General features: G+C 42.8%; 7 protein-coding genes and 1 non-coding gene across 15 annotated transcripts in view; 6 read left to right on the top strand and 2 right to left on the bottom strand.

Moving 5' to 3' along the window:
* The window catches only part of NALCN (sodium leak channel, non-selective), a 177,166-nt gene extending 160,526 nt beyond the window's left edge, over positions 1–16,640 (top strand). Inside the window, 12 exon segments of the mRNA XM_060273369.1 lie at positions 173–304; positions 704–823; positions 1,112–1,180; positions 1,867–2,015; positions 2,453–2,546; positions 4,006–4,138; positions 5,425–5,540; positions 6,247–6,404; positions 7,261–7,411; positions 9,380–9,529; positions 10,754–10,871; positions 12,266–16,640. Coding sequence (XP_060129352.1) covers positions 173–304; positions 704–823; positions 1,112–1,180; positions 1,867–2,015; positions 2,453–2,546; positions 4,006–4,138; positions 5,425–5,540; positions 6,247–6,404; positions 7,261–7,411; positions 9,380–9,529; positions 10,754–10,871; positions 12,266–12,459 — 1,584 coding nt within the window. The 3' untranslated portion in view covers positions 12,460–16,640.
* A 44,999-nt stretch (positions 16,641–61,639) lies between these two features.
* LOC118085755 (maestro heat-like repeat-containing protein family member 6) lies at positions 61,640–86,299 on the top strand. The gene is made up of 16 exons (XM_035116714.2): positions 61,640–61,695; positions 63,326–63,674; positions 64,964–65,116; positions 67,588–67,742; positions 69,643–69,808; positions 72,020–72,189; positions 74,007–74,141; positions 74,238–74,352; positions 75,561–75,704; positions 77,215–77,391; positions 78,077–78,232; positions 80,235–80,327; positions 81,024–81,126; positions 82,345–82,410; positions 83,897–84,008; positions 85,992–86,299. The coding sequence occupies exons 2-16, from the start codon at positions 63,333–63,335 to the stop codon at positions 86,002–86,004; spliced, it is 2,100 nt and encodes a 699-aa protein (XP_034972605.1). The 5' UTR covers positions 61,640–61,695; positions 63,326–63,332; the 3' UTR covers positions 86,005–86,299.
* Positions 86,300–117,867: 31,568 nt separating this feature from the next.
* TMTC4 (transmembrane O-mannosyltransferase targeting cadherins 4) lies at positions 117,868–163,268 on the top strand. 2 transcript variants are annotated; one of them, XM_035115161.2, is made up of 18 exons: positions 117,868–117,987; positions 120,778–120,993; positions 133,059–133,174; positions 134,916–135,132; positions 137,410–137,497; positions 141,629–141,726; positions 145,216–145,308; positions 148,885–149,046; positions 150,925–151,127; positions 154,004–154,175; positions 154,274–154,405; positions 157,889–157,968; positions 159,374–159,481; positions 159,585–159,726; positions 160,364–160,478; positions 160,613–160,725; positions 162,347–162,416; positions 162,932–163,268. In XM_035115161.2, the coding sequence occupies exons 2-18, from the start codon at positions 120,832–120,834 to the stop codon at positions 163,081–163,083; spliced, it is 2,223 nt and encodes a 740-aa protein (XP_034971052.1). In that variant the 5' UTR covers positions 117,868–117,987; positions 120,778–120,831; the 3' UTR covers positions 163,084–163,268. The 2 variants fall into 2 exon arrangements, with proteins under 2 accessions (XP_034971052.1, XP_060129348.1); XM_060273365.1 differs by lacking the exons at positions 117,868–117,987; positions 120,778–120,993; positions 133,059–133,174; positions 134,916–135,132; positions 137,410–137,497 and adding an exon at positions 137,557–138,616.
* A 5,573-nt stretch (positions 163,269–168,841) lies between these two features.
* On the top strand, positions 168,842–196,708 carry GGACT (gamma-glutamylamine cyclotransferase). Of its 6 annotated transcripts, XR_009557430.1 has the most exons (3): positions 169,942–184,987; positions 186,063–186,135; positions 190,618–196,708. XR_009557430.1 is itself a non-coding variant. In XM_035114551.2 (2 exons), exon 2 carries the CDS (start codon positions 184,505–184,507, stop codon positions 184,976–184,978), a length of 474 nt encoding a protein of 157 aa, XP_034970442.1. In that variant the 5' UTR covers positions 168,842–168,942; positions 184,488–184,504; the 3' UTR covers positions 184,979–187,293. The 6 variants fall into 6 exon arrangements, 4 of the variants coding, with proteins under 4 accessions (XP_034970442.1, XP_034970443.1, XP_060129347.1 ...); XM_035114551.2 differs by lacking the exon at positions 190,618–196,708 and adding an exon at positions 168,842–168,942 and having other exon boundaries at positions 184,488–187,293; XM_035114552.2 differs by lacking the exon at positions 190,618–196,708 and adding an exon at positions 169,133–169,461 and having other exon boundaries at positions 184,488–187,293.
* On the bottom strand, positions 187,354–420,638 carry PCCA (propionyl-CoA carboxylase subunit alpha). 2 transcript variants are annotated; one of them, XM_035114547.2, is made up of 24 exons: positions 420,469–420,637; positions 411,263–411,346; positions 409,889–409,936; positions 409,719–409,787; positions 390,911–391,024; positions 388,643–388,696; positions 361,842–361,973; positions 357,015–357,051; positions 352,531–352,609; positions 346,051–346,153; positions 343,633–343,727; positions 336,105–336,255; positions 328,309–328,452; positions 326,905–326,979; positions 318,612–318,680; positions 316,917–316,992; positions 305,981–306,091; positions 298,859–298,961; positions 277,504–277,606; positions 258,560–258,658; positions 248,901–248,954; positions 204,930–205,070; positions 190,333–190,410; positions 187,354–188,022 (listed from the first exon to the last, which is right to left on the bottom strand). In XM_035114547.2, exons 1-24 carry the CDS (start codon positions 420,568–420,570, stop codon positions 187,954–187,956), a joined length of 2,190 nt encoding a protein of 729 aa, XP_034970438.1. In that variant the 5' UTR covers positions 420,571–420,637; the 3' UTR covers positions 187,354–187,953. The 2 variants fall into 2 exon arrangements, with proteins under 2 accessions (XP_034970438.1, XP_034970439.2); XM_035114548.2 differs by lacking the exons at positions 187,354–188,022; positions 190,333–190,410 and adding an exon at positions 235,116–235,166 and having other exon boundaries at positions 204,959–205,070; positions 420,469–420,638.
* Positions 420,639–426,804: 6,166 nt separating this feature from the next.
* LOC118085805 (U4 spliceosomal RNA) lies at positions 426,805–426,918 on the top strand. Its single transcript, XR_004692682.2, has one exon. It is a non-coding gene; the product is annotated as a U4 spliceosomal RNA (small nuclear RNA).
* Positions 426,919–482,302: 55,384 nt separating this feature from the next.
* On the bottom strand, positions 482,303–486,645 carry ZIC2 (Zic family member 2). Its single transcript, XM_035115699.2, has 3 exons — positions 485,556–486,645; positions 483,014–483,177; positions 482,303–482,620 (listed from the first exon to the last, which is right to left on the bottom strand). The coding sequence occupies exons 1-3, from the start codon at positions 486,643–486,645 to the stop codon at positions 482,303–482,305; spliced, it is 1,572 nt and encodes a 523-aa protein (XP_034971590.1).
* A 14,155-nt stretch (positions 486,646–500,800) lies between these two features.
* Positions 500,801–506,922, top strand: ZIC5 (Zic family member 5). Its single transcript, XM_035116009.1, has 2 exons — positions 500,801–501,518; positions 506,471–506,922. The coding sequence occupies exons 1-2, from the start codon at positions 500,801–500,803 to the stop codon at positions 506,920–506,922; spliced, it is 1,170 nt and encodes a 389-aa protein (XP_034971900.1).
* The last annotated feature ends 66,662 nt before the right edge of the window (positions 506,923–573,584 follow it).

Raw genomic sequence — 573,584 nt, 5'->3', positions numbered from 1 at the left:
ACTAACCCTGGCTACTAACCCTGGTGGTTATGTTCTTGCTGGAAACTGCAGCAAAGGAGAGTGCTGTTATGCTCAGTTCCTGCTTGCGGATTTTCCATAGGTATTCAGTTGGCCGTTGTGAGAATGGGATGCTGGACTAGATGGGCCTCTGGCCTGATCCAGCAGGCACTAGTGTTCTTTTAATAATTTAGAAATACTTTATAAAGCCCTGTTTCTTCTTTTATGTAAGTGGGATGATCAAGACCCCGTTACCGGTCCTTTAGCAGCAATGTCCGTCGTCTTCACCTTCATTTTTGTTCTTGAGGTAAGGTGATATATTTCACAATTTCTCCAGTCTACAACATTGCGTCTTTTGTCAGTTTTGCTTTTGGACATCATGCAACAGTTTTACTTTTCAATCTGTTCAGATTCATACTGATTTGCCAATAACCCCCCAGTTTGGGTATCGGTGACACTCAACTTGCGCAAGGGGTTACGTTCTGTGGATAGCATATAAACCAAAATCACATATAGGGTGGGATTGCCCCCCTTTCTGCCTCCTTTGCGGGGGATAATACATTTTTGCCAAACATATAAAGCTAAATGTACATGTTACATATGCTTAAGTTGTGAGTTACCTGTAGTGCAGAATTTTTGGGGTGTGGTGGGCATGATGAATGATGCCTCCCAGAAAAGTAATAACATATGCATTCCTCTCTTACAGGTTACCATGAAAATTATTGCTATGTCACCTGCTGGATTTTGGCAGAGCAGAAGAAATCGCTATGATCTCTTGGTGACATCTTTAGGAGTCATTTGGGTGATACTCCACTTTGCCCTAACTGTACGTTCCAGGAAACTGCTTTTTTTTTTGTCAGAACTGATCACATAGGACTATTGTAGTTTGTATATCTGAAATGTAATTCATGAGCTGCTTCGGTATTATTATTATTAATAATAATAATAATAATTACTATTTGTTCAAAAGAGGGGGGAAATACAAACTGATCACCCTGCTTTTCCCCAACCCAAAGATCAGATGTAATTAGATGTAAACAGTAATAGTCCTTAGTATTTTAACCTGCCATTTGAGTAGTACCAAGCAGAAACAACTTCTGTGTTTGAATTCCAGAATGCCTATACATACATGATGGGTGCATGCGTAATTGTCTTCAGGTTCTTCTCGATCTGTGGGAAACATGTGAGTAAAAGTGGCTTGTTTGTTTGGCTGCTCTATTCTTTTCAGTATGGTACTGAGGGTGGGGGGGTGACGAGATGGTAGGTGTACACACCACCCATGCCCACTGCCCTTGGTCCTGCCCCCCACCCCCGGGGTTCTGTCACTGCCCAATCCCGGTCCTGGCAAATAGCACAGTTCAGAAATTTGCAGTTCAGTTTGGGTACTAGAGACAGGAATAGCTTTGTTGGGAGGTCTGATGGCTGGAAAGAGGTCCCAGAAACTAGGGGCAGCAATCTGAGAGTAAAGAGCATGAAGGAGGAATGCAGAGTAGTCTTGCAGAAAGGAGCAAGAGATTGAGGAAAGGAAGGGTAAGCAGGAAGGTACCTTTGGAGGACTCAACACCATGGGTCAGAGAGCAAAGGGTTGCTGTGTGTCAATTCTAGACCCTAACGGTGCTGCTGTGCTTTGAACACTGCATATAAGTGGAAATATAATTGTATTGTTGCTGGAGCATTGTGACCAGGCAATCCTAGGGATACAATGAGGGTCAGGAAGCAGTAAATGGAAGGGGCTGGATGTCACATATAAGTGAAACTAACCAGCCAATTCATTGGCTACAGGTTTCTAATGCTACTCAGCTGTGTCACTGTTTTGCCCCATTTCTATTATTAAACGTTATTTTCCATTGCTTTCCTTATATCTTTTAGGTGACCCTGAAGATGCTGCTTCTGACAGTGGTTGTCAGCATGTACAAGAGCTTTTTCATCATAGTAGGGATGTTCCTGCTGTTACTTTGCTATGCTTTCGCAGGAGTAGTTTTATTTGGCACTGTAAAATATGGAGAGAACATCAACAGGTATGACATTTTTTACTCCACCAGAAAGTAAATGATATTGTGGCATTGCTGTGTTTGAGCGTGAATGTTTGTTGAGTTTCTCAAGAAATTTGATTCTGGGTTGGGTCTCAGAATCCATGCTTGTGCAGTCTAGTTATGGGCACACAAAATGCATGAAGCAGCTGTACTATGCTACTCCCATTCTATGTATAAGTACTCATGTTATTTCCTGTAGTAGAAATAATTTGCAGGCTGGGCTTCTGGAAATGAGAAGATCAGGTAGATTACTATATAGCAAGCACAATATAGCCTCTCACTATAATTAATAGTCGCCATGGAAAATGCTTCGGACTAGTTAAGTAAGGGAGAGGAGGAAAAGATCACAACATCTAATGTTTTTTAATGCTGAATTTCACTTGTCACACACTGAACAAATTTTTTTGTTTGTTTAAAAACAGGCATGCCAACTTTTCATCAGCTGGTAAGGCCATTACTGTACTCTTCAGAATAGTCACTGGGGAAGACTGGAACAAGATCATGCATGACTGCATGGTAAATTGAACACAATTATAAAACAAGACATAAATATTGAAACCACTGCATATCTAACAGCCTAGCTTTGTGACTTAACTGTGCTGTGCTTTTTTTTTAAAAAAAGCTACCATTCACACAAACATTCATGTATTTATTTGACATGTTATAGGAATAAATGCATAACCATTTAAGTCCATGGACAATGTCAACAAGTATGCATATATTTTGCTGTTCTAAATATCACCCACCATCTTTGTATTAATTGCTAGCAAGTGGGGGACTTTCTGAATATGTTGATTATATTGCTAACTGATAAACATTTGTTATCCTTTAAATCCAGTACTGGATCTGCTGCAATAAATGCCAAAACATTATTATCTCAGATGTGTGTAAATGCTAATGCACAGGACTGGTGCTGCTTTCATCTCAAACCACTAGCTCTCTTACAACTGCAAATCATATATAGATTAAGGTAGCCCCACTGTCTTGGGGCTTAGAACACAGGTTCTCTTTCTGCCACGATGCTGGTAATGTCTACAGTGAAAGGCTGACGTGAGTGGGCCTTATTATTTTGGTAAAAGGACTGCTAAAGGAGGGCATGGTAGATGTTTTTATTATTTATTAGATTCATATACCGCCCTTCATAAGATCTCTGGGCGGTTCACAGAATAAAATAGAGGATTAAAACAAGTAAATAAGTAAAACAAAACAGCAAAACAGTAAACCCCTCCCCTTTACCACAGACACATTTAAATGGCTGTAGAATATTAATCAGCCAAAGGTCAGGTTGAAGAGGAATGTATTTGCCCGGCACCTAAAAATATATAATGAAGGCGCCAGGCGAACTCTCTTAGGGAGAGCATTCCATAAGCAGGGAGCCACTACAGAAAAGGCCCCGTTCTTGTGTTGTCACCCTCCGGACCTCACGTGGAGGAGGCACGCGAAGAAGGGCCTCAGATGATGAAAGCAGCGTCTGGGACGGTTTATATGAGTAGAGGCAGTTTATTTAGTAAACCTATGAATATATAGATAGAAAAGATTGAGAGATGGCAGGAAGTTTAGGTTCTTCACCTTTGGCTGTGAGAAAAATAGGTTATGGTTTGATAGGGAGGCATGCAATGGACAGGGAGGGAGGGAGGGTTATGTACCCTGCATCAGGGCACCCCTTTCGCTGTTAAAAATGGAGGCCTTCATCACTCTTTCCACATTTTAGGGGCAGATCTTTTTTAAAACACACACACACACACACACAGATGTGCTGCTGTTGCATCCAGTTCAGCCCTCACTCTTGTCCTGACATACGCCTCAGAATGTTGTTACTATTGCTGCTCTTGCTGTCGTGTTAGTGCCATCGTTGTTCCCTAATTGTTTAAGTGTATGCTTATGCATATGTCAGTTACAGTAGTTGCAAAAGAAAAAAGAAAAGAATAAATCATATATATATCCCTTTGAATTAATTAATTAATTTCCTTTGAAGGTTCAACCTCCTTTTTGTACTCCAGATAACAGAACATACTGGAAGACAGATTGTGGAAACTATGCTGGTGCTCTTATGTATTTCTGTTCGTTTTATATCATCATTGCATACATAATGCTAAATTTGCTTGTGGGTAAGTCACAAATAGCCATTGCTGTATATGTTTCAAACATACTTATTATGTGCACTTTTTAAAACTTATATATATTTATAAATATATATATTTGTATATAATTTACCCTTCAGTCCCCCTGAGGGGACAAAACCATAAATAAAATAATTGAATTGTCAACATGACTGCAACGATCAGCTAACTGAAAAATTAAAAAAGTGGCATCAGTTTTGGACTGCAAAACAAAACCAATGAAACAACCCACAGAGACCTGACAGGAATTTCAGAAGCCTTCTGAACGTGAATCTGTTTTAAACAATTGTCCTGGTGGACCTCTCTAGGAAATTAAATTCCATAAAGAAGGCGCCATACACTGGAATACCTCACCTCAGCATATGGAGTATGCTTTTCTAAGTATTAGTACCGTATTTGCCCGAATATAAGCCCGCACCTGAATATAAGCCGCACCTTTAAAATTAGGCGGGGGAGAAAAAAAGAAAAAAGATCCCCGAATATAAGCCACTCCATTCCTCACTGCTCCTGGCTGCATACGGGGGGGGGGCACATTGCGTTGCCAATGGCCTTTCCCCTTCCTCGTTCTCTCCCTTCCCAACCTTGGGGGAGAGGACAGGGGACTACGCACGGGGAGGGCACCACTTTGCCGCGTTCCTGGAGCTGTTTGCCCCATGCTCCTGGCTGTGTAACGTAAGGTCACAAATATAAGCCACACTTTAACTTTTCACGGTCAGAATTGGGGGGGAAAGTGAGGCTTCTATTCAGGCCAATATGGTACTTAGAAGATCAGCATACCCAATTTTTGAAATCTCTCAATAAAACAACGAAGTCTTGTTTAACATTTGAAAAACTTAGGTGCCATTTCTTTTCGTATAAAGTTATTGGTTTAGCAATATAGGAGCAAATATGTTTTAGCATGTTTTAGTAAGAAAGCTGACTCATAAAAATATGTCTATTGGAAGACAAATTATTCCTACCTTCTATGTGCATATGAAAATAACACTGCAGAAGGCTTTTCAGTTTATTGAGTTGCCTTTATTGAGTTTGTTCAGTGTTCACGGAAGGCAGTAGAACACTCTCCATATTTAAGGTTGAAGCATATTAGATTCTAACTAATACTGTTAGATTGAGTTGTCTAAATAAAGGCAAGCCTATTAATATAAATATAGCATTTTGTACATTTTTGCCAACATCATGAATACAAGTGAATTCCTTAATGGACTATATACTTGTTTAATGCCCATGCCATTTTAAAGATCTTATACAGTGTTTAATGTTTCTGTTTTCCGTAGCTATCATTGTGGAAAATTTCTCGCTGTTTTATTCCACGGAGGAAGACCAGCTCTTAAGTTACAATGATCTTAGACATTTCCAAATTATATGGAACATGGTTGATGACAAAAGAGAGGTAATAATATAATTCACTATAATTCCACGAGTCTTATTTAGTTGCTGCTCTGTTAATTAACTGCTAGGAAGGAGAAATAAATGCGGTTTTCCAAAAGGGACTGCAATATTTTGCATTTCACTTTATAGGGAGTAATAGAGGAGTCCTTTCCAACATCAGTTTCTTTCAGTCTTTGTGCTCAAGCACAGTGGAACTTCAGAACTGTGAATGGACTTACTTCAGAGTCAGGGTACCTGTGGCCTTCAAAATATTGATGGACTACATTTGCATTATTCCTGACCATAGGGCATGCTGGTTGGAGCAAATGGGCCTTGGAATTTAGCAGCTTCTGGGAGGCCAAAGGTTGTCTATCCCTGACTTACACCTTTGACCTATAGGTCACTATCTACAAAAATGAACAGTTTGGCTAAATTCCTTCATGGGTCATATCCAACACTGGTGTCCCGATAGCGCAGCAGACATCCACTTAACGCAGTATAACTTTCTTCTTCTATCCTCTCTCCTGCATTTCCCTGTGCACCCTCAAAATCTGCTCCAGAGGGTTGGAGAACCCCCCTGGAAACAGATCTGAAGGACACATGGAGAGAGGAAAGAGAAGTTCTGTTGCACAAGCAGTGCTCCATGCACGCAGCATTAGCTATTTTGGTGACAGCTCATGAAGGTTTTGACCAGTACCAATAATGGAGAAGTTGTGCCTTCTTTTCAGGGAGTGATTCCCACCTTCCGAGTCAAGTTTTTGCTGAGGTTGCTACGTGGAAGGTTGGAGGTGGATCTGGACAAGGACAAACTTTTGTTCAAGCACATGTGCTATGAAATGGAAAGGCTGCATAATGGGGGAGATGTAACATTCCACGATGTACTGAGGTATGTCAGATGGCACACAAAATCAATTGTAGTTTAATTGCAGGTATTTTCTGTAAACTATAAAACAGAGTACCAATATCAGTGCTATTTTTTAGAAAAAGGGGTGCTGGAACTCCCATGTTCTCTTATAATGGCAATGGTGCCCACTTGAGAGGTGCCAGAACCGAGTTCCGGCTGGAAAAAAAGCCCTGAATACAATCCTTTTTATAGGGGTTATAGAAAATAATGAGGAGCATATCAGATTTTACTCAGTGCTGATTTTTCTAATGTGTATCTAGAAGTCCAATTCAAACTACTATATTCATCATATAATAACTGCAGCTTTCAGCTGTCTTTTTTGGCTGTGTGAACTTGACCTATAAAAAGAGTGTTTTATTATCAAGGCAGGCAAATTTAGCATATAACAATGTCCAGTTCCATGGAAGAAAGAACTTTCCCTGTTAAAAATACCCCAATCCAGGGAACTTCTGCATCATGATAAGAGCTGACACCAGTTTCGCAAGTCACAAAGTGGAGGAGGTAAGTCGGCACACCCCTCCCTCTCCTCATCTAAAAGCCAATCAGTGTCAGAGCAGAGAATGCTGATGCATATCTCCAGTGCAGGATTTGGGCAGCTTGCACAGTTGAACATACTTGTGTGCAGAAACCTGTTTTCATTGCACATGCACTTCTCTGTATCACTTTCACTGTATCATAATCCATGTATCCCCAGGTCATCAGATGACCCTTTAAGAGCAAAATAAACACCTTATTTTCAGAGGAAGTATATGATACATCTGCTAATATTTTCCTTTTATAAATAATATTATAACCAACCTCATTATTATTATCGTTTAATATTATAAATTTCTTCCAGCATGCTCTCCTACAGATCTGTTGACATCAGAAAAAGTCTTCAGCTGGAAGAACTGCTTGCCAGGGAACAATTGGAATACACCATAGAAGAAGAAGTAGCCAAACAGACTATCCGCATGTGGTTGAAGAAGTGCTTGAAGCGCATTAGAGCAGTAAGTTTAACTAGGAAAAAACAGAAAGCATGTAGCATACCCTTCCTTGTTGTGTAGAACATGCTACATTTTATTTTCATACTAGAGAGCTGTCAATTATTTGGAAAAATTATTCAAGCTTCTTAGCCTTCTCAGTCATGCAGTGCTTAAAATACGGGGATGCTATCTATCTATCTATCTATCTATCTATCTATCTATCTATCTATCTATCTATATCTATCTATCTATCTATCTATCTATCTATCTATCTATCTATCTATTTTTATGCCACAACCTCACTGGTGCTTTACATAATCAAAAAAGACACAAGGAGCCAATAATTAAGATGTGGACACTAGAGGAGAAAGAGGAAGGAAATGCAGATAACTATAACAGAAGGATGATGAGTGACAGCAGCCGTGTGTGATAGAATGTTGCGTGGAGATATGAATGATGGGTGGCAGGAGTTGGTTGAGAAAGTCAGAGTTAAAAGGAGTGAGGTGAAAATTGAGGACTATATGATCAGGGGGGGGGCATTGGTACATTGCTGTAAAGCTTGGAGTTTGGAGGGTCAGGAATATTAGGTTAGATTAGTAAATTACAAATATATTCTGGTCTGGAGTAATGGTGTTTTTGTTTAGTCGTGTCCAACTCTTCGTGACCCCATGGACCATAGTACATGTGCTATGAAATGGGGTAATGGTAGTTTATCAGATTCCCCCCCCACACACACACACATCTTGTAAATTATACAGTCAAGTAGATAAATGAAGAATCCTCTTGCTCTCTGTAAATCAGTGGATGGAGGCAGCAGGTTGTTTGGGAAACTATTAAGGAAAGTCTGGACAGCTGAGTGACTGACCCTAATGGCCTCCATGCACCCAAGTCCTTGTCAGGGACCGCTGCAACATTACCATAGCAATTAGTGGTGGCATCATATTTTGGAAATGGGGGTTTCAAAATACAGGCTCCCTCAGTTTAAAAATCTGCACACTATTATGAACCAGGCCAAACACTGCTCCAAGTTTTGACTTGTTTTATAATGACTTGGTAACAGCCCTCCATCTGTCCTAGAATCCCCTACTTCCCCTGCCTCTTTACCAAGTTGCAACTCAGGCAAGGAAAGCTGGTGATGGTTTCTATCTGCAGTGACGGTGTCTTGACATGCCTTTAAGCATGGATGGTCTGGGAAAAGAAGTTTTTTAATTCCTTCTCAGGCGTATTTTGTTTTTGTTGACGAAGATGATAGCTGAAACTACTGATCCCAAATACGTACTTGTAAAAAGAATGCTTTCTTTTATTTGAAATCTGGTGGAGAACCATTAAAAACTATGTTCTCTCCCAGTCTGGAAAAGGACATACCTCCATGGGGGGGGGGATTAGAGTTGTTTTCCAGATTTGTATTCATTGACGCTGAAAATACTTCACTTTCAAGTTGGTAAAGGAAAGGGGGAAATGTGCCCTCCTAAAAAAATTCTCTGATTTTGGACTTTGTTCCAATTCTTCCTATAACTCACAAACAAGCATAGAAAGCTTTATCTTTCCAGTTAGCGCAATAATGTTTAGGGTTGGATATATCCATTCTGCATTATTTTTTTGCACACAATGTCATTGATACATAAAAATGAAAGTGACATTTTGTAGTTATCTAAGGGAGTTTCCATTATCACTTTGTTAATCTTATCTAGTGTCTAATTTAAAAATCACTGAAACCAGTTAACTTCAATAGCCTCCAGATGAGTTCTATAAAAGCTTAGTTCTTCTCCCTGATCATTTTATTTTAAATGTCTCTTTCGATAGTCTCATAAAGCAGATTGAAATAAAATTTAATGGTGTAAGCAGCTTTATGAAAATGACTACAAAGGAAAAGTCCACTGTAACTGTGAAGAATATAAAGGGAATGTAGAGCAGACAAGAGCAAATCTCAATTTTTGAAGAATACTTGTTTGAAAAGATCCAATGATAATTATACTTATTATCTTTTTCTAGAAACAGCAGCAGTCATGCAGCATTATCCATAGTCTCCGAGAAAGTCAACAACAGGAGCTTAGCCGTTTCCTAAATCCACCAAGCATTGAGACAACACAACCAAGTGAAGACATGAATGCTAATAACCAGGATAACAGTACACAGCCTGAGGTACAGTTAGGCTCAGGTCCTCAACATGTTGGCCTAAGCCAGTGGGTTAAGATAAATCATGATTCTTCATGGTCTCTGTGCAGGCACAAATATGGGAAAATCTGTGCCTATGCAGAGCATCTTTGGAATATTCTAGAGCTTTTAGGGTGGCTGGATACACACATAAGCTTAAAGAAGAGTCACTTTGTGAAGAACATCGTTCTGCCTGGACACTGAGGTCCAGCGGCGAGGGTCTTCTGGCGGTTCCCTCGCTACGAGAAGCCAAGTTACAGGGAACCAGGCAGAGGGCCTTCTCGGTAGTGGCACCCACCCTGTGGAATGCCCTCCCACCAGAGGACAAAGAGAACAACAATTACCAGACCTTTAGAAGGCATCTCAAGGCAGCCCTGTTTAGGGAAGCTTTTAATGTTTGATGGATTTCTGTATTTTAATGTTTTGTTGGAAGCCGCCCAGAGTGGCTGGGGGAACCCGGCCAGATGGGCGGGGTATAAATAATAAATTATTATTATTATTATTATTATTATTATTATTATTATTATTATTATTATTGATATCCTGAGCTAAGAAAAGTAGGCCTATAGTTCTTCTTCATCTTTGTCCTTGTCTTCTCCTCCTCCTCCTCCTCCTCCCCCTCCTCCCCCTCCTCCTCCTTGCCTGTGGTTTCAGTTTTGCATTTTCCCAGTTCTACAGTCTTCACAATATGAAATGCCTGGGATCAGATCCAGCCATCCTTTACTTCATTGTTGTTTAGTCATTTAGTCATGTCTGACTCTTCGTGACCCCATGAACCAGAACACGCCAGGCACCCCTGTCTTCCACTGCCTCCCGCAGTTTTCAGACTCATGTTGGTAGCTTCGAGAACAGTGTCCAACCATCTCGTCTGTCATCCCCTTCTCCTTGTACCCTCCATCTTTCCCAACATCAGGGTCTTTTCCAGGGAGTCTTCTCTTCTCATGAGGTGGCCAAAGTATTGGAGCCTCATCTTCAGGATCTGTCCTTCCAGTGAGCACTTCCTTAAGAAACCTCATTAACCTACTGTAAACAGTGTCATAGTGACTGAGGTGGATACTCATTGTATCCTAAAATCTTCCCAGCTACCATGAGCATAATTATTTCTAGTGAATCAGAAACAAAATAAAGATCAGAAACAAAAAGGCCTTGCTTGTGTTCTTTAAAGCTTCAGATACTATGCACTTAAACACTGTGCTCTTTTGTTCTATTCAGACAAGTAGTCAACAACAGCTCCTTAGTCCAACGCTGTCTGACAGAGGTGGATATCGGCAAGACTCTACTGATGGTGGTAAACCTCAGCGGAAGTTTGGGCAATGGCGTTTGCCATCAGGTAGGTGAAGATTGTTATGAATGACACCAAAAAGAATTCTAAATGGAACCTGGAGCTCTATTTACGGATAAAACTCAGGAAATTGTCATAAGAGGGCATGCATCCTCACTGGAGGACTCTGCAGCAGTAGATTTCAGACTGACTACAGCTACACTAGAAACAGAAGAGAACAGCTATTCCACATTTCTCAAACAAGCTAGCCAAATCTCATGCTATAGGAGAAGAAAGGAAAATCATCAAGGTCTTTAAGACCGGGGTGGGGATGGGAGTAGAGAAAAGGATATAATTATTTCGTAACTCCAGATTCAGTGATCAGTAAGACAACAAATGTGATCCAAAGCCAACCACCATTATTATTCTGGAAAAAAATTATTGTTAGTATAATTCTATGCTGCATAGGATTCTGATGCAATTGAGGAAACACACACATACAGAGGTTCTAGATTCAGGTAGGTAGCCGTGTTGGTCTGACGTAGTTGAAATAAATTTAAAAAATTAAAAAATTGTCTACACTATCAGAAGAAGTGTGCATGCACACGAAAGTTTATACAGTACCCAGAACAAACTTAGTTTTTCAGTGTATCTGAAGAAGTGTGCATGCACATGAAAGCTTATGAACAAACTTAGTTGGTCTCTAAAGTGCTACTGGACATTATTTATTTATTTATTTATTTATTTATTTACTTATTTATTTACACACACATACAGAGGGTTTTTTTATTTGTTAAAAAAACACCTTCCACAACTTATTGGAGCCAACTGAAGCTCCTGGGTCAAAATATGCTGGAGTAAATCATTCAACAAAATGTATTTTAAGAAAAGTAGTTATGGAGTACCTCTTCCAATGGCGTCCCTAACAATGGAAGTCCATAGGGAAAGTAATAAGAGTGTGCAATATTTGGCCCTTTAAACACCAGAGCAATGTGGACCTGCATAAGCTTAGCCATATACATAGCTACTGCCTCTAAGATCAACAATAACTTAACTTAAGCTAAGCATGAGCTTCATTGCTGTTCTGGACTCATAAAGATTCTTAAGTGTGCCAAAGCTGCAAGTCTGGGCTGTTTTAAGTAGATCAGTTCAGTCTTAGGATGTTTTCTCGCACTTGGTATTAGTTGTTGCTTTTTTCACATTTGTAATGCTTTTGTACATGAAACCTAATCTAGTTGAAATAAATTGAAGGTTTAAAAATTGCTCTCTTTCCTCTTCTGTACTATATTAACAAGGTAGGATGCAAGGTAAATGCATTTACAACACAATGTAGTGTTCGAGCATCTCGAATGCATTTTTAATGTGAAAAGCTCTTGTTTTGTATGAAACCATCCCCACTACTCCAGATAACAGAGCAAGATGCATACTTGCAGTAGTAAGTAGTCTTCTGTTTAATTCCCTAGCTCCAAAGCCAATAAGCCATTCAGTGTCTTCAGTCAACTTACGGTTTGGTGGCCGTACAACTATGAAGTCTGTTGTGTGCAAGATGAATCCCATGTCAGACGTGGCTTCTTGTGGATCAGAAGTCAAGAAATGGTGGACAAGACAACTCACTGTGGAGAGTGATGAGAGTGGTGAAGACCTGCTTGATATATGATCAGAAAAAGATGCCATTTCAAATCACACTTATGCAACATTCCTTTGGAATTAAATCGTTTTCCTGGTTTTCAAATTGCCGTTCCTATTGACTGACCATTTATATCAAGAGAAGCCTTCAACTTGACAAGATATACGACTTACTTATTTTTTAATCCTTGTTTGATTATTAATGTAAGAGAAAACATCAAAAAAGGTAGTGTTCATAAAAAGCAAGGACAGTTTTGTTTGGTTTTTCCCTTAGACCCAAGAATCATTAGTTTAACTCCCGGATCTCAGCAGGGCTTTCTGTCTTTCAACAGCCCCTCTACATCACATCCCAAGCTGGTTTTGAGATATGGTGGGTCTTTAAAATTGGATTGATATTGCTTGGTCCAAATTGGGGGGGATTATAAACCAATAGCTGTTGTCGAAAAAATGGGCATGCAATTATGCCACAGTTCTTTACAATTCAAAAATATAGGTGATGACGGGAGGACTTTCTTTTGGTTGGTATGGGAGAAATTTGCTGTGAAACTCAAAAAATACCCCAAAGAAAATATTTGTATGGAAATGTTGTGTTATTGTTTCAGTACTTTGGAGCTTTCGTTTTAGACAGACAGGCAAACATAATTTATTCATAGTTTATTATGTGCTTTTGTTTATGGGTGCCAATTGGTTGATTTATTTTTCTTTGTTGACTGTGAGTGTTGTTTTTGTCTATAAACAAAATAGTTTGTAAGGAGGATGCTATTGGGGGGGAAATCAAGTCCTTACAGGGCATGTACAATTAAGGAAATAGACCTGATTGCAGCCAGTGTTTCATATTTGAGAAGTTTCACTCTATGCGTTCAGAGGACTTGTGGAAGTGTTGCTTCTGCCCTAGTCAACACTTAACCTAGCCTGGAAATGATCATCACATAGGGTACAATGTCATTGTTTTTGCTCTTTTTTTCTAGCCTTCTGCCTAACCAGTATTAATACTGATGAACAACCTCTAGAGGTGAACAGGGAATTCATTCTAAATGAAAGCATTTTTACAATATACAGATTTTGACTTGCAGATAGCTAGCTTTTTTAAAATATGCAAGATGTAGGATAGTTTCTTTTAGCATATCAGAAAATGACTAATTGGGTTTTATAATCGTTTTTAATTGTTACTGTGAAGAACTAAACACGAATGCACAGCTGTTCTGCCCTTCCACCTGCTGAATAGGTTTTGAGCACTGTATTCTCTATCAACATCCATCACTTCTTAAGATTGGGACAAGGACAGTTAAAGCCTGCATTTGGTTCATTGTCTCCTCTCTGTAGGTCCTTCTAAACAAGTGTTTATAGCTGTCTGAACTAAGGACTGGCTGTTTAAGGAAGAAGCTGGGATTCTCCTGTGTGCAGTCCTATGTGTTTTGATGTAAGATGCAGCACCCATACATCACTTGAAATACATCCAGAAAAGCAGCCTACTTACAAAAGTCTGGTTTTGTGCTTGATTACTCTTGCTTATAAAGTAAATAAGTTTTATTAAATAAATTAAATAACCTTATTGTTTAGATCAGTGGTTCCCATCCCCCCCCAATGGATCACTTGTTGCTTCTTTTGTTTTTTATATTGTTTTATTTTATTATTGTAATACAATAAAATATAAGAAATAAAAGAAGCAATTGAAATGCCATTAAACATCAATATCAAAAATTAATGTGAACATGCCATGGACCACTGGAATAAAGCTGGTGGGCCACAGACCACAGTTGGGAACCTCTGGTTTAGATAATTCACTGTGTAAAGGACATCACTGTTATATTTTTGAAGTATGTTAATCATGCAATGCTGACATATAAATTATGCCATTTATCAAGTTCCTTGTCCTTATGTACACTGGAAGTGTACATTTTTAATTTTTATAACAATGATACAAACTGTGTGTTTGGTAACGGGTTGGATGCAGACGACATGTTAGAGAAGCAAGACACTTGGCAGTTTTTAAAGTTCATTTTACCTGGATAAATGTGAAGTCTGTTGAATTAAAGATACCCTGTGTGTGGAGTGGCAGCAAACAGAACATGCAGGAGCAAATAATAATAATAATAATACTTAATAAACAAATTTATAAATTGTTTCATAGCACGAAGCCACTGAAGTGGTGTACAAGCTAAAAACTGAATAAAGCACAACTCTAAAAACAATAAAACCATCCCTGTAAATTAAATAAACAATGAAACAATTTCTGCAGATAACACTTCAGTATGCATCAAAATACCACACACAGATGCATAAGATACAGTAGCTCCAGGGGAGAGTTAAAGGTAGCAAAAACCTTCAAAAGAAGTCAGAGAGAGACTGGCCACTGATCTCTAACAGCTAAACCGAAAATGAGCAATCCCAGTAATGAGGATCCACCAACAGGGGGGAATGACCTGTCCAGGGGAAAGGAAGAAAAAGACAAATCAATCATTTTCCTGGATCTGGTTCTGTATTTGCAAAATTAATTTGCAAACAAGTTTATGAAGAACCTATTTTGGGTACTTCTGAAAGGCAACTCATCCAACCTCCATACAATTGCATATACAGTATAACCTCCATACAACTGCATATATAAAATTAAAATAGCCTGGTTTATAAATACAAAATGGATTGACTTGTGTTTGCACTGAGATAAGTATAATAGGTACTCCAAGATAAAAGTTTGCAAGGTGTTTTGGAGTGAACATCAAAACAATTTGCTAATACTACCAGCAAGTGGAATACTCCCTTGTATGTTTTGTTTAGCACTTTGTATGTTACTCAAGAAATACTGAGCACAAGTGTGCAGCATATAAGGGTTGGTTTAACATTTCAAACTTCAGTCATGTTCTTACTTCGTTTGGCATATTTTTGTAATGTCATAAAAGAAGAAGAAAATAATGCAATTTTCTGGCATTACTGAGGCTGTGATTATATGCTAACCTACCTAGAAGCCCCACCCAATATAGTGAGTCATACTTCCAAGCACACAAGAATTGGATTTCACTTAAAAGTAATCACTGAACCTCTTTCTCCAGTATAGCTGCATGTCATACAGGTAGCATGACCAAACAGTGATGAATAATAGCCATCTTATTACTTCTACAATACAATTAAATGTATTGTGAGAGGCAGGGGGGAATGGCAGGGTTCTGACACCTTCATAAAAACAACAGTCCTTTTAGGATTTTATATCTGTTTCCCAACCTCATCTACCTTGGGATATGGGACCTTTGCCACTACCATTATTTCCTATGGAAATTATGTTGCACTACCATGGCCTGGCCTGGATCTTCTGAGACGCACCAGAAACATAAGATTTCATGAATAAAACAGGAACTTTAACAACTTGGAAATTGTCCATGTTCCTTAGTAGCCTTATGGACAAAAACGGGGGGGGGGGGAAACCCAGCAACAATGAATGATAAGAGTTGTTTTGGGTTTTATTCCTGCTTTTGCTTTTAATGCAAAATATATATTTGAATCAATAGAAGGATTTCCATTCTCAATCTACCCTTTGGCCACATGTTATTTTAAATGCTATGGTCTTTAGCGCATTATGATGTACTCATCTGTGTGTGTATTTCACTGTTTAGATTAGGAAGAAGTCGAAGTCCCTATGATGTTGTTTCTTAAGTCTGTGCATTCTGTTGTTTAAACTAGATTGCAGCAAAGAGCTTCGGAAAATGTCACTCCGGTCATTTTTGAGGACAACATTTTGTCTTTTTCTTTTTTGTCTATTTGAACTTAAGGTCTGTACAAAAAAATAAAAATAAAAACCTAAGCTGACAGCAGGAGGGTTGTTGGGTTTATAAAATATGTTTTCTTGAACTTTCAATAACGTGCTGAATTGCAGAACCTTTCTGAGTTGTTTCTTAAGGCAAATGTTCTTTCTCAACCTCTGGCAAACATTAGCCCTTTGCCATATGGTGTCAAGAAAAGGCAGTTGCTTCCAGTGATGCCTTTCCTCACATTTTCATTCTTGATTCATTTGCTACAGATTATTCGCAGGTTCAAAGCAGTATTTCACAATTTTATTTTGTTAGTGCAGTTTGCCAGTCATTTGGGGTTTCCTTTTTCAGTCAACAGAGTCACCCAGTCCTACGGAATGTTCTGCCAACAGAGATTCATCAGGCACCTCCTGTTTAAACCTTTAAACACCTGCTGAAAACCTTTCTATGCCACCAAGAGTATTGCAGGTAATTTTTTAAAAAAATCGTCTTTCTGTAATGGTTAGTTGATTATCTCCAATTTTCAATTTTTACATGGTTTTTATTACATATAGATATTGTAAACCGCTTTAATGTTATTTATGATATATATAAACATTTAGGTAAATGAATGAATGAATGAAATATGTTATGAACCTCATGAAGCATAATGTGTAAAGGGGGCTCCAAATGCAGATGGGTAGATTAGCTACATTTTGGAGTTAGGCACATTGCCATCTAAAGAGGAGCTCCCTGCCCCATAAGAACATAAATCAAGAATATCAAACGGCAGCATAGTTTCCAGGGTACTCCTAATTGTTCTGTTGCAGCACCTACCAGCTGGCATGGCCACAAAGGAGGAGTACCAGATTATGATCCTGACAGTAACACAATGCAGCATCATTCCTAAATCCAGCAAACTCATTTTAGGCAACTCTTTGGGTTTGTGCTTTGCTCCTTGGCCTATAGCTGACTTCCTCCCATGTGTCCATCAGCTGAAACAGCAGCCCATCTCCATCTCTATACAGCAACCATCCTGCCCCATCTGCTGCAGTGCAGAGCTGGAATATTGTAAGCTACAGCAGGTTTGGAGGTGGGAAAACAGGAGATTGCACCTCTGTGGACAAAGCTGCACCTGCCATCTGCTGAGCATCTATTCAAAGTGCCGGAGGCCCCCACCTGGCTGGCTCCTGAGTCGGCAGCCTGACGATGCACTAAGCCTTTTAATTCTTCTCCAAACATCCTTCAAGCTCCTATGTCAGAAAATCATGCTGACCTGTCATTTACATTCAGCCAGATGTTGTCTGTATCTCCAGGATTTAAAGTTAATAATAAGCCATTTGGGTAACCCCTTTCCTAGTGTAATTCCATGCCTCGGATATCCATGTGTAAAGCTATCTCTTGCGTTGAAGTCTTGCAAAGCAAATGGGAACTTTTTCTAGAATTCAGCTAAGTTTCCTTAAATCTCAGGCACTCAGGGATTGGCAATGCTTGCCTTGTGTCTTAAGCAAGCATTATGAGTTACCATTCTTTGCACTCTGAGCCAAACAACAACAGGGAATTCAATAGCATCTCTACTGAGTAGATCTGCTGAGGATCAAGTTGCTGCTGATTTGTGGTTGACTTACCACACATGCATTCATTGCTTTATAACTGCATTGTCAAGTGATTGCTTGAATGTGTGTGTCACTGAACAGGCCAAATACTACAGCCAGTGCATTTAAATTATTATTATTATTATTATTATTATTATTTATTTCTTCCCCACCCATCTGATTGGGTTGCCTCAGCCACTCTGGGCAGCTTCCAACAGAATATACAGAACACATGATAGATAAGACATTAAAAGCTTCCCAATACAGGGCTGCCTTCATATGTCTACAGAAGATCATATACAGTAATTGTTTATCTCTTTGGTATCTGACAGGAGGGCATTCCACAGGAAGGGTGCCGCTACCAAAAAGGCCCTCTATAATACCACCCAGATCAATATAGGTTTGCATGTTCAGCTGTGAGTCATTCACTGAAGGATGCACATGTATGAGTGGCTCTGGATTTGTGAAAAATAAATTTTGCTATGGGAAATTTCCATCCTTTGAACACTAGAGGGCCAGCATTACCTTGCAATGGACTCCTGCAAGTAGAAACACAGGCAGAAAACTTTTATCTTCATGATAGCAAAACATTTTAAAAGCTTTTTCTAATAAGATTTTTTTATGCCTGTTGTCTTTGTGGAGTTTGAATCCCAAGCCGGAATTAAGATTGCCGGAAGAAATATCAACAACCTCAGATATGCTGATGACACAACCTTGATGGCAGAAAGTGAGGAGGAATTAAAGAACCTTTTAATGAGGGTGAAAGAGGAGAGTGCAAAATATGGTCTGAAGCTCAACATAAAAAAAAAACCAAGATCATGGCCACTGGTCCCATCACCTCCTGGCAAATAGAAGGGGAAGAAATGGAGGCAGTGAGAGATTTTACTTTCTTGGGCTCCATGATCACTGCAGATGGTGACAGGAGTCACAACATTAAAAGACACCTGTTTCTAGGGAGAAAAGCAATGACAAACCTAGACAGCATTTTAAAAAGCAGAGACATCACCTTGCCAACAAAGGTTCATATAGTTAAAGCTATGGTTTTCCCAGTAGTGATGTATGGAAGTGAGAGCTGGACCATCAAGAAGGCTGGTCGCTAAAGAATGGATGCTTTTGAATTATGGTGCTGGAGGAGACTCTTGAGAGTCCCATGGACTGCAAGAAGATCAAACCTATCCATTCTGAAGGAAATCAGCCCTGAGTGCTCACTGGAAGGACAGATCCTGAAGCTGAGGCTCCAATACTTTGGCCACCTCATGAGAAGAGAAGACTCCCTGGAAAAGACCCTGATGTTGTGAAAGATTGAGGGCACTAGGAGAAGGGGACGACAGAGGACGAGATGGTTGGACAGTGTTCTCGAAGCTACGCACATGTGTTTGACCAAGCTGCAGGAGGCAGTGGAAGACAGGAGTGCCTGGCGTGCTCTGGTCCATGGGGTCACAAAGAGTCAGACATGTCTAAACGACTAAACAACAACAACAAGAAGATCATATATGTGATCTGCATACACGGTTTTGTAGTCATTCTTACCTGGACATTTCAACCATGTTTATGTAACACAATCCTTCTCTGGGGCCTGGGTTAAGGCATTTTCAATATTTATCCATTTTCCCCAACCGTCCTTTCTTCTTAACTTTCATCACCACAAACTGAACATTTTCTTTCTCCTCTCTGATTGGTTTTCCTTGAGGATCCCCGTTTTCTTTTCTTTCAAGTTCCCCTCCTACAGGAAAATTGGGGTGACATTTATGACAAGCAATTAACCTTGCAATTGTTCTTTCAGAATTTGCAAAGGAATTCCAGGATATTTTGGCTAGAGAAGTATAAGACAAAGCCAGTTGTCAGGAGTAGCTCAAACACCTAATTTGGTTTTGATCTGCCAGGTTGATCTCTCATAACCCAGGGTATGATTTTATTTCTACACTGTTTTAAGCTTTTGAGCTGGCTGCTGTTTTTCTGTCTCTGGTTAATATTTTTACAGTGTGCAAAATAGCTGCTTGCTCATGAGTAGGGATGGAAGGAGCTGACAGTTTCGGTCCTCTCAGTTTTACAGTTTTCTAAATCTTAAATTCAGTTCTCTGAAGCAGTTCATGGATTTGTACTTTTTAAAAGGAGTCCTCGTGAAAATGGGTCGGCGTTTTCATATGAATTTCTTCTGATGGACACACTTTTGTATGCAGGCAATTTTTCTCCTAATATAATGCAAGTTTGTTATTTTCATGAACCTGTTTGTTTTCCATGCACATTTCCCTCTAAAATATTCATTTTTTGTAAACATTGGTTGGAAAACTCAACAACAAAATTCAGCTCCCCGCCCCACATCCCTATTTATGAGTAGCCCAACTAATCATAAGCCTGGATGGGCTGCAGTTGGACAAAGGTAGAGATGATGAAAGGCTGCAAGTTACCAAACTCCTCCTGCAGGCTCCTAAGTCTCAAAGGAAGTCATTAAAACTGACTTTGCTAGCATGGCACCCTCCTGCATGCCAACTCCCATCAGCCCCAGGCAGCACAGCCAACTGTTAAAAGGAGGCAGAGGCAGCCATTTGAGAAAGGATATCATGTGGCTAGGCTATGTTATTTCCTTCCCATATGATGACAGGACAGAGGAGAAGGGGCAGCCTGCGTTCCTGAACAAGTCCAGGCTCTGCTGCCATAAACACTGAATCATGTGAGACCCTAGAAGCTGTGACGTTTATCATTTTTCAATTGTTTCCTTATTACTGGTTGCTGCTTTTTAAATCAAAGCAGCATATATATTTCTTATCATAAACAAGATTGTGCACTTCCCAGAATGTAGTTTTGTTTGGGAGAATTTTAAATAGCGTGGCAAGTTGATCTTGCCAACCATCTCCGTTCCACTCAATTATTATGTGGCGAAAGTTTGATTTCATTCCCGTGTTTGGAAAATGTTCATTTGTTAAACTTCTGCACAGTACACAGGCCTGGAAGACACAGTAAAGGCTTGCAACAGAAGACGGGCTTCAAAATGTGCTTGGGCTTGAAATTTGTGCTTGGGCTTCAAAATGTGCTCCCAGCTGTGGATTGAGCCACAGCATGAAAAATAAGGTGTTTGCTTCACACACACCCCACACAAGGAGTGGACTCACAAACACATTTTCAGCCTGGATTGAATGTAAGCAGCATTAGAAGAATATTGATTTGAGCCTATGGGTCTTGCTCAGCCCTCCCCAATCTGGTATCCTTCTGTTTTGGACTACATCTCCCATCAGCCCCAGCCTGCAATTCCCTTAGCACCATCTGTACTGCTTCCTGTTTGCCTTGACATGCCTGAAACTCAAGCTGGCTCTTCTTGTAATAATAGTGCACCGCAACCATTGCTGATTAAGGCCAAACCCTAAAGCAACATGTATACAGTAGTTGGAAGTTCCAACAGGGAGCTGCTTCTCTGAATGTTGCCAACTGACCAGAATATAGTAGCCAACAGTGTGATTTGAAGAAATCAGCAGGTGAATTTTTCATGGGGTGGAGATAAAGATCAGTGCCTGCAAAATGCCTGCTGATTAAGCTGCTATTAAAAGTAGCGCTACAGGGGCTGGTTGAAAAATTGGCAGCACTTCGGTACAAATAGCTATATTTTGATTCAGAAAATTTGCTATTTGCATTGGCAACTCAGGGATGAAGGTAGATTGCTGCAGCTGGAAACAGGTTTGCTTTATGCCACCTCAAAAAAAAAAAAGGTAAGCCTAATCTTGTTTTGTGTGTAGAAGAGAGTACATTCAGCCCTAATGATGACCAGTAAGATATTTTGCCAGAAATTGATCTCACTGATCTTGGTGATGCTGCCAGGTACACAGAGGGCTTTAGGAAGTAAAAGCTCCATGACAACATAATCAATGTGACAAAAAAAAAGACCTTGATTAAATGCACTACGTTTTCTATGCTTCTTAGTATTTTGTATAGAAATTCTGCTGCACTTACTGTAATCCTCAGGGAAGCTTGCTTGCTTGCTTGTTTAGACAGCAACTCTGCTACTAGTCATTATGTGAACTGAGAGATGACTTTTAAGGCTGAAATGAACCAAGGAGGAAGTTGTGCAACAGCAAATCATGCATTTCCCCCACTTTAGGCTGGTGGCTGGTGGGGTTTAATTTTATTTTTGTTTGATGTGCATCCCGGCATTGTGAATGGGCTAGTACGTTCTTCTTTTTGAAATAGTTTGATTGAAATTGTTTAAACACAGGTAGAACACTATACCAGAACAAGAAACATTAGAGTACAAAGGGGGGGGGTGATGGACATAGACTCCATATACAATAAAGAGATCTAGAACAGATACTAACATGTTATGCATATTCTTATATCACTTGTGTGCCCTTTACAAAAGGTCAACAAGGAGCCAAAATGTGCATATATCTTCTCCGTAATCTGTGGCAGTGGCGGCAAAGTATCCCTATTTACAGAAAACATAAAAGGTCCCCCGATTCTGTCAGATTTGTCCTTTGTAGCTACCCATCTAAATGCACAATATTGATATGCCAAACATTCAGATACAGTCATGTCCTATATTTTTTTCTGGGCTAGTTCATTCTTATTCCGACCTGCATACCATACCTGATTATTGATTTATTTTCAGCTTGAAGGAAAATATTTTCACACTTCTGGCCTGTGCGTGAGTGAATGGTTTCCTTGCAGAATCTCCTACCCTTTACGTACCCTTAGCATGAACTTTTTACATATCTTTCCAAATACAGTACCTTCAGCAAAAATGTATAAGGCTTTTATAAACAAAAAACAAAAAACCACAATTATTTCCCACAGCTTTTTGCTTTTCTTTTGTTATATCGCAGCTCATAAGAAGTCCAAGAGTTACCTGAAAGAATCTTCTAGTCTAGTCTATTTTAGGTTTTTTTTTTAGTTGCCCTCACTGAACTTGGAGACAAACCCATAAAGAAGGGTAAAGAAAAGCAAATGATTATGAGAGGCTGTGAAGGAGCAGAACTTGATATTTTATTGTTATTACAAGAGGTCATGAAACAGTAGGAGCAACCAGATTTTGGAGTGTAGAAAATATCTCCCTGGTGGCAGTGGTGATGGAAGGGTAGGTTTAGTTGGTTTGCTTAACCTCATTTTCCTCCCTCAGTGCAGGCCAAAGCCCATTCATTCCATCACAAAGGCGCTTTGGGCGCTTCCAATATGGAGGTGATAAGGCAAAATAGCAATTTATATACTAAAATAACTGTGTCCTTATGATTCCTGAAGGAATTCATTTTCTTGCCACTAAAATTTAAAAAAAAAACCCTAAAAAATCAATCACAAGCTTTGGCGATATTGCAACATTGACTGAGTTAATTAGGACTGTTTTGCAAGTAACATTCAGAATGTCTGTTGTGGCTTGCTTTCTTACTTTTCTAAGAAGCCATGCTTTAATACATTGAACAAATACTTCTGGAAGTACTGCTGGTTGTGTAAAAGTAAGTACAGTAAGTGTAATCCTGTTTGTGGCTGCCATAAGATATATAACAACAGGATGTTCTGTCGTGGGGGGAGGGGAAGCAATATGCCAGAAATAAGCCTTATATCATACAGCACAGTACTGCCTTAGGAAACTGGTTAGAAGAAGCAGTAACTCGATAGTGGTAATAATGTTCCATGTATCTCAACTTGGTTGCTATCTTTGCCATCATTATCTTTTTCATAGCCTCCACTGGGAAATATGTTATTAGAAGGGAATTTGTTCCTACTGCTTGTGCATATCTCAGTACAAGGTACCGTAGGCTGTCACAAAGCAACCTTAGATTGCTCAGTTCATAGCATGGCGTGGAACAGAAACCTTTTAAAGATGGCTAGGGAAGATTAGATTTATGGACCCAGTTCTTCTACCTCAAACCATTGTACCAGCAGTTTCTGGACCAGGCAACGCAGGGTTACAGGGTTATTTTCTTGGGTTTGGGCCTCTCATAAAAAAGATGTTGGATTCAACTGGCAAATGCAAACATAGATGCTAATGTTTATGAAGTTTTTGGTAAAGGGTAAAGGGACCCCTGACCATTAGGTCCAGTCGTGACCGACTGGGGTTGCGGCGCTCATCTCGTGTTATTGGCCGAGGGAGCATGACAAAGCCGCTTCTGGTGAACCAGAGCAGCACACGAAAACGTCGTTTACCTTCCCGCTGTAGCGGTACCTATTTATCTACTTGGACTTTGATGTGCTTTCGAACTGCTAGGTTGGCAGGAGCTGGTACTGAGCAACGGGAGCTCACCCTGTCACGGGGATTCGAACCGCCGACCTTATGATCGGCAAGCCCTAGGCTCTGTGGTTTAACCCACATCGCCACCAGCGTCCCTTTATGAAGTTTTACTACAAGTGAAATAAAGTCTTCTAAAAATTTATAAGGAATGCAAGAATCCATTTAAACATATGAATGCATATATACATATACACAGGTCAGTTATTTTAAAAAGTATTTTCAGCAACTAAAGTTGTTTGTGAATGAAAACAGAATACATTGGAGAAATCATAACACACTTTTTGATTGAGTCTCCATGAAGATAGCATGCTTTAACTGGGAACATCCGTTGAAAACACTTCTTGGCTCAGTTGCCAAAATATCTCTATATTCCAGGTTCATAAGGATACAGGAAGCTTAATGCCAAACTTGTATGTTTTTATACAGTGTAAATCAGCAGGTGGCAAATGATTTGTTTGTTTTTTCTGCATAATGACTTATTCTTCCTTATATCTTTGTATTTCTCCCATGTGCCGTTTTGGCTCCAACAGTGTCCCCATGGAACTCGTTACTTTCTTTTGTTTATTAAGTTTTTAACATCAAGGTGTAAGGTACATAGATGTAAAACAAACAAGGCAATTATAATAACAAAAGAAACAAGTGTGGGACAACCAGATTTTAAATCAATGACAAGTAGGTTCTGTATCTATGACAACTATATTCCATAATATTCTGAGGGTGACTTAGCTATGTGCAAATTGGCGCGACTGCTTCCAGAATCTAGTTTTTATTAATCTAGCTGCCATATGACAAAGAAAAGTATTAACTCTTTAAAAAGAATATTTTGAGAATTATCAAAAATAGACAGCAGTCTTTCGTCATGGCTGACCCAAGCTTTGCACCAGCTCCATCGTAAAATCAACAGCTGTTGCTTTGCCGCCTTTTCTCGACTCTTGCGCAAACAATTCACCTCAGAAGAGCTGTCCTTAGCAGAAATGGCAAGTGTGGAGGCCTGAAACTGCCACCACAGACTGTTTCTGTGAAGCCATCTGAGTTGAGAAAGCTCTGCAAGTCTTCTTCGCTCCTCTTTCCCCACATCTCTTTGAAACCCTTCCCATTTATAGGGCAGCCCTTTTCTTTATGTTGAGACTGCGTTAAAAGGGGCCTAAACAGATTGCTTCCCCTCATGGCAAGCAATCTCTGAAGAGATCTAGAGGTCTTCACAGTTGCAGTAAATCTCCTCACAAAAGAAGTCTGCCCCCCCTCCCTCACCCCCAATTTCGTTCCAGCTTTGAGCTCTTTAACATGCCTTGACAGAATTCTCTATTTCGATAAGTATTTTTTTTAAGATTTAGAGTTACCTGATTTAAACATGTGTGAGACAACAGCAGCTAGAATACTATTGGCACAGAAACGGAAAGAAAGGGAGGTTCCAATGAAGGAGGAATGGCTTTTAAATGTAATGGACTACAGTATATGGAAATGACAAAGCTGACAGCAAAATTAAGAGACCAAAATGATGAACTTTTTAAATAGAAGAGTGGAGGCTTTTGTGGACTATTTGAAAAAGTATTATAATCAAAGGAAATTGCTGGCAGGATTCGGGATACGAGCAGCGAAATAAAAATGATAAAATAATTATATTAGAGGGATTTTTGTAATACGAGCTTGATAAAAAAGAGTTCGAATAAAAACACTGTGGTGGTGTGGGTGGGAAGTCAAATCTATGGAACAAGTTATGTAATTGTTTGATTTGATTTTTTTTAAAAAAATATATTTTATTAATTTTCCAATTAAAACCAATTATATCACATTCATTATTTCAAATTATACACATATATATATCAATCAAACCGAATGTTATGCCAAATCGTCTAAAGAATTTTTTATTTGGGTTCCCATGCTTCAAGAAATTGGGGATTCCTCGCAACCGTCCACTGCCGTCTTTTTTCTAAAGTTCAAATCGTCCTCCAAGTTCATAATAATCCAGATCTTCCCCTTACAGTCACATAGATGTTTTCCACTTTCAACCGATTGTTTCCCAGCTGCTGAGATAAATATCAAACGAGGTTTCACAAATGTTCTTTCTCCTGTGTGGGTTAATCAGTCCAGCCTCCCCATAAATCTTCTTAGTCTGGAGCTCCCTGTTGCGTCGAAGCAGCGCCATTTTAAAAAGCTCAAATCACTTTCGTTTTCTCTCATAGCCATGAAGATTAACGATCTTTATAAAATTTACAGCTTTTCCAGGCAGAAGACCCAAACATCAAACCATAAACTCTTGGTAAATTAATGGATCTCCTTGCCCTATAGCTGAACTTAGCTTCAGGTCGCTGCTCCAATTCAAAGTGCGTCACAGCTCATAAATCCTCCGAACGCGTCCAGGACTCCTTCCGTCCGACTAGGGGGGGGGGCTTTTCTCATCGGCAACTCCACATCTTTAAAAAATATGCTCAGTAACAACAGTTTATAAAGTTCAACTCACACAGTCTTTTGCTTCTCTTTCACTCCAAACAAGCCAGGACATCGCGTCTGGGAAGGTACGAAGTAACTCATATGAAGAAAAATAAAACTCCATTCCCTTATCGCTCCGTCCCCATCAATCCTTCTTCCAGATGATATACAGCCTTTAACTCCTCTCCCTCAGCAGCATAGATTTCTCAGCAGTAAACAGCGCTTCTTCCCCTCCTTCTGAAGTATGTCCATAGATTTAAGCCTAATTATCTTCTTTAACCATGGAAATCCCCGCCATGCAGATTAGCGTCCGGGAGTCCTGGCCCTCGTAAGTGCTTTTCAGCCCAAGCTCCCCCCCACTCCATAAACAGTCGGAGTGGGTCTGGGGGCATCGCGGGCCAGCGGCCCCTCTCCGTAACCCCCGGAGAGGGTAGGGGGTTGCCATTTACTCCCCTAGCAACCGCCAAATTCCTTACGAAGGTCAGAGGGATGGAAAACAGGTCCGCCATTCCTGCCGGCGGAAACCGGAACCCATGTAATTGTTTGATTTGAAGTTAACTTGTGAAATTCTCTCACACACACATATGTGGTCAAGTCAAATAATTACATAACTTCTTTGTTTCATAGATTGGACTTCATAGATTTGTTTCATTGATTTTGATATATATCTATATTTATCTATATCTATATATGAAAAGAAAAGCTATTCTGCCATCTTGTGGTGTTGATGTCTCCCCTGGCATTCATGCTGATTGATTGGCTCCTCAAGAAACCAATTGATTGGCTCCTCAAGAAACCAACATCACCTCTAAGGATATCAGTCATGTCACCAGTATTAACCTGGATTGATATCTTCCCAAATTGCACAATACACTGAAGCAGATTATTGCCTACACAGAGATGGGTTCCTCTCACAGGTGTACTTCTGGTTCATTCTCCTTTTCAATAGCATGGAGTGCTTCCCATAGACTTTTTCTTATGATCACAGCAACTGCTTCTCCTTTGTGGCTTCACCAGTAACATCACTAGTCTTTCACTTCAAGTCTTGGTAGGTGCACAGTGAGTACTGTTCCGTTGTACTCAACCATTTGCTGGTTTTGGATAATCAGCTTCTGAACATTTGCTGTTTTCTTCCGCACTTGGAAAACCTTGCAGCAACAGTGGCACCAAGCCAATATTTCACAACTGATTTTAACAATACCACCTGGCAATGGTTGATTTTGGAATATATTCACCAAATACAAAGCACCTGTTCTTTTACATATACAGTATGAGCAGACACACCCTTCCTCACTATGGCTAATGCTATGTTGTCCAAATTAAACCCATTTGTGCTGTCAACAATCTTTTACAGTACACTACACAGAATATTTCTAAGACTGAATCAAAGGCACATGTGTTCATTACTATTGTTTATGTCTTATTCGCTGTTGCCATTTTTCAGGAGACCAATGGATAGTACAGATTTGGCATGGCTGAGGTCCATGTGTTACCACTGTGACTGTCTATAGGTAAGAAAAGCTTTTGCTTGTCCTCAACAACCTCTCCCTGGTTCTCATTCTCCTTCTTCTCTGTTATGTGATGTATTCAAGGTTCCTTTGCTGGGATTGTTCCATTAAATTCTTTGGTTATACACAGACTTATTTTGACACTTCTGGCATCCATGGGTCACCTCCTTGTCATCATTCCCAGAAATTGGACTTGGTACATTATTTGCATTCCTTACCTGGGTAGTGCTATTGAATTTTCTTTTCGCCTACTTTTAGATGCAGAAGCTGAACTACTATCTAGCATATTATCATAGCCCATATTAAAATCTCCTGCTGCAATAATTTCCCCTTTAGTGAAAGAATTAAGTTTTTTTCAAGGTCTTTGCCATAAAGGAATATTGGTTTGATCTGGGACCATAAATAGAAACCAGAGTTAACTGTTTATCACCACATTGGCCTGAAACAAAAATAAACCTGACTTGTGGATCTTGTTTAACATCTTGGTTTGTTTGTTTTTTTGAAGAAAAAGGACTTCCAACTCTTTAACTAGTTGGAGACCCTCCACTATTATAACATCCCTCAGACCCCTCACATTTAATTTAAGCAATTTAATATCTCCTGTGGATTAATCGATTCAAGAGAATTTTTTTGGGGGGGGTAGCATCTCTGAACCGAGCGGTGCAAAGCGTTTATAACTCTCCCATAGCACAGCAGCAAGAAACAGAACAAAAATGAGAACCATAACCCAGTAACACCCCTCCACTAACCCCCCTACCCTTTCCAAGTCCACTGCGGGAGTAACCAGAAATTAGCTGCTCTGTAGAAATACCACAAGCGGATTCCACCATCAATGGACTTGCAAATTGTGAGGAGAACAAATGCCTAGGCATGTCTTTTACAGCCATAACTGTAACATAGGCTCCAAGAGTACCATTTCTCCACCCCCCCAATCCTGCAAGCTGTAAACAGTAATACTTTGAAAAGTTAAAGGGATTAAATAGGGCACGCTAAATCTTACTGTGCCAGTAAATCAGGCAATATTGCAAAAAGTAAAGAAGGAAACATACCGTATCATGCAAACACAATATTGAACAGTGGTGCAGCAAATGTTTTTCAGCATTTCCTGTAAAAGTACAGTATGGATGTATGAATCTTGATAATGCAGATGTTTTTAGTTTCAGAGGTTTTGGTCTATTTATCCTGTGCTAGAGGTTTTGTGGTGGTTGCCAGTTGACATTCATCCCAGGTACATACGTAAAGGCAGATCTTCTGCATCTTCCTCGATCAATTATTATTCCAAAGGAGAGAGAGATTCAGTAAAAATAATATTATGAAACACATTCTGTTTTGTCAGTGGCTTTATGTATTATGCCTTCCAAGTTTCTGATTAACATGAAGGGGAAGCCCCGGAAGCTGGCTTGAATGTGTGGCTTTGTTCAAAATCTCAGCACTAAGGCCGTTCAGAAAAAGAACACAGCATCCTAATTCCACTGGACCTTTTCCCCTGATTGCTTTCATCAGAGCAGCTCTCTGGGAGGAATTAGTAAACGCAATAGCTATATCTCTTGTGAGAGTGCAGAATCAACTCGAGGGCCTCTCCCGCTGTTTTTCTCCTTATTGTTGGTATCTATTAATTTTTATATTTTCAGTTCTAAGGTAGAAAACTCATCTTGCCATTTTTGAATAAGCTCTGCATGGAAGCTTTCAATCCATACAGTCTAGGGATAGGGCTGGACATGTTGAGGCTTCTCCGCTGGAGTTAGGCTTGCTATTAGGCACCGTTACACATTTCCCACCTTCCCCAGGACCCCCAAACTTTGGGGCAAAGTAAGTTTTAATATTGCACAGAGAGCAAAAAAATTAACTTAAAAGTTGTCTTTGAACTATTGCCTTCTGAAATGCTCTGTTTGGGTGCAGAATTGAGCCCTATAGAATTGCAGGGGGTGATTTTTTTAAAAAAAGGGTTTGTGGAGAGACCGCTCTCAAGCCATTGCCTCCATTGTCACGTACATGTGCCCCCCCCCTCCAAATTTGCTTTTCTTTTGAAGTGCTATGATAACAGGACTTTTTAGTGTCTAGTGAAAAGACCTTAGTCTGCCAACAAAGCTTTTCGGTAGAGACCTTCCCAAGTTTGCATCTGCATTGAAATTGGTTATAGATGTTTTAATTGTTTTGCCTGTTTTGTGTTTGTTGTCCTGAGCTCCTTCTGGAGGAAGGGTATAATAATATAATATAATATAATATAATATAATATAATATAATATAATATAATATCAGTTACAGAGAGAGTGGTCCTGTATCTTATTATTCAGGGTTGATAAACAAAGCCTCTGTTTCTTTCATAAATTGAATCATTGTCATCTTTAAGAAATAATATGGTTGGCTGTGATGCTGAAACTAACTATAACCAGGCCTGTCATGACATTAAATTGGATCATACTTTAAAAATAAAATAAAATAAAAGTTACAATCAGTTAATGAACATATTCTAAATGAGAAACAAGTGCAGACCTTAGTAAAGAAATAGCAGGCAGCTGTTCTCCACTGCTCTCATACCTAAGAATGAGAGAAGTGGAGACATAAGCAGTTGGCCCTTGATGTGAAAATGGCACCGCTGTAAGTATACAAGATTATCCATGTTTTCACCTGTGAACTACTGGAGGATATGATTTGAAAGTACTCAAGCAATAAGAGCTAAGATTAGCCTTGCTGAACCAGAGCCATGATTTCATCTCTTAAAAGAAATATCTTTTTAGCCATCCCCATGATCCTGGACATCACATATATAAGACACAAAAGACTTAAAGCCTCCCCCCCCCCAAAAAAAGTATACTGCTTTATTATTATTTTATAATCCCATAAAATGCAAACTGCATAGATTTTACCTAGGAGAGTAGATAGTGGAATAGAACTAGTAGGAAGCTTTCAGTTTGGTGATCCAGTACTTGAAAGTTTCCATAAATCATGACTAGTTTATTAATAATCCTGCAGCCAGGTGCCAGGCACTTTGATTCCATCATACCAATTTTACCCAATTTGAATGGGCTGCTAGTTTGTTTCCAGGCTCAACTCAAGGTCGGTGCTGGTGTTCACTGTGAAAGCACTAGTGCAGTCCCGTGGCCATGCTGGGAAGCAACATTTCTTGGTCAGGTCTCTTTTTATGGTGCAGGGTGCCAGCAGATTCCCTGTCTCCAGACTGGCAAAGAAGAATATTACTCTGTGCAAAGTGAGAATTAACTTACATAATGGGTTATGTAAAAGCTGAGTTAACAGAAAATTCATTGTGAACATCAGGAATTATATGAGAGGCATGCTTTATGCTTCATCAGAAACAAGGGTGTTAAGTACACTGAACAGGAATATCAAAAGGTGTAATAAAACAAAGTAGCTTATGGCATAACTAGGAAGTGATAGAACAGTGGGATCTGCTTTCTCAGAAGTTTTAATCTTGTAAAACACACAACACCAGTGCAAAACAACAACAGGTGAAGAAACAGAACAAAAACACATTAAAGAATGCAACTAAATGTGAGCTTTAAGGGAGAGGTTGTGAGAACAATATACATAACTTTCTTGAAGTCCATGAGATTAATGTCCTTAATTTTGTAAAAAATATTGACTCTAACACAGACTACTTTCATCAACAAAAATGCTTGAGAAACATGCAAATGAACCCTTTCTAGATAGTAGGCTCATAATACACTTTTTCAAGGGGGGGGGAGTACATTAAAATTACAGTGTATAGTAGCTGTCCTTTATTTTTTAAATGGAAGAAAAACCATATTTGCTAACACTAAAAGTCTCTGCAGCTGGTTTGGGTTAAAGAAAATGGTGAGTCACAGATGGTCGTGCTGCCTGCAGGCAAAAGGCTTTTCAGTAGCCAGAAGTTGATATGTATCTGCAAATGCCACTCTTTGCTTGTAGATTTTTTGGAACATTTGTTTTTATGAGACATCTTTTGCCAGAGAAAACTCTTAGTTTGTCAGGAGTAGGATTCCTTGGGAACTAAGTGGGTTTGTTTCCTCAAAATCCGAGTCATCAACAGATGCCACTGCAATTATTGTTTCATCATTTTCAGAAAATATCCTGTTTATTTCAATAATTGCAGTATCAATGACTATAAAATTATTATTTCCACTTGTTCACTTTGGCTCACTTTTTCCACTAGGTTTTTTTATTTAAAAAATAGCTCTTGGTCACTTTATTTTAAAGTACAATACATCTTTTAGGTGGTTGCCACAGCAGCTGCTTGGGTCCTCTGCACAGACAGTCTGGTGGCATGAGTCTTTGAAAGATGGTCAGTGAACTCCTGATAAGGTGACTTGGTGAACACAGTCTCTTTCCACAGGTCAGGGGTAAGGTAACTATAGGTCATTGTTAACCCATAATTCTGTAGCGTTGCATTTCTGTTGAACTAGGACTTGCACTCTCCAATTTTTGCCACTTGTAACACTTGCCTCATTATAATTTGGCCTAACAATTTGGATGGGTCCAGACAGTCTCATGCAGCACCGAAAGTGATACATAACCGTTCTATGAACCTTTGCATGTTTCACATATCAAGATTTCTAAAAGCAGCTTAGGATATTTTAGAAGCATATATCACAGGACATCCGAAGCATTCGTTTTGTGCCATGTCCTCCCAGAGACTCCAAAGGCACACTCCATTGTCTCCCGAGACAGACAAGTGCCAACAATATCTCTCAAAGAACTTGTACCATGAATATCTGCAAGTTCATCCGGAGACCAGTCGTTTCTATTTCTATGGGAATGTGCTTACCACATCCCCCAATTTCAATCAGTTTTTCATCTTTTTTTTAGGGTATATACAAATTTGCAAATAAAGTTCTGTGTACAAAACACCTGAGTCCTTTACTTAGTTGGGAGTATGGATAGTTCTGAGCAGATTGATGCAGTGCCCACTGAAATCTGCAATTGGCAGCTGTATTTCCCACAAAAAGTCTGCTGCTCAAGATCAGAGCATGGAGCTGAAAAACTTGGATTCCTCCGGCTGGTTTTGCATGATATGTCTAATATAAGCAACATTGCACTAGGGACAAGAAGCAACCCTTGGCAATGGCATCCAGAACTGTCACCATATCAGAAGTTGTGGCACTGAACCGACACTGATACCTGTGCTCTTGACTTCAGGCGCTCCAGTTCATTTTTTCATGCAAATTGTCTGGCATTTCATTGAGTGCCATGCATGTTAAATGAGTAAAAGTCTTTCTAGCCACATTGTACATAACCTTTAAGTGTACCAAATAATGTAATGATCGGCTCTTCTGTTAGCCCTTTATTTTCTTCTATCCACAGGACAGATATAAGAGGCAAAGAGCTCTACATTTTCGGTGGTTTCATTGCTGCTCTGAACTATAACTGGGATGGCATTTTGGAAATGTCACCCTCATCTTAGCTAGTCGAACCAATTACTGATGGAAAAGATTACCTACAGAATAGGACAAGGAGGTAAGATGGCACAGCCATTAACCGTACGTTAACTTTAAAGGCATGTAGCTATTAGGACTCTGTTTTTGTAATGACGTCAATTCAATTATTTTTTGCAGTGCAGGATATAAAAAATAGCTATCTTTTTTATGTAGTGCCAAATACAAGCTGTCATTCATAGGATTATTGGATTTCAGGACATCTAGTTCCCCCACTTGCTATCTTAAAGGGGAAAGACAGGAAATGGGGAACTTTTTTTCCATCGGCACATCTTTTCTTTTCTATTTCTCCTCTACTTCTTCCCAGGATCCTAACAAGTGCCTCAGATGTGTTAGGTTGTGAGACTATGATTGCTCCAACTTAATCAGTACCCAGCAGAGATTTGAACATGGGTTTTCCACCTAAATAATCTAATCACTACAGCATATTCTTCTCCTTGTATTTTTCCCTGTTATAACGCAAATCCAAAAAAAATAAAAAATCAGCCAAGATTCACAGGAAGGTTGGTATTCAAACAGCTAAGGTAGATTGTGTAGGGGATGCCCACCAGCCCCATAATATGACCATCAGTATCACACATCAGATGGGGTGGCAAGTGACAGGATGAAGGTTGAATTGAAAAACTACGTTTCAGCCTTCAAATATGTACCCACCTTCCCCCCTGTTTTTAATACAACACTGAAAACAATTTTGAACAACTTACAACCACCAAAATAGGGTGAGTTGTAAATATATATGTCTCAAGTATCAAAGGCCAGATAATGGGGCATTTGCCGCAAACTATAGTGTAGTTACTAGATGTGCCATTTGGACTGTACAAAGTGCAACACGCACGAACTGCTTAGAACTAGCTTCCTGGCAGCCTGCTACCTCATAAAATGACAATTAGAGCACTTGTTTTTAAATGGAAGGTTGTTAAGTCAAGCTATAAAATCTACAACATATTCCCCACTATTGAGAGACAGGGGTAAAAAAAAAAAAATTAAGGTGCCACTGACTCCTAAAAATGGGTCCTTATAACAGTTACCAAGGTTGTAGGTTTATCTACCGTGTCTTCTGCAGGGTGTATCATCTCCCTATTTGCTCTTATTACTTCCTTCTTCCTTTGTTGCTGCTAGCAGTTACTCATTGGAGACAGAGCTCCAAGGTCTGAGGGCACATTTTTCAAGTAGATTTGGGGCCTGGCAAATAAGCCTGTCTAGAAGAAACTGAGAGGATCAGATAAGAACAGAAAGAATAACCTGAATTAGCAACCTGCATGGTACCATCTATCCCACCTTTCCAGCTGGCAACCAGAAAATTTGTCCGACTCCTAAACATTCATAATGTCACAAAACTACACCCTCACTGAGCATTTTTAGATAGCACTTTTCTGGGCTGGATGCTGTAATTCACTCTGGTGACCCCTGGAGGACCAAAATCAGCTGAAGCACATCCTGTGCGCCATGATGACTAAGGGAACTGAAATGGTTGAAATCCAGTCACCTGCCTGGATATGTGCCACAAATAGTCTTCGTAAATCGGAAAGTCCATTAGAGTATGATGTGGAACAGAAAAACACATGAAAACCAAAGAGAATGTTGCAATCCAAAATAAAGGTTCCTATCGAGTTCATACTGTTCACATACCATCGCGTTGTGGAAGCCATTGTCTCAGTCCAGATAGGCAAACCATTTTGCGCACCTACCTCATCAAAATATTTGTTTTGTGTCCTGAATAGTGACCACTCATGGTGTACTGCAAGCTGCTTCTGGATTTATTTGCTTGCTCATTGTAATTTCAAAGGTGATGAACTCCAGGCCCCAGATGACTCTACTGCACCTCCCAAGGTGCCACACCAGAGCAGCTAAATCTCAAAACTGATCTACTGCATAGGAGTCGTCCTTTCTTAAATAAAGGATTCCTGGCATTCACTAGCCTAGAGTCAGCTTAGTAATCTACCCCCCAGTAAGTCCATGGAGGATTTCAGCACATGGCTTGGAAATTTAAGCTGCATTCTCTCAGCCATTTCCCCAGTGCCTTCTCTTGGATACTGTTCTTTAAGAAGCTTTAGTGTGCATCTGCTGCAAACAAGGTTTTGGATGCCTGCATTTCAAATCTTCTAAACTTCTCACCCACACATCCATCTTCATTTGCCAAATTGGCATTAACACACTCTTCCCCTCTCACTGTGGGAAGCAGCTTTTCTCTGTTGAAGCAGACCATGGCACAGAGGTGATGTCGCTTGTGGCCATGGGGTGCCCACTTCTAACAATCCCAGCGATGCTGTCTCGCTGCGGTCATTAGATGTCCTGTCACATTTTGCCCCCCCCCCACCGCCCAGTGCTGTGTACCTACTTTGTTGTTCTTGGCAGGCCATGGCACTGATTCATATGCCTCCTGCCTCCTTTCCTATACAAACACCCGGGCAAGTAGGTGCCACGCAACGTGTCAGGCTGACAGTTCTGTGAGAAACAACTCTCCAAATGAATCCCAGTGAGGAGGAAAAATGGCATCGTGCCCTGCCTGCATTGCAAATTTTAAATGCATCAGGTCTCCAGTGGCTTGTTCCTTCATTATTCCATACTAGAGAATTGAGCAGCTTTCTAAATAGAAAAAAAGACAATGTTCTTGGCTAGTGAGAAGGAAAACACTCCCCAACCCTGACCAGCTTCTAATAAGGGTGCCCAAGCAAGAACTGAACGGATTGCCCACAGAGAAACCTTTAGTTCTCTCTTCTAATATCTTATTCCCTCATTTGTTTCTTATGCTCAGTACATCTTGGATCATTACCTGGTCCATGCTAGTCTAGCAGTTCATGAATGTGTTACTACAGTAAGCTGTGTTGCTCTACACTCGAGTACCCAGGGCTACTCAAGCAGATGGACAATTATCAGTGGCAATCTCTGTCCCTAGACAGAACATCCCTCTCTGTGCCCAGGGCTGTGTTTCAAAGGAACACTTGCCCTTTTTTTCATTATTGCCACAAGCAAACATTTTCTTAAACAAGCTTTTTATGAATCAGCGAACCGTTTAACTGCCAATAGAATTAGCTTGGGATTTTTTGCTATCGCAACAGCGCAGAATGAATATCAAGAACACGCTTGAGACAAGTACAAGCTTTCTCTTGGCAGTGTTTAACAGTTTAAATAGTTTCAGCCACATGGAAACACTGGAGTAGGATATCTAATGGAACCAGGGGCAAAGGAAAACTCCGAATAAGGGCTTATTGTACGTAAAGAGGTCAAACAACAACACAAGAACATAGTGGGATCAGGCCAAGGGTCCAACTAGTCCAGCATCCTATTTGCCATAGCAGAGAGACAGACAGAAGAGGCACCCCCATTCCACGACCTAGCTTTCCCCCCCAGCCTCTAGGGGCAGAGATGGACCAGCAGCAAAGCTCTGTGGAATGCCTCCCTCCTGCTGAGTACCACCACCCAGCTTTGCCACTAGGCAGGAGGGGGAGATCTTTCCCCCTGCCTGGCAGTGTGTGTGGGAGTTTGTCCACCAGCGTAGGGGGTGGCAGCAGGGATTTTTGCCGCATCCCTGATGCTGGTAGCTGACCGAGCCCTGTGAACTCGCCTTGCTCATTCTCTCTGCCTCTCAAAAACAAGGAGGGCCATAGCCTAACCAGCAGGGCTGTAGTTTAATCTATATGAGGTCCTTGTTTCAATCCTCATCATCCCCAGGTAGGAGTGGGAAAGACTCGCTTGAAATTTTGGAGACCAGCTGCCTAGAAAAATCTAGATGGACCAGTGGTCTGACCTGGTGTAAAGGAGCACCCTATGCTCCAAAAATCTGCAGTCTGTCTCCTTTGTTGCCTTTCACAGATACACAAATCTAGATCACATCCTCTTCTGCTGGAAGGTGGAAAAGGTATACACATAACAACCTTTCTGGGACCTTCCAGATAATTCCTAGCCATTCAGAAAGCATCCGCTGGCTGTTTTGCCAGCAATCTTCTTAACAAAAGGAAATGGTAAGATATAGTCAGCAGGGTTGGCCAAGTTTATGCACTCCTCCTGGCTTCGTTAACCTTCTGCTGTCCAAACACCCAATCTTACAACAATACTATGATCAATGATACTGAAAGCCACCAAGAGGTCCAGGAGCATCTGAAGGGTCAGTTCCATTGACCCCAGGGGGTCAATATCAACCACTTTGGGGCACCCCGATGCAACGAGTACAAGTGTAACATACAACCTTATGTGCACAAAGAATAAGAAGGGAAAGAGTGCACTAAAAACCAGAGTAGGAACAACACAAGTACGTTTGCAACAAGTTCTAAAAATCATTGAAATGGGAAATACACTTTTAAAAAAACCTAACTCGGTGAATGGTTTCCGTTTAGCTCTAGTATGAAGAGAAGCCAGAGCAAGGAGCTCTTAACACCATTATAATTCCATAGAAAGCAACTTGATTATTTCAGACTTAGTTTTAAAAACTTTGTTGAGTACTTATTTATATCCTGAAAGGAACCTCATTGTATAGATGTTTTTCTTGTTTGGAGAATGAACTTCAAATTATCCACTTATCCATACACAACCCTGGGCAGCTTTTAAGAAAACAGTATCTACCAGATATGTGTAATTTAAAGAAAATAATCATAAGCACTTCATTTTATATCTTTGCACAATAGCCATTTATAGTAAATTTCTGCAGAGCCACAAAAACAGAACTCTTGTGACCTTATCTTCCAGCAGATAATCTGCACTGGTAAAGCGAGATTGCTTGTCGCAGGGACAAATAACATATGTCACTTGCCCATTTTAGGAGAACATATGCGGAAAGGGCATTACTAAATTTCTATCATCTGTAGGGAAAATACTGTACAATTCTGTCATTGCAACACAGCTGATACGTTTGTTTGGGGTTTGTTTATTGTCTCAATTGGCTAACCTCCCATATTTAATATTTCTTCTCTTGAATTCCATACACATTGGATTCTAGGCTCAATAGTTTCCACCTTTCCGAGTGTTGGCAATACAGCCAGGATCATTCTTGTGTGGTGGAACACTATGCATGCATGCATAGAGCCCATTCTCATGCATGCATGCAAAATAAATATGCAAATGGTTGTGGACACTGGACATGCTAGTGGTGAGCTGGTGCCCTGCAGCATCCTTCGCACAGACATTGAAAACACCTTATACTGACTCCAAACTTACAGAAACATAAGCAGTGGCCTTATACTGCATCAGACCATTGGTCTATTTAGCTCAGTACTGTATTATCTATACTGATGGCAATGGCTCTCCAGGGTTTCAGACACAGTTTCGAGCTTTCAGGAGTCTCTTCCCAGCCCTACCTGGAGATGCCAAGGATTGAGACTCAAACCCTTTGCATGCAAGGCAGATATTCTTACCACTGAGCTACAGTTCTTCCCAAAAAATTATTCTTTAAAAAGCTATATCAGCACGCCATCCAAATGGGCAAGCATTCATGTTACATAGGAATTTTCTGCAGTGCTGTTCTTATGCTCTGGCTGGCTCCTTGCAGATTTTTGAACAAATGTAGGTGCAGGATAAAAAGCTGTAGTGACCACAGTTGACCATCCCAATCTTTGTAGTGATATCTCAGTACTTCATAGTGGTTTTTCTGTTCTGATTTGAGAACAGTATGGAACACCTGCAAATACACAGCAGATTGTTAAAAAGCAAAAGCAAAAACTATAACCAGCTAAAAGACAGTAATACTGCTACCTGCTTTCTTCCATTAGAAGCCCATTCCCAGTTTCCAGATAGCACAACTGCTAATTATGTAATCTGTTTACTGAAGAATAAGAAAGGAAACTGCAAACTAGAAAATCATATTCTAATTCTTTCCCCACCCCCACCCTGAATCTATGATATCAGCAAAACAAACCTGTTGTGAATTTCAGCTCTATGCACACTCAAAATTGCTTTACCTGTCATCCCAGGAGCATGAAAGCAAAGACTTCACACACAGAGAGAGAGCAAACACACAATACAGTTGTTTACTCGCAGCAAAAAAAAATGGGCTGACAGTTTTGCTATTCCTTTTTTTCCATATCGCTCATATACATGAGACACATGCAATCATATGTTTTGCTATAATACTCAAACCATAGGCAAATGAGCATTGCCATTAACACACTTGCCTGTCTCGCTCACACTGCTAATTATTACCTGTACTGTGTGGTGGTTGGGAGTTCCCTTTCTAGTGTTCTCACTCCTGAAGAGATCAAGGTGGCTTTTTGATGGATTCCCCAATGCAACTGCCCCAGTTTGTGTTAAACTGTCTTCCTATTGGTTCTCTCTCTGTATATAGAATCACTTCTATAGAGTCTTAGGACTCTTCCTAGGTCACAACCCCCCCCCCCTCTGTCATAGCTGTATACCTCAGGCTGCACCTCTAGACCCTCCTTGAGGGTTTTTGCCTGAGTGGAATGTATCCTGATAAAGAAAGGGGTGTGACTGTGTGTAAAAACTAGTCTACTACACAAAAGGGCACTTTTGCCTATGCCCTACCCAGCACTGGCATATGGCCCCTGGAAAGTTTCCCAGAAAGGAAGGTGGCCCTCAGATTTTAAAAGGTCCCCTACCCCTGATCTACATAAAGATAACTAATTGTCTACGCCAAACTAAAACTATTTGAGGGAAAGGAAATGGACTAAATCCTAAATTAGCCAGTCCTAAATGAGCACATGTAATCAATATCATCCATTATAATATCAAACTTAGTGGCCCCTTGCCAAACAGCAGAGCAGTCAAAACAGGAGAACAAGACAATCAAGGGTTTTCTGCATACCCATGACACTCCCTAGTTATGAAGGGAAACATTAGCTTGTAAAAAGGAATAAGGACTCCCCAAAAATGTTTTATAAAAAAACCTATTTGCAGGTGCAAGGACTCATTTGCTACACAAGCAGCTGCAGTGGAATACAGCCACTGCCCTGTCCTCTGAACTGAGGTGGCCGTATGGGGTGCTGGGACTAGGAGGGGGCAGAGCAGAGACGAGGGCAGGGGAAGCACCAGGTTTGCAGTGGTGACAGGTGTGCATCCACTCAGGCTTGCCTCTGCCAGCCTGGTACTTCACCCGCCCTTACCACCACTCTGTCCTGTGCCCCCTTAGTCCTAGTGGTCGGCAGCACTGCCACAAGGCGGTGCAGTGGTGGTGCACCACCTCATGTGTGGTGACTGGGGGAAAGGCTGCCACCTGGAAGCACCTTAACATTGCAATCCTAACCATGCCTACTTGTGAATATGTACTGTTTAAGTCAGTGGATAACATTTACTCTATTTCTCTCCTTGTTTTAACGGCAGGATTGCAGTGCCTGCTATCTCATTTGTCTTGCACTTCCATAGATTGATGAGAAACAAGCTAGCAACACTTGTCCCACAATGTTACTGCAGCCCAAAACAGAAGCAATACTTATCTAACTAATCCCTATTTCCAAATTATGAATCATTGATTCCATACTTTGTAGGTGGTTGTTGTAGCCTGGGGCTCTACACATTAGAATTTGCAAATAGTCTTTAAACTGCTTCTTAAAATATAAAACAAGATACCTGCTGTTTGATTGCATCGTTACAGCATTGAGGGGCTCAGATTAGCTGTTAATGCTCACTAGAAAGCATGTATTGCATCTTTGAGGATACAGGGTTTCTGTCCCATTAAATTAAGGAGTGTGTTTCATACAAATTGCCTTCCCTCTTAATTCTGCTTTGGTTTTCTTGTCTATTAAGAACATTCCAAGAAGCAACTGTGTTGTAAAAACAAAAGTAAAGAACTTTAGGTCCCAGGAAGTCTTAGATTCCATTATCATTTTGCCTTAATGCATTTCGTAACTGAGGTCATGTAGAAGAGACAAACTAGAAAATAACCAAGTAGCTAAGGCTACAGTCCTGTACTCATGTGGAAGTAAGTCCCATTAAACTCAGTAGAGGTACCCAGATAATCAGACTGGTCTACTTTTACTGAGTGACTTTAAGTTCCTGAGGCCTGAGGATATAACCAAGGTGTCTGACCATGTATAGTCAACCACCTGTCTGCTTGACCCTTTGCCTCCACATCTAACAAGAAGAGGAAGTCCAGGAGGTTGTAAATTGCTTCTTGGAAAAGGGGTGGTGCTATCCTTCAGGTGACTTTTAGGCCACTCATGAAGAAACTTAACCTGGATCTGAAAGATGTAAACAACTATAGGCTGGTTGCAAGCAGCCCAGTGTTACAAACTGAGATATGAAAGCTAGACACTAAATGGCACCTTATACCTAGGTTATGGGTGCAACAACAGAATGTCTAGGCACACTTTTTTATAACAAGAATACAAAGCTGAAAATGAATTAACTGCAGCTAAAATATTATGTTCATTTTTCACATCATCTAGTCCTTCCCCTGCCCACCCCCCTAATACTCTTAAGAGGGTCTCTTCTCCAGTCTTCAGAGAGTGGCTGGAAGTAGGGGAGGCAGAAAAAAGGTCCTCCTTTGCTGCCCCTCTGCAGTTTTAATCTGAAATCTTAGCTGCAGTACTGTGCCCAGAGCTCAGAAACTGCTCATGCTGATCATATTCCCTGTCACAAAATGCGCCTAGAGCAATAGAAGTTTCAAACACTGCAGCTGCAGCAGTGCCCTCCTGGGCAAGGTGCTCAAGCAAGTGGTTTTGGATTGAACTCTTTTTCTAGATGCACTTCAATTACCCTTCAGTCCTGGTTTAGTAATGGAAAACTTTCATGTTCACCCTGTGGGATGATCTTTCCCAAGAGAGGGATAAAGAAAGTGTGATCCTGTCAGTAGTCAGGTACTTTTCAGCAAATTTCAATGCCGTTTACTGTGATATCCTTCTGGATAAGCTGTCTGAGTTGGGTGCTGAAGGTACCCACGTTACCAGTGCTATTTTTTCTAGAAAAAGAAGTGCCGGAACTCACCATGAAAACCTCCCTCAATGGTGCCCACCTGAGAGGTGCTGGAGCTGAGTTCTGGTGAGTTCCAGTTGAAAGAAAGCCCTGCGTGTTACAGCGACTCTGCTCTTTCTTAGATGACCAATGATCCTCCATGCTATTCTAACATCTACATAAAAGGTGGTCCTGGGATGTGGTCTGAGGTGTCAGCAACATGTGGATGGCACTCAGCTCTGTCATCCCCCCCCCCGGTATTATATTTCTCTAGTCTTCAGTGAGCGGCCAGAGATGAAGAAACATAAAAAGGTCCTCCTTTTACTTCTACTCTGTAAACAAACAAACTCTCTAGATTCTCCCCAACACCACCAGCACCATTGCATAAATGAAGAGAATGCAAACAGCAGCAGCCCACAGCAACTTTGCTTTTCTCATTTTTCCAGGTTCTGAAAAATCTGAATTCACTTAACAAAAGCTATGGGCTGGGTTCTGGTTGAGGACAACATCATATGAATGATGCCCAAAAACATTGGACTCAAATAGCCTCAAACCCACAGGGCAAGCTAGCTTAAGGGTCTAACCCAGGCATAGGCAAACTCGGCCCTCCAGATGTTTTGGGACTACAACTCCCACCATCCCTGACCACTGGTTCTGTTAGCTAGGGGTTATGGAAGTTGTAGTCCCAAAAACATCTGGAGGGCCGAGTTTGCCTATGCCTGGTCTACCCCAAATATCATGTGTATCCAGTTAGGAAGCCCACTATACTGCATCCTTGGTAGGTGACGACCCAGCCTTTGAATGGTGAGGGGCCCTGTGCCTCCTAAACTAGCTTGCTGCCTGTAGGTGTAGTGGAAGATGCTAGCCAGTCACCAATGTGGAAGTAAGATTCAGCTGTCATTTTAGTTCTATATATGGACTGGGATGGTGCCATCTTGTCTTGGTCTCCGACTGCAAAATGTCTTTTACCACCCCTGGATTGCACTGTATGGCTGCAATCCTAAACACGCTAACTGAGCAATCTGAACAACATGCTGTTGCCACTGAGCCTGGCAGAGCTGGGGTGCGACTGCCACATGTACATAGCTGCCAAGTTTTCCCTTTTCTCGCGAGGAAGCCTATTCAGCATAAGGGAAAATCCCTTAAAAAAAGGGATAACTTGGCAGCTATGCACATGTACCACCCAACCACTCATGGCAGCAGAAGGTGACCTAGTAATCAAGTCTAGATCGGGGTTCCACTCGGTCCAACACAGATAGCCAGGCAGAAGGGGGTGGTTGCATGGTGTAAGCCCCTCTTTTACATAGTGTAATTTACCTCTGAGTAAATATGCACAGGATTCCACTGTAAGGCTTACTTGGGTGCCTCTCAAATCCTGGCATGGGCATTGTCTGAAGAGCCATAAACAGTGCCTTTAAGGGGATTAGAACAGGCTGTTCTGCACTGAAGATCATGATACATACACCCCAGCCGCTTTTACCTTCCTCTTTCAATTATTTCTCTCTCCCATCTGGTCTCAATTTTTTTTGAGGTTAGGGAGACACACACTTTTCTGTAATGAAACAGCAATAATTCCACAGTTATCAGTAGGAACCCAATGGACACATGTGCCAGAATAAATCACTCATGTTTGCACTGTGGATGATTTGCAGTGCAATAGTCAATCCGATATCATTTCTGAGGTCAGGGTACAGCAAAATAGCAGTTTATTCCACTTTCCTGCCTAATACCCATGTCTAGTATTGACTCATTTCCTGTAAATGGCTTCAGAGAATGCCTTCAGAAAATGTTCAGGCAGGAATGTCATAAATGAAAGTGCTTTGCTGTTGCTAAGATGTTTCTTAACAGGGTGTCTGGTCTCCTTGGTAATATAGGAATACAGTATACCTCTGTAAACAACATTAGTAACTCATCAAGAGACTTTCACCTTTGTGGGTGCCTAATGCTATGGGGGTGGGGGAGAGCAAAACTAAAATAAGCTGCCTCTAGAAAAGAGATCTCAAGATAACAAAAATTTGTTTGTTTGTTTGTTTGTTTGTTTTAAACACTATACTATTTTCAAAAATGTGCTTCACCACCACCACCACCACCAAATTGTTTTGGAGAAGAATTTGCTATTGGAACCTCATTTCCCCTCATTACTCCTGGGATTGTTCTCTCAGATTGCTTGGGGTAATTTTGCATCATGAACTCTGTCTGGCACAATTAGAAGCTTGGAGTTTATGTGCTTTCTATCATCAAGCACAACACAGCCACCTGCAGTTAATACTTTGCAAGATTATGGTACCATTTGGCTTAAAAGCAAAAAAGGATGAGCCGAAGATAAGGCATCTTTGGGGAAAGAAAGCTCCAGTGGCCATGAAGGCATCCCCCCCCCCTTGCTGCTTGTAATTAGGACTACGTCATTCTGCACCCTTTTTGCAACTGTCTGTCACTTCTAACTTTCTGTAGTTTTCACTTACGTTTGCTGCAGATGCATGGTTTCAATGCTCTTGCTGTTCTTTGCCATTGCAACTCTTAGATTCGTTTTCCTATGTGGCCATTTGATCCTTATGGCTGTAGCACTTCATGTAATTCTGCTAAAGATGTCAGAATCCTACATCTGAAATGATGTTCTGAAATGATGTTATGGAATGTAACAAAAAAATCTAATGTTTCATCTCCGCAGCCAATTAAATTAAGAGGCAATGTGGGAAAGTGAGGCTAAGAAATGAAAATGTGAAAAAGAAAAATGGACTGACAGCCAGATGGGCAGGGTATAAATATTATTATTATTCATTAAATTTATTATTTATAGTCTCCATCCCTTCAGTCAATAGAAGCTTATGTATGTGACCTTGAACTTCCCAGAGGAAAAGCAGGATATAACCATCTGTCAATGAATCAATCACTCAAGTAGACTCTTGATGCTCGAGATTTTTTCCCCTCTGATTTTTTTTTCTGGATAGACATAGCTCATGAGATCATCTTCCTATAATTCATGTGGGTTATATATGAATGAAAACTTTTAAAGTATTATCTAGAAAAAGTTAAGCATTTTGAAACCCAGGTGATTCCAGTGAGAGGTGTGTGCTTAAGTTTCTCCAACTGAGATCAAGGACATTTAAAAGTGGATTGCTTTTTGCTGGACCCCACCTTTTGTTTTTAGGTACACCTGAGAGTAACTCAAGGAATAGAGAGATATTGCACACATTATGTGGTATGAGGCAGTTGACAGTGGCACGAGAGCTTGGTGTACTCTTCTTTCCTGGTTTACTACATACCGTACATGCTATTTTATTTTATTTTTGTTATTTCATTCAAATGCACCTCCTGATGAAAGCTATATAGCCAATAATTCTGCAACCTCAGTCTGCTACCTACATATGTCATTTGAACTAGGGCTGATACCTGGAATATGTGGCATCTTATGTAACTCAGATTGGGAGTAGGGATGTGCAAGAAAAAAAGTCATTTCATAATTGTGTTCATTTTTGCTATTTAAGACCTTGTGTGTTTTGCTCTTCATTTGCTAAAATCACATTTGCTTCTTTCTTCATTTGTTGGTTTTGTTACATTCATTTTCCATTTTTCCTCCTCCTGTTCTTGTTTTTTCCCCTGCATCTTGTGGCACAGGCAGCAGGAGTGCTGATTAGGGGGGGCTGCCATTTTATTTTCCCAGAATGCTTTGGACATTGACATTGACACATTCCATGGTGTACTGGGGGACAAATGAGAGACACTACAAATAATAATAATAATAATAATAATAATAATAATAATAATAATAATAATAATAATAATAATGCTCACCTCAGAGCCTGGATCAGACCAAAGCTCCTTCTAGTCCAGCATCCTGTACTCACAGTGTCCCATCAGATATCTATGGCAAGCCCACAAGCAGGACATGAGTGCAATAACATTCTCCCATTTGTGTCCCCTGTCAGGAGTTCTGAAACACATAGTGCCACTGTGAAGAAGGTGATATGCTAGAGCAGTCAGGGTTTGCCAACACACAGACACCCCATTCCTCCTAGCATTACTGGCTTCACATGATAAAATTTAAAACCTGAACAGGGCTTTACTCCCTAAATATTTTATGAAATTGTGCTATTATTGAAGGAGTTAAGACCAGGGAGGTCTGTTCCTAGGCTCTGCTAGGTCATGCCCCCTTACCTCCATGAGGGACGAAGTGAAGCTGCTTCTTTTTCCTATTCCTCACCTCTCTTCACACCATGCAACCGACCAGAATGGACATGTTTGAACTTGCTCCAAGTTCAGACTACATGTTTGAAACTATATTCTGTATTTTGCACCCAGGAGTATTCCACCTATGTTCTCCTTGCTGCTCATGGGACAATGCATTTGTCCAAATTTGGATTTAGTAAGTGAAGCTTTTAAACTTACTTAACAGTGTTCGTTGCTAGAAGTGTAGAGAGAGGAGGCAAGAGCATTAAGGCAGACTAAACAGATATGCAAAATAGGTTTTACAACCTATATTCCACACTATGCTACTGGTAAACTCTGAGAGTGTTTTTAATTCTGCTGGGCAGGCTGTCTCCTGTTGGAGACCCACATTTTGAATCTAGGTGTCCATCTTATTCTTTTGTTAATTACCCACAAGTGAATCAGATCTATTTTTCACCCTCACATCTATGAGTCTCTTTTGAGGTGTTTTCCCACTTAGCTTTTTCTCCTCCAATTTTTTGTATTTGTGCAGAACCACAAGGGTTACCATAAGTCTGCCAATGCCCCCCCTCTCATTCTCTCTCTCTCTCTCTCTCTCTCTCTCTCTCTCTCTCTCTCTCTCTCTCTCTCTCTCTCTCTGTGTGTGTGTGTGTGTGTGGTGCAGTTTTGGATACATATGCTCAACCATAGGAAGACTCAAATCAGCATCAGTATGTGGGTGTATAGTAATGATTTTTCAATACTGTATATACAGGTTGCTGCTGATGTTATTACAGCTATCACCCAGCTTCTGGAATTCTGTTTGTTTACTGCATTGGGGTGGCGGGGTTCTGTCCGATAGATAGATAGATAGATAGATAGATAGATAGATAGATAGATAGATAGGTGTAGATATATATGAAAGAGAGAATCTCCTGTTAAAAACTAAGCTCCAGGCTTGGATTCCTTGTGCCATATCTCATAAATGCCAAACGCAAACAGCCTGGCTGTTTTATGAACATACTCAGTTGTAGGAGAAATAACAGATGTTGAATGTGCTCTGCCATGGCATGAATCTCGCTCAACAATGTGCCTTTTCCTGTGAGTGACTGGTCTGGAAAATCTGTACGCTACAATTTGTTTAGTCTTTCGCTCCATGCATAATTTGGTAAGGCTGGTGAAGCAGCACCATATGTTACCTGCACTGACACACAAAAAAGGAATTTATGTTAATAGGAGAAACAGGCATTTCTAAAGCATCCATGCAGGGTATCATGCACATAGTCCAGATGTGCATTTCTCAGATCCCAGTTCACACATCACATCACATAAGCGCCTTTGGGTTCAGCAAGTATGGCCCGAGAGGTCATACTTCCTGCACCCACTTACCTCATATATGTGCAGTGCAACAGGCAGCTCAGGTGAGCAGTTGGCAGCTCAGACAAACCCTCTGCAGCTACACTATTGCTACAAGTGTATGGACGCCTGCAAGTTGTATGTTTGAATATTGCAGGACGGAAGCACAAGTAAAGTATTGCCTATTTCCTGTGGCCCATCTCATGTATAAACTGAGCCTCAGTCAACGCAGCAGCAGAGGAAAGCATAAGCTGTATTTTATACCCCATTTAACTAAGAGCTTTTTGTAGGTTCATCAAAGAACTGAAATAAAGGTTAACTACTCGTTGTGATAACCATGCCATTAATATGATTTACCTCCTGCCAGTGTCATGCATAAACTGGGACAGTGCCCATACCACTGCACAAGAAAGTGTAAGCAGTCCTTTATACATTGTTAAATTAGGGCCTTTGTGTAGTCATATGAAAGAAGTGCACAAAGAAGTGAAATAGAGGTTAACTGCTCATTGTGCCAAACACCTGCATATTCCCCCTGCATCGTTGGGCAGTGTAAACACTGTGTTTCCAGGTATGCCAAAAAATGAGGTCTTGGCGCCCTGACCCACACTTTGGACGATGTTTGGTTTTCAGCGAAATCTTGACCCCGCAGGTTAGAGCGCCGAAGGCTCATTTTGTGGGACGCTGTGAAACATGGGGGTTTTAATGCCAAATATCAAAGGAGGCCTTGCCCCAGCGTTTGGAGCTGCTTTGAAGTGAATTAGACAATGTCGAGTTTTCGGCTAAATCTTGACCCCGTGAGTTAGGGCGCCAAGGGGACATTTTGCGGGGCGCTGTGAAGTGTGGAGTTTTGACGAACAAACCTTGGAGGGGGCTTGTGCCAGAGTTTGGATCCGCTTTCGTGTAAATCGGATGGTGTCTTTTTTGGTTATATCTTGACGCCGCAGATTAGGGCGCCAAGGTGATCATTTTGGGGGGCGCTGTGAAACGTAATGTAATGTAATGTAAATTTGAATCGCAACAAATGTGCAGTTGCCAAAGATTGTGTTTTGTATGCACAAGATTTTGAAAATAATGGATCTCCTACACATTTAGTTCTTTTTAATTTTTTGAACAAGCATATCTACAGAACCAGTATGCAGGAAAATGCAGTGGAAGAAGACTGTCCTGCTGCTACATATTATCATTTTTGCTTCTGACATCAACATTTGCCAATTAGTCGTATTCAGTATTTGAAAAGTCACATACCACTTTTCAGCCTGCATTAATTAATTTGCCCAGTAATATTGCAAAATCCTAAGCCAAAAATCTCTGACATTACAAAAATTGTACTAAGGAAGACAAGGGCTTATCCCGATGCATTTAGCTTCCTCAAAATCTGACAATTTAAAAATATAATAAAATAGCTTTTTGAACTTAACAAGGGCTCGTATTGCCAGAAATTACTAAGGGGATAACAAAGCAGTTTGGACATCTGTAGAACAAAGCCATGGGAGGTCACAGCTTAACCCATGTAAAAGAAGAATTTCGGTCAGGGTCATTGCAACATACCACATGCCTGTGACATCCCCATTAAATGAATTTGAGGGTTAGTTGCTCATCTGCTACATTTGACGCCCAAGAGATCAATAAATATTGAGAAAGGATCAAATTTTTGATTTAGTTCCATCACTTCAAAACATGTAACAGGGAAAACAATATTTCATGTTGTGAGTTGCAAAATACTATTATTAGTATTGTAGGGCAAACAAAATGGGTTTGGAATATCTTCCTTACAGGGAAAGTGTTTGAGAGCGGCCATAGCTCAGCAGTAGGATGCATGCTATGCACACAATGGGTTTGGGTTCATTGGTTATTGTTTTTTCCCCAGGGGGGTGAAGTGACTGGTGGGACATGACAGAGGTTTTGCACAATTATTAATGGTATGAAGAAAGTGAATGGATAGGAGCTCTTCTCTGTCTCATCAAACTAGAGTGGAATTGATTGGCAATATAGTCATAAATGATTTCTTTATACAACATCTAAGTTGCGGGTGGCGCTGTGGCCTAAACCACAGAGCCTAGGGCTTGCCAATCGGCAGTTTGCGATGGGGTGAGCTCCCAGTGCTCGGTCCCTGCTCCTGCTGACCTAGCAGTTTGAAAGCATGTCAAGTGCAAGTAGATAAATAGGTACCGCTCCGGCGGGAAGGTAAACAATGTTTCCATGCTCTGCTCTGGTTTGCCAGAAGCAGCTTAGTCATGCTAGCCACATGACCCAGAAGCTGTATGCCGGCTCCCTCGGCCAGTAAAGCGAGATGAGTGCCGCAACCCCAGAGTCGTCCGCGACTGGACCTAATGGTCAGGGGTCCCTTTACCTTTAAGTTGCCTCTGGAATTCAACAGAATGCCTCTGTTGCCTCTAAATGCAACAGATATTTGTTGCTCAAAGCTGTAGGCCATTGCAACTATACAAATGATAATGATAAAGGAAACTGCTTGCTGCTAGTGATAACCACTAGCTCAGTTGGCAAATTCATGGAGGATAAAGCTTTCAGTGGCTGCTAACCGTGATGGCTATGGTCTGCCTCCACAATTGGAAACAGTAACACTTCTGAATACCAGTTGCTGGAAACCACTGGAAGGGGAGAGGGCTCCTGTGCTCAAATCCTGCTTGCAGGTTTCCCACAAGAATCTTGCTGATCACTGTGAGAACAAGACGTTGGACTTAGATGGAATGGTCCACCAGGGCTCTCCTTGTGTTCTTTAAACTCCTGATAATCAGGCAGAATTGTGGAGGATGAGGAGAATAGCCATGATGGTACTTCCATGCTGAGAAGCAGAATGAAAATCAATTGCTCTGGGACTTTATTTCGGCAAAGCATAGGGCCAGAGTGCCATTCTATTCTGCCTGTGACAGGACTAAGGCTGACGATGGTAACACTGCTTTAGTGCACAATGAAATACCCTGTTTGACTTTTATATAGTGGGAGGAAAATGGCACTGTCGCCACCATCACCTCTTTCAAGAATAGTCAAGAAAACGACAACGGACCAGTATCCAAAACAGAGACTATTCAAAAAGGCGAAGATTTAGCAAGGATTCCAAACAATCCGCAAGCACCTCTCACAGTCCACCTCCAAGGAGCCTCCAGAACATAAGATAAAAATGTTCTCTTTGAGATTACTGCCAGTCAACCTGAGAGTGGGGAAGCTTTCGGTAACAGGATCTTAAGGAAAAGAAAACATCTGGAGACTTCCTGAATGGTACATGGATCCCAGCTAACTGTAAATGACCATGAAGGGAAAATATCTCAGTAGCCAATATTTTTCTCTGCTGGTATCAAATGAAATTCATTTGGTATCAGCTGGAGCTTTTGTAGTGCTAATGGAAGTTATTTTCAGTTATCACATCAGCCCATAAGTATACAAAGGCAGCAATTTTGCTAGTAATCTGGAGATCAGTTGGAATGCAGGGGGTATGCTTTAGACTATTTCAGCAGTGACAAGCCTTTATTTTAAATACATGTTGTACATCGTAAATAAAAAAAGAGCACAGCAAAAAGAACATTGAGCTAGGGTAAAGATTAGAGTTGGGAACATATCACAGTGTGAACATCTGAACTCCTAAACACTAGGAATACCCCCCAAAAAAACCAGTGCTTAATCGAGAAGAACTATGCCTGAAAGCTAATTTTATGCCACAGATGTTCCTTTTAAAACTTCAGATATGATAAATGGCACTGCTGAAATGAATGAGGGAGCAGGGGTGGAATTTTCCAGCAAGTTCTCCTAACTCGGATCTGGTTACAATAAGAATGAAATATTTTTGTTTACTCAACAGTCCCAATGATGGGCGCCATTGGGTTGAGGAATTTTAGAGAAAAGCAAGTGATTCATTTCAAACTGGGCAGCAGATCCTTAAAACGATTGCCTTAAAATTACCGGTAAATGTGCTAGTGCTTAAATGTAAAGCCCTAAATGGCTTGAGATCCAAATACCTAAAGAAACACCTCTCTCTACACCAGGCACCCCCAAACTGCGGCATAGCTGCCAAGTTTTCCCTTTTCTCGCGAGGAAGCCTATTCAGCATAAGGGAAAATCCCTTTAAAAAAGGGATAACTTGGCAGCTATGAAACTGCAGCCCTCCAGATGTTTTGGCCTACAGCTCCCATGATCCCTAGCTAACAGGACCAGTGGTCAGGGATGATGGGAATTGTAGTCCAAAACATCTGGAGGGCCGAAGTTTGGGGATGCTTGCTCTACACCAGGGGTCCCCAAACTACGGCCCCCGGGCCGGATGCGGCCCAATCGGCCTTCCAATCCGGCCCGCGACGACTCCCGCCGCCCGCTGCCGCCGCCCGCTCTCACGGCGCGCGGCGCAGCGACGATCTAAAAGATCGGCAAAAAATCGCCGAAAATCCTTTGTGCGCATGCGTATGGGCCTCTCCCGACCCGGAAGAGGTCATTTCTGGTGCACTTCCGGGTCGGGGGAGGCCCATACGCATGCGCACAAGCGATTTTTGGCGATTTTTTTCCCGCCCGTGTGCGTGTGCGCATGCGCACGGGAACGCACTCCCCCGCCCTCCGCCCCGCTGCGCGCGCACTCCCCTGCCCTCCGGCCCACCGCGCGGTCGGCGCGGCGGGCACCGGCCCGCCGCGCAGAAAGTCTGGGGACCCCTGCTCTACACCAACACATCCATGCCTTCAAGAGATGCAGCTGGTATGTTATCTTAATTCCCGTTGTTGTTGTTGTTGTTGTTGTTGTTGTTGTTGTTGTTGTTGTTGTTGTTGTTAGTGCTTTTTTTCTTTAAAAATGTTTAGGGGTACTCTCATTTTCCTACTCGTATTGAAATACTGCCCCACAATGAGGCCAAACTCAGATTCACAAAATGTTTAGGGGTACGGTATGTGTACCCCCGATCCCCCCCAGAAAAAAGCACTGATTATGATTATACCTTTCCTCTCAGGTATGATGTATGACTGGTGCCGCCACCACTGCAATCTTTTTGGTACCAGCTTAAAGCCTGGTTATGTGCCAGTGCATTCTGAGCATTTTAATTGTTGGCCCGCCACCTTTCCTATTGTTTAAGTTATTCTGACATTTGATTGGGAACCTACTTATTTATTTTGTATTTTATTTTGGAACCACTCATTGATCATGGTCTTTGCCTGCAACCCTAGGATCTGTAAGGATTAAAGGTGGTTTTACATTAACAATAAATAAATTATAAAATAGTAAAAGTCATCATCAAGTGTTGAGAAAGTGGTCATCATTAATAGCAATTGATGAACCTAAACGTTCAGAGGGGAATACATGTGAATAAGAGACTCTGGGCACTCAGTGGGAGGAGGGCTGTTTATGGCTTTCCAAAGGCACCTCTTTAACTACTTTTGAAAACGGTGCAGATTGATGAGCACTTAGTGTAGAAATTACCATTCACTCTGGCTTCAGTGCCCCCCCCCCCCCCGCAGCAAGGTAATTGAAGCCACATACACATGATATTAGCCCAAATCCATCTGTATCCTGTAGTTCCTTGAAAAATACTGCTGTTTGGTGTGTTTACTCTCAAACTGGCTTCCATCCGGTTTGAAAACATAAACCACATTCACCGTGCAGTGGTGGGTACATTTGAGAATGTTGTTGTGCATGCACAGTTGATAGCTGTGTTTTAAAGGTGTTGGGATGGTTGCAGATGTGGGACAACAAAACAGGTAATACACATGGGGTCAATACACCCAAGGCTTTTTTTTAGCCGGAACTCACCAGAACTCAGTTCCGGCACCTCTCAGGTGGGCGCCAATGCAATTATAAGAGAACAAGGTGAGTTCATGGTGAGTTCCAGCACCTCTTTTTCTAGAAAAATAGCACTAAATACACTAGGACTGCCATACATCTGGAATTTCCTGGACATAGCCGGGATTTGACAGTGTCCGGGTTAGAAACAGTGTCTGGGTGGAAATCACTTTAATTTCCAGGAAAGTGTAGATTTTGGCAAATATCCTTAAAAATAGCTCCAAAACTTCTATTTATTTACAGTGGTACCTTGGGTTACAAACGCTTCAGGTTACAGACTCCGCTAACCCAGAAATAGTACTTCGGGTTAAGAACTTTGCTTCAGGGTGAGAACAGAAATTGTGCTCCTGCGGCGCAGCGGCAGCAGGAGGCCCCATTAGCTAAAGTGGTGCTTCAGGTTAAGAACAGTTTCAGGTTAAGAACGGTCGTCCGGAATGAATTAAGTTCTTAACCAGAGGTACCACTGTATTTGCAATTTTGTGTCCGTATCTTCACTTTTTGAAATATGGCAACCCTATAAAAATGTTTAAGTGTCCGCTGTTTCTTTGCAAAAGAGGAGGATCGGAAGAGAACCAGAATAGGTGGTGGAGTCCACACAACATTTCTTCCAGCAGAGAAGCAACTGTGACCGCAGGGATCCCTTCGGAACCAAAGTACGGTAATACATTTTTCAGTTTAGTTAGGTGTGATGATTAAGTGTCCACAGTATCTTTGAGAGTGGGGAGAATGGGGAGAAAACCATAACAACTTGTGTCTGTGACCTCCTTCCTAACAGCCTCACCAGGACCAGTTCACCATTGGCCACTGGCCAGAAAAATAGATCGTGCTTTCTTGGTACAGATTGTTGAGGGTTTCTGATCCAATTGCTTAACAATAGGAAAAACAAAATGACTTTTCTCCAGCTAGCTGAGACTGCTGAAAGAAGAACGCTGACCAGGAGTGGACCTGCATAACACTCTCAGGCCTTGCAAATGTAGACAGTATTGAGGGACCATTGGTCTGACAGCTTCCTATGTTCCTGTTCCACTCGGTACATTCTCTTGACAGACATTGGAACTGATGCCTTAATTCTGTACACAAATAAGGCGAAAACATGCTAAGCAAGCAGCATCACTATAGTCTCCTTGCTGTGATGAAAACCCAAACTGAGAATATTACACATAATAGAGGGTGGTCTTGGGCATTCTAGTCAACATGTGCAGGCTCAGCCTTAAGAAACAATTTGTTGTAACTGTGACAATGCAAACAGAAAGAAGATAATGCTTGCATTCTCTAAACGGTGTTTCTATAATCTCTGTTGGAACATACAAAGAAATGCAGGGAGTTGCACTGCATGTACTCAGAGGTTCATCTACAGACCTTCCCTCCATGGCACATCCTGCCCATCATAATGACAGACATCTCTTGCTGCTTTAAAATACTTCCCCCATTAAGAAATCCCTGTGTGCCTCTCTTTCTTGTTTTATTATTCCGGAATGATTCAAAGGAAGCATTAAAGTTATTTGCTGTGCTTTCTTTCCTTGCAGATGATAGCTCTAGATGGAATTATTAATAATAGTGCTGCATTATGATGGAAAAAGGGAGAAAGGGGGCAAATGAGCTGCTTCAACAGAAATGATGCATCCAGGTCAAGGTAAGGTAAAAAGTAAAGGACTCCTGGATGGTTAAGTCCAGTCAAAGTATTGCTTTACTTACCAGCATGTGGATGCTTACAGTGATGTATGTCATCTTTCATGCCAATGCAATGTTCCAAAACATTTCATTACAAGAGAATTTGGTCAGTGTTATGCAGGAGAACCGTTGGAAGAAGATGCAAGGGTTTATATACACAACATTTTTTTTATGTATTCACCCCTGCAGCGTTTCTGCAGAGCTTGCTCATTCACTTCAGTGGAAGTTCTAGCCACATTATTTCCCCCCTTTTCACCATTTTATTGCATAATATAAAATAAATGCAAATCAACGTCTAGAGTACAATTTGGATGATGTGCATGTTTATTCCAGTGTAGTGCTCACATGTGCCACTGTGACCACCAGAAGCTCCTACGGTGCCCACAAAATTCTCAGTAAATATATCCTCAAAAATGCACAATGTACAAGAGACTGCTTGCTCTTCCTGCTCAGTTCCTGTTTGCACTGGCTCAGCCTCCCCAAATTGAGCATGGCACTCCACCTTCTGTTTTGAACAGCTTCTCTCTGTGAATGAGCATGGCAGTGGTTGATGTAGTTGCATTTCCCCCCATCAATAGAGAGGCACAACTGCACTATTTTGTGGTCCTATTTCTTTCTTCTCTTTTAGATGTGGAAGCCATTTTTGTGACATGCCACACCCCATTGGCAACCATGTTGTTGTTGTTGTTGTTGTTGTTGTTGTTGTTGATACCCTGCCCATCTGGCTGGGTTTCCCCAGCCATGTCACTTTTTCAAAATTGCAGGTGTGACCTCTGACCTACAGTATACACTTCATTTCATTTATCAATTGCTTCCTATGAAACATCCTGTGATTAACATTTAAAAAATCAGTAAAATGGGTATGTGTTGCTGGAGAAACACATACCCAAAGTCCCCTAGGAATATGGAACTAGTTGCATAGCTTTTTGGATCCCGGCCTACATTTCTTACAACGTGATCCTATACTCAGGAGTAAGCCCTACTATGTTCAATGAAACTTACTCTCAGTTAAGTGTTTATAAGATGGCTGCCAAAATTGGGGGGGGGGGTTGGTCCCAGAAAAATTATATAATGTAAGTTTTATCATGCACCTTCTAAATTTAAATTGGCTCCATACATGCTTATAAAAGGGAACAGGACTTTTTTATTTAAAAAGAAAAGGTGGGGTTGCCTCCCTAACTAATACTACTTTACTGGATGTTTAGTTTTATTGCTGTTTCAATGTTATATTGCTTCTCTTAATGCTATCAATGGGATTTACGTATTTACCGTAACATCTTTGAATATGTTTCATTTGCCTCTGCAATTAAGCTTTTTATTTTTTAGCTTCTACAAGTTTTTTTTTAAAAAAAGATGCTAGCAAACAAAAACGTGAATCCACTTACTCATAGGTGATAAAAATTCACAGTAAAGCCATAGATGTAGCAGAGTGAGAATTACCATAGCAGCAGGAATCAAGGATAAAAGAAGATTACAGATGATGAAATGTAGTAATTGACTAGAAATCGCTGGAAAATACCAGATGGATGTCAGTGTTCCACACAGTTCTAATATGCCTGTGTGGTTTTATTGAGCTTCACTTTTCAAATTTCCTAAGTGTAATTGTGGTTTATTGATATAGTATATGGCCCAGTTAATAGGTGACTGTAAAGAGAGATGCAGCTTAAGCCCTTCTGCGTCCAGGAATAAATACTGCCCTGCACTGCCTGGTTGAAGAGGTTACTGTTAATGGCTGCCAGAAGATGCATTTGTTTCCTTGTACATGAGCAGAAACTGCTACATGTTGGATTTAAATTGTAGGACGGATTGCTGCACCAAAGATCAGGCACACAATTATGGCGCCTGCCAAAAGAGGCTTATGTAGGGTTTTTACATTAGTTTTGAGAAGAAGAGGAAAAACCCCACCAAAAGAAGGAAAACCAATTCCTTTGGAGTAACAGTTTGTCACAGCCAGCTTGGACTCCTCACTCGCTTCCAAGGGCTGTTTTCTCTCATTTTGCTTTTCAGTGGTGAGGAACCAGGCACATGCAAGTTAATAATATGCCAGATAATATTAACGTTTGCCTGGATTTGCACTTCAGAGTGATTAAATTAAGGAAAAGAGGAGGTGCGGGAAGAGACAGTCTATTCCATAAGACTGGCATTACTATGCCAAATGATGTTCGGGTTTTTAAATGTGAAACTGCTGTTCTCGTGGTGGTGGTGGGGAACCTCCCTTATACTGTTTTGCATATTTTTTGTACCTGATGCATCTACTGCTGTTTCCGCCAAGCCACTGTTGGTGTCTTTTTTTATTATTGGAAGAACATTACTTATCCTCCCTCTCTCACACAAACTCAAGCTCTGTCCTAGCAGTTTGAAAGCACATCAAAGTGCAAGTAGATAAACAGATACTGCTCCAGCAGGAAGGTAAATGGCGTTTCTGTGCACTGCTCTGGTTCACCCTTAATCATGCTGGCCACATGACCCGAAAAAACTGTCTGCGGACAAACATCGGCTCCCTCGGCCGGTAAAGCGAGATGAGCACCGCAACTGGACTGGACTTAACGGTCGGGGTCCCTTTACCAATAATAATAATAATAATAATAATAATAACCCAGCCATCTGACTGAGTTGCCCCAGCCACTCTGGGTGGCTTCCAACATATATAAAAAACATAATAAAACATTAAACATTAAAAAGCTTCTGTGTACAGGGTTGCCTTCAGAGGTATTCTAAAGGTGGTTATCTGCTTGGCTTGGGGGTCACATAACTCCATACCCTCCAACATTTGTCCGATGCAAATAGGGATATCCTAAGGAAAAGCGAGACACTCCAGGGTCAAATCAGAAACCGGGATGCTACTGTTCTGCCTTCACCAATAGAGATGGCATGCCTCTGTGTGCCAGTTGCTGAAAACCACTGGGTGGGTAGGGGGAGCATGCTCCTGTGCTCAGGTCCTGCTTGAAGGCTTCCCATGAGCATCTGGTTCGCCACTGTAAGAACAGGATGTGAGGCTAGATGGGCCACTGACCTGATCCAGCAGTTCTGCCATTGTCATATGCTGATTTGCTGGGATAAATATGCAGAGTTGTGTTCCACAAATGTTTCAGAAATGAGCAAAGCAAAGCTATGCCGTAAACTGACATGTTGTTTGTGGGGTCCCACAGTGTGATAAACAGATCTCCTTTTGGAATCTCAAGACTGGGACACATCAGATGCAGTGTAAATTGGGTGTTTGCTGGTGGTATTAATTACCTCTCGAGTGCACCAAGTACGAGCTCATTTGTATTCAGAACACCCCCCCCCCCTAGAATAAGAAAAGAAGAAAGACTAGAAACACAAGAAGAAATAAAAGATCAATGAATGGCCAAAAAAAAGAGTGTTCTAAACTTTTTTCTCCAGCTGCCTTAAAGGATCATCCTCAAAAATCAACTATAGATGTGCAGCTGACATGCAACTTCTAACGCTGATAGGTGGCAGCAGGGATTTCTCTAGAGAAAACATAAAGTGCTTGATGATCATGTATTCGTCTTGTTACTTGCCTTGTAAGACAGCTAATTATTGCAGAGGTATCCAGAGTTATGGCAGGTGACAGAAATATTGAGGACACGATATTGTATAAAGAAACAGTGTAAATCTAATGAATAGTCAGGGGCGGATTTCAGGGAGTGGGGATTTTGCCTCACACCCTGAAAACTACAAGCTACATTGTTCTGAGTTCCAGTTGTATCATCTGTCTGGCCCATCCATCAACGCCATACTGTCATAGGTAGATATCCTCACAAAGGATGCAACATACAAGACTGTGTTCTCCAAAGGTCTTCTTCAAGGGATCCAGTTGTGATTAACTAGAGATCAACTAAGAACAGTCATGCCATATGTGTTCTCTGTACTCCTGCTCCAGCTCAAATAATAATAATAATAATAATAATAATAATAATAATAATAATAATAATAATTTATTTATACCCCGCCCCTCTGGCTGGGTTTCCCCAGCCACTCTGGGCGGCTTCCAACAGAAATATTAAAATACACTAATTCATTAAAGATTAAAAGCTTCCCTAAACAGGGTTGCCTTCAGATGGTAGACTTTATATATAAAAGTCAGGTAGTTATTTTTCTTTTTGACATCTGGTGGGAGGGCGTTCCACAGGGCGGGTGCCACTACCAAGAAGGCCCTCTGCCTGGTTCCCTGTAACTTGGCTTCTCGCAGCGAGGGAACCGCCAGAAGGCCCTTGGCACTGGACCTCAGTGTCCAGGCAGAGCGATGGAGGTGGAGACACTCCTTCAGGGTATACTGGACCGAGTAATTATTTCAAGCAATTTTGCCAAGATACAGAACTTCCAAACATCTCAATGACTATCTGTCAGAGTTGTTCATGCTTATGGATTCCAACAGCCCAGTTTCCCCCCCAGTTTTGGTCTATGTCTCTTGCCTAGCAACATGGAACTTCAGATGGTTCCACCATCATCCCAGCACAGATAATAGGGGATGTGGCAGATCAAAATGTTTTCCAGGAAGACTCCCTCTCCTTTGGCTTGACCTTGAGCCAGTGTGGTGTAGTGGTTAAGAGTGGTAGACTCGTAATCTAGGGAACCGGGTACGTGTCCCCACTCCTCCACATGCAGCTGCTTGGTGACCTTTGGCTAGTCACACTTCTCTGAAGTCTCTCAGACCCACTCACCACACAGAGTGTTTGTTGTGGGGGAGGAAGGGAAAGGAGATTATTAGCCACTTTGAGACTCCTTAGGGTAGTGATAAAGCGGGATATCAAATCCAAACTCTTCTTCTTCTTCTTCTTCTTCTTCTTCTTCTTCTTCTTCTTCTTCTTCTTCTCTATAAATGCTAAGGCTGCTCTTGAAAGCTGTTGTCTAAGTACAGGTAAATGAAAGTTCATTCCCTACTACTGATCTTTCATCAGATTGTAAGACAGGACCATTGTGCCCATTTTATACAGAGTCAAGTGAGGTTTTCCCCTGAACCTACACATAGCAAGAAAGTTCAATGACTCACCGCTCCCTGATGGTGTTCCTGTATGAAATACGTGTTTATCACATTTATACTTTACATTTGTAGATATGCACACCAACCATTGAGTATGAAGTGGCTGAGATAAGGGGTATAAGAGTACTAAAAGATGTTTAGAATAAACAGCTATACCAATATATGTTTATATAAGTGAATATTGGAATAGGAGGTGTCAACAACTTGTGACCTGTCAGTGATCCACACCAGTAAAGCAGTAGCACAAAAGCATGCACAATCAGAACCAGGAATTTAAACAAATAAAAAATGAATGCAATCAACAGTTGTGCAAACTAACTAGAACCAATTCTAGTGAAGGACCGCATAAAACTAATAACCATCAGAATCATCAGAATAAACCTGTTTTGATTATGTTTCTTCTCATTCCCAATGCTGCAGTACTATGTATGAGTAGATAGGACACAGTAAATAATGAAACAATATGATGTTTTGTACCTAATACAGAGCTTTGTAAGAGAGGGAGGAATCATACCCGGGGCTTATATCACAATTGACATGTTAATAATTTGTTGCTGCCTTGTCTCTTGTTAGGAAATCAAGTAGGAATGTCCTTTCCAGTATTTATGAAGGCTGACAGGGAAGTGCTGCTCAGCAGCTCTTGATCGGTGTTGGCAGAAATGTGCAATTTCGTTTATTTTGTTTTACTGATGGAAGTTGACAGGAATTCAAGACTGTGGTTAGTTAGCAGCACTGTCTCATGCATTGATGATCAGATACATTCAAAGGGGTGCCACAAAGTTCAGATGTCGGATGGCTCCTTTCCATTTAGCAGCCCTGCAAAACCTTAGCTTACAGATCCAAGGTTTATATCCTTCTTGAGGAAATGCATATCCTTCCTCTGTGCAGAGATGGGATGCTTTTTGGGACGTGTTGACAATATGATCAAGTGTAGAAAGAAGAAGAACATTGCAACAGCCAAGGCCGCACCAAAGGTCACTGTGTCTGTGATGTGTCTCTTTATGTGCACACATGTGTATTTTTGGCTCCACACACTTACTGGTTGAGCGCTTGCCAAAACCATTCTAGTTTCTTCTCTGTAATTAAAAAAAAGGAATTCAGAACAAAAATTCTAGCCCTACTAGTGTGGCATAGTAGTAAGAGTGTTGGATTAGGACCTAGGAGACCAGGATTCAAATTCCCAGTTGGCCATGAAGCTCGCTGGGTGTCCTTAGGTTAGTCTCTCAGCCTAAACTACCTCACAGGGTTGTTGTAGGACTAAATGAGGGAGAGAACTGTATACGCCACTTTGAGCTTCTTGGAGAAAAGGTGGGATATAAAAGCCATAATAAAAATAAAAATACTTGGACTCTTGAGTTCCTGCATCTGAAAAAGGGAAACAAAACAAAACTGCCTGAGTTGGTAGCCCTGGCGATACCCTTGACAACCACTGGAACACTGGGCGCCCTTGGTGATGCTGTTACCGTGGTAGCCACAAAAGCTCTGACGCGATAAGATCCATTGTGACCCAGGCCCTGATGAGCACTGATCCTTTCATTGCTACATTCCAGTGAGGCAGAAACTGCTGCAGCAGAACGGGAAATATATGACTGGTTCCAACCATGCAGGTTGTAAGTAGATGTCTCCATGTGGTCTGTTGCTTCTCTGTGCCTCCATTAACTCACCAGACACTTGGTAGTGCCAGACATAGCCGCTGGTATTTGTCTTTTGTAACCAGCATTTTAAAAAAATTGTTCTGAATGGTCTTCAGTCCTTCCAGAGATTTTGCCTGTCAAAACATTCCAGAAGTCTTTCTTGGCTTTTGCCATTCTGCATCTCAGCATGGGTTTTCATTGTGTTTAGTTTGATGGCCAAGTAATGAGAGCCCTTGTATTTTGTGTGTGTTGGGATTTGTTTCTTTGTATGCAGGATAAATCCCAATGGATTCTGTAGGTAACTGAAAATTCATGTCATTTGGAAGTGACCCCTCAATTATGACCTGGTGGGAAATGATTCTTTAAAACATACCTGGGTGCAGTTAGAATAAATTTCACCTTGTCTCAATTTGAGATTTCAATAGCACTATGAAATAAAACCCAGGAAGACATGAAATCTGCTTTATATTTTAACTATTTAATCATCACTCCTATAGCGCATATTGCATACACACCATACATTTAAAGCATGTCCCCCTCCCCACAAATTGTGGGAACTGTAGTTTACCCTACACAGAGAGAGCGCTACAATTCCCAACACCCTTAGCAAGATTCTTGGAGGGGTGGTGGTTCTTCAGGTGTATGGCAAGCATGAAACTCCAGACACTGTAGCAAACTTGTTTCTCTGATACTATAAACAGCAACAACCCCATAAACCAAGTTTTTCTTTTTTCATTTGGTCTGGGTTTCATTAACTACATGTATGTCTGGGTTCCTCTCTAATGTTCAACATGTATGTCCGTTCCTCTCTAATGTTCAACAAAACTGCTTGACCGATAGTGTTGAAATTTGAACACAATGCCACATGCGAACAAGAGAGTAACCTAAGACACTTTACGTACACAGGTGTTACACCTGGGTCACGTAAAAACCCCAATGCCCCATGTTTCAGAACACACAACTCACCCAAAAGTGCATGCTGGGAAATAGAACCCAGAAGCTGACAGTTCCTTTTCCAAGGGTGGGGGCCAAGGAATGGAGATACAGGGCGGAGGCCTCGGCTCGCATTTACATACTAGTCCAAGCCAAGGCCTACAGACTAGGCCTCAGCTCCACTTTGCAGCCTACAGACTCGGCCTCGGCTCTACTTTACAGACTAGGCCGAGTGGAGCCCTGGGTGGGGGGAGGAGGGGCCCAAATAGGTCATGGGTTGAGCCAGGGTGGGGGGGAGTCACAGGGATGAGACACAACAATGGGGGGACACATAGTCCGGGGGGGACACATCATCCCCCTTTCCTGGGAAACAAGGAACCCTGAGTCAGGCACAGCAACGCGTGCCCGGGCCAGCTAGCATATTTATAATTTTGTTTTTTATGAGGATCATATGAGGATTTTTATCAATGTTTTATCTCTTTGGTTTTTTTCTGTTTGATATATTGTTTTTTATTAGTTTGGATTTTATGGTATATTCGGTTGAAAACCTTTAATAAAAAAAGAATAAGGCTGCAATCTCATACTTCCATGGGAGAATTTAAGATATGTATTAAGTTACACTGTGACAAAAGTTTTTGTGTGTGTGTGTGTGTGTGTGTGTGTTTTCTTCTAGATCAATCATGGTTGTAAAAGAAAAGATTAAAAAGACCTATGGCCCACATGTTGGGGTGAGCACGGCATATGCCAGTGAACCAGATACCAGTGAAGAAAAGGGTACACAAACCAACTTTGATAGCCCGATAGATGTTATGACCCAGGAAAAGGCAACAAATCCACATACAGCCCAGATGTTCATGCCGAGCAAGAAAAAATACTGTGTGCTGAAAACAGAAACACAAATTCGAGAGAAAGTCTCTGCTGCCAAGCCAGTGTCAGAGCCTGGGGACTTTCTTGTGAAGGAAAAAGAGAAGAAAGGTCATCATGTTATCTCGCCACCACCGGAAAACGAAAACCTTAATAAGGTACAATCCCTCTGTACGAATTGGTGGATTTCTCTCTTTCCAAGCTATCATCTTCTCCTTTTGCACCAAGTCTTGGCCACAACAATACAGCACAGACCCCCTTAAAGCACAAGTCTATGTCTGTTTACTCTGATGTAGGTCCAATGGAATTCAGTGAGACTTACTCTCAGGTAAGCAGTTATAGGTTTGTAGCCTTTATGGCATCTTCAATGCTCCTAACTTGTCAGACCATCATGTCTATGTTCACATTTTTGTATCCTCCTCAGGGGTGAAGAGGGCTTCTCTCTTCACACTTCCTCCTGCAGCCTCTTTTCATGCCATAAACTTTTTTTACACGTGAGATTAAAACACCCAGGTGCTTTCCTCACACGATATTGATGACACACTCTCTAATGCAGACATTTGTAAAGTGAATGAGCATTGTGCCAATGTGAGTTTTATACAGATTTGTATTACAAACCAGAGCCACTTTTGAGAAAAGGCTCGCTCATTTGCAAATTAAGACGTTATATCTTTCCAAGTTATATCTTTCCATCTCCTTCTTGTTATGTGAGAAGACCTCTTTTTCCACACTCTTGCCCTTGATGGTCTAGGCCAGTGTTTCCCAAACGCCAGCTGTTTTCGGACTACAATTCTCATCATCCCTGACCACTGGTCCTGCTAGCTAGGGATGATGCGAGTTGTAGTCCAAAAGCAGCTGGATACTCAAGTTTAGGAAACACTGGTCTAGGTGATAGATGGCCTGTGGTCTGTCACATGTTACTGGGCACCAAGTACCATCAGCCTCAGCCAGGGCAGCCAATGGGCAGGGACGATGGGAGCAACATCTGGAAGGCCAGAGGTTCCCTACTTTGTGCCTGGACATCTCATATAATCTTGGAAACCTTTCAGAGTATTTTGTCCCTGCTTTACATTTGAATAATTGTGATGTTGGAATGATATGAGTGTATGTTAGAAATCAGCTTGTTTTATTTTTATCTTGCCTCTCCAAGGAGCTCAAGGTAGCATATGTAGCTATGCCCCATTTTATCCTCACAAAACCTCTGAAAGTTCACTGAGTTAGGCTGAGAGATAGTGACTGGCCCAAGTTCAACCCAGTGAACTTCATGGCAGAGTGGGGAAGTTGGTTTTGGGTCTCCCTAATCTGACTCAAGCACTCCAACCATTAAATCCAACTTTTCCAGTTCAGCAATACTTTTAGCTAGTCTATTGCAGGTGTCAATCTTTTGGATAATGGATGCCCTTGCCAATGTATCCCCCACAAGTGCCTCTCCTCTGTTTTATTTCAGATACCTGAAAGAGTTGATGCAGAGTCCACTGTGACGGGTCAGATACTTTTAGCCATTGCTAGCCTGAGGGACACAGACAAAAATAGCATCGAGGCAGCTTCAGCTATGCTGAATTCAATCTTGAAAAAAGAGAGGAACAAACTGAGGGGAAAGGTAAAAGAGAGAGAGAGATGCTTATGGGTTTCAGAAAATTGAGGTGATTGTGCCTGTGGGTTCTAGCAATGAATTCTGGAGATAGACAAAAGTACTGAAGCAACTAGTTGTTTGTATGCCAGCTTATTTGGTTGTCTGCTTGCATTGTTCTGATCCAGGAAAGGGATCTGCTACCCCAGTTATAGATTTAGCCTGTCAGGTAGTTTCTTCCCAAGAGCAATGTTGTGACAGCCAACTCAGTTCTCTTCCCCCTTGCTACCTTTCCTCTAGGTGTTTTGCTGCTCCACATGTACACACAGTCTTTCCAGACAAACGAGCCACAGCTTCATCTACTCAGCTCCCTTCGCTGGGCAAGCTCCATTTTCTTGGATGTCCATTGGCTCTTTTTGCATCCCTGTTTCCTGACCTTAGAACTGCATCACAGCCAGGAACTTTTGGGGCTCCAAAAGAGCAGCACCACCTCCAGGGGCGGTTTAACCATTAGGAGAACTACACACCTGCCTAAGGCAGCAAAATGTTAGGGGCAGCAAAATTAGAAGGACATACACACAAAAGTGAGAGGCAATGAGAACTTCAGCTGGGTATGAGAAGCAGAGAAAATCCAGTTAGTGATCTGCTGGATCAACTCTAGCAATCAGTGGGGTGACAGATCCCACAGGCAGATTGCCCTCGCTCACATCCATGAGCTAGTCCAGAAAACTACTACTAATTGATTAATCCCTTGGGTTTTGCTCAGTAAACTCATTCCTCACCTCGTCAGGGCTTGAGATGGGTTTCAGACCGGGAAACTCCCAGCCCTCCCTGGAAAAGCCAAGGTTTGAACCTGAGAGTGTCTGCAATACTATCCTGAGCTATGGTATAGAGAGGGAATTGAAAATGGATTGTAGATGTTATTCACGCTGCAAGGTGACCATGCTAAGTGATCGATGACATCAGTATTGCACCTGCTATATCCTGGCATTTCCACTCAATGAGGAGCATAACAGGAATTAACCTTTTGTAACACTATTCAGCCCTGCCTATACCTGTCCAGTGGGCAAAGACTGGAATGGCCATCAGTGGTCAGTGTAGGTACAATTGAGCTGGTGGGCCAATGGTCTGATTCAGTATAAGTCAGCTTCCTGTGTTCCTATACCAAAACAAAGACAGGATGAACTATCTGTAGTTCTCTAGAAGCAAAGCAACTGTGCTGCTTTATCTGATCCGTCTGCTTGTTACGAACATCCATATGTAGGTCAGATTCCAGCAAATTAAATCAAACTCTGAAGTGCTGGCAGGTATCTGATAGTTGGTTGACATTTGCACAAAATGACTGAATGCAAATGTAGTAATGTGTACACACTGTGCTATTTTTCTAGAAAAGGAGGTGCCAGAGCTTAGCCATCTTTTTCTCCCAAAAATCACCTGGCAGGGAGGATGGCACATCATACTGCTTCCGTGCATTTTTTAATCAAAAGTTTTCCATGGCTGTGGCAAGCGCTAAATCAGGCATCCCCAAACTTCGGCCCTCCAGATGTTTTGGACTACAATTCCCATCTTCCCTGACCACTGGTCCTGTTAGCTAGGGATCATGAGAGTTGTAGGCCCAAACATCTGGAGGGCCGCAGTTTGGGGATGCCTGCGCTAAATCTTTCTACCTGCTCTGAGCAACTAGAAATGTTTTTTAGGAAGGAAAAAAGAGAGAGAGGAAGAGGAGAGGTTCAGGGAAGCCCTCAGGCTACCTTGAAAGTTCTTTATCATCGATAAATGCATTTTAAAAGCGTGCAGAATATTTAAAGGATTTTGCCAAACAAATCCGCACAGAATGGAATGGACATGTCGGTCTACTCATATGCAAGGAACATGAACATTAAGAGCATTTTGTCCATCCCTAGTAAAGGATAGTGGGCCTCTCTTATATTTGTCTAGCAAGCCCTCTCTGCTGCATAGGCACATGCATATATATATATATATACACACACACACACACACACACACACACACACACACACACACCTCGATGCAGCTTTCTAAGCTATGAGAGTTCATATTACTGTCTGCACTCCCCCAATTCCAAATTCAACCCAATCACTATCTGTAATGCCTGTTTCAAAAATTCTCTGCTGATTCAGTCACTGCAAGCCAGCCTAGTAGCAATCATGTTTAGACATGTTCTAAACATCCAAATTGTTCTCAGGTCAGAGCAGTATCTAAACAGCAAGGGTATACTGGTTGGAGGGGCTGCATATATAATCATTGCAGTGCAGTGATGCAATTTGTTGATTTCATTCTAACCTCTTTATGACAAGAGCACAGCCATTTACCCAAACTGCTATCTTTTCTGTTGCACTGCAAGCCATTCTTACCTAGACACTAATAAGTGCTACTGCATTCATATCTGAGGACCAAAAATGTAAAAGCAAATAAAATGTAAAAGCAACAGAAACTGTGAAAGAATAATCAGTGTTAACCCTTTTTTTGTTTTATCCCAGGTGCCAGAAATCATTGATATTATTTATTTCCACCTGCAAGCTATCCAGGAACCTAGTGCAAGAGAAGTTGTCATAGGGGCTGTGTGCCTCCTGGCTGAAAAACACACAGAAGAAACTGTTTCAAGCCTTCTGAAACTCTCATTGCTTTGTGACAGGTGAGGAACTGAGTTGTCGTCCATGATTCCCTGTGAGGTATGTTAGGCTTTGACTTGCCCAAGGCCACCAAGTGAGTTTCATGGCTGAGTGGGAATTTAAACCCAGGTCTCCCAGGTTCTGCGCTCCATCCGCCATGCCACACAGGGAAATAACATTGATTCACCTGCGTGAGTTCCTCCGGTTGCCTCTGATGGAAAAATCTGTGAGCTAAACTGGCAACGATATCGCTCGCTCCACCTACTCAAATATCATGCTATTCAGAACTTATACCAGAATATTGTAGGTGACCTTTGTCACTTATTTAACCAATGTAAATATTCTTGGTGATTCAATTATGCTGAGCTAGCAAAAAGTTTGAGCAGCTGTCTTGATACAGCACCTAAAGTGTGACAATCATAGCTGCCAAGTTTTCCCTTTTCTCGCGAGGAAGCCTATTCAGCATAAGGGAAAATCCCTTTTAAAAAGGGATAACTTGGCAGCTATGGTGACGATAGTCACCAGTTATCCCAAGGTAACAGCATTCACTTCATTTTATTCCTGTGAACAATGAGATAAAATCTAAGGGTAAACCAAGAAATATCATAAGATGCTGCCTTATAACAAATCAGAATATTTATCCAACTAACTCAATATTGTGTACACCGGGGGCAAGGAACCTTTGTCTCATGAGCAGCCATCTTGGGAGCTGTATTCCAGTGGTGCATTGGGATAGAGACGTTCCAGCTGGTGACATTTTGCAGTTTTTAGGCAAGTGTGTCTAAAAAAAATACCCAAATCAATTATTCTCTGCATATCCATGGACAAGATAAGAAATTCCATGTAACAGGGACCAAGCATCCTTTTCATTCAAAACTGACTCCATATCTCTTATTTAGAAATTATACCACACCACATGAAAAATGCATTTTTGAATTTGTTTGTTGTTTATACCTGCACACGCATTTCCCCCCCAAAAAAAGTTTAAAATGTGAGGAAAACATGCCTGCTGGTTTGCCACAAGCATCTGGTGGGCCACTGTGAGAACAGGATGCAGGACTAGATGGGCCATTGGCCTGATAGCCAGCAGGGCTCTCTCTTCTTATGTTGTCTGTTCTGGGGGTCATTGCTAGACTCAGGGCTTTTTAAAAAAATCTGGAACTCACTCAGTTCCGGCACCTCTTAGGTGGGCTCCATTGCCATTCTAAAAGAGGGAGGTGTTCATGGTGAGTTCCGGCACTTCTTTTTCATAGCACTGGCTAGACTGATGAAAATCCTATAAAATGCTTTTAACCCTCTAGTAGTAAACAAACAATAATTATTTGCAGCAAACAGGCTTTCAGTTCTGTTGGGCTCCTTTATCCATCTTAATTCATGTATATACATATAACTCCACTTTAAACAACACTAGAAATACAAGAGAGCTGGACCACAAAGAAGGCTGATCGCCAAAGAATTGATGCTTTTGAATTACGGTGCTGGAGGAGACTCTTGAGAGTCCCATGGACTACAAGAAGATCAAACCTATCCATTCTGAAGGAAATCAGCCCTGAGTGCTCACTGGAAGGACAGATCCTGAAGCTGAGGCTACAATACTTTGGCCACCTCATGAGAAGAGAAGACTCCCTGAAAAAGACCCTGATGTTGGGAAAGATTGAGGGCACTGGGAGAAGGGGATGACAGAGGACGAGAACGAGATGGTTGGACAGTGTTCTCGAAGCTACGAACATGAGTTTGAGCAAACTGCGGGAGGCAGTGGAAGACAGGAGTGCCTGGCGTGCTATGGTCCATGGGGTCACGAAGAGTCGGACACGACTAAACAACAACAACAGAACAACAGAAATACAAGAGAGATTGTGATCAGCAATGCTGTGTGTGTGTGGAGACACTGATATAGATTTGTTTTGTTTGTTTTAATTTTAGGCATATCACTCAAATCTGGGAAGCCTTGGGCCAAGCTAAACAACCTGTAAGACTCCAGGTTCTTGCCAAGCTTCTCGAAGTGCTGAAAAGGAAACCTTGCCTTAGCAGTGAACGCCCAGGATCAGATGGAAAGTTCACAGACAACTCCTCCCTTCTACCTCTAGCTGTGAGAGAAATATGCTATTCCTTTACCTACAATTGTAACAAGCTGTGCTGTGCTAGAGCATAGACTGGGAACTGGAAAGATGCACATCAACTTGAAGGCCACCACCCAATAGAGCAGGGTTTCCCAAACTTGGGAAAATTTGGGAACTGTTTTTGGACAACATTTCCCATCATCCGTGATCGCTGGTCCTGCTAGCTAGGGTTGATGGGAGTTGTAGTCCAAAAAAAAAGAAACCCCTGAAGACCCAAGTTTGGGAAACCCTGAAATAGAGAGTGCACAAAACATGGCAGGCCCTGTTGTTGGGCAGAGTGAGGTGGTTGCCTCAGCCAGCTGATTCTAGGAGTGCAGGTGGAGCAGACCCTCCTGGCTATACCTTCTGAGCCCACTTTTTAATCCTCCTGGGGCCAGCATTCTGGTGGTGAAGATGCTTTCTTGTTGTTGGCATGGATTGGCTGGCTAGCTGTTTTGCCTGGTTGCCTTCCCCATTCCCAGTCTTTAAGTAACGTTCAACCAAAGGGTGCCATCTTATCATTCATTTTAATCAATATAATGTTCTGGAACCTGTGGAACTAGGCCAAGATATGACTAGACTCATGCTTTCACATTTTCTGCAGTGGCTTCCCATTTGAGGAATGTTTTCCCCATGGAGGTTCAGCTGGCGCCTTCATTATACACCTTTAGGCAGCAGGCAAAAACATTTCTCTTCAACCAGGCTGATTAACATCCTATAACATTTTAAATGTATTTGAGGGAGGGCTGTTATTGGTTTGTATGTGTGTTGTTTTGGTTCTTTTTTTATTATTATGTACTACCTAGCCCGGCCACGCGTTGCTGTGGCTCAATCTGTTAAATGGAGCCTCAGAGTCCCCCTTGAGACTACACTCAGCTTCAGAGTCCCCCTTCATTTTGTTTGAGATATTTTGTCCCCTCTTCTCCCCATCCCCGGGTTCATCCTGTGAGTGTCCCCATCCTGTCCCGACCCATGAGCTATCATGTCACCTCCTCTCTCCATTCCCTGGCAAATCCCTGTGACCGACCCCACCCCCTCCCTGTACTCCCCCCTCCTCTCCCCACCCCTCGGTTCATCCCTGTGACTTCCCCCACCCCCTCCGAGGTCCCCCTGGCTTATCCCTGTGAGTCCCCCGGTGCTGGTGCCGGCGTATCCCAGCCTGTATGTCAGGTGTTCAGCGTTGGGGAGGGGAATGGCAGGGCGTGGTCCGCTTTTCGGTGTGGTCTCGGCGGTGTCAGCGTGGCGTGGTCTTGTCTGTGATGGTTGGACGTGGGGGGCTAGGGGCAGGATCCCAGCATCAGCCTTTGTGGAGGAATGGCCTTTGTGGTGGTTATAGCATATCGGTTGGTGACATCACGATCTCGGCTTGGCCTTGGAGACGGAGCTTCTATTTCCCAGCATGCACTTTCGTCTGAGTTGTGAGTTCTGGAACACAGGGTTTGGGGGGTTTTACGTGGTCCAGGTGTGACATCTGACTACACAAGCTGTATATGGTGACTCGGATATTTGCTTGGGACGTTGTGTCAAAATTTGAATGCAATCGGTCAAGCGGTTTCGGAGAAAAGTGCAGACACACCCAAATGGCCAGTTTACATTCACACACACACACACACACACATATATATATATATATATATATATATATATATATATATATATATATTGTATTTTAAGCTTGCATTTTGATGTTGTGAACTGCCCTGCAATCTACAGATGAAGGGCGATATACAATTTTAATTAATTAATAGTATTCTGATGTCCTAGTACTGGACCACCTCTATGCTTGGATATGCAATCTGGCAATATTGCTTAGCTAGTTCGTAAATGGACCAGTTACAGAAGATGTTGGGCTTCATGGGGAGAGGGGACAAAACTGGGAAGGGAACAAAAAAGACATGAAAAAATATTCTAGGTTGCTTGTCTCCAGGTTTTGCTAGAATCTGTCATTCTAGCCATACAACAGGGATGGCTAACGAGTCCTCAGAGGACTCCAGCTCCCATCAGCCCCAGCCAATGGTGTGGGATGATGGGAGTTGTAGTCCAACAACATCTAGAGGGTGTGGCCTCTGCCATAAAGTAACCCTAAGTCACAGTCTTAAGGTAAAACTGCAATGATCTGAGATATAACGAGTGATATATGCTTGTGGGAGAACAACCAAACTTCCAAGAATTAAGGTCTGGTTTTTTTTATTCTGTTTCAGGCAACAAAAGCCCTGTGCATAATATTTAGGGATAAAAAGTGCAAAATTCCTATGAACAGCTATTACGTATCTGTGATCATCTTCCTGGTTATTCAGCTGCACTACTTGATGAACTGTACAGATGCCGAACCTGGACAGGAGGACATAATCAGAACATCAAACTACATAAGGTAACAGACAGCTAATGGAGTACTACTAACCATGTAAATATCAGTGTCTGATAAGGACATAATTCTTTCTTCTTTGGCTTGTAAGGAAAGGCTCTGGAGGTCTTACTCTTTCCTGCACTGCAGCAGGGGAGCTATTCTCATTAAAATGTCTTAGCAGAAAATGGCTTTCTAATCTGAAAAAGATTGTCCGTTCCAAAATGGCTTTACTGAGAAATTTATTTTGCTTTATCAGTAAAGTCCCATTAGCTTTTATGGGGTTAGGGTATTGCCTGCTTTGCAGAGGTAAGAGTCAGTTGCTTTGCCCATATTTGTTTCTGCTCCACCCACATTGTCTCTGCCTCTGACCAGTTCGCTATTTCACGCCCTCATCAAAGCAAGGGAACATTGAGCAAGATTCCATGAGCATTCATGGGATTAGATGCCCCAGACCATACCTTCCCAAAATGTACGTAAATATTTTCAAAATATGTTTTTTTAAATAAAAAATCATTATCATCATCAACATCATATAAATAATAATTAATCATAATAATAAACATGCATGCTGTGCTTCTTTCCAAAGTCGGCATGTTCTAATGAACTGAGCTGTCTACACCATTTCCTTCCTTATTGTTTCAGGTGCTAATTACAGTATGGATGTATATCATTCACTGAATTTATACCCATCCAAGTGTACTTTTTTTGTACTTAATAAAGATTGGTGTTTTGCAGAATACAGTCACATTTGGTATAATTAAAGCACTGAGAACTACAGAGTATAAATGACACTCTCACACGCCATTTGCTTTAAAAGGTCTACATTACAACAACAACACACAGACACAAAAACCCTACAAATATTCACACACAGGCTTAGGTAGGCTTAGACAGATGGTGTGCAGAATGAAATACGCCTGCTAAGAATACAAAGAGACACGTCCAAGACAGTGTTTAGTTGTATAAAGATAAGAACATACAGGGTACGCAGTACTGGCATCGTTTTATTGTTGTTAAAAAGTGTGGTGCTTATTGTAACAACTTCATGGTTGTGAGTAGTGGCACCTATTTATCTAGAAAAAAAGCACTGAGAATATAAGAAGAGAGCCCTACTGGATCAAGCCAGTGGCCCATCTTTTCCAGTACACGTGGGGGCGATTTTAGGCACGTCCAACTGACACACGATTGCCAATGTGCGGGTCCTTTTGGACCTGGGAGAAGGCGGAATGGGGGGGGGACCCCTGCGTTAAATCGTTGCCACCTGTACTGTTCTCACACAAGGAGAATATGAGTGCAACAGCACTCTCCTCAACTGTTATTCAGAGGCATACTTTTCCTGCAGTAGAGTAAGAACAGAGACCTTGGACTAGTAGCCTTATTAAGCATGAATTTGTCTAATCCTCTTTCAGAGCCATTCAAGCTTGGGGCCATCACTTCCTCTTCTGTGAGCACATTGAATAGTTTGCATTTTAGAATGCTATTACACATGTCTCCAAATTTTGCAGGATTCCCCACTTATTCTCTATAAAGACTCTCTGATCCATGCATCTCTTGGTCCACTGATCATACGTAGTTGACAAATTTTAATTTTTTGCAAAATTGGAGGCTTATAAGTTGGGCAAAGTGGCCTCTGCATGGAAATACATTGTTCTGTGGCTCCAGAGATGGAACTATCAGGTCCCCCTAAATCAATACTTTTCATAACCTTCAAGATGCAAGCTCCTAGTTTATAAAGGATTTAATAATGTCATCTAACAAAACTCACAAAGAAGTGTATGTGCCATAGGGTTCTAAGTAAGGTTATTGTCCCCGTCAAATGCTTTTTCTTTCCCTAAATTCAGCTGCGCCATGGATGCTTTAAAGGCCTTGGTGAAAAGGCAGAAGGCTCCTCAGGCGTGTTTTACAAGTCTAACAGGAAGCTGGGACCTTTTGGCTTCACCAGAGAACTACCTTGAAGGAGTTCTCCTTCTGGCCAGGCAAGTAGTGGAGGACCTGAATTTGAGGATGATTAGTGTGTTCTTCAGTATGCCGTCTGCATATTCCAAAATAAAATATTGTTTATATCCTTACAGAGCCCTTGTCAAACATCATCATGGGCTTGACTATGCGGTATTTACCAAGGTGATTCCTCTTCTCCATCATGGGGATGACCAACAGAAGCTGACAGCAATGGCCTTTTTCACTGCAGTATGTCTATTTTATTGTTTGAGTAGCATCTTGAGAAATATGACATTACATAGCCATTGAGTACAAGTGCGGTCCTAGCAGAACACAAAACTGTAAATGTGTTTGTGTTTGCATCCCTTTTTTGCCTTCAGGCACCATGAGGAACAGGCAATGGTTAAGAGGAAACATTCCATTGCTGTACCAACAGATACAGTACTTTATATCTACTGACAAACCTCCTAGCTTTTAAATTTTTTCACCCCTCCACTACACAGCCTATGTCAACGTTGCTTGGAAACTTTTGGTGGGCCAAGCAGAAAAGGCTGCGGAGAGTATATATGCATGTGTTTATTTTTGCATATAATATTCTAAGAATAATATTAGAATAATAAAATTGTAGAGTTGGAAGGGACCCAGAGGGTCATCTAGTCCAAACCCCTGCAGCGCAGGAATCTTTTGCCCAACGTGGGGCTCAAACCCATGACCCTGAGATTAAACGTCTCCCTGGTTGTGAGGACTATGACTAAGGCCACTGTTGGCATGTAGCCCTTGTAAGGTTGGATAGACCCTCAGGACAAAAAAAAGGCTCCCTGGCCTACACTGTGTGGCAGTGGCTTGAGGTTTCGGAGAGGAGATCTCTCACAGCCTTGCCTGGAGATGCCAGGGATTGAACCTGGGGCGTTCTGCATGGAAAGCAGATGCTCTGTCACTGAGCTAGAAGCCCTTCCCCGGTCACTTAGGAATGGAAAAGAAATGTTAGGTTGGGCCCTTGTATATTCACTCAGTTCTAGCCTGTCTTTATGGCAGGGTTTCTGTACACATTCTTCTCCCCCTCTCTCTCGCTGCCAGGTATAATGTAAATAATTTCTGGTGCATTGCATAAGTATAGGTATATGGTGAAAAACAACTCAAAAAGTGCAGATAACACATCCTGCCAGCACATTTGTAGCCAGCAGAAAAATTAGAGATGACTGAAACAGACAGTGACTACAACACAAAAAGCAAAGCAATACTATTCCAACCAAATCCTACCACTTTACCAGTATCTTTTTCATATTAAAAAAAATAACAGTATTTGGGCTTGAGGGAAAATCCTTATCCATTAACTGAAACACCTGCAACAGCCGAGAGTGACTCCGGTATTCTATCATTACCTTTCGATAGCTGGCAACATATGGGGAAAGTTCTCTAAATTTCCTGCCACATATTTACTGGTTTGTGTTGTTCAGCTTCTCTCGTCTGAATCCACCTACACGGTGCTACAAAAACATTACATCCTGGGCCTGTTGAAGAACTGGCAGGCTGATTCATGTCCAACCTACCGCTGGCTCAGTCTCCATGGAATGGGCAATGTGGCGCGTCATCTGCAAAACGTGAGTGATTTCATTTTTGTTGTTGCTGTTGCTTAAAGGAAACTCTAGCTAAGGACGAGGTGGAGGTGCTGGAACTGCTGCTCTGTACTGAAGCAAAACATGCTATACTGAAACAAGAAGTTGAGGAGAGTATCTTTAAGGAACTGATCCAGCGGCAGAGCTCCAGAACCTGTGTCAGATGCCAGGGCCCAAACATGGGAATATGTGAATAATAAGGGCATGCGCAGAGTACCTTTTTTCACCACTTGATAATCACAGCTAGATGTGAACTTGGCGAGACTATGACAGAAGTGGGGTAAATAGATTATATTTTCAACCGAGTGAGTGCTCAGGGGCAAGAACTATTGGGCAGTATTCAACCAATGTGGCCCATCCATGCAAGCATTTCTACGTGCCCCACTTAGGATAATGGAGAGTCTTTCCCCCACTCCCAATTCATAACAATATGAAAGGAAAATAGGGACCTTGAAGCTAACCCAGGACAGCAAACCAACACAGATACCCAGGTCACTGGGCAGACTTACAATGGTGAGAGGTGTACAGTAATAATTTCTAAACATGCATCTATAGTTATAAATTGGCATATGTACATTTTATGCAAATCTGTGTCACGGGGTGATGCATTTCCTGATTTTGCAGCAGTATGTGACCACCAAAACAATGCTTTGCATTACAGTAAGTCAGAAATGGGAGGAGAGGGGGTGTGAACACGGTACTTGTTCTCAGTCCAATAAATCTGGTTTTGCTGGACTGAGATTATTACTTCTTAATTGGGCTTGTGTCTGCATCCATGATATGTTTCAATAGCATCAATGAATGAAACAGCTGTGGTACATAAATGGCATTAGTTTCCTGAGTCTGGAAATGGTTAAAAAAATTGTCACACTGGAGATTCCTGGAGGGGCTAGTCATGGCTCAAGCTCTCTGGCAAATGATGTTGTGCTCTGTTAAGTTTCCCTGCTACATCTCTGCTCCTAAAGCACTATGTGTTCAAGTTTTACATATGAAAGCCCTGCATTGGGGAAACAGTTTCCAGGCTAGTAGGTATGGCTGCCAGGTAAGGCTTAAGCCTCACACCTTTCATCTTAGGAATGGAGTGAAGCATGTCTGCAGCTAGTGATATTGCTGACCAGGCTCAGCTACAGTGTTGTGCAACTCTGAACATTTGGGTTCCTTTTCTTCACGGATGAGACCGAGATCTAGTGGAGGATTCCACTAGTGGAATGGAGGGGAGGCGATTTCTGCTGATTTCCTTCCTTCCCCCTTAAATTACCTCTCATATTGTTCTGGTAGGTCCCCCGACCCTCCAGAGCAGATTCTTAGGAGGGCACGGAATTCTCCAGGGAGGAAGAGTATGGGAAGTGTCCCCCACTCCTTTCCACTGGTGGGAATATCATGTGTGCACAACTCTGGTCAGGGGACAACAGCAAGACTAAACTAAGGATCCCAGTCACATAATGTGAAATTGCTACTGTAGTCTAACAGTAAAATGATTTTGGTGTCATTTCAGAAGAAAGAGCTCTCCAACCTGCTCCTGGGTATACTTCCAAGTTTTAACGACACTGATGAGAAGGTGATTTTGACAGCTATGGAGGTCGTAAACAAGATCGTAACACTCCACAAAAACAATATAAACATGAACATATTTGTGAAGATCGTCAAACAGCTTCAGCCTTTCTTGGCCGACGTAAGTTTCAGAAAAAATTGTTCATCTATGTGAGACGGGCTTTTCCAGGTGGAAGGGGAAAAATAGAGGATCCAGAACTCACCATGACCGCCTCCCTTGTTCTCTTATAATGGCAATGGCGCCCACCTGAGAAGTGCCAGAACTGAGTTTTGATGAGTTCAGGCTGAAAAAAAGCTGTGGATATGTCTCCTGTATGCTCTTTTCAAGTGGCAGTGGCTGCAACCATTGAGGATGTCTTGCCCAAGTGCCCCCCTCCCCCCAAAAAACCCCAGCCCTGGAGCCAACAGTGAACAATTATGCTTAGGATTGCAGTCTTAAACATATTTGGGTCATGGTGCATTTATGGCTGGGGTGGGGTGCACAGATCTTAGAAAATTACCTGCAGTTCGTTCTCCAGGCACGGAACCAACCCATGGTATCTAAGGCTTAAAACGTAACCTAGGTTGTTCTTTCTCACAGCTCAGATTGAAGCTGGTTTGAGGGAAATGCATCAAAAGGCAATATTTCACGAGAAACAGCAGGATAAATACAGGATAGATAATAGGGATTGTGGCTAACATTGTGCAAACACCTCTTCCCAAACCAGTGGTATCTATCTACCCCAAACGGGTATCTATCTACATAGCCTCAAAGTCTTTCAGAAAGGTTATCAAGTCAATCTTTTTCCTTTCTCTTTCATTCCCAGGGGAGACCCAAAATAACCTGTGCGGCAAACAAGCTGTTTCAAGACATGATTAAGAACCTGGACGTGAAAGAAAAAGCCGCTTTGCAGGACCAGGTTCTCAACAGTATTGTCACATTGCTACTGAACCTCAAAGATCCACATCTGACTGCGGCTAAGGTAAATGATATTGTGCCTTTTTGCAAAGCCTCATTTCCCCTCCTGCCAGATCCACTTGATAAGGACGTCCTGAGGGAGACGTCAACCAAATTCTCTCTGGTTGAGCTCTTCCTACACCGATGGGATGGTGTGCATTTACTTGACAGTGCTGGCAACAACAGGAGGCATCCACAACAGACCTTCCAATGAGTGCTGGGCAGCTGGAAACAACCAGTTAAATTTCCAGGCTGAGGGCATTGTGGGAGATTTAAATGGAAGCTCACAGGCCTAGGAAGCGCCAGCAGTGCGCCCTGCTAAAGTGCCGGAACCCTAGAAGCTGCCCAAAGATGCCACATGGTGGCACCAGTTCTGGTGAGGCCCATGGGGGCTTCTTGGGGCACCCTTGCACCTGTGACAATGGCCACAGCCAAACAGTGCAGCTCTATAGTCCAAGGGGCTTGAAGGGCCTCTACTGGCAAGATGCACTGCTCATGTTTCCAAAAGCAGAAAGTTGCTTGAACAGCAGAAGAGCAACCCTCTGTTTTGCACCAGAGCCCACTTATTTATCTTTGCATGGATTTGTTCTAACGATTTATTGCACTTCCTCACCGCTTTTATTATTGGAGCATCCAGAATAGTGTGCAACTTTAAAATACAAATACCAACAGTTCAGTTTTTGAGGCTGACTAATAAAATAACAAAGTCCAAATAAATGCAGTGTGAAAAATATAATTACGTTGGATCAGAAGACAAGGCAGCACCTGCATATTTTGTTGCAGTGACACAATACAGCTGGGGATAAAGGTGATATTTGAGAACAGGCCAGTTGTGGGCTGGAGTAGTACAGTGGCTCCAAGAATGTGGAGTTGCCAGTCCTGAGTTCAAATCGCACCTTAGCCATGACATTCTTGGGCCGCTTAAGCAAACTACAGTCTCCTAATTTCAGCCCCTACTCCCTGTCTGGAATATAATGTGATAATGATAATGTTGACCAACCTTCCAGGACTCATGATACTACAAGTGAAAGTGGTGGGTGGTGCCCATTTCAACTAGTGGGGTAGAAGGCAGGGAAACCAACTATAGTTGGAGCCAGAGTCAACCCCCAAACTGGTTTTAAGAAATAAGGTAGGCAGGTGCTGACTGAAAGCAGATTGAGGTTGGTGTTACAGTGGTCCATTCACACTAATGCCCAGCCTCTACTGAGTGAACCGTGCTTTGAAGACATAGCTCACTCCCCGAGGAAGCAATTCCTAAAAACTTGGGAAATAGGTGGTGTGAAGAATTCCTATGAGGAAATTATTAACTGGTAGACCTCCAAGGACCAAACTGGAAGCACAGACAGAGTAGCAGCTGATTTACACCTCATCCTTCTTTTTCAGTATACTGCGCTTAAATTAATTGGATGCGGATTTTTCAAGAACAACAATTTGAAATCAACAGATATGAATTCATTAATGAATAAGGAGCAGAACATTCTGGAATTGTTAGAACCAAACTGGGGATAGGTGAAAAATTGGGCTTGTTGGTGGGTTTAGAGCAGTGTTTCCCAAACTTGGGTTTCCAGCTGCTTTTGGACTACAACTCCCATAATCCCTAGCTAGCAGGACCAGTGGTCAGGTATGGTGGGAATTGTAGTCTGAAAACAGCTGGAGACCCAAGCCTGGGAAACACTGGTTTAGAAGAAATCATGAGCTTTGAATGCCATAATGATATATTAAGGTTTCTTTATACATTGGGTTTCGGTGGCTTTCGTCATTATTTCATTTTTTAGCTCTGCACTCAAGAGAGCTAGAAACTTCCTTCTCTAAATAAAAGTTCTGATCCTAATAACAATTCTTAAAAGATCCGGCAAACTACACAAAAGGGCTTAGCAGGAAGCAGATTGCACACAATTTCTTTTTGTGATTGAGGCAATTGCATATGGCCCTTCTATAATTTATTTGCCTTTATTCAACTTTTTTTTTCAAATAATCTCTTTTTTCACTAATTCTGGGGAAGGCTTCTTGTCTCTCTTGTTTTACAGAGTCGTAGAGACAGCTTAAAAGAGTGCAAAATCTTCTTGGGATGGACTGCAAATGACAACCAGGACTCTTGGAGCATGATTTGCAAGCACCTTGTGAGGCCCTTTGTGCACACTGGGATCTTTTCAATATTATCCATAGATTTCATATCTGTTGATTTCAAATGAACCAGCGAAAGAGTGTGTGTCAGAGAAACAGGCATCCTTCAGGCACACTGACGGAATGTAGATGCCCCTACCATATGTATTTTGATAATCCCTGGCCAATCCTGCGGAAATGTTGCATTAGAACAGTTTCCCAAACTTGGGTCTCCAACTGTTTTTGGACTACACTACAATTCCCATCATCCCTGACCACTGGTCCTGCTAGCTAGGGATGCTGGGAATTGTAGTCCAACGACAGCTGGGGACCCGAGTTTGGGGAACTGCATTAAAATACCCCCCAAACAAGAAAACCTGACACATGTCGTCCAACGATTACATAGCCATTACTGGATATCCCCCCCCCAAGGAAATAATTTTGGCCTCCATAATTTTGGCCTCCATGCATTGGATTTTACTTGCACAGGGTGTGCTTGAATGTGCCATTCCCACGTGGATGGCCAGGGATGCTAGAGACAGGGACAGCAGTCCATGTGATAGGCTGGATCCTGGAGGGGGAGCAGTATTGGCCAATCCGGCCTCCATGACTCTACGTTTCACTTTGTTTCAAAAGGAACCATTCTTAACTGGCAAAATATACCCTGTCTATGCAGCCATTACAGTGTGTTTATCAAAGTGTTCATTTTCTAGGTTAAGGAACATCCAGGAAAACTACGGAACTTTCTGGACCAGGCGCAAGACTATACTCAAAGCCCACAAACTTATACAAGAACTGCAGCCACCATGTTTATAGGTATATAAACAGAATGTTTTCATCTTTATTTGCCATCCCAGTTCTATCACTGCTCATAAGACTATTCTGCTTAGGAGGAGGAGAAACTTACGGTAGTTGAATACTTATCTACTAATAAGCAAATCCCCACTGAGTTTCCTGGGATTTACTCCCAGGAAAATGTGTACTGTATAGGATTGGAGGCTCGATTTACAGTTCTGTGCATATTTCCCTAGGAAGTCCCACTCAATTTAATGTGACTTGCTTACTTCCAAGTAAACTCATGCAGAATTTCACTGTTATCTGGGCCTGCATTCATAAACAACTTAATAAAACATGACAGGCATGTGGTCTGTCTCTCCCTGGTGTTCATTTTTCTCCCTCTAGATCAGGGGTTTGTCAAATTGTGTTTTCAAGAAGCCATGAAATTCATTGAAAACTTATCATAAGCAGAGAGGTTTCTCTAAGGAGGGAGCCTGACCAATGTCCATCATCACCAATCTCCCCCTGCAATGTATACTTGTAGGGAAAGTGCTAGGAATCCTCTCATTTCAGTTGGCCAATAGCAAGCCACACCAACCTGGCTGATGTTCTGTGTAAACCGCTCCAAACAAACAGATGTTTTTTTGACAGAAAAAATCTATGCAGAAACGGTTTCCTGAAGGTAATTCTGAAAGCTTCTGCTCTAGACTTTCCCACAAGGAAATCTTACTTTCTACCGCTGTGATGCCTAGGAATCTGTTCCTAGTCCCAGATTTTCAGTGGTGAGACCAAACTCTGAAACTCCATACAACACAGATATGCCTGTCTAGTCTCTACATTGAATGATTATACGTAAAGATGTTCATATTCTGTGAGTCATTCAGTGGTGGCAGTTGTCCTGGTGTGTTGTGAGTGGGTGTTTTAACCTAGGTATGGCTTTTATCTTTCTGTTCTTTTCTTAACCAGATTGATTTTTGTGTATGTGCATGTTTATATGCTCTTCTGTTTCGTTTCGTTTATATTTTTGCTGCTGATTTTAATGTTATTTTTTTGAGAGCCACCTTAAGGGATCAACTGACCTGTGTGGCAGATATTTTAAAAACAAAAGCAATAGATATAGTTCGGGCTCAATCTGCAAATAGTAATCTGTGTTATTGTAGAAGTTGGTGGCAAATGCTACCCTCCATCTACAGAGAATATAACTGAAAGTAAAGTAAATAGCCCTTTTTATTTACACTGAGTGTGGCGTATCTCTAGATTCTCTCTTGGAGCACTTAGATTCCAGTCCTCTACAAAAGTCAGAAGTGGACTTCCTTAGGCAAGGTAAATATCATAATATCATCCAATAGTAGGATGTCTGAATTTTCTTGTATTGCTTATTGCTGTCTGCACTAATAACAGAAAAAAATATGCATACCTGTAGAGGAAACTGTATCTGTATCGTTTCTGTACATCTTTTTTGCTGTTAAACACAGCACCCTTTGTCATTCATGAACAGATGGCTAGATAGATAGATAGACAGACAGACAGATACCACACACCTATTTCATTGTAGGGATTAGCAAATCTGTCTGTTTTTCCAGCCTTAAATTCAGTTCTCCACATTTCCACATTGCTTTGAAAATTTTCTTTTAAAAGAGCATTTTCTTAGGAAAATCCATCAGCAGTTTAGTATGAATTTCTCCTAATATGCACATTTCTGCAAAGTGCATTGTCTCCAGTAGAATGTAGATTCTTAATTTCCACTAAAATGTGCATTTTGTGCACACTTCACTTTGGGATATGCATTTTTGCACACCTGCATTGCAAAATTCAGAGACGTGCAGATTTCCAATGACAAGCTGTGTTTAGGTATGCATAGTGTTTTGAAACATGCAAGTTAGGTAGGTTTGCCTTTAAAGATGCAAACCTGCCCATAAATGCAAACTGAACTGAATATTTTCCCCACCCCTGCCCCCTGGTCAAGGTCATACACTCTCTTTCAAATCAGAGAGTTTGTGGGACTTGTTTAGTACATTTAGATCAGGGAGGCATACATACATTCTCCCAGGTTTTATCCTCCAAACAAACCTTTGAAACAGGTTAGGTTGAGAAATAGTGATTAGTCCAAAGCTACCAAGGGGGCTTCATGGCTAAGTGGAGATTTGAACACTGTGACTCTTCCAGGCAGCTTGTCTAGCAAGCATTCGTCCTGATTTGTTTTCACAGAGTGTGTACAGAGGTTATGCAATGTCTGCTGTTTACCGAGTATTCATTCTGATTTGTTTGCACAAAAGTTGTGTACCACATCAAGCGATTTGGTATCCTACACTTTCTAGCGCATATTTTCCTATCACTTCCCTTTCCTGAACAAAGTTTGGTGCTGTGGGGTGGGTGCAAGAGTTCAAAATTCACTTCAATTGTACAACCAGAAATGACCGGTATATAATTGTATCCCACTCACAAAACAGTGGCAATCTGGAAGCTTCTCCCGGCTCCTAGCATAACCCTCTAATCACTACAACCCACCAGCTCTCTTGTGTCTCTTCATTCATTGCAAAATTAATTTCGCCACTTTTCATTCCCACCTTTGTCATGAAAAGCTTTCACAGATGCACACACAAAACAATCCCTCTCCCTCACTCATGTGTACGACATACACTGTTTAGCATTACAGTATCTCTTCTTTCTCTACTCCATGGTATGCTAAGGAATAGAATGCTTCTTTGTTAACCCAGCCTTGCCCAAAGCAGCTGGTATATTTGACAGGGAAGAGAACTGGGTCATTCCCATGTCAAGTCGTTGATCTGCCCTTTACTCTTTGTCTCAGCTTTCAGCTCTTTCCCATCAGAAGCACAGCGCCCTGTCCCGGTTGTTCCAGAACCAGAAAAAGTACGCAGGTACTGCGCAGACCTGTTCAGATGTTCCCGCTATTTCCCAAGGTACGTTTTCTTTCAGGCTGTACAGTGAAAATTAAGCATTAATAGATTTTTTAAAAGCTACCATGATTACAGGACAAGAGTGGAAACAAGAGAGCTAAATATTCCTGAGCAGTGGGGGTGAAAATAGGCTGCAGAGCATTTTTTGCTACGAAGGATGACAGTAGACATGGTGGCAATGTCTTCTCACACATATACCCTGTTTGTATATAAGAGCATAACATGCCTTAAGAAGAGCTCTCCTGAATCAGGCCAACATCTAGCCCAGCATCCTATTCTCAAAAGAGAACTGTCATTTGTTCAAGGTGCTGGGAATCATATCTTTGTGAGCGGTAAACTACACTTCCCAGTATTATTTCAGGGGAGACTTGTGCTTCAGAAGATCCATCTAATGTTTGGTGTGGGTGTGTCCTCAGTGGTCAAACAGATGCCTATAGGAAGTCCACAAGCAGGACCTGGGTGCAACACCACTCTTTCCCACCTGCAATTTCCACCAACTGGTATTCAGTGGCATACAGTCCCCTGGCAATAGTGGTATAAAGTCCCCTAAATGTCCCCCTGGTGCCTCCTTCCCAAAGCCCAGGACATTTCTGCCCAGCTTGGGGAGGGAGGCACAATGTTCTCGACAGGGTCCAAGAGTCCTGTGGGAAGGAGGCAGGGGGGCTCTGGCATCCTTTCAGAGGCTTGCTGCCTCTTTCCCAAAGCCCGGAAAGCTTCTGCCCAGCTTAGGGAGGAAGGTGCGGTGCTCACACATGCAATGTCGGGAAATTGTGATGTCAAGTGTGCACCGTCCCATCCCCCCATCCTCCTTGCAAGCTGGTGGCTCTAGCCCTAACTGTTCACCCTACAGTCTGGCAGTGAAGGAACTAGTAACCCATGTCTAGTAACCCATAATAGTCTCAGCCTCTGTGATTTTCTCTAATCCTCTTTCAAAGCCATTCACGTGTGTGGCCATCCCTACCTTTGCCTTTGAATCATGGTGGGATTTTGGTTTGTTTCTGTTCTTGTTTTTTGTGTCTTTTCTATTGCAAATTTTATGTTGTGAACCGCCCTGAGATCTACGGATGAAGGGCGGGTATACAAATTTAATAAATAATAATAATGATATTTCTTATGGTAGCAGATTCCACAATTTAACTATGTGCTGTATAAGGAAGTAATCTTCTTGGCTATCCTGAAAGCTGGGGTGGAATCTGACCTGCAGGCAGGGGTGGTGCATAAAAAAAGCACACTGATCCCAAAAACCTCCCCTCCCCCCCCATGCCTTATTTCCCCCAAGATGAGAAGCAGGAACGTGGAAAAGTGACTGGCGGATCAAAATATTGTATTGCAACATATAGGAGGAGAAGAGCTCTGTGCACTCCGTTTAGTAGGAAAGTAAGCAGGACTGATCCAAGACAGAGTATGAAAGGCTCTCCATGCCCCATCCCATCCCATCGCGTTGTACTCAAGGCCATCCATACTATTTTGGTATATATGGCAAAACAAAAAATCCACAAATGTCTCTCCTCACCCCCAGCAGTAAAAATATGAGATGATAAATATCTGCTCCCATTTAATGACACCCCAAATCAGCACAGACTCCTCACTCTGCCTCACGGTAGACTCTTGTCAGCCCCCATCCCACATTTTATATGTAAATGGGGCAGACACATATAACCTCCCCTGCCCCTGTGTCTGGTTTGGCACAAGACTAGTAGTTTTATTTTGTTTTGTCATTATGCACTTTGGTCTCACGCAGGCATGGCCAAACTTGGCCCTCCAGCTGTTTTGGGACTACAATTCCCATCATCCCTGGCCACTGGTCCTGTTAGCTAGAGGTGGTGGGAGTTGTAGTCCCAAAACAGCTGGAGGGCCAAGTTTGGCCATGCCTATCTCAGAGAATCCCACCTGGACCAATAGTTATGAGGTCGAAAGGTGTGTGCTGCATCACCTACTGAAATGTTAATGATGATTCCTTTTCTTGCTGATTTTTCTGCTTTACAGATCCTGTATTTGACGCCTGTATCTGAAGTTACTATCCATCTGAATAAAGAGCACTGTATGAAATTTCACGGTGAAGGCTTATTGTGGCGTTCCTCTCTGTGGTTAGGTAGTTTTTGCTGCTAGAATTGGATAGGAAAGTAGCTTTCTTAAGGAGAGGTCGATCATTTGATGTCCTTCCTTTGGCATTATCTTAATGTAAATGCATAGTATCTTCTAGGCAGTAATCAAAACCCTCTTTAAGATGGAAGTGTATGTAACCTCCTTCCAGCAGCTTGCTTGCTGCCCACAGCTGCCTACACTCCTATTGATTCAAGTATCTGCTCATTCAGTTCAAAAATATGAAGCAGCTATTACTAGGAATGTTTAAGGGGCAACATAGTAGGCTTAACAAAATGTGGCAGGGAGAGGGAGAGAGATCTCACAACTGAGTTTTGCATGTTCACGGACCTCTGAAAGAGCTGTTATTCAAAGGGAAAATGTCATATGGTGTGCCAAATGACCATTATGCAGCCTTAGCATTTTTAAAATGTGAAGCAGACTTGGGAGCTTTTAATTTTGAACGGAGGGGTGGGTGTGCAAACATGCCCAGAACCAGCCCTACCATTAGGCAGATGATGAAGGAGCAGGAAACAGCAGTGAGGTCTGATGTTTTATTATGTTTCTGTATATGCTGGGCTGTATATGTGAAAAAGGCTGGACTGGATGAATCCCAAGGATATCTTAGGACTGCAGAGTGTGGGTGTGGGTGGAACTGAGATGCTTTAGCTTTATTTCCAGTGATAATTTTTCTGATCAAAATTACAATCAGCTTCTAATCTCCCTCACCTTGCAGAATTCCAAATGCATATTTACAAAGTATGCATCTGAAATCCTGCAAAGAAGGGGGGGTAGTGATTGCATGTAAAAACTATTAGGATGGAGCAAATTAAGCACCCCTTCCTCTCTCAGCTTTCCAAGGCTTGCATTTATTTATTTATTTATTTATTTATTTATTTATTTATTTAAAGAACATCATTACACATCATTACATTCTACTATTATACGGTATGCAGTTTGCCACTCCTTACTCCATTTGAAAGCACTGGTTGTCCAGAAGAAGAAACAGTTAACTATCAAAAAGATTTCTAGACTGTCCTGGCACTGTGTTAATAAGCAGAATGAACTGCTTGCAATATCTGTTTGGGAACAAACAAGAAAACTAAGTGAGGTGTTAGGGTCAGAAGCGGATTTGCCATTATACATCACCAGGACAATGTGTCAAGTGGTATGTTTATCTGTGAAGTGGAAAGGAAATTAACAATTGCTGGAACAATTCACCCGACATGTGTTCTCTGGAGCAACACAAATGACTGATGTCTTGCAATAATTATGGATCCCGATCTATTCAGAGAGGAAGTTACTAGCATATTCACTTTGCTTGTTAACTGATTTGTTAGCTGTCCAGAGTGCACAAGGCAGAACAGAAAGTTTGCACTGCTGCTTCTAACATTTCCTAACAAGCTTTCCATTTGCCTCATAAATACAAAGTTGTCAAGCTGCTGTGTGTCATTTTGCAGGCAATATTATTCACAGTACTTTAATCTCCAAATGATTTTCAAAAGTAATGGTCCAGTATGCTCCACTGATCGCAGTATATATTTACAACCTACATGCAGGGGGGGAAACCTGGCAACCATTTGCCAGAGATGGCAATGGCATGGTCTGTTACTTACTTTTCTTGACTTCATTCCAAGAAATGTCACATTCTGCATGCAAATATTACTTGCCTTATTCTGAAGCATATTTTGCAGAACTTGCCGTTATTTGATAGGATCAGCATGGCGGGAGAAAAAAGACACAGGTAAAAGAGTGACAAGATGGTATTTATTTTGTTTGCTTGAATATCTGTCTTTAACCTACTTTTCCATATGCCGCTGATGGCGAACCTATGACACGCGTGTCAGCACTGACATGCATAGCCATTTCAGTGACACGCGGCGGGATCTTCGACCTTACTTCCGGCCGGCGGCGGAAAACCTCATTCCGGCCAGCGGTCATAAAAAAACTCATAAGCATAGTATGACTTTCTCCTAATATAAACACTTTGTGAGTGGAAGGGCAGACTCTGCTACCCTGAAACTGGGACACCCATCCCCAAAGTGTTTCCAAGTAAACACTTTTGCTGTCGGCTACATACAAGTATAGCAGTAGATTGGGATTGCCTCTGCCAAGAGAGACCATAAGCTGTGAAATAGACAGGACCTCTCTATGGTCTGCTTTTTTGGCTGCGCCTATCATAAACAACAATATAAACCATGAAATTGTCACACAACACTTTTGAAATTCCATGTTTTAAAAAACGATAGTTTTTTATTGTTTTGAGAGAGAGAGAAAGAGAGAGAGAGAGAGAGAGAGAGAGAGAGAGAGAGAGAGAGAGAGAGAGAGAGAGAGAGAGAAAGCTTGGGTTGTTTTTTTAAAAGAATTATCAGGATTTAACCAAAGTACACTCCATGGAAACATGAATAGTTTTATGGTGTTTAAAAGAAAAAGAAATAGATAAATCACCATAGTAACAGTTTATTTAAATGTTATATGTGAAGCAGTATTCAAGAAGCATGCTTAATGGATATGAAATGGCAAAGTAATAAACAGATTACATTTTTAGCAACCAAGGTGGCAATTTGTAGTATGTATGTGATCTGAATAGCACAGTCTTTTTGCATTAAGGTTTTGCAAATATTTATTTTAGCCATTGACAAAATTAACTTAGTCTTAGTCCCCAGTATCCACCGGCAATGTCAGTTATAGCCTCACTGCCCTCTGGCAGATATCCACTTTACATTTCTCAAACATAATAGTGGGTGTATGTCAGCAACTCTTTGAGCTTCTTTGCCTGCAGAATCAGCTTGGAATCTATCCTAACAAACCGCACAGCATAAACAATGTGCGGAGAGACATCAGTTGACCTTATCAAAGCAGAAGTCTGTATATAATTGAGCACATTTAACCTGGAAACCTGTTGCAGACAATGTTCAAAATGTAGCAAAGGCTGTGTCTGAAAACAAGATACAGGGGTTGTATTCATTGTACAGCTAAGCTGAACGTTCTCCTTGAGCAATGGAACATTCTTCACCCTCTCCTCTTCACATGCCCTAAAATCTGTTCTATGGGTTTCACCAACCCTCTGGGACAGATTTGGGAAGGTACAAGGGGAGGAGAAGGGGAAGTCCTCTTGTGCCAACACTAACACTAGTGCAAAAAGTTTCAGTTTCTTGTTTTTCCAATCATCAGTTCTCCACATTTCCATGTCAGCTTGCTGTTGTCATTTTTAAATTCCTCATGAAGATTCATTAGCATTTTAGTACAAATTTCTGCTGAAGTACACATTTTTGTGGGTAAATTCCCCAATATGCACATTTTTGCAAAACCATCCCCCCAATACAATGCATTTCTGCATCTTATTTTCTCTAATACAGTATATGCATCTGTATATACTGTGATCTAAACCACTGAGCCTAGGGCTTGCCTTCAGTAGGTCGGCAGTTCGAATCCCTGTGACGGGGTGAGCTCCCGTTGCTCGGTCCCTGCTCCTCCCAACCTAGCAGTTCGAAAGCACGTCAAAGTGCAAGTAGATAAATAGGTACCACTCCAGCAGGAAGGTAAATGGCATTTCCGTGCACTGCTCTGCTTCACCAGAAGCGGCTTAGTCATGCTGGCCACATGACCCGGAAGCTGTCTGCGGACAAACGCCGGCTCCCTCGGCCAGTAAAGTGAGATGAGCGCCGCAACCCCAGAGTCGTCCTTAACTGGACCTAACGGTCAGGGGTTCCTTTATGCACACTTGCTCTAGTAGATGCATTTTTGTACATATTGGCTGGAGAACTGTATTACCAGAATTTGGAGAAGTGTGAATTTGAAGAATAGGTATGTTTTGATTCATGGATTGTTTCAAAAGGTGCAGATTTGGTAAATTCTCCTTTAACGCAATCTGGATCAAATTTCTCCGTATAAGCATACATGAGTGAGAGTAAACATGCTTTGTGTTTCTTGTTATAAATACATTTGCTTTTGTCACCAGTGCTTTAAACATGCTAGCACACATTTCCCCCACATGCAATTTAAAGTGACTGGACCTGATGAAAGTTATAGTCCAAAACATCTGAAAGACAACAGGTTGGTGAAGCTGCTTTAAAGTATTCCTCTTTTTTCCTTCTATTTTCCTTCTATTTGCTCTTTTGGGCCTCGGCATTTCCCCCCCCCCCTTTTCTCTGTTGCTCTCTTTTAGTAATTGCTTTCAGGGAGAGTGTGTGCTAGCTAGGGAGAGAGAGAGAGCTAGGTAGCAAGGGAATTAATTAACAGGCACCTTGTATGGCTATGCCTCTGTAGCTGCTGAATGATGTGTTCGAGAGATGTTGGACAATCAATTATACCGGGAGGCTTGATGCTGAAATCTTGCCAGTGCAAAAAAGATTTCCAGTATGCCTTGTGGTGTTTTGTTTATACATAGTCCATTCCTTTAAAAAAAACACACCAAAAAACAAATAACCTTCAATATTGCTCCCTTATTTTTTTAAAAAGATAAAATATTGCCACCACGACTCAGACAGGAGCACACTCTGAGGTTTCCTGCAGCATTTAGCAAGGCTTGTTTTCAAGACAGCTAATTTCATTGTAATCAACACTTTCATATGACATAAACCACCAGTCCATTTTCAGGGTGAATGAACAGATCAACCTACTCCTTTATGCTGAATTTCAGGGCAAGTAGTAGCACTCAGAACAGTCTTACTACTTTAAGTATTACTACTACTTTGTACTTATCACCAAGCTGAAAACCATGGAGGGACCTGGTTTGAACAGAGATATCGGATTCTTATCTCATTATACATGATAAGCGATCTTCAGCCATCTCAACCCTTGCTTTTTCATGCAAAACCATTTGCAGTCGTTTTCGGTCATCAACAGCTATCAGTCAGTCAATCACCCACTTCCACCACCCTTCTGAGTGATCCCCCCTCCCCTCCCCATCCCCATCCCCACCCCCTCCCCACCCCTTCTCTACATAAGTGCCTGGGGACTCCTATTTCACTGTATCTGAAGAAGTGTGCATGCACACGAAAGCTCATACCAAAATAAAAACTTAGTTGGTCTTTAAGGTGCTACTGAAGGAATTTTTTTATTTTACTTCGACCCAGACCAACACGGCTACCTACCTGTAACCAGTACTACTTTGTCCTGACGTAGTTATCCCTGTTCCAAAACATGCACATAATTTTGAGATACACAATATTTCTTAATAACAGCCTGTTAAACCCATTATTGCCCGCAGCATAAACTCTCGTTTATTTTGTCTCACTGTTGCCTTTGGTCAAGAGGTGCAGCAGGTTTGGAAGCAGTGCAAAAAGCCTGAGAATGGTTGATGGGAGTCAGATGAGTGAACAGCACGCGGCTAGTCATGATGCCTTGGTTAGAGATACACCCACCTGTTGTCAGTTTCCTGTCTTGAGCAGCAGGTAGGACTCAATGGTCTTTCAAGCCCCCTTCTAACTGGATTCAGATTTAATCATGCTTACAGTGGCGCTGTGAGTTAAACCACAGAGCCTAGGGCTTACCGATCAGAAGGTCGGCGGTTTGAATCCCCGCTCCTGCCAACCTAGCAATGCAAGTAGATAAATAGGTACCACTCCGGCGGGAAAGGTAAACGGCATTTCTGTGTGCTGCTCTGGTTAGCCAGAAGCGGCTTAGTCATGCTGGCCACATGACCTGGAAGCTGTACGCTGGCTCCCTTGCCGGCCAATAAAGCGAGATGAGCGCCGCAACTGTAGAGTCGGTCACGACTGGACCTAATGGTCAGGGGTCCCTTTACCTTTACAGTAGACTCACTAAAATTAGTGGAATTTGGAAATTTAGAACTGCACCGTTCCCCAGAGCTTGCCACCAGAGCACATAAGTAAACTTATGTGTGGCCCTTGTGAAAAACTAAGCCCCCCAAAAAATGCTACCTCTACATGAAAATAAAATGGTAGGCCTTTGTAGGCCTGATCAAGAATATTTCATTACACTATTTGTGACAGCAGCAATAGAGGAAAACCCGTCAGAGTCTGCAGGCAGGAACATCTGTTTTCAGTCAATAAATGACACCAAACGGATGCTGGCATGTTACAGAGGTAGAAGCTAGACTACTCTTGCCTTAAAATCAAGGTAATCACAAGCATAAACCTTGGTTCCTGGGGCAGGTTCTGCCTCCACCATGCCGCCAACAAACAACTGATGACTCCTTCAGAACCTGCTAAATCTCCTTTAACACTTATTAACACACTTGCAGGTTAGATGGTATGGCAGATACCTGTAACATCCCATTACAACCCAGGTTTTGAAATTAACTACACATTGTGTGTTTTGTTAAAGCAAACTATTTCGGCAACTGTGTGTGTGTTTTCTGATGTTTTCAAACTTTTGGGTTACATCACCCATTTCTTTCTGAAAAGCTAATCTGCACATTTGTTAAAATTGCATGGTTGTAGTTATGCTAGTAGGTTTTTTAAAAGTGTGTGTGTGTGTTTGTGTTTGTGTATTCTCATCAGGACCACAGCACATAGAAAAGGAAGGTTTAACTCAACCCTCCCCAGCTGTGATTCTGACAGATCCCATTCCACTGAACTTGACGTACCAATGGGGGGACTTCCATTGGTGCCAATTGGTTTTTCCCCCTCCCCCAGTCCACCGGGGTATGATTTCTATAAGGATTATGGATGGGGAGGGAAGGATTTGTTAATAAATAAATAAATTCTACCCCGCCCATCTGGCTGGGTTTCCCCAGCCACTCTGGGGGGCTTTCAACAAAACATTAAAAACAGAATAAAACTTCAAACATTAAAAACTTCCCTAAACAGGGCTGCCTTCAACTGTCTTCTAAAAGTCAAGTAGTTATTTATTCCTTGACATCTGATGGGAGGGCATTGCACAGGGCGGGCGCCACCACCGAGAAAGCCCTCTGCCTGGTTCCCTGTAACCTCACTTCTTGCAGTGAGGGAACTGCCAGACGGCCCTCGGAGCTGGACCTCAGAGTCCGGGCTGAATGATGGGGGTGGAGACGCTCCTTCAGGTACTGTATACTGAGCCAAGTCCGTTTAGGGCTTTAAAGGTCAGCACCAACACTTCGAATTGTGCTCAGTAACATACTGGGAGCCAATGTAGGTCTTTCAAGACTGGTGTTATATGCATTCCAAAACCACTTAATATTTAATAAATCTCTTAAGTGTACAGAAATGCAACATAATAATGCAACATAAATGCAATGAAGTAGTATCACAAAAACGAAAACACAATGTTAAAACCATTAAAACTATATTAGATAAACAGATAAAAACCGGAATTCAGTAATAACAGGGTCCAGTCTTACAGGTCAGGGGAAACCTGGGTTAAATCTCCCTTCTTCATACACATTGGAAATTGGAGAGCCCTGGATCTAGGAGTAAGTTTTTAAAATCCCCTGCCATGGCTGTAATCCATGAAATTAATGTAAAACAGGGTTATGTCGTTATAAAAAATAGTGTTAACTCACAATTGATTTTATAGCCATAATCATTTGTTTTTTTAATAAACAGTCATATATAAGTATTAATTTTAATACCATTCATTTACAGTGTAATCATGTGCATATCAACTCAGAAGTATGTCCCACTGAGTCCCATTGAGCTTTCTTCTATGTAAATGTGTAAAGGATTGTAGCTTTAATAAGTTATCCATTGAACCATATTTGCCTGAGCTTCTGTTTAAAATAAACCAAAAACGAACCCTGGGTAAGTGCCTGGTGGCGCACAACAATATCCTGAGAGATATTTTTCTTCTCCCTTATTTGATAAAACGCTTTTGCTGCCTGCAAAGTCACATCATGGGTAAAAGTAAAGGTAAAGGGAACCCTGACCATTAGGTCCAGTTGTGACCGACTCTGGGGTTGCGGCGCTCATCTCCCGTTATTGGCCAAGAGAGCCGGCGTACAGCTTCCAGGTCATGTGGCCAGCATGACAAAGCTGCTTCTGGTGAACCAGAACAGCACACGGAAACGTTGTTTACCTTCCCGCTGTAGCGGTACCTATTTATCTACTTGCACTTTGACGTGGTTTCAAACTGCTAAGTTGGCAGGAGCTGGGACCGAGCAACGGGAGCTCACCCCGTCACAGGGATTCTAACCGCTGACCTTCTGATCGGCAAGCCCTAGGCTCTCTAGTTTAACCCACAGCGCCACCCGCATCCCTGTTTGCAAATATTTTGTACAAGATGCCCATGTTGACTGTTTATATGAATAAAAGGGGGGAATCAAATAATTGTTATGGAAGAGTTTTCTTTTTAGTCATATGTAATAGAAACAGGTGGTGTGGTATGAAACAAAATTTCCTTGTTTTGCTCATAAGGTTGTCCTGTACTTTTTGAAATTTTGGATTAGAGGAGGACTATGGGACATGGGTGGCACTGTGGTCTAAACCACTGAGCCTCTTGGGCTTGCCGATTCGAAGGTCGGCAGTTCGAATCCCCGTGGCGGAGTGAGGTCCCGTTGCTCTGTCCCAGCTCCTGCCAGCCTAGCAGTTCGAAAGCACACCTGTACAAGTAGATAAATAGGTACCGCTGCGGCAGGAAGGTAAACAGCATTTCCATGTGCTCTGGTTTCCATCACAGTGTTTCATTGTGCCAGAAGCAGTTTAGTCATGCTGGCCACATGACCCGGAAAGCTGTCTGTCGATAAACACCGGCTCCCTCGGTCTGAAAGTGAGATGAGTGCTGCAACCCCATAGTTGCCTTTGACTGGACTTAATTGCCCAGGAGTCCTTTACCTTTTTACCTAGGGGGGAGGAAATAACTGAGTTTAAAGTACTTACATAAATAACAATTTAACACATGATTTTATAAAAAAGTATTCTAATTTGGTACTATGAAATGCAGTATAAACTAGGTAAAACAGTCCAGTGGAATAGGGAATGACATGGTGGGTGATGAGAACAAAATACAGTTTGGAAAAAACCATTTTGCTTTGCTTAATCACAGTTTTCACACCATTATCCGAAAGATAGGATCCCAAGGATCACACATCTGGTGTTCTGAACTTCAGTAATGTCGTGGTAAGTGCTGTAATCTTCCAAGAATGTGTGAAACCTAGAATTAGCACCACTGAGTTGAATATAACACCCCCCCCCAAAAAAAATGTCAGCCCAGTGCATAAATCAATATCCAATTTTCTCAAACAACTTCACACAGCTTAGCTTGGCTCTCATCACGGTGAACTTGACCACTCTGTAGAATGTGCTTCCATGTTAGCAGCCCTCAAATAATCAGTTGCAACTCAATATTCCCTTCTAGGAAGAGAGTGCAACAACATACTGCACCAATATACTGTAGTGCGAGATTCCAGGGGTTCCAGTTGCTTGCCCACACAGGGTTCGTGTTTCCTTTTGGAATGAGGCACAGTGGAGACTGTGGTGTCTTTAGGATATATGGTTTATTTGCACTTACTGTATATACAACTTGAGCCTACGATGGAGGGGTTCGCAGCATTAACACTCCAAAAGGGTCTTGTTTCTCCTATAGTCGCAGCCTTGGATTCAACCAGAAATATTGCTCAAACTTTCTCTCCAGCTTTTTCTTCTGGGCCACATCACTGTAACTTTCCATACCAAACTCTGGCTTTGTCCTTCTAACTAACCACAAGCTGGGATAGAGGGCCCCACCCATTTGCAATCTCACACAGAGTCCCTTTCCTTTGTTTCCCTTAATGGCCCATCACCCAGGCTATCAGTTCAACACAGGACACTTGGTTTATACTTTTAACAGTTGCAGGATCCAAGGGTTAGAAGAATACAGCTTCTTTTGTCCCTCCTTTCAGCTTCAGTTGGATAAGGCAACTTTGTACAATTCGACATTGTTCACTAATAAAATTATAACCTTTACCATACCTATAACTAGTCAATTATCAACCCATGAGGCTTTAATGTCATCCGTTAAGTTATCTGATCCCCTCCTAAATCCCAGAGGGGTTGCAAACAGGAGACATAAGCTCTGTACTTGGTTTACCTGCTCTCATGCCTCAGGGCTAGACAGCTGAGTGTTAAGGGAGTGTTTGGAAAAGAGAAGTCCTAGAACTGACAGAAATGAAAATGGGAGAGGAAATTGCCCGCCTCCGCTTATTCACGCCCAGGACAGAAAAAAACCCGAAGCAACAACAAAATATTACAAAAATACAGTTTTACAGATTAAAATGTTCCATTAATACAAAGTTACTAATATATATAAAGCAATAACAAATTGTTTTCCTTCTGACACACCCTCCCTCTCAGTCTCTAAATTCTCATGCAGGGTCCAACAAACTTTCAGCTCATGCACAAAAATATCACAATGAGAAGAGTTCCTGGAAACAGCAGACATCACCCTAATCTCTCACTCTAGACTTGGTTATTTGGGGTGGGCCCATGGTAGATGGTACTTGCTCATTCTGTCCACAGCTGTGTCCCATTCAGCTGCACCCTCCATACCTAGTTGTTGAGTTTCCCAGGGGGTCCAGTGGATGGGGAAACGGTCCCACCACCATCTGTCACAGCTCTTCACTCTCTGTCCTTACCTCCTCCTCCTCCTCCAGCTGCTATTCGCTGTTGTTATTGCTTTCAGTCAGCAAACAATATGCAATTGATTATGTCCCCCACCACCACCTTGCCTTGTGTTACCTGTGCATTGACATGAATGGGATGAAATAACATAATGGCACCATAATTTTGCCATGGTGGACAGCAAGATGAATAATGTAGTTTTTGGCGGAAGATGAACTGCAGCAGAACAGAAACATATGGCAAATACACCATGGAATGGAAAATGATGCCTTCTTGCATCCCTAGTAGGATGACTTTAATTGGATTCTCAAGGTTTATGAGCAACTTTTGCTCAAGTAATACTGTACATATTGCCGATAAGTCATAGCACACTCCAAATTACCTTTTATTAAGACACATCAGGTTCAAAGCATTCTAGCAAAAAAAAGCTACTGAACAGAGACGAACAACATTTGCTGCTGTTTATGGGATGTTATAATTTGCCTGAGGGTTAGAAAGGAGTACTTAATAATCAAAGAGGCCCTTATGTTTGAGGTTCAGCTCGTGAGGTTACTGGCAAGCCCATTTATAAAGTACACAAAATTTTGTAGGGAAATGCCACGCTTTGTAGTGGATAGACAGCAGACGCACATATCAACACTTCCAGCTTTAATAGCTGTATTGGAGAGAGTCATGACCTTCTCCACATCTTTTCATTAGGAAAAGGAATACTAATGCTATTAATTCACTTCCTCAACAATGTTGTGGTTTGGCACACTGCAGCTCTCCTTCACAAAGGAGTGTGAGAAGGGAGAAAGCAATTCTTGTTCCCTGTGCAGATGTGCCTTTTCTGAACTGAGCATGTGTAATTTTCCCAAACAGGTTTCAGACAGCCACGAACAAATTTGATCTGATGGCTAGAGATACACTGCCCCTTCAAAGTGCTGCCAAGTATATCCTAAACAGCCTCATTTTGTGAAGGTTTACAAAACAAAGGAATCCTCATATGTGTAAATCTGGCAATCTATAGTCAGGATTGTAGGGATGTGAATACCGTATTTTTCCTTGTATAAGACTAGGGTTTTTTAAACCAAAAAAATGGTTTAAAATTGGGGCTCGTCTTATACACAGGTAGTGCTGAGAGGTGTTTTCTTAATTTGAAGTGCCTTATACATGCACAGAAAAATACAGTAGATGCTAGGAGATAATAATAATAATAATTATTATTATTATTATTATTTATACCCCACCCATCTGGCCAGGTCTCCCCCACCTCTCTGGGCGGCTTCCAACACACATCTAAATACATTAAAATATCACAGACTAAAAACTTCCCTAAACAGGGCTGCCTTTAAGTATTTTCTAAATGTCAGGTACCAGTAGTTGTTTATCTCTCTTACCTCTGATGGGTGGGCGTTCCACAGGGCAGGTGCCACTACCGAGAAGGCCCTCTGCCTGGTTCCCTGTAGCTTTTCTTCTCGCAGTGAGGGAAGCACCAGAAGGCCCTCAGCGCTGGATCCCAGTGTCCGGGCTGAACGGTGATATATTTGTTAGATACCATCCTTCTGTATGTTCAGCAGAGTGCATCCCTTTGCAGCTAAAAGGGAAGCTTAAATAGGCTAGTTTTAGCTTTTTAGTTTTAAGTAATCCAGGATGCTTTAAGGCAGACTTTTCCCCCACTTAAAATAATATTCACACAAGCAGTCTTGTAAAAGGTAATGGTAACATTTGCTCACTCAGAATACTAGCTGAAGAGTAACAGATACAGCTGCTTTGTTCAGGCAGGCTTAAAATGGCAAAGACATGCTTAAGTCTAGCTTAAGATGGTGTCTGAACAATGGAGCTCAGACTTAGCATATGTTCTCGCATTTCTGGCTTTGTGATGAAATGAAGAGCAAAGAGGAAGTGCCCAGTCAGATGAGGAGGATAGATAGTGGGAGTGGCTCTCAGAGTTCTCTCTAGCAAACTTACAGGAAAACTCCATGAGCTTTAGCTCCTATGATGTGCCTATGATATGCATTGTTGGTTTGGCTGCATTGTAAATATCTCACAAGGATCACGCCCACTTCCCCTCCCACTTCCCAAATTGCTGTCCCTGCCAGCTCTGTCATAATCACCGAACCTCTGTGCATCTTCCCAAACTTGGTACCCCTTGATAGGTGAAAGGTGTGCACTGGGAGCCACCACCTGTACATGAACAGGTCTCCCGCACAATTGCATGCTTTTATGCGGATGATGAACAAGGTGAATCAGAAACAAAAACATTCCTTCCAGCAGCACCTTGGAGACCAACTAAGTTTGTCATTGGTATGAGCTTTCGTGTGCATGCACACTTCTTCAGATACCAATGTGAATTAGGTGTGACTTTGCTCCTTCCATGATTTCATGATGCTGATAATGAATATTTTAATTTATTGTGTACCTTTCACCCAGAGGTTCCACAATGATATGGATTTATGAAGAGGACATTTAAAATGCACATCAAGCAGGGGGGCAACTCCCCACCCACCCCTTTCTGGCCTGTTGTCTAGACCCTTCATCTGCCACCATCAGTAATGAGTGTTTTCCCTACATCAAGCAAGAGGAATAGATGGAAGTCGCTGTAATTACTTCGTCTCCTGCTTGATTATTGTTGCATTCGAAGGTAAACGCTTGTTATCTGGGTTGCTACCTGGCGGGCCTAAAAACATGCAAAGTAGCCATGTAGAACTTTGCCAGTGGATACACATTCAGTGGATTATGCCAATGGCTGTACACTCAATAGGGAACCAAATAACAGCCAATCACTCAGTGGGGAACATAATAGCAGCCACTCACAGTTCCCTAGCAAATGCACCTGTATGATACATGAACAAACATTTAAGTTACTGAGCAGTTGCCACTGTTATGACTTTAAGGCTCAAGCAGAAGACAAAGTTTTGTTCACATCTTTGCTAGAAAAAAATGTGGTCTTCCCTCCCTCTCTCCCTCCCCCCACTAATGGGGGCCCTGTCATAATTATCCAGGGCTTTTGATCAAGACTTTTCAACATTACAGGTTCTGTAGCCCCACATGATCCATTTGTTATTAAATCATTTTTAACGCTTCAGTATCTTCAAATTGTGCAGGGACCTCATTATTATTGTTCTCTTTGCAGCAAAGTCCCAAATTGCCATGCAGTAGAAATCAAAATGATCTATCCGAGTATTGTCATGCAAATATTTGGTACCTTATAAAATTGTATAGTATCATTATGCAAGTCCTTATATCTTTTCTTCTGGGACCTATATGCAACATTGGTTTCCCTTTATTAATTTCTTGGGTTCAGCTAAGGAACCTGTTAAATACTCCCTCAAAATGTGATTTTAAATTTTACATTGTTTGCTGCTGCTGCTGCTGCTACTGCTACAATATGGTTTGAGATAGACAACTAATGAGCATGCAGATCCTTCTCCAAGTAAAAATTTCAGCAGAACACACCATCATGTATGATTTGGTAGAGTCCTTTGCACTTGAACCTGAGCATTTAAAGCATATATTATAACAGTGGTAACTCGGTTTAAGAACAGTCCGGTTTAAGAATGATTTGGTTTACAAACTCCACAAAACCGGAAATAGTGTCTTGGTTTGAGAACTTTACCTTGGTCTAAGAACAGAATCCAAACGATGGAAGGGCACCGGCGGCAGGAGGCCTCATTAGGAAAAGCGCACCTCAGTTTAAGAATGGTTTTGGTTTAAGAACGGACTTATGGAACAGATTAAGTTCGTAAACCGAGTTACCACTGTATCTGCCATGGGGCATTCATATTTTCTAGATAGCCCAATTCTCAGTTCCATCCAGTCTTGCTTCTGCCATATGAATTTCCCTAAGCAAGCCATTCTCTCTGAGCCTCAGCCTTTACCTATTCCACCTGCAATATGAGGATAATTATACAGATCTACTATGCAGGTTGTTGTTATAATATAATATAAGCTAATGCATGTGCAACATTTCTTATACTATATAAATCTTGGGCTATATATTATTGTTCACATACTGTCAAGCATGGGAGTTCTCCTCTCCCTTCCGGTGGCCCACTGATAAGAATTAATGAGCATTTGGTAGATTTACAGTCCTTTTATTACAGCATTCTCTTGCAAGCACAAACAGGCAACCTTCCGCAAGGATATCAGTTGCCTACTCTGAGTCCACCACACATCTGCAGCAAGAAACGCGCCAATGGAAAGTTCCTTCTCCCCTGCGTCTCCATTGTTCTCTGACGTGCTCGGACCTCTGAGTTCAGGGGGGCAGGGAGGGGTTTCCCCCCACTCTCGATTGATGTATCGTCCAGCTGCTCCCTCCCTTCTGGTTGCTTAGCTACTATCTCAGAGCTGGGTAGCTCCTCTCTCAACTGTGCAGCTTCTGTGTCTGCCTGTTTCCCTGCTTCTGGAAACGTTGGAAAAGGGGATAGTGAATATTCCCTCCTCTTCTGTTAGGAACTGATCTTCCTGCGATTGCATTCCCCAATCTTCTGATCCAGACCAGCCCCTGACACATCATCACCAATCTGTTGGTGTTAAGGGGGAAAATTAGGTATAAAAGGATAATTCTTGGATGCCAAGATTCAAGTTTGGGGCAAGTAGTCAGTAGCGAGAGAACCCCAGCTGCACTGCATCTGACTGTGCATTCCACCACTGTGAAGAAATTTACAGATGATCATACTCTTGCACAGAGTATAGGACAGTGGAGTCATTCATGTTTTTGTGGCAGAGAGCCTGGAGCAAAGAGCACAGCACTGTCCTGGGTACAGTTACACAATTCACATCTACATTTCAAAGCCTTGTATTTGGAGTCACCATGCCAAATGCTAACACAAAACAAGGCTATCAAAAACATGGTTTTCATATTACACTTCAGTGCTCCTCAAGGGCTCAAGCTGAGAAGCTTCTCCTATACATAACGGAAAAGGATATTTAACTTATTGGGGCTGAATGATTGTTTGTGACAAGCTCCTAGAAAAAGCAGAGACAGTGAAGTGCCATCTATTTTATGCTTGCTAGGAGTGCCCAAGATGAACAGTTTTGCTTCCTATAGTGAGATGAGTGAGGGGCAGGAATTGGTGCATGCAGAACAGAAGATGTGGGAAGTTTACACTGCATCCTCCTACCAGGTGCGCAGAGGTCTACCAGAGGTCAACATCATGAGCTTGGGTCCATGGCAAAACAGGGGTGAGTTTTGCTTCTTCTTTTTCTCCTGGTAACACTGCAAAATGAGAAATATGCATTATAATGCAATGGTCTGAATAATTCCCCAGGACATTAAAAAAAAGTTCACAGAATAATATGAATGCCACAAGACTCTTTGTTGTATATGCTGCACAGCTACTCCGCTCCAAATTGCTACAATGATAATCATGGTATCATGCACATAAAAGCACTTATTTCAGTGAGGTTGCACTGCTTCTAATTATTTCTTTAGTCATGTTAAAATATATTAATTAACACTTGCCCTCTATAGCTATGGTGCTTTATATAAAACGAAAGAACAGGTCCCTGCCCCTAAGGGATATTTTTAGATTAAAATATTCATATGATTCTTATTAAAATGCATACCTTCCAACAATCCAGAGATGAAAACGGGAACATTCTTAAAACAAGGTCCATTCAATTAATCCACAATAGATGGATGAAGAAGGTTGTATAAGTAAACTGACCATTTCCTTTTCTTAAACTTAAGAATCTTGCAGTAGAATCTTTAATCCCATAAATGACTTAGAGATAATGTATACTTATGCAGATTTATATAATAGGTGGTTATTGGGGTGGGCAGGTAAAGGACAAGTAGTCCACTGGTGTTCCAAAGTAGCCTCACCACATGACGCATGTAAAATGATAGTGCCTTAGAGATCATTCATATACATATAGATGAGGAGTGAGGAAACTGCAGCTCTCCAGATGTTGCTAAACTATAGCTCCCACTGTGCCTGACCATTTGCCATGCTGACTGGGACTGATGGGAATTAGAATCCAGCAACATGTGGAAGGCTACAAACTCTTCACCCTGAGAGATGCATCTGCCTCACATTCAGGGGATTTAGATACTGGCTGGTGTGGGTGGAGCCTGGGTTTTAAAAAGACATATTTCTTGCTATACAATATATGCACTGGTCTTTCGTCATGCAGTGATGACAGTCTAAGCCATTAGACAAGAGGCACAATGACTGAGCCAAGATGTGGAAGTCAGCCCTTGCAGGAATCCACATCAGAGCCTGAATGGGTCACCTTGGGAAGAGCAGGATGGGAAGCGAAAGTGCTGCCATGAGCTGCTTACAGTGGGCTCCCCTCCCTCCCTCCCTCCCTCCCTCCTTTTCTTTCCAAATTTTTGCTCTGCCAGCAAGAACATATTTGGAACGGGACATACATCCTTCCACTGCAATATTAGAAGGCAACTCCAGGAAAAATCCTTGTAAAAAATCCAGTTGAATGAAGGTTCCTCCTTTATTGCTCTCCCTACTCAAGGAGGTGTCCCGTGGCACACTGGCAAGTCACAAAACTGCAATGCTGTCTACGCAGCTTGTTTCCTCATTCTCATATATCAAATTAGTACAGGGTGTTGTGAGGCCTGGGTTGCTTGCAGGTCTTCTGACTCTGGAATCATTGAAGTTTCATTACTAAAACTGGATTTTGTTGGAGGATATTACTTTGTCTTTTATTCGCTATATAAGGAGATGTTGGTGATTGGTTCAGTATGCCCCTCCCTCATCAGCCCCCCAGAAAATTTTGGCATGGATTTTAAAAAAATCCAGATGAATGACACCTCGTGCTCCTAAAATTAAAAATAAATTAATTAAATAAACAGCAGCCCAATTGTTTTTGTTTTTTTAACAGTGCCCCATGCTTGTCACCTCAAACAGCTACTTCAGTCTCTCTCATAGCCCTGCCCTTATCCAATGTCTTGCTAAAACGCTACATCCACATTATGATGTAGGGCAGTCCAAGCTGCGTAAGTCTTTTTCTTTGATGCCACCAAGACTCACTACCACCCTGATTCCAGATTTTAATGATTCTCTGTGAGTTTCCTTTTTATCTCTACCTCAGACCTTAATCCACCACCTGTTCTCGTATGACACATCCAGAAAAACATGGATCAGAGCGGCATAAACAAAAGGCACAGAAAATATGCCTCTCCTGGGCAGAAAGAAATAATCTGCATAGAAACCGTGCCTCACTTTTTTTTTAGTAAAATGGTGCAGAGAAGTTGTTCCAGCGCTTGAATTCTGTGATGTGTTCTAATGGGAAAATCAATCATACGCATCTCACATATTTTAAGCGAGGGGAAATGCCAAGAATTGTGAAAGGAGCCGTACGCTTTGTTCTGTGAAAATTTAATAACTTGAGCAGCACTAACAACCTCTTTATGTAGATCACCAGATAAATATGATCCATAGAAGAACAAGATGGTATGCACTGCCGCCACTTACCGGTAATCATTCTTCCCTAGCAATATTGCATTGATATTTAAGGAGACAAAAAGATTAAAAGAATCAAACAGGTGTCTGAGGCTGAGACAAACTCTTCAGCCTTGCAGTCAAATTATTAAGGCAGCAAACTACAATTATCTATTTGTGGCAAACAGGGATCTCTATAGCACATTGAGTTCAGCATCCCTTGAATTAAGTTGCATTGCATTTCTTCCAGAATCTCAGGAGACCAGTTCTAGATCAGCAGGAGCTGATGCACTGAAGATATTGTAGAGGACTCTGGGATTTACCATCTCACAAGCTATTAAGGCCATCCTTTTCTGCTGCTAACTTGTAGCCCAAATGGATAGAGCCAAAAGGAGAGAAAAGACGAAACCGGTTCAAGACAGCCAAGCTCAGACTCTAGTCTTCAGTTTGCCAGGTAGATTGCTGTACAGTACAATCAAATAGACAAAGCATATCCAGACCAGGCAGCTGACGTATCCAGCTCCAAAGATTTAGCAAGTGAGGCCATCATCAGGTCACTGCAGCCCAGAAACCAGCCCCAATAGATTATACAGTAGTATCACAACACACAACAAGGGGTTGGAAATGCTGGTTTGGAGGCTGTATGGGCACAGCACTCTCTGTAGGTCCCCTTAACCTGAAAAGGCAGGGCATGAAAACTTAGAATTATCTTTCTCAGACACCAGTCTCCTTGTGCATAAGGCTGCATACATGTAGCACTAGTGCAACACGTTACTTTTTGGGGGGTGAGGACGGCTGGACAAAAGCCACACAGGGAGTCCATGAAAACGGTCGATTAATGTTTATTGACTGAGCAAAGGGACACCCTTGCTTTCACCTCCTGTTTGCAAGTTTCTTGATAACACAGTATAATTGCTGTAATTCTTGGAAATATTGTGATGCAATTTGGTACACATTTGCAGGGCACAATTGTGTGCGACACCCAACATCCTGTATTTCAGCAAACCCAATTTTAAAGGACCACAAAATGCTAATAAAAGGAGCACAATTTTAAAATGGCAGCAGAACATTGAGAATGCACAAAAGTTCGCCCACCCCTGTGCACAAAATAAAAACAGCAAAAATAGAATCTCTCTGGACAGTGTATCTGTGTGCACCCAGTATTAACTAAATGGAATATTGTCAAAGAGGTAGACAGGAAAATCAAACTGGCCTCTGTTTACTACCCTCCCTCTGTTTCTTCCCCTATGATTATTGGAAGCAGGTTGCATAGTACTTGGCTACTTCATGCCTATTTAATTTCCCAGGGTGGGGTTGGGGGATCATGCTAACATGATGTCTCTGTTTTGACTTGCCTACTGGTCTGAAAACAATGTGTGAGGTGCCCTACTGGCCTCAAGATATGTCATGCCCCCAAATATTGTTTACCCTTTGCTGCCTGAAATAATTACGTCCTTTCTATATGAGAATAGATTAGTGAAGATACTAGGCTACATTGTCAGGAGCATAATTGGTAGGTCTTTGATACAGCCTTATTTTGACCCACAACCCCCTGCCAAGACATCAGTTGGGTTACCAAATAAACAACAACCAAAAACCCACCCCAACACCACTCCCACATGATAAATTTCCTTATTGGATCCTCTGTTTGAATGAATCTCATTACAATTGAATGGTAAGGTTCTCATCTTTGCCTGTATTAGTGAACCTAATCTTTTGAGTTCTGGAATGAAGTAATGTATATTTATTTATTTATTGTTTGTTGTTGTTGAATGTGTAGACTTTAAAATTTCTGAAAATTGAGATTTTTTTAAAAAAAATGATTTTTATTAAATATTTTTTAAAGCTTCTTAATAAGGAGAATTGGGCATATGTGTGTGTATATAAATCTAAGGGTGAGGGAGAAATTTGATTCAGTTTAAAGGCAGACTTACCCAACTTGCACTTTTCAAAGTGAAAACACAGCCATTCTTCAAAATTTCAAACCTCTCCAAATTTAGAAATTCATTTTGCCAGCCAAACGATATATGCAAGCATGCATATGCATGGGGAAAGCATGCATTAAAATGCATATATCTATATAATATAGGCATATATGCATATTTATTGTGTTATACTGGGTGGAATTGCTTTGCAAAATGTGTATAATAGGTAAATTTGCATACAGAAATGTGTATATCAGGAAAAGTTCATGCTAAAATTATGGTGAATTTTCATGAGGATTAAAAAAAAAGTTGATGTGGAAATGTAGAGAACTCACCTCACTCTACCAAATGATAGGTTCAGCCCTGGATGGAATAGCTGCTGCTAGGTGAGAGGTGATGAAAATGAACAGCCAAAGGCAGCTAGGTTCTCAGCAGTTTCTTCTGTTTGAATATAATCAGCAGGTTTCTAGCCCTTATGGCTGCCAGGATAAAGACCCGAGTCAGAATGCAATGCCTGTTTAATTCCACAAGGCAAAGGGGCAGTTGGGTTCTAGCACTTAAGGGGTGTGGTTTCTGTGCCGTAGTTCCTTCTCCTGCCCCCATCAACTCATTGAGGTTTCACATCAAGTTGATGGTGTGAGTTTGCCTTATGAAAATCAGTCGCCAGGAAGAATCCGACCTACTCTACCCTGTAAAATATGGCATCTGTGTGTCATGAGAATCATTGCCTCTTTTCTACAAAGGCTTTGTGGTCTGGTCCTGTTTCCAGCACATTAGAAGATGAATATGATTATACTGGCAGGAAATCAATGACGACTTAGAGAAAATAAATTCTAAGTACTGCCAACTAACCCAGTGGAAGCAGGCACTTCCAAAGCAAGCGGTTTTAATGCCCGAATTTGATCACAAGGAAGCAATCCGAGTGATAGTTGCAACAGGATGCATAGATGTTGCCGCCAGCCCTCTTTCTCCTCAGTGTGGAGGATAATAGGGAGGAAACGATCCCTCTTGCTACATTGCACATCAAAAGGTGAACACAAAGTGTTTGTGGTACTAAAAACATAATGGAGGAAAACTAAAGCCACTTTCCTCTCCCCGTTGTCTCTGCCAATGAAATGGTTGCTCATTACAGCAGCACACAAAGATTAAGCCATTTTAAGCCATTTTAAATTTAGATCAACTTTTGGTGAGCACAGCCAAGAAGACTCATAGCAGGGTGTCCCTTGCTGCACTGCATAGCATCTGGCCTGAGTGTTTCTTCCAACCAACTGGCAGCCGTTTAGAGAGGGGCTCTGTGTGTGGCAGCATTGTTTTCCTGAGACATTTGCTCTATGTCCAAAAGTATGTTTCCATGGTCATTTCTGGTTTCAACTGGGTATAGATTTGCCAGGTGTCAGGTGGAAGTCTACTGGAGGGGAACAAGAGCAGGACTGATAGCCGCTGCTTAGAGACACCTTTGGAAAAGCCGAGTAGCAGAACTTGTACTTACTAGCCCCTCTGCCTGAGCTCTTTTGGAAACCACCAGGGACATCCCTCTTTTCACTGGACCATATCAACTGTTGGAAGGTATGGACCCCCAAGCCATCTGAAGGCCATAGGGAAGGTTCTTGTAAATGTTTAATGCTTTATTATGTTTTTATATATGTTGAAAGCCACCCAGAGTGACTGGGGAAACCCATTCAGATGGGTAGGGTATAAATAGTATATTATTATTATTATTATTATTATTATTATTATTATTATTATTATTATTTAGGGCACCCGTATTTTCATTGGAGAAATGTTGGAGGGTATGTAATGACTCAGGAAGTCACAACCATTCACTATTGAATGGTACATGACAAGAAGACTAGCTACTTGTGTTTTGAATAAAGTGCACGGTGTTGCTTCTTAAGAACGATTTTGTTGTGAAGGCGTTTACATGCATCTCAGCCAAGTCTGTCATAGTTACAGGTCTCAGAGGACACTTTAATATCTGTGTTCCCTGTATGAGTCTGGGACACACATTCCCATATTTCACTTTGCTGTATGTCACTTTGTTAAGTGAGGAAGCGGACAACCTATTGGTTTTCTTTCATTCTCTGATGCCCGGTGGCACATGCACACAACGTGTATTATTGTATCCTTTTGGCAGTCTCATCCCAAGCATCTGCTGTGCAAGGCCAGAGACAGCGCATACCTGGGCCTCGATGTGATAACAGCATCAGATCGCTCTTGTATTCACCGTCTGGAAAAGTTCAGCTCTCTACAACAGCTTGAGGTCCAGACATGAGGCCGAGCAGGAGAAGGTAAAGGGCACAGCAAATCTAGTCAGTGTAGCAAAAGTAAAATGAAAAATTGTGTTGGCCTGACCTCCTCCAAACCTCAGTCCATTTTCCTGGAAAGCTTCCAAGACTGCAAAACAGTTAGTGTACAGGACATATGAGCCCAGTGAAGTATGTGACATGAGTTGTAAAAGCGATATTAAGCTCTTTTTGATGGGTAATTTAGGAGAGGAAAGGGAGAATTGGAAACAATGGGAAAGGAGATAGAGCACATTTCTAGGACTGCAATTCACAATACAGCAAAGAAAGGACAGAAACAAATTGAGAGAGCTGCAGGGGTAAGAGGGGAAGAAGAATCTCAATGCAGTTCAGTATTTCATAGAAGCCACTAGTCTACTGGCAATCAGAAATATAACCCTACCATAGACACAGTGTAGAGAAGGTTTTGTTTTTTCCCCCACCTGAGGGCCACATTCCAGCCACACAAAAGCCAGAGGTTTCCATGGACACACACACACATGTGCAGCCCTCCGAATCACAATTCAAGGTTGCGTGGCATAGAGCTGGGCCAGAGAGAACCTGTGGCCTCAGGGCAGCCCTGAGGGCTGGGTAGAGAAGCCTGGGGGGCCACATTCCCACCAGCCTCTGAAGAGCACCATGTGGCCTCCTGCGATTTGCCAACAAATACCCAAACTAGACATAATGTTTGTTACTTTACCCTTGCGTGGTTGATTTTTCTTTAACAAATAGTGTGTTGGGGGCAAGCTGGGTCAAGATTGTCTCATGCAAGGGAGGAAGCTTCTTCCATTTCTCCATCTATGGTCCCAGTTGGAATCCCTCCGCCACATCTGCTCTTTTATAACGCAAAGAAAGCTTCCATTGCATATTGGTAGGTTAGACCAAAACACATTTATTTGGATGCAAAGCTCAGTCACTTCAACAGAACTTGCAAGTAAGGTCAGATCCATACCATGCAATGGGGAAAAGGGAAAGGTCAGAATAGTGGACATGTCACATTATAACCCCAACATTCTTGCATCATTTCCTCAAGCTTGATATGAAAATCTGAGCTGCCTATTGGAGTGAAAACATATTGCACATAAAAAGTGCATGTAGGCTGAGTAAAACACAGTGTTCACCTATGGAAAGGGGAAAGAAGGTCGTAAAATTATTTAGAGAAATGTGGCCGCCGAACAGTCTGCAATTTATGCCTTGTGGCTTTACTGCTTAATAACACACAACCTATTTGTCAACAGATGCGGGAGGAAACAATCTCTCTTGCTGCATTAAAATTAATTTTGAATTGTGTATATTATGAGAACATTGTGCTGTTATTAACAACACACATTTTGAATATGTAAACAGCTCTGTGTTACCATAATTATAGGAAATGATGGAGCTTCGCCTAGCACTAGAATTCGCTGATGGAAGACCCTGCAGAGGGTGGGTTTCTCCCCTCCTCTTTGCCTCCGAGCGTCGCGAATCATGCATAATGTATAAATGTGGGCTGCAGCTGCTAACAGCAACCTGGCTTATGAGATATTTTGAAATTGTTTTTATTACTCACAGAAGTAGCCTTTTATCTGCTCCCCAAAGAAAAAAAGAAAACGAGAGAGATTGTTTAAAACATAATGGTAAATTAGCAAAATGTTTTCTTCCTGGGTTTGACTCCTTGTACAGAAAAACAACACAGAGCCTACTAAATGCAAACAAAGGATTTGCAGTGACTTAAGCGGTCTTTACAGTAAGCACTTGAGCAGAGAATGGGGGTGCATAGTAAAAAGATAAAACTGGAAGAGTTTACCATTAGGCAAAGTGAGGCAATTCCTCATGAGCCCCTTGGCCATTTCCATCTGCTGGGAAACAGAACTGTGCATGCCACATCAGGACTGTATGTGCATCTCATGCACCCAGTAAACCAGTCTTCTGGCCTCAGGTGCATCAGAGGTTGCTGTCTCGTTTTTGGTGTTGTAATAAGATTCAACTGACAGCCCAATCAAGTTCTGTACGTGGAATTGAGTGTGTGTGCCTTGTCCTTTGCCTCAGACAGAAAAAGGTATTGGGGTGGCCCTGGAAATATTAGTAACTGGGTGGGGGATGGGAATACCATACTGTGTGTTGGGTATTGTGCATAGCCGCCAAGTCTCCCGTTTTCCCCGGGAAATCCCCGTTTTTCCAGCTGTTCCTAGCTGGAAAAACGGATTTTTTTGTTTTCCCCCGGTTTATTCTGGCGCGGCGGCCACTTTGGAACTGGGCGGAGCATGCTCAGAAGCGACTTTTGATGCTGCTCTGCCCAGTTCCAAAATGGCTGCAGTGCGACTTCTGGCGGGGCGACCATTTTGGAACTGGGCAAAGCAGCATCAAAAGTCACTTCTGAGCATGCTCCGCTCAGTTCCAAAATGGCGGCAGCGCTACTTCCGGTCTGCTATTTCCGGCCCGGTCCCTTATTTCTCTGACAGCAACTTGGCAGGTATGGGTATTGTGTGACATCGGAATGCAAAAAGGTATGTTCTGTTTGCATAGAAATTCATTATTTTGAAATTAATGCCAAAGTTCTTGGCAAGGGCCTGTGTCCAAATCCCATGGAAGCCCACTTATTTGCCTCGTTCCCTAATATCTTCCTAGCTCACTTCTTAGAAAACAGAACACCTGTTTTTCTCAGTGAAATGGAGAAAATTGAGGGATGTTTCTGTTCTATCATAGCTGAAGAATATATCATTGAAGCCAAACAATGAGGAATCGGAAGGTTTGCAATCTTGGACGAAAATACACTATATATTCAGTTGCTGTGTTGCATTGTTGGCACAGAAACAACAAAAGCATATTATGGCATACCACAGGAAATCAAGAGCCAGGAAGAGAAATTGAGGACGAAAATACATTATGCGGACAGACTTGAAAATTCTTCAGGTAGTCATGGTGGTTTCAATCACAGGCTTTAATTAATGTAAGGAAAAGGCAAGATCTCTTTGTGTGCCTTCTTGCCTCCTGCAGACTGTGTCTACAACTGAGGATTTCCGCACTTACAGATGAGACGACTATACATGGATATACAGTACATACAAAATGGGGCGATTCCACCCTAGTCCTGGCTGCCTATAAGCTACTGGCCCCACTTTAAGGTTTTAGCATTGGTATCTAAACCCCTTCACAGCCTGGGACTCAGGTGTTTATCAACACACCATACGCACAAGCTCATAGGGGCCAAGGCACTTTCACACCAGCCCCCAATGTTTTTTTCTGAGGGATTCAGGGCCCCTCAACATTCAGAGAAGATGGTGCCTCTACAACACACCTTGTCAAATATAATTTGCCCCTGGTCTTGTGGTTAACCCAGAGGAGGTGGGGATTCTTCTTGTCGTCACTTCCGGGGGTTTGGCCAACGTGAGAGGCTTTCCCCCCCGGTTCTGGAGTTCCCTGGGCAGTAGAAACTTCGATGGGCACCTGCCAACAAGTAAAAACAATTTTATTCTCCCGGGCTTTTGAAGTAAACCAGTAGCTACCAGTGCAGATCTCACCAGCTTGGCATTGCTTGCTCATAGGAGGAATCTACTTGTGCACAGTGTAACATGTGTGAATACAGTACTAGTGAGAGCCAGTTGGTTAAAGGGTTGGACTAGGACCTGGGGGACAAGGGTTTGAGCCACCCCTCAGCCATGAAGCTCGCTGGGTGACCTTGGGCCAGTCACTGCCTCTCCACCTAACCTACCTCAGAGAGTTGTGGGAATTAAATGAGAAGGGGGAGAACCATGTATGCCACCTTGAGGTCCTTGGAGAAAAGGGCAGGATAGAAATGGAATATATAAATAAAAATAGGGCCAATAACAAAGAATTCTCTGCCCTGCCGGTAACATGAGACAATCCACATACACATGGAGATGTCGTTTGTTTCAGTTAAAGCGAACACATTTTTTACTTGCTGCTAAGGCTACTCTTGCTACAGCAAAGCTTTGTTGCCCTTCCCTCATGTATTTGTACATACTACTATTGCCAGGTTACAGTGACAGGAAAAGGACAAAAAACACAAGGATGTGCACACAATGGGCAAGAATGCATTTCAGGGAAAAGCTTTGTTCCACATGTTAGATTTCTGAAAGACACTTTAAAAAATACTAGGTGTGGAGAACAGCAAGCTAGCATGTATGGGGGCTGCTCCCCCCCCTTGCCTTCCCCTACACATCTGCCAATTCAGGTTCAGGGATAACACTCCTGAAGCAGAAAGGGAAGCAGCCCTCTGTTCCTTCCTCTCCTCCGGCGAATGCCTGTACAAGCACCAAATTTATTTTAGTGCCTTTGGGGATGACAATTGATTCTGACGAGAGAGATGGGAGTAGAGCTGATCTCTGTGAAGAAAAGTAATATTTGCTGTTGCCCAGTTCCTGGATATTCCTCCCTGTGGCAGTGAATCTTGTGTGTGTGTGTGTGCGCACACACACACATGCGTTTGTGCATGGTGGTGTTTACAGAGGCCTGTGAAGTTGCTGAGAGAAATTACTCTAGGGGTAAACTGAGCACAAGCTCGTGTGTGTGGCACTGATACGTCTAGTCAAGATAAATTGGTGGTGAGACAGTAGGTCGTGTCTGAAGGAAACGAATATAACTGCCCCCTACAGGCAATGAAGGATTATTTGAGGGAACAAATGCGCTTTGGATGTGCTTTAAAGGTGTACAAAGCTTTAGTTGCATAGCACCCGATGTCTTTCTACGGTACTTTCTTTTTATTTAATGGTTGGCATTGTGATTTGAAATTTATTTATTTATTAGTACCCTTTTGTAGTTGTCTAATGCAGTTTCCATATTGGTTGTTGGCTGCAGTTTGGATTCTTCTTCTTCGTGCAACGCCCAGACAGTGATAACTACGGAGCCTAATTATTCAGTAAATAAGGAACAAGCAAACAAATAAATGTGGGTGGATGACAGTTTTCTCGGGTAATTGTCATCACTAACCAGAATCATTTTATATGGGCCCTGCTTTCCACTTGCTTCTCTTAAGTCACCCTTACAGTTGTCTCCCCTTTTCAAGAAAATGGCAGAATTGTTGCAAGGCCTGGTCCCTAATCCCAGGTGTGGAGGAGCCACATGGATCTTAGGCCTCAAAAGCCATGGTCTGCTGCATATAGGACCAAGTAAGGCTAAGTTTCTTGTGGTAGTATCTCCCACTTGCTTCTAGACTGCTTTCCCTGCCCTTCACAAAATATAGGCTACAGGCCACCCACCCAACAGCCATGGCCTCCTGAGCAGGGGGTCAACTTGACATCTCTTGCTCCATATGCACTAAAAACTTGGTGGAATATCATTTGCTCTGCTCCTCTGAGCTTACATTTCCATCTATCTCATGTATTAAAACAAAGTAGTCTTAAAACCACATCTTCAGGGAGACTAATAGAATAAAAGTTGCATATTATGGCAGTTTTATTACCCTTAAATATGCTTTTAGTCTTCATATGAAACATTTCCAAAATAATGTTTGAGATGTAGAATGTGCTGGAATATATTTTATACGCTGGGCATCTTGGGAATTTTCTCCAGCCCCCACTGAAGACGGTAGGAGACTTGTAGCTGTATCTAATGCAAGTTGAATCCAGTCCCCAGTTCTTATCTCTGATAAATATCATATTTATTGTTGGGTGCAAGTTCGGAAGAAAACCTACATTTTTGAAAAATGATTCCAATATTCCATATTTCACTAAATCTTCTGATCAGTCTCTCCCCACCCCCCACCCCGTTTTGTCTGATAGAATACAATCCCACATAAGAAAGAGTTTTTTGATGGCAACCATAGATGGTTACAACTACTCAAGTTCAGGTAAGTTAATTTATGCTTAAATATGTGCAAGTAGATAAATAGGGACCGCTCCAGCGGGAAGGTAAACCGCGTTTCCGTGCGCTGCTCTGGTTCGCCAGAAGCAGGTTTGTCATGCTGGCCACATGACCCGGAAGCTGTCTGTGGACAAACGCCGGCTCCCTCGGCCTATAGAGCGAGATGAGTGCCGCAACCCCAGAGTCGGACACGACTGGACCTGATGGTCAGGGGCCCCTTTACCTTTACCTATGTGATTTACAACAATGATCCATTGTTATACATGAATACATTTTCTTTCTGGAAAGAGCATTGAGGTTAACTGTGGGGAAGGGAAGAGTTCAGACTGCTTAGTTTTTAGGATTAGAGATTAACCAAACACTAAAAGTGGTATTCAGTTAGGTTTTACACAGAGTAGACCCATTGCAGGTAATGAACATGCCTAATTTGGGGCTACATTTATTTCAATGAGTCTACTCTGAGTAATAATAATAATAAGTTATTATTTGCACTCCACCCATCTGACTAGATTGCCCCAGCCACTCTGGGCAGCTACTTAATAGTAAAACTTAGTTTAATATCACCCTACAAACCCATTATCTCTATTTCCCATAAATTTCTCAGGGTTGCTGTTCTATAGGCCAGAGTGCTAATGGCAGAAGAGTTAGGGAAAGCAATAGCTCCACTTCAAAGAAAGACATTATACTGCACTGTAGTAACTTTACTGTATTTCATTTTTAACACAGCTATGAAGGCAACTGGTTAATATGTCATGAATACACTGTTGTATCTGGATCATTGGTCTTAATGACAGCAGTATGGAGACTGCAATGCAAAATATCCCGAAAGGATATTTTAACTGAAATCAGCACACAGTTATTGACCCCTATGTTGCAAAGTTAGGAAGATGATTGTATTCTAGGGGCCCAGAAGAAGAAGAAAGCATTTCTGCTTTGGGTTCCCTAGTTACCTTAATCTGTTTGGCTTTAGTTTTTAAAAGTGGGTGTTTTCTTAAATATTTGACCTGTAATTAAAAGAGCATAGGGAAAGAAGAGCCATGCAGATTAGGATGTAATAATAGAGGATCACACAATCTGAAATTTAATGACTTCTTCCGGTTTGCCAGAATGAATGAATGAATAGATCTTGAATTTCACATTCATTTATTTGCTGTAAATAAAACCATTCAATGTTGCTTTTGAGCAATTATGCCATACTATGAAAATAATGTGCGTGCATACTAAATAAATAACTCATAGGTGAGTTACCCAATGAAGCAAATGTTTGAGAGCACTGTGCTAAAACAAAAGCTTCAGGCTATACAGTCACCCTGTGTGGTGACCAAAGCATATTTTGTGGTGCAGAGCTCTTCAAACACTTGTCTGTTATTCAGATTGTGTCTGCACCCTTGTATTGAACTAGGACAGTGATGGCGAACCTATGACACGCATGTCAGACGTGACACGCAGAGCCCTCACTGCTGGCACACGCCCCATCGGCCCATTCGCGCTGTTGTTGTTGTCCCCCCCCCATTTGTTCTCTGGCTCCTCCTCATGCTACAGCTTGTCTCCGCTGTTAAAACCCCCAGATCCTTTTTTTGTTTTGTTGCTGCTGGTAGCCAGAGATTGGTTTTTTAACCCTTTCTGTGCTGTTTTTTCTGGCGCTTTGGCAGACTATGTCGGTGCTGCGTGTTAGTTCCAGCGAAGGTATTATTCATCATTTATTTCTGTTCTCTTCCCCCCCCCCAAAAAGCACAGCAGCTTTGGGGCACCCCCCAAAAGCAAAGCAACTTTTCCACCCCCCCAAAAAACCTCCCAAACTTTGGTTAGCAGCTTCCCCAAAAAAGCTCAACAACTCTGGGCACTTTGTGATAAATAAGGGGTTTCTGGTTGGTTTGGTTAAATAATTAGTTTTTGGTTTATTAAATACAGTTATATATTACAATTATACATTTTTGTTATTTAAACTATAAATATCGCGAAATTAGGGTTTTTTCCCTTGAAGTGACACATCCCCGAGTTAAGCTTGGTTTTTTGGTGAATTTTGACACACCACGCTCAAAAGGTTGCCCATCACTGAACTAGGAACTGGAAATAAAAAACTGCTGCTCCTCTGGAGGAAAAAAAGAAATCAGTGAAGCATAACAGAAAGTAACCACAGCTCTTTCATATTATTATTATTATTATTAAAAGTGATTTGGGCCCTCCATGTCTGAGTCAGCTGAATTTGAATGACTCTTTAAGCACTTTCTTGTCTCAAAGCTGGGTTAAAGAATAGCGATAGCAATAATCTTCCTTTTCTCTCCAACATTGAAAGTGATGGGGAACACACAGCTTCTAAATTGTGGTAACATAGAGGTAGTGGGAACAGTCGTTGCCTTTTCTTTCATGGCAGGCCGCTGTGTCTGCAGCTCTTTCCCAGCATTGGCATGCCATGTTAAGTCAGAAGGGAATTTTGATTTTAGATGTATGGATATATATTTGCATTTCCTTTCCTTCTCATCTCATGGTTTTACATCTCACACCTTCCCCATATACAGTATATATCTGCGGACTTAGGATAACACAGTTCACATTACTGGATAAAATGAGGTATAGTCCACTAAAGTTTATACCCTAATAAATGGGTTGTCTTTCAGGGTGCTACAGGACTCTTTGTAAGTCCTGATTATGACTTACGCTTAGCATACAGTCACCAGCACTCCTCAGGGTGCTCAGGGGCCCCTTGCCAGAAGAAAATACTACCAGAAATCCTACTGCTCCTGGAAGCTGAAGCCACAGAGAAAGATTTATGTGGGCCATAAATTATAGCTGTAGGTTTTGTTTTTAAGCAATTACTCTGTTTTATCTTTTTGTAAACCGTGGTGAGGTTTTCTTCTACAATCAAGAGCTATATAAATTTTATTAAATAAATACATGTGCCCCCGCCCCTTGTAAATAGGGTTGCAAGGACTGTGCCTTTCTGAAACCCAGAAATATCTTCTAAGAACGTAAGAACCTAAGAGTAGCCTGCTTAGTCCAGCATCATGTTCTCGCAGTGGTCAACCACATGCCTAGGGGCCGAAACCAGGGTACAAAATGAGCACAAAAACACACTCTCCCCTCCTATGGTTCAAGCATCTGCTGTTCAGAAGCATTGCTGCCTGCAGCTGTGGAGGTAGAGCACAGTCGTCATGGCTAGTAGACCCTGTTTCTCTCTCTCCTCCATGATTTTGTCCAATCCTCCTCTAAAGCCATCCAAGCTTGTTGCTATCACCGCCTCCTGAGCGAGCAAATTACCATAGTTTTGACTATGTGCTGCACATTAAGTGTGTCCTAAACCTTCCAACACCCAGCTTCGTCCGATTTCCCATGATTTCTATAGTGCTATGAGAGAGGGAGAAACACTTTTCTTTAGCTGCTTACTCTGTGCAGTGCATTTTATAAACTTCTATCATGCCGCCACTTCCTCGCCTCCCCCCCCCAAACTAAAAAGACCCAAATGCTACAAACTTTCTTCATCGGGGAGTCGTTCCATAACCATTCACCTTGATCGCTTTCCCAACTCTTCAATATCCTTTTTGAGGTGAGGCGCCCAGAACTCTGTACGCAGCACTCCAAAAACGCACCATACATTTTTGTACAGCGCGCGGGAAGGGCAGTTTCATGTTCAGTGCCTGCGTGGACATCTCCATCCGCCGCGTCCACACCTCCAGTTCAGACCTCGGGCAAGCAAGATTCCCACGTTCAGGCTCCGCTCCCCTCCGTTTCGCCTTCCCCCCCCCCCCACAATCGCCTCCCCTGCGCCCCACCCCGGTGCTCGATGCGCTCCGCCTTGCAGACGTCAACCTCGCCTCGCCAATGAGCGAGTGCTGCTACTACAGCGGGGCTGGGAGGAGGAGGAAGCCCAGAGAGCCAATGGGCTCGGAGGGATCTTTCGGGAGCGGAGAGGGACGGCGGCTCCTCCCCCGGCCCGGCCCATCCCGCGGCCCCGCGGCTTCAGCAGGAGAGCGCGGATAAGAGTTGCGCGCTCGGGTGGGAGATGCCGCTCGGGCTCCTTCTAGCTGCAGGTAAAGCCAGGGCGGGGCGGGAAGCATGCGCGCGTGTCTGTGTCTGGAGGGGCCCCGAGGAGGGCGCAAGGGCTGGCGGCAGATGGCAAGGGGTCCCTCTGCATGGGAAGAGCCCCTGGGCGCTCTATGCGGCAGGGGAAGCGCCCGGTTCCGCACCCACCTCAAGAGCGCACTCCCAAGACAAAAGGAAGCACACGAGAGGCAAACAAAAGGTGGCTCTCTGGCGAGGGACGGATCCGACCAAGGTCACTTTTTCAGGCACTTGCTCATAACAGCCACAACTCCCTCGTTCTTTCTGCTAGAGTTGTTAGGATCGCCCCCCCCCCGCCAGCACCTCTCCCCCGATCCTCTGGGCTGGGTCGTTCCAGCCCCATTGCCGTTCCGAGGAGCGCGTTACCAGCCTTGGCTACACTCTGGGTCTGGGGAAATGCAGTCCTTAAAACATCTTGCGAGGAAAATCAGCCCTATTAAAGTTAGCGAGACTGGCTTCTGAGTAGGCGTGTATCGGATCAGCTGCACGTTTCCTTTTCACAAGATTACTAGTGGACAATGATGTTCTTTCCCAGCACTGTGTTGAGCCACTTTCGATAATACTGTAGATCCAGAGGGGAAACTGGGATCTTCACCTTGTCTTTTGTCTGCGGTCACAGTGCTTGGCTCTTTTTAAGCACACGAGTTTGGCTTCTTGCTTGGGGAAAGCACAAGTTCCATGGGTTTTTATTTTAAAGAATGGCCTGTGTTTATTAAGGTCTGCTGCCTAGTTGTGGATTATTATTATTTTGAAACTCTGCCATTTAAGTGGAAACTGCTGACTGGCAGAGTCTTTACTGTGGGTCTTCCATCTTTCTTCCCAAATTGTGGAAAGAGGGGGGGAAAGAACATTTACATGATCGTTTTTAGAGTTTTTGATGACATGCCAGAAAGTGGCACGCAGATTACCCCATGCCCTGCAAGAGCTACAGAACAAAGACCACAGAAACCAGCAGACAGGCTGAAGCATGCAACCCTGTGCATGCTTACTTGGGAATAAGTCACATAGAATTTGGTGGGACTTGCTTCTGAGGAAACAGCAGCATAGGATTGCACACCTGTGTTGGGCACAGTGTCATAATTTGTTCCAACAAATTTACCACACTGATGGTGTGTGTTCCACTCTGGAGACCTTCAGAGCTCAGCAAGGAAAGAGGGCAAGATGGATTGCATACTTATGTATAAATAGGTTTCTCCCCCTTGTTTTCAGAAGAGATTACTGTACTGTATACTCATTTAGTGCCAATGGTGGGGGGGGGGGGGCAAAACCAACTTCTGCAACCGGGTCCATTATAGCAATGTTGGAAACTGCTTTCTTTTTTCCTTTAAAAGAACTACAATTCTGTTTTAACAGCCTCCTCTTTCCCACAACACATCTAGCTATTTATTTTTTGGGCTAATAGGTTGGTTTAAAAGCCCAGGGAATTGGAATATTAGCATACTGGGAGGAAGGTTGCTGTTAGCTATTGTATGCCACTTCATGTATTTTTTATAGGTACTTCTGTAGGGGACATTGCTATAGTAACAAGGGCTCAGTTCTGGACTGCATTAATAGCTGCGCACAACAAGTAGGTCCAGTTGGTCTTTCCAGCAAGCACTTTGTTTTTAGTGGGCATCTTTTGCAAGTCCAGTGAGCGACATAATTTCTTTTTTTGTTTCTTCAAGCTAGAAAACAAAATATGAAAAAACAACACATTATGACATATAATGACTTCAAATATAAATAAAAGAAGAGGAAAACAAACCACTTATGTAGTATGATAAACAGGGAGGTGCGGATAGAGGGTCTAAATTGTGCTCCCTAAAATTTCAAAATTGGGGGGTGGGTAGATCTGGTTAAACTTGTTGGCTTTGAAGATGCTAGGCCAGAGGGTAATGGAGATACAGGAAGGAAGGTGAACTTTAGAAAACATTCTGCAGTCAGGCTAAAGGCTCTTTCAGTCTTCCTCTTGTCCCGTGTTGAGAAAGCACAAGTCCAAGTGATTTTCCGCTTGTTATCTGTTATAACTGTAAGATGTAGAAATCCTAACAACAATAGCTTCTTGCACAGTGGGCTTCCCCATTCTCAATTTGCTTTGGCACACCCATTTATCAATGAACTTGACATGGCAGGAGACTGGACATGATATGCACAGATATCTTGTGGGTAACAGTTTTTGGATGCTGCCATTGGAAGATGCCTGAGAACCATGTGGAAGTGCTCTGAACATATTTAGTCTTGTTTTGCTCTTCGTCTTAATTAGGTGTGGGTAGACCCAAATCCACTCCAGAGTTAATCTGGAATAAATAGACTGCGGTAATTTCCAGCATGCCTTTTGCATCCAGATATTCCATAACCTGAGTGGATATGAACAGTCATTTGCCAAGTGGTAACATAACCACATACTGCATGTAATAGCATGGTCCTACCAAGCAATGATATAAAAACCACACACCTGTAGCCAGCAGGGAAGCCTTGGGGTCAGCCTTCCCAACTTGGTTCCTCCGGGGGATGGGGCTTGAGAGTCCCAGTTCCCATCAACCCTGAGCATTGACAATCCTGGTTGAAAGTTGTCGTTCCAAACATCTGTAGGGCAAAGGTTTGGGAATGGCTGCTTTGAATGCTGAAAGAAAGTTTGCCGCTTCTCCTCCTTCCCAGACTACTAGCTCACCATAAATAACATGCACCCCTAGGTGTAGGCAGGCTACAAACACTGCGGGTTTTATTTGTAAAAAGGTTGTGCTAGCTGTTTATAAAGATATACATCCTATTTCTTTCAGATTTGCAACCAGCATAATGTTGGCACTCCAAATTTTGGATAAGTATCGTACAGAATGGCACACGCAGACTGTAACCTGGACCATGACATACCACTACTGCCCCTTCCAGCACACTGGGCCAAAGGTTTTGTGGGACTCCTTTCCTTCATCTGCTTTGCGAACAGCTACAATGGAGACTTTGTCTTTGATGACTCTGAAGCTATAATCAATAATAAGGTTGGTGTTTTTCCAGTTGTGGGCCTTACAAGATCAGTGCTTGTAAACAGCCATACACCTACCGTGTTTCTCCTAAAATAAGACGTGCCTCTAAAATAAGCCATGGCACGATCTTTTAAAGGCCAAAAAATATAAGACATCCCCCGAAAATAAGACGTGTTGGGGGGGGGGGGTACCGTACCGTGCTGAATGGCGCTTCCGTAAGGAACTGAATGGCGCTTCCGTAAGGAACAGGAAAAGGAAGATTCCTGTCCTAGCCGGAAGCGGATGCCCACGTGGAGCGCAGAAGGACCGGGAGCCGGGAGAAGCTGCAGCACGTGCTGCGCAGAGCCTCGGACTACCCTAGCAGGACCCTGCGCGACCCGCAGCTCACACCACGCAGAGCCCTGACCCAGCGGACCGCCAAAGCCAGCAGCGCGCTCCGCGCCAAGCTCTAGCCCAGCAAGAGCCATTCAAAGACAACTTCAGATACCGTGAGCAATCGCCTCTTCTGTTATCTGTGTGCGTCTGTGTCTTTGCGCTGAGCTCCGAGTTAACGGGAGCCGGCAAACCCAGCAGCGCCGCGCTCCAGCCCCGCGGGAGCCGCCAAAGCCCGCAGCGGCACTGCGGCGAGCCCCGACCCAGCGGGAGCCGGCAAACACAGTAGCGCGCTCCGCGCCGCGCTCCAGCCCCGCGGGAGCTGCCAAAGCCAGCAGCGCGCTCCGCGCCGTGCTCCAGCCCCGCGGGAGCCGCCAAAGCCAGCAGCGCGCTCCGCGCCGCGCTCCAGCCCCGCGGGAGCCGGCAAAGCCAGCAGCACGCTCTGCGCCAAGCTCCAGCCCGGCAAGAGCTGGTAAACGCAGCAGCTGCGCTGCGCCGAGCTCCGAGTGAACGGGAGCCGGCAAACACAGCAGCGCCGCGCTCCAGCCCCGACCCAGCAAGAGCCGGCAAAGGCAACAGTGCGCGGCAAAGTCAGCAAGGCAAAGGCAAAGTCAGCAAGGAAAAGTCAGCAAGGCAAAGTCAGCAAGGAAAAGTCAGCAAGGCAAAGTCAGCAAGGCAAAGTCAGCAAAGGCAAAGTCAGCAAAGGCAAAGTCAGCAAAGGCAAAGGCAACAAAGGCAAAGTCAACAAAGGCAAAGGCAGCAAAGGCAAAGCCAGCAGCAGCCCCGACCCAGTGGGACCTGGCAAGGGCAGCAGTCGCACAATTCTCTGTGAGGATACCAGCACAAAACTACAGGTACGGTACTTTCTTTTCTTCAATACAGAAATTATTTTCACGTTCGCTTTTACGCTACGGTGCGGGAGTTGATTTGGCCAACATTTTACGGTACAAAGCCATGTGCATATGCAGCTGGTGGTGTCTTTGAAGTTAACATGGCTGAATAAGCAAGCTTATTTTAAGTTTTATTTAAGCCGAATAGCACCTTGCCAGTTTGGCCATGAACAAAAACATGATTTCTGGCTGTGCATACGGTATCTCCTGTCATATGCACATACGGTGCACTTTGTATGATTGGACAACTACCGGTATGACTTTTAAAAACTCCTTGTGCCAAGCCTAAAACAAATAACCAGTGCAAAGTCCAGTTCATATGCATTCCTGGTGTCTGGTTATACGCATGGTGGGGCACATAAATTTGGGCTTGCACAATATTCATATGCCATGGGTTTATGCCTGGGTTTATGGTATGCATGGTCTCTCCCCCCCAGCACCAACCAGCAACAAGACATCCCCCAGACAAGATGAGTGCAAAAAGAAAGAGTTATTCTGTTGAATACAAGAAAGGAATTGTGGAGGACTCCCAGGGCAAGAATCTTGCGGCTTTCTGCCTGGAGAAGAAGTTGGATATCCGAATGGTCCAAAAATGGCGGGCAGAATATGATAAACTCAGTCTACAGGTGCTCATGGGAAATTCTAAGAAGCGCAAGTGTGGTTCTGGTCGGCAACCTTTACTTCCTGATCTGGAAGACATGATCAGTGAATGGATCGCAGACAGGAGAGCAAAGGCTTTGGTTGTGCGCAGGGCTGATATTCAAGCATTTGCCCTTGAAATGGCACCACGATTTGAAATCTCCCCAGAATTCAAAGCATCACACCGCTGGCTGGATCGCTTCCTTGAGCGATACGACATGTCTCTCAGAAAATCAACAACACTGTTTAGGTTGGAGGATGCTGAAGTTGTTAAGCGAGCACTTGCATTCAAGTCCTTTGTTGATGGCATCGACTTTTCTAAATACCAACCTTGCAACGTGATTGCTATGGATGAAACTGCAGTGTTTATGGGTCAAGGAGCCCAAACGACAATTGAGCAGAGGGGTGCCTCCTCAATCTACGTTCCCTCCACTGGTCACGAGAGTGCACGTGTTACCTGTATTTTGGCAATTCGTCTGGATGGAAAGAAAGCCACACCTGTTGTCATCAGTAAGGGCAAGAAAGAGAAGATTGAACGTGTTTCTGGCATTTATGTTCTGGAATCCGAAAAAGCCTGGTGCACACAAGCAGTTATAAGGAGGTGGCTTGATTTAATGCTGCCACTTGTTACGCGAGGTGGCCAAAGAGGTCTGCTAGTCTGGGATTCAGCCAGCACTCATCGTGCTAAAGACATGAAGAAGTTCCTTGCAGAGAGAAGAATAGATCAAATAATGATTCCTGCAGGAATGACTGCTTATCTGCAGACTCTTGATATTGCAATAAACAAGCCATTCAAAGACAACTTGCGTATGGAAATTAACGACTACATTGAAAATAGAATGACAAGAAATCAGCGTGGAAACTTTGTGAAACCTTGCCTGCAAGAGGTCGTGAACTGGGTGAAGAATTCATGGGAGAAAATCAGTGACAGTGTTGTTGCCAAGGCACTCCGAGCAGGTTACCTGGATAAGAGCTGCTCATTTACTGAGAGCTCTATTGCTCGACATGAAAGATTGGGGCCAATGGTTCTAAAGGAACTGGAGTCGCAAGAAAATCAGGATGGAATTCCGGATTTGGAGAATTATGAAGATGTTCCAGAAGAAGACGACTTAATTATAATGGAATAAATGTAGTTTGCTGTACCATACTTTGGAGAGTTTGAGTTTGGAGAGTTATGACGATGTTCCAGAAGAAGACGACTTAATTATAATTGAATAAATGTGGATTGCTGTACCCTACTTAATAAAAAATAAGACATCCCCTGAAAATAAGCCGTGGTGTGTTTTTTTGGAGGAAAAATAAATATAAGACATGTCTTATTTTCGGAGAAACACGGTAGCAATCTGTGGTGAGTAAGAATCTCCTCCAGCAAACAGGTAGGGAAAGTTTTACTAGGGTTGCTAAATGCTGGTGGCAAGCACCAGCCTCAAAAAGCTGACTCCCCTGTTGTGATATGTATACATGCACAGTCCAAAAAAGCCAAGAAGTATGCCTTTTCTTGTGATTTATGCAAATTTGGTCAATTAAAACTCATTTAGTTAATCAACTTTTTAAAAAATGGGTGGCAGCCCTAATTTCTAGGAATTACAGGAAAGTTTGTTGTTGTTTTGGCCACAAAACTCATGGGAAGGTAGGTTAGTAACAGGGCCGGCTCTAGGTAGACCCCCGGTTGCGCGGTGAACCAGGGCGCAGGGCCGGCAGGCAGGGTGCCGCGCGGAAACCGTGCTGCGCCCTGCGAGGGCGGGGGCGCCGGAGCGATCTCCGCCCCTCTGCACCAGGGCACGCGACCTGCTCGAGGCGGCCCTGGTTAGTAAAACTCTTTGTGGAATAGCAATCTCTGTGGACCAAATAATATATATCATGACTGTGTACACAGCAGTGTGTTGATGCACACATAGGTCACACAGATCTGATTACCCCCCCCATCCACTTTTGTGAGCATTTTCAATTGAACTGTACCTCAGAGTTTCCTATACACACTGATGGTTGGAGCTTAATGGGAAGCATTAGCCCTGGGTGTTGTTTGTGCCCTTTGTTCAATTTGCACTTCCCAGCCTTCCCTGTGTCCCAGAAATCTGAGGTCCATTTTGGGCACGTGCACAGGTATTTGTTTACTTGTGCACATGTTCTCTCTTTTTTAAAAAATCACCTTGAATTATAAGACTCGTACAAAACAGCAAGTTCAAAAAAAAAATCCCATCTGTGACACCTCAACCCACCAGCAACCCACTGAGATATGTCCCCTCAATGGCAATAGGATAGATGCACCCAAAAAACTTCACCATGCATGTGCAAAAACCCCACTCACACATTGCACTTCAATACGTCTGCATTATCTGTGGGAGTGGGGAAATTCAAATTTAATTGGATGAGGACAACATCGCGTGAACGATGTATAAATCAAGCACATATGGGATGCATCAAATCCACTTCAGACTGCCATGTGTCCGCAACCTGTGTTAAAGCTTTACCCTGTGCATGTCTACTCAGAAATAAGGCCCATTGAGTTAAACAAGACTTAACACCCAGGTAAGTGTGAAAATTGCATGCTTGTGTATTTCCTATGAAACCCATAGGGAGGTAAATTAAGACAACTCTTTGTGTGTTTCTAAGACTTGTAGACTTAGGAAGTCGTGCACTATTTTAAAGCTTTACTTGATTAGCTATAATTTGGTAAAGAAAAAAAAGATTAATTGCTGTTCTCCACCTTTATATTTGCAAGGAAAGGATGTTCTGTGAGCAGTGTCTTCTATAGGGCAGTCACTGCACTAAAGACCTCTTAGTCACATTTAACTAATCATGTGGATTTTAACCAATCACTTGATTAATGAATTGTTACAATTGGAACACATGCATATGAATAAAACAATACTGCTGAAGAAAAACAGCATATATTAGCCCGGTTTGAACATCACATTAAATTGTATTATAAAACAAACCAGAGGTTAATAGGAAGGAGGAGTGTGTTGCTTCACACTGTTCAGAAGTTCTCATGGCCCTCTTACCTGAGTCCTCGTTGTTGAGCCACAGACAATACAAGCCAGAGTCTGGCTTGTCATGTTGTATGAATCCGAGCTTGTGTAGTTTCTTTCCTCAAAAACAAATGACAGGTGGTAAGCCAAGAGCAAACCTGCTTGTGGTTTGTTTGAGGGAAACAAACCGCATACTTTGGTTTCGACAGCATGACAAACCAGACTCTGGCTTGCTTCATCCACAACACAACAGCAGCAGGAGGGCGAGGAGGAAAAGCGCTGCGGGAACTTTTGAGCATCATTCCACCAACATTCTGCTTGATCACATTAAACAATAGTTTATTTTAATCAATGGTTTAATGTGATGTGCAAACCAGGCTGTTAGTTCTCAGATTATGTGTAGGCATTCCCTTCTGTGTGAGGGTGAAGTGGGATGCCTTTTCAAATATGGCACAGCTACACAGAGATTTTTCCACATTCTAACTATTAAAATTATTTCCTTAAACAAATAAATAAACCAGTGCTGGGTCACCTCTTTAGTTGATCAAAACATTTTTATTCAGTTAATTTAACTCATTAATTAACTGGACACTGTAGCTCTAAAAAGCAAGGAAAAGGCATTAGAATATTCACAAATGCACCCCCAAAATTAGCATTCTTTTTTAAATACTAGCCATGATGGTAGCAGAGTACCAAGCCTTGAAAATATAACTCTGCTTTTAGTCCCAATTTATACATTATGAGTGAAATCTAACAAGGAAAGCATATTGAAATGAAGTGGTGGTGGTGGGGCTTTTCAACAGAAAAGAAAAAACAAACTTTTTGAACAAAGAGAAAACTCTTTGAAATGAGAGGAATAATTTTGTTCATCAGTTCTTATCTAAAGAAGGAAAAAGAAAGAAAAAGTGATAACCCTGAGCTAGAGTTGAACCCAACATATTTTTAGAGGTTTGAGTCTCTGCTTGTAGAGCAGCTCGTCATAAAGATATCTCATAGATGTACCTTATTGGCTAGACATCCTGCTTCATGTACATACAGTGGTAAATGTGCAATTTGGATATAGAGCAGTCTTGAGGTTGACATGCACTGTGATCTCAGACACTTCGCTTAATCTTCTTTTAGCAGTTACCTGAGTAACTCAATTATATTCTCGAGGCTGGGGGTGGGATTGAGAGGGAAAATCAGCTAACAATCTTCTTGATGCACTTCTAATTACCTGGAATGGTTTTGAGGGGGGGAAAGAACAAGCAATCATTGCCTTTTCAAAAGGAAGGATGACAGAAAGCTGCTTTGTACCAGGTCAGACCAGCTGACCTGGTACAAAGCAGTTTGGAGATGTGCAGGATTGAGCCTAGAACCTTTTGAAAGCAAAGTTTATGCTCTAACACTGAGTCCACACCCCTTCCTCAATGTTAAATGTAGTCCATTTGAATAACATTCCATAGCAGCACAGGATACTCATTTTAGTATTTCATAATATTTTTTGCTTAACTACTACCACCTCCAAAACACCTCCAAAACATTTTTAAATAAATTGAAAGCTAAACTATCATAAGGGATGTAAGAAAAGCCCTGCTGGATCAGACCAAGGAACTGTCCCATCATCCTGTTTCTGGGAAGACTATAAGCAGAACATGAAAGCAACATGTTTTTACTCCTTAGCAACCTGTACAGGTGCCTCTAAACCTGAAGGTTGCATGCAGCTATCATGCAAATGCAGGATTGTGATGTGACAATAGAGGTTCTGCAGTGCGGGCTGCATGATGACATTCTTACATTTTTATCATATATTACATTTTTAGAGAGAGGTGGGCTTTAGCCAATGCTAGTCTTACTCAGAGCACATCCATAAAAATTAATGGACTTGACTAATGAATTTCATTGGTTCTACACGGAAGAAGACTGGGTCTTCACATTCCTCTTTAAACTAAACAGCATTTCTCTCACCCATATTAGAGCAACTTGTTTTGTGGGAAATGTAGGATTGGTTGGCTGCCAGCTTGCAAGGGAATGAGCTGAGGTAGAAGAAATGTTCACTTCATTCAACATATTTGATTCGCTTTTGCTGGGAGCTCCAACAGCTAAAACCATTTTGTAGATCTATCGATTACAGCTAAGCCAGCATTGGATACCACACTGTGATCCTTTTGTGAACTTCCTGTGCTCTTTTCTCCCCTTTATGGTTCCAATGAAAGATCCTCTTCCAGTTGGCCCCATGCCTACCCTGGCATGGAAGCAATCTGTTATTGGATTTTACTGGTGTTCAAGAATCTTCTCCAGATGCTTTCTTGCCATTGTAAGCAGCTCTGTGCTTTGCAAAAAAGAAAAAAGAAGTGAAAGAAAACCTGTGTACTGCAGTGATCTGCCTTCTGTGTGTTTAGGAAAGTAAACATTTGAACAAGTAAAGCATTTGAGGCAGAATGCATCTCTGTTACAAGCATTCATTAGAACAATGGTTCTTGCATAAAATGTTACACCCAGCGAAGCAAAGAGGGCTGTTTAAAATCAGATGTTTTCAGAACTGTCAGAGGAGAATGCACCTGACTTTTCAAATCCATGTATGCTGCTTAGAGTTGAGAGGGAAGCGGAATCAATAATTTCTCCCTGCCTCCCCCTTTCCTTACTACTACACTATAATAAAAGTCTATTTTTCAAAGGAAGCTTTCCTCATATTCCTAACCTCCTGCAAAGGCCATTGTGACTTGTTTGCTTTTAGTTAGGGCTGATTCACACAACTGTTCCCAGGGCATATGCTCCAACTGTTGTGATTATATATAAAAATTTGTCAGCCCAGATTGAATGAGGAGGTGATGAAGCTGTCATCTCAGTGGTTCACAGTGGACCATATGCCAATTTACTACATCACTGCAAAGGCTTCTAACAATCTGATTTGGGGCATACCCACTCAGAAGCAAGTACAGTGGCAGCTACAGTCCACAAATGGTGGCTGGGTTTGTTTTCTTGGGTTTTTGCCCCCCCCCCCAATGTAAAATCCAACTCCACTGCAACAATAAGAAGGATTCAGCAAATGTATTACCATACAGACACAGCACTAAGAGACATAGGCAACCCCTAGACAACTTTCCCACAGCCTTCCCCCCCCCACTTTTGTCCTGTGCCAAACAAGCAAGCAGCATATAGTTCCATGTCGTGTGGTTAGATTGCGAGGGTGAACATGGTCTGAGCTGTCACGTGTGCTGCGAAGCCCTGCTTTCCTACCTCCTGCTCTTCCTTCTGCTAGTGCTTGGGCTAAGAGGCAAAGCATCTCTCCCAGCCTCCCTGTACAGCTGTTGTGGCTTGTGCACAGGCTGCAGAGTAGTACATCCCATTTTCATGGCCCTCTTCTGCATCCATCTTTGCACCCACTCCTGTACCCACCCTCCTGCTGCTCTAGAATGCCTGTTTCTGAGATGTGCTGTCCTGGGGCCTCCTCCTACCACCAGAACAGGCTTTGTCCCTTTGGGCTGCATCCTAAACACACTTACTAGGGTGTAAGCCTCATTGTGTGCAGTGGGACTTAATTTGGAATAAACACACATAGTATTGTGCTGTCAGGAGTGGGCTCCAGCCCATGAACGCTTATGCTACAATGAATGTTGCCAGTCTTTTAAGGTAATACAAGACATTGGGAGAGCTGGCTCTTATTTACGTACTGTGTAAGAGGGTGGATTCAAATAGGCTGATTTGGGGACTGCATTTGCTGACTTAGCTCCATTGACATCTGTTCAGCTCAGTAGAGTGTTATGAGCCTAGGTGGTCATCGGCTCATTTGTCCAGGGCAAATCCTTCCTCCATTTCATAGAATCATAGAATTGCTGAGTTATTTAAACAATTAAAAGATGCAGTGCTAGCTGCCAAGAGGCTAGAATTTAATTTCCAAGTGTTTTTGAACCTTCTGTTTGCTTTCCTTCATTTTTTATTTGCTGAAGATTTTTTTTAAAGGCTGTGGATCTAAGCTGTGCAAATTATTTCTGTTATAATACTTGAGGCACCGTGTATGAAAATTTTTTATTATTTGCATTCTGTTTTGTGAATGTAATGAGGCTGCCTGCAGTTTTCCATCATGGCTAAAATTTCTATTAGGGAGAACAAATATATTGATTTACTCCTAGTCTTGCAGAGGAATTTGGTGGGAAGAAAGAACCTTTAAATCTACAATGCTGTGTACATTTACCTCTCAAGAAACCCTGTTGAACAGAGTGGGACGTTCTTTTGAGCAAATATGCATAGGATCAAGCTGTATAACTACTCAGTCCCAGGCTTTGTGAAATATAGGAAGTGTGGCCCCCAATAAATTTATTTCACTGTTTTTCTTTGTAATACAGTATCTAAGTCAGGGATGGGGAACTTGTGACCTTCCAGATGGATGTGGTTGGATTCCAATGCCCATCAGCCCTAGGCAGCATGGCCAGTGGCCAAGGATGATGGGAACTGTGGCTCAACAACATCTGGAGGAACATAGGTTCCCCACCTCTGATCTAAGGTATAAGATTTGCAATGGATTTGTGGTGGGGAATTTTTGTGTGTACACATCCTACTGTGAGGCTGACTCTCGGGCACAACAAATGACGGATACCTAATTACCCCATGGTAGCTACTGACTGACCCAGGTGGCGCTGTGGGCTAAACCACTGAGCCTAGGGCTTGCTGATCAGAAGGTCGGCAGTTTGAATCCCTGTGACAGGGTGAGCTCCCGTTGCTTGGTCCCAGCTCCTGCCAACCTCGCAGTTCGAAAGCACATCAAAATGCAAGTAGATAAATAGGAACTGCTATAGCGGGAAGGTAAACAGCGTTTTCCATGTGCTGCTCTGGTTTGCCAGGAGCGGCTTTGTCATGCTGGCCACATGACCTGGAAGCTATACGCCGGCTCCCTCGGCCAATAATGCGAGATGAGCGCGCAACCCCAGAGTCGGTCACGACTGGACCTAATGGTCAGGGGTCCCTTTACCTTTAGCTACTGACTAGTCAAGCATGGGCTGCATGGTAAAATGACAGGCAGGATCTCATTCTTTCCCTAGAATGAGCTGTGAGCTGTTGACTTATGGGGAAACCCAAAGGCGGCTAGCAAAATATTTTGTTGCTAATTGCAAAATCCTGTGCTGGGGCTTCTTTGCTTCAGCAAGGGGCAGTTCTGATGGTGCCTGAACCAAGTCTCAGACTTTGCTCTCATTTCCCAAGTCCTGTAGGTGGGAGCAATGCAGGGAGGCTGTAGCTTGCTGGAGTGAATGCAGAATTTGGAGGGGTAGCAGGACTCTGTCTACCAGCTGGCCTTTCCAGCTCCACCAATTTCACCAATCTTAGGTGAAATTGTGATGCAGTTTCAGGTGCTTCCATCTGCCCAGTTCATGATGCCTCCTTCCTCATGTGCAGAGCATCTGCAGTCTCCCAGTGTGGTGGTGGAATTTCAGGCAGCCCAAGCAAATCCCAACGTCGATTTATTGTTAGCCCTATAACTCTTCCTTCCAAGCAGCACAGAGTGACATTGTATTCTCACAAGCCTGTGAGCGAAGGTTTGATGGAAATCTAGTTTTTATGTTATTGCAGAGGGAACTGCAAGCATTGCTATTCTCACAGTCTGATTTCATTTGGCCACAGTACTGGATGAAATCTTGGATTGCCTGGGGTTGCCTGTAATGCTTCTCCCACCAGTGTCTACAGGGGCCATTCTAGTATGGAAAGAAACAAAGTGATCACACTGCCTCTGTATAATGTGTCCCACGGGAGCAGTTTTTCAGTGGCCACCATGTTGCTGCGGTGACTGGGTGCATTTACCCAAGGCCACCCAATGAAATTCATATCCAAAACAATATCTGAGTCTCAGATACTGAGATCTATATGCCTAGCACCATAGTCTGCACACAGCATTGGCTCTTGCCTGCATCTGGTCTACAGATGGCCAGGATATCAGTGCAGGTGGAAGATCCCCAAGCATGTGGGCTGGGGGGTTGTGATCTGCTGAGTTAGCACATCTGAACTCAGAAAGAGCCATGCACAGATGCACTCCTGAAAACGTGCACATTCTCAACAGCCATCTCCATTTCTAATTTTCACCCTCAGTCTTGGCAACAAATGCCCTCCCTTCCATCATGATGGTGCATAATGATTTTTTCTCTTGTGCCCCATCAATTTATCTTATTCATGAGTGTGCCACAATTGGGCTGACCTATAAGTTTTGATGTGTCAGAAATAAAATGAAGAATTATTGTTTAGTAGTGTTGTGTGAAAATTAAGAAAGCATCTCAGCAGGGTATTCAAATAGCAGTTGATCATTACTTGCCATCTGTAGTATTTGCATTGTGCTTTCTGTCGTGGTTTGCTGGCGGCGAGAATGGAGGATATGGAGTTGTGCAGCACACAGCCCTGATATTCAAGACAGAGCACAAAGCAAAAATGGCACTGAATCAATAACTGTAGGCTAACTTCCAGTATATGATGTATTGTAATGCTCAAGACAGCTATCCACTCATTAAAGTTGGCTTAATGTTATGAATTCCATTTAATAGGATGCCTGGTTTATAATGAACATAATGAAAAACACTGGCCACTTTTTTGAGATGGAAATGGTGTGCTTTAAAATTTTAAATAAATAACTCCTCCCGCCCATTTTCTCCATGGTAAGCATGGAACATAAGAGCTTAAATGCTACTGTGGTTTACTAGTCAGAATGATGGTTAGAACGATAAAATGGAAAGATTTCCATTTTATCTCTATGCTTTATAACAGTGTTTCCCAAACTTGGATCTCCTGAATTTGGACTACAATTCCCATCATCTCTGACCACTGGCCTTGCTAGCTAGGGATGATGGGAGTTATAGTCCAAAAACAGTGGGAAGACCAATGTTTGGGAAACACTGCTTTAAACTGTAAACATTCTTCAAAAGGACAATAACCTCTTTAAAAAATAATATCTCTGACGTAATAGAGTGGTTCTAGGAAATCCAGGTTCAACCCCCACCCCTCCAGCAATGAATCTCAGTAGATGGCCTTGTGGCAGTCACCATTTCCTAGCCTTACCATGGGGTTGGTTTAAGGCCAAAATGAATGGGTAGGCGGGGAACCTTGTAAGTTGCTTTGAGTTCCTTGAGGGGAAATGTGGCATGCCAATGTAGTAGGCAAATCTCTGGGCATACTCATTGCAGAACTGTTCTTGGTTTACCTCTGTTAAAGATTAAGATTTTGACAATGTTATAAACTTGTGTTGTTTCAGGACCTCAGGGCAGAAACCCCACTCGGTGAACTGTGGCATCATGACTTTTGGGGGAGCAAACTCAGTAGCAATACCAGCCATAAATCTTATCGACCGCTTACTGTATTAACTTTCAGGTGAGATGCTGTCAGGCTCTAACTTAAGACATTTAAACCGGGGGGGGGGGGGGCCCTCTTATGTGCTGCTACTCTACCCATGAAGCCAGCTTCCTGTAACCAAACTCTTATAACTATGTAGGATCACAACATGCGCAGCAGTCCCAAATCTCTTGCAAAGAAAATATCCTGCCATGCTTTTTCCTCCAGGTAGGGACAGGAGGAGTATCACATAGATGTCAAAGGTCACTTCCTGGTTACAGAGGACCATGGATGTGCATCAAGCTAGTTCTTAACAACCAAACGTCACACATCTTGACACACCCACACATCACCATGCCTATTTTTCAATATTTTTAATGAAGGAGTTTTTTTTTTAATTGACACAGCTTTGTAGGTCCTCTGAAAATGTATAACCACTTAAGTGAAATGGGAAGTCGTATGATGAGAGTGGGGGATTGAGGAAAGGTACTTGCCATCACACGTAATATAATAAATGACACGTTGTGCTGAAGAAGCAAACCCAAGTGAGTGGTTTTCAAACGGAACACACTGACTGCTTTGGCACACGTTTTCTACTCTTCTATCCTTTAGCGTATAATGGTCTTTATGAACGACTCTCTCCCTTGTTCCCAGTTTATCATCAAAATGAGCAACAGGGGTGGAGGTGGGTGGGCAGAATGCCCTGGAGGTGGGGAGAGAAAAAGCAGGGATCGTGGCCGGCAGAACTGCATACACTTTTTGCACAGGCCCATCTATTATTCCTGTCTCCTGTGTCAACAGATGGAAGACCAGCACAGAACAACCCCAGAGCATGTGTCTCTGACAGGGAGCAGGTGTGTTGTAAAGGTGTATCCAATTCTCCTTCTCTTCCCTGCCTCCTAAAAAAAATTAAAAAGCATCATGCAGACACCTTACTTTATCCCTCTCTGACTCAATGGGAACATTGAAAGCTGCCTTATAGCAAAGACATCTTCCTACTATTCACACATTGCCCTAGCACTGAAAGAAGTTCTGTAACTGCAGGTGGTATTTAACTAAGTTTTACTTGGTGTAGACCTATTGAAATTAACGTATCTAACTTGCTCATTAATGCTCATTAATTTCAGTGGGCCTGCTCTGGAGTAGAACATAGTTGAATACCACCCTGTGACTTTGAAAGCTCTGGCTTTGAGATATTGCAGAGAAGGGGAAAATGAGTGCATAAAAAAGGAGTTGAGCAAGAAGGAAAGAAAATGGACTGAAAAGGAATGGCTGAATGGAGAAGAGGAGAAGAGCACATTTAGGAGGGAGAGGGAGTTGGCTTCATATTCTCTTCAGCAACATGTTCTTGTTGCTAGGCCCAATGTTAAGGTGTCTACCTGTGTGTGCCCCTCTTCCAGAAGCAGAGCCAAATAATGGCTTCCCAGCAGATGCTCCACTGCCACTTACCGGGAGAGGTGGGCAAGGCAACAGGAAAGTCAGCAGAGTGCAGGTGCACCAGTGGAACCAATCCAGTGCTCTCACTGGTGTGCCGACTTTTGCCTTCTCTCCCCTCTCTCTCCTGGTAAGCAACAATGACTCCCTTGCCTTGTGGCTCCACCCCAAGGGAAGAGCTGCTCCTGCTCTCTTCATAACTTGTTTCCACTGTGCATCGTTCGACACTGCCGTCTTTATGAATACATCCAGATTTATTCAGAATTTATTTTTTAAAAAATATTTGTGCATTTTAATCCATTCATTTGTCGTAATTTCTAACTTTGATGTTTCCCCCCTTGTGTAGGATTAATTACCTTTTAGCTGGAGGCTTCAACCCATTGGGCTTTCATGTCGTCAATATAATACTCCATTGTGCTATCTCTGTCTTAATTGTTGATGTCTTCTCAATATTATTGGGTGGGCTGCAGTACACCAGTAAAGGAAGAAGGCTAAACTTTGTCCCCAAATCATCCCTGCTCGCGGCTTTGCTGTTTGCTGTACATCCAGTGCACACTGAATGTGTAAGTACTTAACAATTTAAGTATTAAAAGCTCAAAAACCCAGAGTCCATTAACAATATTTAATCTTCCTTATCCTTTCAAATACATGTATTATGCAATCCATAGGTGTGGGTGTGAATGTATACACACACACACACACACACACACACACACACACACACATTGTGTACATTTGCATGTGCTTTGTATTGATGCAACCATGCTTTTTGTTCTTTTGATTTTTATTTTTATTTGCACATGACTAATCCTAACTTGTGCTAGGAGAAGCCAGTGCTAGGATTTCTGCTAGTGCAGTGGAACTCCTCCCCCCCACCTCTCCTTCCTACATGTCCCTGTGCAGCTTCCCTAGATCTGCTCCAGAGAGCTGGGAGAACCCTCATAACAGCATGTGGGGTGATGAAAGGGGAGATAGTTCAATCCGGCAACTCTCTTATGTTTTGTGGGTCTGGTTTTTTGGGGTTTTTTTAGATTTATATTTATATATCTCCTGCTCTTACATAGAGTTTCCAATGGTTTCCCATCTACCCCCATTTAAGCACCTGCTCAGTTTCAGTAAGGTTTATAGCAGGGATTGCTGATGTCCTCCAGATTTTGCTGGACTACATCTCCCTACATTCTGTGACCCCTGGTCATGTTGACTGGAGTGAAAATGAATTGGAGTCCAAAAACGTCTCAAGTGCATCACCTTGACTCCCCCTGGATTATCGAATCTGGTGTTCAGTCTACTCACTGGATATCTGCTCTTTTAATAGTTAATTTTGCTGCTACTTCATAAGTTCAGGCACCTCACTTTTCACATTGTAGGTCTTTGGTAAATGAAAGTGAATTTCCATTGAGAATTCTTAATTTTGCAGAAGCGGATAGGTTGGGTTTTTTTCTTCTTCAACACCTGATGCATTTAATGGCAGGTTTTGTGGTACAATGATATCAGAGTGTAAAAACATGCAAAATCTGGAGATGATGAAAAGCCAGATCCTTTTGAAATAGCAACTGTATTGATTTTCAACATAAATGACATATTTTGACAAATTATTAGAATCTGTTTCCAGTAGAATAGTCTAGTTTCTTTTGTGCTGGTGGATATAAATGCAAGGAATCTTAGGACTTTTCATATATGAAATGGTTGTAGAAACCATTCTATGTTCTTCATAGGGTTTTCATTTCTCAGCGAGTCTTGGGTTTGGTTCATTAGGTAATATATTTGGCTTGGGCTAAGGAGATATCGCTCCAAAATACCCATTCACTAAACAATGGGTTGAAGCTGTAGGAACCATTTTTGTGAGGTTTTATTTTTCTTGCAAAAACTGTTGCTTTGGAGGGCACAAAAATTTCCACAAGAACCCCTTCTTTCCAGTATTTTGCACATTCCCCTCCGTCCTTGTCCACAGCCATTGTTTCCTGCCCCCCTCTCCTTGTCAGGCCTCTCTTTGTCCCTATGGTGAGTGTTGGGATATGGATCTTGGTGGTCCTCAAGGATCACTTAGGAGAGAGGAGAAGGCTCAGGTGACCAATGGCAGGGTAGAGAGGATTTGGGCTCAGAGAGGGAATGCCGTACAGCCCAAAGGAGAATCCACTTCTTCTTTGAGCCCACTTTGTTCTACCTGCTCCCTGGAGATAAAAGGATGATAACCATCCTTTTATCCGAAGGTGACTGTTGAAAGGAGGATTTTGTAGATTCTTGTTTTGACTGAGCACAATCAGCCAACACAGTTGACTTCTTTGTTCCACCAGCAGTATCATTAGCCTTGAGAAGGGACCCGTGCCATTGATGAATGAAGCCAGTTTTGAACATACTTGAACAAGATGAGGGGGATTGTTTCAACCTCCCTGGTATTTTCCTGCCAGAGTAGGGGCGTTCCATAAGTGGTGTCTCCTGTCTTATATTCCCCCATTCAAACTCGCATATCTAGAATTTGCGTAGTGTGTAATCGTCTTATCCAAGGACTCTTTGTACGTGCAGGAACTCTCTATTTTGACTTCCAGCATGGGAAAGGGCTACCACTTAATGAGAATGGGTTCAACCCAGCTAAAGCTAACTGCTCTTAAAGGCTCATTGATTCCAACAAGAGCTGATGAAGCCTTTGGTTAATTCTCTCATATTGAGATCAAGGGGACTTCAGCATGCTTCACTTGGGCTGTATTGTGGCCACTGTTCACAAATCCCTGGTGGCGTTGATGCAACGGTTTTAAAAAAAAAGCAATTAGCCTTCCACACTACTTCACTTGAGGGGAAACTTCTATTTTGGTAATTAAATCCCTTTTCTTTTCTTTTTCAAGATCGCTGGGATTGTTGGCAGAGCAGACCTGCTGTGCGCCCTGTTCTTTTTATTGTCTTTCCTTGGCTACTGCAAGGCGTTTAGAGAAAGTAAGTACTTGAACACACACCATCAGTTTCTGAGCAGATCAGTCCGTTAGAGCACCACCAAAACAATGAAAATTAGTACCTAATTAATATATGGTGCTGAGAGATCAAAGTGCTCCCAGTTTGTGTCTCCAATCCCCCATCTCTCTAATGTTGCGTGTAGGAAGTAGTGTATGAATTAAGTGCCCATGACCTTTTCTGTAACTGGAAGAATCATTGGAATTGGAGGGGGAAATGGTATAGTGCACATATACAGTATGTGAAATTTATGGACTATACACGTGTGTTTTTAATTGCATTTTGTTGCCAGCCTCCTTGGGGACCTCGGTGTGGGTTGAAATGCAGGACAGAATTTTAATGAATATTTTTCATTGGCCTAGGTGCATGTTGGCCTGCATCCTAAAAAGAGCCCTGCTAGATGAGATCAAAGACCCATCTAGTCCAGCAGACTCTCCTAGCAGGATATTTTTGTTTTCCAACAGCTGATAATCAGAGATGTTGCTGCTGATCCTGGAGGAAGTGTGCAGCCATGATTAATGGTCACTGGTACCCTTATACTTCATGAGTTGGTCTGCTTATATGTAAGATACATGTGTGTATAGCCCTCTATGCAAGTCCTGTTTCACATAAGGTTCTTCTACATATATGAAGCAGGCCTAAAAGAGATGCAATATATGGTTAGAAGAATTATGAATGAGAAGAAACCTTTCCAGATGATACACAGTTGACTGAAAAGCCACATGGAGGCTAGTAATTCACAGACTGGTACCAGGATGGAAAGAGGATTATGTCAGGATTATGGTCCATGCTTTTTCTCTGGGGGTGCTCAAGGGTACACAGTACTGGCACCTCCCCCCCCCCATGTTAAAAGTGTGGCACTTAATGTAACAACTTCATTGTGAGTACCGGCACTCTTTTTCTGGGGGTTTTCCTGTTGTTATTCTGTCTCTCACAGCTACAATAATCCTACCATTAAAATTATGGACTGGTCATTTCTTCATCAGAGGACAAACGGGCAAATTTAGCAGGGGGTCAAATACTCCCCCCCCCACTGTAGTCATGCTGGCCGCATGACCCAGAAAGCTGTCTGGATAAACGCCAGCTCCCTCAGCCTGAAGCGAGGTGAGCACCACACCCCATAGTCACCTTTGACTGGACTTAACCGCCCAGGGGTCATTTACGCTTTCTTTTTTTTTTAACCTTAACCCACTTTTTACGTAGCCCCACTGCTTGCTGCCGTCTTCAGCAACATGAGACCAGAAAACATCCCAAGGGGGCTCATTTCAATCTATGAATTTAGAAGGTGGTTGAGGATTTGAGATGTGGAATGTTAGGGTGGCACTTGAGAAGAGAAAAAGAAAAATGAAGGTCCGGGGGGGGGGGAGGGAGAGGACCCTGGCTTGCTCAGGCTCCAAACAACTTATAGGAAAGGTTTAAAAATAATTCTCCCTGTGCTATATGGGGATGTTCAATAAGGAGGGGGGAAAGGAAAAAGCCTGCTCTGTAAAATTTCCTGGTTGAAGACTAGGAGATAGTCTCAAACCTGAGCTCTCTAACACCATGCAGCCCCATAGGGAAAGGCCTTTTCCTTTCTACCTGCCTCTCCTCAGTGAATACTTGTGAGATGAGGAGAATCTTAGGCCCATGGACCTCTCCCCAGGCCAAACCTCTCTCCAGCCCTGCTCCAGGCAACTCCCCTGTGTGCTTTAGCCTGCCTGGAATGTGTCATTGAACTGTGATAATGCTTCTTGCCCAAATAAAGGACGGAGATATTTGTATGGTGTATATCTAGAATATTCTTAACTTTTGTATCACTGGAATGTAACCTACTGTAACAAACTCAAGAGTCATATCCATTGCTCTGCCTTCTTTCTCCCATGGTTTGCAACTAGCTTGTGGCCCCCAGATGTTTTCCTATAAGGCAATGTGACCCTCAGTTCCCCCTCCCAGGGATACACTGCAACATTTTATGTCAAGTCCCATTTTTGTTTATGTATGGTCACTGCTTCCTCAAGTCATATGATTTGTGTCAGATACTGGGTGGTGCTATGGTACAAATGCTCTTACACATTAACCTTTGGAATCAAAGCTGCCTATTAATTGCTAGAGGGAGAACCCAGGCTTTAGATGTAAATGTTCAGCCAAGCCTTCGACCCATATAGACCTCAGTCCCACAATGACTTCATTGGAGCATAAAATGAATGTACAACTTGCATGGCCTCGCAGTATGAATTTAATCTATTTCTGTAAACTAGATTCTCTTATATAAAATGACAGAAACACTTGTGGGCATTTAGCTTTCTGGAACAGGAATCAAATGCTTTCCGCAAATCTTTGGCACAGATTACACTTGTGGCCATCTGGGGAGGGTGGCAGAGTGCCTTCTCACAATATGGTGCACCAGTTTAAACTCGGTTCAGGTGCCAACCAGGAATGAGTTCCATTCTCTGAAAGGAGATTGTGGTGGGAGAAGCAGCATTGTTGTAGGGAGTGTGCTTCGTTAAGCTGATTAGCACACCTGGCATGTGTGCGACCAGAGTAATAGCTGGCACTTGTTCATTGCTTTACATTTTCGGTGCTATTGACTGAGAATCAAAAGTTAAATTGACTATTTGGATCTGTTGGACTTTATATTCTGGGGGTTTTTTGTAGGGTTTCTTAAGTAAGTGTATGATGCCCATTTTAGGGATGAGAATGAAGAATGCATGCAAAAATGTGTGTGTGCACGTGCACACACAAATGTATATACAAATATATAGAATTTTCAAACCTTGAACATCAGTGTGCTTTTTTATCATAGATCTGTATTCCCATTCAGAGCAAAGATTGATGCTGGCCCAAGAATCTTAGAAATAAAATGCATTTACTTTTTGCACATCACTTTCTAAATGTGCTCCTGTTTAGGACGAGTTGAAAAGATTCCCATAGTGAACTGGTGTAGATTTGCTTTTGCCATATGTATTATAGGGATTGGCATGCATTTATTATTCTTCATTTTATGATTACATTTCCTCCAGGAAGGTCAATGTGGCACACACACAGCTACTGCCTTCCCCATCTTATCCTCACAACATCCCTGTAAAGTAGGTTAGGCTGGGACAGCGTGACTGGCCCAAGGTCATCCAATGAGTTTCATGGCTGAATGGGGATTGGAACTTGAGTTGTCCTAGTCCAGTACTTTGACTCTCATACATGTACTGAGCCTTACCACGAATCTTGTTTGGGAGCATAATGTATTCATGAAAACATACAGGTACACAAACATACAGGTAAACAGGACAACTAGCAGATTGTGGGGAGTATGTGTTCAGACTAAGTAAATGGTGCAGGGGGAAGGTTTAGATCCCATCCTCCAATGCAGTGATCTTCATCCCGTTCAGAACTCCAAGACTGCTTTGAAAATAAATGGAAAAAAGAAAGGAGGTCCACTCATTGATCTCTATTATTTTGTCTAGTTTGACCCTGACTATTGAATTATAAGTAACGTTAATTAATTAATTAATTAATTAATGTTCCTTTCCGACATACCAAGAGACATTTATTTTGCACTTTAGGTGGGTATCCATATTGGAGCACAGAATGCAAAGTGAGAACAGGTCCTCTGTTTGTGACTTTGAAATCAGTAGCATTATGGAGTTGGCAAATGGAAGGGTTTTCTGAAGTCACTGTTGTGGGGGAAGGGTGTGTGAAATAACATTTTGTGGAAAGGCTTCAGAAAATTCCCATTTGGTATTGGGAAAGCAGCCAATTTTAATCACAGCATTTTTGTTCAGAGGGATATTTTTGACTTGTTTGGAAGATCTATGCGCAAATTACTGCTTTTTAAAAAGCTTGTGCTGTACTCTTAATCTGTAGCAGAAGCCTAAAATTTGCTAACAGAATTTATTGTTTATTAATGTCAGGCAGTAACTTGCTAATGGAATGAACATGTGTGTCTACATTCTATCTGTCTTACTGAAAATTTCAACCATGAAAAGCAGACCACATTTTCTCTTATTTTAAACATTTTTAAAGTAATTGACAAAGAGCATATCCTTGAATGACAGAACTTATTCCAAAACAGCTTTCCACTTAGGGCCAATGTCCTATATGTTGTCAGTTTCTTCTCTTTATGCCCTGTTTTTAAACTGATAGGTAAAGAAGGAGCCCAATTTTCTACTGCCTGGGTCTTACTGAGCGTCCTCCTAGGAGCTCTAGCCATGCTGTGTAAAGAACAAGGAATCACAATACTGGTAAGTCTTCTCTTAACAGTTAAGCATTGACATTTCTTATCAGCCAAAAGCAGCTCACTGTTAAATAAACTCTCTTCATATGGCAAAATATGTGTCCCTTATGGTTTCTTACAGAAAACATGGTAAATTCAGCAGTGACAATTGTAACTATCTTTCCACTTTTCCTGTTTTTGTTCTCTGATTTCTATTGCAAATGCTTTCAGATTTGGTGTTCGCTGATTTCACTACATGAGTTATTGTTATTGTTGGTGTTACTGAATGATTCATGGTGTTACCATGAATAATCTTCCAAGTCTGTCTGTATTATACTTGGTTAAGACTTGCAAGAGCATCTTATTGCCTTGCTGCTCCCATTTCTCTCTATGAGATTAATAGGACTCTTGGTGTGAGACCCAACTCTTCACCGCATGCAAGGAAGGCATAGTGTGGAAGACTTTTCATAGCAATCCTACACAACCATTCACGTAATGACAGTAGGAAGTTATTGGTTACATGGAAGTCACTCAAGCTTTAGTCCAGCTCCATCAACTCCTAAAGAATGGTGTGGATGAACATATAATAATAATAATAATAATAATAATAATAATAATAATTAAGATTTATACCCTGCCCATCTGGCTGGGTTTCCCCAGCCACTCTGGGCGGCTCCCAACAGAATATTAAAAACACGATAAAACATCAAACATTAAAAACTTCCCTAAACAGGGTTGCCTTCAGATGTATTCTAAAAGTCAGATAGTTGCTTATTTCCTTGACATCTGATTGGAGGGCATTCCACAGGGCGGGTGCCACTACTGAGAAGGCCCTCATGAATGAGTTGCAGTGAACTGTAGGCTGAGGCACTGCTCCCTCCTCCTTTTCAGACAGAATGTTGTTGTTGTTGTTTAGTCGTTTAGTCGTGTCCGACTCTTCGTGACCCCATGGACCATAGCACGCCAGGCACTCCTGTCTTGCACTGCCTCCCGCAATTTGGTCAAACTCATGTTCGTAGCTTCGAGAACACTGTCCAACCATCTTGTCCTCTGTCGTCCCCTTCTCCTAGTGCCCTCAATCTTTCCCAACATCAGGGTCTTTTCCAAGGATTCTTCTCTTCTCATGAGGTGGCCAAAGTATTGGAGCCTCAGCTTCACGATCTGTCCTTCCAGGGAGCACTCAGGGCTGATTTCCTTAAGAATGGATAGGTTTGATCTTCTTGCAGTCCATGGGACTCTCAAGAGTCTCCTCCAGCACCATAATTCAAAAGCATCAATTCTTCGGCGATCAGCCTTCTTGATGGTCCAGCTCTCACTTCCATACATCACTACTGGGAAAACCATAGCTTTAACTATACGGACCTTTGTCGGCAAGGTGATGTCTCTGCTTTTTAAGATGCTGTCTAGGTTTGTCATTGCTTTTCTCCCAAGAAGCAGGCGTCTTTTAATTTCGTGACTGCTGTAACCATCTGCAGTGATCAAGGAGCCCAAGAGAGTAAAATCTCTCACTGCCTCCATTTCTTCCCCTTCTATTTGCCAGGAGGTGATGGGACCAGTGGCCACGATCTTGGTTTTTTTGATGTTGAGCTTCAGACCATATTTAGCGCTCTCCTCTTTCACCCTCACTGAAAGGTTCTTTAATTCCTCCTCGCTTTCTGCCATCAAGGTTGTGTCATCTGCATATCTGAGGTTGTTGATATTTCTTCTGGCAGTCTTAATTCCGGCTTGGGATTCATCTAGTCCGGCCTTTCGCATGATGAATTCTGCATATAAGTTAAATAAGCAGGGAGACAATATACAACCTTGTCGTACTCCTTTCCCAATTTTGAACCAATCAGTTGTTCCATATCCAGTTCTAACTGTAGCTTCTTGTCCCACATAGAGATTTCTCAGGAGACAGATGAGGTGATCAGGCACTCCCATTTCTTTAAGAACTTGCCATAGTTTGCTGTGGTCGACACAGTCAAAGGCTTTTGCATAGTCAATGAAGCAGAAGTAGACGTTTTTCTGGAACTCTCTAGCTTTCTCCATAATCCAGCGCATGTTTGCTATTTGGTCTCTGGTTCCTCTGCCCTTTCGAAATCCAGCTTGCACTTCTGGGAGTTCTCGGTCCACATACTGCCTAAGCCTGCCTTGTAGAATTTTAAGCATAACCTTGCTAGCGTGTGAAATGAGCGCAATTGTGCGGTAGTTGGAGCATTCTTTGGCACTGCCCTTCTTTGGGATTGGGATGTAGACTGATCTTCTCCAATCCTGTGGCCATTGCTGAGTTTTCCAAACTTGCTGGCATATTGGGTGTAGCACCTTAACAGCATCATCTTTTAAAATTTTAAATAGTTCAGCTGGAATATCATCACTTCCACTGGCCTTGTTATTAGCAGTGCTTTCTAAGGCCCATTTGACTTCACTCTCCAAGATGTCTGGCTCAAGGTCAGCAACCACAGAATAGACAGAATAAGGAGAGATAAATCTTCCCCTTTCATTGTAGAATAATTCCACATTTTCATTGTAGAATAAACCACAGTTTCGCTTGGGGCCACATTAAAAACTTGGGGACACTGGCTTATTTTAACCAAAGTTAGTTTAAACAATCCGAGATGTCAAAACTCTGGATTAATTTCCTGGTTTGTTTCTCAGGTGTTTTTGTATATTAACATTGATCTGAGCTTTGTTCCAAAGTGTTTCCCGTGCTTCTCTTGCACATGGAGAAGCTCACCGGGCTCGTCACAGTTCATGCAGAATGACCTACGGTACTGTTGCGTAAACTGCTTAGAGGTTTTCAGAAATTAGGCAGCTGTTTTTATTTATTTCATAAAATGTATATACTGATTTTTAACACGAAAAAACTTTCATGTCAGTTATAGAAATTCTGTTTAAACAAATTAATAGTTAAATGAAGTGGTTTAGGCCAGCCTTCTCCAATCTGGTGCTCTACACACATTTTGGACTACTAGTTCCATCAACCCCAGCTGCTGCTGGGTTGTAGTGCAAAACAGGCTGGGGAAGGCTTGTTTTAAGTGATTGAACTGAGGCTTAAGAGACCTACACAGATCCAGAGTAATTATTGAACTCCATGGTGTAACTCTTGTTGGTATCCATCTGTCTCAAGAGACAGTGGACTGTGCCTCTGGGGGTGAACTTGTGAAACTGCTGCATTAGGAAGTGACCTTCGCAGGGCACAATCCTGGGCAGTGTGTATGGAGGTCCTGGGCTGCCCAGACGACAAGTCACTCCTTTCGAGCTCACTGATATGGCCCAAAGGAAAGCAGAGCAATACATTTGGTACCAGCTTGGCTGCAGGAGTTTCCTGAAGGAGGCGTAAAAAGGCGCCATCCAACTGTCTTAGGGACTCCACTCTGGATTTGTATAGTGTTTAATCCTTAGCCTTTTCCCTTCTTGACGATATCCTGCAAGGCACTGAAGATAGTGTAAATATATACCAAAATTTAAACGAGAGAAATCTCTCTCTTTCTTCTTTGACCTTCTCCCTGTTTTGTTTTCATCCCTGTCTTCTTAGGGTTTGAACGCTCTTTTTGATGCTGTGATGATTAACAAGCTCAATATTTTGGAAGTTCTTTTGAAGATACTACGCAAGGACAAGTCGCTGGAGGTGATTCCATTTATATATTTAAAAGAGCTGCCGCTTTAACTTCATACAGTTAGCATTTAAGTGTTAGCGTCAATACATCTACAGCAGCATGAAAGATCAAGCTGTTCTTTGATCTAGTAAGTGAGATTATTTGGAGGTCAAACACTGTGACAGAACATTGCCTTCAAAATGTTTAACAATGAATATACATCAGATGCTTTGTGCCACCTTAAGATGAGTAGGTGGAGGAGGTGATATGTAGGTTTGCGTCCTTGTTTTGTGTGGTGCTTTTAAAAAATATATAATACAGATATACCGGTATATTTTTAAAAAACCATCACCTTCCTGAACTTTTAAAGTCCCCTGGCTTGCTCACTTCCTTCCTGTAGCAGTAAGCATACAGAATCTTTTCTCAGTCCTCGCCCTATGTAGTTCAGGCCTTATGGCAGGCATAGGCAAACTCGGCCCTCCGGATATTTTGGGACTACAACTCCCATCATCCCTAGCTAAGAGGACCCAGTGGTCAGGGATGATGGGAGTTGTAGTCCCAAAACATCTGGAGGGCCGAGTTTATCTATGCCTGCCTTATGGGAACCTTTGTTTCATGCTTACTTTCTGGGGCCCCAACTTAAATGAAATATTTTGGGGTGTGTGTTAAGGTATGCCCTGCCCCGCATGAGAAACAGTGCATGCACACTATTTGAGTGTCAATGCCCATCGATTTTGGGGGCCCTAGTCCCCTCAAATATTTTATTGGGGAAGTTGAATTGGCTCCTATGGTCTCCTTTGTTTAGCTTCGTATCTTTATTGTCTTCTGTTCTTGCAGGTCTATAGTTTTCATTCCATTTTATCCTGCTTTTGACTGGCCACAAGTTGACTGACCAACACTTGCTTCTCTCTTCCTAAACCTCTTCCAGGCTACAACATTCATCTCTTTAAGTCCCTTAGATTATTCTTCCTGGTGCCCATTCTCGTTAGCATCTCTCCTGTCTTCTCTCCTTTCTCTCTCTCTCTCTCTCTCTCTCTCTCTCTCTCTCTCTCTCTCTCTCTCTCTCTCTCTCTCTCTCTCTCTCTCTCTCAGACTTTTAGCCAAGTGACTATTCAGATTTCCAGACCTCAGCCTCCTAATGTAGTTCTTTCTCTCTAAAGGCTTCTGTGAGAGCTTTCCCCAGCCAAACTGACCTCTTATTTCCCTCAGAGAAGCTAGAAGCTAGTTGTTGAGAGCTTTCTTCTTCCTTGCAAAGTGAGCCTAGAAACATGAGAGCTTTAAGGATATAGTCTACAGCTTAATATTATCTACAATGACTGCCAGAGGCTCTTCAGGATTTCATAGAATCATAGACTCATAGAATTGTAGAGTTGGAAGGGACCCCAAGGGTCATCTAGTCCACCCCCTGCAATGCAGCTCATTAAGCTAAATGGTTTTTAATAATGATGATGATGATGATGATGATAAATATAACAACAACTTTGCTGAAAATTAAAGCGCTCATTTGACATTTTACCTCAGAATGTGAAACTCTAGTGTTAGCAGGTTGTTTTTGGTGTTTAGCAATTGTCAAATGCTGTGAGCTGCTGTCAAATCTCATATTGCATTGCGTATCCACTGTCAAATACAAAATAAAACAGGGTGTCCGTTATTTATTTTTGTTAGTCAAATGCTTTAGAGTGTTGCATGTCATCTGTCAAATACCGTGAAATGCTAAATACAATTACATCTGGTTGTTGAGTAAGAAATGCTATGTCGTGGTGGTTGTTCCATACTTTAAATAACTATTGCCACCATGATGAATTCTTAATTTTATAAACTCAGGGTGGTTAAAGCAGTGAGAGTACTCTTGTGCCTGATGTAACACATAAAACATATACAGATTCTTTTAAGAAACTTGCTGTTTTGAATGCCTGATCAAAAGCTTTGATAATACTATGCATCTTCTTTCCCTTTGCAACCAACGCCAAACGTGCCTACTTGGAAGCAAACCCCATTGATTTCAGTGGGACATATTTCCAATTGAGTATGCTGAAGATTGGAGCCTATGTTTTATTGTAAATCTTTATGGTCTAGATGAACCAGAGCAAACAGCAAGTTTATTTATTAGACTTTCATGTTCTTGCAGTTCCCTGTTGTGTCTGTAATACTGCAAGGTAGGATACTAATAATATGAGGATATGCTGAAGAATTTCATATCTGTACCCTATACTCGTAACTGGTAGTGTTGCTATAACGACAGTTGCCTCACAAACTTTTATGTCGCTATCATGTGGCTCACAGTTGTTGAACTTAAATTGGGCCAGGATTCAAATGGCACCACCATTGATTCTCATATGAAGGCTTCTTCCTGTAGTTTTCCAAACATGAAAAAAATAAATATGAAGCTGAGGAGAGGCTTTGAGACCTATCCATTTTCTTCAGAAATCCTAGATTACTTGGGCACAGAATATTGTTTTTCTTCTTGGTGCATCTATTTCCACTGCTTGCATAAACTGTCTTCTCACGATCCTGGATAGGCACATCAAAGTCTTAAATCTTATTCCACTGGGTGAGGACGGAAGAATGGCAACAGGGGAAAGCTGGCGTCTGAGATTGTCCACATTGGTTTTACCCTTCTTTCGCAGCAAGAGAGACACAAGATTTACTTTATCTTTAAAAGCCAGGATACTTACTAAAACCCTTTGAACCAGATGGGATGGGGTCGTGGATTGGATGGAGGTACCCCTCCACCCAGCCCTCTAGCCTCTGCATGACAAGTGACACCAGTGTCATTTCTGGTGGCACAAAAGTCCCCATGTTCTACTCACTGAATATGTCAGTAGGCAGAAATGTAACTGGTGGGATCCCCGTTAGCAGCAGCCTCATAAAAGAGAATTGGGGGTGGGGTGGCATTGGGCTTGATTACTACACCAGCTCCAGGCTACTGCATCAATTTGCCTCCTCCTGCTTCTACCCCATTAAGCCCCACCAGGCAGCACCCAAGTCCATGTACTGAATATCCCACCTTTCTTCCAAGGAGCTGTATGTGGTTTTCTCCACACGCCCCAAAACCACCTTATGAGGTAAGTTAGACTAAGAGACTGGCCCGAGGTGGTGACCCAGTGAGCTTCAGGGCAGCATAGGTCTTTAAACTTGTGTCCAACACTCTTAACCACTACACCACACTACTGACTGCTGTGACCTTTCTGCACTTCTGTGGAAAATGGAATATAAATGCAGTGCAGGGGTGCTTGCACAATTCGCTCCATGCTTGGCAGAGTCTTCGTTGTATTGTCTGTACCCTGCATCACCTGTATGGGGATCTGATGTCTTTATTAGTGGGATGGCTTCACTCACCATTAACTCACCGTGGTACAATACAGCAACCAAACTTTTTTTCTACCATGTGTCTGTTACAAGTGCAGGAACCCTTATTATTATCACTATCATCATTATCATTAATTGGGTCAGTAGATGGCAAAGTTAGAGAAGCATTAGTACTACCTTTCCCCCCTACTACACATTTTCTGTTACACCCATCTTTCTGAATTTGCAGTTTTTAAAAGGAAAAAGTTGTGATGACCTGAAGCTTTTCCTTTTCCTTTTCTTCTGCTCTTCCTCTCTAGAGCCTAGTGGTGTTTAGAAAAGGACTTCTGTTCAGGATGACTCTTCTGTTATCTGGAGGAGCCACCATGCTGTATGTGCGCTGGCGGATTATGGGCACAGGACCACCGGCATTTACTGAAGTGGATAACCCAGCTTCATTCGCAGACAGTATATTTGTGAGGGTAAGTGGTAAAGGCCTTGCTTTTCAGTGAGCTAACAAATTAAGGACTAAACAGAGAAAGCGGAGGGGCCATGTGTCATTTGCAGAACAAATGCTTTGTACATAGCAAGTTCTCCCATTCAGTTCCTGGCAACTCCCAAGGGTAGGCTTGCAAAAAGGCTTTTGTGGACTGCTGTCAGTCAGAGTAGACAGTATTGGACTAGATCAGGCATCCCCAAACTGCGGCCCTCCAGATGTTTTGGCCTACAACTCCCATGATCCCTAGCTAAGAGGACCAGTGGTCAGGGATGATGGGAACTGTAGTCCAAAACATCTGGAGGGCCGAAGTTTGGGGATGCCTGGACTAGATGAACCAACAGTCTGATTTGGCATCAGGCAGCTTTGTGTGTTCTTACATAGCTTACAAGATTTTTTACCATCAAAGTGATAAAAGCATCATTCCTTGAGGATTCTGAATGAATGATGCTTTTAGAATGTGGATGTTTAAAATCGGGTGTGGAACATTATTCAGTCCAATGTCCACATTTCTTATGGACAACTTCTGACAGCCACACACCAGTTGTGGACAGGGCCGGGGACAGAAAGGGGTGGAGCAATGAACATAACTCTTGACCTTTTATAGTGGGTTACATTCCAGCCATGCAAAAGCCAGAGGTTTACACACACGTCCATCTCCCTTCCAAGCACACAAGGCATTACCACAGTTCAAGGTGCTCTCATTCCAGCAAGGCAAAAGCACCCAAGGAGGGTGTCACCCCCTCCGGGGTCAGAGGCAGATTTGGATAGTGCAAGTAGTGTGGTCACAGCTGGGCACAGCTAAGGAGGGCACCTTCTCAAAGCCCAGTGAGTGAAAACCTGGCTTTGGAAATGAGGTGTGAGGGTTCTGACAGGGTCCTAGATAGTGATGTGTGGTGAAATTTTCCATAGGGAAAAAGTTAGGACCAGAGGCACCAGCTTGTGAAGGTGATTGTGTGAGGTATGTCACGACGTCGTGCGTATGAGCATCATTCTTCCCTGCCTAAGCCAGCCAGAACCTTCCTGGGCTTTAGGAAGAAGGTGCCAGGGGAACATTTAAGGGACTAGCCTAGTCCCCCGAGGCCACTGGCTGCACACCACTGGTCCTAGAGTCCTCCTGCCTCCTTCCCAAGCAGACAAGTGTGTACTGGGCTTTGGGAAGGAGGTAGGAGGACTGTGGGACCCTGTCAGAGTCTCAGGCCTCTTGCCCAAAGCCCAGCTTAAGCCAGCATCACAAGGGGGGCATACGGTATTACCAAGGTCTCCCCACTCCTCTTTTTTTTTATTTTTTTAATGTTCACCTTTGGATCGGGGTTATTATTATTTTGAAATTTCTACTTCAAAGTGAATGGCTCTGCTGGATCTACCACAATCTGGTTAGATTAATGATACGGAACTGTCTTGATCTGAGTAGCCATAGTTTTTCAGTCACATATGTCCTCTATGCTTTGACCTCTGGAGCTACATAAGGCAGAACCCACTGTTAGGTGCCGAAGCCAAAGAACTTTGAGCAAAAGCCGGAAGTGGGATATTGCCAGTGGCACCCACTGGATTGTAACCATAAAAGTCTTCCTAGAAAGGAATATTCTTTTGGGTAGCCAAATTTGTATGCTGGGGAGCAGGGGACAGCAGAACATGCAATTACACTGAGATAACGTTAATTAACTTACATTTGATTAGGCTGTAGGCTAGAGTCTTGGAGCCAATAAGTGTTTTATCTGATAAACAGTTTTGTTAAAGAGGAGGCTTAAATAAAAACTAGGCGATCTGAAAAAGTAGTAGTGATTTTACCCCCTTCCCCCCTTCCTAACAGGCTCTTAAAGTTCAGTATGAAGTAAATGTTTGTTTTTCCTTTGACTGACAGGCTATAAACTATAATTACTACTATTCGTTGAATGCATGGTTGCTGCTGTGTCCCTGGTGGCTGTGTTTTGATTGGTCAATGGGCTGCGTGCCCCTTATTAAATCAGTCAGTGACTGGAGAATAATTGCACTAGCAGTTCTTTGGTTCTGCCTAATTGCTCTGATGTGCCAAGCCTTGTGCTCCGAAGACAGCCAGAAGAGAAGGTAAACGACATTATTGAATTTTAAATTTCTAATTGGGTTTTCTTAAATCCAGCACTCTTCGTCTTCCTCCTCCTCCTCTTCTTTTTTTTTTTAAAAAAACCAACAAATCAGTGGAATCAATATACCTTGGCAAACCCAGTTCAAATAAATATTTATAGCTCCAACTTGCATTCTCTTCCCAATTTGGCTCCATCATTTTTTTACACTGACTATGGGGAGGCTAACTTGTAAAAGGGAGGTACGGATGGCTGCTTTATGTTCTTTCTGAAATGGCATTTTCAGATCCTTAACTCTGTAGGGGGTAAAAAGTAATTTGTGGTCAGAATAAAGTGTAATTGAAGTATGTTGTTTTCCTTCGCCTCTTTCCACAATGTTTCTTTTGTTAATAATAATAATAATAATAAACCCTTAAGAAAAAACTTTTAGAAAAAAAATGGTTCTGGTTGTTGATTAAAAAAATAAAATGCTGTCCCGGAGTGATTACTCTTCATCAGTAAACAGTCAGAGAGAAAATAATATGGGGTGGGCTAGGGGAACCCCTGTCGCTTTATAGAAATGAAAGTTGCTTTAAGAGGATGAAACAATATTTTTGAGAAGATATTACAGGTGTTGTTCTGGTGTTCTTGAACCAAACATTTAATCCTTTTAATTGGTAAAACTGCTCCTTGTTCAAATTGGCCTTTTATTCCTCCACAAGGATGCTTGCTAATCTTGATCCAGCTTTTCCCTTTAAAAATAAATAAAAACAAATGACCTACAGTAATAGTGCTCTTGAGTCTTAATAGCAGTTCATGTGCATTATTTCCATATTTTTACAACAGTCCTGCAAGGTAGTATTCATTCCTGAGAAATAGTGGCTTGCCTAAGGTGTGAGCTTTGAATCAGCAATGTCACAGCTTGCACTCTTAACCCCTGTGCCGGCTGCCATCTTTTTGGTTTGCTTACAACACATAGATGCAATTACATTTTTTTCATTTTTGCTTCAGGAATTTTTCACTTAAGATACCTTGGATCCCCTGCCCCCTCATTTTCATTGGCAGATCCTTAAAAGTTTCTTCTTGTTGGTATGCTAATATTTGGATGACAAGCTATCAAAATATTTTCTTCCATACATGTGTTCCTGGATGATATCCAGAACGCACAAACACAACAGTATCCTGGAATCACAGAAAGGAGACCTGACATAAACATGGATTTTTGCAGTTAATCATTTGTGCTTGTGTATAGTGGGGGAAAGAGGGACACAGGTGGTGCTGTGGTCTAAACCACAGAGCCTAGGGCTTGCTGATCAGAAGGTCGGCGGTTCAAATCCCCACGACGGGGTGAGCTCCCATTGTTCGGTCCCAGCTCCTGCCAACCTAGCAGTTCAAAAGCACGTCAAAGTGCAAGTAGATAAATAGGTACAGCTCCAGCGGGAAGGTAAATGGTGTTTCCGTGCGCTGTTCTGGTTTTGCCAGAAGCGGCTTAGTCATGCTGGCCACAGGACCCGGAAAAACTGACTGCGGATAAACATCAGCTCCCTCAGCCACTAAAGCGAGATAAGCGCCGCAACCCCAGAGTCGTCCACAACTGGACCTAATGGTTGGGGTACCTTTATACTGGGGGGGGGGGAAGCAAAGCAGATACACATGATCTGTGGTAAACCATAAAGTAGGAAGAACTCTTGTGCCCAGTGATTCCAGTGGTAAAACAGTAATTACACTGTAGAGCCATTTTGCTAAAAACTAGACCTTGATGCCACAAGGAAATACTTCTTGTCTGTTAGTGTGTCTCATTATACATACTAAATATCAGGAGAATCGAAAAAACAGCTGTAACTTGTTGCCCTTATGACAGAAGTGGGGATTAAATCTACAGGCATGGGAGCTTCTCCAGAGTGAATTAAACCTACCAAATCACAGACGGGCAGTTCCAGGGGGTCTTGTGCAAGACAACTTTTTAAAATGTGACATTTAAAAAAAAGAAAAGGTCAACAACACTTTCATTTTCTTCCAGAAATGGACTGAAAGCAGCAAATCTTTATTAGCTTCATAATTATGAGGAGGGAGTGGGGGGTTGCCTCTCTTGATTACCTTAAAATAACTTTTATTAGCAGCTTCATAGCAGCTGGCTTAACTTTCTTGTGCTTGTGTCCTATAGATAGACATTACAAGGTGCAAGTGTTCAGAATAGTGCCTGTGGAGTGCTGAAGCACTTGAGAGGATTCCCCCCCACCCCCGCTCAAGCAAAACAGTGGTCATTAAAAAATAAAAAGATAAATGAAGCATCTTACTTAAAAAACAACAACAGCTGCTCTGCTTCCAACAAAAAAATCACCCAGAGCACTTTAGTGCTTCACAGGTAGCATTCTGAACAGTCTTGCTTTTTGCAAAGCCCATGGACCTAGGGAAACATATGGGCATGGGGGGGGGGGGATATAGAAATATAGTTTACACCAAACTATTACATGGCAAGCACACGGACATCATTAACACAACTCCTGAATTGCTTGGAGTCTTTTCCAACATGACCTTTAGTGATACGAGGTCTTCCACTGAGTAGTTCCTTCCGACCCTGCTTAGAAATCTCAAGGTTTCCCCACAGATGAGCCCAGGCAGCAGTTCCTTCATGCAACAGCGTTACCATTCCTGGGAAGTAGGAAGACACTGGGATAGAAAAGAGCCATGGCATGAACTTTCCCCATAGGATACCGTATTTCTGATGAAACTGAATGGAATTTAGCATGGATCCTAAAGATTCCATGCTAAAAAGACGGAATTCAAACAGATTCTTTGACACCTCAGCTTTTTACATGCAGATACTAAGGTGTAGCATAAAAATATCATAAGAAGTAATGATTGAGTTGTTCATCCTATAACTTACTTTCTGCTTTCCAGAATCCTGACATTGGGTTTGGGATTTCTCATCATCCCTTTCCTTCCTGCAAGTAATCTGTTCTTTCGAGTTGGATTTGTTGTTGCAGAAAGAGTAACCTACCTCCCGAGTATTGGCTATTGCATGCTGATTACATATGGATTCAGTCTATTGAGCAGACAAGCTAAAAAAAAGGTACTAACAAAAGGATCCATATAACTGACAACAGGTATATACACACACACATAAAAGCTTTAAACTGTGGTTCCTAACATGTGTTTCTTCTCTCCAAGAAATTTCTTGTTGCTGCTCTGCTGGGCCTCTTGTTGGTAAATGTGTGGCGTTGTGTTATCCGCAGTAACCAGTGGAGATCTGAAGAACAACTTTTTAGGAGTGCTTTGTCTGTGTGTCCACTGAATGCAAAAGTAAGTTTTGGAGTAATATTCATTAGCCATATGCATTGCACTCTATAAAGGCAAATCCCTATTTTGAAGTAAAAATTTGAACAAATGTAAAGGAAATTAAAAATCTGAAAGTACCCTGTTTCTCATATTTTAAGGCATCCCCATAAAATAAGCCATAGCAGGATTTTTAAGCATTCAAGGAATATAAGCCATACCCCGAAAATAAGACATAGTGATAGGAGCAGCAGCAATGCCGGCCGTGGCAGGAGGAGGAGGAAAAAAATAAGACATCCCTTGAAAATAAGCCATAGTGTGTTTTTTTGAGGAAAAAATAAATATGAGACGTGTCTTATAATATGAGAAACACGGTATTTTCTTTTAAGTCGCTCCCCACACCACCAAGTAAGTTCAAAAACTATTTTTTGTTCCTCTGTCATTTGGATCTAAAATGCAGCTACATCCGTGGTACATTCCTGTGTGCCTTTCCCATCATTTAGAGCATTGGTCTTCAACTGGTGTGTCGGGAGCTACTACCAGGTTGCAGCCTGATGCAAGGTAGGTTGCAACCACAGCACTACTGCCATACAAACATAAGAAAGAGAGAGAGAGAGAAACAGGTCCCCAAATAATCTTTAGTTAAAGGTGGGTCCTGGGTCCGAAAAGGCTGGTGAATACTAATTCAGATCAGGGGCGGAGGAAGGGGGTGTGTGGGCTGCCCCGGGTGTCACCACTGGGGGTGTGTGAAAAAATGCCGGGCGGAACGCACACGCAGAACGTCCGAGTCACACATCTCTCCTGGGAGAGATGCAGTGGCTTGGGCGTGCGCAGGCTGCCTCCCCCCCCCAGCTGTAGGGCAGCTGAGTGGGAGGAGGCAGGCAGACTCTGGAGGCCCCGCGGTGTGCCGCCCCAGGCGCCTGAGCAGCTTCCTCCGCCACTGATTCAGATCCCTGATTCGATGTTGAGTGCCAGGTTACCTGGTCTTAATTTACGTGGTCATATGCTGGTTTGCAGCCCAGGTTTCCAAGAAATCATACTACTTTGCTCAACTCCCAAGCAAAACTATCAGTCCCAGTAAAGATGCAACCTTAAAAGTTATCCCACGCAGAGGATTTCTTTCATTGTGGCATTTAATGGCAGGAATGAGCATAAGAGGATCACAGACAATTCAAGATCTGTATTGTTCTTTGCATGCATAATGCTGCTCTGGAAATCAGGTCAATCCCTGCTTTTATGCATTATTAAAAAGCAGTTGTGGGATATAAAATAGTAAGCAACAGTATATCATACTTGCCTAGCATCAAAGTTGAACCGGTTCATGAATGAGCTTGGCAATCCATATCCTTTTCTCAGTCCGTATCTGTTTCTCAGGGCTTAGCTTATGCAGAAAAGTTAAAACACCTGAACTAGAAATGTTCTAGCCTGTGCTTTATTCTAAAAGGTGGTGGCGATGATTCATTGAATTTATGTCCCACATTTCCTACTGAAAGATAGCAAAAAGTAGCTTACTGTGCTTGGTAAGCCAAAAAAATACACAAAATCTGAAGTTTAAGACCCAAAGCAAACAAAATGTTCAGTATCGCCACTATTTGCAGCCAATTTTGAAAAACCTGTGGGGCACTTGCAAAGAATTGGGATTGCATGTTACAGATTTCCATCTCTCTTATAAACTGATTTCCCTAGGGTTCCTTAGGGAGACAGAACAGAGGAACTATAATAGGTCAATATATGGCTGTTGTGTATAGCATTTGTTTTTCAGGAGTGGTAATCTTTGTGGATCTAGGGAACACATTGTCCCAGATTGGTTTGGGAGTGGGCAGGAGCTGTTTAGCCCACTCCTATTCAGGAGGAATAAGGGCACGCAGAGAGGAGGACTGCATTGGCTCTGTCACTGCCCTTGCAGACAGAACAGCACTGCTGCAGCTCCACCCCATGGTTGAACCGTTCCTTTTTGTCACTCAACAAAATGCAGCTATACCTCTTCCACACTCTGTGTTTCACACTTCCTTATTGTAGAATGCTTGTAAAAGATGTAGCTAAACCTCTGACTTCTGTTTCCTCCATTGTGAATATGGCAGTTTCCTTTTTGTTTTAATTCTGAAAACAGAAGGTCTATTTGGAGTTGGATATACTGTATGGTGGCGTGCACGTGGGATTTCCACACCTTTAGGCGCCAGGCAAAAACATTTTTCTTCAACCAGGCCTTCAGCTTGTTACATCCGATACCCTTTCAAACATGTTGTGGGAGATCAGTTTATTTATTTATTGAATTTATTATTGGTTTGTTTTTGTTCTTTTACTTTGCTTTTTTTTAAAAAAAGGCGGTATACAAATAAAAGTATACCCTTCTTTCACATTGTGTTTCAAGGTGCTCTTAGCAGGGAAAAATGATTCATTAGTTGCCATCATGTAACCAATTGCTTTGTTACACTTGTTTGGCGGTGGGAATGGTATTTGCTAGTAAGTAAAAATAGATTGATCTGGCCTTAGCTGGTATACAAACATGTTGGGATGCCGGGACTAGTTGTGTGGTTGTAAAGACTAGCTGGCTTGGGATGTAGCTGCCACAACCAACAATGTCTACTCCTTCCCTCTTCTGTGGCCAATGTCAACGTGCTAAGTAAAGGCATAGGCACCAACACTGGTTAATACCATTAACATATGATGCTGAAGTAGGCATAGGCCCAAGGGAGAGGCAGGTTTCTATGTCCATTTTGGGCCTGCCGTGGACTCAACTGCATGCCCCCCCCCATTTAAAAGAGTCCTTCCAGAAATCTGCAGGGCTGAAATTTGGATTTTCAGCAGAAGATCAAGTAGTTCAGATATGTTCTTCGCTGACCTACAACTTTCTGTAAATATTTGTGTTGGCAATTTTAAAAACACATTCAACCAAAACGTATCAGAACCAACATGGCAGGAATTTTCAGTTGGATAAATGTTCAGTGAACTTCAAAGCTGCTGAAGACTTGCATTTTCACTGGGATGTTTGTTCTCTGATTATTTTTTTTCTTCTCTCTAATTCTTGCGTCATATTCCCTCCAGCTACATTTTTTTATTTTTCCTGGCAGCTGTTGATGCCCTTTGAACATAAAAATGACTGTGTTGAAAGCCTAATGCAGTCCCTGCTATATGTCCTACCCCATACCATCACTGTGTAAGGAAAGAGGTAACATTGTGGGGGCCCATACAATTAATGTTGAGCCTGGCCCTGAACTTCAGAATCAGCTTTGGAAAAAGGGGTCAAAGCACAAATGTTTTTTTATTATTTCAAGTCATCCCCTTCTTGAAGCTTGACACATCACTGTAAATTATGCAATGCATATCATTCAAAGAAGGTTGCACTTACCTTGACCTGTGGTATATATATTTATAAACAAAAGTAAGATGCTTTGTTCAACTGTAAATCTATTTTCAAAATTGCAGTTGCAGAGATAAATGCTGCAATACTAGTATCTAAGAGTAATAAATGTCTGGAACAATTAATACATTTCTGGCCTTTACTTTCAGGTTCATTATAACGTTGGCAAAAACCTGGCTGATAAAGGCAACCAAACAGCTGCAATCAACTATTACAGGGAGGCTGTCAGGTACGTGCCAGTTTACTGTTTAAAAGAGGAACAGGGAAGTGTTCCTCAATGAATGCAAACAAACTGTGAAAAAGACTATGAACTGAAGGTGGAGGCACTATATGCACTTTCCCTTTTTTTTTCATTTGTTCGTTACACAAGAAAATCTTTAATAGAAACTGATTTAAAAGAGGAACAGGAAAACAATATTCAGAATATTGCATTTACTGGCCTATAAAAAAAGAGCCTGGAAGACATGACATCTCAATGCACTGTTTAAAATAAATTAATTTTATTAGAATTATTCAAAAGAGAATTTAATCCATTGGGGGCGGGGAGTGAAAGTAGCTTAGAACACTATGGTTAGGAAAATGTACACAGTGTGAGTTAAAAATGTTGGCGATGTACCACAGGAAAGAATTGTGAGGTGGTCCCATCCCGATCCAGATTTGGGTAGTCGCTGAAAAAGTAGAAAATACAATAGGTTATTAATATCCAATATTTTTGTTGTTAGGAGATACAGTCATACCTCATGTTGTGTCCGCTTCAGGTTACAGTACGTCTTTTCAGGTTGTGTCCCGCGCCAAACCCGGAAGTACTGGAATGGGTTACTTCCGGGTTTCGGTGCTCGCGCATGCGCAGGAACACTAAATCACGCTTTGTGCATGTGCAGAAGCGTCGATTCGCAAGCCGCGTGTGCGCAGACGTGGCGCTGTGGGTTGTGAACGTGCCTCCCACACGGATCACGTTCGCAACCCGAGCGTCCACTGTATATACTAGCGTGTGCGCACAGACACACTCATATATATCTTGTATCCTAAATACAGATTATGGGGTGCAATCTGATCATAGTGGCAAGTGTATGCCACTACTGTGTATTGGAAGTCATGTGAAATTCCAGAATTATCAAGCCCCCCAAAAATTACGTAGTACAAACCTAACAAAATTAAGTATGGGCACATGAATGAAGGCAATTAAAGGGATGACATGTGATCGTAGAAAAATGAAGAAAGGAGACCTGTATTCCTGTTGTTGTTGTTTTTAAATTTAAAGCAAGATAATGCTGCCTGGGTAAAAGCACTGTCCTCTACATGTGCTCAACATGTTCTGCAGGCAAGCACCACTGATAGCAAAGCCATCCTAGCAATGAAGCTACATTATAGTTGTTTCTTTCTGCATCATGTTCTAGAGAGGGCTCCATTTCCTGTCTCTCCTTTTAAATAAATCACTGTGGTCTAGATAAGATTGGTGATGGTGATTTAATATATGATTAAGGTGTTGTAAATTTCCTATATTTGGTCAGGTTGAGATTCAAATAATAGGTGGAGTCTCATGAGTTGGTGGCTATATAGTGTAAATGAAAGAAAATGAGTCAAGCTGCCTTTTTCCAATGAGTAATTATTATTTTTCCCTTTTACATGCCCAGATTGAATCCTAAATATGTGCACGCTATGAACAACCTGGGAAATATCTTGAAAGAAAGGAATGAACTCCATGAAGCTGAAGAGCTTCTGTCACTAGCTGTGCAAATACAGTACGTTTTAAAATACACTATTCCAGTTGTTGTTGCACAGAGCATATAAAATGAGTGCTGTGTCCTGTCCTATATACTAAATGTATCCAACAATTCTGCCTAGGCCTGATTTTGCAGCAGCATGGATGAATCTGGGAATAGTGCAGAATAGCTTAAGAAGGTATGGAGAAGCAGAGCAAAGCTATTGGACTGCAATTAGACACCGAAAAAAATACCCAGATTGTTACTATAATTTAGGACGTTTGGTAAGTGTATTGCATTACATGTGTGCTAATGACAGCAAGAGACTAAGATGAAATGGATTTTGAATGTCGCCTCTGTGGCGAACGTAAGCATACTTCCTAGATATTAACAGTGTGGTTAAACAGCAGTACTTTGGCATGTTTCATGCAGCTTCCTAATAATATTAAGAGTGCAGTAGGTGAAGGGCATATCCTCAGCCCTGCACTCCAGCCCATAGCAGAGCATCTGCTTTGCATCCCAGGTTCAATCCCCGACATCTCCAAGTCGGGGTGGGAGAGACTCCTGCCTGCAATCCTGAAAGCCTCTGCCGGTCAGTGTATGCAATACTGAGCAAGATGGACTGACTCAGTATAAGGCAGTTTCCTATGTTCCTGTGTGTTGTTTCTACAGTATCAGTGGGCAAGAACTTTCACTGCAGATTGCCTTTCATCTTTGACCATTATAAATTGTTTTCAAGAGCTTGTCCCCCAGATATAGCACTGCGTGCTATTGTTTTTTCATATATACATGGTTGGTTTTTCTGCATAAAGTAATATGAGCAGGAGTGGGACTAGAACAGGGGAGGAACTTGAGCATTGATCTAATTTATTCAGGACTACCTGTACTGTATTTGTTGTCATATTGTCGTCCGTGTTTCAGTATGCTGACCTCAATCGCCACATAGATGCATTGAATGCATGGAGAAATGCCACTGTTCTGAAACCACAACACAGTTTGGCTTGGAACAACATGATTATATTGCTTGATAATACAGGTACAGTATAAGAATTACCCAGCAATGTTTAAAGAAGTGATGTATTGATGCAGAATTTGCCCTGCTTACGGTTTTGTGGAATAAAAACTAGTGTGCTATTCAGCACCCTTTCCTCTCTTTTTTTACGTTCCTAGGTAACTTAGCACAAGCTGAAGCTGTTGGAAGAGAGGCTTTGGAGTTAATACCCAATGATCATTCTCTTATGTTTTCACTGGCAAATGTTCTGGGGAAATCACAGAAATATAAGGTAGTAAAATATTTCCAATCATAACTTTTGAATGAAATAATTATCTTAATTGTTTCTCCATTTTTCATAGACTGAATAGGTTCTCAAAAAATTTACAACTCACATTAGAGAAGAGTTGAAGTGTTGTTCTGTAGGTACATGTGGCAAAATAGACATGTGCACATTTGTATTGTGGTGGCATGTACATGTTGTCATGGCAAACTACTCATGTAAGGGGTTTAGACTACCACCTTTTATTCAAGGTCACCTGTGTTCAATAAAATATACTGCCTTGATCTGTAGAGACACAGTAATGTTGTCAAATAGCTGGGCATGTGGCTGAGTTTTCTGAACCTGCAGAGTTACCAGCCCTAGATTTCACGAACATAGGAGAATAATTTCATTGATAATTCAGAGGGAAATAGGGAAAATATCAAAGCAAAGTAGCTATAGAAAAGAAAGGTTCAGTTGAACATGGATTCCCCAGTAATCTGAGGGGGTTTTTATAGGCCAAATCTTCCTTTTTCAGATATGTTCTAGGAAGTAAGATAGCCTTTAGGGCCCCAACCCCTGGGTGCTAAACTAATTTACTTGATTCATCCCTGAGGTTCTCAGGGGTCCCCACAATCACATGAGATTGGAACACACACACTGGGTTTTATTCAGCTGACTTTTACTCATTTCTGCCTAAACAGAAAACACTAGATTCCTTACTGTGAACAAGTTCATGAGTTTGATTAAGGGAGGCAAGCAAGCGTGTTTTGCAGAACAGTTCAGAAACCACATAAAAATATTTTTATCTTATATGCAGCACATCTAAAAATCATCACTCATCACTATATTGATAAATATAGAAATAAGCCAAGGGTTTTCCTGAAAAAAACATTTAAATTGGAATCAGCACTTACCCTTGGATTATAAACAGACATAAAGCTATGTTAAGTAGCCTGTAATTATTTCTGCATCCGCTGCATAGGAACATCTTTAAAAGTATTTTGAATCTCTTATCTGTTTAAATAATTGTTTTTCTTGAGTAATTGTAGTAATTTTGTGTGTGTTGTTCAGAGTTTAATGATGTCATGCAAGAGGGATGTGTGAGCCTAGCAAAACTGAAAATGAATAATGAAAATATTCAGTGGTCAAAATCTTTGAAGCAAGTCAGTTAGAAAAACAAGTGAAAAGTCTTTTGTGGAGCATTTTTTCTTTCTAGAAGTATTGTCTCCAAAACAAAGCAGATAAGCCTTTAAAAATTGTTGGCTGTAATAAAAGTAGATTCATCTCATTGATTTTATTGGGATTAACTTCATTTTAACACAAATATGCAGGTTTTAAGTGGTGATTTGTGTGAGCATCCGGTTATAATGCAGTCCACAAGTGTTTTTGTGTTCTTACTAGCACAGAAGTAATTACTGTTTAATTGACAGCAACTACCAGACAACAGCTGGATCAGGCTGTGAATTATATTGTATGTATATCCATTAGAGAGAAGTAGAAGTGTGAATGCACATGAAAAAAATATGGTGACATAATCACATTAATAGACCACAGAGCATGAGGTAATTGGTAGTGTTTGGTTGTACTTGACATTGTATGCACTACAGAAATAGCTTGTCCTGTTGATCTCTTTTTCTGAATTATTCAGGAATCTGAAGCTTTGTTCCACAAGGCAATTAAAGCCAATCCAACTGCAGCCAGTTACCATGGTAATTTGGGTAAGACATTTTACAGCTCCCCTAGTGCAAACTTTTAAAAAATCAGACACACTGCTTGTACTTCTTTTCGTGTTAATTGTCTTAAAAACTACTGTTTTTAAGGCATTCTTCTGCTGCCTAGATTTCTATTCTGCCTACTTTCTAAACAAATTGCCAGCTAAAGAATGGAGTTCCAAAAATGCAAAGCTTGGTGCATTGTATAATAGACCAACCAGGCAGCACACTGCAGCCCAGAGGTGGCTGCATGTCAGTGGAGGCAAATTGGCTCTTTTGTGCCATGCTTGCAAACCGCCATGAGCTCTCCTGATAAAAACAGCAATTTATGGCTCTAGCACAATCCACTCTTGTCATTCCCTGGCCCGCTCAGCTCCCAAACGTGTCCCCTCCAGCTGGCAACAGAGCGGGCTGCCACCATGCCAGCATCCAACCAAATGTTTTAATGTTTTCTAAGTAATTGGCAAGATTGTCTGTCCTTCAACGATGTTGCTAACAAAAACTCCTCTTTGCTGTTTCAGCTGTGCTGTACCATCGCTGGGGAAATCTTGACTTAGCCAAGAAACACTATGAAATCTCTCTGAAGCTTGACCCCACAGCAGCTGGGACCAGGGAAAACTATAGTCTTTTAAAAAGGAAACTGGACCAACTGAAAAAAAAAGGCGATGTCTGAGGTTTCTTCTCAGGCTTTGAATGCTTACTGCATACCATTTATTGGCAACATGGCTACTAATCACCAGGGAGAAGCATTTAGTCATACTGTCATTTTAAAAATCACAACAATAACCCAATAATTCTAGCACCAGCAACAAATACTCAAAATGTTTCATGAAGTCTAGTAGCAGAAGTAAATTTCTTTACAAAAAATAAAAGGCAACGCTGGTTTTGAAATTTTCATTTGGAGAAAAAAGGTTTGTATTTATGCTTTCAGCTTTTTGACCCACTTTCAAAACCTGTTGAATATTTACATTCTGATACTCGGAGCACTTGTGCTGGTAGGGGCAACTTATTCAAATAAAGAGAAGGACATATTCATAAATAAAGAGAAGGACATATTCAAATAAAGAGAAGGACATATGCATGTAGCAGTGCAGTGTGAACGTACCACAGTACAATTATGTGGAGCAGAAACATAATTTATTTTGCCTGTATATACATCTTACTCTTGCAGGAATTCTGATGCAGCGTTGGTATGAAACGTGGCCCAGCACAAATGTTGGTTCATTAATCTTTGGAGAGACCATGCTTCAGAAACATGGGGGGAGGGTGTTTGTTCTTCTGGCAGGGTTTGCTCAGCATCAATACACTGCTAATATACTTGGTAAGAACAGGATAGAATGAACTATTTTCAACAATTTATGGTGAAGTGAGGATTGCAAAATAAAATAAAAATCCTTCCAGTAGCACCTTAGAGACCTACTAGGTTTGTTATTGGTATGAGCTTTTGTGTGCACGCAGACTTCTTCAGATACAGGATTGAGGTTTAATTCAAATTGTTTTTAGATTCAGAATCTATCCTTAGTTGCTGTTGTACAGCTTAAAGGTAGTGACTTGAATGGTCAAGCACCCCAATGTCAAGAGTACTTTAAACTGTAAAACCTTTCATGTTTGGTAGTTTGCCCAGAATCTTGTAATGCTTCAGCTGGGCAGTGGTTATTACATTTTTAGATGTTTGATTAGGTCTGCTGTCTTGTTGATCTACTGTCTTGTTGGTAGCAGCTTTCATTAGGGTACCAGTACCTGAAATCTAAGTGGTATATGAAGGGTTCTTCAGACTTCTCTGGGGATGATAGCAGACTTAATTTTTCTCTGTGGGTTAATAGTTCCTTAAAGAAGTGACAGCCCAGTTAGCATGTTCTAAAATCTTTCACATGGAACATCCCTAAGGATGCAGCCAAGTGCAGGAAGAAATGTCTGATCTAGGCCATTGTAGCCTAAAATAGTAAAGAGATGGGGTTGTGGCGTCTTTATTGGAAAAGAAAGGATTTATGTGAACATTGCACCCTAGATACTCTCAGATATACACCTGTGTAATCTTGACAGTCCCAGATAAATTATTGTTTTCTAGCTTTAGGGATTGCCTAAAGCCCACTTACAGACAGGTACAGTTCACCTAAAAATCAATGATAGCATATCAGAAAAAGATCTGTTCTTCCATACTTCAATTTATTCTTGCTGCAGATTGGATTTTCCAGGAGCAAAGTCAAAATCAAATGTTGTCCTTTTTTGTCCTGGTATGTATTGTGCAAGACAGATCTTGCTGCATTAGAATCCTTCCCAAATAGAGCATATTTCTCAGAATGGAAAGATCAGAATTGAGTTTCAAAAAAGAAAACTCTTCATACAATATATGTACCAGTTGGTGCACTTGGCTTTGGCAGCTACTGTATCTTGTTGTGGATTTAGTACCACCCTTAAAGCACGGATGCATATGGACGCAATCTAGCTCTTAGAGCTGGAGACAAAGATCCAACCATTGGACAGCATGCACATTATGAATTGATTAGGATTTGCAACTACTCCCAGTATGTTCTAAATGTATCAGTCCCTTGAATAAAATAGTTTAAGCTGTTGTAATACAGAAGATGCTGACAGTCTTGCTATGTGGAATATCATAAAATAATGTGAATGACCCCAATAAGAACATGGTGTTGATGTATTTATACATACACAAGAAAAAAGTGTACAAACTATAAATAGAAATCATTTCCACTGGTTGTTTTTTTATTATTATTCAACAATTTCCTCCAACATGCAGTGCTTACAGACCATTTTCTCAGATGGGATAAGATTTTAATAATAGTTCTATGTTTGAATATTGTTGATGTCTGATGTAATTAATTCTCTGATTTGTTACTATTGCCTGCAGTTTACATATGATACTTATCCCTGTTGGCCTGCACTATTTGTTTGGTATGAACATAGTGAATTAATATTTTATGTAGAGCATGAAACATTATTTTAAATTTACTTTTTTTGTTAACAGCCTGGAAATGTTTGGATCGCCTGATTTGAAAGCATATGTAAAGTAAATCAACATTTTCTAGATTTTTGTTGGTATAATAATACATACTTGAAATTAATGTGTCTCTTAGCTGTCAGCTCTGTCATGTGAATGTAACTACAAAACATTGCCTAGGCAAACTTTTTGAATACCGGTAGTGTCCTAAAGGCTACTTCACATATTATGCAGAGGCAACCTTAGCTATACAACCAAGCCTAAACTTGACATGGAGCTGCAACCAACTCTGACAAATATAGTATGTTGTTACATTCATATGTGGCATTTTTCTGTGTATGCTTATGGCATTTTGTGTGTATATGTATTTTTGGGAGGGCAGAATGGTGATGTGTGAAGTGATCCTACTTTTGAAAATGATAATTAAATGTCATACAGATTGCTATTAATTCAGTTTTAGAAATTTATTTTAAATTTAGAAACATTATAAAAAGGCTTTAAAAATATACAGTAGTAAATGGCTAAGTCACACAGAGTAAACCCACTGTAATCAAGGTGGTTGGTTAGTTATGACTACAAATCCATTGATTTTAATGGTACTATTCCAACATAGTCCGATACCACCCATAAGAAGAAGAAAATCTCAATCTCTTCCTACCGCCCCTGCTATACGCTTAGCAAAGGCATACATGTCTCCTAACATTCAAAAGCCATGAAGGCAAAAGTGAGCTGTGTGCCGTTTCAGGCTGCTGGGCTGATGTATCCAACATAGTTTGATCCTCTTCATCCCAGTTCAATTCAACCCACCGCATGTCACCACAGTAGTTAGGATTACATGTAAGGTGGCAATCCTAGACATACTTGCCTATGAGTAAGTCCAGTGGAACTTCCTTCTGAGTACACAGATGTAGAATGGAGCTGTGGAAATATTAGTTGTTTGGAAAGCTAGAACCGGATCTTTTGAAATTGTAGTGCAAATTCTGAGGTTAAAGCTCTTTTGAAAATAGTGAATAAGCAGTGACTGCCTATTAAACCTACTTACTAAAAAGCTGAGGGTACAGAAGATTGTTCCATTTCTGTGATACAAGGTTTGTCATAAGCATCTACACTTTTGTAAGCACAAGCAAGTATGGGCTTTATACTGAAATAATTGTTTTAGAACTCAACAAAAGATTTGTAGCCAATTTGGTGATATGTCCAATGAATGTCAGCCTCTGATATATTATACATTTATTCGGGGCCTATCAAACTGTATGGCTGGATAATAATTAAAAGTGAGGACTTTTGGGTGGCAGTTGATGTTATAGTTGGATTAGTCCTTGATAATGACATTGAATTTTAATGAATACATTTCAGTTTCTTTTATAAGACAACATTTGTAATAAAACCTCATCTGTCCTTTGGCTGTTGTGGATTTTATAAGAGTAAAAATAAAACCTGTTCAAGAACAATGATAAAAGTAATGTTTCAGAAAGGGCAGTGGCAAAGCATCAAATGGGAAAGGGGGAAAGCACCTTTTTTTCTAAATAGCTATAGTTGTTTGTTGTTTAACTTTGAAATATTAATACAACTGAGGGGGAGCACCTGCCTTGAGCAGAGCTGGGGGGGGGGTGTATGCTAAAATCTTTATCCACGTGAAGTTTTGGTGCTCAAATTTGGCTTCTCCCCTGCAGCTGCTTTCTTACACCAAGGGGGAAAGATAATGTATTCCCTCACTTAGTTTGATCCTCTCTAGGACCATACTTGTTTATGGTCTGCTTTTTAGTGTAATAGTAACTTTATCTGGCCTGCCCTATGGATCTTGTGATGTCTACACATAAAAAGGATTGGGGTAGGCCAGAGCTTGTGCCCTCCAACTGACGTTAGGTAGTTCAGTTGAACATTTGGATAAAAGAAGTCTGGGTGAAAACTTGTCAGATTGCCTCTACCCAAACTTAGAATTTTTTCCACAATCTGACAAGGATGAAAATCACTTCGGTGTGAAGCTTAAATTAGCTTGTACATACTGTACAATAGTTTTTGATAAGAGATTTGAGATCTACATTTCATAAAACTTAGCTCTGATTCTCCTCTAACTCATCTTATATTAAGTACATATGCATGGCCCAAAGGCAGCAAGGAAGGATCAAGGCCCTCTACTGTATATGTTACTACAGCTTCTAAGTGTCTGTTGAACGTCCTACATGGAGAGAGTGTATCTCTAAATCTGCAGATGTATACTATTCTCACCCCAATATCTCAAGCATGCATTTGGTTGGTGAGAATCTTTAAGAACCTGTTGCTCTGTTTTGTTTTAAGATAGGTGGTATTTTGATACTGCAACCCCAAGTGCAAAATTAGTTATAAAGTGGCAATTCTACCCTGCTCAGTCCTAGCCTTCCTCCCTCTTCCTACGGCTAGCGCTAACTAGAAAGCTGTGATTTCCACCTCCTCCTTGTAATGTGAAGAAATTCAACAGGTGTAGTTAGTTGCTCAGCCCTGCTTCTCCACGATGGATCGTTGTTTGGAACTGAAGTCCTCTGATCCTATGAGCATTAAAGCCAGAGGGTCCTTGGCCAGAAGGAAAAGTGGCAGGTCTGCAGAAGGTGCACAAGCAGGCAGAAATCCAACAGGCGCAGCAGCCTTTCCAACATAGCGATTGTGGAGTTTCTGAGTAAGCATTTCTGGCAGCAATGCAATAACTCCTGTGGAAAACCACTTAGTGAGTAGCTTAATAGATTTTTTAAAAAGCGGTTTATATGTGTTTTTTTAATTAAAAAAATCTTAACACGTAACATGCAAGCTTCACAGAAGTCAGTGAACTTACCTCCCAAGTGAGCAGACATAGGAACGGGGTTGCCACATACATAAGGTGAAACGACCGGCTCCTACCCGCTGCCTTCACTGAAGAAAGTAATCGCGCCGTTCGGCCTTTTCTTCGCCTGCCTTTCCCGCAGCACTGCGCAGGCGTAAGGTTGCCTAGACAACGGCGGCTTTCCTCGCCGCCGCCTTTCCTCCGGTCGTTCCTCCTTCCGCTGATTCTGTCACGTTGAAGAAACGTCACGTCAATCATCTCTTGGAAAAGGCGGGAGTAAGAGCTCGCCGAAGCCGCCCACAGAGCTGGACAGTTGAAGAGTGACACCCACCTGCCCAGCTTCCGGCTCGATTTAGCCCTAATCTCCAACAGCCTGAAATACCTGCGCTAGATGGCGCAGCCTCCATTGAGTTCATTGGGACTTGGGGTGACAGCTCCTACTTCATATAGGAGTGTCATAAATCAATCTTCCCTCGGCTTCGGCTCCCTTTCCTCCTCGTGAAATGTTGGGATGAAAGTGGCGTGTTAGCACCGCAGTTTTCAAAAGGTTTTAAAAATTCAAAAAGCCGCCCCCCCCCCCACAGAATGAGCATGGATCCCGTCTTCAGCACGTGAAAGGGCAACTCTAAACAACTCTCTGTGGAGAACGCCGAGCAGCCCCGCCCATTCCCTCAGGTTCAAAAGGACAACGGCGCACTCCGGAAGCGGCCGAACCAAGTTTGTGTGATTGGCAAGCGCACTAGGATCCGGGCTCTAAACACGGCTGTTCAAACTGGCGGGTGAGCTTCTTTCTTCAAATGGCTTGCCGCCTTTTTTAAACATGCGAGCGCGTGGGAATAAGTGGGAGACCCGGGCTGGTCGCTTATAGGGTTTTTTTTTAAGGCTATTGGTTAAAAGCGAGGTCATGTGATGTTGGAGAGCGTGGGTGGGCTCGAGAGAGGAAAGGAAGGCGGGCGCAATTTCTCTCTTCTCACTCCCCCTCCCCAGCCTAACTCTTTTAGCCAACCATTTTCTTTCAGGCGTTGGCATTTAAATCGGCGCGCGCCAGCTGAGGTGCGGGGGGGGGGAATCACGTGAGAGGAGGAGGAAAGCCGGATTGGTTGGCGCCTCATGGAACCTGTCGTAGGACGAGCGTCGGATTCGCTCGAGGGTTGTAGAAGATACGGTAGACGAGAGTCGCTTGTTTGCCTCAACCGGCTTGCAGCTGCGCAGGGCAGATCCCATAGTTTTAGACGCGGGTCCACCCGCCCACGTTCCACTGCATTAGAAGCGCCCGTGTTACGATATCGACGTGCTTTGTATGCACAGTTTCCTTTTAAAAATGTCTTATTCGCGATGTAATTGGATGCGTGTCACGGCCTTTTTGCACGCTTATTCACTGCTGCAAGGGCGCTTCGACTAACGCACGTATTTTTTTTCCTATTTCCTATGATATTATCTTTCTGCTGTTTTAGGTACTTTGGCTTTTGACTATGACTGCAGTGGTACCTCGGGTTACAAACGCTTCAGGTTACAAACTCCGCTAACCCAGAAATAGTGTCTCAGGTTAAGAACTTTGCTTCAGGGTGAGAACAGAAATCATGCTCCCATGGCGCGGCGGCAGCAGGAGGCCCCATTAGCTAAAGTGGTACATCAGGTTAAGAACAGTTTCAGGTTAAGAACGGACCTCCAGAACGAATTAAGTTCTTAACCAGAGGTACCACTGTATATAAAACCACTGAATTATTTGCAAGGGGTTTTTATATATATAGCGGCGTTTCGGGGGGGGGGGGGTTAAGTTAAAACGTGCTTCATTTTCTCCAGTGAAAGTTTAAGGCAGGAGTAGGCAACCCAAGGCCCAGCAGCCAGATGCGGCCCAATCACCACCTTAATCCGGCCTGCAGATGGTCCAGGAATCAGCGTGTTTTTACATGAGTCTTTTTATTTAAAATGCATCTCTGGGTTATTTGTGAGGCATAGGAATTCGTTCATTTTTTTTTTTTCAAAATATAGTCTGGCCCACCACATGGTCTGAGGGACAGTGGACCGGCCCACAGCTGAAAAAGGTTGCTGACCCCTGGTTTAAGGAGACCATGAAGTGCCTTACTAGCTAGATTTGTAGCAGGTAACATTAACTGAGCATTGAACCTAATGTCAAATACACACACATACACACAAACCCCTACCCTCACCCAAAAGGGAAGGTTCCTTCCCAACCTTACACTTTAGTCAGGCCAAAATCGTAAAAGGCGGCAGGACTTGTGATAGTTTGCCATAATTGCCATCGCTACACCACAAAGGGACTTGCAGTGCTATGTATTTTCAGGAGAAAGCTATCATAACATTGTACAAAGTTTAATTCTATATGTTGTTTTAAAAAGTTATTAGCCCTTAGAGACAATGAAAAATATGGCTCAGAATCAAATGCCCAAGTTGTGGGTAGGGATGCACTGTTATTTTCTAAAATGTCTTTTTTATATATTTTGACAAGAAACGGGGAGAGGGGAATGCTTGGGGAGTTGTAGTGACTGAACATTTGCAGTAAGCACAATATTTGTGGCTCCATTTGTCAGCATTAGTCTTGTAATACAAACTTCAAGATCAACTCAGGTAGTTGTAACATAAGCAAGCACTTTCAGCTGTGAACCTGATCGGTTTATATCACAACAGTAACTGTTTTTTGTCTTTTGTATAACTGCCAGCCACAACTACAGTTGGAAAAGAGTTTACTTGAATTTATTGTTTCAAGTTGTCTTTAAAAAAAATTGTTTCATTATTGCAATCCTTTCCCCTGGGAATCACATCCATAGATTTGCATTTTTGATCCTAGCAGTGTTCTATTGTTTGTGTATTTATTGCAGAAATTTTATATTTGTATCTGGTTTGGATTTGATCATAATCCTTTAGTTGTGCCTTCTTCCTCGGTTTAGCTTTTAACAGACCTTAAAACCAAGGTGTGGCAGACTACTGAATCTGGTACAGTATTTGGTCTTTTGGTGATTGGATACCAATTTGTGGAGTAAGATGGCCTTTTGCCTTTTCTAATATGTGGTGCAGAGCCTACATTCTCAGTGGGGTGCTCTGGACAGTTAATTAAATGATGAGTATGATGTGTTACCACTTGCCTTGCAGCACAATGCCGTGTGGTATCCTCCAGTTGTTTGACTCAAGAGCATAGCCGGGGGACGACGACAGGGAGAGACAGTTGTCCCCCTAAATCAATAAAAAGCAATATGAATGCATAGCTAACTGAGGTTCTACCTCCCCTAACAAAAGGCCTGCCCCCCTAACAAAAATCCTAAGCCTATGGTTTGCCTACAGCTCCTAGCCCCAGACAACATGGCTGATGGTCAGAGACTATAGCAGTTGCAGTCCAGCAGCATCTGGAGGGCACCACATTGGTAATGCATCTGGTTTCAGGCATGTATTGGCATGCAAATTGTAATACTGCATATCTCAAGATCTTGCCTGTACAGTATTATATCTTTTAGAGAATTCTGATGTGCCTGTTGCTAATCCCTTAGCATTCCTTGGGGATCATCAAGGCTGTACTGCACAGACGCCTATGCAGTACTTCAAACTTCTTGCACCCATTACTCCCTGCTCTTTTGAGTTTTTTAAATACAGAATTTCTGTGAATGAATGGGATAGCCTTGCAGAGAAGGACAGTGTGTGTGTGTGTGTGTGTGTGTGTGTTTATATGGAGTCTATATACAGTACCTGTATGTCACAAGGCAGCTTGAGCATCTGGAAGCAACTTGTCTAGCAGGAATACCTGTTATGTCCTTGGCAAGTGACTAACCTAACTGCAAGGTTATCTTAAAGGTGTAGATGTGTGACATGCATAGCCATGTCGCTAGGAACATGAGAACTTGTATCACGTCCAGTCAGACTGGTCCATCTGGCTCAGTGTTGCTATATACTAGTGACAGGGTTTCAGACAGGAGTTTTTCCTAGTCCTACTTGGAGATGCTGGGGATTGAAGTTGTGGCCTTCTGCTTGGCAAGCAGTTACTGTAATACTGAGCTGTGGTTCTTCCACATTCTTGGATATTAAAGTTTTTTTCTGGCAGCAACCCATCACATTGCTGTTGCAACTGTATATTAATAAGTGTATGTGCTCTGACAGGTCTAACAAGATTACAATGATGGCTGAGAGCTTATTCAACGGTTTGGCTATATATATTGTCCTTATTCTGTAGCTAGTCTGTTTGATTTTTCATACTTCTTTTTATGGTTGCTGGACACTGATATGCTTCACAAAGGCTGTATTTGGATGTAATGCTAATCATTGTTTAGTGTTATGAGAGTGAACCACAGGCTTCTTCTTCGCACGCACACACACACACACACACACACACACACACACTTCCTTTCTCTTTGGCATACACAGGAAGAACATCAGAAGTGTTCTTTTCAGGTTAACCACAGCTTAGTATGTAAGCTGAATCCTAAATTGTGGTTAATTTTTACATTTGAAACAAGCCTACTTCATAAACCTAGGAACCTAACCCTTGTGTCAGATGCAATTCCTTTGTACCCCAAAGGGTGAGTGGATTAAAAAGAAAGGCTTTTATTCAGTTTGCTCTACATTTGACACTAACTGTATAAAGAAGCATATAAACCTTTAATAATCTCAAATTTCTATCTCCAAGCAAGCATAAGTAGTTGCTTAGTGGTATTGAGAATAAATCTGAAATACTGTACTGCAAGGTAGCTACTGGATTATGGTGCAAAGTTCTACTATATAGGAAAAGTTTAGTATAAAATATGGTTTCGTAAAGAAATAAACTTGAACATCCATATTTAAACAAAAGTTAGTAATGAATTACCTGTAATTGTTACTAACCTCTCTGTCGTAATAAGAAGTTGTGATAACAGGGAGCAATTGTTTTATAAGATGGCACTGTACCATCTTAATCCATTTGGTAGGAAAAACATAGAATGATATTTTATTTTCTTAGGAGTTGTGGCTTCACCTGCTCCTGCATCTCACAGCAAGCAATGGACAAAAATGTGGGAGCAAGATGGACACGTATCCCAAAGACTTGCAGTCGGCCAAACATAATGGGGAAGCCATGGAAGAAGTAGAATGTTAACTGAACATTACATTATTTATGTGAACTATGTTTCAAAGATGAAATTGAGCTAAAAACATCTTGTTAGGTCCAGACATGAAGATAAGGGAAAATATGGGAGATTCAGAATTATTAAGGTGACTAGCTACAGAGGATGTTGGGAAGTAAAGAAATAGCCTAGAGTTTCAGCTGCCACTGGGCAAAGTCCAGTATTTGGGCTTGGTAAACAGAGGATTATTGATGCAGTGAGCTTGTGATAGAAGAGTCCATGAAACAGAATAAGAAACTTAAAACATTACTTTAGTTTTGATAATTTTTCTGTACTGAGACAGGACATAACATAGTGATGAAGCTAAATACATTATTTGTGGTGATTTTGCAGGGCTATGACTGCTGTGCCCTTTAGCAGTGAATGCATTTTGCCCAGAGGAAGACACTCTTGAATGAAGACTCTTTTTACAAACAACACTGTATTTGCTTCCACAGCCATGAGTGCATGGCTTATCTGTCTAAAGCTCTGCTGAGTCCCTCTCCAACTCTTATCTCAGCATCTGGATGCAGATGCATATTTTTTGAAAGAGAGATAAAACATAGTTGCTTAAAATAAGCTCTCTAGGTTAACCGCCAGCTATCAAATGCTAGTCTCAACAGAAATGTATGTCACGGCATCAGAATACTGCTGAAGTGTAGATTCTAGAGAACTACAAGGAAATTCACAGCTGATAGGTAGACACTGAAAAGGCCTCTGTACTTGATGTGACATGATGCACTGATAGTATTGAGATAATGTTCTCATTTGTAAAAAGATTAGAGTGTTTCACATTGATTTGAGAGGAAGTCCCCCAAAAGGCAGGTGCTCTAATCCAAATTATTTTATTTAACCCAGATTATATTATTTAAAGACCTTACTAGTGGATATAAAACCAACAGAAATCTTGTGGTGAATTGAACTTCAGAAATACCGTCCTCTTTACAACAGAATCCCTATATTCAAGTTGCATGTTAGGGAGGAACATGTATCTGTTCTAATAGATTTCACTTCTGGTTCTTGGAAGACTGGACATAGCATGGGATTTTTTGTGCAAATATGGGGTCTCAGGGATAATGGAGATGTAATGAAGTTGCCTTTAGGATTTTGTGCACATTTTAAATGTACCTTACTGTTATTGATATGCATGTCTTCAGAAATGATTTGATACTGTTAGCTCCTTGTGGGTTCCTTGACCCATAAGGCAAGCTAGAAATGAAGTAAATAATGATCCTGTTTCAGATTCAGTGCATCAAATGAGCCATCTAATGTTGGACAGTTGCAGGGGTAAGGGTTGTTAACCAGTCTGTTAAGTACAATTCAGGCTAGTCTTATAGGTATTGCCCAGTGTTATCACCCCAGTAGTTGCAATCCTGTTTGTTTTCACAAACCAGAACTTCATCGTTTTGGAGTGGACGACCGCTGAGAGGAGACTCTAACCTCTTGATTTCAAAGGGGCCGTGGCTTTCACTGGTGCCTCCCTGGCTAATGTAAGAAAGGTGTTTTGCCATAAACGGTTCTGAGGTATTTGGTGAGGTTGGAGAGAGGTCGGCCCAAGCAGGAAGCCCGTTGTCTGCCCTGTAAAGAAAATAGCAAGTTACAAAATGAAAGCATCAAAGAACCAACAGGATGCAGTCCCAGGAGTCTCTTCTGGCATGTGGGTCCTCCTTGAAAGTTAGTACTGAGTGAAGAGTGACCTTAAAACTCACTTTATTCAAACAGACTAAGCTCAGGTTTAAAGTTCAAGACATTTTGTTTTTTCACCTGTTTCCTACAGTTTTCAAAAACTTCTGAAGAATTAATGTGTAACTATATCTGGTCCCTGAGCCAACAGTGAGGACTCTTTTCTTTTTCTTTTTTTTCTTTGCCAAGGGAAAATAGGATGCTATATTGTATTGTACGAAACTTTAAATATTAACATGTCTGGAACCACCAGAATAATGCACATAGGATCTACATGAAATGGAATGATTTGTCAAATGATTTTGAGTACAATGTAACACTATCCTTTTGAGACATTTAATGTGACTAGGCCAAAATGAAGGCATCCATGGGTGTAGCCGGGGGGGGGGGGGGAGCTGTCCCCACAATCAAAACCAATACAAATTACCGCAATACTGTACAAATATGAGGTTCTGCCCCTAACGAAAGCCTCCCCCCCAAAAAGCCTGCCCATCTTCTAACACAATTCCTGGCCCAATCTCCATATCTGTTCTCGGTATTCTAGAACAGAATTCAGGATGGTGCTAACTAGACAGACAGAGGCAGGTTCAGTGTCCACCCCAGGGATGTCTCTGGGTAAATCCTCTCCCCTTAAGCAAATGTTGCCGTTCACTTCTCTGGGAGAAGGAAGGAGTTGCATTTGGGGACAGATTAAGGCAAAATCTCTCTCCGCACAGTGAGTGGTCTGGGCTTACTGAGTGAGCACACCTGTGGGGTGTGGGGGTGTGATGCTGTGTAGAGGGTGCCACAGCCACTCTGCACTCTACAAGGGTCTTTGCAACATATAAACACTTTCTTGGCTTGCACTCTACCAGGGGTCCCCAGACTTACCGCACTTCGAGCTGGTGCCCGAAGCGCAGATCCCATGAAGGGCGGGGGAGCGCACGCCCATGCACCTGCACACACGCTATTTCCAGTGCACTTCCAGGTTGCTGGAGCCCCTGGAAATGGCTTGTGCACATGCGCATGGGCCTCCAGTGACCCGGAAGTGCACCAGAAATGATGCTTTTGCATGCTCGCAAGCTATTCCTGGTCCTCCAGCAACCCGGAAGTGGGCTGCCGCACCGATAAGAGCGGGTAGCGGGGGTTGCCAGGGGCCGGATAAATGAGACTTGCGGGCCGTATCCGGTCCCCGGGCCGTAGTCTGGGGAACCCTGCACTCCACTTTTTCTGGCTCATCTGTATCAGCCGCTTTTATTGTACAGTAAGGCTTCAATTTTTTGCAAGTCCCCCCCCTCCCCCCGGGACATCTGCCCCCTTTTATTTTATGCCAAGCACATAAAGCTGAATGTGCACAAGTTAAATGCACATAAGTTGTGAGTGTACTGTACATGAGGGCCACAAAATGGAAACCCAAGGCAGAACTGGGCAATGGAGAGCTGGTGGGTATGTCAGTGGCTCTCTTTAAGTTAGGAACATAAGAACACAGTAATCCACCTTAAACCAAGGCAGACCACAGGTCCATTCAGGTCAATACTGTCCACACTGGCTGGCAGTGGTTCTTCAGGGTTTCAGACAGTATATTTCCAATCCTGCCAGATGCCAGGAATAGTACCTGGGACCTTCTACATGCAAAGCAGATGTTCTGCCACTGAGCTACAGTCATATTCAGCTCTATGGGACAGTATAAATATACAAAACTGGAACAAAGAGAGAGAACCTACTTTTTTGAAGACACAGGGATCTGCCACCAGTGGAGTGCAGCCATTTATTTTCTCCAGTGTATGTGAGTCGCTGCCACATACACAGGACCGTATATAGACATTCTCCTCCACATATACTGCATCATACTCCTGGCCCTCTGCTAACTCAAAAATAAGCAAAGGGCATTCAAATTAGTGTTTTTAAAACAAAATCATAATATATGGAAGTAAATCCCACTTTTCATTACATTTACTTGATAATATGTCTTCATAGGATTACACTCCCACTAGTTCTGCAAATGTAAATCTTAACAACAACCCTGTAAGGTAGATAAGCTTTTATTATCATCTTATTGTGGCAGGTGGGGTTTGAAGGTAGTGGTTTGCTTAAAGCTGCCTAAGAGGTTGTGACAGGTTAGACTGAAACAGTCTTCACACTATGCGGTCTTGGGTACTATACCACTTCTCATTTTACATGTATTTTTTAGCCAGCCCCTCCAAAAAGAAATCACTAATAGAAATTAACAATTGAACTAGTTAGTTAAAATAAATGTACAGTCTGAAATGTACAGTTGGCCTGGCTGGGGAATCCTTGTTGTGTTTTCCAAGGGTGTTCTCAAGTCGCACAATATGCCTTTACGTTCTGTCATTTTTTGCATCCCCTTTTTAAAACATAGTCCTAAGCAAATCAGCTGTACCAACAATTGGATAGGCTGTCAGTCGTAGTTAAAAGAAATCGCTTGAAGAGAGGACATACAGATTTCACTCATTTTCCCAGGATATTAAACTTTAATGACTGCACTATGAATATTTCATGACAGTATCTTTTTGAATAGGTTGTTTTGTCCTGGAGGATATTGTACATTATAAAGCCTGATTTCTCTCTAGGCAAAATTGGTGAAGTGTTGGAACATAAACGTTCGATCTTTGATTACAAGGAAAAGCACATTTTATTTCAGCCGTTATGAAGCCTGATGTTGGGGGGTGGGGAGTTGTTTTGTTTTTTGACAGCTCATCATATGAAACTCAGTATTAAATACTATTCTTTATTTTTGCCACAAGGTGGCTAAATAACCTTTGAATGGTGGTGAAAGGGTTGTTTTATACTGCAGAAAATGAAGGTTTCAAGGTTAGTCTGATTTCTTTTGAAATCAGTGTTACTTTTGAATAGCATATGAAATATTTGCATAGCCATTAGCAAAAAAATCCAAAAAGCTGCACTGTTGTTAGGACCACCTAAAATAGCACAAAACAGTTAGCAAGTTTTTATGTTCCCTGCACAGCTTTTCTCGAACTGGATTGGGGATCACCAGTGGGTATCTGAACTGCCGTCCATCCCATGGCCATGCAGTAGGTTTTGGGTTGGACGGATATCCCAGCAGCTCCAAAAGTAATAATGATCTAGGAATAGAGAGGGAAGATATTCTAAGAGGAGGAAGTGAATGTTAAAAGTAGGTTGGGGTGCGATAAATTGACAATCTGGGTGTGGACACAGGGTTCGTGTAGAAGAGGGACACGGGTGGCGCTGTGGTCTAAACTTGCTGATTGAAAGGTTGGCGGTTCAAATCCACGCAACGGGATGAGCTTCCATTGCTTTGTCCCAGCTGTTGCCAACCTAGCAGTTCGAAAGCATACCATTGCAAGTAGATAAATAGGTGTTGCGGTGGCGGGAAGATAAGCAGTGTTTCTGTGTGCTCTGGCATTCGTCACAGTGTCCCGTTGTGCCAGAAGCGGTTTAGTCATGCTGACTGCATGACCCGGAAAGCTGTCTATGGACAAATGCCAACTCCCTCGAACTGAAGCGAGATGAGTGCCGCACCCCGTAGTCACATTTGACTGGACTTAATTGTCCAGGGGTCATTTACCTTTTTTCCTTACGTGTAAAAGAGTGTTAGTTTTTATGACATTATTGCACTTACCAGTTTTTTTTTGTTACATCCCTTCGTTGTTTGCTATCAACAAAAAATAAAATAAAAACAGATTTCACTGCAAAAACAAAACAAAACAGGCGTCTGGACATTCCATTGTGGCAACCTTAACCTAGGTTTAAGGTGCCATTTGGTGATAGGTTTCTAACACTGGTTGTAACTGGTGGAGAAAATATGGTCAGAGAGGTTCTCATCTCTATATGTGCTGAGATTGTCTGAAACTCCTGACCTACTGTGATATGATCTGTAGAGGTGTAAATAAATAAATAAACAAACAAACAAACAGGAGGTGACATTATGCCCATTGATGATGCTCCTATATATTTGGGATGGAAAGAACAAAAAGAGCCTGCGTAAGCCCTTTATATATGTTTCATGTTAGTTGCAGCATGGATGGAATTGGTTAAAAATTGGAAAGCGTTTCGCATTAGGTGCCTGGTTGTAAAGGCTGTGGCAAAGAGCCAGGCAATGAAAGTGACATTTAACATAAAGTTGGCAAAGGCGATGGGCTACTGTGCAAAGTGGAACTTGTTTGTTGTATATATGAAGGAATGCCAATCCAATTTTGCCATGCTTTTGCGACAGACTTTAACACTGACCTACAAGAGACAAATAAGAATAGAATCCAAGACATAGAACAAAATAACAAAATAAGAGCACAGAATGTTTAGCAGAACCTTTGCAGATACGAGGAACTCTTTCCGATTTCAGTCATGAAAACTCTTCCTTTAAGAAACTTATCCTTCCCCTCACAAAAAGTATAGCTTCATATGCACAGTAAAGAAATTGCTTAATGTAAATGAAGCATATCTTTTGTGGGCAGATGCTATACTTACTATGGAGATTTTAATGTGCATTTTCATTTCCCCTTTTTATATTTTAACTTATTAACTCTGACAAGTAACCTCTTGGTTGTGAACAATTTAATTCACAATTCACTTTTTCTGATTCAAAGTGAACATGAGTGCCCTAATCCCCTAATGGGAATTAATTGCATGTTTCAGTGCTTAACTCTGATCCTTTCTCAATTCCCACTGGGACAAGTTTCTTCCTAAAGGGTCTGTGTTTGTTATTCAAAACACAATTTGAAAGATAATGATTTTTTTCTCCCAAAGAGGAACTGGAGCAACCCAATGTTAATGTTCTTTCCTTTGCAGGAGAACAAGCTGTAGCCTCTTAACCCATTTGATGTCATGAAGGGTAAACATACAATGCTGAAAGTGGATGAAATATCAGGGCAACACAGGGTGGCATTTTGGAAAGACAGCACCGTAGTTTTGAGAGAAGAGCCTTGTGTTTTTGTAAAATAGTATTCATTTCTACAGAACTGAGGTGTATTAGAACAATGTTAAGTCCTGGTGGTCAAAGGGGATGTATTTTCTTAAATGACAGCCCTTTGACCAGTAAGCTTAATTTTCTCTGGGAATTTTTCAGCAATGCTTTTGAGTGTGTAAAGAGTTTCACAGGAACGCTGTCAATTTCCCGAGTGTATGAGAAATTTTCCCTGCCAACCTTATTTTACTCTCTATTCCAGGCACCCCCAAACTTCAGCCCTCCAGATGTTTTGGACTACAATTCCCATCTTCCCCAACCACTGGTCCTGTTAGCTAGGGATCATGGGAGTTGCAGGCCAAAACATCTGGAGGGCCGCAGTTTGGGGATGCCTGCTCTATTCTCTATTCCTCCAGGAAGCTGAAGGCAGTCTATATGGTACTCTTCTTCCCCTTGCTATCCTCCCAACAACCTGTGAAGTGGGCTAGGCTAGAGCCAGTGACTGGCCCAAAATTCCCTTGGTTAGCTAATGGAGAATTTGAATATGCCTCCCTAGCTATAGAATAGATTAAAACTCTGATCATGAGTCCACACTGACTCTACTAGGGAGAATGGAAGGGAACCAGGGACTGCTAGGGTTATGTTTATAGGTGCTACACTGGTCATTTCCAGATTGTGTGTCAAGAGAGAATGGCTTGTGAAATGAATTGTTAAAGGCTTTTGTGAGGTCTACATACTCCCTGGCAAAGGCAGTTGCTGGGACTCTGCAGGTTCAGACCCTCCAAGTGTCCCCATTTTCCAGGGACAGTCCCAGATTTACAGAAGCCATCCTGGTTTCAGATTTGATCCTGGAGTGTCCTCCTTTTCCTTAGGATGTCCCTCTTTCCATAACATAAATGTTGGAAGGTAGGGAGTTATGTGACCCCCAACCCAAGGAGATAAGTAATTATACAACCTTTAGAAGACATCTGAAGACAGCCCTGTATAGGAATTTTTTAAAAAATGTTATATATGTTGGAATATTATGATTATGATTATTATTAAGAAATAGGACATCTCTATTTTCATTGGAGAAATGTTGGAGGGTATGCAGGTTTCACAAGTATATAATGCCTACTGGATCACCCCTGTCTACATGCTTGTAGACACTCTCTGAGAAATCTTAAAAAGGTAAGGAAAGCAGGACGTACCTTTGGAGAAGTCTTCTTAATTTTTTAGTCTTAGGTTGCTTCCAGACAGCTGAGCTCCTTGTGTTAGCCAGGTCTTCTGTTTATGATGTTTCAATTGAATTTTAATTGATTTTGCACACTGTTGGGAGTAGTGCACTTTTTTGTTTCTACATCTATGCTGTTTCCACGCCAGTGGGTGTGACATCATTGCTGTGGGTTGGGCCACATGCCGCTCAGCACATATTCACTGCTAACTCTTGTGGGAGTTACTGTTTTATGAGCCCATTCTAACTTTTTTAATTGACCTTTTAATTATGGCAAAATTCTTTTCCCTTTTTTATTAGATAAAAGTGAGATATTTATGATGTTACAACACCATAATTAGAGCATGATAGCATTATGGTGTTATAATCATGCTTTTCCTCAATTGACTGAGGGGGAATCCAAATTGGGTCATTAAGTGACACCCATCACAAATGTTATAGTATGTGCTAAGTGGCGATAGGTTCACTTTCCTGATGGGTCATGGCCCACATCAAAGCCACACCCTTTTAACAAGAATAGTACTAAAGACATCTGCACCTGGGAAGGATGAGCAACCCTTCTGTTCTTCTGAAATTTGAGGGGGTGGGCATGAGAAAAGACTGTCCAAGAAGACAGAAAAATTGCAGGGAAAATACAGGAACACAATAATTGGATGTCTTCTCAGATAGTATTTTGTGAATGCCCTGTAATTAGGGAGTGAATGGAGCATGGCCATTCCACACGAAATGACGACTGGAAGCACAGTGTCTATTCTATCACCCTGGCTCTCTTAATCTTAACAATCTCTGAAAGTAAACCTCTTGAGCCACAATAATTAAATGTGCCTCTGCTTTTTATTCAGAAAAATATACACTACATTCTCCCTTCATAAATAAATGAACTGTTATGAAAGAATGGGGAAAAAATTAATACGCCTCATAATGACCCTCTGTCTAAAGTGAGGGCCAGGTGTCCTGCTCACCTTCTGAAGATTTTCTGCATCTGGCAATTAAAGCCCAAACTGCTGTGTTGGGGAGGGGGTGAGACTGTCTCTCCTAGCAGTTCATGACTGATAGCAAAATTTGGGAAAGCATCAGATGTTCTGGGCTTTAGTTGAACAGAAACATCATGAAGGGAGGGAGAAAGGTTCATCTGGGAGGCAGAATACTTTGAACAGTAGCCAAGGAATAAAATGGAAACCTTTTCATTACTTTAGTAAATTGGAGGCTCTTTTGCCCTACACTGGGAAAGCTGTTCCCAAAATAGAACATCAAAATAGTCAGCCAGGTGTATTGCAAAACACTAGTGCCACACTCATGCCAAAAGCTAGAGTCACAATCTGTGACAGACATCTCCTGGTGAGAAACATCAAACATTTTTTGAAATTGTGTAATGCAATGATGACTAGGTCTTTGGCAGGATATGAGCAGTGACCATTGTGTAAGCCTTGCAAATTTGACTTTTGAGGAAGCTGAAATTCAACCTCTGCTTTAAAGCTGGAGTAAGAATTAGGGGCTTGTCTGACCAAGAGCAGAGAAAATGGCTGCTCTTGGAATGAGGCATCTTACAGCCTCTTGCTTCAGCTCCTAGCTGGGTTGGGGTATAAAAACCTAGCCCCCCTTATATGGTGAAATTGATGCTACTGACCTGAAGGTTGGAATTGACAAAAGGCTGACCTTCCCAGAGTGTGTGTAGAGCTCTTGACACTGTCGCCCCTGAGTGTCCTGGTTGGCATTGTGGAGGCTGTTCTACTTCTTGGTATAGCATGGAACTAAGGGCAATGAAAGTGTGTGTGTGTGTGTGTGTATTTCAGACTGTAAGTGGTCTATAAATAGAAATAATAAGAATTTAATGCACTAACCCCAACGGCGGAAGAGGTTTTTGGGAGTAATATTTAAGTGACTGACTTTGTATCCTTTTCTCCTTTCAAAAGTGGTGCATTTCACACCCAATTCTTTGGTGGCTTATGGGTTTCCAGAGCTGGTCCAGTATTTTGCTGAATATTCCAAACTTGCATACATCCCTCCTGTGAATTTGTTTTAATATCTGTTGGACCCAAGGAGGTAGCATTGTTTAAATAACATACCACCTTTGCATTCACAGGGATTGTAATAATTGTGTTTTAGAATTATTGTTCATTCATAGACTTTATTTAAAAATTGACCTTTTTTAAAAAATAAATTGTTTCTAAAACATATATAATACATAGATTGCTGGGCAGGTACTGTACATAATGGTATATCATGTACGGTACATGAAGGCCTGTCATAACTTTTGGTAATGCGTATGTCAAGTGGAATTCATATACAGTAACCAAACCAACCACATAATGCTCACTTGCAGAAAGAGTTGGGTTGTACATACATGCTGAAAACAATGGGATCCTGAAAATGGTTACTTAGATTAGATGGTCCTGTTCATACTAAATCTTGTGACCGCATACACTCTTACATGAAGGAATTGGACAGTGTGAACTGATAACTAGAGTGCTCGCTGTCGAACAACAAGCAACCGTTTCTTATTTTTGTTATGACCTTTGCTTTCTTCTGTGGAGGAGTGATTTGCTAATTGTATTATTGAGCCAAATCGGATCCTATAAGTTTGCATTGCCTGCATTGTATAATTCTGACTGTGTGGCTTAGCCCCATATTCCTGGGATGCTTTCCCCCCCAGAATGCTTTCAGTGCCTCTGTGTCTCTGCACCAAAGTGTGTCAAAGTGCAAAGCAAAAGGAACAGGATGCCCAGCTCAAGGCTGGATGATGGCTGGCTATGTCTGATGCGTAGTCTTACTCAAGGCTGCTGCTTACTCAAGGCTGCTAGTTTGACGCGTAAACTGAAGGCTAAAAGGCTTTGTTGAGCCAGCATGTGTTTAGAGTCTACACCCAGAGATATGAATTTGACAGTAATTGACAATACGCATAGATGATGTGAAGGGGGGGAAGATGCGTAAATCACCATTGTCCCCTATAGCCCTGTTTATGTTACCCCTGCCTAAGCCAGCATGTGTTTACGCACAGGACGTGTACTAGTGACCCCCTTGCGTGTGTGACCCCCTTGCGTGTGTGACCCCCTTGCGTGCACACATTTACAGAGGAGGGGGAAAGAGCCCAAAAGAAGGGTATAAGAGAGCTTTGCAATTTGTGTTGCTTTACTCATGTCGTGGAACTAGCCACCTTGAGTCTCTTATTAATAAGAAATAAAATTCTTTCTCTGGAAGAACTCAACCCCGGTGTCGTTTTGACTATCTTTTGTCCTTGCCTGGGTGCAACTTAAAAGGACCCTTACTAGCTGATAAGGCTACATTTTCTTTTGACACTTGTATTGTAATTATAACTGGAGTTAGAAAAATAGCCAGCTTGTATTCCTTGGATTGTTTTTAAGCAACCGTATTTGCTAAATATTGCTGTAATAACAAGCTTTTAAAGAACAATGTTTCCGCAAAGTGTGATAATGTATCAAGGCTTATTTTTGTTTATTTCAGTTCCTTTCGTCAGAAGAATGGTTCATGTCTTTGTCTACGGGACACTTAAGAAAAGCCAGCCCAACTACCCATACATGATAAATGGTGCTAACGGGACAGCCAGATTCCAGGGCAAGGGGCTCACAGTGGAGAAATACCCCCTAGTGATTGCCGGGAAATACAACATTCCTTATTTGCTTAATATCCCAGGAACGGGACACCGTGTCACTGGAGAGATTTATGCTGTCAATGACCAGATGCTGCAATTCCTTGATGAGTTTGAAAATTGTCCAGACATGTATCAGCGTACCCCAGTGAGAATTGAAGTAGTTGAGCAGGAAGATGGAAGTAGTCCACCTGAAGGGGCACCAGCTGTTAACAGCATCCTGGAATGCTATGTGTATAGCACCACCACTTACCAGCCAGAGTGGATACATCTCCCTTACTATGACAACTATGATTCCTTTGGGAAACACGGGCTTCCATATGTACTAAGGGAAAGCAGAGTTTGAAACTGGAAGGTAAAAGCTGATATGGACATATTATCAAGAAGTTGAGTACAATCTCTAGTATTTTTACAGAAAGTAAGCACTAATGTTTCAGACCATAATGTAGTTGCCTTCAAGCCAATATTTTAGGGTCTAGTCAGGTTTTCAGACTAAACTTGCGTAGTCATCATGCAAGATACATGGATGGTATGTCTTTAATTCTGTAGTTCTCTGATTAAAACTTGATCAAGAGGTTGGGGGGGATGCTGTTTTGCAAAGCAAAAATAAAATAATGCAGTATTTTTAGCAATGTACTGTACTGGAGGATAAAGAACCTCCAGCTTGCAGCAAACTTTTTGCATTACTGTACAACCTTCACATAAGCAAGGAAATGGCCCTTGTAAGAGATCCATTAATCAAGCACTGTGAGACAAATGAGTTCACTAAGGGAATTCTCTTTGCTGATGCCCTCAAAGTTGAGTCCTCTGGCTTTCAGGTGCTCTAAGTGGGCAGTGGTGGGCAAAAATGATAAGAGCATCAGGCTCTCATGATATGTGGCGTTGTTCTGGAGTGGTATTGCTCTGGAACAGCAAGTTAAAAACTTAAGAACAGCCCTGCTGGATGAGACAAAAGGCCTCCTTAGTCCAGCATCCTTTTTCTCACACACACCAGCCAGATGCCTATGTGAGACCTACAAGCAGATCAGAAAGACCATGTACCTCTCCTGCTGCTGTTCCCAGCAAGTGATATTAGAGGCATGTTACCTCTGATCCTGCAGGCAGTATATCACTAGCATGACTACGAAATCCATGAATTGAAATGGGTTGACATTATAGTGCTGCTAGGAGCCAGACTTGTCAAATGGGCCTTAAGAGCTCAGAGAAAGTTATGGTTCAGGAATTGGGGGAAGGAACTAAGAGAATATTGACTCACAAAGTGAAGTCCAAGTGATGTGGAGCCCTCTGCTTCTTCATTTATTTGTCCACCTTTCTGGACATAATAGTTTCTATTCATTAGGTTTTAGTATATTTACATTCTCCTCCTGCCTGTTTCAGCTCCATAAATGACCACGGACTACTGAATAGGATAAACCTCTTTTCATTTATAGCTCAGAATTTTGAAATATACAAGAAGGGAAGAAGGCAGATTCTCAAGAAAATACCAAGAAAGCAGTTTTTAAGGTTGGTTATATTCTTGAATTTCTTAAGTACCCAATGTGACCTTGCTGTACAACTGAAGGGCGGAGCAGTTCCTGATATTAATTAGACACACAATGCTACTCCTTCTACTATTGTATTAATTATCCTACTATTTAAGGTTGTACACATACAATAGCTCACTTATGTTCATGTCTTTGTTCCAGCTTTCTCTCTTATACAATCCATTCATTCTTTTGCTTTTGCTAGGCTTCCAAGTAAAAATAAGGTGATAGCAGATTGTTTTAATTGTAGAGTGATAGCGGTATAATTTTTGACAAAATTCAGTTAATTAATCTTTGTAAATGATAAAATTTGTAATAGATATTTTGAAAATTGTGTACATTTGTATTACTTAAACTGCTTAATATGATTTACTTAAAACATTTGTGGGACACTATAAATAGTGTGGGACACTATTATAGTCACAAGAGTTATGATAGTGCATGCACCTGGTGTGGGGTGATAAACAGGATTAGGCTAGGGCAGGGGTTCCCAAACTTACCCGGCTTCGGGCCGGTGCCCACAGCACCAATCGTGCGGTGGGGCATGCGGAAGCACGTGCCCGTGGGCACGCTATTTCTGGCACACTTCCGGTCAGAAAAGCGGCGGAAATAGCTTGTGTACATGCGCACGGGCCTCCTCCGACCCAGAAGTGTGCCGGAAATGACGCACAAGCTATTTCTGGCGCTTTTCTGACCTGGAAGTGGGCTGCATAAATGAGCCTCACGGGCCGCATCTGGCCCCCGGGCCATAGTTTGGGCTATGGTCTGTTTGTTCTCATGATGAGCTTCCAGCCCTGCTTTCAGTAGGGAGTAGCTGCACTCAGGAATTCCCAGTTGGAGGCTCCTGAGTAAAACCAATCCCCGTGACACCAGATTTAAAAGGTACTGAATAAAAGTACACTTGCCAAGGAAGAATTGGGAACTTCCTTTAGACTCTTGATTGTTCCTTTGCAGTCATATCTTTTCCTGCCCCATGGCTGAGGTCATATATACTGTCAGGATCATTGTCAGGTTTAGTTTAGCCCATGAGCTAGAGGGTTCCCCCATGCCTGTTGGCCAATTAAAACTCACCCTTTGCTTATTTTTATGAAAATGGTATACAGGTAGGGGAGTCAGTAAAAAGTTATTTCTGTTGTTACATGTGGAGACCCAGTTTTAGGTTAAAGTTCCAAAGTTGTGAAGGCTTTAAATGACACAGTTTATATGCAAAAATGCTTTTATTAATTTGTTTGATAGCAGTAGAACTGCAGAAGAGAATTACAAATCCCATATGTACAGATATTTAAAAAAGGAGTGATATATGAGATCCAGAGGCAATTTTAAGTTTAGTCTCGGCAAGGTAAACCATATGGACTAGGGGTTGGCAAGGTTTTCCAGCCATGGGCAGGACATGTGCAGTGCGATGCCAGAAATCGCGTCTGCGCATGTCTGCGGCACCAGAAATCACTTCTGCGCATGCCCAGAAGCTGGAAATTGCGCCTGCGCAGAAGCGATTTTTGGCATCTGGGCATGCACAGACGCAGTTTCTGGAATCTGCGCAGGTGCCATTTCCAGCACCACTCAGTGAGTCCCTGCGCCGCACCGATTTAGCACAGCGCGTGGGCTGGTTAAATGGCCTCCGTGGGCATGTTGCCGATGCCCGATATGGACCCTTGCCACTTGTTTAAGATAGTTTTAAAAAATACCATAGCATTGTTTTAGTTTACATAATTCGCTTGCTACCTTAATGTTCATTTGAATTTGTGGAGGAACATAGAAGGTGCCAGTCCACTTGTGGCAACATATGAAATAAATAGTTTCATTCCAGTTCCACAAGCTCATCTCCTTCCCCGACTGTTTCACCAGCTTTGCAGTGTACAGCTTTCACCTGTAGCACAAAGGAAGAAAAAATCAATTTGATTCTGAAAACAAGGCCAAGGATCTTTTTTTAATTGCAGTTGGCTGTGCAAAGAAAATAAGTGGTAGATTTCCATTTTAAAGACCTTATAAAACATGAAACAGAAATCTAAAAAGCATGGCCTGGAACATAATCAAACACATTACCCAAGTTTTTAATTGTGCTTCCATTCTATCCAAAAACACTTGAGAAGTTTGTTTCTCTGTGTGTGCTTTAACAACTGGATTTTTAAAGGTGATTTTGGTTAATATCAGACAATTTTTACACTATTTTAAAATAGCGCTGTGCTTGATGCTGGTTTTGTTTGTTGCTTTTCATTGCTGCAGTTATTTAGCATTTTTATTGTAAATCACCTTTGGTGCTTGTGCCAATCTACAAACTATGCAGTTTTGGAGCACAAGAGGGTTGATTGGTGCCCCCCCCCCCAAACCTGTAAATGGGCTCTAAAATTCAAATACACACTAGGCCTGCCCAGGACCAATATGAGGAGCAGACCGCCACTGAGTCCATCTGCTGGAGGGAGTCAAGAGTGCCTTCCTCCAGCAGGTGCTGCTAGAAAGGGACTCAGGAGCGGAGGTGGTTTCACCAGCAATATACCGCTGAGTGAAGTCACCGTCCAAACTCTGCCCTCATACGGCACAGAGGGAGAAACAGGCTGTATCGGTGAGGCGCTGATGCAGCGTGTTCTTCTCTCTGCATCTTTAAACTGCTGGAATGTGCAGTTTCCCTTGCCTCAGCCAAGTTAAAGGAGCATCTAGCCCCACGCTGGCAGCTCCATGAAACTGCAGCTGAGGGAAGTGTGGGTGCTGCTCCCCACAGCAAGCACTTAAAGGAGCCCCAACGCTCTGCCTGCTCACACCAGGGCTGTCTCAGTTGGGGAGGGGGAGCCTTCCTGATCCCCAGCTGAGCTGCACAACAAGCTACGTTATTCCAGCCCACAAGCGCCTGGTTGAAACCACCTCAGCTCTCATAGCGAGAGCTGGGGCAGTTTCACCAGTGCCTCGTGGGCAGAGGCCAATGCAGCTTGTTTTTTCAACATCACGGTATATCACCAAACCATGAGGTTTTATTGGCGATACACCACCATGTTGAAAAGCTGGTATCGCCCAGCCATAATACACACACTAGCAAAAACAAACCCAGGCCACTTATAAATTGCCTACCAGGAACTGTTTTGTACCAAATAATGTATTTTCACAAAGGTTCTGTAAACAAGAACCACTAACACATTAATTCCATTGATTTTTTTAAAAGGTTGCTTAACTGCAGGCATCCCCAAACTTCGGCCCTCCAGATTTTTTGGACTACAATTCCCATCATCCCTGACCACTGGTCCTGTTAGCTAGGGATCATGGGAGTTGTAGGCCGAAACATCTGGAGGGCCGCAGTTTGGGGAACGCCTGCTTAACTGTAACTACAATTGTTTCCAGTTATCTGTGCAGACACACAAATGTGTCTGACATTAATATTTACATTAGTATTGCCCTGTCTGAGTATTCAGTGTCTATGCGCAATCACAGTCATGTGAGGAACAGCAGGGGCACACTGCCAAGCCCTACTCCTTCTGGCACATCCTCATCTGCTTTTTTTCACCCCTCCATGAGTTGGAGAATCAAGCACAGAAGTGGGCTGCCTCCTGTACTTAGGGAGGCTCCTTGTGTTATTTAGAATCCTGATTACACATAGACATTGAATGCCTCAATAGGGCTTAAAAATGGGACTTGCACTGTGCCTGGTAATTTGAAAAAGCAGAAGCAGATATCACACCTCCTAAGTATTCTGCAATATCATAGCAACCTAAAGAACCTTGTGACTACCTCCACATACCCACTAGGATGAAGCACTTTGAAAAGCTTGGCACGTTGAAGAGGCAGTGAACTGTTTGTTTTAAAAAGAAGTACTGCTTGTGTGTAAAGTTTGGGCCATATGCTCTGCATTGTAGTCCTAAAGTCTATTTGTGCACAACATGTTTTGGGTCTGCATAGCTGAATAATTAGTGAAATTACAAAGGCACGGATTCTGAATTCTAGGGCCACAATCCAGCAACAAGCACACTTGACTCTAAGTGCATCTACTGTAACTCTCTTGGATTGTAGCCTAGGCCAAATCTGAACAGAAAGGCTGCAGCCAAAACAAAACATTCTGAACATTTGTGAATTCAAAGTCTGTGTATCACCACACAGTAAGACTGATGCCAATAATAACATCTATTTTCAAAAATAAAGCTTGTGCTCAACTGGACAAGTGACATAAAACATCTAGTAGTCTGACTGGACATACCTTGCCAGTTTTAGCAGCAACCAAACTGTTCTGCATTTTCATAGCTTCAATCACACAGACCTCCTGACCTTCTGCAACCTGGTAAAAGTAAAAAAAAAAGACATTAAAATGCTAACGTTATTATATCCTTAAAGTCAACAGGAAAATTAACACAGAAACATCTTTAAACAAAGAAAAAAAGACAATTCTTATCCCATGTGTAGATCCTTTCTTAAGTCAACTTCAGACTCTAATGCTGATATGCACCATATGATGTACTCTGGTCTGATAGAAACTTGTGTTCAGATCCTACAGATATTCAATTCTTGAAGAGGCTTTAACCATCATCTAATTCTACTGTATAAAGAATATGGATTCTGACTCATCAAGGCTGTGCATGCAGTACAGAAAACTGCAAACACGGAAAATATTCATTTTTTGAGGCTGGCTAGAGAATTCACCTTCCCAAGAATCTCAGCTTACAAGTCAAAGCAAAGCAAAACAAAATACACGTTTTAGTCCTAGTAAAGAAAGGATCAGCAATTGCATGCACAAGGCCTGGTGAAATTTCCAAAGCAAGAGAAGCACTCGCTTGGATTACTAGTCCTCAAAGAGCTTTAGTGCCCTGTGTAATTCCTTGTCTCTCTTCGTTATTAAGAAAAGCAGACATTTGCAGACCAGATGCAAGTCTTATGGAATCAAAATACCACCACCCAGTCTCATATTCATTCAGAGTGGCACTCTCACTTTCTGTATCTGCCTAGTTGAACTCTTAACAAACTGTTCACATGCTCAAGGTAACAAGTGAATTCATTGTGTACCTCCATGGATTATTTTTTTAAGCCCAAAAAGTTGATCGTGTGAGATAAGCACATCCTATGCCAATAAGGCAAGCTACTTCTGGAAAAATACGCAGCTTTACAGGACGTTGGATAATAATTATTATTTATTACATTTGTTAGTCACTTTATCTTGCCCAAGGCAACTTAGAGCAGTGTTTCTCAACCTTTTTTGGGCCACGGCACACTTGTTCCGTGAAAAAAATCACGAGGCACACCACCATTAAAAAAGTTAAAAAATTTAACTCTGTGCCGCCCTATATTATAATTATGACTGTAAGAAACACTTGCCAAATATTGCTTTCCGGCGGGTTAGTGGTGTTTATTGGCGGCCGCCAGGCACGTGACAATGCAAATCGCCCTTCTCGTCGCCGCACACCAGCCAGCGTCTGGTGTGCCGCAGAACAGCGGTTGAGAAACGCTGACTTAGAGCAACTTACAACCAAATAATCTAGCCAGTTTGCATTTCATGAAGTAGCTCTCTGTTTCCTTGGGTCATTTCCCCTTCAAACATCACAATTTAAGTGTGACTTTCCTTACTTTCATATCTGAAATTAACTACATGCTTCAGAGCCCACAATGAAAGATCATTTCCACTAGAGACTATACGGTACTATTTCCAAACCAGCATTGGGAGCAGTTTGAGATTCTTCCTATATACATGGTCTGAAATACTAGTTACATGAACTAATACTAACTTTCAAGATTATACTACCCACATATGCAATTTTGTCACTGCAAACACCATATTAAATAACAAAAGTTGAACCAATCTACTGCATGCATAAGTGTATTTGTCACACTAATTCTTATCACCATCAGACTTCATATCTCCTATAAAACATCTGCTAAGTGCTCAAGTACTTGTTCTATGTTGCCCCTCCAATAGATCCTCATTTCTTTCATCCTGTCTTGACACCTACAGGTACATACATTACCACCTCCATGTAATAAGCATCAATTACATCAGCAGTCAACAAGCTTGTTAGGACTACAGTCACAGACTGCAGCATTGACATGGGTCTAAATGTATAGCCTACTTCTTATTGTAGGTTTTAAGTTCCTTAGATGTTTTAATTTTTGTATGGATAAATGTTTGTTTCTGACTGATGGTCAAACAAAATCTGATTGATTGCTTGAAAAGAGAGAGACTGTGGTGGGCATCACATGTGTGTGGTAGCTCTTCACTCCCCATGGGGTAACACCCAGGCCTGATTAGGTTTGAAAAAATGAGCTTCTATAGGCTAAAGAAGGCTTCTTTTAAGCCTAATCTTAGCAAGGGAATGGGACCCTGTGGGCACCAGGAAAGATCTTTCTGTGGGCAAAGGTGCCACACTGGCAATCCATGCATTGCACTGCGTGTACATTAAATAAACAGTGCAAAGAGGAGCCACAATCCACAGCCTTCCAATGGAAAACACACACTGAAATTTTATTTAAAAGTAAGATGTAAAGTTATATAAAGGAATACAGCTTATTTCTCAAGGCTGTTGCTCAAAAGTGCTTGTTCCACATCAGCAAGAGAACAATAGACTGAATCACATTGCTTCTTTGTTGACCTGGAATGAACCACCCTCAGCGTTGGGACCAAACTGGGACACTGTAAGAGAGCAGTAGCCTCTTCACATATAACAGACTTCCACACACACTTCCTATATATTCATGCCTGTGACCCTTGCCACATCCCAATTCCAGCACCCTCAACTACTCAAGTCTCCTATTTTACATCCTCCCTTGTTTTCCCTTATGTCTTGGCACCCTCACAGAATACTGATGGCTGAAACTCATTCCTCAAAGCCCATTTTCTTTGTGCAGCTTTTGGCTGCACATCTTAGCCCACATCTCAAACCCCAAATAAAACTGCAGTTAATCTCATGCTGCCCCTGGCCTCCTCAGTCAGCTCTACTGTCACATGTGATAGGTACACACACACACACCACCAGAGTTTTTCCATCACATATACATTAAATAGGAAGCGCCACACACTTTTCGCCTCCTTGTCTTCATAAGAACCTAAGAGGAACTTGCTGGATCAGGCCAATGACCTATCTAGTTCAGCATCCTGTTCTCACAGGTCTACCGGTAGGTGCCTGTGGGAAGCTGGCAAGATGAACATGAACACAACAGCAGTCTTCACAAACCTGTGATTCCACTAGTGGCTGTTGTCCAATAATAAAAGCCATCCAAGTTGGCGGCCATCACTATGTGCTGCATAAAGAAGTTAATGGCATGTTATGAGAGACAGTCCTAAATGGATAGGACAATGTTGAGTACAAATTTTGTCGTGCAAAAAGGAGAGACCATAGAATAGTTCCATTCAACATGTTGACTTAACCCAGAATGTTAAGGTACAATATGAAAGCATGTCAATGTTCCCATCTCCTATGGTAACATAGGTACTTTTTTCCCCTTAAGGGTATGCCACACACCTCAGATGACAAAAACATGTCAGGATCAATCACAGGAAAGAATCAACAGAAATATTTCTCACTGAATGAATTTCCTCCATTACAAAAGGGAGCTAAGATTTGAGTAGTTTATTTGCATCCTCAGCTACAAAACGAGATATGTGCAAGTACATTAGAGCGAATGTGTCATATCAGGCTTAACACTGCACTGATACATGACTTGTGCACATAGCATTAGTGGTACTAGGTTAACTGATGAACAAGAGAAGCATCCTGGCATAAAAATTCCATTAATGTGCAAATACTGCCCTTTCACTTATTTGGAGTAGGCCTACTGTTCCCAAACTTTCTCAGAGAACTGTCAGAAAGCTCAGGAGTTCCCCTAAGTTCTCTGAAAGCTTCAAAACACTGGGCCAAGGGGATCTCCCTATCCATCTTACATCCTTCCCAGCCTTTGCTGTCAGAGGTTTCCCTTTGCCTCCCACTCTCAGAAATATTCCCTGCTCTAGAAGTGGGCTTTGCAAGATGTGTTTGATTTATCTCATCATTGGTGAAGGTTTCCTAAGTGAGAAAAGCCTCCAGTTGCCAAATTCTAAACCATCTATGTTAAGTGCTTCAAATCTACCTATCAGCAGCATGTTCTAAACTACAAACAGTGTGCATGCTTGATGCAAACAGAATACATTTTACATATAAAGGGGCCAACAACATAATTTTCTGGGCCTGTTAAAAAACATATATTCAACCTGCCCCCACCCACAGCAACAATTTCCTAAAGATTAAACAACCCCACATTTTTTAAAAATACAGATACAGAGGGTTGTCTGATGGGTTCCTCCTATGAACCTCTAACTTCGTTTCCTATGTACCCCTTCTCTGTCCAAACATGTACTCTCCAAAGGTAACTGGGAATAGTATTCTTTAGCGAAAACTTACCCAACAAACCCTTACAAGTAAAGTAACTTATGCTAGTTCTCTGTCTTAGGTGAAAACCTTTATTTCCATAGGTACTCAGTGTTTAAATACTGTGGCATTATGTCTAATAATAGCCAATTTATTTAAAACGGCTTTATGAGAAAGTGTCACTTAAGCACCCACTTTAATAATTGTTCTTTATGTCAATCCTTAATGTCTCCTCCCCCACTGTGTTGCAAAACAGCAAATCCTAAAATTAGTCGCCAATATATCTCCCTTTCCTCTTTCATTCATTCTCTTGGGCTTTGTTCAGTTTCTTTCACTGCATAATTGTGTGTATCTTTTTGCCTGCCTGTATTATTTAAGCCGGAAAATGAATATCTTCGAGATCTCTAAAATATCCTCTTTCCTCATTTAAGGATTAAGTTAGGCTTTTTAAAAAATTCAATAACTTTTCTACACTTCTAAAGATACTGACCTGGAAAAAAGCAGAAAAATCACACTGTACAGGACAGTTTGCAGTAATCAAAAATAGTTATTATTTAAAATTCTCTTTATACTTTAATCATGGCTTCAGTGGTGACCTCAAATGGGGGCAGGGGGAAATCAAATAAAATCCACAGAATTCTTACTCATCTGAGGCCATTGTAATCAATTTCATCCTTAAATTCTCTAAAAACAAAACAAAATGCAGAGGTTCATTAAAATGGCTTTTCAAAAGAAAGAAAATTGAAACTGCTGGGATTAAAATTAATATGAAAATAAATAATATTTAATTTCATTGTTCATTGACTAGGAACGAAACTGCATTTCATTCCAAAAACAAAGTGTAACACACCAAGTATACAATGGCTTCCTGTATCAGAATTCTCAAGATTTCCATTTCAAAATTATTTCATCTGTTTATCTACCTGTTTAAAGAAAAATAGGAATTAGAGAACAAAAATTGGAGTTGGTGGTAACCATCTGTTTAGATAACAAACTAGAACTTGTACAGTCTCGAAAGTTATAGGAAACGTACTAATGAATGTGATGTCAGGACTCCTTGGCAAAATGGAGAAACTTAAATCTATTTTCACTATGCAAAAGAGAGTAAAAGGAATATTAATTGTTCACCTGTTTATATTCAGAGGTACAATAAAGAGAGCTCCAATCTGAGGGCAGGGCCTAAGAAGAGATCTTTGTGGGTCCAGTCCACTCCCTTAAGACTTTTGTGAATCATCTGCTAAAGACTTAATGATTGTGACAGGATGTCTTCAATGTTAGGCTTACAAAACAGTCACAAGTCCTGCAAGTCTTTCTGATAAACCCAATCGGCACTGATGTATTTCTCCACTCTGTCTAATTGGTGTAAAGTTTGCAGATCTGAGTCTCATATCTTTCACCCAGCTTGCTGCGTCCTCTCCTTTGACACCGGGTCAAGGTTCACATTCGCATCCGATTATCAAAGTGGCAGTCATTAAGCAAGCAGCCTGCCTTGCACCGAAATGAGTTTGCTTGAAGGAAAAGAAAGCTCGGCCCATTTACTCAGCAGATTTTAGCATTTTAAGGAGGCCCAAATGTCACACAGTATTGCTACGTTCTGAAGAGTTTCAGACATATCCAGCTGATGATTAATTGTGAGTGATGGGAAATAAAATCCAGTAAAGCCAGCTGCTTTCCATGGTCGGCAAAATTACTATAATGGATATAGGCTGCCAATTTTCCAGTTTTACTGGCAAGTCTTCCAAGTGTAATTAAGGGAAGTTATAAATGATATGGAAATCTATCAAGTCCCATTTATTTTCAGAGGACTTTTCCCCCAGGGACTTTTATCTCCAAGCTTATAGTTTGCTTTGTTGTGCTAATGATTTCAACCACTTCTTATTTCTGTTAAAGCCCTCAATATCCCACCATAAGAAGTTAGAACCACTTCTTTCACAAAGATTTAAATAAACAGAAACCTCTTAAGGTCATTTGCTTTCCCCCCACCTCCTTTCTTTTTAAGTTGGGACCTTGTTTGCTTTGTGGAAGCTCCATTTCCAAATGCTGCATCTTTCCTGCAACAACCTTGAAGAAATGGCCAAGATTTTGAGAGAAGGAGATTGATTCACCCACTCCTTAGAAAAGAAATAAAATGCCGGCTTTGTGAAAAGGGGCCTTTGATGCTAGACATTTAGCAGAGGGTGGTGTTGCTCACTAATGTCGTTTGATTTGGAATAAAAGCATGAAAATGATGTGCAAGGGCCTAAAATTGGAGAGTGTAACAGCCAGGGGTCCTAGCAGCTTGGAGTGTAGCAGCAAGGCTTGTTACAAAGGATGAGTGCACCGTATTCCATTTCTCAATTTCATCCTTCAGAACCACAAAATGGGGGGTTATACAGTTACTGGATGAGATTTACGGTAACAGCTGTGGTCCTCCCACACAAGGGAAGACCTTCTAATGGGGTAAGGTCTGTTTTGAACAGACGGGGAGTTACAAAACAAGGTTCCCTATTAAGGATGAGCTCTAATATCCCTGGATAAAGAACACAAGAGCAATAGTCAGATTGCCTTTAAGAAACCCTAAACCCTACATTTTGTTCCTTCCAAGACACACACACAAAAAAAACCCCCACTAAAAACCTGGAGTTATTTTAGAAAGTGCAAACTGTTCATAAATGACAGGATGCAAATGCAAGAGAAATTTTCCCCCTACTACTCTCTAGCCACTATAAAGAATGCACAGGAAACTGTGCCAGTGGCATATGGCTTTCTACTGTGCTAAACATTCATACAAAAGACAGGTTCATCAGTCATTGGCGTATCTGGGTAAAAAAAAATAAAAAATTAGCTCCTGATGGATGTTATTTAGAGCTTACCTGCTGCTAATACATTACCAGGGCTGGAAACCCACATGACATTGGAACGGCAGACCATGAAATACAGCACGTGCAAGAACATACCATGTTTGCCAGCTTATCCAAAATAATAAATAAGCTATTTAAACCCCGTGCCTAACATTGGGCCCGCTGCAAGGAACCCTGGGTCAGTCCTACACAGGCCAATTAATGCACAGCATCTGCTGCACAGAAGCAGCGCACGAAGCACTTCCGAATGATTTCAGCAATTAAAAGAAAACTGTTTCCTGCCTGTTCCGACAGCAACTGTTTCAATGCAAGAGTGAGCATCAAATCATTGTGTGCAGCTGAAAAAATTAAGCCTCTTTTTATGGTGGGGGGGGGGAGGAGGAAGGGGGAGCATGGAGATTTCTTACGGTATAGGATCCTTCTTTTGTTGCCCTACATTGTGTTTTTCTGCCAAATTAGACAGAAGGCTCTAAGGACTTGCAAGGCCCTCTACTGTATCACCTTCTGGTGCACTGGGGCTCCCTAAAAAGCTGGATCAATATCAGCCCTGCTGACTCGTCTGCAAAAGTGAAAACCCTTCCATTACATTTTTTTTTTAAAAAGAGACCTTTATTATTTTCGAACACAGGTGCTTGAAAAGGATATATTTGAAAGACTCACAGAGATGAAGGGGAGGGAGTAGTATCACACAACTATGGTGGGGGGGAGCCAAAACAATTGGGGCAACAATTGGACAAGACCTTGCATCTCTGAGCCAGTCAAAAGCACAGAAGTTATATAGTCTTATTTTAGCACCACCCTCTTTTTGAACTCAAAGGAAAGTGCACTGAAAGGAAAGTCTCCAATATCCATATACACTTGTACTTGGCTGTGTTGCGAGAGGTGCCGATAGTGTCAATACTCAACTACTGATAAGCCATAATTCTTGCAAAAATTAAGACAGACAAGGTCATTACCACTGTGTCAAACATGCCCACACTACGCATCCTGAGCTAGGCAAGGAAAAGAGGGTGGGGGTTGAAGATAACACAGTTTTAAAAGTCTCAACCCCACACATCAAGCATCGTGCATTTTATACATTTATATCACCATCCTCCCTCCAAGCAGCTCAGCTGTTTTGTCTTACTGGTGTCCTTCAAGGTTCTCCCTAACTCTCTGACTTGTTGGCATCAGACACCTATGTAGAAAACAAAATCAAGAGGATTCAGCCGTGACTGAATTCCTTGACATTGTCCAAATCTGTGTAAAATAATTAGTGCCATTTCCCCCTTCCATCCAAATTAAATTCTGAAACAGGAGCTACAGAGTTGAAAATATAATTAGCAGCAATTAACAGTGCTTGACAGATGATTATTAAACTTTTTACGCCACACTCCTTTAAAGAATGAATTTCGGTAGAGCGCATCCTAGATTTTCTGACCCTTGATTAATCAAAGGTCAGTGACGTTCCCCTGACAGCAATAAGAACCAATCATTGTACCCCTACTTATCCAAAACACAAGTGCTCCCAGAGGTTCTAGAAATGTCTAGATTTCCCTTTATAATGATGGACTAGCTTGACACTCAAAGGGAAAGAACAGCTCTGTTAGGAATATTGCGAGTTATCACTGACTGCTGAGGAATGTTGATAAGTTTTGTGGGGGACCTACTTGTATCAAACTATGCCCTTATGTATTCAGATATAAGCTATATTAAATGCTACTACTACTACTAATTTATAATGATAATATTTCTTTCACCACCACACACCTCAGCTATGGATTAAAAAGTAAGCATAAATAAATGCTATGTTAACTCCAGCAAATGAAGTAGAAAAACTGAAGTCTATTTTATATATTATAAATGACCCCCCCCCAATAGGTATCAAAATAGGCAGGTCCACACAGGACTGATACCTCATTCCAATTTCTTGCCATAAGCATCACTCACCACCTTTTTTTTTTAAAGTGTCAGGGTGGCCAGGTGTCTAGATGGTTGTTGTTTTTTTAAAAAAGTTCTGCATAAAGTTAACACCAGCTGACTAGAATTTCATTTGAATTGCTAGCTCTTCCAGAGCAAAGAACTATGTCAGAGTAAAAGAGAAAGTTCTGGGTTACTTACATGAAAATGACAAGTGCCTCTAATCAATATTTGGTGTCCATTAAATTATATCATACCATAAAACTATGTAAAAGGCATTTTTTTAAAAGTGCGGCTTAATTAACCGTTCCATTCCTATGCCTTCCCTTGCTTTCATTGTTTTACAAAGCCCTGCTAATTACCAAAGGCCACGAGAATTTATTTCAGACTTTTAAGAGCTGAACAGCCAGCAAGGCATTAAAAGAAAAAGGGAGGAGGTTACAAGCAACAAGTAGTATATTAAAAATATAACCTTACATTTTACAAGAAATCAGTCGCCTGTGGTGTGCTTAGTGAAGTGAAGGAAAGAGAGAGGATTGTAAGGTGTTTTTCGGTTTGCTGCGTCTGAACATTTTGAAAGACAAAACAATGGCTGGACATTATCTGTAATCTCAGCAAGACATTTTTCCTAGTTCTTTTTAAATTGAGTGTTATGGAGCAGAATCATGTTGGTCTAAAATTAAATATCTCTGAAACCATAAACCTACTATTTGACGAGTAAAGTATTTCATTTCTTCTTTGACGTAACAGAACAAATTTCCATGTCCTATTTATTTTGTATAAGAGGCTGCTACTACACACTGTTGAAGCTTGCTAAACACTTTATTCAAGCCTTTTTGGAATAAAAATTTATCTGTGAAATAGTGCAATTTTCATTTTGAAACCTCACGTCATATATCACACCCTCTTGATAATACTGAAGTGTTTTCATACACATTTAAATAAATAAGTGCACAGAGGCAGACTTTTCAAATGCAAATTAGAATTAAATAACATAAAAACACTACATTCAAGAGTTCTTTCAAGTTCACATTCTAAATTATTTTTCTAGCACATAAGGAAAAATACATTTGGAGGATCAGATCAGTTTTAAAAGTTTTGGATTTCATTTATTTTTACAGTACTGCAAAATTACTAACACTGTGCAATTATCAATTACCATTTGCTTACTGAAAAAAAAGCAAATTTTGATCCAGAAAAACCTATCTGTATTTCCAGAAAGCCATTGAGAAGCTTTATTGAAATATACAAAGAAATTAAGCTGAATTAGGTGGAAAGCAGCTAAAGAGATCCCTTCACGCAATCCGCACTTCCGTTTCACTCCTGACATTTCATTCAGTGCTCCCAAGCATTCTATTTGCACATGTGCAAAGGGGCTTTTGCATGACCTTTAGCTTTCGCCCCTCCCTGCCACCATGACATATTACAAAGCAGCTTTTGAAACTCGAGAATATTTTCAAAGCCATCTGCAATGAAGAGGGAAGGCCTCAAGGTTGGGGGAAGTCCAGTGCAGACGCACCTTGCCATAAACGTGGAATGAATATAGCACACTGGCTGTAATATTGTGTCCTGCTACTCTGAAAAAGTAATAAAGTTTATAAAATTAGCCTTTTAATCTGACACCACAATCCTAAATGCAATAGCCAGGATTCAAAGAACTAGGCATCAAGGAATCTTTTGAACTTTTTTGCAAACCATATTGGAAGGTTCAAAAACTTTGAAATTCAGGGGGTTGGGGCATTGAGGTGACGCCTGAAGAGGACATGCTGTGACTCCTGGAAGTGGGTCCATGCTGCTTAGCCACCCATCGTTTCCATAACTTCATTGAAGAAACCTATTCTCCAGTAGCTGCTCATTCATTCATTCATTTTATTAAATCTGTATAACGCCCTTCACCCACAGATCTCGGGGCAGTCCACAACATAAAATTACAATGCAAAAACCACAAAAAACAGTAAAAATAAGAACAACTAGAAACCAATAATCCCCCCTCCAACAACAACACATTTAAGAGGGCATTGGATGTCCATCAGCCCAAGGCCTGGTTGAAGAGGAATGTTTTCGCCTGCCGTATACAAGGTGTATAATGAAGGTGCCAGCCAAACCTCCCTGGGCAGTTCAGAAACATGTGACCTCTGGGTATTGTACTACAAATCCCACTAGCCACAGCCAACATGACCAATGGTCAAGGATAATGAAATTTACAATCCAGCAACATTTGGAAGACCACATATTGCCCATCCCTGCTGTAGATAGTCCATGTGAATGTATGAATATGTTGTGAACTGCCCTAAAAAGTTCAAATTCAATGAAAAAATAAAAATGAAATAAATAAATGTGTGGATGGCAAGGGGCAGAGTCAGCAATGTGGTCTCACACTTTGGTAATCACATAATGCCTCCTGATTCATGTGCGAAGGGAACGAAATTTGAACGTTCTTCTGAGAACACCCAAAGTAGCTTTATTGATCCCAGTCTTTATGTGGCGGTAAATTCCACTTTTTCAAGTAAATGTATGTAATGTCTACATGCTGTGTAAACTATGGGTATCTAAGTTGCATTTATCTCAATAAGACTTGCCCATGTATAATTTTGGGCAGAATTATGGTCCTTCAAATAAACAAATTCCTCATGTTAGTTTGTGGCCCCCATGTATGGCCCCCAAATTTCTTCTCAGAAATAAACTTGAAGGACCCCCTCCACAAAAGGGCTGAGCTGTGAAGTTCATCACAATTGATCTGTCTTTGGAAGCTTTTTCATTGTTGTTAAGCAAGCAATTTTTTTAAATGGAACTTGGAAAAATAAATAACAACAAAAGCATATACACAGAATTAGGCAAAACAAAAAACGATTCTCATGCACATTTCAGACCAAAACCACAAAAGGCATTTTTTAAAAATGCAAGCCATCAGAAAGCAAATGCCGGAACACTATACCTCCCACCGGTCTAAAAACCTGGATGGATTCAAACAAAACTGACTACTCAACCTCTGCATCCCTACCCTGGTATCCTCTTATAATGGCAGTGTTTCATTATTTTAGTGCATTTTGGAAAACAGAAGCCTCCTTGTAAGACACTCCAGTAATGCCCTAACTCCCAAAATATAACATTTACCAGTGGTCACAAACAGAAAATTTATGGAAGAACTACTCATTAGTTTTAGTATAACATTCAGCTGAAAACTTTTTTGTCATTTCCCAGTAATATGGTTTCATGCCTCATTATATTATTAGCTGGTAAATACTCTAGAATATAAAAAGGGTACTTAAGTACTCCTTAGTCTGTCTGAAAAGTGGAGGGGGGACACACAAATTCAGGACATATTCAAACAGTGGAACAAAAAAGACTAGTATATAAGAGTTCCCATCCGTTGTTCTTCGAGGCTTTGAACAGCTACAATGAATGATCCTTGTCCTGATGGACAGCCAAAACATGTAAGCTGAATCGCGCCATCTCGCCGCTTATTCAGTCTGGATAGCTGATACAACCTCATCTCCTTTCAAAAAAACTTTTTGACACCAGTCCTGGAAAGGAAGGATTTACGCTAAACTCCCTTTCAGCGCCACAAACGTGTTTTTGCAATTAAAGCTGCCCAATTACCATTGACAAGTCCAAGTCGGCAGAACATAAGGCCTGTGCTGTTCAAATGCTCTGCCTCTCGGCACCTCCAGCAAAAACCCACAGGCGGGGAGAAGGGGCAGCAGGGAAAGGGGAGGGAGAAGCAAGAAAGAAATCTCTCCTCATTATTTAACAACTTGTTTGGTATAGCACCGCACTTCTTTGGGAATGTTTGATTGTATGGGAAGAATGTTTTCCCCATTTCAATTTCCTGGCTGGAGGCCCATCCTCTCATGGTTTTGCTTCTTCATGTACACAAAATATACACAAGACAGATACATAAAAGGATACTTCATAGCATCCTATTTTTTCCCAATTCACTTTAATGTCAGCAGAACAAGGCATTTTGGATAAAAATGGATGGGAGATTTTGTCCTGAAAAATATCCTACCACCACATGCAAACACACACAGAGCATCACACTTTTCCATTGTACTGCACAGAGAAATGACAGAATTCACACTCCTTGTGACAAGAGGAAAATGGCAGTAAGCAGACAGTTTTCTAACCTGCCACTCAGTCGATCTGAAAATCAGGAATTGTCAGTGACCATACCTGGTTGTTATATGTGATTGACTATGTTGTTTGATATGACACTTCTTATAAAACTCTTCCACATAGAATGAGAAAGGACATCTAAAGATTTAAACAGGCAAAATATTTCACAGATGACTCACTCAGCAAAGCTCATGAGTAAAAAATCCTGTCCTGCTCCCCCTTTCAGAAGTAGTTTTTCTAACACTTAACAATGTTGATGGGTTTGCAATTTCAAGGTAAAAATTTTCCAGTCTTGAGTGCAATTTATGTTTGCTTGTTTTTAGTAAGCTCAGCTTCGTCTTTTGTTTAAATGTACAATATGTTTAAAATGGCATCCCATTGGAACCTTTTCTCTTTAAAAAAATTTTTTTTAAAAAAACCTACAGCAGACAGTACATCTCAAAAAGAAGCCAAGGTACTGGCTACATTTTTGGAGAATCGGAATTAGTTCAATGCTAAATAGCTATATCTATTCATAATTTATCCCATTTTTAAAAGCTCAAAAAGAACTGTGTTTTCTAAATGCATACATAAATATGTATGTATGTATGTATGTATGCACACAGACACAAAGTAGTTTTTTTTAAAAACACAGCAAAAACATGGAACATGGAAATAGAATATTAAATTAGAAAGATAATATTAAGCATGACATCCATGATGCATAGAGCATATAAAATCATCTCTCAGTTCATAGGTCTCATATTGATCCTTTGGATATCAAGGCATATTAAGAAACAGACCCATCACCTGACAAGTATTATACAGACCTACGTCAACGCACCTTTCTCTAGTCTTTCTCCAGCAACTTTACTTACTCTTTCTGCCCATAGATGTAAATATTAAGGCTCCAATTTTTACTTCACTGATTACTCAAGCAGGGGCCAACTGTAATCAGTGCAACTGAGAATTAAGCAGCACACCTTCATTTTTATTTCAACTCTTTTGGTTCTGGTGTATTTCTATAAAACTGAATGAATAATTAAAAATGACCTTTCTTGTGCTAACATAAAATTATAGCATAATATTAAAGTCAAAGTCAAGAGGATGCATGTGTTTTTATTACGACTAGCAGCAGCTAGCAACTGAAAGGCTCGGAGTCAAGTCAGACAGAAAGAAATTAAGTGTTTTTCATGATGAATGTAATTATTTTTTCTTGTCAATATCTAGGACAATATGCCTTTGGAATGAATTGATCATAAAGGTTGCCTTCATCCCTGTAGTGATTTCAGCTGAGTTCCCCCACATCCAAAATAAGATCCATGCACATTCCCTATATACAGCAGTATCCCTAAAGTAAGTTGACCTGTTTTTTCAAGAGTAACCAGAGCGTGGGAAACTTGATATATTACATTTCAGTGAGCTAAGTTTGCAAATGAGTAGACATATGACAGGAAACCAAAACCAGCGAGGCTCCTGTACAAGTATAGATGTAGGATACTCATGTTTGTAAACATGTACTTGCCACATTCACAAGTGCACATACTGAAACATCTTCAGGCTAGCGCAAAAAAAAAATGTGCAAATTGTCCCTGATTCTCCAGTGAGATACAAAGGGCAAGGAATTATCTTACCATGTCTCCAGGCTTTACGGAAACTGTCACCACTGTTCCAGGCATGGGCGATCTCAGGATGCTGGAGGTATCCTCTACTACTTTCTCTGGCATGTGCTTGCTGAGTTCCGCAGCAAGCTTGGTCAGGATACGTAACTTGTACTTGGGGCAGGAGAGAACAGAATGAAGATAAATGTCACAAAAGCAAATAATTTTTATTTTATTAGATTTATATACCACCCTTCATCAAAAGATATCAGGGCAAGTATCAAACAAGTGTCAAACCATAAATTTATTAACTACTCAAAGAGGTACAATATATATATAGTCATTTATAGGGACATGTTTATATGTAGCATATGCTGTATATGTGGTTTGGAAATGGACAGGACTTTCTTTTTACTATGTATTGAAAACAATATGTGTGGAGGAAATTAACCTATTTTGTAAAGAAAAAAAATCAGGTAAAAGCACTGCTGGGCTATCTGTAAGATTAAAAAATAAGGCTTTCACATCTAAAAGGAGAACACTTTGTTTAAATCCTCATGCTTTAATATTTATATTTTATTAAAGAGCCTATGAAGTACAATCCAGCATTTGTTTGCAACCTAGCCTTGAATTGGCACAATGCAAACTATATTTTTACAGATGTTCACCAATTTCTCTACCTACCCACACCCTTCCCTCCTCCCTCTACAATGCATAACCTACTATCTAAAATGGATGTGAAATTTTAATAATACCAGTTATGCACATTGTGGCTGACTTTTTGAAAGCGGCTTGGAAACAAATCTCTCCACCTGCTGCCTATCATGCTTTGAACTATAGTGATGTAAAATATGGGGATAAATTGATGGAATCAATTCCAAATAAATACTGCAGTAAGAGAGCAAAACTCAACCAGGTAAATAGCCACACTTGAAAACATTAAACACAATGAATTATGGGTTTGATCTTTCTCTGCACACGAGTGGCAACAACAACAGAAGGGCCACACAGTCCCCCTCCTCCACTTTCCAGTCCAGCTTTTTATCTATGAAGTCCGCAGGATTCTGAGAATCCAAGCTTCCATTTAAAAAAGAACCACCGAAAAATAGCAAAAGTAGACACTATCTTGAATAAGTAACAGTCCGGGGTGTGTGTGTGAGAGAGAGCGAGAGAGACATGACCCAGTGGAATTTGCAAAGTTTCTGGGTTTTCTATGCTAATTTATCCCCAAACTACCAGCAAAACACTATTTTAAAAGTGGGGGGAGAATTATAATTATTATTAGCTTTTAGAAACTATTTTTACCCAGCATATCAACAAAAGCTTTTTCACATCAGGTTTCTTTGGTTTTGTTTTAATCAGAAAATATTATTCATGCTCTGCAGCCACGTCAGTTTTCTTTGGTATGGCATAAGGCTCACCCAAGGGCAGAGACACTGCACTCGGAAATCCAGCAGATGGCAGCAGGTCTCTGTGAGAAATTTGTTCCTCTTTGACCATCAATGGACAAAAGAGGAACAAACATGCTCCTATCACTAGTTTAACCAGCTGTGTTGATAATAAATGTTACAGTTAAAATTGCACTTATGATAATCTAATTTGCATTGAGATCAGCCAGCAGCAGTATGTCAGCTTTTGCATCTTTTAAAATTGAACTTTCACTATTAAAGCAGAATTCTTAGCACTTTGCAGCTTATCGTGCAAATGCTGTCAAATCATGTTACCAGCTTTGGTAACCTATGGCAGTGTAGTTTAAACACAGGATCTTCAGGGAGTTTTCTACACTGATCCATCTGCTGTAGAATTCCTGCACGTTGGCGATGGTTCTGGGATGGGCTTTAGTGCATATGATCAAAGCAAATCAAACTGACTTTTTGTACATGTGTAAGTATATCAATATGTGTAACTATCATGTGCATTTTTCTGCCTGACTTTAAGATACTGCCTCTTTCCAATACTAAATACTAAAGCCTAGCAGTGTAAACACAGTACTGGACACCCTAGAAGCTGCACAGTCATCAAGTACAAGTTGAGATCCCTGCATTGCAGGGGGCTGGACTAGATGAGCCTCGGGGTCATAGCTGCCAAGTTATCCCTTTTTTAAAGGGAAATTCCCTTATGCTGAATAGGCATCCTCGTGAGAAAAGGGAAAACTTGGCAGCTATGCTCGGGGTACTTTCCAACTCTATAATTCTATGATACAAGAGGGGAAAGGGGCAAACCATCTTTAAGACAACATGTCCATCTTTTTCCAGTTTACTCAATACAGAACACAGGGGTTCTGAAGAGTTTAGTTTAAAAACAACCACCAAGTTATGGTGAACAAGAAGGCAATATAAACAAAGCCAACTTAGACTGCCTTTTGTTCTTCAACCTAATGGACTGAAGTCTCATTCAGTTTTTGATTGCCTAAATATTAGAATATCCAGTGTGAAGGTAAATGGAAGTTAATAATGAGAGGTCAAGTATCCTAGCCATTTTGAACACAATCAACCAGGAGCTTGCCTGGAATCAGACCTACTTAAATGGTAGCTGTAGATCCATGCTCTCAATTGGTTCCTGTTCATTTCAGCAAAGCTGCTATGTATGTTCCCAAATCAATGTTACATTGCTTTTCTAATCTGATCAAAGCTATATATTGCATTCACAAGGAGAGAGAAAAGATTAATACCCGGGGCTGCAAGGCTCTAGAACCAATCCAGAAAATATAGCTTTTTACAGAGAATGTAGGACAAGATACACCTAACAAATCCCATCAGCAGAAGGCCTGCACAAGGACTTTCACTTGTGCAATGGAGCTTTTCCTCCTCCCCTCCCTTTGTTCTCCCCAAATTTCCTCTGTGGGTCAGGAGACAACACCCCCCTCCCCAATAGCATGCAGGGGACGGGAGGAGAGAACATTCCATCTGGCAAGGGAGTGTGGCTGTGCAGATGGAACGTTTGTAATAGCGCAATGTTGATATACACCCCATAGTATAGGCCAGATGTGTCCGTTTCAGGGGCCTAATCTGGCCTGGCAGTTGGTTTAATCCGGCCCCTGTGGCAGTTTATTTCCTGGGGTAAAATTCCCCCCCCCCAAAAAAAGCTCAACAACTTCAACCTCCCCCAAAAGCTCAGCAACTTCAATCCTAAAAAAAGCTTAACAACTTTGGGGTGAAATCATAAAAAAGCTCAACAACTTCAATCCTATAAAAAGACCTTTGGTCGGCCCACACGCATGTTCACTTCATCAAACCTGGCCCTCTTGAAAAATATTTGGACACCCCTGGTTTAGGTTCTTCTGAGTATAAAGCCAAGCAACAATGCTATAGCTTTACACAGAAATAATATGTGAGTACACTAAGCTGAGCAACCAGGTGACTGCAAGAATGTTGGGTCTGATGTTTTATCATGTTTTTAATATTCTGTTGGGAGCTGCCCAGAGTGGCTGAGGAAACCCAGACAGATGGGTGGGGTATAAATAATAAATGATGATGATGATGATGATGTTGATGATCCAAAGAAATAGACCAAGACTCCACCACAAACAGCCTTCCAACGGAGTTTACTGATACTGCATCAAACATCATAATTAAGTGTCAATATGTGCTTTCCTCATATACGATTGCTATCATTTGGAGGCGGAGATGGTCACTGCTCAAGCCTGCATGAAAATTTATTAACACTGTTTGAACGTTGTAAAATGATCACTGACTTGCAGGGAAAGAAACATTTCGCTCACCCCCTCCACACACCAAACCCAACAACTAGTGGTTGGGCTAGTTTAAAATTAGTGCAGCGATGCCTCCTTTCCTGCCCCAAGGTAGCTTTGAAAAAAGTTGTACACTAGGATCTCCCAAGGCAGACCGCTGGGGTGCTTCCAGATGGGAGCTTAATGTAAGCAGCAAGTTTTCTTTTTTCTTTTCTTTTCTTTTTAAAAGTTGATGGCTAAGCTGTTCCCTGGAAAGGATAAATGTAGATAAGGTTGTGATGGGGATATGGGTGGGGATTTCCGATAGCTACAATGTTGTGTTGATGCTGCAAAAAGACTTGCATGCATGAGGACCACTGATCCTACAATAAACACCCTAGCCCCCAGAAACCTGTTGGGTGTGTGTAGTGAAAACCAAAGGGGCCTGAACTACCTAGACTGCTATCAAAATTCAGCTCAAGTAGCCCACCATATTGTTTTCTAATGGTATTTTAACTATTTCCATCTTCAGGCTCACAACAGACATTGTTATGTAAGCTGTGGTTTATGTTTTCTTTTTGTCCCCCCCTTTTTTTTTAAAAAAAGAAGGATTATTGGGTTCATATTATAAATGGCCCAAATGGCTACACTCTGGAATCTTTCTTTCAAACAAAAAAAGACAACAGCCTTGTGGTTATATGTTTGCAACTAAGGAGTTTGATGTGTTTTGATGGCAAATGTTGCCAGAAGAATTGCTATAACCAGTGACAGGACAAATAGCAACATCTTTTACATGTTTCTTTGTTCCTGTCTGTGTGTTCTGCTATCAAGACGTAAAAGTATCTGCTGTGCAAATAAAAGCTTTTGCTCCTATTAAAATTCAACTGAGTCACATGGCAAGGCAAAAAAGCTAGCTGGGCATACATTCTAATAAACATTCTGTGCAGAGGGTCTATTTATCAAAAGATAAATTATAGAATTACATCAAATTGCACAGCTTCAGTATTCATAGCAAATACCTTCTATACATACTTTTGAAAATAAAATTAAATAAAAACTTGAATGTTAGGAGGAAACAAATAACGGTCCTTCTCCAGATTGCCAATAGATATTGCTATTTTTTGGCTATGTATTGTGAATGGTACAATTAGCTTCTTCTCAGATTCAGAGAGATATATGTTTTTACATTGCCCAGGTTCAGAATCAAATTTCAGTCTTTTCAAAACAGTCAGGCTTGTGGCCCTGTGAATAGTTCAAGTTTTCCAAATTACGTATTTTTCACTCCATAAGACGCACCTGGCCATAAGACACACCTAGTTTTTAGAGGAGGAAAACAAGAAGAAGAAAAAAATCTGAATCAAAAGTTGTACTAAACTACCCTGTTTCTCATATTTTAAGACGTAGTCATAAAATAAGCCATAGCAGGATTTTTAAGCATTCAAGGAATATAAGCCATACCCCGAAAATAAGACATAGTGATAGGCGCAGCAGCAATGCCGGCCGCGGCAGGAGGAGGAGGAAAAAAATAAGACATCCCTTGAAAATAAGCCAGTGTGTTTTTTTGAGGAAAAAATAAATATAAGACGTGTCTTATAATATGAGAAACACAGTATTTAATAAACTACCGGTATATCAGAATAATATTTCAACCATGTAAAGTGAACGGCAGCCAACAGTGACATTAAGAACCATCATCACTGTCATTAACAAATGAAGAGAGACTTTATCCCCTAGTAAGGGGGGCAGGTAATGGAAATATATGAGCTTCCCACATTGAGTTCCTTAGATCTAAGGACTGTATGGTTTGGCCCTACACAATTATTTTAATAAAGCCAAAAGAAGTGGGACTTTCTTCCTTTTTGTTCATTGCAGTGAGCTCTGGGGGCTTTCATATGAGGGAGGAATGAGGGAGAAATCTAATTCAATTGCCATTTAAAGTCAAACCTACATAATTCACACCTTCGTACACAACACAAGGACCAAACCACAGCTGCCCTTCAAATTTCACACTTCAGCAAAGGAAGGCAGTACTGTCCCGGCAAGACCAGTGGCAGAGGGAGGGTCTTGTGTGGCGGAACCCTCCTCCGTGGCTTGCTTTAAAGCAGCAAAGAAGGACAGGAGCCGCTTACACCCATCTAAGCGGCTCCTGCCCAGCTTTGCTGCTTTAAAGTGAGCCACGGAGGAGGGAAGGACTGGAGCCATGGCTCCCCCCCCCCCGACCCTCCTCCACGCAGCATTCGCTTCATAAGACGCACAGACATTTCCCCTTACTTTTTAGGAGGAACAAACTGTGTCTTATGGAGCAAAAAATATGGTAATCTACAATCAAGAGGAGGCTCTACAGGTAGAGGTAGTATTAGCAAGTAAACTGTCCCAATTGTGCAATAAAAGCTTTCTTCTCTTCATCACCCATCACAGGCCATTCCAAGCATTCCACTTTTACTATTTTAATATTTTCCTATCTTCTAGATTCCTTTCTCTGCAGGACTCCTGCTTTGCTTGGAATGAGATGTGAGAGTCAGTAAGCCAAATGCTTTCAAATGCAGGCCTTTGTTATTGATGAGCTGTTCCCTTTCCTTTTGTATTTGTTTATTGTTCTTTAGTCTGTTTGGAGGGGGGTGGAGAGAACTGAGCTATTGTAATCAAGAAGGTTTTTTTCTTTTTTTAAAGCAAACTTCTCCGGAAAGGTCCTTTGGGAGCACAGTTGAGAACAAATGACCCCTGTGAACATAGGATGGCAAAGTAATACAGAAAAGGGATCCCTTTTTATAAGTTCTGATGGAAACTTCCCTTCTCCAAAAAATATTCCTTTGTAAAATAGTTTCTCAGCATTGAGAAACAACCTAACCAAGGGGTGCCTGTGAGCTGCAGAACACACAGCAAGGATGTTAACATGTGGACTGGTTTGATGAGAAGCGTAAAGCACTTTGGAAGACCAAAACAACTGAACAACGCCTGGCTCAGAAACAAAGATGACTGGAAGCTTACAAATACCTGTATCACCAAATTGCCATCATTCCATTTTTACTATAACTGGAAAGTGACAAAGCTTTACATAAATAAAATGAAGGTGGTTTTTTCTTTGTGAAGGTGAGTGGCTATGTAAGGAATCACAAAGTTAGAAGGGATCCTAAGGATCATCTAGTCCAACCCTCTTGTAATGCAGGAATATGAGGAGTGAACCTGCAACCTAGCTGTTATCAGCACCATGCTCTAACCAACTGAACTATCAACGCAATTGCAGAAGGTAAGACCAGTAAGGTCTGCCAAAAGCAGACTACCTCTCAAAACCTTAAATGAGGCACATCCTATATTATTGCAGAGGCCAAATTTGCCGATCACAATCCACTTGATTAAAAAAAAATGGATCTGAGACTCGCAGATCCCCATGGTTTTAAACAAAAATATTTTCCAGCCCAACTTTGGGTGCCAGACACCTTTTGCAAGAAAACTATCTGGTCTATATCGCAAAATAAAAAAATTCCTTCAGTAGCACCTTAAAGACCAACTAAGTTTATATTTTGGTATGAGCTTTCGTGTGCATGCACACTTCTTCAGATACACCTATATATCGCAATTATACATTATATGCATAAGACCATAAACAGTAGTTTTAGCAGCTTCCTGCTAAAACTATTGTCTATGCTTCTTGGGGTAGTTGTATTAGTCTGTTGCACTAAGAATAAGAATAATTTTTAAAAGTCACCTAGCATATTAAGACTAAGGATTGGGATTAGGGTTAGCATAAGGGTTAACCAATGAAGTGGTTGTACATGTGGAATGATCTGTGAGTGTTGGGGAAACCTTCAGAACAGATTTGGAGGTGAAGGGGAAGAGATGGAAGGGGTCATTCTGCTGCATGAGCAGAAGTTGTTCCACTTGTGCAATGGCTTTGTTGGATACAGCCCTAACATATTTTATTGTAGCATAATCCTTCACCAGCAAGAATCTTCTTCAAGAGATTCATGACTGTTCCTCTTAAGCCTAAAGCAATAGAGTAGAACTTCTTTATTAATTCTGATGCAACTGTTCCAGGCTTGCGTCTCTTTTTGAAATTCCTTTATCTGCCACCTGAGAATAACAATAAATGTATCTAGTCCATAAAAAGTTATTCAACATTTTTTAAAGTGTAACAAGATTCTTTGTTTAACTTTAAGCAATGTAAGTCCAAAGATAACTCCACCTTGATAATTTTTTTAATGTTTTAAAGGTTTTTTTTTTAGTGGTCAGTGTTTAAAGTCCCAAGTTGCATTCATCTTGCAGTATAAAGTGGAAGATCTTTTGTGGATCCATAAATTTATTTATTTTTCTATTTCATAACCTCTTTAAGTAACAATGAATGGATGACAATTGCAAGTATATTAAGGCAAGCATGGCAGTCTCAAAGTTTTTTTGTTTTGTTTACTAACAACATGCAAAAGAAGCATTACAAATTAGATCATTCACTTGAGCAGAAGCAAACAACATGGTGCTCTCCTGATGGCTATGCTAGTTGGGGCTGATGGGAGAGGAGTCCAGTAAAACCTGAATGGCACCATGTTAGCTACCCCTGCTCTAGGTGAAAACCAAGAATTACCCTTATGCAAAGGATCCTAATTTGCAAAGGAAAAAATTCAAATTCAAAACTTTCAGACAGCCATATCATTCCAAGTGACACCCATTCTTTCTGGCTCAAAATACTCATAGGCATCATAAATATATTGGTTCGCTGCCACCTGGGCACTGCAATTAGTGCATTAACTCTGTAGTCTTCGACATCGTTACTCATAAGTTCCTCTAAATTCAGTGCAACTTAATAAGTGCATCTTTAATAAGGGTGCTTGCTTATGTCTAAAGCTTAAATTATCTTTATACATTAAAGTTCTCCTCATATATTGGGTTAAAAACAGTCAATTGTCTCCCATCCCTCAGCATTATGGACTCTGGAAACTTTTTTTGGGGAAATTTCTATAATCGTGGCAGTTTAAAAAATGTACTGCTTAGTCAACAAATTAGAGTTTGACTTTTATAATGGAGTTCCCAGTTCCTACATTATTAGTATGTCCGTGGTAGACAAATGTGTTGTAGTGCAGTTGTGCCACAATAATCCCTGGTTCAAGGGGGAGAAACAAATCTCTTATGTAATAACAATAAAAACACCCCATGGCAATACAAAAGGGATTCCTAAAAATTTAGAATTTAATGGATGAGGGATGGAAAGGAGAATGTCACCACTTCTCTAGTACAGGTCCTAGCAACACAAACTTAATTAAAATAGCAATTAATTTTGCTCACACTTCCCACTTTTAAATCCACCATGTAATACATAACACTCTAGTGGGGGAAAACTCCCCAATAAAGATTAAAGCCTCACAAAACGGATTCCTTCCACTTTAGGTTAAGGTTGAGCTGTCAGAGTCAAAAGCATACAGAAATAAAGCTTGTAGCTGTCCTCCTTGTGTGGAGTTACAACACAGCCGGACAAGGTAAAATGAACAGATAACAGTTAGAAAGCTGTTTGAATAGCAGAGCTCTGTACATCTGCAGTCACTGGAGCAGACTGTTAGCATAATGCTTTGACAACTCCATCAGCGCAGTCTCAAGGTAGCTGTCAATCAGGATGCATCATTTAATACAACAGCACTCGGAGGATTTTCCTCCTATAAACCACATGACAGCGTAACTACAGCTCTATTTACACCGGGCGTCTACTTCTGTTTACAAGGCTCTCGTAATTAGAAAGCATGCAACAGGCAGCAATATTATTTGGATCTCCACTTTGCCAGGCTGCCATGCAAAGTGTGATCTTGCTTCACAGAGTCATGCTAAATGACAAAAGCTCTATTTTTCTTCAGCCTCTGTGCTCAGACAGCACTTCATTTGCAGCTATCTATAATTAGATTAATGGTGTAGTACAGCACAAAGCAGGCCCACTTCACATCAGATAGCATATGAATTAGGACAAACACTTATTTCAATTCCAGGCAGAGAAAGCAGTGACTGGGGTATTTAGCATACCCTTTATGGTGGAATGAGATGTTAATTGTGTACCATTTACCTCTAAACTGCTTGCTTGTTGTATAAATCACTGGGCTAATTGATGCAGAGATAGAAACGTAGCCACAGGCAAGAAATCAAGGGAATGAGAGCTGAAGATGGTGGATAAAGGATTATCCGGCAAAACTACATGGAGATGAGGTTCCTTTGAAACCTGCTCATGAGCTGAAGACTTCTTGAAAAACTACAAAAAAAGTGCCACACTGATGTGTTGAGAAAGAGTTTACCTCATGGTTTAGAAGCAATATCTTTAAAGGGAGGGGGTGGACTTCCACAGAGAACTAAATTAAGACATGTGTTCAATGATTTCTGGCAGAGTGGACGTGCTAGTCTGTTGTAGCAAAACCAACAAAGAGACCTGTGGCACATTAAAGGCTAATGGTTTTATTGTGGTATAAGCTTTCATGGACTATAGCCCACTTTATCAGGTGCACGAAGAAGGCTGCTGCCTACGAAAAATGGTTTTTCTGTAAACTACCACGGGTAGGAAATTAAAAAATAAAAATAAATGTAATAGCTAAACATTAAATCAATGCTCACAAAGTTAAGAAATGCAAGTGTTTCCCCAAACAGAAATACAAATTCCTGTTTTGACTAGAATTAAGGATGTCCCAACATCTACAAAACTCTCAACCTGGGCAGAAACAAACCAGACTGTTAAAATACTAACAGCTCAAAGCAAAAATATTATTTGTAAAGAGGATAATGTAGTGTGGGGAGATTAAGGGGAAGCAATACACCAGAACTTTGGTATACCACATCTCAGAAAGGCCTATCATCTACAGATTGTCAACAACCCTCCAGCAAAATATTTTGTTTCACTACCGTAACAGTTGAAGTTTCACACATTACACTTTGACTTCATGGCAGTAGACTGTAGAAGAATGCATGACTATCATAATGTCTGATGGGAGGGGTGTTTCCTCATATATTTTGCCTGCCCAGTCTTTATGTTTGTAGTAGAACACACACACACACACAACTTTACAACATTAGCCAAACAAAATTTTCCTACTTCAAGACTGTAAAGGGGGGGGTACATGTAAAGAGGGGGGAAATACATGTAAAACTAAATGAAATGTTTAGCTTAATCTTGTGATAGCATTTGGGCATCTAAAATAAATTCCTTCATTCTTTCTCCAACTTCAAATCCATATTTTGGTCTAAACAAGAGCTAGCATTCGCTTCATTGTTAAATGCATTATGTTAGCAGGGGAAAACACCTCAAATAATAAAGTAGCAGAAGCAGCATATGTGAACCAAGTACATAATGATGTCATAGCTGCAAATGTAAACCCTTGGTCTTCAACTGGTGCTGGCATGGCGTAGCCAGCCAGGTAAAAACCTGACCTAGGTTGGGCCAAACAAGTACTGTCAGCACTGCAAAGGGGAGCAGGGAACACACTATCCGTGTAAAGTGACTGAAAACCACTGTATAGATACAGTATAGATAGGTAAACTCCCAAGAATTTGTAGTTTTCGGCAGGTCTGAATTTGAAAGAGATTAAGAGTCTTTACATTCAACTACAGTTCCAAGGATCTTTGGCTGAAACTCAGACACGGCCATTAAAAAAGTTTGAGGTTGATATAACATGCATCAGGTTGATATAAGAAAGAGAACCAAAGGAGCATCCCAGATCAGGCCTGAGCAAAGTAAATGGAGTCTGCTAGCTGTGTGTCTAGGTTTACTATTACTAATTTTATTTTTTATAGCCTGCACATCTGGCTGGGTTGCCCAGGCCACTATGTAATCTAGTTTTGCTGCCTGTGTGGCGTTGTAAAAATGAAAATGGGTGGCGGGTTGTCACACATCTGACATTCAACTTAGATTATATATATCAACCGAAGATATTAAACAAATTAACTGAACCTCATGCTGTTGACTGAGGGTAAAGCACATCTGGAACAATGGAAAGCCACTGTTTTAAATGATGTGCCTAGAGTTGCACAATAGTATTTCTAGCCCCCACTACAGGGAAGTACACTGAGCAAACAAGAGCATTGCTGTACAATACTTCAAAAGAGCAAATTCAATACTGTGGTCACAAGAATAGACTACTTCATCTGTCAGGCGTATTTTCTAACCCAAACAGCCTCCAGCATCCGATTTCATTTAGCTTTAGAAGGGAAAAGTGAATGTGTTTTTTTAGGCAGCAACACCCTTCCTCTCAAAGGTACATTACATGGATTATGACATCATGGCGACACTGTTTTCCTCCCTTATGTCTTATGAACACAGAGATAGTGAAAAACTTGATGAAAATATTGGAAAATTCCTACACAATGTGCCTTTTGTACCACATAAAAAAAGCAGTGCGGCATCAGATCAAGTACCCATCAACCACAGCCTCTTATTTGCAATAGGAACCAGCCAAATATTTCAGGGAATCCCTCAAGTATGGCACACAAGCAACATCTCTCCTTTGTTTGCTCCCAGGTGCCACCATCACATCTTGTGGCAGTGAATTCCACAAATAAATAATACATTCTGTCAAGGGGGATTGTGTGTGGTTGCATTTGGGCTGAATCTACTACCAATTAATTTAATTGGAATACCTTCCCTTGGTACTGAAATTTCTCCCCATCTACTTTTCCCACACCATTCACCCATTTATATACCTGTATCATGTTCACTTTGTTATCTTTTGTCTAAACTAAAAAGTCACAAGTGATTTACTTTATTCAAATAGGATCACAAAGGCCTGAATGAACAGGTATGTCTTGACCTGATAAAGGCTGACTGATGCAATTCCAAAGAGGGAGTTCTACAAACATGATGACACAGAGAAGACCCTAACCTGAGTCACTGCAGGAGGAGCCACACCCATTTGCAGAACCATGAGAAGGACTTCCTATACAGATCACAAAGACCTGGGCTTTTCCTTATGGAGAGCATGCTCCAACTTCTAGATCGTATTTCTAGTCTTCTCTGAACTTTTCTAGCTCTATTTTGAGTTAGGATGACCACACTGAGTGTTCCAAATATGACCCTGCCACAGATTTATACAATTTATACAAACTTTATGATACTGGTGATTTAATTTTCTTGCACATCGAGCTAACTTCAGGATTGAGCTAACCTCAGTATCTCTTTCCTGGACAACACAGCAAGTTCAATATCCCATTAGTTGTAAACTTAGGATTTCTTTCTTTTTTTAAATGTGAATAACGTAGCACTTACGTTTCACCGAATCTCATTTGCTCATCTTTTGACTATTCATTCAGTTTAGAGAAATCTTTTGGAGAGCTTTGCTCTCTGCTTCAGTTTCTACAACCTTAAATAATTTGCTATCATCTGAAAATGTGGCCACCTCTTTGCCTCTAAGTTTCAATAGCACAGATTCTAAAATACTTAGGAGACCTAATACAGATGCTTTTAGGGAACTGCTGTTGCTCGGTGGTATGGCACGCATTTTGTATATACAATGAACCAAGTGGGATTCCCGGTATCTCCACGTAGGACTGGGACAGACTCATGCCTGAAACTACAGCCACTCTGTATACACAAAACAGACTGGACCAATGCTCTGACTCGGGATGAAGCAGGTTCCTATGTTTTCTCCATTGTGAAAAGTGTGTATTTGCTCCAGTGCTGTGCTTCTTATTCTATAACTAGTTACCACACCATTAAAGGACTTGACTTTTTACCCTAGTTAAATTTCATTGTTTGTCTTTAGTGAAGGATTTAGCTGGAAGCTTTTTTGGAAACTGTAATTTGTGTCTGTCAGATCACCGCTGTCTACCATGTTATTTGCACCCTCAAAGAATTTTAAAAGGTCTAGAAGCAGCCCAATGAAGGATAGAGATATGAAGTTTATTAACAAAAGAGCACTAATGGGCATTGCTGTACATGCTGAACATGCAATTTCTTGATGCGTAGCAATTATTGTTATTGCAAGACAACAGTTTAATACCCAACTAATTTCAGCAGCTCCTCCCAAACGTATCCCACTGTCTCAGGGTCGACATGCAATAAAGAAAGGAATCCTCCTGTGTCTACCATGACACTCAAGTGCAATGGTTGAGGTTTTGTTCACCATGCTAATAAAGAGTGGTACATAATCCACTTTTATCATTAGCAAAGCTGACGACTCCAAAGAAATGTAAGCTATAGCTGCACAACCAAAGGGACTCATGAAATGGAAACAAATAGCAGCAGAAATAAACTATGTTGACTACTTGGAAATAACACCTCCCAAGTGTGCAGCTAGTTGACACGAATGGAAATGCGTGGAGGAAAAAGAGCTGTGAAGCTGTGTAACAGCCCTGTTCCTAATCATTAATCACTTTTTTTCCCTCATGACCATTTAAACTAGCCCATTACAGCCTGCAGCAATAGGGTAACACTCCTATCACTTGCATGTCAGCGATGCTGGTGTTAACAGGAGAAAATATATGGTTTGTTCACTTAGGCTCAAGTCCCACAGCATTTGCTACCTTTAATTGAAAAAGGCAGTTAAACATGAAGTAAATCATTCCATTAGTTTAAGCTGTTTGATAACATCCAATTGATAGTGTCAATATGTTATGCTGACACAATTCATCACTTTAATCGCTCCTGGGCCTATGTACAGGGGAGAGTGGTTGTGAATGAAACACTTGGGCTTCTCTTTCTAGTTTGATAAAAGAAAAAGTCAACGAGGACAACTTTTTCACAAAATAAGTCTGCCAATGTAATTAGCAATATTAGACATTCAACTTCTAACAGGTTTTATTCTAAATAGATTAGTTAATCCAAAGGCAATTCAGAAGGACTGACTCGTGCATAACCCTGACACAGGTTACACACATACACTGTGGGGTATGAGAGGGGGACCCGGAGGCTTGTGCATCCTTCACTCCTCACACACACACCCCGGGCAACAGAACCTTCCAATGCAAATTGTGCAGGCCCAGCTTATGTGAGTCACTCACCCTCTTTTCATGATGAATTGTGCAAGCAAGGCATATAGTACAGTGCATATACAAATATACCAGGGCTGTACTAAACTACTTGTCAGATGCCAGGAATCAGAGGCGGATTTAGGGCAGTGCGATTGGTTCCACCACACTGGGCGCCGAGCCTAGGGGGGCACTACACGGCATCACAACTATGACATGTGAATTGAGCAGAATGGAAGGCGAGAGGCGGGATGGGCACCAAATTTTGGCCTCGCATAGGGCACCACTGGAATTTGAAAGACTAAAGTCTGCCCTTGCAGTAATTCCTGGTTGGGGGTGGGAGACACACACAATACCCCTCTGGAAGGAAGATGAAGACTAGCTGCCATGGCATGTACAAGTGAACAGATATAATGAATTTGCTTCAGATAACTCATGGTCCCAGAAGTGCAAGCGGGATTTCGAAGGGGCAGAGGAACCAGAGACCAAATAGCAAACATGTGCTGGATTATGGAGAAAGCTAGAGAGTTCCAGAAAAATGTCTACTTCTGCTTCATTGACTATGCAAAAGCCTTTGACTGTGTCGACCACAGCAAACTATGGCAAGTTCTTAAAGAAATGGGAGTGCCTGATCACCTCACCTGTCTCCTGAGAAATCTCTATGTGGGACAAGAAGCTACAGTTAGAACTGGATACAGAACAACTGATTGGTTCAAAATTGGGAAAGGAGTACGACAAGGTTGTATATTGTCTCCCTGCTTATTTAACTTATATGCAGAATTCATCATGCGAAAGGCTGGACTGGATGAATCCCAAGCCGGAATTAAGATTGCCGGAAGAAATATCAACAACCTCAGATATGCAGATGACACAACCTTGATGGCAGAAAGTGAGGAGGAATTAAAGAACCTTTTAGTGAGGGTGAAAGAGGAGAGCGCAAAATATGGTCTGAAGCTCAACATCAAAAAAACCAAGATCGTGGCCACTGGTCCCATCACCTCCTGGCAAATAGAAGGGGAAGAAATGGAGGCAGTGAGAGATTTTACTTTCTTGGGCTCCTTGATCACTGCAGATGGTTACAGCAGTCACGAAATTAAAAGACGCCTGCTTCTTGGGAGAAAAGCAATGACAAACCTAGACAGCATCTTAAAAAGCAGAGACATCACCTTGCCGACAAAGGTCCGTATAGTTAAAAGCTATGGTTTTCCCCAGTAGTGATGTATGGAAGTGAGAGCTGGACCATAAAGAAGGCTGATCGCCGAAGAATTGATGCTTTTGAATTATGGTGCTGGAGGAGACTCTTGAGAGTCCCATGGACTGCGAGAAGATCAAACCTACCGTGTTTCCCCTTTTTTAAGACGTAGTCATAAAGTAAGCCATGGCAGGAGTTTTAAGTATTTGCGAAATTTAAGACATACCCCGAAAATAAGGCATACCTTGTTGCTTTCCTTTAGAGCCTCAGAGAGGCTTGAGACCAGGTGGGAGTGGGGTGCATGAATTGAGCGCGTCGCCAGGCAAGCCGCGCTAGGAGGACTCCCCCCCCCTCTTCCCAGGACTTTTTCCCACTCTGGCGGAGCGCCTGGATGGGGAATCCCCTTGGTGTCGGGAGGCCTGCTAGCCCCTTCCGTGCCGCCAGAGCGTAGTGGGCTGCATGGCCCAAAGCTGAGCGGCGGTGGGAGTCCCGTGGGCCCTTCCGCGCCGCTGGGGCGACGGATGGCGCCGGGAGCGCTGCTGGCCCATTCCGCGCCGAGGCAGAGCGGCGGCGGGAGGCCTGCAGGCCCTTCCGCACCACCGGGGCGACAGATGGTGCGGGAGCGCTGCTGGCCCCTTCTGTGCCACCAGAACATCGTGGGCTGCTTGGGCCAAGGCCCGCGCGATGGACGGCGGAGGGAGCACTGCTGGCCCCTTCCGCGGGCGAGTTGGCGGCTGATTGACAGGCGGTCTCGCCAATGCCTGGAGGGAGAAGGGCGGCGAGGAGCAAGCGAGGGAACACCCACCTTGCTCCGCCCGCTAATGGAAACGGCCCGGGGTGGGGAGGCGGGAGTGCCTCAGGGAGCGCAGCTATGGCGCTGCTAGCTGTGCCTCAGGCACCGCCGCCGCCACCACTTTGCCCAAAAAACCCACGGGGTGCTCGTCGGGTGGGCCACGACGAACTCGCCCCGTTCCCTCTGGAGTCAGGGTGCCACCGCCGGCGCCTCCTCCTGGGGCAACTCCGCGGGACTTCAGTGTATCAGTGTAAAAAAAGCGTGTTTCCTCACAGATGTAGCGCGCGCGGGGGCTGGCTGGCTGGCTACTCGACCTCCTGAGTTTAAGGGCGCAGAGGAATCCCAAAGGGGGTCCCTGCGCGCACCCTCGCCCGCCTCCGTGCGCGCTCAAGCGGGAAAGGAAGTTTAGCTCCTCGAGCTGCCGCCCCTTATGAATGCGTGTTTCGGTGGTGTGGACAAGGTGTGGACACGGGTCTCATTTCCCCCTCACGGGACAGGGCGTACACAGGCATCTTTCAGACGACCTGCTTCGCGTCTCTCTCATCTCTTCCCCCCCCCGCTCTCCCGCCTCGATTTCGTGCCCCTCGGCTCCCATGTTAGCGATGGGATGGATGGCAGCACCCCGAGCCACTAAGGTACCGGACTCTAATAAAAACCTAATAAAAAATTAAGACATCCCCTGAAAATAAGACACCTTGTGTTTTTTTGAGGAAAAAAAGTTATAAGATGGTGTCTTAAAAAAGGGGAAACACGGTATCCATTCTGAAGGAAATCAGCCCTGAGTGCTCACTGGAAGGACAGATCCTGAAGCTGAGGCTCCAATACTTTGGCCACCTCATGAGAAGAGACGACTCCCTGGAAAAGACCCTGATGTTGGGAAAGATTGAGGGCACTAGGAGAAGGGGATGACAGAGGACGAGATGGTTGGACAGTGTTCTCAAAACTACGAACATGAGTTTGACCAAACTGTGGGAGGCAGTGGAAGACAGGAGTGCCTGGCGTGCTATGGTCCATGGGGTCACGAAGAGTCGGACACGACTAAACAACAACAACTCCTGGTGATATGTCAATGCACCACCTCCAACAAACCTTATGTCCAAGATCATGTGACTTGGCTATGACCAGATAATACAGATTCAATTCTGGGGGGGGGGGGCACACACAAAAACCATGTACAGTACAAATCACCTGGCTATGGAATATAAAATGTACTATGAGACACTGGATGAAATACTATAAAACACTTTGGCAGATTTAAAATGGCATTACAAAAAATGATGCAGGGGGTACGTCAGATGAGAGTTCAGTGTGCTGAGCCTTTATGTAGCACAGGAAAATAGGCTGCACCCTGCCAATAAAGACAAAATGTACAGGCAAAACTTGAGTCTCAGCTTGAATCTGGTTAGCATTCTCTTTAGTACTTTAGCAGCAAGATGGAGTTTTTTGCTTACATTTGTAATAATTTATCATCAAAAAAGTGAAAAAATTGCTATATACTTTTGAATATGAATATCATTGCTGCACAATGGTTTTACATGAAGCAATAGCAATAACAGCCAATTACACAGGATTATATTAGAGAATTCAGATGTTTTTGAACCGGTGAACCTGAACTCTTTTATTAAGAATAGGCAGAGATTTCATAGTTGGGTCATCAAAGATGCATATGCAACATGGGGGAAATTTCTGTTGAACGTTACATAGTATGGCTACTGCAAGTTGTTCCTTGCTTAATCTACCTTATTTTCCGCTTCATAAGACGCACCTGACCATAAGACACACCTAGTTTTTAGAGAAGGAAAACAAGAGAAAACATATTCTGAATCAAATGTTGTACTAAACTATTTAATATACCAATATATCAGAATAATATTTCAACCATGTAAAGTGAACAGCAGTCAACAGTGGCATGGGGCATTAAGAACCATTATCACTGTCATTAACAAATGAAGAGAGACTTTAAGGTTTGAGTACTCTTCTAGTCTTCTGTGAACCCCAAGAACTCATCAGTGCTAGACTCAGAATTTATGAAGCTCAGTTGCTCACAATCACTGACATCACTTTCTTCACTATCTTCATATAAGATACCATCTTCGTTTCCATCCAAAGCATTGCTAATGCCACATTTTTTGAATGACTGTATGATTTCCTCCTTTACCGAGTGCCATGATGTTTTCACCTATTCACAAACTTGAGTGATAGTGGGCCTCTTCATTCGTCCAGTAGGTGTCAGATCATGATTACCAGCAGCCATCCATTTGTTCCACTCTTCTTGCATAAAGACCTGAAATGGCTTGTTGATGGAAGCATCGAGGTTGCAACTGGCTGGTAAGACCTCCAGGAATTAGAGCTAGATGAGTCTTCACTTCTTTAAAGCACTTTTTTGTAGTTTCGCTAATATGTGCTCTAAACTGGTCAAATACTAATAAGGCAGGTTTTTTTCAAAAGCCCTACAGGATGTTTGGACCACACTTTTTCAACCCATACTCTCATTCCATTTTCATCCATCCATCCTTTCCCATGACATGTACAACAACTCCTCTTGGAATCACTTCTTTTGGAAATGTTTTCCTTTTGAAAATTAACATGGGTGGCAATTTGGTGCCGTCTGCACAGCAAGACAACACAACCGTGTAATGGGTTTTCTCATGTCCAGAGGTTTTCACGGCTATAGTTTTGGCACCTTTCAGATCAACAGTCCTATTAGATCAGGGGTCCCCAAACTAATGCCTGGGGGGCGGATGCGGCCCAATCGCCTTCTAAATCCGGCCCGCGGATGGTCCGGGAATCAGCATGTTTTTACTTGAGTAGAATGTGTCCTTTTATTTAAAATGCATCTCTCGGTTATTTGTAGGGCATAGGAATTCGTTCATCTTTTTTCCCAAAATATTGTCCGGCCCTCCACAAGGTCTGAGGGACAGTGGAGCGGCCCCCTGCTGAAAAAGTTTGCTGACCCCTGTATTAGATGGCACATCAAAGGTTAGCGGGACTTCATCCATATTCCCAATCTGGCCAATTACAAACCCATTTCTCTTCCTAGCATCAGTTACAAATTTATGAAAAGACAGAATCTTAGATTCATATTCTTCTGGCATTTTTTGTGCAATTCTAGTTTTGGTGTGTATAGCAAGGCCACATTGCCTCATAAATCTGTAGCACCACAATGGTGATCCAGTAAAATCATGAATTCGTTTCTCTACAGCAATGCGTTTGGCTTCATATATTATCATTTTTGTAGAGACTGAGAAGTTGTTATAATGGTGATTTGTGATCCATTCTTTCATGGCCACGTCCAACTGTGACCACTTTGCAGCATTTCCACCAAAAGTGTGCTTACTTTATCTGCTTTTGGCTGCTGATCCTCTGGTTTCCTCCACTCTCTTACCATTTTTTTTCAGTTGGAGGTGGCCCAAAATGTCTCTCCGCTGCTCTGTTTCCATGCTCCTTAGCATATTTTACTACCTCTAGTTTGAAAGGAATCTTATATGCTAGTCTTTTCTGCTTTATCATCCTTGTATGAAGAATGTAGAATCCCTTCACCCACGTGAGCGTCATCCCAAGGGGGTGGCGCGAGTGCACCCGCCCATGCCAATGGGGCAGCCAATCATGAGGGCGGAGGGATTACACGGCTCCCACTGCTTGCTTTATACCCATATAAACTGCTCCTTTCCCGCTTTGCTGCTTTAAAGTGAGCCACGGAGGAGGGACAGACGGGAGCCATGGCTCCCGTCCGTCCCTCCTCCACGCAGCATTCGCTTCATAAGACGCACAGACATTTCCCCTTACTTTTTAGGAGGAAAAAAGCGAAAAATATGATATATGTTTATATATACACAATTATTTAATTACACAATTATTTAAATGTTGAATTTAAACATTTAAAAATTTTACTTTTTGGGGAAGATTACATAAAGTTGCAAATATAAGTGCATTTGTAACAAGAGAGTTTTCAACTCTTTTCTTCCCTGCTGAGCCAGTCTCTAAATTGAAGCTCTTTCTGCCAAGCATTTCACATTAAATTATGGAGTTTTCTCAAGGGCTAAAGAAAACAGTTATTAAGAGTGTGAGCTTTGGCCGTTATTTCACAAGTGAGTTAACCTCCATCCTCAGGGCAATATTTTGCAGCTGTTGTTTGAAGTGAATTAGATTTTTGTTTTTGTTTTCCAATTAGACTTAATTTTAGTGTATAACACAGCTACAAACACAGTGCACAGAGTGGCAACCTATTTTCAGGGAGTCATCTTCTCCTCCCTGCTCCAGGTAATTAGAAAATTACATCTGATCATCTGATATTGATTTGGTCAACCAAAACTGGAAACGTCTGGGGGGTTGGGCAGTAAGGAAAAGGCTGGCATTTCAGTATTTAATTGAATATGAGATATATTTATGTATTCTGAACCAACAAACAAAAATATAAGGCCAAGAATCAGTTCTGATTTATGCATTAATGCTTTTCTAATGCATTTATTATTTGTTTTACTGTATGGCATTTTAACATGTATTTGTCTGCATATTTTTTAATATTTAACATAAATGAAATGCTATCAATTTTCACATCCTTCACAGTTCAGCTGACTGATAAGTCTAGGAAGCAATAACAATTTGAGGCCTGACACCCATCATCTTGGTGTTGAGCAGGCTAGGAGTTATTATCATATGAACACATGCTACTTGCACAGTTTAGAAGAGGACCTTTGAGCAAGTCATGACAACCAGATACATTATTACAGACTATGTGTATGCAAGGAATATTTTGCTTATTTATTTCTTATATTTATACTAGCTGGCCTGGCCATGCGTTGCTGTGGGTCATCCCTGTGATTCCCCCCACCCTGTCCCGATCCATGACGTATCCCACCCCTCCTCCCTCCAACCCCCTGGCTCATCCCTGTGTTTCGGTAGGACACCCTTCCCTCTGTTTTCCCCGAGGAGTGTTGTCGCCTCCCCCCTGTATCGCCATACATTGGCCCCTGCGCACGCATCGTGAACATTTTTATATATTTAGATTATTATTTTTTAAAATAAGAACATGAGAAGCAGAAGTTATTATTGTTTAATTTTATTTTTGGGGTTGTCATTTATTTTGGTGGGTATTATATGAGTTGGGCGTTGCTGTGTGTTTTGGTTTGTGTGTGTGTGTGTGTGTGTTTTGTTATTTGGATTTTCTAATTTTGGAGTAGGTGACCCAGAGAACCTAGAGAACTACTTTAATAATCCTGACAGGGGGGGGGGGGAAATCAAACAGTGAAGACCCACAGCCCCCTAGCAACAGAAGGTGAGTTCCGAAGCACCCGAGCTGTTCGGTTCCATAACAAACCCACGAAGTGGCAAGGGGAAGGTAGGAGATTGTAAATGGGGGGGGGGGTTGGCCACTGCAAATATCAGAGGACTTAAACTGGGGAGAGAAAGTGCATGGTTGTTGTTGTTTTTAAAGACGCAGAGGCTTGCAATCAGTCATACTATAAAGCGTAGGTTAAAAGGGGCATGACTGCCCTTACTTAAAATGGCCACCGGAGCCTCGCATGTGACACAACGCCCGCTAAATTTTAAAGTAAAAACCCCTTGCCGTGCCCCCAAGTGCGTTGTTGTGGGTTATCCTCCCCCCGGGCCTAGTGGGGGCCTGGCAGGGGTCTACATAAAACAAAGGCCGTTCTGCGGCCTGCGATCTGGGCACTCCCCCTCTCCCCCGGGCCTACTGGGGGCCTGGCAGGGGCCTACATAAAACAAAGGCCGTGCTGCGATCTGGGCACTCGCCCCCCCCCCGGCCTAGTGGGGGCCCTAGGGGTCTGGTAATGGCCGCCTTGGTGGTTTCAATTGCTTGGTTGATGATGTCATTATTTGGTTTGTGGGTGTGGTGTAATTTCACAGGAAGGGAGGGGGTGTACTGTGGGAGGAATTCCACTTGAGGGCGTTGTTTTACTTGGTGGAAAAGCAGGTTTCTACCTGAGCAGGTGTGAGATTTGAGGGATTTTTTGTGCAAACACTCGGGGAGTGGCATGGATCGTTGTGTCCAAATTTCAGGACGATCGGTCAAGCGGTTACGGAGAAAAGTGGAGCCCACACTTTCACCATTTTTACATTTATATATATATATAGATACCACGTAATACCAGAATAATTTTAAGTGATTTACAAAAGATAACCATTCCTGCCATATCCATATAACAACAACACTAAAACACAACAGTACCATATAGTACACTAAAATCCTAAAAAGACAAAGCAGCACTTTAATTACCTCTTAAGAGTCCTCTACTTCAATAGGAACTGTATCTCTCAGCAGCAGCGCTAGCAATGCCACAAAATCCTATCAGATGTGGCAAACTGCTCTTATCAAGAAAGAGTAAGTTTACTCTGGATTTTAAAAGCTAACTTGGATTGAACTTGCCTCATGATATCAAATAATTCCTGACGTTTAAATAATCAGTAGAGTATAATTAAATAACTACTCAAACTCAATTAATTTATCCTCTGCTCCACTTAGTTTAAAGATGGGATCAATATTATTTACCCTACCTGACAAACCTGTCTCCAGACTTCACACAAGATTGATTCAACACCAGCAGGTAGTTATCAATTAATGTATTTTGCAGCAGAAAATGAACACAATCAATATTCAAAAAACACATGCTTTGCAGAATAGGAATGGTTACTGAAGTGAGTACTGAGTTTCACTCAAAAATCTCCTATGAAGTTCATTGACCCTTTGCATTGCAGCATTTCCGCTAAAGATAATAGGATTACAGTGATACCTTCTTGTCTATTTGCCTGCTACACATCATTTCGGGGTGGGGAACAATCTGGTTCTGATGGAAGTATTCTAATACAGGCGGTGAAGCACAAGCAAACCCCAACATACTTGCAGCCTTTTGTCACACCAAACAAAATCAGAACACAACAGGATCAGAAAGCCTATTAGTGTTTGTTTATACAGTCCTTGCTCACAAAGTTGTTAAACTCCAAGTCCCATCAGCCTCAGCAAGAATGGGCAATGGTCAGGGATGATGGGAGTTGTAGTTCAGTAACATCTGGATGACCACAGATTTTCCAACTCTAAGTTTACACAAAGTTTAACAATAGTATATAGGGATGTTTATACGGTTGTATCCATGTGAAGCCAAAGATCGACAGTAGAGAATTAACAAAAGTTTTATTCTCAACAGTTTGTAATCATTTATTGAATAGATCTGGATACTACTATAGAAATGAATATTTTTATCTAGTTATGACTCCAAGATTTGCATCATCACACTCATTGGGAACCAAACCATAGAAAATAATTTCTCATGCTGAGGGATAGTTTTGGATTGTGTTTCCTCCAGTGTAAGAAACTCAAATACCGTGTTTCCCCTTTTTTAAGACACCGTCTTATAACTTTTTTTCCTCAAAAAAACCACACGGTGGCTTATTTTCAGGTGGTGTCTTATTTTTTTTATTACCACATAAGTACCGGTATGGTAAAGCAATCTACAGTACATTTATCCAGGGCTGTCTTAAGGGTGCTGCCGGCGGGGCTGGAGCTGTTGCTCGGAGGCGCAGTGTCCAGCCTCGCCTCTTCCTTGGTGCCCTCCAGAACTGCGCCTATCACTATATCTTTTTGCCAAGTCTTGCGGGGGGCGGTGCGGAAGTGACACCACCCGCTTGGCCACCTCCTGCGATGCCAGAATGTTCCCAATCGGAGGGGAGGCAAAGCGTGGTGTCCAAAAGCCCCCCCCCCAAAGAGCTGGGTCTCTGAAGGTTGGTAAGTCCTATACACCAGATCCTCCTCCAGGAGAAAGGGAGAGAGAGATTATTCAGAGCCCGCCAGAGCCACTCCTCCTCCAGATTTGCAGTGGGTCTCTTGGCAAAACGAGACGGGGAGGGGATGTCAGTTTTTAAAAAAGCCAGAAGGTGCTTTTTAGATATGAAAACAAGCAGAAAATGAAATGAAGCTATTCTGAACCACCCTATGGCCATAGAACATCTGTAAGCAGCATTGCCCAGGAAGATACCATTACCTTCCCCATTGGGCAAATGTACACCCGACTGGAGCCACTTTATGCTTCCAAAAGCATCAGATTACATGCCATGACAGTTCACAGAAGAGTTTGCCAAGTCTGCCTCTACAATCTTCACATTTGAACTGTCAGTTCCTTTACTACTTTATTGGAAGTTTCATGTTGTGTATGTCACACCACCTGCCCTGCCTACTCTAGCCCTCAGCTGCAGTGCAGGATACTACGGTATATTGTAAACATCAGTGTTGAAGCAAGATTCAACTGTGAATTCACTCAGCTCCTGAACAGGGAATTGTGGAGTGGGGGGGGGGGAGAGAGAGAGAGAGAGAGACGCATGCACACAGAGAGAGATGTGCACACGGGGGGGGAGAGAGACGCGCGCGCAAACACACACAGAGAGAGAGAGAGAGAGACGCGCGCGCGCAAACACACACACACACACACAGAGAGACAGAGAGACACGCACGGGGAGAGAGAGACGCACGCGCGCACACACAGAGTGCGGCGCTGCTTTGCGCTTTGTCGGAAGCGGCGGTGGCTGCAGCGTTGACAAAGCACGAAGCAGCACTGCACTTAGGGGAAGATGGCCAGGGAGGGGTCTGCGGGGCCGAGGCAACGTGTGAAAGGGAGGGATGGCGATGAGGAAGCGGGGAGTGAACCGATTGGGGCTTTAACACGCCCGCACGCGCAAATGGAGGCTCGGAATGTGGAGATCGTTTCTCTTAAAGTGCCGCAAGTAACAAGCCTCTCTCTCTTTCCTCCTGCCGCTCGTGCCCTTGGTGCTCCGTGCGGCGCTGCTTCGTGCTTTGTTAGCGCTGCAGTCGCCGCCGCTTCCGGGCGCCGACCCGACCCGGCAGGCTTCCTCCTCCTGCCACAGCCGGCATTGCAGGAGCTGGGTCCTGCTGGCTTGTGCCCTCGGTGCTCCGTGCGGCTGCTGCACGCTTTATTGGCTGCTGTGCAGCCGCTTCCGGGCACTGTCCCGACCCGGCAGGCTTCCTCCTCCTGTAGCGGCCGGCGTGCTGGGTCCCACTAGCTGGCTGGGGCACTTGGTGGTCTTGCTCCGCGCGGCACTGAAGTATGGCTTATTTTCAGGGTATGTCTTATATGTCTCATAGGCTTAAAAACCCTGCCCTGGCTTACTTTTTGACTATGTATTAAAAAAAGGGGAAACACGGTATATAAGCTAATTGCTAAATGGCACCTTAAACCTAGGTTGTGGTCTCCACATTGGAAGGTCTAGGCCAGGCATCCCCAAACTTCAGCCCTCCAGATGTTTTGGACTACAATTCCCATCATCCCTGACCACTGGTCCTGTTAGCTAGGGATCATGGGAGTTGTAGGCCAAAACATCTGGAGGGCCGCAGTTTGGGGTGCCTGGTCTAGGCACTATTTGCCCCCCAATGAATTGTTTATTACTATTATTATATTTAATTTCTACACTGCTTTATATTTTAAAGAAAAAATATCAAAGTGGTTTACAACACATTAAAACATCAAATAAAACAAATTCAAGGAAAATATTTCAAGTGGCCTTCATGTCAATATAAAGGCACTCCTACAAAAACACACCAAGCACTCCTGCTTTTTTAAAAAATAGGCTACCCCACACCAGGTAAATATCAACTTGGCTCTACACCTATTAAGAGAATGGTGAGAGCTGGGTTGAGACCGCGGCCTGAACCAGGGGGCACAAGGCAACAGGAAGAACCTAGAGTTTGGAGGGTTTCTCCACCAAATATCAGTACTTGAGCCTTTATTTTTAACTTCCTATAAATGACCCAGAGTTAGGGGTAAGCAGTGGGGTGATACAATTTACCATTGACACCAAACTGTTCAGAGTGGTAAGAAGAGAATGGAATTGTGAGTAGCTCAAGAAGGGTCTTGCCAATCTGGGTGCATGGATGCTAAAATGGATAATGTGGTTCAACTTACATGTGAAGTGATTTCTATGGGACATAAATGTGACTACTCTATCTGGATCCAACCAACTGGGTTTTTAACTTCCTAAACATGATGCGGTGTCTGAAAGCATACTGAAAACTACTGGCTTACCTTTGTGTCCTCTATTATCACATGCTCACAATCCCTCAGAAAGGAACTCATATATCACAAGAAAATCAATCATTCTTCCCCCCTCCCCCCATTTTAAGATTAGATGAGATGGCCCTAGTTGCTGGGCAGATCCTGTTCACCGTTCCTTATAATGAGTCAAAATGTCAAGCCTCTATATGAGAAGTTCAATTGATTCTTGAAACACATTGTGAACTTGCTAATAATTTAAAGACATGGAAGGGCTCTTTAAAGCAGCAGCTTCAGTTTTACAAACAAAAGCAAGCCACCTGAGACCAGAGAGGACAGGATATGAGCTACTTATAGCAACCAGTGAACAAGAATAGCAGGAAGGCTGCTTATTTTGTTGTAGCAAAGGCCTTTGAAGCAAACAATTTATTAAACATCATAATAGTCGAAACAAAATCTTTGAAGGCAAGTTATCCTTCTCTACACCATGTCCCGTTGCGAGAGAATTGCTTCCTTTTCCTTTTTGGTTTTTTTTCATTTGTGACACTGACACCCAAATTATTTTCTTGAGCAACTTGTGTGAGCTGCTCCTTCTGATGTTAACAAGAATAATTGATCCAATCTCTCTCTCTCTCTCTCTCTCTCTCTCTCTCTCTCTCTCTCTCTCTCTCTCTCTCTCTCTCTCTGTGTGTGTGTGTGTGTGTGAGTGAGAGAGAGAGAGAGAGAGAGAGAGAGGAGAGAGTTTTAACTATTTAACTATTTCAGAAGCATGGCGACAATAGCAATTGTGCTGCTTTTCTAGCAACTGGGATATAACTGCAATAAATAAATATTGCCTTCATTGAAAAGGTAGCATCTATAACATAACAGCACAGTGAGATCATTTCAATATGACTTCATTTTTCATATTTTAATTAAAAAGTGACTATTAACACCTTTAATTTACTAGTAGTCACATTTTATTTGTTTATTCTGCTGATTAAAAACATTTCTCTCTTCTTTTCTCTTCCCACCCCCCTTGTCTCTTGCATAAAATCACCCTTCTTCACCTACCTATCAGAATAACAATCCTCATCAATAAACTCTTAAGGAATTGCCTTTTGCCTTGCCTTTTGCCTTGCCTTGCCGAATCCCAGCCTGGCCACATGGAACATCATACAGAATTATACCTGGGGATTGTAATAATTTACTCATTTGTTGTATGCTTCCCTCCAATAAAGCAAGAGCAGTTGAAGAGTGCCTTGCTAGTAACACCCTCACTAAGGTAAAGGGGGCCCTGACCATTTTGCTCTCAAATACCCAAGGTCAGAGATTGTTCTGCAGCTGCCAAATATTACTCATTCCTTTCCCTCTGTTTCTCTTGTCTCTCTATAGGCTGCACTCCAGGTTCAGTGCAATTCACAACATCAAGGTAGCCTGCCTGCCTGCCTGCCTGGATTGGCTCTACCCATACCTGACTGATGTAGGGGCATCCCTGACATGCCACTTCATGATCGGAAGGAGATGGTTATGTTAACTTGGATGCTGGAGGAACAGAAGCTAGGTTGCTATATATAGTCTTTGGTGTTTGTACTTCTTTCATTTCCTTTTCATGCTCAAGAGCACATACAACCCAAAGATGTGCCAACTTTAAGGCCATGTGAGCTAGCTTCTGATATGGCAGGAATGTAAGACTGTCTTGCCCATTGCACACTACATTAAATTGCAAATCATGTACCACCTCAGTCAGAAACAGCTGAAGATTCCTTGAAGGTTATCTACTTTCAAACAGGCATTCTCTGTCACTAAGGTGGAACCATTTCCAGATTCACATACATGAAAAACATCCAATAGACCAGGAATGGGGAACTTGTGGCCCTCCAGATGTTGCGGGACTACAACTCCCATCATTCCCAATCATTGGACACGCTGGCAGGGGTTGATGGGTGTCAAGAGTTCAACAACAGATGGAGGGCCAAAATTTCCCCATCCTGGTTATAGATTCAAAGAGGTGCTGCAGTTGTTTGAAGAATCTGTTTTTCATGGCTCAGGCTAATACTTCCTGGCTAGTCACCTTCCTTCTACTTGCCATTTACCTTTTAATTGCCAAACCCTGAACTCATTAAGTCCAACACCTTGTCCCTGTGCAGAAACATTCTAGTAAGAATACTTAGGATCCATCAATGTTCAATTAGTTCCACATGTTTATGTTTTGGTAGGTGAAATGTCACCCAACAAATGTCTGGAGGCTTGGCTATCACCACCCTACCCCATAATGAAAATCAGCTCAACCCCCAGTTGTAGAACAGTCACAGGTTCCAACAGGAAATAAGAAAAATTATCAGTACATTGTGCACAGACCGGAGCATTACCTTGCAACACTTTTTACAGAACTAACCTCACAGGGTTGGAATTAGTGGCCTGGAATCTTCCTCTCACCCCCTGTGTTTTTACAGCTGGGCCTTGTTACATGTAATACTACTATATCCCTTAAACTGTATGAAACAAGTCAGTTAAACAAATATAAACAGATGCAATTGTGAAGTAGTTTCTCCTTAAAAAAACCAGAGATCAATACTCTACACCCTTTTGGCAAATATGTATACTAGCCATATTTTCAAAGAGAAATGCCTTTTCATAGCAAAGCAATCTGTGAGGTAGCTGTCCACCACTTTGCAACAAATTATTTCGAACCCCTATTTGGAATGAATCTCAACACATTCCAGGAACCCCATAAACAAAGACAACATGTGCAATGTTAACTTTCTCTTTTATGCTGACAGCTTTTCTTCTCCTACCCTCGGCATAATGACCTTCCTGCACAGTGTGTGTTGCCATAAAAAGAAACAGAGCCCTGTAAAATTAGAGGAACTGTTTAATATCAAACTGTTTTATCTAAGGAAGACACCAACTCCAAGGTAAACACCAAAGAAAAGGTACATGAATTAGAAGTATTTGTTTTTGCTGCTGATTCTTTGACTTTACATTGTTCAAATAAACCCGGTCAAGCTTTAGTTATACCTTACAGTGAATGTAAGAACATTAGCCCAGAAAACATTTGACAGTATAAGGTTGGAACTGCATGACATTTTTTGATCTTCTCCATATTACAATGGGGGGGGGGAGCATTTCAGTACTTTTGCACAAGAACTGTAATGAGATGTTAAGACAAAGCCTGAGCAGCACTGTGAACCAAAACAGAAAATGGTAGAACATAGCTTATCACCAGGCAGATGGCAAAATTAATTGTGCCAGAAGAAAGGACTGCATTTTACAGAGAATATTAAAGGGGGCATGTGACTCAGGATTCTAACTTACATTCAACGGAATATAATAATCTATCAGAATGAGATTGATGACACAACTGAATGTTATTGCTGTTGTCACAGGCGTGTATTAAAATGGAAACCCCATTAGCTTACTACTTGCATCAAAATGTTTATTGAAAGAAAAAGTCTTATTTAAGTTAATGAAAACAGAAACATTCTTAAATCATAGCTTGACTAATGTTGCAATGAAAGGTGGGTTAGAAATCCCACCTTCTGAATCAAATGCAGCAGCTTCCACCATAACAGCAGGTATATAACACTGTTTCAAGACGTTAACAAACACCCACTATCTAAATACACTAGAAAATACAACTGGTACTCACCTGAAGGGTAGATTTCTCTTGCACTCACTGGATTGGCCTGTGTGGTTCCACCTGGTGAATGAAGGCAAAAGTAGGCTTTTGGGACACAGCCATCTCCCCAACTCAGTTTTGTGGACTTGCCAAGCTCAAACAGTCCACAGAGTCTCAACACAACATGTAAGGGAAAAACCAACAATACAACCTACTGCAGCATTGCAGTCCAAATTAGAGTGAGGTCCCAATGACCCTATGATGGCAAGAGAAATCCACTCTTCAGGTGCATAGGGTCATTGAGTTGGGACATCCCAACTGCAACTGTCAGAGGTAACACAGGAGAACCTATTGAATGACCCTCCAGCCCAATGCTGCAACAAAATATGAGAAGGCATATTATAGGTGTTAGGTGATGCTCAGGTGGCCAACAGCTGACATCCCTCTAATATTGCTTCGAGGATCCAGAGGTCTGTCGCCATCCCCTGTGGGGGGGGGGGGAGATAATGAGATTTGTTCCATATTTGTTTGGGTGGTAGTTGTGGTACCTGCCTTGAGGGCCACAGTTCTGAAATGACTGGTTCTGTTGGTAGGGGAAATATCATCTGCAGCAATGCTTCTTTTCACAGTGTGTGACCAGGACCTCTTGATTCAAGTAAGAGATTTCCTGGTAAAGACAGAAGCTGTTCATGCTGCACAGATGGCAAGGGCAAATGCCTCATGTACTCATTGCCGGAATTAAGATTGCCAGAAGAAATATCAACAACCTCAGATATGCAGATGACAAAACCTTGATGGCAGAAAGTGAGGAGGAATTAAAGAACCTTTTAATGAGGGTGAAAGAGGAGAGTGCAAAATATGGTCTGAAGCTCAACATCAAAAAAACCAAGATCATGGCCACTGGTCCCATCACCTCCTGGCAAATAGAAGGGGAAGAAATGGAGGCAGTGAGAGATTTTACTTTCTTGGGGTCCATGATCACTGCAGATAGTGACAGCAGTCACGAAATTAAAAGACGCCTGATTCTTGGGAGAAAAGCAATGACAAACCTAGACAGCATCTTAAAAAGCAGAGACATCACCTTGCCGACAAAGGTCTGTATAGTTAAAAGCTATGGTTTTCCCAGTAGTGATGTATGGAAGTGAGAGCTGGACCATCAAGAAGGGTGATCGCCAAAGAATTGATGCTTTTGAATTATGGACTGCAAGAGGATCAAACCTATCCATTCTGAAGGAAATCAGCCCTGAGTGCTCACTGGAAGGACAGATCCTGAAGCTGAGGTTCCAATACTTTGGCCACCTCATGAGAAGACTCCCTGGAAAAGACCATGATGTTGGGAAAGATTGAGGGCACTAGAAGAAGGGGACGACAGAGGACAAGATGGTTGGACAGTGTTCTCAAAACTACGAGCATGAGTTTGACCAAACTGCGGGAGGCAGTGCAAGACAGGAGTGCCTGGCGTGCTATGGTCCATGGAGTCACGAAGAGTCGGACACGACTAAACAACAACAACAACACTCATTGCACAGTGAAATCCTGGTGCCTTTCTATGGTGTTGTTAAGCTGGCCGTCCCCATCCTTAGACAGGAGAGATCTCAAAACTGGTATAGAAACGGGTGTCCTTTAAGAGATTCAAAAATGCCGCACCCAGGGTATAGTATTTATTAACCAGGGCTAGCAGTTTCTTATATCCCGTAGGGTTGATTCATTCAGCCTGGAGTTGGTATGAATTTGCTGCAGGTCTGCAGGTCTGGGAGCACTGCTGCCCCCTGGGATGGTGCTGGAGCGGTTTCTGATGGGGCAGTATTCACCTCTAGGGAGGCTACAGAGCAAGGTAGTAATGGCACAGAGCAAGTGGGCATCCAGGAGGAGTTGATGGGGTGGTTGCTGCTCTGCCATAGATCCATGACCCCATTCCCCTACATCCAGTTCAGGAATGGAAAAGGGGTCAGTCCCTGGTGAAGGTAAGGCTAGAGAGCTGCCCAGGTCCCCAGGGTCAATGGTAGCCAATATGAAAGGATTAAGAGGTCATAGCTTCTTTTGGCTATGTGAAGTAGGCCTATGCCCCTATGTAGCAGGGGCAGACTGCACCTGTTGTATTCCATCCTGTTGGGAATCAGGCTGCTTCTAAGGAAATGGAGCCCAGGAGGACCTCCTGTCTCAGGATGTCCTCTGTTACTGGAAGCCCCCCAGGGCAGGCATCACTGCAAGGATATGAAGCACTGGTGGACGAGACAAAGTGGGAGGGGAGCCCCCATAAATTTATCCTCTTCAGAAGATACTGAAGAATGAAGGCTTCAGGGACCTGAGAGGCAGGATCCTCACCCCACCCCCAAATCTGATCTGTTGTGAGGAGGGGTGCACTTGGGTCCCTGGGCCAGGCTTGCTATGCAGGAGGTGGGGGGGAGTGGAAAGTTTACCAAAGAGAAGTGCTTGCCTGGTCTCCTGCTCCCACCTCATGTGCCTTCTGCTGTGCCACCATGGTATGTGGAGTGACCTGCTTCTTCCACAGGGCCTTGCAAGCTACCAAGGGGCACATGGGAGGACAGGCCTTATCGAAGGCCACAAGCCAGGGGCTCAATGAGTCACAGAAGCACTCAGACACAGTCCATATGACCATAGGCGGGCTGCGTCAGTTCAAGCACCTCCTTCCTGAAGTGTCAATAGGGAGAGGGAAAGGAGAAGGAAAGAGGGAAGTCTTTTAAAAGTTTGTATGTTTGAAGGTTTTTTTAAAGACTGAGTTAAGGAAGGAGAAAAGAAAAGTCAGAAGGATCTGTGAAGGGTGGGAGAGGGTTAGAGGAAGGCAACCGCTAAAGTGGGAAGTAAGAGAGGGTAAACAAAAGAGTATCAAGGAAATTTTAACAAGCCCGAAACAAAGAAAAGTGGGTGCTTGTGTGACTGCTTCATGGGAGGCAGAAGCAAAACTGAGTAGGGAGACACCTGTGTCCCAAAAGTCTTCTACTGCCCTCATCCATCATAAAACCCAACCTCAGGCATCCCCAAACTTCGGCCCTCCAGATGTTTTGGACTGCAATTCCCATCTTCCCTGACCACTGGTCCTGTTAGCTAGGGATCATGGGAATTGTAGGCCAAAACATCTGGAGGGCTGCAGTTTGGGGATGCCTGCCCAACCTGGTGACCGTATGATGGCAACAGGAAATTTCTGGAAAGACTTAAAGGTGTTCAAAACCTTCACTACTTGCTCCACGGAAAACTAATCTATTAAGAACATGGGGAAATCATAGGCCCAGGACGCAGGCATGAAGGGTACTTAATTTCAGCCCCAAAAGATGTGGCTTCATCATTCTCCAAATTAATTGGCTTTCTCTAGTTCAGCCACTGACAAATGGGTATCTGACACTTCTATTATTCATTCACATGCCAGAAGTTCCAGATATTAATGCTGCACTTACTAATTAATTAAATTATTAATTAAATTTATATCCTGCTCTTCCTCTCAAAGGAGCCAAGGGTAGCTGCATGCATGGGTCATGCATGAGACTCTTAATCTCAGGGTCGTGGGTTCGAGTCCCATGCTGGGTGAAAGATTCCTACATTGCAGGGGTTGGATAACCCCTGTGGTTGCTTTCCAACTCTACAAATCTGTGAAGGCCTTTAACTTTCTGAGTGGGCTACAGAGAGGGCGAGGAAGTATTTTTCAAGCAGTCACACAATGCTGTAAAAACCATCTATATTCTCTGTAACTCTAGCAACAGAGCTTCTAGCTCCAGCATCTATGGGAACTAAACGACAGCTTTGTGATGTCGGTAGGATTGGATTGAATCGCTTAGCTGAGTTTCTCTGAGTTGGCTAGAAACCCGAGAGAAGGGAACAAGCGTGATTATGCACAGCTGAGCAAGCACAGTGCTGAGAGCTCTAACTCTGTGATATGCTGCTCACCGCTGGTGTTCTGCAGTAAAAATGTTTACCATCTGTGTCAGTCCTAAGCTGCTATGGAGCCTTTAACTCACTATAAAATAAGAAGTTAGGGTTGGGGGGAGGGGGAGGTAAGAGGACCACTTCTAAACCAAAAGTGGCTTGAAATCCAGAATTTTATAGACATCACAAGAGAAAATCTCCACACCTCACCAAACTAAAACAGTTCTGAGCTAACCCTTCCAGGTTTAATACTTCATAAATGGGAACAGAGTGTGCATGCACAGATTCACAAATATTTTGCTCCCGAGCCCTTAAAAAAATCAGGGAGCAGTAAGAGCAATTGATGAAAGGAGGAAATGCCCTCAGCTTACTAATGAGTCCATTCTACTGTATTTAAAGCTACAGAAATTAACATACTGGTTCAATTTCCATACAAGTGTAAAATCAGGTATTTAACACTGCTGAGCAACTCCTGCAGTTTTGTTGGAGTTGAAAGGTGTCGTTCTTGCGCAGTGTACAATACATTCTACCCTCCTAGGTAATTGGCTATAGAAAAGCTCTGAAACTGCAACACTAATTGTGTGACATCAGAAAATTAGTCCAGGAACCATGCCATACAGCTTTTCTATGTTTTCCTGGTTTCACGCCAACTCAAAACACACAATACATTGGCTTTCCCACTACCTGTTTGCTCAGCTAACAAGACTATGAGATCTGCCAAGCTAAACAGCAGCTCGGTGGTCCGGTGTAAAGTCCATCAAACCAAATTGTAGGAAATGGCACACCATTACATAGTTCAAATCTGCAGTGAGAAGCATGTGTAGCTTTTATTATAGAAGACCCTCCTTTAAAAGCGCCTGTACAATTTCTGATACACTGAGTTAAACTATCCATCGGCCATGCACGGCTGCCACCAACCCTACTAGTTTTGCCATGCCTATGAGCCCACAATAACTCTGAAGGTGTCCAGCACTGGGCAATCTGCACATTACACAGTGGGTGCTTAGCTTTCCATTCTGTGGGTCTCAACTGTGCAGGCCAGCACTACAACCTACAGTTTCCCTCTAACTTCCTCACATCGCCTACATGCATAGAAAGGAACTTGATTGTGATCCTTCCCTTTACTGAGGAATTTGGCTGATGAACACAGAGGTTAACAATTACAACTCAGCTGAACACATGAGGACAAATACTATGGAGGGGGGCCATGTGTGCTGGCTACACCCCATTTTCCCACCTGACCTTCACTCTTCTGCTGCTTTCAATTGCACCTGATCCTCTAATTTTCAAAGATTCAATTATTAGAAAACTGCAGTAAGCCAAAAACAATCCATGCATTGTTTTACAGTAGTATCTCAGTAATAAAAGAGTCTTGAAGCAAATGCAGATCACTTAAACTATAGTCTATAACAAAGTTGCATAACAAAGGGGGAACATTAAACTTTAGGAGATGCATTCAACTGCCCCATCCTGCTGGATGGTGCTGGATGCTAGATGGTGCTGGAGGAGACTATTGAGAGTCCCATGGACTGCGAGAAGATCAAACCTATCCATTCTGAAGGAAATAAGCCCTGAGTGCTCACTGGAAGGACAGATCCTGAAGCTGAGGCTCCAATACTTTGGCCACCTCATGAGAAGAGAAGACTCCCTGGAAAAGACCCTGATGTTGGGAAAGATTGAGGGCACTAGGAGAAGGGGACGACAGAGGATGAGATGGTTGGACAGTGTTCCCGAAGCTACTAACATGAGTTTGACCAAACTGTGGGATGCAGTGGAAGACAGGAGTGCCTGGCGTGATTTGGTCCATGGGGTCACGAAGAGTCAGACATGACTAAACAACAACAATACCCCATTCTGCTAGTGGAAGCCAACCCAAGGATTCCCTTTGGCACAATGGGAATTCCTTCCACACCCTCCACACGTGCTCCTCACAGTTCCCATATTCACTCTGGATGGTTGAGGAAACTCACAGAACAGATTTAGGGGTTGTGGAGAAGAGAGGAGATGGTTCCAGCCTGCAACAAAAATCCTTATGCTGATGGAACCTTAGCCTTAGTTAGCGCTATGTTCAATACAAGTCAAGGTCTTTTGTAATCAGTTTCTTATTAGTGTTCCTTAAGAGTAAAAGGCATTTACTCTAGATGTGGATCAATATTATCTAGTCATGTTTCTGTGGAAATCTCAAGTTGCCAATACTAAGCACTTGGTTCCTTTGAATTCTCTCATTATGTTTTCTTCAAGACTTATGACACGCATGCTGTTCTTGTGTTACTCAGCACTTGCTGTAGTGAACTAGAATCTAGGTAATGGGTTGGAAATATTAATCTTAAAATAAACTTGGCACTTCGATCCTGTTCACCCACATTGGTGAAAACAGCAGCTTTTGCCACTGAATCTACTGAGGCATTCTAACCTGGCAGGCAAGACACAAATCTAAATCTAAATCCATATACACAAAGACACAAATCTAAATCTAAATCCATATACAGTACGGAGATCAATGCTTCTTGTGACGAGCTGGTGAAGGACTGCATTAGCTTTCTTAGCTCCGAAAGGAACATACATCTCCCTCCTACACTTCACAGCCAACAACAGGTACACTCATACACACCCACAGAGCCTCACAATAAGCATCGCTGACTGTCGTCTTCCTACCTGCTCCTGGACCCCAGCCAGAAAGGGTGGGTAAATATTTCTGGCAGGATAATGAATAGTGAGGAGAGAGGATAAAAGTTGAAAAAGCAGAGGTGATAGGGAAGACACTATACGACAACTAGCACACTTTTTTCCTCCAACAGTGTGACAATGAGGAAATTGCAGCAACCTATTGCAATGCATATGTCGAAGAAGGGTGCTATCATTGCAAATGAAACTCACCAGTGGGCACGCACTTGCTCTCATAGAGAATGCACTTGGTTTTCTCAAAAGACAGACAGTTGTGGGGATTGAAAGAATACTTATAGTATGGGTTGTGGATGTTGCCATCCAGTCTTGCTTCATTCAGAAGCACAGCACAGAAGCATAGGGAAAACTCCGATTGTACTCAGACTACAAGTACATGCACTGCACCTGAGGGAACAATGTGTGTTGTTGATAAGGTAGGACTCCTCTACCTTTTCCATGGACAAAAGGAAGGAACATACAAAAACATGCTCGGTTGCAAAATTCTCCCCTTTGCTCATGTTTTAAGTGATTGCAATAAAACTAGCGCCATTTTTTGAAAGATTAAAATGTTGATATGCCATCTCCTTCTGAGAATCAAAAATAGGTGACTTGGCATTATAGTTTCGGCAAAAATTACACTTCACTGAGAAGCAACTGACAGAGGTTGGGTGTAAAATACTACCATCTATAAATGAAGGGAATGAAAAAAATCTAGACCTTGATAGTACGAGATATGAAACGTATGAAAAAACACTCTGCTGCAAAAAAAGGAGCTTGACCTTCCATGTCTACCTCCAGAAGTCAAGGCAGCAAATTACCATTTGTGGAGGTGGAGATCATTTGGAGATACTGAACTAGATCCAAAGAGATGACGATGGGCAACTACTGCCCATAACTACAAAGAAACATCTTGTACCAGAAAAGTTGCCGAAAACAGTTTGTTGCCCCTGCAAAATCATAAGTTTTAATGTGAATGAACCATGTTGTAAATGATGACATAGCAGATTTACAATCTTGCGTGCTCAATTATTTTTGCAAGCACTGCAGTGTAAGTGCATGAACAAATATACCAGCAATTCTTAGGGAGGGGGAGGGGGAATAAATAGTACCAGTGCACATGTGCATTACTTTACACTGATTTAATTTCAAATGAATTTTTCTTAGTAAGCTGTTTGAATTTCTGTTTAGGGCTATTGTGGTTTTTAATAATGCTCAATATCAGAAAATGCATATGGATGTTGGTAAACTTTGAATAGTCAACACACAAGCCTATCCAGAGAAAAATAAAATTAGAATGAAACTTTTGGAGTAAGGCGACAGGAAGGGCAATTGTAGACTTCTCTCTGTTATACTACTACATTGAACACAGTGGAACCTACTTCTGAGTAAGCATGTATAAGATTGTGTTGTTAGGCTAATGAAAATATTAAAGAATAATAAAAAATAAATAAATAAATAAATAAATAAATTATTTATACCCCGCCCATCTGGCCGGGCCTCCCCAGCCTCCCTGGGTGGCTTCCAACAGAAATATTATAATACAATAATTTATTAAACATTAAAAGCTTCCCTAAACAGGGCTGCCTTCAGATGTCCTCTAAAAGTCTGGTAGTTGTTTTTCTCTTTGACTTTACGTAGACTTTTTGTAAGCTAATGACTTAGTAAAGTGACAGTAATGATGTTCTTTTTACAACACTAGGTATATTTAATAGTCACACAGAGAACCTGTGTGCAGAGAGACTAATAAAAAAAATTGGGGGGGGATGTTTCACAAATCTCTCCGAAAGGAAAAGGAAAGACAAAATATGAAGACAGTGGTTTACCAGAGAAAGGTCTTAGGAAACAGAGACTACTGTCCCTGGCTAATAATGAAGCGTATTCATTCAAGGAAAACTAGGGGAAGCTCAGAAGTTTCCTTTGCTGCAGAAGTGCTTTTTCATAGTACATCCAGACTACCATCTCCAGGGTGAGGCTGTCAGATACATCCTTGTATTGGGATTTTACCACGAAACAACTGCTCATAGAGCCTGGCTTGAAATCTAGTAAGTACCAATTAAGGTCGTGTTTTGACTCTCTAATTGTGAAGACACTTTGCCATTGGATATTTGAGTTCCATGCCTCAAATGCTTAATCTACCATACTCAATTTTGGGCTGAATCCACTAGTAATCCTGCACTGTGGAAAACCTGCCAGGTCTTTTGTTGTACAAGAAGAGGATCCTGGTTACTTGCCAGAATTACTGCCCAACTATGCTATCATTCGGCAATCAATGCATGATGCCAACCTTTCTTTTCTGCACTTATATGCTGCTGGAGCATTTAAATTACTGTTTATATTGCTGCAGGTCCATCAACTGGACAGTCCCCAGGACTTACATGGCCATCACATGATTGCAAAGGCAGAAAGTTTATGGTGCACCTGGTTGGTCATGGTGCACAACTGATGGGCTATATATGTGGGAGAGGCTGGGAGCCTAGCAGGCATCTCTTCATTTATTTTCTGAAATTATACTATCATCCAACTGGAAGATCACCCAACCCTGAGGGTCAAGGAGGCCAAGATTCCAAATTGGTGCTTGGGAAAACATGCTTGACATTTGGGATATGGATCCTATTTAATCAGTGCCTTGGCTCTACAGTTCCTTATTTCTTTAGGAAAAGCCGATAAAATACATACACAACAGAATCCACTCATGTCTGATGCTAATCTGTGCTTAACCTTCTCTACAGCTTCCACCCCCTTCCAGCTGGATTTTGACAGGTTAAGAAGTATCAGCCTGTCACAACTCTTCATTCTGAACAGTGTGTGCAGTTTTATTCCATCCCTTCTCAGAGAAGAACCAGTAATTCCATTCCCTCCTTAAATTCAGGATTGACAGTTTGAAGTGCTTAGAAAAAGAATCATCCAATATTCCCATGCCTCTGTTTAATGCTATTCAAGATGACCCTAGAAATACTTACACCAAAATTCACTTTATATTTTGTCTTGCATTGTCTCCAAATGTATTATGTGCTTAAAAAACACAAGAGATCACACATTTTGAACAGAGGTGTTTAAAGAATTACTAGCAATTTTTGTCTCCTCGTGTGTATCACAAAGGGACTTACCGTACGTTATCACAGAGAAACAATCTCTAGAAGGGGTTAAGAATCTTGCTGAAATTTGCTCCTGCACAATGTCCTTATACACACAAGTTCTAGGGCACTAAAGCACTATTTGTATTCCACCATTGTTATTACTGAATTTCTTTGTTACATCCCCATTACCGCTTCTTAGCCTCCCCCCTCAGATAAGCAAGAGACACAGGAAGGAACCTGTATGAATGTGCTACTCACATTACAATTTGCTATGCTAATGTTTACTGAGCTTTGGACTGATATTCAGGAGATGGACCACACGTGCATGATATTTCCTATGCTAATCAAGACCTACCACAAAAGCTCTGCTTTGTTGCTTCCTTTGGGGGGTGGGAACCCACTGGATAGCGCTGCATGATACTGTACTCAATAAATATAAATGGCAAGGATAAACTTGACCAAGCTGAATACTTGAATAATCTTATTTTTAATTTATTTAACATATTTTCACTGCCTCTTGGCTCTCTATTAAAACCTCGTAAATCGGCCTTTGCTAAATGCTAATGAAAGTTACCCTTTCATTTCTATGGCAAAGAAAATTCAGTACCTGCTGCTCTGTAATATTCCCCACCCTTGGTCTGCTGCTTCATTTACTTAGTGGGCAAATGTGACCATTCCTTCCCTTCAACCTTATCTATGGTCTGTTTCTTGAAATTTCCTTCACCATACTACTGAACTGGTAAACTTAATTGGCATTCAGCTAATGTTCTTAGGGCCATGTCAAACACAAACAGGGGGGGGGGGGGGAATATGTATGCATTGCATAGATCGGAAAAATAGTCAAAATACTACTGAAATTACCTTTCCGTTACTTCCAGAATGAATTATTACACCCAATTTTACTAATTTTACTGACCGGTATTCAGCAAAGAGATGGGTCTGACCTATCCTCCTGCCTATCATCATCACAGTTCAGGTAAAACAAACCACAGAGATCACATTTTTTACAAATGCTAAGTTTCCGGGAATAAAAAATATTCTACGCTCAGACCATATGTGTAAAAGCATTTCCGAAAAAAATAGAAATAAAATGTCTCCCCAAATACAATGGCATTTCAGATGCAATAGGAATAATTATTAGCAGTTCTCAAAAAATTAAAAATAAAAACAGAACCAGGTATAATTTGAAGGTAGTGTGCATTCAGCAACATTGGTCTATCCTAAAAATAAGGGCTTCAATCTTAAACAATAAAAGAGGAGTAATATGAAAGTTGCATATATTTTCTACATGCCAAATTCTACTTCCTTTTACAGTTGCAAACATCATATATTACTAAATTCATAAGGAGCCCCTAGGGAAACCCAAGTACAAAAGCAATCTCTGACTAGGCCCATGCCACACACTGGACAGTGTGGTCAAACACATTTCATATCCAGAGGGAGGAAAGGAGGGGGGGGGGGAAGGAAGCAATGCAACTAGAACAGAGTCAGAAGGCAGATGGCCAGTTTTATTAATCTGACCTTATTTGTCCAAGACCAGATCAAGAGAACTGCTAAATGCACTGATGCTTCAAAATAATCCACAAACCCTACAAATCTTAGATTTGCATATTTAAGATAAATACCAGATCCATTTGGAATTTCTATCAAGGATTTTGAAGATGTCTAATAGCCTTAATGACAATTTATCCAGGGTGAGCACTTTGTACAGTCTTATGCATATCTTAAAACAACTGCTCTATTGGGCTAGAAACTTTTCTTTCACTATACATGGTAAGTGTACAGAAAACGTGTGTCAAAAACGGTCTTTGTGTATCATCCCCCATGATCTCAGATGACGATGCAGCACAAACTTCATCTCTTGCTAATTAAACGAATCAATTAAGAGACTATTGTGGCAACTGTGTAACTGCTGTTCTATAGTGGCAATAACAACCCCACAGGGAGGTCTTTTACTACATTAAAATGCTGTCCTCTACAACTCCATCTGATATTATTAGAAACAGTTATTTGCGTCTTGCTGTCATATTAGTAGCAGCAGCAAATTATGGAAATATGCAGACCAGAATGGTCCCAGTATGAGATCAGGTTTGGTTTTCAGCCTCCGAGGGTACAAATGCTGAAAATTCCAAAGTTCCCCAAAGTTCATTAATGGAACTGATAAATTTACCAGCACAGCAGCCATTTAGATGCTAGGTAAGGGTCACACATTTGCATACTTTCCTGCTAAGCTGATACAATTCAACTAGATAAATTATCATATTAAGTTTACCCTCCTGAGTTAAACTGATGGAGTTCAAAATTGTTTTCGATGGTTGTCATTAATCGCTGTTACATCTTAAATGCTTGCTTTGAAATCTAATTGTGGTGGTGTGCCAAGGGTCATATTAATAGCATTCTCCATGCTAAAGCTTTGTAAAAACATGTTTATTTTACTGATATCACTGAAGCTTAAAAGAATAATGAGAAATGAAGTATATTTATTATCAATAAAAACTTAATTTAAAATGTACTTTGTGAGATTTAAATTAGGTTTATCTATTTCATTTTTATTTTGTTTCATTAAGCTCCCTGGTTAAGCTTCAGAACCATATAAAAGAATATTCTTCTACAAGTCATACTGCAGTGGTGACAATCCTGTTTAAAAGAGGTGGGGGTATTCATTTCTCTCTCCACTGTCTGGAGAGGTTCAAATTATACCACACGCCTAAGTATAGCAGAACGCAACAGTTTTAAAACCATACAATATGTTTTTAATTCCTTCCCAACCAATCTGTCTTTGGGCAGAACTATATATGAATGTGTGAATAGGTGAGCAATCATCTGATGGCTACTAATGATTAGCTGCAGGGCCAACAGGGTGGGGGGAAGCTAGTACAAATTACCAGGGCCCAGCAGTCCAGAAGAGGACCTGACTATTGTGTATGTGTTTTATGTAATCTTTAACAAGATAAATATTTCATGATCAATGCACACACAATTCTGAACAACTTGCAAATTTGTGCTGTGAACAGAGCATTTCCAAGTATTCTCGACTCTATATGAATATTTGCTTCTGCACTTTGACAGTATTATAATGCAAAGCCATTTTACTATGTGCAGCTATGCTTGTATGTTTTTTATAATGTGAATACAACAAAGTTGTGTTACACATATAATTTTAACACTTGCAAGTGTATGGTTAGTTTAGCAACAATCAATCATGGGGGTGCAGAGAAAAAGGAAAGGGGAGATTAATATTTCCCCTGCATGCTGCTTTCCCTCTGAATCTGCCCTAAAGTTGATTTTCCTCCAGCATAATTCCAGATGTTCCCCGTCAAACAACCTTCAAGATTTCCTTGAGGAGGACAGCAGGGGGAAAGTAGCAGGTGAGTAAAGCCTAAAGCTTTGATATTAGTATTTTATTTGGTTTCAAGATTCAAAATGACATCCTAATACTAAATAATTATAATCCTGTTTAAAATACTAATGACTTCTCACTCACCCATCCTCGATGTTTATAAATGTAATTACAAACAACTGCATTTTAGAGTTCCCTCATATCAAGTTTCATCCTCTTTAACAGGTTTCTTAATGTAATCTAATATTTTCTTTCCTTAAACTTCAAACCCCTCTAATGCCGATCCTCCTCAACTCTGGCCCTGAACTTCCTCTTTCCAAAGTTGCTTTTCCACAGAAGCATCCTTCAGGATTTCATTACATACATTTGCATGTAATATGCAACTCTGCAGATATGTTTTGAGCATGTTGGTTTCAAAACAAACAAGCTGCATAAACAGTTGGGCTGTGTTAGAGAAGCCCAACACGCAATGAGTGTGCATGTGTGTGTAGCATTAAATGTAAGTATCTATTTTATTCACAGAATGACAAGGTTGAATTTAGGTTGGATTTTCGTTATAATGGATATTGTTTTTATACTGTACATAGTGTACACTGCTTAGAGATTTTTAAAACATTAATTGGTTCAGAAATGCTTTTAAGTTGTTGTTGTTGTTGTTGTTGTTGTTGTTGTTGTTTGTTGCCCTATACCCACAGGTCTCATAGTGGTTCTAAATAACCTAGTGTTGCTATTATTTCTTAATTTATATGCTGCTGAATTGCCAAGTTGGGTTCTAAGCACTTCACAAGCATTAAACTCATTACAAAAAGCACACATACAAACACACACACAGAGAGAGCAGATACTAGTACTCACCACTGTGCCAAGGAACTGAATGCTAAGATTTCCACCTGCATCACGTGAAAGGCACTAGAAGAAACCAATGAACAGCAGTTATATTATGTTCTATAAACAGAAGCAATAGTTGCCCCCATTCAAGAGTGCTAGCAAAGTTACATTTTATGAGACAAGGATACGTATACACAAAGTTATTTACCATATTTTTCACTCCATAAGATGCACTTTTTCCCTCCCAAAAGGGAAGGGGGAAAGTCTGTGCATCCTATGGAGCGAATGTGAGAGCCAGAGCCCGCGCCAGAGCCGCAAGCAGCGGGAAACCGGCTCTCGGGCTGCTTCCGTGACAGCGAGTGAGGTGAGAGGAGAGACAGAAGGGAGCCCCTTCCGCCCCTCCCCCCAGCTTCCATCCTTCCTTCCCCTCTCTCTGCCTCTCTCTCTCTCTCTCCCCTTCCTTTCTTCCCTCTCTTTTCCCTCCCTCCCTTTCTTTCTATTACTCACTCCTTCCCTTCTCTCTCTCTCTCTCTCTCTCACCCCTTCCTTCCTTCCTTCCTTCCTCCCTCCCTCCCTCCCTCTTCCAACTTAAATAAAATATTGGGGTGGCAGGAAAGCCCCACCTCACATACCGTATCAGCCTTTCTCAACCTGTGAGTCCCCAGATGTTGTTGAACTACAACTCCCATTACCCCTAGCTAGCAAGGCCAGAGCTCAGGGATGGTGGGAGTTGAGGGATGATGGGAGTTGTAGTCCAACAACATCTGGGATCCACAGGTTGAGAACCGCTGCAATTGATCTCAAGACAAAGTGCATGCACACTATATGAATGACAATGCCCATCAACATGGGGGGAGACGACTTCCTCAAATATTTAATGGGGGGTAAAGGCACCTGGGCCTCTAGTAGTTGGCTGCTATGCCTAGGACAATTCAAGAAAGCAAAATATTTTTTAAAATTGTTTTCCTCCTCTAAAAACTAGGTGTGTCCTATGGTCAGGTGCATCTTATGGAGTGAAAAATACTGTATTTCAGAAATAGGCTGTTTGCATGCAATGCTAAGCCTAACCATGGCTTAACATGAACAGGTAAGTGTGCAGGTATTCATGCTAAAAACTGCAGCCACTTTGCTCCTCACCTGGTCCTGCTACTATCGTGCTAACCAATTAAGCCACAATTTGGCTTAGTGCTGTGTCCACACTCAGGCTTGTGGTTTGCATTTTGCAGACAAACTAGGAGCAGTAGCCATCGAACAAACCTTGGCTACAGCTCATGATATCCCTGGAGCAAGGCAAACCATATGCTCAGGTTTGACTATAATGGGTTGCAGGACAGCAGCAAAGAGGGAAGTGGTTCTAGGTTTGGCTTAGCCTTATGTGCAAACTGACCCAGGACTCTACAAGATATCTACTTGAGTCAATACAGATTAGCGGTTAGAGTCTTAAAACTGAAGAGATGCAAGTCCAAATCTCCAATCAGGGATAAGGCTCAGGGCTGATGCAAGAATAGGGGCAGGGGGCGACTATTCATGCCACCCTGAGCTACTTGGGGGAGGGGAAGGGGTGCCATCTAAGAGGGGTCAAAGGGCCCCCCAGTTTTCAAGGATGCACATAACCAGCCCGCTCAGTTGAGGGGGCAAGCCAGCATGCCTGGGCAGGGTGATGCAGTACCAGTAGTAATTCTGAAGGTCCTCATCTACACTTCCCCTACAATATTAACATTCTTATTAAAAAGTAGGTTCACTTCCACTTTGAAACAAAGATGAAAAATTGCTCAAATTCAAAGCAAGAAGCCTGATCCTTCTGTTTTCACACAACAAGCCATTAAGAGGGCAGAGACTAGCATAGAATATATTAACAGTAAATTGGACTACAAAAGTCATGAACGGCAAATGTTCTTTGAGAAGTTTTGACATATGGTATTTTAATTGTTAGTTCCTTATTTTCCACATGGTATTTTAGTCTCACCATAACCCTGAAAGGTAGATTATGCAGAGAGATAGCAACGAGTTTCACAACTTTCCAAGGATTTGAATCTGAATTCCCCCATGCCAAATTCAATACTTAAAACTACAGGAACATCACTTTATGCAATTAACCTGAAAAAGCATAAAGCCTTGTAGAGAAATGTTATATAAATGTCTGTTTATGTTCACATTTTAAGGAAAAATAGTATATAAGCTGTGTGTTTGTCCATGTCGGAGGCCTACTATACCACTGGCCATAACTGCTTGGTGAAAGGTTCCGAGTGGAGAAAGAGACCATCACTTTGGCAATTTATTACCTGGAACAGGCAGATTCAGTCTAATAGGTCTGGGTGACAGCAGACTGTGACTGGCTTGAGGCTCTACTCAGTTGGGAGTTAAGTTGACATTGGTCAGCTGAGGAGTGGTAATAAAGGGAGTTGATGAGGGGAGTGTAGAAAACCGCCCAGAGAATATTATCAGTGTCATATTAATACTTGTCTGATGAAGATCATAAGATGGAAGCTGGTGTTAGTCTGAGAGGCTGCCTCTGAAAAGTCCTAGCAGAGGAAACTTAGACAAGTAGTGTTTTTAAGTTACTGGTAGCCAAATCAAACAAGCAGCCAGAAGTACAACCCAGAGGCAGTTTGTCCCTAGCCGCTGGACTAGGGCGTGGGAGAATTTGGCTGGGGTGGAGGTTTAAGAAATTTGGCCTCATGTAAATAAAAGCCACTTAGAAGCTGCTGTCAGTGCCAGTGTCTCTTGAGTCTCCACAAACTCTCAATGAGCACATTCAAGATCCCAGTGTAAATATCAGTATTCCCATATATACATAATAGCGAATCCTGACTCTACTCGGTGTCCATCTCATGCCTAAGCCTACACCACGAGCTACTAGGAGGTCTCAAAAACCATCTGTGAATTGGTAGCAGTGAAAAAATTGAAAAGCACAGGTGCTTAAAGCTGTGTTTAGATAAAGTGAGGTGGAGAAACAGGTATCTGTTACACCTATGAAGTTCCACACAGGTAAACAGAATAATTGCAGAGCTATGTATGTTATCTAAAATCTGCTCTCTACAAAGCAATCTGCTCTGTACAAAGCAATGTTTACTGGCAGCAAGTCTTCCTTCTTGACATCCTCTATAGCAAACGTTTTCAGCAGGGGGCCAGTCCACTGTCCCTCAAATCTTGTGTGGGGCTGGACTACATTTTGAAAAAAAGAAGAACAAATTCCTATGCCCCACAAATAACCCAGAGATTCATTTTAAATAAAATCACACATTCTACTCACGTAAAAACACCAGGCAGGCCACACAAATAACCCAGAGATGCATTTTAAATTAAAGGACACATTCTACTCATGTAAAAACATGCTGATTCCTGGACCGTCCGCGGGCCAGATTTAGAAGGCGATTGGGCCGGATCCCTTAGTTTGCCTACCCATTCTCTATAGCAAAACTTTATGAAGCAACACCTTCTTCAAAATCTCTTTTTCTCAGCTGATGGGTCATTTAGTGGTACTCTACTCTTTACAACCAAAGGAAAACAAAGGAGAATGTGCCAAGTCTTGACATATTTCAACTAAAATGATTAATGGAGTGGAAAATATGGCAAACAAAATTTCATACAAAAATCCTGACATTTATGTTTATAAAGGAAACAGGAATATACACTTTTCCCCACAGACTGGGAGAAACACAATCAAGTTTTGGAAACAGCAAAGGAGAACAAAGTACCAGCTGCTTACAATGAAGCAACTGTATGCCAAAACAAACAGATACAGAATACTTGATAAGCTGTCAAAATTGAATCTAATTTTTTTAATGGAATGCCCTTCTCCCACATTAAACTTCTTGTCATTGATTTTACCTCCACCACCACCACCACAGGTTTTGCAAACTAGTCAGCAGCACTGACTGGGTTTTTTTCCTGGTTTTGCAAACTACTTACTAGTAGGAGCCATTTTCCAGTCAGGGTGGGTTGGGAGTAGAAGAAAGAAGGGGGGGAGGGATGGAAGGAAATAAGGCAACAGGTCCTTGTTATTTTAAAAGTGAATTAATGAGAGATGGGGAAAAGAGAAATATAAGCAGCTAAGGAAGGAGAGAAAGAAAAACAAAGAGGGAAACACTTAGTGGAGGCAAGAACTAAATTGAAGGATGAAGGAGAAAGAGACTTGCAAGTCAACCATACCACATATCCCTGCCCTTGGTGCTTGAAAAGGATAGAACCCAATAAGCAGATGTCTCCCATGCTAACCAGAGACCCTGCATTATAAATATGGTCCCCTGATGCACCAGTTCATACAGTGCTGGCTCCAGAGTCCAGAGGGAAAACTCAAAGGAAGCAGAGGCGGCTGCTCCATCTCCTCGCACTTATTACTGCTTGCATACTCAGAGGGGGTGAGTGAACAGGAACAGTGTTAGAAACTGAGATATGAAATCTAGGAGCTACATGGCACCTTAAACCTAGGTTATGGGTGCAACAACAGAATGTCTAGGCGCACTTTTTTTAATAACAAGAATACAAAGCTGAAAAGGAATGAACTGCAGCTAAAATATTATATTCATTTTTCACATGGTCTAGTCCTTCCCCCGCCCACCCCCCTAATATTCTTAAGAGGGTCTCTTCTCCAGTCTTCCGAGAGTGGCTGGAAGTGGGGGAGGCAGAAAAAGAGCCTCCATTCCTTACACTCTGCAGTACTGCGCCCAGAGCTCGCATTAATGAGATTCCCTGTTGCAAAATGCGCCTAGAACAATGGGAGTTTCAAACACTGAACAGGAGGCAGAAACATCCTCCAAATCACCTGGAAGACCATGTCAGGACTTTAGCACTTACTACCTGTAACTGAAGATAAATTTCAATGTATTGTGGTACACAGGGGTTTTTTTAAAAAAAGAATTCTGCCTACCACCCACCCACCCCCTGATGTTCTTTTGCTGCTGCTGCTGTTGGTGTTGTCTGGATAATTAAAATAATTATTATTAAAAATAGAGCGAGAGAGATTGTGCACTACTGGTTAGTTCAGTTGGTTAGAGCATGGTGCTGATAATGCCAAGGTTGCATGTTTGATCCCCATATGGGCCACCTGCATATTCCTGCATTGCAGGGGGCTGGATCAGAAGACCCTCAAGATCCCTTCCAACTCTATGATTCTATGAATAGGCAGGGAGGTGTTGCAGCAGGACCAGAAGGCTCTGGAGATTGACAGCAGGGTTCCTGCAGGTTGTGGCCTTTGGCAAGCGCCCAAAGAAGCCTACCCAGGAACAATGCTTTTGATTTCAGGGGCAGTTTCACATTCAGATTGCATACTTTAATTCATTCAATGTTTTTTAAGGCTCTTCTGGAGCTGAGGCTACATTGTGTGGCTTAGAAACCTTGGCATCAGATTCCACTAATAGACTCTTGTCTGGAAAACACTGCAGTTGTTGAAAAGAATCCAGATATTTAAACCTGTTGAGTGCCCTAATCAACACACATTATCTGAAATACAAAAATCAGAACACTTCAAGGTGTGAATGGACAAGTATGATGTACTTAATGAGCATACAAGAAATGCTGATTATGGAGCAGCTGCAAAGTGCCAATTATTCGGCAGCTCTTGCTATACAAGCAATGTTGACCTTTCCATCTTTGCTCTTGGTAAATTTTGTTTAGTATAATTTGCGACACAGCATCCAAAATTGTACAGTAGGACAGGAAGGAAGGAAGGAAGGAAGGAAGGAAGGAAGGAAGGAAGGAAGGAAGGAAGGAAGGAAGGAAGGAAGGAAGGAAGGAAGGAAGGAAGACCTATGACACTCAGGGTGAGAACCTGAGAGAGGGAAAGTTTGCTTCGGTGGTGACAGAAGGAGTGTTGTAGCAGTATTACTGTCTTCCACAGGACAGCATGGGATGCACCTTTTCTACTGAGCCTTAATTTATTATCTTGTGGCCCAGGTGCACACAGTGATATCAGATGATTATGCTAGGATATGTCTGGATGGAGAAGTAGATACGAAGATGCTGCCCCAATTTCAAAAGGCACAGAACTGACACTGACAGCCTAAGGAAACTGAAAGCAGAAAAATGTTCATTCATAATTACCGGTATATTGGAAATCTATGTTGTTTCACAACCAGAAGAGCTGCTGGCACAACTGTTATAGATGAATTATTGACCTTTATGGAGACAAGCATGAAACCATGCAACAATTATGCTAAAGAATGCAGTGAACATAAAATTTGATTTAGTAAACCTATACCCCACTGCAGGTTTTTCTTTAATTGATATACAAGTGACGTTAAATGGTTAGATGCAAACCCTTGTTGCAGTGCTTGTTCTCATAGGTTTTCATCTGAAATCCGAACCAATTTCTTCTAGATTTAGAGAGCCTCAACAGTGGAGGGTTTCCTATAATGTCTTGTTAAAGAAGCACTTGAATATGATTCTTGACCTATGGAAGAATGAATTCTCCTATCATTCTCTGGATCAGCTATTTCACTATTTGCAACGTTAATGCCAATCAGTGCTTTTTTCCTAGAAAAATAGGTGCTGGTACACACCATGAAGTTGTTACACTGTCACACTTTTTTACAACAAAAAGGAGATCCCAGTACTGCAGACCCTTGAGTACCTCCTAGGGAGGGAGCACTGATGTCAATGAAGAAGACAACTTATCTGGCAACTGGAATTATTATTCACCATACATACTGATGATAACATTCATATCCCTGCTTTCTATTCTATCACTGTATGTGGTTCCATATCTGTATTCACCAGAAAGAGGAAGATTAAATCCTATATGATAATACCATAGGAAGAAAATTTTCTTTTGGTGTTTCTAAACTTAAGAGACACCAATACTATTTTCTATACAACATTCATGCACTTGGGAGTCAGTATGCTACATCATGGTTAGATAGCTGCACGGAGACTGATCAGACCCAGGTTCAAATCTCCCCTCAGCTTTGAAAACTTACTAGCGGACCTTCAGCCAGTCACTGCATTTCAACCCAACTTATTTCACAAGGTTTTTGTAAGGCTAAAATGGGGAGTGGAGGCATGTGTGCACCCCCGAGCTCCCTGGAAAAAGGGTGAGAGAAGAAAAAAATGTAATAAATAATAAATAAATGAAATGTCTGTCCAATGTAGGGGGAGGACAAGGAGAAGAATGTTAATTAATTGTGGATTTAACACAACATACGCACCCTGGGGAAAACTTCTGGGGGGAGGGGGAAACTATTTTCAAATCCCACTCCTCTGAAGAGTGCAGCAGCAAATTACAGAAGCATCATTTAAAAGAGGAATAACTACATTACAGTGATGTGGGGAAATGACCCAAAGACTCAATCAATCGGTATTTCAACATCTCATTGGAGCTGGAAAGTAGGTAGTAATAATCAGCCTGGTAATTACCTAGAATGAGGAATGGGAATACCCAGATGACAAGGATATGATCATATTTTTACAGCTGAAGAGAACAATGAAAACATTATTTCGGGCAGTCAGATGAGAGTGACAGTGACTAACAATGTTGCAAATGTTTTTGCTTCAAACAATGAGCACAATTCAGCCAAGGATTTTTTAAGTATTAACTTTGCAGAAGTGATTAACTTTGGCAGGGTTATGCCCAACATTTTTTCCAGTGCAAAAAAAAACCATGTATATTACTAAAACTGATTAGGCCCGACAGGGCAAGAACCGGCACCTGGCATCCTTGGGCAGCTGTCAGGGACCACGTGTCCCAGCAGGGCCCACAGCTGAGGTTTGCCCTGGGCCCCCATTAAAAAAAGCCTGAGCAAAATTGGACAGCTGGGTCTAGCTACCATATTCCCACAATGCTCTTGATGCAGCATCACTCCACAATATTATGGGAAATTAAATTGCAGCTAGACTCAATCACATTAGTGGTTCTTATACTTGGAGCTTAGAGTGTTTGGCTTACCTGGTGGTTACAGACAATGAGAGAGTCCAAAAGCAAAGGAGGAGGTCTCGCCAGAGATCACTTTGTCCTGGACTCTCTCAAACTTTGGCCTGGCCCTTCCCCAAGCAGGCACAGTGCCCATGTGCAAGAACGTCCCTCAAGCTTGAAGAGAGCTCTGTCATATTCCCTGGTGGGCACAAAAGATGCCCACCCTGGCACTCCTCCTATATTCTCAGACAGCTCTTCCTCTCTACTCAGGCAAATCAGGCAAACTGTGGAGCTCATGTAGCTTGCCTGGGTAGAGTAGAAGTTATGGATGGGGAATATGGAGATATGCACACAGTCCTCTCATTCTCTCGCATCCAGCTGTACTGCTGGGTGCACACACCACCACACTGAAGAGGGGAGCACGGTTTTGTCAAGTTCTATAGGGATATCTCCCTGTGCCGGAAATATCCTAATAATATGCAATAACTAACACAATAAAATAAAAATAAGGGACAGCTAAGAGGTGCTTTAGTAGGGTTCCATAGCATTTGTTCTCATCAGACTTGGTTATTTCCAGCATATAAATCAGTCCTTGCTCTCCCTCTATTAGAACCAGAATATTCACTAACAGGGAAGCATCTTCAGGCCAACAAGGCAATAAGAAGCATCTTAAACAGCTCACACACTTTACCTATTAGACCAAGTTATTTTAATAAAGTGAATATGGTAGGTTGGTTCTTATGGAAATGATGCTCCTTTGCATATTTAGTGATGACAGACATATATATCAATTACATGAATTCATACAAATATGGACAATTTTAAGCCATACTGCTGCTAATAGTGTAAACTTGTGCCCTGTAACTTGGATTACCCCAATTGCCACTAAAATAACATTAGAATATAACAGTAAGTCAGTTTAACATTTTATTCCCAAAGAAGTCCTCCCGCCTCCAGGACAAGGACCCTCCGATGACACCAGTAATTGAAAATGAGCTGAGGAGATCTCACCCATCACTATGGTGAGTAAAGGTAAAGGGACCCCTGACCATTAGGTCCAGTCGTGACCGACTCTGGGGTTGCGCGCTCATCTCGCATTATTGGCCGAGGGAGCCGGCGTATAGCTTCCAGGTCATGTGGCCAGCATGACAAAGCCGCTTCTGGCAAACCAGAGCAACACATGGAAATGCCGTTTACCTTCCCGCTATAGCGGTTCCTATTTATCTACTTGCATTTTGACGTGCTTTCGAACTGCTAGGTTGGCAGGAGCTGGGACCAAGCAACGGGAGCTCACCCCGTCACAGGGATTCGAACCGCCGACCTTCTGATCAGCAAGCCCTAGGCTCAGTGGTTTAACCAGAGCGCCACCTGGGTCCCTACTATGGTGAGTAGGAAAGGCCTAACAATAACAAATTCATCATGGGATATATTTCTTAATTATTGCTACTTAATGGAGCATTAATAAGGTGGGCAGAACATGTACTGAGTCTGAGGAGAGCGTGGGTGTGAGTCAGTCCTCTGGGGAAAGATAGCTGCTTCCTAAAAGGTGAATCATAAGTCTACCATTATAAGAATCTCAGGATTTCAATTTATAAATTACCAGGACTTCAAAATTTATCCAAAAAGATTTAACCATCAGACAAATGTGACTTGGTGCATGGAATTACGCCTCCTACGTGCATATGGATCTCAGCAAATACGAACTAAATAGCAACATTGCAAGATTCCCCACACTGCCTTCAATGCAAGTTAAAAATGTGCAAATATATTCTGGAATGCAGCCAAATTTCCAGATTTATGAAAGGTATTTAAAAAGCAGTAGCAAAAGAATGTTTACCTGTATAGTCCTCTGAACACCATTTACATTGACAGACAGCAGGGCTGAAGCCAAGTTCCACTCCCCAGTCACACTAAGTTTTATCCCGTCGACGTCCACCTGTTGTGACACCAAAGAAAACTGTTACGATAAAGCCAGACAAGAAACAGATCTCAAGTTCATTACTGCATACAAAGGAGCAACCATATTAAAACAGATGGCTCCCAAGCAACCTGTCATGTTTACTGCTCCTGCCACAAAAGACAAGGTCTAAAAACAGAGTCTTCTTGGCATCTCTGGGGAAGAGGTGAAGGACCTGTGAACAGCTGCCTGTGGAGGGCTGTAAGTAATTTTCACGAAGTAGCAAACGCACACCCAACTTTTAAACCGTATCTGGACATGCTACATTTATAGTAATTAGACAAGCAACGCGTATGAATTCTACTGACACTTGGCAACCCACATGAGAGGCCTTGCATATAATGTGCTCTCCAAGGACCAAACAAGAACTTTTTTCTACAGTTTAATGAAGGCCTTTCACATGGTTTTCTTAAAATAAGCCAGTAATTATCTCAGCGTCCATTCAAACTTTTATATTTCTGTTGTGTTCCTCCTTTAGTAACTACTTACCTGCAAAATCATATACGTTCCTATGAAAAGACCCACAAAGCTATTTCTTTAATAACATGTAAAGAAATAACTTTTATATAGAAAGCAAACTACCTGTGAAAAAAACTGGAAGACTGTCAGTGCCCCATTCTCCCCCACCCACCCAAGAAACTCATATTTTTAACTCCTGGAAATATTAACAGCTTACAAAAAATATAGGATCATAGAATTAAAATATCACTGCAATTTAAATTATGATTTGTGTTTGAACAAGCTGTTATACGTCAGCAATATTTCCTTTCACTATAAATTCAAAGAAAATGGAAAATCCATTTAGTTTTCTAAGATCCAACTCAAAAAGTCTTTTTTTTTAAAAAAAAAACAGGATCCATCCATTTCCTCCCCCAGCCTGTATGATCTGGAAATACTTATTTAAAAATTTTCAGATTAAGAAAAGCACTTACTGGAAAAATAACGAAATAAAAATATGCAAACTTCAATGCTGCAGCTCCATAAGCAGTTCAGGGCAGGCAAATGGGTGCCAACTGGGAACTATCATTCATGAAGAAAGATAGCATCTCAATTTATCATTAAATTCATTGTAAGATATAGTATGGGATATTACTTAAGGTAGAAATACTTTCAATACCTTTCTCTTGTACACCAACTTTTCCAACAATGGAAATTTAGTAGGCGTGGCACCTATCCTTAAATCCAGAATGATAAAAATGAAATCAGTGAAGTTCATCTCCTCCTAACGATAGGGGGATCCTCCCTAAAAGTTAAGCACCTCCCATCTCTTATCACTTATTTTAAAAATGCTATGCTTGGCCTGATCCGCTTTCTACAATCTCCTCCAAATGTGAAATAATAATTAGAAATGGGGGGGGGGGAGAGAGTCAACAATGATAAACCTGGATTAAGCACTTTGGACCATTTACTTAATGTTACCATTGAAACCTCAATAACTGGGACCAAAGCTTTAGACCTTATCAAATACTTCTTAGTGGACCATCAATGGCCAACTAGAATGTATCCTGCTCATCCACAGTGTTTCCTCTTTTTTTAATTCATCCAACGAACAATGGTGGTTGTTTTTTGTATAGGCTGCTTCATAATCAGATAGATAGATAGATAGATAGATAGATATGATTCATACTACTATAAAACTTAAGAGTTCACTTGAATACGCCAATAACTCTCCCTTCTTTGCAGGCCTATGCAGGACAAAGGGGCAGCCAGGTACACTTGCCCCAGGTCCCGGAGGGCTAAGTTGGTGAGGTGGCCCCTCCAGGGACATACTGAATTTCCCCCCTCCCCAGTTTATAACTTTATTCTAACAAGACTGCCACCCCGGACCTCATACAAGATCTGCATGGGACAGCTTCTTTTTCAGTGTTCCTGTTTCTGTTGGCATACCTGTAGATGCACTGAGTTTGCTACTTGAGAGTGTGATCTTAAATACTAGATATAAATACTAAGACACCTGGGTGGCTTTAAAAGAGTATCAGACAAATTCTTGGAGGAATAGGCTATCAACGGCCACTAGTCACAATGGCTATGTTCTACCTCCACGGTCAGAGGCATCATGCCTCTGAATACCAGTTGTATGTGGTCGTCCTTATAGGACGTCCTGCCTTCCCACAGGCATCTGGCTGGCCATAGGATGCTGGACTACTAGGCCACTGACCTGCTTCTGCAGGCTCTTCTTATGGAATTTATTTGATGCAGTAATTGAATTAGGCATTCCAGCAGTGAAGCAGCAAATCTCAGGGTAATATCATAAAACCAAAATCTTCCTTCTAAGAAAGAGAGTCTGGAAACCAAGCCGTATGAGGAACAGTTGAAGGAGCTGGGTATGTTTAGCCTGGAAAAGAGGAGACTGAGAGGAGATATGATAGCCATCCTCAAATATCTCAAGGGCTGTCACATGGAAGATGGAACAAGCCTGTTTTTCCCTGCTCTGGCGGGTAGGACACAAACCAATGACTTCAAGTAACAAGAAAGAAGGTTCCAACTAAACATCAGGAAGACATTCTGACAGCTGTTCGACATTGGAACAGACTCCCTCAGGAAGTAGTGGACTCTCCTTCCTTGGAGGTTTCTAAGCAGAGGTTGTATGGGTCTCTTCCAACTCTACAATTCTATGATTCTAAAATGGCCCACGGTCCAGCCAGTCCAGTTGTATGTATGTATGTATGTATGTATGTATGTATGTATGTATGTACGCATGCATCTGGAGTGTCCTTCTCAATGTAACATTGACTACAGTATGCCTGACATCAATTTGCATTACTGGAGAAGTATAAATGGTGCATTAGAAGTTAGGAAAGAGAAAAAGTCTGAAGCAGTAGCATGCTGGGTTACACTAGAATAGAATGGCAAAGGCAATAAAAAGGAAGAAAGGACTGCAAGTTGAGCCTGCCAAGCTGGAAATGATAAAAGTTTATATGAAGGGAATATTGATATAAAACCTAGCTAGAATGGCAAAATGCATTATTTGCTTTCATTTGTTGACAGAAAAATGGTACCACTTTCACGAAAAAAGGTCACACATTTCTGTCTTGCAGATAAATGTAAGGTCATTTTTAAATAGCTTGAAAGCGATTATTGGTACAACCTCAAAAGGAAGTTCAAGTACCTGGGGTTTCAATCTCATTAAAAGATCATTCTTTTTCTCTTTTTTTGAAAACTTTCCTTTTGTTCATATTTGCACTTACTTCTAAAAAAAGACCCCAAGAGTGAGACCCAGTCCATGAATTACATATCCTGAGGAAAGCTCGGTTACCTATTTATAGATCTTGCCCTTTTCTACCAAACTAGATCAAGTGCTTTATTCAGTACATGACTGCAGGAGAGAAACTCATTTGCTCCAAGTGTCATCAAGGCAGCCTTTTACCTGCCATGAATGAAACCAGAAGATGTTTTGAATTACTAGACTTCTGCTTCAAATGCACTTTTTTCATATACATAACACTATACACCGTACCAACATCGCTTTCAATTTTTTGAAAGCTTTTTGCAAGTACAGAATAGGCATCCAGTAACTATGATAGTATACATAAAGCAGACGTTCACATTATCACCATTGCAGTTTCTTTACATGACAGAGATGCATGCAAATATCTGCAGTGGTTCTCCACAACTCAGAAATATTTCCTAATGTTAGAAAGGGGAAATAATCAGCAGAACTGAAATCAGAACATGAATATTTCACCTTCAAACATTCGAAGTGCACCTGAAAGTCAAAAAATGTAGATGGTCTTGTTCATCCATTCGAAGACGACCCCTGAAGTAGTCACCTTGCTTACTTTGTGATGTTTTTGTTGGTCCAAATAAAGGTAATACCTACTGTTACTTTTGGATTCAGCTAGATAGTCTCTTATTTAGCTGAATTGAAATTGTAGCTGTTCTTTGGATTTCAATCAGCTGCAAATGTATTAGAGATTTAAAACAGCACATCAATGCCAACAAGACTACTCTGTCTGAGAATTAAGTTGGCCATCTTGATTTTAAGACAAGTGATACAATTCTTCCCGTGCTCTTCTTGCTGACTGTTTAAAATGTTCATGTTACGGGGTGGTCTTTCTATCTGCCATTTAAGGCACCATTGCTCACATGGAGCCAGGGCCTGTTGCACCTCAGCTTCTGAGGGTGAGCTCTCCTGATGCACAGATGACCCCCTGGCCATCTTGTCTGAGAGTCCCAAGAATTCCCAGATCTAGCTGGGTCATGGACTCTGCTAAGTAGTGGGGGCTTAGCCATCTACTGATAAGGAATCCTCTGGCTGAGCCATGACAATGACCCTCTCTCCCTGCAGGCCCAATGTCCTCCTTTCTGGATGTTTGGGAGCCTTCAGAAACACTGTGGGAAGTGGTGAGGGGGACTGCAAGGGGGAGTGGAAATTGGCAAATGTTACCTCTCCCCCTTCTGCTGGCAGGAGTGTCCCATCATCTCCATATAACTCTGCTCCAGGAATTCTCCCACCAACCCGAGGGAAATATGGATCCAAACTGATGTATACTATTCTGCAGGGTTTATTAAGGGTGTCAAAGTTCATGATGACTATTGTCTTGTTAGTGAAAGAACTCTGAATATTTTTGGCTGACTATTTTTTAAGGTCTTTAAACAGGTGCCAACAGCAATTTCATAGTAAGCAATGTCATCATAGGCATATCATCAACGTGGTCCTAATTGGGAAACTGTATTTGCTTAATGTGAAAGGAAGTAGGTAATCCTACTCTGGTGCCAAACACTTCCAGGGTGTACACACCTTTTCCTCTGCATTTACGTAAGTAGGAAAACTCAATGTTCCAAAGAGCTTATGAAAATATTTCCACATTAGCGCTTTATCTACTATTAATATAATTAAATCTATTGAAGGTTAAACACATCAAAGTACCTAGCATGAATCAATGTGGGGGGAAATATTTTATAAAAAACTATTCATTGCTGACTGGTTTTATCTGATATGAAAGGGCAAAACATCAATGGCAAATGACTAAAATCTAGTTAATCTTTCATTGTTGAAGACATGAAAGAAGCTGACTAAGGGTCATCTATTCATTACAAAACATTCCACACACAATGTATTACTAAAAAAGAGATAGACGAGGGGAAGGGAGGCAAGAGGGAGAGAGGGAGACAGAGAAAGCTTTACACAGAGGAAGAAGGTTCTGCATCAAGGTGCTAAAACAAAGTGAATGCTACTTTTATGAACTGTGAAATGGTCTTTTTACTGCCAAAGTAAGCATCAAGCTGAACTGGCACAAGGGTATCTCATGTGGCTCAGTCTTTAGTATTTACTAGATGCCAGGGCAAAACAGTTATTAAGAAGACTCAGGCAAAATGCTTCGAACATGGCACAAGGCTAGATACAAACCTGATGCATAGGAGTCTGTCATGGGTCTGCTGACACAGGCTAGTGCTATGAAAAGTACTGAACCCGTAGGTGGGGAACCTGTGGCTTTCCAGATGCTACTGAACTCCAACTCCTATTAGTCCCAGCCGGGATGGTGGGAGTGGTATTCTAGCAACAACTGGAGAGCAACAGGTTTCATGTTCCTGCTCTCATCCATTAAGATCTAAGGAGAAGTGTGCTGCTTGCTCTCTGCTTCAGTTAGAATTTTCCATGGCAAACAGCAAGTCTTCCCCAGTAGTCGTGCCTGACTGTGAAATGTTTACTCCAACTATGGCTATAAAGAGCCCAGATCATACCTTTAGAATAAATAAAACACACATGTTTACAGATAGATGAAAAGATAGTCATGTGACACCTATATATAAGAGGAATTTCAAGTTTGATCTGTTTCCTGCAATGTAGGTGTTCTGATTGACAAGTCGATTGTATTGTGACTTCTTAACTTTCTTCCTGTATATCCTGTTGTTCCTTCCCGTAAACTATTCTTGGTTACCATTTCATAGGGAGAAGATAGAATAAATAAGCATTTAGCTGACAGCTTGGAAACTCAGCAGTAGCTACTTGTTCCCATGGCGCATGTTTAAGGGATAGCCACTCTGGCATCCAAAAACAGGTATCACAGTCCATACCGTCTCCTAGAGAAAGAAAAAGGATCTGAGTTTCTGGAGTGTTTGCAAGAAGGTTTAGGCAAGATGCTGAATCATCCCGTGCTAACTCATTCCTGTTTCTGCCCATAGCAGTATACAGTGGTACCTCGGGTTACAAACGCTTCAGGTTACAAACTCCACTAACCCAGAAATAGTACCTCAGGTTAAGAACTTTGCTTCAGGATGAGAACAGAAATTGTGCTCTGGCGGCGCTGCGGCAGCAGGAGGCCCCATTAGCTGAAGTGGTGCTTCAGGTTAAGAACAATTTCAGGTTAAGAACGGACGTCCAGAACGAATTAAGTCCTTAACCAGAGGTACCTCTGTCAAAGGTGAAGATTTTACTTAAAAATAAAAGTATGCATAGGACTATAGCCTCAATATAGTTTACTCAAGAAACAACTGACAGATCAGTCCTTAACATGGAATTGACAGAACTCTAGAACTCTGAAATTCAGAAAATCATCATGGCATCAACTAGGAAATTCAAGTAATAAATTGTAGGTGCTCGATTGCAAACTGAAACTTGTGGTTTGGGTCAACTATTAAAAGTGATAATGAGAAGGTTCACAAAATACACTACTAAGATTAAGTGACAAAGAAATAAGTTAATACTATTGTACTTATGTCTTGCTCATAATCATTTCAAAAAGTTTTGATATAGGAAGTAGGGAGGTGATGGGTCAATTGTTCATGCCTCTACCCATAGTTTTTGGAACAGCATCCCTGAAACAATTGTAGGAAAGAATATTTTGATAGTGCAGAAAGAAATGATACAATCTGTTCCATGTATCTAAAATCCTACAAATCCTACAAATAAAATGGAAAAAGTAGCCAAGTAACAAAAGTAATTTTTGCTCCCAACACGGGCATCAGCAGTGACTCGTTAAGAGGTCTAAATAATGATTAAAGTTGATGAGTAGCTGAAGAGAAGAGGGGGACAGCCCATGAGCCCAAGGAGGTTTTATTCTGATTTTTCTCAGCCAACAGCACCTACCCACTCTCCCTCCCACACTCACTGCCAGAAGTCAAAAACTTCACTGGACTTTAGGGGTCAGCAAACTTTTTCAGCAGGGGGCCGGTCCACTGTCCCTCAGACCTTGTCGGGGGCCGGACTATATTTTGAAAAAGAATACAGTATGAACAAATTCCTATGCCCCACAAATAACCCAGAGATGCATTTTAAATTAAAGGACACATTCTACCCATGTAAAAACATGCTGATTTCCGGACTGTCCCGGGCTGGATTTAGAAGGCGATTGGGCCACATCCCGCCCCTGGGCCTTAGTTAGTTTGGGGACCCTGCTTTATAAGCCTTTATATATCCCGAGAAGCTCTTTGGATCTCAGCCATACTGTACTTATATACCACTCATTTAACCAAGTAACTGCCGGTAGCAAATGCCTTTCACAGAGCAATTCTCTGATATAAAGTGTAGCAATAATTTTGTAGGATCCCATTTCCAGGACTTCAAAATAAGCACATCTGCTTTATTTCCATGTTTCTAGGCTGGTGCCCTCTCACTTTTGCAAAAAAAAAATCTCAGTTCCCTTCAGTGCATCATGTGGAAGCACAAAAATAGGACTACTGTTCTGGCAACAGAGCCCAGGAATTGCTCACTTGCATTTCTTTGGTTTTGCTACTTTACATTTTCTAAACCATATGTCACAGCTCTAAACTGAATGCTGCTTTTTGCTTATAGATTAATGTTTCCAGATGAAGCTAGTTACTAAATGAGAAGTATTCCTATGTCTTTTAATGTACTTTCAGTTAAGAATTCCCCCCACCTCCACCACTCTCTCTCACCAAGGAGATTTGCAACCAGAGTCAATAGGCACAATGCATTTAATTCCAGTAAGTACACAGAAAGCATTATGCAAACAAAATGAGGAATACGAACACAGGACACTCCAGTTCAAATGTCTACCAGCAAAAAACATACTCTTGGTGACATTGGTCAACGTGATTCTTAAGCCTCCATTGGTAAAATGGAAATAACAGCAAACTTTACAGGGTTACCACAAGAAAAAAAGAAGTTGAATCATTCCTAACAAACAGTGCTGAAATATGTTTTAAGAGCCCATTAGGCAAATTTTAGTGCTACTATTTCAGTAGAACTATTAAGAAGGTCTACGGATGACAGATAGCACAAATCATGCCCATCTCCTGGATTTTGTATGACCCTTAAATAGGAGTCATTTTAATCCTGAAGCTACTCCCTACACCTCGTATAACACTTATTCTCTATTTCTTTTCATCTGACCCAGAAAAAATTACTCCTTATACTTATGCTAATCCTCCACTTACCACCTACTCTATTATTTGTCTGTTTTGCTTTCTTCTTCTCTACATTAATTCCTGACACTTCTTTTGATCTAGCCTATTAGTTACTTTTTTTGCTATCAATTCATCCCAATAAAGAATTGCCAGCTATAATGTTATATTTAATGTTGCAGAGCAATATTTTATTGACTCACTACTCTCTTCCTACCTGCTTCTGGATAATGATGAACATTAAGGGTATATCACAGGGTGAAACCATCTACAAACTATATCCTGTTTTTGTTTTGTTTCTACATTGTTATAGCTGAAGCTCTCTTAAAATGCTTCATTTGCAGGTAATACTTCTCATTTAATATTTCTCCAAAACAGCATATGCAACCACACTGGCTGCTGACAACTCATTATTATTTTCTTTGTAATAGTAATGCTCTCCAGTAAGTCAAGGGTATGCTATTTTCACTACTTATTTCTTCTTTTTAAATGGAAAACTTTCAGGACACTGCAATGAACTGCTGGTGATTTGTAGAAAAAAAGTGAAGCATTTATTTTGCTCATGAAGAGTTTCTCATTGCCAAATGACATTTGAGACTAATATAGATCAAGGGCAGACAACTCTTATAGTTCTAGAAGTTATTCTATTGTTCCAACAATAGTCTGAGGGCTAAAAGAACATTACTGCCACACAACCAAATTGCTCATGGATTGTTAAGACTCTGTAATAGAAATGTTGCCCATCACATTTAAGGACTTTACATTTATGGAACAGCTGGGCCATTACATACAAAATCCAGAGAGAAATAACATTAAAAGCAATTTATTTGACCATACCTTAAAGAAAACTCTGCTACATATGCTGGGGCCAGATGAAATTGCTTTGAGTGCTAGATCTGATCGGCAATGCTCACTTGCAATTTTCACTAAGGTAGACAAAAATATTGCCTAAGATGCAGAAGACCATGGGTGCAGCACAAATTTGGTACAGTATATGCTGCTCTTAAAAAGTGAATACATAAAACTTTTACTCAGATAAGAGTATGTGCATATATCAGCAATACCAGGTTTCTGGGTTCAGACCCCCTTCTTAAACTCCACAGTTATCACAGACTGACTTTAACATGCATAGTATAGCTAGGCTGCATACATTCACTTCTTTCACAGAAAATCAAGTTTTACTGTGCAATCAGCAGTGAACATACAAACCTACCTAACTCACAACTGCTATTTGCTGAATAACTATATACTGTATAGGAAAGCTGTAATACTGCAATAATTAATTCACATAAATCACTTTACAGTTTGCCCCGTTTTCATCAATGTGCCTTCTTATATAATAATAAAAATAATTTATTATTTATACCCCGCCCATCTGGCTGGGTTCCCCCAGCCACTCTGGGCGGCTTCCAACAAAATATTAAATTACAGAAATCCATCAAACATTAAAAGCTTCCCTAAACAGGGCTGCCTTGAGATGCCTTCTAAAGGTCTGGTAGGGGCAAGGGGAGGGGCCAAGGCACGGAAGGGGAGGGGCCACAAAGTGGGCGGGAACAGCGAACTCGCGCTCCGCCGGGCTGTGCCCCTCCCTAGCAGCAGGGCTGGTGGGCGGAGGCGGAGCCCAGCCCAGCGGAGCGCGAGTTCAGCGTTCCTGCCCGCCACGCCGCGCTCTCTGGTTCCCCGCCGCGCTTGGCCTTGCCAGAGGGCGCGACGGGGAGCTGGAGGGAGGGCGCAGCGCGGCGGGCGGGAACGGCGAACTCGCGCTCCGCCGGGCTGTGCCCCTCCCTAGCAGCAGGGCTGGTGGGCGGAGGCGGAGCCCAGCGGAGCGCGAGTTCAGCGTTCCTGCCCGCCGCGCCGCGCTCTCTGGTTCCCCGCCGCGCTTGGCCTTGCCAGAGGGCGCGGCGGGGAGCTGGAGGGAGGGCGCAGCGCGGCGGGCGGGAACGGCGAACTCGCGCTCCGCCGGGCTGTGCCCCTCCCTAGCAGCAGGGCTGGTGGGTGGAGGCGGAGCCCAGCCCAGCGGAGCGCGAGTTCGGCGTTCCCGCCCACCGCGCCGCGCTCCCTGGTTCCCCGCCGCGCTTGGCCTTGCCTGAGGGCGCGCCGGGGAGCTGGAGGGAGGGTGCGGCGCGGTGCGGCGGGAATGGCGAACTCGCGCTCCGCCCGGCTGTGCTCCGCCTCTGCCCACCAGCCCTGCTTCTAGAGTAGGGCAGCTGCCCTAACTTGCCGCATGGTGGGTACGCCCTTGACAGAGACCACTGCTTGCGCCCACTCATCAGTTCATCTTTATCACTGGGACAGGGCCACAATGTTGAAGCCTCTCTGCCAATCTCGGTGCCAGGATCAGGATACAGAGCACTCCCTTGCCCAGCTCACCAGGTGATGATTTGTGCGTGGGAAGAATGAGAACCTGTATCCTAGTACCAGGATAGTTGTCCCTTCCCTTGTTCATTATCTGCAACCCGTGTGTGTGTGTGTGTGTGTGTGTGTGTGTGTGTGTGTAGGGGCAGGCATGTGGGTTTATGGGTATGTTTGTCTTTGGGTGTGTAGCTGCTGTCTGTTTTGTGTGTATGCCCTGTGCGTATGAGTGAAATGGAAAGACTTTCCCTACCCACCGTACTTCAGAATTAAAATGCTAGGCTAAGTTCAGTTTCCTTTCCCCAGTGATTCCAGCCGGGTGCGGACTTTACTTTTTGGAAAACACATTAACCAAAGGCTGCATTAGAGAAGACAATGGTACTAATGAATGTATGTGCAGATTTTCAGAGAACTGCTTGTCCTAAAGCTGTGGAAGCAGCAGAACTCCTCGAGGAATGAATTGTAATGTCTTTTGGTGGGAAATGACCCTGGTACTAATAAGCCAAACTAATCCAATCACTCATCCAATTAATCACTGTGGAAGTAGAAACCCTGGAACTCCAAGAAAGCTGGCCATCAGATATGCAATCAGTGGCTATTAGGCATGACTGTTATGTTCTCTCTCCACTGTCAGAAGCACTATGCCTCTAAATGCCGGCTGCTAGGAATCAGAAGCAAAAAGTGTGCTGTTGTACTCAGCTCCTGTTTACAGGCTTCTCGTGGGCAACCTGTTGGCTATTGTGAGGACAAGATGCTGGTCTAGTTGGGCCGTTGGCATAATCTAGCAGTGCTCTTCTTCTGCTCTTAACAAGATTCAAGTTTGCTTTCTTTTCCCAAATAGAAAACTGACAACTCTTCTAATATCCACAAAGCACCATTCTTTCTCCTTGGGGGAGGCAGAAAGAAGGCAAGACCAACTCTTCACTCCTAAAGAACTAGTTAATCTTTCAAATTGATGCATTGTTCTTATTTTATTTTATATGTTTCTTAGAAGAGTCCAGGGCTGTGTACAAAAACACGAATAAAATTATTAGAGATATGCTTGAAAATTACTGGTTGCTGGGGGGAAACAATGGGGGTGTCTTCATAACCTGCTTCTGTGTTCCTGGAAACATCTGGCTGATGAGCTTGTGTTGAAGATTAGATGCACCATTAATCGGATCCAGTAGAGCTCTTCCAAGGGCTCTCCTTATGTTCCCTTATATTTATCAAGTGAAGGCGGTTGCTGCACCATTTCCTGTTCTCTCACATTAGCTATATGAGTTAGCAAGGTTGAAGAATGCTTCTGTTAAAGGAATCTGTCGGTCAAAGACTGAAGCCTTCTTTTAAAACAAAGTGTGGACACGACTGTATTTTAGCTTTGCAGTTCTTTGAACCATAACGTGTTCTACTCATGAAGTTGATATTATTTTAAGAGAATGAGCTTTGATGTCCCAAAGAAAAGTGATGTTTCTAGTATTGAAAAAGACTAAAAAGATAATTTCGATAACGCTCCTGTAAAATCATTTCATTTCATTTTACACTGTGCCTAATGAAAAACAAGGAGCAACAATGCCTTACAAAAAATTAGATTATATTATGAAATACCAGATTTCCTGTAATGTTCAGGATTTTTCTTCTTCTTACATTTAGTACCCAGAAGCATTAGACTTCAAATCTGACCCTTCCCCCATGTCTGCACCCATCCAGCTGAGGTTAGAAGACATTGGGAGATAATCCATTGGGAGAGGTGGGAAGATTCAGTACCTCCAGGCCATGGACCCTCTTTTCTCCTTTCATTTACATTCCACCCCACCTCACCTTCCTTTGCCCATGAACAAGATAGACCCATGTTCCACCAGTCTGCCGCCATCACATACAATTTGGATCTTAAAAGCGCTACCAAAAAAGGGGGCTATAGATCATCGTGTGACAGCACATGCTTAGTATTCAGAAGGTCCCAGGTACAATCCTCAGTAACTTCTACGTGACAGGGCGGGAAAGACTTCTGCTAGAAGCTCTAGAGATCGACTGCAGCTATAGTATTAGACTAAATCGGACTAGGCACAAGGTAGTTTCAAATGTTCATATTGCCTACTGGGTAGAGATCTCACTGTTAATGAATAGCGATACTAAAATTACGTTTAAAAACACTGTTTCTGCAAGTTTTATAATACCTAAAATCTGCACTGTTTAATCTTTCTTCTCATCCAGATACTGTAAGAAGACTTGTCTTTCTAGTAAATGAGCTTATTGTATGAGGGACATGTAAGCAGAGTCTAGAGTAGCAAGATCTTCCACTCTTACAAACAGTCAAATACGGATACAAAATGAATTCTTCTGAACAAAGCTATGTTTCCTTAATAACAACAGTTGTATAAACATAAGGTCTTCTCTGTTAAAGGGAAACAGACATCAAAAAGCAGTAAAACATGGAACCCTAAACCCTTCTTTCTTTGAAGAAATGTGTTTGAAGCGAGGTGTTTCTAGTTATGGGTGAGTGAAATGAGAATTCAGCTGCAACAAACGGACATCCAGCCCCTATGAAGGACTAATTAGATCCATCTGAGAAGCTGTGTCTATACTGCTTTACACATTTCAAAAAGGGAAGCTCTGGTCTAGTCTTTTGAAAAGACTACATCAAAACAGTTAGTCACATCTAGCCACTACAGTGGCGTTATTTTCTTTTCTTTTTTCTTATAAAGCATTAAGAGCCATATTAAAGTCATGTTAATAAGCCTGTCTTGCCCTGAGAAAGGCAATGAAATTTGGAGTAAAGAAAGCAAGTCTGGGCAGCATCGCGCCTAGAAATCTCCCCACTAAGCCTGAATTTCAGAGGTGCTGTTGCAAAAGGAAGTAATCCAGCACATCGCATGTGCTCAAATCAAATAAATCAGCTAAAAATGAAGTGGCAGCAACCAGGACACACAGAGCTAACTACTATTTCTGTTGATTCATGTCTAACCTCTCCATACAGCACTCAACATGCTGATAAAGAGAACTACTGCTGCTATGCCAGCAAAAGGAGCTCACAGTTATCTTGTCGGTCTTAAAAATAAATGGTCGCAATCCACCTCATACGCCTATGTGGTGCTCCCATTAATTTCAGCAAAGCTTGTGCAGAATGTTTTAGAAATGGATTGAAATGGATTGTGCCTAGAGCGTTCATTTTGTATCCCAGCCTCCACTCACCGCCACCCCCAGCCACACCCTGACAACTGCAATTCTTTCTATTCATCAGACAGTGGCCCAGTTCAGAAGTCATGGTAAACAATAGTTAATGGATTTTCGGTAAACCTGTTGATCTTGGCTGTGCCAAAGAAACAAACTATGTGCCTAGTCTGGCATTACATCCAAAGTGAGGACTGTGGCTTCTTTTATTCAAACCAACCACGACCAGTAAACAAAAAACAAACCTAGGTTACAGATCACAGCTTGTTTGGAGTGGAACAAATCCAATCACAATCCTTGGTTCAAACACAAATGTTTCTCCTTTACATGATGTGTAAACAGGACATTATTGTTGCTTTGCATAATAGGCACCTGCATTATTCCCTGTTCTCCACCGTCAGATGGTGTTCAAGGACTGCACACAGAAGAAGAAAGAAGAAACCTCTGTAGCAGCATGCTATGGGATTATTATAAATCACATTGTAGTCAGAAGTTAGCACAAAACATTCATTTTTTGACCAGCAGACACGTTTTGAGAAAGCACTGTGGGCACCAGTCACAAAATGGTTGCTATAGGAGTGTGGAGTAACACAAAATTAGAGAAAGCATGGTAGCCATTGCTGTTCTCTGCCATCTCACTTCCAGACAACCAAGGGAAGTCAACTACATATGTCTTGCTGATCCCAATTATGGAGGTCACACAATACTGATCTCTCTTTCTCTTTCTCTTTCTCTCTCTCTCTCTCTCTCTCTCTCTCTCTCTCTCACACACACACACACACACACACACACACACACACACTGATGCTGTTGCTGTTCAGTAACTTCAAAGCAGATCCCTGTACCACAAAAAAAACACAATGTGGCCGCACACACTCACTCACTTGCACACACATGTAGTTTCAAAGCTATGAACAGAAGACCAGCATGAGTGGATCCAGCAAGAAAGAAGTTTCAGTTAGCTGAAACTTTGGTACGGCTGAAAATGAAAAAGGGGGGGTGATTTCTATATTTCTAAAAGCTGACTCAAACACGTTCTTCATGCAGTCTTGTCCTATCATGATTTATCACTCATTTGTTGTTGAATGTCTAAAGCCTCAACTGAAAAGCACTGAGTTATAACTTCAGTTCTACATCCAATGTTTGATGTATCAGGTGCGCAATGGCCATTATCTGTCTATGCTGATGTCATCATGCATGGTGAAAATGCATGTTTCATTTGAAAGGTGACTTTAATTTGTGGAAATGTATTTTGAATGTTATTTTGTCTGCCATTAATATAAAAGTGTACACATCCAAATTTCAAGATATGTTAGTGTATCTCTGAGATACATTGAGCAATTGAAATGCGCAGGATCTCTTATAGGGCAGATAAACAATTTTACAGCCAGAAGGAGCAGAAAAAGACCTCATGAGGAAACAGTTAAAAAAATATATTTGAGGTGTGGGGATCCAAAGAAAATAAAGTGGGGTGGTTCATTTATTCAAGGTCTGAATGAACAGGGAATATTTTGCTTGACACATAGAAGATAACAGCAAAGGTGTCAGGGTTAATCTTCCTTGGGAAGCTCCATAGTTGGGAATAAACCATAGAAAAATGTTCTGCCAATCACTATCTGCCTGCTCTGTGCTGGCAATACAACTGGAGAAAGGTTTTCATCTCAGCTACCAGGTGGGTTCCTTACATAGGTGGGAAGTCTTTTGGGTATGCTGAAGCAAGACTCTTCGGCGTGGGCAATCACTGCCACACTCCAGATGTTGCTGGACTACAACTCCTATCAGCAAAAACTCAAGGGCCGCAGGTTATCCACTCCTTCTTTAAGACAATGATCCCATACTATCCTGGGCTTAAAAGGTCTAAGAGAGGGAAGCAAGTCTCTAACTGATTTATTCAAAGCATTCATAACTTTGGAAACCTCTGTCATGCCCCACTAATTTACCTTCCCTCCACCAAACCTTAAAATCCCCCAGTGCTTTATCCTTTTACTGTAGACATTGTGCCCCAGTCCTTTCATGGTTCTAATTTCCATTTCCTGCATCTTTTCTAGCTCTACAGTATTCTTTCACGAGAAGGGGGTAACCAGAACTGTACACAGTATTCCAAATATAGCATTCCTGTGCAGTGCCAATCATCTGTTGTATAATGTATAGCAGCTTCCTACACCAAATGCCTCTCCTCCTCCACCTTTTTGTGTGCCTCCATTCAGGTATGCAGGAAAGAATGAGGAGGAGGCAATACTGGCAAGGATTCTGTTCCCTCTTCAAGGATAGCAGTTGCTGAAAATACAAAGCTTTGCATACAGACAGGGTTGGTTCCATCTATAGCCTTAGCTTTACACACAGCTCAGTGAAATCGGCTTCTTGCATCCATGTGTCTCCTTAATGTGAACAGGGAGACCTACATCAAAGAGGTTAGGTTTCCATTCATTTTTAAAAGGACAGCGGGAGAGTAGGGGGAGGGGACCAAGAATATGGCTGGAATGTATACTGGTCAAAAAAGGTCATCATCCCAACACAAGAGGACATAAGATTCCAAAACAAAATGGTAAGCATGAAAGATGAGAAGGAATAGGAAGTTGATTAAATAGAAAATATTCCACAACACTATAAATATTTATGCAAAGCAAATTCTGCAAAGCACTGAGTATTGCTGGAGCCATGAACACACTTATGTAAACAGGGAAAATAGAGGTGCCAAGTAAGGAAGAGGTATTCAGCTTAATTACAAAACTATTTCAATACATCATTAACAACTTTTAAGTGTTTATTAAAATATACAGAGAATTGCTTACATGCATGACAAGAAAGCCCATGGAATTCTTTTCTAATGTTTACCTTTAAAAATAAAAAGTGTTTATTTTTCAAGTTTATTTTGTTTCTCAAGAAAGCTAAGCTTTCGTGGAAGTGAACTCATTGGAGAACTTGTTCTTCTTAATTCCATTCCAGAACACATCTGGTGTGTTTGCCAGTTTTGAGAAAGACAACAGCCCCAGTTTAAAAGAAGTAGCCTGAGTTAAGAATACTTGACATTCAAGTGGCTGGAAACAGGATGTGTGGAGCTAGCCATCTCTAACCCTTTATCACCAAGACATTAAATATCAGGAGGATACCAAAACGAGCATGCTTTCCATTTCCCAATTCAGACATATTCACAGCAGAGAGAGAAGTAAACCAAATAAATACTGAGAAAGTGAAAATGATGCATCTATGGAAAGATAGCACAATTATCTTTTACTCCTTTATTCCTCACTGAACATTCCTCCTCTCGGTGGCAGGAAAATTACAGAGTGGTGAATTAGATAGATTCAACGTTTTACAATACTGGGCTATTGTATGTAGATTCACCATTGTTTATACTTCTAGATTCTTCTAGACTCTACCTATTAGCATTACAATAAATTTAACATTATTTTGCTCCACAAAAGCATTCCACTATGGAGAGATGTGGTCACTGCTAAGATCTTTATGGTACTGTTATTCTTTCAAGGTGTCTAGATCATAGCTGCCAAGTTTTCCCTTTTCTCGCGAGGAAGCCTATTCAGCATAAGGGAAAATCCCTTAAAATAAGGGATAACTTGGCAGCTATGGTCTAGATATCATGAGTTCCATTGTTCTCTGCAAGGTTCTCTCCAGAAACATTAGCGTGGGTCAAAAAAAACACTTGCAGCTTAGAAGCAACAAGGTGGAGCACCTCCCCATATGGAACAGTTACAAGTTAACTGCCCTTCCATGTCAAGAGGAAGGCTAGGAGATTTACAGCCAAGTCCTTTTGTAATTTCTCTCTTCTTTTTTTGTACAGTGGTACCTCGGTTTACAAACACAATTGGTTCCGGAAGTCTGTACTTAACCTGAAGCGTACCTAACCTGGAGCGAACTTTCCCATTGAAAGTACCCCGTTTCCCCTATTTTAAGACATAGTCATAAAATAAGCCATAGCAGGATTTTTAAGCATTCAAGGAATATAAGCCATACCTGGAAAGTAAGACTTAGTGATAGGCACAGCAGCTATGCCAACTGCGGCAGGAGGAAGAGGAGGAAAAAAATAAGACATCCCCTGAAAATAAGTCATAGTGTTGTTGTTTTTTGAGGAAAAAGAAATATAAGGCGGTGTCTTATTTTCGGAGAAACATGGTAATGGAAAGTGGATTAATCCATTCCAGACGGTCCGTGGAGTACTTAAACTGAAGCGTACTTAACCTGAAGTGAACTTTCCCATTGAAAGTAATGGAAAGTGGATTAATCTGTTCCAGACGGGTCTGCGGAGTACTCAACCTGAAGCGTACTTAACCCAAGGTATTAGTGTAATTGGTTCCAGAAGCCCGTACTTAACCTGAGGCGTACTTAACCTGAAGCGAACTTTCCAATTGAAAGTAATGGAAAATGGATTAATCCGTTCCAGATGCGTCCGCGAACTACTTAAACTGAAAATACTCAAACCGAGGCGTACTTAAATAGCTAGTTAGAATAGAAAGGTCACCCAAACGGGCTGTGAAAATTCATCAGCAGGAAGTTTCAGTTCTCAGACATTTCCAGGCAAAAAGACACACAAACACACACTTTCTCCATTGTGCCATATTCTAACCTTAAGCCTGTTGAATAATATGCAGCGTTAGCTCAGAGACTGACCACTTGTGCATCTTTGTTGGAGTGCTTTCTTCTTTTCATGACCTGAGTTTCAAAATCTTCTAAAAACTGCTACTGCAGTGTTACCAAATCTAACATCAGGCCTTACATGAGGTATGTGCCTTTTAGTCACTGGTCTTCACCAAACAGCAAGGATTCCAGTGTTTGAAACAGAATAACTTGGTGTATGGACTGGTCTTATTATGTGGCAATAATACAGTAATAATAGTGATTTCCCGTTTTTATTACCATCATATTGCTAAGAATCATCTTATCATCATTATCAAGTGTGTGCAAATAAATAAGGATTTCAGCTTCTAGTTTTGGGGCGAAAGTCAATACCACATAACAATAAAATCTTGGCTGCTTGTGAAAAAAGAACAATTGCTTACCAAGAATGTAGACCCTTGACATGAAGCTATAACTGAGTGAGTTGTTTCTCCCAGCTGGATTGATAGCTCCCAGTTGTTAGCATCAGGTGGAACAATAGAAACCCTAAAGCAACAGAAAGATGAATAAGAGTACTTTAAACATCCTCAACCCATGTTTCATCATTGGTTCTCTCCATTGTTTTCACCACAAGATTTTAAAAATAATAACAACTATGACTTGGATCATATACTGTATGCATATAAATTTTTCAGATGCCTTGGTTTATTTATTCCGCCTCTCCCACAAGGCAGCTTACAACACCTAGCAAAACAATATTGTAAAAATATCCCATAGACCCAAAACCACCCCCAATTTTTTTTCAGCTGCCTTCCAAACATGTTATTTTCCTGAGGCAGACAAGTCTCTGCACTCTACAAATGGCTTCCTGGTTACATTTAGTAACAGCCTATTACAAATGTTAGAACCATGACATTTCAGGTTACAACTTTGGAGGGTGTCATGTAGCTGAAGTATGATAAAAATTTGATTTATAGCCACATGTAACCTTAGCTGCAGGAACATGGTAAGGAAAGGCGTAAGTGATAGAGCACATGCTTTGCATCCACAATAATACTAGATCACCAGTTTAAAGTATTTCAGGTAGCAAGATCTCTGCTCAGATCCTGAAGATGTTTTAACAGTCAAGGAAGGACATTATTGAAAAAAACCAGCCTTTCTTTATTCATCACTGCTGCCATCGCTAGAAGACTTAACTGACAGCATAAAAAGACAAATGAAGCTCTCAAAGTTTAAGAAACATCATATGACAGATGATTTTGTACTGACCTGCTGTAGGTATGTTTTAATCTTGTTAGCTGTTGAGCATACCCATGGAAAGGGATCTAATAATAAACACGCTAAGTAATTATGGTACAAAAATATTTAGTATTAGTTCCTGCTTGTGGACTTCCCATAGACCTTCAGCTGGCCACTGTGAGAACAGAATGTTACGGTAGACTAAATGGGCCTTTGGCCTGATCCAGCAATGCTCCTATTTTAGCATTAAGATGGGTTTAATTTTTTTGGGGGGGGAACAATCTTAAATTGACTGACAATTTGTATGAAAACACTAGTTTTAAGATTAAGTGGAATTCAAATTTTACCAGGTAAGGAGGTGGGGAACCACTTTCAAATGCCTTTGTTTCTTGTGTCTATATTTGTTACAGGTTTGTAACATATCCAGCCCCACTAACTATGTCCGATGGGGGAAATAGCTTTGAGAGTAAATGAAACTGCAGACTTCAGGGAACAGAATCAAACTCTGAATAAATTCTTAGAGCACACAGCACCAAGTAAGACGAAGCCAACAAGTGAGGTGCAACCCACAATACAAATCAGCAATATCGCAAGCTGTCAAAAAGAAAGTTTTAGACAGTTGCTGGTCTCCCAATGCAACCTTTACACATTTCAAGAACTCCCTGTAGAAATGCACAGACTAAGCAGTTTGTCCTTTCACACTGTCCTTAAGCTGCATTCTGCCGTGATGTTCCAGACATTTGACAATAGTTAGGCTGTGCCAGCTGCTTACTGCGCTAATCATAATTTCACATTGTTACCCTGTGCTCTCTCCCATCCTTTTCATTTGGCTACCTGTTCATTACCATAATTGGCCCACTTTTCTCCTTGAGTTCTTCCCCTGTGATTGTATGCCCCTGTTATCACTCAACATATGCTTAGTGATTTGATTATGACAGAAGCCTATTGGTTTCCTGCTCTCGACATATACTTCAAATGATCCTAGAGAGTACACTACTATTCTTAATTACTTTTGTAGAAAAAAGAAAGTTATTCTCAGGATTCTTAGTGAAAAGCAAAAAAAAAAAATGGTATCAGGATAAACCTGCCCACAACTACGGTATCTCACACAAGTTAAATGGCAGGTTTAGCACCTTATGAGTGATATCTTACCAAAACCAGAATGGACCAGAACGATCAGTTTGTGATCTCCTTTGAAATACCAAATCATATGTACAAAAGGCCATTCTAAAATTAAAGCATGCAGAATCTACCTTTTGGGGCTAGCTGTTGGAATATGGCAGTGAAGATAGAGCCTATAGCTCAGTGGTACATTTCATGCTCTGTGTGTAGGCAGTTCCAGGTTCAATTCACATTATCTCCAGTTTATTTCATGTGGCAGGAATGAGAAAGATGCCCTGATTGAGTCTTTGGAGAGCCACTACTTGTCAGAGCAGGTAATACTGGGTGAGGAGGAGTCATTTGTGAAGGAGGAGTCATTTGTGTCCTGGGTGAGGAGGAGTCATTTGTGTCCTTTTGAAGATTCCCCAATGTTTATCGCAGCAAGCTTATGAAAAAAAGTGTGTGGATTTGACCAACAGAGAGGGTGGAATGCATTTTAAGTGCCATGGCAGTGTTGCCTAGTCAATAACATTTTTATTTACTTTTTGACTGTGTTCTCTTCCCTTGCATGAATTCTGATGCAAATTATTAATACTGAGATGGAGGGAAGGACCAGCAATTTTGAGCTTCTACAATCCATCTATCAAATTTTTTTATTATTATTATTTCACAAAGACTGGGTTCTTTAGCACTATTAAATTATGAGACAACAAAAGAATACTTTTCTTCACCCTCAACCACCTTTTGTTTAAACAGCAAAATCTTGAAGGAATGTTTACTCAGACCAAAGTTTATGCAACATTCTTCACTTCCACTCTTATTTACTAGCACACTGAAATAGCATCTGCTCAAAGAGCGTTTTGTGCAACTTAGTGCTGACATCAACACATTAATCTGCATCCTTATTTTTTATGAAGCACAGTTCACTAGGTATACATTTTGTACTGTATTGGGTCTGCCACCAGCCTCTTATATTTCCAGTGCTTTGTGTGTTTTTACAATTCTATTATTAGTTTATGACAGTTGCATTTTTCATTTTCTTATTACCAGAGTTCTGGTTCACTATGCTTACCACAATATGTGCAGTATTAGCAGAACAACCTTTCCGCCGTTGGAAAAAGACATAACCTCAGCCATAGCTACTATGTCACATGACAGATGTTGAATTATTCATATAACAACTTGCCAAATCATTGTGAACTAATAATCAGGCAACAGAGCTGAGCAACATGGACATGCCAAGCAAATGAGTCAGTTGCCCATTCAAAGCTGAGCAACAACATGGACATGCCAAGCAAATGAGTCAGTTGCTCACCTAGATAGAGCTACCATGGTAGCATCAGCATCCACGTTTCCTTGATAACTTCTGGAGTTGGTTTAGTTTGGAGATGCCATATACATATGATCTCATTTAAAATCATTTTCTGATTATTGGTTAATTTTCTTTGTCAACAGAACTTTCACAAATGATTCCTGAATGAATTTTGGGTAGATACAGGCCGGTCTTCTCCCCTGCTTACCATTTATGCCTATCACTAACCCCCGACTCTACACATGGACATCACCAGATGGGCAGCTTCGAAATCAGACTGATTATATTCTCTGCAGCCAAAGATGGAGAAGCTCTATACAGTCAGCAAAAACAAGACCTGGAGCTGACTGCGGCTCAGATCATCAGCTTCTTATAGCAAAATTCCAGCTTAAACTGAAGAGAGTAAGAAAAAACCACTGGGCCAACAAGACACAATCTAAATCAATTCCCTTATGAATAAACCGTGGAAGTAAGGAACAGGTTTTCTGGATTTGGATTTGGTGGACAGAGTGCCTGAAGAACTATGGATGGAGGCTTGTAACATTATACAGGACACAGCAACAAAAACCATCCCAATGAAAAGGAAATGCAAGAAAGCAAAGTGGCTGTCCAATGAGGCCTTACAAATAGTTGGGGGGGGGGAAGGCATGCAAAATGCGAGGGAGATAGTGAAAGATACAGGAAATTGAATGCAGATTTCCAAAAAATAGCAAGGAGACACAAGAGGGCCTTCTTAAACGAGTAATGCAAAGAAATAGAGGAAAACAACAGAATGGGAAAAACCAGAGATCTGTTAAAAAAAATTGGATATGAAAGGAACATTTCATACAAAGATTACCATAATAAAGGACAAAAGTGGAAAGGACCTAACAGAAGCAGAAGACATCAAAAAGAGGTGGCAAGAATACACAGAGGAATTATACCAGAAAGATATGGAGGTCTCGTACACCCCAGGTAGTGTGGTTGCTGACCTTGAGCCAGACATCCTGGAGAGTCAAATGGTCCTTAGAAAGCACTGCTAATAACAAGGCCAGTGGAAGTGATGATATTCCAGCTGAAATATTTAAAATTTTAAAAGATGATGCTGTTAAGATGCTACACTCAATATGCCAGCAAGTTTGGAAAACTCAGCAGTGGCCAGAGGATTGGAGAAGATCAGTCTACATCCCAATCCCAAAGAAGGACAGTGCCAAAGAATGCTCCAACTATCGCACAATTGCGCTTATTTCACACACTAGCAAGGTTATGCTTAAAATTCTACAAGGCAGGCTTAAGCAGTATGTAGACCGAGAACTCCCAGATGTGCAAGCTGGATTTCAAAGGGGCAGAGGAACCAGAGACCAAATTGCAAACATGCGCTGGATTATGGAGAAATGATGATGATGATGATGATACTGGGCGGCTTCCAACGAAGATTAAAATACATTGAAATGTCACACATTAAAAAACTTCCCTAAACAGGGAAAGCTAGAGAATGCCAGAAAAACATCTACTTCTGCTTCATTGACTATGCAAAAGCATTTGACTGTGTCAACCACAGCAAACTATGGCAAGCTCTTAAAGAAATGGGAGTGCCTGATCACCTCATCTGTCTCCTGAGAAATCTCTATGTGGGACAAGAAGCTACAGTTAGAACTGGATATGGAATAACTGATTGGTTCAAAATTGGGAAAGAAGTACGACAAGGCTATATGTTGTCTCCCTGCTTATTTAACTTATATGCAGAATTCATCATGCGAAAGGCTGGACTGGATGAATCCCGAGCCGGAATTAATATTGCCAGAAGAAATATCAACAACCTCAGATATGCTGATGACACAACCTTGATGGCAGAAAGTGAGGAGGAATTAAAGAACCTTTTAATGAGGGTGAAAGAGGAGTGTGCAAAATATGGTCTGAAGCTCAACATCAAAAAACTAAGATCATGGCCACTGGTCCCATCACCTCCTGGCAAATAGAAGGGGAAGTAATGGAGGCAGTGAGAGATTTTACTTTCTTGGGTTCCATGATCACTGCAGATGGTGACAGCAGTCACGAAATTAAAAGACGCCTGCTTCTTGGGAGAAAAGCAATGACAAACCTAGACAGCATCTTAAAAAGCAGAGACATCACCTTGACGACAAAGGTCCGTATAGTAAAAGCTATGGTTTTCCCAGTTGGGATGTATGGAAGTGAGAACTGGACAATAAAGAAGGCTGATCGCCAAAGAATTGATGCTTTTGAATTATGGTGCTGGAGGAGACTCTTGAGAGTCCCATGGACTGCAAGAAGATCAAACCTATCCATTCTGAAGGAAATCAGCCCTGAGTGCTCACTGGAAGGACAGGTTTTAAAGCTGAGGGTCCAATACTTTGGCCACCTCATGAGAAGACTCCCTGGAAAATACCCTGATGTTGGAAAAGATTGAGGGCACAATGAGAAGGGGACGACAGAGGACACAAACTGTGGGAGGCAATGGAAGACAGGAGTGCTCTGGTCCATGGGGTCACGAAGAGTCGGACATGACTAAACAACTAAACAACAGCAACAGAACCTTCCCCCCCCCCAAAAAAATTGATAGCTAGCACAACACTGCTAAAGAAAGAAAATACGCAGAGTCAAATTGTTGGGTGTGTTTGTTTGTTTGTTTGTTTGTTTGTTTGTTTACTTATTTGCATCCTCCTTTTAAAAGTATTTTCTTTCAAAGTGGATTCCAAAATCAGAAGAGAAACTACAATTAAAACTACAAATATCATAAATATCACACACAACAACGTAAAAAAAATCACTGTCAACCACTTACAGGGTTTTGAACCAGAACCCAGTGCACTGTGTAACAGGTGATAGTAAAAGTCAGAATATTCTAATAGTGGTGGAAGGAAGAATTGAGAGTCTTCAATTTTAGGACAGATAGTTTGACAGAATCTGGGCTTAAAGTGGAAAAGTTGGTCTGATGGTGCACTCATTCACCTTGTGAGACAAAAAGGGACAGCTGCAGTTATAGCATGGAATGGAAAATGGGAGAAAGGTGTTGGCTATGATCAAAGGAGTTGTAAAACATTTTCCAATACTACTGCTATTAGAAGAAAAGGTCATCCTGACAGTGAGATAACGCCCATTTTCTGAGACACTAAGTTCATCACTAAGTCAGGTGTAGACACAGTTTCAGTTGCAAACTGAGCAAGACACCACTGGGATTTATCAAAGGAGGGGGGAAACCATGCAAAATATTAGCTGGAATAGGCATAGCTTGGAACTTATATGGACAAAGAACCACAATATGCTGCTATTTCCATTCTTGCCTCCCTGCCAAATGGTTTGGTTGTTTCTGTATGAAGCATCAGCGTTCACAGCTTGTATTTTCCTTGCTGCAATGGATTCTCAGCTAGAGAACCTGCAGAATATCAGAAAAACAGGATGCCTAAAAAAGAGGTGGACATCACCCATAGCTAAACTAAACTATACTATACTATATAAAAACCAAAAGCAGCAATGTCAAGTTTCATTCATATAATCTAGAATAAACAGCTGCTCTACTCAGGCTTAGATTGTCAGTGGCCAATCAGCATGTAGGAGCTCAATATCCGTTTTGCTACAAAGGGATGCTCCCCCCACGTCTATTTGCAACTGCTGCAGAAGATGTAACGGGATATGAATTAATGTCACAAAGGGTTATGAAAATAAAAGTATAGATTTATTTAATAAAATTCAAACTATCAGGTGTATGGAGCTTAAGGTGGGGGAACCTACATTAAAGTGTAATTTGTCTTCAGACTCTCAGGTAAGAATCTCAGCAACCCCAACATTGCAAAACTATGTTACATGACACACTGCAAATACATGCGGCTATTTTTTCCTGTTGCACAATTTCAGTATTTCAGCAGCTAAATAAAAGTGATATATTGACTTAAAACAATATTAATGGTCAAAGAATAATTAAGAAATCCTTCATCATAACTTTCTCAGCGGGAGGTCTATAAACGATCAAGAATAATGTGCTGTATTCTTTAGGCACTGGGGTCAATTCCTGCATACAAATCTTTACAGGAGAAGGGGGGGGGGGAGAAAAACCCTTCAGAAAGTGGGCCATTCATCTGAACCAAGTTCAGAGAATTTCCAGCACTGTGAAAAGATATGTTATGCAAGCACATAGATGTATTCAGTGGGGGTAGGCTGAACCAGCTACATGGAGACTACAAAGAAGCCCTCCCATGGCTCATGAATAAGTCGAGGAAATGATCAGAAAAAAATAGAGAGATGTTTAGACAGATGGCCCACTTAAAATGCCTGGGACAGGGCATAAGCAATTTTAATGAAACTTTAGATCTAGCATAGAAATTGTGGTTTTCTTCCAAAAGGAAGGAGGGGTGGGGTGAGGAGGGGGAGGGAATCAAGAAAGGCAAATAGAAATTTAACAGTTCACACAACAGTCCATTTTATGGCATAAAAAGACAAAACATTTTTCAGCATTGTTTGTTGAATGAGTTCATATAAAGAAGGATCCTTCATCGTGCCTTCGGTTATCAAGAGGAATATAAAAGCATGCAATAGATAGATTAAAGGAATTTTAAACAGAAGCCGACTGCCAAACAAAACAAAAATCGTAGCTTTTACTACTCCAGTGCTTTCAACATTTTCCAGCATAAAGATTCTCAACAGCACACACAAAAAAGATAAAAGCAGGGCTTTCATATTTTTGAGAACTAAAATATGGAAAATATTCTACTCACTTATTTATCATATATAAACACATGCAGGCACACCCAATATGCTCCTCACTCTTACAGAAAATACACTAAGTATATCTGTACATTAAAAAAGAAAATTTGATTCCAACGTATTTAATTGAATAAACCATGGGGCACACCATCCAAGGTTTGCTACCTCAGATTACCTTTACAAAGCCACTACTCAACAGTATTTGCAGAATGGGTTTTTAAAGATGCTTTTATATAAAACTAGCTAAATTTCTGCCCATATAAAAGACAGTCTTTGATTTTCTGATGCAGAAGTCAATGGGAATAGTAGCAATCCCACCCCAATAGCTATTCATGGAGGACAGGGGGCTGATTTCTCAGTTTTTTCTCTCTCTTTAAACCTAAATGCAAGAAAGCCAAACCCTCTTCAGGACAGTAAGGGGCACTAAAACTGGAAGAACATGGCCAAATAACAACTGTCCAGAAATTGACTTAATAATATGGAATGGTGCACACTTTTCTAGGAAATGCAAATTCCTTCACACTGAACATTCATGTGAGATAAATGAATCTGCATTTACCACAAGAAGTGTGCACCTTTGGTTCCATTCAGACTTCAGGTCAAAATATATATTTTTAATGTCCAAATCTGTGTCAGTGCCCATTTGAGGTTGGTTTGCAAGCAACAATTTGTGCTAACTATGGTTTGCAGCAACTAAATTTACAACCATTAATTAACAGTTATAGCCATTGCTCTATGGAGAAATATGCCATTATTTACATAATGACCAAGTCAATACAGTGGTACCTTGGTTGTCAAACTTAATCCATTCTGGGAGTCTGTTCGACTCCCGGAATCGGAAGCTGTCAGATGTTCGGCTTCTGAAAAATGTCCACAAATGGAAACACACACTTCCAGGTTTGCAGCGTTTGGGAGTCAAGCCGTTGGACAACCAAGGTACCACTGTACATAAATGGTTGTATTCAGACGCATGCTCAGAAGAGCAGGAAAAAACATAGGGGGTTATTTTGCCAATTCCTCCTTTTCCCTGTAGCTCCCAGGAAACCCACTTCAGAGGGGTGCAGAGCAATTAGAAGTGGTACAGGGGGCTGCTCCAGAAGGAGGTCTCTGCTGGATCTCAATTGCTTACATAAATGGAAAGAACTATTCCATTCACAGAAGTAGCAGTCAGGGTCCAACCTGTGTGCTTCACAAAGGAATTAAGTTTTTGAAAAGACAGTCCTTGTTTCAAGAAGCTTTCAAGCTGGATTTTAAAAAGAAATAGAAGGACAAAAGGAAGATGGGATGGGGTGGGGAACAGGAAATTATTGATATTAATGGGGAATACGAACAATGACTTGCTTACCTCAGCCAAGGCTATCTGAATTTACAAAGATGTAAAAAACCTATGCCTTGGGTAATAAGTGAAAGCCTATACAGTCTTAAAAATAAGCATGTCTGAAACCATTTTCCTTTTTCCCCATTTGCAAGTTAGGCAAAATATTCTTCTTTTTTCAGGATAAAGTAAGCACTGTAAGGCTTAGAGGCAGATATCTGCTATCTGTTCTAGTGGAATAAGTTTTAATAGTTCATACCAAAGATATACTGTAATCTTTCATATTATACGCTGAATTTCAAAGGGCTTTGGATAAAATCCTTTGCCTACACACAACTGCATCATTAAATTCAACCTGCTGCACCCAGTGCTAAAGCTGTGGAGGCACAAGGGTTTTTCCATATGTGCAACAGAACTTCCTGTCCAGTCCCTTCCAGCTTCCTGCACAATCAAGTTTGGGAGGCCCCTCCAGAAAAGATATCTGTAACAAGATTTCTTGGTACAGAGAAGAGGAAACAAAAGTCTCAACATCAATTGTATTATTATATTTTAAACATATCTAGTACCCATAAGTAACACTGGTCACACTCAAGCATGTTTAACTGATATAGAGTGCCACAGGGCTTAAATCAGGCATTCCCTACTCCCTAAACCAGGCAAAATCCATTTTGGCGGCCTAATCCGGCCTGCCGGTTGGTTTAATCCGGCCCCTGTGGCATTTTATTTCTTGGGGTAAAATCCTAAAAAAAACACCTCAACAACTTCAATCCTAAAGGAAGCTCAACAACTTGGATCCTTAAAAAAAAAAAAGCTCAACAAATTTGGCCAGCCCCCACGACCCTTCACTTCATCAAATCTGGCCCTCTTTGAAAAAAGTTTGGACACCACTGCCCTAAACCATATAGGTGAGATGAAGGAAGCACATGCAATTCTCAAGTAGGAAGTTCCAGTTCTGTAGCATTGACTGCTATTTTGCTCCAAGGTCTCTGGCATTGTTTCAAACTCTATCTACTTCCCTGTACTCTGCCTCTTGTACCTAAAATTTCCTTGGCCACCAGTGCTCAGGACTGGACAGAGGGAAGGGGAAGACTTTGTCCTCAAACTGCTTGCTGAGGGAACCTGAATTTCCTTCAGGAGAAGAGCAGCAGCAGGAACAATCTTTTTTCACAAGATGGCATGTTGCCCTGCATTATGCAGTCAGGAGGAGGAGTTGAGTGTATTCTAGGGCCAACCCTCAGCTAATGGAGAGTGATGATGGGAGAGTTTTATGGGTGTTCCCTCCACAGGCATGTTGATGGGGAGTGTACATAGAAGGTAGAAGTTTGGAAATTACTGCTTTAGACAAAAGAGCAATTTTCAAAATCTTCTAATAGAGCAAATATTAATGAACTGCATAAGTGAACATTTATGTGAAATAAAGAGGAGGGGCATTCATCCTTTTTTCAGATAAAGAAAAGCTTTGCACTGGGGTTAATTGTTTGTAACAAATCTACATCCCATCAAGTCACTCTGAGTAATTGGGGAGGCTGCTGGAGCCCTGTCTTCTCTCACAGTAGATTATATTCTCAGAGGGGAAAATTGGTAGTTTTTTGGTTGTTGTTTTTTTAAAAAAAAAAACACCCCAATACAACATTAGCTATACTCAGCATGTGTAATTAGACCCATTTAAGTCCCTCCGAAAGAGCCTAGGCTTGCACTGATGAATGACTTCCTCAATGGTAGTCCAGAATCAAGTTAGTATTTTAAATTAATTGCTAAGGATTTATTAATATTATGAAACTGCTTTAAATTTGATTTTAATTGTTTTGTTATTATTTAATTTCATGAACCACCCTGAGGGTCCATTTTGGCTTTGTGCTGGCACAAGAAATATTACATATATATATATATATATATATATATGGCTGACAGAAACAAACATTACTTTTAAAAAAACCAATGAGCAGAGAAAAAGTGGGATGCCAGGGATTGATTAATACAGAGGCACTTTGGTACGGAGGACATTTTCAATGCATCTGGATCAGGCTAAAATGTGCTTTAAAGACTATGGATCAAAAAGTCAGGACTGCATCCCCTTCACACAAGCTTAGCTTGGACTGATATACAACTAAAAGTAACAAGGGCTACCCCTACCATTACCTTAATGAGGGGGGACTGGATCATTAATTACACCCCATCTTATCACACTTAGCCTTGCCCTACCAGCAGATGCATGCTCAGTAGTACGGTATCAGTTCTAGAAAGAGAGCTTCTGAAATGATTTTGAGATGCATTCTCAACAAGGAAAACCAAGGAACACCAACAAGATCAGCACATGCCCAACTGGATGCAAGTTCTTGCTAAAAACTCAGCACTCCATTCTGGCATTCTCAAATTTATCTCCCCCCTCTACTTCCCTTTCCCTTATGTGACTTGTCTTTCTTTTCGTTCGTAAGCTTGGGTCTTACTATCATATGCGTAAAGTACCTGCCACGTGCAAAATTGTAACTGGGGTGAACTGCTGCAGGAGACAGTTTCCATGTGAAAAGCAGCGTATGTGACCACAGGCACCTGCAGAAAATAACTGGCAGCACAACAGCTGACTTGAGCTCATCCTTGACAGAAAGTATCTCTGTGTGTAAGCATTTACAGACAAACACACATACCGTCTTTCCCCTTTTTTAAGACACCGTCTTATAACTTTTTTTCCTCAAAAAAACACAGGGTGGCTTACTTTCGGTGGGATGTCTTATTTTTTTTTATTACCGGTACAGTTTTTACAGCTCAGGGTGCTGGCTCAGGGCGCTGCTCGGTTCTCTTGAGTGCTCGGCGCTGCAGCAGCCACTGGTTCCGGGTGGCGGGGCAGCAGGCATCCTAGGCCGGGCCAGGCAGAGGCCGCTGGCTCAGGCGCTCCGCCTGCCGCTGCAGGGCGCTCCAAGCTCCTTGGCCAGGCCAGGCAAGGAAGAAGCAATGAGCCCAGCGGTGGCGACAAGCACAGAAGCGGCAGGGCGGCGATGGACGAGAAGGCGGAGCGCGGGAATGCAGCCAGCAAGGTGGGAGCGCGATCAGCTGTTAAGCGGAGCTCTTGGAGCACCACTTCAGAGCTGATCGCGCTCCTGCAGTGCCAGCTGCATGGAGTGACTCTGTGAGTGGAGGTGCCTGTGGGGGTTGGTTTCCGCGGAGCGGAAGTATGGCTTATTTTGGGGGTATGTCTTATATTTCTCAAATGCTTAAAAACCCTGCCATGGCTTACTTTCTGACTACGTATTAAAAAAGGGGAAACAGGGTAAAGAGGGGTGTTTGCTTAGCTCTGTATCTAGTTTTATGCTTAAAGCTGAAATTAAGTTTGCAAAGTCTCAAGGGGATAGGTAATAACACTGGGATGACCTGCCTTGGTTTGTTTGTTTTTAAGGATTGTGCATGTTTTGTGCTTCTTTAATTAATATGGACGACTGTCCTGAACATAAGTTTTACCTAAAGGTCTCCTTCTATACTGGCATATCACCTTTTAGACCAATAGCTTGTTCAGTTAGAGCAGGTTAGATAAAAATGTAGTATGCTCTCGGGAGGAGTTCTCAGGAGGATAGGAGTACCAGTAAATTAACTGCTACCATATGTTTGACTCTTTTGGGCCAAATTCAGTCATAAACCCTTGCCAAACCACATTTTGGCAGAGAATCGCCTAAAGTAGCTTTCACTCTAACTTACAACAAGGAGCAAATGAAAGAAGGCTTGGAAATTAACAGAAGAAACGGCCTTTAAAGCCTATTATTGACAGAATGGTGTGTAGAAAATTATTTAAACAAAGCCTGTAAATGCATTCGGCTGTATCAATAAAGCAACTGGATCATCGAAAGACAATTGTTCTCTTAAATTAATATAGAAAAAGAGCAAGTAATTAAAGCAAACTAGCACTGCAATATCACATATATTATTTTTCAAGGCAGAAGGTTTTTTCAAAAGAATTTGTTTAACAATGTTACAAGTTCAAACTTCGTGAATGACACTATAGTTTTCTTGCATTGTAGCAACATTATTTTACCCAGATTAGCAAAAAAGGAATATTATGGTCTTGCCTGCAAGATATAAAGTAGTAACTTTAGCATTTAGAAACAAAAAGACCATTTTGAAATATGTATTTTAAGGGAAACTAGGAGTAATTGTGGTAAAGTGGAAGGAAGAAGTTGAACATCTCTGAATTATAAAACTTATTTTTACAAATATAATAAATGTGAACTGAATGACATTTTTACATATAAGGTATCCACTAATGAGCTGGTGAATAATATTTTTTGTTTCAGATTTCCAAGCTCAACATTAGTCTGCACTGATGGCTATGTGGCTCATCTAAACAAATTTAGGCTACATTTCTATACACATTTACTTGTGAGTAAGTCCACTAGTGGTGCTTACGTATGAGCAGACATGTATAGGATTGCACTGTTAATTTTAAACATGAAGTGTAAAATATACTATCTAGAAGTTGTTTATTTTACAGGAAGAATATTATTCATGTTGACAATTTCTGATTTTGCTGATGAATCTCTTGACATTTTAAAAGGTAACATTTCTGAAAAGTCGTAGTACTGAAATTACATTAGTTTGCAAAACATACCCACTGTTTAAAGTATTTAAGGGGGTTAAACAAAAATGCAAACGCTTAATGCAACATTAAGCATGTGAAATAAAAACTTGATTGCTTAGGAAGCATGCTATGCTGTTTCCCTAGTGACAAGTTAAAAAAAAGGAAAGGAAAAAGGCTGCAAGCTGAATGGCTGTATGATATGAAATTAAAATGTTTCACATTGAACAATCCAAAATGAATTGGGAAAGGTTAGAGCAGAGGAGGGAGAAATCAATTCTCCAATGGCAATGGTGAATAGAAAAGAAGTATGAATAGGATTTGCCAGTGGGGTGCAACAGCTGCCAAATATCCTGCAGCCAAAGAACTACAATAATACTGATGAAGTGTGCAAGAGCTTTAGGAATCATTGCAGGGAGCAGAGGAGTACTCTAACAATAATGTCCCATCCAGCTCCTGCAGCAGAATCAAAGGAAAGATTCATATTCAGAATTGCAACCCCCCACCTACAAATATGCATATGAAAACTTGTATACAAAACTCTCTTCCTTAGCAACCAGGATCCAAAACGCCACAGAACTAGTTCCATGAACCAAAGGACTCTTAAGACTTCCCTTTCTTTCAAATCACATGCCACATTTTTGAAAGTTTAAAAAAATAAAATAAAATTGAAAGCTTCAAAAACACTTTACAGTATGACATCACATGGGGGTCAACTGTCCAGACCAAACAAAAGGTTTTATTTATTTTTATTTTTTAAAATCCTTTATCCATGCTTCAGTCCTTGGGCAAGGAAAGTATCCTGGCCAAATGAAGCAAACATACTAGAGATCTAAAAACAGTACGCACACCTAGAAATTACGAGCAACCAACTATTTCTCCCAACTCCTTTTAAATAAGCACAAAATGGACTCGTCCTTATCTCTGATGTGTTTCAAGGTTCAAGAGGCTCTGCAGTAAAAAATGCTCAACAACTGAACATGTGAACAGCTGAGTAAATGCTCAGCTAGTGGCAGTCTGCTGTATCCTCATTTTATTTTTTGCTGTAGTTTGGTTGATGTTTTAGTTAATTAAATTTTTATTGTATGGTTTTATAGAGTGATAAGATGTAAGCCATCAGTGAAACTGATGAAGAATGGAACACTTAGCCGTACTCGTGGCAAAGGCTAGAGCTCAATACTCACCTTTCTCTCATCCCAAGAGAACCATAAACATCGCAGTTAGTGACAGCACAATAGAAAACTGTTGCATGCAAGACAGCCATTGCATTAAATAATAAAAGCAATGTGTTTATAGAGTTTTCAGTTTAACAGTGGCAAAAAATTCATGAAAGATAAATCTTGGGCCACAGAGACAAGGGTTGTAGAGGTACCAGGCCCAAACCTTAGGACCCCTTAAATTAGAGACTGGGAAATTGTGTTCCTTCAGATGTTGCTAGACTACAACTCCTGTCTTCCCTGACTATTTCTCATGCTGGCTCCAAATGATAGAAGCAGAAATCCAACATCATAATAGTCATTGGTTGCCCACCCCTGGATTAAACCATACCTTTGTAACATGCAAAGAAGGGGAACTATAAGGTACAGCTTGAGAGCCTAGTGTCCTGTGCATTTTCTCTAACTTGAATCAAAATTTACAAACCTCTGCTTTGAATATACTAATTATCAAATGCAACAGAAAGCTTATTAACTAAAGTGTAAGTGTAAGTGTAAAAGTGTAAGTGTAAATCCCTGATTAACATCTCATTTCAACCATAAACCAAATAAATCTGACATCAGGAACCACATGACAGAAAAACCAGTAGGAGCACACTTCAATCTCCCAGGACATTCTATACAAGATCTCAAAGCAGCTGTTTTATTACAGAAAAATTTCAGGAACAGACTGGAAAGAGAAGTTGCTGAATTGGAACTCATTACCAAGCTTAAAACCATGGAGCCACCTGGGATAAATAAAGACATTGGATTCTTATCTCATTATGCATGATCAAGCTTTCTTTAGCGCCTCAGCCCTTGCTTTTCCCCCGCAGGACGAATTGCAGCCATCAGCAGTCGTTAACAGCCATCTACAGGTTTACCACTCCCATCAGCCCATCACCCATTCCCCCCCACCCACCACCACCCTCTGTATATATAAGGGTCTGACGCTTCTGTTTCAAGTGTATCTGAAGAAGTGTGCATGCACACGAAAGCTCATACCAAAATAAAAACTTAGTTGGTCTTTAAGGTGCTACTGAAGGAATTTTTTATTTTTGCTCCAAATAGGTGAGTCACACTTTTGACCTTCCTGAGAAATATCTGGTTCCTTTGGGGAGTCCTTACCCCTTCTAGCTTCTAATATTTGATCTGGTTAAGAAATAAAATGGCATATCCTTGTTTAGGAACAGTTCAATGGATTAAGGTTAGGACACCTCTAGGTTTGTACTGGCCAATGCACATTTGGTGTCTTGGGTGGAATGAGCAGACCAGAAATGATAGCCGCTTGCAACCATATCCTTAGAGACAGGGACAGAGGAAAGGAGGTGCAGTGGGTGTGGTCTGCCCTGGGTATCACCACTGAGGGGGTGACAAAATGCCAGGCGGAACTCACTACAGGGCCTGCAGCGAGCCCAAGCCACGCGTCTCTCCTGGGAGTGACGCGGTGGCTTGAGTGCCCGCATGCTCCGTGTTGCCCCAAATAATCCACCCACCGCCTCCCCCTCAGCTGTAGGGCGGCTGAGTGGGAGGAGGTAGGCAGACTCCTCAGATGTCCCACGGAGTGTCCTACTCCAGCTGGCCCTGGTCCGTGAGTGACTGGCCCCACCCCTGGGCGCAGGGCATGTGTGCTGCTCCAAGTGCCCGATCGGCTTGCCCTACCGCTGCTTAGAAATGCAGGCCGGTTCACCAATAGAGATAGAGTCTAAGCACAGGCTTACATGATATTTCAATAAACATAATAGGCTACACTCTTATGTCTCCACCACAACCACACATGAATGTTATGAAAGAATTACTGTGATGGTGTGAAGTCTTTGTACATAAATCCTAATTATTATTAAATGACACATCCTGAATTTTGCATCATTTGTTCTGTTAGCCTGTTTTTATTCTATTAAAATTACATTCCAAAAATTTGTGTTCCTTCCCATTCTCTTTGCCCCAATAAATATATATTATAATCACCATTCACTTAAAGCTAATTTGAAACCGTAACACAACTGTTCACATAATGGTAATGATGAATCTAAAAATATTCAGATAAACTATTGTGAAAGTGTTATGGGTGCAGAAATGCAAAGGCTCATGGGGATAACAATATAACTGTGGCTATTTCAAATACATTATGTATTTACATTTAATATTTTTCATTTCAGTGATCTCTGTTTGAATTGCTGAATGCAATTTACAATCTTTTTAAAAAAATATTCTGAAGATACTTTAAGAGAGGCATCTATTAGCTCCATTTTACAATTCAAAAAAATATTCCAACATTACAAAAGCATGCCAGAGAGGTGTGGGAGCAGACAACGCAGACGAGGCCTCTCAATGGCAAGTTCCTTTGTCTTTAAAAGGACAAAGGTTTAAAATGTCCTCGTTTTATTAAACACAGAGCCAATTTTTCCTCAAGCATGCTACATCGGGTAATACAGGCATGCAGCAAACCGTGGATTTTTCCAAGCTATGAATGATGGGAGGCCAAAACCAATAGAGAAATTAGGAAAATAAGCTTTGCAGCCAACACAAGCAACACATAGGAAGTGCTGTAGGCAATCGGCTTTAGAAGTGTAAACATTACATTAGTAGACCCAAGAGAGGGCCACACCTGGAGCACTTGCTCTCCTATTCCCCCGTCCAAACTACTAATGAAAATAAAGACTCCCATTAGTTGAACATCACTTTTAGATTGAGAGATCTTGGCTACGCCAAACAAGCTAGATTCTCTGAAGCCAAACTATGTCCACTGGAAACTGTATCATATTCTGACATCATGATAACCGTAGGATTGTTGTTTTATCGCCTAATGTAAAAATGACGAAGCAATGGGTGGCACCCACTTGATAGTAAACCAACCTATCGAATATATAAGGTAAATGCTACGTATAATGGTTCAAAACAGTGCAATATATATTCACAGCTACTTCCTATAAGAAATCTGTGCCCCTGTTATCCAAGAAGCCTATTATCATATTGACCCACGTGATATCAAGCATTTAGATAATTACTTAGAAAAGAGAAATCTGCTGCAATTTTTCCTAAGAAAAAGAATGCTTGAAAAGCTACCTTTAAAACTGATCAAATAAAAATGTTTTTTTAAAAAAGTTCCAAACTGAATTAATAGGAAGCAAAAATACACACTTCTCTCACCATAATTGCAATAGACACCCTTATGTTATGTTTAGTAATTTTTTAAACAATAAAGTATATTTTTTTAAAAAAAGACACCCTAATGACGGTAAACACCTTTTTTTAGCATGCAACCAGATTTCCCCCACTAAATTCAAAAGAACTGAAGTCGAGGCCAGAGCCACCTTTACACACTGCCCTCACCTCAACCAACTGCACATCCAGCATGGTCCTCCGCTGACCCTTCCCAGCTCCACCACTGATGTTACTGTACGGTTGGGCCAAGGGGTGGAGGTGGTAAAGGAATGTGAGGTAGCAGAGAAGTAGTAAAAGACAAGAAAGAGACAATCGCCCCTATGGCTGCCACCCATTCCAATGAGTCACCCAAATCACAGTGCACAATGCCCCACAAGCCAATAACAATCAGGTGGAGCAAAAGTCAGCAGCAGTTATAAAGCCTGCTGTTGTTTTCAACTCCACTAATTTTTCTGAGAAAATCAATTGTGTATTGTTTTTGTTGATAAATCAGCTTCACTGGCCAAAGAAAATTTTGCAATTGGGTTATTGTTACAGTTCCCCAAGGTTTACACACACAAAAATGGTTATAAAAGCAATACACATTACAAATCATTAATGAGGACAGAAGAAGATCCTGCTGGATCAGAAAGTGGTCCGTCAAGTGCAGCATCCTCTTCTCACAATGGCTAACTAGATGCTATGGGGAAGCCCACTAGCAGGACCCGAGTGCAGTTTCCAGCAACTGGTATTCTGAAGCAGAACCCCTCTGACATTTAGAGATTTCTGTGCAAAGCAGACTTACAGTAACTAATGCTAACTATGTCCTTTAGTCCTCCATTGGTTAGACAAACAGACACCTTCTCCAATGCAGAATCAGATATGTATCATGGTACAAGCACATGTTAAGGGTTGATATACCTTAGCAGGTTTTCTTTTTCTGCAGAAAGTTGCAGCCATTTATCTGCAATTTTTTATTTTTTAAGAACCCTTTTAGTAAAAAATCAGAAAAACGTTATTACTTGTCATAATCACTGAGGACAGACCAAAAGGTAAATGGGTTTAAATTGCAGAGAGATAGGTTTAGGTTCATTATCAACAAGATTTTCTGACATAAGAGGAGGCAGACAATGGAGTATAATCACAAAAGGGGGGGTCAGAGATCTCCATCACCGGATTTTTTTTCCTGTTGTGCATGCAACACAAACAACTTGAATGTAAGTGGATTTTCTTCCTGACAGATGAGACCAAATGATAGGCCTGGCAATCCTAAGGTTTTGTCTGCTAGTCTGCTTTCATTAGGAAATGTTATAGCTATTATCAACAAAGCAAACTGAGAGCATAGCTTGCTCAACAAAAAGTAAACAAATCGTTCAAAATTCACTATATTGGAAAAGCTTGATATTTGGCCTGGAACACAAACAAGAACTGCCAGTTCTCCAATACTTATCACACTTGACTCAGGACAAAAGTTGCAAAGCACAACTAAGAGAGCAAGGTGAAGAAGGTAAGCGTATCTGACACAATATCGACTTAAGTAAACCCTTTCATGGTGTCCAACAGAGGTGGCTAATGCTCTTATAGTTAGAGAGGTCATGCTTTCTTCCCACAGGAAATAACTGAAATAAGATAATAAGGGAGGCTATATTTTCCTATATGCCTAGAGGGTTTGCATTACAAAATATTGTGTATTTATTATATAGCAATATTTGTATTTTGGAATTTGGGGGGGGGTCCCCCTTTATAGGCTATTCTGTTAAATCACAAGTGCTGTGCTTGAATTAGGGATGCTGTTTTTTAAAAAACAAAAAACTGCTTTGTTTAACAATCCAGCTTCATGACCGATGGTTAATGGAATCAGATTTGGTTTTAAACCAGGGTCTTTGGTTCGAATGTAAAACCAGGCCAGGTTTCTACAAAAACGAAACTAAGCTCTGCCGTGCTAGATAAGGAGACAGGAGGGGAGGTGTTTGAGCCCAACACTTTACTCACATTCATTCAGACTTCTCTATAAACTACGGCTTAGCATTATGTGTCAGTATGGCCTACGGCAGGGGTCCCCAGACTTACCGGTGTTTGGGCCGGTTCCCACCGCGCCGATCGCGCGGCGGGCCGAAGGGCGGGGGGAGCGTGCGCCTGTGCGGGCCGGCGGGCGGGGGAGTGCGCGCCCGTGCGCATGCGCACGGGTGCTTACTGGCGCGGCGGCGCGCTTCCAGGGTGGGAAAAGCGCCAAAAATCCGTTGTGCGCATGCGCGTGGGCCTCCCCCGACCCGGAAGTGCACCAGAAATGACTTCTTCCGGGTCGGGAGAGGCCCATACACATGCGCACAAAGGATTTTTGGCGCTTTTTTCCCAACCCGGAAGAGCGCTGCCGCACTGCGCACCGTAAGAGCGGGCGGCAGCGGCGGGCAGCGGGGGTCGTCGCGGGCCGGATTGGCAGGCTAATTGGGCTGCATCCGGCCCCCGGGCCGGTCTGGGGACCCCTGGCCTACGGCATGGTCACTAATCTTTCTTGCCATCAATAAAGCAAATTTTCAGGTGAATTTTTCATTTCCCACTAACCAAAGGGATCTTTTCATGAGCACAACTCACCCTGTCACTATGATTAGGGTTGAAACAGTTAATTTACATACATTCAAGGTTTTGCACACATCTAGTAAAATCTCAAAACTTTTTTCTTTGAATATCAGGCTCACATGACATCATCACAAACTGTCCCTGAAATTTTGAATTTCAGCAGCAGATTGCCAGAGATTGACTGCTGTCTGGGAAGCACAAGCAAGTTGTTGGACAAGTGGAACTAGTTGTATGATCTTCTGTATCCTGGTCTATGTCTATGCTACCTTTAACGCCAAAATCATTTCAAGCGGGAAATGGTCGCCTATTTAAAATAATTTGGTAACTGGTGGTACAGGGTTAGGTACACTTTTTATTTTCAAAAAGGAAAGAAAAAAGTCTTATTGCATCAGTAGGATTCCGGGAGGGGGGGGCGGGTTATGAAATCTTGCAAATTCTGATCAGTTCCTCTGTCTATGCAAAAGCACCATTAATAAATGTAAATCTGAATAAGTGTGCATGCACACAAAAGCTTATATCCAGAACAAACTTATTTGGTTTCTAAGGTGCTATTGGACAATTTTTTAATTTATTTTGACTGCGTCAGACCAACACGGCTACCTACCTTAACCATTAATAAAGTGAGTCAGTGTACATGACTTTCTACACACAAACTTACCTTGGAGTTCCCAGAAATCTCTGTGATCTAAGTCGTTCAAACACATACAAAGACGCCGCTGTTACCAGTAGCTCCCTTTTTTCAGAGTCCTTCAACGTGTGTCCTAAGATTTCAAAATCAATTTTCAAAACTGTAATATGCATCAGAAGCATTTTTATAAGATTTCATACCCTGCCCTTCAGTTCAGCAATAATTTTTAGGGCAGCTTAAAAAATGGACAAAACATAAATTACAAGAAAGAAAAAAAAGGTGTAAAAACCAGTAGCAATCAAATTTAAATGTTTTAGAAGCCTAAAAAAAATAAAGAGATATTTGCCTGACACTTGGTATTCCTCCCTGAAGAGAGAATTCCAAATGTTGGGTACTACCACTAAGAGGTCTATGTCCACGATGATTACCCACCTCACCTCAGAAGGCAGGAGAACTTAAAATGTGCCTCTAAGTAGGTCTTCATCTGAAAGCAGGTTTGATTAGGAGTAGGCAGTCTTTTAGATATCTGGGTCTCCAGTTTACCTCACTCTCATGCCCCACTTACAGAACTTTCCCCCATTAGCCCAGTGGACACTCCCAGCAGAAACACCATCTACATTTGATCCAAATTCCGAAGTACTCTGCAACAAAGCATCTTCAGCACCAAATTTCAGCACTTGGTAATGAACCAATACCGACAATAAATGTCAAGCACATTACTACTGTACAATGGAAGAACTGGATTGCAACTACAGCATTGCAAAGCATACTGCGACTCATTCTGCAGCTGGTAATAAGTTTGGGTGGGTATCTAAACCTCTTGAAGCAGCATAGGTTTCAGTTCTTTACTTGATAAAGCAAAGACTTGATAAAGCACACACAGTTCCTAGTAGGAAGCCACATGTCTCAGGGCCTAATCACAGGATTGTGGGATAGAGAGGTTGGGAAATGTAAAGAGGCATCTGTGCTGTTACGGAGCTTCTGGGTGTTATTCAGAGAGAAGTATGAGCCAGGTCGTAAGCAGCATCCAAATTGCTCTTGTGTTGCTTTTGCCATGGTTACCCATAGCATCAGCCCTTGAGCAAACTTACTCTGGGTCCTGTAACATACTAAAGCGTGGCACAAGAAATAAAAGAAGCAACGAAAATGCAATTAAAATCCATACAACATCTAGCTTAGCCCATTACAATTCCTACAACAGGCAGAAAATCCATAAAGTGGCCCATCAAGATTCGGCTGTTTTCAAGTGGCCCATAGAGAAAAAAGTGTGAAACCCACTGGTAAGAAAAATCTGTTTGCTGCCTCTGAGATCTTGGCCTCTTCTCCTGCCTAGAAGATATGCGAAAGAGGACTATAAGAGGGAGGAAAGGAATCTGGTGAGCATGATTCTACCACCTGACCATCCCTGCTTGAGAAAAATGCCTACTGGGCCACAGGCTAGAGCTCCCCTTTAGAGCTATGGCTCTAATACAGATGTGTACATGGAAGACACTGCATTAAATATCCTCTGTGTAAACTGGAATTTCCTTAATAGCTAAGAGAACACTTTTGTCGTAATACAGTGGTATCTCGGGTTACAAACGCTTCAGGGTACAGACTCTGCTAACCCAGAAATACGGTAATACCTCGGGTTAAGAACTTTGCTTCAGGATGAGAACAGAAATCGTGCTCCAGCGGTGCGGCAGCAGCAGGAGCCCCCATTAGCTAAAGTGGTGTCTCAGGTTAAGAACAGTTTTAGGTTAAGAACGGACCTCTGGAACAAATTAAATTCTTAACCAGAGGTACCACTGTATACTATTATCTTTTTGGATGCTCTTCCAAACCAAAAGGTTGCCATAGTATTTTGCTTGAATGGAGAGGAGTAAAGTAGAAACTTTCTAACCTTCACCTGTTTAAAGTTTGGGATCTTACCAGTTACAGGATTTGCAATACTTTATTATACAGAAGCCTATCAAAAATCCGTCACTGCAGCATGCAAAGCAACAGAAATAATGCCTTTTTAAAAAAGCTGCATTGTGTTGATGAAAGCTGACACATGAGGAACATATACACTTGAAAATTAGCCTGAACATGTGTCAAGTACTCCACTCCAAGTAAAAATTTAATTAAAAGTTGCCAGCTGAGGTTAATAGGAAAGCTGTCAAGATATTTCATAGAATTAAAAGAAGTTGTAAAAAAAAATGTTTATTTTATTGATCCTTGAATCTTAAAAAATCTTTGGGGGTTTTTTTCTAACACATGGGTACTTTGCGTTATACAAGCCTATTAGTAAAAGCATCATAATCAGACACCATATTTTTGAACATAAAAGGAATGGTTGATCACAGTGAGGAACAAGGCACAGTAGAAATGTATTCCTGAAACTGACAGCTCCATTTATACAAATGGGTCCAGGATTTCACACACCCAGAACTGGGAGGGTGCAGTACCTAGTACTCCCCCCCCACACACACACACCTCTGCCCACCCTATTTTCCTATTTGATTGCATAGTATTGTTAATATTTGAAGGATCTCCACTTCATGGGTCCATTACCAGGTGGCTTTTCTCTACTTGACCTCACTTTATACTGAACCACAACCAGAAAATACGTGAGGAGTAGAAGTAGACATACTTTTATAGTGATTTCTACAAGTCTGGTGGCACTAAATATTACTGTGGTAATCACAGTAGAAATCACGGCATTCTTTCACCACCAGTTTACACAGTACTGTCTCCATAGTTATATGTATATTTGTGCCTGAAGACAATCACAGTGATAAAATGCACATATACAGGTAGGACCTTTATCTTTAATTAACACAATGTACTCAACAGCACCTAGCTTTTATTCAGTACTTAGTAAACATTATATAAATCAGTTTTGAGAGAGGAACTCTCTTTAAAGTTTATACACCTCTTGGGCTTATGTTATAGGGGGTCCAGTACCGAGGGCCTTCTGGCGGTTCCCTCATTGTGAGAAGCCAAGTTGCAGGGAACTAGGCAGAGGGCCTTCTCGGTTGTGGCGCCCGCCCTGTGGAACGCCCTCCCATCAGATGTCAAAGAGAAAAACAGCTACCAGATTTTTAGAAGACATCTGAAGGCAGCTCTGTTTAGGGAGGCTTTTTAATGTTTAATAGATTATTTTATTTCATTTTTCTGTTGGAAGCCGCCCAGAGTGGCTGGGGAAATCCAGCCAGATGGGCAGGATATAAATAATAAATTATTATTATTAATATTATGCAATGGAAGTTTCCTAAAGATGTTATGCAGCCATACAAAATGTAGACCTCAAAATTGTAAATCCAATAACCTTAAAAAAACAACCCCATGATTCAAAATTAGTGGTTTCTAAGTCATATTTTTGGAAGCTTCTTCCATTTCATTAACAGTACTATGAATTTGGGTCACCCAATACCTTCAATTTAGTAAATTACTTGCTACCAAATCTGTTGATACAAAGAGCAGAATGAGTAAACTGGTAATTAGTACTCTACAAATTCATGAGGGGAACATTATTGGGTTAAGAATAGGAACCTATCTCATGGGAGAAAATAGAAACGATATATTTGGGAAGTTAAGAGAAGATCATCATAATCTGTTGTTCTACAAAATGTTATAATCTGCTATTTATGGTGCCACAGGCTGTAGCCTTCACCATGAGAGGGATGGTTGACGAAACCAGCTAACATAGCCCCATCTGTAGTACTCACTTTTGCCTAACAAGTGGAAGTATTTATTTTTTTGGCTGCCTCAACTAAATAGCCCTATAACCTCTGAAACTTTGACTGTGCACATGCTCCCATTTCCTTTTCATCCAGTGTGCTTTCACTGGATCTGGGCCTTATTTGGGTTGAGGTGGCCATCTGTCATGGATGCTTTAGTTCAGTGTTTCCCAACCTTGGGTCTCCAGCTGTTTTCGGACTACAATTCCCATCATCCCTGACCACTGGTCTTGCTAACTAGGGATGATGGGAATTGTAGTCCAAAATAGTTGGAGACCCAAGGTTGGGAAACACTGCTTTAGTTGAGATTCCTGTATTGTTGGGGGTTGGGGCTAGATGGTCATTAGTATCCCTTTCTACTCTACAATTCTATGATTCTACAAGACAGATCCAGATTGTAACAGGTCAGGTTGAGCAGTGCAGAGTCATCCAAGGTTGTCAGGGGATGGACTGTTAGGCATGAGAGGGAAGAAGGCAGAGAAACTGCAAAGAAGAAACCACTTTTAAAGAAAAAGCAGCACACAGGATCAGACCCTCCTGATAAGCAGGAAGTTCTGATGCTGCGCCCACCCCCTACCAACACTATTTTAAAACAGAGTTTTAAAAACCCTTCACACACACACACACACACCCTAAATTACTTTGGGGGTGCATCCCTGTAATGGGGACAAAGGAGACCCAGATCAACCTGATCTGGGGGTAACAATTAGGGACCACAGGGTGGATCGGGCAAGCCCCATTACTTACTGAACCAGTTAACTCGCTGTACTGTGGGTAGTATGGTAAAGAAGCTAGGAATGGGAGAAAAGAGGAAGGCATCAGATATAGGTTGAACCAGTAACAAATTGAGATTTTACTAAGGGTTTTTGAAAAGCAGCAATTTAACCCTTGTTGTGATATTTCCAGAAGAAATTGGGAACTGCAGGTCTGGGAGGGCTAAATTACAGCTCCCATGATTCTTTGCTTTAAATGTATGGTATGTATGTAGCCCTGGTCTAGGCTTTCCCTACATTAGCCATGATCACAATTTCAGCTCATTATAACTCATTTTTAATTTTTAATTTTATTTAACAAGATTTGTATACCGCTTGATTGTAATAAAACCTAAGCGCATTAGCAGTGCAGCATCCAGTCTTCTTGTTTCTGCCTTTCGTCCTTCTTATCTGAGTCTTCCTTCCGATTTCTAGCTTTTTCCTCTCTCTTGAGTTTCCCAACTTGCCAACACTAACATTGCTCTTGCCCACTTTACTTAGATACACGACTGCTCCCTCATCCACAATTGTTAGTCAATCAGAATACTGGTAGTTTGTTTTAAGTTTCTAATTCCCATAATTTTATTCCCCACCCCCTTTTAAGTTCCTTTTTCCTGAGCTGCCCTTCTGAACTTCCTGTGACCTCTTAAACACCATGGCAAAGCAGCCTTTAAACATAAAGAAGCCATTTAAAAGCTAAGGACAAAATGGTTGAACAGATGCACTCCTTCACAACATATGACTTGGTATAAAGCTTCGGTTACACAGCCCAAGCTGTGCAGCATTCACACATTTCCAAAATATAGAAAATGCATCACCAAAACACAGTATACAAATGGGGAGGGGGACCTGCAAATGCGTATAAAGGAAAATGTAGAAATAATTGCTATCATTTAAATAGAAATACAATACATCCCACCATATTGGGGAAGACTTTTGAGCTATCCACTGTACAGGTGCTGTTTATGGGCAACTTCAATATCTCTACTCTCCCTTCTTATGATTCATTATTGTTAAACCAGACTAGACAGCCCTCAAACAGAGGAAGACTTCAATAGAGGACTGATCTCTTTCTGACATTCCTTCAAATAGAGGACTATAAAGTAGGATTCATGGCCACCCTGACAGTCAATCACTAATTTAAGAAGAGAAAAATATATTCTCCACCTCAACAGTGAAACAAATATTCACTACTAGTGTCATTCAGCCCATTCAGTAAACGGGCACTAGAACATGTGAGAGGAGCGGCGGGGCCGCGGCCTTCCCTCCCTCTCTGCGCTCGGCTGCTGCGTCTGGGAGGAGAAGGGGAGGCAGCCTTCTGAAGCCCGCTTCCTCCTGAGCAGACCTGCCCGGCGGGGTGCAGCGAGGAGCAGGGCGGGCCGCCAGCCACGACCGAGCGAGCGAGGGGGACGACTCCGGCTCCCCGCCTCTGGGACTGAGGTGCAGGTGAGGGGAGACGCAGAGAGAGAGATAGGGAAGGAACGAAGGAAGGAAGGAAGGAAGGAAGGAAGGAAGGAAGGAAGGAAGGAAGGAAGGAAGGAAGGAAGGAAGGAAGATACCCACGCACTTCCTTACCCTCTCCTCCTCCTTCCACTCTGAGGCAAAGGCTCCCCTCACGTGAGGCGGGGCTCCGGCCTGGCAGTGCCGGAGCTCCCTGCGACTGCAATGGCAGCGCCGACGCTTGAGGGAGCCGGCCGAGGAAAGAGAGGCGGAGGTGTGGGGGAAAGAGCCGCAGACTCTTCCCGCCGCAGCGGCTGCTAACGCAGGTGGGCGGGGAAGGAGGGTGGTGGCGGCCATGTGAGGCTTGGCACGGCGGGACCCGGCCGGGGAGCCTCGGCGAGAGCCAGTTGCTGTGAGAGTGTCCTGGGCGCACGAGCAAGTGTCTCTGCGCCCAATCCCTGTGTCCGTGAGGCACATGCGCAGTAGTGTGGACACAGGGACACAGAGACTGGACGCAGAGGCACTTGCACTTTATTATATAGGATTACTATTTAATTATCACCACAGCAACAGAAGTGAAGCATATACGGGAAACTTATAAAATCTCTCCTTGCTTTCAAGATATAACTTCTTTTGGAACCCAGCCAGGGTAAATTCTCTCTTTCATAAGACCTTTTCTTACTTGTCTATATTCTTCTAACTCATACTCAAAGTGTCTCCAAAAGCCATGTCCTGAGTCCACTTTCAATCAATATTATACTAATTAAATGGTTTATTAGTGTAAATGAAATAAATGAGGAGTGCTCTTCCAGCTCTTGGTAAATCCTTGGGACTGAATAGGTACCCAACTTGCCATTATGCAGACTTCCAATGAGAAATAGATTCCTGAAACACAATGTAGCCAATGCTTTCACAGAATGCCAGCATTTATTAACAGCATGCCAGATTTTACTAGCTGCGAATGAATTCGGAACCAGGCCACTCTCTTAAATCAACAAATCTTGCTATGGAAAAAAAAATGTTTCGCTTCAAAGCAACATTGACTGGGTTCCAAAAACCCAACTTGAATTTTAGTCTCCCTGGAAGTTGAAGGAAACCACTACTTTAATTTTCAAATACACTATTATTTTTAAAAGTAAAATTAGGGAGACCAAAAAAACCAAGTTCAAAGAATAATTTAAAAACTATTTCAGAGGAAAAAATTTCACATGACCCCACCCCCAGCCAAATACTTAACATTTCCATTAAGGACCAACCTTTAAAGCCATCAGGATACACGTCTGGAAGAAATTTTGTGTTGATGTCTCCCTGGACAAAGCGTGGATGGATGATCACTTCCCGTAGTAATGCAATATTGTGGGCCACACCTGGAAGCACAGTAATATTTAGACATCTTAGATTACTGAATGCTGAAATAACAAAGGGTACCTGGAATAGAACGGACATGCTCTGCAGGGATATTTGGAGTGCTGGTGTTTGGGGTAGGTGGACAACTCAGAGCACCCTAGCAATAATGAAAAATCCAGATGCAAAATGTTACAGTTGCACACAACAAATATTTAAATGGTGCACATAGCCAAGTTGCACAACTCTTTAATCTGCCTAAGCTTTTTCTGTAATAGAAACAGTATCACTGGACAGAATTCTACATGTCAGAACAGAAAAGGATATTTAGGCTTTCTGTTCCTCTTCTTGAGGACTATGAACAGTCTTTCTGTGTTCACTTTGGGCTGAAACATTTCAAAGTCATTTTCTCCTATATTGTGATATTATTGTTATTGTTCTTTTATGTTGTTCTTCCCCCTGAAACACTGAGACACAGCCTATACATCTTACTGATACAGCTTAAGAACTAATTCTTAAACAATGAACACTTCAAAACTAGTTATATTGTAAGATGCTGGGCATATGATTAAGCTAAGTCAGTCTATGAACCACCTGTTAACTTTGAAACTCACATTCCCATGTCAACTGCAGTAAAATATTTGTAACTAGACTCTGCATTCAAAATAACTTTGAAAACCATTGAATCAAACATAATCCACATTCAAGGTAACAAAAATTCCCAGACAAACATGTAAGATTAAGGAAGTAATATACTGTATAGATATTTCACTTGTAAATACAAAAAGCCACTGATGAAAATACTGCAATACATATTTGTTTCCTGAGTGCAAATTCAGCAGTTACGCACATACTGCCACACGTTCCCAGACTGATTAAATGCTAAAAAACACAATCCACTTTTTTATTTCTTGACCAAATTGCTGTAAGATCCCTGGTGATATGATAGCTGGTGACTAATGACAGAGATCTCTTTTTCTATTGATTGCCCCAAGAACTAAAATCAAGTATTATTTTTATTCATCCCAAACTATGTGGAGAGAAATCAGAAGTTCCTGCAATCCATAGGACCTACCCTGTTTCTCCGAAAATAAGACATAGCCATAAAATAAGCCATAGCAGGATTTTTAAGCATTAAAGGAATATAAGCCATATCCCGAAAATAAGCCATGGGTGATAGGCAGTTTAACCTTGTAGGTTAAACTGTACCATACTTAATAAAAAATAAGACACCCCTTGAAAATAAGCCATAGTATGGTTTTGTTGAGGAAAAATAAATGTGTCTAATTTTCAGAGAAACACGGTAGTATCTTGAAAATGTAAATAAGCACTTTAACATGCAATTTTCCTTTTCCATAAGAGCTCACAAGTCTATCTTAAGCTATTTCTAACACCTAATTTGGGAGGCTTAAGCAAACCTACTCCACCAAAAGACTTGAAAGCCGTGGTGCTATAGCCTCAATCACAACGCTCCTAAGACTTCAGAAATTTCAAAGTATGATTTGCAGTTTAGCTTGACCTCAGTGAAAGTTCACAAGGTATCCCCCATCTGTGTGAATAACTATGAGGCTACAGAAATCTGGACCCCTATAGGAGTTTACTCTTGGCTACCTGCTGCTTCCAAAACACCAGCCAGACATTAACCCCACATTCTCACAGGATCAAACAGAGGCCAGTCTCCATGCGCATTGAACTATATATTACATCCATCGTGCAATGATATTTCCTTCTGTACCACATTTGGTAATCCAAGCAGCTGAGACCAAAGCCACAAAAACTGGAAACATAATGAAATCTGTAACTTCTGTAGTGTTCATACACAATGCCAAAAGTGGGGGGGGGGGGGGGACAGAAAATAAGAATGATGTTGCAGATTTGTTCTATGTCCCAAGAAGCAGATGGGACACACACAAATTTGCCTGGGTAATCGGGATGGTGGACACAAAAGCTTGGATTTGCATGGTAAACATTCTCTTCCTTTTTTTTTTATTCCACACAGTATAAGGTCTCTCTCTCTCTCTCTCTCTCTCTCTCTCTCTCTCTCTCTCTCTCTCTCTCTCTCTCTCTCTCTCATTTAATCAATTTATTAGTTATTTGACAGTCTCCAAGCACGTACAAGTTTTAAAACCATGAAGCATGACATAAATTCAGTACAAAAGAACAATACATTACAACAAGAGACACACAATAACCTGTAAAACAACCCTAACAAAATAGGGGAAAAAACCAAAAAACCACTCACTAGACAGGAAAATAATCATAATCCGACAAATTCACAAGAGAATAGATTAGTTGGAGAAGGAATGTTGGTGAGGGGACAAGGTAGACACCATCTTTCAAAAATTTAATACACATTTTCCCGCTGGCTGTTCTGTGGCCATAGCTGGTAACCACCAATACAAGCTTTGAGTAGGGCATTCCTACTTCCCTAGTCCCAATCACTCCTAATGCACTAGACCAGGGCGCCCCAACTTTTCTTACCAAGTGGGCCGCAAGAACACTTCAACACTGAACCCGCGGGCAGCACACTGTTTTGTCACGCTGCCTTCCCAAAACCAACTAAGCAAGGCTTGGGGACTCTAGCACAGGCATCCCCAAACTGCGGCCCTCCAGATGTTTTGGGCTACAACTCCCATGATCCCTAGCTAACAGGACCAGTGGTTGGGGAAGATGGGAATTGTAGTCCAAAACATCTGGAGGGCTGAAGTCTGGGGATGCCCGTTCTAGCACCTCCTTCCCAAAGCTGGAAAAACACTAACTAGGCTTTTGGACAGAGGTGGGAAGATTCAAGTACCCTGACAGAGCCCTCACTCCTTCTTCCCAAAGCCCAGCACCTCACCCAGCTTGGGGAAGGCAGCACAAGGGCTATGGGGGGCATCAAATGTTGCAGAGGACTGCCAAAAAAAGGCCTCAAACAGTCAGTACAAACTACCAAAATGTTTAATCTCCTATCTCCAAAACAGAACTGAAGCAACAATTTATCAACAACTTTAAATAATGGGGGAAAGAGGGGGAGGAATGAAGAGATTTGCCCATATGTCCTTTATCACCGGAGTCTTTATATTTATCATGGAATCATACACATTTTAAAAAACTATACATAAATGGTATGAATGTGGTGAACTGCAAGTCATAGAATTTAATTAGTAAAATTCAGAATAAGCTGACTGTTGTACCTCATCATTCATGGGAAACATTCTTCAGTGTAAATATTTACTGACACTAAACATATTCTGTGTTGATTAGCCCTTTTTACAATATTAAGCTTCTGTCAACTTGACATTCACAAAACACAAATCTGCATTTATCCGTGTAAACTTAATTGGTGTCCTACATGTCTCTCCATAGATAAACAATTCAATATATTTAACTTGCTGAGAATTTTAATTGTGTTAAGTGGAATGGAAACAACTTTATTTGCATAGTTATTAGTTGCAAAAGCATTAAATTCATTTTTATGAGAGATTTAAATTGCATAATGATAATTGAGCTTTGCTGCGTTGAAAGACTATCTTAGAAATGCACTGTACATGTTGGCATTTAATAGGTATTCCATTTTATTCAAATAGTACTAAAGGGGAAAAGACATGAGAATTAAGATCTGTTGCATTCAGCCTCTTGAAAATAATTATGAAAAATAAGTGAAGGAAAAACAATGTTCAGTGCCAACAATGTAAATTCATGTTCACTGCAAAAATGTTGTGCTTGAATCAATGTGCCATTTGTCAAATACAAACATACAGCCCATATCGCTTGGACTTATTTCATATAAGCTTATGGAAGATGCATTTCATTTTGTAATTATATTCAGGTTGACATCCTTTTAAAATTTCAATACAACTTACACTTAACTCTCAAGGCTGCAACAGTACTATGGGAATATATGTGCTAGAGATTACCTCCATCCCACAAAATTCTAGGGCTTTTAGCAACAGCTCCTTAGCATGCCTGTGTTAAGGGAGTAGTTGAACAGGCAGGAGAGGGATCAGCCCCCCCCCCGGGGGGGCATTTGCATTGGGGCATCAGCAATGGGAGGATTAACCCCTTCTAACACAGGTGCTCCCCTTCCCCCTCCACAAGCCAAGGTATCTTGATAATAGCTGCTTTTAGTGCTTGCACATGCACAAATAGTCAGAATCAGATTAACGCATTCAGCATCTACAGTGGCCCTTAACAACAATGAAGAGATGTACCGCAAAGAAAAAAATTATTAGGTACATGTAAGAGCTTGTGGAACTCCACCGCCATCATTCTTCCTGTCTTTGCTGCAGCTCTTAATGCTCCCATTGACCTCTCTAGAAACTTTTTTTAAAAGATGATTGGAGGATTTGTTTCCTGAAAAAGTCAGAAGCCTTGCTGCACAAGTAGGGTTCACCACTGAGCCCTCTAGATCAAAAGCTAACTGAGCTAGTACAAATAAAATGATGATACCTCTGCATATACATCAATATACGTATGTATCAATATGGCTAACAAAATTGCTTTTTCAGGTACAGAAGCTGGACATGTAGTGCAATCCCAAGTATGTTTATTACAAGTAACCCCAGTTTTCAATACAGGAGTTTATGCTCCAGTAAATGTATTTGTGATTCCTGCCTCGTGGAGCTAAGAGGGCTTTGGCTGGGAGGGTTCCCACTCACCCTCATTTAGTTTCACTGGCTACAACCCACTGCCAGGAAGAGTTTAGACTATTTCATAAACAAGAAGCATGGAATTTGTGCAGAGGCAAAAAGCAAAGTACTGTACTCAAAATAAATTCTTCTTAAATTCCTTTTCCTGGCACCCCCCCCCCCATTTTCTTATATTTTCCACACTGTTCCCACTACCACAGCTACACTTTATTTCTATTTAATCTACTCTGGGTCAGGTTCAGCCTTATTTCGTATCTCCTTTTCTTTCTCCCTACTGTTAACCTCTTCTGCCCCCAAAGCTTCTGTTCTTTGAAATTTCTGTTTTTGTCTTCTCTTGTTCTTTTCTTCACTGTGCCCTGTAGTAATAATTCCTGATCTGCACCCCAATTGTTTTCAGCGCAGCTTCCATTCTATGATTTGCAACCAACGAAAGAAAGCTTGCTTTGATTTACCCCAGGTCTGTATTCCAACGGATTTAATGAAGATATATGTCTGTGCAGAGCAGGGGTCATGGGTGTGGAAACTATGAACATGCCCTACCCCTTTTAAAACACCCAAGTATAAATGGCCTGAAATTGAGGCTACTTTCCCAGCAACAAGTGCAATACCATGGGACCATATGCTTTGGAAAGGCACTCAAGGTCAATTGTAACTTGTCATGTTCTTACTACAGGCTGTTACCAAATTGTGTCTACAATGGTACCTGTCACAGAATTTCCTTTCCTTTCCTTTCCTCCCCCTACCCCCATCTATTAACTATCCTGGTACAAATATTCACAAGGTTTCCTTACATATGCACTTCATCATCCCAGAAGGGCAGGCTTCTGTTTTCAATTATTTTATCTCAAATGCTGTATGTGCATAATTGCATAAATGTACCTATGTGCCACAGTAACTATGTGCATGTGTGCCACAGTATATTTGATGGGAGGTTGCTGAAAGGAGAGGTGTGTGGAGCATTGAACAAGAACTACCGCCAGGGTCTGAGTTCTTGATATAGCTTCCACTCATTTTTTTTTTTTATTTGAAATTAATAGATTAACTTGCACAATGGTCCTCAACCCTTGGCCTAATTCTATGCAGGGGAGCGAAGCTTGGAGAAAGGGGTGGAGCCCTTTGAACAGGCAATATCTCCAGCTAGAGCAATCTATCCCTTCTCCAGTAGGCTGCAGAAGGTGGAAGAAGAGGAAGGAGGATGGGAGAAGTAAACAATCATGGTGGCCCTGCCTGCCTTAGGTCCAGCCCCATTCTCCACCGGCTGCAACTCTGCCCAGCATTAGTTTGCAGCTCCCAACAGAGCAGGGAAATGGTTCCCTACATCTGGCCTTTATCAAAAATGCACATTTGTTCTTAAGATATCTCAAAATTTTGCATAAAAACAAAGAAAAAGTAAGGGTACAAAGCGTAATGCAGTCCATCCTTTCTATGGCTGATCAAACAAAAAACAATTTGTCTTGTTGTATATTTATCTCCGATCTATGGAGAGAGGTTTTTCTTTTCCTCTAACACTATATTCTAGGGGTGTCCCTCAGATATAGAATCAGGGGCTTTCTAGAGCAGGAATGCTGAAGTAATGTATCTTGCTGTGGCTTGGTTGTAAATCATTTTGAGGACAAAATCACTTGCATCCACTGGGATCTTGATTCTGCCATTATAGCAGGTGAATCTCAAGGGGTGTCCAGAGCACTCTCTAGTCCTGTTGTACTGGATGAGTAAGTGGGGTAATATTGTTCCAAGGCTATTGTTTTATTAAGGCCAGAGGGCATTACATTGAATCTTAATTCTGCAAAGGTGTTCCACTAAGGAGCTATGGCGATTTCATCCAAATAGCTTTTTGAAGATCTGACTTGATGTATGGATACATTCTAGAAAATCCTGAATAATGGATACTTACCGTAACTTATCCGTCAAAGAGTCCCATACATGAAAAGTCTTAACTGCAATGCAGACATCAATTAGATCCAAGTCAACTGGCTATCCAGATCTCTAACAAGTGTACATAAAACAGCTACCGTACTTGCTTTTGAAAGTTTAAGAGAAAGCTATACACTTTAGAAACCAAACATGAAGATGGCAAAATTAGCCATCTTATGAAAATCTTAAAAGCTAGACTTGTATTCTGTCATAGATTAAGTACAAATAATAATATATTTTTTCCTCTTATGTTACCAATGAAACAATATAAAATGATCTTCATTTTCTGGAATATTGGCATTTGTTATGAAATTAAACCAGCCTTGGATAAAGCCGAGATGGGCCATTTTGGGGGCAAATTATAATAATTATTATTTATTACATTTGTATACTGCCCTGCATCCGCAGATCTCAGGGCGGTTCACAACTTAAAATTACAATATAAATTAAATACAAGTTAAATTACACTACATTAAGCCTGGTTTCCCTCCATGTTCCTGTCAGACATTCTAAACTGTATCCTGGGGAATTTGAAAACTGGCAGGAAAAACATGACTCGATACTCAGCCATAATGGGAGGGGGGGCAGGAGATCAGTGATCTTCTCTACAAGGGCTATGAATATATTTGGGAGGATTTCATTACACTAATGTCATTAATCGAGAGCAGGTCTGAGCTACTATGGACTTTTGAGTCTTTATAGTAACAGCAGCAAACACAAGTCCCCCAGCAGCACAAAACCTAGGCCAGACACTGGTTGCAAAATTATCACCATATTAACAGGGTTCTAGTGTGTCACTAGCCAAGGGATTAGCTAAGGAAAACCTGACTCTGGTTGGCACATCTCCCAGAATTTCTTGCCCAGAAATCCAGAATTTTCCACAGGAGCATTTTTGGTTTTCAACATTTGACACATCTATGTTATTTTTGGTTTTCAACATCTGACACTTCTATGTTATACACCAAAAAAAGGAAGGGTGGAAATTCTGTGTTCGATGCATAATGATACAATGATCTCAGACTGTATGTTAGCTCCATCCACATTTTTTCCTGCACAAGAACAAAATCTATTATGTCTCATATCCGTGAGGATTTTAAAGAAAAAATTCACAACTCATTTATGGATGAAGTAAAGATTATAGGACACATTAAGCCCTACTCATCACTCCTGTCGCTGTGTGTGAAATCTACAAATTCAGTAAAGTGTCAAGTTCAGAATAAAGCATGGAAAATGGTAACATTCATGCTGACTAAGCACAATTGTGCTATTTTGCTCATCTGAATAACTTATCTTCAGTAAAGGGTATGTGTTTCTGTTGCCAATTAAAATAACTACATAGGCTTGAACACTTTCAAGATTTTTAATTACCCTGAATAAAACACAGGCAATGTAAAATAAACTTGTCCTCTGAATTTGAAGGCAATAATGCCTCTGAATACCAGTTGCTGGAAGTCACAGGCAGGGAGAGTGCTCCTGTCCACGAATCCAACTTGCTGGTTTCCCCACAGGCATCTGGGTGGCCACTGTGAGAACAGAATGCTGTACTAGATGGGCCACTGGCCTGATCCAACAGGCTCTTTTCATGTTAATTCATGATGCATTCCTACCACACAGGCTACAGGCTATTTTGATTCAAGAATGCAAACCCTTTCCCCCATGCACTTGGTTCTCCTTGACTATTAAAACATTTTGGTTATTTGATCCAGAATGGACATGTGCTATAAAATATCATCAAATTCAAAGATATTTACTTTTTAGTTTAAAAATAAAAATCACAGGTATTGCATCTAAGTCATGTGCAAAGTAGGCCCACTGAAATAAATGGGCAGGCTAGTCATGCCAAACACCATTTATTTCAATGAATGGCATTCAACATTAGTCCAACTCAGAGCAGAGCCACTGAAGTTACTGGACATAACTTAGAGATTCATTAACTTTAATGGGTCTACTCTGAATGCGACTTAGCTGAATAAAACCCAATTGATCTGTTGTGAATGTGACAGTTGGATACTACGCATAGTAAAAAATAATTTGAAAAAAGCAGATCCTATTCTTGTCCTGAATATTTTTGCTTTACTTTTTACTCTAGGCAATTTGCTTCTTTTCTAGTTAAATTTAGCAAACTACAATGTACAGCATTCTCGCCTTCATCCAACATTATAGCCATTAACCTCTTATATTTAAAATAATATCACTGGCACAGTATGCTGTGTCTGTAACACAAATATATCGGCATTTTAAAAATTTAGTCATCTTTAACAGAGCCTTTGGACTGTTGCAGAATTCAGGATTCAAACCAATGCCAATCAGGCCAATCAGAGTTAGAAAAATGGCAATATCATGTTTTGCAAATTGGAACAGTCAACAGAACATGTAACTTTACTTTGGTTCAGTTTTGTTTAAAACGAACAAATCACTCTTTTTAAATTTTCACACAATATAAACATGCAATCCTATTTTAGAGTTTATACTCCTAATGGAATATTCTTCAATTAGGAAAATCCTCAAGGCACGTTTGGGAACATAAGCTTGATTCCAGGCTCCAAATGTGCTCTGATATGTGCACTGAGTTCCAAGCAATAATGGGCTTCCCTTTCACTCCAACATCAGACACCAACCTGCAGTTGACACCAACATTGTAGTGATTTAGGAACTCAACATGTGCCAAAAAACCTTAGCTCCCATGTGCACGAGGGTCAGGGCAAGTATGTTTTGTATTAGCACTAAAAATAAAGACAGATATTATTTTGGCTGTTCTTGCGCCTTTGGCCAAATGCTGCATTCTGATTGTGTATGGAACTGAGAATCTTTGGGATTCAGATGACAACTGCCCAATTGAGCTGCATTTTTACAGCAGACCCAAAAAAATACGCTGTACACCTAAGTAAAAACCACGTTAGAAAAACAATAAAAGGTAAGAAGTACAATTTCGCCAGGATTTTTCAGCAGTTGGATGGATTTCATTAAAGACAGAAAGAGACTTGTTGAAGCTCTCATGTTACTGGTCTCTTCTTTCTGTGAAAAGGTCACATAAGCAGTGGAGAAGTGGGGAAGGGGAGCGAGCTTTCTATATTTCTTTCTTTTAATGCACTGATTTATTGGAGTTTAGCAATGGGGGTTATGTGGAAAGACATCAAGCAACTGGAAATCCTGCAGTGTTGGATTTACACGGTTATCTCTAATGGAGAAAAGTAAACCTCAGAAGGAGACAACTTGCTTTGAGAGATGAGGAAAACGACACTACTCCACTGAAATCCTGTTTCTAAATATTATCACATCACCGTCTTTACCGACTGGTAGGCAAACTCTAATAAATACACATAAAAAGAATTGGGAGAAGGAAGGAATATACAGTACATTATTTGCATGTGACTGCAAATGTCATGTTATACCCTGGCCTGCATTCCATAAACATTTTTTTATCAGAAAGTACACCTTCCAAACTTACAGGTTACTGCTACAATGCCAACTTTGAAGCAATAGCTCTCCCCACATGTGACCGTTTCCTAGTGGCAGTTTGATAGCATCAACATCAAAAATAAACTGAAGCTGAAGGAAAAGACAAGCTAATAAAAAATAGTAGAATAAAAAAATTCCTTCAGTAGCACCTTAAAGACCAACTAAGTTTTTATTTTGGTATGAGCTTTCGTGTGCATGCACACGAAAAAATAGTAGGTGAGGGAAAACTTTTCATATTGCTTGCAATACAGCAAAGGCTACATGCAGCTGCTCAAACAGGACAGAATGAGGAAGGAACAGAACTCTGGGAGCTACGAAACTGTGGGCCAAATAATCAGAACTGCCAGATATAAGGAAATAGGAGGTCTAATTAATTCTATTTTTATTTAGCAAAACATATATATCATTTAATTGTGCAAAAATCTCTATACAGCTTAACATAAACATTTAAATTATTTAAAACTTTAAAAAATAAGTAAGATTGACAGCAGAAAGATTCAAACACATCCACACCCACATGTCTGAATAAGCTTACCTGGATAAAATGTTTGGAGCAGGCATTGAAAAGAGTCAACTTTCTGGCACTGCTATAATCTAGTGTAGCTATTTTACATATACATACAGTTATTTATCTGGTAAAAAAACTGTCACTTTGTGTAGTATTAAAATTTTAAGAATGCAAAATAGTAAAATGCATAAATTAAACCAGCCTGATGTGCTGCAAAACAAACAAACCAAATATATATTTTTTAATTTAACATAAGTTTCCTTGAATTTGTCAAACTAACATTTCAAAAGCTTTTTCATGGACAATTGCATTAGAATCCCATATTACTGAATTTACCTCTAATAACGTAACTATCCAAGGCCTCTTCCATTCTTCGCAAAGCTTCAGCTCTGTTGGATCCATAGGTGATCAGCTAAAGCACACATACACAAAATGATATATAAAAATGATATATAAAAATATATAAAAATTTAGGACCATCAAAATATTATTTGGTGGTGGAGGTTTTTAGGTCTCAATTTGATGTTTATAATTTTCAGTTCTTAATGCAATTTTAAAATGCTTTTAACATTTTTATTGTTTTATCTCACTGGCCATCCTAGGCACCTGTGGGAGGAAGGCCAAGATATAAATTTAGCAAATAAATATTTTGAGACTACCTAATGCTTTATTTAAAGGTAAGCAAGATTCCACAAAATCACCAAGTCCACCATGTGTTTAGTTACCTTCATGCCAAATGGCCACTATGGCACATGCCTTTGAGTTATGTGTATTTCACACTTTTGATGTGAGCTACAATGAGGTCGTTTCTTGGTGAAAAAATGAGACTGTCAGTGGTGGTCTACAAACTCCAGTGTTTCTCCTGCACAGCAAACCTCAGTTGGGACTCCTTGGTTTATCAGGGAGTCCAGACAATGAAACCAGTTTGGAGTTGACTTGAACACAGGTGGTGAAGTGTATACAACAAAACAAAAGTAGGAACCCATTAGTGTGATGGCAGTAAAATCATCCTCCAGCATAATAAAAAAAGCTGTCCAGCAAAGCCCTTCTAGGTGGTAACAAGATTTCAGCAAGACCCTACAACCCTTGGATATTAGAACCCAAGTAATTATTAATGGTTCAAACCTTGAAGCTAATATTGGTACAGTTCCTCTTCTACTCTTAGTTCCTGCAATTGGTTTCAGCTGGTGGCCTATGGATATGGGCTTTAAGGGTTTCAGCCTGCCACCAGTATTCTTAACCCCTGCCCAAACTAAGCCTCCTGGTTGTATATTGTGCTCAAATAGGCTTAGTTTGGTCAGATTGAGTATACACTTCCAGAGTTAACACTAAATACATTACTTCTGGTAAATGAGCCACCATAGCTGCTAGAGGGCTATGCAAATTTGTGTCCCGGGCTTTTTTACTCATCCACCCATGTGAAACCAAGGGGTGAATTGTTTGTCAGATGTGAAATTTTATTCAGCTCTCCTGCTACACTACAAAAACCAGGAAGCATGGGGATCAGGAACCTATGGTTAATTTGTTTCTGGTTTAATTGTGGTTCAAAGCAATGGGACTGAATGCACTGGCGAAAGTTTTGTTTATATCTTGCCTTATTAAACTGAGAAATGATCCCCTGGGCACAGCCAGTGTTTTCCCTGGATTTCACAATATGACAAAGAATTTAAGAATTTCCATCTTTTAACTGTTTAAGGGGGTAAATACACTTTCATTTTTGAATGTTTACCTTGATTAGAAAAATGATTTTTTTTGTTATTAAAACCACTTTTACTACTGAAATCCCTGAAGCTATTTTAACCCAAACACCTGTCACATATTTTTGCCTGAAACAGTATAATGTCACCAAACAAACCAAAAGAAGAGAAAAACCCACTGAGCATTACTCCCATGTCAACAGCCATATGACTGCATTGAAGAATCATCCTGTTTACCTTTACTATGAAACCAGTCTACTCTGTAATACTGTCCCCTTCATTTTTTTGAGGAGCTATAATTTCTTTTTTAACTAGGGAAAAGTAGTTAACTCACTTTGGAAATCATAGGATCATAATAAATGCTGATTTCACTTCCTTGCTGTATGCCACTATCAACACGTACCTACAAAAGAGTGAGATAAAAGAATATTACCACAGGCAAAAGAAGAGCCAGTGTCAAGAGTCAGCATAGTACGGCAACAGCTCAGGGCCCACAGATTGGCAGAGGGCCCGCTGCTGACTTCAGACGATGGTCCAGTTTCCCGTTTCACAATGGGAGAGGTGTCCACTTGCAGCAAGAAGTGTGCACACAAATTCACACTCCGCTGCCTCCTCTAAGCACACTCCCACTAAGATATGAGAGATTGCCTCAAAAGCCCCTGTGACAATTGCTGAGCCTCTAGGGCATGGGTGTCAAACACAAGGCCCGGGGGCCAAATCCGGCCCGCCAGACCTCGTCATGTGGCCCGCCGAGCGCCCTAGCCAGCGGGACCCAGCAGCGGGACCTTGCTGCTGAAGCGCCACGCCGACAAAGCGCCGACAAACAGCTGGGGCCTGGGGGGGGGGGTTAGAAAGGCGCTGCGTGGAGCGCCCCAAGCCACAGCAGGAGAAGGAGGAGGCAGCTTGCCGGGTCAGCTCCCAGCAGCGCCGCACGGAGAGTGCCGAGCCTCTGGGACGCAGCAGTGCTCTGTAGCACTTTGAATCCTCCTCCTCCTGCCACGGCTCGGCGCCTGGAAATGGCTGCTGCTGCTGCTGAAGCACAGACAAAGCACCCAGCAGCCCCGCGTGGAGGAGGAGGAGGATTCAAAGTGCTACAGAGCACTGCTGCGTCCCAGAGGCTCGGCACTCTCCGTACGGCGCTGCCGGGCACCGACCCGGCAAGCCGCCTCCTCCTCCTCTTGCCTCAGCTCCTCCTCCTCCTGCCGCGGCTCAGCCTCATGAACGTGAGCTCAGCAGCGGCTCAGCCTCATGAACGTGCAACCCTGAGGCTTTACGCACATCTCCTAAAACGGACACCCGCTGCCTCACGCTGCACGGGAAATGCTTTTTGCCCCTGGGTCCCTTCGCACTCTTTTCTGGCGCTGAATCAAGGCGGCGACCCCCCCCTTCCCTTTCTTTCTTTCTTCCTCTCTCTCGTTCTTATTCTTTCTTTCCCTCTCCTTCCTTCCTTCTTTATCTCTGTCTTCTCTCCGTCTTTCTTTTTCTTTCCTTCTTTATTCCCTTCTTTCTTCCCTACTCTTCTTTCTCTCCCCTCTTTCCTTCCTCTCTCTCTCCTGCTCCCTCTTTTCTTCCTTCCTTCCTTCCTTTCTTCCTTCCGTCCTTCCCATCTTTCTTCCTCTTCCTCATTCTTATTCTTTCTTTCTCTCTCTACTTCCTTCCTTCTTTCTCCCTTTCCGTCTTCTCTCCCTCTTTCTTTTTCTTTCCTTCTTTATTCCCTTCCTTATTTCCTACTCTTCTTTCTCTCCCCTCTTTCCTTCCTTCCTCTCTCCCTCCCACTCCCTCTTTTCTTCCTCCCTCTCTCCCTCCCTCCCCTCCCCTCCCTCTCCCTCTCCTCAGAAACATAGGATGCTGCTTTATACTTCTGGCCCTTAAACCCTGGAACCAGGAGAGCAGCTCCAGTGAGTCAACCTCAGCCAGTCCCTTTGGTGAAGGGTGCTGGCTCACTGGCAGAACATCTGTCCTGCATGCAGAAGGACCCCAGCATCTCCAGGTACCAGTAGCTCTGCAAAGCTCCTGCATGAAACCCTAGCGAGCCTCCACCACCCAGTGCAGTTACCAAAAATCATTTTTCAATAAATTGTACAATAATTGTACATTTGAATATCTACTTGCCATTATTCTGACTACGTTTCTGCTTTCAGAGCTAGTTATTACTTACATTATTACAAAAACAGTAATAATTGAATGCAGTGACAATAATTTATGATAATAAAGAGTGGACACATAGTCCTACAGATACAACTGGCCCTTTGAGGGTGACCAAACTGCTGATGCGGCCCCCGATGAATTTGAGTTTGACACCCCTGCTCTAGGGCAAACATCGTTTCTTGCTGGGACTTGGGAGAAAGGGGCACAACAATGTACTCCTTGGAACACAAGTTAATTGCTGCAAAGCTCCTTCTTGGTATCTCTTAAACTGGGAAATGGATAACTGCCCCCAGAGGTCCATGTAATCCTACATCTCCTAATTTGGAAGAATCCTGCATGCTCCGAGAAGCCAAAGGGAGGGTTTGGCCTCAAAACATCATGATGGCCCCAAAATATCTCTTCCAAGAGGAAAGTGAAGTGTGTTTCAGAGAACTCTGAGAGACAGCAAGGTCATATTTCTACTGGGAGGAACTTCTGGAAAAAAGCAACTCCATAACTATTCTGTGGACTTTTAAGCATCAACAGGGCTAAAAGGAGTACGAAACTGTTTCTGCTGTGAACTCCTTTAAGTGTCCTTCCCAATGAGTGGGTAAAATGGAGACTTAATGTGGATGTAATAAGTGTGTGTATTTATAAATAAACTGATTGGAGGAAGAGTATAGAATGTAAGAGTGTGGGGGTCAAGGAGAGATGGGGAGAGAGAGCTGTATAAGGCAGATTCAACAGGTAAAGAAGAAGTGAGAGAGGGGGGCATGTGGGCACTTGTGTCTGAAGGTCTACAAAAACCCACAGTCATGGGCAGGTTATCTTTGTTAGCAGTCCATTAGTCAACATTATTTCAGTTTACAAACCTTCCTAGAATTATTTATATGCTGACACTCTTCTTTCTCTTCCAAGTCCAACTTTAAAAATAAGACGTTTACAGAGGACTGGGTTTTGCAATTCTCAGATCTAGAATTTTCGTTGTCCGATTTAACTAGCACCCCACCAAAATGCCCATGTAACTGATATAGTGCATCAAAACTTTACGTAAATGTATCATCTGGGCCTCACTCCAGAAGGGCTGCTGCAGAAACTTTAAAGTCCTGCTTATCAGCTCTATAGAAATACCAATACTCTAGCTTTCATGTCTGCAAAACTTTCTTTTTCTTCCTCACTCTCATCTGTAGCATATTTTTCTTCTGATGATAGCATTCCCCTGAGGATTTAATGTTTACACAGCTTTTTCCATGGCTTTGCTTTATAAGGATACAGCTGCAATTAAAGTTCTGATTCTGCAACTCTTGTGGAGGGAGGAGGGAAAAAACACACACAGAGAGACAAGATATGTCTTTGAAGAACCTGATAGCTGTTAGTCAGCCAACAAAACTCAGTATAACTGTTGATCTTTGTTTTCTTCTCTTGGTTTGATTTCTGCAAGAGTGGCACTGAGGTTATCCATATAAAAGTTTCAAAATGACTAATTCCTGAATAAATATTTGTTAAGATTGTTGCTTTTGAAATCTGGATAGCACACTACTCACAACACCAACAGGGTAATTCAAGACCATTCTGGTAATCTTAAAAAGAAACACCAAATGAGACGTGCTGGAGTGGAAGAGGTTTAATATGAAATACTCTGCTTGGGTTTGGCAGGGAGGGGGAAATGGGGCTTAGAAACTCCCTTCAATCTTCACCTGGGGGAAGAAACCCTTGTAATAAAACAGCAGCTCATCTGTCTGCAGCAAGGCAGAAAGAGGTCAACCCAACGGCTGTTAGGCTTTTAGATTTTAATTTAGGCAATTATCAAGGGGCCAGATGTAGAACCTCTTGTCTACAGTATCCACATGAGGTCACACTGATGACTTTATTATCCAAATGACATGTCCTAATAGGCTTTATTCTCTGCAATGAAAACTGCATCACATTTTTTTCCTGGTGGAAAAAAAAGATAAACAGTGCCTTTAGAGAAACAGTAAGAGTACATCTTCATTAATGCAGGCCACATAACTGTAATGGCAGTTGTCAAGCACTTTCATCAGAAAAATCTCAAAATATCTCAAAGATACTCAGTAATCAGCATGATGGTTTTAGCTATCCCCATGCCATGGAGGAAAAGAAAAACAGGAAGTACTGAAAGGTCATGAGCACCGTTGTAGAGAAGGAAACTGATTGTGTGAGATGTTTTGTATCATCGTCAATTTTAAAAAAATGATCGCCTAAATAGAAACCTAACCAAAACAAGCTAAGGTTGGAACAAGTTCAGCCTTCCATCACCAACAATGTAATGTGTGCAATCATTAACCTTCTCTCCCCCAAATATCCACAATAGGAATTATCAGAAACAGGTCAAGAAACTGAAGAGAAAAGCAGGCATAATTCCACAAGAAATAAAGAATTAACTTCTCATTATATTTAAGACTCAAAAGTCTTGCAGCAAAATAGTGGCCACTGTTCGGTATCTACATGAGTTTGGGGCTCCAAAAATGCAAAATTATTGTTCAGGCTAACATATCAGAACTTATTCATAAACATGAATACATTATTCATAAACATGATTGTCACTTAAGTTCTTCAGAAACACCAAATATGGCATAACATGCTTGTACATTCACAATCTTTTTAGGTTCCCATGCTATCTATGCAGTTCTATTCTAACACAAGTTACAAACTAGTACAACGTACTTTTAGTCATTCAGTTGTTCTTTATATACAGAGAACAGGATGAAATTTCTGGTGACATCTCCCCCCAGCCTCTCAATTCTTCTGACCCACAATAGCAGTGGCTTCTTCTTTTTTTAGCCACAACAAGATGTGGAAATAAATGGTTAGAGAGGGTAAAAACTGACAATAACTAAAAAGAAATAATAAGCCAGTTAACAATCCGACTGTGCACAGCCTCCATGCACAATCTGACAACAGTGTTTCACTGTGTTACCTAATTCTCAATGTAGAATATTCCTCTTATGCTGCTGAAGCCAATACAGTGGAACCTTGGTTTATGAACACCTCGGTTTACAAATTTTCGGTTTACAAACGCCGCAGACCCATCTGGAACGGATTAATTCACTTTCCATTACTTTCAATGGGAAAGTTCGCTTCAGTTTATGAACGCTTCAGTTTATGGACAGACTTCTGGAACCAATTGTGTTCATAAACCGAGGTACCACTGTACTGAATTCATTCTGTCCCATATGGATGCCTAGGTTCAATACAGGAACTGTCCACAATTGGGATGATAGAAATCTAGAGCATTCTGCTTAAAATCATATTGGAGAAACAAATGCATGTTTATGATGGAGCAAGTGACAGTTATATCAGCACACCACCAAAAAGTGATTAATTATGTCCAAATTGCAAGCAAATATGTTCACTGTAGTATGCTCTAGTCACAAAAATGGCTTCTTTTGTTGCAGTTGTAAATCTGGCTATTTTGAGTTCTAAAAGCAGCCACTGCCTATGTGGTTCTTCCGTTGGAATTATAAAAGGAATGTGTGTTTCTGTATGCTTTGGGACAAGGAACTTAAAACACAAATGCATTAAGATCAACACTACTGCTAAAATAAAAGCAGATGGGCTGGCCTCTCCACAGCTACAGTATGAGGTGTGAGGCAAGGTAGGAATATACATAATGGAGATGGTTATAACACCACCACAGAAATGGATAGATGAGTTTTGCATCATGCACAAACAAGCACCAACACCACACCAGGACTCAAGTTCTCTGTTTCATGCCAGATGTGTAGTAATGAAACGCTGGTAGTCAAATTGTGAGCCAAAACTATTTATTTCATTTCAACTAATTTGTACATGCTTCCCCTTTAACCTTCCCCATTCTTATTACTTCATGTGTGCCAGAGCTGAGCTCCAGCAGTAAACAAGCCACTTTAGGCCCTCCTTAAGTAAAAGTATCTAGAAGCGCAAGGTATGGCAGCTATCATTTATAGGAATGGCTAATAATGGAATTCAACATTAAGGCATATTGTAGTATCTTATTCCATGCCTTCCTTTCATCGTGCACTGTCTACATCAGTGTTTCTCAAACTTGGGTCTCCAGCTGTTTTCGGACTACAATTCCCATCACCCCTGACCACTGGTCCTGCTAGCTAGGGATGATGGGAGCTGTAGAGCAAAAACAGCTGGAGACCCAAGTTTGGGAAACACTGGCCTACACCTTCAATTTAAAACATAAGCAAACATGTCCGAGATATTCAATGCTCCTGTGCCAAAGGTAAACTCACAGAACAATACATGCACCCAAAACCTTACTCTGAGAATCTGGGCTTACAATAAAATGTTGCCACATGAAGTGCATGCTCAGTGTTCCAGTCATTCAGTCCTCCTCACTACTCCTTCCTTATTCCCTCCACCAGCCTTGCCATCCCTGCCCACAATAAACAATCAGCACTCCATCGCTGTAGAACATACTCAGTTCAAGTTGGGAAGTTTTGGGGACTCTATCCACAACTCAGGGCTTGTATTTTATTTCATTTAAATTATTATTATTCGGCAACACTTGCGGTTCCCCCAGACCAGCTGACACCTCCTCTTGTGTGTGGATGGTGTCGTCTTGGTGACATAAAGATCCACACTTCTAAACATTAAAAATAAGAGTGAATTATCTCGTGTATTAGAAAGAAAATGCTATGGCTTTTGCCATATAATTCAACTTTCTGAATCAAATAGCTTCCCACAGTTGTCGGATTAATGTCCTCATTTCGAAAGTTCTCTTTCAGCATAAAAAAGACAAGCAAACAGTTTGCAAACGGGGGGGGGAGGGGAATCGCTGCTCTGTTTTCAACAAAATGGTGGCACTACACAGAAAGAGAAAGGGAAAGGCCCAGTCACGCTGTATGAGATCCTCAAAACCATTACTCTTAGGCTTCCAGGATAATTAAAATTTCTTCCCTCAGTACCACGATGGGCCACGTGAATCTATCAGGCATCTCCCACCCTTCATTTTCAATTCACCTCTCCCCCTAAGCACAAATCCCAACCCGCCATGTCTACCTGACAAGTGACAGCCCAATCTGATTAAATGCTTGCAAAGGAGAGGACTCATGGGCCTCCATGACAGGCCAAAAGTGATCACCATGGAGATACATAATTACAGCTGTCAACGCATCTACTGTCCTGCTGGCATCAATTTGATTGCTCCCAGCAATAATGATAGACAAAGCTTAGTATGCACTCTCTTGCACCCAATCACTTTGTCTATTCCGTGGTCCATTTAGCTGACATGCAACATTCGCACAAGCAAATAACAGCAGTAAGCAGAACATTTAAGGCATTTTAATTGTTTTTTTTCTTTCTCTGGATGGCTCACAAGTGCAAATGTTATTACATAAAACTCCTGCTGCAGCATTAATTGAAGAAAGATTTGGTGGGACAAAGACTGTAGGGGGTACAGTTTGTCCATTATCACTTGTACTTTCAACAGGTCTCATGTTTAGAAAATTGCAAATTGCAAAAACTTGCAAGGGCAAAATATTTGACATCCTGTTAGCTATTACAACATGGTGAAAAACCTCAACCTGCCCCCAGAGTAATTACTGAAAATTATTTCTTAGTTCATTTGGGTTTCATTAAATATGCTTAAGATACATTCCCTCTGTAATAGCTGTTTTTTTTCTTTTTATCTTCCATTCAACATCACATAGTGCCTGCTAAACCTTGACAATTTGTATTTCTCCTTTTAAGCTTTGAACACAGCATGGAGCCTTAAAGCCCAAGAAAGGGTCAGGTCCTCTCTAGGAAGCATATGGGCAAAAACAATTTAAGAAGTGAAATAAATCCTATATCCAATAACATCACCAAATTTAGGATCCGGCCTGTAATCTTATGCCATTTTTTCCATGCAAGTAATCATGGTAAATCATCATATTCACAGATGGTATCGGCTTGTCATTTCACAAAGCCGACACCATGCCATATATACACACTTATTACTTTGACTACCTTGATTATACAGAACAGAAGAGATGCCCTTGTCTTTTTTGTGCTGGTTGTTAAACAACCACTCTAAACAGACAGTCTACAACACTGAAATGTGTAATAATCACTTTTCATCAACTGTAGTAAATTGCGTTTGGTCTCTAAAGCTTGAAAGCGAAACAAATAAGACCACTCCTCTTTGGGGCATTTAGCACTTTGCAGGAACAGGCAATTGAACATTTTATTTTGCAGCTTGATCTTCTAGTTATAGTTACAGCTGCTCTAAAAACCAGGATTATAGAACAGATATCGCAAAAGTATAAATAATGGGTTTGTAGAATAGCTCCCTTTTTAAAAGCCAAATCTTGTTTCTTTTTGACTGTATCGTATTTCTAATTACTACAAGCTAACAGAATCTAACTACATCTCCATTAGTTAATAAACGAATTTAAGGTGGCTTGTTTTAAGCAGCACTGAACATGAACGACTTCCAGTGAATTCAATGAGATCTGTGGTTTCTTAGTGCCTGTGAAAATGAGAAACAAGGAAACATAAGAATTACTTACATTGGGCACATGCAGCGGCTCTTTGTACTGAGACAATCTACCAATAGATGGCAGACCAAAAGATTTGTAGGGATCCTAAAATGAAATTCAAACACAGGGAGGTATTAACTTTGTAAGACAAAGCACAGGAAACAAGGTTAAGTCACTGGGAAGCCAACGGTTTCCTCCACTTTAATTTTCAACCAACTATATTTTGTTTTCAAAATGACTTATTTTGGGGGGATATGAATTTTCTTCTTCCATTCAAGTCATGGAAGGTTTGTTAAAGCTAAAAACCTTCCTGCTGTGCCTTTATTAAGCCAAGGGCAATCTTTCTAAGAGAAGGCACAATAGTAGGGGCACAGACAGAGAACAAAAACACATAACACAAAAAGAAAATCCGGAAAAAAACACAGACAAGCATTCAAGCTTCAATGTTTTCAGGATCACAACCCAAATAATTCACTAACACTTAATATATTTAAGGAACAACATAGTGCATAAATGCATGATTCTGCGGTGGTCAGTGTGAGAGTTGGAAAGTTTCTGTCCACCATTACAGTGTTAAATTCTCTGTTCAAAATCCCAGCTTGTCTTTATTTGATGAACACACAGAGACTGGACATAGAATCAATAAATGGCAGTACCAAAACCACTAGTAATATTAATATCACCTTGTGTTATTTTAATACTAATTATTTTTAACCACTTTGTAAACAAGTTGTACTTTGGGATTCACACAAGGTAATGTGTAGTGAACATTAAGAAAAAGAATCAACTACCCCCACCCCTAAATGCCAAGGAGAGACATACAACACTGTTCAAACAAGGGAAAGGCTGTAAAGAAATGAATGAAAACACACACACATTATGGAAACTGAAGATAACTGCCCAAAGCATTCACATTCATATTAGGAAACTAAAGTTGAGAATATTTCAGGCAAAGTCTTGGTTTTAAATCTCAGCAGATCGGTGTGCAAAGGTTTGGTTGGTTAATTCTAAATAAAGAGGATTGTCTTTGTGTGGTTTTTTAAAAAAAAGTAATTGGCAGCCACTATAATATCTAGTCATACTGAACATGTAGGGCAGCCACTTGACCTTTCCAGAGGATCCACTTGAAAAATAGCAAAGCTATCATGAATTCATAAGAAAGCTCATGTTGAAACATTGTATGAAATTGCTAAAACAAGGCATGACTGCAGAATACTCTTCTTCCAAATGTAGTATATAATTCCCACTGCCCCCCACAATCTTTGCATAAAGAAAGCAAAAAAGCAAAAAAAACTCTGCCCAAAAACCTTAAATCAACTACGTCACGTGAAATGGATCAAGCTGAAAGACACAGTCTTGGGTGGTTTGCTACACCTGGCAGCAACAGCTTCTTACACAGCCGTTCACCCTCCCAGACGTTAACAGTTATTTTACCTCAGCATATACTCGACATTCAACCGCCCAGCCGTTGATAGGAATATCAGCTTGTTTGTGCCTCAGAGGGTAACCCTTGGCAACACGGATCATTTCTTGGACTAGGTCCAGACCGGTAATGCATTCTGTGATGGGATGTTCAACCTGCAAGGTCAAGAACTGTCAGTCAGTACATAACAAAACTAAATTCTCCCGACCACCCAATAAAACAAAAAATACTGAAAACTCAAAAGGGGGTAATTTACAATAACGGCCATTCTTGTCATATAGCTACTCAGGAGAGCAAGTCCTGCATTCAAGATGTATTGCAGAAATCAGAAAGGAGCAATACAGCTAAGCAAAGCAAAGCAAAATTGCAGGCACTGGGGGAAATATTCATATATAGATATTTTTTTAAAAAACACCACCTTTATATTTAATGATGAAGACTGAAGTTGTTTTTGAAGCATTTAGAGATGGGACTTTAGAAGTTGGTCTCTTTTTGAAAAATAATAATCTGGAAACACACAAAGTATTTTGACTGAAAGCTCAAAGTAGCTGGCTGATAATCAACCCATTCTGCTACACTTAACATGGCATGTACAGGAGCAGCCTACAATCTTCCATAGAACCAGACTAGCCTAAGTCTCACCCACACGCCTGCTTTCACTAACCTGTCCTGACAAGCAACCAGATTAGCGTAATCTTACATCAGTGCAGTGTAGCAGAAATGAGCAGATGGATCCTTCAGGTTTTTTTTCCCCCTCCAGACTTATCTGTGTAGTGCTTAGCATACACAATAGCTGAGCTGGACCAGTAGAATCACTGTGTGCTCTCAGCAAATAGCTGCTAACGGCTCAGGATGATGCTGTCATGGGAATACCCCTCATTCACAGTGAAACCAAGCAGGAGAGTGAGTACACAAGTCTCTCTTGTTGTTAAGACAGATTTACGTACATGTGTATTTAACTTCCCAAATGTAACTTAATCAGCATGGAAGAATTATAAAATAGCCACATGCAAAGGGAGCAAGTTAAGTAACTTAGTAGCCAAATTCTATAAAATTAATGTGCACTTGCCACACTGGGGGGGGGGAGAGAGAGAGAGAGAGAGAGAGAGAGAGAGAGAGAGGAGAGAGAGAGAGAGAGAGATGGATGGACGGACTGATCTGCCATTTTTTGTGTAAAATGCTTTTTTGTAGCTCAAGTCATATATCTTTCAGACACCCTATTTTACAAGTGTTTCTCTATCCAGAGATGTCATACCACATGTATTTTGTGACACAGGAAAAGGTCACTGAGCAAACTAGGTATTTCCCCTTCAAGTACATTAATTGAAGAAGAACATTTTGTCTATTGTAATATCCTTGGAGTGAGTCTTGCAAAAAAAAAAAAGATAGTAAAATAAACAGATGGCACCCATAATTAGTCCTCTGTGCATTTTGAGTTTGTTTACAGCACCATATTTTAAGACAGCCTGACAACTTTAATGACATCACTGAAATTACTACCTTATATTTAAAAAAAAAAGAAGAGGAGATGTTGGACTGAAATGGGAATTTGATTGTGCAGCTTAGGAAGCTACCACTGGGATTCTTAAAACTTTTGGCGAACACGTGATACTCCTCAGATATGTCAAACGTAATGGTACTTAAAGAGACTCCCAAAGGAATTCTGTACCTTCCTTGCCCATAGTGTTCAACTGACGCCATTCATGTTATTAAAACTTCACAAATTATCAACATTTTGGGGCGGATATAGTTGATTTTCTCAGGGTTTTTTTAAAAAAGTGTCTTTGAGATAACTACATCCTCAAAATCATGTTTTGGAAAATAACTGAATTCTTTGTAAAGGCATTTTAACTGTTTGATTTTATCTTCCTTTTCCCTTGAATCATCATCCCAATGTGAAATGAAACAGACCCATTGTAAAGTTTCATTGTTAATGATCAAACTAGGATGGAACTTCTCCGGAAAGCAATGCATGTGTATAGTTTATTCTCAAAACACTTACAAACATTTATTTAATCAATTCTTCAAAAGACATCTTTGTCTCTATAAACATTGTCTTTTGCGTCAATATACTTCCTTTGTACAAAGCAGGGGGAGGCAGGGGAGAGAAGAGGATAGGGAATGGGAAAAAGTTGGGCATATTCATTTTGCTGAAACTATTTAAGCACTCCTGTTGTTCTACAAGAATGTAATCAAACTTATATATTTATTTTATGTGTTTTTCTTTTACATCTCTACTTGAAAAACAAGTATATGCAGAAATGACAGGCCAAAGACCAGGCCCCGTCAGAAGGATGCTTGGCTGAGAAAAAGTTAGTAGCCTTGGCAGATTAGCAGTCATTGGGCAACAGCAGCAACATCAAAAGAGAACCAGTTAGTTTGAGAAGGTACTGCTATATTCAACAGGATGTTGGATGTAGTTTGGAGTCCTTTAAGACAGACTAACTGTCAAAAAACCAAAGCTACTTAGAAGACACTCAAAAATATCTGAAAGTGTGACTGATGTGAGGCCTGCTCAAGGAAACTGTCCATTATGGAGACAAAGCCTACCTAAAACATAGCATTAATCCAACAAGAAACTCAAGTGGAAAGGAGCAAATTGCAGTTAGATGCTCTACCTTGACTCCTGAGGTCATCTCAGTACTTTATTTTTAGGGGGGAAAGGTGCCATTACTCACCATGAAGTTGTTACAGTAATTGCCACACTTTTAAACAACAACAACAAAAACTAGAGGTGCTGGTACTGCATACCATTTAGTACACACACACACACACACACACACACACACACACACACACACACACACAAAGCACCTTTGGTGGTCCCACATGCCCCTGTGATGAAGCTGGTCATTACTAGAGACTGAGCCTTTAATGTTGTAGGTACTGTTCTGTGGAACTCCATGCTAACAGATGTTTGGGAAGAACCATCCCTGCTATTTTGTCAGCATAATCTAAAAACTCTATTATCCAGACAAGCCTTTCAAACTTGAGGTTCTTTGCCAACTAGTTCCTATTGATGTGTTCAATTTTATTGTAATACTGACAGAACATCTTTACTGGAGAAAATTACTGAACTCCAACCTACTTCAGCTAGGATTCACATTTACGTAGTAAAGATATAGACACATAGACTTTTAACAGAAAATGAAAAATAGAACTCCTGACTTTGCACATATCAAGTGTTCTCAGAACATGGTCTCCATGCAATACCAGCATGACCCTCCTTCCTTAGTAAATGACAAAACAATTGCATGCAATCTAAATATATATCGTAGAGGAGGAGCAGGCAATTTTCAAGATCCTTTTCAATCTGGAGTTAGGCATAGTTTGGGCACAGAAACAACTTTGGTTGAGGTTTATGATGACCTCTGTTGGGCAAGACACTGAGTGCATCACTGCTAATTCTCCTTGATTTCTCAGCAGTTTCTGATAATATTCACCATGGTATTGTTCTAGAGCGACTGAGTTGGGGTTGGATGGCATAGTGCTGTGGTGGTTCCAGTCATACTTGGGTGTTTTTTTCAGAGTGGTACTTGGGAAATGTAGTTTGGTCGTGTAGATCCTTCAATGTGGGATTCCACAGGATAAGATTTCATCCCCCATGCTGTTCAACATCTACATGAAACCACTGAATGGGGTTGCCCAGGGTTTTGGAGTACGTTGTCAACAGTATCCTGATGAAACACATGCTCCACTTCTCATTTACATCTCCTGGTGTGACACTGGATGGGCTAGAGCAGGCATCCCCAAACTTGGCCCTCCAGATGTTTTAGGACTACAGTTCCAATCATCCCTGAGCACTGGTCCTGTTAGCTAGGGATGATGGGAGTTGCAGTCCCAAAACATCTGGAGGGCCAAGTTTGGTGGTGCCTGGGCTAGAGCAATGTTTTGTCTTGGTAATGGGTACTTGATGAGAACCAGTAATCTGAAGCTTAATGCAAACAAGACTAAGGCACTGTTAGTGGGTGGTTCTCTAGACCAGATTGATGGGATGTGGCTGGCACTAGATCAGGTTACACGCCCTCTGAAAGGGCAGGTATTGCTGGTACTGCTAGATCTAATACAGTTGCTTGAAGCTCAAGTGACCTTGGTTTGCTCTGAATGCTTTCTATCAGCTTCAACTGATCTGCATCTAGCTTCTGTTGTCTATGTTCTGATAACCTCTGGGTTGGATTACTGCAGTGTACTATACATAGGACAGCCTTTGAAGTTAGTACAGAAATCGCAGCTGTTACGGAATTTAGCAGCCAGACTGATGACTAGGACAGGACAGCCCAAACATATAACAACACTTCTGGAATGACTGCACTGGCCACCAATCAGTGTCTGTGCTCAGTTCAAAGTGCAGGTTTTGACCTATAAAGCCTAATGAGTTCAAAACTGCAAGAGCTCAATGACCACCTCTCCCCACACGAACCAGCCCAGACCCTGCAATCATCATCTTAGGCCCTTCTCCAAGTGCCTCCTTCATGGAAGATTCAAGGAATGGGTACATGAGAACAGGCCTTTTTAGTGGTGGTTCCCCATTTGCTAGGAGGGTATAGCCTTTATTCAGGTATCAGACAAATACTTTCCTTTTTACCTGGGCTTTTGACCATTAATTTGAAGGGTTTTCAAGGACTTGTTGACTTTTTTAGTGGCGCAGAATCTGCAGGACCTATCTTTTATTTGTATAGATGGGGGGAGGTGTTAGATTTTTCCTGACTGCATTTATTGTAACTGGTTTTAGTATTTCCATTGTGTCTGTAAGTTGCTTTAAGTCATTTCCATGAGCAGAGCAACTAACAAATAATAATAATAATTTTGAAGATGGTCGAGAATTTGAGATTTCCCTTTAATTTAACCAGCAGCAGGCAGCATTAACAATTCTACATTGCCTTTTCTGCCATTTATTTCTGGCACATTTTCCTTTATTTCAGTTTCATCACTTTATTCCCTATCCCCCCACTAAGTGACTGTCTGGTTGAGCAACAATGTTTGGACTTCAGGCTATGTGTATAACTCCAACATCCTTCTTTCCATTCTCCTCCTCTTTCCTTCCTTCCTTGGCTATTTGTGATTGGAACGTGAAGCCAGAAACACAAATACACAGCCCAATATAACATAGCACTCTCTTGTGTTTCCCAACTGGGCTATTTTATTTTCTGTCCCCTAAAACAGTCAGAATGTGGAAGCTATTGCCATAAGAGCACATTATTATGATTCTTTGGTAGGAACCACAACATTCTAGTCAGCTAGCTAGCCTCTGTCTCACTCCTTTTGGCTAGCCATTTAAGCACCAAGAAGCCAGGGACAGCATCTCACTCTGTACCTTCAATCCTTATAGGAACAGAGAAAGTTTTAGAAATATTGGTTAAATTATGTTAGCTTTATGCATATGTCGCCGAAGAATTGATGCTTTTGAATTATGGTGCTGGAGGAGACTCTTGAGAGTCCCATGGACTGCAAGAAGATCAAACCTATCAATTCTGAAGGAAATCAGCCCTGAGTGCTCACTGGAAGGACAGATCCTGAAGCTGAGGCTCCAATACTTTGGCCACCTCGTGAGAAGAGAAGACTCCCTGGAAAGACCCTGGTGTTGGGAAAGATGGAAGGCACAAAGAGAAGGGGATGACAGAGGACGAGATGGTTGGACAGTGTCCTCGAAGCTACGAACATGAGTCTGAACAAACTGCGGGAGGCAGTGCAAGACAGGAGTGCCTGGCGTGCTCTGGTCCATGGGGTCACGAAGAGTCGGACACGGCTAAACGACTAAACAACAACAACAGTATTTGAAAATTTATAATACTGGGGAATCAGGTTGAATACAATGGTGATAGGACACACAAACATGCAATGCAAAGTATGAAATTGTGCTTGGATCTATTGTGATATTTATGCTGCCGTTGAAGTTCAACAAGTTCTTCCTGCATTCAGCATGATTATTTCTCGAGCTGACCTATTCTACATTTTATTTATTGTATGATTGAATGCAAAAGTGTGGAACAAATCTCCCTGGTAGCCAGAGAGATGCAAGCAAGAGATGCAAGACCACTCTCTAACCATTTCTTCAGAGTATGTAAAGCTATAAATTTCTTCATTTACTTTATGATGATAGTGTTCATGTTCATGACAGTGTTCATGTTCAACTATGATCCTCCTGCTCCCACCAATCCACTGCTCAAGCCCCTGTACACAGTGTCCCTGTCTTACATACAGAGCTCAATGCAGAGCAGGAGCAAAACAGATAAGGGAACAGCAAATGCAACCAGTCCTCTGATATATTCAGCTCAGTGTCTTGCTTACAATTTGTGTTTTTCACATGCAATCACCAAGGGTGCTGCGAAAACTTTCCAGATGGAGAAACCCTGTCGTTGGAAACTTTAGAAAGCCTGTTTAAACACTATTCAGTCAGATCTGTTCTTTCCAACTTTATCGGAAATGCACTAAGCTTTAATTAAAATGTTTGTTAGGTGCATTTCTCTAATTCCTCTATCTTGGCTGTGTATTGTCTCTAATTAGTGTTTCAGTTTGAAGCTGGTGAGTAGTAATTTTATTGGCCTCAGCTACAGTTTTCCCAATTGATCTGTCACTTTTCCCCAACCCTCAAACTTTGATGCCTATTAGCAGACTTGTAACTGGCCATCTAAGCTTTTCTCTCTTTTTAATTAAGAGCCAAACTTAGTAATTCTCATAAAGCTTCCCCCCCCCAAATTTAACTATAGAGCCAGGAGAGTCTGCAGATGTGTTTGTGTTTACAGTCAATTTTTAAATGACACGCTGCTGCTGCCTTCTCTAACATCCATGTTCTGGGGAGCTTGAGATTGCTAGACAGCTCATTCATTTGCTGCTTTTGCACTATACCAGGAAATATCTACACCCACCAAACTGAGTTTTAAAAGGCTGTATTTGACCGCATTTAGAGGCTCCTTTTAAAACCTACTTTAGACTATCTTAAAGTTTTTTATTTAATGACAGCTCAGCTCATGGCACTCTTCAGAGGACGATGTTTTATTTTATATGTCTCTCCATTGCTCATTTGCTGCCTTGATTACACAGTTTTCATGATCACAAATGTTAAGACCATTTAGCTGTGGTGGGCGGGGGAGAGATGAGAAATTCCAAAGGCACAACACAAAAAGGTCTTCGACAGGAGCCATACTCTGCCTGGCACAAAGCAATGAATGAGCAACTGTGAGCCAGCATCTGCATCCATGTGCCCAGTCTTGCATTCTGCTCTCTTATCACAAGAGCTGATACTATCTTGTTGTAAGAATTATTTTGAATGTTTTCCAGAAGCAATGTAGAGTTCTGTGCTGCCTTGTTGTTTCTACATTATGCAGGCTGCAGATATTTGGAGGCAATGGAAATTATTTTCAGGGGTAAAATTTGCTAGAGTATGATACCCCCAATCATCACTTTAGTCCCTGTAACTTCTTACATACATTTCTGCTGCAACACCACTCCGGTCCACATTTTACGTGTTCAAAGAGTTTTAAAATTTTAGCTGAAATGTATCCCTTGTTTTCTGGTGTGCCTTGTTTCCTTATAAACAGTATGATGATTGGCAAGCACGAGTGCACACTCACCAGATCTAGAAAATTTCTCTGTTCAAGGTCTAACTCAAAATCAGTGCTGTCCAGCACAACATATCACAACCACAAACTCAAGGAAGGAAATCAGCACTGGAAATAAAATGTTATCTTAGTGTTCCTCTGGTATGGTTTTGAAGAAACTTGAAAAGTTTTTAGCATAAAAATACAATTTTTCATCCACCCATATTCGAAAAATAGCGTATCTCCCCTCCTTCTCACTCCCCCAGTACCTGAAGTCTAGTGTTCATTTCCAAGAAGAAGAAATTCTTCCTTGAGTCTATAAGGAATTCCACTGTTCCAGCAGATGAGTATTTTACAGCTTTTGCAAGAGCCACTGCTTGTTCTCCCATAGCTCTGCGTGTCTCAGGATCCAGGAAAGTGCTACACAAGTAGAGAGAAAATGTGTTGGAGGGGTTAAATTCAGCAAAAGGAATTTTTGATACTTTAAGACACCCAAATATCAAGAGGAAATGTAATGTGAAATAACTGCCGCCCAAAGCAAACCATTAAACACTGGTAACTACATTCTTGGGAATTATGTTTTTAAAAACCCAGACTTTTAGTAATCAACTAACAAAATTAATGCTAAAATTAAACATTCTAAGTTCACGTATTTCAAAATCCGTGTCCAAGTGGGTAAAGAAATTTAAACACTAGCTGATCACAGCTGTCCCTTATTTTGAAATATTGAAAGAATACCCCTTACATAAGCCACCTTCACATTTCTCAAGGTCATTTAGAAAATATGGAACACTTCTACAAATCACGAAAATATTAGGTTTTTTTAGTCTACATAACCAATATGCATGGTTGCAGCCCTGACACTGACTATATCTACTTTAATTTATATATATAACAATGGTAAACTTTGGTTCCCAGGGGTCTCCCATTCAAGAACTAATCAGATTCATACTTGCTTAACTTCACAGATATAATTCACTGGGCCTGATACAGAGAGACCCAAAAAGTCCCCAAAATTAAGATCAAAGTTCTTTTCTCCTGGAGACACCTAGCTTGGTTGTCTTAGGGAATTTTAACATCCATGCCAACACGACCTTACAAGGAGCCGCTCGGGACTTCGTGGAAAGCATGGCCTCCATGGGGCTGTCCCTGAATAAATCTGGCCCAACTCATAGCCGCGGACATGCCTTGGACCTGGTGTTTACCTCTATGGATGTTGGTGATCTGACATTAAATAAAAGCGAAACAAAAGAAGTGCCATGGTCAGATCACTTTCTGGTGCAACTGGACTTCTCCGCAACCCTTCCCCTCTGCAGGGAGGTGGGACAGATTTGGATGGTCTGCCCCCGCTACTTAATGGATCCAATTGGCTTCCAGAGAGTGGTAGGGGATGTTTTATCCCATGTTGATGGCCTTTCAGCTGATTCCCTGGTGGCCCGCTGGAATGTGGAGTTAACCAGGGCTATTGACTGTCTGGCTCCGATTGCATGGAGCCCGGACAGCCCCGTGGTTCTCTCCGGAGCTGAGGGCGATGAAACAATCACTGAGACGGCTAGAGCGCCGGTGGTGGAAAACTCATTCTGAATCAGACCAAACACGGGCTAGAGCTCACCTTCGAGCCTACCAAGTGGCAATGGAGACGGCGAAGAGGACCTTCTTCACCATTTCTATCGCATCTGCAGAAAACAGCAGCAGGAGACTGTTTCAGGTGGTTCGCAATCTATCCGAACCCCCTTCATCATCAGGGCCTGGTAGGGACCCCAATATCTTCTGCAATGCTTTTGCAAAGTTTTTTGCAGATAAAGTCGCTCAGATTCGGGAAGAGGTAGACTCCACCGTGGGAGCAGGGCTGGGGCGAGGGAGTGCTAGAGTCCTGTCTAGTCAAATTGCGTGGGATCAGTTTCAATCTGTTACCTCCGAGGATGTGGACAGGCTGCTTGGACGAGTGAAACCAACCACCTGTCTCCTTGATCCTTGCCCATCCTGGCTTATAAAAGCTAGCCGGGAAGGGCTGGGCGATGGACTTCGCGGGGTGGTGAATGCTACTCTCTGAGGGAGCCTTCCCACACCTGCTGAAAGAGGCGGTTTTTAAACCGCTTCTTAAAAAACCATCTTTAGATGCGGCCAACATGGCCAACTATCGCCCAGTCTCAAATCTTCCATTCTTGGGCAAGGTGATTGAGCGGGTGGTTGCTGAACAACTCCAGACACACCTGGAACAAGCGGACCATTTGGATCCCTTCCAGTCGGGATTCAAGCCTCATCATGTGACTGAAACTGCCTTGGTCGCACTGGTCGATGATCTCCGGCGGGCTAGGGACAAAGGTGAGAGCCGTTTCCTAGTTCTGCTGGATCTCTCAGCGGCTTTTGACACCATCGACCATAACATCCTTCTGGACCGCCTAGAGGGGTTGGGAACTGGGGGCACTGTCATACAGTGGTTCCGCTCCTTCCTCCTGGGCCGTGTTCAGAAAGTGGTGGGGGAGTGAATGCTCAGACCCCTGGGCTCTCACTTGTGGGGTGCCTCAGGGTTCCGTCCTCTCCCCCATGCTTTTTAAAATCTACATGCAGCCGCTGGGAGAGATCCTCAGGGGGTTTGGGCTGGGTGTTCATCAGTATGCGGATGATACCCAGCTCTACCTCTCTTTCAAATCAGAACCAGTGAAGGCGGTGAAGGTCCTGTGTGAGTGTCTGGAGGCGGTTGGAGGTTGGATGGCGGCTAACAGATTGAGATTGAATCCTGACAAGACAGAAGTACTCTTTGTGGGGTGCAGGAGGTGGGCAGGTGTGGGGGACTCCCTGGTCCTGAATGGGGTAACTGTGCCCCTGAAGGACCAGGTGCGCAGCCTGGGAGTCATTTTGGACTCACAGCTGTCCATGGAGGCGCAGGTCAATTCTGTATCCAGGGCAGCTGTTTATCAGCTCCATCTGGTATGCAGGCTGAAACCCTACCTGCCCGCAGACTGTCTCGCCAGAGTAGTGCATGCTCTAGTTATCTCTTGCTTGGACTACTGCAATGCGCTCTATGTGGGGCTACCTTTGAAGGTGACCCGGAAACTACAATTAATCCAGAATACGGCAGCTAGACTGGTGACTGGGAGCAGCCGCCGACACCACATAACATCGGTCTTGAAAGACCTGCATTGGCTCCCAGTACGTTTCCGAGCACAATTCAAAGTGTTGGTGCTGACCTTTAAAGCCCTAAACGGCCTCGGTCCAGTATACCTGAAGGAGTGTCTCCACCTCCATCGCTCTGCCCGGACACTGAGGTCCAGTGCCGAGGGCCTTCTGGCGGTTCCCTCACTGCGAGAAGCCAAGTTACAGGGAACCAGGCAGAGGGCCTTCTCGGTAGTGGCACCCGCCCTGTGGAACGTCCTCCCACCAGATGTCAAAAAGAAAAACAACTACCAGACTTTTAGAGGACATCTGAAGGCAGCCCTGTTTAGGGAAGCTTTTAATCTTTAAGAAATTAGTGTATTTTAATATTTCTGTTGGAAGCCGCCCAGAGTGGCTGGGGAAACCCAGCCAGATGGGCAGGGTATAATAATAATTATTATTATTATTATTATTATTATTATTATTATGTATAGGAGAAATATGGACTTTTACATGAGTACTTTATTCATTATTATTATTATTATTATTTCTTCCTCAACCTTTGTTATAAAGGCAGGTTAAAATAATTTACAATCAGAAGAACAGAACGTCACAAGCGTGCACCTTCAGCATACAATAAAAGCTATACAATGGTGGTGTTATCACGTCTACAGGGGAATTCCACCATTTAGGGGCTGCCACAGAGAAAGCCCTCTCTCAGATTGCCATTTCCACATTCCACATGCTGCCCAGAGGGGGGCTGTCCGCTGCATCTCTACAATTCACTGCTCTGGCCTTGACTCCTTCCTGTCAATGTCCACTGGGGACAGTTAATTATGCTATTTCTCTGCATTTGGTGTGATTTGAACTGCTGAGAATTTCAGGTGCTCAGAGGAGCTACGCGCAGAGCATTCCCCTGAGGTCAGGCAGCAATTATTCTTTCACACTCTAAAAGCCAACTTTTTGGATAGAAGCGTGGCTTGCTTCCGGTTCTATTTCAGACAAAGAGCTCCAGTCCTTGATTTGCCGGCAAGGATAGTTGCTAGGGTCCTCAAGTTCTTTTTGTGTGTGGAGAAGCATTACCATTACAAGAATTCAACTTTTTAATGCAATTCTACACCATCTCCAAATTGCAGTGGTTTTATCTATTTGTTCACAACATGCGTGTTTTCTCAGAGAATTGAGGCAATAGACAGAGGGCTGGATGGATGGGTGACTGAAAATCTTGAAATGAGAACCTTGCCGTTCCAAACTGAACTGTGTTAACGTTTCAACTTTAACCTGTTACTCTGAATATGACATACAATGACAGTAACAGCTTGCATCTTAAATTATTCTCTCAACTTTACCCTAAAGCTGAAAGTTTTAATTTTCTGTTTTTCTTACATTGATTCATCTGTTCCACACAGCATGGCTCTCTTCCCTCCCTTTCGTGGACACAGCTGTTTCTTCTGCCCTCGAGTGCAGTTGTCGAACCCTCTTGGGATTCCCTCTTAAGACTGTTCCCCCAACCAGCAAGTTTCCTCACTACAGGATACTAAATATATCATCTTCCAGATGCTTGCCAATTCAGAAAAATATACATATTCTAGCAATGCTTCTTCATGCTGTTTTGGTATTTCAACTGTAAAAGTTTGTATTACCATTTACTACTTTTACCTATCAAAGCATGGCACAGGTTGCTCCCACCTTCACTCTGTGAAGTAATCCAAGCATACAAGATCATTCAGAATTTTGAAAATGTGGCAAAATTTGTTATTTGAAAAACTGCAAATGTGGTGAAAATTGTAATTTGAAAAACTGAAAGCTGTCTCCATTCTCATCTCCAAGAAGAAGGAAAAGAAGCCTCAACATAGTACTGAAAAACAAGTATTTTATCAAATATTAAGAATGCTTCTAAAAAAAATTAATTGCCCAGTGTATTTATGTTGATGTCATTTTTGGGGCACAAAATGAAGGTTTTCCTATCAAGCCAACATCTCTCACTTTCCCCCCTTCATCTATTCTCATCCAGTCCACTCTGAAGGAAACACCACATTATACTTCTTATATTAGAGTGGTAAATCAAAGAAATGTAATAATCTCAATGGCAAGGGAGCCAGAGAATAAGAAGAGAGCTGTGCAACAGAAGGCATTTCCTGTGCTTAAAATGTAATGAAAATATGTGATTATTAAGCTCCTACAAGGAGCTGGGTGCTGTACAGAAATAATGATAAATAAAACCAGCGTGCCAGTTCACCATCTAAGAAAATAAGACACACTAGGGAAGGTGGAGGGAGAATGAGTGGAGGAGGACGGCAGTGGGATAAGGAAGCGGAACACATTTTAAGAGGATCTGCAGTTTTTCACAATACCTTTGTCCCACTGAAGCCCTTGCTAATCAAAAACAAAAAACTTTAATAGTAAACTTGTTAGGCTCTCATGACTGTGGCTTGTGGAGACATATGGAATGGGTCTCAAATCCACAAACCTCCTTTTCCCTATCACTACACAGAGGCACATGCAATAAGAGTCAGCCAATTTTGCCATCCATCAGCTCCTCCTTGTATCTCACAGGACCCCTGATGTTTGAGGTTGCTGGAAAGTAAAGTTTAGGGCTGAGCGGAATAAACTTTTTGCTTCTCTGGATCCAAGCAGTACAAAATTATGCTTGAACTAGGACACACAGTGCTCACTAAAGAAGGGGGGAAGAATCTCCTTGAATGTCCGTTCACTGTCTGCTTGAAATCTGAATTATCATATATTTCTAGGGAATTATCAAATCTGAACCGGCAATTTTATTCTATTTTACAAAATACAGCATGTGCGTAAAGCTATGGCACCTATATTATGTACTGTTATCTGCTTGGAGTCATTCTGTACATACTATTAACTTCCTTCTAATTTTCTGAAGGCGGTCCAGCATTTCAAAATTTGATATGCCACACCATAATCCTTTTAATCTAAATGAAACAGATTTCAGAAATCCATGACCCTCACAGCAAAGAACTTTGCATGGAACAAAGAATCATTCCAAAATAATATTGCAAAAAATTAGAAATTACTGTTTAATAGTCTCTGTGGTGAGAAATAGGAAAGAATCCCACACTAGTAGTTAATACACTGATATTCTTTTCCCTTCTACTTTTGCAGTAAGCAGTATTTTAAACAATTTGAAACTAATGGTGCATAAAGTTGGCAGAGCAAGTGCAAGTGTTCTTGGACAACACTGATTATCTCGCTCCATTTCAATCTAGGTCGAGGTCCGGTTTTGCAGCTGAATTGGTCTTGGTTGCCCTGATGGATGACCCATATCGGAAGGAAGAGGTGAGTGCAACCCTGCTAGTATTACTCAATCTCACGGTGACTTTTGATGCCACTGACCATTGTATCCTCTTTGATTGCCTGTGTGGGATGTGTACTGGAGACTCCCAATAGTCTCCAATACAGTAGTCAAGTTCACAGAGAAGCTTTGGGAGGAGTCCCCTTCAAATCTCTGGCAACTGAGCTATAGGGTTCCACAGGACACTATTTTGTCTCCAACGCTTTTTAACATCTATATGAAGCCACTATGTGTGGCCACTGTGTTTTAGAGCACAGTGCCATCAGTAGACTGATGACACACAGCTCTACTTCATCTGAGCCAGGAGAGATTGTGCAAGCTCTCAACCAGTGTCTAAATCAGGCATCCCCAAACTGCGGCCCTCCAGATGTTTTGGCCTACAACTCTCATGATCCCTAGCTAACAGGACCAGTGGTTGGGGAAGATGGGAATTGTAGTCCAAAACATCTGGAGGGACGAAGTTTGGGGATGCCTGGTCTAAATGCAGTGGTGGACTGGATGAGAGCCAATATAGTGAGTTTGAATCTTGGAAAGACAAAGGCTCTGTAGGCAGGTGGCTCCTGTGTCTAGACCAGAAGATAGACATGTTGCCTGTTCTGGATGGGGCTACACTCCCTCTAAAGGAGCAGGTATGTGGCTTGAGGCTACTCCTAGACACATCTTTGTAATTAGAAGACAGCCTTTGATCAGCTTTGATTGGTATGCCAGGCATGGAAATACTTTGCCACTGTAGTCCATGCACTGGCAACTTCAAGACTGGATTACTGCCACACACTATGTGAGATGGCCCTTTGGGCTGGTATGGAAGCTCCAGCTGATGCAGAATGTTGCTGCTAGACTGCTGAATTGGGCAGAAAGCCAACAACATGTGACACCTCTGTTGAAACATTTGCACTGGCTGCCCATATCCAAGTTTTTGTGTCAGTATACAAAGCCTGGACAACTTACAGTAGGTCCAATATACCTTAAACTGTCCTTTTATCACAGCCCAATCACCAAGATCACCTGAAGGAGCATTGCTAGTTGTCTTGCATCTTACAGAGGACTGATTGGCCTACACAAGAGGTCAGGCATTTGGTGTCACTAGTCCATGTTGTGCAACACTCTTCCAGCAGAGATTCACAGGCATTCTCACTTTTTACATCCAAGCATCTCTTGAAGACTTTTTTATGCTGACATTTTATACAGTTATCTAAGTAGCTAGTCATTTTAATGATTGCTTTGTACTCCTGTAAATTTGTTGTTGTTGTTGTTGTTGTTGTTGTTGTTGTTGTTGTTGTTGTTGTATACCACCCTGATGTTTTGCTACAGGGTGGTGTATAAATACTTCTGTGAATTAAATAAAATAATTGATGCTCCTAAGGAGCGTGCACACTTACCTTGGTGCTTCTTCAATAACTTTCTGGTTTCTCCTCTGAATAGAGCACTCCCTTTCATTCAGCCACAATGCGTTGCCATGTTTATCAGCCAATACCTAGTAGAAGGTCACTGTTAATAAATAAATGCATTGCTTTTCTCTCTCCATCCCAATGCCACCAACATCAATGGAAATAATCCATTGCATTCGTAAAATTATAGAAAAGATGTTTTAAACAAAAGATCAGTAATAAACACACATTATTCAGAGCTTCTCACACTCTGTTCCATTGTTGCGTTCCAGGAAGAAATCTGTACAAGCCTTGGGCTCCTCAGAAACCACATAGCAAATTAATCGGGGCACACTGCATTTGTCAGAACACACTGAATGTGTTTGCACATAATGCTATACAGTGAGGTTATGCGCACAAGCTTCTGTGAGCCAGAGTATAGTGTCAGACCAGGAAAAGGAATAAGTCAGAATTCAATTTCACTTTAGCAGATACAACTGACTAGAGTTTATATGTTATACCACAATTACTGGTTGTACAAGCCAAAAATAGACTAAAAGCCATACTGAATCCTGCTTTATTCTTCCTCCCAGCAACACAGGAAAAGACAGGGGTGGGGCAAGGGGACATGCAAGGCGCTGTGCTTTGTACAGGCTCCTTTCTGCTCATGCACATTGCACTGAACTATTATTTAGCATTATATGAAAATGCTGTCATTGCGTTGCTCATCCTTGATCTGTCTACTGAAAGACTAGGCAATGTTTCTCAAACTTGGGCCCCCAGATCTTTTTGGACTACAACTCCCATCATCCCTAGCATCCCTAGCTAGCAGGGCCAGTGGTAAGGGATGAGGGGAGTTGTGGTTCAATATTGACTGGAGACCCAAGTTTGAGAAACACTAGACTAGAGATTTCAACCAGGTAGTCAAAGGAAATGTGGCATGGCCCAGTTCACTCATTTTCGCTAAATGAGGAGGAAAATTGGAGAGGATGAAAACAACATTCTAGGGCTCATACTGGATTTAAGAGTTATTTCCCCAAATATAAAAACTGAAAAGTCGCCCTATTGTTGCTGGATCAGGTTCACAGCACTCAGAACACTAAACAAAACAAAAAGAAAATATTAGGAGTTTCTCTCTAAGGATTTTTTTTGGGGGGTGGGTTGAATCTGGTTTGGAAATATTTTAAAATCCACATTGAAGGTAAAGTACAAAAAAGTAATAAATACCATATAAATCCTGGTGTGTTGTTTTTTAATCCTGATCTAATGCGCATTTACTTTTGAGCAACTCTGAACAACTCTGAACAAATCAACATATTTAAAAGAAGGTGTGCTAACATTACAACCTTGTTCCACTTGGGACATCCTATGACTACTAACAAGAAAAAGTTATGCAAGATTCACATCTCTACTAAAATTATAGCTACATCCAGCATTTTCACCCCAAAAAGGTTATTGAACATATGTATTTAAAAAGTCAAAATTAGCCAAGCAACCCACTTTCCTTTCTACAGAGATGACTTTAAAATGGTGCTTGGGTTTAATAGCTGCAATTAAGAAGGGCTTTGATCAAAATATCCCACTGCACAAGCAGATTACACTTCCACTTGTGAGGAAAGAAGAAGTCACCTATTTATTCTTTTTCACAGACATAAAGACACAGGTACTTCAACCCCATATAGTCATGTTATCAGGGGAGAGGGGCTGCTAAAACACACATCCGTAACCCCTCCAAATAAAACTAACCAATCAATGAAAACAATTTTAGTTCAGAAAATGGTCAGCAAAATGAAACTTCTATTTTTCCCATTCCAACAAATGTATTCAGCTTTTTCTCATATTTTATAGCACATTGCTTTATAACTGGACAAATTGTTCCATGGACACCTGCTACTGAAGGAAAGAGCCACTAGCTGTGTGTTGCCCACTTCGATTCTGGGCATTGCAGCAGAACACGGTAATATCCCAATTCTAAGAACGTTTGGGTTATGATGGTAGTATTTGTCAGCACTGAGTGGGTTCACCTATTTTTTTCTAATCTATTTTAAGCTGCCAAAACATACTGCAGGGTGGTTTTTTTGTTATTTGAAGTTATTGAACTGCTGTCAAATTATATTCCAAGCATCAAAACAAAATTCATATGACAGAAATTGTACAGACTCTGTATTTTAGACTGAAAAAAACAGAACTTTTAGGAGATTGGCACACATTATAGATTTCTCGTCAGAGAAGATTAATTCATTACTGTCCACAGATTAAGTTTCACCGGAGGCTTGTAGAGACAAAACCAAATGATGGCTCTTCAGCTATATCTTTGTCTCTTATCATACAAAATCATGTGAACTGAATTAGTAAGAGAGAAAAATACAAGAGGAAACACAAATTTCAAATCACCCTTTGAAATCACCTTAATACAAAGGAGGTACAAACCTGAATTTCTATGTGACGTGGATTATCAATAAACTTTTCTATTAACAATCGATCATCACCAAAACTTGAAGCAGCTTCTTGGGATGAAAATCTAAAACCTTCCCTTTAAGGCAAACAAATGGAACACTTATAAATAGAAGAACAAATTTATTCATTTTATTTTTAGTCAAATGTGTAGTCTGCATGAGGAGCACTGCATGTCCAGCAGGTTTTCAAAGGTACCCTTCTGTATTGTCACTGAGCATACATGGCAACTAACAACATAATGTACCTGTAATAAATATCAATTTAAATACCAATTTAAAAACAGCAGACTGGAGGATGGGGAAAGGAACCTATGCCAGCTCACAAAATCAACATGTCCTGACCTTCCCTCAAAGAGCAATTAAAAGAAGTGTGTTTTTAAAATTGCTACTTAAAATAAAACCAATAGTAAGTACCACAGTGGAGGTGCCACTACAGAGAAGGCTGTGCTCCTTGTGTTAGTCCAGCCTCTGACAAACATATAACTCTGAGAAGGCATACAGTTGGAGATACTCTCTAAAATAATATCTAAATCGCTTTCGTTCTTTCATTCAGCCATGCTTACCCAACCTGTAAGAACTCCAGACAGACATAATTTGAGTATAGTGTTGGAATGTACACACATTCAATTAAATGCTTGTAAAATGACATGTCATGATCAATATCCCACATAATGACTAACAGTACAATTTGGTATTATGATTGCACCATCTTATTCAAATTTTGTACCTATATGTGGCTATCTGGAGGTCTTAGAAGTTCAAGGCATACCTGGTGTTCTATTAGATAAGACCAAAGGTCCATCTACTCCAGAGTCCTGTTCTAGGCACATGCAGTCACATGCTTCCCTGAAGCAAAAAGGAAGGGTATAGGGTATCTTTCCCTCTGCCTTTGAAGGTGGTATTCAGAAGTATCTATGGAGAGCCCATTTAGCTATCATGCCCAATAGCCATTGTTCACTATTCTTTACATAATTCACTTTTGAAGTAATTTAAACTAGTGGCTATCACCACATCCTGTGACAATCAATTCCATGAAATTAATTGCATTGTGTGAAGATGTACCTTGTCCATTCTGAATCTTCTGCACATCCATTTTCTTCCAAAACCTGACCAATTTCGTAACCTTTCCTCAGAGGGAAGGCACACCAAACCCCTTGATCATATTGATGACTCTCTTTTGCACCTTTTTCAGCTCTGCGCCTCCTCCCCCCCTTCTTCTTCTTTTGAGGTTGGGAAACTATAACTGTTTTCCAAATGTGCCCATAACATAAATTTGCCTAAGCCCATTGTCTTTTCAATCCGTTTTCAAATCAACCCTAGCACAGAATTGGCCTTCTTCACTGCCATCGCACCAAGTTCGTGTTGCATAGCTTGTCCACAATCCCCAAATCTCTGAATTTGCTGGAGTAGTGATATGATCTGATTTTGCTCCAACATGTTTATGCTAACCTTATACTACCACTCCAGGTACCTCAGAGATCACCTGAACCATTATGTCTCAGTTTGATTGTCATTGGTCGTTCCCAGAGTTCTGGAGGCTCATTTGACAACAAGAAACCATGATCATTTTAACTCATGATCTCTGGTTTGTATGTAAAGACAATTCAGCATTAGAGGAGAGTGAAACTAAACTCTTTGCTAAAGTCATTTTCCCAGCTGTGTAGGAAAAGGGGAGTGCGGTACAAGCCCAAAGCATCATTTGGGCTCATTCTAGTTCATGTACATAGCAGTAACTCACGGTTTAGTGTTGCAGGCAACATCCTGTGACAAAAGGGTTTTTTTTTGGAAATCTACCAATCTATCTATAACAAGGGTTTTTTTAAAAAAGAAAATATGTAACAAAAGCAACATTTCAGACGACTTTTTTATTTTAAAATCTATCAGCATGTTAGAGGCAATTCTTGTATTTTAGTTTATTTTCAATTTAAGAACATCTGAGGCAATCACCCAATTATCTGTTACTTGAGTTAATTGTTAAAACTCTTTATCATACCTATTTACAAACATTTGGCATCATTAGATCCAGTGCTACTTAAACTGTGAGAATGCAAGCGGTTTAATTCTTTGGCTTTCTTCTATATAAGCATTTTGTTTGATAACATGTATAAGTGACTTTAGTTAATTGACGCATGAGTTAATTAAAACTATTGATTACAGTGCTTTGTTTGTTGTTTTGTTAAAATCAATATGCTTAATTATATAATCCATAAATCTTTGAAGCCTAGATGTATGCACTTAACCAAAACTAAGTCTTAATACTTATTTTCAGTTCTGTTTTGTCTCCATTTGCCTCTTTAAACTTGGCCTGCATTTGTCAAGGGAAAGGAGGGAATAGAGCTTGCAACAGCCCCACAGTGATTTTTCCATCATTCTATGTCCTCAGAAAGTCTTAAACTGGCCCAGCTCTGTCCTTATGTCCCAACTCTGCTTTTGGGGTAGGGGGGAGGAGTCCAAGCACAAACAGAATAACCAGATGACTCCATCTGCCTTGCTGAGCACAGGATGCTTCTGTAAGCTAAGGCAGGGGCAGTTATGGCTGCTCAATGGGATCAAGATGTTTAACATTTCAATTAAGGCACTGGTCTACAAGTAGTGTGGCATGACCCAAATCGGGGTCATGTCTTGTCCTATTATTGGGGTTGCAACAGCTGCATCACCACCTTCTTCATGTTTACATTTTAAGAGAAGATGAAAACACGAGAGAACAGAAGCCAAAAAGCTTGGGGGGGGGGAGCAGAGAGGAAGAGAGACAGAGATGTGCATGTGTGTTAAGAAAAAATAATAAGTGGGTCTTATTGTTGCCTGTCAGTGCTAAAGTTAGACAGAGATTTGAAAAGGTTAAGAGACAACTGCACCATGCCCTTGGGAAGCAAAAAAGAATGGATGGCTGATAATACAAATATTATTTTCTACTTTGGCACAGCATTATAAGAAGAATGGTAGCACTGAGAAAGTAGCTTGCCTTATGCCTACTCTGACACCTTACAGCACAGTTTTCCTCAAAAGGTTTAAATGAATGTGATTAACCATCTGAAAAATATAAATACGTGCAACTAAATGCTCGTGTTCTTGCCTACGTTACAGTGCCACATTTGTATAATGATGGAAACTGATTTATGTTAGATCCATGTGGCTAACGAGTAAATAAATTTATGAATCACAGTGATCTTGAGAGAAAACAGATAGGCATCTTATCTAAAGCCAGGCAAAAATAAAAATGGTAATTTAAAAAAACAGGATGAAGAAACACCTTTTTCTTAAGAACCCCAGCACCAATATCTGAGAGCAACACACAGGCATGGAGACATTGGGGGCAGGGAGTGCGTATGTGCCCCTCTGCATAAACCACCCAATGTGGCAGCTGTAGCTCTCTTCAAGCATAAACTGTGTTAAGGGGCAATGTCAATCCATAGAAGTTTAAGTTTAGCCCCACCCCAAAATCCCTGTTTGGGGGCTTTCTGCTACTTTATGATTACCAGACATCCCCATTTTCTGGGGACAGTCCCTGGATTTACAAATCTGTCCCCCGAATGTCCATGGATTTCATTTAATGTCCCCGGATTTATATGTTAAGTGTTGTAGATTTATTAGTAGGGAATGAATGTTGTGTGATTGGTTCAACGGCACAAGACACACCATATGGGGACTTCTGGCGAGGCAAAATGGCGGGCGCCACGGCCGCAAGCAGCTCCTGGAGCCAGCCAGAGCCAACTGCGCTATCAGGCTGGCTCCAGGCTGCTGAGACTGCCGCTGCCGCCGCCACTGCTGAGGGGGAACTAGGGGTGCCTAGCGCGTCAACTGGGGGAACCGCTGACCCACCCACCCCCAAATTGAGCCGGAAGTGAGAGCACCCAGACACCCGGCTGACTGCCCAGCGGCACTCCAGAGCCAGGAAAACCCCGGAGCCGACACAGGGAGGAGGAGGAGAGGAGGAGAAGGAAGAGAGAGAAAGAGGAAGGACAAAAAAGAGGAGCTCCAACCTTGCCGCGCCGCTGCCGCCACCACCACACTGAGGAGGAGAGGTAGCACCAGGAGGGCAAGAACATGTGTATGAGCCCAGGCCCAACTCCCTGGCAGCTAGCGCTCCAAGAGAGCAGGCCGGGACCCAGAGGAAGACCGCGCAATGGAGGAGACCACAAAAGAGAAGATATTAAAAAGAAAAGTTATTTTTTTAAATAAGTAATAAGTTTTTTCTCTTTTCAAAAAAAGGGGGGAAAGGTGTCCCCGAATTCTTTGAAAAAAATCTGGTAACCTTATGCTACTTGCTACTGCCAGTGATAAATTTTTCCACTCACTTGGGCATAGCCGGGGTCTCCGTCAGAACACAGCTCGCCATCACAAATCCCACACCTTTATTGAAAATATTTTTACTTCATCTTTTTTGAAGTCCAACATGGCTTATAACATAATTAAAAAGATAACAAGCCAAGTAGATAAAGCACAACACACACACACACTTAAACTTCTGTACACCATCAAAACTATGAATATGTAGTGCAGAGGTAGCATTGGGGTGGAAGGTTCACAGGCTATGAAGGACTTGCTCACAAATTTATTGACAGCTGCACGGATTATTAGAAGCTAGGAAGTGGAAGGGGCAAGCAGAATATAAAATTGAAGAGTGGTATAAAGAGGTGTGAGATATGGCTAGTAATGATAAATTAACATGTCCCATTAAGGTAAGATAGGGAATAGGCAGGAAAAATGATTTTGAGAAGATTTGGAGGTTGTTTGTAGAATTTGTACTGTTAAAATGGAAAGGGGTCAAACCATCGCAAGAGGTGTTGAAATTTAGGAGGTTGGATACTTACAATGGAATGGTCTTGATGGTGGGGTGCACATTTTTATTCTTATTTATTTTTTTATTATTACTTTGTCCAAAAAAACCAAAACCTGTGAATATGTAAAATGAGGAGATTCCCACTAAATTATTTAGGAACCAATTTAGAAGTGGCTCCCTTTTTCCTTCTTGGGATGCCAAACTGCTCTGTCCTCCTGTGCTGTGTGGTCCGAGTGAGGAAATGGTGCAAATGCAAAGCCACTAAAACACCAGTGAGATGAACATCTGGCACAAAACAGAGATAAACAATGAATAGGAACCCTGGGGCTTTCTACAAACAAGGCAAACATCACTAGCTGTTGATCTTGGGACATGCCTGAGCCTTTCAGTCAATGAAAATTAGCATCGGTAATTAAAATTTGTTGACCCTGGTTTACAGTAGTCTTTATTTGGAGAATTCCCGATCCACTGTCCCCTTCCCCCAGCATTTTAAAGCCACTTAATAACTTTGGTCATGTAAAAGTATTATGTTACATTCATATCAACACCTAGTGAGCTTCATGGCTACTGGGAATTTGATCTCTCGTCTCCCACTCGTACTCCAGCACTTAAACCAAGAACGAAGTGTCAATGTGGTAAAGTGGTTAATCTCAGTCTTACCACTCCTGGGTTGGGGAAACAAACAAACCACAGTTCAGGTTTGGACAACACAACAAGCTACACTATGGCTTGTTTCAGCAGCATTGACATTGCACAGGGGAAGAAGCCACAGCAAATTTGAGGTAAATTCACAATAAAACATGGCTTAAGGTTTACTGTGGCATGCAAACAAGGCCATAAGGATGAAGGACTAGCCTTTTGAAGTTCTTGAGGATCATGATCAACATTGGATAACTAAAGTATTTAAATATTGCCCCCCTGACTTGAAAGAGTTTTTTACCCCATGAATATTAAAGCCGTAACTGCAAGCCAGACAGCAACTCCAACCACAAGCATGGGTTGTGCACGGAACTTTTGTAAGTATTGTTTACCCTGGTGTGCTGTATAAGAAACTTTGCAGACTAATCTTGTTTTGGGGGTCATGCAGCTTTGGGCTCAGAAGCACCACTGAGCATCTGAATCACACCATACCTACCGGTATGAATAACTGATTTACAGCATTCACAACCACAAGATGTGATTGTCACTATTTATACGCCTCTCTTAAAAAAAAAATTAAATACATTGAAGCTGCTAAAGGCTATATCCAACACTGAACAAGAAGCATCCCGCTCCAGCAACCAAACTTCCCCTTCCTTTCCTCACATACTCTCCCCAAAATCTGCTACAGAGGGGTCCCCAAGCCTCTGTAGCAGATTTTAAGGGTATGAATGGGACAGTGGGAGAGAGAGGAGAGAACATGCTTCAAATATTAGCAATTAGAAATCATAGACAAATCACTGGGCTCTTTTTTTTCCTTATAAGACATTATTTTAATTCAACTTACAGTCAAAATGAATATGTGTATAACCCCAATGTTTAAAAAAACTGCTAAGACATGGCAGGGGACAAGAGCAGAAACTGTTCCATTTCAATCTGCTGTTTGATATCTGTTTGACTGTCAGCTCACAGTGGTTTAATGGGGTTTTGGAAACAGCAGTATTCATCAAAACTAGATTTTGGACAGCATCTCACCTGGTCTCTTCATCATCCCACGCAATTCTCATGCCTTTCCCACCACCGCCTGCTGAAGCCTTGATCATGACGGGGTAGCCTAGCAGCAGGGAACAATTAGAAAGGAGTTCAGACTTTGATCAGTAAGTCATACAGACATGAAAACTGACCACATGCCCAATAACAGGGAAGAAAACAATAGGTTTATTAAAAAGCTTCGTTGGGAAGGGAATTGCCAGTACACTATCATTAACGGTAACTAGCTTCTGAATTTCAGTATATCAAATTATATAAAAGTGGATATAAACAGCAAATCAAAGCTACAATGGTAATACTGCACATTCTTTAAAGTATGGATATGTCGCCTACCAGTTAAAAAGTCCTAAAGAAAGCTGTACTTTGGGGGATTTTTTTTTCACAATCTCAAAAAAATAAAATAATAATCAACATCTGAACATGATGGGGCAACTAGCCAAGAAAAGAATCAGTAGCACTGTTTCAACTAACTTGAAACAGCCAAAAGCCACACCTTTGAAAATCCAAAAACTTAGCAGCAGCAGTGTGGGAAGGATCTTGTAGGCTTAGGTTTTGATAATGTTTTACTGTGGTTTCATTATTATTATTTTCCTTTTTTACTTGTAAACCACCTTGGAATGCTTTGTAATCCTAAAATGGTGGTAGGAAGACAGCATAACAATACTACAAATAATTAATTAGGATTCTTGTTTTTAAAAATGAGTAAGAGGCGGAGGAGGAAGCTTCGTACTGTAAAGGAGGCTTTAAAAATACTGTGGTTATAGTAATATTTTAGGGCCTTAGAGACTGAGTCCAGAACTTTGAACTGGAGCCCCAAAATGAACTGGAATTCAACGGAAGAGGGAGGAAGACTTCAGGCTTGAAGGATCCATTTTATTTTTTATTAGACTCTCAAGATCCAGCAACCAGAACCAGGTACAAAAGATATACACTTAAAGTGCTATTTGCATAGGAATTTGTCTTAAGTAGGTAGGTACCTGAACTAGTTCTTCCACACACGAAATGAACTCTTGGCTACCCTCTCCCCAGCTTTCTTAATTTTCAGCATCTTAACTTGTGTGCATGAGTGGGGGGCAGCCATTTGGTTACTGCCATTTTTCATACAACAGGGAGTCATAAACCCTTGTGATCTACCACAACCACCCAGAGACTCATCTACCTTCTTCCCACCCCTGAGATAAGACTCTAGACAGAGCAGGCATCCCCAAACTGCGGCCCTCCAGATGTTTTGGCCTACAACTCCCATGATCCCTAGCTAACAGGACCAGTGGTCAGAGATGATGGGAATTGTAGTCCAAAACATCTGGAGGGCCGAAGTCTGGGGATGCCTGCTCTAGAGGTAATGTCTTACAGCACAACCCTAACCATATCTACTCATAAGTAAAATAAAAAATTCCTTCCAGCAGCACCTTAGAGACCAACTAAGTTTGTCATTGGTATGAGCTTTCGTGTGCATGCACACTTTCTTCAGGTATCGTACCAATGACAAACTTAGTTGGTCTCTAAGGTGCTGCTGGAAGGAATTTTTTTAATTTTGTTTTGACTAAGTCAGACAACATGGCTACTTACCTGTAACTACTCATAAGTAAGTCCTACTTAAATCCAATGGTGCTTAGTCCCATGCATGGATGTAGCGGGGGGGCAGCTACCCCCCCAAGTAAATACATAAAAATGCTTAACTGACCAACTGCATCACAGATAGCTCAATTCTGCCCCTCACAACATAAATCCTGGCTAGGCCCATGCTCCCATGTCAGTTGGTTACAATTACAACCTCATATACCTATTATCAATTGTCATTTTCCCCATGTTGTATGGCAATTAAATATATGGTATGTCTCTCTCTCCTTCTTTGAAAGTTTCTAAACAGAGGTAAGATAGCCATCTGTCAAGTATTCTTAAGCTGTGATGATTCCTGCATAGCTGGGGGTTGGAACAAAGGACTCTTGGGGTCCCTTGTAACTATGATTCTATGACAGGCATCCCCAAACTGTGGCCCTCCAGATGTTTTGGCCTACATCTCCCATGATCCCTAGCTAACAGGACCAGTGGTCGGGGAAGATGGGAATTGTAGTCCAAAACATCTGGAGGGCCACAGTTTGGGGGTGCCTGTTCTATGAAGAAACACACCTTGTAGGATGGAGGAAAGAAGACTTATGATTTCCTTTCTGCTGCTTTAAGTCTCCTCCGAAGGAGAAATGGGGGAGCCATCTTTGAACCTAGCCTGCTGAGAATACCTTGCATCTCTTAACTGCTTTTAAGCTGTGGCTTCTTGGAGTGCAGCAAGACTAATACCTGTGGTGGTATTATTGTTTTGCCTGTTATAAAGTACAGAGGTAAATCAAATTTCTGTTTTTAAGGGTTGCTTCCAGCTAAGTTTAACTTAGACTCATCAAAATTAAAGGACCTAAGCTGGCCCTGTCTATTAATTTCAACGGGCTTACTCTGAATATGTCTAAGTTTTGATACAACCCTAAGTCTAGATTATTAAACTGTCATGTTGAATTTATCCTATGTTAACTGAATTGTTGGTTTTCTCTTATTTGCCTTTATTGATATAATTTTTAACATTTTTAAAAACTTATGTATTTAGCATCAAAATGATGCTAAAGTTGATTGTGAGCTGCTTCAGGAAAAGTGGCATATAAATAAACTTAACAAAAGGTAACTTATGTGACTTTCAAGCTCTTGCCCTTTATCAGAATGCAACCCTTGGAAATGGCTTTTTCTAGACACAAAAGGGAGAAAGGTACAACTTGCTGCATATGAAAAAGGGAAGCAGTCCACTATATTCAATTCACTCTCACATTATTTCCTTCTCCAAAAAGCACTAGCTTAATTTGTACCTCTTACATGGTTGGCTATATGAAATGCAACCATATAAGGGCTGGAGCAATTTCAGGCCATTATATTGGGTCTTATAGTAGCAGACAAAGGGGTCGGGGTGCAATGGCATAGGTAAAGGTAAAGGGACCCCTGACCATTAGGTCTAGTCGTGACCGACTCTGGGGTTGCGCGCTCTTCTCGCATTATTGGCCGAGGGAGCCGGCGTATAGCTTCCAGGTCATGTGGCCAGCATGACAAAGCCGCTTCTGGCAACCCAGAGCAGCACACGGAAACGCCATTTACCTTCCCGCTGTAGCGGTACCTATTTATCTACTTGCATTTTGATGTGCTTTCGAACTCCTAGGTTGGCAGGAGCTGGGACCAAGCAACGGGAGCTCACCCCGTCACAGGGATTCGAACCGCCGACCTTCTGATCAGCAAGCCCTAGGCTCAGTGGTTTAACCCACAGCGCCACATGGGTCCCTTGCAATGGCATAGAGTGCTGTTGTTTTTTGCTAGAACGGTTTGGATTCTCTTACAGAAATTATTTGAAACAAAATAAAAAAAAATCCTTCCAGCAGCACCTTAGAGACCAACTAGGTTTGTCATTGGTATGAGCTTTCATGTGCATGCATACTTCTTCAGATAAGGTGCTGCTGGGAGGAATTTTTTTTATTTTGTTTCGACTACATCAGACCAACACAGCTACCTACCTGTAACTAGAAATTATTTGCTATTCAAAACAAGTCTTCACATGACAGTCACTTGTTTGAATCAGACCTATATTACACTCCAGTCCGAAAATACGTTCTTTTAAATATTGACCTTTCATCCTTAACCACACAACGCTCAAACAAACTTCTTAACTGAAATATCACTTTCACCCAGCCTCCCTGGTCTACTTTCCAACACACTGTCCACCACACATAACACTGGCCAAGAGTAAGACAAACTTTGATTAGGTTCATACTCTGCAGGCCACCTTCCAATTTCACAAAATAAAATGTGAGTAAGTTAAGAAATTTCCCAAATTATAGGCTATAATCCAAACAACTACTTCAGGAACTCCAAAATGAAATATTTCACTCCTCTTGAACAGCTGCACCATTTTTAAAATGTCCCTGTTTCAAAAGTGGTTTCTCAAATAAGATTGGGAGGGGCATAAAATGAGGCAGAGGGGTATACTGTTTGGGGAGTGAAACATTGCATGGCTCATTTGGTTGCTGGTCATCATAGCCTAATTTACAAAGCAGGCTAAATAATGATTTAAAACAAACAACATAAACACAATTCTATCAGTCTCCTGATAAAAGATTTGCCATGTCTTAGCACCTTATGCACAAAGTTACTCTTTTCCCTTCATATAAACTCACGAAATGCTACCCTTCTTTTAATCAGATTAATGATTACGAAAGCTTGCATCCTGTCTGCAATTTAAGCCTCTAAAATGCTGCCTATATCACAAAAATATTAAGAATTAAAGAGACCATTAATGCTCAGATTCTTCCAGTCCTGAAGACAACTGAGAATTTTAAAACTTAAATCATTTTTTCCCACAGGGACTACTTACTACACAGTTAATTTGGTCAACAGCATCTTCTGAAAGGCATACAAATATCACCATAGCCAATTTAAGAACTTACCAATTTCCCTTGCAATTCTGACAGCTTCATCTGCATCCTGTAAAAGCAGGAAATTAGACCCAACATTAATCCCATCAGCTACTGCACTGTGTCTCTAGGGCAGTCGTATACTGCACTACTGTCTCCTCCGATTCATTTAATGTTTGATTTTACAACCTTCTGACCCGCTTCATTCAGAGGAATGCAAAATTAATACCATAAGTGGAATGTAAATTTTACCTCATCGCTGCATAATACTCAGGCTCTAAGTAGCGAAGAATCAGCTGACAGGAAAAGCCAGCAGGACTACAGAAGGATTTCTCAAGTTGCCAGAATTTAAATTATAGAATTTAGATGGTTCCACAGAGAAGTCAATATCACAGCATTGTAACATATCATCTGTCAGCTTATTCCTGTCTTTTCAGGTACACGTGTGTCATGTTTTCCTGGATACAGTCAGCAGGGGGAGTTGATTCTCTATTGTTTGCCTAAGCTTCACAGTCAAACACAAGTCTTCTAAAAAATCATTGAAATATTCAAATAGAGCGCAGTATACACAGGTGTTTGCTGAGTTCCCACCCTTTTTTAAATTTCAAAAGGGGAATTTTAAAAACATATATTAGACTCCAGAAGAGCACTTCAAACACACAATCACTTCATTACAGAGGCCAATAAATTTTGTATTTTTAAGTGATAGAAACTCAAAAGTTTTTTCTGGTATCTTTAACATTATGCTTTACAATTATTCAAACATTGGATTTGACACATGGATGGTGAGTATCAGCTGCCAAGTTTTCCCTTTTCTCGCGAGGAAGCCTATTCAGCATAAGGGAAAATCCCTTAAAATGAGGGATAACTTGGCAGCTATGGTGTGCATGGCCTAAATAATGATGAAGGATAAACAGCGATATCTCTTTATGATATAGGTAAAGGTAAAGGTACCCCTGACCCTTAGGTCCAGTCGCGGACAACTCTGGGGTTGCGGCGCTCATCTCACTCTATAGGCCGAGGGAGCTGGCGTTTGTCTGCAGACAGCTTCCGGGTCATGTGGCCAGCATGACTAAGCCGCTTCTGGCAAACCAGAGTAGCGCACAGAAATGCCATTTACTTTCCTGCCGGAGTGGTACCTATTTATCTACTTGCACTTTGACGTGCTTTCGAACTGCTAGATGGGCAGGAGCTGGGACTGAGCAACGGGAGCTCACCCCGTCGCAGGGATTCAAACCGCCGACCTTCTGATCGGCAAGCCCTAGGCTCAGTGGTTTAGATGTATATAAATGTGTTACATAAATGGAATAAGCAAATGCATCTTATGCTATTGGGATGGCACATTATTTTGAAATCACCCTCTGGTTAATTCATTGAATAGACACACAACATATTTTCCATGCAGTAGTGTGTGTGCATGGGATATGCAATGTTATCTTTGGGATATGCAATGTTATCTTCTTTTAAGCAGCCAGGTAAGGGATAAGTGAAAAACATCCTCAGTTACAGTTCAGTTTCTCAGCAGCAAGTGAAGAAAAGACATTCAGAAAATGAATGCCATATACTGTATTTGGTAAACTTTCCCATCACCCAAAAAAAGTATTTCCATTATGCATTAATATATGATATGTTAAGCCTTGGAAGTTGTTATAGGAATTCGAAGTCCATTCAAATTTGCTAATATTTGCACTCCTCTGTAACATACATTTAAAAGGTTTAAGTAGATTGTATGTCTGGAAACCCCCAGCTGCTATGTGAGGCTGAATCCATGGGGGCTAACTTTTGAACATTAAAATGAAAACTGATATTGTAAAGCATTCCAAGCCTCCCCCCTTTTTTAAAAAAAAGAAAAATACTAGACAAGAGCCCCCTCTCCCCAAAAAGGGAAAAGAAATTGCTTTGGAGGGTTCCTACCTGGCTCATATTTTGCCAAACAATAAAACAAAAATCTTCTTAGTACCTACTAAGAGCCCAATGAAGAATAAGGAAGCTGGTACAGGAAGTTGTCAGAAAATTTAATTTCCTTTCATTAGCTAGTCTGCTCCACAAATCGGTGCTTGTTAAGTTCAAAGCAGCCCTGAAAGCAACATCAGTTTTAAGTCTTTTTTTTTTTACTTCAAGCAGGCACATCTGTTAATGAGATTTTCCAAACAATTGTTTTTAAGCCAAAGATAAGTCCACATACCAAAAAAAGGGAATAAAATTAACGTTTAGTGTTTTATTACACCTTGTTGTTTTCCACAACCCTGCAACCTCCACACGCTCCAAGTTTTAGCTTAGAGGGATAAAAAAATGTATGAAAAGGGTCATTTAAGAATGTTAGTGGTTTCCACACATTGAGTCAGAAGGTTCTTTGTTCCTGTCTGTGACAGTTATGCGAGAATACTTCCCCTTAATAGTCTCTCTGTCAGGAAGTGTTAAACCTGCCAAATGCAGACAATTAGAGCCTCTTGAATAAAATGCAAGAAGAGTGATGACTGATGAAGTGCCTCGATTAGAGCCAAGGAGGAAACTTTTACATTTCTTTTCTCTTGCAAATTCAGGCACATATTTGCCAAACAGAATTTTTAAATAAAAGTAACAAAAGCAGGTCATTCCCCCCCCCCAATTTAGTTACCTGCAAACAAGTGGGTAACTGGTACATGGTACAGGCCCATAAGAAGGCAATCTGCAAATTATCCCAGGACAACTGACACAACTATGTTAGATGCAAACCCCTCCCTCCCCACCTCCCAAGTCACAATACTTTTAAAGAACATAGGACCTACAATTTTGCTGCCTTCAAAAACATCAAAGCAAAGGAGGGGACTATCTAAGCAAACTGTTTTATTTAGGCCATACACACTTTTGTAGAATAGTAACAAATACTATAACTCTCCTTGTCCAAAAGCACATGTCACCAAGCAGTACCACTGCCTACTATGACCATAATAAGAAGTCTTTTTAGGACGCTGTTTCAATGACTAGCCACAGTCCACCAAGGTGAGAAAGCAGCACAGGTAGAAAGACCATAACCTTTTTTTTTGCACACTTACTTAGGAGTAAGTCCCATTGAAGTCAGTGGGGCTTACTTCTCAGTAAGCATGTGCAGGACTATCACCAATTATGTTTATTTTAGTTCCAATTTATTTGTATATTCATTAAAACAGAATATGTGTATATTGGGGGGGGGGGTAAGCGATTAAAAAAACTTTACTTTTTCCCAGTATATTCCAGTATATTTTTTCCCCTTCAAAGTTTTCAAGCACCCACTCAGAATGCTAAAACAATTAAGCATAAACCTTCCATAAAATATTCAACTTCTGTGGGATTCAAGATTGCTTTAGGCAGACTCAAAGACTTGCATTCCACTAGTGGAATGATCGACTTCCCATGCCCCCATTCCTCAAAAATTGCCCCCTATGTAGTAAGTATATGCTGTTTAAGAAACTTCAGATTCAAAGACTGGTTTGATATGCAGCATAGATGACTGCAGTTTCAGGAAAAAGAAGCCCAAAGTAGTTGTGTGGCTCTTTGGATTCTAGCCCAAGTTAAGTATTCACTGACATTTCTATAATTTGGTAAACCAAATCTGGTTTACCAAGTACAAATAACTAGCATATTACTCTTAAAACACAAACATTGTTCTCATTTTGTAAAATTAAAAAAATTATATTATATTTGAGCATGTGTCTACGATCCAAAAAAACCATTAAGGCTTTGCTTGCAAGAGTTTAAACCACACATTTACTGCATTTATTGCATTTATATTACACCCTTCTTCAAAGCAGCACTGGACCATATCCAACAATTGACCTCTTTTTATTCTCACAATTCTATAAAGGTGGATTAAGCTGAGAGATGGTGACAGACCAAAGGCCAGAAAGATCACACCTACATATCTGAGGAACAGATCACATTCCCCAACATACCCAAAGCCATTTTGAGTCAAGACAATAGGGAACAAGACACAAATTATATTGTCATCAGAACGTGGCAAACCAATATTGCACCAAATAAAAGGAAAGGTGCTCATGATCTATTTGATTATCTCCCAAGAAATATTTAAAAAAAAAACCTCTTCAGCAGCAGTGGTAAATTCACATTATTACTGCAATGATATACTGGGAAATAGTACAGATAGCCTTGAAAACATTTTTTTCCTTTGCCAAAATCCAGCTCCTGAGAAGGAAACGGTAGCAGGCTTTCAGTTTGGAGCAACTTCATGGTGAAGAGGATATTATTACACAAGCCTGGGCAACACGTTTTGATTCCTGGATCAACTCACAGGCAGTCCATCTGAGCAGAGTGGGGGGCAGCCATGTACACTTGCCCCAGGCCTCAGAGGGCTAAGCCGACTGAAGGAGGGGCGGGGTGCCAGGGACCAGCTTTTTAGTTTGAGTTTATAACTTTATTCTAACAAGACTCCTGTGCCAGACCTGCATATGAGTCTTCCAACAACCCACCACCTTTTAGCCAAGCAAGACACAGAACCAAAGGCAGTGAGACTCAGATAGGGGAAGGCTAAATTCTTAAGGGCAAGGAGAAGGTTTAACTCCTCTAGTCTGGTCTAGTGGTGTTCTGACTGACTCTGTTACTTTCTCTTATACTAGGAAAGGTGGCCATTTACATGAAGGAGAAACAAACTACCGCACTTGGGGACACAGAGTTGTGGCAAAGGCAAAAACTGCCCCCATTGACTGAGTAACTTAACAACACTGATTCCATAAGGGTGCTATAAGAATGAACCGAAATGGCACTGCACACCTAGCAATCACTGCACAAACCCCAAGGGTGATGATGACGGCGATTTTGCTATTTTATAATAAGCCTCAGAAAGCATTCTTTTAAAATGAAAAACATCTTTGAAATGTTTCTTACCTTGACCACCCCATCAAAGCCAGGTATAGTGTTGACCTTTGCATTCTTTGCTAAGAGTTTGCTTTCTATCTTGTCCCCCATTGCTTGAATAGCATGCATGTCTGGTCCAATGAAAGCAACACCTTCTGATGCCTGAAGAGAGAAGGAAAGCAAAGGGGTTTTTACTCATTCATAGATAGATAGATAGATAGATAGATAGATAGATAGATAGATAGATAGATATAGATAGATAGATAGACAGACATACAGACATACAGACAGACAGACAGACACACACACACACACACACACACACACACACACACACACAATGCTGAGATTTTGTTTAGAGAAAACTCTAAATTTATGTAAGCAACTTAGCTTGAGTCAGTCCATTAAAATGTGTATGAGCTTGTTAAGCCTATATGGAACACAGGCACAAAGCTCCTATAATTACTGTTTGCATAAATCAAAGCCAGACCAAAGAAAAATAGCGGAGAGCCATAAAGTATTCCAGCCTGAACATTTGCAAGATCCCCTGAGTAAGAAAAAACAGTTAACTCATGAGTCAAGGAGCCACAAGTGGCTTACAAAGATATGTTCAATAATGTATACTATACTTCAGGATTTCATTCTACATTCTTTAAAACATAAGCCTCACACAAAACGGAAATGAATTTACTCTTTGTAAGTGTTCATGACACACAGGATGGACATTTAAAATATTTAGGTACTACATATATAATAAAAGCCATAAATGGGTATTATCTTTGTAGGCTAGGCAATCACAGTAACATACTCATACAGACTGCACTTCAGAACAGGCTAAGGTCTTAAAGTGAGGTATTCTTTATGTCCAAATTATCCCAGTACTATAAACTATCATTTCTCATAACATTCTTTCATTGTATTTGTTTTTAGTTTCTCTCAAACACATACTTCCACTTTTTCCAGAGAACTTGAGTTTTTGTTTTGTGCTTGAAAAGCACTGCTATTATATATATTCAAGACCTTATGAGTTGGATAGTGTGTGTGAAATAATGCCAGTCAGACTCTTTTATAAATTGTGCAGCTTTTTTTAAAAAAAATCAGCTGACTAGTTAGACAGTAAAATCACTGACCACATTAACAACATCCTGTTTATTGATCTGCTCTGTCCCAGACAGAACATTCACAGGCAAACATATGAAAGCTGCCAGGAGTCACAACATTCATGACTTTAGGGCATTTCACAAATTCATGCATAGTCCTTGGTCTTAACTCATCGTATCCCTTAACTTGATTACTCAGGGCTGAATGTGTGAAATGAAATGCTGGGAAGCATTGCATTTGAAGTTATGTAAGGTCCATTCTCGCACATCTAAAACAAGGTTCTAGAATATAGTCTAAAAGTGCATGAGACCACAAACTCATTGAAGCTAAGCAGACCTGAGTATGGTCAGTTTCTGAACTGGTCACCACCTGGGAGCCACATGGATTCCATGATGAAAGAAAGGTGGGATATCCTTGATACTGAAGCCTTCCATCCAGCAATGAATGTGAATGTTCATACAAAACTTTAGCCCCCTTCCATGGTGGTGGGGGTAGGGCAGGCAAAACACACATGAAAGAGGTTTCTTATATGGGATGCTGAACTAGCCACAGGTAAGGAACTTGTGAAAAAACTCTGATGTTGGGTAAGATTGAGGGCACAAGGAGAAGGGGACGACAGAGGACGAGATGGTTAAACAGTGTTATAGAAGCAACGAACATGAATTTGACGAAACTCCGGGAGGCAGTGAAAGACAGGAGTGCCTGCCGTGATCTAGTCCATGGGGTCAGGAAGAGGCGGACACAAGTAATCAACTAAACAACAACAAAGGAACTTGTAGAAGAATGATGAAAATGTGTAAGGTGCACACAAAAACCCCAATCCAGAAATGGGAATCTTTTCAAATGGCAGGGTTACTATGAGTGATGGAGACAAGAGAGAATCCTGGCAAGAGAAGGGTTGAACTATCTGCTCATCTGCTGGTGAGCAGAGAGTTCAATCCTGTTGTCTGTGGCTTTGCCAGCAGGTTTTCCTATATGGCCCCTCCTGCCCACCTGTCAAAGTTGGCCTGAGGGGTGGAGGGTTGATAAAGCTATAATCCACCTGGTCAAAAAGTATTCCACCCCTGGTTTGGAACCCACCTTATACTGTAATAATACCAAACTTTGTGTGACTTTAATCATTCCATATTCTTCTCCTGTTTAACACAGTGTCAATTCCTCCACCACCCTCAGTTGTCTTTTTGTGTATCTTTATATTGTAAACCCCTTTTGGTAGAGATCTATCAAAACCATAATCCTACATGCAGTGAAAATATATGTTTCCAATCCATCTAGCTTTCTGCACCAGCATGTATGTCAAGGCAAATTTCTGGGAAATGTTTTAGGACAGGGATGCAAAGGGGATTTCCTGGGCCTGGTACACTGGGTGTTTATTGGGCCCTCTGGACCCCTCGCCACCCAATCTGTTAACAAGACCTGCTACATATAGCAACTTAACCTAGCCTACCTCACAGGGCTGCTGCAAATATAAACGCAGGTGGGGAGAGAAAAACATACGCAACTTTGAGCTCCTTTGTGGAAAAGCAAGATACAAATATATGCCACACAGCAGTTAAACTATGAAATACACTCCCACAGGAGGCAATAATGACCACCAACGTGGATGGTTATAAAAGAGAATTAGAAAAAAATCATGGAGGATAAGTCTCTCAACGGCTGCTAACCACTATAGTTATGTTGTGTCTCCGAAGTCGGAGGCAATATGTTTCTGAATACAGTACAGCGGAACCTTGGTTCTCGAACATAATCCGTTCCAGAAATCCGTTTGACTTCCGAAACATTCGAAAACCAATGTGCAGCTTCCGATTGGCGCAAGCGCCCCGTAAACAATAGCCAACAACCACATCGGGCGTTCGGGTTCCAAAAAACGTTCGAAAACCGGAACACTTACTTCCGGGTTTTCGGTGTTTGGGAGCCAAAATGTTTGAGTACCAAGACATCTGAGAACCAAGGTTCCACTGTACTAGTTGCTTGGAACCAAAAGAGGGGAAGATGCTACCTCCAAGGGCTGTTGTGTAGATAGAAAGGAAAGGGGAAGACAACATACATAGCTTTGAGCTCCTGGATACTAATCTACAACAGCAACAAATATGTGCAGCTTCATAACTCTCAGCAAACATACATACGCAAACATTTTGCCAACCTGTAGTCTTTCCTCCCCTGCATTCTAAAACTGCTGTTATAACATTTTGCAAATAGTGATTTTAAAACAAGTAAGATGCCAAGTGACTGGATAAACACAGAAAATAAAGGTGACATTAAACACACACACAGAAAGCTATCCATTTGTAAAACTGTTTAGGCAAAAAAGGAGGGAGGAATTACCACAACTGCCAGACAATCAAGAAAGCTTCCATACCCAAAGAGGGGTGGGAGCCAGGTTTGTCTCACTAGTAGCAAAGAATATGCTTAAATATACATCTATGGCAACTTCACCCATGAATACCACAAAACTGAAGCAGAAGCACTGGTACTCCTTATTTGTTTTAAATTTTTCAACGCCACCTTGTAAGAAGTTAACCTAAAAGGTAGAGTACAGCACATATATAAAATAAACAAGCAATCAAGCAAAAGATTCCAGCTTCAAGCCTTGGTGGCTGCAGATAGGGCTGGGGGGGACTACTGTCTGAAACCCTAGAGAGGTTCCTGGGTTATGAGAGTCAGCAGGTAAAAATTTTGCAGTGTAAAAAAATACTGCTGTGCAGTTTTCCAGACTGTGCAATATACAAGCAGCCACAAATGATATAAAAACACAAAACAAAAAGGGAGATAAAAAATACAGTATGTTTCATGCGTCATTCTGAACACTGTTCTTTCCCAGGACAGATTTAAAAATGCAAGACATGAGTCCTTCTAAATTAGTATGGAAAAACTACAGAGCTCAGAAGTACTCATTAAGTAATAGGTTTCTTAGTGGTTTAGGTAGAAACAAAGTGAAACATGTAAAGAATTTTCTATAGATGTTTTCCATATACCGTTTCTTACAGTTCCTGGCACTGAAATCAGTCAAAGCTTTTACATGATAAAAGAAATCTGTGGAACTAATCCTAGAAACCTCTTTCTGTTTTCTGTGCATAACACCTCCAGGCGACAGAGGAGACAAAATGCTTCATTTGCATCCTTAAACATTAGAAACTGAGAATGAACCTTTTCAGCTGTAAATGTTATTGCATCTACATTTCCAGAAAGAGGGGGGTTCAGAGAGAAAGGTTAAACAGTCCACTCAGGTTTATGTTAACTCATCTCTTTTTAGTGCCACTGATCAGTATAAAGAGACAAGAATGCAGAGGCTTAACCGCTCTGATCTCCTTCTTCATAATGTTCCATTGTATTTAATAAATGGATACAGCTCCTGATTACATGAACAAAAAGAAGACATCAGGTATGCACCAAGGAAATGGGAAATATTAACCAATGCCATCTTCCGTTTTTTCTCTCCTTCTAGTCTTGAGCAGTCAACTTTCGTTTTTGTGGATGAAAAACTAAGGCAAGGTTAGATCAGACTTCTTTAACAGTATTGACGGTGGTAGATAATATTGTTTGATATTACAATACTTGTACGAAAAATTGTTGTTGTCGTTGTTGTTTAGTCGTTTAGTCGTGTCCGACTCTTCGTGACCCCATGGACCAGAGCACGCCAGGCACTCCTGTCTTCCACTGCCTCCCGCAGTTTGTTCAGACTCATGTTGGTGGCTTCGAGAACACTGTCCAACGATCTCGTCCTCTGTCGTCCCCTTCTCCTTGTGCCCTCCATCTTTCCCAACATCAGGGTCTTTTCCAGGGAGTCTTCTCTCCTCATGAGGTGACCAAAGTATTGTAGCCTCAGCTTCAGGATATGTCCTTCCAGTGAGCACTCAGGGCTGATTTTCTTCAGAATGGATAGGTTTGATTTTCTTGCAGTCCATGGGACTCTCCAGCACCATAATTCAAAAGCATCAATTCTTCAGTAACTACTGGGGTAACATTTGGTTGTCCTGCTATGCTGTTTGTCATTGGAATTCCATTATGAATGACTAAAGCCAGATATTCTACATTCTATTTTCATTTTGTGACAATATGATCAAGTGATTCAGTTCTGAGGTCTGACTCAGATCATTACTTTCTGTTGCGATGGTGGTGCCATGACATAGGCCTTCCTGAACATTTTTGTTGGTACATCTCAAGAAACAGGCTATAATTAAGCAAAATGCAATTCTTTTCTGCAGAACAACTGGTTTTCCCCACTTCATAAGAAGCTATTCTTGACTTCCGGTCTGTCGCGGCGGAGAGAAGGACGCAGGGACTTCGCGTGCCGAAGTCCCTGGCCTCGCGGAGGGGGGGAAGTCCGCAGAGCGAGCAGACTCCCCGTAAAAGCACCGGGTAGAGAGTCCCGGTGACTCACGCGCCCAGCGGCTGCTCCGTTTTGTGGATCCCCCGCTGCCCGAGAGCTCAGTAGAGCGATCGAGAGCCGGCGGGGTGGAACCGCGGGAGCCATTTTGGGCTATATCTTACCTCCGAGAAGCGAAGCTCCGAGTCCTGACCCGGCAAGCGGCGGATCCTTCCAAACAAAATTAAAGGTTTCCATAAAGTAAGTGGAATTTTTATTTGGACTTTAAAATCACCAATTGGAAAAATAGGAGAGACTTTAAAGAAACGGAAGTCGGTCTCTTCCTAATGGCAAACCGGGAGGCGCTTTAAATAAACCCAAGCCGAAAGATGAAAAAGTTTTTGGGACGGTGGACCCGAAAGAAAGAAAGACTTTTTTGAACCTTCTCAGCTCCCGAGTCCGACACCCCCTTGAGGTACAGCATTATTAAGGGGAAGAGCGCTTTGACAGCTGTCAAAATCTGTCAAACTGTCAAAAGACCGGGTGGATTTATTGCATTGCTGTGAACAGTAAAAATTGACTGAAAATGTGGTAGAACTATTTAAATTGGAATTAAGAATGGATTTGTGATTGAGTTAAAGACAAAGGAAAAGAACAGCCAAAATGGAGTCGATCGTCTAACAGGAAGGAATTTTCCAGCACCCTTTGCCCCCTATCTCCCGTTTGTCTGCGGTTAAGAGAAGTATGAAAACAAAGTATTCTCGAGCCTTCCAGGAGGCTGTGCTGAGCTATCTACAAACATGGGAGGACATTTACAAGGAACGGCAACATCCCAATTTACCATCAGTTGAGGCTGAAGTCCAAGTTCAGGACTTAGAGGATAATTTGGATTTGGAAACTGTTGAGTTTGAGACTGTGTGTGAGGAGAAACAACCTGAGGAGAATCTTGAAGGGGACTTGGACTATAAAAAATATGTTTGGGATGAAGCGAAGCATGAATTTCAAAAGGAAGAAAAACAAGCAGAGCAAGAAAATGAGAAGCAAAGGAACATGAAGATCAATGGAACTGAAGACCCTGGAGGGGCTAAAATGTGGGGTGGTGCTATTGAGGGATGGGAAGGACAGGGGCAGGGGGGGACAAAGGCCTGGAGATGGAACTGGGAAAGAACTGGTGTGGGGTGAAAATTTTAGTTAAAAGGTTTTGTTTGGCTTTTGAAAGACGGTTTTCGAAATCTTGGCCTGCTAACGGAAATGCTGATCCAATTGGGGGGAAAGACTTAGGGAGAGGGGATGGAGGGTAAAAAAGGGGAAAAAAGCTGTGTTTTCTGGAGGGAGTTAGAAGAATGGCTGAGGAAAGAATTTTTAGGTTAATACTAATTTTTGTGAGTTCAGATAGGTGTCTGGGCAGAGAGCTGCTTATCCTCCTCTCCTTACTCTGAGGCACCCAGTGGCAGGGGGTGCTCAGAGGGGTGAGGAGGGGGTGGAAAGAAACCCAGACACAATAATGGAACCTTGGAAGTGCTGTGCCCTACGGGTTCCTCTTGTGGCAGGAGGGGGCCTGTGGGAGGGCAGCATGGAAAAGGAGGAGGATTAAGTTAATATTATAAGAAAAGGATTTTGAATTGGAATAGAAAACCCGCCATAAGTAACTAGAGATTGTCAGGAAAACCAGGAGGAAGAGTATCGAGGAAGTCACAATTATAATGTTAAGATAATAAGAATTGGGAAATTATATTTTTTCCCTATTGTTGTTGTGTTTGTATTTGTTTAAGTATGTTTATGAAAGAGCTGGGGGAAACCAATCCTCAGAGCTCCTCCATTCCTGTCCTTTCAGTGGCAGGGAGGGGATGTGGGGGGAGGAGGGAGGGGGGAGGCCAAACCCAACTTATAATGGACCCCTTTGATTCTTAACGCACACGGGTACTACCGGTGGCAGAGGTGGACCGGTGGGTGGAGGGAAAACGAAGGGACAGTGCTATATTGTATGTTTTGTTTGTCTTGTCTGTATAAAATTAATAAAAATTATTATATAAAAAAAGAAGCTATTCTTCCATTGAGAGCTAAGTGCAGGGTGGGGACCAAAGGTTGACAAACTACCCCAGAAGGAGCACCACATGCCCCCCAGAGGTACTCCCCATCCCATACACCTGTCAGCATGCAACAGCGGCCACACCCCGGGAATGGCTTTGACTGGCTGGCTACACCAGAAGAAGGTATCTGATGGGTCTCAAAGCCTTGCCCTGCATGTGAAGAAAGGCTCTGGCATATTGAGCGAACAAGACCAAAAGTGGGTCCAATTGTCAAGGAGGCGGCTTCTGCACGTGCTGTAGAGGGAAGTGAGGGGCAGATGGGGCTCGTCTACCAGGGAAGGTAGCCCACTCAGGAGGTGAAAAACTTGGATCTGAAACCTCTGCTGCCTTGCAGGATATATTAAGGAGGAGAAAAGGCTAAGGAGTAAACCTTATCTGGAGTAGAGTCCGGAAGAGGGTTGGATGGCGTCTTGTACACCTCCTTTTGGCAACTCCTGCAGCTAAGCTAGTGCCAAATGTATTGCTCTGCTTTCTTTTGGACCACATCCACAAGGCCAAGAATGAGGTCTTGTCATCTGGGCAGCCCAAGACCTCCATACACACTGCCCAGCCTTGTGCCATGAGCAGGTCACTTTGGTGCTACTAATGCAGCAGTTTGACTTCACCCCCAGAGGTGCACTCCATAGTCTCTCGAGATAGACAGATGCCAACAATTCTTCCATTGAACAAGTACATTATCTTGAAAATGTAGCAACCCCCAGTTTTTAATTGGGGAAGGAGAGAGAGAACAACTCCAATAGTCCAATGAAAACATCCCAGTCAAGTTGACCATTGCACCTTCAGGAAAAAGCTGTACTGTGAGTCACAGGCAAAAATGGCTTCTATCACACTTCGCCTAGGAATACACAAATACTCATATGGATGTAAAATGCATGACACACCGAGGTGGTAAACCAGTGGCAGTACCTAGGCAACCTTACTCTAAGGAACAACTCCTTTCCTCAGTGCGAGGGGCAGAGATTAGTAGCAAAATCAATGTTGAATTAAATAGGAGAGGTGAGGAGAGGACAAGGAGTGACAGAGGGCAACCCTTAGCCATCTCATACAAAAAGTAAAATCACTGGGTAGAGTGGCAGTGAGGCAGACAGCACCTAATTTGCCCCCCACCCTACCCCAAAGCTGGCAGCACAAGATCTGCTGGTCTGGGAGCTAAATTATGTAAAGTAGAAGGCACCCAATTCAAGGACAACCAAGAGAAAATACTTAGAAAGAAAAATGAGCTTATAAGAACACAGCCAGTGAATACTTCATTAGCTCAAGCATCAGAAGATGACATGTCAACCTTGAGAAAAGCCCTGGCAAAGATATATGGAGATCGCCCTGCAATCTCCTATTCAGAAGCTTCTCCCATATGATTCAGCTAAAAAATTGCAAATACTGTAAATCTTTGTCAACTTGCTGTTAAGCTTTTATCAAAAGTGTAATGGAGGTACAGGAAGAAAACTTTTCTGGTGATTCTGGGACGTGTTCCCCTAGCTTTACAAAGCAGAACTTTCATTTGAAATATGATTTAGTATTTTGCTCACTGATATTTTGTAAGTGGTTACAGTGGTACCTCTACTTACGAATTTAATGCGTTCCGAACGCACATTCATAAGTCGAAAAAAATTGTAAGTCAAATCCCATAGGAATGCATTGGGAGAAAAATTTCATAAGTCGAAGCAACCCTATCTAAAAATTCGTAAGTAGAAAAAATCCTATCTAAACCGCATCCAAGATGGCGGATGGAGCTCCATTCATAAGTAGAAACATTCGTAAGTTGAGTTATTCGTAAGCAGAGGTACCAATATGTACTTCCAATATGCTCCTTGGCAGAAAGGTGGCTATAAATGCAACTGATTAATTCAATAATAATAACAATGACAATGACAATGACAATGACAATGATAATAATAATATTTTGGGGCATAAACAGCATAAGAAGCTACAGTACTACCGTAATAAGGGCAATCATTAATAAAAGGTCAGAAGAAAAAAATGACAAGGTTTTAAAGACGATGAACCTCTGGTATGTGAAAAAGATGTGGGTGAACAGCTGGTCAGTAGTTCAACATAACAGGTCAAGGAAACCTAGGAGAAAAAACATGTACACAGGCACTCTTCATGGATGCCATGTTCAATCAACTGGCATTCCCTGTTGATTCACTTGTATCTTTCTGCAGGAGGGAATCACAGGCACTTTCTCACATTGGTCACTGTCCAGAAAAGGCATCCCTAGAGCAGCAACACCACTTGAACACTTGAGATTCTCTCGCAAAGTTCACAGACAGGTGAATGGAGCCTGAGGAGGGGTCCTCTTGTGGTTCAGGAACTGGCTTCTGAATACCAGTTGCTAGAAACCATAGGAGGGGAGAGTGGTCTTGTGCTCAAACCCTGCTTGCTGGTTTCCCACACGCCTCCGGCTGGGCACTGTGAGAACAGGATGCTGGACTAAATGGGCCATTGACCTGATCCAGCAGGGCTCTTAGAATGGATGTTTTCACAAAAATGGTTATTTCCACAAGATAGAACCACCAAATTATAGGGTTGGGAGGCAACTTTAAGCTCATTCAGTTCAACCCATGCTCAGGAGATGATCTACAATGCATGATGAAGCTACAGCATTTCTACTTAAATACCTCCTACGACCTGTTTGCTCCATTATCAAACTATTCTTACCATTGGTACATCTGTCCTAATGTTTAGCTGAAATCTTCTTCCTTGAGATTTCTACCCACTGCCTTTGCCTTCTGGAGCAATAAAGTACAAGCTTATTCCATATGACACCCCTTCAGCAATTTGAGTCTCACTTGTTTGTCTCTCCTTTAATACAGTACTCTCTTCTCCAAGCTAAACACACACACACACACACACACACACACACACACACACACACACACACACACACCGTTATTCATGGGACATGATTTTCAGACCTTTCACCATCTTGGTTGCTACTCCCTGAATATATCTCCCCTGTTGCTCTCCTTAAAATGTGGATTGCCGGGGTGTGTGTGTGTTATTAGCAGCCACATTAGACTGCTAGCTCATGTTCAGCTTAAAATCAGCTAAGACAAATATATCCTATTCTCATATGCTTCTGCCAAACCTGGTCTTCCACATTTTTGTCCTTTGGTTACGGATACCTAAATGCATGGGACGCAGGTGTGGTCTAAACCACTGAGCCTAGGGCTTGCCGATCAGAAGGTCGGCGGCTTGAATCCCCACGGCGGGGTGAGCTCCCATTGCTCGGTCCCAGCTCCTGCCAACCTAGCAGTTCGAAAGCACATCAAAGTGCAAGTAGATAAATAGGTACCGCTCCGGCGGGAAGGTAAACAGCGTTTCCATGCGCTGCTCTGGTTTTGCCAGAAGCTGCTTAGTCATGCTGGCCACATGACCCAGAAGCTGTACGCCGACTCCCTCGGCCTATAGAGTGAGATGAGCACCGCAACCCCAGAGTTGTTCGCAACTGGACCTAATGGTCAGGGGTCCCTTTACCTTTACCTAAATGCAGGATTTTGCACATTTATCTAAATTGAACTTTGTCTTGTAGTTTCAATACTGCCAAGTCAGTATTTCCAACAAGTCAAGTTCATTTTCGATCCTCATTCTGTCTTTCATAGTGTAAGCTACTCCTTACAGCTTCATCTGCTCATCTGATAAGCACCCCCTCTCCTCCATCCAAGACATTTATAAAGATGCTAAACAGTAGAGGGCACAAGACCATCTTGTGGCACTTCATTGGGGACCTCCCTCAAGGTTAATGGGCACTCATTGGATAAAGTTGCTCAATCAGCTGTGGATCTACACATTACATATGCAAAACTGCTCATAATTGAAAATTGTTTCCTTTAAATTTCCAGGGCATGTAAAACGAGCAATATCTCTGACAAACACTGGCAAAATATTGTTATAAATGCACTGTGATTTTTTTCCCAATAGAGGGGGTGGGGAGAAAGTCTTGTGCTGCTTGTATCATAGAAATAGATTTTTAAACTATAAATCCCCTTTCAAATAACACACATTTCCCACATTTTATACAGAATTCATCTTTTAAGAACAGAAAAAATGTTGTGACATTAGTAGATAATCACACTTAAATGTCTTTTTTGCAGAAGAGGAAGCACTCTCAGAAGCTTCTGGCAACTCATTAGAAATAAATGGAGCAAACACACTACAGGAAACCAAATACAAATCTGTTTTCAAGGGAATCTTGAGCTTTTGCAGTAGAACTGTTTGAACTTCCATCCTGTTAATTGTGGAGACTACTTAAGAAATTCTGTGTCAGCAATCAGGGCCAAGAGTGGACGCATAACTATAGTAGTCCACTTTCAAAATTCTTGAAAACCCATTTAAGAATATCAGTAGGGGGTAAATTAAAGCCATATGCATTAAGAAGCTAATAATTTGAAAAATGTACAGAAGCAATGAACCTTGAAGTTTATCAAGCACTGAAATGACTATTAAGAAGTGTTTTGTCTAGCTCTAAGTAACAAAATAAAGCCAAAATGATGCCAGTCTGAAGATGAACAGTCATAACCAACAGCCTAAATTTCAACACTAGAATTTGAAATTTAGCATGCAAGCCTCAGTAAAACCTACAATTCATTAGTTGCCAAGAACATTTGTTTGCTTCAATCCATATCAGGAATTATCATTTACTAACGCAGGTATTGAGTGCACTATTATCAAAGCTCAGCTCTTTACAAAGGACAATACCTAAACATCTTCTGTGAGATGCCACTAAATTCATAGCAAAAGCTGACTGTATATCACAACAAGTTAATCCATAATTTTACCTCAGTTTATATTTAGAATTTTCAACCTTGGTCCTATGAATGTTTACTCGGCAGTAGGTTCTGCTTTATTCAATTGGATTACACCCTTGTCTGCCAACATTACAGGTAACTGCTTCACTGCTGCTTATATACATTCCCACCTCACCAAAAAGTACAACACTACATATTAAGAATACTAAAAATAAAGGATTATAAAATAAAGACACCAGCGTGGTGGTAAATAACTCCAGGTAAACATTTAACTTATTATGTCAGGCAAGGCCAACGGCAGGAGAAGGAAAGAGAGAGGAAGGTACGGTAGGAAAGTCCAAACCAACTTCATGCTTTGTACCATGTTAAGTTTCAAAGAAATTATTTTCTGCTCTTCAAATCAGAACAACGTAAAATTTGTAAATATATTGCTTGGTGGCTTTTGCCTCAATATACAGATGGATCCTAATATACATGTGTGGTGACGGTCGGTGACTTGTTTTTAAAAAGAAGGGGGGATTGAACCAAGAGATAGTTCTCACTGAGGAAGTAAAGCAGTGTCTGGGCTGCATCACTCCAGACCACCAGTAAGGGGGGCTCATATCACAATGCTGTTCCATACAGGGAAAGGGGGGGCCCTTGACATAACAAACAAGAATGCAAAGGAGAAGGCTAACTTAGGATTCAATGTCTCCATGTAACAGCTTTTTTCCAAATATGTAGGAGATTTTTTGGGGGGGAGAATCATTCAGTCATGAGAGCTGCAGTCTGAAGTGGTATCGGCCAGACATACATTAACAAAGTACATGACAGCTAGGCTAAAACAGCAGGCAACATATCTATTACCAGCTGTTAGCGATGGTTCGTGTTTTACGGCTTGGTCCTTTGAGTGAGGAAGATGGTGGCCCTTCTGAGGGCACCATCTTGATGCCCAAGCTTGTGAACTTCTGAAGGCATCTGGCTGGCCAGTGGCCGAAAGCAGAGTACTACTACAGTAAAGGAACCTGTTCTGAACAACAACATTTTGTTTGCAAATTTAAAAAATGTTGCACACCTGCAGCTGCAGCCACAAGCAATGGTGAAAGATTATAATGAACTAAATATCCTCATGCATGCAAAAGGTTAACATTATTATGTCTTAAAACTTGATATGCTTTCTAAGAGAAAGTCTTGAGTTTTTTGTGCTTCAAGTTTAACAATTTCAAAGCTAACACAATGGGAAAAGAGGCCGTAACTGAGTAGTAGAGCGTGTACTTTATATGCAGAAGGCCCCAGTTCAATCCCGCCTCTCTTCGTAGGGCTGGGAAAGATCCCAGTCTGAAATCCTGGTGAACCACTTCCAGTCACTGCAGACAATACTGAGCTTCCTAAGTTCCTATTTTAAAAACTAACCAATTTATTTTGGCATCAACTCACATGTGCAAGGACCCGCATGATTCTCACTTGCCGTTTGATACACATGAATGACCTTGTGCTCAGGATACACTTCTAATTATGGCACTCAGAATTCAACCGGGCATCTACTTGTTCCTAGCAGAAGATGGTAGGTAACCCTGCTCTAGATCAGGCATCCCCAAACTTCAGCCCTCCAGATGTTTTGGCCTACAACTCCCATGATCCCTAGCTAACAGGACCAGTGGTCAGGGATGATGGGAATTGTAGTCTAAAACATCTGGAGGGCTGAAGTTTGGGGGTGCCTGCTCTAGATCATGGTTCTGAAGACAGAGCAAATCGAAGTCTGAGAGTGGCAAGATTAACCACATGAATAGCAGGATGAAAGGAGAAGGTCCCTGGCTCAGTCTCCGGCATCTCCAGTTAAAACAGATCAGATAGCAAAGACCTCTGTCTTGAGACCTTGGTGATCTGCTGCCAGGAGAATAAATATCAACTTCTGAAACAACACTTTATACCAGACTTTTAAACTGCTAATTTATGTGCTTGAAATGGTTAAAACATTGGTTTTGCAACTGGTAGAGCCAAGTTCAAATTCCTGTCTTACCAGGAAGTTGAGTTCCTAATGTCATATGAGGAATGTATAGCTGCCAGTAACAAAGTTAATATAAGTGTTCTCATTCCTGTTCCCACTCATTTCAGAAGAGGATTTGCGACTTTCAGTAAAGCAGGTAAAGTAACCACTTGGATTCAAACTAAACTGAACTCAGCCTTAGGCAGAAGCAACGCTCTGTAAAACTTGAAAGCTAAAATAGTTCTTACCCCCTCCCCCCCAAAAAATGGACCAAAAAAATTAGCCTGCCTTACTTTGTATATTATCTATTACTGGGAATAAATCAGCAAATTAGTACCTATGCCAAATGCTGTAATTTATGCAATGAAAACAATCATGATCATAATTTTTAATTAGATGAACACACACACAAATCAGTTTGTTTAAAGTATGTCACCTTGTTTTTTAGCTGAAAAGGCCCCAGCTTTCAAAGATCAGTAGTAAGATAGCCCCTGCCAATTTACAATCTTAAAAACATGACAGAAGGAAAAAGGAGTAGGGAGGGATGAGGGAAAAATTAAGTTCATGCACCAGTTCTTAAAGTGATGGTTCTTTTAACAACCATCTGAAATGAAAAAATTCATTGCTGTCACCTCACTGACCTTCTGATGTATATCTTTTGCCCAAAGAGGAAGCTCAATCTCCTTGCCATACATTTGCCATACAAAGCTGCCATACCTTTTTGGGGCCTAACTTCAAGATGTGGAAGTATCCCTGATTGGCTCTCTTTAAACTTAAATCTTGTTCTCTTGGAATATTTTCCATAAGATTATGCTCAGACAATATACTATAGTAGCAATAGCCTGGATCCTGTTTTTGCAAGAAAGGAAACTTAACTGGCTTACATTAATATCTGAACTGAGCTGAAGGGCATAAATTAGAATGATCTGTATTAGAAAGGTCTATATTAGAATGATGATGATGATGATGATGATATACACACAGAGAGAGAGAGAGACACAGACACAGACACAGACACACATTTTCTCTGTTGTTCAGCTTGACAGCAGCTCTTATCAGACAAAACTGTGAATGTTTGCCACAGATGGCAATGTCTATATAGAGATTGGCAACTGGCATGCTCAGGGCACCATTACTATACCATGTTGCCCCTCTATTCCCCCAGTTGATGCCATTTGTCTCCTACATCGCGTGCATCCCTTCAGATTAAGAATGCTGCAACAAGCTGGTACGGGTCGCAAAGAATGGGGAAAATGAGTCGCAAGGCAGGAATTCACAGGATCTCAAAGCTTTATAATTTGATCCCAGAGCACTGCAAAACCCATCAAGTCCTTTGTTTCCTCAGTCCTCATAACAATCAGACTTTGCTTAATAGTTGGGGAGGTGTATGAGAAAGAGAGAGTAGGAGAAAGAGAGAGAGAGAAACCAAGGAGCCTGGTGCACAGGGCATTGTTCTCTTGCTTTGTCTCAGATACGCTGTAGTTTCACATTGAGAGAAGGCCTGGCAGGAGAGAGGAATTTAAGGATGATGACAGTAAAGGTAGCAACAAAAGGGGTTTTAAAATACGACAGCCTACCTGTGATAATTTTTATAGGCATTATCTTTTTATTTTCGTATGGCTCCACGCACTACTAATCAGTGATCTACTGGAAACTTCAGAACCTACTGAAAAGCCTGGCAGGATATTTGGCTTTCAATTCTTCTACTCTGTTTATTCCCAATACAAGTATGTTCAACAGCCTAAGAAAGAGCCCTTGAACAAGAGCAGTCACTTAGCAATGAAATGTAAATTACTGACATGGGCTAAAACTTGGACTTGTCACTGCTAATGAGCACATTAAAAGGGGGGGGGAAATGCACACTAGATTACTATAACCTTTTCACTTAACCCTGTGTGTACTGAAAGCCACAATTCAGCACCATATCAAAGAGCCTGCATAATAGAAGTGCTACACAGCAGCTTTTTGTCAAGCTCAAGGTTAACCTAAAAAGCATAAGAGAACTGTTGGGTACTGATTAAAGTGGAGGTTCAGATCCAATGACACTACTCATGTAAACCACATACCGTAATTAAGTTTTATGTGGCCACAAAGGAAGCTTCTATTTAAGACCAGCCATGCTAGGTCATGTCAACTGTTCATCTAACTCAGCACACTATCTTCCAATAAAGGACAGGCAACACCCTTTTTTATATGCAAGCAAGGAATTTTACTAGTAAGGAATAATGGCAATATCCAGCCGTTCCTCTAATCAATGTTTTATGGCCATATGGCCACATCTTCTTGATATTATGACATTTACATTGATGAATACATTGTAGTCATGTTTCTGTCACTAATCTCCATTAGCTAATAATTCCATATCTTATGTTTAACTAACTTTTTTTCTATAGAAATGTCCACATTTTTGAAAGCCAAAATAGCTAAAATATAACAGAGGAGTTATTAAGATGGCTGAGCAACTCAACATTTAATAGCAGCACCAAATTATCACCTGGCTGTATAAACAATGGCTATTACACCTAGGAATGCTTCTCGTAACCTGAAATAACATTTGCCCAATGTTTATGGCATTGTCCAGTTTATAGTATGTTCTATGCTTATTTCCATATACCTTTTTTAGTTTAAAATTTCTACAATGAACAAAGCTAACAAGTCTTAAAATTTAAGAGGCCTCCTCTGTGCTACAAAGAAAAGTACCTCAGAAAATATACAGGAGTTTCAAAACAACTGATGACACAGCATTTACTTCATGGGCAGCTATATTTTCTCAAGTCAAGGATCACTGGCTTTAAATTTTTCATACTATAGATTGAGCCACATATTTTCTTGAAAGTGATATATACTATAGTGCTGGAAAGAAAGAGAAGGAATGAGTACTAAGAATTCAGATAGCTCAGGGGTTCCCAAACAGTGATCAATGGACCACCAGTGGTATGTGAGCTTCATTTAGGTGGCCTGCAGCATGTCCACATTAAATATTCATATTCATTTTTAAATTATATTTTTACTGCTTCTTTTATTTCATATAATATATTTTGTTGTTGTTGTTTAGTCATTTAGTCGTGTCCGACTCTTCGTGACCCCATGGACCAGAGCACGCCAGGCACTCCTGTCTTCCACTGCCTCCTGCAGTTTGGTCAGACTCATGTTGGTAGCTTCGAGAACACTGTCCAACCATCTTGTTCTCTGTTGTCCCCTTCTCCTTGTGCCCTCAATCTTTCCCAACATCAGGGACTTTTCCCGGGAGTCTTCTCTTCTCATGAGGTGGCCAAAGTATATAAGATATTTTATTGCAATATAATTTGAATTCTATGAAATGTAGATTATAAAAACAACAAAATGCAGTATAAGAAATAAAAGAAGGAATAAAAATACAATTAAAAATCATACTACATCGAGCACAGCACATTACAACTGCTACAAGACAATTGTGGTCCATGGGGGGGGGGTGTTTGGGAACCACTGAAATAGATAAAGAGCTGTGATCCCTTCTTTTCAGAGATGCCCCCTGAAAACAGCACCATTTTGATATTTTGTAACTTTTGGGGGGGGGAACTGTATCTCATAAGCAGAGAAGTAGAGCTAATGCAGTGATACTTTCAGTAGTTTGTGAATGACAAGTCATGATAGCCAAAGCATTGTAGCGACCAGAAACAGCCACATGAAATTGAAGGCTACTGATTGGAAGCTGAGCAGATTTGAGGGCGAAAATAACCCAAAAGTAGCACAGAAGCATAGGGGCAAGACTACAAGCCCACAAGAGGTAAAAATAAGAGATTTTTAAAAGTCACTTTTTAAAAGTGTCAACTGTCAAGGGCTCTCTACAGCCCACTGATAATGTCAGGTGGGGATATATGGCCCACGGGTTATGATGTACAAAAGAGGCAATATTTCTCAAGAGAAAGGGAAAATAAATACATATCACCTCCCCATCTCTTGTTCAGCCCAAGGACACACAGTCCTTTTTCAGTGCTCCTGCGTACCAAGGAACCAAAGCACATTTCCAGTTAGAAAACAAACAAACAAAAGGAAAGTATTTCAATTTCTTCCTCTGAGATAACTGGATAAACCGAGACAACTGGATAAACTGCACTGGATATATCAACATAGTCTTCAGTCACTTATTTAGGTATAAACTTTAATTTACAAAGCTTCAATGGAGTGAAAAGTGTTTTGGGGGGAGGGGCAGCCAGCTCAGCTGTACTGACATTTTCCACCCTGCAATAGTTCAATATTTTAAAATTGATCAGAACATTAGTGGTTACTAAAATTAGTATGCTTAATTGGCAACTGTTTCCAGCATGTGCTGTTCTATGAATCATTTAATAATGAAAAAGTGACGTTTATGTGTATATCATTCACATGAACTTACCCTCTTTGTGTTAAACTAAGCTTTGCTTTCAACTCTACAATGCTCATCTATTGAGATCAATTAGTAGAGAACATTCTGAATTATTTATTTCTGCTCCCTCCTCTTGGATCTAGCAATACACCTTCTAAACCACATGCATAAGACAAAGTTGTGAATCATAAAATCCACATAAGGTTCAGGATTATAATGAAAAAGAGCAAGGAAAATCCAGCTATGTGACATAAACATTCTTTACAGTTATTGCAATCGGAAGTGAGGAAGCAACACGCATGAACTTCACCATTTAAAAATATAAGACCTTATCTACTTTGCCAATGTACAGTTAAAAAGGCACATGAGTTCCCATTTGTGCCCTCTGCATCTGTTCCAAATTACGTTTCAATTAGATACACAGAACAGGGAAACAAACATGTTTCTGCGTTCTTGACATACAATTTACACATTTGGCCCACACAGAAAAGTGATTTGCATGCAAGAAATTCATCTTACATAATACTTATAGCTAATACTTAAACACATGAAAGCTGTGTTTTTTTCTATAGAAATTAAAAATCTTACTAACATATAATGTTACTTGACACAATATTCACCTCATGACATACAAATGAATATCCAAGAATAAAATTAATCCAGTCTGCATTACAATAAATTTGGCCAGGGATATTGTCACCAATCTTGTAATCCAAACCCCGAAAACCCACCAGATTGCTAGGAAGTGAGCCCAGAGTGGAATAATGATTGCAAAATTGCCAAGTTTGGCAGCCAAACCACAACATAATAGCTTCACGACAACATGAACAAATGCTTTTGTTTCATTGTTTTATATTTAGGGAAATTGCCAGCTAATGCTAGCTCTGGGACAGCCTAGTGAGAAACCCATTTGCTTGGGAGTAAAATCTATCTTCTGTTAAAGATCAAAGCATTCAACTTCACACCTCCTTTTTCCATTAAGAAAGGAGATTCACTTTTTTATTCTAATTTACTTATTTGGGCTTGGAAGCTTTTTGTATGTCACTGAAGAGATTTTTTTGTAGTAAGTGACTAATAAGTCAAACAAGTTGTTGTTGAAGTTGTTGTTGTTGTTGTTGTTGTTGTTGTTACTACAAAATTCTTTCACATGGCAAACTCTGCTAAAAGGCAACTGGGTGTATCCTTTCCAATTTCCCACTAACTTTAGAAAGAAACAAAGCTCAGCATCATGCAACGACAGACCCATTAGAATTAGGTTATCATTTGGTTAAGTTGCAAACTCCATAAATAACTTTTCTTATTTCGTTAGCAAGCAGAATTTTATTTTTAAACGAAAAACTGACATTAGTGATGAGTTAATAAGGGCTGAACTAACAAGAACAGGTAAGCAAACCAGTACACAACTTCTGCACATTACCTTCCAGAATCCTGAACAGATAGGTGAATGCAACCAACTGCACCCTGAGAAATTGTCACTCTTTCTTCAAATATGTTCATTATATCTATTTTGCCAACATAAGTCCCGAGAAAGAAATCTATTTTGCAATTATGTTTTAAAGCAGCAAAACCTGACTATATCTGGCCTCCAGCCTATGAAACGGTCCCCCCCAGGGAAGCTCGCCTGTTGTTTTTGTGCAATCTTTTCAGCAACAGAAAAAAATAAATTTCTTTCTTCCCAGGCTTTGTTTTGTACATTTTAGCAGTGGCACAGTTTTTAGAGGTTTAGAGTTGACTTTCCACCTCTTGACAACAGCTTTTAATACTGTTTACTGGGGTTTTCTTTTTTGTTAATTTGGCTGGAGAAGTTTTTTCATACCGTATGCATTTTTCATATGCATGCTTTTTCATATGCATAATGGAAGAGTAGGCTATTGGCATTCTCATGCAATTGCACTTAGGGATTTTTAGTTGGGTTTCCTATTTTGTATGCTGTAAGACACATAGAAACTTTGGTACAGGTGATACAAAATTTAAAAAGTAACAATATCAACAATGAACTTAAGAATCCAAAATATGGTCCATTTTCAAATGCAGCAAACCAGCAGAGAAGTAAAAACACAGCCTATTATCAAGTAACTTTAGCTTGCCTGGAGCACATTTTCAAACAATAAATGTGATCTGGAGCATGATTTACCAACACATTAAATACAGGAATATGTACTGACACATTACTTCCTCATTTTGCTGCAGCATTTGCACTACTTTTAAATAGCAATTTCAGTCTCTTAGCCATTTCACGTTATGAAACATAGATCCAAAGGCCCATGCTGGACTGATCACATGACAAAATTAGCCTTGCTAAGAGGTACATTGGCCTACTCATGTAAGCAGCACAGCCTGGTCATTTGCTGGACTAGAATAATGTCTACTCTCTGCTCTCCCAACCTCAAATATTACTGTGGCAGGTAAAGGCTTCAGACTAAAGCAGCTGCTCATGTGCAGCAAAATTATCTTTAAGCCACCTGGATGATCCAATATTTGGCATCTGTAAGGCATTTCAAGCTCTCTTAATGAATTGCACATTCTCTATAATGTCCTCCAAAACTAATTACAGGTACAAATATGAAAGCCTTTACATATCAGACCCCAAATTGTGCCAATTTAAACAGCACTTTACAGCTAATATCCAAGGCAACCAGGGGTTTTTATTCCTTGATATTCTGCCTCTGACACAATGCACCCTCCTATATTTTGGGGGCACATACACATCAGAAGTGTAAGCAGAGAGTGGTAGAGACAGTGAATTTATGTTTCCAAATAGTCTGCCTTAGTCATCCGTGTTCTAGTAAACTCCAGGTTAGGCTACTCTAATGCACTACACATGGGAATGTTTTTGAAGTCTGGAAATTGCAGTCAGTAAAATCAGTAGTTAGTTGTTAGGATGCCGACAACTCAGCGCGCTGAAAAGCAGTAGTCAGGGCCAGACGCAGCCGAGGTACGCAATCCAGGTCAAAGCCAGCAGTCAGGGTCAGATAAAGCCGAAGTACACAGTCCAGGTCAAAGCCAGTAGTCAGGTTCAGATAAAGCCGAAGTACACAGTCCAGGTCAGTCAGGAAGCAGAGGTCAGGGGAGCCAGGAGTCAAAATGCCGAAATCAGGAAGCCGGGAACAGGATTAGTCAGGAGTCAGAATACAGGAATACACACGATGAGTGTTTCAACTATGCCTTCAAACGCGGCAGTTGCAGACACTGATTGACTCTTCTCTGGCCTTCTCTTAAGTATCTGACTCACTCCCACGCTTTCTATTGCATTCTTCGTTTATCTGCTCGGCGATGTCGAGCTGTGAATGGGGGGGGTGAGGGGGCCGGCTGGTCTCCTCCCTGACTGGGGCCTGCTTTTAACTCAACTTCTCCCTCTTCCTCTTCTGAGGAGTGCCTCCACCAGTCTTCCCCCCCCCCCGGCATGAATTCCTCACATTCCTCTGTGGGTGCCACTTCATAAGGGGGCTGTGCCACCACTCTTCTCCCTCATCTGTCTTGACCCTGACATCACCCCCCTTCTCCAGAGCTGCTCCCCTCTTCCCAATCCAGTGGTCTGGGCCGAGTTGGGTGCTGCACATGGAATGTTTTCTGTAGTACTGGGGCGTGGACCAGGTCTGCATCTTCCCAGGAGTTTGCCTCTGGCCCATACCCCTTCCAGGCAATAAGATACTGCAGTTTCTGTCGGGAGTCTAGGATCTGTTCTACTTCGTACTCCGCTTCTCCATCCAGCATGATACGCGGTGGTGTCTCTTGGACGGGTTGATAGCGGTGCGCCGGGACAGCTGGTGATAACAGCGCACGGTGGAACACTGGATGAATCCGCATCGGGCCGGTAGACAGAGTCGGAAGGCCACGGGGTTAATCTGTTGCACTCAAAGGGTCCCACTCTCTGTGGAGCTAGCTTCTTGCAGCGACCTTTCTGTGGCAAGTCCCGTGTCGATAGCCATACCTTGTCCCCCACCTTGAGGTCTGTGCCAGGTTGGCGGTGTGCATCCACTGTTCTTTTATAGTTCTCTTTGGCCCGTTCTAGCTGGTCGCGTAGCAGCCCTTGTATGGCTGATAACTCTTCCACAAATTCATCTGCAGCTGGTAGTGGCAGTAGTGTGTCTGGAGACGGGAAGGCACAAGGGTGGTACCTATAGTTCGCAAAGAACGGGGACTGCTGCGAGGAGGCATGCAAGGCATTATACGCAAATTCCGCCAAGGGGAGTAGACCTACCCAATCGTCCTGCCAAAAGTTAATATAGCAGTGCAGGTATTGTTGCAATGTGGCATTAGTCCTTTCCGCCTCACCATTGCTCTCAGGGTACCGCGTGGAGGTCAAGCATACCTCCACCTTTAGCAACTACATGACTTTCCTCCAGAACTGGGAAGTGAACTGGGTTCCTCTATCCGACACGATTTGACGGGGCAGTCCGTGCAGCCAGAAAATGTGGTCAACGAATAACCGGGCTGTTTCTTGGGCGGTTGGCAGCGCCTTACATGGTACAAAGTGGGCCATTTTGGTGAAAAGATCTACGACTACCCAGATCACTGTCTGTTGTTGTGAGGCCGGGAGATCAGTAATGAAATCCATGGCTATCGTCTCCCAAGGCCCCTCTGGAGTAGGTAGTGGTTGTAGCAGCCCTGCCGGCACTTCTCGGGGCCGCTTGGCGCGCTAGCAAACCTCACAGGCCTTGACGTACTCCCAGACATCCTTCCACACTTGTGGACACCAAAACTGACGTGTTACATGATACAGCGTCTTGTACCTTCCGAAGTGACCAGCAGTCATGACACTGGCGTAGCACCCTGGCCCGCAGTTCTCCGTCCGGCACATACAGAGCGTCCCCGCGATAGAGCAAACCATTTTTCTCTGAAAACGGTTCTACTCTGGATGCATCTTCCCGTAGTGCTGCTAGTTTGTCCCTGGCGAACGGGTCTGCTGCTGTGTGACGTTGGAATTCAGGGATGGCCACAGCCGATCCTGAGGCCAACTGCAACTGGTGGGGTTGAAGAACGTGTCTCAATACCTGGTCTTGACGAGCATCCTCGTATTCTGGTTTCCGGGATAGCGCATCAGCTCCTTTGTTCAGTTTGCTCGGCACATATACTACCTTAAAACACCTTGCTGAAAGAAATGGGCAGTATAATTTGGAAATAAGAGCAAAACCACAAACTGGAGTTGGAGGTAACCTGTGTAAAGAGATGGAAAGAACACCCCCAAGATGGAGTCACATCAAAGCAGGATCAGAGGAAAGAAACAGAAGTGGAGCATGGGAGATAAATATTGAGATTAGTGGAACAGGAAAACAGGAGGGAAATACTGGAACCTAGGTACAGGAGAGGGAACTGGCAAGAAAATTGTAAGATTCTAGGGAACAAAAAGGTTTTGAAAAGAAAGCAAAAACAGTACAATACTACAGGACAGAACAAAAGATAATAAAGACACCCAAACGTTATGGGGCTTTTTTTAGGCCGCAAAATCTACATCTAGGGTCATACCCTTCACCAGCTGTGCCCTGAAAAGCCTGAAGTCAACAGGTAGCAGCTCAGTATAGCTAATCACACATGCTAACACATAAGCTGGGTCTAACCATACATTTTTTTAAGCTACCTTTGCACAACATTTTTTTAAAAATCTATTTTCCAGCCTTTCCACACAATAGATGTTCAGTTATCTCTTGCTCTCTTGCACAGGATTCAGATACCTTCTCACATATTGGTTCTGCTGTTGTAAAGATACTGCATTTTCCCAGTTACCAGAAACACAGCATTTTGTCACTAGGAAATGAACAATTATTCTCCCAGCAAGTATAGGCAGAGATACTGCAAAATGCCTCTGCACTGAATGTCACATGACACAGCACAAGTCTCTCCCCCCCTCTCTCTCTGTGTGTGTTTGTGTGTGTGTGTGTGTGTGTGTGTAAAAAACACATGCCTAACAGAGTGCCACAACACAGAAAGAAATAACCATGCCCAGTACATGGCACCTCCCATTTCAACATGACAGGCATGTTAAAATGACACTGAACTTCTTAAAATTAATCATTTATAATATATACTCCCTTATAGAACCTAATGAAATTCTACTTGATTTTCTACTCATGCTTCACACATGGGCAATGGCGAGAGGTGCAGCTCCGAGTCATCCAGGCCACCAGCATTCTGCTCTCTCATCATCTTTATCACGGCCTCTCCCTTCTTCCTGGTGGACTCAGCTAGCCACCCCACTCGCTCCTCCTCTGCCACTATGTCAGCCAAGGCGCAGCTGAAGAACCTGGAGCAGCTGCTTTTAGCCGAACTGCCACAGTGAGAGAGGCCTAAGTGCGGAGGCACTGCTGGAACACCTGCTCAGCCTCTACATCGAGTGCAGTCATGACTCGCCACTCCAGAGGGCCAGGCTCATCGCAGGCTTCCTCAAGTGGAAATGGACCTCTTGATCATCAGGAGTGACATGGGCAAGTTCCTCATCAATGGCACTTGGGCAGCCTACCCAGAGTCAGCAGTCAACATATCACTGGCAGTAGGCCTGAGAGCCATACCGTCTCCCCCATGGACCGCAACCGGTGCAGCATCTGGCTGTGCTGGTTTAACAACAGACACGAGGTGTATTTTATGTGCATTTAAACGAAATGAATTAGAGTAAAAAATTATGAGTCACGGGAACATGGAGGGTGTGTGCATGAACTTACCAGTGCTTAGCTTATTTTGTTGTTGCTATTCCGATATCTCTTAGAGCAACTGTAAACTACAGAAGGCATGTGGGCTTCACGATGAGAGGTTCTGAATTACACTCCCAAATAATATGCTGTAAATGCTTTATTTGGTTACAAACAAATATGCTTTACTTGTTAGAACAACTGACTAGTAGGCACACTTGGACAAGAAAAGCATGAATGCGAAACTGGAAACCTGATTTAGAATCAATGCTTCCCAAATGGGCCATGTGTCTTTTCATTTGTATACAAGTATCTGCCAGCCCTTTCCACACTACAACATCCCCACACATCAGTTACCAAGTGGAATTCAAATAGTTCCTCCATGTAAGCAGAAAACTCTTCTGCATATGGAGTGAGGGGTAGTAATTTTAACTTACTCTTCTTATTATATATTTATATCCCACTTTTTTCCCTGACAGGACTCAACTTGTCAACTGTAGTCCTTGGTAGATCATCAAATCCCACTCCAGGGGGGTTCCAAGACCCTCCTTCAAGTGCAGGTGAGGGAAGAGGGGATAGGTGACAAGGTGCTAAAAAGTGAGAAGGGAAACAAAAAAAAAAAAGGCCTATTGGATCCCAGCATAATTAGTGAGACCAGTGGGATTTTGAATATTTGATCTACTCAGTCGTTACAGATCTTTGCTAATCTGCAGATATTACAGTGTGATTTAATACAATATATGCTACAACAATGATGATCTGAACAGCCCTATCCTATACAAGTTTACTCAGGTACATTACATTTATATCAGTGATATTTACTCAGAAATGGTTGATTAGGATGGCACCGTTAATTATTTTTTTAAAAAACGGCTTCCTAAAAGGATTGCCTGCTGAAAAATTAAGTAATTTATGGCTCTTAAGTAATCTATCAATCAGATTTCAACATGTACAAAGTACAAGATTCATTTAATATTTGTGGGTTGCTTCTGAACAAAATTCTTCAAGGCAGATAGGAATAACTGAAAACCCCAATTAGTACGCAGGCAAGTGATAAAATTTAAGCCACAACAGAAGCCAAAAGCCCATTGAGGGTATTACCATGAGGCTCTTTAAGGGAAGCACTCTTTTCACTTTTTCAAATAGGAAACAAAGTAAATAAATAAATGTCATTCACTGATGTCCATATTTCATAGCTTACATTTCAGAACAGTTGCCTTACAGAAATATGCAGTACCCACAAGGGACAAAGTGGCTTCAAATAAACAAACAAGACCAGCCCATGAGTACTGAATGAAAAGGTTAAAAGGATTAACTGATGCATGTTTCCATTGGTTTTCATTGTTAGAGAGTATGCTACAAATGTTTCATCCCAAATGTCAAGTTATCCAAGCACAGTTTCAGATACTCCGCAAGAAAAAAAATCTAAGCTTCTTTCTATCAAATAAGGGAAATGGATGGCAGAAATGGTAGCCTACAAAGGAGCAGGGTCTTCAAGATGGGGAAAGGGAGTTTTCATTGATGGCTTTAATTATAATCTGTGATTAAAACTTTAATACATTAACCACACTGATTAATAATTTCAAAGGCTGCAGCAATATACAGCAATATACCACATCATGTTCAGAGAGGAGCATCATTTAAAAACTTACCAGACGGCCAGAAAATTCTTTGTTTTCAGATAGGAATCCATATCCTGGGTGGACCTTTTAAAAATAAAAGCCAAGAGTAGGTTTCATTGCTTTAAACAACTGAAAGCTTGATGCAGACAGCATCTCATCAGTAATTACAATTTAAAGCAGCAAGTTTACTTGTACTTTATACTAGATGAGTAGATACGGCTGAAAACACTCCTTATTTAGGGAATAAATAAATTCCTTGTTTAGGGAAGCTTTTAATGTTTAATAGATTATTGTATTTTAATACTTCTGTTGGGGGCCGCCCAGAGTGGCTGGGGAGGCCCAGCCAGATGGGCGGGGTATAAATAATAAATTATTATATTTATTATTATTATTATTATTACTACTACTACTACTACTACTACTACTTATGGCAGTCATTTTGTCGGAACCAGTTTTGCTAGTGAGGAAATAAGAAAGTTTTTGAGCAAGACTAAGTTTTCCGTCCATTCTCTATGACAAACTCTGTGGAAATCAATAGCTTACTCTAAACCACAGCATAAGCCACTTCATGCATTCCTCAACTCTTAGTCCTAATTTAAATGTACAGCGTATTTGTCTTTAAACAAGACAAGGAAAAAATAATGTTTTATCAGTTCAGGGTTCCCTATGTTCACAATCACATATAAACTAGATCACTGGTAGCTGCAATGTTACCAGGCAGGTATCATACGCTCCCAGGCCACAATTTTCTGGCATGCTAGCATTTCACATACAAGTGCTAAAAACATGGTATCTATGCACCATCTTCCAAAGTACCTAACAGGCATCAACCTGGGTGAGAAACCCAGGCCTGATACAGATACAGTCATTTTGACTTATTTTCATTTCTATTCCCACCAGAGGATTCTAGAAGCTCTTCCTTATTACATTTCTGTGTAAGCACCTCTCTCCATACTCTTTCACATTTCTCTTGTTCTCTAACCCTCCAAGCTCTTCTCTCAAAAACATTTTTCTTACCCTCAAGTTAACCACAGTGCCAATGTTCAATGTTAGCAGCTCTGCTACAAATCCCACTTCAAACAGAATATAGTATTTAAAAAATAATAATAATCAGTAGACCACGAGTTGTAAAAACATTTTTTTAAAAAAAAAATGCCTCAGTATCAAAATAATGTATCCACATGGTACATAGAGTAATTACAGAACACATTAACATAGCTGCCAAGTTATCCCTTTTTTTAAGGGATTTTCCCTTATGCTGAATAGGCTTCCTCGCGAGAAAAGGGAAAACTTGGCAGCTATGCACATTAAAGTGGGAAAACCTTCAGTTTCATAATTTGTAATCTTACGTAAATTCGTAGCTAAGGAAATCTAGGTGGCAGGCTAAAGATGAAAGCCTGAACTATTTCTATCTCTATTAAATCTTCTTAACTAACAATGTAAACATCTGCAGTGTCTGTTAGCTAATTAATGTTGTTTGCCATTTTCCTCCTCCCTCCCCCTTTCCAAATGCACCATACTGAAACATTCATTTCAAAAGAAATGATAATGCTAATTGAGACACTCCAGGGTAATTGCTGGTGTTGTCCGACTCCCATCCAGCGAATTTTATTTAAAGATGCTTTCGCATTCAGCAGTTCTGAAGACCACATTTGCATTCACTGATGCAACAAGGAAAAAGTATTATTGTCATCATTTTTTAAAAAAAATACCAAGCATTCTTGTTAAACTTTGACTCTTTGACCTTATTGAAGGATAGAGGGGCAGAGGGAAGAGAAGAAAACAGGCTGCACACCTAGTCGATCATGTTTTGTCAGCAACATGAAACACTGAAAAATAATTACTCTGTGCACCATTTATCATATTTACCATGCAAATAAAAATTCTCACACAGGCCAAATAATAAAATAAAGCTAAGCAAAATTACTGCTGTCTTATAAAAAAAGACATCCAGAAAGAGAGGCTATGGCACAGAAAGGGTTAGTGCTCTAAACTAATTGGGATTCCCACCCCCACCCCCAGCAAATTTGGAAATGAACTGAAGCTGCTCCCTGGTGTGAAAGCTGAATCCAGCAGCCACCTGCAGGATCAGCAACCGGCACTGCCAGATGCTACAAAAGCCTTTGATTTCCAGTAGCGATTTCGGCCACATTTAACTCATGTGACATGAACTAAACTGGAATAGCATATTCAGTCATTCTCCCCCTCGCTTCTTTTTTTTATCTTTAAATACAAACTCTAGCTTCTCTGCTTTCTATATATGAAACAGCTGCAGAGGAGAGACTCATTCAGACTCACAGCTTGGGCCCGGGTTTTTTTAATGGCTTCCATGATAGCATCCATGTTGAGGTAGCTTTTACTAGTGGGAGCTGGGCCAACACAGACTGCTTCATCCGCCATTTTCACATGGACCTGGAAAGACAAAATGTCCACATTTTAACACATATGCACCAGCAAATACATTTACTACCACCTCCTTTAACTATTGTTTTAGGAAATGAAAAAGATAATTCACATTGTGCAGACAGGTATGTGCAAATATATCACACACAGTATAAACACACACACACACACACACACACACACACACAGCAAAAGACAGAAGGGAGGGGAAGGAGGACATATACTGTATAATGAACACAAGGGCTCATTGGTACATTCAAGGGCTTGTGACGTTAAATTTCATTTTATGCCAAGTGTGGTTTGGCTTTTGACAAATAATACAAAGAAATGCAAACCTGAATGTGGCTACACTGATAATCTATATGTAAATTCAAAGCCTAAAACTACTTTGTTAAATGTAACCAGGGTAGCTTAATATCGTACTACTTAACAACAAACATTCACGGCCAGTTCCATATAAGCAGGCTCCCCAGGAAGTTGGTGATAATTAGACTGAATTGAATGAAGGGATGCAGTGAGTGTCCCTGCACAGCATCAGGTCAGCACCATGAACAAATTAAAGCCTATGACTAAAGAGTTCAATATCACTACACGTGAACCAGAAAATCTTGAGAATTATTTAAGCAGGCTTAGATTCCCTAATTCATTCTTATCTTATTCACAGGAACAATTGTCAAACAGATTTTCTATGAAAGGTGGGGGCTACAACTAATGGCCAAAAAAAGTTTCCCTACAATTTAGAATTATTTTTGGAGAGTACATGTTCTAGAGGAAGTATCTCAAAGAGTTAGACTTTGGCATAGTTTAAGGATACTTAGCTAATATTTTAAAAGGACAAAAAAATGCTCAGGAAGCATCTGTCATTTTTAATAATTAGCAATGAAAAGGGGGCTGGTATTCTATTTATTTTATTAAATGCATAGTATTTAATAATATTTATACAGTTATATACAATCAGGCATCTGCATCATAGCTGTTTTCCCCCTATAGCAGTTCTCTGAGACAGACTAGAGAAACAAACTACTAATGAAGAATATAGATGACATTTAACAGCATGTTCTTTTGATGAGACTAAAAATAATTGTCAGTCTCAGGTAGAAATAGGATCAATTCTCAAAGATCAAGAAGGTATTTAAGGGGGGGCAGAAGACTTAAATACTTCTGAAGTAATATGCTCAAACCTTTAAAATTAGGAAGAAATATAGCCAGAGAATTTAGATGGTGGAATGCAATGCATCTATCCATTCTGATTTTAGATATATATTAAGCACACTCACAATACTGTGCATATGAAACAATTCTGTATACCTGAAGGAGTGTCTTCACCCCCATCATTCAGCCCGGACACTGAGATCCAGTGCCGAGGGCCTTCTGGCGGTTCCCTCATTGTGAGAACTGAGGTTACAGGGAACCAGACAGAGGGCTTTCTTGGTGGTGGCACCTACCCTGTAGAACACCCTTCCAACAGATGTCAAGGAAATAAGCAGCTATCCTATTTTTAAAAAAACATCTGAAGGCAGTCCTGTTTAGGGAAGTTTTTAATATATAATGCTGTACTGTTTTAATATTTGAATGGAAGCCGCCCAGAGTGGCTGGGGAGACTCAGCCAGATGGGTGGGGTACAAATAATATATTATTATTATTATTATTATTATTATTATTATTATTATTATTATTATATAATTCTAAAACCCTAACACATTAAAGTATATCAATTTTAGCCAGAATAGACCCATTTCCCATGCCCACTGATTTCAATGAATTGACCCCATGGCTTAGTTGGAAAATTATTGTGTATACCAAACTATTCTAATTAAATCCAAATACACTAAAGAACAATGTTCAAGAGGCCTCATTTCAGATGCCACAATAGAATCTATTGCGCTTCCAGAGTTTAAGGAAAAAATGGATGTACAAGTCAATCTGATTTTCAAACCTCAAGTGCAGAATGTTGTCTTGAACAAGCATACCAAGAATAATTACAATGTTGCGCTTTAATTGGAGATACATGGAACAAGGTGATATTTCCTGACTCCCTTGAAAATGAGTGACAGTTAAGCAGGTATGTGCTTTGAGTGTATCTACAGTAAGCCTGCAGCTTACACATATTTAGGTTAAACACATTCAGCTTTACGTGCTTGTTAAAATAAATAAGTAAACAAATTTTAAAAGAGGGGAGAATGCAGGTGGGTGTCTGGAGGAAAAGGACTTTCGCAATCTCGCTCACCACTGAACCCAGTGTTCTGACTTTACACAATTTTGGCTTTAGGTGTAATCCTTGGAACATAACTCCAATGTAAGTTGCAGGCTTACTGTAAATATGATTATTTTACACCCAGGGGCATACCTAAATTCAAATGAAATTTGTATAATTTTCCTCTCATCTGGAATTCAAAAGGTGCTGGAATGTCATTTTAACTAAGAAGCTCCCGAAGTTGTATTCATAGTTTCTAAACCGATTCAATCTCTCTCTCTCTCTCACACACACACACACACACACAAACACACCAGTAGTTAGCTAATTGTACAAGTAGTATTTGGGGAATTTGGGGAATACATACATGGTTTTAAGCAAAACATAGGAAACCCAGAAAGGTATACTATTTTCACTTCCTCAATTATTCAAAGATAACTTAGGAACTAGTTCTATAAACTAGTCCTACTGAAGATGTTGTCCTCGAAAAAGCCAATGTACAAATGTAAAAGCAAACCAAGCAGTGATGGATTCCTCCAAGCACTATCAACATTAAGTCAACTTTACTATAACTCTGCTATATCAGTCACACTTTTAATCTATGACACCGCATATGTCTGTTTCCTTCCATGACTGTTTTGCAGCTATTTTCCTGAATACTTAAGAGATGTTCACTTATCAACTTGAAAGTGCAGTGACTTTTATTCTGGTGTGTTTCACAGCTCATCCCCACCTCCACTAACCCAACTGTTCACATCAGCACGGCTTCATTAGCATCAGATTCAATTCTGTTTGCATACACACCAGGGGGTGGTGATGGGTGGTGATGTTTTTGCCCTGTACAAAGGTGTTCACACCTTGGCTAGAAAGGAACCAACTGGCTGAAGCTTCTGGTTTGAGAAAGAATGCATCAAACAGCTGGATTTTATTAACAAAGTACAGGATACTTATGCATCTTGGATAACATTGTGAAAACAGAGATAAAAAATGTAGCACTGAAAACACAGTGAGTGCACAGTAAGCAGGAGTGTGAACATAGTCTTGGACTCCCCACCAAACTCTCTCTCGTCAACAGTTTTCAGAGTAGCATTCTTCCCATCTACGTACTCTATTTATATGAACATCTTAGGCCAATTTGTTCCTTCCATACATCAGACAAAAAGCAGAATAGCATTTATACCAGAATAGTTTCATTTATTATTTCATTTATGTTAACATTCAATCATTCTAAAGAATGAAGGAAAATTATAACAATTTAACACTAAAATTTAGACAAAATGAGATACCAATAATAAGAACAATAAAAGCAGCAGTAAAACACAAATGCGGGTGGTGCTGTGGGTTAAACCACAGAGCCTAGGGCTTGCCAATCAGAAGGTTGGCGGTTCAAAACCCCGCGACAGGGTGAGCTCCCATTGCTCGGTCCCTGCTCCTGCCAACCTAGCAGTTCGAAAGCACAAAGTGCAAGTAGATAAATAGGTACCACTCCGGCGGGAAGGTAAACGGCGTTTCCGTGGCCTGCTCTGAATCGCCAGAAGCGGCTTTGTCTTGCTGGTCACATGACCTAGAAGCTGTACGCCAGTTCCCTTGGCCAATAACGCGAGATGAGCGCCACAACCCCAGAGTCGGTCACGACTTGACCTAATGGTCAGGGGTCCCTTTACCTTTTTAAAACACAAACAGCAAAAGCACAAACTACTCAAATGGATTTCATTTTTTAAAAAGCCCGCTGAATAAAACTGACTTCCCGGGCACACTTAAAAGTGGGCAATGAAGGGGCAAGACGCACTACACTGTAAGTCATTCTATAATCCGATTGCCGTAATTTAAAGAGAAGCTGTGTTTCATCTCCACCAACTGAATTTCTATAGGTGGAGATACAGCAAGAAGCTGAATGACATGCAAGCAAGTTCATGTGGGAAGAAGCAATTCCTGGAATATTCCAGCTTTAAATCATTTAGGGACTGAAAGTCCAAAACCAGCACCTTGAATTGAACCCAAGAACAAATTGGCAGCCAGCAGAGCTGGTATGAAACTGGCACAATATGACCTGTCTTAGTAACTCAGACAACAGCTGGGGCCACAGCATTCTGAATCAACTGAAGTTTCCAGAACATCTTCCAAGGAAGCCCCACATTGAGCTCTTTACAGTAAGCCAATCCAGAAATGACTGGTTCTACTACTCCCAAGAAAAATATGATTAGTCTACTAAATGAAGTTGGTTGAAAGCACTCCTGGTCACATGGATAGCTCAGTTGGTTAGAGAGTGGTGCTGATAACGACAAAGTTGCAGGTTCAATCCCTGTATGGGACAGCTGCATATTCCTGCATTGCAGGGGGTTGGACAAATTGATCCTCAGAGTCCCTTCCAACTCTATGATTCTAAGTCTCCCAAACTGTGAACCTGTTGCTTCAAAAGGAGTACCACCTCTCCACCTAAGGGTGGTCTTCACTTCCAAGATTATGATGTTTTACTTCACTCACCAACATTGATTCCAAAACAGCTACCTGCTGCCTTTCTGGGTTTAGATGAAGGGAACGAGAGACAGAGTTTGGTATCATATGCCAAAATATCCAGATAACCTCACTCAGCAGTTTTATGTAGCTGTTAAAGAGCATATAGGGGACAGAACAGACTCTTCAGAATCCCATCAGTCAAAGGTCACAGATGAGGAAACTCCAGCACCACCTTCTAGGAGCTGCTCTTCACTGATCCGAGCCACTGTAAGCAGTCACTCAACCATCCATCCCCAACAAGTTGGCCAGAAGTACACCATGGCTGATCGTTTCAATGAGAATCTACAAAGATGTACTCTACACTCCCTTCCCTGGCACAAAGTGACCAAGGCAGACTCAGTCCCATAGTCAGATCAGAAACCAAACTGGAATGGAACCAAGTAATGAGTTTAATTTTAAAAACCTACACTTGGAAAAGGAAAGTGTAGGAAAAGGAAAGTTTTTCCCTTTGGGCACACTTGCCAAATCAAAACAGAAGCCAAGGGCAATCTAGTGGTGTGTGCTACAGTTCACGTGTAGCAACCTTGAAATGGTCTTCCCTCTAGTCTACTGAGCAGGCAACATTTTGGTGCTGTAAGGTAGCCAGTGAACTTTAGTTAATTAGATTTATGCATTGCTTCCTAAAGCAAAGGAAATCCCAAAGTAGCTTGTAGAATAGATAGAACACCAAAATACAATTCAGTACCACAGATCCACTGAGATAATATAAAAAAACTAAAGAGTGTGCATTAAGAGTCACTTGGGGGTTGTTGGCATCCATCTGTCTCTTAATCACAAAAATACCCACCCTCATCCAACAAGAGCAATGAGCAACAGCAAGGAAACCCAGAAAGCCAGATATGGTCCATGGGGTCACGAAGAGTCGGACACGACTAAACGACTAAACAACAACAACAAATGTGTGGGAAAACAAACATATCATCTTCACCTGGAAGATTCCATTAGCAAAGGGGCTTCTACAGAAAATACACTCTCTTGTTCAAGCGTCTCTCATAATAAACAAGTCCATGAGCATCATAGTGCCCAGAAAGGCCACAAAACCATGCAAATCATATGTTGGCCATAGCATAAGGAAACCAGGACAACCACTGCCACTCAGGACTGTCAATTCAGGTCAGCATCGACCAGTTTAGAGAATTGGATATGCCTTTTTATTACCCCTGCCTTCACATGCATACTTCTACTTACCTTCTTTTTGCAGAAAAAAATAAAATCTGTTCAGCTGCATTCTTCACCCTCGCAGAGCCACCCACCTGTACTGTTTTCATATAGCCCTTTCTATAACTGTAAACAGCTGAAGATGCTTTCCATTCTGCGGTTACCACTTACTTAAATGCAAATGCCTAATTAAAAGTAAACACACAACACAGCTCACAAATCCCTCAAGAGTGCCTAAGATCACCCACAGTCCCAGTTATGCAGAGTAGGTCAACCTTTTATATCTTGAGGTCTTAAAGGCACAGATCCCTCCACTAAAACCATTCACCTTCCAAAAATCAAGTGCATCAGTGCTTTATGAATTATACAGTCAGCCCGTTTTGAACATTAGCTGGGATTTTAAGCATTTACACAAAGAAACCTCATCAAGCTAGTAATCCTCTGGGTTTATTCCAGCTCAAATCAATATTACAGAGCAAGGAATGTTGCTGCAGTGTAAAGTGGATTCACTCAATTGACCCAAACAGCATAATACGTCTCAGCAAGACAAACCACAATTAGCTTGTCCCATAAAATGAGGGTAATGAGTAAATCCTTTGTAATGTTGCTTCTCACTCTTTCACATACAAAGGCATAACAAAGTCCTGAATTAAAAATCAATTGAATGCAAATTATATTTGAATCCACTGTTTCAGCTGTTAACCAAGGAAGGAGGTATGATTGCCAAGCCTTGCAGAGGCAGACAAATCTAAATCTAAATATATTTAGGCGTAAAGTGCACAGCACTGTAGAAGTTTGAAATCAAAATAACTAGACCAGGGTGGTCCAAGGCATGGCCCTGGCAGCATCTGATAAAAACCCCAGCCCTCCCAAAGCCTGATAAGAGAGGCCCTGGGGTTGGGAAGGAGGTGTGAGGGCTTTGATAGGGTCCTAGAGTCCTTCCAGCTTTGGGAAGGAGGTGGGAGGACTCTAGGACACCTGCCAGAGCCTTGTGCCTCCTTCCCAAAACCCATTACCTTAGCTTCCCAACTTTGGGAAGGCAGCACAAAGTCTGGGGAGGCGGGCGGTGCTCAAATTTTTGCCTTGCTTCCCCCCTCTCCACTTTAACGTGTGACAAGACAGTTTGTAGCCCTTGGCATTCATGTCAGAGTACTCCTGCGGCCCACTTGGCATGAAAAGCTGGGCTGCTCTGACCTAAACAAATATGTCAGCTGAGAGAGTGGCAGTATTGGGTAAAGGACCCCTGACCGTTAAGTCCAGTCGCGAATGACTCTGGGGTTGCGGCTTTACTGGCCGAGGGAGCCGGCGTTTGTACGCAGTTTTTCCAGGTCATGTGGCCAGCATGACTAAGCCGCTTCTGGCAAAACCAGAGCAGCGCACAGAAATGCCGTTTACCTTCCTGCTGTAGCGGTACCTATTTATCTACTTGCACTTTGACGATCGGCAAGCCCTAGGCTCAGTGGTTTAGACCACAGTCCCACCCGCGTCCCAACAGCTGAAGTGGCATGTAGCCTTTTGCCCAATCCTAACAGCTATGTTCTACCCTCTACTATCAGAAACAGTGTGCCACAGAATACCAGTTGATGGGATTCTCAGAGTGTTAAGAGTGTTAATGCATACAGGAAATGTAGGCTTCCCATACGCCACTGTGTACAGGATGCTGAACTAGATAGGCCTTTGGCCTGATCCTATAGGGTGCTACTTATGCTCATGTTTGACATTAGGAACCTCAGCAAGAGACAGACAAAAAAAGACTGGATCAAGTAAGTTTCAAACCTGTTCCTTCAGAGGAAGTAGGACTTGACCAAGAACTGGCTAAACACCATTTCCCTGAACCAGAGAACCAGCTACATGCAGGAGCTCCATGTTACCAGGATTAAGCTTCAGTTTATTGCCCTCATCCAGTCTACTGTATTACTGAATCCAGGCATAGGTTCAGTACTTCTGCATCACCCAAGTGTTTCTATCCTTATTAGTCATGCTCTCTTCAATTTCAATGTCAGATGTGTGTCCCTTTTAAAATTAAAACAAAATAACTGTAGCCAATAGAAACCAGTAAGTACACATACATAATACTTTAGTCATCTTTTTAAGTTTGTCCTTTTTCTATTAAATATAAACAAAAACAACAAATGTATCCATTGTATCTTAATTTGTTAACAAAATCAGAAGGTGTCAGGAAATATCTGTTAGCAGAAGCATTAAGATATCCATATTTCCTGAACTGGCTCTGCCAAAGAGTCCTGGAAGTAGTTGTATTGGTATACAGTACAGTCATACCTTGGTTTAAGTACGCTTCGGTTTGAGTACTTTCAGTTTAAGTACTCCACGGACCTGTCTGGAACGGTTTAATCCACTTTCCATTACTTTCAATGGGAAAGTTCACTTCAGGTTAAGTACGCTTCAGGTTAAGTACGGACTTCCGCAACCAATTGTGTACTTAAACCGAGGTACCACTGTAAATGATAAAGTCCCAACATACAGTATAAAAATGTTCTGGATCTTCTAGCCTTTAGAAACCTTTATGAGTTACCTTTGGTTGTCTTTCCTGCAGTTGCCAGGTTCCCATAGGTTTAGAACTGAGAGCCGCAGGGTCATCTTTCACATTATTTATTTGGACTGATCAAACTTGTGTGCTGGTTAATAAAAATGGCATTTTCACTGCCGTTTCGTATATGATGTGCAGAGTTCATTTATATGAAAGGTACATTATTATGCCCCCTTGGCAAGCATGCAGAGGCATACCATCTACAAAGCAAACAATTTACTCTAGTCCAGGGGTTCCCAACAAAATTTTCTCAAGGACCCCTCATCGAGCCGCTATTGTGACAAGGACCCCCATTAATTCCTAATCCTAAAATTAAAAAGTGAGAGCCAAATTAAGAGTCTTTTTATATTTTATATTTATACGTTTTTTACAGTTACAACAGAGTACTCCATCTGTATACAGTTAGTTTTAATTTTCAGTTCTTAATGAGATGAACCACTTTTTAACCAACGGTCCATTTTTAACTACGCGAACTGTAGCTTCCGCGAAAAACAACGCTTTGTTTACAAACACTACTGTTCTGCAAAGAGGCAGTGCGCGCCAGGGAGGAGGGAGGGGAATGGAGAAGACAGGGTACCTGCGCAGTAGTGCACAAATGAAGCTGACACGCGCAAAGCATCTTGGGGAGGTGAGCGTTAGTAGAATGCGCGCGCTGCCTCTTTGCAAAACAGTAGTGTTTGTAAAGCGCCACCTAACAGCATACAGCAGAACTACTGCTTCTATCTAATTCTAGTTTTGCACTAGACTCTGCTCATGCAGGAAGCGGCCAAAACAAAAAATCTGTTATCATACGAAATATATTTAATATTTTTTTTATTCTAATAGCATCTTGCGGACCCCTCTGGCATAGCTCGCGGGCCCCTGGGGGTCCGCGGACCACCTGTTGGGAACCACTGCTCTAGTCCATCTTTGCTCAGGGCATGTTCATACAAGTAAATTCCTTCAAGAGTGGGTAGTCCCATAGTTCTTGGATGGTGCTCATGTGCGTAAAAATGTGACAGACTGACAGACACACACACACACACACACACCCAAAAATATCCAAGTACATCCAAGAAGCATTTACTGCAATCACAGAAACACTTTTTCAGCCACTGCACTCGCAGAAATTGTTGCCATCCAAGTCAGGCTGCCCCATTCACATGGGAAACCTCATTTCCCAGAAAACAAGCCCTCCAAAAAGCATAAAATCTGAGGGGAAGACTTACAAAGGTATGAACACAGAAAGGTGTGTGTGTGCGTTATAGATATGAACATATTTTTAGTACTGCACACATGATGGTTCTAGCTAAATCCTCTTTCCTGTTAGCAATTAATTTTTTCCCCTGCCTGCTAAATAAAGTCATATTCCCTGCTGATGGCAAATGATTGGTTTACCTACAACTCCAGGGGGTTTAGCTATCAGTCCCTTTAAGAAGCTTTGACAGTTTAACCTGCTGGGCTCACAGCACCCATGGGAGGGCCTTACTTGCAGTTTTGCTTTCTGATGCTGCTGACCACTAATACTGACTCCATAGATAATGGATTTCAATAACAACCTCCTACAGGTTAACACTTTTGAGTAGCATCCATGATACTGCTTTAATTAAGTTAATACATGAAGGTCGCAGTTTGGTAGGAAGTTTTTAATAAATTTGGCAGCGCTTACAATAATAATAAAAATGTGTGGCTCATCTGTACAGTAACTCCAAGATAAGTTTACCTACAGATATAATCCCATCTGCTTGTGGATTTATGGAATGCTTCAATTCCTTTTAAAAAGTAAACTATTACTTCTGCTTCCTAGAAATACGCACATTTCTAACAAAGTTTCATGACAGATATGAAATGTATGATTCTGCCATGCTGGGTGCAGAATGGGCTTACCTGGTCCACAAAATAGACCACCCTCCACCACAGAGGGGACAATTCCCCCCCCCCTGCAAGGTGCATGAGATTAATGCTTCGGCCTGACTTCAGATGCCAAGGGTTTAATATTAAACAGCTTTGCAGAAACGCAAGAACGGAACCCAAACTACTACTTTCTATTTTAAATAACTAATTCGTGTATTTGAAAGGCAGCCATTTGTTACGTTTAGTTGGCAGACTTGATTTTAAAGCAAGCCTCAAATTGTTACATTTTTCTTTGACAGTGTACTTTCAAAGAATGTATGTACTAAAAAAAAATACATTCCCTTTGGCTTAGTACTTTACCTGCAAAGATACACTCAGAAATAGGGAAGGTATTTTTTCTTTACAATCTTAAACCTTGATAGGCAGTACAGAGGGTAGTAAGAAACCAGCATGGGAGCTATTTAATATACTTCTTGATTAACTCGTTGCCTGTCCACTTCTCCCACAGACATGTACTAACATGTCATAATCGTGATAATTCCCATCATCCCCACAGCTAGCACACAAGCTCCTTGATTAGTACACAACTCCCAGACGAGCTACTGCTAATGCTAAATAACTCCCTTCAGTCTCCAGCTACTATACCTCAGGCTCCCAATTAAACATAATGTCGCTGATTACCCGTATTAGTCCAGACAAATTTCTGCCAAGGATTCTACTCTGCTTATTTTCAGCAAACCCCTCTACCCCCACCCCCACCCCAAAAAAGGGGGGAGACCATGGAAGGTAACAGGGGGAAAAACACCACAATAAGGTGGTTTATTTAAAATCAGAGTCAGTATAAGGATTTGACATTGATACTAAATAATGATAGCATGACATTGGAAGAAATAAAGCTCTCTCCTTAAAAACAATTTTCAAATTCTGTTCAAACTGGCACGTTTATTTATAAATTTGCTGTTGATAAAGCATCATCAACTGAAAACACAAAGTTTAATTGCTATTAGTAGGTTTAGCACACTAAACCAGTGCAGATATAAAACAATTGGACCCATAACACATGTACTCACATTTCCAGTGATTCATCACATGCAAAAAAATTCCTCCAAGTCAAATAATCTGATTATTGTGTTTCCTTGATGAATACCCCAAGGTTTGTACCCACTCCATCAGATGGGGGCAACCTCCCATCCATCCAGTCTAGGTAATCACTCACTAACCAATGCTCAATTCTCTACATTCAAGAACACTGAAACCTCTATAACCACTAACCAGAGCTATAGACAAAGTAGGATTCATTCGTTTTATATTGAAAAATAGAGGAGGGAGGCTCCTTGCACATCCCTTGCTGTTTAGGCAAGATGAACAATAGTTTTCTAAAATAAGGCCATCTATATCATTCTGCCTACTATATTAGCGAACTCAGATCACAAGTGTGAATGGGACAAGGGCAAAAATGAAGCCTCTAAAGAAACAAGAAGTGGGTATCAGCATTATTCACAAGAACTGTGAGGTCTCCAGAAGTGCAGAAAAGTTATTTAAACCTAAGAGGGCAAATCTCAATTACAAAAAAAAACAGTGAGGACTGCCAGTGAGAAAAAAACCAGAGGATCTTACCTGCTTAAGGAAGCCTAAACAAAAGCACTCATATTAGGAGGCAAGGGTACACCACAAGGTTTTATTTGCCATTCCCACTTGCATGGAACTATACAATAGTGTGGCGTTAAAGCACACCTTGAAGTAAGAAAAATGTTAGATAACCCAATTAAAGTTAGCTATATAAGCAGGGTTGCCTGGTGAACACACTTTTTCCACCATAATGCTTCAGGGGAATGTATTCTATCCCCTTCTCCTGAAACCAGCATGAACCAAATATGGGGACCCAACTTCCAACACACACATTTAGCTAAAATTATGAATATGCCACATATGCAACCAGTATACAATTTTTGAGTGTTAGAATGTGTTTGTAATTTGATAGTTCTAACAGTTTAGCTAAATACAAGTGTCACGGACAGAAAGTAGCTAATGATGCAAGGTCTCACTATTTACTGACTAAATGTGCATAGCAAAGCTAACCTTAGAGTCTATTAATGGCAAATGAGTAGAGAACAATTAGAAAACACAATGGTTTTTTAAAAAGATGAAATTTTGATAAGCTCTTTCCAGAGGTCCTCTCACCTTTATCTACACTGATGCATTCCCATCTTAATTTACCTGATCATTAGCTTCCAGTTTGTTCAGCTGGAAACCAAAAACAAACACTAATTACTTTGACATCACAAAGTCAGAGCTGTCCTCACCATCTCCCCAGACAGCAGGGATAAATTATAAAGGGTAGCCATGATAATATCTTGATAAATGATGAGTCACATCACCTCTTTTGTCAATCATCCATGAGGGCTCACACATGATACCACTCAATCTCATTACTGTATCCTAGGGCTAGGAAGACAATACACACCAGGAGTCATATTTCAAACAGCAGGCCACCATGATAAGATGCAACTCAGTAGATGGTTGATAAATTCCCATTGGCTTTTTGTTTTAACATAACTGTCAAATACTTCTGCTGCTAAGTACTATGCAGACACGGAAGGCCAAAGTACATGGTTAAAGCTACTGATTATTCCTTGGGAAAATATGCACGTAATATTCTTCTTTTAAAAAGAAAAGTAGCACAAAAGCATCACTTCTAATTACAACAAAGCTTACATTTTAAAAAATATATATGCAATTTTGAAAGGCAAGCATCAAGACTTAGTGCTGTCATAGCCAGAGATCTCCTTCCTGAATATCCAGAAAATAAAAACTCAGGACAGACACAAACTGAACCGTTTCCATACTTTCTGCCTTTGAGGAACCATTTCCACTTAACTCATCTATCAAGGAACCCCACACAGGTTATGGGGCATGGACAGTTTGTTTGGGACACTGGAGAGGCCCAATGGGCTTCATCAGACCCTTGGGCTTGCCCACATCAACTAAGAATGTGACTTAGTACATACTGGATACCGTACTTTCCAGCGCCTGTACATAATATAGGGGATGATTAATAGAGGTGGGCAAGCTGTCTTTCATGAATGCCTATCCATTATTATTCATCTTTCCATTGAGGAACCCCTGACAAGGTTCTCCGGAGAACAGTTTGAAAGCCACTGACCTTGACCTAGATCGGAAAAAAAAAAAATCCTTCCAGTAGCACCTTAGAGACCAACCAAGTTTGTCATAGCTGTGAGCTTTCGTCGCACCAACACGGCTACCCTACCTGTAACTTGACCTAGATCGTTATGTATCTATTTTTAAAAGGAGGAGAACAGCCAGAGGCCATGTTGTTGCATAATTACACTCCTTATTTATTCCCCAAGTTACGATTTAAAAAGTAGAACCCATACAAAGTGTATCCCTTAGCTTCTTTGAGCCAAGAATGTGTTATGCCTTAATGCAACACACCCATCTTTTAATTTGTCATTAAAATGACCCGTAACCAAGCCGTTGCATAAAATATTCTCACTGAACCCACAGTCTAAGCAGGGGTGGCTAATCTTTTTTTGCCTGAGAGTCATTTTCACAGTGAGCCAACTCTCAACAATTGACCAATCTGATGATCAAGAAAGGGGTAAATCACATCAGTTCATTGGGCTAGTGGTGTGTTATATGTATGATACCTTTTTCTCACAAACGCACACACCCCAAAAAATTGGTGGGAATTAAGAAAAAAATTGCTTCTTTCGTTGCTAAGGAAACACTTTTCCACCTTCCATAGTTAAGATTTAAATCAATTCATTTTATTTACCTTTCACCAGATGCCTACTACACTCTCTTCAAAACAACCTTCACTGCTTCCTGAACTGTTTGCTCTGATATCCTTCTACAATAGTGAAACACATTACCCATCAAAAATGAAAAGTATGGTAATAATTTTCAACATTGACATTACACAACAGGGGTCACAACACTAATAACAGGCAGAATATGCACGCTCATTTTGTGAGCCCACCTCAATACAGTGTGTCTTTTTTTAAAAGAGAAGTAGTTGGAATTTCATTTCTAGCTCCTGACATAGACAAATATTAAATATTTAAGATATTTTTCTACCACTTCAGCAAAATATCCCAAGGTAACAGAATTTTTTAAAACGTAAGGAAAGTTAATCATAAATAAAAGCAGCAAGGTCTTTAAAGCCATATAAAAAAATCAAAACAAATTGGCAACAATTTTATCTAAAAGACTGATAAAATATATCTTCCTTTGCCTGGAGCCACAAGAACAACAAAGTAGGCACTATGTGGACCTCTCTGGGAAGAGCATTCCATAACTGGGGCACCACCACTAGAGACTTCTCCATGTTAGCTGTGTGGGTTCAAAGTTGCACTCCATGACAAACTGTAAATCAAGTATCTAACAAAACCTAGAAATTAAAAGTTATATCCAAGGTGTTTCAGATGGCAGGGATTAAAATCAGAATAACTTAGGTAGCATTAGAGAGCAAAATACCCTGTCCGATAATATTGTCTTATGCAGAAGTCAATGCAAGCCTGTTCCTTAACTTTCCCCAGCGACACCAGTGAGCAAAAAGAAACAGCACCTGAATAAGCCCAAAGTGTTGTATTATCTAGTGATCATTTTAAGAGCCATAAACTTCTAATCTATGGCAGCTAGTCACACTATTTAGGACAAATTAATGATAGTTACAGCTAGAGTAAGAGCTTATCAAGGAATATATATTTGTGCTACAAAAGGAATTCCTATGGCTGCTTTATATAAAAATATTGTGAAGAAGAGTATTTTTATAGAAAAATATTTTATATAAAATAATATTTTATAGTAAAATATCATGAAGAGGAAAAGTGGGGCTTGCCATCATATTGATATGATAATTTCAGATATATAAATATTATTTATTTTCTCTTTCCCCTGACATAAATAAAAACTGAACACATGAAGATGAAAAAGGCCTCCGTTTCAAAGAAATCTGTAAATAAGATTGCATGCCTCAGTCTAGTCCAGACAGTACATTCTGCTTCCACTTCAACGTTCTAGCTCTTGCCAGAGCTCGTTGTCAAAACATTAGCTATTTAAGCTTCCCTTTTTAAAACTGCACCAGAAGCCAACAAATAGGACTTGGAAGGAACTAAAAGAGTTTCCATCAGCAGCTGCTATGAAGGAGAAGTTGATACGCATGAATAATCCAAAACACTGCTACAATAAAGAAAACCCAAGTTGATTTTATTTATACATTTTTCCTCCAAGGAGGATAATGGTGTACATGGAGCTTGTCCCATTTTATGTTCACAACAATCCTCTGTGGTAGAATTAGGCCGAGAGATGGTGAGTGACCCAGTGTCCTCTAGTGAGCTTTATGGCAAAGCAGAGATTTAAAGTCTGGGGTCACACATAAGAAGGAAATAGATGGAAAAGCGTATTAAGACGACTCTGTTGGTGCCGACTTCACATCTTATTTATATGTCCAAGATGTGCTCAACAAACATGGAAGGCATCAACTAGGTAGTTCATCTGACAAATACAGCAGAAGTGGTCACAGAGGTGGTAGAATATGGGAAGAGTACATCTACAGAGACAGCATCTCACATCTCAACACTGAGAAATCATCTTCATAAGAGTAATACAGTATTGAATTTCCCTTCATAAGGCAATCATAAGCAATAAAAGTGAAGTTATTTTCAAAAAGTTTGAATTCTGTTCACATTGACAGCCAGTGCACAATAAAAGGTCCAAAAAGTTATATGCCAGTTCAGGAAGTAAAGGAAAAATACATGGCCAAGACCACCTGCTTTGAGAAGCCCGAAATTAATGACTCAACTTTATATTTCCAATGAGAACATGGTAACAGAACAACCTGATCCTTCCAGAACTGTAAATCAGGCTGGTCCATGTGAACCATTAATTCACTGACACAATGGGCTGAAATGAAGACCACTAGAAGAATGACTTTGTATAACAGCCAACAAAGATCAGAGACTCAAAAAGTTTTTTTCTCTATCAGGGAAGCAAATACAATAAACATCTCATTGGGGACTATACAGCAAGTGATGAGGTATCATATTTGCCAATCCTCAAAGAAATCACTTGACCATGGAAGAAATGAAGAGGGGGGAAATCTCCACAGGAATACAGAAGGCTAAAATGGCAGCTGTTTGCATCTTAACAAACCTTGGCCATGTGTTTATATAGGAAAGAGCTGAACCACACTTAGTCAAAACTTGGCTTAGCTCAATGCAGTGTGGCAATAAAAAGGACTAGGGAGAAGCAAAGAGCTGTGAGCTGCTCTCCTGGATCCTGGGCTTGGAAATAAACAAAGGCAATGAATTGAATGGACTGAACAGGAGTCAAATAGCGTTTCTCCAAATCAACCATAACATCCAAGGAATGCATGAGTGAGGAAGATGATGGCATGCTCCTGTAGACCTATTGGGGGTCTACAGGGGATTGTTTTTATTTTAAACAACAAAGAACCTATGAAGACATAGGAACAATATAGAAGGTACTACCCTACTTCAAATCAAACTCACTGGGATGACGTCTGAATGACACAACTGCCATTTCCATAATAAACACAAGCTTCTATACACCATTAGTTCTGAGTGATCACTCCTAATTTTTCCTAAGCCAACAGTCTCATCTGATTACACAATTGCTCTCCCACCCCACCCCACCCAAAATAAAAGGAGAGTGGGGAAGGAATAATCACATCTGATTATGCTTCTACCTCATTTGAGGACAGCTGGTTTCATGTGTAACTAAGGCCCGGGGGCTGGATCCGGCCCAATTGCCTTCTAAATCCGGCCGGGAACCAGCGTGTTTTTACATGAGTAGAATGTGTCCTATTATTTAAAATGCATCTCTGGGTTATTTGTGGGGCATAGGAATTCGTTCCTTCCCCCCCCCCAAAAAAAAATATAGTCTGGCCCACCACAAGGTTTGAGGGACAGTGGACCGGCCCCCTGCTGAAAAGGTTTGCTGACCCCTGACCTATTCTATCTATTCTGCTGCTCACCATTTACACAATACTTCATATACATGTTTATTTTCCAGCCAAAGTTAAAAAACCTTAAGTCCCACAGATTTCAATGAGAAAAGGCTAAACAATCTTACCATGTGATGGGGAAAATTGTTTCATCAAGATGACATAATCTGCAATCCTAAACGTATTTGGATTTTTTAAAATTCTGTAGTACCTGAAGTCCTCACTAAGATGACCTACGTGGCTAAAATCAACCTTCACCGAAGTAAACACTAATAATCTTTTACTCAACCAAAACTCCTGTAATTACTTTCCCATGGGATTTTCAAGTCATTTATAGTTTATTACATTTTAAGGATATGGAGTCCCTGCTGTGTTAAAAATGCCAAATAAAATTATCCCTCATTCACTGCTTTATGCTATAACTTCTTTTCTTCTCATCCAATTAGTGTTACCCTGTTCTTTATGTATCATAAAAAAATTTAACTACACGTATGTAAAACATAAAAGAAATGCTAGAGGTCTATTGTGCATAGTAACACCACCAACACCATACTCATGGCAGAGGAAGAACTTCCATCCCAAAGACACTGTTTTTAATGGAACACAAAACTTCAGACTGAAGTGCCTACCCTTCTACAGTCTACAAAAAAAGCAGAAAATGCATTGCCTACATTAAAGGATTCAAGCATGACAACTTGCAATCTTTTCTGATAAAGAACACTATACAAATACTTTATGAAGCTTTAAATACCTTTATTTTTATAGTCTAATTAACCTTCAATTGCAGCATACGTAGCTAGCAAAAAAAAAAGGAATTTGAACCATTGCTAATGAAGACATAACAACTTTTTCTCACACTTAACATTTTTATCCATCCCTCCATCTTTCTCATATATTATCTCAGCAACTTTTATAACAATGCTATAAGGTAGGGTCAACGTAATATTTTTGCAGGTGGAGAATGAAGCTGAGAGAGTTTTCCCCCAGGCACCTAAATAAACTTATGATGGAAACAAGACTTCTAACGACAACTTCCAGCTTACAGCCAATGCACCACCCCTGTTGTCAAGTTATTAGTTTATAAAAGGAACACAGCATATTGTGCATGTGCTTAGGATGCACTGTGTCCAGGGACGCTTGATGATAGCAACAGCCAATGTGGTGCCTTCCAGATGTCACTGGACTACAGGAGGAGTGGGGGATTGGATACAGGCAGTAGGCTTGATTCTTAACCTCCCCCCCCCAGCATCTGCTGTGCCAATTATGGCAGGTGGATAGGACCAGGGGTTGGAGGTTGCCCACCGATGAACTACAGTTCCCATTACCCCTGACTGCTGGCCACAATGCCTGTGACTGCTACTTGATTTTATTTTTAAAAAGTGCCACCAAGTTACATTTTGGGTATCACTTAGTAACACGTCAGCAATGGAAATCCAGCAAAATAATTTGCATGACAAGTACTTACCGCATTGGAATCAACATCGCTGTGTATAGCAACCGTTTTAATACCCATCTTCTTGCATGTTTTAATGACCTAGACATGGGAGGAGGAAAGAGAGACAAAGCTGTTTTAAAACTAAACAGATAACCAAAGTCATAAAATAGAATAATTGCAATTTTGGATGTTATACTTACTCTACAGGCAATTTCTCCTCTGTTGGCAATAAGAAGCTTCTCAAATGTCTGAAGGAGGGAGAAAAGATACAGCTAAGTCCTATGATTATATCAGCATAATATTCTGTAAATTTAGCTTCACTTGAGGAAATGAAGTGCTTAACAATGGAGTTGCTAATCAAATTTAAATGGCTTTTATTTGATTGCCTAGGTATGTGTAACAGGACTAATCTCTTAGCTGTTACTTAGGAGTAGGTCATGTGCTCATGTGTCCCCTCCCAGCAGCCTCTCCTAACTTAACCTTGGTTAAGAAATACATTGGCACCAACATTTATCTTATTTATCTTAAAACCCCAATTAGCAATGTCCAATGGTTAATGTTGTTGCTTGCAGATGCATCATTTAGCAACAATCGAAGTTACAATCCTATACACATTTACCTGGAGTAAGGCTTGTTGCATTCAAGGGGGTTTACCTCTGAGTAGACATGTCTAGGATTGCACTGTAAAACTGTCATAGGGAATTCACCGCTGGTAGGAAGAGCGTGCACATGATCCCATTATCTTCTTTTGAACTCTTAAATACTATCAAGGTTTCAGCCCCATTATGCATGCACTAGTTCCCAGCTAGCAGTAAAACAGTGGCACAACAGTCCAGCCAGTTTTGCTACATTTTTCTTTGTTGAAAGTTATATTGGTGCACTTTGCTGCCTCTGTCTTTGTGTATACACAATCAAGCTGTAAAAGAAGAAGGCTGAAGTTACACTACTTAACACAAGCAACAGAAGCACCTGACTTCTGAACTGTGTTCACTTTTAAGCTTTTTCTTTTCCTGCAGAAATATGTTATGGATTTCTCAAGATGTTCACTCCAAGTAATTCAGTATATGCAATACAACTAAAAATAAATTGATATAAATTGATATATTAGAATTAAGCTGTGTGTAAAACTGGCAACCTTTTGGAGGACACGATGGGCCCTGTCAGGCCTCCTCCTGCCATGTGGCGAACTACAATGAAGGCAAGCACAGATTCACAAATCAAATCCGAACTCTTATTTATGATCCTAACTCATTGCCACCGAACAAATTTTGGCTAGATAGAACCTGGTGAGTTTCAGGCACACATTCAAAATAAGCCACTGTGCTGATACTGTTCAGTGGATGGCATCAGTTCACAGTCTGCAGCCATAAAAAGCTTTTGAATTTTAGGCTCTTTAAATAGGTGGAGATACTGACTCAGTAAAATACTAGATAATCCCACTATAAACTATCGTTTTTGGGGGGTGGGAGAGGGGAGAGGACAGCTTGCCAGTAGCAAACACAAAAGACAGCTTGGTCCCAAGATGACAGTGGAGAAAAAGCACACTGGTGATACTCAGGACTTTCAATACTTACCTTTTCATTTGGATCATACGCTGTTGAGTGCAACCCACGAGAAGTGATAAGGTACCATCTCCATTTTGAAAGTTGTGCAATACACTATAAAATAAGAAAGATGACAAGTACAGGTGATTAAGACATTTAAAGCAAATACCAGCATAATACAACAATGAAATAAAACAACAACATGGCATCCATTTGGGTTTTCAGCAATTCCCACTGCAGTTTCCCATACCAAATCCCATGCCATTCCAGAGGTTTCTCAAGCCATCAGTAGTAATTTTCCAGGGGGATGCAGGGGCTGCAGGAGTAGGATAGCTCCCTTCCATTCAAGTCCACATCTAAGCCATAGGGGCCACTGACATGTAAGGAGGAGGAGGGGTCTTTATCATCAGGGCCCAGGAGCTCTACAGTATACACACTGCCCAGGGAGGTCACTTCAGTGCCACAAACAGACAGACAGTTGTGGTTCCAATAAGGCTTTCTAAACAGTTTTAGCAATAAAGCAAGCATCTTTATTATGGTGTTCCTTGTCAAGTACAGTGGTACCTCGGTTTACGAACTTAATCCGTTCCGGAAGTCCGTTCTTAAACCAAAACTGTTCTTAAACCGAGGCACGCTTTCCCTAACGAGGCCTCCCGCCACCGGTGCCCTTCCACCGTTCAGATTCCATTCTTAGACTGAGGTAAAGTTCTCAAACCAAGACACTATTTCCGGTTTTGCGGAGTTTGTAAACCAAGTAGTTCATAAACTGGACTGTTCTTAAACCGAGGTACCACTGTACTCTTTAACATAAGTTCTGTGCTGCATTTATCAATTCAAGGTTCTAAATTTATTGCTGTGCGAGCATTCAGGGAAACCATCCCTCTAGATCAGGGGTAGCCAATGTGATGCCTTTCAGATGTTGTGGACGACATCTGTAATTCCTGACCAGTGACATGCTGGCTGGGGCTGATGGCAGCCCTAGTCCACAACACCTGGAGGGCAACACATCTAGTGATATAACTACCGAATATCACTTCTAACAGTTCTGCCACTTTAAGACCAAGAAACAAGACAAATTAAAGACCGGCATTCTTGTCACTTAGCCACGAAGAACAATGGGTAAAGATAAAATGACACACACAGAGAGAACCCTATTAGGCATTCCCCTTGCACTCTTTCCGAACTCCAATGTTTCACCTACTCTAAAATTCTTCAGAGAAAATATAAAACCATTTCTCACCAGGCCTGTGAGGAAGCTTGCATACCCTTCCCAGAGAAAAGGTTACAATGAATTTACCACATGATTAAATAATAAGACCAAAGGATGGTTTACACAAACAGGTAAAAAAAGCGTTATCCTTTGAAAGACACAGGAGAGCAGAAAGAATGAAAGGAAATAAGCTTCCTTGATGGCAGAAGTTAAAGCACAAGCCACTGCAGGGAAGTCTTTCTTCCACTAGATATGAGGGCTAGCAGCACAAGTCAGTGCTCAGACACAGAGGCTGTATAAATTCCTATTTTAATTTGGTTAAAGAAAAAGGCAGACAAAAAGTTTATTATTCAGGTTGGAAACTACTATGATAAACCACCAATTATTATCACCATTCCAATACCATCTCTAAAGATTAGCCAGTTTTTTCCATTTATATCATCTTAATCTGATCATATTTTTATTGTGATTAACAATGCCTTCTATATTTGGGTTTATACCAGTTCTCTAATTTGTTAAGATTATTTTATACATTCATATAACAGAGTATCAGGGACGCAGGGATTCGAACTGCCGACCTTCTGATCAGCAAGCCCTAGGCTCTGTGGTTTAACCCACAGCGCCACCCATGTCCCTATCAATTAAGTTTAACATGTTTAACATGAAACTTCCTTTTTCCCAGGAAACTCTGATCCAGATCTGACTCCATTCTTGCATTCAGACTGAACGGAACTGGAGAAGAGGAAATTAAATAGCAGAGCCAAAGTGGTACACACATTGTCTCAAACCGAGCCAGCTGCTGTAGAGAAATTTTTCAAAGTGTATGTCATAGCAGCCTCAGTGTTGGACAAATATTTCTGCTCCTGTAACATTTGCAGTCCTGGGGAATCATAACGAATGGATATTGGCAACCAAATGCAGAGATTTATGAAGATAATATTGGTATAACAATGACCTTCTGGCCTTACAACCAGGAAGGGAAAAGTACCAAATCTACAGTTAAGTTTACATTGATATCAGAAGTCACATGTTTCATTTTTAAGTAGTTTCACTTTGCTTGCTTTTTTTCCCTCCAGGAAAAATATATATATAATTGACTCCAGAGATGTTTTTTACCCATGGCAACTTCCCTTTCTAAATACAAAAATATATATATTCAAGAATCAGAAGAGAAGTGCAACCTCAATACATGTGGGACTTTATGCAAGCTGCTTGGCTTATAATAGGTGTGTCTAACCTGTGGCTCTCCAGATGTTGTACTTCAACTCCCATTATCCCCAGCCAGGACTGCCAACGGTCAAGGATGAAGAGACTTGCAGTACAAAAACATTTAGGCAGCTACAGATTAGCAATCCCTAGTTTATAAAATCTAAAAATATTTCATTCTCAAATTACGGCAGTTGTTTATATTAGCAGGCATCTGTGCAGAATCTGGGTCAAATTAAAAGCTTAATATTTGGTAATTTGAACAGCTTTTTCTTCCAGAAAGTACGGATGTCTGTGCAAGAATCTTGTTAACATTCTAATAACCTTGCAAAGACTTCTCTGGATTGTAATATAAACAGCTCAAATTTCCAAAGCAATTCTCAAAATCATCTCAGCCAGTTTCCTATGTTGGTTCTCATTTCTTCCCCTTGATTTTTTTATTTATATATTATTAAAATAATTTATATACCAGGTCTAATTTCAAGAAGAAATACCAAGGCAGTATCTATTCTATCAATGTAAGAAACAAAGGAATAATGATAGATATGTACATTAATTTTCACTACAGTCTTCAAGTTTCCAAAAAATACAAGTACACATATGAACCATTCATTTCCAGCAACACAGAAAGCAGCCTCACAGCATGTTATCAGAAATCTCCTGGCACGTATGACTGCATTCTCATGGGGATAATGCATTTTTAAGCTTGATATGTTCAAGACACAAGCAAACCTACCATCAGTCAAGTTGTAATTGTTACCTAAATGGATAATACAGATAAGCCCAACAGTTGATGAGCCATCTCAATAAATGTTCTCTCATTTCTTACAACAGCCTTGCCTGTCTGTATCTTATAACAAATATCCATATTACATGCTTTACCACTTCTTCTTGTGAATATGACATCCCATGCCAGCCTTGTTTCGATTTAGTTTTTATATGTGTCGGGAATTCCAGTTTGTTATTTGGTTTATATAGGGGGAATTAAACAAAAATAATTTTTAAAAATCTTCTAAAGCAGTGATGCTTGCATCAAAATGTTGCAATGTGGAGTGTTCCTATTCACTGTTCTAGTCAGTCAGCCTTGCCTTCCTCCATGAATTTCAGTGTTAGAAACTCATATATTTCAGCTAATCGCCAAATAGCACCTTAAACCTAGGTTGTGATCGCCTCAACAGAATGTCTGGTCATGTTTTTTTCCAGTGGATTATTACGACTACTACTACTACTACTACTATTGATATTGCTATGATTAATTTCTTTTCTATACCACTTTATATTTTAATGGAAAAAATCTCAAAGCAGTTTACAACACATTAAAACATCCAATGAAACAGCGAATGTGACACTGAATGTAAGGTGGATAAGGGTCTGGAATATCTGGATCAAAGCTTTCCATACTTCTCATGTTGGTGACACACTTTTTAGACCGGGAAGCACGGGGAGCATTTGTGTGACATACCTACACACTGCAGCCAACACACTAATGTGTCGCGAAACACAGTTTGGAAAGCTCTGGTCTGGACCCTTGAAATGTGAGCAATTTTGCATCCTACTTCCCAGTGCTGAAAACTAGGAAAGAAAAACTATCTGCCACTTGGCTCATGGAACTTTGATTATGGGCGCAAAAACAGAAGGTTGGGTCACCACTTTGTCCTTTTTACAAAGGTGACCCATGCTGTGGTAGGGGAAGCGGCAGTTCGCTCCACAGCAGCGATCCTACTTTGGAGTTGGGCGGGGAGTCATTTCTCCTCCTGCGCCCTTAGCTCCAGCCTGATGGACTTGCACTGCAGTGAAGGAAGTATTTCTCCTCCCATGCCCTCAACGCCAGTGGCAGAAATTTTATTCTTGAGTCTCAGTCACCATAAATGGTGACAAGACTTCTCAATTCCCAGTTGCAAAATGTGCCTGGCACCTGGCTAATTTCTAATGCTGCTGGAGTTGGTTCATTGGCCTCATTCCACTGAGACTGAGACTCAAGCATTCAACCTGAACTCCCTGCCCTTGGTAGAAAAGAAGAAAAATTGGCCACCGCAGCCAAGCCCTACCTAGGCCCAAAGTCTTATCAAAGCTGGTTAGTGTTAGCGCTGACCCCAGGAGAGATGCACCACCCTGAAAAGTAATCCTCTCACGAATTTTGCTGCCACAGCAGCAGAAAACTTTGCTGCACACCAGTTAGATGGTGGAGATTGCAGGCACCAAGGCAGTGACAGGACATCTGCATCTGGTTGCAAGTGGACCATTTGCAGTCACAAAACTGCAATTTCAAACTGTCCATTATACTCCATTCCTCCTCTCCCCCGGTTTTGCATTCTACCACCCTCACACTGCAACAGTCAACCATCATTACATACCTGCTAAGCATACTCTGTATTCACTGGGCTCTTAGAAAGGGGGGCAAATTGAGGAGGGGTTCCCCAAGATTGTTTTGTATTTCTGCAGAATATCTGTACTTCTGCCAACATGCCAAAACCTCTCTACTGTGAATGGATGGTGCCATATTAGCTAGCTAAGTGTGGCTCACTCACCCAAACATCAAAAGTGGAGGAGATTATACTTATTTCTTGCCCAGGAATCCAATCTGCATCACACATTATAATATTGACAAACAGCTGTATTTTTCCAAACTTAACATGTCTATTAATTCATCAACTGCAGAAAACACAATTTGCAACCAGCACCAAATTTAATGTGGTGTGGGTGGTTCCCCTGCACAGGGAAGTGATAATAATAATAGTAGTAGTAGTATAAAAGGGGGACCCAGGTGGCGCTGTGGTTAAACCACTGAGCCTAGGGCTTGCTGATCAGAAGGTCGGCGGTTCAAATCCCTGTGACGGGGTGAGCTCCCGTTGCTTGGTCCCAGCTCCTGCCAACCTAGCAGTTCGAAAGCACGTCAAAATGCAAGTAGATAAATAGGAACCGCTACAGCGGGAAGGTAAACGGCGTTTCCGTGTGCTGCTCTGGTTTGCCAGAAGCGGCTTTGTCATGCTGGCCACATGACCTGGAAGCTATACGCCGGCTCCCTCGGCCAATAATGCGAGATGAGCGCGCAACCCCAGAGTCGGTCACGACTGGACCTAATGGTCAGGGGTCCCTTTACCTTTAGTAGTATAAAACCTATATTTATATGGGTAGCTACTCAAAGTTAGGCCCTGGTCAGATGGGCAATTGAGTTGTTGCAACTATGACAGAGTGTACTTGAGGCATGTGCATAACAGAAGGTGAAGTGGGTATTGAAGGAGCACCAAATTTTGTCCTTACTCAGGGAGCCATATTACCCAAGTCCGCCCCTATTGCTTTTCACAAATAAAAGTGGCTACCTACCAGGGAGACTTGGTACATGACTTGTTCCTTAACTAGATGATCAGAGCATACTGAACCTGTTTTCTTGTCAATCCACAGTCACATGTAATGGCACCATTACGCTACACAATGTAGTTAGGATTTGGGGACAGTAACTGTCATTTTGCCATAAATACTGCACAGTAATATTCTTCCTTATAAAGATTAGACCAGCTTATAGAGGCTCTCGATAGTCTCCCAATCACATCTTCAACAATACTAAATCACTGTGTGCTCCCAGGCCACTCAGTGGGCTAGTGAAAGGAACATAATACTGCCTCTCAGCAGCTCCTAACTTGGCAAGTACAGTACATGAGACCAACATGAGTGAGCATTATCAGAACTCATTAAGGGAGTGTCCAAAGTAGGAGCAGGTCAGCAATCAGACCGAGAAAGGAGAACTGAGAATCTCCCAAGATGCTGCAGTGGAAAATACACAGGCAAAGGTATGTTCCCCACACAGCAAAAATAACTGCAACAGTGGAACCCATTAGACCAGGGTTTACCAAACCTGGGATTTTTTTAGACTACAATTCCCATCATCCTTGACCACTGGTTCTGCTAGCTAGGAATAATGGGAGTTGTAGTCCAAAAACAGCTGGAGACCCAAGTTTGGTACACCCTGCATTAGACCCTGAAAAAGGTGCAAGGTAGGGGACTCAATATGGGCTTATATCCCCATGATTGTTTTGGACTAAAACAAAATTCAGTCACAGATCTTGCAGCTTCTTGTCCAGCTTGGTCCCTACAGGTATGGTGTGGCAGCACCAACTGTAAGAACAGGACTGGCCTAAGCAGGCCTATCACACCCCTGTAGTTTTATACATTAGCTTTTCATAGTTACTAACCTAAACTTGCTTGCAACTACCAAACTGCTACAGGTTAAATGGGTGGTTAATGCTCACTATGTTTTATATTGTACAGTCAATGTTGTAATGGCCTGATAAGTCTCTAACTGAACTTCCACTACAAAGCATTTACAGCTAGTTATGTTAGGTGACGGTGGTAGTTTAATTCAGATTTATGCAAAGCAGGTAATTTGAGATTTATGGGGATAAATGTACCCTTTCAACCGTTTCACTGTGAACTTTAATTTTTAACTCTAACAGAAATTAAACATTTACCTATCTAACCTGTAATTAAAGGTTTAATTTTAACAGAAGACAGACTTCCAAAACACTTCATAAGCATGTTAGCTATTGTGGCAGAACTTCCTGAGACTATTTAAGGTGAACAAGTTAACTTAGACTCAATTACAAGGGATGTCACACCCGTGTTTGGAGGGGAGAGTCAGATAGTCATTGTTTTTTAACTCTCCTTAGCTACTTGGATATTTTTAAAATCTAATTACCATGCCAAGTAATGAAGTACTCAGTCAACAAAAACATATATATCTCAGCCATACTGAAATGGCAATGGTGGCAAACTAGTTGCAGTATTGTCCACACATCCATGTGACATCATCACATCACTGCATAAGCTTACTAGCAAAAGAAGTACAGTATCTGAAGAAGTGTGCATGCACACGAAAGCTCATACCTATGACAAACTTGGTCTCTAAGGTGCTACTGGAAGGAATTTTTTTATTTTTTGCTTTGACTACGTCAGACCACCTGTAACTAGCAAAAGAATGGCCATCTCATTCTCTTCCTCCAGATCCTGCATCATAGATTGAGGGCTGTTCTTACTCTTTAAAGAGCAGCTGATAACTGTATATACCATACATATTATACATGAATATCGACAAATTATTGTTAAGAGAAATTCTGTGCATACAAGTATAAAGATGTTAATTTTTCAATAACTGGCCCTCAGTATTATTCCTGCACCTGCTTTATAATTCTCATTAAAATGTATTTGGATAGTACTGTCAGAATGGGACATACAAACACTGTTAGAAAGCATGAAAACTCAAAGTATGATGTAACACCTGAACTGAAGAAGTGCCATGCCAGAGCAAACTTTCAGTGTATGGATGAACAATATGGGGTTTTGTGCTCTCTCTATAAAAAGCAATTACAGGGATACTAAATTATGAATATCCTGTCTTTTTTTTTTAAGTCCACCTTCCGTAGGACTCTGGATCCTTCACTCTTGAATTTTCTCTGAGCAAAGAAAATAAAGTCATTTAGGGCAAGCATGATGATATTTCAGTATCACTTTCCACCTATGTCAGTCAAAAATTCATTAGGATAGGGCTTCAATAAAACACAGGTATTTGTTGATTATATGGACTTCAGAGTAGCCAAAGGTGAAAGTGATTATGACAAATTCAAAACCCAGGTCACAGATTGCAGTGTCTGCCTACCTGATCACAATATGTGCTCTTCACTACCTCTGCACAACACAGTTAGCCAGAGCAAAAGAGAGAGAAAATAGCATATTAGCCTTCAAAGGTGTGATGTCTAACACTGGAACCTACAAGAACTTTTGGAACCATATTACAGGTATAGCATTCCTCAGCCTAAGCATTAGTTCATATGCTCTTAAACAGACACTTGCAGTCAAGCCATAAAGTAAGGCAAACATCCTCTGGGAGGAAGGTGACACCACTCACAAGAATTGGAAATCATTACCAAGCTTAAAACCATGGAAGCACCTGGGATGAATAGAGACATCGGATTCTTATCTCATTATGCATGATCAAGCTTTCTTTAGCACCTCAGCCCAGGACTAATTGCAGCCATCAGCAGCCATTAACAGCCATCTACAGGTTTACCACTCCCATCAGCCCATCTCCCATTCCCACCCACCCCCACCACCCTCTGTATATATATAGGGTCTGACACTTCTGTTTCTAGTGTATCTGAAGAAGTGTGCATGCACATGAAAGCTCATACCAAAATATAAACTTAGTTGGTCTTTAAGGTGCTACTGAAGGAACCATTCACAAGGACGCCTATGCTACTCTACGCGCTACCTCTTGCACAGGATTTTCTCCGCGTTTGACACGCATCACCACACAGGAGCATCACAAAGGACCCCTCTTTCACCGCGCTGTTAGAGAAGGCGCTTCCCAAACGCGGGTAGGTGGAGAGGAGACGACGTCCACCGCCTTCGCTTGCAAACCCTTTACCCGCAGACACCTGAGACCCCGCCGCGCATTTCAAGCCAATAGGTACGCAGCTGCAACATGACAAGACAGGCGTGACACGGGCACTTGCGCGGCGCCCGCAACCTCCATGCTGACGAGAGAGACACGCTTGCAAACCCGAAGGGAGAGCTGCGCCCAGGCGCCTCCCGTTGCACTTAACCATCTGCCGCCCTCCGCGTGCGCGCAAACGTTCCCGACCCAGTTCGTGGGCGCTTCAGCCAGCACATGCCAGGACGCCGGGGCAGGGGGAGCCCTCCTCAGTCAGGGACGCCAGGGCCGGTTCGAGGGGACGAACGCCTCGCCCCCTCAGGTTGACTTGCAGCTGCGGGACTCGCCCGTCCCTCCCACTACCCGCTTGAGGGGGGTGCAGCTCGGGCGCCTCACCGTTCGCGCCCTGAACAGCCGCTCCAGAGCTCCGCGCCGCTGCTGCTGTTGCCGCTGCTGCCAAGCGCCCACCCGGCGTAGAGAGGCCGCCGCCGCCATCATCGTTGGCTCAGCCTCCGGAGCTCTACCTCAAGCGGCCTATGGGCCGCCCTTTCACCTCGCCGCATCTCTACCAATCAGGAGCCGCTCCGGCGAGCGAAAAGACACACGCCTCCTCCCGTCCAGCCTCGGCTCGCGCGCCTCTCCTCTGATGAGGCGGGGCGACCGCTTCCCAGCGGAGAGGAAGGGGAGGGGTGCGCGGCGGTGGGCGGGGCCCGAGCCGCAGACAGAACGGGCTGGAGGGGCTCGTGGGCGATTTGTGAATAAGCACGGTAGCTAGAGAGGAGAACTCTTATGGACGCAGCACCAGCACCTGTATACTTGGGCGGGGGAGCGTGGTCAGGACCGCGCAATCTCCTTTCTCGCGCTTCGCCAACGCGCCGGCGAGCTTTCTACCTTGCACTTCCACCACTTCAAGCCATGGACGTAGCTAGGATTTTTGTTAGGGGGAGGAAGCAAAACCTCAGTTAGCTATGTATATTATTATTATTATTATTATTATTATTAATTTAGGGGGGCAGCTGCCCCCCTGGCTACACCCATGGGGGCGCAGTTGCCTCCCCCTAAATCAAGTAAATAAATAAAAATACTTAACTAAAAGCGGGAATTGTTTTGACAGATATTTCTGAGTACCTGGGGTCAAACGAAAGTTAATTTAAAGCAGCTGTTGTTGACACATTTCATTCCGAATCTGCTAGCAGAGCCAGACAAAGGATGATGGCAGGTGGGTGTCCGTCCTGCCTGCCCCTCCCCCCCCCCAAACATAAATCTTGGCTATGTCCATGACTCCAGTCCTTATTTGCCATCCCGGCTATATCATAGTCAACTATCACAGAGTCTTATGTTGGAATTGCGGAGAAACTTGTCTGCAGTTCTCAACCAGAGTAGCTCACTTCTTGTTTTTTAATGGTATCATGGCATCAGGAGTGCTATCCCATAATTCCTATAATGCAGAGAGGTTCAAATAGCAGGAAGCATTGCAGGAGTTTGGACTAGATGACCTTATGATTCTAACGACCCTAGGCCCAATACATTTAGGTTGAATATCTGAAGTCTAGATTACCCACACCTGCTCCAGAGTGTTTCCACAGATGACCTACTAAAGCTTATTAAAAAGTAAGTACATTACAAGTATGCCCTTGTGGGTAGCTTACAGCCATAGATGTTGTTCCCTGCATCCTCCAAACATCTAACAGTGAAAGAGAACACCTCTTGTCCAGTATGATTCCAGTTCAGATAAGGTTTTTCCTTCCCAGCCAACATGCATTGGCAGCCAATATTGCTCTGAAATCCCCCAGAAGTTAAAGATTAACCTTGCAGGACAATCATTTCACTTGCAATGTGAACAGAGGGGAAAAGTCATAGGGCAGTTCTCAGCCAGAATACTAAAGGGTGGCAGTTTAGGTTTTCCTTATCAGCTTTCTGTTAGCTTCAAAAGTTCACTGGAACAGTGACTATACAGTCAGTGACAGTATCCAGCATTCATACACGGAAGACAGACAAGAGAAGGCCTATATGTTCCTCTCCCCACCCTTCTTTTCCACCATACAACAGAACATCTAGACTGGACTACCTAGTCCTTGTCAATACTGCTGGCTGGTCTCACAAGGCACTTAGCCTATACAGTATAGGTAATGGATGGTATTCAACTATACTGTATTTTATTAATTGTAGACCCATTGAAATTAATGGACCTAACTTAGTCATGTTCATTCATTTTAGTGTGTCTACTCGTAAGTAAAACCTAGTTGACCACCACCCAATGCGTATAATAGAAGTGCTCAGCAGAGGATGGCCCTCTGGTCCTGGCATTTGTGACCCCAATCCATAAATAGAGAAGCATATTATTATCTGAATCAGTTGCTGGTTGATCAAACCAGCTGTTACATAACCTAGAGGCAGCCAGTTCATGGGTACCCTAACCCTGCCAATATATTATTTAGGTTTCTAGCAACACATATCTCCATGGCCGGCTCTAAGGCAAGCCCAGGTGGTGCAGGGTGCCGGGCCACCAGGGGTGCGCTGCGTGGCTGCGCCCACTGCGGCAGCACTACGCCCGCCCACCGCAATGAGAAGCGGGGTGGGGCGGGGGGCGCCGAAGCGATCATCGCACCACGGCGCCCGGGCACCCGACATGCTTAAGACGGCCCTGCATATCTCATTCATCCTCAGAGCAACCCTGCATGGTAGGTGTCTTAAGAACTAAACTTGCATGCAAGACTATGGCTCAGTTACAACTCTGACATTACAAATAAATTCTACTGGAGAGTGTTCACTCTGACCAACATATCTGGCTGATTTAATAGTGACATAACTTGTTGATAGATACCTCACCAATCCTTATTTTACAGATACTTTATTTTCTTCCTGTATTTTCCAGCTTTGCTTCCTCTTTCTTAGCTTCCATTATTTCAGTGATGGCACCAGAAAAAAAATATTTGGGGGGAAACAAAGGGCAAAATGCATATCAGTAGGGTGGGGTGGGGGAAGAAGACCAAACCATCTTTAGTCTCAAAGAAAAACTTGTGTGGAAAATAATGTCGAACTGTTTATGCATCCTTAAAATTACAAAACCTGCAATGCAAAATGAAATTATTTGATTGTGATTCACACACCTTTTGGCCTCTTTATCTGGCAATGCATTCAGTGGCTACCCTATTAAAAACCAATGATAATGATAATAAAAAACCACAAGGAAAAGCTAGAGCTTCTATTAGAGAACTTGTGGATAAAAAAAACTCAGAATATTTCACATGGTTGCTATTGATGGAATTTCACCACCTGCCAGACCAGTTTTTTTAACCGTCATGCCTTCATCTGAATATCTGTGTACTAAATGGGAAAGCAGTGGGTCAACTACTAAGGAGAAATAACAAAGAAAATAATTTATGTCTGCACAAGCTCTGATCTTTAATTTACAGTGAAAGCAAAGTGCTTTTTCCATAGTAAATAGGTTTCAGACTCGCTCACTCCTTAAAGGTTAATGCCTGCCATGCAAACAGCATTCAAGCGGTAAGCCACTTTCTCAGCACGTGGTATCCTGAGCTGATGTTGTGTCAATATTTTTAAAAGGGCAAACAGACTGTCCTTGTTTAACTATAGGCCAGCTCGCCTGCTATCAGGGAAATCAAGGACAAACCAATAGGAAGGTGGATGAAAGACTCAAGGGGGGGAATCTAAAAGAAGAACGTTCTTGATTTCATTCACCTTTCAGATGTGACTAATGAGGACAATTGGGTCAAAGTGGCATGCTCTGAACTATCCTTCAGCCAACAGAAATTCTATATTAATACCGATTTGTGTCTTCCTATGTTTGTTCTTAGCCAAACAACACCACCCATGCACAAGACAGAAGTACCAGCAGACTTGCGGTAACGTGAAGGTATGTACATGTACAAAAGGGGGTGGGGACTTAGGAAAAGAACCCCCCAAACAGTCTCATAATAGCTTAATGGCACAGAATATTGAGATACTGGAGTAGGGGGAAACCAGGCAACCTGACAGAGGGGAATAGAATAGAGTGGCTGAAATAGATAAATAAAACAAAAATACATCAGTGTTTCTCTAAGTTGTAGACAGCCCTTCATAGTGATTCCAGGGCATTTTCTAATAAATTACAGAATTTACAATCAAATAAAATACACATTTTTAAAAAATCTAACACAGCAGCACAAGAAAATTTAAAAATCAGCACTAATCACTCATTTATCCTGAATGTCAGAGATAATATTTTAAATGTTCTCACTTGGTGGTGGAACTGATCTCATCAGTTTCTACCATCCATACCTCCATGGGAAGGCAGTTAGGGGCCCACAACAATAAAGAAAACTTTTATCTCTGTTGCCTCACTGCACATTAAGCCAAGCCCACCAGGAAAAGGACAAAGAAGGCCCCCCTCTATTGACCACAGTGATTAATGTGGAAGGTGCTTTGACAAGGAACTGGGTCCCAGACTGTAGGCAGCTTTAAAAGTTCATAATAGCACCTTAAACTAGACCCAGTAACATATGGGCAGCCAGCGCAATTTCTGCAAAATCCTATACAATAATGTCCATGTTGTCCCTGCGTCCAGATGTCCCGTGTGTCCCTGGGGTACTGCGCATGTCCCCCAGAGACACAGGGATTGGACGGAGGGACAACCAGGGACACAGGGATTGGACCCGTGCTCTCGGGACACAGGGAACAGCCAACTGCCGCTCCGCCAACCGCCGCTCCGAAGCCCAGTCTCATGCTGGAGGTGCGCGGTGAGGCGGCGGGGGAGAGAAGCGCTCCCCCCCCCGGCAGCCTTGCCGCACACCTCCGGCATGGGACGGCGCTTCCTCGGGGAACCCGAGGAAGCCGAAGCGGCAGCGGGCGCGGAGGGAGGCCCGCTTTGGCTTGGCAGCGGCGGGAAGAAGGGGAGGAATTCCTCCCCTTTTTCCCGCCGCCGCCAAGCCAGTCCCGGAGCCGAATTGCGGCGCGGCGGGGTTTTTCGCCGTTTGCCTCCCCCTCGAGGGAAGGCAAACGGCGAAAAGCCCCCGCTGCGGACTGGCTTGGCGGTGGCGGGAAGACCCGCCACCGCCAAGCCAGTCCCGGAGCCGAATTGCGGCGCGGCGGGGTTTTTCGCCGTTTGCCTCCCCCAGGGGAAGGCAAACGGCGAAAAGCCCCCGCTGCGGACTGGCTTGGCGGTGGCGGAAACATCCCGCCACCGCCAAGCCAGTCCCGGAGCCGAATTGCGGCGCGGCGGGGTTTTTCGCTGTTTGCCTCCCCCAGGGGAAGGCAAACGGCGAAAACCCCCCGCTGCGGACTGGCTTGGCGGTGGCGGGAAGACCCGCCACCGCCAAGCCAGTCCCGGAGCCGATTTGCGGCGCGGCGGGGTTTTTCGCCGTTTGCCTCCCCCAGGGGAAGGCAAACGGCGAAAAACCCCCACTGCGGACTGGCTTGGCGGTGGCGGGAAGACCCGCCACCGCCAAGCCAGTCCCGGAGCCGAATTGCGGCGCGGCGAGGTTTTTCGCCGTTTGCCTCCCCCAGGGGAAGGCAAACGGCGAAAAGCCCCCGCTGCGAACTGGCTTGGTGGTGGCGGGAAGACCCGCCACCGCCAAGCCAGTCCCGGCAGGCCGCTTCCTCTAGCGCCCGTTTTTAAACGGGCTAAAATCCACTAGTATGTTATATATGACTTCATGCACGTGCTCCAAGAATGCTATCTTGCAGCAGCATTCTACACTATTCTATACTATACTCCTTAAGGATGGCCTCTCCCCATATGAACCAACCCAGACCCTGCGAACATCATCTGAGGTGTTTATTCATGTGCCTTCTGCTCAGAAGGTCCAGAGGGCAGCAGTATGATAACAGGCCTTTTCTGCAGTGGCTCCCCACTTGTGGAATGCTCTTCCCAGGAAGCCTTGTCTAACGCCTTTGTTGCATATCTTTAGGCACCATACAAATACTCTTACGCCTTTGGCTAATTAAATAATCTATGGCCTATTAAACTGTGAGTGTGTGGGAGTGTAAGTTTGTTACTATGGTATGGTTGTGTTTTTATTTTGTAAACTGCCCTGTGATCCTTAAACTAAGCAATTGCTAGCCATTCACTTCATTTTGCTGGGGGGGGGGATTATTTGGTCCCAGATAGGATCTGAAGGTAAATGAGATGCAGCACCCATCCAGAAGAAGTGAGGGTACGGCTACAGCCTGGGAAACCTATATGTACTACCTAAAGTTCCACACTGAGTGGAGTGTAGTGTAGTGGTTAAGAGCGGTAGACTCGTAATCTGGGGAACCGGGTTCGCGTCTCCACTCCTCCACATGCAACTGCTGGGTGACCTTGGGCTACTCACACTTCTTTGAAGTATCTCAGTCCCACTCAACTCACAGAGTGTTTGTTGTGGGGGAGGAAGGGAAAGGAGAATGTTAGCCACTTTGAGACTCCTTCGGGTAGTGATAAAGCAGGATATCAAATCCAAACTCCTCCTCCTCCCCCCTTCTTCTTCTTCTTCTTCTTTCCTGGAGGAAAGGGGGGATATAAATGTTGTATACTGTATGTTGTTGTTGTTGTTGTTGTTGTTGTTGTTGTTGTATTTATACCCCGCCCATCTGACTGGGTTTCCCCAACAACTCTGGGCGGCTTCCAACAAAATATAAAAGTACAATTTGTCCTAATTTTGCATTCTGCATTCCGCAACTACCTTAAGATCTCTTTGTAATTTGTAGACACACTCAGAATTCCTTTAAATGGAAATTTAGAGAGATAGAAAAAGCTTTGCGCAGTGGAAGTATCATAGCCAATGAGGTTAATCCAAGGCATGATTATTGCTAAAATGAAAATAAAAATACAGTAAATAAAATGGAAATTTAGCGCATTCGAAAATGTTAAATGGTTTTCCTTGGTATATTTGGTTTAAAATAAATACAGATTTATCTCACACACAGAGAGACCAAAATCCCTACTATAAATGAGTTTCAACTGTAGGCAATAATTGCCCACAAAGTCACAAATGCTCTCTCTAAACTGCAGTTCTACTTGGCTTGAGCAGGTGCATTTGAAAAAGGCCATATGGCTAGCCCTGGATGTTAAATAGTTTACAGGGCTCTTGGCATAATGGGAAATATTATCATGTGCTGAGAGTTGTTTAAGGGCCAGGTTATGGCTTGCTGGAAGAAGACTGGGCAGCAAAATGAACATTTCCCCCCTACTATGTGGAACACATCCTGCTTAGAGCTTTGTCATCATTAGTGTGTACCAGGAACAAGCTACCTCTGCTATTCTCCAATACACCTATAAATTCCAGGGTTAGTCTCAAATGGATCTTAAGAGGGGCAAAGGCCACAATATGGTCTATGTTCTAGGTATTTCTGTGAAGTGGACAGCTTAAAGTACTAAGGAGTTCAGAGGGTTGGGGATCATCCATATTCAACACTGAGGTCATAATTATGGTAAAACGTAATAGGAATTTGACTAACATGTGCAATCTACCTTCATCTCTGCCTATGTGTATGCATATTTCATAGAATCATAGAGTTGGAAGAGACCACAAGGGCCATCCAGTCCAACCCCCTGCCAAGCAGGAAACACCATCAAAGCATTCTTGACATATGGCTGTCAAGCCTCTGCTTAAAGACCTCCAAAGAAGGAGACTCCACCACACTTCTTGGCAGCAAATTCCACTGTCGAACAGCTCTTACTGTCAGGAAGTTCTTCCTAATGTTTAGGTGGAATCTTCTTTCTTGCAGTTTGAATACATTGCTCCGTGTCCGCTTCTCTGGAGCAGCAGAAAACAATCTTTCACCCTTCTCTATATGACATCCTTTTATATATTTGAACATGGCTATCATATCACCCCTTAACCTTCTCTTCTCCAGGCTAAACATACCCAGCTCCCTAAGCCGTTCCTCATAAGGCATTGTTTCCAAGCCTTTGACCATTTTGGTTGCCCTCTTCTGGACACGTTCCAGCTTGTACTCCAGGTGAGGTCTGACCAGCTTGTACTCCAGGTGAGGTCTGACCAGAGCAGAGCAGAATACAGTGGTACTATTACTTCCCTTGATCTAGACGCTATACTCCTATTGATGCAGCCCAGAATTGCATGGCTTTTTTAGCTGCTGCATCACACTGTTGACTCATGTCAAGTTTGTGGTCTACCAGGACTCCTAGATCCTTTTCACATGTACTGCTCTCAAGCCAGGTGTCTCCCATCATGTATTTGTGCCTTTCATTCCCCCCCCCCCAAGTGTAGTACTTTACATTTCTCCTTGTTAAAATTCATCTTGTTTGCTTTGGCCCAGTTGTCTAATCTGTTAAGGTCATTCTGAATTGTGATTCTGTCCTCTGGGGTATTAGCCACCTCTTCCAATTTGGTGTCATCTGCTAACTTGATCAGGATGCCCTCAAGCCCATCATCCAAGTCATTGATGAATATGTTGAATAAGACTGGGCCCAAGACAGAACCCTGTGGCACCCCACTAGTCACTTCTCTCCAGGATGAAGAGAAGCCATTGATGAGCCCCCTTTGGGTTCGGTCAGTCAGCCAGTTACAAATCCACTGAATGGTAGCATTGTCTAGCCCGCATTTTGCCAGCTTCTTTACAAGAATATCATGGGGCACCTTGTCAAAGGCCTTGCTGAGATCAAGATAGGCTATATCCACAGCATTCCCTTCATATACCAGGCTTGTAATTCTGTCAAAAAAATGAGATCAGATTAGTCTGACATGACTTATTTTTCAGAAACCCATGCTGACTTTTAATGATCACAGCGTTCCTTTCTAGGTGCTCACAGACTGTTTGCTTAATGATCTGCTCTAGAATCTTTCCTGGTATTGATGTCAGGCTGACTGGGCGGTAATTGTTTAGGTCCTCTGAAATATACTCGGAGTCGAGAGTGAATTTCATGCTCTTTATTCAGCTCATATTCATCAAGGAGAAGAAGAGAAGACGAATGGCTCTTTTCCCAAAACCATCTGCTTATATACATTATTTACACAATGGGCCTTGCGTGATTGGCTACTTCAGGGCTACACCTGTGGGCCAATTATATTGTGGATTGACTTCTGCCTGCAGCCTGATTGGCTGCTCCTACAGGCCAATCAGGTAGCAGATTCACTTCTGCCAGCCGCCTGATTGGTTGCTCCAGCAGGCCAATCAGGTTGCGGATTCACTTCCACCTGGAGTTGGATTGGGTAGCTCCCGCTGATTCTGAATCCTATTGTTCTAGGATTCAGCTCAGTACATAACACCCCTCCCCTCTAAGTTCCAGTCCTGCCCGGGAAGTTGCATTCGTAGTCCCCAAGGTCTGCTGGCCGCCTCCGTGTGCGTTGTGGCCTGGGGTGTTCCTTGGTCAGGGGTTCTGGTTCTGGCTCGTGTTCCGAGGCTGCTGGCTGTGCCGGGGCTGTCTGGTCTGGCGCCACTGAACCACTAGGTTGTGACTCTGGTTCCGGTGTCCTTCCAGCCTCGGGGCGCCCCTCTGTGCCTACTGCTTCTGCTTCCCCTGCCCACCCCTCTCGCTCTACAGGCCTCACTGCCCTGCTGTCCCCTTGGGACCCCTCTGTCCCGCTCTCCTCCCGGGTTCCTCCTGGGAATCGTCGCCGTAGCTGGTCGCAGTGGCGGCGCCAACATTGCCCCCCTTCTGTTAGTACCTCGTACGACACGGGACCGGTCACCTTGGTGACTGTGGCGGGTACCCATGCTGGGCCTGCCCCAAAATTCTTTGCATACACTGGGTCCTGGGCCACAAATGTCCGGGGGTTCCTGCCTTTCCCCACCACTACCTCATCCTGAGCTCTGTCGGGGTGAAGTCGGTCCAGTCTAGTTGCAAGGCGCCGGCCCATGAGTAGTTCAGCTGGGCTCCGGCCCGTCGTTGTGCTTGGGGTGCTGTGCTGTGCTAGAAGAAATGCGGCAAGGCGGTATTCCCAGTCCCCTTGTGTTATGCGGCGGAGGCTGTCCTTGGTGGTCCGCACCATGCGCTCCGCTTGGCCATTGGTGGCAGGGTGGAATGGTGCTGAGCGGATGTGGCGGATGGCGTTCTGCACTGTGAAGGTCTGGAACTCCTCTGACGTGAATGCGGTTCCATTGTCCGAGACGAGGGTGTCAGGGAGCCCGTGGGTTGCAAACAGCTTACGTAGTACCCGGATGGCTGCTGCCGTAGAAGTGGACGGTACCAGTGCGACCTCCAGCCATTTGGTGTAGGAATCCACCACTATGAAGAATGTTTTTCCCTGGAAGGGGCCAGCGAAGTCCACGTGCAAGCGTGACCATGGATGTCGGGCGGACTCCCAGGGCTGGACTGGGGCCCTTGGGGGATCCGGGCGGGATTCTTGGCAGGTCTGGCAGTGTTGGACCCAGGCCTCTATCTCTCTGTCAATCCCCGGCCACCACACATAACTCCTGGCAAGGGCCTTCATCCTCACTACCCCTGGGTGTGTCTCGTGTAGGGCTGTGAGGACCCTTTTGCGGAGGGGCTGGGGAACAACAACCCTGCTTCCCCATAACAGGCACCCCTTGTGGGCCGACAGTTCATGTTTGCGGTTTGTGTAGCCAGCGAATTCTGGCCCGGGGCTGCTGCTGGGCCATCCTCGCCACACCCAGTCCAGGACCCGGGAGATGACCCTATCTTTTGTGGAATGGTGCGCAACTTCTTGTGCCTGAATGGGTCGGTCGGGAAGCAGCTCCAGGGTCATAACCTCTTGCGCAGGCGCTGGGTCGGGGCCTGTTTCTGGTAGTGGTAGCCTGCTGAGTGCGTCTGCGTGGCCCATCGCCTTCCCAGGGCGGTGGATTAGTGCATACTGGTAGCCGGCAAGGAAAATTGACCACCTGAGGACACGTGGAGACAACACTTGGGGGGTCTGCTTCTCGGGGGCAAACAGGCCAAGCAACGGCTTGTGGTCAGTCACTATGGTAAAGGGCCGCCCGTACAAGAGGCGGTCCTCAAATTCCTCTGGTGTGGGCCCGGCGATCAGTACATCATCGAAGAAGGGGGTGACGCAAGGAATCCCTTTAAGGAGAGAGTCCATTAGATTCTGGAATATGCCTGGTGCCACGCTAACGCCAAATTGCAGCCGCTTTACTCTGAATGCCCCTCTGTGCGTCACAATCGTCTGAGCCTCTGCTGTGGCTTCGTCCACAGGCAACTGTTGATACGCTTGGGCCAAGTCCAGTTTGCCAAAGATTTTTGACCCAGCCAGGGTGGCGAGGACATGGCTGACCACTGGCACTGGGTATGCATGGGCCGTGAGAGCCTTGTTTATGGTGCATTTGTAGTCTGCACAGATGCGGACCGAACCGTTAGGCTTGACGGGTGTGACAATTGGAGTTTCCCAGGGGGCGTTGGGCACCGGCTCCAGCACTCCTTGCTCCACGAGCCGGTCCAATTCCTCGTCTATGCGGGGTTTCAGGGCGAACGGGACCCGGCGGGCCTTGTGCCTGATGGGTCGTACAGCGGGGTCTAGCTGTAGGGCAATGGGGGGTCCTGTATATCGTCCCAATGCCCCATCGAAAACCCCTGGAAACTCTTTGCATATGGCGTCCACGTCCACTTGTAAGCTAGTGCGGTTCACCCCGGTAACGGCTAGCCCCAGAGGTCCAAACCATGCCAGTCCCAGTAAGCTAACGTAGGGGCCCTTAACTACCAGCAAGTCCAATTGTTGCTTTCGCCCTCGATATTGCACCCTGAAGGTCCCCACCCCCATTGTAGGGACCTTACGTTTCTGGAAGTCCCGGAGGGTGAATGGGGCCGGCCTTAGTTTGGGACCCCCATTAGGGCACAGTTCCCTTAATGTTCGGGCCGAGATTATGGATAGAGTTGAACCCGTGTCCAGCTCCATGCGGCATGGGGCTCCCTCTATCTGTACCTCTATATAAATTTTCTCTGTGCTGGGATGGGGCAACTGGAATACCTGGTAGTCCGTGATCTCTGTCGAGTTGCCTTGGTGCATGGTGCCGTGTGACCTGGGGCTCCTGGGTCGGTCATCTGATGCTTGTCGACGGGTGAGTCGAGCCCGACACACCCGGGCGATGTGTCCCAATTTTCTGCACTGCCTGCACTCTGCGTTGCGGAAACGACAGGTCCTCCTCTCGTGGTTCTCCCCGCAGCTTGCACAGTTCCCTCCTTCTTGTCGAGGCTGCTGTGGTGTGTGTGCTGCTTGAGTGCGCCGCTGTACTCGGTGTACTTCCTCCCTGTCAGATTCGGATTCGTCGGTGAGGTCTTCGTGGTAGACCCTCGGTTGGGATGGCGGGGCCGGTCGTGCCTCTTGCGTTGACCTCTCGGCGGCTTCGGTTGCCAGGGCTTCCTCCAGAGCAATCTGGAACGTGAGGTCTTTTTTGGCGTAGAGGCGTCGTTGCAACATCTCGTCCCTCAGGCCACCGACGAGGCGGTCACGAAGCATGTTCTCCAACTCTGAGAAGTTGCATAACCGGGCGGCTTGGCGGAGGGAGGTCACAAACCCAGTTATGGTTTCCCCCGGGGCTTGCCGCTTTGCGTAGAAGGCATTTCGGCAAGCTACCACCGAGGGCTGTGGTGAAAAGTGCTCCTTCAGCCGTTCCATTATTGTTTTGTAAGAGACGGTAGCGACATCTCTAGGTGCAAGGAGAGCCCGGGCGATTTCAAACGTCTCCTCTCCACAGACGCTGAAGAATGTCGCCCTCTTCATGGCATCGTTGGTGACTTCTTTCGCTTGCAGGAGGAAGTTGAAACGGGCGGCGTACCCTTCCCAGTCTCCTGATGCTGGTTTGAATGGCAAGAAGCTGCTGTCGGTTGCCATTCTGGGTTCCTTGGGGCCTGGAGCTGAAGCCTGGATGCACGGTGCGATGCAGCGGTGCAGCAGGTGGCGGTGTTGTGGTGCAGTGCGTGGTGGCGGTCAGCTCAGCAGGATCCCACCTTCGTCGCCAGTGAAATATACTCGGAGTCGAGAGTGAATTTCATGCTCTTTATTCAGCTCATATTCATCAAGGAGAAGAAGAGAAGACGAATGGCTCTTTTCCCAAAACCATCTGCTTATATACATTATTTACACAATGGGCCTTGCGTGATTGGCTACTTCAGGGCTACACCTGTGGGCCAATTATATTGTGGATTGACTTCTGCCTGCAGCCTGATTGGCTGCTCCTACAGGCCAATCAGGTAGCAGATTCACTTCTGCCAGCCGCCTGATTGGTTGCTCCAGCAGGCCAATCAGGTTGCGGATTCACTTCCACCTGGAGTTGGATTGGGTAGCTCCCGCTGATTCTGAATCCTATTGTTCTAGGATTCAGCTCAGTACATAACACCCTCCCTTTTCCCCTTTTTGAAAATAGGGACAACAGTTTCCCTCCTCCAGTCTCCTGGGACTTCGCCTGTTCTCCAGGAATTCTCAAAGATTATTGCCAGTGGTTCTGAAATCACCTCTGCTAGTTCTTTTAATACTCTTGGATGTAGTTCATCTGGCCCTGGAGACTTGAATAGATCTAAATTAGCCAAGTATTCTTGTATTAACTCCTTATTCTGGGCTGTGTTTCCCCTACTGAATCATCTGCTCCATATTCTTCAGGTTGGGCATTGTTTTTTTTTTGGAGAAGACTGAGGCAAAGAAGGTATTGAGGAATTTATTGAGGAATTTATGCTAGGTTTGTGAGTAAATGCAGCTAGATGGGAGTGTTTGACATTATGGCTTAGAGGTCTGAAAAACCTCAAAGTCTAATTCGCTCCCTGAATTTCAAGGGCCAGTTACAAATATTTTTGTGGTCCATTTTTATTTCACATGGTTGAAAAGTATGTTTTTTTCTCAATTTCATGGGTATTTTTTTTAAAAAAAACAAACTGCAGGAGCCTGTGCTTGTAATGTCCCAACTGCAGGAGCCTGTGCTTGTAAGGGTAACTCAAGCCAAAAGAAATATTTATCCTCCAAACGCAACTCGTACTGTAATTCATTCATGTCAAAACCAATCAGCTGATAAAGAATCCCACACATATTCTGCCTCCAACCTTTCCACTTCCTGCTAAACATTGATATAGCCTAACTGTTGGCAGAGAAGAAAGAATAGCATCCGAATGATACATCTTTGACCCCTTTGTACAGGGTTATTACATTACACAACAAAATCCTTAGGCGTTGACGTCACTCCTTCCCATGTATATAAGACACAGAGGCACAATGGCATTATTGCTGTGTTTTCATTTGCTCCCCAGAAGGGTTTCTGTTTGCAGGCCCCATTTCATACATACCGTAGGCAACCACCTGCAGGGAGACATCAAAGGAAGCACCCCACCGCAGCCACGGGAAACTGACTAGGATTACAGAGATGGAGAGAGAAGGCTGCAAGCAGAATGTCTGCAACCAGCTGGATGGGAGAGTAAAAAGCTTGATGCAGACGGAAACTGCCTGACCCAAGTCATGTTTCCTTCGTTGCAAAGGAACAGAGACACTTTACGCATGGAAGGAGCTCATTAAGATTGGAGGGACGAGGAGGAAAAGATATTACACCCCAACCTTCCCATACAACTATAGACTGTACAGTCTTGTAGGGCACAATCCGGTTCCCAGTTACGAGCCCCTAAATGCCGTTGAAATCAGTAGGATTTAAGGAAGCATGCAGCCAAAGGAAATAATGTTGTTGTTGTTTAGTCGTTTAGTTGTGTCCGACTCTTCGTGACCCCATGGACCAGAGCACACCAAGCACTCCTGTCTTCCCACAGTTTGGTCAGACTCATGTTTGTAGCTTCGAGAACACTGTCCAACCATCTTGTCCTCTGTCGTCCCCTTCTCCTTGTGCCCTCAATCTTTCCCAACATCAGGGTCTTTTCCAGGGAGTCTTCTCTTCTCATGAGGTGGCCAAAGTATTGCTTCAGGATCTGTCCTTCCAGTGAGCACTCAGGGCTGATTTCCTTCAGATGTTGTGCTATGTGGCATGATTAGGGCAGTGTCAAGGAAGCGTTTGCCATCTCAAAAGCAGCAAGGGTTTTGTTTGTATAATAATGGAGAAAAGCATCCACATCCACCAGGATTTTAACATGTTTACTTTTACATTTAGGGAAGTTGTTTACAGTACTGTTTTACTGGGGGAAAGTAGTACACAGCCTTTAAAATGTTCAAAAAAAGAAAGAAAAATGGTACCTGAAATGATGAGACATTTATACAGCCATAAGGTATTTGCTTGCTGCCAACCTAGCAGTTTGAAAGCATGTCAAAGTGCAAGTAGATAAATAGGTACCGCTACAGCGGGAAGGTAAACGGCGTTTCTGTGTGCTGCTCTGGTTCGCCAGAAGCGGCTTTGTCATGCTGGCCACATGACCTTGAAGCTGTATGCCGGCTCCCTCGGCCAAAAACACAAGATGAGCACCGCAACCCCAGATTCGGTCACGACTGGACCTAATGGTCAGGGGTCCCTTTACCTTTAAGGTACATATTTGCTTACTCTAACTACTTTTTCTTTCATCTAAAGGACTTGAATAATCTAGCTTCTAAATATTTGTCAGTTAATACAATAAGTCTGAAATGAACACAAAATGGTGGTAGCATAGTGAGGGAAAAGTTTGTTACTTGCTATCAGTGATGACACAGACACTATCCAATAGGTTTCTGCATCACTTGAAGAGCCACAGTCCACACAGTTTTTATGAATGAAATGCATCTCCAGCCATGGGCCAAAGTATTTTGCTTTATTGCTTTGGAAAGGCAGCCATCAGGGCAGTCTGGAGCAGGTTGGGTGCCCTGGCACTGAGGCGCGGAGATCGCTCCGGCGCCCCCGCCCTCGCAGCGTCCCGCCTGGTTTCCGCGCAGCTTTGCCGCACAGCACCCCACCTCCTGACCCGGCGCCCTGGCGCGCCGCACCACTGGGACCTTACCTAGAGCCGGCCCTGGCAGCCATTCTGAAACAGAACCATTGTTCTGAGCGAAGACATCGAGAACACCTGCTGCAACAGATTGCATATTCTAAAGCTTGTGTACCCGGAAAGACATGGTGACTTCTATGGGCTCTAGAAACTATGAGTAGAGTTGTATTGCATTCCATGTCTCTGAACATGGTAAATCTTTCGTCGGCTCACAATGCCACAGGTCATGGGTTGCACTGATTTCCCAGTCATTGTGCTCAGTTCTAAACATTTATTTGCTTGCACAACAAATTCTAAGGTCATGCTCTAATAGGAATGTTTATACTCCGGAGCCAAGAGAACAAGTAAATAAGCAATCTTCCCTGTGGGATAACTTAGCAAAAAAAGTTGCAAAATTTATCATGCACTGCTTTGCAAGCGCCTATGCTGAACTACTGAACCTGATGGAAGCCCATATTGTTTGAGCATGGAAAATCAATGTGCATTGTTCTGGCAACATGGCACCCTCCAGATGTCATTGGGATCCAGCTCCCATCAGGTCCATCCAGCATGGCTGGTAGGGATGGTGGGATTTGTAGTTCATCATCTGGAGGTCACAATGTTGGGTATCCCTCTTCTACGTGGTCTGTTCTTGCCACATTAGAGCCATCAAAACATTGATTAAACTACCTGTGACTCTAGAAGTAAAAGAAAATATATTCTATTGTCAATTTTAAAATTGTTTAGATTGGAAGTTGCCTTGAGCATTCATTTTAATGGAAGGCAGAATGTAAATGCTTTTATGGAAGCTGACAAAATGTACATCATATTTGCTACCCAAACAGGACAAAAATATTTATAGCAAAGAATCCAAAGCAATCAATTAAATTATATATATTTACATATCTTGTTTCCCCAAAGTCAGCTTAACCAGATAAAAATATGGAAAACAAGTTTTTAAAGAATAAGTAGACTGTCACTAGACAGATAATAGTATACCTGGAAAAAATGCTGGGCATGTAGGCTTAGTGATCGTTACTTAATTTGTTTAAGCAGAAAAAGCCTATTTCTACAGCAGAATACAAATTAGGGTAATTATGTTGTGATGGAGCACTGCATGTTTAAGATGAAAGGCTTTCTTTACAAAAGCTCCTTCATCACTTCAGTAGACGAATATAAAATCCCACTTAAACAACATGGTATTTTCCATATTTCCATCTCATCAAAAAGCCTGTTAATCTGTCGTTTTTTAATTGTACGGTAAAGTAAGGGGGTTTTCTTCCTTAAAAAGACCCTTCATCATTTAAACAATTAACACAGATGCAAATGTGTACACGAGTATAGGCAGGAATTGACATTTTAAAGTGTCAGTTGTGTAATGTGTAATAAAGTGCAGAAAGCTCTTTATATTGCATTACATCAAAGAGCTTTGGACCACAATCTAGAGGGCTAGCTACAAGCCAAAGGCGTGGGGCAGGGGGGGGGGAGAGAACATCACTACTGGAGTTGGACATGCAGATGCACAAGCTATATGCACACTTTGCTGCAAAGAAAAGACTTCTACTTAAGAAAAATATCATTTAGATATTATTTGGCTTTCTGCATGCCAAAGCTTTTGCACTAGGAAATTACTACTCTAAGTGCTTTTGCCTTCAGGTTTGCAGCTGCAGACCCCATCCAGTTTTTTCCCTTAGCGTAAAGGTAAAGGGACCCCTGACCATTAGGTCTAGTCGTGAACAACTAGGGTTGCAGCGGTAATCTTGTGTTATTGGCCGAGGGAGCCGGTGTACAGCTTCCGGGTCATGTGGCCAGCATGACAAAGCCGCTTCTGGCGAACCAAAGCAGCACACGGAAATGCCGTTTACCTTCCTGCTGTAGCGGTAACTATTTATCTACTTGCACTTTGACATGCTTTCGAACTGCTAGGTTGGCAAGAGCTGGGACTGAGCAATGGGAGCTCACCCCATCGCGGGGATTCGAACCGCCGACCTTCTGATCAGCAAGCCCTAGGCTCTGTGGTTTAACCCACAGCGCTACCCGCGTCCCTTCCCTTAGTGTAGTTTATACCTAAAAGCCTCTGTGCAAAGCTGCCATAGAAATAGGCACCCATTTTCAGTGGGGCTCACTCGGGCTTCAGTAAGTCCCCCACTGAAATTGAAGTGCCCCGTTTCTTGTGATAGATGGTATGTATTACTACAATTCATTAGCCACTTAGAAATTCTGTACTATTGGAATCATCCCCATGTAGAAAACATTAACCTGCAAGAATGCATTCTACACACATCTATTTCTTACAACAGTCCTGTAAGGTGGTCAGTGTTATGAACTACCCTAATGGGTGGAGCTGAGAGGGACTGGCTTGACTGAGGCCACCCACAAAGCTTCTGGCTCAGCTGATATTTGAACCATTGTAATACGCTGCTGCACTAAAGCAGGTCTCAACAACATCGTATCAGCTCTGATGTGCAGGAATGGGCATCTTGCACAGTCAGACCATTGGTCCATCTAGATCGGTATTGTCTACACTGATTGGCAACAACATTCCCAGTCCCACCTGAAGATGCCAGAGATTGAAACTAGGAACTTCTGCATGCAAAGCAGATGCTCTACCACCCTTCACAGCATGTTCATATGTCCTTTGTATGCGTTAGCATAGTGACAAACACAAAGGAATCCCACAGCTTCCTAAATTGGATGTTTTCTGTTTGGAAACAAATAACATGGAAAGTGCTTCTGCACTCATGGAACAGTTCCAAAGACCTCTATGGAACATTAGCATGTTCCATAACATTGTGGTAGCTATTTTTGTTTGAATCTGAACAGCTATAATTGCAATTTTGCACTGAGAGCCCCCTGAAATTATGACAGCAGCTTCCAGCCAACATTAATGTTGAACTTGGACTCTGTTCTGAAGGAAAGTTATGTACTGTGGGGTCATCTGGATTTGAAATTCCTGAGCCACAAATGGCAAGTTTAATTGCTTCTGAGCATACCTGGGCTGTAGGTTCCTGGGCTACCATCTGAAAAAAGCAATGTGACACTGGAAGTGTGTGAAGGGTCCTGGGAAACAGCAGGTGCTTGCCCCAATAGGATGCCCTGCACTCACTGATTCTGTTCAGACCTGAATGAGGAACCATGTGGGTTCCTGAAGCAAAGATTGCAGCTGCAATCAGTCCTGCTGCTGCTCTGCTACTTGGAGCTAAGCTATGGGTTGGCTTAGCATAATGTCTGAACTCAGAATCATGGTTTGTCTCACTACAGACAAACCACAAGCTGTAAACCAAGAACAACCTTGGTTACAGATTTTGCTTTGTCTGGAGCAAGACAAACCATTAGACTGGGTTTTGACATTATCCTAAGCCAAACCATAACCTAGCCCTTGGTAACACTGCAGGACTGTGGGAAGAGCACTACAGCCATGATATTTGTTTGGAAACTAGCTCATTCACACTAAACCACAATTTGGCTTGTTACGACATTCAGAGTGGGCCACTGAATATTTGCCAATAATGATCAGGTGATTAGAGGGTAGACTAAGACCAGAGAGACCCAAGATCAAATTCTTCAGTGAGTGACATTGGGCTAGTCTCTCAGCCTAACCTATCTGTCAGGGTTGTTGCTCAGATGCAACTCAGCTTGTATTGTAGGCTCACATAACTGTACAGGAAGGGTAGACAGGAATCTCCAGCTTTCCTAGACTGTCCTTGTGTTTTCCTATTGATCTTCCTTCAATGTTAGGCTGATTCTTTAGGGTTCCTGATCTTTCTCCCCCCTCCCTTTTTTAATTATAGGAAGGACCTGCTCTTATTTTCCAACTTTGTTCCTTCATCTGTACCTTGAGAGAGGAGACATATTTTTGTGCCCCTCCTGTTGAAGACAAAGACCATGCATGGCTATTAATCTCTCCCCCTTATATAGAAGTAGGATTTTTTTTTCAATCAAGCATATATTTCCTTTAATAAACTAAGCTTTTTTATTTTCCAAACTCAGAGTCTCAGTGTGATTGTATGCAAGGTGAAATGTGCTCCTCCAACAGTGATTCAGTATTCAGTTAAACTTCCAAGTTGCATGTTAACTCCAAACTCCACTAGTTGTTCGGGTAAAATAGACAGAAGAATCATCTACTCCTCTCTGATCTCCTTGGGGTTAAAATGTGAGATAGATAGATGATAGAATTCCTTCCCAGCCTAGTGGCCATCAAAGGCCAGTACCCAGCCTAAACTGCCAAGTATGCCTTAAGAATCAGATGAAGTGAACCAGTATAGCCAAGTCCCACAATTAGAAATGTCTGGGCATGGCCAGATTAATTTAATGAGCCTATATGTTAAGTTAAAACTTTTCATGTTGGATTCTAAACTAAATAAATAAATAAGTGCCGCATTAAACTGTCAGTTAATTTAAAAGGCAAGAAAATCAATTTCCTGGAATAACCAGGCTGTATTTAAGCAAATATGTTCAGAATTGTAAATTATTTTCCTCTCACTAGATAATTTTTAAATCAATATTTGAAGTTTAAGGGCAAAATTGTTTTTAATAAGGATTATTTTAAATGAGGGAAATTTAAAAGGAAAGCAATTTAATTGCCAAGGAACCAGATCAAAGCACATATTTGAAACTGGCATATTTATAATGAATTATCAAGGTGGATGCAGTTTAATAAAAAGTAAATATGAAAATGGTTTCGGCTTCCCCTCACCTACCCACCTAGAGAGATGAAAAGACTCTTTTTGCTACATATTTCCCCTCTACACCAAGAAAAAGAAACAGGGTGGTTAGGCTGGGCATATGTACCCAGAAAGGGACAGAGACAAGAGAGCAGTTTTCTTTCATCCTCTAATATGCTTCTAGACATGTGGTGGCTACGCTGCGCCACCAAACATCCAGCCAAGTCCTTGGATTGCAGCCTAAAACTTCCCAAAAGCACAACTGAAACACGTTTTCAACAGGCTCCAAACACACCCACCAAATAACAATCGTGGACATAAAAATATCAATAACTTCGTCAAAATGCACTTGAAAACATTCCCTGTCCCACAAAAAAACCCAAACAACAGCAGCCAAGTGTTGGGATTTCAAGAGTCTCTTCTTTTCTTTTAAACCCAGAGCAAGTTCACACATGCATGTATTTAGCTTAGTTACAGGTAGGTAGCCGTGTTGGTCTGAGTCGAAACAAAATACAAAAATTCCTTCAGTAGCACCTTAAAGACCAACTAAGTTTTTATTTTGGTATGAGCTTTCGTGTGCATGCACACTTCATCAGATACTTCATCAGATCAGGTATCTGATGAAGTGTGCATGCACACGAAAGCTCATACCAAAATAAAAACTTAGTTGGTCTTTAAGGTGCTACTGAAGGAATTTTTGTATTTAGCTTAGTTATTCTATACTTGTTTGCTTGCAACTGAATGAAGCTCAAACTGCATGATAAACTTAGCTGCACTCTATGCATTGTGTCTGTGCTCTCTTTTTCTAACTTATTTCAGGTGTCAATAGTATTTGGGGAATTAAATATATGGACCCAAATGTGTGGCTGAGTGGGGATTTAAACCCTAGCCTCACAGGTCCTAGTATGACACTCTAACCACTTCACCACATACCGTAGAGTCACTAACAGGTTGATCCTGTGCATGTCTGACTGAGTTCAATGGGAGTTGCTCCCGGCTACATGTGCATCATTTTCCAAAAGTTGCAAAATGTGTTTTAAAGAAATATTTGGGAGAAATTTGATTGGTGCAATGGAGCTTCCACTTTGGGATGATTCGTTCATTACAGAAGATGACATAAACACAAAGACTGCAATCCTGATCATAGTTAGGCTGCTTCAAACCGTGTTTTTTTTTTAATCTCAGGCACTCAAAACAAGAATTTGCTAGAATCTGACAACATACACATAAAACCAGTGAAAAGCAATATAAGCAATTAAAGTGTCAGATGAAAGACACACACAAAAAAGGACATTCAAAGGGTGACAGGATATACAGTGTTTATATGCAAATGCTAGAAGCCTAGAGCCAAGAAGGGTGGATTAGAATGCCTAGTATTAAAAGAGAATGTAGATATAAACATATCAGACACCTGCTGGAACAATGGAAATCAATAGGCTACTGTCAGGTCTGTATATAAAAACCTTCAAAAAAGATGGAGTAGGATGAACTAAAGAGACTGTATATATCAAAGAAGAACTGAAAAATCAAATGTTAGGAAATAATCAATCATACCGAAGAAAATCTGGGAGGGGTGGAAGCTGAAAAGGAGTGTGTCGTTCAGTAACTGCTGCTAAGTGGTAGAAGTGAGGTGGCGCATTTGTTTTGGATCCTGCAAATGCCATGTTTGAACACTTTTTAGATCAGTGGTGACCAACCTTTTGGGGAAGTGTGTCACTATTTAAATTCAAAGGGTGGCAAAGAGCTGCTTGCTCCAGTCCAGTACACATGAGCATACATAGGCAGGCAACCATGCCTTGGGGGAATGGTTTGAACTAAGTCTAGTTAACTGAGACAGAGTGGTCCAAAGTGCAGAACTGGAGAAGCAGGCAAGAGTGTAGACCAGGCTTATTGGCTATACATCTTAATCAGAGTCAATACCAAAATCTTCTGTTACTTATGCCAATTGCAGCATCCAGACCAGGGTTTGCCAAACTTGGGTCTCCATCTGTTTTTGGACTACAACTCCCCCCATCATCCCTGACCACTGAGTCCTGCTAGCTAGGGGTGATGGGAGTTGAAGAAGAGGAGGAGGAGGAGGAGGAGGAGGAGGAGGAGGAGGAGGAGGAGTTTGGATTTGATATCCCGCTTTATCATTACCCTATGGAGTCTCAAAGCAGCTAACAATCTCCTTTCCCTTCCTCCCCCACAACAAACACTCTGTGAGGTGAGTGAGGCTGAGAGACTTCAGAGAGAAGTATGATTAGCTCAAGGTCACCCAGCAGATGCATGTGGAGTCCAAAAACAGATGGAGAGCCAAGTTTGGGAAACCCTGATCTAGACTATCAGAGCGACAGAGAAGTAGAAATGTTGTGGGCAGTATTACTGCCAGTAGAACTTAACTGCTATGTATAATGAAAAGGTTAATTTGAAACTGATCTTTTTGTCAGAAAAATGCATTTGCCATTGCTAAACAGACATTCTATGCAGCCAAGTGGAAACTCACTAAAAAGGAGGAAAATGGCAGAGAAAGCTTTTCCAAGTAGGGATGTGTAAAGGAAGAAGGAAGAACTAGTAAGTGGCCCACTGTAGATCCTAAAAAAAAAAAATGGTGGAGTTGCCTTCCAATACACTATTAGGGGCTCCAACTGGAATCTGTAAAGCTGGCCAGGAAAACTAGTACGAATCCACATCCTACAGATTTGCATGGAGGTGGAGGAACTATTAAGATAGAAGTGAAGTAAGAACTGTGATAGAGCAAGCTTTCCTGCTCTTCTCTTACAGCATAAGAACCAGCGCAGCATTAGAGTGTCAAACAAGGGCCTGAAAGAGCAGGGTTCAAATCCCCACTCAGGCATAAACTTCACAGTGTGACCCTGGGCCAGTCATTGTCTCTCAGTAACCTACCTCACAGGGATATTATGGATCAAGGAGAACCACCCGGGAGGAAAGGGTGACATAAATGTAATGATAATAAATAAATAATAACACGGAGCCCTCATGGGAAGCACTGTGCTTCATAGAGGTAGATACGTTCTCAGGGTTGGCTCCACACTCTAAGCAGCGAATAGACATCAACATCACTTCCTATGGAAGTGTTTATGTGTTTTAGATGACATACCTGTACCTTGGGAAGATGCATCAAGGAATGACCGACCCACAGCAATTGCTTCTACCATGTAAGTATGAAGTAGAAAACAGATTGCAACTAGAGTCAACAGGCCAAGCTGCCCCAGAATCCTCTGCAGTGAACAGGGATTGTATAGCTGGTCAGCAGATGTTTGCTGACCATTCAGAGGTAGTTAGAAGTAATGAAAGTGGTAAGGGCAAAAAAGTAGGAAGGAAATAAGAATTATGGAAGGGGTACTGGAGAGTGCAAAGAGTACACCTCAAAGTGTAACTATAGTATACTTATGTGCCAATTGTATCAAAACCACAAATAAATTATATTGATTCTTATGACTACTATATCAAGGATGTAGGTTAGGAATAACTAAAAACAAAAAAAAAGCAAGGAAATGTAAAGTTGACCAATTCCTGATTCAGTGGCCAGCACTGTATTGCTTGCTGGGAAAAGGGTGTCGGAAGGAGGGAGGGAGAGTAAATACAGTGGTACCTCTGGTTAAGAACTTAATTCGTTCCGGAGGTCCATTCTTAACCTGAAACTGTTCTTAACCTGAGACACCACTTTAGCTAATGGGGCCTCCTGCTGCCGCCACACTGCCAGAGCACGATTTCTGTTCTCATCCTGAAGCAAAGTTCTTAACCCGAGGTACTATTTCTGGGTTAGCGGAGTCTGTAACCTGAAGTGTTTGTAACCTGAAGCGTTTGTAACCCGAGGTACCGCTGTATGTGAACAATTATGAGTGATATAGCATTTATTATTATTCTTACTGTTTTTATACTTCTAAAACATATTTTCATAGCCCAGTTTTCATTAAAAAAGTCTTATGGAATGACACTTTCAAATTCAAAACAATAAAGACATTTAATATTTTAACAACTTAAACTGTCTTTGCAATATTCAATAGACAAATTCCAGTTAATTTTGAAAGTATTCCTCAAAGCATTTAGCGATATGTAATTATTGCTTTACTTTACCAGAAATTGTGCTGGGAGGCAAATATAAACCCACTTCTCTGCTTTGGGGGTTTGCTTGTTTTGTGTTTTTTAAGTATGGAAGTTGAATCGGAATTATGGGAGTCTGCAATTCTAAACATAAAAGGAATATACAACATGAATAAAGTTGCTTACCAGCATTGAATGAGGTACTCCATCTATATTCACATCACTTGACAGGAAATCCCATCCATAGCCGTGAGACTAATTATTTTGGAACCTAAGGGAAATGTAGCCTAAATAAGAGAGTGATCTGCAGTTAAGGATCAGTGAGCCAGCTAATGCTCGGTTAGTCAGGAGAGAACAACTCTAGAATGTTAATAAAACATGTCTCAAACCCAGTACCCCAGGGACCAGACTGAAACACTGTGTGAGATGAATGAAAGGAAAGGTACCTGTTATAGGTGGCAGAATTATGATGCTGGCATATTAAGAAGCTTGATGATGAAAGCATACCAATAAAAGCTCAATTCTCCATAGGTGACTTTACTTTTAACGCCAAATTTGCAGGCACATTAGTCCAGTGTAGACTTCAATGCTGGTTCTAAGTCAAACTCAAAATCATGCACTACCTCCCCTTCCCTCTTTCCCTCAGTGAAAATTCTCTTGTAAGATTCCCCACCCCCATCACAAATGCATCGGTTCTAAGCATAGTTAATACTATTCAAATTCCCATCTACCCAGGGTTTGTGTACCCACTTCATACATTGGCTTGAAATTCTGGTTATAAGGGTGTCAAATGGTCGCTATTATAATGCCAAGCTCAACCATTTCTCTGTGTGTATTCCTCCTGGTGGTTAAATGTAAACAACTACCATGCAGATAGCTATATCTAGCCATGCAAAATAAAGTTATTTGTTGAGCATACACATCTCATAAGCCTCAAAGTTTTGCCTGTGGACAAGCAACTGAAAAGGTTAGCCTACTCAATCCACTCTGAAAATTGAGCACAACAGTAATACAAAATGACAAAAATTAGAATAAAAATAAAACATGGCAGGACAAAAAGATTATACATACATATTCTTCCCTAGTCCCTTTAATTTCAACCCATGTGAAACACATTTTCCTATGATTCCTTCTAACATTTACCAACTCTAAATAATATGGGACTTTTAAGCCAATAGCAACATGTGCATAGCTGAGGGGCACGTGCCCCCCCCCCAAATAAAGTAAATAAATACCGTAGAAATACTTAACTAACTGAACAATTGTATCACAGATATCTTGGTTCTGCCCCTCCAACATAAAGCTCCCCCCCCCGCCTAAAATAAATCCTGGCTACACCCATGAACAGCAATTACCGTAATGTCTGCAGTTTTCTCAAAGATGCTCCATCTGTATTCTATCAGGTGGAGCATTAAGGAAATGTTATATGGGCCACAAACCAATCCCCAACTTATCCAAGTAGGGTTGGGAAAGACTTCTATTTGGAACCCTGGGCAGCCCCTGCCAGCCAATGATAACAGCATTGGGCTGGATGGAACAATGGTCTGATTTGGTATAACTTTCTGATCTCATATAGTTACAGTGCCCTCTCTTCTCTGAGTCTTAAATGGCACTGCTCTTCTTATTGTCGTAAGACTTGCATAACCATAAGAACCATTTCCCCACTTCTCATTTCCCCACTTCTGTAAAACCTATGAGCACAAACCATCCTAGAATCATAATGCACAAAAGGAGTCTTCTTTGTTCAACTGTTGGCATAAAATATGTCTGTTTGCCCTTCCTGTCATTGCTTGTAAGTGCTTGCCATTTTTTGTATTTTACCTAGTGCTTCAGTAATTGCAAACGTAAGGGTTATATGTTTTAACTGGCAGAATAATCAACTACAACTGTAGTTGATTAATCAGTTACATTGATAGATGCCCCTCCCCTTGGCTGCGTAGGCCCATGGCTCAATTTATAGATTGATTAATTAGTAAAAATCACATTGTGTAATATTATTTAATTAATTGTAAGCCCTTGTTAATAATAACGCTCCAGCAAATGTATCTGAACTTGTGCTATCCCCTCTCTAGCGCACCTCTGGGAACATACCCTTTCAAATCGCAGTCAACTCCACGCATCTTGTGTAGCAGGATGTTGCCATTTTCCAGTTCAAACCAAATAAACCTGCTTCCCTCTGTGGTGCCACTTGAGTTTTCTGTTCTTACAGGCGTATATAGCTACTTGTCTAAATTAGTATTCTCACCATTTTAGAGAACTGGCACTCTAGCAAAAGGTTAAGGCTCTGAAATATAGGGATGGAACTAAGGCGTCCTTCTTTCATTTTCCTATTCCAACCATAGCTGAGTCTTGTCTAAACAGTCTCAAGTTCACACTGGAGCACTCTTGTCTCTGTCCACTCAGCCACAGATGCTCTTTAAACTGGGTCATGACCTGACTCCTTCCTGACCTCCATTGTGCTACAGGGGAAAACAGACCTCCAATGTAGTTCACTTGTCCTGAGTCAAAGATGTTAAGGCATACACTGGACTGCCTCCACCCCTTCCCTATCAAGGAAGAGTGGGTTCGAAGTGACATTAAAGAGGAGCAGGTGAGGCACCAATCAACTGGCATTGATTGGCCTCCCTAGCCCCTAGCTATGCATCTCTTTTCATCGGTGCATTACTAATTGCACATATACTCTTAATAGCACCACAGAGAATGTCTACTATATACTCATAGACCTGATTTGGGGTTTTTTTTTGTACTATTGTCTGCAATGCAGACTTGCAATTCAACTCCCAAATGACTGCCCCCTTCACAATGCTCCAGGAGTTCCACGAGTTATCAAAATTATATTATTTATAATAGAAATATTACACTAACAGGGTGTGATGTTCTGATGTCTCGGTTCATGCATTTCAAATTTTAGTAGGATATTTACAAAGCCACATGACATCTCTGAAGTATTCCAATCTCTTACTCTGCTTTAAAAAATTAAAAACTAATCAAGCTAGTCAAATCCCTCTGTGGGATACTAAAGCAGCATTATGAATCTGCCAAAGAAAAATATATACTTACTCTAGCATACACGTTTCCAATCCCACTCAGATTATAGTATGTGTATAAATAAAAAGACCAAACCAAAAAGACCCTGTTTGTTCTTTCTCGAATTTCAGGTCAATTCTGTACCATGTTTTCTTCATTCACACACAACAACCCAATATGTTCCACACTTCTGCAAGGGCCAGAACAAAATGCTCTATAAGTGAACTAAAACTGTAAAAATACTGCTGGAGATTTGCAAACATCAGTGTCGCTGATCTATATTTGTGAACTGAAAAATATTAAACACTAATGAATAGAAATATTTTCTAGTGGGTGCAGGTGGTCAAAGTTCATCAGGTAAGCATGTTTTACATTGCATTGCACACCAGATGGTAGCCTTACTGATTTTCATGTCTGCTGGTACACAATCTGGTGAAAAAAACAAATGTATTGCAACAGGTAAGAAATATGAGAAAGCAGCCTCCTGCTATGGTCCTCACACTTCCCTTAAACATCTTGTATTACAGAGGATGAGAGATTACTATTATCATTTTTTTTAGAAAAACAAGGGCTCTGGGGATTGATGACATCTTTCACCAACTTCTGTGGAACTGTGGTGGTTCTGAAATAAAAGGATACAATGAAGGGAGCTCTAGTCCACAAAACCTTATGTTGTACAGTGGTACTGTACCTCGGTTTATGAACACAATTGGTTCCGGAAGTCTGTTCATAAACTGAAGCGTTCATAAACTGAAGCGAACTTTCCCATTGAAAGTAATAGAAAGTGGATTAATCCGTTCCAGATGGGTCCGCGGCGTTCATAAACCGAAAATTCATAAACCGAGGTGTTCATAAACCGAGGTTCCACTGTAATAAAATTGGTTAGTCTACATTGGTACCACAAGATTCTTCTTTGTTTTTGGTGCATCAGATTAACACCAACCTCTGTGTGAAAAATGCTATGTTATGGTGATTATCTGTGGCATAAAGGTGTTTACTAGAAAACTGAGTTCTGGTCCATTTAAAAGTCACATATAAAACAAAAAGGCAATTATGTTAAGAACAAAACAGTAGGGCAAGGAATGCAAATGAATCCTTTACACTGTGATATTCCTTGCAGCTTTTCAAGGGTAATTTCAGCGGTGGGACTTCAAGCAGCCCCTGTTAGTTAAGTATCTGTAGCATTCTGCTTGCAATATAGGCAGCAGTCTAGACATTAATATTCAGCTTAAACCACAAGCCTGCTTTATTCTCTCTGAAAGTTTGACCTTATTGCCATCAGGCTTTTTATCCTTTAGTGTGTAGCCAAGCAGGCTGTTCCAACCAGGTGAAAGAACTGCTAGAAACTTAATAGATCTCTATTCCCCAATCTGCTCCAGAATGATGTTCCAAAGAAGTGAAAGAAATGACCCTGGAGAATGTAGAAACACAGCGATCTGGGATGCCTACAGGCAGAATCAAGAAGGGTCAGCCAAGACATATGTCCATACACTCTTGAATAACAATTAGGAAAGGGAATCAGAAACCAATGTACTGTGCTGTGCTGTGCCTTATAAGTTTAATCTTATTAAATATTTGTGCGATATAATGAAAATGGGGGGGGGGGAGTGATGTTTGCTCCATAAAAACCCAGAGCGTGTTTTTCCCATCCATCCACCTCTAAACTGCAATCTTGCACTCCAGGTAATGCCGGGATTGAGGGCAACCATAACTGAATCTATTTTAAAGGGTGTTAAATGTTGTTGCAAGTGGAAATACTGCTCTGTACCTTATGCAGAGTAGAAATGAATGAGTTTCAAAAGTTTGACTGCAAACTGTCTTAAGCTAGTTACAAAAGAAAACATTGCAAAAATACAAAGTAATTTAACAAACTAGCAATGTGGCCCAGTCTTCTTTTTAGTCCTTATTACAGTCCAAAAACTCTCCTCTCCCTGGTCTCAGAGACAGAAATCCTATGCAAGCATCTTGCTTGCTCAGGATCACTGAGCTGAGCTTCTACCTACTGCTGCTGGCTGTTAAGGACTAACTAAAATGCTGAGTTCTCAAGTTTCACCTTCCTGCTGTGAGATCCCTTGGGTTTCCCCTGCAATCATTGATTAGCCTAAAGACCGAAACAGAAACACCAAGCCTTTTATTGCCGCATTTACTAAAGACAAACCTCTCTTGCCTAATGCAAACCTCTCTGCATACCATTTTAACTTCAATGCATACAAGCATAATATTTTATGCATACTAAACATATGTATTTAACAGAGGGGATGTTCTTTAGCAGAGGATCTCCCAAGTCAAATGGCTGAAGTAGGGATGTACAAAGCAAAGAGAAAAGCGGGGGCAGCCTTACCATTAGACATACAGCAGAAGCTGTAAGGCAGGAAAAGCCAACATGATGTCCTCCATATTTTGCTGGACTACAACCATTATCCATGATCATTGGACATGCTGGCTGGGACTGATGGGAGTTGGAGTCCAGCAACATCTGGAGGATACCACCATGGCTAACTTTGCTGTACAGCAACAGCTGTATAGGCGTACGGCTGTTCCACTACATTGAAAGAAAGATTCTTGGCTTGTTGTGCACCTCCTACACCAGCTGCTCTCAGGTACATGGATGGGCACTATCCCATCACCAAATTCAAATGCCAGTCCAGTCAGTTTCTGTACATTGGTAGAGCTGTGGGAGGGGAGAACGCCATCTTGTACTTTGCCTTGGGTAGCAAATTGTCATGGGTTGGCCCTGGACAGAAGGAAAAGATTTCAGTATGTTGGCCAATGCAAAGGCTTCATACTGCCAGCCAAACATAGGGACTGATGTTACGCACGCCCATTTTTTTCTAAGAAGGATTTGAGCCATGAGCAAGCACAGCAGGTCATCTCCATTAGGATGTAAGAAGATCCTGTTGGCCGATCTAGTCCAGCATCCTGTTCTCATGGTAGCCAACCAGATGCCTATGTGTAACCCAAATGCAATGTGTGAAGCTGTGCGAAAGGGTTGAGTACTGAAAGGGTGAAGTGGATCACTGCTAGCACTGCTATCACACTTCTATAACCACTGATCCACAAGTCAGCATATGTTCTATAGAACTATACTTGCATAGTTACTTAACTTAATATAAATGATTACATTATGATTTAAAAGTAAAAACAGAGCTATTGGAATTTTGCTGCTGCTTGACTAGATTATGGGTGTCCTTTTTGTATTATGGGTGTCCATTTTGTTTGCCCTGCTCCAAAGCAGACAGATTTTGTAGGGATGGCTGGGAGTGTCACATCAGGATTGAACTTTATGTGTCACCAAGCACCCTCAATTATATATGAGCAGCATGAGAATTTTTGCTGTCACAATTGTTACTGTATATCCAACTGGAAAGCATTACAGTTCTCTGACAGCACTGAAGATACAGAATTCAATAAATGGTGACATTTTTGCTGTTTCAGAATGGAATGAACTTATTTCCAGATTTTAGATACAGATACAGATGTTCCAGCCACTTCACAAACATTAACAAACTAATGTCCTGTAAGATAGGCTATATTATAGATAGAGGTAGAAACCAAGAGATTTGACTAAAAAGTTTACAATCCCAAATTACCCACATGGGACAAAGCCCCACTGAACTCAAGAATTTCCTTTTTCTGAATAACTTATGTACAGAAACCAGGGACTTCTTAAACTACTCTTAGCCTGCAAGCTACACCAGTTTCCTACATATTCTTTTCTTTGGCATATGATTTTTATTGATTTTGCACCATGTTCAATACTTTGTATTTTACAGACATTTCATATTTACATATTTTTATAATTTATATACACATTTATCTAATTTCGATTACTTACATTCACTTTATCAATTTTTGTCATTCACAATTATCTCTATCTCCCTCCTAATTGGCTTCCATTCTTCCTTTGCCTGTCTTATACAATCAGTTTTTTCCCCTGCACATTTCTATTCCATTTTTCTTTTATTCTATTACTTTCCATATGTTTTCCTTCCTTTAAATTTTTGATCTTGAATCCATGGTTTTACATATTTTGTAAAAATTTGTTGCAGCTCTACCACTGTTCAACCTGCTTTCTCTATATAATCCATAATTTTTTTCCATTTCTTGTCAAATTTCTTGTTACCCTGTTGTCTGATTTTCCCTGTTAATCTGGCTATTCCCGCGTATTCCATTATTTATATTTTCCATTCATCTACTGTTGATATCTGTTGTTGTTTCCAAAGTTGTGCTAATAACAATCTGGCTCCTGCTGTTGCATACAATAAAAATTTTTGATCATTCTTCTCAACATCCTTGGTTACCATTCCTAAAAGGAAAGCTTCTGGTCGTTTTTTGAAAGCATATTTAATAATCTTTTTTAATTCATTGTAGATACTTTCCCAATAATTTTTGACTATCTCACATCTCCACTATCCTACCAGTACATATTCTTTTCAGTCCACAAATCAGACCATTGCTTTTGTTAAAACCATTACATATTTTTATAGTTATGCACTGGAGAGGGCAGCTACATCATCATCATCATCATCATCAATTTTCATTTATCTACATTACAACAATTATTTAACCATAATTTTAACATTTTCAACTTCGACTCCCTTCCCCCTCTTTCTGTGGTTCCTTACATTTATTTTCGTCCTTTCCTGCATACTCCAAATTGTCTTAACTTATTCTTTTAATCATCTATTTCTCTCAGATATAGATATAGATATATAGATATAGATTACAGGTTTTTACAATAATCCTGCTAATGTCTTGATCTGTTTACAGTTTGTTTCTAAATGCTGCATAAACCATTTCCATTCCTTTCTAAAGTTTGTTGTCTTGATTTCTTATTCTTCCGGAAAGTTTTGTCATTTCTGCATACTCCATTAAACAAAGGGTCTGCTGGTTTCTCTTTAAGGTTTCCAGACTCAAAAGAGAGCAGGACAATGAAAGGCACAGAAGTTCTGTCCTCTATTGAGTCTGGCAACCCTACTCCATAGACAGTTACAGTATTAAACAAGGACATGAATTGTGTTGAATGGTAGCTGTCTGAGAGTTTGAATGTTGTGGTTCAGATAAAATTTTCTTGGTCTATATACATTCACTACTTTAATAACTGCAAGGTAGACCCTGACAGAATATCTCATTATAATATACAGTTGCCATACTCTAATCAAATGGATGATACTTCTTCACCTTTTCCAGGGCAAAGTAAAGTATAAACCAAATAGCCTAACTAGATACCAAGGAAGATTTCACCCTGTGGCATTCACCCTCTCTGGCCAGTATTCACTCCACCTCAGACAAAGGGGATTCTTTACCTATAATTCTCTGCAATACCACACTAGTTCTCATTCTCTATGGGCACTAGAAAAATAGCACACAACTCTCATAGCCTTTTCTTTGCTCTGTGTTTAATTGCCTCTTTACAGAAACAGCAAAGGCCTCACCCACCTCATAACTTCCGTGAGGCAGCAAGGCCTGTAGTATTCCCATTGCCCTTTCCTCTCTGCATCCCTGCCCAGCTGCTTCTGGCTGAGATGCTCTTACCATTGCCAGGACAACTTTGGGATTTGTTGGGCTGTGGAAGCCGAAGAGGCTCAGCAGTGGCTGGTCTTGTGGCTTTCCCCTGACCTTTGGCTGCTTTGTCAGGACGGTGATCCTTTATCACCCAGAGTTATTGGGAGACCCATTGGCTCTTCGGCTCAGTTGCCTTGCCAGGGATATATTTCGGGGCCTCACAACAGTCACAGTGTGTAGGAAATCCACAGTGAACATGACTGATAAGATAATGCTTCCTCAGTTCTGCTTCCTAAAGCCTTCCCCCTCCCTTTCTCTGAGAGACACAGATTGCACTGTCATCATCATCAGGACCCACAGGAAAGGAGGAAAACCCCATTAAAACATTTATAACAACTATCCCACCAACAGCAACAATCAGAGGCGATACCAGTCCCCCAAACAGATTCACTCGCCATCTCCGTGGCACAGCTGGGCAACAGACTTCACACCACTTCACTCCATAAACTGGATTTATCAAATAATTTAGGCCTATGGGCCTTTTAGGGGCACTGCAACAACAGATCAAAATAATATTGATTTGATTTCGAAATAAAATTACAAAAACTAATTAGGAGATAATTTGCGATTCCCCCACCACCAAGATTTCAACTGCCATGGGACTTCCACAAGGTTGAATTTGGCACTGCTGACTGCCACGTATATCTGCACCCGTGGTTCCCAACATAGGGCACATGCCCCACAGGGGACAATTTGATTTTTAAGGGGGGCAATTTGGAAGCTTGTTTAGACCAAGTTAATGACCAAGGCTTCCTCCATGTGAATAGGAGTTCACTTTTTGAATAATAAGAATTATATGTCATGGTGGGGATCAGGATTTTAGAAATGCTTAGGTGGGACATGGCCAAAAAAAGTGTTGGGAACCACTGATCTACATGCTTCAAGGTTCCTCTCAGAACACATCCCGAGGTCTATATTTTACAGACAAAAGACTTTCAATGCAAATACATTTGTTCTGTTCCCTTGAGTGGGGATCGCTACCGGAAGGAATTCCATAATGTGTGTTTCTTAAAACTACAAAATGGGTGGATGAGACCTAGGGTTAATTCTAAGCTTGCACACGGATGTGAGCCATGCTGTCAGCATTATTAGGAGCAGGATAATACTGTACATTGCTGCTCTCCCTCACTAACGCCACATGCTCAGTAGCCTGTGCCTCTAGGAAAATTCCAGAAGTCAGTCTGGAAGAGGAGGAGTTTGGAGGAGGCCTGGATGTTTGTTTTAAATCTGCTTTCAATAACTGAAAAATTTCCCAGGTTCCTGATCTACTCCCCGATATTGTTATGAAATTTTAATAACCAAGAGGAAAGAGAACAGGAGGAGAGACAGAAATGGCAAGTCAGGGCCTTTGAAAACACCTTGGGACAGTAGGCCCATCCTCACTGTCAGTTTATTTTTGTAAAATGGCTTTCACAAAGCTACAACGGCCTATCTAGGAGAGGGATGAACTCAAGGGCTAGGCCCTGAAATGAAACCATTATTTTCCTAGATCTCCACAGGCAACACTGTTACAGGACTTGCAGCACTGTCTTTTGCCTGTCTGCTTGGAAAGTATAGTAGTCTCTTGGAGTTCCACAGGGCTTATTTCCATGTTAAAGACTGCGGCCTTGATAACATTGGGGACTCATTAACTTCCTCATCATTAAATATTCTGTTTGCCATCAAGGGCCAGTAATGACCTTCTGCCATCTGCAAGCAAGAAACCGGTCAGTCTCCAAGCAAGACAGTAAATGGACAAAAATCTAACAATAATGACCACATTCAGAAGCCAGTGGGAGAACATTTCAGTCTCCCAGGATATTCTGATGATGATCTCAGAGACATTGTCCTTCAATTTAAAAAGGCTTCAGATAGGAGCTCCAGAGTGAAACGGCTGAAGCAGAATTCATTTTTGAACTATTCACAGAGTTGCCAATGGGGTACACATGTACTAGGCCCCAAGCCAGCAGGGCCCCCAGACTCTGAGTTTTCATTTTTTTTTAAAAAAAAATGAAGGTAAATCGAGCATTTATAAAGAAAATTAGAAAACAAAACATGGAAGCACAGTTCCAAGATGGCAGATACGGAGAAGCCGCTGTTGCTAAGGATGCTTAATCAGTGTTGCTAAGCAATCAGAGGAAGGAATGCTGACCACCCCTTGGAAGGGAGGCCTCTTAGAGAAGCAGGAAGAAACCAGGGAATCTTGTTGCTGCTAGCCTGATGCTGGATGGAGGAGAGTCTGCCTTGTGGTATGTTTGCTTAAGCACTTTACACCTTGTCCACATTATTTCATTCACTCCCCAAGTGTGCTGCTTGGTATGCTTTACTTGGAAGTAACTCCCTTGAAATGAATGGTGCTTCCTTCCTACTGAGAGAAAACGGTGACATTTCAATGATCTGTTCCTTGCGGCTGCCGCCCCACCCCCCTGCTCCAATTTTCCATGTCCCACCCCCGCCACTACTTATTTGCATGTCATCACCAGGCTGTTATTTATTAATATACAGTAAAGCAAAGATATAAAATGCAAAATGAATAAGCAAATACAGTACAGCCAAAAAAATTAAAAAGCACCTTACAACTGCAGCAAGTTAAGTGCCCTATAGGCCAACTTTAAAGCAGTGATGCTTTTTTATTCATCAAAGAGAACAAAATGTTGTGTGTTTGTGTTTTGCTAAGAGTTGTGAAACTGCACACTCTTAGAGTATTTATCACCTATTGTTGTATAATTATATTTTGCTGCCTCTACTCCGCAAAATCTCAAAGCTGTGTATGTTGCCTTCCTCTTCCCACTTTTTATCAGACTAGGCTGATAGTTGGAATTTCTGATGCCAAAGTTGTAAATGTGCACATACTTAGAGTATTATTTATTTATTTGCTTGCTTGCTTGCTTGCTTGCTTGTTGTTCATCAGAGTTGGCAGATTTGGGGGGGGGGATTTTGTAGTAAATTTTACTATGAAACATTGCAGTAAAAGCAAGGTGGAGCTGCTTTTATGGCTTTGTGCATGTCTATTTTTCTTTACATGATTTGTGATATAGTAGATTTGTATCCTGCCTTTCCATCCAGGAATTCAAAATTGTGCATCTTAAATGCCCCCCCTTTATATTTGCAACAGCCCTGTGAGGTAGGCTAGGTTAAATTTATTTCACCATCAGAAACAAGTATGAAAATTGTGCCAGATTCCTAGGTTCAGCCTTTCCTGAGGTAGAGCTAGATCTTGCCAATAGATTGTGGGTGGGTCTATGTAGGCGGCTCAATCCATTATCAGTATACTGGGCCCAGGCAATCCTGTTGGCATTGGTGGTTGATTAATTCTGATGTAATCAGAGTTTTGGATTCTTTCCCAGCAGAATTGAGCAGTTGGTCGATAGGTAGAACTGTCTCTGTACCAGGTGTATGTAGCTCTGTTCAGGTGTCCAATATCTGTGTTCAGCGTCAGTCTAAAGGTGACCATGTGTTCACATGCATAGGGCTTCTTCCGTGGGAATGGGAATCCTGGTCAATCAGGGTTTCCATCCCCGTGGAGGAAAGCTTATACATGTGCATGCATCTCTCTAGAAACTGATACTGAACAAGTTTACGGGTAGGTAGCTGTGTTGGTCTGGTGTAGTAAAAAAAATATTCTTTCTTTCTTCCAGTAGCACCTTAGAGACCAACTAAGTTTGTCATTGGTATGAGCTTTCGTGTGCATGAAGTGTGCATGCACACGAAAGCTCATACCAATGACAAACTTAGTTGGTCTCTAAGGTGCTACTGGAAGAATTTTATTTATTTATTTTGATACTGAACATACAGTGATTGGGGAACATGCTTGATATATGCATTGACAGCTGAGAATGGGGTTGGCCCATGTATTCTTCCCAGCCTCTTCACATACAGTGATACCTCGGTTTGCAACCGCAATCCGTTCCATGGAGGCGGTCGCTCGCCGAAGCAGTCGCTCCCCGAAGGCACGCTTCTGCGTGTGCGCAAAGCACCGATAGAACATTTCTGTGTCTGCACATCCGACGCCACGGAACCCAGATGTAAACACTTCCGGGTCTGTGGTGGTCGCTCGCCGAAGCGGTCGCTCACTGAGGTAGGCGTAAACCGAGGTTTGACTGTATTTCTTATTGTCAGGGAATCAAATACCTGTGTGTTTACGTGAATACGTACATATACTTATATATCAAGAGTCGAGAACCATTCTCCTCATCCTATCCCACCCCAACCATCACCTCAAATGTTGCTGATCTACAACTTGGCCTGGGGTGATAGGCTTCATAGGTATCTGCCAAGTGAGAATAATGTTTCATGGATCTGATGAAGTCGCACAAATGTTCTTGCTATAATAAATCAGTCTGTTAGTCTCTTCGCCACAATAAGTGTTGTTTTTGCAGCAGCAGACTCACATAGCTACCCCTTTGGTGATATTATACTTCATTCTACACAGGTATTTAGCCAGCAAGCTTAATCCTTCCACAGGTATTGGTTCAAATACAATATTTTAGTACATGCATAGCTGGGTGTACTGGACGCCAATTCTCTGAAAAAGAATGTTTTTATTACTGTTGTTAGTATCATTGGCTTCGCAGAGAGACTATACAACAGCGTCTTTTGTGGAACACTCAGCAGAGATATTTACTCTTCTAAGGGTTGTTTCCTGTGTGGGAGTTCTCCCAGTGCCTTAGAAAACATAATCCAGGTAAATAAAAATTAAAGAAAATTGAAGTATGAGGACCCAGTAATATTACTAAGCCCTGGAGGTTGAACATAAACATTGGAACAAGGATACTACTATTATTTGCTTGTTTACCTTTTCTTGTTTTCCCCCCTTTTCTTTTTTGTCAAATCAAGGCCAACTTTCCCAGTCATTGAAACAAAATCAACTTGCAAGTGGAAAATGGGAAGTTCCCATGGGAACTAACAACCAACCTGATCTACAAACCAGTCATACTATGTAATAGAGTACAAAATAGTGTAATATTGCTTAAGTCAATGAGACTAATGATCTGATTCCAGAATTTGCTGTGCAGGCCCGGTAGTGCATAGAATAAGACATATGGGGTGGAAGCTGAAGCCATAAACCAGGCATGGGGAAACTTTGGTCTTCCAGATGTTGCTGAACTACAATTCCCATCAGCCCCAGCAAGCATGGCCAGTGGCCAGGGATAATGGGAGCTGTAGTTCAGCAACATCTGGAGTCAGCAACATCTGGAGGACCAATGGTAAGGGTTAGAATTCCCCCCTCCCATACTAGGTGGTGGGATAGACCTCTGTCTGAAGCCCTGGAGATCCTCTGCCAGAGCAAACAGTAGCCTAGTTGGCATACACACTATACCTTTAAAGCACATTGGAAGCACATTGTTTCCCTGCTTCTTATAAGGTACCATTCCCAGCAACCCTTTACAAATTACAGTACCAAGGAGGGAAATGAGCATAGAATGTGCTTTAAAGTACAGTCTGTAGGTAGCCTTAGATCAGGCATCCCCAAACTGTGACCCTCCAGATGTTTTGGCCTACAACTCCCATGATCCCTAGCTAACAGGACCAGTGGTCAGGGATGATGGGAATTGTAGTCCCAAACATCTGGAGGGCCGAAGCTTGGGGATGCCTGCCTTAGATGGACAAATACTAGTTTAAACATAGCTGCCAAGTTATCCCTTTTTTAAAGGGATTTTCCCTTATGCTGAATAGGCTTCCTCGCGAGAAAAGGGAAAACTTGGCAGCTATGGTTTAAGACAGCTTTCTTTGTTGTGCGTTTGGCACAATGCAGCAAAAGCCAGTGGCTGCTCCTGTCCCTGATAGCCATACAAGAATCTTTATTTTATTTGTTTATCAGATTTCTATACCGCCCTTCATCATAAGACCTCAGGGTGGTTCACAGAATAAAATACAGGATAAAAACAAGTGAATAAGTAAAACATAACAGCAGAACAAGAAGTATGCCTATTAGAGCTTGGGTGACCTTTTCTGCACAACTATTCAAGGTGCAGAATAACAACAACAACAACAACAACAACAACAACAACAACAACAATTTATTATTTGTACCCCTCCCATCTAGCTGAGTCTCTCCTTCAGGTATACAGGACCTGTATTATTTTGTATCTGACCACCAATAGCCCTACCATTAGGCAGAATGAGGCAGCTGCTGGGGATGCAGACATTCCCCACAGCTACTCTCCGTGAACCATTTCCATCTTCTTGATGGTGCCAGTCCAATCAGATTCTTTATGTGTAATGGAGTGGAGGCCACCATCTTATCCATTACTCACATAGGAAAGTGTATTGAGCCAGTCCTGACATTAAGTAATTGTTCTGCACTGGTTTGAGTACACCAGGAGGTGTTAAGACTTCTTCCCCGCCCCCGCCCCCATTATTTAGCAGCCAGGAGGTCCAAACCAAATAATAGCCTTGCTAGATCACTCTTAAGGCCCATCTGGTCCAGCATTTGGTATCCAGCAGCGGCCACCCAGGTGTCACTGGCAGCTCAGAAACAGGGCGTGAAAGTGGTGTCCCTCCCCTGTGCTTGGCCATCACCTCAGCATTTGGCAATCCTCTTATTCCTACAGTACCGCAGCATTGTTTAGTGTGACAGCTTTCCTGAAAAGGAAGCACGGAAATCATTGTGATGCTCAAAGAGAAAAAGCATGTGAAGAATTCAAGTGACAGTTCCTAGTGAACTCGTTCTCTGAGTGGGGATCCTTCTGTAGCCAAAATAGAAGCATCACATCCAAAAGCAGGGGGGACACACAGATTTGTGTGATATTTGCATGTGCTAATTTATACATATGATGCAAATTTAAGATTAGTCTATAAATTTAATTAGAAACACAGTACTTCACACCATAGTGGGGTGTGCCTGCTTATTCTCCTGTCCATGTACTTACTGTTTAGATGGGCAACTTCAAGGCCCCCATTCCTGCTTCTGGTGGTGGCTCTTTATGTACCTGACATGAAATAGCCCTTAAAATAAAGGAATGAGGAATGTCCTCTCTAAATCAGGACATGTGGCCACCCTACAGAAAAGATATGCATCAGCAGGCTTGGGGACAAGGTTTGCAGGCGTACAACAGATATATGGAGGGGGGAAGCCTAAAGGGAAGGGAACCCAAAATACCCCCATGAGGAGGACTGAGCCACATAATGTATTGTGTAGCCACATAATGCTGAATGCCTATTGAGGATGGGGAATGAAACTGAGTAGCTTGGAATAGGCAGAGCTGTCTGGGAAAGGGAGAGCTGACTAGAACCCTGAACAAAATCACTCTATGCTGCAATATTTTCTCACATGTCCTTCTTGGAGGTTGAGAATCTCCATGGTTCATCTGGACACTCCAAGTTTAAACCTTGGATCCATTGGTTTCACAAGTGATATTTTCCCTTTTCCCTAAAAACCTTGTCAGTCCCAGCAGCAAAGAACATTTAAGCTGGTATGACCAGTTAGTCATGTGGACCTGAGCATAGCTATTGGGTTTAGGTCTGGTGGTGCAGAATGTAGCTGTAAAGCCGCATGCTCCAAAACAATGCCAGTGACTTCATTGGAACCATTATGAATTACGTAGCTTGAGTTCTGCATCAACTGTGATTTCTAAATAGCATTTGTCATTCTGGGGTTGATTCCTCAGGCTGCTCTGATCTTAAGGCAATGGGACCAACGGATAGTTAACACAAAATGCAGGAGGTACTCAGGGAAGGTTGTGGCCCTGTTTAAGGGTTTCCCACAGGCATTAATCTGAAAACAGAATTATCTGCTCACATTTGGTCTGATATAGCAGCCTGTTATTAAGTTCTTATCTATCTATCTCTATTATATTTATAACACACCTTTCACCAAATGATTATGGTCTGACTTAGGCTGCACACACACCATACCTTTAAAGCACATTCACCCACCAAGAGTCCTGGGAGCTATCATTTACTTTTACAGAGCTACGATTCCCAATACCCTTAACAAACTACAGTTCCCAGTATTATTTTGGGGAACCCAATTTATATTGTGTACACAGCCATAAGGTGATTCCTACTTCTTGAAGGGGATGTCACATGAGTGAACTCTCCCCTCCTCACAGACATAACAACAACAACAACGACAACAACAACAACAACAACAACAACAACAACAACAACAACAACTCTGAGCGGCTTCCAACAGAAAAATAAAATAATCGATTAAACATTAAACATGCCCTATTAATGTTAGTAGTAGTAATCCAATGTGTTTTTAAGGAACATGGATGTGAAGTTACAATAATATATGAGAAGCTGGATATATATCACTGCTATTTATGGGTTAATTCATTAATGTTTACCTGCAGTTTAAACAATATAATCCAAAGAAAAGGAAATGGACAGGAAAACAAAATAACTAGGGTTGTTAATGAATGTTTTGTTGATTGTTTCCTTCATGTGCTGCAATTTTATGCAACTGTTCACTCAGAATTACGTACACACTGTGTACTCCTAGGAAAGTAGATACAGGATGGCATCCTTAGGGAACAACCCTCCAGCAAAATCTGCTGGGATGACTAGGTTAGGGGGATCTAGTCTAGGGGATCTCCAGCTGATCCAGTAGGTTCACTCCCTCCTCCTCAGCTCAACCAGAGCTACACTAGCATATCTCCACCAAGCCCAGCTGGTGTAAATTGGTGTAAACCTGAAAAGGGGATGTTCAGTGGGACATTCCTGTTTGTGGTTGGGGCAGGATCAGAGAGGGGAGACAGTCTGGAGCCTAACCTGGTATAAATTAAGCCAGCAAAAAGGATGGTGTAACTCAAACATGGCTTGTTTTCCCTCTGCCAGGCTTAGCCTGGCTCAGAAGCCCCACTCCTGAGCAGAGTTTGGATCTTAACACCAGTTTAGCAACACTGGCTTGCTTATTGCGCATAGAATTGTTCCTGTTATAGATTATCAGTTCATGAATACATAAATGCTGATTTGCACAATAGGTAAAGGTAAAGGGACCCCTGACCATTAGGTCCAGTCGTGACCGACTCTGGGGTTGCGCGCTCATCTCGCATTATTGGCCGAGGAAGCCGGCGTATAGCTTCCAGGTCATGTGGCCAGCATGACAAAGCTGCTTCTGGCAAACCAAAGCAGCACACGGAAAGGCCGTTTACCTTCCCGCTGTAGCGGTTCCTATTTATCTACTTGCATTCAAACTGCTAGGTTGGCAGGAGCTGGGACCAAGCAACGGGAGCTCACCCCCGTCACAGGGATTCGAACCGCCAACCTTCTGATCAGCAAGCCCTAGGCTCAGTGGTTTAACCACAGCGCCACCTGGGATTTGCACAATACTAAAACCTCAACAGTCAACATATATATGCCTTTCTGAGACAGTTGTGTAAGGCAACTCACAATGTAATTCAACAAAAGCTGCCAATCACTGCTTTTGTGAAAAAGTTCCTCTATTGCAATAACACCCCATAATTAGGAAAAATAAACCTGCACCCTTAACCCCCAGTCCCACTAATTGAACTTTCTCCATCCATGAAGTCAATTGTCTCTCTCCACTAAATGAGCAAATTATTTGAAAATATAATCTGAAATGGCTTTTTTAAACGGAGCACATGATTAGAGTGTGCATTTCTGAAGACAAATAGAACTGTGCCTCGCACAGTCAAGGTGCATACATGCTGGTTGGTGGCAGAACTTGGGAGGAACTAGGGAGATCCTTTCCTAAGGGCAGAAAAGGGCACTATGTGTGCCAAACTACCGCGGGGTGTGGGCAAGGTAAAAAATAATTATTTTGGCTGTACTTCCATGCCACCCCACACATCCCATGACCATGGGGGGAACCTAAGACTCTAGCACCTGTCGAGCCCAGAAAGTGCTCACAAGGTCCTCGTTCTATATCCTTTCCGATGCTTGTGAATAAAGTCTTTCCTGGCTTATTGGCGTTTTTCCAAGGAAAGGCGCAAAGAACACGCTTTCCCCTAAGAAAGCCAACGGCAAATCCCAAACCTGGGAGGCAGCTAGATATGCTTCTAAACTGGTTGTGCTGATTTTAAAAAGTAATAATAGTTTGCTGCTTACAAGAGAATAAACGAACAACAACTGTGTTCTGGCTGTAACGCGCTTATTTCACGTTCCCACGTCCATAGAAGGGTTGAATTTAAGCGGGCAGTTTTAAATACGGCGCGGAGGGGCATTTAGACCCCTTTAAGTTCGAAGGGTGGAAATATTCCTGATCCTAAGTGGGTCTCGATTTCTCCCAAACTGCTTAGGATCGGAGTGCCGGGCTTTAAAAATGTATTAGTACAGAACTACCCCAAGCCTTTTCAACTGCTCAGTACACAAGACAAGCCAGTTAAACCTGAATCTTTACATTAGAGCCCGCTGTCACCCTGTCTCCTTAGCAAGTTCAGGCTTGAGGCAAGACTTGCAAACTTAAATTGCCCGTGTCCACACGTGTCCGTTAATATGGTATTTATTTTTGGCAAGCTAACATGTATTCATCCGAAATAGGATTATTTTTAAATTAATGTGGCTGGCGAACTTTCCGCGTAAATGTGCTTGGAATCGGGTTGTAAATTGACAATCCCTCCAAACCGAGGTATTAAACCAGTTCAAGTTGTGGCGGGAGCGTTCTCACACACACACCATTCACTTTTCCCCGTTAGCTCCTAGGACTGGGAGAAACGGGTTTATTTGTAAGTGTAACCACTTCCCATTCCAATCGTCGTTCAAGATTCTTTCGGACAAAATGGTTTTTAGATCGACGTGCAGCAGGAAACGACTCCGGAGTCACCTTCTTTGGAAAATCAGCAACGCGCTTTCACACGTGTAGCTAAATGCGGTTTCTTGCTTCAGGGAGGCCTAATGAGGGCGCGAATAAAATGCCCATTGTCCCGGATGCGCATTCCATTTTCAAATATTTCTCTCCCCCATCCCGGCCTCGCGGAAGGGATTCACACGTGTGTACAAAAAAAGAACGCGAGACAGTGGGTCAAAGACGCTTCGGGGCGTCACGTGTGAAAAGGCCCTTTAGTATTCCGGGCATGCGCCCCCACTAACTTGCCTTGACAAGGCAACAAAGCCTTTTAAAAAGCAGCCATGCAAGTTCCCTTTGCAACTTGCCGCAAGAGGCTTCTGCAGGCGAAGAAAAACCCAGCGGCTAAAACGGAGAGAGGGAGGGGGTGCATTTCCTAATCAAAACAGCTTTTCCTTTAGCTAATTAAGCCCCCTCCTCCCTCCAGATAGGGTGGGGGGCTACATGGAATCGCCTCTCTCTCCTCCCCTCGTCAAAGTCTTCCTTCAACGGGACACCACTTGAACTTGAGACTCCATTGTTTCGGGGGATCCTGAATGTTTTTAATTAAACACAGCTCTCCCCCTTTTCTGCTCAGAAAATATCCCCATAATAGGTTTGGTTCTCTCTCCCTCTCTCTTCTTCTTGTTCTTTTTTTTAAGTTTTTTTTTTTTTAGTTTTCCTGGCAGCTGGCGCTTGTTGGCTGTTGTGTTTGAGCAACGGACTGTTCAAGAGCGACCCGAGAAATAGCTCCACGCAGCCTTAATAGACCTGTCCGGACAATGAAGGCACCTTGGAAAGGAAACAAGCTGAGCGCAGGGCGGCCGAGGGAGCCGTGGCCAAAGGCGCTGCAGGAGAAAGAGGAGATGCCGTCTGGGAGAGAAGAGGGGACGTCTTTCGCCATCCTCCGAGATGGAGCGACCCGCACGCAGCCTCCCAAGCCCAGAAACTTGGGGAGGAAGTTTCTTTGTTTTCCAGGGGGAACTGACTTCCAAGGAAGGCGGCAGCTCTCCAGCGCGCTTCCTCCGCAAAGGAGTCCCCTGGAAAAAGCCCTGCCAAGTAAAGTGAAGCTTTGGATCCTGGTCCCACGCCTTGGACGCACCGCGATCCCAAGCAGAAAGTGTCCAAACTCAATGAGCCTTTCCAACTCCCCGTGGCGTGCTGCATTTATTACGAAATAAGCTTTCCACTTCCACAGATGCGATAAACTTAATGGGACTGACTTCTTAATAGACATATAGACACAGAGATCTGTTTAGGTGCAACCTGGGGACGTTTTATTGGGAGTAAGCCTTACTGAACGTTATAGGGCTTGCGTCCTAGTAAAAATGTATAGGACTGCGGGGTGAAAAGGGGGGCAGCTTCTCTGAAAATAAGTTCCAAGTCGTGTAACTTATTGGTAATAAATTTAAACGCCGGGTCTTAATTTCCAGGAAGGATGTTTCCCAAATGAGGTACAAAAAGCATAAATGGCACTATCGTCCTAATGATTCTTGTTGTTGATAATATTAATCGCGAAAAAACCATACAATATCATAAACTATTTCTAACTAGAGAAGAAAATCATACAAGATCCGGAAAAAGTGACCTTTCCTGACCCAGACCATGTAGGGTCCAGGCGTGGGTCCCATTTGATAAACCAATATAGGGGCGGTTTTCACAAGTGACTATGAGATGTGCGCCTTCACTTGTGAGTGTTGTCAATGGGGACAAACTAAAGCGGGAGGTGACCGTGGTTCCTGTTGTTTTTTAATCTGAATCTTAACTTTTGGAGAATATAAGTTTTAGAAAGAAATTGAAGGCAGGAGAGGAAAGCGGCACCAGAAGTGTAAATATTTGCGTGCGCTGCTTGCCTCCCCAGTTAAATCGAAAAGCCTCCGATGCAGCGTTGGAATCCTATTTCTGAAGGCGCCGCTCATTTTACGCAGTTAAATCTTCCCCGGGTTTGGTCTTGTTTGAGTTCGATTCTCTGTACTTTCCCTTGAAAAAGAGGAGGTCCATATTCCACGCCTCGAATATTGCTTTGCTTTGTCCACCCATTCCACCCCCCCACACACGTATCCAATACCAACAGACTGATTCGAACTCGCCACAAAGGTCCCATTCGGTTTCCAAAGAGTAGCTGTGTAGCACCGCTATCACTGCCGGGTGTCTTTTTTATTTTGCGGAGAGGGTATTATACCTAGATTTTCACGGGATTTTCTCCCGAGCAACATCCGATCCTAACCGCGTTTAGCTAGAAGCCGCCGCGCCCTTGGAGTCAGTAAAATGACAATGGTTTAGGATCCGAATGGAAAGCGCGGCCAAGAGGCCGCGGCTTGGATGAATTAGATCAACAGTCCAGGGACCCTTGGAGAGACCTCAGAGCTACCGAGAGAAGGCTAATTTATTGCCGCGTTGCCTCACTCCCGGTGGCCACCTCCCCTTTTGGCTGGAGTCAGGTCAGTTGCACAAAAATTTAAAAGGAAAAGAAAGGTCTCTCTGGAGGTGGAGCGGAAACGCTAGAAGAATATTTCTGCCAGAAAACCTATATGTGGTGGAAGGATACTGGCCAACTTAACCAGACTCCGAGCCGACCAAACCGCAGCCAGTGGAAACCGTTTCCGCCTCTCATCAAAGCATTATTAGTACCAGCCCCGGCTTTTCGCGTTTGTCCTCAACACAATCCACATGGCAAGATGTCCCAGTGATGCCAAGCGACTTTCTTTCTTTTATTTTTTGAGTCGAGGCGTATGTTTAGCAGACATAGCCAATGCTAGTCCTGCTCAGAGTAGACCCATTGCAGTTAATAAACACGACCAATTCAGTGGGTCAACCCCGAATGGAACTTAGTGGATAATAATAATAATAATAATAATAATAATAATAATAATAATAATAATAATAATAATAATGTGCCGCCCATCTGACTGGGGTGCCCCAGCCACTTCCAACATATATAAAAACGTAACAAAACATTAAACACTGATGTCTTCTAAAGGTTGTATACTGTAGTTACTTATCTCCTTGACATCTGATGGGAAGGCGTTTCTATAATCCATAAGAAGGCTCTTTTCATGTGGAATGGTGCTGTAAAGTACTTAAGTAAATTTCTTCACCGTCGCTCCGGATCAAGACTTTACAGCGTTAGATCACTGAATTCAACTAAAAGAGGCTTGGCGCGATCCCTTTACAAGTACAGTGCTGGGAAGCAAGGCCCTCTGTCTACAAGAAGGCGTGCTCGTGGGAAAGTTTGCACAGGGTTGTTTCACCTAAAAGTGCTTCGCTTGACCAACCCCTGCTCCAGGTGAGCATTTCTCTGCTGGTGTGAGACTGCGACCCCCTAGATCAGGGGTCCCCAAACTAAGGCCCGGGGGCCGGATGCGGCCCAATTGCCTTTTCAATCCGGCCCGCGGACGGTCCAGGAATCAGCATATTTTTACATGAGTAGAATGTGTCCTTTTATTTAAAATGCATCTCTGGGTTGTTTGTGGGGCCTGCCTGGTGTTTTTACATGAGTAGAATGTGTCCTTTTAGTTAAAATGCATCTCTGGGTTGTTTGTGGGGCCTGTCTGGTGTTTTTACATGAGTAGAATGTGTCCTTTTATTTAAAATGCATCTCTGGGTTATTTGTGGGGCACAGGAATTCATTCATATATTTTTTTCAAAATATAGTCCGGCCCCCCACAAGGTCTGAAGGACAGTGGACCGGCCCCCTGCTGAAAAAGTTTGGTGACCCCTGCCCTAGATGCTTACTTCGGAGTGCATCGCCGGGTTTTACACAACCCGGATAGCATTGCAGCTTGTGGGCTAAACGGAAGCCAAGTCCTCTTGTGAATGCTTGTTGGGCCTGCTGAGGACAGTGGGTCTCTCTCTGTTTAAGATATTTCTTCTTGCTTGGAAGTGGTCTGTTTCACCATTACTTTGAGTGGTCTCGACTTCCAAGCAGGCGTGCTTTAAAATCTCGCCTCTCAGCTTCAGTCCTAAACGGGATCATTTGCAGCTTGATCTCAGAGGAGCTTCACTTCACCTCCGCGTTTATTATCTGGGTTTGGTAGCATGACATGACCTGGCCTGAGAAGGTGGGTTTGAAAATAAAATATAACAATCGGCAGGAGTTGATGTTTCGCAGGGCAAAAGCTGACGATCTGCGGCGTTCGTACTATTTCGAAGTGGCACGCTTACCTGGAAGTAAACGCCACTGAAAGAAATGGGGGCATACCTCCAGATAAAAATCACTAGAATATGGGGTCTATCCATACTCCCATGTGAAGGATGGAGGGCCATACCATAGGCAGAAAATAAGCACATTGCCACAGAGCCAGCGCTATTGGTTTCAGCGACGATCGCTTCCAAACGAGGCGTTTAGGCGTGAGTAAGCCAGCTCCCTTGACTTGGAAGCGTATTTACTTTCGAGTTGAGTTCAGGGTATCGCTTTTCCTCCCAAAGTATGATGAATGCACTTTGTCTAAAGTTTCTTGACGCCTCTTTAACGTGTGCCAGACGTCGAGGTCGTAATTTTTACCACGTGCCCACTTTTTGATCCTGAGTCAATTCGACTACCCACTTCCAAGGATAAGCGTCTGGAGCAAGTGGAGTGTAACGTCGATTTCAGCCGCACAGAGCCTCGATCCTGAGTCAAAGGGGGGGAGGGAGGAAAGAGACGCAGCAGGGCGAACTATAATAAGCCCTAACCCTGCACCTACCTGCTTTTAAAACGTGGGAAAGCGGCGCTCGGGTCAAATAAACGGTGATTCTATGTTGCCTAGAAAGGGGCATCTCTCGACTTGTCTCTACGGTTGCAGTCCTAAGCACACTTACAGCGCAATCCTATACAAGCCTACTCAGAAGTAAGTCCCATTGAATGAAATGGGCCTTGACCTTCCAGATAAGTGGGAATAGGACTGCAATCTTACTTGGTGTGTAGGTCACGTTCAGTGTAGTGACACTAAGCGAAGGAAACACTGAATATTTATCTACATCTAAGGAAAGCTGCCTAGGCGCATTCCACCAGGAATTTGAGGCGTCACTTTGGTTAAACCCCAGTTTTCTATTCCAAATCTTCTTTAGCAAGTAGGAAATGGAGGGCTTTGGGACGAGGTGAATGATTTGTGGGCGGGAAAGGAGAGAGAGAGTTTCAATGTGTATCAACTGTATATTATGTGGAGGGAATGACCAGAAAGCACCCTTTGAGATGTCAGCAAAGGTGGGAATGGGCAAAGGGTAGGTCAGCAGCGGCCAGCAAGGTTTACTGCAAAACTTTTCATTTCTTTCTTTTTTTATAGACATATCAGCGGCATAAGCACTAACTGAGAACACGCGTGTACTGCATCTATTTGCATGTAATTGTACGATTCTGTTAAATTGTTCCGATACTCGCAAACAGCTCCTCGGTCTTTTGCTGTGATCGTTTTTTTATGCCTCATAATAACCATAACATAGATTTAAAAACGAACACACAGGCTAAACTGTCATCCTTTATTAAGCAAATGTGTTTTCAAGGCAGACATTCATTTCAAGTTTTGTATAATACTGTAATATGTACGTAGTTCGGCCGGAGAGACTTAGGTGCTTCTCAGAAACAATCACGTGTTGTCTGGAATCAGCAAGGCCGAACTCCCGCTTCCCTGAGTCCAGAGCTGTGCTTTATTTCTCCTTTCTTTAAGATTTCCTCCCCACACCTTTTTTTTTAAAGTTCTCTATCGCTTTTTCTTGCGGGGATGTAAGGGAAGTTTGTAGACCTCGTTGGTCAGAGGTACATTTCTAGCCTTCCGGTATTTTAGACAATGAGTGAAAAGGAATAACTGATAAGGACTAGACACATGTTTGCAATTTTATATACTTTCACTGTGTATTGTTAATTCTTGGCACAATTAAGTAAGCATCTTCGACTTCCTGTATTTCCGTTCTGGCAATTCCGCTCTGGTTCATGTCTTCAGGCCTCCTTCCCAACACAAAATGCTAGAAGCCAGACGAGGCCCCTGGTTGATTGTGATACAGTCCCTTTAAAAAGAGGGACTTACTAGCAGGTAAGCAGATTTAGTTGCTTGGAAATGGATTGCCTGGAAATCGAACTGTTTGTATTTAAGGACGTCAAACCTGCCAGAATAACCACGAATTCTTAAGGCGGACCCACCTGTCATAAATAGAAATCCACGCCTCGCTATGGTTTTTTTGGGGGAGGTTTAGAGAGAATTTGAAACCGTTCCAAAAGGCGGACTGGTTTGGGAGTCTTCATACCCCCAAATATACGCACTTGATAGCAGAATTCTCAACAACGAATAAGTTCTTAGATGCTGGTCTTTGGAATGAAAAACCTAGTTCAATTTTTCCAAATACGGATCTCAGGAGTCTACAGTCAGCTATGTATAGCAACTCCGGGTATCCAGTTTACAAGACCATAAACCCTCCCCAGCCTTTATCTAGAGAAATAAAAACCCTGAAATGGTGTTTTAAAATTAAGTTGTATTCGGCTCGCTCCAGATCCCAGTTCCGTGACTGTTCTGTTCCCCAGAACTCAAACATTTGAAGCCTCTTTCTAAGGAAGTTTATCTCCTCTTCCCCCACCCCCCGTTCTCGCCTTCCTCTTCAACTTGAAGGGGCAGAAAAGGTTAATAAGTTAAAGAACTGTTCTGTTCCGGATTACTTAAGTATCATGCTTCTATAAAGCTATGATCGAATAAGAATGGGTGGAAAGAGGAATGAAGCACTTCAGGGCATATGAAATCAGGGTGGGGTTATGGCGGAGGGACCCACGTGGATTCATACTTTTATTGAAACCAGAACTCCTGGTTTCTCCTTAAATTGTGGGACAGTTACTTTGCCTCCCTGGTAAAAGTGATGTGTTGGTGTTTTGATACCGCAGGATTTGCAGGATTAGGATCTGACAGATTAGGATTCCTCAACAGCCCTTGATATTCCAAAAGGTTCGATCCACTGAGGACCTGAAGGGGTCTCACCTATGGAATAGGCTCTGGCACCAGCAAGGAACAAAACATCTCACCTACTGAGACCTCTCTATTTAAAAGAGTCCTTTAGTTTAGGAGCCTTCTAGAGATGCATTCTTGTGCCTTATTTACCGTATGTAATGAGCCCAATTTAAATAACACACTTTATTCCTTTCGTTCTTTATTTTTTTTCGCGGCCTGCCTCCCAGTTTCCCTGTTTTTTTATTACACTGGGGCACAGCTTCCCGCTGAAATCTGCCGTTGAACGAGTGAGCCCTCTCTCGCAAGGACATAAACTCTACAAACGTGCTTCACTTGTCCTGGATCGAACCTGTTGTGCCAGTTGTTTTATGGTATATATCCTAAGCCGTTTCATTCCATCAAACACTTTGAGCATTTTCTAGCCTAATGTACAGTATATTCTCTCTCTCTCTCTCTCTCTCTCTCTCTCTCTCTCTCTCTCTGTGTGTGTGTGTGTGTGTGTGTGTGTGTATGTCCGTGTCCTTTCACAGTTCACACGCTGTATTCTATTTAATTGTTCAGGATTCTTTCTCTCTCTGTCTCTCTCACACACTTCCCTGAACATTTCTTTTTTATTTAAAATATCTCCCTCGCCCTCCCCCATGCCGGAATTCAGTTTCCAGGGAGTCGGCTTGGAGAATAGATGCCAGACTAAACAGTCTCTGGTTTTGCCGCCGCCATCATAGTCGGTCATTTTGCCGTCGTCGTAGCTGGTTATTTCAATTTTGTTTACTGGAGACGCCCCAAAAGTGCCGGGTTAATTTTTGTTTAATGGCTGGAGATGAGGGGGGCAGGAAGCGCCAGCTTCGTTGGATTAGGTTCCGTGTTTGTTTGGGGTGTTGTGCTCCCTCCCTCCCTCCACCGCACTACCCCCACCCCTTTCAAGGTCTAGTGTGAGTGGACACGTCCCCGCCTTCTCAAATCCGTCGCGCTGCCTCGCCGCGCCTTTGATCCCGGAGGAGAAGGAAGCGCGCGCCGTGGAGGAATGTGCGGATGCGGCTAGGTCTGAACTTGGCGCTAGCCGCGCCTTGCAGCTGCGGGTTGGGCGGTGGGGAGGGTTGAGAGAGAGAAGGAAGAGCGGCTGTGTCAGGCGGAGGTGTTCCGTCTAATAACTCCAGCCGTAAACTCTCCCCGTTTAAATTACTTTCATCATAAATCAGTGTGCAAATGGCGAGCGAGCGCAAAGACTTGGGACTGGAGACCTGCTGAGAACCACGTGGTTCTCTCTCTCTCTCTCTCTCTCTCTCTCTGTGTGTGTGTGTGTGTGTGTGTGTGTGTGTGTGTGTGTGTGTTCTACTCCCAGACGGCTCCCCCCTCTATCTCGCAGCCATCGCCTTCCTCGAGGATTCCGGATTAACAAAGAAGTTGTTGGAAATGGGTTTGGAGCAAGAATGGTGCATCGCTGCACTAGGCTAGGGGAAAGCAGCTGGGAGAATGGGAAAGTCCTGGCTCGCCTCCCCGCTCGCTTCCATCTATGCCAGGCAGAAATGGTCAGATGGAGAAAAAGACAGGCGAGGACTTACTTTCGCTTTCTTCTAACCCCCCCCCCCGCATTCCGACCCCCAGTGGTGCACTATGGTAATTTTAGACCCGGGACAATGGTTTTATTATTCCCACCCCCCGCTGTTTAGAATGATGACCGTGTGAATTGCCACACTTACTCCAATACGTGGTAAGCGCGCCCTGCTGCATCGTGGAGCCCTTATTCTGCTAAGTGGGGCCCCTGAACATCCGTCCATCAAATTTCGCCCCATGGTACCACTCTTCCTCCCCACCCTCCACAGAGCAACCCTACAACCTAAACGCGTAAAGAGCTCCCTTGACCAGAGGCAAGGAAACGGAACAGCTGGCGGCTGGGAGAGTGGCAACGCGTACTTGGAAGGAAGGTGTCTTGGGACAGTTTAGCTGCTGCAACCCCAGAACTTAATCACGTGCCAATTAACTCAATGGGGGCTTCTCCGTTGAGTAAAGTGGTTTTCTCCGTTGCTGCGATGGGCGCTGTGAATACAGAGCGAGCCTAGACACGTGTATATGGAAGTGAGTGTAGCGGCTAAATCAATTAAGCTGGCAGTCTACTAAATGTTTATTTAGGAGTAAATCTGGATTAGTTCAATGGGATTGAAGATTGTAGCTTTACAAGAGCATGTTTACTGAGGAGGAAGTGCCACTCTATTCGATGGGGCTTTTCCCCCAGGGGACTGTGCACAGGATTACAGCCTTAATACCGCGTCTGGAGGATCGGGTTCTCCAGTCCAGAGGCTGCTAGTCCAGTCGCACTTACCTGAAATAAAGTTCTGTTCACGAGCCTTAATTTCGAGTAGACCCATTTAAGATCAGAAGTAGACAGAGGTCTAGGGAAAGCTGCGATCCCGTGCTTCCTTTATCTGGGGAATAAATCGCCTTGAGCAAATGACATCTCCTGCCGTAAATAACAGGTGCAGAAGTCCACACTAGAAGTAAAGGCTATTGCTTGCAGTGCAGTTTATGAGTAAGCGGGCTTCTGTTTTCTTAAGGAACCTTTGGATCGGGGCAGGCAAGCTGCGTGTCACCACTGCCGGTTTGTGTACCTGAACCCGAAGCGGGCTTACTCCGAAGTAAACAACGGAAGTAAGCCCTGAAGCCTCCCATTGGTACTCCTTTGATTGAAGACTGATTGCAGATTGGGCCTAAAAATCGAAACGTGGAAGGTATCTGTTGTTCAAGGAAGGGTTTGTTGTTTCGTAGAATCATAGAACCGTAGAGTTGGAAAGGGATCCCAAGGGTCATCTAGTCCAACCTCCTGACTCTTTTGCTCAATGTGGGACTCGATCGCACGACCCTATTTGTTTGTTTTCAGAAGAGGGCGGGGCCTGGAAGGACGCTTGTTTCCTCGGTGCTCGTCCGCTCCTGGCCCGGAGTACTGTAGTAGCAAGTCAGGCCGACCCTCTTTGGCAGGAGGCGTCGCCACGCGGCCAGCAGGCAGTCTCGCCTGGGCAAGACGCGCGTAAAATATCGCCGGTGGGCGGAGAAGGAGAAGAGGAGCGAAGTGGGGGAAAGTCAAGGCTAATTAAATTCTGCAAACGGCTCTCATTAGTATGCACGGCACACCGGCTCTCACGTTGATCTTTCTGGGCGGATCAATACCCCCGCCGCAGTATAAATGGGGGTGGGCTTGTCGCCTGGGGATGACCTTTCCCTCTCGTCCTCCTGTCGTTCAGCTGGCCCCAGTGCCACCCCCTCTGGGGTCTTCATCTCCCCACCACCGCCACAACCTCGCTTCAGCCCCACAACTTCTCGGATGGAGAAGGGAAGGGGCAACAAAAGCAAGCGAGAGAGGAAGGAGGTGCAAGAGGAAGAACAGCTCTGAGCAGGTGTCATCCTTGCCAGAGCGCCCCGCAAACCACCCGCACGCAGCAGCCATCTGGCACGCCCAGATCCCGAGCACGTGCACTCTGAAGGGGAGAATTCCCTTGGGATCTGAAAGGAAACCCTCTAGGCCGACAAGGCAAGCCACCTCCCCAAGGCCCTTGCTTCTCTTGTCAAGGTGCCCAGGGTGCTGCTGGAAACCCTCATTTTCCACGGGGCAGGTGGAGGGGACCCTGGAGTTTTGCACCCCAGGACAAGATGTCTGGGTTGGAGGGAGGCGGCCTTCCCCCAAGAGTCGGCAGGAGAAAGTGGAGGAGATTCCTTGTGGGAAGAGGGGACATGGAGAGAGAGAAAATTATATTGCTGAATTGTAGCGCTCTGAAAAATGCAGGGGGCCATCGTCCCCGAGTTGGCGGCTGTTCTTTGGATGACCTCATAAGCCAATCGTTCCTCACAGGGTTGTTGTGGGGGAGCACTCCTACTGTACGCTATCCGACCTACTTGGAGGGAGGGTCGCTTCTTGTATACGTACCTAAACTATCAGCTTACTCTGAACACGACTTTGAGCTGCCTCGACTCCTGTTCCCTCACGTCTATCGGCGTTTTGCTGCCTTGGAACATTTATTTATGGAGTTAATAATTATATACCATTTTGCAAGACGTCGTTGAAGCGGGGACAGCGCCAACCTCAATGTCTTGGCTTCTAGGTCGCGTGTTTAGGATCGGGTTGATAATGGACCCCGGTGTTTTACCATGGGTGGGGGGTTGAAATTCGACTCCCTGATCAAACACTGCACATTTTAAATATGCCCACCGCACCCTAGTAACCGAAAGACACCTCCCCTAATCTTCAACCCAGGAAACAATCTATATATTTTATCGATATATTTATAGGGATGTATTTCTTATCTCACTGTAGATGGATTAACAGATCGCCCTATATAGTATATAAAATTATTATATACTTATCTCCTGTGTGCTCATGTGTGTGCATGAGACCGATTCCTTGTCGCTTCTGAGAGCCATAAATTGTTGTTGCTACCAATGCACTTAGTCGGTGATGGAGAAAGGTCTCTCCAGCCACAGGTTTTCTGCTTGGAGTAGGGGTGGTAGAGAGAGTCAGAGTCGGCCCGGTTCCCAGGCAGGAGCACCTCCAAAGGAAGTAAACGGGGGCCAAGGCGTTTTGTTTTGGCTTTTCCTCTCTAGACTTGTGAGGCCTTTGAAGTGACTCTCTCTCTCTCTCTCTCTCTCTCTCTCTCTCTCTCTCTCTCTCACACACACACACACACACACACACACACACACACCCCTGTCTTCCTTCTCCAGCCCTTTTCCTACTGTGGGCGGGGGAAACCGACCCTGTCTTTTGGGATATAGCCTTCGGCTTGCATATGAAGCATTAAAAGTACATTTACTGCATATTTACTCAGAAGTAAATGTCATTATTTTAAAGAAGACCGACTCCCAAGTGCTCACATCCCACTGGTCCTCCATATCCTCCATATCCATATCCAGCTGGCCCAGCCTTGCAAAGCCAAGGGCCCCTCTCCCCTGCCCACCATATATGTTGCATTTTTCGTTTGTGCAGCACCTTGGCTAAGCTCCCTCCCTTTCTCCATACCTGGGGGTTGTGTTCCTTTGCAACCCACTTGCTAAAAAGCCCCTCTGGTTTACAGGGGAGTTTTCTTTCCAGTTAAGTCTCAGGTTGCAGGCTGAAGTAGATATACTTTTAATGAAGCGGTGTGTTTGGAAATTCCTTGGCAAGTATCTTCCAGTTCAGTCTCCTCTCCGAACGTCCTGTGCGCAAGCCCTTGCGAGTCTTTCCAGAGGGGCTTGCGTAGGAGAACGTCCTGGAGGGTTCGCTATCTGGAGCAATGGCTATGCAACGCGATTCGAGGCGCGCCTCCTCGGAAGCAAGTCCCGCCGGGAAAAGTGTAGTGGCTGGAGCGGGTTTTCGTGCCTTGACGTTGTAGTAGGAAGGATAGCACTTTCCTCCAAAGTAACAGCCCGATCCTATGCATCCTATCTCCTTCAGTGTTTAATATCAGTGGGATTTGCTCTCTGGTAGGCGTGCCGAGGATTGCAGCCTTAACCGAGCGAAGGAAGCCTTAAGAGAGAAGCTGCGTTTCAGTTGTTCGCCGACGTCCACTTACTTGGGAATCAACCCCTTTCAATGCTGACGATAGGGTTGCTGTCTACTCTGGCTGACCTTGACCTTGACCTCCATTTATCCTTCGCCTCTCCGCGGCTGGGCAGGGGGCAACCTCCGTCCCGAGCGCTAAGTAAGGTGTCCCCGGCTGGGCCCCGTCCATACAAAGTTAAGCACTTTCAAGTCCCATTGGTAACAGTGAGGTGCGTGTTGTAAAGTGTCCCGATTTTCGGCTGGATCGTGCCCAACTTCCAGCGGGAAAGTTTCGGTGTCGCGTGTCGGCAGCGCCGCTGAGCAGGACAGCCCAGGAACGCCCAAGGGAGCAGTCTCAAACAACATTTCCCCTCCAAAACGCAAGAGGAGGTTTCCTTCGACTGGCTTGAAAGGAGAGACGTCGATGGTGCTTATTTGGTGGAACCCGGTCCCACCGAAATCCACCTCCGCAAGCCAGTGTATTCAATAGCAGAAATGGATTTCGCGCAACAGATAAGTTCTCCTTCCGCCTTATTGAAAAGGAGGTTGGACTGGACCCCCTTCGACGAGTTTGTCTTTAAGATTTTCGAAGCCTGACACCCTCTACACACTTGCTGGTGAGGGAACGGTCCCCGATGGACACAAAGGCACTACCTCCCGAGAAACGCTGGCGGGATTGCGCTGGAAGAGAAAATGTTAAACTAGATTGTTTCAAATCAGGCCATTTAAAACTGGGATTCCGCAAATCGGTTTAAGTTATCAGTGTGCCTGCTCGCCAGTTCAGGTCTGGCAAGGCGGGCAAAGTCCTCTATGCTTCGTACCTTCCTGGGAAGTTCACACACACAAACCACACACCCCTTACTGTTTTTAATCGAGCTGCCTTTCCACACACAGTTCTTTGGGGCTGCTGTGGTTTAGGAACCGGTTGCCACTACATCGGTAACGCGCGCGCCGGTTCTTCAGGTTCACTTTTACAGATGAGAGCGCAAAGTGCCACTACTAGTCCTCATCCAACTACTGTACTTGGTATTGCATACTTAGTGCTTACATAGTTTGACACTGCCGCATATTTACTCCTAGCAGCACGCAAGAGCACATCGTACTAGTTGTAGCACTGCTCGGTAATAGAACACGGCGGCTGCTAGTCTAGTTAAATGTTGTTGCAATCATCACAAATCATAATTAGAAAACATAAACGGAACCAAAGGCGGGGAAAATCTTGGCAGAATCAAAGCTGAAAGACAGGCTCAAACCTGGGCGATTGGGGAGAGCTGGAATAGAAGGAAAAAGGGGAAAGTGCCATAATAATAATAATAAATAAAAATAAAAATAGTGTATTCTACTATTCTAGTCATTTCTGGATGTGCATATCCGTTTGACGACCCTGGGTCTGCAATTTTTGTAAGGATTTAGCCCTGATCTCTACCGATGTAAACTGAAAAGTAAGTCTCGTTGAATCCAAGGAGCACTATTTCGCGAGAGTCTGAAGGGATGGGCAACTTTCTGGGTTTCGAGCCGGACACGGTGGAGGGGGGGCTGCCTCTCTCCCTCCACCAGCTTTTGTACGCAGCTGCCTTGTATTATTTATAGTGCGTTCTATTACGTACATCCTAGACGTATGTTCTCTCATGCATTATACAGGAGAGATTAGTATTGTAGCCAACTTTTATCTGATTCATACGGGCGTCCGCCATGTATCTGTATCTGTAAACCTCCATCTCCTGGGCAGGTCTCCATTTCGCTTCGCCATCCGTTTCTAAAGCTGCCTGGGTTCCCTCCGCGTCCAAGATGCCGAGTCTTTGTGGGTGCTGGCTGGCAAGACTAGGGCGATGGTGGCAGCCAAGGCCACCTCAAGTTCAAGTTCAAGGCTAGCCTAGGGGAAGGGGGATGAAGAGTCCCTCTCCCTGCCCTCCCCAGGGGCCTGAAAGGAAGAAAAGGCTGCTGATGTCAGGCAGGGACTCTGACTACTTGGTGGAGAGCGCTGTGTCCGGGCGCGCCCGAGGCTTCTCTGTTTTTTTTTCAACCCAGCATTGCCTGCAGGTGTGGCTGGGTGCAGCAGTGGGACCCGAGGGACATCGGGGAGGCTGGGGAACGGGCGAGGACCACAAAGCTGCGGCGTGTCGTTTGTTGGTGTGGGTTGGCCGTGATGTAGGGCGAATCGGACGGGCGGCGCTTGCTTCCTCTGGGGAAAGGAGAGCCGAGGAACCAACAAGGCTAAGGCCAGCAGTACCGCCGTCTCTGGCCCGAGCCTCTTCCAGAGGGGTCGAAGGGATCTTTCTCGCTGACCCTTCAGCCGGGGATCCAGGAGTCCCCCTTCCTCCAGGTTCTGGGAGACACAAAAAACCAGGAACAAAGCCGTGGTCAGAAACAAAAAAGGAGGGAGCAGAGACGTTCCCAGTCTTTCCCCTGCGCTCAACTTTAAATCAGACTTAATCTGGTAGAGGCCATTGAATGACGGGAGGGAGCGGGCGCTGAACAACGGATTCCTGTCTCTCTCTCTCTCTCTCTCTCTCTCTCTCTCTCTCTCACACACACACACACACACACACACACAGAGCCAATTTCAATCCAACGCTCTTTGGGGCCTCTCTTGCCGTTCTTCCGACCGTGCCCTGCTGTAGTTTCCCAGCCAGCGAGATCTCTCTCTCCCAGGGATCAGCGCCGTATGCTAATTCCTTTAATAAAATTGGGTTGGGTTCTCTCTCTCTCTCTCTCTCTCTCTCTCTCTCTCTCTCTCTCTCTCTCTCTCTCTCTCGCCTAATATTATTAAGGGAGGAAAATGAGATTTTAACAGCCATTTGATTACTTCGGGGCTTTTACATTATGCAGCGGAGAATGAATGAATGATTACGAAGGAAGAGACCGCTTCAAGTTGGGGAGAAAAGGAAGCGTGCCAGGTTGTGTTTTTTGGACCGCAGCAAAAAAAATTTGAAGAAATTGCTCCCTCAAGGGCATCCTCTTCCAGGCCCAAGCGCGAATCTATAGTCCCGTTCCCCCCGCACCAAACATCAGGCGAAAAGATTGCCCCAACAATGAAATTTTACTCGGAAATAGGTCCTACTGAACTTAGCGGGGCTTGCTCTGGAGGAGGTGGGCCTAGGACTACAGTCCAAGGCTCTTCTCTTCTCTGCCAAAGAGGGATAGTGTTGCTAACATAAATTCCAAACAGGGTGGGGGGTTTGGATGGAATGCAATGAAAACAAGCGACTGGGCTGGAGAGGCAAATGTATCCTTTGAGCGGTTTTTGGCTGGCGCTGCGGAGTTTTGTGAGAGGAGTGCCAGGAGCACACTTGCAGGGGGCTTGGAAAAATGGGGGAGGATGCGTGCCTCTTTTGGGTGCCCAGGTGGCTGGCACTGGGTTTTGGGCAAATGCCAGGCTTTCGAAGGTTTTTTTGAAGGCTGCACAGTTCAATTCCACGTCCTGGTTACTAGAAAGTGGCTCATAAAATCAAAGCATGTCCAAAGCACTGATTCTGGGTTGAAGTCAAGAGGATGGAGGAGAATCTACAATCTTGCAGACAAGCAAAAGTTAATTTAGGTCACCATTCTTAATTATATACCTATTTACTAATGTAGAATACTATTTTAAATTATTCACACATATACAAACACACACACTCACTGGTAAATTTGGGGTGGGGAGAATAATTTTGTTAAAGCCTTGTGCAGCAAATTACACAGCGCCTAAAATTTTTGTTTCCTTAGCCATTGCATCTTTAACACATACTGTCACACCAAAGTCATGGTTGTACTGTTCCCCAGCACAACAAAGAAAAGGGGGGGGGTTACTGCTTTTTAAAAGCCTGATTCATCTCTTTTTTCATTATCTTTGGTCGAGGGAATATGAATACACACACACACACACACACACACACACACACACACACACATTAGTACAGATAAATGTGCAAAATAAAAAGCATAAGAACTATTCTAAACAAGGGAAGAAGTGTATCCAACTTTTAAGGAATCCAGATTTTATGGAGAAGGATTTAGGATCTACTCCTAGATTTAGAAATAAATTAATTGTATAGCATGTGAACAGTGATTAAAAAATAAACTTAACAGCAGTACCGAAAAATCCAGATTAAAAATGGGACCTTTCATATAAGTAAAAAAGGAGACAAGGGCAAGCTACAAGCAATAAAGGTTTTGACAGTCTATAAGGGTATAAAATTGACTTGAAATAGAAGAGTTTTGATTTTCATAGGGGAAAAGGTGAAACACATGCTTAATTATTCCACTGAAATGGCCCTTAAAACTACTAATCTTTGACTAGATCCAGCCCTATATTTGCAAAGCCCTGTGTAGTTAAATTCCACACATATTTACCCAGTAATGTCTTCAATTAAATTTACTCCAAGGTAAAAATGCACAGGAGTGCAGCCTAGGAGTATCATTCTTGGTATGATATTGGCTTTGCAAAGCCAGTACATTAAGATAGGATGTAGATTTGTTTTAAATACTTAAACTAATAAAACTTAGTTTTTGTATAAGCTGTGCCCTCATGTGATTTTAATCACATATCTAAAACATTTTGCAGCCTATAGCGAATTTGACCTTTCTTAAGGCACACTCTAATCAACATAAGAAAACCTTTGACATACCAGGAAAGAAAGGAAAGGAAAGAAAGAGGGAGGGGAATGTCAGCCAGTGCAGTTTCAACACATTTTATTATATTTCTGTATGCATTACTCTCAAAAAAAAAAATCACAAGAAATGATGAAACCACATGAACCTTCAAATAAAAAAATTCTGAAACAGTTTATGCTCACAATTGTACATATTTATAGTTAAGAAACATTCTTTATAAATACTGTTTCCTCTGTAGCAAGTTAATACCATAATTTAATTACAAATGGATAAATATGGCAACAGGTATTTACACAAGGAAGGGTGTTATTACGAAAAAAAAATCCCTAACAGCACTACGTTTATTTCCCCCTCCCCACAAACTTCCAAACAGGAACTAACAAATAGAACTTGCAAAATGCACTAAAACATCACATGTAAATCCAGCTAACAGAAAATACATTCACAAGCATTGGAAGAGGAGGAGGAATCAATCTGGGTTTGTTTCGAAGAACAGCATGGAGACTTTGGCACGTGTTTTTTTGTTTGTTTGTTTTAAAATCTTTCCAGTCTATAGCTGAATTAAGTTTACAATCAAAATTGCCTCTTTTTTTAAAAAAGGAACACAATATTCAATACCACAATTACAAAAGAAACAATTTTGCTTCCACTTTACTTCCCCCCTTCCCCTTTAAAAATGGGTGAATTTAAAAAAGAGAAGAAAAGAGAAAGAGAAAGAGAAAGAGAAGGGGGGAGCTAGAAAGAGAGAAAGGACAGGAGGCAGAGAGAGAGCGCGCATCACTTCTGGGGGGGGGAGAGAGAGAGAGAGAGAGAGAGAGAGAGAGAGAGAGAGAGAGAGAGAGAGCGGGGCGGGAGGGAAGAACCAAATCCATAGTTCACAAAGTGGACCAATTTCTATACAACGAGAAAACTTTATGATTACCACCTCCTTGGCGGAAGGAGCGAAGACTCCTCTATGTACACAGAGAGTCCGAGGGGGATGGAGGCGGTCGTTGGGGGCCGGCTGGTCCCAGGACCGACGGTTCCTCCCTCGTTGTGTCTGATCTTTTGTTCCCAAGGCGCTGGAAGCAGGAGGGGCGGCAGGGGTCCCCCCTCGCCGGCAGAACTGAATGTCCGCAAGGCTCAGGAGGCAGCGGGTGTCCCGTGGCGGGTAGAACCGCTTGGGCTGCTTTTAATCCTTTCTTTTCTTTCTTTCTTTCTTTCTTTCTTTCTTTCTTTCTTTCTTTCTCTTTCTTTCTTTTCAAAAGATTTTATTTTCTCTCTCTCTCACTTCTGCTGCTTCAAGATGTCCCAGTCCAAACAAAAGGGGGCGACGGGGTGGAGAAAGAGAGAAAGGGAAGGCGGAGAGCGCCAAGGGCGACTTCGACGGCGGCTTCCTTCCTTCCTGATTTCCTTCCTTCATTTCGAGGCATCTGGCTGGAGCGGCGGCGGCGGCGGCGAGGCCAGGAGGCCTCTTCAGACGTACCACTCGTTGAAGTTGGACGTGAGGCCGCCGTGGCTGGCGCTGGCCCCACCGCTGCCTGCTCCCCCGCCGCCGCTGCCCCCGCCGCCGCCGCCCGAGCTCCCGCCTCCTCCCGCTCCGCCGTTGCTGCTCCGGTGTACCGCCGACACTGCGGCTGCCGCCGCGGCGGCGGCCGCTGCAGAGGACAGGTTACTGGCGGCTGTGCTTTGGGTCTCTGCGCTAGGGGACACCAAGCCCGGCGGAGTGGACGACTCGTAGCCAGAGCTGGCAGCGGGCGACGACTCGGAACCTTGCGGGGAGGATTCGTGGACCTGCCAGGCCAACAGCGAGAAAGCAAACTAAGCAACTTGTGTTTAAAGAAAGGACACAGAAAAGGCTCCCAGATCTCTCCCACCCATTTCCTTTCCTTCAAGACGCTCAATAGGCTCAGCACCGCCGCTGCCCCTTCCCCAGTGCTGAAATCCTGTATTTAGTAAAGTTGCATAAATTCCCCTGAGTTACTAGCAGCTCAGGAAGCTGGGTTGGAGCCCAAATGGTCCCTCTCTTCCGGCTATACACAACATTTTCTTTGCAATTTGGTTTGAAACAGGTTTAATGGGAAACCACTCCGATTTGAGCGGGACTTGCTTCCCAATAACTCCGCAGCCTGTGGCTACAGGAGCAATGAAACCCTCCCTCTCCCCTGTCGCGCTTCTCCGGCTTACCTTCATGTGTTTCCGCAGGGAGCTGGGGTGGGTGTAGGATTTGTCGCACATCTTGCAGAGATAGGGCTTGTCCGAAGTGTGGACGTGCATGTGCTTCTTTCGGTCGCTGCTGTTGGCGAAGCGTCGGTCGCAACCCTCAAATTCGCACTGGAACGGCTTCTCGCCTGCGAAGGAGGAGAAGGGGGAAAGGCCAAATCGGCGTTAGCGCGTGCGAACGAGTCGCCGGGCTGGCTTCTGATCCAATCCACTTAGCAGCTAAAAAGCGATCTTTTACTAAAAACTATAAAGCAAAACAGTGTGTGGCTATGAGATCTTGGAAGAAACTTAACATCCTCGGGGTTTTTTGGTCAGCTAAAGGAAAGTGACCTCCTTTTCGTATGTGCCTCTTTTCATTGGCATCGGATATTTAAATGTTCGTCTGAGAATTCCGCGGGAGCTCAGTCGAATTTAGGATGTGAGGGAAATGAGTTGAGTGAGTTGTGCAGGGGATTACGCAGCTTCGAAAAGAAATTCCGGGCCAGGGTCCCCGCTACTACAAGGAAAACGGGGAAATTCAAGAAAGTCTTCAGGTCTGTGGCCATTGTTTTTAAAAGCGCGATTCCCCAAGGAACCCAATAAAGAGATTTGTGTGTCTCTTTCGGGATACGTGTTTCTTGTTTTCATTCCCATTGGTGTTGCATTTAAAAGCCAGGCCAAGGAGCCTTTCCCAGTTCGTGCATTTAAAAACAACAGTCACCCGACCAGAACCAAACCCCCACCCCCTGTTTAAACCGCCTCAAGCCGCAAACGACTCCGGATCTGAGCAGGCTGCTGTAGTATTTTTCTCCCCTTTCATACATAGGACATTGTAAGTCAGTTCTCAAAATATCCGCTGGGGATGATGGGGGGCGAAGAGGGCGAGAGAAACCGAAGCAAAAAACAAAACATGCACAATCCTCCCTTGGATTTTTCCTAGAGCTTATTCGCCCCTTTGCCAGATTTCCGAGCAATTTGTAGGTGTGAGAACTCAAACACAGCCACCGCCGGATCCTCCCCCTGCCCTTGAAATCGGAGGTGGGAGAGACGCGCAATTTAACGCGAAATTCCATTAGCACCTAAATTGTTCCTTAAAGACATCCGCTCAGAGCCCCCCCTCCCCACAAAACGCTGCCATCTCCATGCAAATCAACGTCCCGGATTTGCTAACCCTTGTTAAAGCCCGTCTCGCACCTAAACCCGTTCTTAGCACTTAAGCAACACAACCAGAAAGGTTCACAGAGTTTTCTTCCTTTTTCTCAGTCAATACTGATGCCCGGATGATGTTTTTTCCCCGGGGCGGGGTAGGGTGCGGACCCCAAAAATAAAAATAAAAATGCTCCAGTAGAAATCTGGCCGGCTGAAGAATTATCTAGGAGCCTGGGAAACGCATTTGTTTGATTCCACTACCTGGACTCACACGATTTCTATCACCCAGAAACGGGGCCTCCTTTCTCATCCATTAGTCCTCATTTGGGGGTGGCAGCGTGGGGGGGGGAATCCTACTCCCGGAAGTTTATCAACCTTAAATCCTCTGTTGTTTATTACATATGTTGCTTTAACAAAAATAATAAACTAGTGGAAAACCACCTTCCGGCGCCCCAAGTCAGACTTTCAAAACACTATTGGAAATGAGAAAATTTTATGGTCCCGCCTCTCTCCATTTCAATTTAATGGAAAGCAGTTCCTGAAAAGAACGGTGAAATTACTAAGGGGGGGGGAGAAAGGAAAGGAGCTTCCCCCTCCATCTTAAGGGTAGTTTTTATAGAATATAGCTCTAAAATACACAATGTAAAATTCAACTGTGTTTTCGATTCCTACCATCATATTTATAAAACGGCACAACTATGCCTTTTTAAACTACCCACTTATTTACCCATTTTCTGGAAACGCAGCGTTCTTTGCAGAAGCACCTCAGACCTGAATATATTTGGAAATGAAGCCGGTGGATTTCAAAGGAAGAGATTTCCTAGTCAGCTGCTCAGCTTTACAGATTTCCTTAAAAGTAGATCATGCCGACAGGAACAACACTCGCTTCTCTTCAGGATTAACCTGTAAGATTCCTTCGTATATTTCCAGTTATCTGCTTGGGGTTTTTTTGCTTCTTTGAAGGGAGCCATCCCACTCTGAAGGAGATTCCCTTGGCAACTATGATTGATGCCAGTGTATCTTACTTTCGCCTAAGTATCTGATCCCATTGCATCTCCCCTAAGTATCCCGAGGAGCCCAGCCCAGTTCAGGGAGCCTTAAGAGAAGGCAGGCATTTGGAAGCAATTTTATTTTACTTTGTAAGTGTTTTTTTACGATCAAATAAAGCATCACTTCCTTTAAAGGGTTTGGACAAAATTAAACCGCTTTCCGAGTAAGCAGATTCGTGTGCGGGAGCATGCACGGGGAGGTGTATGGGAAAAGGAATTATCCTGCTTTGCTTTTGTGTCGCAATGCCCCCTTCCGTTCCCCACAATCTCACACCCACCAACCACAATTTCTGACCCGGCAAAGAGTGTGAAATCCCTCGTGGACTGACCTGTGTGCGTCCTTTTGTGGATCTTGAGGTTCTCGGACCGCGCGAAGACCTTTCCGCAGCCGGGGAAGGGGCACGGGAACGGCTTCTCCCCAGTGTGCACGCGGATGTGGTTGACCAGCTTGTACTTGGCCTTGAAGGGCTTCCCTTCGCGGGGACACTCCTCCCAGAAGCAGATGTGATTGCTCTGCTCGGGCCCGCCGACGTGCTCCACGGAGACGTGAGTGACCAACTCGTGCATGGTGCTGAAAGTTTTGTTGCAGCTCTTCTTGGGGCTGCTCAGCTGCTCGGGGTCGATCCACTTGCAGATGAGCTCCTGCTTGATGCACTGCTGGCGCATGTAGCGGAAGAAGGCCCCCGGGTGGTGGTGGTGGTGATGGTGGTGCGGGTGGGCATGGTGCGGGTGGGCATGGTGCGGGTGGTGCGCGTGGTGTGCCGCCATGTTCATGCCCATGTTCATGTTCATGGGCCCGTACTGGCCGTGCAGCTGCGCCGCCGAGTAAGGGTCCGCGCGCGGGCTGGACACCTGGCGGTACTGGTCCGAGCGGCCGAAGACTTCTCCGGGCAAGCCCAGACGCATCTGCCCGTTGAGCACGTTGGGGGAGCCCGGCGCGCCGTGCTGCTCGCCGATGCCCGGGAACAGCAGGTGGCTCTGCGCCTCGGCGTGCGGGTGGTGCAGGCTGCCCGTGGCCGCCGCCGCTGCGGCCGCAGCCCCGAAGAGCCCGTGCTGGCCGCCGCCAGCCGCCGCCGCCGCGTCGCCGAAGCCCCGGCTCCGAAACAAGAAGTCCCTGGGGGAGTTGAAGGGCGGCGCGGAGTAAGATCCCACATGCGCCGCGTGCGGGTAAGCGGGCGCCTGCGAGCTGAAGGCCGAGCCCTGGCCCGGAGACAGCTCGTGCGCCGCTGCCGCCGCCGCCGCCGCGTTGAGCTTGAAGGCGCCCAGGTGCGCCGCCGCCGCCGCCGCCGCCGAGTCCACGAAGCTGTTCTGCAGGCTCAGCTCGCGCTCCTGCATCTCGGCCGCGGACGGAGGAGGAGGATGCCGGGCGAACGAGCCCACGCCCAGCGCCGGGAACTGCGGCCCCGCATCCAGAAGCATGCCGCTCAGAGCCCCAGGCGACGGTCCGGCCGAGGGGCTCTCTTTCTTCCTCTTCTTCTTCTTCTTCTTCTGCTTCTCCTGGCTGCGACTGCTGCTGCTGCTGCTGCTGCTCGAGCGGGAGAAAGAGCCGCGCGCCGACTACGAGAGTTCAGGCGCAGGCGGCAAGCCGAAGGGTATTAAAGCAGCTGAGGCGAGGGCGGGTGGGCAGTTCTGAGGGAAGAAGGCACAGAGAGGGGAGCGGGTGGAGGGGAGGGGAGGGAGAGAGAAGGAGCCGAGGAGAGGGGCGGTGGGGGGGAGGGAGGGACGCAGAGGGGACTCGCCTTTCCCTGAAGGGGGGGAGAAAAGAGCTACCCACAACAACAACAACAACAACAGTACCACACACACAAGCCCGCTGGCGAAGAGATGTCACACCGCCACAGCCACACCGACAGCCTCTCTCGCTCTCAAACAGGCGAGGAGATATATAGGCACACTCCCGCGCGCGCGCGCGCTCTCACGCCGGGACGCGCGCGAGTGGCCGGCTCTCCCTCGCGCGCTACGCACACTCTCTGCTCAGAAAACAAACACACGGTTCTCCGCTGCGCTACTACCCCGCCCCGGTGCCCCCCTCCCCGCCTTCTCCAGCCCCTCCTCTAAAATGTTTGGATTCCCCCCTCTAACCACCCCTTGTTGTTAATATATATATAAAACACATGTGTGTATATATAGATATATTATTTCCGCTCTTCTTCTTCTTCTCCTCCGCTGCCGCCACCTCCTCCGCCTCCCGCTCTGCCCGCCATTCGGTTTCGCCTCACAGGCTCCAAAGTTGCCGCCGCCGCCGCCGCCGCCGCTGCCGCCGCCGTTCTCCTCACAAGAGGGAGGAATCGGGCGCCTCTTCCCTCGCCACAACCTCGCTCGCACTCGCTCGCTTTAAGTTGGGGGGGGGGGAGGAGGGGACGGGACTGAGGGGGGGGAGAGGAGGGGGGAGATGCGGGTTTGTGAGAGAGAGAGAGATAGAGAGAGAGAGAGAGAGAGGCAGCCCAGAACAATAACACAGGCGGAGCGGAAGGGGAGTGGAGCGTCCAAGGTCCGTCCCTCAGCCCGGGCGCGGGTCCCACTCAGGCACCGCCGCCAGCGCCCGCCATGGAGATGCTCCAGCCGTGAGGGGGAACGCGGAGATGCTGTCCTTCCTCCTCCTCCTCTTTTTTGGCGGGGGGTGGGGCGGGTTGGTCCTCCTCCCTGGGCGCTGGCCGGCTTCTCCCTCTCCTCTCCTCGCCTTTCGCCTCCGTCTGCTCGTTGCGGTGGGCGCCGCTGCTGTGGCTGCTTTTTATCCCCCCCTCCTCGCTACCCCCTTCTCCTCCTCCCAGCCTCTCCCGCTAGTTCCTAGGCTGGACTGGCAGCTCCTCTCCCACCGCCCCCTTTAACAGCAGCCAGGCCGTTCTCCTGGCGCCGTCTCATTGGTCGGCCCGGCCCCATCAATCCAAGCCTTCCCCCAAGACTGCTAATAGCCACTCGCGCGTCCCCTGGTCCGACCCGCCTCCCCTCCGCTCCCCCTCCCCTCCGTTCCCGCCCCGGGCAGAGGCAGCTCCCCGCACCCTCCTCCTGACGGAGGCGAGAGAGGGGCAGCGCTCGGATCATAGGGCAGCAAGAGGGTGGGTTGGGGGAGGGGGGCGCGCTGGGGATGGTGGCGGGATCGGTTCCTAGCGAGATCCAGTTTACCTCTCGGGTGCGTTTCTCGCGGGTAAACCAGACCAAAAGGACCCTTTGGGGTGGGGAGAGAGCAAGAAAGAGCAAGGCATGTTTTTTTTGTTTTGTTTTTTAAGAGAAATTGGGCGAGTGGGTGTCAAAGGAGAGGGAAATCACAGCAAATAAAGAGTTGGAGAATATCTGGTATGGAGAAAATCTGCGTGTGTGTTTGTGAAAGATTCCGAGCGAAGGTGCCATTCAGATCCGCTAAAAACCGACGGGAGTTTCCCTCCCATCAATTCCAACAGGATATGGACTTCGCTGGGAGGCTGCTGACACGGGTGTAAATAGAGATGTCTCGGAGTGGTGTAAAAGAAAAGAACGAGTTAGTGGGCGGTTGTCAGGAGGGGGCATGGGAGCGAGCTGCATAGCGGGGAAGGGGTGTTGAAAAAAGCAACAACCCGTGATTGCAGCCTTTTGCCGCTGTGTTTTTGTGTATTTTTAACAAATCACATCGCAAAGCCTCATGAACGGAAATTTGCAAACTAGATTCTAAGATTGCTAAGTGAAAATACACATTACACACTCCTGCCAGGACAGATCTGTTTCCTGAATGAGCTTATTTAGATTAATTTTTTTTTAAAAAACCACCCAAACCTGCAATCCAAACCAAATTTGCTGAGGAAATAAAAAGGGCAGTATCCAGAAATATTTCCCCTTCTTTTTAGGAAAAATAACGACGGCCTTTCTTTCTCCCATTTAGGAATACAAATAATCTCTGTGGTTTTATGAGAATGGAAACTAGAAAAGGAAATGGGGTTGCTCCTGGGTTGGGGGTGTGTTCTATTCCCACCCCTTAGGCCATATTAGCATATAAAAAAACATTTTTACGCTTTCTGCTGTATTCTTTTGCACCTGCACAGGCCCATTTCCAAACCGAATTTGCGTCCTAGTAGGGGAAGGAAGGAAGGAAGGAAGGGAGGAGGGAGGGAGGGAGATACAGGTACAGAGAGCTATTTAGATGTACCAGGCACATACATAATGCACAAATAAAAATAGTACATCACCCATGATATCCTTCCTTGATTAAATTACTTTTTTTTTTAGCACGAAGATGCATTTTAGTCCGCTGAAAACGCTGCATGAACGGACTCTGTTCTTTCTAGCTTGCTAGTATAGCTTTAGGCGTGGGCGCTGAAAGAGCCGGTTTTTCCCCGGAGCTGTTCTCAGGACGAGCGTGAGCCTTGCACACCTCACGGCTACATGGCTCTTCCTTCCTCCAAATCGCAAACTGTCTCCATCCCTTCCTTGTCCGCAGCACTCGGTCAGCCCCCCTCAGTACCCCTTGCCAGCTTGCAGGATGGAGGTGGTGGGGCGCTTCTCCCCCCCCTTCTATTGACCCAACCAGACTGCGTTTCTCTTGGCCTGACTTTCCAACACACCCACCTACCTATTTCTCTCCAGGGTTTGAGCGATGGCAAAGAGAAGCAGAGCTTAAAAGGTCCCCCGCACGTTCCGACATCCAGAGACCTTGGAGGAGCACAATAAACACAACGGAGCCCTGCGCGCAGTTCCTTTAGGCCCCGGTCTAAGGCGCATCCGCCTGTAGGTAAATTCCATCGGCTTTAGTGGAACACTTTCAAGGAACTGTGACAAGGTTCCTAGAATATTTTTCAACAGAAGGGGGAAATCTCTCTCTCTCTCTCTCTCTTTCTCTCTCTCTCTCTCTCTCTCTCTCACACACACACACACACAATCCATGGCTAAAACAGTTTTTGAATGTAGCCTCAAGTCTCATTCACACATCCACCCACCCACACGTTTCTTTCTCTCTTCTTTCCTTTCTCTCATATCCCTCCCCCGCTGTCTAACGGCCTCGGCGGCTTGTTCAGGACACTTTTGGGAGGTAAATTCGTAAATTCCGGCCGGAGTCCCCCGCAGGCTGGACTCCGCTTTTCTTTCAAACTTTCCTATTTCTCCCCTCCCGGTAGGAAACGGAGGAGCTGATCCAAGTTCAAAGCCAGATCGCCGTCCTTCCACCCCCTCCCCAGAAGTGCTTTATTTCTCTCCAAACAAGAAAAAAGCCTCCCCCCCCCAATGTCACGGGGGTGAGAAGGAAAGGAAGGGGTGGGGTGGGGAGAAGAGGAGCCAAGAAAGAAACCTGCCGTCCCTTTCATGGGCCATTGGCCGGAGTACAGCCTTTAAAGCTCATTCTTTGCGAGACCAGAAGAAAGCGGCCAGCAGTCAAAATCCTTTCGGGAAGTGGGTTGGCAGGGCGAAGGAAGGAGAGAAGGGATCGGATTCCTCCTCAGCCAGAGTAGGTTTCTTGGGGGTCCCGGCCTACAGCCTACTAGATACGTGACCAGTATGTCACCATCGCCACCAGCTCTTGGGGCAACATGGCCCCCTGGTCTGTAAGTTTCCTTCCATGCTTCTGCCTTTTTATTTATTTACTTATCTATTTATTTTGCTTTCTCCAAGTCTAGAACGAAGGAAAGGTAGCTTCGCTCAGTGTCGCTCGCTGTCTTCGTTATTTTGCAATGATCTGCCGCTTCTGAGATACCATCCCCCTGCAAATGGCACCTGGGGGTGTGGGCTGGGGAACTCCACGGTATCCATTTATCTCTAGTGCTGCGCCTTTGCTGCCTGGGTCCCCTTGATGGAGCTTATTTAGCTGTAGCTTGGCTTTCCTTTGACCCGAGGACAGTGCTGTCTGTGTGTAGGTGACTGTATAAGAATTATATTTGCAAAGGAAATCCTATTGACTTCAGCTCCCCTACCCAAAATGCGTCTAGAATCCAGCCTCCCCGTGTAGCCCGATCCTATGCACGTTTACTTCTGAGGTCCCACTGTGCTCAATCTAATTTACTGGCAAAACCATGCACCTCTGATGCAGCCTGAATCGAAAATACTTTCGTGTGAAGTCAATGGGATTCACTCCCAAACAAACAGGCAAAAGCCAACCAAACGCAATGAGTTCTGAAACTGCATGCACACTGACTTAGGAGTTAGTAGGCAAGTAATTTAGCATCTTACTCCCGAGTAAGTATGTGTAGGGTCAGGTTATTCCGTCCCTTGATTTCAATCTATGAATGGTTTTTTACCCCTATTGAAATCAAACTTTGGCTGGATCTGATCCAATACAGTTGTTAGGCTTCTATGCTTCCTTTACTTCTTACTGAAATCAGTTAGATTTGTTTCCTAACAAATATGGTGCTGGCTTCTGGTGTTGTTGTTGTTGTTGTTGTTGCTGCTGCTGCTGCTGTTGCTAAATTGTCCAAGATGAGTGCAGAAGAGGTGTCTGGTTTCATCTGTAAAATCCAAATCTTAACAGAGAAATCCTGTGGAGGCCCAGCCTCCTCTGCTTCACCTGAAAAGACTGGGAGGCGGACAAGCTCTCTTCGGTGGCTCCTCGCTTGCCCACGATTGTTGTCTGTATCACAGACACTCGTAAATTCAACAGGCTCATCAACAGGATATTAAGTTGCAGGTCACCTTTGATATCCCCTAGCTCAGCCACTTCTAGGCCATTCGACCTCTGACCTCTGAAGACCATGTGCTGCGGGAGAGGAAAGAACAGGGGGCAGAGAGCCTCCTTCTGTAAAGGACATGTTGGAATAAGTTTTCTTTTTTATTATTTTTTGTAAACGCTTTGTCAGGTTTTAGTCTACAAGAAGCCAAATATACAAGCAAAGTGGGAAGTCAATGAAAGTCTCAGCCAAAGTTGTAACTTTTAAATGCCTGGGCTTTTGGTTTTGGTTAAAAAAAACAAAACAGGCTCACTACAACGCCTAGGGTGTCCACAGAGAAATACTGTATAGCGAAATGCCCTCCCACTATTAAAATGCATTATTCTCCGCCTTGGCCGGTGGTTTCAGTGTTATGCAGCAGCGGTGGGTTTTGGGGAGAGAGGAGTCTCAAGGAAGATAAGGCCTTTGTGTTGGTTTTGCTAAGACCCGCATAATCCGCAAGACAAACCTCTCTGCCTGGTGCATGTGTGTTTTAACTGCGGGCCACGATCCTGCCAAATGTAACCATTCCTTTCCATGGGAGCAAGTCGAATTAGTGCTGAACTCCGCCTTTGAAATAGAAGACATGTGGAATGTGTGCTCAATTTTGGCAAAATCGAGCTTAGGGAGTTCTTTGTTTTTTGTTTTTGTTTGCTTGTCTTTTGGTCGCTAGTTTTGGATTCATTATTTTCATTTTTTTTTTAAAAAAAGGAGGCTTCACTGAGGACTTTGCTCCGTTTACCTTGCCCTATCCCTTTTCGGCACCTCTCCGCTCTCCGTTTCAATGGGAGGCTACCGCTGCGGGTTAGGGGAAGCAGGGCAAGTTGTCCGTAAGTAAAGTCCTCTCCTTTCCCGCTCTCGAGCGAATATGTAATACACTTTCTGCTGTCATTCATAAATAACGGGGCCATAAGGGAACCATATTGCTTATACAAGGCCAGCCGTCAAAGTGTCACTGTTTGATTTATAGGAACAGCTTCTTCCAATCGTTGACCGTGGGGGGAAAAATAGAGGGAACCGGAAGGATGCGCCTATATAGGCTTATAGATACACATGTGTATCCGCACACACGTATTGAATTTCTCCCGCGTTTTCCCTCCTAAAAGTAGATGTGCACACTACGCATTATTTTTAAAAGGGGGGAGGAATTATGGGATAGCGAGACTATCAGAAATAGCATTATCAACTCATCAATGGCCCTCCTGTACTCCCTTGAGCGTGACAGCTTTGTTTCGGTTGTCTAAGGCTGCAGCCCTTTAGACACTTGCCGATGATGAGCAAGACCCACTGAATAGAGGGGAAATTATTTATCAGTAAACGTACAGTAGTAGATTAAGCAGTTGTTGCTCTATGGCCGCATCAGCTTTATAATGCACTTTTGAAAAAGTGATTAAAAGCTGATCAATATGGCGCAGTTCCTTCCAGTAGCTGAGAATGATGGCATTGCAGTTTGGCTCCGAATTTTGGAAGATGCAGTTTGAGGAATCGCAGCTTTTAGTCTCCCACTTTATCTCCCTTTGCCTGAGAGTGAACCCCGTTGAACTCCATTCCACCCGTCGTGAGTAGACGGCTGTGTAGGACTGTTAACTAGGTAAGTCCACCATGCCAGTGCAACTTACATCCAGGCAGACGTGCACAGGTGTTGCGCTGCCAAAGGATCTTCTAAAATAGTTCCCAAACCGAGCAAGCTTCCAAGCACATTTACACAGAATTAAATTTCATCGGGTTCAGTGGAAGTTATGGTATGTTTACAAACGTTTTCAGTCTCAGTGTTGTAATTTCCAGCCAAAGGAAAAATCGTTATTAATCAAATAACATAGAAACAGAAAACCACTAACATACTTGGGACCTACAGGAAGGGCCAAAAGTCCATGGTCCAGCCTCCAACATCTCGCCATGGCAGGGCTCCGAAAGACTCCCTACCTGAAACCCTGGAGAGCACCTGCTTGTTAGTGTTTTAGGCAATATCGAGTTACATTAACCGATTATCTGACCCAGTGTAAGGCATATTCTTCTGTTTAAGTTGGTGTGCTTGTGATTTCTCTAAAAAGCCTTCGCATTTCTATACAGTACTCCATAAAATGTCCTCAGATCTCTGGTTCCACGTCAGCATTCGGAGGCAAGGTTGGGGGACAAAAGGAAAGGAGCGAGATGACCTTCCCCAGGGGTAAATCATCCAGATGGTTGATACCTGTAATAGGACATTACACACACACACCCCAACCACCAGAAATACTTATATGCCCTCTTTTAGGTCATCCCACTTCCCAAGTATGTAAGGAAGATCACAAGCCTATGCATGTTTACTTGGAAGTCTCGCGGGTTTAAATGGTGCTTACAGGATTGCAGCCTTGATATTGAAACTTGGCTGCGTATGCCCGTCAAACTAAAGCAGGACTTTCCCCACAACATACATGGGTCATTTTAGTATGCAATCCTACACCCACTTACCTGGGAGTAAGCCCCATTGAACGGAATAGCACGTCCTTCTGAGCAGAGTTGTGGACATGTATAGGCTTGCACTCTTGTTGATGATGTTGCTTTGTTTTTATTTAACAAAATTCACACACCGCTTGGTTGTAACAGGACCTCTAAGCGGTTTCAGAAAAATAAAAAGGAAGACATGAGTTAGAGTCATTTATTTGGTGTGCATCTGTGCACTGGCGGAGGAAGATGAGTGCCACTGGATCTGTGGAGCCCCTCATTCAAGGCAGAACAAGTCACCAGCACTTCTCTAGCACTGGAAACAACCAGCTATGTTTTGCCAGGCTAGGCACAAATATGCAATGGTAAGAGGCACAGACAGCAATTGTGTATGTGTGGAAGGGGTGTGTGGGTGTTGTAAGCAAACCCCTTAATATGTCACAGGGAGAGAGAGGGAGAGAGAGAGAGAGAGTTCATTGAAAGGAAAACACTCTCCCCCACCCTTTAAAAATGATTTGTTTCCAAGGTAGTTTAATCGATCTAGGAATTGAACAACATATTTGGGCAGTTTTGCTCCCGTGTGCCAGTAAATTTTCGTATGGAAAAACGCATTCCCTTGGCTAGTTGCTTATCACCCACTTTCCCGTGGAAATCACTTCTGAGAAAAACCCACTCGCATATCAGGCTGGGCCCCGGAGCCCCCACTTCTGAGCAACGCAGAAGGGCCCTCGGGCCCTGTAGGAAGGCCTTGAACGAGTCCCTTGACGAGGCAAGAGCCCTACTGAAGAAGGAACACTTTTAACCCGTTCCTGCCTCCTCTCCAATGGTGCCCTCTCCTCCACCTCCTTCTGCTGCCATTTTTCAGAGCGCTTTGTGCAAGTGCTTGGGCCTGTCGCCGAAAGCCAGCTTGGCAGCCACCAGGCACACCTGACAGGCCGGGTCATGTTAAGTGGCAGAGGTGGAGGGGGGGGAGGGAGGGAGGGAGAGAGAGAACAGAAGAACCGAACGACCAGAGTAGTTAGACAAGCCACGAAGAGTCGGTGACTCAGTTCCCTGAGTGTATTACTGGTTTCATTTAGGGATGTTGGGTAGCTGGTTTTTGGATGAGAGTAGAGGATCCAAGTGCAGCCAGCAGACTCAGAGGGTGTTGGCGGGGGAGGAAAATAGGTGGCGCCCTCCCCTCCAGCTACCTTCGACGAGACCTGCCTTTCCTAAACAAAACTGTGCTGGCTTCCATTAACGCTACGTCTAAGTAAGTACAACGCAGAGCTGACCTCTGCGTCGTCTCGTGGGTAGGAATCCAAGGCGCGCGTCCCGAGGAGAATCCGCGCTTATAACACGACTTCATTAGAACAGTTTAGCAGGTTTGCGAGGAAGTTAAGTCCAAACCTATACAACAGGACTTACTCCCCTGCAAGTGTGCGCGCAGGATTTTTCAAGGGTGGGTGTGTCTGTGTTTGTTTTGTCTGCCTGAAGAATCCCGTGCCTCTGCTGCCTGCACGGCTGTTTTTCTTTCTTTCTTTCTTTCTTTCTTTCTTTCTTTCTTTCTTTCTTTCTTTCTTTCTTTCTTTCTTTTAAAAAAGATCTTCTTGAGAAGAGCTGTTAATTGCTCTCTCGTTTTAATTGTTCCCCAGAAGGCATTTTCCCTCTTCTGGAATATCGTCCCCCCCCCCTCCGCTAAATATCAATAACATGTGTGCACTAAAGACAGCTACTTGCAAATGGGCTTCGTGATCATTAGCATATATTTGCATAATGCCGCCGTCAAACAAATGCCGTAAGCAGCAAGCAAACAAAAACACGAACTCTGGAGAGCTGATTTGCTAAACGTGCCGTGGACTGAAATTAATAAAGAAAGAAGAGAAGAGAAGAGAGGGGAAGTAAGGAAGCGGGGGAGGAGGGGGGCAGAAAAAACGTGGGGAGGAGAAGAGATTCCAGATTAAATAGATTGACGGTTTAGAATCAAATAGTGTGTTTGTTCGCTTACTTGGAATAACATGCATTTCGGTATTACGGTGCATATCTCTGCCTTGACCAGGAAGAGACTTATAAGCAATCTTAAAATCTCTGGCATCTCCAGGAAGGGCCAGGAGAGACCCCTGTCTGAAATCCGTGGAGAGCCTGCCAGTCAGTGTAGGCAATACTGAGATAGATAGACCAATGGCCTGGCTCGGTATAAGGCTGTGCCCCTTATTCAGAGGCCAGAATGGTCCACAGCGCCCTTTCTATCTGTATGTAACATTTGCGGCAGGACCCAGCTAGCGCGAATTGCTCATAAGCCCCATTGGCTTCAATGGGAAGATTGCTGAACAAAGTGCTTAAGTTTTCCTGGACCGTGCCTCTTGTTTGTAACGTGCACGGTTTCTCCCGTGCGTGATCTCGCAGTGCAGCTGACGGTATGCAAATTTCATGCAAGAAACAGCATGCTTCTTCAGAAGTTGCCCTATCGTAAGATAACCCTTTCACTGATAGCAGTTGAGGAAAATCATAGGTTTGAATTAATCTGCCTGCAAGTCCACTACAACCGGATGTGTACTTTCATGATATAACCCACGATTAAAAAGCCTTATTCGCTACTTGCCATCCATGTTTGTCGGTCCACCCAGCCATCTCTCCGCTGTTTATAGTCCCCACAAACAAGGGAATTGATCAGCGACATATATTTGAATTAAGACGCACTAAATCGATGACAGATCCATATCACGCTGCGTTTAACAAGAGTTGCACACGGAGGCCAGGACATAACTTCCAAACTATTATTCAGGTTTGGAACTCCCCCTCCCCGCGCCCCGTTTAAGCCATTACATTTCGGAAATTCAATTATAACTCAATATATTTTTCTTACTTTTTTAAAAAAAGAAATTCCTGTTTCGAAAGAAGCTTGCATTTCATTCGAAAACTATCTATCAGGCAACCCAGCCTCTTCTTTTTTAAAAGTCCCCCATACTGTAGCCTTCCGAAAAAAACTACAGTAAATTGATGAGCAATCAAGCTTCAAAATGAGATTTGGAAACACGTTGATGCCCTGCGGAGCCGGCTTTGGGGCAAAATAATAATAATAATAATAATAATAATAATAATAATAATAATAAGTTGCATCACACCGGTATGCTTATGTGTGTGTTTGAACTTCGTACGGTGTCTGGAAAGCTGGAATCCTAAACACACTTACTAGAGAGTAAGACCCATTGGAGGCAGTGGGTCTTACTTCAGAGAAAACAGGCGCGAGGTTGCACGAGGCGAAAAGAGGACGTGAAGCTCGCATGTTAATACTGTAGTTGGGTTGCAAGATCTCTTTATGGAAACCCCTGAAATGAATGTATTAAATGCCTGTCCGCCTGCCGGATGCGCTAACTCGGCGACCTATAAAGGCTAGTTGGAGAACTGTTGGCGATTTTCACATGGCCCCAAACAGAAAGATTTTCCCCCTCTCTCATATTCTCCATCTCTCTCTTTTAACTTAAAATGGGGAATGCGTCTGACTGCATGTACTCCGAGGGCTGAAATTGGCTCACCTCGTCTCCGCCTGTTTCAAATTAGGCGCAGAACTACTGGAAAGACGCGTTGCCAAAAAAGTCAGCCTTTACCATGCAGTGCGGCATGTTGAACCAAGTGCTAGCGCCGCCCCAAGAGCTTTTCGGTGCTATTTCAGGCGCTGCTACTTTGCATTATGGAAATACTACTGCCTATTTGTGTTCCAGGACTTGCTCCCGCTGCGGCGACTAAGTTTTGTTCAGCGTACCGGTCGCGAAAAGAAGGAAGGCGACGTCCCTCCTCCTTTATTTTCAGAGCTGAAAGCTCGGTCCCACCCACACCCCGCTTTTCTGGCGCATTTGATTCTATTATTATTATTATTATTATTATTATTATTATTATTATTATTATTATTATTATTATTAAAGGAAATGTGCAGCTGTTTGCCACCCCATTCGTAAATTCAGTTAATTTGTAATAGGTCTCCCAAGTTTTCAACAGAATCCACACCACACATCTATTTAAATTAATGGACTTGTACCCAATGAGGAGGGGTGGGGAAAACGCACGGATTCGGATCGGGGCGCCAACCTCTACCCCTGCTCCGGTTCGATCCACAAGCGTACATTTCTCAGCATCCTACAGACCACACCGGCATCCTTGCAGGAAACGTCCACGCGAAATTTCCCCCGAGGACTGTACACCTGTTCCTCAAATAAGTCCCAGCAAGCTCAAAGGCAGGCTTTCCTCCCAGAGCGCTGGCGTGCAGGAACGTACACGGGGATCTAGGGTTTTCCTGTGTAAACAGGACGGATTCAGGGAAACGGTGGAGGCGGGAGTGTTGGAAGGAGAGAGAAGAATCGTACAAAAGTAAGGATTACGCATCCTGATGATTCATTCTATCAGCCACGTTTTTAAAAAGAGCACGAACTGACTAATCTATTTTTAGGCTTCATTGAGATGGAGAAGCGGATCTGACGTCTCCTGCGAGACTCAGCCGTTTGAGATGAACCCCCCCAACCCCGCCCTCAAAACTAATTCTTTTTACACCAGTTTATGGGGGCAGTTAGATTGTTCCATTACTTGGGGAAAGGAATTGTAGTTCTTTCTACAGAGTCACGAAGAAACTCTCAGGAAGCATTTGTTGCGTATCTTGACTACCACAGTTGTGTCTCGGTGTTTAAGACAACAGCTTATTTTCACATCTATTCTGAAGCCAGTAATAATTGTAACTGCACCAAAATATCTCCTTCCAATCAACGCTTCGGTCCTAAGCACATGTGCTTGAGAGGAAGCAAGGAAAGCAACGGGACTTTCATATGCGCTTGTTTATGTATTACACAGCTCCCCCTCCACTTGTTGACTTTGAATTTATTTGTGCGATTTACTTCCATACAATTCATTTAGGCTGCACTTATTTTAGGACGTTTAGGACGCTCGCCTTGCATACTGAGTCTACCTATAAATAGTTCCAAACAAGTTAAAACGAGCTTACAGTCTCGTGGGTGCCATCGCAGTCATAGGCAATAAGTCCTAAACATAGACACATAGAACCATAGCGTTGGAAGGGAACCCCCAGAGTCATCTAGTCCAACCCTCGGCAATACAGGAATGTCAACTCGATTATGCATGGCAGATGGCCATCCAACCTCTGCTTAAAACCCTCCCAAGTGCCTTATGTCATTCTCACCGAGGTGTAAAGTATGTCATTACCAATTATCATGGGATGTTGTACCAGGGATCCTTTTTCACACGAGCAAATGCCCTCCCGATGTGTTTTTAAATTCGGGCGCAAACACTCTTTAAAACTTGTGGCTGATGTGCCTGCAAGAACAACCTTATGCCGACTCGCAGTAGGCAGTGGAAGCCTCGTTTCGCAAAGCGGTTTCAGGCTGGGGCAAAAAGGTGTGCCAGCTCTTCACTGAATAGCTCACTCTTAATCTCAGGGTCGTGGATTGGAGTCCCACGTTGGACAAATGATTCCTGCGTTTCAGGGGGTTGGACTAGATGACCCTGCTCTCCCTTCCAATTCTACAATTCTATCCCAGGTAACTGGGAAGCAGCAACTCTTATTTGCGCGCCTGGAGCGAGATCCGGGCTGCCTTCCCTGACAGTGTCCAAGCAAGCGTGCCGCCGCGTGTTTCCCCCTGGCACACCGCTCGCTTGGCACTCCCTCTGCGGCTGGGCGCTAACTTTTCCCCCTTCTTCCTTCCTTTCTACAAGTACAACTTTTGGGGGGGGGGGGAGAGAAACGCGCGCGAGAGCGAGAAAAGGGGCGGCGGGGGGGGTGGTGGGGAGAGCGAGCGAGAGCGCGAAAGCAGACAAGAGCGCGAGGGCGGTTCCCCGCTGAGCGCCCGGCCTGAATGGGAGCCAATCGCGCTGGCCTGGCCTCTGCCAATCACCGGCCTCCCTCCAATCCCACCCGCGCACATTTCCAAACTCTGGTTCCCAACCGCGCAGCTCAAATGTGCCGAGCGCTCTGCCAATCGCTGGAGGCCAGAGCAGAGAGAGGATGGCAGCAGCAGCCGAGTTGGGAAACGGAGCAGACAAAAGAAGTTAAAGAGCCGCTTAATCGCTCCATGTTTGGCAAGGCGGCGGCGCTGGCCACGGCGGCAGCAACAGCCTCGGCGGCGGCGGCAAACAGGGGGAGGAAGGCCACCGCCCCCTCGGGGCCGGCCCAGGCGACCCCCTCGCGCCTGGATGGGCCCCGGGGCTGCGGCGCCATGGAGCCCGCACTGAGTTGCAAGAGGAGCCCCAGCCTGCGCCTGGCTGACCTGGCCGCATTGCATGGCGGTGTCGGAGGAGGAGGCAGCAGCGCCACCAGCGGTGGCGGCTTCCAGCCCTTGCACCCGGCGGACTTGGGCTCCTCGGACCCGGCAGCCGCGGCCCCCTTCGGGCCGGAGCACGTGGCGTCGGGGGCGCTCAAGTTGAGCCCGGCCGGCGCCGAGGCCGCGTTCGCCTCGTCGTCGCAGGCGGGCGTCGTTGGAGCGGGCGCCAACGGCGCGGCCGGCAGTCCCTCGTACGCGGCACCGCGGCGGGCCGAGCGGCCTCTGCAGCAACACCCGGCCAGCTCGCCCATGTTCATCTCGTCGGCGGGCACCTACGGCGCCGGCGGCGAGCAACCTCACGCCGCCGCTTTCCCGGGGCTGCACGACCACCCGGCGGGGCCGCCAGGAGGCCACCACCCGCTCAACGGGCAGATGCGTCTGGGTCTGGCTGTGGCAGCGGCTGCCGCGGCGGCTGCCGAGTTTTACGGGCGCGTGGAGCCCTTCCGCCCTTCGTCCGTGGCGGCCGCTGCCGCAGCCGCCGCCTCCGAAGCATCTTACGGCGCCGCGCCGCAAGGCTACCCGGTCAACTTGGCGGCGGCCGTCCTGCAACAGGCGCCAGGGCCTCCCGCACATGCGCACCACGCGCCTCCACACCATCACCCTGCGGGCGCCTCCTCCGCCGCCGCAGCCTTCCTGCGCTACATGCGGCAGCCCATCAAGCAAGAGCTGATCTGCAAGTGGATCGAGGCCGAGGCGGCCGCGCCGCCCTGCTCGCAGACCTACAGCACCATGCACGAGCTGGTCAACCACGTCACGGTGGAGCACGTCGGCGGGCCCGAGCAGAGCAGCCACGTGTGCTTCTGGGAGGAGTGTCCCCGCGAAGGGAAGCCCTTCAAAGCAAAGTACAAGCTCATCAACCACATCCGCGTGCACACTGGGGAGAAGCCGTTCCCATGCCCCTTCCCCGGCTGCGGAAAGGTCTTCGCGCGGTCCGAGAACCTCAAGATCCACAAAAGGACGCACACAGGTGGGTGGCACGACAGGAGCGCGCGCCTCTCTCTGACCGCGTCTCTCCGGCGCGCGGTTCTGGGTTCTTTTCTCTTCCCCCTCTTCTCTCCTCCTCCTTCCTTCCCTCTATCTCCTACGTACCCTCAGACGTGTGACGTTTGTCATGAATAAGTAATTTCACCAGCTCTTTTGGGTTGCAGTGGGAGAGAGAGTCTTCCTTGATATTGTCTGTGTATGCATTGTCTGTGTATGCGTGGTTTGGGAATGGGTCTTCTGCGTTGTGCCCGCTGCGGTTTTTGTGATAGAGAGGAAGGCTTCCCAGCGCCACAGAATTCCTCAGCTGGCAAACTAAGAGCGCTGTGGAGAGCTAGGAGCTCCCACGAAAGCAGAAAGAACGGAGGAGTCCCACGAAGGCCTGTGGTGTGCCCAGCAGGAGTGCCAGTTTGGCCCCGCGACCGTGGGTGCCCGAGGCTGTGGGTGCTATGCAGCGTACATGGTACTGGCGACGAAATTTGTGGGTGCCAGGCCCCTTCATGGTGAATTTTGTGGGTGCTCGAGCACCAGGGGCCCAGGGAGCCGGCACCTATGGTGGCCAGCACTCCTCCTCTTAGGAAGTGGAAAGAAAGGGCAACCCCCAAACTTTATTCTGGTCAATTCACTTTTCAAAGTTTCTCCTATGGTTTTATTTGTTCGGGTTCTTTCTTTCTTTTTTATATATGAAGGAAATAATCAGGTGATTTGATCATGTTGTCTCTCAAGACTTTTCAAATGAGACCACCAATATTTTATTTACCCTTGTTGTAAAAGATTTTTGCTTATTTCACCCTGGGGGGAGTAACTGCACGCTCCTCTCCCTTAGTTGTTTTTGGAGAAGTGATAGGCAAGGTCTATCATAGCTGCCAAGTTTTCCCTTTTCTCACGAGGAAGCCTATTCAACATAAGGGAATTTCCCTTAAAAAAAAAGGGAGAACTGGCAGCTATGGGTCTATGTTGTTGGTTTAAAGGGGTGTTTCGATGGAAGGAGCGCTGCTATAGCGATTCGCAATAGTGCTTTGAGAACAAATGGGAAGGGAAGGCGACGCGGGTGTGCCTTTGTGCGTGTCTCCGCCAGACTAGCCATTTCAATGAAGTTCCGTTTATGGCGCTGTATCTTTTACAGCTTGGTTTTGATTTGCCCCTGGCCTTTTGGCTTCACTTAAAAGGCGGTTGGGATTTATAGTTGCGTGTAGACAGATATTATCCACCGGAGGCTGCTTATAGGGAAGGGGGGCAAGGGCCGGAGGGGGCTCCACCTAATTGTTTTCATGATTTATTGTGTGTTGTTGGGGGAAAAAAAGGAAAGGGGGGTGGCGAGGCGGATAAGGTGCAACGCGCTGTTCAAACTCCTATGCAAATAGCCCCTGGCGGCAAAAGCTATCGATTTTTAGATGGTGAATCCGCAGGGTTTAGCCCATCTGTGCGAGCCCTAAACACCCCCTCCCACGCAGCCCCATGGAGCGGGGAGTAGGGGGGTGAATCTGTCCTGTCCTGCAAGCGAAGAGGACGGCGGTGCTTTTAGGCCTTGGAGGCCGAGTTTGCTCATGAAGGGCCTTACTGGGAATTTTGCAGTCTCTCCTAAAGAAGATGGTTGCAACTTGCAAGGGCTGGTTCGCCTGCAGTGGTCGTAGGGCAGCTGCTCCCGCACGAGGAAAACCCTGCTGGTGCTCTGGGGGCAGGGGCAGGAAGAAAGCCTCGCGAGGGCTTTCCAGCTCGTCCTTCCATTCACACAGCTCCTTTTCCAGCTGAAGAACTCCGATGTTCGGCTCATCTCGCTCTCGCCCGCTTGAGGCTGCCCACACAGTGCCCTTGCTACTGCCGCTGGGAAGAAGATCCGAGTCTGGTTCCTTCGGGCCGAGGCTCCTGCAGGTTGGGGAATAGCTGGAGCCCCGCCGCCCCTCCTGACCGGTACCCGTCGGTTGGGTGGGGATCCGAAGCCGGCCCGATCCCCACCGCCTGTTGCAGACAAAAGACCCATGACTGAAGATCCGGAGGGGGCCCCTCGGGCAGGGGCCGAGGAGCGCCGCAGAAAACTGCTCTGTGGTGTTTCTGCAGCAGTATTGCAGGGGCACACGGTTGGAAAACGCTTCTGCGCGGTTTGCAAGATCCGGGCCCGGCAGGGAACTTTTTCCGCGGCCACGTGCTGGCACGGAAGCCCTGGCCAGAGAACTCGAGCTGACTGTAGCATAAGCAGCTCCATTGCCCGTTAACAGTCCCACTTTACCCTCTTGCGGGTGAGGGCAAAACGACTCTCCGGAAGCCGAGGAGTGCTGCTTCAGGCGCCCTTTCCCCTTCCCTCCAGGAGGTTTCCCTTGCCCAACCGAGGGGTCCCTGATTTCCAGGCCCGGGAGGAAAAATCCTCCGCCTCCCGCTTCATTTGGCGCAGCCGAACAGGAGTTTAAGACGCTCCGGAACAACCTCGGCATTTCTGTGCGTAACTTTGCAATCTCGTGTCCTTCTCGGTTTCTTCTTGCTCTCCTACAGGCTACTCCCCTAAGACCGGAATAAGTTCGTGTTAATGTAGGAAATCTGAAGTGTGAGCTGGAGTTTCAAGATCCTTTAAATTAAAGGATCGGGTGTTTGGGTTTAAGAAGCAAATGAATTTTCCTCTCCCCTTTTTATTTGTTCTGTTTGGTTGAGAACGAGTTGAGCTCCCAATGGTAGTGGAGAAAAATCGCCCTGCGCTTTGCTTGCGTGTGGTTGGTTTTGTTTTTAAAGATAGCCGGCGGCTTGTCTCTTGATCTATGCCGCAAGTTGTTGCCTCCAGGAGCCCTGAACGGCCCGCGCGGTTTGTGGAAACGGGCCGCCGACTTCGCTTCGAACTAGTAGGCGGTTAAATTTCCTTTCTCGGCGCTCAAAAGGGAGCGAGCAACCTTTTCCTCAGCGAGAACCGGTGCTTTTCGACTGCGCATCTCTCGGCTTAAAACCGAGATAATCTGCAAATGGTTAAACTCTGACGTGAACCTTTCGTCAGAGACAAGACCAAAATAAACATCAGGATGGCATGGGCATCTCCCTTCGGGATGTATGAGCATAGCAACCAGGGCATCCCTTGAAAGTCAGTCCTCTTCCCAAACACTAGTGCTGCTGGTCATAATTAAATATATATATTAAAAAATAGTCGACAAAAGTTAAAAGCAGACAAATCTGGTTAGCGATTGCTGAAACAGGTTCTAGATGGGCAAACACACATGCAAACCCAATTATGCCATATTTTGAAGAGCAAGAAATAAGACACATTTTCTGGCTTCTACTTCTATGGATTTTAAAAAGAGTGTGTGTCCTGGAAAAAGAGTATATATAGCAACCCTAAAACACTTTCCTTAAATAAATAGCAAAAAACCAACCTTCTTACTCGGGATATTTCAGCTGAACGGACAACACTGGGCTATGTTGACCAAACACAGTTACTTGGAAGTAACTGAGATCAGTGGCCTTACTTGCTGCCAAGTGAATAGGCTTGGCATTTGGGTTTGGATCTTTTACCTTTTTCATGTACACAGAATCTTTATCCCATTTTATAGCAACAACATTTAGTTGGAAATATTTTTGAGACTTCTGAAAGGCTGTATAATTTCTGTTCAATTGTTACATGCCACCAGGAGACATTTTCTGGTTGAAATAATGCATTTATGATTGAAATAGAATTGGAAAGTTGGGATCTGCCTGTATTTACACAGGAAAAGGAATGCCATAAGTTAAAGCTTCTGCCTTTCCCATAAAGGAGAAGATAGATGCTGTTTTCACCAGTAAAACAACAAAGGTCACAATCCTACATGTGATTACCTAGAAGCCAAGTGGAACTATGCAGTATTTCTGAGTAAACATACTCAACATTGAATTGGATGAAAATACTGAATTACCTTGTTGACTAGGAAACATGTACAGTATTAATATTGAGGTGCAATCCGGATGTCTTATTTGGGTGTCTATAAATAAATTGCATATTTTTGCCTGCATGTATGGGTGGGATTTATTTTTTAAAACATCCCTTTTTGAAATAAAGTAACCCTAAACCCATGTCCACTTATGGCAGCAGAAATAATTCCTGCCTTTTTGCTTCCAGAACCTTGGAAAATAATTGTAAACCTAGAATTGTGTTACACCTTGGAGCCAGTGAAGCTTAAAGATATGCCAGAAGGAAAGGCCCTTAGGGTGGCTTTCACAACTACCCTTAAGACCTCTTATTTCGAAGCATAAATTCTAGTCCTAGGTAAAGAGATATTCTTGGCCAGCTCACTGCTCATGGAGTGGGTAGCTTTATCAATAATGAGCAAGCTGTAAAAAGCTAAGAATGTCAGAGAAGGGAGGGGAAGAGAGGGTGCCCCTCTTTGAGAGCCTGATCTGTTGACAATGGTTTTAAAAAAGGAAAAGAGGGAGAGGGAGAGCAATGTGTTTAAACAGGTGCTACTTTTATTTTAGAAAAGGGAGGATCTCCTCTTGCAAACCACAAGGGAAAGGATTAGGACAATATGGGTTTGTCTGGAGATAAAGCCATATCCGTGTATGGACGTGTAAGCCCCTACTTTAATCCATCATTTAAATTTTTCATTTGCAAGAGAAATATGGGCATGGAATAAGGAGAGACATTCCCATTGTCCTGGATATGTTTATCTGAATGTCATGATCACAATTCAGAAAATATTCTTTAACATTGTGGATTACATTTTTGGGCAAATGTAAACCTGCTCACTCTCTCTGTGTAATAATAATAATAATAATGATTGATTGATTGATTGATTGATTGAAAAGCGGAGCTATTGGAGGAATGGTAAAGACTGGTGTCAAATTTATCTACTGAGTCTTTGTTTTGCAATCCTCTCTAGTCCCTGTCTCCCCTGTTCCTGTGTTTGGTTTGACATGTAAATTCAAGGTTTTGGGATTTCTTCCTTTCCTTTCACAAAGAGGTCCATTATGGATGTTTTTCTCTTTCAGGAGAGAAGCCTTTTAAATGCGAATTTGATGGCTGCGACAGGAAGTTTGCCAATAGCAGTGACAGAAAGAAACACTCTCATGTCCACACCAGTGACAAGCCATATTTCTGCAAAGTCAGAGGCTGTGACAAGTCTTACACACATCCAAGCTCCTTGCGCAAGCACATGAAGATCCATTGCAAATCCCCACCACCTTCTCCTACCCCAGGATCTCATGGCTACCAACCCATGGGGACACCACTGGGTGCCCCTCTGTCCCCTCTCCAGGACTCTGGGAGGGGCCGCCCTGTCAACCTTTCTCCTCAGGTCACCAATCTCAATGAATGGTATGTGTGCCAGGCCACTGGGGCCCCGAACCACCTCCATACGCCATCCAGTAATGCCACATCTTCTGAGGAGGAAGAGAACGAGGAAGAGATTTATAGGAACTCTGAGACAAGAACTATTCATTAGAACTGGGAGGGAGACAGAACTTCGAAGATGGCACGATCATGCCATCTTGGTTAATTTGGGCTATTTATTCAGTATTACGAAACCCTATGGTGTTTGTAACATGTAACTAATTTAATTAAGACATTGGACTTGTGTGTCTCTCTTTTTTAATTAAAAAGAATAATCTTTTTTTAAAAAGCAAACCACCAAGCCAGACTGTAACAGTAATCTATTGTGCATCTTCCCTACCCTGCCCGATGTTTATGGAAGACGCCAGAGGAGTTCGTCTTTGTGTTACTTGATCTTCAGTGTATGCCCTGCTAGGTTCACAGTTCTGTGTGATAGTTTTCCCAAAATAAAAGCAGGAGGAATGTGGCTTATGAATGTAGCTGGGAAGCTAATGGACTTTCTCTGTGCCAGGAGTGGACTCCTTAAGCTTGTCCACCAATTTTTGAAAAGGCACATTCTTCAATCTAGGCCTCTATCCCACAGGCATCACCTGTGAAACTGCCAACTGGTTTCTTGTATCCAAGTACTGTATTTGTATGTGTACGATAATGTATAGGTACGGTTTACTGCCTCTGAAGTCTTAAGTCCTCAATATCTCAAAACGGAATGCTAAAATATAGACCTTGGGTTGCAGTTTGCATCACACGAAAACCAATGTTGAAATTCCCCATCACAAGATTCAAGGTGGCACCTTTATAGAGCAGTGCTAAATTTGCTTATATGGAAGATCAGTCCATTGTTTTAAATGGAACTTGCTTCTAAGTAGCTGGGTGGGTGGGAGAGCAGTCACAGTCCTAGTTGTGTAGGATTACACAAATGCTATTGAGCAAGGGGGGGTTGTTTGGTTTTATTTCTTTAGCCATCTGATCCTAAACATGCTTACTCAGAAGAAAGTTGCACTGAAGGGGCTTACTTCCAATAAGAATACTTAAGAACCCTACCGTTAGGCAGTACCTTATACACACTGGTGTGACTGTAAGTCCCATTGAATTCAATAGGACTTACTTCTGAGTAGACCTCCACATGATTGCACTGTTAATGTCTCAATTATTTTAATTTTCTTTTCCTTTTTTAATGTCTTTCTAAGCTCTAATCCTGAAGGGGGTATAAATCAGTTGCTATGATTATTGTTGTTTAACACATTCAAGGAATTGTGCTCTAAAGACATTTGTCCCACTGGTTTCAGTGTTACTCATTAGTACGTGTCTTAGCAGGACTGCTTAATGGTTTTTCCTTGTTATAGGAGTGTCGCTAAATGAGATCTATCTTTATATGCGATATAGCAGAAGCCATGAGTCTAAACACGCTTCCTTTTGAGCCAGTCACATTGAATCAGAGTAAATTGGATTTATGAGTAAGCATATTTGGGAATGAAGCCCAGCCTATAGTGTTAGGTCAAAAGTGCTGTGAACTTCACAGCTGTTACTATGTCAAAAGCTCCCTGTTGAAAGAGTTATGATGCTAGAGTGACACATGACTTTCTGGAAGATACTATATTTTACTGATCAAGCTTAACACCCTTGCATGCACAAAAGGTTTCATAAATTACTTCTCTATTTTTTTCAGCATCTGCGATCCTGTATCTTATGCGGTGTGCCATTGACCAAAGTGCACTGGGGAAAGCAAATTGTCATAAATGTAAAAATGGAGGGAGGGGGATGCTGAGTTGGTTACCTTTGGCCTAGCTCCCAAGCTATTATAGAGTGAGGTCATGGAATGCTGACAATTTCTGATGCAGTTGGTATGACATATTTCATGTGTAAAATACTGGTTCATCATAAACACCCTAGAAATAATCTAAAGAGCACTAATTTATCCTCTGAGACCACTGAATAAGTAACCAGTCACCAACCCATTACCAGGGCTTGTAGAAATGTGTGGGGATTTTTTGTGTGTCTTGTGTGCTGTGATACATAGTCTTGTCATTGTTATAACTTGTATGTGGAAGTGATCTATTTTGTACAGCGGAATTAATTTATTTTTTTATTTTTAGATATCAACTTCTTTCTTATTTCTTTTTAAAGAGTACAGAGCACACCAAAGAAGAATATTATTAATTTTGGTGATAGGTTGTCTATGATTCTGTGGTTGTTTTTCTGGGGGGCGGGGGAAAGTCCTTATATTTTTCAAGTTACTTGAATGAACAATGTAATGTGAAAACAGGTCCTTCCTGCATGTCTCCTGTGCAGTGTGTTGGTGATTCAATATAGTTTATAGAGATACTTGTTTCTTAGTACAGTGCATGGTGCTGTCCATCTGGAAGCCTTTAAATGTCCTGATCATATTGTTACATGAACAGAAAAAGGACATTCATTTTAATATCTATATCTATAAATATATAAATGAGAACTTGAATACAAACCACTTCTTAAAATTGTTTATTCCTTTTCTCATTCAAAACCCATTTGAATACCGTAATAAGGAAAAACTATCATGAAGTAAGACATGGACTTTTAAAGGATAATTTATGCTTTGGTGAGCTTTTTAAGAAAATTTCTTGCTGAATTAAAAAAAATGTTTAATTTATACACTTTGTTCCCCTCCTACCAAATAGATTGCACTATCCATTACTACACCTTCATGTTTTCTTTAATGTGGAATTAATGCCTTTACTGAAATGCATTTGCTGGGAAGTAAGTATTTGGTTTCAATAGACTTACTTCCATGTAAATGGGATTTTCATTTTGGGGTACCAGGAGCAACATACTGTTTGTCTGCTGTGCCACTGCTTTTCCTCATATTTTTGAAACATGCAATACCTCCTTTGTATCTGTAAACCTGGTCATAAGAAAGCAAGAATGGTTAAAGTAAAATTAAAAAAAATATTCTTATTTTTTTACTTGTGCTTTATTGTTGGGGGACAAATTATGATAACAGAGTGGCATTTCAACTTTTACAGTACTCAGATAGGAATTCAGTGATTGCCCCATCCTTGAAAGAAAAATAATTGTAAAGGAAATAATTAAGTACAGAACAACCTTCTCACTTATTTTAGAGGTATGCCATGAGAAATTTGGTACAAATGGTTTTGCTCATCCAAATCATGTTTAGTGGAAGTTGGTCTTGCTTGTAAGCAGTCTAAAGAAATCCACCAGAATCTCCTTATTGATAAATTATAGGACATGGTTAAACCACATACATGAGGGTGTGGCAAAGTTCATTCATGTGAATTGATACATTTGTATATGGATTTAAACAGTGCTATTTTTATAGAAAAAAAATGGTGCTGGGACTCTCCATGAGTGCCTCCCTTGTTCTCTTAGAATGAAAATGGTGCCCACCTGAGAGGTACCAGAAGTTGGAGAAAAAGCTTTGGATTTAAATAGGGATTATAAGAGTTTGGGTGGATGGAGAACAGGCTTCTGTCTTAAATATTGACACACAAAAGAAGAGGGAAGTTAGTCCTGTATTGCTGAGGAGTCTCTTAAGCACTGTGGACACTTTGTCAATGTGGCCTACATACTTACCTTAAATCTAAACGTTCAAACAGTGGATGATACTAATATTGTGTGCCACTCTCAACAAAAGTGCTATTAAAACCAGTTGGAAATAGTGCTGATGAAATCAAAGTAATGTAGATGGGACAAAATAACACGTGGGAGCTGCAAAATGCTAGACAGAGTGAACAGGAAGTTCTGCTGAACCTTAATACAACCTCTATCCTTTAAATTTGTATCTTAACCATGTCCACATTACTGTTCATGTGTTGAGTTCCGACTTCGAAGAGCTTGATCCAAACGTCAATATGATTTCCCACAGTCAACGTTGTGGTTGATTTTGGCCTCAGGTGGCGAAAGTGCAACTGGTTGCAAAGAGTTGCTTAGACTCCATGAAAAATGAGGACCTTTCGGATTGGGGAAAGGGTGGACTCGCCGCTCTCTAACGGAGTTTCTGGTGAAAAGGAGGGCAACACACAAAGCCCATCCCGCGCCCTACTCCAAGGCATGAATCATTCATGGGAAATATATCAGAGATAAAAGATATCTGACAATGAGGAGCCTAAAACAAGTTTTCCCCTTCTTGTTTTCTGCTTTCCAACGCCCCATCTCTCCCTCTCCCTTCGGTCTATAGAGCTGAAATTGACCACTGCACGTCTTGCGCCACTTCAAAGTAATTTGCGCCAGAACGGAAGGCTCGGCGCTTGGACAATCTTCATGGTGCGTTAAGATTTCTATGGCAATTGGCAAGCCAGACTTTCCCCATCTGAATATGGCTCAAAGAAAAGGCACTTATTGACACGAAGTTGGCCTTCTTCAAAGACTTCATCTCTTCTAAGCAGGGGGAAAAAGTGCTCTCACACAAACAAGGCTTTAAATCAGCCGTGATCCACTTTTGTCTTAGTTACCGGTGGGGGTGGAGGAGGGAGGGAAGCATCGCGCTCGAAGGTTATGATCTCCGGAGTCTGAATTCATTTTGAGTTGATTTGTTTTGGGCTTTTTCTTTCTTTCTTTCTTTTAACCCCCCAGCTCATTCTTCATCTTCTTGGCAATTTTTTTTAAAAGTAGCAACGACCGACAAACCACGCCCATAGAAGGGAAAAAGTTATTGGAGCTGGAGTAAATTGGCAGTTTTGCATTTCACCCATGCTGACTTGAGCGCGTTTATTTACTTAAGCTTCATTGATCTCGCTTACTTCCAAGTAACGCCCCAACTCTGCTAAGCTCTTTTACTTGAAATGAATCCCATTGACTGCTATGGGATTTGTGCACTAATGGTGTGCTTCTCAATATGGCTATAAGGCAGGCGAATAAAGATGCACACGTGTAGACTTATGCCATTCAGATGAAGGGTTTCCTGACACGAGCTGGTTGGTTGGTTGCTTGATTACTTGCACATGTGAAGTGGACCATGAAAAGATACAGCGCGACAGAAAGAACCGTCGCGTCTTACAGCACCTCGAAGGCAGAGTTTGTCAGTCAAGTCGACTGACATTTAGCTGCCAGACATTGAGCCCAGCTTCACACGTTCATTTTTACCGCAGGGTAACTGCAGCAACAACAGCCTTGCACGTGTGAACACTCTGTCGCAGTTTTACCACCACATGAATTTTCTACCTACCGGCATGCAATGTTTTTAAACCGAGTGTGTTCTTTCGGATGCAAATAAACTCATCCTTAAGGAACCAGCCCTGAATTTAGGTAACCTTTTTCACGTCCACATCAGAGACACTTTACGCACCTAGATATTAGGGAGAACAGGCTCACAACGCTATTTCTCAGTACTAGTTGACTTACCGCTGAATGGCTGAACGGACTCCACGGCAAATAATTATGATGTAGGTAATATGAAACCTCTACCTGTGGGTTTGTTTCCTTTTAAGAATTATTTACTCTGAATGCCTGCCTCAGGGGTCGGTAGGAGGAGGTACACCAGCATTTGCTGGTCGATCACTAGGTGATTTGCAGTATTGGGGCGAAGGCTTTTAACTCCCGATTGCTTAACAACAGCAACAACTAAACGACTTTTCCTACCTGAAAGTAGGCTGAAGAAATGAAGGAACCAGGAGGGGTCTTTTGTGTGAAAGAACCGTAAGCTGAGATCTTGGTAGGCCTACCGAAAACAAATTCCTGGCTCATAATATGCTCACTTTACTTTTGGTCTATGACTCTGCATTGGTAGATCTTGGGCTCCTAGAAGAAGGGCGGGGGGAAGCAAAGTAGATCTGACAAACCTGAGCTCTGCCCATCCCTGGGCTTACATCACAGTGTCTCGCTGTTGTTCAGGCAATGAACTCAAAAGAAAAGAGGTGACACACATGCTACAGAAGAATGGAAGAACAATAGACTTGGATTGTACAGACAGCTAGACTAGGTGTACATTTGACTGAAAGAATAGGACAATGAGGGTTGAGATTTTGAACGGTATACGTGCGAGGGAATCCCAAAGAGCAAGTGAGGAGCTATATAGTTTTACGGACACAATGCACTACCTCATGCACGAAATAACAGGGAGTCCCTCTGCCACGTGTACGGTGTTCACACGTGTCTACCCAGGCATGGCATTTGAGCGATCAAATATAGAGTGAGTTTTTTCTGCGCTTCTGGGTGATTGGACCTACCGTAAGCTGTCTCCTGGCCAGGCACTGGCCTGCATTGACCACGATGTCCTGGTCATTAAATATGAAAAATGTGTGCAGCGTACACACAACCGTACAAGGAGCACAGGCTATTGCAAACAAGCAGGAATAACGTGTGTGTGTGTGTGTGTGTGTGTTAAAGAGGAGACAGGGAAAACACTTTCTCTCTCTGCGCTCCTATCTCCACCCAGTGGTTCAGTTAGATCAGGGTTTTCCAAACGGGTCTCCAGCTGTTTTGGGACTACAACTCCCATCATCCCTGACCACCGGTCCTGCTACCGTGTTTCTCATATTATAAGACATGTCTTATATTTATTTTTTCCTCAAAAAAACACACTATGGCTTATTTTCAAGGGATGTCTTATTTTTTTCCTCCTCCTCCTGCCGCGGCCGGCATTGCTGCTGCGCCTATCACTATGTCTTATTTTCGGGGTATGGCTTATATTCCTTGAATGCTTAAAATCCTGCTATGGCTTATTTTATGGGTATGTCTTAAAATATGAGAAACAGGGTAGCTAGGGAAGATGCGAAATGTAGTCCAAAAACAGCTGGAGACCCAAGTTTGGGAAACCCTGAGTTAGATAATTGTAGACTCTGGTTTAATGGTGGTGGTGGAGGTGGATCTTGAGATGAAGGTGCCTATTTCTTTACTTAAGTCAATATGTAGTAAACCAGCACTGTTGTGTTGGGGGACCCTCCTATCTATTCTCTTGAGTGGGGCCCCGAACATCTGCCCCTAAATCCGGCTCTTGACGGTACCACGGTGAATCTACTCCACTGCAATTCGAAACAAATCTGCCAGCAGGTACCGGTATGTACAGAATTAGAGTCACACTTAAGGGACTTGGATGGAGAAAAGGATCCAGAGATGGGGCAATATAGACCTGTTGCCCGGGATGAGAGGTGTGTGTGATGGCTCCTGCACTTTAATGTTGCCGTCGTGTGTGTGTGTGTGTGCGCGCTTGCTTGCTTGCTTGCTCGCTCGCATGATCCCGTTTCTGTCTGTCTATGCTGCAAGCACAGAGCGGCAGATCTCCAGCTTGCTGGACCGACGCATCTGTGCATATTTGTGTATGTCATCCATCCATCCATTCTAGGCGCATGGAGGTGACACAGATTGGCGCAGAGTGCTTCTGTCTGTCTGGAAACCTGTGTATATCCTTCTGCAACATCCAAGGCGCTTTAAAAATGTGTTGGGGAGTGGGATGGGTAGGTTATTGGGTTGTTCTTGGTTTGTTTGTTTGTTTTTAAAAAAATTGTTATATATTTAATGGGTTATTGGGTTCTTGTTTTTTTTAAAATTTTGTAATATATTTTGTGTTTTTATATTGTGATTTTATGTGGTATACCCTTATACCCTGAGGGCGGTATAAAGGTAAAGGGACCCCTGACCATTAGGTCCAGTCATGACCGACTCTGGGGTTGCGGCGCTCATCTCGTGTTATTGGCCGAGGGAGCCCGCGTACAGCTTCCAGGCCATGTGGCCAGCATGACAAAGCTGCTTCTGGCGAACCAGAGCAGCACACGGAAACGCCATTTGCCTTCCCGCTCAGGGCCGTCTTAAGCATGCCCGGCGCCCCCCCTGCCCCATTTCCTAGCGCGATGGGCGGGCGCCGCACACAGGGGGGCTGCCACGGGCACAGCTGCACTGCGCCACCCGGCCTGTTGTAGGGCCGGCCCTGGACCAGGGCGCGCTGCCCGCCCCCTGTTGCGACGCCCCTGTGCGCGTCGGAGGCGGCCGCAGGCCCGCGCGCCTCCGGAGAGCGGCCTGAAGCCGCTGAACAGCGGAGGCGCGCCTAGGGCAGCCTCAGCCGCGCCTCTAAGCGGCCGCAGCGGCGCCCCTGATGGCCTGGTGCCCTGGCACCCCACGCCACCGGGGGCGGGCCTAGAGCCGGCCCTGTTCCCGCTGTAGCGTACCTATTTATCTGCTTGCACTTTGAGGTGCTTTCCAACTGCTAGGTTGGCAGGAGCTGGGACCGAGTAACGGGAGCTCACCCCGTCGCCGGGATTTGAACCGCCGACCTTCTGATCAGCAAGCCCTAGGGCCTAGGCTCTGTGGTTTAACTCACAGCACAACCCGCGTCCCATAGGGCAGTATACTTACATACTTACTTACTTACTTACTTACTTACTTACTTACTTACTTACTTACTTACAGTAGCCTACTTACTTACTTACTTACTTACTTAATAAATCCATCCATCCTGCTCAGGGGCCTGATTCTTCTCCCCCACTTACCCTTATTTATTTAGACGCAAGCGAGCGCGCACACGCACACCCCGCAATAGGACTCCAGCAGCCTCTGCGTTTCCCTCAGAGCAGCGATTCCCCTGCTGATGCTTCCCCGCTGTGGACCCCTAGGTGACTCTGGGCTGTGCGCACCGCGATCCTTCCCGCGCGCGAAGTACTCTCCTCCTTCTCCTCTGCCCGCGTCGCCTCCGCCTCCGCCTCGGGTGCCGGAGCTTCTGGCGGCCGGGGGAAGTTCAAAGGCAGGCTCGTCCGGCGTGGAAAGCGCTCGCCGCGCTCCGACGAAGCGCCGATTCGTGACACCCCATTAAGATACAGTTGCGCTGACCTCGCGTTTCATGGCCTGTTAGCTACGTCAATTGGCGCTTCGTCACAAGCTCGCCGTGGGGGCGCGCCCAGAGTGAACTGGGTCATAGCTGTAAATTTTTCCCTTTTCTCGCGAGGAAGCCTATTCAGCATAAGGGAATTTCCCTTTAAAAAAGGGAGAACTTTACAACTATTGGGGGGGGGGGTCCTTTCCAAACTTATATATGTGGGATATATATGTGGGGGATAATCATCAAGAAAAATAAGGGGACCCGTTGATCTCCAGTGCGCCTACTCCTGCCCTTTTGGATACCCCCTAAAAGACCCCTTCCTCCCCCGAATAAAAAAAGAATAACGAAAATAATAGAGGATCTACTACTGCCACTTTCCAAACCAGCCCTCTTCCCCAATCTTCTCCGCCCCCCTCCGCGCCTACCCACCCCCCGTTTTCCAACCCCACCCCCCACCCAACTCCACCAACCTTGGCACTTTTATTGGCGAGAGGTTGTCCTTTGTTTATTCAAAGCCAAGGCGGCGTGAATGGTGCAAAATAAACATGATGAAAAATAACCAAACAGATGATTCCGCTTGGCGAGGAGGGAAGGGGGGAAGCCGGACTTCATAAAACACACACACACACACACACACACACACACACACACACACACACACACACACACACAGGGAGCAGGAGGAGGAGGAGGCGGTCGGGCGCAGCGCTCAAGGAGAAAAAGCCTTTGAAGTGGGCCTTATTATGGCCGGCATACTTCGAGGTTGCCCTAACGACGCGGCTGAAAGGAAAGCGCTCGCCTTTGTCCGCGATTTGTTCTCCTTTGCTGGGTTGCCCGCTGAAATGACGGGCGCGGGGGCTGCCTCCGAGGTGCAGCCCGCAAAGCACCAACTTCCAACTCAGACTTTCAGGCGCCGCTCTCCTGAGGACAGAAAGTGAGGCGGAAAGGGGGGAGGGAATCGGAGGAGGGAATCGGAGGAGGAGAGGAGAGCACCATGTACCCTCCCCTCAAGCTGCTTCTTTCTTTTGGGGTGGAGCAGGCCACGGAAACCCAGAAGATCGCAGGGCAGTTCCTCCCCCCCCCCACAAATTCATAACACCAATGTCGCTTTGCTGGATGAGAGAGGAAGGGTCATTCTGCGCGCAAAGGGTTGGCTCTGTCACTGAATGTGTGTGTGTCCCACTTCTAGGAAGCTCACCAGCCAGGCATGAATGCACCAGGATCTGATCCCCATCATCTGACCCTTAGTGGGTCATCCTCACCTGTGTTTTAAGCGTTGAGCGTGCAAAGCTCAAATCACTCCTTATCTTAGGGCCACAGGGCTATGGGGCCCTGCTTGGCACTTCCCATACTAATTTGGTTGCCCATTATGAGAACAAGAGGCTGGACTAGGTGGACATTGGCCCAGCCCAGCAAAGTTGTTCTCTCTTCCACTTAAAGTCCCTACTAGCTGAGTACAGTCATACCTCGGGTTAAGTATGCTTCAGGTTGAGTACTTTCAGGTTAAGTACTCAGTGCGCCCATAAGTGTTTACTTCTGGGTTCCGCCACACGTGCATGTGCAGAAGCAATCTGCACACTTTGCACATGCGCAGAAGCGCTCTATCGGCGCTTCGCGCACACGCGCTATTGCCACTCGGGTTAAGTACTTTTCGGGATGCGAATGGCACCCAGGAACCAATTAAGTACTTAACCCAAGGTACCACTCAGAATGTTAATTTTTTTCATTTACAATACTGTCTTATTTATTTTATAGTACAGTACATGGATTATTGCCTTCATTTTATGGACCAATAGTCTTGTTAGACAGTAAAATTCATGTTAAATTGCTGTTTTAGGGGGTGTTTTTCATTGTCTGGAACAGATTAATCCACTTTCCATTACTTTTAATGGGAAAGTTCGCTTCAGGTTAAGTACGCTTCAGGTTAGGTACGGACTTCCAGAACCAATTAAGTCCTTAACCTGAGGTACCACTGTATACACATATAGAAACATTCCTATTCTCTCTCCTCACACATCCAGTTCATGCTCTATTACCACACACTCTCACTGGTGCAGTTAGGTGATTTTGGATGCTGGACATATTGTGGGGGGAGGGCAGTGCATTACTTCACTGTCTTCAACCTGTGACAAGCCAATGCTGCTGCCTTTGTGGTCCTCCTGCTCATTCAGCTGAGCGCACTTCTGCCCCAAAGTTCTGTCTAGATGGATCCTGCCATCCTTCACCAGACATTTTGCATCAGTCCTAGCCACCACAGCACATGTGAGCCACAGTCACAAATATCTGGGAGGAGGATCCTGGTTGGTGAAGGCTGAGTTGTGCATCTTCACAACCGCTGGATGTAGAGTAGACTACCAAGCAGCAGACCAGGACACGTGGAGCCTTCTCACACAAACACCCACTTGCTCCGAGCCCATGTGATCTCATGTGCAGGGTTCAGCCCTTGTTGGCTGCAGCTTTATGTCTGCTTGTCTGCCAGAAAGACCCACACCCACACAAATGCAGCGGGTTCACATCAGGGCAAATAAAATCCAGTGAAACTGTAGTTTCTGATGCTCAGCAGCCCAGAGAGGAGTATGATTGTGAGACCTGAAATACCTACATTGGCTCTCAGTATGTTTCCGAGCACAACTGTGTTGGTTCTGACCTTTAAAGCCCTAAATGGCCTTGGCCCTGTATACCTGAAGGAGCATCTCCAGTCCCATTCTTCAGTCTGGACACTGAGATCCAGCTCCAAGGGCCTTCTGGGGGTTCTCTCACTTTAATAAGTTACAGGGATTCAGGTGGAGGGCTTTCTCAGTAGTGGTGCCCACCCTGTGAAACACTCTCCCATCAGATGTCCAGGAGTCGAGTAACTAAACTACAGTAGCCTATATAACCTTTAGAAGACATCTGAAGGCAACCCTATATAGGGAAGACTTTTAATGTTTGATGTTTTATTATGGTTTTTATTTATGTTGGAAGCCTCTCAGAGTGGCTAGGGCAACCCAGTCAGTTGGGCAGGGTACAAATACAGCAGCAGCAACAACATGAACATCTCCTGCCACACAATCAGGGTCCTCTGGCTTCTGCACTTGTCCTGGTCACAGAAAAGAAGATTGCGGCCTTGTAGATTGTTGATCGAGGATATTCCCCTTGCCAGTCAAGTTTTGCTAGCCATAGGCTACATTCGTGAAGATTATGTGACACTGAAATAATGGCTAGAGACATGGGCTTAGCCAGGATTTATATTTGGGGGGCAGGGTTTATGTTAAGGGAGGCAGAACCTTGGTTACTTAAGAATTTTTTAATGGATTTACTTGATTTAGGGGGGCAGCTGCCGCCCCTACCCCATTCTACTACGCCCATGGCTTGAGATGGTGGTTCTGGAAGGGGGCAAGGAAAGATGGAGGAGGGGAAAATGCCTTTAGGGGCCCTGAAGCGCCCTCCCCCCCCCCACCCTCCAGGGTCTCCCGCATGAACCACCCATTTTGATAAATCCCTATGAATTCCTTGTTTGCTTTGCCGGCTGTGCCTGCTGCCCGCGTCTTGACATGCGCCCCTGTTCCACAAGAGTTATAAGCTTCTCTCCCCGCAGCAGGCTCTGCCTCCTGCTCTCTAGCCAGACCTCGGGGGCTGCCGTCGCTTCAAAAGGCCGCTCTCTCTGGTCGTGGGCACCGTGGAAGAAGAATGGGCTCTCGGAGAAAGGAGCACCAGTTGGGCCTTCGCGCAGCGCCAGAGCCTTATAAAGACTGACACCCGGCAGGAAAGTTCGTCTCTGTCTCTCCAACTTTTTTGTTGTTGTTGCAAGAGGTGCTTAATGAAGGCTGCTCTCGCCGTCCTTTGTCTTCACTCCCTGGTTCTCTCTGCAAAGCAGGCGCTCTCCCCACAGTCATAAAAGGGGGACAGTCGAGGGGAAGAGAAGCGGCAAGGGGAGAAAGAAAGCGGGCGCAGCAGAAGTGTCACTTATCTTCAAGCGGGACCTTCCAGGCGAAGTAAATTTAGCGATCAAACGCCATTTAAGCGACGGATACGGGGGGGAGGGAAGGGGGGAGTTTGTGGGAAGGGGCCCTCAAGGACCCAGCCACAAGCCCAATACACGCACACACAGAAAGAGCGAGAGAGCGCCGAGTGTTTGCACTTTCTGGAGAGCCTTGTGTTGTGCAAACAACAGGCACGCGGGCTTCGTTTGGAGTCCAGAAATTTAAGAAGCAGCTCTCCTTACGCATCCAGCCACCAATAGATGCGCACTTCCTCGCCTCGGATGGAACCCTCTCTGCCCAGATGTGCTGTGTGTTTGTGTGTGCGTGCGCTCTAGCTAAACACACACACACACGTAGAAGTGTAGGCTAGGCAGGTGATCTGGATAAACTTGTTATTGTGTGAACGCGCCGAAGGTAGTAAAAAGGATGGTGTCTCAAGTGTGAATAGTAGCTAGCTAGGAAAGTGGGGTGGAGGGCATAGCTGTCAAGTTTTCCCTTTTCTCGCCAGGAAGCCTATTCAGCATAAGGGGATTTCCCTTAAAAAAAAAAGGAGACATTGACAGCTATGGTGGAGGGGTGGTGGCGCTTGAAGGACGGATCGGTACCACTCATAGACAATAAAAGTGCATACCGTAAGTAATGGAGGTTCTGCCTCCCCACAGAACATAAAGCCTGCCCCCCTAACATAAATCCTGGCTACGCCCATGAATGGAGCTTTCACCATAATGGCTGTTCAGAGCGCTTTCCGGAAGTAAGGGGTTTCAGAAAAGGAAGGAAATCCAACAAAATTAAGATGTAAATCTAGTGTGGTAGCAGTGCCGGATTCACATATAAACTAAACAAGCTATAGCTTAGGGCCCCGCTCTCTTGGCACCCCCCCCAAAATATGAGTCTTTGTAAATTGTGTTTCTAAAGGAACTTTTGTTATTGCCAAATGTTTACATTATTAAGTTTGTTATGAATAAAAAAATCATTTTAAGTTAGAGCTTAATAATTATTTCACTATTAATATACTTCTTCTTAATTGTATTTCAGGTCAACAGTTACTTTGATAAAATACATATTTTGTTATGTGCAAATGGCTTTAGATACCTATTAGGTCCATAAATTACCATATAGCATATATTCACCACAAAAAAACCAGTGATGATTTGTTGTTGCCAAAGGACAACTGGACCTATAAAGGGCCCCATTACCTTCAGTAGCTTAGGGCCTCATCAAACCTAAATCTGGCCCTGAGTGGTAGTACTAGCTGTAGTAGCAGCAGCTGCAGTAATCATAACAGCAGTAGCAGCAATAACACTTAACACATATGATGTGTCATTCAAAGAGGTTCAACACACTATCCTGTTCCTACACCTCTCTTGTGAAATAAGGTAGGTGGTTAGCTGCCCACCTCCCCTCTAAGACAGGAATAAACCATGGTGAGAAGTATATCAAGGTATAAGGTAGGCCAGTATTCTTGCCCTCCTCCTGCAAATGGTGCACTGACAGGTTTCAGCCAGAGACATGCACACATTACATATGTGTAAGTGCCCACCAATGAGTTGGATTCTGAATATGCAAGAGGAATGACTAGATGAATTAGCTGCTCCAAGTTTAATTACAGTCCGTAGAAGGGTGGGTTCCAAACATATTCAGATCCGAAAGAGTTTTGAGACTTGGTGGAGTTGATAAAGTAGGAAAGCAAGCTTTCAAGACCCACAGAAGCCTTCTTGAGGTACTAGTGACTAGTCACTGCACAGATAAAAGAGGAGGTGAACTGTTATCCACTCTTTATGTCTGGGACCTGATTGGTTTATATTTAAGACTGAGAAGTAAAAAAAACCAGTTTAAAAATTTGTATATTTCATAAACATCAGCACTGCAGGTATAGGAAGACAATTTTTAGATGAATGATGTTACCATGTGGAATGTAGTTGTTGGAGTGTTTGACTATGAGCTGGGAGACCAGGGTTTGAATCCCCGCTCAGCCAGGAAGCTCACTGGGTGACCTTGGGCCAGTCACTGCCTCTCAACCCAACCTACCTCACAGGGTTGTTGTGGGGATTAAATGAGGAGGGGTAGAACTGTATGCCACCATGAGCTCCTTGGAGAAAATGGTGAGATAAAAATGCAATGAATAAATATCCAAATAAAGCCTATTGCATTTAATCTAATGGAATTTACTTTGCATAAACTGATATTTATCACACCATTATCCTGAGCGCATTTCCTTGGAAGCAAGGTCACAGAAGAGACAGGAAACCAAGTCTGAAATATTATGGGCACTTAGCACACAAGCCAGTTTAATTGAACCCAGTGAGACTTACTTCCCAGTATGTTTGTGTTGGAATTCTGGATTGCAATTTAGGATGGTGTCAGGTCAAACTTGCCAAGCTCACAACCATGTTCAGTATCAAGGCATTGACCCAAATGTCTAAACGTAATCTCAAAAGGATGTATTTCATGAAACGCAGGCCGATCCTTAAGAACTCACTTATTTCCTTTTAAGACAACCTGTGACAATGTCTCAATCGATGCACAAACTACTGCAAATAAGGACCAGTGGGTTTCCTGCTATTTAGCTCTGAGCAAATATACGTAGTGTCAGATAGGGCTGCAAAAACAAAAAAAAACAAAAAACACATTGGGCACAAACCAGGCTTAGGCTCTGATCCTAAGTCAATTTACCCAAGAGTGAGCTGAATAAAATATGGGGGGGGGCAGGTAAGTCCCACCCGCACAATTGATCACATCATGTGATGCACACACCCCATTTAAATAGCAATGCCCATCAACTTGGGGGGGGAGCGGCCCCTCTAATATTTTATGGGGGGGGGCTGAAGACCCTCAGCATCTATGATTTGGCTCCTATGAGTTAGCCCTACTGAATTCAAGGGGACTTACTTCTATGTAGCCACACTTAGGATTATCCTACAGCTTAAGTTTATCAAAATAAAAAAATTCCTCCCAATAGCACCTTAGAGACAAACTAAGTTTGTCATTCCTATGAGCTTTCGTGTGCATGCACGAAAGCTCATACCAATGACAAACTTAGTTGGTCTCTAAGGTGCTACTGGAAGGAATTTGTTTGTTTGTTTGTTTCGACTATGGCAGACCAACACGGCTACCTACCTGTAACTAAGTTTAACAAGTATCACTGATTTGGGGGCGGGGAAAAGGGAGAAGAGAAGGAACGCTGACGTTTTAAAGACCCTTAACTAAGGAGTTAGTCCCCCAGTGAACACAGTGGGGCTTACTTCCAAGCAAACATACCTAGGCTTGCTCTGCAATTGTCCCATTGAAAGCAATGTGGCTGCTGAGGATAAGAGAAACCCGCTTAACTTTGTCTAGAGGGGAAAGAAAAAAGGCGCGGGATCCCGGTGGCCCATGTAAAAAAAAAAAATGTCCGAGGAGCGCAAGGGAGGGGGGCGGGTCAGCAGAGGGCAAAGGGCAGGGTTTGATCACTCCTCGGGGTAAGTACTAGAGGATGAAAGGCACATGTCAATCAGCGCTCTCCGTGAGCTAAACAAATACAAACAGATGATGGTAAATCTCGAGGACTTTCCTTTCTTCCTCTCTGACTCTCCTTTTCGCCCCCACAAAGGAGAGAGATATTGATTGTCAAGAGAAAGGGCACGACAGGGTCTTTCTGTCTCTCCCAGGGCCCCGGATTCGCAGGGCAGAGAAAGGAGGAGGAGGAGGGGGGTGCCTGGACGTAGGAATGGAGATGCGGGAGGGCAGAGCCCCGGCCAGGGCTTGTTGCAGCTGCTGCTGCTGCTGCTGTATAGAGAAAGCACGGGTTCTCTCTACCAGGAAGGGCTCCCCCAATCTGCTTAAGGAGTAGACAGGAGAAGATTTCCGTTCCCCAAGTAACTTTGGCCACAAGCACGCACACACGAAAGAAATAAAGAAATAGGAGTGCGCTAATCTCAAGACAGTGCCCTCCGGGGAAGTTTGCAGGAGAAACTGGCTCTCGGTGACTTTATCCGGCTGCAAAACTTTTGTGTGCTGGAAAGTACCAGCTAGACTCGCTGTGAGCCTCTCTTCTCCCTCTTTGTAGACTGTCCGAGCAAAGAGGGGGTCCTCCCTCTCTCCCCTGTCCAGGCACTCTGCCAAAGTCTCAGGCATAATCACCCTTCCTTCCCTACCTTCTGGTGATGGTGAGGACTGAGGACAGTAGATCGGATGGCGGCGTATGGTGGGTGGGTGGGAGAGAGGGAAGGAAGGAAGGCTGGCCGCCGCGTTGCAAACCTTAGTAGCAATTTTCAGGAGGGTTCTCCAGAGGAGACGGGAGCAGCGCTCGTGGGAATGCGGCGGGGATGCGAAGTGAGTGAGCGCGGTTGCGCCGGCACAGGGATGGGAGTGAGCAAAGTTCTTCAACCCCACCGGCGCCATTCCTGGGGCTGGGAAAAGCTCTGCCTTGGATTAATCCTGGTAGGGTCTAGATCTAGAACAGCTGACCTGAAAGCCCTAATTCTAGACCTGGTTTGGGACTGGAAGTCGCTTTGCACAAGGTCAGAGGCACCCAGGCCAGCCTAGTTTCGTCACAGACTGCCGAGCTGACGCGTGCTATTGGCAACGGGTTCCGGGGCTGAGCTCTATCTAGCTCAAGCCAAGGCCTTGTGCGGGGGAAGGTTTGCGATGTTCTATGGGGCTCCTCCGATGCGCTGCTTTCTTGCTGAGTCTCTCACTCTGCAAATCCCCAAAGGAGCTTGGGGAGTCCATCCAAAGCTGAGTTGGAGGTACAGTACTGTACTTATCCCAGAGAGATGATGGCGTGAGGAAGAGGGTCGTGTGAACCCGGGACCCAGCGGGACAGGCGATGAACTGACAGCCCGTTCCCTGACTTGAGACGGACAATGGGGAATATTCACATCTTTATCGAGCCTTTAAAGCTGTGGGGGAGGGGGGGAAAGGAATGGAAACAAAACAAAAACTAGGGGGCTGTTTTCCACCGGCCCCACCGTTTTCTCCATCCACACGAACAAGCACAGACACGTGTACTCCCCCGCCTCCAGCTGAATTTAGAGGAAAGTTGGCCCAAAAATATGGGAGAAGGAAACAAGGCTGGTTTGTTCCCCGCACTATAAATTCCAGTATCCCTCAACCCTCGCGTGTATGTAACATCTTGTGTATATATACAGGTATCATTCCCTCAGTCAACTTTCTGCAGAAATAAGCTAGGGAAAACTCGTGACAAACAAGCCACACCCCTTCTAAGGGACGTGGATGTTTTTGCCTAACTTCATCCAGTTGCTCTGAAGGGAGCCGAACTGGTGTCGTAAGGAGCAGGAGCTACTGACCCAGGCAGTTGAGGATATGCAAAGCTCTATACTACTAGCAGGCTTAAAAATCGGCTCCCCTCCCCCTCGCTATTTGAAAAGCTAAGAAATTGGATAGACTCAAGGGAAAAAGAGGGCGAGCATTACTACTGTTAATTTAAAAAAAATGAAACGCAATAGGGATTTTGTAATCTCAGCTTTAACCCTGTCTGTTTGATTGCAAGTCGTTTTAGACTAACAAATAATAATTATAAAAATACCCCCTCCTCCAAAAAAGGACACGATTAACAAGAGCCATTTACATCTGCCAGGTTTTCTTCCAGGTGCAGCTGTCACCTGTGTAGTTTTTGGAAGAGGGCAAGAGAAGGAGGCAAAAAGGAAAAGGTGGAGCAGAGAAAAAAATAAAAGAGGGACGGGGGGGGGAATTGCTGGGTCGAAATCGAGAACGAATGTAAGGCGCACAGAGAGAAGAAATAGTACCCAGACCATAGCTGCCAAGTTATCCCTTATTTTAAGGGATTTTCCCTTATGCTGAATAGGCTTCCTCGCGAGAAAAGGGAAAACTTGGCAGCTATGACCCAGACCCCAAGGCATCTGTTCAGATTTGGATGCCAGCGCCCTGGCTTTCATTTCCAAGCCAGGGTGCTGGGAGGGGTGGTGGTGTCTGCATTAAGTGGTCCTCTAGCGCGCGAAGTGTGGCAGTGCTTGAAGAGCGCCAACGACAGCCAACCCATCAGGGAACCGAGCCAGCCTTCTTGTGTGGCAGCACCAGGGATGGGCAAGGGCTGTGCGCGCCAGCCAGCCTGAGCGCACATTCGCTGGGAGGCAAATTCCATGGAAACTACGGAGCCTTACCTTCCGTTCGCCTTAGGAGGAGGGGGGGGGAACCCCGTAACCGGTCCCTTAACCGGAAGAGGAGAACTTGAGCCAGGCAGTCAATCGCACGTGCCTCGATTCGCTTCCCCTTATTAGCTCTCAAAAACACAGAACAACTCTTTAGGCCTCGCGTCTCCCCGCCTGGACAGAAAGCAGACAGCTGCCCCTTTGTTGCGAAGACACACACACGCGCACACCCGTTTGTGGACTGGATAAGACATGTACTACTCTTAAGTAAGTCCCCTTAAACCTTATTTCTGAGTAAAAGTGCTCAGGGTGAGAGGAAAGCTCGCCAGTTACAAGTTGCCCCTAAAATTCTACTCCTAGTAGTACTTCCGGCAACTAATAGGAAAGTAATTATAGAACCGTAGTAGTGGGACTATAATTGCTTTCTAGTAGTACTAATGATAGTTCTGTTACTCCTACTGTATTACACTATGTGGTGGTTATAGAAAGTGTTTAGGTTTTTAACAAATATGGAAAGAGATTGGAGGATGTTAAATCAAGATGAAGGGGGGAGGGGACGGGGTTGCTAGGAGCGCCGGTGAGCCAAGGTGATTTCTCGCCCCGGTTCCAGTGTGTGCGTTGGGTATTCGAGAGAGCAAACTAGAACGCGAACCAATCCGGCAGCTCGTTTCAACTGGGTCAGGCTGTCGGTGCGCGCGTTTCGGGGGACGTTCCGCGCGCGCGCTACCCTGCCGGAGCAGAGCCCCGCCCTTGATTTGACGCCCGGGTGTGGCTACGGGTCACATCTGCTGCCTCACGTGAATCCAATCTCACTCGGGTGTATGCGCGCGGTGTTTATATTGATTGCTCTTCAGTCCTCTTCCAAAATCTGACCCGACAGACACGCCTTCAGAGAGCGTTCCCCTGGCACGAGCGTGCAACCGGAGTGACTCTGGAGCGATAGATACTAAAAAGAGGAGCTTGTGCCAGCCGTAGGGGGAGAGGGAAACGGACAGAGAATTGTTGGAGTTTAAACCCTCCGTGTCTCTTTGTGTGTGATTAGGACACACACAGCTGGAAGGGGGAGAAGGGACATGCAAGTGAAAGTTCTTGACCGAGAGAAAGTTCAGGTAGCATTAATACGAAATTGATTTAAAAAAATAAAAAAACACAACAGACCTGGCTACCTGGTAATCTTTTTATTAGTTAAGCTTTTGCCAATGACTGTGTAATCAAGATTTCCAGTTTGTAAAGGCTTTAGCGGGCAGAAATTGCTCCAGAGGAATTGTTGAAGTGCTGCGCTTGGCTTTTCTCCATTTGAAAGCAGCCCAAGGCTGGGCGCGGCTTTAAATGGGGCACCTCCTTCGAAGGGGGGGGGGTCCCATCCGGGAGACCGAGCGCCTCCTTGCAGCCAGATCCGCGCTGATCGTAGCAAAACAGCCCAGCCAAGCGCAGCTGGAAGTTAGAGTCCAGTCCAGTCCCTCTTCCCCCTCACTGGAGCCCTCGGAAGTATTTCGGGGGGGGGCAGGTCCTGGAGACGAACCTGGAGCCCCCAGGGGGGACTTGTCTCTAGAAACCCTCATTGGCTTCTTGGGAGAGTCACTGGTTTAAAACCAATAAGCCCTTCGCTGTGCCACTGACTGAGCAGAGGAAGGCGAGAGTTTGCTTTTCTCTCTCTCTCTGGGATGAGAGAGACAGGTCACCCGCGCTCTGAACTGGTTGTCCGGGGGAGGCGACTATTGAGGGCGGGGGAAATACCCGGAGAAAGTTGCACTCGATGCGCAGGCAGTGTTTCACTTTCCAGTTTCACTTATTTCCATCGGATTTTTAGATGCACTAATTTGGACCTCATCGGGCCCCATCCCTGAGAACATTTTTTCTGCGCAATACCTGAAAAGCATACGGGAAGGCGCTTAAGATGGAGAAATTAAGAGTTTAGGTGCGTAGGCGCAAAGAAATAGTCCCGCCCTTCCAAATTTGAGACGACCCAAACAAACTTTTATTTTATGCCATCTGCTTATGGGATAAATATTCCCTGGATCAGGAAAGTAGTTGGCGTGGTGCGCGTATCCTGTCTGGAGCGAGCACGCGCACGCCAACTGAACTCGGAACCATTTCAAACGCAAGGATCCTCAACACACAAGTCAGACGGGGTTCAGCAGGGGTGCCAACTTGAATAAAAAATTGGGAGGGTGGATTGGTAAGCCCCGCCCCGCTTAATCGATCACAAGATGTAGAGCACGCGCACCATTTGAGTGGCAAGGCATCAACTGGGGGGGGGGGGCGCGAAGGGATCTCGGCCCCTAGGAGTTGGCTGTTCTGCAGGGTTGTCTTTGCCTCCTTAGTTCGTGGAGTAGAGGAGGAGTCAGTCTTCCTGTCATCACCATCATGATTTGTTTGATGACTAAGGTGGCACAGTCCAAAGCACCTTTGGAAGTCAGCCCCCCTTGAAAACCTTGAAGACTCACTTCCAGGGGCAACAAGGTGCCCGTTCATTGACCACCCATATCCCTGTGAAAGCGGAGACCCTTCTCAGCTCCCTCTCGCACCCAGCTCAAGGTGTGTGGGTGGGTGGGGTGTAAAGTATTTTGGGATGCCTTGGGGTCTCGTTTAGGGTCGGCCTTGTGTAAGTCTGAGACACGGGTCGTTGTCTGCGTTTAGGAGCTAATTCTGTTTAATAACGCAACACTGGTGGGAAGGAAAGAATTGCCCCCAAGTTCCTGGTTGTTCCTTAAAGAAATGCTGTTAAATAGTGCGCTTTCCAGCTTGTTTCCTGTTCTTTCCCACAACCGACTTATCCGGGAGTGGCATTTAACGGGTTCATTGTACTACGACGTTCCATTGAAAGGCGCGAACCAAGACGATCCGTGTCCAAGTGCGGCGCGTTGAGCGTTGGCTACCGATCGGTTTTAACAGGAGGATAATGTGAACCGGTAACAACCGCAGCGTCTGGGATCTGGCTGCGGGAAAAACAACCGAGCAAAACCATTGGTCTACTTGTGTAAAAATTACATTCACCCGTTCTAGTTAAAGCCAGGATATATGAGTGTCAACTCATGCGATTGGCCACGTTTTGTGGTGGGTGGGTCGTGGACGGGGATAAAATAACATATTTAAAATTACACGCATTTAAATTAAAAAAAAAACCTCTCCCTCTTCTGAGAACGTTTCCTATATATATTTATGTTCGAACTGGAGCGAGTTCTTCACATTTCCTGGCCCCAAGAAGAAAAAGCCATAATTTTGAGCGAGGGGAATACAAAGAAATGTATTTAGGTGATGTCATGATAGTTAGCACGGAGTTTATGAAACCGTTTTCATAAATGCTTGATGGGGAAACGCGGGATCTTGTTAACAAGTCTGTACCGTTTGGTGGGTAATACATGGGATAATTCAGAGGAGGCAAATGTAGACTCTTAAAATCGGTGGCATTTTCTGCAGTAGCATGCCCCTTTCACTTATTTCCCCCTCTCCACTAGCGAGAGGTATCAAAACGGAGCGAGACCAGCTTGGCAGGATCTGTCCTATGCAGAGTCACGTGTTTCTCTGGCTTCCAAATAAGCAGAGGGAGATCAAAAGTCGCGCACATGCTGAACAAGAATTTGAGGAAGGTAGGAGGGAGGAGAGAGAACATCCCCCCCTCCTTTTTTCGCCTTTTTACTTTTTAAACGCGCTTTCAAAACAACAACCGGTTAAAATGAGCTGGGGACCGGAGAGAGGAGGAGAGGTCGAAAGCAGTATGGAGAACTTCGTGGGAATGACACAACCTTTTTTGAACCCCCCCCCCCTCGCCACGCCAAAATGAATCTGGAAACGCTGCTTCTTCGATCCTAAGCGCGTTTACTCGGTAGCCACTTCTCTTCCTGTGCTCTTAAGGGATCCGGGTGAGGGGGAAAACATAAAAATAGATAAAAATTTTAAAAATACTTTCTGGCCCTTCCCCAAAGGGTAAGGATTCAAACGGTACGTAAAAAACAAGGAAGAGACGGATATTTCAAAATAATAATACAAGAAATATGGAATAAAGGATAGGATCCTAAGCACCTCGCTTTGCTTACCTATCAGTCCCTGAAACTCGTGCGCTCTCGTGCCAAGGAAGGGCGCCTAAGGAGTCAGGGCGCAAAGAGAATAAACGAGGCAAGGGAGGTCGCTTCATTTTACGTCTCCATCTCTTTAGGAGGAAGCGACTCCCCCCAAATAAACTCCCTGGAACAAAATAATAAAGTGGTGTCAGGGAGCGAGAGGGTCCCACTATCCTTATGAAAAGTGCTCCCCGAGGAACAAAGTTCTGGTTGAAAAATATAAAGATGCGCAAAGCGGCGCTGGCGCAGAACGACCCACACATACTGTATGGGCTAGGGGATGCGATTGTGGTTTTGGGGGGCTTCCCCTCATTCTGCTACAGCTCCCCACTGCAAAACTGCGAGGCAAATCTAGGCGAGGAGCCCTGTCTCTGGCTGGGCTGGTGTGTTGCTCCCTCCCTCTCTGTGTCTCTTCCTCTTCCTCTCTTCCCCTCTCCCCAGTAACTGGGACGGTGCTCCGGGATAATCTGTTGCTCTCCTTCATCTTCCCAAACTCTTGAGCCCGGGACAGATTTACAAGCCGGCCGTTCTATCTCCTGGGTAATTTAGTCCCCAAAGAATCATCTTCCTCTTCCATCGCCTCCCCCGCCCCCAACTTTCTCTTTTTAGGCCCCCCTCCCCCACCAGTTCTTGCCCTTTGATAGAGGGAAGGAGGGGGCGAAACAAATGTAAACGAAAGACGGTGGCGAATCGGCTCCAACCCAGCGCTAAGGGTATCAGGTTTCTTATAGAGATCCCCACACCGAGCTACAATTCCCATAGCAAACTACAGTTCCCAGGATTCTTTGCGGGGAAGCCATGACGTTAAGTGGTGTCAGAGCGCTTTCAACGGATGGAGCGGTCTCTGCTTTCAAAGGCTTCTTCTTCTTTGCATTAGTATTAGTATTAGCGTCATTACCTTCCAGAAGGGTATCCGTGTTACTCTCCTGCAACAAAAGCAATAGTCCAGTTGCATTTTAAAGCCTAAGAAATTTCTTACTTTCGTGGACTTGCAACTGAAGAAGTGTACCATGAAAAAAACCGGGTTAGTCTTTGAGGCTGATGCCATCAGGCTTGTTATTGTTGTTATTAATACATTTGTTTTGTAATTCCATCCGCACACAAGTGGGGACATTCTCGTCCAAATTAAACGCACCGAAGTCCCATTCATTTCCGTGGGGAGAATTTAAGCACATTGTTCCTTCTCTAGCTGGAATTAATGGCGCTTAAATTGGCTTCCTTGGCCTGGGTCGTACCTACCTCCTTTTTAAAGAGGTGAGGGAAGTAAAACATGGGAAGCTGAAATGCATCCCGCAGATTCGTCGGCGTTTAGGCGTCTAGCATTCACTACTGTATTTGGCATAATTTCTCGGCTTCTGCATCCAGCAGATTTGTCGGTATTAATAAGCAGCTCAGTGTTTGCCCAGCTTTGCACTGTTCTACGCGGTGTCTTGGATTTAAGCCGCTCGCAGCGCTTCTCGTTTTTATCTTTGAAATGGAACGAAACAAGGCGGGGTATTCAAATCTACTTGGAGCAGATTTCTTTTACTCTTTAAAAAAATGCATATTAAAAAGGGACCGTTCACCTGACGGACAATATTACTTTTTAAAAATGGTGCAAATCAATGATTTTGCCAAAGACCGGGGATCTACGCTCATGACGCACGCGCAAGCGCGCGCTTGCAAGCACTCGAGACCCCCCACGTCTATATCGCTTTTGTGTCTTGTGTAAACAAATTGCGGCTCAAATTCTAAAGGCGGCGTTAATGGGCTGGATCCAGCTCATTGACCCTTTGCTATCAAATTGGTTTTTAACTGGGATTGGGGTAAAATGCACGGATTTCCCTGCCCCTCCCTCGCGGTGCCTTCAACTATCTCCCCCACCCCCCATCACGTCTGTCCAAGTACCTTAATATGCATTCGGTCCTTAACTAATAGGTTTCAATACTGAGAGAGGATGCAAAACGATTCAGTCTCATTACAAATCAAGAGACTTGGCTTAACGTTGAAAAAACAAACAGACACCTTCACCCCACCCAAATATCCCTCACAGATATCCTTGCATGTCCCAAATCTACAGTGCATTAGGTATATTAAAGATACCTTTTCTTAACTAGTAAAATAATTAGATCTATGAAGTTAATTGTAGATCAGCTATATAAAGTTTGGTTCTATTTCCAATGTATTTTCTTGTTCTTAGCACACTGCTCACTCCTCACTATTCTCTGTCTAGTTCTTTAATGTATAATCTAGCCAGCTGTATCTAAATGTACTTATATAAGCAGATGCTGTTCAATTAAGATATATTATTAAGGCATTTGTCTTGTTTGACAGAGAGGATTTTAGAACCATTTAAGAGAGTTTCTCATTCTCTTGCTCTGAATAAACCCTTAGCATTTATTGAACTTGTTCAGAGAGCTTCTCCTAGTAATCTTTAACAATGGCTCTGTAAGGTAGGCCAGTATTCTTTGCCTCATATTATTGAATGTGTGTGGGGGGGGAGGTTAACTAACAGTGGCATACCTAAGACCACCCAATGAGTCTGAGCACAGATTTGAAGTGGTGACTCTCCAAGCTTATAGTGCGTACTATATAAGCTTATGGTTTATAGCTCTTGCTGCTCATACTAAGAAAAGGTTTAGATTAAGTCCTTGAATTGGGAGGAGGGGGAGAGAGGTAGGGGCCTTAATGAAATCAACAAGCGCCATCCTCTCCCCCCACAATTTTAGCTATGGTATATTATGTCCCTGCTGGTAGCTTTCAAAAACAGTAGCTAAGGGAGCTAGCAGAGAAGGGTAGGGGGCTGTTTCCCTTTCGGTCCCACTGTAATTAAAGCGCTAGTCCTCCTCCTTTCCCCCAAATACACTGCTGAGACACCCATTTTATTTTGGATGTTCCATTCCACCTTTGTTTTCATTTTTTAAAAATCTTTGTTTGGTGAGACAGAAGCCTAGAAAGTTGGTGCTATGAGGTTTCCTGGCTGAATGTTCAGCATCTAACCTGCATCGCAGCAGCTGCTTAACATTTCCCTGCCTTGTTATTAAATGCGAAAGGCATGGAAATGGCAGAGGAAAACGAATTAAAAGCCATCTTTTGCTCTCCACCAAGGGACAGTGTCTAATTAAGGAATATTGGAATCCCACAAAAGAAAAAAGAAAAATTGCAGACTCTCCATGGTGAAATAAAAGTTCCCTTTTAAAAACCAGGAACGAAAACAATAACAACCGAGCTAGAGCCAGACCTAAAGGGCTGGTCTTTAAAGTCTCTAGTCTTTAAAAACAAAAACATAAGGAGAATTTCTTTCTTTCTTTCTTTTTTTGGAAAGCCTTTTGCATCCCTGGAGGGCTACTGTTTATTTTATGGGACTAAGGAGCATGAACCTAAAGCAAGTATTGTGAATGTGTGTGTGTGCGGAGGGGGGTGGCTGAACCAGACTAGAAACCCAGACAGTGTTTTCTGCTGCACTGCAAATGCCAGCATAATTTTGAGAGTTGGGGGGGGAGGCCATTTTATTTTGTTTCCCTCTCTTTATTCCGTCATAAAAAGCCTCTTCTCCTCTCCCCTGTGGGCATGGCATAGTTACAGGTGGGGGAGAGGCAGAGGACCAAAGGGATATCCCAGGCTCTGGCCCTTTTGATTACAGAGGAATAAATAGAAACAGGCTTGCTGTTTCTAAGAAGTCAGACCTTGCTCCTTGTTTCCAGGATGCTGCCCAGTGAATGAATTGCATCAGGAATATTGAGAAGAAAATGAAAGGTGAGGTCATCTGGAAACTGGTGTCCAATGAGGAAGTGATTAGGAAAAATACACTGAGATTGATTATGCATGCTCTGCTTTTCCAAGCTCAAGTGCTTGCTATGGCTAAACAGCAAGTAGATTTGAAAAGCCTAATTCAGTAATTGGTAAGAATTTAGGTGAGATACTGATTTGGTAGTTTTATTGCATAAAGGTGGGGGTGGTGGGATTCTGTGGCAGATAAGCAACCATTTATGCTGTTCAGGGCTGAAGGGATGGCAATCATATTTGTATTGGCCTCAAAGGAGGAGGCGACATCAACTATGCCAGTTTAAAAGCACTGGTGACTATGTTAGGTTGATTAACTTCAGTGGGTCTGCTGTGAGTAAAACTTAGCTGAATCCAAAGAGATTGAAGAGGAGGGTAGGGGCAACATTTATTCACAGCCACAAATGTTGTACTCATGGCAAGCGAACAGGTGTGATGGCTCAGGTTCAATCCCTGGCTGGGAGAGAATCTGGCCTGAAATCCTGCAGACGTGTTGCCAGTTAGCAGTGGCATAGTGTGGGTTGCTGGTGTCCGGGGTGGGCAAGCTGCCAATACTGCTAGAGCGACCCCTCTATCAGAGCCAGGCAGGGCTGTGCTGTGCAAATATCAACTTGGCTGACTGACACGGCCCTTGATGGGTGAATCCCCCTGGCACCCAAAGAGAGGAGCACTGTGCTGTGCTGGGGGTGCCCCTTGCCCACCTCCCTTAATCTGCACCAGCTCACTGTGAGCCTGGGCTACTCATGCCGCTGTCTGGGGAGTGCAGTGTGGGAGCACTGGCTGGGTGGCCATTCAGCGAGAGTGCCGGCCTTGGCATGGCCCAGCCTGGAGACCAAAGGGTGGCCCAGCCTCAGGAATGTGACCTTGGAATTGCATAGAATTGTAGAGTTGGAAGAGGTCCTGAGAATCATCTAGTTCAATCCCCTGCAATGGAGGAATATGCAGCTGCCCCATATGGGGATCAAACCTGCAACCTTGGCATTATCAGCACCATGCTTTAACCAATTGAGCTATCCAGGCAGATATAAGCAGTTTCTTGGGTTCCTTTCAATGTACTTGGACTTCCCACGAGCACAATATCTCTGGCTTTGGGCCTCCCTCTGCCTTCCTGCTCTTTTCTCTTGCTCTCTTTTTCATCAGCCAATCACTGAAGACTGTGGCCTATTTTTTTTTAATGCAGTTCCACTGCTCTCAAAGCAAGGAGCCTCTTTCATTCCTGTTTACTCTGGTCAGTGCTCAAATCTCTCTGGACAAGGCAGGCACCATTATTGTGTCAGATACATTTGTTATTTCTTATGTCCTGCAGAGGCTGTGGAGAAATCTGAAAAATGATCCGTTTTCAGAGCGAATCTCAGCTTTTTCTTAAATATTTTGCACAGAGCAGGACCCCAGAGAGAAAATTATTTGCACAGCATTTTAGTAAAAATGGCATTTCAAATGTCAGGTTTGTAAAGGTCCTTTCTGCCTTCCATTTTTGGATAAACCACATCTTTTTTTCTGTTTCCTCTAAATACGCCTGTTTCAGAAGGATCATCATAATATAAACCTCTATCAAGGCTTTTTGACAGGTTGGTTTAGGGGGTTGAGAAAAGGAAAGTAGGATACTTTTATGGGGGATTCAAAGTGCCAAGTCACCCGATGCCTGGAGTGGCAAATACGTATAGCGAACATAACACTGGTTAGTTGGAAATTTCACACCATAGTTCACCTTTCATAGAACTGTAGAGTTGAAAGGGACCATGAGGGTCATCTAGTTCATCCCCCTTAAATGCAAGAATCTTTTGCCCAATGTGGGGCTCAAATCCACAACACTGAGATTATGAGCCTAATGGTCTACCCACAGTTTTAATTCAGCCCAGTTTGTAAAAAACTAGTTGATCTATCTGTCTACCATTATCATCATCTATCTATATAACAACACATGGATTTTTAATTGCACAAATGTGCAAGCATTGCCTTAATCCCACCCTTTTCCCGATGTTGTACAGCCCACCTTAAGTAATGTGGGGAGAGCAAGACTGATAGCTGATCCAGTATTCACCTGGATGCTAGTGGAATGTGGGTTAGAGACATCTGTACTCTTTCTTTCAGGCATCAAAATATTTTGAATCATCTGTGGGTTAATCCAAAGACTCATTGACTTCCCAGGGCTGTTTTTAAGGATCTGGGAATAGCAGGTGGTGAGAATGCTGTTGCCGTCATGACCTGCTTCTGAGCTTCCTGGTTGTCCACCATGAGAACAGAGTGTTGTATTAGATGGACTCTCCTTATGTTTTATTATTTCTGAGAGAGCCTCTGAAAGAGTGTCTCTGTGAAGGAATTGGAACATTGAGATGTGTTAGGTATGCACTAAGCATGTTGATGATAGTGCATAAATCTCAGAGCATGGTCTGAGGGTGCGTGACATTGTTACCTTGCTGAAGTTAAGCCGGTTTAAATCTGGTCAATGTCTGGATGGAGGACCACTGGCTGCTACTTTGACTTCCACCATGGAAGAAAACCAGGCAATAAATGCTGATTAAAGTTTGAGACAGCCCTAGAAGCTCTCACTATTCAGAGTCATTTTGGTTGACTAATAAAAGTATTGCCCCGTTATAGGTTTTTTTTCTTATAAGTTTTCTTATGGGTCAACATGTCTGCCTTTGTTTTCATTCTGCATTTCCCATGTCTCTAATTTAAACGCAATTCTAGCACTGTCTAGTGTACATTTGATTTTAAAACTTACTCCTTTCTTTTGAAGTTTATCCCCTCCACCCTTAACTGCAGTCTTGCTTGTGCATGAATAGCAAAAGAGAAGCTCAGAGGCACGTTCAGCACAGTATCTATTAGGGGCAGACTTTGGTATTATAGTGCCCTAAGCGAGGACAAAATGTGGTACCCCCCCCCTTAAATATTTCACACTAGTTCCTTTTGGTACTGTTGCTTTTTATGGCTCTTCTTGTGGGTGCCTGTATAAATATAGGTTTCATTATTGTTGTTGTTGTTTTGTGCCCCCTCAGCTTTGCACCCTGTGAAGGAGAACCACCTGAAACACCCTAAATCTGTCACTGCATGCATTGCTTGCAGATCCTCCAAGTGTCCCTATTTTCCAGGATTTACAGAAGCTGCCCCGGTTTCTGATTTGATCCCAGAATGTCATGCTTTTCCTTAGGAAGTCTCTAATTTCATTTGAGAAATGTAGGAGGGTGTGGAGCTATCCAACCCCCAAGCCTTCTGAAGGCAGCCCTGTATAGGGAAGTTTTAAAATGTGTAATGTTTTGTTAGGTTTTTATATATGTTGGAAGCTGCCCAGAGTGGCTCAGGCAGCCCAGCCAGATGGGCAGGGTATTCTTATTCTTTTTATTATTATTGAATAGGACGTTTCACTGGATAAATGTTGGAGGGTATGTGCTTGTGAGACATTCCTGGTCGAGCACCCATGCTCTGCAATGGGTTTCCTGGTGGTGTACAGTGGACGCTTAGGTTGTGAACGTGATCCGTGCGTGAGGCACGCTTGCAACCCACGCATGTGCGGGTCGCGATTCAGAGCTTCTGCGCATGCGCAAAGTTGTGATTTAGTCTTCTGCGCATGCGCGAGCCCCTAAATCCGGAAGTAGCCCGTTCGGGTACTTCCGGGTTCGGTGCGGGACACAACCTGAAAAGACGCAACTGAAGCGTCTGTAACCTGAGATATGACTGTACTTGGGAACGTTGGGATACAAAATACTTCACTGCATTTTCTTAACATAGGACCTCCTGGCAGAAGGAGTCAGCAGGAATAGTTGCATTGTAGTCATAACAGTGGTAGCGGTGATAGTGGCAAGAACAAGCCCGCATTCTTCCGTTCTTCTTACACTGCGATAAAAAACAACAACCAGAGAGAATTGCCATATTCCACTAAGTTTTGCCTCATAACGTTTCACGTGAAACATTCCCCATCTCAAACACCAGATGGGTCAAATGTGATCCAAATATCCTCGGGATCAGATTCATTAGAGATGCGGAACCTTGGCTGCAGTTCCAACAAGAAGATACATTAAAGAGAATGAACTGAGGCTATTTTGTTAGCATCCATCAATATTATCCCCATGGCTGAGCCCAAGAGATGATTCCTCCCTGGAATGCTACTGAAAAGGTCCAGCAAAGGCCCAGCAAGCCTTGCAGGGAAACATCGCTTTAAGAGCAGATGCACAACTGTTGTCCCTCAATCGGCTGGGCCTGGAGAGTTGGCTTTATTGCTCTGCTATTCAGCAAAGCGAGTCAATCCCTAGTTCAGGGCATCTTCTCTTCACCTCTCCGCTACACCCCCTCCCCCTTCTTCCTCACACACAATGACTTAATTGCCGCAAGAGAAGTAAATGTTTTTACAATGGAAGCTTCTTTGATCTGGCTAGAAAAATGGAGGGGGAAAGAAAAAGAGAGGTTTCTCCTCTCCCTTAAAAAAATAAAAATAAAGGAGACTTCAAACAACAGTTGTAAAGCTCAAAGCAAAGAATTGGATGGCAAGACAGAGTTTTTAACTAACTAACTAACTAACTAACTAACTAACTAACTAACTAACTAACTACCACAGGGAAAGGAGTGAGGGAAGACATAATAGAAGCTGGCTTTTCCTAGCAACACATACAGACATACACACTGCTTAGCCCTCCCGGGCTACGTATGGTTTTACCGAAATAAACCCTGTCCATAATCGGGACAAGTCCATGTGGTTGTACCAAGGCAATGCGAGAGTCGCATCTTGCTTCCAGCCTCATGTCCAGACAGACAAATTATTGCCTCCAGATCTTGGGGTATTCTTAGCAAAGGCTCTTTGGGAGGAATATAGTTTTTGCGATCCAGAGGCCGGAGGTCTGTTCCTCATTGCTTTGAAGTCTTGCTTGGCTGGGAGGCATAGCTTTGTGGCCAAATCTCTCCCTCCCTCCCCCCACTTCATTAGTATGGAGCTCTAGTAATTTCTTGAGGCTGAGAACAGGGCTGGAGAATGGGAAAGGGCCTAATAATTCATTAATAATAACTCATTATCTTAACATTCTACTGTATGCACCACTGACAGATTACCGTTAACTAATTGTGTAAAGAAGGGATCGAGGAGACCACCTGTGTGGGGCAGTGGGCTGAACGGGTGGGGGACGGAACAAGGAATAATAATAATAATAATAATAATAATAATAATAATAATAATAATGGTTTGTGCATTCTATTTCCTGCCAAATTCTGGTTGTGCTTAAGGCAGGGGTGATTAATGGTCACCCCATTCCAAGTCTTCCCCGGACCACATGTCAATGGTCAGCATGATCGCCAAAGGGGATGTGGCCAAAAAAGTAAGGTCCTCCCTTAGGGTCTAAATGTGGTTTGATTGGTGCTCCTTGATTCCAGTTGGAACATAACTGTTGGAGAGGCAACCAAAGTCATGTGACAAGGGCTTGCCTCATAGAGCTGTGAGGGCACACAGAGTGCCTCTCCTGACTTATATCATGGCTCTGCCACCCACCTGAAACGACAGCTTTTGAATGAAATCTAAGTGGGAGGTCTGCATGTCCTTCCATTGTGTCTTGTGGGGCTTTAGCACCATGCTTCTACTATACTCCCAGATTGCTAAATTCACACACTTGTCAACCACTCTCTTGTACTGTCTGCTTCTCGAGTTCTAATGAAATGTCAACAAGTTCCTTCCTTGTTGCTGCCATATATAGGATACTGTGGGATGGTAAGAGTGAAGGGTAGGGGAGAGCATCCTTGAGAACCTCCAAGTTCTGAAAGAGATCAAGGTGTACATGTGATGTCATGGTGGGTGCATCCAGATGGCCTGTTTATCAAACAATGATCACAATACCTTTGCTGAGAGAGTAGCCAATGTTAGCTGCTTGATGAGCGTCCACTCTGATTTGTTTGGGGGAGGTTGGATGGCAGTTCCTTCAGAGCGAGAGTTGTCCCACACTTTTAAGTGAATTTACCCATCACTTTCCTTCCTGCAAACAGGGGAGCTGGTTTGCTACGCAAGACCTCTAAATTGGCTTCAACTGCACAACCCAAATTTGCCAGTTTGTGACTAAATCCTATCCCCAAAATACCATTAGCCTGGAAGTGCCCTGGCAGACAAATGCATCAAATTGTTTTACAAGGAGTTACTAGAGCTTCTACATCTTGCAAAATGATTCCATGGCATGGAGAATCTAGCGCTGGAATAATTGTTACATCTTCTGAATTTAAGTAAGGAAATGTAGTTTACTTTCTCTGCTTATCTCTATATTCCTTCATGATTTTCACCTTGTGCCTTCTCTGTTTAATCATAATACAGGTGCTGCGTGTACTTTTAGATGCTTGCTGAAGAGAGGTGATCTGGTTGCCCTGAGTGTTAATCTTTGCATTTAGAGAAATCATATGTTACAGTTTTGTTGGTATGGTACCACTTCAAGGTTTTCTGCCCTTAAAAAGCTAGCACAGCAAGGTGAAGAATGATGGGAGCCCATCTGAATGCTGGGCTTGGCTTACTGGATAGCCTTGGTCCATTTGTTTTCTCTCAGCCTAACCTGCCTCACAGGGTTGTTATGAAGATATAGGAGGAAGCTTTTATTCTGTTCTGAGCTCCTTGCAGGAAGGATGGACTATAAATAATAATTTAATAATCACTCCATCAATTATAATAGAAAAAATGCTAGAAACATGATTAGCAGTAGGTGAATAGGCTGGCTGGATAAGGAGGTGAAAACATGCCTGGAGCAAAGGGTTTGCAGAAATTGGAGAGAAGCTTTTTTTTAGGAAGACCAGCATGTGGTCATAGAAAAAAAATGAATAACCTGAAGCCCTCAATGCCCAGATTTCAATTTTTATATATGAATTTTAACTTCTGAGTGAATTATCAAATCTTTAAGTAGAGTCCAGCTTTTGCTGAGTATGCACTTTCAATGCTCACATTTTGGTGATTGGGATTTCAAGAATAGCATTTTAAAAAAATACAAATAATTTTCACTCTCAAAATATCAACATCTCTCTGCTCATGAATATCAGTTTTTTTAAAAAATATATTATTCTTTCTGATCAGGAAGGCAGGGATGCCAATGCTTTTTCAGTGACATCTGCTGTGTTCTCTGTTTTCAAAGTAGCAGTGAAACAAATTTAAGGAAGAAATTCTTGCTCAAATTCCAAGTTGGCAAAACATGCTGAATTTTGACTATGTTCAATGTTTTATTTTTGTCAGTTAATGTAAACCTCATACTGGGTCGGGGGAGGAGAAGGAATTTGTTTTTCATGTAGAATCATAGAATCATAGCATTGTAGAGTTGGAAGGGACCATAAGGGTCATCTAGTCCAACCCCCTGCAATGCAGAAGTCTCAACAAAAGCATCCATGATAGATGGCCATTCAACCTCTTCTTAAAACAATCATTCTTAGTATGGCTAAATTCTTTTTATTACCGTGGGATTGACTTCCAAATGTGTATGTTATGTACACATACCCTTATCCAGGAGTATGTCCCATTGAACTCAATAAGTTCTGAATAGACCTGCATGGGATCATTCTGTTAGGCTACCATCCTGTAGTATGCATGCTTACTTGGGAGTAAGACCCACCGACTTCCTTCTGGCTACACATATATACGTCTCTCTATGGAATCATTATAGAGATTCTGTATTAAGTATATATGTTATGAGTTTGTGTGTGTCAGGCTCCCCTAAATTCCTGGATCTAGTAGGTGTTAAAATTTAATCATGGCTTGGGGAGTTAAACTGGATGCCAGACTTGTAATCCCTGGACCCAGCTTCCTGTGTCCAGGTAATTGCCTGGGAGATGGGTCATTAAGAGAACAAAGGCTTTGGGCCAGACGACAAATAAGGGGGGCCCCTCTCTTCATGGGGAGTTACTTAGAAGAAGGGTCTGAGAGGTCAGATGTGGAGGTGGGGGTGCAGGACAATCCAAAGCAAGAGGAAGAAGCTGTTCAGGGTGTGAGATATTTATAATGCAGTCAAACCAACAATTCATGTTTTGCTAGATAGGCACATAATAGGAGCTCATGATCCCCCAGAAAACAGAGTGAGGGGTGGGCATAATCTCACCGAGGTTCAAATTTTGCAAATTGAGTGTAATTGTTTAGCCTAGCTTTTTCATTGATGTAGTCCTCCTACCTACCCAAACCAATGCATTAGCATTCAAATACGTAGCCTGAAGCCGGTTACTCCAAGAAGTTGCTTCCTCCACAACTCTCTCTGTAATGTCTGATTGTTGCACCACAGCAGCATAAGGAGAGGCATAGGCTCACTGTGGCTGTTTGTCAAGCTGCTACTGGGGCTTATTTAATTGGCATACACAGTGGTTACGGCTGAGTTTTATCAGTAACTTCTATAGGAGACGTTGCTACGCACGATTCTTGTAGCAAATGCCGTAAATTCCCTTAGAGAAAGGATGGGGTAGAAACAAGATGTCTATAAATGCACGAGAGCCATTAGATTTTAATACTGAACTGTGTCAAAACATTCCAGGAGCCAAATAGTCAGCGCTAAACTTTCACCAGGTGTAAAATGAGGAGGTAAAAAAAATCAAGGCATGGCTTTGATCCACACGGCCCTTTAAATATTTTCCTAACAGAGTTCCTTCATAGAATCATAGAACAGTAGAGTTGGAAGGGACCCTGAAGATCATCTATTCTAGTACAACCCTCTGCAGTGCAGGAATCTTTTGCCCAATGTGGAGTGCAGGCAAGCGGATATTTGCAATGCTCTCTCAAGAGTGCGCAATTCAATTTGCCAATGATGCTCTTTCAGCCAACTGTCAACATTCTTGTCCAAAGATGGTGGCTGCTCCCCCCCTTTGCTTTTCATTTTAACATTCTATTCTTGGGGTGGGGATGGAACAATAGTGGAGAGCCCCAAAAAGTAATGTGGAAGCCATCTTTTGTTTTCTGCAATAATTTCCAATGGGGATGACCACAACAGCAATACAGTACTGGAAAGGAAAGTGGCTCAAACCACCTGACCTCTTGGTTAGCAACCTTGCCCAAGGCTGCGCTAGTCCACTGCTGTTTCCCTGGAAGGTTGGCTGGCTTTGGGTTCTGCAGTGCTACCGGTATGTATCATTTCAGCTGGCAGAGAATGCAGTCGGTACGTTCCAGAGTGGACAAAGTTGCTGCTCTATAAAGCGTCTGTTGGGCTGCAAGGACTCTTAATGGCAGGAGGCTGCCTGGTGTCAAAATGCAGAAGCGTCAACAGAAACTCCAAAGCAGCTATTTCAGGTGCTTTCACTCGGCACCCAGTGGGCTGGTGCATGAAGAAGAGAGACACATGGGAAGACCCTAAACAGCACTTGAAAGTGCATTTTCCTCTTCCTCAGAGAGCCTTTCAGAACTATGTCAGAGAGCTAACAAGAGAAAAGGGCCCTTTGATTCCTCCCCAGCCCCTCCTCCTCCCGTCTAAAACAAAGCACTGAAACTTTAGGTTCAAATATAACGAGGGGAGATGAATCGAAAGGGAAAGTGGGCCATAGCTTCCAACCTGGCTGCCTTGGCCATACATTTCACAGCCTCCCATCTAAACCTGGGTTTGAGGGCAGCTATACGAAACCACACTGAGTACATCAAGCCTAGTGGATTCAATGTGAGCTTCTGCTGTTGTTTTTCTTATTCTGCAACATCAGAGACAGTGTTTGTCATTTGCATTGGATGAAGACCAGATTAAAACTGGGGAATTCAGGTGTGTCACTTTCCTTACACTTTAGCTACACGACGAACAAAAAAAGATATTGGGAGAGGACTCAAGGCATAGCAATATTGGAACTGGATGTCGTTAAGGAATGTGTCCAACACGATGTACAGGGCTTCCTGTGGAGGTGCGAGAGAGTGTGCAAGGATTGAATTGTGCTTCACCTGCGACTGCAGCATCCAATGCATTATGCCCCCAACATTGGTCAGTTAGTTAAGTATTTCTATTGTTTTACTTGATCTGAGGGTGGGGCAGCTGATCTGGGGGATGTGGGGGTTGCTACGCCGCTGCGCATGATCCAATAGGATCTCCTGTAATGTTACAGGGATTGGGGGGAAAGGAAGTCTCAGGTCACAACATTGCTGTGTGAAGCCTGTTGGAAAGTTGTATCCAGCTTCCTCTGTGGTTTTTGCTGAGCAGCTACCAGATGGCACACTGCTTGCTTTGCCCCTCCCCCCCCAAAGTGCTGCCACATGGGCACTTAAGATGCTTCTGCAGTCAGGGTGGCTTAGCTTGCACATTGCATGCCTCCATGCATGCACACATCTACACTCCAACTTAAATTAGTCAGTGGGTCTTCGATGTATTCCTAGTTGGGATGAGAGCAGGGCAGAAAAGCAGCCCATTTGGGAATCATGCCCCCTCCCCCTCCCCCGGTTTTGCAAGTTAATCTCTTTCATTTCCCATGCACTGTGGGGAGAACCGCTAGCATTTGCTGTTGCCCCCACCTCCCCAAGTTTCAGAAATAATTAAGAAAAATGCACCATCACCTCTTTGTCTGATCTTAGATCCCCTGCAGTTTCCGACTTGTCAAGTCTGACTTGTGAACCAGCCTTGAAGCATTAGCAGTTGTTCAAAAGAAATACCTTTAAAAGTAAATAAATTGTGGCTCGAGCTATATGTGTGGGAAACCACATATTCTGCATCTGGTAACAATTTTTATTTTTTTGGACCAGATGTTAGAAAGGCAACTTCACAATGATGTTGTGCCGAGAGCAGTAGCACAGGAAACGTGCAGCGTGGGCTTTAAGCATCATTTGTATTGTAAATGCAACCCAGTTGGGTGGTGTAGCCACAAATGCATTGGCTGGCTTCCGTTAAGATGCCCAGCGTAGGCATCTGTCTGCTATGGTGTCAAGAGAAAAGGAAAACAAATTGGATGGAGGAAATAAGAAATTAAGGAGAGAAAGCAAGCAAAGAAGAAAGTGATTTCCCTGCAAAAAAGAAAAGAAAAAAGAAACAAGCAAAAAAAAAACCAATATGAAGTTGGAGAAGGATTGCGGGGAGGTTTCTGTAGTCACGACAGAAGAGTGTGATATTTAGATAGAGCAACATTGCGCTCTCTCAGCATGGATTCCAGGTATAGTGAAGTACAGTGGTGCTGTTACATAATACAGTGGTACCTCGGGTTACAAACACCTCGGGTTACAGACTCCACTAACCTGGAAGTAGTACCTTGGGTTAAGAACTTTACCTCAGGATGAGAACAGAAATCGCGCGGTGGCAGTAGCAGGAGGCCCCATTAGCTAAAGTGGTACCTCAGGTTAAGAAAGGTTTCATGGTTCTCCCCATTTCATCCTCACAACAACCCTGTGGGGTAGGTTAGGCTAAGAAATGGTGACTGGCCCAGGTTTCATGGCTGAGTCTCCCAGGTCCTAGTTCAACACTTGTAACCATTGCGCTCTTAACCATATACCCTGCCCATCTGACTGGGTTACCCTAGCCATTTTGGGTGGCTTCCAACAAAATGTGTGTGTGTCTGGGAACCCTTATCAAATATCAAAGTTTCCCAAAACAGGGCTGCCTTCAGATGTCTACAAAAAGTCATATGATTGCTTAACTCTTTGACATCTGACGGGAGGGTGTTCCACAGGGTGGGTACCACTACCAAGAACTCGCACTGCCTGGTTCCCTGTAATTTCACTTCTCGCAATGAGGGAACTGCCAGAAAGCCCTTGGAGCTGGATTTCAGTGTCTGGGCTGAATGATGGGGGTGGAGACGCTCCTTCAGGTATACAGGGCCTGAAGGAGCAATGGACTTAATGTGTTTATGAGAATGCTCCTGTTTATTGATTTTTTCCAAATATATTTATTAATTTTATAAAACTGGAACAAGAAAAAAGCAAACATAAAGAACACAAAAATATAAAAATACAATAAAGAATCACATAAATCACAAAACATAAAAATACCAAATACACATTACAAAAAGAAAAAAAGAAACCATATTGAGTCATTAAGTATGTTAAGACACATGTCTTAACATTGTTGACTTCCTCAAGTCCCTCCTTTCTGCTTATCATTATATATCATCCTTAGTAATTTCTATATCATGCTTCAATTATATTATTATTACATTAACTAACAAATTTCTATATTATACTTCAATCGTCTATTTTTTCATATTAATTATTTTACAACAATACTTATTATTCCTTTATATGTGAATCTTAATATTCTACTCTACCTCTAGAAAACTACCTCTACAGCCTCCCTATACTTCCGAATCTTATCTTAAACATTTCTAATATTTCTAATTTCTAATATTACAATTATTTCTTAATAAATTTATTTAAATAAATTTTAAATTTCTTCCAATCTTCCAATCTTCTTCCACCGACTCTTCCCTCTGGTCACAAAGTCTCCTGGTCAGCTCAGCCAGTTCCATAAATTCAATCATCTTCAACTGCCTTTCATCCACTGTAGGTATATCTTCAGTCTTCCAATTCTTAGCTAAAAGAATCCTAGCTGCTGTTGTGGCATACAAAAAAAAAGTGATATTTTTTTGGTAATTCTTCTCTAACTATCCCAACTAAAAAAGCTTCTGGTTTCTTAATAAATGTGTTTTTCAACACTTTTTTCATTTCATTATAAATCATTTCCCAGGAGCTCTTTACTTGTGGGCAAGTCCACCACATGTGGTAAATGGTCCCTTCTACATTCTTACATTTCCAACATTTATTATCATGTTTATGATAATTTTTTGCTAGTTTTACCGGTGTAAGGTACCATCTATACATCATTTTCATCATGTTTTCTCTTAAAACATTACACTCAGTAAACTATGTTCTTCCTCCACAACCTTTCCCAAACCTCCATTAAGATATTATGACCTACATCTTTTGCCCAATCAATCATAACAGATTTCATTTGTTCATCCTTAGTCTAGCGGGTAAAAACCCCCGCCTGATCTTGATGTATTTGATCATTTAACACCCTTTGCAATCTTGGTGCCAGAATACTTGCAAAAATTTTGTAATCCACATTTAAAAGGGAGATTGGGCGATAATTCTTCATCTGCGTTCCATCGACGTCTGGTTTTGGGATCGGGGTTATATATGCTTCTCGCCAGGTTTGGGGTGCTTTGTCCCCTCCAAGAATCTTGTTGCAGACATCCACCAATGGTTCTATTAACCAGTCTTTCAAAGTCTTGTAATATTTTGATGTCATTCCATCTGGTCCTGGTGCTGATTTTAAATTGATTTATGGCATATTCTACTTCCTGCTCTGTTGAGTGGGGGCATGCTCCTCTGCTCCAAAGTGACCTCTGCTCTGGGGGTGAAGTCAAACCATTGGATTAGATGTACTGAAGTGACCTACCCAGGGTACAAATCTAGGCAGTGTATGGAGATAACAAGACCTTCCTCTCGGCCTCACTTATGTGGTCCAAAGGAAATACATTTGGCACCAGTTTGGCTGCAGGAGTTGCTGGAAGGAGGCATACAAGGTGCCATCCAACCATCTTAGGGACTCCACTCTGGATTTGTGTAGGGTTTACTCCTTAGCCTTCTCCCAAATATATTCTGCAAGGCAGCAGAGGTTTAGGATCAGAGAGTTTTCTTCTCCTAGATGGGCTACATTCCCAGGTTGACAAGCCCAATCTGTGCCTCACTTCCTTCTACAGCTCGTTCAGAAACCATCTTCTTCACTGTTGGGTCTCATCTGCTCAATCTGCCAGAGCCTGTTTTTGTATGCAGGGGGAAGTCCCTAACTCATGGAGGGTTTAAGATACATCAGCTACCATCACCTGGTTTAGCAGGCTAGTCAAAACTGTTTCCTGAGGGGTGGCCACTGTTACATGTTGACAGCTTCTAGGAGCCACAGGTGAGAGCTTAGTGCAGGGTGGGAGACCAAAGATGGACAAAGTAGGAGCACGACAAGTGGGTGTCGCTGTGGTCTAAGCCACTGAGCCTCTTGGGCTTGCTGATCGGAAGGTTGACAGTTCAAATTTGTGCGACGGAGTGAGCTCCTGTTGCTCTGTCTCAGCTTCTGCCAACCTAGCAGTTCGAAAGCACCCCAAAGTAAGTAGATAAATAGGTACCGCTGAGGTGGAAAGCTAAACAGTATTTCTGTGCACTTTGATTTCCGTCATGGTATTCCGTTGCACCAGAAGCAGTTTAGTCATGCTGGACACATGACCGCGAAAGCTGTCTATGGACAAATGGCAGCTCCCTCGGCCTGAAGCAAGATGAGCACTGCAACCCAATAGTTGCCTTTGGCTGGACTTAAACATCCAGGGGTCCTTTACCTTTTACCTTTTACTACCCCTCCCCTAACACCCCCCTCCACTCTACACTATACATAACAAGGTCCCTCCTATTATCACATCTTTTAACTTCTATGTTACAGTGCTGTATTTCATTGATTTCTTTCTTTTTTCATCTGCTTTTCTCTTGTTGAGATTAGCTCTTATTGAGGTAGTGACCGGGATTTTCTTCAGCTATGTTAACTTCCTTGAGGTTTAAATAGAAATGTAATTCTGAGATATTTCTGCCTTTGACTGAGAAAATCGGCGCTTAGCAATTGGCAAATCCTGTTCTGCTCCTGCTGAATAAATTGGAGCTTGAGGTTGCAACCTGTTGTCTGAGGTTTTTAAGAGTACCCTTGATCCTTTTGCTGTATGCAGGCTTTGGAACACTCCCATCAGGGTACATGCTGAGTGCACAGTCATCCATTATGTTCACCCGATCTATTTCCTGTACATTGACATATCAATGAATAACTCAAATGGAAACCAAAGTACATATTAAAATTTCACCAAAGGGCTGCTAAAATAAAATTTTAAAAAACCATGTTTTTAAAAAGGCAGATAAAAACGGGTAACAAGCAAGTTATTTTGCACTTTGGTCCTGCGGTTATATTCATAGTAGTGCTGGCTACCAATCTGGGTAACACAAAATTGTACAAAAGAGACATTGGCACAAATAGTAAAATGTCATATACATACACTGCCCCAGGTATAGAACATTAAGACTGTATTCCTACGGTTAAAGGTGTTCTATGGCTCTTTAAGCATCTTTTCACCTGACAAGGCAATCAATGCAGTATATTTTATCCACAATTATATTGAAAATAAGGCTAACTAACCTAAAAGTGAAAGGTAAAATGCCTGTGAGAGTCTTTCCAGGCAACTCAGCTGACATGTACAGAGAAGGCAGTTGTGATACAGGTGTAATTTGTAAAGGCATTCTTTCTTCCTTTGCAGCACTCAAACCACAATACAGTATACTAACACTCAAAGAAATGCAATTCTTTCCCCATTTTCATATGTCAGATGCAACTTGACATTGGGACCAGAGATGGTGGTAGAGTATATATTCTGCATGCAGGAAATCACTAATTCTAGAGTCCATTAAAGGAGGACTGAATGGCTGAATGACTGCACCCATCCCATTCAAAATATTGTTAAAAAAGATGGGTGCCTCCTCCCCTCTCTGCTGAGTGGCAGAAAGAGTCCATGGGGTCCCAGGCTCCCTAGGGTTCTGTGATCCTTTGGAGAATTGAGAAATGGGGGGGGGGGACTGTAGTTTCTTTCAGTCTGCATGGAGGGAGTCCAGATCTTACAAAATGGTCATTTCAAGAGGGGCTTGTCCCCCACAATAGTGCAGCCATGGAGTCCAAGGCAGGAGTCCCTCGCAGCCAATCTTCAGCCAGCCTGCCCAAGATGGATCCCAGTCTTTCTTCCTCCCCCAAGGGACCCCTGACCATTAGGCCCAGTCGTGACCGACTCTGGGGTTGCGGTGCTCATCTCACATTATTGGCTGAGGGAGCCGGCGTACAGCTTTCCAGGTCATGTGGCCAGCATGACAAAGCCACTTCTGGTGAACCAGAGCAGCACACGGAAACGCTATTTACCTTCCCGCTGTAGCGGTACCTATTTATCTACTTGCACTTTGACGTGCTTTAGAATTGCTAGGTTGGCAGGAGTTGGGACCGAGCAACAGGAGCTCACCCTGTTGTGGGGATTCGAACCGCCGACCTTCTGATCGGCAAGCCCTAGGCTCTGTGGTTTAACCCACAGCGCCACCCGCATCCCGCCTTCTTCCCAGTACAACTTGCGGAAAGCTCTCTTTTCCTGTCACTTTGAACTCATACCCCATCACCTCCTCAACATCTGTCTGCCCAGGCCAAAGGATTCCTCTCAGATGGCCCATCAACCCCTTTTGGCATGTTAACAGATTTGCTCTTTGCTAGAACAGCCAGGCTGGTTTGAATAAGCCAGCTCAGGGATTCCTTGTCTGGCACAGCTCTGCCTCTTGTACTTTCATCCATACCCCAATTAATCAAAATCCTACCAGTTATTAATTTCCAGGGTTTAGGGGGGTTCCCTCCCCAAATCTATAACAATGCTAACAATCAGTGTATCTGAAGAAGTCTGCATGCACACGAAAACTTTTATCAGAACAAACTTAGTTGGTCTATAAGGTGCTACTGGTCAGTTTTTTATTTTTTATTTATTTTTAAATCAAAGAAATGTAATTCTTTCCTCATTTGTACATGTCAGATGCAATTTGACACTGGAGCCAAAGATTGTGGTAGAGTTCCTGTTTTCATGCAGGAAGTCACTAATTCTGGGAGTCCATCAAAGGAGGACTGAATGACTGCACTTTTCCTATTCAAAATATATATCTAGTTAAAGCACAGGTGGGATCTGTGGCCTGCAGACCACGCTTGGGCCACCAGGCCATTTTTGGAGATGCCATGACCACCCATCCTATACCTGGTTACCAGGCATGGGGCAAGTTAAGGGAGGGCCCCAGAGGAACAATTGGGCGCTTAAAATGGCTTCCCAACTGTTCCTTTGCTGGAGCAAGGCAGGCTCCAAACCACCCATCAGATGATGCCAACTGCTTAAAACCTCCCTGAAACCGCAAATAGGAGCCACACAACAACCAGGGTCCATAATTAATCATTACTATGTTAGATCTCAGTTGAACTATATATTAGGAAATAGTGCAGGAGTCAACGTTTTATAGAGCGCACCTGGATTATGAGGGGGGGAAAGGCATCTTTAAACTCAAAACGAATTCCTCAAAAGAAAAGGAACGTTAATGTGTTGGCTGTGAGTTAATTTGTAAAAGGTTCTGCTGAAAAGGTTTCTTTATGAGCTTGTGGTTTTTGCTTGGGGTGACAGGAGTCTGTAAACACCAGGAACTCTAGGGTTTTGGCAGGGTTACCGCTTCTCTCCTGCTCGCATATAACACAGTGATATAACAGGCACCATATAAGCAGAGCATCCTTTTTAAATTGGTTGTGAATTTCTCAACCCTTAAACAACGGGAGCTGCCCTAATTCAGATTACTTCTTTCTCCTGTCAGAAAAGGTAACCCCGGGTTCCATGTGGCAGAAAGGTTCATGGATTTGTTTGTGGCCTTTGTATGGCCACCCGGTAACATTGTTCCCGGGGTGGATCACAAGCACAAAACCATAAAATGCAATATTAAAATACTAAAATATTGAATCCAAGAAAACCCAACAGATTATCAGCAGAAAAGAAGATTAGAAATAGGTTTTCAGCATGTATAACAACGGTGAGAAACCTATTTCAGCCAGAGGGCCAGACAAACTTGCCCAGTCTTCCAGGGGCCACATATGAATAGTAAGCAGGGCCAAAGTGGATGGGGCAAACCACCCCCATCCCCACCCAAGAAGAAGAAAAATGCATGTACCGTACCTTTAGCTCCTTTCATTGTCACAGACACTTGACACACAACACTCTCCCTGCCATATACATAATGTACATGCGGTCACATCGTCACCTGTACATTATCATTATCTACATTTCTATTATGCACCGAAATGAGCTTTTCTCAAACTTGGGTCTCCAGGTGTTGTTGGACTACAGCTTCCATCATCCATAGCTACCAGGACCAGTGGTCAGGGATGATGGGAGTTGTAGTCCAGCAACATCTGGGGACACAAGTTTGAGAAAAGCCAACAGTTCTGCACTTTTGTCTCGACAATGGAACTTCCTTTCTATTAACCAGGGGTGCCAACTTGAATAAAATATTGGGGTGGGGGCAGGTAATCCCCGTCCCTCATAATTGATCACAATATGCGGCACACCACCCCCCCCATTTGAATGGCAATGCCCATCAACTTTTTGGGTAGTATGTGGCCCCCTCAAATGTTTTATTGGGGGGGGGGGTCCAAAGGAATGCCAGCCCCTAGGAGTTTGATCCTATGCTATCAATTCTCCCCCACATGGCCCTTAAATATGTTCTGGGTTCTCCTCTGGAGCAGATTGAAGGGTGGGGGTGGATACCCCCTTTTGGTCTCCGCAGCCTTGGTCCCAGATATCCTTTTCAAAAGATATACATTGTTGTAGTTTCACGTGTCTGTGTGTGTTTAAAGCATTTCTAACACCAGCTGGTTTTGAAAGAATGCAGGAACCGACTCCTGATTGTTTTGCAGCAAGGTTCTGATTTCTAAAGAGCAGGATGGGGCAAATTTGATTGAGAGCCTCCACCACAAATCTCCCCTGTTCCTGAGAGCGGTGCTAGAGATATCAGTTTTCAGAAAAAAAGAGAAAAAAAGAGGTAGCCGCCAGCAGGAACCTCAGCAATGCAGATTTTGATCACAAATACAATTCCAAATACAATTCACAGTTTGTCCGGGGTGAAAAGTGCCACTTGCTACTAGCCTCTGCTCTGAAGGAAATGAACTTGACATGCACTTTTCAGCTCAAGCCAACCTACTACGGAAACACTCAGCACAGTTTTGCTGTGGTCAAAATAAAAGTCTGACATATATATAGAAAATAAAAACCCAGAATTACAATTTCAGCAATATAAATAAATATGTTGATGATTTTATCACATGATTGAGTATTATATTGAGTTTAGACTGAAACTGGCTGAATGTTAACACTTGAATATATCCAAGTCAATCAAGTTTTTCTAGCTTGGCAAAGTTGAAGTAGACAGAAAATCTTCTTCTTCTTCTTCTTCTTCTTCTTCTTCTTCTTCTTCTTCTTCTTCTTCTTCTATCACTCGTAGCTGAGTAAGATTGTCTTCCATAAACACGATTTTAACAATGGGTCCATAAGTGACTGTGGAAGCCAATTCTGGATCCATACGTCCTTCCACAGCAGGGACATTGGTTTCCAGGTGGGAGTTGATCACGGTGTGGATTTGCCAAGCGTGCCTTCCTCTTAGCACGTTTCTCCCTTGCGTCCTGAGATCAAGGTTCTTCAAAGCCCATGACACTTTTGGTAAAGGCTGTTCTCCAACTGGAGCGCTCGCAGGCCAGTGTTTCCCAGTTATCAGTGTTTATACTACATTTTTAAATATTTGCCTTGAGACAGTCTTTAAACCTCTTTAGTTGACCAGAAGCATTACGCTTTTCATTTTAAAGTTCGGAATAGAGTACAGTAGTTGCTTTGGAAGACGATCATCAGGCATCTGCACAACATGACCAGTTCAATGAAGTTGATGTTGAAGAATCATTGCTTCAACACTGGTGATCTTTGCTTCTTCCAGTACATTGATATTAGTTCGCCTGTCTTCCCAAGTGATGTGTAAAAATTTTCTAGCTTGGCAAAGTGGAAGTAGACAGAAAATAACGGCAATCTAAACCATTAGGTGAACATAATTGCTGTATTCAAGAGAGGCTTTAAAAATTCATGCCACTGCAGCTGATGTTGGTAGGATGATTGGTAGCTTGATTCATTCATATCCAGGCAGACCAAAAGAAGGACTCTGATTCCATACTAGGATGATTCCTTTGGTCATATCAGAGGTATTGCCTTGTCAATTGGTACAGTACAGTACTTTGTTTCCAAGGTCAATCCCCACTAGTCCACAGTCTTGTACAGTACTGTAAAAAGATGATGAATCGGAAAATTCAATAAGGTTGCAATAAGTTTCTGCATTTTCCTTCACAAATGTGTATACTTTGTCCAAGACCAATAGAAAGGATTGGAGGGGGTCTTATGAGGAAGTGTAATATGTGGTCTCATCCCTCAACAACATATTTCCTCTTATAAAAACAGGTCTGGACAAATGCATTTGTTCACAAACAACTACCCTAACCTTTTCATCTCTTCATTTGCAGCTAAAAGCATATTCTGTTCTTTTTACTGGTGCCTGACTGTCAATATTTTTAATTGATCAGTTGATAAAGCTATAGATACCATGGAATTAACTGTGAGAAATTGCAGTCAAATATAACTAGCAATCTTAGGGCTAGTTAACACATGAAGAGGTTAAGATAAGACCATAGAGCTGTATCACTAGTTTAGGTCATGCCTCCTCACCTCCAGGGAAGGAGGAAATGATGTTCCCTTTGTTCATTCTCTTCCACCATGTGAAGCTAACTAGACAACAAATCTGGGCTTGGCCGATTCAAGCCCGGACTGCGTGCTCAGAAATGTTTTTCTGTATTTTATAATCCAATGATTTTCTACGTGTGTTCTTGCTGCTGCATGGAATAACACACGAATCTTGCCTTCAGTGTTTGTAAGTATAGCATTTAAACATACTAACAGTGTGGTCTGTTCATTGTGAGAGGGGTAGAGAGGGGAAACACTGTAAGCTGATTAAAGGAGATATTTAAAGGGTCTAGCAAGCTATATTCCTCATGCTTCACTGTGCTGCATAATTCTGTGATTTTAATACTCTGCTGGGAGCTTTTTACAGAATTATAAAAGTTGAAAATAACACACAGTATATGTCTTGAAGAATAACAGGTACAGTAGCTTGACGCAGGCAGGCTTAAAATGCTATTTGAGTTACTAAAACATACTAAGTCTAGCTTAAGAATGGTGTCTGAGCTTCAGCTCAGAGTTCTCACATTGCAGACATGGTGGGAAAGAGGCGAGAGTGTGCCTAGGCAGGGAGGAGCATACATAGCTATACTCTCTTCCTGTCAGGGCAAAAACGGAAGTGATCTCACAGAATTCTGTCTAGTAGGATTACAGGAAAGCTCTGTGAGCCCCAGTCCCTTCATGCGCCCATCTGGCAAAACATGAATTGTTGATTTGACTGCATCAAACATCCCACACAATCAACCACACTGCACTGGCTCACATTTTGCACTGAGGATTTCCAGATGATTAGATTAGGACAGGGCCTGTCCTGTAAAGAACCTTAACTTGGTTAATTTATCTTTGCTTTGTCATGTGCTACAAGCATTTTTGCCTAAACTTAAGTAAGGAAAATTACAACTTGGTTGTTCAACATATTAAGTCAAAAGAGAACAAGCCTGACAAATGGGACATGAAGGAAATCTCGGTTTAGAAATGGGGTGGGGGTGGGGGTAAATTTAGAACATATGAGTATTAAGATCATCAACAGGTGCCCTGTTGACCGGGGTTTGTTTGTTTTCAACCGAGAGGAATTGCACAAGGAAATGAAGAAAGCCTTTACATAATTTAGATTCTAGCAGATGCCAACCAACAGATATTTGGATAGCAGGCATTGACATATCCCTATAAAAACTGAAATAGAAATGGTTGTATAGAGGATTTAGATCGTTTACTTCTCTTCCCAGTAGATGCCAGTTCCAGAAAGAAATTACCATGTTTGTGTTACGGTGCAGTGGATGGTCGATACAGCATACAGTGCATCTTTTTTGTTGTTGTTTGGTAATATGATGAGTGAGCATATATATCTTACCTAGTTGTACACACTGTGTGTGTGTGCGTGCACGCGTGCACGCGCTTAGCTCCTGGTGCTGCTGGGCTGGAGACTGTCTATCTACTGACCTGCCCAAGTGCCCAGCACTCCACTCTAGGAGACTTGTCGCTGGAGAGAGACATTATTGTTGTACTGTAACGAGTCTGATTAACATGCTCCCCACACTTTCCTTTAGTTTTCTGGGCTCCTAGCAACAGCACACAAAAGCGGCGGGATTGTTCTCTGGCTCTGCAGGGACACGGGGCGATCCTTTGATCTGCCACCATTACACTCAAGACAGATACACGCAGATAGACACAGAGGCTGCTGGCACATCAGCCAGAAAGAGAGAGGCAATCCATCAGTATCTGGTTGATCACTGGAATAATCCCCAGAAAACACAGCCGTGGCCTGGCTAGGTGTGAGCTAGCAAACTCTCCGCTCTACCCTCTGATGTAATTGAGGTAGTGGACACCTCTTGCATGTGCTTTCTTCTTGGAGCCTCACCACCTCTTTTACTTCTTCTTCTTTGGCGATTACTCATAGCCGAGTAAGATTGTCTTCCATAAACACGGTTTTAACAATGAGTCCGTAAGTGACTGTGGAGGCCAATTCTGGATCCACACATCCTTCCACAGTGGGGACATTGGTTTCTGGGTGGGAGTTGATCACGGTGTGGGTTTGCCAAGCGTGCCTTCCTCTTAGCACGTTTCTCCGTTACATCCTGAGTTCGAGTAAAGGCTCTTCTCCAATTGGAGCACTTGCAGGCAAGTGTTTCCCAACTGTTGGTGTTTATACTACATTTTTTAAAATTTGCCTTGATACAGTCTTTAAACCTCTTTCCATTTTTAAGTTTAGAATAGAGTAGTTGCTTTGGTGCTGGAGGAGACTCTTGAGAGTCCCATGGACTGCAAGAAGATCAAACCTATCCATTCTGAAGGAAATCAGCCCTGAGTGATCACTGGAAGGGCAGATCCTGAAGCTGAGGCTCCAGTACTTTGGCCACCTCATGAGAAGAGAAGACTCCATGGAAAAGACCCTGATGTTGGGTAAGATTGAGGGCACAAGAAGGGGACGACAGAGGACAAGATGGTTGGACAGTGTTCTCGAAGCTACAAACATGAGTCTGACCAAACTGCGGGAGGCAGTGGAAGACAGGAGTGGCTGGTGTGCTCTGGTCCATGGGGACACGAAGAGTCGGACATGACTAAACGACTAAACAAACAAACAAACAAACAAACAGTTGCTTTGGAAGACGATAATCAGGCACCTGCACAACATGACCAGTCCAACAAAGTTGATGTTGAAGAATTGTTGCTTCAACACTGGTGATCTTTGCTTCTTCCAGTACACTGGTATTAGTTCACCTGTCTTCCCAAGTGATGTGTAAAGATTTTCAGATACACCGTTGATGGAATCTTTCGAGGAGTTGGAGATGGTGTTTATAAGTGTTCCACACCTCTGGCCATGCCCTTTTCTAAAAACGGAGTGGGAGCAGTATCATGCAACGAATCTCTGAGCATGTGTCCAAGTGGCTTTAACTTCCTGCTGAGCAACTGCAGCCTATCTGACGCAGCATGAAAGAGAACAGGGTTTCTTCCTCCCGCAGAGAGGAACCTGCCTTATTCCCAAGGACGTTTACATGCAATTAAGGCTGCATTGGATACTGTAGGAATGTGAATGGAAGGTAGTAAAGGATATATTAAGATATTATCCTTCCTTACTCATGTTTGTGAGTAGAGCAGAGCACATCCTTTTGCAGCAAAATAGGAAACTGTTCTTTAGCTACTTTCAGCCTTTTGATGAAACAATCCAGGAAGCCTTGGTGCAGCTTGGATTCTTCCTGGTGTTTTCTCCTTTTATTCCCCCTTGAAACAATAACCATTCAAAAACAGGCTTCTTAGAATAAAAATACTGTATAGAGTTAACTCACAGTTCACATTCAGTAGCAATCTGAAGGCAGGCTTAGGTTGCAGTTACCCAGGCAGGTGTAGATTAAAGGGGGGTTTGTGTTAAGTCTCAGACTTAGAACATGGGCCAATATCTTTGTAGAGATGCAGTACATGACGGAGAGTAGGAGAGCAAGACGCAGAGGCAGGAGGAGCAAGGGAAGGGACGTGGCTACATGACCAGCCTTTTATTTGAGTCATGCCCATCTACCTGGCCACACCCAGGGGGAAGTGGCTCCCACAGGTTTGACAGATGGTGGAGGTGTCAGGCGCTACAATCCTGGCACCTGGGCATCTTCACCTGGTTGCAACTGGCCAGGCAAATTTCGACCACTGTTTGGTAGCACCCACCTATGCTCCTTATAAGGCAAACTTCCCCCTCCTCCTTGCTCCATCTTTTTAATAGGTACAGTTTGAGAAGCTTGTGTGAATTTGTATAACCTTGAAACAGCTAACAACCTTCCCGTTTTATTTCTCTGCTGGCAATGCAACAAAAAATGTAATTTTTCTTACTGTGTAAATAAAACAAATTTATTGGTTCTTGCTAATTTATCCAGGTGTTGGTGCTTGGGCGTAGCCAGGATTTATGTTGTGGGGGAGACAGAACCTCAGTTAGTTAAGTATTTTTTATTGATTTACTTGATCTGGAGGGGGACAGCTGCCCCCCCCGCCTCCGGCTATGCCCATGTGTTGGAGAGTTGAGATTGGTAGTACCCTAGCACACTAACCACAATGGAACACATTTGCCCCCAGAATTAAGTGTGCCAGAACGATGCTTTTGAGAACAGTTTAACTTTCCTGTTTGGTCTCTGCTTCTTTAAGAAAGGATAGCAGAAGCGTCTCGATGCCCAACAAATCAGCCTTCCGCCGGTTCCAGCCTCATCCGTCGCAAATTATTCGGTCTTTTCCTGCCATTTAATCGGCCATTTGCTGATATTAGCCAAGGAACGCCGCTTGGGCTGAACGAAGGAGGCACACACCAGGCGCGACTGATCCGGCTTGAAGCAGTTTCAAAATATCACCGAGTTGAATCGGAGTCTGAATTCTGTACTGTACAAGGGTACCTCCCAGTGAAATCGACGGCGTGTGCCTTTGCTGGATAGTGCCCAGCAATGGGCAGCCCATTGCTGCGAGAGGAAGCAAGAAAGGTTTCCAAATGCAAAGGCTCCCCCAACCCTGCCTAAATTCTCAGATTGATTTGCAAACTAAAGAGCACACACAGGACTTGATAAGAATTATATGAGATGTGTGGAAATATGAGGACGGTGTCGGTGTGTGTGAGTTCTGCTGCTTTATTTTATTTTATTTTATTATTGTTTCACAGCTTCTGAGCATAGGTGCCCTGGGGTGATGGTGTGGCTGCGTGCTGGGGAGGGCATTTTGGCTTGCAAATTATAACGGAGTCCTGAACTGGAAATTAAAATCTGGCTCCATCCTTAAACTCACTTACTTGCAAGGGCCTGCCTCGAAAAACAGTGGGGCTTTGGAGATCGCAGCTTGAGGTTGGAAGCGTTTTCCAGAAATCAGAATCCTAGGATTCTGAGTGGGAAGGGACCACGAGGGTCATCTAGCCCAACCCCATGCGATGCAGGAATCCTGCCCGCAGCCATCTGCTGGGTTGTCCGGCTTCTTTTGAGTGAGTTGCAATGGGGGGGGGGAGACAAAGCCTTGCACATTTTTCAAACCTCGGCTTGCCAAATTGAGGAAAGCAGAAAAGTTCAAATCCTGAAGGATGGCTCAGTGGGGAGTGGCAAGGCTTGGTGGCCCTTGTCTGAAGCCGCCCAGAGCGGCTGGGGAAACCCAGCCAGATGGGTGGGGTATAAATAAGAAAAATATTATTTATTATTATTAAAATGGACAGCCGAGTTCAGCTCACGCTTTCTTGATTTTGTGTGCACGTCCTTTGATGTAAGAGGAGAGAGATTAAGGTGATGGGAAGGAACCAGAGCAAGCAACAGAAGAAACTGGGGAATAGGTTTGTTTTCTATTAAATAAACCTTAGAAACATTTCAAACACGAACACAATGCATTGTGATCCCTGACCTTTCCAATCCCCTTTGTTGTTTCCCTCTAAAAAGCTGGTCGTTTCGAAAACTCTATAATTAAGAATTAGAGCCCGAGACAAGTTTGCTTCCACCCCCCTCCTCTCTCCCAGTCCCTTTTTCCTTTTGTGCTGTGTCATTTAGATTCTATGAAAAGGGAGAACTGTTTTATGACTGATATTTATTAGCTGCTCAGGAGGCCTCTGCTGAGGACTGGGCTAAAAATGGTTGGGGATGGGGATATGATAAAATAGAACAAAACAACCCGCCTCACTGACGTTTGAACAGCTTTTAATATGAAAATATTAGCCGAAATTCAGTCTCGGGATATTCCCCTGTGCAAAACTCCTATACCCGTGTTTGCGTAAGCATCCTTACTTTCAAGGGCAATTACTAGCTTCTACACAAGTGCGTGCACGGTCTTCTGTCGCTTTAAGCATCATGCAACTGTCTGCATGCAAACAGAAGCTGAGGCTCATCTGCTTTCCTGGACTCTGGGAGTTGAGGACCACAACTCGCATCATTCCTGACCATTATCTGTGCTGACTGAGCCTGATCAGGAGCTCAACAGCAAGGCACAGGTTGAGGAAGAGATGGGGAAAACGTAACCTACTGAATTCTTCTACTAGAGAAAGGCTGTAACCCTCATGCCCCCCCTCTCCCCATTTCCAACTTACTCTGAACGACCCTGAAGAGAGAGAGAGAATTCCCATTAAAATGGATAGGACCTGAGAGTCCAAGCGCAGTTGGGGAAAGCAAAACTTTTTGGAACAACGCTTCCCTGGGGCCCCCATGCCATTTCAGATCTTCTAAAAATTTACCCAGCTTTTCATTGGTTTAAAAGCGGCTCTCTCGACAAACTATGTGACGTGAGAAACGCGTTGTCCGCTTTGGCATCTTGCGAAAAAGAAAAGAAACAGCAGCGACTGTAGGTTTCCCCCCCTCCCAGTTTCAACGAGACGCGCGCGTCTCGCTCCTAACCGAACTCTCCATGCTCATTAGTGGTCACCCGTTATTTATTTATTTATTTGCATTTTAATGATAAATCCTGCTGCTTAATCCTATAATCTGTTTTGTTTCACCAATTGGATTCGTAGCAATAAGTAGAATTGAAAAGGGAGGGGGGGCAAGCTATTTAAAACAGACAAACTAAAGTCTTTGAAACCTTCTTTCTGTGCGGGGAAAAATCGGAAGCGGCTGAAAAGGAAGTTGGGGGGCATAGTAAAGAAAACCTGAAAAGTATGAACAACGCACAACTCCAGCCAAATACACTCGGAAGGTTGAGGGCGCGATTCAGCCGAATTTATGCACGTTCCGTTCCTGTTAATTTCAACAGGACAGTAAAGTTCTCAGCACCTTCAGTGCACCTTATGTGCGAAATCAGAGACAACATAAATTTGGCTAGAACCTCCGCTTTCTTCGCCTTTAATGATTCTCTGGAGTTCTTTTTTTTAATATCCCATTATATTTTTTTGCAAACCAAAACCAAAACCTGGTAGGGAATGCAGGTTTTAGAAACCTTCTCCGCAACCAGAAATTCTAACCATTCCACATAAAAGACTATATTTTAACTCCACGGTCCCTGTCCCATGTTTAGCCTTTTGGGAAGAGCATTCCTTCCATATGCGGGTTCCTTCCATAGCAGGGTTTCACGCCTTCCTGCCCCCTAGAAATGCACCCATTGCTCGCTGTTGAAGTGAAAAAGGAATGTCCCAGGACAGTCGTCCACCGCCCTCCCTTGCAAAAATTCCATCATTGCTCATATGCCATTTTGCTCCCGCATTTTGCTCCCGCAGTTAAACGAGGGATGCCCCCGTTGTCATTAAGTTCTCCAAAAAACAATGAAGACATGATGTGGTGTTTTGTTTTTTTGCGGGGGAGGGGGAGGAAATAACCCCACCAGGCAAGGGATTAGGAGAATACCACAATCAGTATCTCCAGGGTACAATTGAGAATAATGAAGAAGAGAAAGGAAGACAAGGAGGGGAGAGGAGGAAAAAAATCCATTTTCATTTCCTGTTCCCTGGGGGGTGCCTAACCTCGCAGTCTGCAATGAGGGGGAAGCTGAGAAAGGCTGCAAAGCGGATCACCTATATCAGCCTTTGCCAACCTGGTGCCCTCCACATGTTTTGGACTACACCTCCCATCAGCACATACTGGTGGGGAGGAGGGACTGTTGGGAGTTACAGTCCAAAACATATGGAGGGTGCTAGGTTGGCGAAGGCTGACCTATCTTAGAAGTAATCTGCATTGATAATTCGATGGCAGTTAATTCTAAGAAACTAAACAGGTACAGAATCGCCGTCCTAGAATAATTTACCCCCTCACTTGAGTCAATACTAAAGGATTAAGGCAGGACAGGGGGGGGGGGGAACAGTCCAGGGAGGATCCGAAAAGTGGTTACACGTCTGCTGCAGTAATATGTCCAAGTGATTTTGAATTTGGCAGGCTCAATGATTACGGAGGGTAAGCAGGTAGTGTTTTTGTGGCACAGTGACATCCAAACCATATTTCACCAGACATCATCTTATTTCCATATTAACAGAATCCTGGACTCCAAGGCCCTTTTCATTCATGGGCCTGGGTTTTGATACCAAACCTCTCATATATATATATAACCCCCGAAGTGCTGTAAAACTAATTTAAGGTGATGATGTTAACAATCAAAACCCTAAGATTTGGGACCAGGCAATCTGAAGGACTGCCTGCATTAATGTGTGATTGCCCCAGAACCAGATGCCTTGCCCTCTGGTCCAACACCGAGAGCCAGTGACTATCAGGGACAGGGCCTTTTCTGCAGGGGCCCTGCATTTCTGAAGGAACTCCAGACACCTCCAGCCCAGTTGGTTTCTGGATGATTTAATACCTGTTTAATCTGCTGTGTTATTTTTTTATCAGTTGAAATAGTTGCTGCTGCTGTTTTAAATGCTGTTTTTGTTACTTTTCTGCAATCTTATCTCAGGTCACATCCACATCAAACATTTGAAGCACAAGGATACTTTAGCTGAGATTCATGCATTGCAGGGGGTTGGACTGGATGACCCCTGGGGTCCCTTTCAGATCTACAATTTGCTCTTTTACCACTTTTCAATGCCCAAGAGTCTCCATGATTGTTCATTTACTAAAGGTGCTGGGAATTGTAGGTCTATAAGATTGGTACTATGAACAAAGTATTATTGTTGTTTAGTCGTTTAGTCGTGTCCGACTCTTCGTGACCCCATGGACCATAGCACGCCAGGCACTCCTGTCTTCCACTGCCTCCCGCAGTTCGGTCAAACTCATGTCCGTAGCCTCGAGAACACTGTCCAACCATCTCGTCCTCTGTCGTCCCCTTCTCCTAGTGCCCTCAATCTTTCCCAACATCAGGGTCTTTTCCAAGGATTCTTCTCTTCTCATGAGGTGGCCAAAGTATTGGAGCCTCAGCTTCACGATCTGTCCTTCCAGGGAGCACTCAGGGCTGATTTCCTTAAGAATGGATAGGTTTGATCTTCTAGCAGTCCATGGGACTCTCAAGAGTCTCCTCCAGCACCATAATTCAAAAGCATCAATTCTTCGGCGATCAGCCTTCTTTATGGTCCAGCTCTCACTTCCATACATCACTACTGGGAAAACCATAGCTTTAACTATACGGACCTTTGTCGGCAAGGTGATGTCTCTGCTTTTTAAGATGCTGTCTAGGTTTGTCATTGCTTTTCTCCCAAGAAGCAGGCGTCTTTTAATTTCGTGACTGCTGTCACCATCTGCAGTGATCAAGGAGCCCAAGAAAGTAAAATCTCTCACTGCCTCCATTTCTTCCCCTTCTATTTGCCAGGAGGTGATGGGACCAGTGGCCATGATCTTGGTTTTTTTGATGTTGAGCTTCAGACCATATTTTGCGCTCTCCTCTTTCACCCTCATTAAAAGGTTCTTTAATTCCTCCTCACTTTCTGCCATCAAGGTTGTGTCATCTGCATATCTGAGGTTGTTGATATTTCTTCCGGCAATCTTAATTCCTGCTTGGGATTCATCTAGTCCAGCCTTTCGCATGATGAATTCTGCATATAAGTTAAATAAGCAGGGAGACAATATACAACCTTGTCGTACTCCTTTCCCAATTTTGAACCAATCGGTTGTTCCATATCCAGTTCTAACTGTAGCTTCTTGTCCCACATAGAGATTTCTCAGGAGACAGATGAGGTGATCAGGCACTCCCATTTCTTTAAGAACTTGCCATAGTTTGCTGTGGTCGACACAGTCAAAGGCTTTTGCATAGTCAATGAAGCAGAAGTAGACGTTTTTCTGGAACTCTCTAGCTTTCTCCATAATCCAGCGCATGTTTGCTATTTGGTCTCTGGTTCCTCTGCCCTTTCGAAATCCAGCTTGCACTTCTGGGAGTTCTCGGTCCACATACTGCCTAAGCCTGCCTTGTAGAATTTTAAGCATAACCTTGCTAGCGTGTGAAATGAGGGCAATTGTGCGGTAGTTGGAGCATTCTTTGGCACTGCCCTTTTTTGGAATTGGGATGTAGACTGATCTTCTCCAATCCTCTGGCCATTGCTGAGTTTTCCAAACTTGCTGGCATATTGGGTGTAGCACCTTAACAGCATCATCTTTTAAAATTTTAAATAGTTCAGCTGGAATATCATCACTTCCACTGGCCTTGTTATTAGCAGTGCTTTCTAAGGCCCATTTGACTTCACTCTCCAAGATGTCTGGCTCAAGGTCAGCAACCACACTACCTGGGGTGTACGAGACCTCCATATCTTTCTGGTATAATTCCTCTGTGTATTCTTGCCACCTCTTCTTGATGTCTTCTGCTTCTGTTAGGTCCTTACCACTTTTGTCCTTGATTATGGTAATCTTTGTACGAAATGTTCCTTTCATATCTCCAATTTTCTTGAACAGATCTCTGGTTTTCCCCATTCTATTGTTTTCCTCTATTTCTTTGCATTGCTCATTTAAGAAGACCCTCTTGTCTCTCCTTGCTGTTTTTTGGAAATCTGCATTCAGTTTCCTGTATCTTTCCCTATCTCCCTTGCATTTTGCTTGCCTCCTCTCCTCCGCTATTTGTAAGGCCTCGTTGGACAGCCATTTTGCTTTCTTGCATTTCCTTTTCCTTGGGATGGTTTTTGTTGCTGCCTCCTGTATAATGTTACGAGCCTCCATCCATAGTTCTTCAGGCACTCTGTCCACCAAATCTAAATCCTTAAACCTGTTCCTCACTTCCACTGTGTATTCATAAGGGATTTGATTCAGATTGTATCTTACTGGCCCAGTGGTTTTTCCTACTTTCTTCATTTTAAGCTGGAATTTTGCTATAAGAAGCTGATGATCTGAGTTACAGTCAGCTCCAGGTCTTGTTTTTGCTGACTGTATAGAGCTTCTCCATCTTTGGCTGCAGAGAATATAATCAATCTGATTTCGATGCTGCCCATTTGGTGATATCCATGTGTAGAGTCGTCTCTTGTGTTGTTGGAAGAGAGTGTTTGTGATGACCAGCTTGTTCTCTTGACAGAACTCTATTAGCCTTTGCCCTGCTTCATTTTGAACTCCAAGGCCAAACTTGCCAGTTGTTCCTTTTATCTCTTGATTCCCTACTTTAGCATTCCAATCCCCTGTAATGAGAAGAACATCCTTCTTTGGTGCCATTTCTAGAAGGTGTTGTAGGTCTTCATAGAATTGGTCAATTTCACTTTCTTCAGCACCGGTAGTTGGTGCATAAACTTGGATTACTGTGATGTTAAAAGGTCTGCCTTGGATTCGTATCGAGATCATTCTGTCATTTTTGAGATTGCATCCCATCACAGCTTTTGCCACTCTTTTGTTGACTATGAGGGCCACTCCATTTCTTCTACAGGATTCTTGCCCACAGTAGTAGATATGATAGTCACCCGAACTGAATTCACCCATTCCCTTCCATTTTAGTTCACTGATGCCCAGGATGTCGATATTTATTCTTGTCATCTCATTTTTGACCACATCCAGCTTACCTCTATTCATGGTTCTTACATTCCAGGTTCCTATGCAATATTTTTCTTTACAGCATCGGACTTTCCTTTCGCTTCCAGGCATATCCGCAACTGAGCGTCCTTTCGGCTTTGGCCCAGCCGCTTCATCAGCTCTGAATCTACTTGTACTTGTCCTCCGCTCTTCCTCAGTAGCATGTTGGACGCCTTCCGACCTGAGGGGCTCATCTTCCAGCGTCATAACTTTTATATGCCTGTTGTCTTTGTCCATGGAGTTTTCTTGGCAGGGATACTGGAGTGGCTTGCCAGTTCCTTCTCCAGGTGGATCACGTTTAGTCAAAACTCTCCACTATGACCTGTCCATCTTGGGTGGCCCTGCATGGCATAGCTCATAGCTTCTCTGAGTTATTCAAGCCCCTTCGCCACGACAAGGCATTGATCCATGAAGGGATCAATGCCTTGATTATTATTATTGTTATTAAAAAAAGAACTCAAAGAAACTTACAAACCACTGCAAACAAAAATAACACATCCATGTGATGCTGATGCAAAAACTATGCATACACTAAGCAAAAGAATGAGATATCATTCTCTCTCTCCCCCCCACTCTCTACTTCTCTCTCCCAACCACCACCAATGTAGAAAAGACACTATGAATTGAAAACAAGAGTCATATGCACCTTTGTTATCCATAATGAAAATCTTTCAATGAAAACATTTTTTTTAAGAAGCAACATACAAAAAACATGGTGTTTCCTCATGCGTGTGTGAGAGAAAAAAAGAAGGAAAGGTGGAATCGCATCTCGGGCACTTTAATGAGGCCAGTTAAACCCTGGCAAGGGCTTGCAGCGCCATCTTGATCGCGTCTGCTCAGAAAGCAAGACCTACTGATTCCTCGAGCTCAGCTTCGTCCCGTTAGTTCTTAATCTTGCTCCGGAGTTGGAGAGACTGCTTGGCTCCTCGGCTTGCTAACCGGAGCTTGACTTCACGAGAGTGCAGGTTTGTGTGTGCGCGGGCCTTTTGGTTTTGCTGCCTGTTGGAGGCAAAAACCAAAACAAGGGTTTGGAGCGGCCTCAGAACTAGTGGGAGACATTGCCCTGGTTCCCAAACTTGGTTCTCCAGCTGCTTTCGGACTACAATTCCCATCATCCCTGACCATTGGTCTTGCTAGCTAGGGATGATGGGAGTTGTAGTCCAAAAGCCGGTGGAGACCCAAATTTGGGAAACCATGCCTAGTCGGTGCCTTTTTTTTTCTTTTGGAAAATCGTTCGTTAGGATTATCCAGATCAGATCCTCATTTTCCTTTCCCTAGCCTTCTTTTTTTCTGGCGCCGGGGCTGCCTGGCCCTCCTCTGCTCTCAGAAACGTTTCCTCCTTGCTAGTAGGCCAACGCTGGTGCAGCTTATTCTACAAGAGGTTACTCGAAAAAACGCCCCTTCCACTTCAGTGGGACTTACCCCTAAGTGTTCATAAGATCAAGACGTTTAAAAAACAGCCGGTTTTTAAGGCGGGGGGAGGAAGGGAGGCGATGTGGCCGACGTCCTTTGGAAGGCTACATCCCCCTTCGTTAAAGCCCCACCTCTTAAGCTAAATGTCTCTAGGAATTGGTCACTCAGAGCTGAAAGCACTCTGTGCATGCCCAGGAACATTCAACTGCAGATCACTAAGAACAGGTTCATGGTGCTCACATTCAGCTTTGTTTTCCTAACATGTGTACACGTGTGTGTGTGTGTGTGTGTGTGTTTTAGGGCGGGGGATCCACTTTAAATTTAATCAGTCGACAGGCTCAATGACTCCTCCCCCCGCAAGTGTTTTCTATTTACCCATTTAAGCAAACAGAGCAGCTTTCCCGGAGCGCCCGTCTTAAGCGCAGCTTGTAGGTCATGAAAAGGTTGGGGCCCGGTTTGCAACTCCGCATTCTGCTAATTTCTTAAGGAACACTCTTTGCGGGGCCCCCGCACAAAAGGCGATGATTTAATGAGGAGGAGAAACAAACTGGCTGATTGTTGGCGCTCGCAACTTCCTCGGGAGTCCCCCTGGCAGCCACAAGCTGATCTCTGCGCCTTCAATGCGGCTCGCCTTCGGGAGGAGAGGCCGGCCTGAATAGAGGACAAAGGCGGCTTGTTCTGTTTATTTACCCTCCCTACAAGCTGGGTTAACCTCTCCCAAACAGCCCAGGCTAAGCCCGTTAGCCGCACAGCCCAGATGACCCGCTGCAGAATCGCCACTGTCATGCAAACGAGCCTCCTCGGGCCCGACGAGAAGATCCACCAGCTCCCCCCTCTCCCCCCAAGTAAGCTGGAGGCGGGGCACCCAGGGGTGGGACAGCGAGGATGCCTCGGGGGTAAGTCAACAGCCCTTTCCCAGGTACTTGAGAGAAATCACACTGCATCTATGGGGGAAGAAAAGATGGTTGCTTTATTGGAGAGAAGGTGTGGCAGGTCCCAGGGTTCATCCCCAGGTGGGAAAGACTGAAAACCTGGAGGCAGTTGCAGCCAGTTAGTGGATACAATGGAAGCCTGCTTCCCAAGTTTCTACTGTTTTAGGGGAAAGTCTTAGGTCAGCGGTGGGCCATTTGCTTTTACACCCAAAAGTTCCCAGGTTCAAAACCCAGCATCTCCAAACCCAGCCACCTACAACTCTGGGAAGCATATAAGAGATAATCTGAGTACTGAAGTATGTTCAGGGTCCCAGCCACAGCACTATTTTAAGCCTAAAATTGTAGAATTGAAAAGGGATCCCCTAGGGCCATCTAGTCCAACCCCATGCAATCTTGTTTACTCATTAATCATTACTACTAAAGACAGTGCGGTTTCCTTCTTAATGAGCGTGTTTAAGCTTCCGGCTTTAAATAGGTCTGCCCTTAAAACATTTTGAACTTGCCTCTTTTTATTTAGATGATGCTTAGAGAAGCAAAGGTCTGTCAACCTCTCCAGCTCAAATGCTCTTAAAAGAGGATTATTAACTGCATTAAAGATAGCTTGGATGGAGGCTAGAGAGGAAGGTGTGAGTAAATTAGCATTTGTGGCTCCACCCACTTTTACTTTCTCTGCCAACCAATGCCCTGTGGTCTCTGGAAGGTTCCTACAAGGGAAAGTGGCCGCAGGTTGGAGAAGGTTCCCTGCCCCGGCATCATAGTTGGGCTCTTGCATGGGTGGGTTGTCTGGCCAAGCAGCAAGACAATGTGACATGCTTCAGGCAAGGCCATCAGTGTGGGGATAGGTGAAGGCAGTAACTGGTGCATGAATGGCCTAGCGAGTCTGTTTAAAAGTGTTGGTCCTAGCAAAGGTTTGTTTGGGCTCTGATTGCGGCAACAAAATGCCTTGGGATGGCCCTGAAATTTTGGCCTGGTTCTATCTGGCATTGGAGGGGAGGGCCGTATGTAGCTCTGGTGGTGGTGGTGGTGATCTGTCCCGGGAGTAAATGGAGGAGTGCAGGTGGAATCAGGCTGTTGGACGGTAGAGACGGACATGGGAGAGACATGTTTTATCGCAGCTGGGGCAGATGAAGGCATCTAGTTATGCTGCTGCAGATGCACCATGGCCTGCCTTCTCCCTGCACTCCTCCCAGTGGTCATTCCTTCTCCAGTTTCCAGGCACTGCAGTTGTCTGCAAGGGATTTCCACATGGCAGGGTTGATGTTGCCAGCCTTTGTGTCGCGTTCAGTGTTCAAAATTAGCCAGATGTGTTTGCACCTGGCTTTCGACCACTTGCAACCAAGTGAAGATGCCTGGGTACCAGGATGGTGCCTGACATCTTCACCATCTGGGGATCCTTGGATCTGGACTGTGTTCACACACTAATACTCCATACTGTAGAATTCTATCTGTTATATTTTATCTGCATAATCTGAATGATGTTCTGGTACCAAATTGCTTTTTTCTGTGCAGCCTGAGCAGGAACAATCACCATTAAGAAAGAGGTTGGAATAGGCCAATATGTATGTGGACTGTCCCTGGATCAAGTTACTTTTCTCCTTTAAGTTCGCAAAGATCTTAACCTAGCTCATGGGCATAGACAGGATTTATGTTGGGGGGTGGGGCAGAACCAAGCTATGGTATCTGCAATGTGTTTGGTTAAGTATTTTTATTTACCGGTACTTGATTTGGAGGGGGACAGCTGCCCATGACCCTAGCTCAAGGTTGTCCTCTGAACTAGCCAGATGCTTAACCGTGAATCTCTCACAGCCAGTCCATTGTTTGAAATGCTCCTCAGTTTCAGCTCTGTTAAATCTGGTAGCAGGGCTGGGATTGAGTTCTGCCCCAGGTTAAAGGTACTGCCTGTGAGAGCACATAATACTGGGCTAGATTCAGGATAGGAAACACCTGGCACTCCAAATGTTGCTGGCCTGTAACACACATTGTCCCTGACCATGTTGGGGGTGATGGGAGCTGGAGCACCACAATACCTGCAGGCCACAGGTTTTCTACTCCAAGCCAAGGTGGACCAAAGATCTGATACTAGTCAGGCAGTCTCATTATGTTATGCTTCTGGATCTTTAATCTCTCTTTCCACAAAATGTTTCTGAGTACATACACAAGGTCACACACTGCTACCATGGATTAATCAATATCGAGCAATTACCACCCATAGTTCTCTACTCCCAATTGTTTATGCATTTCGGAATCTGCCCTTGCCAATAAACTTTAATGGAAGGAATGGAAAAGCAGACCAAAGAACTGTTTCCCCACAAGGTTTGGGAGGTACTGCAATCTGGCTATCTGAAGGGGCTTAAGTGGCATGAATGTTTGGAAAATACCACTGAGCCCTAGTTTTCAGAAAGCTAGGAAAAAGAACCTACCAACCACCAGAACTTTTGAGATTCCGCTGCTCTTTACTTCTTCTGCAGGAATTGTGAAAGCAAAGCAGGAGACGTTGAGGGAAACCTGATGGTTTGACTTAACGGGCAGAAGTTATCTTTAAAGGCTGATTTTAAAAACCTTTTCCCATGTACATTATTAGAGAGCAAATTGCTTGCCATGTACAGATCATGCAATGACCCAAATTGCTCAATGTGTGTCTGTCGCGGCAGAATGGTGAAAATGTGCTGCTTCCAGGTCTGATAAGAGGCAAATATGGGGCAGTTCCTGCTCAGTGTTCAAAATTAGCCAGGCACCAGATGCATTTTTGAACCTGGCTATTGGCCACTTGAGACCAAGTGAAGATGTCTGGGCGCCAGGATAGCACCTGATACCTCCATCAGCTGGAGGTGCATGCCTGGGAATCATTGGCTTTGGATTTTCACACACTAATGCTCCATCCTGTGGAATTCTCTGTGTTATATTCATGACTGGAATGAATTTCTGGAACCAAAATGCCTTTTCTGTGCCGCCTGAGCAGGAACAGTGAAAACCTTATACTGTACTGTATAGGAGGAAGGCATGCTTGGCAAATCCACACCGTGATCAACTCCTGCCTGGAAACCAATGTCCCCACTGTGGAAGGATGTGTGGATCCAGAATTGGCCTACACAGTCACTTATGGATTCATTGTTAAAACTGTGTTTATGGAAGACAATCTTACTCGGCTACGAGTGATCGCCAAAGAGAGAGATAGTTAGTAGTTGTAGCTTGTCTTCACTTACCCCACCCCACTGCCCTGCTCACAGATATGAAGAATACAGTGGTACCTCGGTTTATGAACACAATTGGTTCCAGAAGTCTGTTCATAAACCGAAGTGTTCATAAACCGAAGCAAACATTCCCATTAAAAATAATGGAAAGTGGATTAATCCGTTCCAGACGATGAAAAACACCCCCTAAAGCTTCAATTTAACATGAATTTCACTGTCTGCCAAGAGGTTTCCGAGGCCTATGGAGGCCTCCACGGAGGCATCGGAGCGTCCGCGACTGGGACGCAGCCACAGAAGCGCTCCGATGCCTTCACAGAGGCTAACTGCGTCTCTTTCAAAGCGGGTGGGGGGGTCCCTTTGGAAGCGCTTACCTTGCGCATAGAAAACAGCGGTGAGAGGCTTGGCTGCGCGGCGGTGGCGCTCGCAGCTCTCCTTCCCTCTCTACGTGGTGCCAGCCGGGCGACCTTTCTCCTCCTCAGAGCAGCCACCACCACCACAGGGCGCCAGGACTGGCTGGGGTGGCTCGCAGTGCGCCTGGCTCTGGTTGGAGTGGCGGCGGCGGCAGCAGCGGCGGCTTCTCTCAAGCCCGAGCCTCTCCACTCTGCAGGGGCGCAACGGTGAAGGCCCGGCCTCGCTTCTCTTGACCCCTCCGCGAGGCCGGGCCTTCACCATCGCGCTCCTGCGACGTCTCTCCACCTTCGCCGTCGCGCTAATGTGGAGAGGCGTCGCAGGAGCGCGACGGCGAAGGTCCGCTTCTCTTGAGCCGGCCTCGCGGAGGGCTCAAGAGAAGCGGGCCTTCAGCGTCGCGCTCCTCCGACGTCTCTCCACCTTCGCCGTCGCGCTAATGTGGAGAGGCATCGCAGGAGCGCGACGGCGAAGGTCCGCTTCTCTTGAGCCGGCCTCGCGGAGGGCTCAAGAGAAGCGGGCCTTCAGCGTCGCGCTCCTGCGACGTCTCTCCACCTTCGCCGTCGCGCTAATGTGGAGAGGCATCGCAGGAGCGCGACGGCGAAGGTCCGCTTCTCTTGAGCCGGCCTCGCGGAGGGCTCAAGAGAAGCGGGCCTTCAGCGTCGCGCTCCTGCGACGTCTCTCCACCTTCGCCGTCGCGCTAATGTGGAGAGGCATCGCAGGAGCGCGACGGTGAAGGCCCGGCCTCGCGGAGGGGTCAAGAGAAGCGAGGCCGGGCCTTCACCGTTGCGCCCCTGCAGTGTGGAGAGGCTCGGGCTTGAGAGAAGCCGCCGCTGCTACCGCCGCCGCCGCTCCAAGCACAGCCAGGCGCACCTCGAGCCACCCCAGCCAGTCCTGGCGCCTGGTGGTGGTGGTGGCTGCTCTGAGGAGGAGAAAGGTCGCCCGGCTGGCACCACGTAGAGAGGGAAGGAGAGCTGCGAGCGCCACCGCCGCGCAGCCAAGCCTCTCACCGCTGTTTTCTATGCGCAAGGTAAGCGCTTCCAAAGGGACCCCCCCCACCCGCTTTGAAAGAGACGCGGCCGCAGCCGCAGGGCTCCTTTCCACACAGTTAGCCTCCGTGAAGGCATCGGAGCGCTTCTGTGGCTGCGTCCCAGTCGCGGACGCTCCGATGCCTCCGTGGAGGCCTCCATAGGCCTCGGAAACCTCGGGTTACTTACTTCCGGGTTTCGATGGTTCGTAAACCGAAAGTTCGTAACCCGAGGTGTTCGTAAACCGAGGTACCACTGTATTCTTATGTTATGAATGATCCTTTTCATCATTATGGAAGATTGGTAGGAATAAGCCAATATATTTGTGGACTGTGCCTGGACAAAGTGACTTTTCTTTAAGTTCTCAAAGTTCTTAACCTAGCTCAAGGTAGCCCTCTGAAGGTTTAACTGAGAATCAATCAAAGTCAATCCATCTTTTGAAAAATAATAAGACTTTAGAGCTGTCTTATCCCCCAAATGGCACCTAGACATTCCGTTTTGGTGACTGTAACCTTTGTTTAAAGAGCCATTTGGTGCCTAACTTACATATCTGAGCAGTCTTGACTCAAAAGCACTGTTGTGGGAAAGGCGAATTCCACTCTAGCTCCCTTGTGACACATCTCCTGTAAAGCAACATTCATGACGCACCCATCATTGGGAAGGATTAGAGGCAAAGGGGTTGGTTGCAGGCTTCTGAAGGGGTTAGCTAATCCATATTAAGTGGATTTGAGTTTGCACTCTTGGTCTTAATTGCATGGATGGTGAATCAAATCCATTAGTGGTGATCATTACAGAACCAAGTGGTTTATTTTGGATTAATCCAACAGGCAACGGGCCTTCAGATTTAAGTGACTTAAATTGGGAAGAATTATGGAGGGCAGAAACCTAGTGGATTCCTCTACCTTCAAAAGTTGCAGCGAGGAACTTCCATAAATATGGCCTCCCTCTCTGAATTCCCCCCTTTGCAACTTTTAAAGAGATTACAGGAGTCCACTTGGGCTGGAGTTGGGAAACGGCTTACCATGGATTCCAAGGTGGCATCTATGAAGGAAAGTGCAAAGTGTTGCAGCGTGGAGTACTCCTCTTCAGGGTTCCAGCGAGCCATTCCTTTCCCCAGGATACTCCACTCCATTCTGCAGTCCCCTAGCATCCTGTTTTCTGTCCTCCCCGCTGCAACAAACCCTCAGCATTCCGTGACCCACTGAGCATGCTCAATTTTCATTTGGTTTCTCCCCACCACCCCCGGCTGCTTTCCCCCCCAAAGTGTTTTCTTAAAACTACTACTGCAAACTTGCTGATGCCTCCCTCTTATATGTGGATGGGGCCATTTTGATTGCACCCTGAGAACTCAGATCACTATTACTATGTATCTAGGTCCTGGTTCCCTTCTGATAAGCGCTGCTGTGGCCAAATGTATTGCTGTCTTCCACTGGAGTGACTTACTGCAAAGCAAGACAGAGCTCTTGTACTTTTCATACAGTACATGCAATCCTATACAGTACATGTCTAGTGGCGGTTCCCTCACTGCAAGAAGTGAAGTTACAGGGAAGCAGGTAGAGGGTCTTCTCGTTCGTGGTGCCCACCCTGTGGAACGCCCTGCCATCCGATGTCAAGGAGATAAATATACAA

The sequence above is a fragment of the Zootoca vivipara genome, chromosome 4 (genome assembly GCF_963506605.1).
Source record: "Zootoca vivipara chromosome 4, rZooViv1.1, whole genome shotgun sequence".
Classification (NCBI taxonomy): domain Eukaryota; kingdom Metazoa; phylum Chordata; class Lepidosauria; order Squamata; family Lacertidae; genus Zootoca; species Zootoca vivipara.
This window is presented reverse-complemented; position numbering and strand designations above follow the sequence as displayed.

Excerpts from the sequence above, each read along its gene's own strand:
- LOC118085755 (XM_035116714.2), top strand. The coding sequence starts at position 63,333 with ATGGTTGTAAAAGAAAAGATTAAAAAGACCTATGGCCCACATGTTGGG. Across the intron at positions 77,392-78,076 it reads TTCAGCCTTTCTTGGCCGAC|GGGAGACCCAAAATAACCTG; the intron begins GTAAGTTTCAGA and ends TTTCATTCCCAG. Across the intron at positions 82,411-83,896 it reads AGTGGACTTCCTTAGGCAAG|CTTTCAGCTCTTTCCCATCA; the intron begins GTAAATATCATA and ends TCTTTGTCTCAG.
- TMTC4 (XM_035115161.2), top strand. The coding sequence starts at position 120,832 with ATGGCACACGCAGACTGTAACCTGGACCATGACATACCACTACTGCCC. Across the intron at positions 141,727-145,215 it reads AACAAGGAATCACAATACTG|GGTTTGAACGCTCTTTTTGA; the intron begins GTAAGTCTTCTC and ends CTGTCTTCTTAG. Across the intron at positions 151,128-154,003 it reads GAAGACAGCCAGAAGAGAAG|AATCCTGACATTGGGTTTGG; the intron begins GTAAACGACATT and ends TCTGCTTTCCAG.
- GGACT (XM_060273364.1), top strand. The coding sequence starts at position 184,436 with ATGTTTCCGCAAAGTGTGATAATGTATCAAGGCTTATTTTTGTTTATT.
- PCCA (XM_035114547.2), bottom strand. The coding sequence starts at position 420,570 with ATGATGGCGGCGGCGGCCTCTCTACGCCGGGTGGGCGCTTGGCAGCAG. Across the intron at positions 326,980-328,308 it reads AATGTCGAGTATATGCTGAG|GATCCCTACAAATCTTTTGG; the intron begins GTAAAATAACTG and ends ATTTCATTTTAG. Across the intron at positions 205,071-248,900 it reads TTCAGTTCCTTGGCACAGTG|TACAAGTTACGTATCCTGAC; the intron begins GTGAGTACTAGT and ends TCCTGCCCCAAG.
- ZIC2 (XM_035115699.2), bottom strand. The coding sequence starts at position 486,645 with ATGCTTCTGGATGCGGGGCCGCAGTTCCCGGCGCTGGGCGTGGGCTCG. Across the intron at positions 483,178-485,555 it reads CCACAAAAGGACGCACACAG|GCGAGAAGCCGTTCCAGTGC; the intron begins GTCAGTCCACGA and ends CCTCCTTCGCAG. Across the intron at positions 482,621-483,013 it reads CCCTGCGGAAACACATGAAG|GTCCACGAATCCTCCCCGCA; the intron begins GTAAGCCGGAGA and ends TTGGCCTGGCAG.
- ZIC5 (XM_035116009.1), top strand. The coding sequence starts at position 500,801 with ATGTTCATCTCGTCGGCGGGCACCTACGGCGCCGGCGGCGAGCAACCT. Across the intron at positions 501,519-506,470 it reads CCACAAAAGGACGCACACAG|GAGAGAAGCCTTTTAAATGC; the intron begins GTGGGTGGCACG and ends TTTCTCTTTCAG.